The sequence below is a fragment of the Schistocerca serialis genome, chromosome 7 (assembly GCF_023864345.2).
Source record: "Schistocerca serialis cubense isolate TAMUIC-IGC-003099 chromosome 7, iqSchSeri2.2, whole genome shotgun sequence".
In the NCBI taxonomy this organism is placed as follows: Eukaryota; Metazoa; Arthropoda; class Insecta; order Orthoptera; family Acrididae; genus Schistocerca; species Schistocerca serialis.
In genome coordinates, this window is record NC_064644.1 from 577670662 (window position 1) to 578247377 (window position 576716).

At 41.3% G+C, this 576716-nt stretch overlaps 4 protein-coding genes and 1 pseudogene across 5 annotated transcripts; 2 read left to right on the plus strand and 3 right to left on the minus strand.

Moving 5' to 3' along the window:
• Nucleotides 1–1685: 1685 nt before the first annotated feature.
• Nucleotides 1686–256760, minus strand: LOC126412189 (AP-3 complex subunit beta-2). The gene is made up of 19 exons (XM_050081668.1): nt 256486–256760; nt 216102–216177; nt 211521–211691; nt 191116–191276; nt 166104–166206; nt 165076–165222; nt 162843–163031; nt 160103–160255; nt 158893–159086; nt 146904–146977; nt 124087–124310; nt 118934–119192; nt 105304–105516; nt 93558–93760; nt 83724–84030; nt 75188–75450; nt 58655–58898; nt 31317–31455; nt 1686–2902 (listed from the first exon to the last, which is right to left on the minus strand). The coding sequence occupies exons 1-19, from the start codon at nt 256593–256595 to the stop codon at nt 2752–2754; spliced, it is 3381 nt and encodes a 1126-aa protein (XP_049937625.1). The 5' UTR covers nt 256596–256760; the 3' UTR covers nt 1686–2751.
• An 84053-nt stretch (nt 256761–340813) lies between these two features.
• Nucleotides 340814–371895, plus strand: LOC126412061 (40S ribosomal protein S6). The gene is made up of 5 exons (XM_050081444.1): nt 340814–340970; nt 341172–341376; nt 354585–354730; nt 368914–369120; nt 371662–371895. Exons 1-5 carry the CDS (start codon nt 340965–340967, stop codon nt 371851–371853), a joined length of 756 nt encoding a protein of 251 aa, XP_049937401.1. The 5' UTR covers nt 340814–340964; the 3' UTR covers nt 371854–371895.
• A 12384-nt stretch (nt 371896–384279) lies between these two features.
• LOC126412626 (uncharacterized) lies at nt 384280–410900 on the minus strand. The gene is made up of 2 exons (XM_050082303.1): nt 409814–410900; nt 384280–385654 (listed from the first exon to the last, which is right to left on the minus strand). The coding sequence occupies exons 1-2, from the start codon at nt 410140–410142 to the stop codon at nt 385246–385248; spliced, it is 738 nt and encodes a 245-aa protein (XP_049938260.1). The 5' UTR covers nt 410143–410900; the 3' UTR covers nt 384280–385245.
• A 126-nt stretch (nt 410901–411026) lies between these two features.
• LOC126412625 (OTU domain-containing protein 7B-like) lies at nt 411027–532889 on the plus strand. Of its 2 annotated transcripts, XM_050082300.1 has the most exons (12): nt 411031–411214; nt 411830–412044; nt 416684–416857; nt 418823–418990; nt 476723–476975; nt 477264–477375; nt 481646–481814; nt 492316–492553; nt 504927–505128; nt 507088–507459; nt 518921–519087; nt 526165–532886. In XM_050082300.1, exons 2-12 carry the CDS (start codon nt 411837–411839, stop codon nt 526241–526243), a joined length of 2142 nt encoding a protein of 713 aa, XP_049938257.1. In that variant the 5' UTR covers nt 411031–411214; nt 411830–411836; the 3' UTR covers nt 526244–532886. The 2 variants fall into 2 exon arrangements, with proteins under 2 accessions (XP_049938259.1, XP_049938257.1); XM_050082302.1 differs by lacking the exon at nt 518921–519087 and having other exon boundaries at nt 411027–411214; nt 526165–532889.
• On the minus strand, nt 521600–521717 carry LOC126413687 (5S ribosomal RNA; annotated as a pseudogene).
• Nucleotides 532890–576716: the final 43827 nt, after the last annotated feature.

The following is a 576716-nucleotide window of genomic DNA, read 5'->3' on the forward strand; positions in this document are numbered from 1 at the left end:
CCCAGGTTCACCAAACCTGTGCCTGGCAAAGGCTGGGTGCCCTAAGATTTAGATGACTTGGAGTGGCACGTGTGGCTTATCAAAAATACCATGGATGTGGCAAGCACTAACCCCTGTTGGAACTGCTGGGCAGTTTTAATGAAAAAGAATTTATCTTTTAAACTGTAATTACATTGCAAATTGATCAGGGGCACTTCCAAGTGAAATGAGCAATGGCTTCAAAAAACAGCTTAGCAAATGTTCTACCTTCCTGGATGTTGAACCCCAGCACTATGATGGCTCCATCCATATTTCTGTTCGTATCAACACACTAACAATCAATAGCACCTGCATTTTGACAGGTGTCAACACTTCACATTGCTCCCATGTGATCTGGCCAATCACGGACAGTGCTTCTGCAATGACAAGCATTCCCTTGGCCTGGAAGCTGAAGGTCTCAAGGCCCTCACAAACAGACACTAGTCCCCCAGACCTAGTTCTTAGATGGATTTCCAATGACACACACACACACACACACACACACACACACACACACACACACACACACACACACACACACCCCTAATACTCGCACCTGCACTGCCATCAGCAATGGGCATCCCTATCATCCCACGTGAAACAGCTGAACCATATCTTTAACCAGGACTATGATTATCTATCATCGTGCCCAGAAATGAGCTACATCCTACCCACAATCCTTCCACTGTCCACACAATCTATGCAATATCCTGATTCATTCCTCTGCCACACCCACTCCTAACCCCCTGCCAAATGGGTCATAACCCTGGGGAAGACTAAGGTGCATAGTTCTATCACAGGCTTATCCTATCCCATCAGAGAAAGGGCCACCTGTAAATGCAGCCTTGTGAGTTGCCAGATTTGCTGCTATTTCTACGTAGCATTTTATGTGGACATGACCACCAATCATTACCAAACTGTGGCCCAGAACAGAGTTGACTGGCCAGTAGCGGCACATGCTGCTGAACACAATATGCTCCAGTTCAATAGCTTCTTCCCAACATGTGGCATCTGTATCCTGCCCCCTGCACCAGATTTTTCTGGGAGTTACCTTTGCAATAGATCCTTCAATCCCATAATACTCCTGGCCTCAATCTCTGCTAAGCCACTGCACCCACACGTTCTATTTAACAGTCCCCCTTCCTCTGTGCCCGGGTTTTGCAGTGCTATCGTGTTCACCTGCTGCCTCCCCTTCCCATGTATCTGCACCATACACCTGCTTCCTCCATCTGAGCTGTCCATCACCATTTCCCTTCCCTCTCTCCCACACTCTGTATCTTTTCTCCTGTCTCCCAACCACTCCCCCCAAGTAAACTTGCAGAACTGTTGTACTTTAATAACATTGTTATTGTTCTTGTTATTACTATTTATTGCCTTGGCAAAATGTCTATTGTGTTATACAAGGAGTGACTGACTGAAAATTAATGGTGAATTGTATGTTTCATTTAAGCAAAGTAAAGAAATAGCCAAATCTGCACTGCTTGAAATAATGTCTGCTATTTATGATGTATATGATGATGTTCATCATCAGTATTATGTGCTGCAGTGGCAGCAATCTCACATCCACCACTGGGTAAAAGTGTCTACGTTGCTAAACGACTAACTTGGTTCCTGGCACCCACTGCAGGTTGCCTATCTAACAGCTTCCAGGGAGTTCAATTCTTAAAAAAAAAAAACTGGATGTTTACTGATCTTTTAGATTTTTGCACAAATTACCGTCTTCAACTATGTACATCCATGTTCTTGCAATCTTCTAATGCCACCTAAACAGGTTGCACTAGATCACAGGCTCAGTATGAAACAACAAACTCACTTAAATCCACGTACCATCTATCCATCTGACTACATCTGCCATCCATCTCCATATCATTTTCATTACAGTCCACCTTCATGTCATTTTCATTACAGTCGTGCTTAAGTCTCCCAATCCAGTCTGTCATCTGATCCATTTCTTTGTTTTCCTGCCTCTTCAAGATGTTCACAACGTGCATTTCTCTACTGTTTACTAAGCAAATCTTAGTTTTTGAATGGTTTTTGCATTTAAAGTCCACATCTCACTGCCTTTGATCAAAAATGGTAATACACACTGAAAGTAGTCCACTTTAGTTTACCAGAATCACTCCGTACCATGTTTTATGCTTTTGTTAATTATTTTTCTATTCATTCAGTGACCATTCAGTGACTGTCAATTTGCATTACTTTTGGATATGGATTATACATTGTTTAGTCTTATTGTAATTATTTCAGGCCTACTATTAAAATTATTCTATTACATATATACTAACAATTACAGCTCATTTGGCTTCTAGTTGTGACAGATAATTAAATAAGTAAGGGAGTCTTTGTCACAAATATAGTCTAACACTCTCAATCTAATTCATGTTGTAAATAATTTTAGTACAAAAAAATTGAAGCAGGAATGAATAATGAAAGTAACAGGTTCTGGTATCTTCTACATAATGATACAATTGAAACTTACAACAGAGAGGCAAGTCTGAAGTGTGTATGCATTCACCACAACAACACAACTCTTTTTTAGACAATCTGCTCTACAATAAAGATATAAAAATTACCTTAAAAATAAATTTTACATTATTCTCTCTCTGTCATGGCAAATGTTGGAATGTAAATAACTTAGATGATGGAGTTCACATTATTTGAACAGAAGTAAAACAATACAGAGACATGTACACAAAATTGGCTGGGCTTTCCTTTTAAGTCAATACAGAAATATTACTTCCTCAAATGCCCTTTCACTTCATTTAACAACATTGATCCAATTACAATTTTTTCACAACTAACAATCAAGTTTACAGAGCTATCTTGAAGCATTTTTACTACTATTAAAACAAGTGACTTTGAGGACAATGTTTGGCCAGCAAACCTGTAAAGAGAAAGACCTTAACTTATTACCAGTATACACATAAAAGCACTTTAAAGTAATACCAGTCGATTTCAGATACATGGAATGCAAACAGTATTTCAATTCCGTCTTTGCAACTACCAGACAGTGGATGTTTTATCATCAGATTAATTTGTCTTGCCAAAATAAAACATCAACAGTCTATAATGAAAGATATTTACGGTTTGATGTGCTTTCTAGATTGAGAAACAGTTCGTTACAAGATGTTGATTTTTAGTTACAGTATTTGATGCCTGGGTTTTTACTCTCATGAGGAAACTGTGCCTACTTGCACCTTTTTGGGCTATTGTTTCGTTTGGCATTGTTGGTTCTGGCCTAATTGTGTGTTTTGTGTAATGTTGCCAGCTTGTATTAGTTTTTCTTCAATCTAAAACTTTTTTTTTCCAGTTTGTCATTGTGTGTTATTCTCTTTCCAAAAATCTTCCATATACACAAAGCATTAACATTCAATGAACAGTTACTCAGTGGTTGAATAAATACTGGAAACCATCCACAGTACAACATAATTGAAAAATCACATAGAAAAAAAGGGGAAAAAAACTTTCCTTTTACATCCTCCACCCTTTGTCCGTGCACCTTCCTCCACCCCGCCCCCCTCCCTCCCCATTTCATTTCACCTCTTGCTCCTCACCCTTTTCCTCCAACTCTCTCCCCATCTGACTACTTTGAATTTATTGTTCAGCATATTTGCCTCCTCCCTCCACCATCTACTCTTACTTAGGCTTTCGACTCCATCACTACACCTTCATTTCTCTTACACATTAAATAAATACACACTAACATAATTAAATGAAAGGACACACAAATGAAAAACTGAAAAAAAGCAGCACAGTTTTAGATTGAAGAAGTAATGGCAAGTCAGCAACACTACATAAAACTAACAACACATATTTAGCAAAAAAGATACTAAATACACAATGATAGTACTACATTGTGTTGTGCTTAACATTAAAAAATGTGTAGTTCTGCAAAGAATTATGGGATTAGGCCAGATACAACAGTACCAAACGAAAAAATAGTCCAAAAACATGAAAGCAGATAGCGTTTCCGAATGTGACCAAAAAATCCGGCATGAAATACTGTAACTGAAAATCATCTTGTAACAAACTGTTTCTCAATTTTGGAAACATGTCAAATTCTAAATATCTTTCATTAGATGTTTTATTTTAATAAGACAAAATGGATTTGGTGACAGAACATGCATTTACTTGTAGTTTCAAAGATGGAATTAAAATACCCTCAATAACTGTACATCAAATATAGTCAATAAGGCCACATAAATGAAGAACATAACAAAAGGAGTTGGTATATTACATTTAAGAGGGGAGGACCAAAGCAACTTGTTACCTAACTGATTTATGTATTTAATTATGCATGTGGTGATAGATCGCTAATGATGTATCTAGAGCTACTACAAACATAAGGACCACGTCTGAAATCTATGAACATTATTATTCTTTTCACACATCAGTTAGCTACCTCTTCTGTTTGCGAGTATTGGTGTACTCAAATGTTGTTTATATCCTTGGATTTCATGTGTGTTCTTTGCCTTAGCCTTCAGTGCTTCAGAAAAAAGTTAAAATGTTTGCACAACAAGCTGTGAGATCCGTGTCATTTATGCTTTTTGCTTAATGATGATCTTCTCTAGTTCTTTAATATACCTTGTAATTAAAACTTCATTTCTGGCTGTATGTACCTCACATTCATTTGTTTATCCATTCATTGTATTCCATACATGAGTCAAGATATACATTAACAAAATACTATCAACCTGTATTCTGTATTAACAAAATATCACTATAATGCTTTGTATTATTCATACTTTTGCCAGTTAATTTAAATCAATTAAATTAGAAAGAAGGCTACTAATAAAAAAAAAATCTGTTGTTTCCTTGGTTACAACTGATGACTCCAATTTATATCATGCTGGTGTTAAAGGACATGTTTGATACACCTCTCCAAGCTAGTCAGTCCTGCAGGAGTTTCTTCATCTCTGCACATATACTGCAACCTACATCCATTTGAACCTGCTTGGCCCCCCTCTACAATTTTTACCCTCCACATCTCTATTCACTACCAAATTAATTTTCCTTGATGCTTCAGGATATATCCCATTAATCTATGCTTTCTTTTAGTAATCTTGTGCCACAAAGATCTTTTATACCTGACATCATTCAATACCTCTTTATTGATTATCATACTCTGTCAGGCCAAAACGTTTTGAGGCTGGGTAATAAAAAACAGAGAAAAGTTAAGATGGCAGTTTTAATGTGCTTCAGGTGTTCTACATAGTATTCCCTCACTTGAGTAAAACACACAGAATGTTCATACAACCATGTAAAACTATCCAAGTCTTTCTTTGTGATGTTGTTCAACTTGTGCACCATGTTGGCTTGAATTCTGCTTATGTCACCAAAGCACTGACCCTCCATATGAATTTCTGCACTTTGTTGTTTGTCCAAGTCTTGTCAACTGTGATGATTTTTTCCAGAAAAGAACTGTCGCATTTTCCATTTGAATCAAGTCTTGGCAGGCATTACATATAACTGTTTTTGGTCAGACAAAGATTGCACGCACTTTTCTCTTCTTCAAAACATTCTAGAAAACATCTTCAGCACTCAATTTAGAGATGTTGCTCCATTGCAATTTGTGATAACAATGCTGACACACCACAATCACATATCTCCTCCTTAATTCAGACTGCCTTACAACTCACTTATCAAATGCACATCTGTTGTTGACAGTTGTTACCTCAAGCTGCCACGATAGTTATAGCATTCAAGTCACCTGTACACCATGGTTGCATTGGTCTCGGAACTTTTTGGATGGATAGAACATCTTTGCATTTCAGAAGATTTGTGCTCTTTTTGTTTGAACTGTCCATCATTCACATTTTACTTCCATGTGAGGTTACATTTGACACATATTTTCGGTAATGACTCCCTAACAGTCGAATTTATATTAAGTGTTCACATATTTACCTTTATCAGAAAAGCTTTCCTTGCTATTGCTAGTCTGCATTTTATATCCTCTTTAATTCTGCCAACATCAGTTATTTGGATGCCCAGATAGCAAAACTCAGCTACTACCTATCATGTCTCATTTCCTAACCTAATTCCCTCATTATTGCCTGATTTAACCATACTGCAACATCCTTATTTTACTTCTGTTGCTGTCCATCTAATAAGCTCTTTTTCAAGACACTAACCATTCTGTTCAAATGATCCTACAAGTCCTTTGCCATCTTGACCAGAATTACTACATCATCGGCACACTTTAAAGAGTTTTCATTTCTTCTTCTTGAACCTTAACTCCCTCTCCAAATTTCTCCCTGTATTCCTTTACTGATTGCTCAATGTAAAAACTGCATAGTCTACATCTACACTCTGCAAACCAATGTGAGATGTATAGCAGAGGGCATGCCTCATTGTACCATTTATTAGGGTTTCTGCCCATTACATTCACGTACACAGTACAGGAAGAATGATTGATTGAATGCATCTGTGCATACAGTAATTATTCTAATCTTATCCTCATGATCCCTATGTGAGCCATACATAGGGGGTTGTAGTACATTCCTATTTAAAGCTGGTTCTTGAAACTATGTTAATAGACTTTCTCGGGATAATTTACATCTATCTTCAAGAATCTTCCAGTTCATTTTCTTCAGTATCTCTGTGACATTCTCCCACCGATCAAACAAACCTGTGACCATTCATGATGCCTGTAAATCCCCTTTTAGTCCTATTTGGTATGGGTCCCACACACTTGAGCAATATTCTAAAACTAGTCACACGAGTGATTTGCAAGCAATCTCCTTTGTAGACTGATTGCATTTCCCCAGTCTTCAACCAATAAGCCAAAGTCTACCATCTGCTTTATCCACAACTGAACGTATGTGATAATTCCATTTTATATTCCTACAAAGTGTTACATCTAGTATTTGTGCAAGTTGGCCAATTACAACAGTGCCTCATTGATGTTATAGTCATATACTACTACTTTTTTTCATTTTGTGAAGTGCACAATTTTACATTTCTGTATCAAGATTTGACTGAATATTTATGCAAATTCTCTCTGATGGTACTTCATCATAGATAATTGCTTCAGCTGCAAAAAGTCTGTGGCTACTACTAACTTTGTCTGCCAATCAAAATGTTCTCAATCCAGTCACAAATTTCACTTGATACTCCATATGACCGTACTTTTGACAATAAACATAGATGTGGTACTAAGTCAAATGCATTTCTGAAATCAAGAAATACACCATCTACAGACTGCCTTGATCCAAAGCTTTCAGTATGTAATGTTAGAAAAGTGCAAAGTTGGTGAGACATGTGGAAAGTTGGGTTTCAAATGATCAGTTTTTTTTTTTCCAGAATTCATGCTGTTTGGCATTGAGGAGGTCATTCTGTTCAAGATATATAATTATGTTTTAGCTAAGGGTATGTTCTAAGATTCTGCAACAAATCAATGTCAAGGATAATGGATGGCAGTTTTGTCGATCACTTCTATTATCCTTCTTGTAGACAGGAATGAGTTGCTCTTGCTACACACGAATCCCGACTGAACAGCTTCCCTCTCCCTTATCTCCAGAGAATCCTTCAGATCTCTAGGAAGGATAAAGTACCCAACACCAATGTATTATGGCTCGCAAGCACAACCAGCATTCATGTGCTCCTGAGCCACTGCAGCCTAATGTGCCTGGGACATGTCAGGCACATGGATCCTGAGTGAATACTGAAAAAAGTGTTGTACAGGGAACTTCAGGAGGGTGAGAGACCAGTAGGAAGACCGCACCTTTGCTTCAAGAATGTCTGCGAGAGACATCTGACCAAGGCCAGCATTGATCCACGTCAGTGGGAAAATACAGCTGGTGACTGTGTCAAGTGGTGACACGCTGTGCAGTGGGGTTGAGCTTGCAGAGAACGAACACATGGAAGAAGATATCAGGAAGAGGGAACGATGGAAGGAGAGAGTGGCCTCTGGTGGAAGTCCTTCACATTTCAAGTGCCCAAACTGCAGTAGACTGCCACTCTTGAGTGGGACTTTTCAGCCATAGCAGATGTTGCAGAGTCTGAACCAACTATGCTACACCACCATCCTTCAAGGATGGACGGATGTCATAAAGACAGGAGTGACCTGTGCTTTCTTCCAAGATGGTCACAGTTTTTTGTTCAAGGAATCTATGACAGATTACACTTAGAAGAGGGGCTAACTCAGCCACAAATTCAGTACAGAATCTGATAGGGGTTCCATTCGGCCCTGGTGCATTGTTCAATTTTAACGATTTCAACTGTTTCTCAACACCACTGACACTCATTTCATTCATCTTTTCAGTGGCATGAGGATTAAACTGGGGCAATTCTCCTGAGATTTCCTTTGAAAATGGAGTTAAGCACTTCAGCTTGTGTTTTGCTACACTCATTTTCAGTTACTGTCTTATTTGCGAAAGACTGGACACTAACTTTGGTGTCACTAACAGCCTTTACATACAACCAGAATTTCTTTGGGTTCTGTGAAAGATCACTAGACAATATTCTGCTATGATAGCCACTGAAGGCACCACGCATTGCTCTCGAGGTCCAAATGCATTTCATTCAGCATTTCTGTATCTATAGCCCGACACTTTGTTCTACACCTATTATGCAGTTTCTTTACAGTGACTGTGTACTATGGAAGTTCCCTCCCATTATGAGCTGTTCTACTTGATATATATCTATCCAGTGTGTGGTCAACTATTCTTCTAAACCTGAGCCAGAGTTGCTCTACATGCTCCACATCGGTGCAGAAAGTTTCAAGTTTTGTAATTTGTTAATCATTGTTGATACAACCGTGTCATGATCACTGATACCAGTTTCAATGTGGATATCCTCAAAGAGGTCAGGTGTATTAATTGCCATTACATCCAATATATTTCCATCATGAGTGGTGTTCCTAACTATCTTTTCAAGGTATTTTCAGAGAAGGCATTTAGTAAACTTTCACTGGACATCTTTATCACACCCACCACTAACAAAACTGTAATTTTCTCACTTAATTGGTGGATGATTAAAGTCTCCACCAATGATTACAGTATGATAGGGGAACATATGCACAAGTAAACTGAGGTTTTTCTCAAAAGTTTACAGCTACATCAGGAAATGAGTCTGGTGGGTGACAGAAGGATCCAAGTTTAATTTTACACCAACCCCTGATACTGAGTGTTGCCCAAACAATCTCATATGCAGCTTCAATTTCTATCTTGGTGGACTGAGTTTCTTGTCTATTGCTACAAATACGCCACCTCCAATGCCTGTTAACCTATCCTTTCAATACTCTCTCAAATTTTCCCCAAAAATCTCACTCCTATCAATTTCAGATTTCAAGCAGCTTTCTGTCTCTAGTATTATGTGAGCTGCATTGCTTTTCAGGAGCACTTCAAACTCTGGCAGTTTGCTGCTAATGCTTTGGTAGTTAACCATTAGGATTTTAATACTCTCATCTGAGGGGGGCATTTCTTTCGATATTACACTGATACTTCTGGGTACCCCCCCATGAACCATGGGCCTTGCCGTTGGTGGGGAGGCTTGCGTGCCTCAGCGATACAGATAGCCGTACCGTAGGTGCAACCACAACGGAGGGGTATCTGTTGAGAGGCCAGACAAACGTGTGGTTCCTGAAGAGGGGCAGCAGCCTTTTCAGTAGTTGCAAGGGCAACAGTCTGGATGATTGACTGATCTGGCCTTGTAACAATAACCAAAACGGCATTGCCGTGCCGGTACTGCGAACGGCTGAAAGCAAGGGGAAACTACAGCCGTAATTTTTCCCGAGGGCATGCAGCTTTACTGTATGATTCCATGATGATGGCGTCCTCTTGGGTAAAATATTCCGGAGGTAAAATAGTCCCCCATTCGGATCTCCGGGCGGGGACTACTCAAGAGGATGTCGTTATCAGGAGAAAGAAAACTGGCGTTCTACGGATCGGAGCGTGGAATGTCAGATCCCTTAATCGGACAGGTAGGTTAGAAAATTTAAAAAGGGAAATGGATAGGTTGAAGTTAGATATAGTGGGAATTAGTGAAGTTCGGTGGCAGGAGGAACAAGACTTCTTGTCAGGTGACTACAGGGTTATAAACACAAAATCAAATAGGGGTAATGCAGGAGTAGGTTTAATAATGAATAGGAAAATAGGAATGCGGGTAAGCTACTACAAACAGCATAGTGAACGCATTATTGTGGCCAAGATAGATACGAAGCCCACACCTACTACAGTAGTACAAGTTTATATGCCAACTAGCTCTGCAGTTGACGAAGAAATTGAAGAAATGTATGATGAAATAAAAGAAATTATTCAGATTGTGAAGGGAGACGAAAATTTAATAGTCATGGGTGACTGGAATTCGAGTGTAGGAAAAGGGAGAGAAGGAAACATAGTAGGTGAATATGGATTGGGGGATAGAAATGAAAGAGGAAGCCGCCTGGTAGAATTTTGCACAGAGCACAACATAATCATAACTAACACTTGGTTTAAGAATCATGAAAGAAGGTTGTATACATGGAAGAACCCTGGAGATACTAAAAGGTATCAGATAGATTATATAATGGTAAGATAGAGATTTAGGAACCAGGTTTTAAATTGTAAGACATTTCCAGGGGCAGATGTGGACTCTGACCACAATCTATTGGTTATGACCTGTAGATTAAAACTGAAGAAACTGCAAAAAGGTGGGAATTTAAGGAGATGGGACCTGGATAAACTAAAAGAACCAGAGGTTGTACAGAGATTCAGGGAGAGCATAAGGGAGCAATTGACAGGAATGGGGGAAATAAATACAGTAGAAGAAGAATGGGTAGCTTTGAGGGATGAAGTAGTGAAGGCAGCAGAGGATCAAGTAGGTAAAAAGACGAGGGCTGGTAGAAATCCTTGGGTAACAGAAGAAATATTCAATTTAATTGATGAAAGGAGAAAATATAAAAATGCAGTAAGTGAAACAGGCAAAAAGGAATACAAACGTCTCAAAAATGAGATCGACAGGAAGTGTTAAATGGCTAAGCAGGGATGGCTAGAGGACAAATGTAAGGATGTAGAGGCCTATCTCACTAGGGGTAAGATAGATACTGCCTACAGGAAAATTAAAGAGGCCTTTGGAGAGAAGAGAACGACTTGTATGAATATCAAGAGCTCAGATGGAAACCCAGTTCTAAGCAAAGAAGGGAAAGCAGAAAGGTGGAAGGAGTATATAGAGGGTCTATACAAGGGCGATGTACTTGAGGACAATATTATGGAAATGGAAGAGGATGTAGATGAAGATGAAATGGGAGATATGATACTGCGTGAAGAGTTTGACAGAGCACTGAAAGACCTGAGTCGAAACAAGGCCCCCGGAGTAGACAATATTCCATTGGAACTACTGATGGCCGTGGGAGAGCCAGTCCTGACAAAACTCTACCATCTGGTGAGGAAGATGTATGAGACAGGCGAAATACCCTCAGACTTCAAGAAGAATATAATAATTCCAATCCCAAAGAAAGCAGGTGTTGACAGATGTGAAAATTACCGAACTATCAGCTTAATAAGTCACAGCTGCAAAATACTAACACGAATTCTTTACAGACGAATGGAAAAACTAGTAGAAGCCAACCTCGGGGAAGATCAGTTTGGATTCCGTAGAAACACTAGAACACGTGAGGCAATACTGACCTTACGACTTATCTTAGAAGAAAAATTAAGGAAAGGTAAACCTACGTTTCTAGCGTTTGTAGACTTAGAGAAAGCGTTTGATAATGTTGACTGGAATACTCTCTTTCAAATTCTGAAGGCGGCAGGGGTAAAATACAGGGAGCGAAAGGCTATTTACAATTTGTACAGAAACCAGATGGCAGTTATAAGAGTCGAGGGACATGAAAGGGAAGCAGTGGTTGGGAAGGGAGTAAGACAGGGTTGTAGCCTCTCCCCGATGTTGTTCAATCTGTATATTGAGCAAGCAGTAAAGGAAACAAAAGAAAAATTCGGAGTAGGTATTAAAATTCATGGAGAAGAAATAAAAACTTTGAGGTTTGCCGATGACATTGTAATTCTGTCAGAGACAGCAAAGGACTTGGAAGAGCAGTTGAATGGAATGGACAGTGTCTTGAAAGGAGGATATAAGATGAACATCAACAAAAGCAAAACAAGGATAATGGAATGTAGTCTAATTAAATCGGGTGATGCTGAGGGAATTAGATTAGGAAATGAGACACTTAAAGTAGTAAAGGAGTTTTGCTATTTGGGGAGCAAAATAACTGATGATGGTCGAAGTAGAGAGGATATAAAATGTAGGCTGGCAATGGCAAGGAAAGCGTTTCTGAAGAAGAGAAATTTGTTAACATCCAGTATTGATTTAAGTGTTAGGAAGTCATTTCTGAAAGTATTTGCATGGAGTGTAGCCATGTATGGAAGTGAAACATGGACGATAAATAGTTTGGACAAGAAGAGAATAGAAGCTTTCGAAATGTGGTGCTACAGAAGAATGCTGAAGATTAGATGGGTAGATCACATAACTAATGAGGAAGTATTGAACAGGATTGGGGAGAAGAGAAGTTTGTGGCGCAACTTGACCAGAAGAAGGGATCGGTTGGTAGGACATGTTCTGAGGCATCAAGGGATCACCAATTTAGTATTGGAGGGCAGCGTGGAGGGTAAAAATCGTAGAGGGAGACCAAGAGATGAATACACTAAGCAGATTCAGAAGGATGTAGGTTGCAGTAGGTACTGGGAGATGAAAAAGCTTGCACAGGATAGAGTAGCATGGAGAGCTGCATCAAACCAGTCTCAGGACTGAAGACCACAACAACAACAACAACAACTTCTGGGTTTCCTGCAGCTATCGTTATCTGGAGTGGATGGACAGTCACCTAAATTTAAAAAAACGCTTGTGTGCACCTCATACACATTCAGCTACCTGAGTAGAAGTCTCTGATATGCAGTGCACACATGACCCATTTCAGGGTCAAGTATGGTCAATCCATGGTCCAAGTCCAGGGAGCCACAGCCTAACTTGTCACAAAACCTCCAAAGTGTCTAGCTCAGTCCTCCTACTTGACTGAGAACCGAAAAGCTACGATCAATTCTGGGGATAATGCAGCTTTTTGTGGGCTTCGTTGAAACTCTGTGCACAAGGCTGGTCTTCTCAAGCTTCTCTGCCATCCACTGGAATGACTCAAGTATAACCTTGGAGCCTAGATGACTGGCATCATTTGTTCCAATATGCTCCACAATCTGCAGTTGGTTGCACCCTGTTCCCTCAAGACTGATGTAATAGCTTCTTCAACATGTTGAATGAGTCCACCAGGCATACATACTGTGTGCACCTGGTGTCCTTTCCTGCCCCTTGCTGCTGTAGGAGTGTTCCTTACTTTATTGAAACAAATAACATGGTGTAGGAAGGTTCCTTAATTCATCACTGAACTATGTAAAATGCTACATTGATCCATGCCATTCATGGAAGGGCATGTATCATGTACGTCAACATAGAGCTTGGACTAAAGATGTGCATGTACAGAAACACAATGTAAGTTGGTAAAAGATCAGATGACAGATATGCAAACATGCATAGAAATTTTAGGGCAGAGAAGTGACAACAGAAATGGTTCAAATGGCTCTGAGCACTATGGGACTTAACATCTGAGGTCATCAGTCCCCTAGAACTTAGAACTACTTAAACCTAACTAACCTAAGGACAACACACACATCCATGCCCGAGGCAGGATTCGAACCTGCGATCGTAGCAGTCGCGCGGTTCCGGACTGAAGCGCCTAGAACCGCTTGGCCACCACGGCCGGCTAGTAACAACAGAAATTCCATATATTCCCATGAGTTACATTCAGGTTTGGTGAAAAAAATACAAGCATGGTTAGACCAGGAATTTCACATACTTTACGAAATGGTCAGCTTTCTGAGGAGGTAGTCACTAACAACACCAATAAGTTTAAATGACAATGGGATGAATTGGCTGAAACTACAAGGGAATTATCAGAAAGTCAAATTAAAGGCAAATCTTTCAGTGCAACAACACTATTAGAGGAATTACAGTTGGGAAGCGGAATGAAGTTTTGTAAGCATTTTTGAAAGTTTGAACCACATGAGGGAGTACATCCAATGTTGAGTGGGAAAACTCCCACTCTGAAGAGTTTACCTTATGGGACAATTTTCAGATGAAATTAGCGTAAATATTGGTCTAAAACAATAAAAGAGAAATTTACACTAGAATTATTAGACCTGAAACATTTCATGAGGTAGTTTCAAAAAGTATACTGAATGGCATCAAACAAGATAGGTAGGAGACGAGGTACTGGCAGAAGTAAAGCTGTGAGTACCGGGCGTGAGTCGTGCTTCGGTAGCTCAGTTGGTAGAGCACTTGCCCGCGAAAGGCAAAGGTCCCGAGTTCGAGTCTCGGTCGGGCACACAGTTTTAATCTGCCAGGAAGTTTCAAGACCTAAGTATTTAGATAACCCAATAGACGAAATGCATCTGGGAAAGGAACTGGTAAGATGTAAGAAAGGAAATGTTATAAGAGGTTGGTCTACCATGAATGAATTGCTGTCATTTGCTGAAAATCTAGATATGACGAATAATGAGTGCAATAATCACAGTCACGAGCATACGTGCCAGGAAGGAGGTAAATTTATCTCAAAATACAAGAAAAAATGGGAGTTTAATTATTGTCAGGTAAATAAAAGTCAGAGTAATAAATGTGAACAACAAAGACAGGGAGTACGCAGCATTGTTATACAAACATTTAAAAACAGTGGCATAAAGGAAGGTGCTAGAACAGTGCAGCCTTTTTCGACAAACCAAACACCAGTACCGGAAAACAATCAATGTCTTGGTTAAGGCCCGTACGATAAACAGTTGGTTGCCTTTAGTGAGGCAACACCACTACAAAATTATTTGCTCACTGAAGATGACAAAGAAACAGGTATGGAGTTTACTACACCAATAATTTCAGAAATAACTGACAATCAGGAAGTGAGGGTAAGTGAAATTTCTATTTTATCTGAGTCTTTGTTCGAAGTATTAAAATATAAGAGAGAGTATCCAATACGGCCAGTTACTGGGGTATGCGTAGTAGGAATAACTGGAAGCAAAGCAAGACAAGCATGAAAGCAGTTACCAATAACATTACACAATTTTATGTTTATGCAGACATGCACAGTAGTGCCTAATGTAAATTTGCAGTTGTTACTAGATACTGATTGGCTGATAAGATTTAAAGTAATTCTGGATTTTTCAGCACCGATATTAACATGTACTTATTATGGCCAAGTATTTGTAGTAAAGTTTATTGGGAAGATTACTGAAAATGCCAACATATATAACATCCACATAGTACCAAAACGCACTGTGATGGATACAGAGAGCACTCTGGATACACAAAATACGCTGCAAGAACTAATTAGGATGAAAGCTTATCAATCTGGTCTGTTAACTGAGTTACAGAAAAATGATCTATACCACATATTGAGGAAGTACAGCAAAGCTTTCTCAGATACACCACGGGTACCTGACAACTACATATGTAGTTTTAAGTTCAAAGATGGATTGCCTTTTTCCATAAACCCTATATGGCACCATTAAGTGTATGACCAGCCATACAAGAGGAGATTAATAAAATGTTAGAAGGAGAAATAATAGAAACGAGTTCTAGGGTATGCAATAACCTGTTGTTAGTAGAGCATAAAGCGACAGGGCAGCGAGGAGGGGGGTACGTCTAAATAAGCACATAGAGCCTGAAAGAGCTTGACCGGTCAGTATAGATGAAATATTGATGAAATTTGAGCAAGCAAAGCATTTTACCTTGATGGATCTCACATATGGGTACTGGCACGTCAGACCTGATCAGAACTGAAAGAAATTTACTGCTTTTTTGAATGAGGGTAAGTCACACCAATTTGGATTTTTACCTTTTGGATTAAATCTCTCAGTGTCAGTATTCATAAGAGCCTCGGATGCTGGGCTGGGTAAAGATTTATAAAAAGAACTAATAATCTATGCAGATGACATACTCTAGTGTCCAAGATGTAGGAAGAACATTGTGATTTATTGGTTAGAACATTAAGAAGGTGTTACATTAAGGGTATCGATATTCGACATATGAATAATCCTATGTTATTAAACTTATTTAAGAAATCTAATTGGACTGGGGGTAACAGAGAGTCTAAGGCCTTTAATGAGATTAAAGTAGCTCTAGCAGAGGTACTCATTTTAAAACACCCACAGATGGACAAACCTTTTAAGTTAAGTACTGATGCCTCACAGCATGAAATAGCGAGTGAGTTGTTTCAGTGACTGTGGGATAGTTGCATGGGAGAACATACTAGACTAGCTTTTGCAAGCCAAACTCTAAACGAATATGAACTGAACTACACAGCAACAGAGAAAGAATTACTTGCTATAGCGGGGAGTATCAAGAAAATTTCAAACTCTAATTTGGAGATTTAAAATAATAATGTATACTGATCACCAAGTATTAGCATTCGTTATGGAAAGTCAACTACTACATAGCAGCTTAATACGTTAGGTACTATTATTGCAAATATATCAAACTGAAATTAAGTATCTAAAAGGTTCACAAAATGTAATTTCGGATGCATTATCACGCCTACAATTGGGCATGAATGATATGGTAAGAACAGAAGGTCCTGCAGTTACCTTCAACATTAATTTTTTATTAGTAAGTTAAACTAATAATGAAGTGAGAAACCTAGCCTTAAGAATGAAGAAGGGCAACAGTGACGATCCATATTTTGGGGATATATGGAATACGTTAGACGAAGGAGGGACAATTGATAATGGTATGATAGAATGGATTATGGTAAGTCATGTTTGGTTTTGGAGAGCAAAGAAAGTAAGATTCAAATGGAGACTGTGTATACCGAAATCTGTAGAACTTGATTTAATTACACTTATTCAGCAGAGGTATGACACCCCGGGGTATGAAAGTGTGTTCAGCATATGGTAAAACTTTACTACTTTAAGAACTTAAGTAAAAAAGTACTGTCTGTATTATGTACATGTGAAATGTGCCAAAAGATGAAAGACAACTATCAAGCAATAAGGTATAAGTTATATCTGGTAATACCTAAAGACACATGACCTCGCAGCTGACTTCTTTGGCCAATTATCAACAAGTACAGGAAGGGGGGGGGGGGGGGGGGAGGGAGGGAATTATATTTGTACTAGTGGAGTGTTGGTCTAAATATGTTAAATTCTACCCTATCAAGAATGCCAACACAGAGACAGTCATCAGATGTCTATGGGAATATTTCTCGGAGATAGGAAATCCACGTAGATTGTTGACAGACAATGGCCCACAGTTTGCGAGTAAAGCCTTCAAAGAGATTTTAGCACGGGAAAATATTAGACACATTGCTGTCTTGAGATACCATGGGAAACCCTTGTGAACGGATCACGAAACAAGTCGACAGGTTATGTAGAACATACTGTTCAAACAGACATATACCTTGGGCACAGAAAACACCAGAGTCCCAAGCAATACTTAATGTACTTTCATATTTATCTAATGGTTTATCCCCCATCAAAATACTGTAAGGTAAATTCATAGTCAAGGTACTGTGGAAATTGTTAAATGGCCAGATGATAATATTAATGTACACAGAGACAACTCAGACAATGTTCTAAAAGAAAATTTACAATGAGCAGCAGGTAAACAGTATGAGTGTGAGTATGAGTGTGAGTGTGACTATAATGAAAAAGCCACGACACATAACTCTGATGTGGATGGCTTTCTACTAATCAAGGAAGAACGCCATAGCTCGAATTTGAAGAAATAAACACACAAGTTTTTCCCTTTATATAGCGGTCCTTACAAAGTTTTAAATGTACCACACAATATAGCAGGTTTCTTGGTCGATCCAGAAAGTGGCGAAGAAAAGGGATTATATAATATTGGTATGTTAAAGCAGTATAAGACACCATTAAATTAAACTTGGGAAAGAACAAAGATCATGCTTAATGGTGAAAGTAAATACTGTCAACTGTTTTTTAATCAGATATTAAGTATTCCTTCAGTGTAAGATTTTTGACCAAAGAGGCAGGTTACTTACCACCATATGGTAAAAACAATGGGTGGGTTGTACGCGATTTATTATTTTTTTGGGAGATTAATCATGGGTAGCGATACCACCACTATTGTGTACTGACCAACAAATAGACAGAACACAGAAGTTATAGTGACCGCTGACAATAACTTACGTGAATATACTTGCCTATTCCATTGCATTTCATAGAAGTTTGTTAGGATCAATTTTTTTGGGTGTCTTCAATGGTGAGGCCATGGCAATTCTGTTCTTGTTCTGTAGGGAACGCCAAACAACTTCTCCTTCCAATGCCAAGGACGCCAGATGGGGTCTGTGAGTTGAGGTGTGCTAAGGGAATCCATCTATGAGGGTACTGTCTTCTTTTCTTCTTCAATCCTAACATAGCTGTCTCTCTATTTCCTTTTCTTACTTCACCAATAGGAGTACCAAACCTATCTTCCCTCTGTCCATATGCAAAGTTCTTATCGCAGGGTATTTTCTTTTTACAGCCTACAACAGTAGGATTGCACTGGCAGGTATTTCATGTATGGCAATGACAATGGGCTACTCTTGTTACACGGTACAAGATGTGTTATGTCATGATTATTGATGACGTATCTGATGGTTTTGTTAACTTTTGTAGTGATTTGATATGTTGCAGTTGGGTTTGTATTTAACTTTTATAGTGGAGGTGTGGGATTTGTGCGTACTAAAATAAATATACAAAGGTTATACACAAAGATGATTTAGGGGGTTTGTCACTTTTTCAAGTGGAGGGAGGAATAGGGCAGGGTGAATTACCGATAAGGTTGATATAGATATGACAAGCCAACACTAAGGAGAAAATGGAGTTTTGAAGGGAGGAAAATAGATGCGTGAACTCGGGAGGGAGATAGCGGGAGCTTCAAGGAGGGTACAGTTTGGGAGGGAGATAGTGGGAGCTTAATGGAGGGAGAAGTCTTAAGATGAGGTGAAGTGAAAAGTGGAAGTACTAAAGTATTCAATAAAGTAGTACAAAAGGAGGGTGAGGTACTTCACATTGGGAGTTATGGGTATGTAATCGCCAAAGAAGGAAGCTTATGCCGGGTTCGGGTGTACCCAAGGAAGGGAGGAACCCAACAATTTTATGGATACGTAACTCCCAAAGAAGAGAGCTTATGTAAGGTTTGGGTGGATCCTTGGAAGGGAGGACCCCAATCACTTTAGAAGAAAGGACAGGTACATCATACCAAACGGACCTTTAAAATAAGAGGAAAAGAGTACCGAATCCACGGAAAGATAGCCTACAAGAAGTAAGAAATGCTTATGGGTAATATTCACAAAGAAAATGAATAAAGGTGCTGCTTAAGAGAATGTCTCTTCCAAACTGGATAATAAACTGAGAAAATAAAACTTAGCTAACTGTGTAGTTTACCACGAGGAGTGTTAATGCAATGGTGGTAAGTGTAGCTGCATGGACCAATAGGTCTAGAACAGATATTGCTTAAGCAGCCGAAACATCCCCACACAAGCTGAATGCAGCAGTCATCAGCCATTAATAAGCACTCCAACACAAAATTACAAACACATAAAGGACATGTTTGCATGTTGCTGGAGTAACACAAATGGCCTCAGGCTTAAACCTGCAAATCAGTCACTCGCTCGAGATGTGAATCCACTAGACAGGTGTGGTGCAGTAGAAACGACACAGATGGAGAAACTGTTGTCTTGTCCCAGTGTTCACCATACAATATTCACACTTATGACATCTGCACTTAAGGCGATATTTATAGTCTGCACAGGAGTGTGATGTGGAAACACGAGATCCTCAGTGATTGCGTGCCAGGCATTAAGACAGCGTAGCATGGGCATTTTGCAGTGTCACAAAACGTGCATCCCCACATGGCCACTTCCTCACAGTGTGGGCACAAAGTAGCAACCGAAGTGGATACTAGGAGTGATAAACAAAGTCTTGTGAAACTGGGTTGGCAGAAGCCTTGCTAGAAGCAGCTATTGTTCCGCACCGTTAATCAGTGACTGTAGCAATAAAGTGTCCTGTCGCACAGCAAAATCGGCAGCTGTGAATGAAACTACTGCATTTGGGTTGAAACTTGCTGCCTTAGCAGACATCTGTAGTGAGTGGGCGTATGGAATTGCCAAGAAAGGTGCGCTGTGGAGGGTCAAATCACAGTAACCTCCCCCCCTCCCCCTCTTCGAAAGCGGAGCTGTGCTGTTGAGTTAATTGGTGAAAGCGAAAACTGATGATGGTGGTGCATTGTGATGTGCCAGCGGTAAGGCTGGGGGTGGTGGCATCGATGGCGCAGGTGCTGGCCCTGCAGCAGGGGCATGAGGCAGCCGGCTTTCAGTGGTGCTGGTCCATTGCATGGCAGTGTGCAGCAGCATGAAGGGTGAGGGGTGGGAAGGGGGCGTGCCATGCCTAGATAGTCTGAGCCTGGATTTGATGCTACGTGCGCAGTTCTAGGCAGGCGCAGAACGTGGGACTGTGGAGACAAGGGTGCAACGACATTGCCAGGTGGTTGCAAGGTGATGTTGACAGGGTGGCCATGTTTTACACCTGAAAGCGCATGCGCCTTACACTGCAAACGTGAGTCACCGATGCCACCTGTGTCAGTATGGGTGGTGGCAAGTCGGGAGCGTGGTGCAGGGAGCACCCGAAATAATGCTCTTGCAGAACTGTTGGGGGTGGTGATGTGGCATTGTGAGTGTACCCAGCAGTTGACGGCACAGGAGGGGAAATCGCTGGTCAGTCATTAGTGGGAGAGGTAGAGAACCAGGGTCATGAGTGTATTGTGCATCTGTATTAGTGACAGCCATTGGATCAGGTGTGGTGCCAGTTTAGCACAGTGAGCTTTCCGTGGTGTTTTTAGCTGTAGTGTTGTGGGCAGGCATCTTGAGGGCTTTGGTGGCGTAGTGCCGTCAGAGTTGAAGGAGGGCCTGGCATAGGTGGTGGCAGTGGCAGTATGCAATTGCAGGTTGTTGCATAGATGGTGGTCATGCTGGGTGGTGTGGGGTTGGGCAGCATATAGGCAGGCTTCAGCCTATGGATCGAAATGTTGGTCAGCGTGCCATGGAGATGCAAGGTGAATGTTCTGCAGTCCCGTTACAGGCCCTGGTGGGGGCCACAGGAGTGCGGTCAGAGAGGGGGCTGGTGAGCATCGATGGACAGTGTAACGTGGGTGCATGACGCACGGACACTGTGAATGAAAGTTCTGTATTTGGTGGGGAGCTGGGCAGGAGTGGTCACAGGTAGTTCATGCAGTCCAAAAAGCCAGCAATAATCTCAGGAACGATGTCATCCATGGGCAGGTCAATGGGCTCCATGAAGTCATCTGGTACAGCGAGCAGCTGGCCATAAACAAAATCGGCGGCTGTCTTCTCAAGGTTGGCTTTGTGAGTGATGCAGAGAGTGAGAAGTACCAGCAGCAGGGAGCGATCCACCTGTTGTTGTGGGCGAGGGTGGCCTTCAAGACGTGATGGAGCTGTTCCACCATGCAGTTAGCAGCTGAGTGGTAGCTCGATGTCACGTGCAGCTCAGTCTCACACAGATCTATCAGCACATGAGAAAGGGCCAATGTAAATGGATGCCAGAGGCCTGTAGTGATATGGTATGGGCAGTCGGAATGGGCAATTCACGTAGAGACGAAGGCAGTTGCTATTGTGGTGGTGGTAATGTCAGGTATTGGCATTGCCTCAGGCCAGCAGTCGAACCTGTCCATCAGGGTAAAAAGGTAGCGGCAGCTGTGAGATGAAGGTAGGGGGCTGACAATGTGCACATGAACATGAGGGAAGTGATGCCTGATGTCTTGGAAAGCCGTGGCGGGGGCAAATACACGGCAGCTAACCACAGCGCACTGACAGACGAAGCAGGTGTTGGACCGTGTCCTGCAGTCCCTCTGAATGTCTGGCCACACAAAGCACTGTATTGCCAGAGTGGCAGATGTGTGCACGCCTGGGTGCATCAGGTTGTGTAATCAGTCAAATGCGGGAGGCAGCAGGTAGGAAGGAGCACAGTGAGCTGATGGATAGGTCACACCAGATAGAGCTGTAGAAGCTGGAAGACAGCGTGCGTTGAAGGCAGAGGCCGGAGATTGCATCCTGGCAGAGTTGGATGAGTTCTAGATCATACACCTGGGTGGTGTTAAATGCCTCATAGTTCAGTGATGAGGTGATGGCACAGGTGTGGCTGAGGCAGTCAGCGATGATTTCAATTCCGTTCTGAGAAGAATGAAAGCTGCTGGAATTGACATGGGGAGCACTGGTCAGTGCCTTTCCTAACGGCGAATGTTGTGTGTTTGTTGTGGTGAGGGCTGTGAAGTAATAGGTCTCCACTGATTGCTGAAATTATATGACAATCTTGTACATGGCGAGGAGCTCTCAGTCATATATGCTGCAGCACTGCTGATTGGGTGAGAGCACTTGCTGGAGAAGAGAAAGAGCAGCTGCCAAGTGTTGCCAAGTGCTGTTGCAGGACAGTGCCTATGGCCGTCCAGCTGGCACTGACCACGATGGCAAGCGGGGCAAAGGGGTGGGGGTTGGTGAACATGCTGGCATCTGTTATAATGCGCTTGGTGGCTGAGAAGCTGTCTTCCATATGCAGCATCCATGGGACTGTCTTGTTGCCCTTTGTTTTGATGCGGTGAGGGGCAGTGGTGAATGAGCAGCTCCTGCATGGCAGCATCATTCCTTATATGGACAGAAGTAGTTAAATATGCTGAGGAAACGGCAGAGGTCCTTGAATGTCTTTGGGCATGGAAAACCAAGTACAGCTGGTACCTTGTTGGGCTAAGGATGTGAGCCAGCGATGGAGATGGAGCAGCCCACGAATTCCACCTCACAGGCACCGAGCATGCATTTTGCTGTGTTAATGATGGTGCCAGCGACCTGAAGATGTTCAAAAATGCTGTGAAGGTGCTCACGGTGTTGCTCTGGTGTCACAGAAAAAAATGAGTACATCATCCAGGTAAGTGAAACAGCAGAGCAAGCCTTGCAGGTCAATGTCCAAGAACTGCTGCCACCTTTGGGCAGCATTAAGGTAGCTAAAGGTCATAAAGGTGCTCTTTCAGAGTATGAATGGCATGATGACTGTCTTCTGGATGCCCTCAGGTGTGACCAGAATCTGGGTGAAAGCCAGAAAGTAGCTGCACAGGAATGGCACCGAGTACTGGTCAGGTATAGTGCGGGTGTTTAGCTTCTGACAATTCCCGCAAGAAGGCCAGGAGACATCCTTCTTGGTGGGGTGAAGGGCAGATGTCCATGGGCTCTTCGAAGGACGCAGCACGATGGCGGCAAGCAGCTTATCGAACTCAGCCTTGATGATCTTCAGTTTATGCGGTGCCAGGGGGTGTGGCCAGCAGAAGACGGATGGTCCGGAGCAGGTTTCAACGTAGTATACAGTTGAAAGGCGGACTTCTTGAGGTGTGCTGGATGGGCGTGTGAGGAAGAATTGCACCAGGAGGTCAGCATACGGGTCAAAATATGCAACCTGCTTCACTTTGAAGAGAACAGTGAAATGAGTGGTGCAATTTGTTAATTTCCCAGTGTCGCTGTCAATGAGGTGCCAGCCAGCAACGTCAAGCAGCAGGCGTGGTGTCCAATGAGTCCGCTCTGATAATGGTGTCATGATGTCAGCTACTGTGAAGGTCCAGAGCAGGTCCCATTGCAGGCCGAGATTGAGGACCCAATGATGTATGTCACACACAGCGATAGTGGAATTATTTGCTGCTATCAGGAGAATGGCTCAGGTGGTGCAAGTGTTCCATACAAGCCTTTGCAAGAAGATAGATAACCCAGAGCTGGTGTATATGAGTAATGGCTGGGTGGAATGGGCAGCGCAAATCAACAGGCACTGGGAGACCAAGGAGCAGCTGGGACTGCCGAAGTCAGGTGGTCATTGGTGTTTGGGTGCCTAGATCAGGGTTTCTGCAGTTCGTGGTGCCCGGGCTGAAGTGCTTATGATACCTGCAGAGGCCGGCCCTGTGACAGAGGGTAACGATAGAGCAGCTGGAGCTGTGCCTTTATTAGCTGTCACTGCGCCAGTGGCTGGGGTCGTGCGGATTGTAGGGGTCAGAAATGAGTGAACCACCATTGCTTGCAACCTAGGCATGTCGACACTGAGGTGGGTGAGCATGTCAAATACTCCCAGCTGCCTAGCGCTGTGCTGAGGACTGAGGCCAATGACATCTATAGCGGTGCATTGAGCATGAGAGCGACTACATCATATGGTGGCTTTAAACGTGACAGCCAACATGTTGTGCCGGGTGGGGGTGGTGTTGGTGCATTGCCGTGTGGCCAGTTTCTCACGGTGTGGGCACGGACCAGCAATCGAAAAGGATGCCACAAGGGATGGACGACGACTCATGGAACTAGTCTGGAGGAAGCCTTGCTAGGGGTAACTACTGTTTTGCACTGGTAATCAGTGACCGTAGTGGTAAAGTGTCTTGCACGATCGACAGCCGTGAATGGAAGTACTGCGTGAGGAGTGAAACTCACTGCCTTAACAGATGGCCATAGCGAGTTGTGAGCATACAGAACTGCTAAGATAGTGGTGAGGCAAAAAGCTGCCATGCAGCCATTTCCCTAAGGGGTACCATCTGGCTCAGTTGCAGTTTCAGTGAAAGACAGCACCTTAAACTTGTTGATTATGCGAATCACTACAACACCCTGAGTCTTCCCTGGTATACCACTCCAATGTGTACAGGATGCCTAGTTCTACCATTGACACACCACTTACAGTCAAGTGGATGAGTAATGGCAGATTGTGTACTTCCTGCAGAAGAGATCCACAGGAGAGGATAGTACTCAAGGTACCTCTGGTACCACTACCACAGTGACACGACTCACAGGAGCTCTTCCAACACACCACTTCTGGCAGCCGCCAATCTTTTGATAGTAGTCACGGCGATTTCCAGCTGCTTACGAATATGAGGGATAGCCCCTCTTCTCAATTACTGTCCGCCCTTCTACGCACTTCAATTTTTATGACTGCAGTCTGGTATCGGTACAATTATAGACAACCTTCGCTCCTTGTATGTTTCCCTGATAACTTCATAATTGCACAGACTGTGTGTTCCAGTCAACATTGTCAAAGGGTTCTTTCTAAATCTGCTAATGCTGTGGATGTAAGTTCAAATTAAACTGTATGGTCAAATATTGCCTTGCACAGTTCTACATTTGTCCGACATCCAAATTGAACTTCCTCCAGGTTGGCTTCTACCAGTCATTCTATTCTTCTATATATAACTTTTGACAATTTTCTGCAAGCAGGTATTCTTAATTGACTGATTGGTAATATTCACATTTGTCAGCACCTGCCTTCTTTGGTACTAGGATTACTTTGTTGTTCTTGATGTAGTCTGTGCGTATTTGTGTGTATCCTACATACTAGGATACTCTCATGGATATGTCATCTACTCTAGGAGTGTTATTTCCATTAGGTTTTTCACTTATCTAACAAATTCTCCCCCACTGTAATGCATGTCATCTCATCTTCATCCACTTCCTTTTCCCCTTCCACAACATTTTACTGAGATTCCTTTCCTTTAATAGCCCTTCAGTACATTCCTTTCACCTTTCAGTCTTCCCCTCCGTATTCAGCACCAGCTCTTGATGTTCATACAGTTCACTTTCCTGCAAACATTTGTTTGATTTTCTTATATGTGGCATCTACCTTTCCTAAAGGCATGGATCCATCTACAGCTATCCATTTTTTCATCTATCCATTTCCACTTAGCTGTTTTTGTGCATTCAGAAAATACCATCCTTTAGAAGTCTGTATCCCGAGTGGCTTGTTTAACCTGCTGTACTTTTAAATGTTCTCTTTTCCTCTATTAAATTTAATACCCCGTGTTATCAAAGATTCCTACTGGGTCTTGTCTTTTCACCTAGTTGTTCAACGTCAATTTGTAATTCACCACCAACAAAGTTTGTGCAGACTGCACATCTACTCCTGGACGTGTTGGTGTTTGAAATCTTCTACTGGTAGATTTATATTTACTTTATTTCTCAAAGAAAGTAGTTACATATATGTTTGATACTGATTTCTATTTGCCATACATTAGTCGTTACCCTGCACTTTAAATGAACACTGCTACTACCCACGTAGCTAACAGAACTTTTAAATCTCATCTAGATATTCAGATTATCTGAAGAACGAGTGGGTAATTTATGTTTTTAATTTTCTTTTGAACTGACTTGGTTTCTTTCTTGTGTTTTCTCAGACATTTTATTTACTTTAGGCACTCTCTCCTCAAGACAACAATTCCATACAGCAACAATGAGCGAAAATATACAGAGTAAGTCAATACTCCTGAGTTTAGATCAGCATAGTAAGAGATGAAGAATTTTACAAGACTGATAGCAGTTCTGCTCTTGACTACCGCTTGCCCTGTTGATTGCCTAATGTTTTCTTTTCCTAGAAGGTACTTTAATCCTAAGAATTATCCATCGCTTATCCTCTGTTCAGTTCTACCCCTGTATTTGTTAGGGGTAAACAAGAATCTAATTGCTGTTGGAATATTTTAAGAAAGAGTTAACTTTTCTGTCTGTATGCTTTATAAATTTCTTACCAACATTCTTCCTTCAATTTCTCTCTAAACATTGTTATAAATTGTATTTTTTATGATTCAGCAATATAATACTCTTCTCCTATGATCTACACTTGATTACTCAATATATTTTATTGTTAGCATGGTCAGATGAACTACTCACTACTGGTTTTACAGCTAAGACACTGAAAGTTGTTGGGTCTTAAAACAAACTGTCAATTGCAGTAGCACTGTGTCCCCCACTCCTTACAGAAAATTAAAATCAACATTAATGTCTCTGCAAATAATAATTCTCCAGTTAAGTATGCGTAACTTAATTAAAACAATGGCTAGCTACTTTATGAAGCTCCAAAGATACTTCCTGCTGTACTACAAGCTTGTACGTTTCTTAATTCATTACTGACACACAGCATTCAAAGAGCTATTATTGTTACTTAACCTGAAGGAGATGGAACTTCACCCCCATTTTTTGCTTATATAGCCAATTTCACTTTCTTCTTGCCTGCTCTACTGCAGTATAATATTAGCATATATCCATCAAGAGAAATTTACTCAATTTCAGTAATTTCAGAAACACTGTGAGCAATGACAATAAAGAACATGTTGTACCCATATTTACAATTACAGTTCATAGTCTTTTACATTTCAGTAAACCTCTATTTGTAGTCAGGGTCAGAAACAGGAGCTAGTGCAGCAACTTGACTCAGAAGTTAAAATTCTGGTGGCCGGAACTCTACCAGTAAAAGGTGAAGAGATTGTAGCATCAGCTTCTAGATCACCAAATTCAGTGCCATTTTACTGGGTTCTATTGCAGAGCAACCTGCAGTCTGCCATAGAGTGAAGCAAGTGAGATTGTTGATGATGTTATATTTTCCAGATAGAGCTGTTAAGAATGACAGTCCCTTTAGTGCTAGTTATGAAGATTACGTGTATGTGCTGGCTCTACATTGTCCGCTCCCTTCCTTTTATTCTATGCTCATAAATAAAAACACAAACATGACATTATAACAACAATATGGAAACAATAGATTGCTACTCGCCACACAGGAGAGGCACTCAGTTGCAGACAGGCATGATGAAAGAAGAAAGCTACATACAGGCATTGAAATATCTCTAAAACTACACATTATATCAAAAAAAGTTATAGTTCCAATTTGTTGGGCTCTGAGGGGGACGGCCAACAATACCACAACAGACCCGCCAACCCACCCCATAAGTGGGTGGCAGAGACAACTTTGAAATCTCCGATGGCGACCCTCATCTTTAATTGCAGATTATGATTCTATGGAAAAATTTACCTACGTTTTGTCTGAAGCATTTTCTCCATTTCACCACAGATGGTGCTGTGATCGGAGGAATAGAAATTGGTACACAATCTTAATTTACGGCATGCTACTCAATGGTCCTTGAATATTCAATGGCATATGGGACCCCACCTCCTTGCTGTGTGGGTAGGACAGGACAGTCTTTCATAACTTCTAATTGTAAGCCCTATTTGCAACATTATATTCCTCCGACATATCGAACAGGGGACTACTTGATGCAGCACTGGGGCCGTGGCATGAGGCGAACACTACTCTACTTTTCCAATTAGAGTACATGTTCAAACATAGTACCACCAACTTCAATACACTTGGTGATCCATTTTTTCAAGTAACCGTACACAGGACAGAAGCATATCTGTGGGAAAGTCAGCACAGGCATTTCCAATGTGGTCAACATTGTCTTCATGGCCTATTGCACATTGTTGGTATAATTTATCTTTTAAATATCCCCACAGAAAGAAATCTGGTACCTAGCAGGTCAATTATTAGGGCTACCTCTGCCAATCCACCAACCAGTGTAAACTTGGCCTAATATCTCTAGCACTTCAATTGCATAATGCACAGGACAACCGTCACGCTGAAACAACATACGATGTCAAATGTCCAGGGCACACCCTGCAGCAGTATCAATAGTTCCTGTTTCAACAATGTTTGATATTTGCGTCCATTCAACATGTTGTCAATAAAATATGAACCAATGAGTTTGTTCTCCAAGATGCCACACCATACATTAATCAACTGAGGATGTGAATGGTCAACTTGCTGTAACCAGTGGCAATTGTCTACACTCCAATGATACATGTTATGCTGGTTAACCCTACCAAGGTTTGTGACTATAGACTCTCTGGAAAATAGTACCTTGGCAAAGAACGTCGGTGTCATTTGCATTTGTTGACATGCCCATTCACAAAACACTACAAGGTTATGGAAATCGGCACAATGAAGTTCTTGATGCACTGGCAAATGGTACAGATGATACTAATGCACATGGTACGGATGATACTAATGCTGATGCAGTTTTGTGACAATACAGTCTACAACATACTGGAATTATGGTGCAATTGCCAGGGATCTATCCATAGGTTGTGGTGCACTGCTGCTAGTACAGCTACATCATTAATTTCTCCTGTAACACATTTGTTTGATTTCCTTTTGCCAGTCTGTACACTGCCATCAAACACAAAGGCATTCAAAACCACTTACATGAATAATGATGATGATGATGATGATGATGATGATGATGATGATGATGATGATGACGACGACGACGACGACGATGATGATGATTGGTTTGTGGGGCACTTAACTGTGCACCTGTACAAATTCCCAACCTTCGCTCAGCCACTTTCATGAATGATGATGAAACGATGAGGACAACATAAACAACCAGTCATCTCGAGGCAGGTGAAAATCCGTGACAAGAATGAACGAGAGCGAGTTTTCTCTGGGAAATGCTTAGCATACAAGGCAACAGCAGTCTCATCCTTTCTCCTACATTCTCTGTAAATCAGGACCATTTCAATATTTTCTTCTGTGCTTGCAACATTCATCATCCACATGCATCTTTGTTCTCTATATAATAGGTAGGTGTGCAGGCAATAAACACTGTGCAAGTATTGTAATGTTACAGCCACTATCTGTCTTATGTCTGCATGATACACAAGTTCCAGTCGCGATGTTCTGCCTGTAATGATATTCCATAATTCACTAAATGGACACGGTGGGTGTTGAGTAGTCTCCTGTTTGATACATCGGAGAAATGCAATGTTGCAAATAGGGCTTCCAATTAGAAGTTATTAAATACTGGCCTGTCCTACCCTTGCAGCATGGAGGTGGGGTCCCAAGTGCCACCAGACATTCAAGTGCACCGATTAGCATGCCGTAAATTACAATTGTGCTTCAGACAAAACGTATGTAGATTTTGCCGTAGAATCGTAATTTGCAACAAGAAGTGGGGGTTCCCATTGAAGATTTCAAACTTGCTCTAAACTAACCATGCACAGGGTGGGGTGGTGGGTCGAGTGAGCTATCGTTGGATGCTCCCTCCAAGAAAAACAGATTGGAATTATAACTTTTTTTGATCCAATGTGTAGTTTCCAAGATATTTCAATATCTTCAGTTAAAATGCACAACCTATACATTTAGCTTCCAGATTATTCACACACACACACACACACACACACACACACACACACACACACACACACACACACAAAAGAACAATTTGCACACACATGGCCACTGTCATCTCCGGGCTCTACGGCCAGACTGGCAGTTGGGCCTTAGAGCTCATAGATGAGAGTGGTCATGTGTCTGCGAGTTGCACTCATGTGAATGTATGCAAGTTTGCTATCAGAAAAAAATGAAGGGCTTAGTCAGAGAGCTGAATATATCTAGCATATTTTCCACTGTGCCAGTCTGCGACCTAACGCCTCCTCTATGTGGCGAGTAGCAATCTATTCTTTCCAAGTTGGTGTAATAACATACTGATTTTGCATTTTTAAACATTACATTATACTACATAGGACTACATAGGAATTCATCACAATTATTCACACTGAACAGATACACAGTAGCAAAATATCTTTTCCTATCAAGAGATACACACACACCAGTACATTAAAACAATAGGGGAAAGTCAGTATTTTAAGAAAAGGATAGTTTTGACACAGAAAAAAACTGATAAGCTCCAATCTACAAAAATTATTATCTATTCTTCCTAATTTAAGCCTTGAGCAGGTGCACTACTTTTCATTACACAAGCAGGCACACGGCATACTTTGTACACATGTCAAATATAGTTGTCTTTGTGTTTCCAAGGTAAACACGTATGAGAAAACTCACAGTTTAATCTTAGTTTAACGAAACAACAATTAAATAAACTTACATTGTATGAGCTAAAACAGTGTTAAATTAAACAATAATACAATATATTTTCACTCTGTTACCATGTTCAAGTGTTACCCCACAGTAATAACCACCTTGATGCATTAAACAATGCACTTGAACAGATTCCAGAAAACTGCTTATTCGATTACTAATCATCTTGGAGACAACTGCCTCATTGTGAAATTGTATTGTTAGTTCGTAACCTGGGTAGCATAGCTCACTGTTTATTTCATATTACCGCTGCTCGCTTAGACGTATGACAACATAATTTATTACTGTGTTAGCAGAAGCAATAATGAAGGAGAAGGTATTCACTTGCAATTGTATAACAACACTGGATTGATACAAGGGAATGTTATTTGTAGTTGGCGCACTTTAGACATAGGCACACCTGCTCGTGGGTTAATATTATATACAGCACCTCTTATGTGTTATTGGCTAAAATACCTTCTCAAAAGTCTAGGAAAAGAAGTTTATGACATATAGGAAAGAAAACCGTTTGAGATAACAATATCAAAAACACAAACAACAGATGAGAATGAAAGATACATAACATACCTCAGTATTCCAGGCTCAGTACTTGGAACTGACACAACATTGGCAACCTCATATATACGCTGTGTAATAACTTTGGGATCATTTACTGTTGGAGGCAGCGGAAAAACAGTACTGTGTTCTGTCATGCCCTTCAGCTTGCCTGAAAGTAACATAAAACATAATGATGATAAATTAGAGAGTACAATTACATTTCTGCATCATATAACTTCCAACAGTGTTACTAATGTGTACTCACTACATTGAAAACACGACCCTATTTTTCCATTTTTTGTCATCTCATCATCCGGCATGTTGAACAGTTCATTCAGGGACAGCCAACAGATTTTGTACTGGAGCCCAAGTTCCAGAATTTACAAGATGTGATTTTAGCAGATCTGATGAAGGGCACGCCATATGTGCCAAAATTAAGGGGCATTTCAAAATCCAACACCGTACATGCACTGAAACTTTCACCATGTCTGCAGATGACGAAGAAATTGAAGAAATGTATGATGAAATAAAAGAAATTATTCAGATTGTGAAGGGAGACGAAAATTTAATAGTCATGGGTGACTGGAATTCGAGTGTAGGAAAAGGGAGAGAAGGAAACATAGTAGGTGAATATGGATTGGGGGACAGAAATGAAAGAGGAAGCCGCCTGGTCGAATTTTGCACAGAGCACAACATGATCATAACTAACACTTGGTTTAAGAATCATGAAAGAAGGTTGTATACATGGAAGAACCCTGGAGATACTAAAAGGTATCAGATAGATTATATAATGGTAAGACAGAGATTTAGGAACCAGGTTTTAAATTGTAAGACATTTCCAGGGGCAGATGTGGACTCTGACCACAATCTATTGGTTATGATCTGTAGATTAAAACTGAAGAAACTGCAAAAAGGTGGGAATTTAAGGAGATGGGACCTGGATAAACTAAAAGAACCAGAGGTTGTACAGAGATTCAGGGAGAGCATAAGGGAACAATTGACAGGAATGGGGGAAATAAATACAGTAGAAGAAGAATGGGTAGCTTTGAGGGATGAAATAGTGAAGGCAGCAGAGGATCAAGTAGGTAAAAAGACGAGGGCTAGTAGAAATCCTTGGGTAACAGAAGAAATATTGAATTTAATTGATGAAAGGAGAAAATATAAAAATGCAGTAAGTGAAACCGGCAAAAAGGAATACAAACGTCTCAAAAATGAGATCGACAGGAAGTGCAAAATGGCTAAGCAGGGATGGCTAGAAGACAAATGTAAGGATGTAGAGACCTATCTCACTAGGGGTAAGATAGATACCGCCTACAGGAAAATTAAAGAGACCTTTGGAGATAAGAGAACGTCTTGTATGAATATCAAGAGCTCAGATGGAAACCCAGTTCTAAGCAAAGAAGGGAAAGCAGAAAGGTGGAAGGAGTATATAGAGGGTCTATACAAGGGCGATGTACTTGAGGACAATATTATGGAAATGGAAGAGGATGTAGATGAAGATGAAATGGGAGATATGATACTGCGTGAAGAGTTTGACAGAGCACTGAAAGACCTGAGTCGAAACAAGGCCCCCGGAGTAGACAATATTCCATTGGAACTACTGACGGCCGTGGGAGAGCCAGTCCTGACAAAACTCTACCATCTGGTGAGCAAGATGTATGAAACTGGCGAAATACCCTCAGACTTCAAGAAGAATATAATAATTCCAATCCCAAAGAAAGCAGGTGTTGACAGATATGAAAATTACCGAACTATCAGCTTAATAAGTCACAGCTGCAAAATACTAACACGAATTCTTTACAGACGAATGGAAAAACTAGTAGAAGCCAACCTCGGGGAAGATCAGTTTGGATTCCGTAAAAACACTGGAACACGTGAGGCAATACTGACCTTACGACTTATCTTAGAAGAAAGATTAAGGAAAGGCAAACCTACGTTTCTAGCATTTGTAGACTTAGAGAAAGCTTTTGACAATGTTGACTGGAATACTCTCTTTCAAATTCTAAAGGTGGCAGGGGTAAAATACAGGGAGCGAAGGGCTATTTACAATTTGTACAGAAACCAGATGGCAGTTATAAGAGTCGAGGGACATGAAAGGGAAGCAGTGGTTGGGAAGGGAGTAAGACAGGGTTGTAGCCTCTCCCCGATGTTGTTCAATCTGTATATTGAGCAAGCAGTAAAGGAAACAAAAGAAAAATTCGGAGTAGGTATTAAAATTCATGGAGAAGAAATAAAAACTTTGAAGTTCGCCGATGACATTGTAATTCTGTCAGAGACAGCAAAGGACTTGGAAGAGCAGTTGAATGGAATGGACAGTGTCTTGAAAGGAGGATATAAGATGAACATCAACAAAAGCAAAACAAGGATAATGGAATGTAGTCTAATTAAGTCGGGTGATGCTGAGGGAATTAGATTAGGAAATGAGGCACTTAAAGTAGTAAAGGAGGTTTGCTATTTGGGGAGCAAAATAACTGATGATGGTCGAAGTAGAGAGGATATAAAATGTAGGCTGGCAATGGCAAGGAAAGCGTTTTTGAAGAAGAGAAATTTGTTAACATCCAGTATTGATTTAACTGTCAGGAAGTCATTTCTGGAAGTATTCGTATGGAGTGTAGCCATGTATGGAAGTGAAACATGGACGATAAATAGTTTGGACAAGAAGAGAATAGAAGCTTTCGAAATGTGGTGCTACAGAAGAATGCTGAAGATTAGATGGGTAGATCACATAACTAATGAGGAAGTATTGAATAGGATTGGGGAGAAGAGAAGTTTGTGGCACAACTTGACCAGAAGAAGGGATCGGTTGGTGGGACATGTTCTGAGGCATCAAGGGATCACCAATTTAGTATTGGAGGGCAGCGTGGAGGGTAAAAATCGTAGAGGGAGACCAAGAGATGAATACACTAAGCAGATTCAGAAGGATGTAGGTTGCAGTAGGTACTGGGAGATGAAAAAGCTTGCACAGGATAGAGTAGCATGGAGAGCTGCATCAAACCAGTCTCAGGACTGAAGACCACAACAACAACAGCAGCTTTTGTGAGTGAAATGATATGATCAAACCCCACTGACATAATCAACTCCCATAATCAGTGAGCACAGGTAAAAAGTATCACTGCTGCTAAGTTATACTTGCATGAGAAAACAGATAATTAAAAAATTTAATGGGTACCACAGAAACACGTGAGGAGCTATGCCTTCCAGAACGATGGGTCTATATTATTAGCAGGGCACATAAACTACAACTCGTGAATAGCACCAAGGGGCGCCAAGCTTAAAGTCTCCATCAAATGCACAGATCACCAACAATGTCACATGCCCTCACTTCATGAGATACTCCAGAGAGGTTTGGTAATTAAACCAGGATGCTGGTGCAAAGTGTGGTGAGCATCAGGAACTTTATACCACTACCTTGCCTCCTCTTGCCAGCCAAATACTGGGAATGAAAATTTTTCCCACCACTAAGATTCAAACTGGCTTACACATGGGTTGAGTGCCACTGCACAAGCGTAATTTTTGCTGCTGTAATTAACTTTAGGAAAAAAGTGGCAGTGGTGAACAACAACAACAACAACAACAACAACAACAACGATAACTACAATAATAAAAGGCTAAAAAGAAAAATGACAGGAAAGTGGAAGCCACATGAAAATCCAAGTTCCGATTTGTATTTATTTCTATATAAAAAATAACTGTCAACTTTATGACGAATGGACATCTAATAAAAGACATTACAGCAAGTGTGCATAACCCCAATTGTATCACTTGGGAAAACAGTATTTCAAGAAAGACAGGTTCTCCCTTTCAGTTACTAAAGAGTGAGCTTCTGTTAGCGAATTGATACATAACTAAGCAGTCTCAAAAATGGTGGTACTGCTTTGAGAGCAAACGAGTACTGAACATTGAATTATAGTATTCCATTCATATAACTTCTCTATTTAAAAAAAAATAAAAAATAAACAAATAAAGAAATTTCTACTAGCTACCTTAAGGTTATTAAGGCCTAACGATTAAACACTGCATATCTTCCACAATATTGATAATTCACATTTTGCTTAATAACTTTATTTCACTTCAACATGCACTGACAGATTAGCGAACTTTCATGATGTCTCTGAAACAGCTGTTGTGAGATTGTTGCCTCAGGTGTTGGCAGAATAATAGGAGACAGTCACTTGATGTAATAATGTGATTTAAGGGTCAGAAATACAGTGCAGTTAATACAGACGTTAAAAGTTATATTAAAGAAAATACAGACTTCCTATTTTAACAAAAGTCCATGAATACTGAAATGAAACTATACTTTCATAATACGTATGCTTTAGGAGATAACAATACAGCTGTGTTTTATGAACATCTCAATACCATACTTACCCTTGTGATATGTCTTAGCATTTACAAAAAATATTTTATGTATGAGTTTGTAGAACCATTTTGAAGTTTAGGGAAATATTTGAAATTTCATTTATCATTTTATATTATTTTCTCTATATTTTGAAAGCTACCACTTTTGCCTCTTATCTGAAAACATTAATTATCTCAAGTGATCTGTCTTGCTTCCTGCAGGGTGATTCAAAGAAATCATTTACAAACTGATAAGGCACATCAAGCATACAACAAGGATCAGTAATCACGTAGAAAATGGGAGTCGTAATGGCCACCTGGGACTACTAAATGGCATTGCAGTTACTTAGTCACATGCTACAAATGGTTGTCCACTACAGGAGATGCTCACAGCACACTCTCTCAAACAGACCTGGTGTATCTCGAAGAGATCCTGCTGCTGCAACAATCCTGCCTACTAGGTAACAGATGTTTCATACACAAAGCTCTTCAGATACTCCCACAGGGGACATATCGGGTGATTGTGGTGGCCATGAGACTTGCCCACTGTATCCTATCCAGCAGCCGGGAAAGGTTGCCTACAAATGTGCCCCCACTTGACTGCTGAAACGTGCATGGGTTCCATTGTGCTGAAAACCAATGCAGTGACAAATAGGAATGGAAACATCATTAAGCATGTTTGGCATGGAACATGACATATACATGAATATCAAGTCAGTCCATGAGAATATATGGCCCAATTAAACAGTCTCTGACTATGTCAGCCAACACATCAAGCGTAAATTCATGGTGCAAGGCATGTGTACCCGTAGCATGTGGGTTCACATCTGGGCAAGTATGCAGGTTATGAACATTCATCACAGCCTCGAGTGAGAACGCAGCCTCATTGGTGTGTAGACATTCATTGTGAAGCTACAGTCTGCAGCGAATTCCTGCAGAAACCACCACGCAAATTCCATGTGCTTGTTGTAGTCCTTCAGTTGCAATGCCTCGATGCACTGGAAGTGAAACAGATGCAATCTTTTGTAATATACTGTGTGTCAGACAGAGGTTGGGCGATATCAGTGATGTTGGATACACATTGTGCACTTGTTGATGTCATACGCAGCACCCTTTCAAGAACGCTGTCTTCCACCGCAGTTGCCCATGTCGGTTTTTGGCAACCAGTATCTTGCTCACACACACATGGAACAAACTGCTTCTGCACAATCGGCAATGCAGGATGGCAAATAATCTGTGGCACGGCAACTTCTATCAGGATATTTCACACGATACAATAGCATGGCTTCTCATCCAGTGCAGTTGATCGTGCCATAAATCAAACGCATCTCAGTCATTCTGTGGCACATGTAACTAGCCACGCTACTCCCAATGCTTCCACGGCATGAATGGTGATGGTCTCCATGCGCTCCACCCACGTTTGTACAGCACTGTCCTCTTGTGACTGTAGCACCCTCTTGTGGCATTTGCAATTAATCCTTGTTGTATGTCTGATGTGTCATGTCCATTTGTAAACATAGTTTTGAATCACCCTGTATACCAGATAACAGCAACTAAAGTTACTTTCAGCAAAATCATAAGTTATTAAAAATTTGTTATAAAAGTTAAATTTAAAAATTACTTGAATAATATTTTACAAAATATGTTCACAAGTTAATATTTAATTTAATATTTTCTACACAAATGTTATATCAGTAAAACTACATTGATATTAATGAAAGTCTGAGATCTGTTGAAATGTAACATCTTTATCTTTGCTTTGTGTTACTCTCTGAAATTTGTACGTAGAGAAAGTTGTAAGGTGGTAGTAGAGTCAGAACGATGTCTGTTTCGAGTGTTAATGGTGCCATGGGGATACAAGATTGTAACTTGTTTCCATACCCTTGTGAAATGCATTCATAGAGTTATGTTATGGTACAAGCATTGTCAACAGTCAAGATGTGTTTTGTCAAATATACGAAGTGCATAAAATTGGTACTCTGAAAAGTGTTGCATTTGAGAATACTTCGAGTTTACCTATTTACATTATTTTGGAACTAAGCACTACTTTATTACCGTAAAATAGTTTTATGAATGGATTACACCAAAACATCAATTTCACGTAGAGACACAAATTTTGTTCTTGAACTTGAGACAAACCCCGGCTTTTCTCAGTTTTTATACATGACACTGAGTGATAATTGTTATGATCAAGACAATTATGATGAGTACGATTAAAAAAAAAAAACTGATTTCATTAACATATGACTTGGGCATTTTTGATCTGATACCTACATCATTCAAAGTGATCAAATCATTTCCATGTCTACTACTTTAGACGGAAATGTCGAAGCAATAAATTTACTCAGTTATTAATCTTTATCTTTAATTGGACTGTGGGGCTTTAAGATGGGCTCTAGTTATTTCAACAGTGACTTTATGGTTCTTCAGATATTTTCCAATTGAGCCCTACACAACTAACATCTAGTGAACATGAAACCAAAAAGAAATTATATCTTATTTCAAAACTGATTTACAATATCAATTAGAAAGAGGTTGTAACTTACAAATTAAATTTAAGATCTGTCTTAAATCCAAACAAGAGAAGCTTAATGAAAATCGAGCTCTATCAGATTAGATATAGGTTCCTATAGTTATTTAGATATTTGCCAAATTATTTGCTGTTTGTTTGTCCTAGACAATTAATCTTTTCAAGACACATGTGTGTGTGTGTGTGTGTGTGTGAGAGAGAGAGAGAGAGAGAGAGAGAGAGAGAGAGAGAGAGAGAGAGAGAGAGAGAGAGGCAGAGGCAGTAACTACTGAAGTACTGGTAAGCACCTCTAGCGTGTAATTATCTGGTTGTATTTAAACTTTCTTAATACAATTATAATCTGTATACAGTCAGTCACACCATATTCATAACTGTGAACTGCTCTGACCAATCTGTATCTTGAGCGGCAAATTTTTGAGTCTTTTGAGCTGTTCCTATGAAGTAAGAATAGTGGCGCACAAAACCGCCCATTATCTAGATCAAACAGAATGAAAATAAAATAGTTTGCTGCGGTGTCCAGAGGGGTAGTGTACAGGGCTTATATCTGGCAGATTGTGATAAAACACTGCTGTACAAAGTTGTCTGAATTGGTGGGCGACTCAAAAATTATCCTGAGCTAGACACATTACTGCAGATTTTAACAATTTTGTCAGTGTACATACTACAAAACCCTGATTTCCACCATTACAACTGTCTGTGGAGAAATGGCAACCCACTGTCCCTCACAAGCTGACACCAAATAAGATAGTGATGTTGGGTGGGGCTCTGGAGTGAAGTTGACATTTCAGCTCATCCAACAGGTGTTCCATGGGCTCAAGTCAGTACTCTGGGCACGCCAGCCCATTTCAGAAATTTGTCATACAACCACTGCCTCACAGGTGCTGCTTTATGACAGGGTGCACTGTTGTTTCTTTAACACTAAAGGATTTACACATAATGTATCTTGCTTGGAAATTTTGGGTTCAGTTATAAGGAGTATTTCTTCCATCTCCATCACTTTCATTCCAGTAAAATTTTGATATTGTTGTGGATCTTCCATCACAAACTCTACAGTGAGATTCCTGCATGCTCCAAAACCATTACACCTCATAATCCACTCTATTATACAACACAAACACGGTCATTTATGTTTTTTCTTTGCACTAAAAGTATTAAAAATGTAGCTGCAGCCCAATGTTCTTCCACTGCAAACTCTGCCTTCACACACAGAACTATGACAGAAAAAACTCTGAGTGATCTCTCAGCTCACTCTCTCATGCTGCTGCATGTAAATGCTCTCACAAGACTCCCAGACATTCCAGAAAGTACTTGCAAGCAACTATCAGACAGCAATTATCAGCAAAAATTCACCCCTAGTGTGAACAATTCTGCAAGTACTATGTAAGAATACCAAACAGTCTGAAAGCAAAAACCTCTCATGTATATCCCAGGCCTTAGTATTGGGATTATTACACTCTTTTTTTTGAATCTGAGTGTATTTTATCTGTCCCTCACACATTGTGTGTCAGTTGGAACAGTCTTGTCATGATTGTTTTTGCCAAGGACATTAGTAACTCGGAAGTAACCTCATCTACTCCAAGTGTTCTGATTTGGTCTTTCAATCCTCATTAGCTTGTTGCAATATTGCATCACTCATCCTATCTTCATCCATTTCCGGTTCTGTTTCTTTAGAAAGCTACGTGCAAGTTCATGTGCTTAGTCCCACCAAGTGGAAAGTGATAAACAAACTTAAGGAACTATTATTTTTCACTGATGTTTAATGTTAATATTACGATTCTATGAGGGAGTGTGTGTGTGTGTGTGTGTGTGTGTGTGTGTGTGTGTGTGTGTGTGTGCAGAAATTTAATGCTTGATGTCCGATTTGTGTCAACTGTGAGTTAATGAGAAACTCGTATTAATCTGATGGCCATTTGGACACACATCCCATTTATGTAAATATATGGAGTGTTCAAATGAAAAGCTATGAATCACAACGTCAGTTCTAAATATTTGTACAGACAACTGCATCTCGATTAGCTTCCAGTTCTTCCACACTTAGTGCTCACTTCCTCACAGGAACATAAATGTGTTCTGATTGATTTCTTGCATAAAAATATTAACTGTTATATATATTTCTTTTTATCCCTTATCTGCTCTTTGAATGTTGTATGTAGGCATAGGTAATGCAGTAGACTCCTAACATTGTCAACTCTACCTTCATAACATTAAAGTTCGTAAGGCTGCAACCACAAAAATTCAATCTGAATGTTGCTACACTTTATTGATCACTTTACGGAAATTTTGAACTTTTCTTAAATAAATTGGAATGGTTGCTAAACAAAGTAAATAAACAGGAATGTGATTCGATAATTTGTGGAGATTTCAACAATGACTTTCGTACAAAATGTAGAAACAGGGAAGTCCTTTTGAACCTTGATGAATCTATTTAAATACTCAAGTACATGCTGCTACTGAAGTAACAGACACTTGTGGAACAGTTTTAGATTAGTTTCTTGTTGAGAAGAGTTTATACAGCACTTCAACTAAAGATTTCAGTACAAGCTTTAGTGACCACCAGGTAGAGTTTATAAAAGAAGAAACTGGTGAAAACAGAATATCAAGGAAAAATACAACATTTCCACAACAAAACAAAAATGTAACAAATCTCTTAGAAGTAGCAAACACATTTAACAACTTTTCACAGGTTTTGCATGTAGTATGATACAAATCAAACACAAATAAGAATACCCAATCCAATAAATATAAAATAAGCACATGTAGTAGGTCAATGTACATCAACTATGTCACACAAAATGGATTACCTAGCAGAAGTAGTAAGGTACAGGCCTAGATGGATGAGTCGGATCCAGTCTAGTGTCATGTCATTCTCTGCCAATGGCATCATCAGATGCGGTAAGGAGGGGCATGTGTTTTGTTTAGTTTTGTTTGTTTTAGGGTGCAAAAACAACTAAGGTCATAAGTGCCCATGTCATCACATTAGTTAATCAAGAAGTAAAAGAATTTTAAAGTGACTATATGTTAAACCCATTTGATGGAAGGAAAGTGAGCTAAGAACAAGGACTTCCTTGTGGATAAAGGTCCACAAGGACAATGGAGGTCCCGAATCAAGATTAAATGTCCTTTGCCATATTGCTATGTTGGATAAAAAGTAAAATGCTGTTGACAGCCTGCATTTCATTTACTAAAACAGCCGATAACTTAGATGGCAAACATACACTAGAATGCAAGTATTTAAAATCAGGGCATTCGGTCAGAAAATGGCAAACTGTCAAAGGCTGACAATGAGCACAAAGTGGTGGGGGGCTAAAAAGACAGTGCCTAATATGCAGCCTGGCTAAAACGATCTCCTTGGGTGAGAGGGCCAATAGGAAGTTGGCCAAGCCACTAGGAGAGGTTTAATTCCCCAGAGCTTGTTCCCATGAAGAGGATACCAGTGGTGATGCCAAAGAGACACAGCTGCCTACAGGCGGTAACATGGAGATGGTCTGAAGGAATGGAAGAGATAGTGGGCCAAAGTAGGACGACTGCCACATTGGCAGCACCGTCAACAGCTTCATTTCCCATCCGACCGACATGGCCAGGAACCCATATGAACATTAAAACGGCTCTCTCTAAAGCACACAAGTGGAAGCTTTCTTGGACAAGTTGCACTAAGGCATGGAGTGTTACAGCACACAGAGGCTCTGAAGAGCACTGTGAAAATCAGAGCATATGATACAATTAAAAAGCCTGCGTCACTGCATTTACTGAGATGCCTGATAAGAGGGCGAAGAGCTCTGCTGTAAATATTTAGCAGTGTTCTGGAAGCTGATACTGAAAATGTTTGGTGCCAATGATGAAAGTACACCTGTGTCACCACAGTCAGTCTTGGAGCCATCAATGAACAATAAGGTACTATCGCCAAATTGCTTGCAAAGGTTGAGAGTCTTACAGCAATAGATTGAATCCGAAGTAATTTCCTTAGGAAGCAAACGAAGTCCAAGATAAACAACATGGCAGATAAACAAAATGGCAGACAAACATAATGTGTGCCCCCCTTAAGGAGAACATTACACTGGTATGACAACGGTAGTTCAGTAGCTTCTGCGTAGAGATTCTCTGCAAGGTTATTGTAAACAGCACCAGTGGCCAAATGGTTTCCATATTGATAGATTGTATTAAGATGGTTTAAGATGTTGGAAGAAGAAGAGTATTCCCAAAGACTGGAAAACAGCTAGAGTGATATCAATTTTTAAAAAAGGAAATAAGGGCCTATGCAGTAATTACAGAGGAATCAGTTTACTGGACTCAGCATACAAGATGTACGCTAAGATTTTAAATACTAGACTTAAAAACATAGTAGAAGCAGTACTGCATGAGGAACAAATGGGTTTTAGGAAAGAGCACTTCACAATAGATGCAGTTTTTATTCTACAGCAAATAATAGAAATACAGAGAGAGTGTAATAAAGAAACACACATTGCTTTTATTTACTTTAAAAAAGCGTTTGACAATGTCAATCAACAGAAACTTTGGGAAATAATGATGAATTGCGGATGTCCAAAGCATCTAGTAAATGTGATAAAAAGTTTATATCAAGACACAAATATTACTCTAGATCTCAATGGTAAAACAACTAATGAGGTACAAACTAACAAAGGGGTACAACAAGGCTGCTGCATCTCTCCAACTTTGTTCATCTACATTAATGAAATAATACATATATGGAAATCAGAATTTCAGGAAGGCATCTACCTATATAGGAACATTCTTTAAATAATTTACTATATGCTGACAATGCAGTGATCCTAGCAGATAAGGAAGATGACCTGCAGAAAGGAATCTACTTGGAAAAAACAAATAAGTGTAAAATTTAACATGGAAATTTCAAAAGAAAAAACTAAGACAATGGCCTTCATGGGGAAAGAACCAATCAGAACCAAAATAGTGACAGAGCAGAAGATTTTATTTAGAGCAAGTAAACCATTTCAGTCACCTCGGATGTGAAATGACATATGACTACAGCAGAGATATTGAAATTAAGCTTAGTAAATTCAGTCGGGCATGTGGAACAATCAACAGGAACCTAAAAAATAAAACCAGGAAAGACACTCAAATTAAATTATATAAAACTGTTGCAGTTCCCACACTGCTCTATGGAAGTGTGACATGGGTGATTACCAAGAAGCAAGAAAGCCAGATTCAGGCACGAGAAATGAAATTCCTTAGAGGTGTTAATGGTTGCACAAGAGAAGACAGGCAAAGAAATCAAGATATTAGAGAAGAACTGCAAATCTTCAGCTTCAATGATAAAATTCGAGGTTACAGAAGAAAATGGAATGAACATCTACAAAGATTGGAGAGTGAGAGACTTCCTTTAAAGGCAAGAAATCATAAGTGCCATGGGAGAAGAGACAGAGAAAGACGTGACAGAGATGGGTACCGTAACAGGCAATTCCTACCTAATACCCAAAGAAAAGATAAAGATGGAGACTGTTTAAGATAGAGGGCCATAGGGACATGCGGATGAATAAACAAAACACCCCTAATCTAGTTTCGAATGGACAAGAGGTTGGTACAAACAGAGGATGGTGGTCCAATCTGGTCCCCAGGAAGTACTGCATAGGGTGCTTAGGGCAATGGACATCTCTAAAAAGGGCCATCACAGAAGTTGGGAAGGAAAACATAGGTACAAAGAAGGTAGCTGCAAAGAAACCATGGGTAACAGAAGAAATACTTCAGTTGATTGATGAAAGGAGGCAGTACAAACATGTTCCGGGAAAATTAGGAATACAGAAATACAAGTCGCTGAGGAATGAAATAAATAGGAAGTGCAGGGAAGCTAAGACAAAATGGCTGCAGGAAAAATGTGAAGACATCAAAAAAGATATGATTGTCGGAAGGACAGACTCAGCATACAGGAAAATCAAAACAACCTTTGGTGACATTAAAAGCAACGGTGGTAACATTAAGAGTGCAACGGGAATTCCACTGTTAAATGCAGAGGAGAGAGCAGATAGGTGGAAAGAATACATTGAAAGCCTCTATGAGGGTGAAGATTTATCTGATGTGATAGAAGAAGAAACAGGAGTCAATTTAGAAGAGATAGGGGATCCAGTATTAGAATCGGAATTTAAAAGAGCTTTGGAGGACTTACGGTCAAATAAGGCAGAAGGGATAGATAACATTCCATCAGAATTTCTAAAATCATTGGGGAAAGTGGCAACAAAATGACTATTCACGTTGGTATGTAGAATATATGAGTCTGGCGACATATCATTTTACTTTCGGAAAAGCATCATCCACACAATTCCGAAGACGGCAAGAGCTGACAAGTGCGAGAATTATCGCACAGTCAGCTTAACAGCACATGCATCGAAGCTGCTTACAAGAATAATATACAGAAAAATGGAAAAGAAAATTGAGAATGCGCTAGGTAACGATCAGTTTGGCTTTAGGAAAAGTAAAGGGACGAGAGAGGCAATTCTGACGTTACGGCTAATAATGGAAGCAAGACTAAAGAAAAATCAGGACACTTTCATAGGATTTGTCGACCTGGAAAAAGCGTTCGACAATATAAAATGGTGCAAGCTGTTCGAGATTCTGAAAAAAGTAGGGGTAAGCTATAGGGAGAGACGGGTCATATACAATATGTGCAACAACCAAGAGGGAATAATAAGAGTGGACGATCAAGAACGAAGTGCTCGTATTAAGAAGGGTGTAAGACAAGGCTGTAGCCTTTCGCCCCTACTCTTCAATCTGTACATCGAGGAAGCAATGATGGAAATAAAAGAAAGGTTCAGGAGTGGAATTAAAATACAAGGTGAAAGGATATCAATGATACGATTCGCTGATGACATTGCTATCCTGAGTGAAAGTGAAGAAGAATTAAATGATCTGCTGAACGGAATGAACAGTCTAATGAGTACACAGTATGGTTTGAGAGTAAATCGGAGAAAGACGAAGGTAATGAGAAGTAGTAGAAATGAGAACAGCGAGAAACTTAACATCAGGATTGATGGTCATGAAGTCAATGAAGTTAAGGAATTCTGCTACCTAGGCAGTAAAATAACCAATGACGGACGGAGCAAGGAGGACATCAAAAGCAGACTCGCTATGGCAAAAAAGGCATTTCTGGCCAAGAGAAGTCTACTAATATCAAATACCGGCCTTAATTTGAGGAGGAAATTTCTGAGGATGTACGTCTGGAGTACAGCATTGTATGGTAGTGAAACATGGACTGTGGGAAAACCAGAACAGAAGAGAATTGAAGCATTTGAGATGTGGTGCTACAGACGAATGTTGAAAATTAGGTGGACTGATAAGGTAAGGAATGAGGAGGTTCTACGCAGAATCGGAGAGGAAAGGAATATGTGGGAAACACTGATAAGGAGAAGGGACAGGATGATAGGACATCTGCTAAGACATGAGGGAATGACTTCCATGGTACTAGAGGGAGCTGTAGAGGGCAAAAACTGTAGAGGAAGACAGAGACTGGAATACGTCAAGCAAATAATTGAGGACGTAGGTTGCAAGTGCTACTCTGAGATGAAGAGGTTAGCACAGGAGAGGAATTCGTGGCGGGCCGCATCAAACCAGTCAGTAGACTGATGATTTAAAAAAAAAAAAAAAAAAAAAAAAAAAAAAAAAAAAAAAAAAAAAAAAAAAAAAAAAAAGGGGGGGGCCACTGAGGGACCGGGTAAAGCATGTGATCAGGTAAGATGCATGTGACAACCAAGGAAGTTTTCTGTCAAGCATGAGCCCCATGAATTTCATAGTTTCAGTGAACAGAGGAGCAAGAGGCCCAAGATATAAAGACAGAGGACAAAACCGACTGCACCAAAAGAAATTCATACAAATTGTTTTGACACTGCAAAAGTGAAAGCCATCGTCAATATTCCACAAGTAAAGATGATCGAGACACTGCTGAAGATGCTGCTCAGGAAGCTAAGTCCATGGAGAAATGCTATAGATTGCAAAGTCTTTGATGACAAGAGAGCTGAGATGCCTGGCGGGAGACAGGCCATAATAGGGTTGATGGCTATAGCAAGGAGGACAAGGTTCAGGACGGAGCCTTGAGGCACCCGGCTTTTCTGGATAAATGTGTCCGACAAGTCCGAACACATACTCACCTTGAAAACTTGGTCTTTTAAAAATTCCTTAAAGGTTAATTGGAGAAAAGCAAGCTCGAAATCCACATTGTGCAGAGGTTAGTACATATCAAGATTCAAGCCACCATGCCAAAGAGCCATGAATCATACATTCCATCACCTTGCAAACACATCAAGTGAGAGAAATGGGGTGGAATCTAGAAGTAAGGTGTTTGTCCTTGCTGGGTTTAGGTATGGGTATAACAGTGACTTCACACCAGAGTCTGGGAAATGTGACATCTGTGCAAATGCGATTGTATGTATGAAGGAAAAAGTGCTGGTCCGTGAGAGAAAGGTGCTGCAACATCTGAATACAGACATCATCTGACCCTGGGGCAGAAGATCGGAATGAACTGAGAGCATAATCTAGCTCCCTTATAGTAAAGGTGGTGGTGTAGCATTCAAGATTCTGCGAGGAGAAGGATAGCACCCAAGCCTCGTCCACTCATTTCAGAGGGAGGAAGGTGGGGTGATAGTGGGTGGAGCTCGAAACCTCTGCAAAAGAGTGGCCTAAGCTGTTGGAGATAGCTACAGGGTTAACACTGACATCACCTGCTATGGTCAGCCCAGAAATCGGGGAATGAACTTTGGTACCAGAGAGCTGACAGAGGTTGCCTCACACGACAGAAGAGGGAGTGGAACTGTTAAAAGAACTAGTAAGTGAAATCCAGCAACTTTTTTTTCTATTACGGAGAATGAGACAACACTGCGCACCCATGTGTTTATAAAGAATAATTTCACCATTGTATGACGACAGTTAAAATTGCAGAGAGCATGTATCTGTGTGTGAATCACGTCCCAACATGCCTCAGTCCACAAGAGGACCGAGACACAGTGTGGTAGAGATGAAATGCAAAGTATGAAACATTCTGGTGTGGTAAGGATAACATTCATGAGGTACTCTACCAGGCCATCACAACTGGGGAAATGTTGCTCATCGAAGGTTGCTGGGGAGGAATAAAGCTACCAGTTGGCATTAGAAAACTGCCAATTAGGTTTACATGTCGGTGGAGTACGAGTCAGCAAACTGATAGCACAGGGGAAATGGTTGCTCGAGTAAATGTCAGAGAGAATGGACCACTGCAGATTACAGGCAAGCTGGCAGTGCGGAATGAGAGGTCCAAATGGGAATAAGTATGCATGGAGTCTGAAAGGTGAGACATGTGGTCGGCACACCCACTTTCCCAGGTCATCGTTGGGTTCCTTTACTTTGAAACAGCATTAATTGGTTGAATACTCCTTAGTTGGCCTCACAAGGCTGTGTGCACCACCAAGGAAGTACTGGGAATCTAACCTGGATCCTCCACAAGGCATTCAGTCATGTTGCCCACTCAGCTCCTGAGGTCGATAGCAAAAGCAGTAAAGGGACTAAAAAAATCCAGCCCTGCAGGCACTGGTGGTGTCTCTGCAATTATCTTAAAGATGAATACTGTAAACCTAGTTCAACTACTTACATGCGTATGTGACTGCTCACATGAATGTCTCACGAATGTCTAAGGTAATTACAATGTATAAAAAATGACAAACAATGTAAATAACCACAGGCCATCACAATTTATTCTTGCATTTAAAAAATATTAGAAACAGTCACGTACAACATACTTCCGAGATTTGGAAATAAAAACAAAATCCTATGTAGTCAATAACACAGATTCAGAGGTAAGAGGTCAACAAGAACTGCCATTTATGAGCGCATTAATTCTATACTAAGCTTGATTGACAAGAAACATGAGCAACAGACATATTTATTGACCAATCACAAGCTTTAGACATGCATCATAAGATTCCGCAGTCAAAGCTCGAGAAGTATGTCCATCAGTTTGATCAGTTCTATCCTGAGCAACTGTAAACATGAGGTGAGCTTCAAGTACTCTAATATCAGCCTTAAAACTACTTATGAACACTTATCTGAGCGTAATCTAATTAAATATAGTGTACATTAAAGATAAAAAATGTGACCACTTCAGTTCCTTTTGTATGCTAATGATATAACCTTAAGTGTCGATGCTCAAAAAAATGATCTCATTTCCAGAGGACACTGCAGTCAATTGAAAGGGAAAAGTAAGGTAGAATTACAGCGATTAGTAAACAGTCACGAAACAACTTAGCAACTGGGCGCAGAATAATCATCTTTTAACAAACAGTACAAAAACTATTGCACCAACGGCCTTCACTTAATGACAAAGAGCAGCAGTGTTTGCACAGAATTGTCAGTGCTAACAGACAAACAACACTGAGTGAAACAACCACAGAAATCAATGTGAGATGTATGACAAACAAATCCGTTAAGACAGTACAGCGACATTTGGCATTAATGCCCTATGGCAGCAGATGAGTCATGTGAATGTCTTTGCAAACAGCACGATATCGCCTGCAACGCCTATCATGGGGTCACGATCATATCAGTTGGGCCATGTAACATTGAAAAGCTGTGCACTAGTCACATGAGTCCCGATTTCAGTTGGTAAGAGCTGATGGTAGGTTTCGAGTGTGGTACAGAACTCCACAAAGCTATGGATCCACATTGTCAACAAGGAACTGTGCAAGCTAATGGTGGCACTATAATGGTGTGGGCTATGTTTACATGGAATGGACTGGGCCCTCTGGTCCAAATGAACCAATCACTCACTGGACATGGTAATATCTGGCTGCTTTGAGACTATTTGCAGCCATTCCTGGACGTCATGTTCCCAAACAACAATGGAAGTTTTATGTGGATGACAATGCGCTCTATCACCAGGCCACAAATGGTTTGAAGAACATTCTGGACAATTCAAGCACTGCGCGCAGTGGCCGTGTGGTTACAGGTGCCATGTCACGGATTGCACAGCCCCTCCTGCCAGAGGTTCGAGTGCTCCCTCAAGCATAAATGTGTGTGTTGTTCTTAGCATAAGTTAGTTTAAGTAGTGTGTAAGTCTAGGGATCAATGACCTCGGAGTTTGGCCCTTAGGAATTCACATACATTTGAACAATTCAAGCAAATGATTTGGTCACCCAGATTGCTTGACATGAATCAAACATTTATGAGACATAATCGAGAGGTCAGTTCATGCACAAAATCCTGCACCGGCAACACTTTCACAATTGTGAGTGGATGAAGAGGCAGTATGGCTCAATATTTCTGCAGGGGTTATCCAGTGTCTTGTTAAGTCCATGCCATATCACGTTGCTGCATTACACTGGGCAAAAGGAGGTCTGACACAATATTACAAAGTATCCCGTGACCTTTGTCATCTCAGAGTAGCTCCACAGTTTGGATCATGGCTGGAATTTGAATTCCAAGGGAAACTGTATGATTTAAAAAGCTGACGTAGACTGAATTACAACTGGTTTGCGGCATGGATCCTCAGTTTGGTTTATGCCTTTCACAATGCGTCCTCCGTGGAGATTACCTTCAGATATTTAAAATTATGAACTCTTTTGTAGCATCAAGTTCCAGCTACCAGTAGTTGGGATGGGTCTCTTGAATGAGCATGCATCCTGCTCATCATTATCTTTGATTAATTCACAAGGAGACTGATCTTGTTCAGTGTTGCCTTCAAACTGTCACTCATCCACCTCAGTTTATCCTTAGATCTGGACAACGGATCCATGTAATTCAAAAAGGCAAGATGTGTAATTTTCTCACATTCCATCTAGATCCTGTTGAAATTCTTATGGAAGCTTCCCTATTTATCTTTCTGAGTGCCAGGTTGATCAATATTAATGATACTCCGGTCTCCCTGTGTCAACCCTGTGTTTATGTTCAAGCTCTTTGTGACTCGGTCACCAGGCTGACTTTGCCTTTTTAATCAGTAAGACAGCCTCACACTAGGCCCATTAGTTTCTTGGGCATTCCTCACTCGTTTGGGCAATTCAACAGGCTCTCCCAGAAAATGAAGTTGTATGCCTTCTTAAAATCTTTGGATAGTAGATGGTGGTCTTTGCTGTGAGCTGTCACAGTACACAGATATTGCCAACAGTTGAACAGCCCTTTCTGAAAGCATCTGATACTCACCAATCACAGTTGGACAGGATCTTATAGTACACGTTCAGGAGGGTGCTTCTTCTGTAGTTGGTGCATTCCATTTTGTCACCTTTCCTGTGTATAGGACAGATGACTGCTGCCTTCAAATCTTCTGTGGTCTCCTTCACAATCCATATCATCCTGATTAGTTGGTGAATTCTATTGGAAGATTCTCCCATTCAGGGTAAATGACTTATCTAGATTTCTTCTTCTCCTGGACTTTCGTTCTCCTTCATCTTTGTCATCTGTTTCTTTATTTCCTCCAGAGTAAATGGTGGATATCTTGATATACACTACTGGCCATTAAATTTGCTAACCGCGAAGATAACGTGCTACAGACGCGAAATTTAACCGACAGGAAGATGATGCTGTGATATGCAAATGATTAGCTTTTCAGAGCATTCATACAAGTTTGGCGCCTGTGGCGACACCTACAACATGCTGACATGAGGAAAGTTTCCACCCGGTTTCTCATACACAAACAGCAGTTGACCAGTGTTGCCTGGTGAAACATTGTTGTGATGCATCGTGTAAGGAGGAGAAATGCGTACAATCACGTTTCTGACTTTGATAAAGGTTGGATTGTAGACTATCACGATTGCGGTTTATCGTATCGCGACATTGCTGCTCGCGTTGGTCGAGATCCAGCAACTGTTAGCAGAATATGGAATCGGTGGGTTCAGGAGGGTAATACGGAATGCCATGCTGGATCCCAATGGCCTAGTACCACTAGCAGTCGAGATGACAAGCATCTTATCCGCATGGCTGTAACGGATCATGCAGCCACGTCTCGATCCCTGAGTCAACAGAAGGGGCGTTTGCAAGACAACAACCATCTTCATGAACAGTTCGACGACATTTGCAGCAGCATGGACTATCAGCTCGGAGACCGTGGCTGCGGTTACCCTTGACGCTGCATCACAGACTGGAGTGCCTCCAATGGTGTACTCAACAACGAACCTGGGTGCACAAATGGCAAAACATCATTTTTTTGGATGAATTCAGGTCCTGTTTACAGCATCATGATGGCCACATCCATGTTTGATGACATCGCGGTGAATGCACATTGGAAGTGTGTATTCGCGATCACCATACTGGCGTATCAGCCGGCATGATGGTATGGGGTGCCAGTGGTTACACGTCTCAGTCACCTCTTGTTTGCGTTGACAGCACTTTGAACAGTGGACGTTACATTTACATGTTACATGTTACGACCCATAGCTCTCCCCCTTCATTCAATCCCTGCGAAACCCTACATTTCAGCAGGATACACCGCATGTTGTAGGTCCTGTATGGGCCTTTCTGGATACAGAAAATGTTCGACTGCTGCCCTGGCCAGCACATTCTCCAGTTCTCTCACCAATTGAAAATGTCTGGTCAATGGTGGCCAAGCAACTGGCTCGTCACAATACGCCGTCACTACTCTTGATGAACTGTGGTATCGTGTTGAAGCTGCATGGGCAGCTGTACCTGTACATGCCATCCAAGCTCTGTTTGACTCAATGCCCAGGCATATCAAGGCCGTTATTACGGCCAGTGGTAGTTGTTCTGGGTACTAATTTCTCAGGATCTTTTCACCCAAATTGAGTGAAAATGTAAATACATGTCAGTTCTAGTATAATATATTTGTCCAATGAATACCAGTTTACCATCTGCATTTCTTCTTGGTGTAGCAATTTTAATGGCCAGTAGTGTACAATACCAGGAGGCTGAAATCTGAATGCACCTTCAGGTTCACCAGAGTTGAAGAGTTCTCATAAGTACTGTTTCCATCCCTGAGCAATGTTGAATTCATTGGTGAGCATGGTGCCATCCGAAGAATGAGGTCCCATATCAAAGTTGGTACCTCACAATGGAACCACAAGTAAGGACAGTCGCTGCCCAACGCAGCAACAAATGAGACACGTCGGTGCAAATACATCCTCAAGAGGCTCCATATGCCACTGCTCCTGGAAGGGTACTTATGTCACAGAACCTGCCCCTCAGCCCGGTCTGCAATCATCCATTATGACAGCATCAAATTAGTCAGGTCCAGCAGCACAAGTCGTACTCAAAAGCAGAACTGTTTATCAAAGTTAACAGTCAACTGTATATTGAGGGAAGAGACTATCATGCTGTAGTGTATTAAGTTACAGAGTTCAGCAACAGCAACAAATACACAGACATTCCTGTGGAGATGGAGTGTTCCCAAGTTACATAGTTCAGATTGTTCAAACTTTAATGAAGTGCTCAAATATTCTGTACATATTGTAGTATCCCCTTGACCACCTCCCGAAGCAAATCTAGGCTTGCTAGAACTCACTACAGTGTTGAAGCGAATGTCTCAAGTGTGTTTTTAATCTGGCATGACAATGTTGGCAAGGATGCTTGCTGCAGTTTCCAGTGCATTGAATTCCACCCTGGTCTGCCCTGTGGATATTTTTAGTTTCACTATTCTCAGTAGCCACAATCATATTGTTATTATTTACGTGTATGCTATAAAGCCACATCTGCAGTGTCACGAGAAATGTCTCTAAATGAAATTGTTCAGTTTCAGGGGCAGCACACTGAATAACTGCTGCTCAGTGTTCACCACATGACAACCTTAACTGTCACCAGAAGCAGCTCCACGACTGGTTGCTGCTCCCAAGTTTCACCAGTTTAACAGTAACGAAGGGCATTAGTCCACATATTGTGCACAACTGGAAGCACACTTCGCAGCAGACAATGTTACAGGTATGGCATGCATTGCTTACTTTTTATCAACTGTCAGACGACGTATACAGTCTGTGTCTTAAATTAAGCTCTGAGTCTTATCCAGGTGATACTGGTTGTGAAGAACTCATCCGCAAACTCAACAAACCTTATGAATTTCAAATTGTTGTCAATGCAGTGAGATTTAGATTTTTTCATCTTAAGAAGCATCCTGAACAGACATTAAAACAGTTGACTGCTGAATTCTGAGGGTTCACTAGACACTGCAGGACCAAGTGTTCTTGTGGACTACTTTATAGTGACGTTACGTTAAGTGATGCAATTACAAAAATTTTGTCGGACGCACGAATTTGCACTGCTATTCTAAAACTGCCAGATCTGGATCTGAAACAGTTTTGTGGATTTTAGAGTCTCAATTTATTGTGGACACAACTGAAATCAATTTTGAGGCTCTGCTTATTTCTCTTGTCCATAGTGCACTAGGCACTCAGTCTAAGGTTAATGTTAAAGTGAACAAAAACAGGGCTCAGACTAACAGTAAATGTAAAAGTAAAACAATTTAGTCACAGTGTACATGAGGTGTACTTCAGAATAAGGAGAGGAAGTACTGCTGCCCCAGTGTTTTTCAGATCACAACAGAAAAGCTCATCATTGTCGTGATGCGCAGTGTTTCAGGGAGGGGGAGCGAGGTCATACCTGGATAATCTGTTTATAAGGCGGCCAGAATGGGCACCTTTCACGAGTGGGGCTACAGCGTAACTTTCAGGAAGTGAAAGTTGCATCAGAAGTCAGCACTACCATTACTGCCGGTGCCACTGAAGACCGCATTTCCATGTAGTGAAACCTTTCTGCCGTCATCTACAGAAGAAGAATAAACTTTCTGTCCAATTAATAGTGGCTCAAAAGACAATTTTCAGTTTGACAGAAGTGTGTATGTTTCCCTCATCAATGAAGACACCTATGAAACGATCGTTAGCACACGGCCACAGAAGCCTACTTCTATTTTGTCTGTATATAACAATCATGAAATAACAATACTTGGCTTGTGAAGTTTTGTCACGATATTACGAAATGTGTTTCATTTCATATACTATGCCCTAAAAACAGTGCAAATTTTAGACTTGTTTGATTTGTTAAACCTGTGCAAAGCAGACAATGTGTTACAAATCTACATTTCAGTGATTCATACTAATGTTTCTGATTTGTGCAACAGGTACAGTGAAAGTTTTGAATCTGGATTAAGAAAGGCTAAAGATTTCAAGGCGCAAATTACTGTTAAAGACAATGTGCAAAAATGATTTTATTGTGTTTGATCTGTCCTTCATACAATCTGTAAGCCTGCTGCTTCACAACCGCAACAATGGAAAGGCAATGTGGTGATACAACCTGTTTCTGTAAGTCAGTGCGAATCACTCATCATCATTTGCAAAAAGTCATCAGGAGATTTACGTCTGTGTACTAGAGATTCATTTCCTCTCCCTAGACTGGAGGAATTAGTGGTCAGATTGGGACAGGACAGATTCTTTTCCAAGACTGATTTACAAGAGGGCTACTTACTGTTACTGCTGGACGAGCAGCCCAAGCAATATTTTGTGATCAACGCACACCCAAATTTATTCAAGTTGAAAAGACTGCCATTTGATAGTGCTTTAGCTCCTGATTTTTTTCCACATTTTCTAGGACAATTAACAGCCAAAGTCCATCCATGTGCAAACTGTCTGGATGCAGGTTGTAAACTTTAAGAATTTAATTTTGGCTATTTTAGAAGTTCTTGCTGTGGCTGGCTTAAAGTGCGACAAGGAAAAGTGCATCTTATTCTATGAAAAACTTGAATATTTAGGATGTGTTATAAACGCATAGGGTATGCATCCTGCTTATTCACATTTGTCTGCGATTAAAGATCTGCCCTCACCCTGTAACATCAAGGAGCCATGGGCCGTTATGTACAAGCTCACATATTTTGCAAAGTTGATTGCATACACTGCGCAAATTGCTGCTCAGGACATAAAAGGATACATTGTCAAGTTGTTATTATTAGATTAATTTTGACCCAGCTGAGCCTATTGTGTTAGTTGTAGATGCATCATCTTACAGGATTGGATCTGTGCTCTACCATAGAATTGGTTCATCAGATATACCTATTTGTTTTGACTCAAAAACTCTCAAAAAGCAAAGTTCAATTATAGTCAACTTGAAAAAGATGCACTTGCCATTATATATAGTGTTACCATGTTCCAGCAATACTTGTACTGTCGGACTTTCTATGTGATTACAGATCAATGGTCTTTAATTGCTTCGTTCAGTACTACCAAGGCTGTCTCATCACAGACAGCTCAAAATTTGCAACACGGGGCTCTGCTATTGTCTAATTATCAACACAAGTTGTTGTACAGGCCCATTGTACAACATTCTAATACTGAATTTTTGTATCAGTTACAAGTCAGTACCTACAAAGATTTCGATTTGTTTGAGGAATTATTTTATTAAATTGATACTCAAAATTTTGAAATTCTTCAAATTTTTCCTCTTGATTTTAATCGTTTGCTGGAGCAACTGCTTCTGACCCAGCTCTGCAGGTAATTTCGCAATTTGTATGCCGCATTAATTTGACAGAATTCCTCACTGGGTGGCATATCGCTACTTTTTGCATTGTCATACATTATGTGTGCGGTCAAATGTTCTGTTGCTGCATACAGAAAATTCTGATGCATATGTTGTTCGTCCTCATTCCCTTTGGCAGTAAGTTTTGTCTTTGTTGCAACAAGTTCATTGGGATGTTGTTCGAACAAGGCAACTTGTCCAACATCAGTGTCCTTGGCAGGGCCAATTGACACCATCCAGAGTCGGCCAATGGAGATTGATGTCATGCTAGTGCTGTCATCATTGCTGATGCTGCTGATGGTCCTGCAGTCTGAGCTGAAGTCCGTGGAATCACTGCCCTAGGCAGACATCACGGCACCCCTGTAGTTCCGTTTGCAGTCAATGCTACATCATCTGCATAACCAGATGTGCGCATGCTCCCTGTGGTCAGTTTTTTGATTGGTGTTTACGGTTATTCTAATGGGGATACTGGAGTGTGGACAGGGAGCTGCCATTGGCCATTGTTGCACTCCCTGTCATCTCATCTATGTTCCGCCGTCTTGTCAATGTTCACATTCACGCCACTCCCACCCCTCCCTTGCCATCATAATGTGACATAGCACTACACAACAATAGTGTGGAGATTTGGGGGAAGCAGGGTGTTGTCCAAAGAAGGAAGTCTCATGTCAAAGTTGGTACCTTATGACGGAACCACAAATGAAGGCAGTCACTGCCTGATGCAGCAACAAATGAAAGATGTTGGGGTAGACACTTCCCCAAGAGCTTCCATACACCGCCACTGCTGGAAGAGTACTTACGTCAAAGTGCAGTGCCCCTCAGCCCAGTCTGCAGATAGAGTCGTCTGCCTCAGATCCGGGAGCGTGAATTGTATTCAGTCCCAAAACTGTTCATCAAGGTTAACAGTCATATGTACATTGAGAGAATAGATTATTATTCTGAATTGTATCAAGTGACAGAACTCAGCAACAGTAATAAAAATCCTGTAGACATGGACTGTTTCAAAGTCAATATTTCAGACAGTTCAAACTACAATAAATGGATCTAATATTTTGTGTATGTTGTATCCACTCGGGCTCCTCCAGAGACGAACCTTGGCTTGCTAGAAATTACTTAGTGCCAAAGTGAATGTCTCAAGTGCATTTTTTGTCCAGCATGACAGTGAGTATGGTCCCATTATTGTCCTTAATGAACTCTTCATGACTCTGATATCCCTTCTTAAAGAAGTTAATTTTATGTTTTGAGCCTCCTTTATCATTCCTTTGACATACATTCTCTTAGTTCTCTTCAGGATTGTTTGGGTAGTTCTCCACACTTCTTCAAACTCTGCTTGGTCTTGAACAAAATCTGTGCCTTGCAGACAGCTCTCCTTCGCTTATCTTCTCTTCTCTTGGCTAATGCCTTAATGCATTTGTCCCCAAAACAAAATCATCTTGCCCCTGATCTGCTTCTTGGTAACTGCCTTTGCCACCTCATTTACAACATCCTTGATTTCATTCCACACTTTGCTACACTCCTTGTTTCCTCATCAATGTTTGCATTCAGGCCCCCCTCCCCCTCCTTGTCATGTCACACAGCACTACACAACATTTTCACAACATTAGAGAAGAAATAATGTGTGTCAAGTTTATTATCTGTCATTTTAAGGATGTATGCATAAAAATATGTTTCACCTGTATAAATACAAGTTTGCTTGTCCAGTGTCTTATGCATCAGCCACTTCTGTAGAGGACAGTACAATACAATCATCTGATGCAAAACTACTATACATACAAAGCCACGAATTTTATGGACTTTTTTTAGGTTTTTAGTTTTAGGGCGCAAAACATCTAAGGTCATATGCACCCAGAATTTTATGGGAAGACTACAGCCACCTGTAATAGGTACAATAAGGGTACAGAATTCTAAATAGAAAACTTCTCAGAAAGTAGTCTCCTGTTAACCTTAAACATGTCACACTGTTGATGTGCCACCCCTTCTAAGGCACACACTTGTACAAAAGTTCAATGAATAAAAATGTGCTTCCCTTTGACCCATCCTCCCAAAACAACTTTTTATCAACTATGTGAGCATTTCATTAGTCCAATGTAAAATCTTAGGAGTAAATATACCAGTACCCTTTTCACTGTCAGTATGCCACCAATACCTCAACACTAGCAGTATGAGGGGACTTCAAGAAGTAAGGTCCACACCTTGTCCCATGCTAGGACCATTGAACAATAAGAGTGGCATATTATCAGAAGAGAGCTTCCTGCAGACGCAGTTCTGCTGTGGTATGGTTAACAGGTACAGCACAGTGTGCAAGTGAGATTGGGTGGCAACTAGAAACATAATCAAAGGTTGAAGCGAGCAGGGCAGTGCTATTATAGTGAGCACAACGTCTAAACTGCGCACAGATTCACCATGAAATTCTGGCAGTACATGGAGCTGTCATGAAATGGTGTCAGCAACTTGACCATGGCCACAAGGACGTGTGTGATGGTGATCAGGAAGGGAGTCCCATTGACATTGACAACAGACGACAATATCCATGCAAATGAAAAAAATGATTTGCAGAAATCACAAATTTCGCATAAGCACCATGATTTTCTTTGGTTCAGAGTTCTAAAATAGACATTATATGCACATAAGTTTATTTTGTACATTAACTTATCGCCGGCTACACAACCACTAACAACAGGGTAATACTATTTCCCTTCAGTAAGGAAATATACTGCGTAACAGGATTTTCTTAATAATTTTGGATAATGAAGTGTTTTGTATGGGCCCAAAAAACCGATGGAATAAACAGAAGTAAAGGAAAATAAGCAGTATTGTAAAAAGGTAGGAAGGAAAGATTTTCACTATATTTTAACTATTTTTCCTCAGCAATAAAATATCAAGAGTATTAAAAATGTAGGTGCCAGTTCTATGTTGACTAAATTAAGTAGACACACATATAAAACCAATAAAACAATGTCATTCAAGCAGTTTTAAGATGAGGTCTCTCCTGTTGCTATCAGAGATTCTGTTGACTACTCAGAACATTTTTTCATTCTGCAAACTGATCAGAAGTGATGATGTAGCTCACCGTGCTCAACAATGAACAGTTGTTCTGGCATGCTGACAGCTCGAATGAGCTCTCCAACAGGGGGCCTCAGCTGTACCCGACATGTTCTTCCATTCAGGACCAAACCAAATGACAGAGGCTGTGTTGAATCAGCAAAGTCAACTCCCAGAATGCTTGTTGCCATACCTCCAGGTTGGAGAGGTGGTACTGGTGCAAATGGATGAATAGATGCACCAGATGGTAGCTGTGTTGCATCTACCTGTATCTGTAAGGGTCACCAAAGAATCTATAAAACCATTACATAATGAAACAAAAATATGCAAAGAATACAGGTAATCACTCACTGTATAGCTGAAGCCATGAATGGTCAACAGGAACATAAAAAAAGACTGAAAATTTAGCTGAACTTTCTGAAATGTGCTGCTTTTAAGGACACTGTACAAAAGTTTAGCTATGCTTTTGATTTTGGTTATGTAGCTGAGAACAATGAAAAATCCAGGACAGAACAACAAAAATATGAGACGGATTGATTGCTATTGACCACATAGAGTAGGCACAATAACAAAAGACTGCTAGATATTATTAGCATCGGACTACGTCCTTCACCACGTGTAGATTAAATGACACATACATATATCTGAACTTGTAAACTCACACACAGATAAAGCCATTGTCACCTCTGGGCACTAAAGGCCCATCTGTGACTTTACTTGAGATGAGCAGTGATATTTGCTTGAGTGGGGTACAGAAAAGGCTTAGAGCATGGAGGCATAGCAATGTTGGGGTGGAGGAAAACATGTTAGTGCTGCCTATGGGAGTTTTCAGGGAGTTCATGAGGACAAGATAGTGGGCTGCTAAGTGCAGCATCATGATGCCGTGATGAGGGGTGCAGAAAAGGGGGGGGGGGGGGGGGCTCTATAGAGAACAGGAAAGGACTGTGCAGGTCCACTGGAGTGATAAAAGGCATTAGCAGGACTGAAACAGGAGCAGGGAAAGGGATAGGTAGGTGGAGGATAGGGACTAGTGAAGTGTGAGGTTTTTACTCTATATAAGAACTTCACACAGCTATTTATGAAAACAAAGCACAATGGACAGTTAAACAATGACACTGTGTGTGGAGCTAAAAGGCTAATGCTGTAGCTTTGTCATGTATAGCACTGCCACAAAATTAAATGTTTACCACATATGGCACTTAATGAATCTACATCCAAATGTTTTCAAATCATTCACTGTCATGAATCCACGTTTGTCCACTTTGTGAGCACAACCAGACATACACAAAGACCATATCCAGATCCATCCAATAGTAAATGGTACTGACAGTGCGACATATAACCTAGGTAAAAAGCTAAACTCATTATTGAACAAAATATACACATAGAACAGAAAATACACTACAAAAGAACTCATGAACACTAGCCCATAAAATAAGCATACTGTTGTGGCACACAACACAAACACTAGTTTTTCCGTCTGTTAACTGGTAGATTACAACATGTGATGGCACAGTGTATAATAATATGAAACATGCCCAGAGGTAATACAAAGTCAATAACATAACAACATACAAATCTTGATGGCTGCGTGATAAGTATGGGTTGACAGCAGAGTTTAGACTGAAACCAGGAGAGACACATTGGTCTAGATACAAACAAGTGTAGAATTCGGTGCATTGCATGTCCAGTTGTTGATAACATTCTCTGAGATCATGTTTACTGAATCACTGATGGAAAATCCAAAAGGTATCAATACATACAGGCCAAAAAGATTCTAAGTATCAGCACTTTTTACGACCAAGAAATTTATGTCCCTGGTTACATTTTTGTAAATGACTTTTGTGGTAAACTGCCCTTCCAACAGAATGTGTTGCTTGTTATAATTTGCCAAACATCAAATTGTGGGAGTGAGTATGGGTGCCCTCCATTATAAATATGTTTGAAAATTGAAGAGACTGGCAGTGGCACCCATACCAAGTTGAAAGCTGACTGTCTTCCCATCCACCCACAGCAAAATGAGCAGTTTATAGGAAGAATCTTCCCAAGTGGATGGTGCAGAACATATAACATTAACGTCCATTTGATCTCATAATCATGAGACAGCAATGGCTACCAGGTAAACAGATGTGAAGTGACCCTGTCTTTTAAATTTAATGCAACCTGCCCACTGGTATGGAAAGTTGTTCCTAGCATGCTTCTGAAAACACCCTGGGTAAGGCTGTTGTAACCTGGGACGGCATGAGTCCACTGTTTCCAAGGGAGTGATGCACACACAGTTTGTTGAGTACTGCTATGACGTCACCAATGACTAATGAATCCTTCATGTGTTTGAGTTTACTGTTCACCATGGTAATGTCCTCCCAGCAATCTAAGTGGCTCATGTGGCTCCCACCATTTTCATTTGTAGGACAGCGCTCAGTGTGAAACCTCATCTACTGAACAGACATCAAACTGTAAAGTAAACTGAAACTCTTTATCAAGTGCTGCACAGATGATAGCATTCTTAGGAGGCAGGCATTTGGAACTTGCACAAATGACTTAGCCCATGGAGGTCAGCCGCCCAAGCTTGATAAGATTGACTCGGTTGCTTGCGACATTGGTAAAACTCAAGATGAGCTGCAATTACAATACAATGTGGGGGAGGGCGGGGCAGCTTGCACAACAACTGATAAGTTTATGGTGGAACCCACAATAAGAGAAGGGATTTAGCAGTATCATCGTCATTTACCTTAAAAGCGGAAAGACTTACCATCAGAACTCCGGAGATGGGAACTTGCCCTTCAGTATATCCTCTCTTCTCGTTATCCGCCAGGCCTCAACCTCCGCTAATTTCAAGTTGCCACCGCTCATACCTCACCTGTCTTTCAACAACATCTTTGTCTCTGTACTTCTACCTCAACTGACATCTCTGCCGAAACTCTTTGCCTTTACAAATGTCTGCTTGTGTCTGTGTGTGTGCGGTTGGATATGGGTGTGTGTGCGCGCGAGTGTATACCTGTCCTTTTTTCCCCCTAAGGTAAATCTTTCCGCTCCCGGAATTGGAATGACTCCTTACCCTCTCCCTTAAAACCCACATCCTTTCGTCTTTCCCTCTCCTTCCCTCTTTCCTGATGAAGAAACTGTTGGTTGCGAAAGCTTGAATTTTGTGTGTATGTTTGTGTGTCTATCGACCTGCCAGAACTTTCGTTTGGTAAGTCACATCATCTTTGTTTTTAGATATTTTTTCCCACATGGAATGTTTCCCTCTATATATATAAAAATAAGATTCTGTAACTTACCAAACGAAAGCATTGGTAGGTTGATACACACACACACACACACACACACACACACACACACACACACATTTCAAGCTTTCGCAACCCACGGTTGCTTCATCAGGAAAGAGGGAAGGAGAGTGAAAGACAAAAGGATGTGGGTTTTAAGGGAGAGGGTAAGGAGTCATTCCAATCCCGAGAGCGGAAAGACTTATCTTGGGTGGGAAAAAGGGACAGGTATACACACACACACACACACACACACACACACACACACACACACACACACATCCATCCGCACATACACAGATACAAGCAGACATATGTAAAGGCCATATGTCTGCTTGTGTCTGTGTGTGTGCGGATGGATATGTGTGTGTGTGTTCGGATAGGTTGGTGTTGGTGGGAAGTATCCAGATAACCCGGACGGTGTAACACTGTGCCAAGATGTGCTGGCCATGCACCAAGGCATGTTTACCGTATTTATTCGTATCTAAGCCGCACTTTTTTTCCGGTTTTTGTAATCCAAAAAACCGCCTGCGGCTTAGAATCGGGTGCAAAGCAAGCGGAAGTTCTGAAAAATGTTGGTAGGTCCCACCACAACTAACTTCTGCCGTCAAATATATGTAGCGCTACACAGGCATGCTTTGTAGGCACAAAGATAAATACTGGCGCCAAAACCTCTGCGTCAGTAAATAAATTTAAAAGAAAAGGTAGAAGACGAGCTTTTTTTTTCTCCGCCCCGAGTTTCGACCACTACATTTTCATACATTATCCAATGAAGTAAATACAAATTCCGTATTGTTCATCTTAGAATGTAGCAGAATTTCAATGTACTACGAAAATCCGACTGGCAACATTGTTTGTGATGTTTGTCAATATGGCCAACTCTACGTTCTGAATTTTTTCCTACCAGTGAGAAGAGATGGTTGCTAATAGGAACCTGATGAAATGTGAATCACATGCAGTATTGTCTTCACCATAAGAATAATACGAATATAAACATTTTGCCATGTATTCTTGCGTGTTTGCTGCTATCTCATTTAAATCCTGTCTGCCTAATAAACTACGAAACTAGAGTGAGACAACAACAAACGCGGAAGAATATAAGTATCGTGTCATGTTTATGTTCGTATTATTCTTATGCATAATAGTAATACAGTCAGAAATGAAGCACAGCAACTGACTAGATTTTTAAATCTACGATGACTCTAATTTCTATGCAGAATTTGATGTACTAAAGAAGCGGCCGCAAAGATTTTCAAACGTGAAAAATTTTCGCCTAACTCTCGTTCAGAACATGTTCTATCATACGCAGTCTATTATTTGGTTCTTGTTGATCATTATCAAAGAAAGCAGCAGTGTAAGTAACAACAAATAGCAGTCTCTTGCCATTGTTTTGCTAATGAGACGATTCCTCTCTCTTTTTTTAAAAAAAATTGTAAGCGGCGGTAGCGCGCACAAAAGCAAGCCATCCCGCGAGCGGCGACAGGCCGTAAACACACACTATCAGGATGCGACAAACAATGCATGACACAGTATAGTAATGCATTTTCAGCTTAGAGTGACGTAAACACCTATAACAAAGAAGACGGCACTTATCAGATCAAAGGAAAATAAGCAATCGATTCAAACCAGACGAAGCATGTGAAAAAGGAAGGGTACCCGTATAAATACGGACGGAGCGCCTGACGCATAGCAATGGCTACCTGGTAAAGCTTAACTGCTAAGCTTACGACTCGAACCAAACTACTGTAGCTGTATCGTCATTCATTCGACCTAAATTGTGTCTCATATTACAATGGACCAACTTTGTTTTGATTTGGAGGTGCAGCCAAAAACTTTTCTCTCCCCTTGAATTTCGAGTCTCAAATTTCAGGTGCGGCTTAGATTCGGGAATTTTTTTTTCTTTTATTTCGAGTCTCATTTTTCAGGTGCGGCTTGGATTCGAGTGCGGCTTAGATTCGAGTAAATACTGTAGCCACAGGGTGATCCTCATTACCAACAAACACTGTCTACCTGTGTCCATTCATGCGAATGGACAGTTTATTGCTGGTCATTCCCACATAGAATGCATCACAGTGTAGGCAGGTCAGTTGGTAAATCACGTGGGTGCTTTCACATGTGGCTCTGCCTTTGATCGTGTACACCTTCTGGGTTACAGGACTGGAGTAGGTGGTGGTAGGAGGGTGCATGGGACAGGTTTTACACCGGGGGCGGTTACAAGGATAGGAGCCAGAGGGTAGGGAAGGTGCTTTGGGGATTTCATAGGGATGAACCAACAGGTTACGAAGGTTAGGTGGACGGCGGAAAGACACTCTTGGTGGAGTGGGGAGGATTTCATGAAGGATGGATCTCATTTCAGGGCAGGATTTGAGGAAGTCGTATCCCTGCTGGAGAGCCACATTCAGAGTCTGGTCCAGTCCCGGAAAGTATCCTGTCACAAGTGGGGCACTTTTGTGGTTCTTCTGTGGGAGGTTCTGGGTTTGAGGGGATGAGGAAGTGGCTCTGGTTATTTGCTTCTGTACCAGGTCGGGAGGGTAGTTACAGGATGCGAAACCTGTTGTCAGGTTGTTGGTGTAATGGTTCAGGGATTCCGGACTGGAGCAGATTCGTTTGCCACGAAGACCTAGGCTGTAGGGAAGGGACCGTTTGATGTGGAATGGGTAGCAGCTGTCATAATGGAGGTACTGTTGCTTGTTGGTGGGTTTGATGTGGACGGACGTGTGAAGCTGGCCATTGGACAGATGGAGGTCAATGTCAAGGGAAGTGGCGTGGGATTTGGAGTAGGACCAGGTGAATCTGATGGAACCAAAGGAGTTGAGGTTGGAGAGGAAATTCTGGAGTTCTTCTTCACTGTGAATCCAGATCATGAAGATGTCATCAATAAATCTGTACCAAACTTTGGGTTGGCAGGCCTGGGTAATCAAGAAGGCTTCCTCTAGGCGACCCATGAATAGGTTGGCGTACGAGGGGGCCATCCTGGTACCCATGGCTGTTCTCTTTAATTGTTGGTATGTCTGGCCTTCAAAAGTGAAGAAGTTGTGGGTCAGGATGAAGCTGTCTAAGGTAATGTGGAAAGAGGTTTTAGGTAGGATGGCAGGTGATCGGCGTGAAAGGAAATGCTCCATTGCAGCGAGGCCCTGGACGTGCGGAATATTTGTGTATAAGGAAGTGGCATCAATGGTTACAAGGATGGTTTCCGGGGGTAACAGATTGGGTAAGGATTCCAGACGTTCGAGAAAGTGGTTGGTGTCTTTGATGAAGGATGGGATACTGCATGTAATGGGTTGAAGATGTTGATCTACGTAGGCAGAGATACATTCTGTGGGGGCTTGGTAACCAGCTACAATGGGGCGGCCAGGATGACTGGGTTTGTGAATTTTAGGAAGTAGGTAGTAGGTAGGGGTGCGGGGTGTCGGTGGGGTCAGGAGGTTGATGGAGTCAGGTGAAAGGTTTTGCAGGGGGCCTAAGGTTCTGAGGATTCCTTGAAGCTCCGCCTGGACATCGGGAATGGGATTACCTTGGCAAACTTTGTATGTGGTGTTGTCTGAAAGCTGACGCATTCCCTCAGCCACATACTCCCAACGATCAAGTGCCACGGTCATGGAACCCTTGTCCGCCGGAAGAATGACGATGGATCGGTCAGCCTTCAGATTACGGATGGCCTGGGCTTCAGCTGTGGTGATGTTGGGAGTAGGATTAAGTTTTTTTTTAGAAGGATTGAGATGCAAGGCTGGAAGTCAGAAATTCCTGGAAGGTTTGGACAGGGTGATTTTGAGGAAGAGGAGGTGCGTTCCGCTGCGACGGAGGACGGAACTGTTCCAGGCAGGGTTCAATTTGGATAGTGTCCTGGGGAGTTGGATCATTTTGAGTAGGATTAGGATCATTTTTCTTCGTGGCAAAGTGATAATTCCAGCAGATAGTACGAGTGTAGGACAGTAAATCTTTGACGAGGGCTGTTTGGTTGAATCTGGGAGTGGGGCTGAAGGTGAGGCCTTTGGATAGGACAGAGGTTTCGGATTGGGAGAGAGGTTTGGAGGAAACGTTAACTACTGAATTAGGGTGTTGTGGTTCCAGAGAGTGTTGATTGGAATTTTGAGGTTTTGGAGGGAGTGGAGCTGGAAGTGGAAGTTGAGTAGATGGGAGAGACTGGGTTTGTGTGCAATGAGAGGAGGTTGAGGTTTGCTGGAAAGGTTGTGAAGGGAGAGTGAGTTGCCTTTCCGGAGGTGGGAAACCAGGAGATTGGATAGTTTTTTGAGGTGGAGGGTGGCATGCTGTTCTAATTGGCAGTTGGCCTGTAGGAGGATGCTCTGAACAGCCGGTGTGGATGTGGGAGAGGAAAGACTGAGGACTTTTATTAAAGATAGGAGTTGACGGGTGTGTTCATTGGCTGAGTTGATGTGCAGGTGAAGGATTAGGTGGGTGAAGGCAATGGACTGTTCAGTTTGGAACTGGTATAGGGACTGATGGAAAGAAGGGTTACAGCCAGAGATGGGAACTTTCAGTGTGAGGCCTTTGGGGGTAATGCCAAATGTTAGACAAGCCTGAGAAAATAGAATATGGGAGCGTAATCTGGCTAGGGCGAAGGCATGTTTGCGGAGGGAATGTAAATAAAACTTAATGGGGTCATTGTGGGGGTGTTGTGAGGGTTATATTGTTTTAGAAGGTGGAAAGTGTAACATGAGGCTGACCTGAAAATGAAAATAAAAATATATGGGGAGAGATAAAGGTGAACTGGAGAGTAACTGGAGATCTGGTGTGAAAAAGGCGAAAAGATGTTGGTTACAGCTAGGCTATGTTGGACTTGGGTTGGTAGACAACGATGTGCACAAAGGTTAGGTGGTTGTGTTGCCGCCAAAACATGTTAAAGGACGGAGAAATTCGGGAAAATTTCGAAAAAACTGCGTGTAATGTATTAAAAGGAGTGGTTTTGTGGTGGCAGATTATGAAAATGAGGCCAGCAATTGTCTGAAGATGAAATAATGACGTTAAAACCTGTGGGAAGCGGCTAAAAATTATCAGTGATGTGGGAAAAACGGAAATGGAAATAAAGCGAAAGTTATTAGAAATAGCCAAAATGGTTGTTTAAAAGGTGAAAGGAACTGTTTGTGAACTAGAAACGGTGGATTTTATAGCAGCGGTAGTGTTGAAAGCGGCAAAAAAAAAAAAAAAAAAAAAAAAAAAAAAAAAAAAAAAAAAAAAATTAATTTTGGTTATGGTTTGGAAGTGGGTTACGTATTATTGAGTATATATAGGCGGGATAAAACTGTATAGCAGATTACGGTAAAAAGGAGAAGGTGAATACAAAGTGAAACTACTGGCAAAAACACAAAAAGAAATTAAGACGACAGGAAAGATTTCGAAATGCAACAGTGACAATAAGAAACGTAATTGTTGGGTTAAAATTAATGATATTAATATAATAGAGGGAAACATTCCACGTGGGAAAAATATATCTAAAAACAAAGATGATGTGACTTACCAAACGAAAGCGCTGGCATGTCGATAGACACACAAACATACACACAAAATTCAAGCTTTCGCAAAAAACTGTTGCCTCATCAGGAAAGAGTAAAAGAGAGGGAAAGACGAAAGGATGAGGGTTTTAAGGGAGAGGGTAAGGAGTCATTCCAATCCCGGGAGTGGAAAGACTTACCTTAGGGGGAAAAAAGGACGGGTATACACTCGCGCACACACACACACACACACACACACACACACACACACACATCCATCCACACATATACAGACACAAGCAGACATATATATTTAGTTTGGGCAGAGATGTCAGTCGAGGCGGAAGTGCAGAGGCAAAGATGATGATGAATGACAGGTGAGGTATGAGTGGCGGCAACTTGAAATTAGTGGAGATTGAGGCCTGGTGGGTAGTGGGAAGAGAGGATATATTGAAGAGCAAGTTCCCATCTCCGGAGTTCGGATAGGTTGGTGTTGGTGGGAAGTATCCAGATAACCCGGACGGTGTAACACTGTGCCAAGATGTGCTGGCCGTGCACCAAGGCATGTTTAGCCACAGGGTGATCCTCATTACCAACAAACATTGTCTGCCTGTGTCCATTCATGCGAATGGACAGTTTGTTGCTGGTCATTCCCACATAGAATGCATCACAGTGTAGGCAGGTCAGTTGGTAAATCACGTGGGTGCTTTCACATGTGGCTCTGCCTTTGATCGTGTACACCTTCCGGGTTACAGGACTGGAGTAGGTGGTGGTAGGAGGGTGCATGGGACAGGTTTTACACCGGGGGCGGTTACAAGGATAGGAGCCAGAGGGTAGGGAAGGTGCTTTGGGGATTTCATAGGGATGAACCAACAGGTTACGAAGGTTAGGTGGATGGCGGAAAGACACTCTTGGTGGAGTGGGGAGGATTTCATGAAGGATGGATCTCATTTCAGGGCAGGATTTGAGGAAGTCGTATCCCTGCTGGAGAGCCACATTCAGAGTCTGGTCCAGTCCAGGAAAGTATCCTGTCACAAGTGGGGCACTTTTGTGGTTCTTCTGTGGGGGTTTCTGGGTTTGAGGGGATGAGGAAGTGGCTCTGGTTATTTGCTTCTGTACCAGGTCGGGAGGGTAGTTGCGGGATGCGAAAGCTGTTGTCAGGTTGTTGGTGTAATGGTTCAGGGATTCCGGACTGGAGCAGATTCGTTTGCCACAAAGACCTAGGCTGTAGGGAAGGGACCGTTTGATGTGGAATGGGTAGCAGCTGTCATAATGGAGGTACTGTTGCTTGTTGGTGGGTTTGATGTGGACGGACGTGTGAAGCTGGCCATTGGACAGATGGAGGTCAACGTCAAGGAAAGTGGCATGGGATTTGGAGTAGGACCAGGTGAATCTGATGGAACCAAAGGAATTGAGGTTGGAGAGGAAATTCTGGAGTGCTTCTTCACTGTGAGTCCAGATCATGAAGATGTCATCAATAAATCTGTACCAAACTTTGGGTTGGCAGGCCTGGGTAACCAAGAAGGCTTCCTCTAAGCGACCCATGAATAGGTTGGCGTACGAGGGGGCCATCCTGGTACCCATGGCTGTTCCCTTTAATTGTTGGTATGTCTGGCCTTCAAAAGTGAAGAAGTTGTGGGTCAGGATGAAGCTGTCTAAGGTGATGAGGAAAGAGGTTTTAGGTAGGGTGGCAGGTGATCGGCGTGAAAGGAAATGCTCCATTGCAGCGAGGCCCTGGACGTGCGGAATATATGTGTATAAGGAAGTGGCATCAATGGTTACAAGGATGGTTTCCGGGGGTAACAGATTGGGTAAGGATTCCAGGCGTTTGAGAAAGTGGTTGGTGTCTTTGATGAAGGATGGGAGACTGCATGTAATGGGTTGAAGGTGTTGATCTACGTAGGCAGAGATATGTTCTGTGGGGGCTTGGTAACCAGCTACAATGGGGCGGCCGGGATGATTGGGTTTGTGGATTTTAGGAAGAAGGTAGAAGGTAGGGGTGCGGGGTGTCGGTGGGGTCAGGAGGTTGATGGAGTCAGGTGAAAGGTTTAGCAGGGGACCTAAGGTTCTGAGGATTCCTTGAAGCTCTGCCTGGACATCGGGAATTGGGTTACCCTGGCAAATTTTGTATGTAGTGTTGTCTGAAAGCTGACGCATTCCCTCAGCCACATACTCCCAACGATCAAGTACCACGGTCGTGGAACCCTTGTCCGCCGGAAGAATGACGATGGATCGATCAGCCTTCAGATTACGGATAGCCTGGGCTTCAGCAGTGGTGATGTTGGGAGTAGGATTAAGGTTTTTTTAAGAAGGATTGAGATGCAAGCCTGGAAGTCAGAAATTCCTGGAAGGTTTGGACAGGGTGATTTTGAGGAAGAGGAGGTGCGTCCCGCTGCGACGGAGGACGGAACTGTTCCAGGCAGGGTTCAATTTGGATGGTGTCTTGGGGAGTTGGATCATTAGGAGTAGGATTAGGATCATTTTTCTTCGTGGCAAAGTGATAATTCCAGCAGATAGTACGAGTGTAGGACAGTAAATCTTTGACGAGGGCTGTTTGGTTGAATCTGGGAGTGGGGCTGAAGGTGAGGCCTTTGGATAGGACAGAGGTTTCGGATTGGGAGAGAGGTTTGGAGGAAACGTTAACTACTGAATTAGGGTGTTGTGGTTCCAGATTGTGTTGATTGGAATTTTGAGGTTTTGGAGGGAGTGGAGCTGGAAGTGGGAGATTGAGTAGATGGGAGAGACTGGGTTTGTGTGCAATGAGAGGAGGTTGAGGTTTGCTGGAAAGGTTGTGAAGGGTGAGTGAGTTGCCTTTCCGGAGGTGGGAAACCAGGAGATTGGATAGTTTTTTGAGGTGGAGGGTGGCATGCTGTTCTAATTTGCAGTTGGCCTGTAGGAGGATGCTCTGAACAGCCGGTGTGGATGTGGGAGAGGAAATACTGAGGACTTTTATTAAAGATAGGAGTTGACGGGTGTGTTCATTGGCTGAGTTGATGTGTAGGTGAAGGATTAGGTGGGTGAGGGCAATGGATTGTTCAGTTTGGAACTGGTATAGGGACTGATGGAAAGAAGGGTTGCAGCCAGAGATGGGAACTTTAAGTGTGAGGCCTTTGGGGGTAATGCCAAATGTTAGACAAGCCTGAGAAAATAGAATATGGGAGCGTAATCTGGCTAGGGCGAAGGCATGTTTGCGGAGGGAATGTAAATAAAACTTAATGGGGTCGTTGTGGGGGTGTTGTGAGGGTGACATGGTATTAGAAGGTGGAAAGTGTAACATGAGGCTGAATTGAAAATAAAAATAAAAATATATGGGGAGAGATAAAGGTGAACTGGAGAGTAACTGGAGATCTGGTGTGAAAAAGGCGAAAAGATGTTGGTTACAGCTGGGCTATGTTGGACTTGGGTTGGTAGACAACGATGTGCACAAAGGTTAGGTGGTTGTGTTGCCTTTACAAATGTCTGCTTGTGTCTGTGTATGTGCGGATGGATATGTGTGTGTGTGCGCGCGCTAGTGTATACCCCTTCTTTCCCCCTAAGATAAGTCTTTCCACTCCCGGGATTGGAATGACTCCTTACCCTCTCCCTTAAAACCCACATCCTTTCGTCTTTCCCTCTCCTTCCCTCTTTCCTGATGAGCAACAGTTTGTTGCGAAAGCTTGAATTTCATGTGTATGTTTGTGTTTGTTTGTGTTTATCGACCTGCCAGCACTTTCGTTCGGTAAGTCACATCATCTGTGTTTATATATTCACACACACTAATTGTCAAATTGTTTGTCTGTTACACTAGTCATGAGTGTATTCCCTTCATTTTAGCCAGAGATTTAGAAGAGCTTTGTCTCTCTGCGACAGTCAAACCTCTTTGGAGGGTATTGTAATATCACAATCCTTAGGGACCCTATATCCTTTTACCAGTCTCATCCCCACTCTCCCGAAGAGGACATATGTGTAATATCAGTATGCTGTTTTGATTTTGTCTTTACTGGTTATCTGGATTTGAATACACTGAAGATTTTCTTTTACAGAAAATTAATAATCTGCATTAATTGAAGCTATTGTTTTGACATTGTTTACGTTGGGCCTCACCAATATGCAGAATGGAGGAAACATATTGGGTTAAAAGCTGACGTTCCATCACAATTTGTACATTATACAAACTTCAGGCACATGGTAGCAGTAAAATTGCTATTGTAATTGTGGAGTAAGTAACGATTAAAGATTCGATATTTCTAGTCATCGAAAGACGGCTATTTTTATGTTTTCAAACTAAAAAACAAATTGTATCCATAATAGAAATATGACATGAAAATTTTTCAGTCAGCATTAAGCATACTAATGTTTTAATTGGTGTTGGTCAATGGAATTGTAATTACGACTATACAGAATGTAAAGGTTTACTTGAACAAAAGTTAATTAATTGAATCTCGGCCTTTCATCAAATAAAACTAATCCCTCTGTTCACCTGAAAATGATAGTATGATTATCCTTTAAGTACGTAAAATGATGTATGCAAATTAATGAAATATATTGATGTAATGATAAAACATGTAATTTATAGTCTCAATAGAAACAGTTTTTTTCCTGTCTTTGTAGGAATTTATTCACTTTTATTTCATATAAATTTCTATGTACACTACTGGCCATTAAAATTGCTACACCAAGAAGAATTGCAGATAATAAACGAGTATTCATTGGACAGATATATTATACTAGAACTGACATGTGATTACATTTTCACACAATTTGGGTGCATAGATCCTGAGAAATCAGTACCCAAAACAACCACCTCTGGCCATAATAACGGCCTTGATACGCCTTGGCATTGAGTCAAACAGAGCTTGGATGGTGTGTACACGTACAGCTACCCATGCAGCTTCAACACAATACCACAGTTCATCAAGAGTAGTGACTGGCGTATTGTGACGAGCCAGTTGCTCGGACACCATTGACCAGATATTTTCAATTGGTGAGAGAGCTGAATGTGCTGGCCAGGGCAGCAGTCGAACATTTTCTGTATGCAGAAAGGCCCATACAGGACCTGCAACATGCGGTCGTGCATTATCCTGCTGAAATGTAGGGTTTCGCAGGGATCGAATGAAGGGTACAGCCACGGGTCGTAACATATCTGAAATCTGCTGAAATGTAGGGTTTCGCAGGGATCGAATGAAGGGTACAGCCACGGGTCGTAACATATCTGAAATGTAATGTCCACTGTTCAAAGTGCTGTCAATGCGACCAAGAGGTGATCCAGACGTGTAACCAATGGCACCCCACACCATCATGCCGGGTGATACGCCAGTATGGCGGTGATGTATACACGCTTCCAATGTGTGTTCACCATTATGACGCCAAACACGGATGCGACCATCATGAAGCTGTAAACAGGACCTGGATTCATCCAAAAAAATGACGTTTTGCCATTCGTGCACCCAGGTTCATCGTTGAGTACACCATCGGAGGCACTCCTGTCTGTGATGCAGCGTCAAGGGTAACCGCAGCCACGATCTCCCAGCTGATAGTCCACGCTGCTGCAAACGTCGTCAAACTGTTCGTGAAGATGGTTGTAGTCTTGCAAATGTCCCCATCTGTTGACTCAAGGATCGAGACATGGCTGCACGATCCGTTACAGCCATGTGGATAAGATGCCTGTCAACTTGACTGCTAGTGATACGAGGCCATTGGGATCCAGCACGGCGTTCCGTATTACCCTCCTGAACCCACCGATTCCATATTCTGCTAACAGTCATTGGATCTCGACCAACGCCAGCAGCAATGTTGCGATACGATAAACCACAATTGCTATAGGCTACAATCCGACCTTTATGAAAGTCGGAAACGTGATTGTACGCATTTCTCCTCCTTACACGAGGCATCACAACAACGTTTCACCAGGCTACGCCGGTCAATTGCTGCTTGTGTATGAGAAATCGGTTGGAAACTTTTCTCATGTCAACACGTTGGAGGTGTCGCCACCGGCGCCAACCTTGTGTGAATGCTAATCATTTGCATATCACAGCATCTTCTTCCTGTCAGTTAAATTTCGCCTCTGTAGCACGTCATCTTCATGGTGTAGCAATTTTAATGGCCAGTAGTGTAGTTTGGGAAGATGTATGTAAAAGTTTTAATTGTTAAACCTAAAAATGTAACATGTAGCAATGTCACTAACTGTTTAAAATTATATAAACCGAGGCAATTTGTAAGCTGCTATATCTCAGTTGGAGTTCAGTTTGATGTGAGTCATGAGACCGTGTTAAGTCAATTTTACATGTAGTTCATCGCCAAACATCTAGCATGCGAAATAAAACTCATTGTGAACATAAATACCTGGAGCTTATTTCTACCATTGCACGATTCCCAAGTGGCAACGCATTAACATCAAGATTAAGAGCAGCACCTCGGATTACACATGATATGTATTATTTATTTAGTGGAGGATATACGTAATACAATGTGGTATTCTGTTTTCCTGTGTTAAGCACCAATACACATCCCGAACTTCACAACAACAAAATCATTTTTCACCATGTTATACAACAATTCCTGGAAGAACAAGCAATAAAAAGTGAAATTACAATACTATAACAAGTAGCAAAAAATTCGACCACTGATGTAGTACTCAAAATGTACGAAGACCATACTAAACCCAAAACAGGTAACATACTTGAAGACATAATGCTGAAAAGAGATGACAAAATTAAAGCCAAAGTGACAAAAGTACCAACAACATATATAGGCAACACATCACACAAAATAAGCAAACTGTTAAGGTCTATTAAAATAGTACTAGCATTTCGCACTACCAATAACTTACAAAGTTGTGATTAGGAAAATGTGACATCTCCATCTTTTCTAATACAGGTATATACAATACTCCCTGCAAGGATTGCAATAGTTTTTACATAAGACAAATAGGATACAGTTTTAGCATCAGATTTAAAGAACACAGGAGAGATTGCAAAAGTAACTAATCAGGTTTTTATATTTAAAAACAATCATGCACATCGTTGTCTACCAACCCAAGTTCACCACAGAATCAACACAGCCCAGCTTTAACCAACACTTTTTCGCCTTTTTTCGCGTGGAATGTTTCCCTCTATTATATTCTAATCAGGTTATTACATATACTTAATTACATATACTTAAAATATAAAAATCATAGAGTGAACCTAATCGAAAATGCTTTGAAAATTGTACAGAGAATACCAAAGGTTCAAAACATGAACATTTTGGAAGAACTAGGAATTTATGCACCCACAAATAGGTATCCAAATCACATGTTAAAGGAACAGATGGATCTCTAACAGAAGAAATTGTCTGTAGAACTTTACTGAACAATATAAAAAGGATAGAGATGAACATGTGATAAACAATAAACATTAGACAACATTACAATCACATGTCTACATAATGCACAATGTCTCTGGCAAAAAAATGTTTCTGACTACCTAAGATACAATTTAATTGTGAACATAAAGCATCATTGGAATAATCTGTTATTTTACAACTGTCAAAAAATAACATGAAGTTTCTATAGAAAGTAAATTAGTGAAATATATTTAAACAACATAGTGCAGAAAAGAACGTATGTTCCAAGATGATTTTTGGACATCACTCCATCTAGAGGCAAATGTAATATAATCTGTATAAAAAAAAAATCTTACAGTACTATTGTATAGATGTAGAATAAAATGATGTATAAATGTAATGCCAACAGGAACACTTGGAACCGGCACAAATAAAAAAACAAGCTTGTTGTTAACTTACATAATCAAGAAGAAATAAGCAATTTGCATCTAGTTTTGCCGAAAGTATACAGAATATGAAATAAAACTGTCATGGGATTACCTCTGGAATTTCTATAGTTCCCTTATTCACCATCTGCAATTCAATAGTGGCCATAGATGGTGAATACAAATGAGGAGCTCTGGTGAAGCGTGCAGATACTGACAGTCCACCACCACTGACTCTATTCAGAATCTCAGTTGAATGTACTGGGATATAGCTTGCACTTGCTGGCTGTACTGTCTGTGGTGGGGTTACAGGTGTGCCAATTGGAGTGAGAAACCCTCCAAGAGATGGTGTCAGCACTGGCGTCATAGTTGGTGGCACTAAAAACACATTTGTACACGAGACATTTCTTTTAAATTTTTGCAAATATGAATAAAAAAAGTCAAATATGCAGAGTTGTATTTTCTGTACTTACATAATAAGGAAATATTTATAAGGAACAGATTTCCAAAATTGTAACTGTGGTAAGATGAAACATTTGCATAAATCAAAAACAAGATGTCACAAACACTGTCTTTTGAATCAGAAGATTCATAGAAATGCAAGTGAGAGAAAAGTGTTTGAGGAAATAAAAATCTTCATGAATTACACACAAACAAAAACTGAAGAAAATGCAGAGGTAATGGTCAAGTCATACCACCTCCAAGGCTGACTTGGTTGCTATGTGTCTTTCCAACAATGGTTTCCTTATGGGAGTCTGTAATTTGTGAAAGGTGACTGCAATCAAAAGCATTTGCGTAGGGAGTAGTCTGTATAACAATTCACATAAACTTTTAGTTCACACAGAGAAATAGCCATATATACTCAGAATATCCAAGACATTGCAAGATAACATCCGATTTGTTTCATCCACACAGCCAAACTACTACTTATTATTGGAATGTATTCACAACAGAGTAGAATCATTTCAGTCAACTCAGAAGTTATCAATTCCAAATATTTAATGAGCAAATTACTGCTGCAGGTGAGACTTCCAATAGGAAATGAGTGATCCTTCCACAGTAAACTAAAATTCACTGCTCCGTTAGCAACTGACTGTGTTATCTCTTTCAGCAACAAATAACAAATATTGCACAAGACATTCTATAATTATAGAACAAGATGTTGTTGTGACGTGTAGTTTGAGGACAGGTTTGTTGGAGCTATCCATACTAGTCTATTCAGTGTAAACCTCTTCATAACTACTGCACAACCTATACCCACTTGAAAGTGCTCATTGAAGTCAAGCTCTGGTTTCTCTCAAAAATAACTGCCCAACCCACCCCCCTGCTTTCCACATCACGTTTCTCTCCATAACCAAATTGACTGTTCCTTGATGGCTCATGATGTTCCTCCCTTCTTGTACTCAGCAAGTTATGCCACAACTCACTTGTCTCTTCAATTTGATGCAGTACTTCTTTGACCAACATATCTAACCTCGTGTAGCACCACATTTCAAAACCTTTTGGTCTGTGCTTGTCTATCTGCTTACTGTCCACACCTCACTCTCAAATAAGGCTACACTCCAAACAACTACTTTCTGAAGACTTCCCAACATGTAAATTTATATTCAATCTTATCAGCTTTTTCAGAAAGGCATTTTCAACTGTTTCCAGTCTGGATTTCATACACTTTGTACCTGAGCCATCAGCAGTTATCTTATGTCCAAATAGCAAAACTCATTTACTACTTTTACTGTCTTATTTCCTAATATAGTTAATCCTGTTATTACCTGTCTTCATTTTAGTACACTCCATTACCCTGGTTTTATTTTTGTTGATGTTAATATTACACCCTTTTCTCAAGACACTATCCATTTTGTTCAATTGATCTTCCAAGTCCTTTGCCGTCTACAAACGGATTGCAATGACATTAGCAAATCTCAAAGTTTTTCTTCCTTCTCCATTAACTTTAATTTCCTGTCCCACAATCTCCTTATTTTGTTCACTGCTTGCTCAATACATAAATTGAATAACATCAGGGGAAAACTCCCTCCTTAATTACTGCTTCCCTTCATGCCCTTCTACTTCTTGTTGCAATCTGTTTTCTGTATTAATTGTAGATAACCTTTTGCACCCTAAATTTTATCTCTGCTCCCATCACAATCTAAAAGCGTGTATTCTAGTCAACAGCATCAAAAATGTTATCTAATTCTAAAAATGCAATAAAGGTAGGTTTGCCTTTTTTCAGATTGTCTCTTATGATACGTTGTACAGTCAATATTGTCTTGTGTGTGTTCCTATGTTTCCCAGGCTTGATCTCCTCCAGGTTGGCTTCCACAGACCTTTTCATTCTCCTATAATTAATGTGTGTTACTATTCCACAACCATTAGTTATTAAACTTATATTTTGGTAATACTCACAGCTATCAGTGCCTCAGTGCCTGTCTTCTTTGAAAATGATATATAACATTCTTCTTGCAGTGTAAGGGTATTTTTTTCTGCCTCAAAAATATGAAATATTGATCATGTGAATTGGGTTCTTCAGTTTACTCCTCCTATAATTCTTCCTCCTAATGTTCCTCTGCTCTTTCTTTCCTTCCAAATACGAATTATATATTTGATGTGTCAACAGAAAATAGTCCCAACTGGACTAAGTACAAAAAAGAATGATTACAAACTGTAAAAAAAACTGCAGGTCAGACTTTGGCAAACTGAAAACCAATAGCAGGAGTGTCTGTTAAAACCTCTGTGGTACAGGTGGTTCATACAGGCAACGTTGCAAGAAGTAGGCTTAGGTCTGTTCTGTCTCACTTCCAGAAAAAACAGACTTCACATTGAACCTCCATCTCTGATGATTACACTTGCTCTTTGTGCTGCTGAAATGGAGTTGGCCAAGTGACTTCCGGAGGACACACCCTTTTGTTTGGTCAGGAGCAAATCACCCTCCATATTTCAAGATGCTAGACTATAACATAGCAAATTTGTCGTGGGGGGAGTCCTGTAAGTGCTTCAGTTGTTTTAAGAAAACTGTTTCTTGAGTTCAGTCCTTAGCATGCTTGCTGATATCTAAACAGAGATGGAGGGGGGGAGGGGGGGGGGGGAGGGGGGGAGATGAGGTTAAGCTCCATATGTTATTGCTTTGGTCTTTTGTTTTATGGCTACTGCTTCTCATATGAAGTCAGGAGGAATTTCAGCAAGACAATATAACTTCCACAGTAGGGCAGTCTGTAGACAGCCTATTATGCTATTATGGTGGTTCAAAAATGGCTCTGAGCACTATGGGACTCAACTGCTGAGGTCATTAGTCCCCTAGAACTTAGAACTAGTTAAACCTAACTAACCTAAGGACATCACAAACATCCATGCCCGAGGCAGGATTCGAACCTGCGACCGTAGCGGCCTTGCGGTTCCAGACTGCAGCGCCTTTAACCGCACGGCCACTTCGGCCGGCTATTATGGTGGTGGTGGTGGTGGTGGTGGTGGTTGTGAAAGTCTCTCTGCTTTGTATGGTAGGAACTGTGTCTCAGTTGAGTTCTACAGTAGCACAAAGAAAGTGAAGAAGTATCTATAACTTCCAGGTGTGCATCCTATGTAATTTCCATCCATCTGCACGCAACATTATTCCTGGTAAATTCTTTTAACTTGGTGGCCGGACAGAGGTACTTAAAAAATGGGTTCATCCAACATAACCTGTAGGTATACTGTAGTTGTACAGAGCTGCATAGTTGTTGATTCCCAGGAGAATTGTAGACTCACTCTCTCCTCCTCACTTTTATGATGATAAACACAGTTTTGGATTTTTGAAGGGTATAATCTGGCTGGTTGCTTCTGCTACATGTAAAGAGAATGTCTTGACTGCTGATAACTGTTCCTTTACAGTCTAAAATTCCTTGTCTTGACAGCGCAGATGAAATTTCGGAATCCTTCAGCTATGAGTTCGGTATTTGTAGAGGCATAATCAGTTATATTCACTGAATGGAATGAACTACAATCTAGGAAAGGAATGGAAAAGCTTGTGGAGTAGAAGCAAAGTCAGGAACAGAAGCCCAGCTGATGATCCAAACATACCAACAGAGGGGCGAAATTTTATGAGAAGAGCATGGGCAACCCTAAATTGTGTGAGGACAGCCACCAGATGACATAGGGAGAAGACGACAACATAGGGTTTCTTGAATAACACAATGTGAGTGTGGAATCAGCCAATCAATGGACAACCTGGTCGACTCCACTTTGTATGTCGCCAGTTTGAACTCGAGGACATACATAAATGCAAAGAAAATGCCACTGACTGGCTTAAATAATAAAGTCTTATTTTTTAGGATTTTGTATTACATAATGCTTAATGTGCTTCATTTTATGGTGTCATCCCTTTCTTTAATATACGCTTTCTAAATGCTGAACAAATAAATACAAATGAAATAAACCTAGATGAGGTCAGTAAGATGCAAAAAACATGAAATGATGTAAGTAAAAGCTGATCAGACACAATAAAGTTGTACTGAAATGAATATGTTGTGACAACTGATAATTTGTGCCAGATAAGGACTCTAACATGAATCTCTTGCTTATCACGAACAATTACGCTACGTAAGCATTCCTCCAGGTCTGACTGAAATTTTGATTTTCCCTATTGTTTCCTCCTACTACTTTCTGACAGTGCAGCCAGAGGTTCTGCCACTGTGTATTTGAAAATGACACAACTGGGGAAACAGATTTGCTGGAGGTGCAGAGCTTACACTGGCGCAAATCTCAGTAGTGTCATTTCATTACATAAACAGTTTCTTTGTACAGGGTGAGTCATGTAAGAAATACTACCACTTTTATTTTGTGAATGGTTCCAGATATCAAAATGAGGTTTTTGGCATTTGATAGTAAGCTATGAGACATGTACACCTGTATGCGATAATGATTTTTAACTCTTTAATCAATCGATATGCGAAAGCAAATATGATTTTGTTAAAAGTAAAATGATACACTTTTTTCAATGGCATTCAAAAGATAAGCACAGTAATATAATGCTTGTTAATGCTAAGGTTAAAACTTTTTGCGACAGAATTCGAGAAGTATTAGAAAATTGAAATACAAGTTGGTCAGAATCAGCAATTGTTTGTAAATATGCTCCATGCCAGACTACATCGTCTTATAAAGCGTTTGGACTGTTTACTTATCTCTAATGCATACCTAGCAGGAACTGTGTCATTTACTGACAGGTCCTTTTTGCTTCAACATTCCGTGTGTACACACATGTATACCAATGAGGAGAAGTTACACATGCTATTTTTGTACAAGATGTGTCGACAAGGAATGTTGAACCAGTCACAGGGGCATCATTTGCATCCTGTATCATATCAACATAAATTCCACCTTTATCATTTGTCATTACACCAGGCACTCAGGTGATGTGGTTTCGAAAGTAATATAGTGTTTTGTTGGTTTGATCTGCATCACTTGGGAGACAATACTACATCCTTCTGACGTGTACTCTTCGCTCATGAAGCAATGTTTACTGCCCACAGTAATGTGCTTTACATAACATGCTCTACTGGGCAGCTGAAAATGAAAGCTGACTTTAACAAGAATAATAGCAATGACTGTGAACTGTTAAAGCTATGGTGCTGCATCATAGGAAATTTCATTGTGGGATCTTACTTCAGCTTGGAGATGTTAAATGGAATGTGTATGCACACTTTCTTATGAACATTTTGATCTGTTCTTCAAGAAGAGTTACCGCTGTACAAGCAACAGCGTGTGTGGTTCCAACACGATGGCTGCCCGGCTCACTTTTCCCATGTTGCAACGTGAATAGTGAATGAAAAGTTTCCTGACCACTGTGCAGGTCAGAATGGTGTAATACAATGGTTGGCCAGGTCTCTTTATTTCTTTCTGTGGGGAGCACTGAAAGATGCAGTTTATCATGAAGCCTGAACTATGCCTGACGATATGTCCCATAAAATCACCACAGCATGCAACAGCATATCTTCCAATGTATTTTCATCTGTTCATCTGTCTCTCAATAGGCAACTGTCGATTGTAAACAATTTAAGCACACACATGCGTGAAGCGTAAAACTGAGTTTTGTTAAGAAAAGTAATTGTTTAGTGGGTGACATGTCATCAGTCATTGTAAAAAAAGATTGATTTTAGTTTATTTAATGTGTAGTCCATCTAATTACAATTCTGAGTAGTATTTATAAACACATTTGTCCGACAGCAGGTGGTTTACTTTAAGAAGCATTCGTGTCCAGGTGTAGACCAAGTATTATTTATTCTTTTCTGATCTAGAAAAATTAACATAGTAGTTTTCATTTTCCTTGAATAGGGCTGTTTATCATTATGAAGTATGAATTACCAAATTTTCTGTTTCCGCCTTGACATGTAAGCAACAACACTGAGAGTATAAATGGAGAACTGTCTGAAGAAACTGCTAGTTTCCACAAAATCTGGAAATGTACACCCATTTGAAATAGTTTTGCTAAGTGCCATCCAATGTGTCACAAGCTAGCATATGCCGTAGGTTCCATATACGGAAATCATAACTGACCTTTTGTCTGTGTCACAATACGAGAGAAGGAAAGTTGCTACACACACACACACACACACACACACACACACACACACACACACACACACAAACGCCTGCGTGCGCAAGTGCAACTTGCACACACATCAGCAGTGTCAGAGAGCTGAAACTATACTGTGAGCAGCAACACCAGTGCATGATGGGAGTGGCGACTGGGTGAGGGTAAGGAGGAGTCTGGTGCGGTGAGGGGGAGGGATAGCATGGTGGGAGTGGCGGACAGTGAAGTGTTGCAGTTTAGACGGAGGGTAGGAGAAAAGTTGCGGAGGGGGTAAGTGGCGGAAAGGAGAGAAATAAAAATAAAAAATAAAAGAAATTAAAAGACTGGGTGTGGCAGTGAAATGACGGCTGTGTAGTGCTGGAATGGGAACTGGGGGAGGGGGGGGGGGGGGGGGCTGGATGGGTGAGGACAGTGACTAACGAAGGTTGAGGCCAGGAGGGTTACGAGAACATAGGATGTATTGCAGAGAGAGTTCCCACCTGCACAACTCAGAAAAGCTGGTGTTGGTGGGAAGGATCCATATGGCACAGGCTGTGAAACAGTCATTGAGATGAGGGGTATCATGTTTGGCAATGTGTTCAGCTACAGGGTGGTCCACTTGTTTTCTGGCCACAGTCTGTCAGCTTTAGGCAAATGCCCATTTATAAATGTCCTGGCAACTTGGTGTTTGCCTGGCCCACATCACTCTGCATTTTACAACGTTCCTTGGTTGTTTATAACCTGATTCCTATATGATATGTACAAAAGGAAGCAGTAGCGTACTTTCCCCTATTCTGTGCTGCTACAACTATTATCAAACCCTTTTGCTGAATAAAATAAAATACTTATAGATTTCAGCATACATTTGGCCTGATAATGCTTCACAAGCAACACAATAAATTTCAGAAAGAATTTTCACTCTGTAGCAGCGCGTACAATGACTGACACATTTGGCAGATTAAAACTGTGTGCTCAACACAGACTTCAACCTTTGTCTTTCACAGACAAGTGCTCTACTGACTAAGGTATCTAAGTACAATTATGTCATGCCCTAAATCAAATGAAGTGATACGGATTTGTTGGAATGTAATTCAGATTGTCTGTATTGTAGACTTCTTGGTAGATTTACCATTTTGTTTCAGGTGGTCTTTAAATGTCTGCAGTGCAGGTAAAACTACATCTATAAATCTTTGTTTGGCATTTAAAAAATGACACTGATTTTTTTGTTTAAAATTAACAAACAATTGCTCATTTTTCTCATACTGTGCCACTCAACTAAAACCATCTTACAAATACATTATTTATTTCAGTAATACTGTTTCCCTGTGAAGCTTCCTGGCCGATTAAAACTGTGTGCTGGACCCAGACTCAAACTCGGGACCTTTGCCTTTTACGGGCAAGTGCTCTAGCAACTGAGCTACCCAAGCACGACTCACAACCCATCCTCACAGCTTCAGTTGCACTGGTACCTCGTCTCCTAACTTCCAAACGTCACGGAAGCTCTCCTGCAAACCTTGCAAGTCTAGCATTCCTGGAAGAAAGAATATTGTGGAGACTTGGCTTAGCCAAAGGCTGGGGGATGTTCCCAGAATGAAATTTTCATTCTGCATTGGAGTGTGCGCTGATATGAAACTTCCCTGTACTTGAGTTGAAAAGTACTCTGTCTGGATCAATCTGCACACACACACACACACACACACACACACACACACACACACAGAGAGAGAGAGAGAGAGAGAGAGAGAGAGAGAGAGAGAGAGAGATAGAGATATGGGAGGGGGGGGGGGGGACCATTACACATGATTTTTCATAATCCAAAATTATATTTCAGAGATGCTCTGCAGATAACACTTGTGTCAGCGGAGTAACTTTACCTGTTCATAAAATAAAAAGGGGGGGGGGGACTGTCAAAGAAACAAGTGAGAACGTGAAAAGCATGTAGAGGAGAATAATCAGGAACATTTGTCACATTCTGGTAATATGTATTCTACGATGAGCTAAGCCAAGAATTCTCACAGCTATCTTTTATAGAATGTTGAAATAATACTATTTCTTTGAATTTTAAACTGAAAGTTGTTCACCCAAGCCCAAAAACATGACTGTAACATGTTCATACCTTCATCCAGTTCAAGTAGCAGATCTAAATTGGACTTCTGTTTGGGTGTATCATTAGGTTTTTCCTTTGCTTGCTTCTTTGGCACTGCATTTTTAAGGGGTTTCACTGGTTCATCTTCTTCTTCCTCTTCTGATTCTTCATCAGAGCTCAAACTATCATTATCCTCTTCCTCTTCTTCATTTTCCTCCTCCTCTTCCTCCTCATCACTGCCACTACCATCAGAATCATCTGTATGATTTTTCTTTTTAGCTGTTTGCCTCACTTCCAGCTTCCTTGGTGTTTCACCCTTGTGTTGCTTTCCCTTAACCTTAAACAAGAAAATTACCTGAATAATGATATTCTATCAAACACTTTTAATCAATAAGAAATAAACTGTAAAATATGTCCAAATAGACCTATCCCAATTTAATTCATGCCATTATACATTTACTTTGAAAGATTTGAAGATGTCTGTGCAAATAAAATTCTACATTTTCATCAGTGGAATTTATTTCTGGTAACATAAATAAGGATATGAAATACCTGCCAACAAAATAACAGCCAATGAAATGAGGCATCACACTTGCATTGGCAGTACCCCTTCATCTGTTGGCATGTCTGCCTCTCAAAGGTGAAATAGTTTTTGATAAGTATGAAGATCATTCAGTTGAGCAAGAGTGATGTCAGATACATGGCCCAAGATACATGTCAGAAGACTCAGATGAAAAATGGAACATAAGAGAGGCAAACATGGCTGTGGAAAAGGATTTTGTTTATGGCAACATGGAATATATAATGGTTGAATGACAGAAAAAAACAAGTTTTCCAGGAGTTGGAAATGTGTTAACAGAAACAAAAAAAGGGGGAGAGAAATGAAAAGATGGGAGATTACATTCATTTCTACAATGGTATCGGGAAGGTAGAGTGGGCCAAGAGAAGTGTGTCAATAGTGAGCCACAAAAAGCATAATAAGAGCATTAATGATTGGGTACAAACAAATGAAAGAATTTATCCAAGTATAGACAAGAGAGCATGGGCATGGGCAGTGTATGCCCCAACAAATGACACTGATAACAAAATCAAACACATTTAATGAGGAAATGACAAATGCCCTGAAAAAGAAAGTCTCAAAAGGAAATAGTCCTTGTGGGAGATTTTAAAGGAGGAATAGATTCAGAGGTGGATGATGAAATAGTGGGAAGATAAAGTAAAGAAATTGTAGATTAACATGGCAAAAGAACAGTAATTACATGCACTGCACTGGAATTGAAATTTTTAAATGGTTTCTGCCCACATAAATGGATACGTAAATACATATGGGAGAGTCACTCAAGTGACCCAAGAATGATGACATCATCATAAAAAAGAAAATCTAGAATTAGGATGAGTGACGTAAGGATATACAGAGGCCTGGAATGTGGCTCTGACCACTTTCTGCTTGGAGCAAAGTTTATCTTTACACCATGAAGGAAAACTGTACCTCAAGAAGAACGTGCTGCTATTAAAATTTTGAATGCTATTAAATATAATATAAATAGTTTCAAAGATGAAAGCATGAAATTTCTTTATAAAATAAGATTAGCTAGAAAGCTGCAAAGTTTTGATGAAGGTGGAAATGCTGAAGAGAAATACCAAAAATTTAAAAAATGCCGTCATGAAGCAGCATGTGAAGCACTGGGTCAACATAGCAAGGAAAAACATAAACAAAGGACATAGTGGTGGATGGAAAACATAGTGGAAAGGATAAAAGTGAAGAAGAAAACATAGTAGTTGGCTGGGCACAAGGGACCCACAGTATAGAAAGAAAAAGTATGCGAAAGTAAACAGGGAGACTAAAAAAGAAATTATTTATAAGAAAAATGAGATATGGGATAAGATATGTGAGAAGATAGACAGACGTATTGGGAGGGGTGTATAAAAACAGCCGACGCCTGGACAATGGTGAAGCATTTAGAGGAGATGTGAAAGAAGGGACGAATATCACAGTAACTGATATCAGAGAATGGGAAATCATTTCAAAATACTGATAACTTAAGAGAGAACTGGGTATTAGAACACAGAAATGGATTTCAAGAATTAATTATCTGTGGGAAATTTAAATCCATAACTACAGTAGAAGTTGGAAGATCTGTGAAAGAAATGGTAAATCTCCCAGATCAGGAAAGATACGAGTTAGTACAGTATGGGCCAAATGTGTTATGGGAATGTTTGGCCAATATGTTTAACATATGCATGTTAGAAGGAAAAGTGTGCAAGAATTAGAATTTCGAATATGTAAGGCTGACTTATAAGAAAGGTAGTACGAAGTTACACAGAAATTATCATGGAGTCAGTTTTAAAAACTCTATTGATAGACTGTATGGTCGAGTCCTAAAAGACAGGATGTTGACGAGACATTAAGAAGCAAAGTGGATTCCAGAAGAAAAGATTTTGTAGTAACAATATTTTTACTTAACAACAACTAAAGGCAAAGAGACTGGAGAGGCGTATGAGTAACAGTTTAGTGTTCATGGATCTTGAGAAGGCGTTTGACGCAGTGTTGCTGACGAAACTGAAGTCCTGAGTGGGACTCAGCTCGAAAAGACACATGTTAGGATTATACGTAACCCACACAAGTCTGCAGAGTATGAGATCAAAGTGGGGAATAAAATTTCAGAATTGCAAAAGGATTGAAATAAGGATGCTGCTTATTTCCTGAATTGTTTAAAATTTACATCCAGAAAGCCTTAGGCCTGGGAGTAGGAAATGTGCAGGAATATGCAATCAGGTGACAAAGGATCAACACTTTTACAACTTGCTCTTCTCAGATGTTCAGATTGTGTTGGCCAGTGAAGAAGATGATACATGCTTTATAATAAGAAAATTATTAGAATAATACGAAGTGGCGACTGAAAGCAGATTTTCAAAAGACTGAATATCTGTACAGTGGAGAAAATATAGCAAACAAATAGAGGCTCGGCACATCAAGACACGTAAAAAATTTAAATATTTGAGTGGCATCCTATTGGAAGATGGAACAAATAGTTGGAAAATACAGCAACAAGTAGTCAACTGGAAACAAGCAATCCACAAGCTAAACCCTCTTCTAAGATAAGTTGAAAAGTAAAGAAGACACTTTATAGAAGTTTTGCAAAGCCTATAACGACTTATGGAGGTTACAGAAATGGACTACGTCAGAAGATCTTGTAGAACATCTCAGTGAGACAATTTCAGAAATACAATGATAGGAGAAATGGTTCAGGGTCAAGAAATCATCAACAATAGAATAAAAGAATACAAACTCACCTGGTGTGGACATACAATGTGAATGACAGATGACCTAAGGTCATCTGGTTAGATGGGATCTAGAAGGTCATGAGAAAAAGAGAAATAGAACAAGACAAGACAAGGAAGCATGAAAAGATATAAACTGATGGTGACATATGTGGGATGTGGCAACAGCTACACGAACAGGAGGGACAGAAGGATGATATCGGTTTGGTATCATATGGGCACTGCTTGAGATAGAGGTTGGCAGCAAATGGATCACATACCCGGAAATGTTGAAATAGAGGGAAGTGGTGTAAATAATTAGCAAGGTGTAAGTTGGGAGAGGGAGAGGTAGACACTTCAGATGAATAGAAAAAACTGGTTGCTTAAATAAAAATAAAATAAAGGAAGTACTTATATAAACAATGTCAATCCACCAAACCAGAGACTTACTTTCAGTGGATGCTTTGATGGCAACAATTATGGGAGTCAGGATGGCTGGATTTGTGAATCTTAAGATAACAGAGAATGCATGTTATGGTTTTGGTGAAGTAATAAGTCTGGCCCATGGACCATGGACCTTTATGTAATCGGATGGCTTGCATGCCTCAATGACATGGATGGCTGTACCATAGGTGCAAACACATCAGAGGTGTACCTGTGAAGGGGCCAGACTAGCATATGGTTCCTGAAGAGGAACAGAAGCCTTTCTGTAATAGCAGGAGCAACAGTCTGGATGACCGACTGATTGGGCCTTGAAACAAAAGCCAACATGACCTTACCATGCTGGCACTAGGAATGGTTAAAAGCAAGTGGAACCTACAACTGTTATTTTTCCTGAGGACATCCAGTTTTACTATATAGTTCAATGATGCCTCTTGGACAAAACATTCCACAGGTAAAACAGCCCCCATGCAGATCTCTGGATGGGGCTACTCAGGAGGATGTCAGCAGGAAAAACAAAACATGTCCTATGGATCAGAGTGTGAAATGTTGGAGTTCTTGATCGTGTAAGTAGATTAGAAAATTTAAGAAAGGAATAGATACGTTAAAGTTGCACAGGATAGAGTAGCATGGAGGGCTGCATCAAACCAGTCTCAGGACTGAAGACCACAACAACAACAACAATAGTGGGACTTAGTGAAATACAGTATTACTGAGACCACTGGGAGACCGAGCCACGATAAAACTATTCTGTGATTTAATCCATTATAAATGGTTCTGAAAGCCTGCGACTGTGAAAACAATAGGTTTGTTTATAAATAACTCATCTGCTACCAGTCACTATTTTCTTTATTTTATTTTCCGCACGACGCCTATCAGGAAATGATTCCCATCTTCAGGTGTGTTTTTTGTGTGTATGTTATGCCATTTCTATGTGATGTTGTCAATGTGTGACAGTCTGCTTCATTTCATTGGCTTTACTGCAATAAATAAGAAAACACACGATTTTTAGTTGCCTGTCAATCTTTCTGTGAAGTTAGTTGCAAAATTTAGAAGAATTTGTACTTACAGTTTCCTTATGGTCCATTTGTGCAGAATCTCACATACACTAAACATCACACACAACTTGTACACTTTTAAACATCGAAAACATTTTACAGAAACAAAACAGTTACACAGATGTTCCTACAAGTAATCAAAAGAGATGACATTATGTGTTTTCCACAGAGTATGATATGCTTTTGGATCATAATTTACTTATATCTGTTTTACAATTGTGCTTATTTCTATGTGTTACTATTTTTATTTAAGTGTACTATCCAAACATCAGAAGAAGTTCACTGATTCACTTTCAAGTTTCTCGTTTAATATTTTATCTTCATATTTTCTGTAATGTGAATATATATCTCCAGTTCTTCTAGCAAATCCACTTTATGTCCTTTATTTAGTCGGTGGAGTACTCTGACATTTTGCTTTGTTTTTTCAAATAGGTGTTCTGTATTATGTATATGTATATGTATATGTATTGCTATGGCTGATGTAGTGTGTCTGTTGTGTGTGTAGGCTTTTATGTGCTCTGTGTACCTGGTGTTGAAATTTTGGCCTGTTTGTCCTAGGTAGATCATGGAGCATTCTTGGCATGTTATCTTGTATATTCCAGCGTCTGAATATGCATCATGCATACACTTTATAGTATGTATTAGTTTTTGCTGTGTTTACTGGATGTAGAAAACCCAATTTTTACTTTGTGATTTTTGAAAATATTTGCAATCTTCTGTTATACATTGCCAATGTATGGGATACTAGATATATATCTGTTTTTCTTTTTTTCTTCTGTGGTGCAGTTTATACCTGGATCTTTCTTCACTTTGGCTAGGATTGTGTCAACCATGGGAGCATTGTAACCACTGGCAACTGCAATCTTTTTCACTGTGTTTATTTCTTGTTGCATATTCTCTTGGTTCAATGGTATTTTAGTGGCCCTATGTATCACTGACCTGTATGCTGCTTGTTTATGGATATTTTGGTGACATGAGGTTGCAGGGATTGTTATGTCAGTCATTGTGTTTTTCCTATGAATTTTGAATGTATATGTGTTGTTGTGTCTTGTAATACTTAGGTCCAGAAAGTTGATGCTTTTTTGCTCATGTTCCACTGTAAATTTGATTTTCTCATGAAGTTTATTGAAGTAATTTAGATTGTCTGTGATGACTTTGGTACCCCCTTTCACTAACAGTAGTGGTGGTGTGTCATTTAAATATCTACTATAAAATTCAATTTTCTTTACACAAGGTTCTTGGCTGTTAAATAATTTTTTGTTCTAAGTGATTTATGTATATGACAGCTAGGTACCAAATATACATGATCCCATTGCTAGCCCATCTGGTTGTTTATAAACGTTGCCATTAAAAGTGAAGTAGTTGTGACGTAGGGTTAGCTGAATGAGTTCCATAAATTCAACAATTTCTGTGTATGAAAGTTTCTAGTGTGTCATAAGGCATCTTGGGGGAGCTTTCTGGTTTTTAGTTCTTTAGCTACTATCATGCTGTTTCTTATGGAATATGTTGCTTCATATGTATAATTTTTCATCAGTATGTTATTCAGTTTTTTGTGATAGTTTGTATGCTGGGCTATTTATAGAGTTGACTACGGGATGTATTGGATTTCCATCCTTGTGTGTGATGTTTAATGTAAGTGAGACTCTGCACAAATGGACCATAAGGAAACTGTAAGTACAAATTCTTCTAAATTTCGTCACTAACTTCACAAAAAGATTGACAACCAACTAAAAATTGCGTGTTTTCTTATTATTGCTGTAAAGTCAACGAAATTAAGCAGACTCTCACACGTTGACAACATCACATAGAAATGGCATAACACACACACACAAAAAATGCACTTGAAAATGGGAATCATTTCTAGAAATGTGTTGTGCGAAAAAATAAAGAAAATCGTGACTGGTAGCAGATGAGTTATTCGTAAACAAACTTATTATTTAAAACTAATCTGCATGGTATGCAAGATATATGACACAGGCAAAATACCCTCAGACTTTACGAAGAATGTAATAATCCCAGTTCCATAGAAGGCAGGTGCTGACAGGTGTGAATGTAACTGAACCATCTGTTTCATTAATCATGGTTACAAAATACTGACGTGTATTATTTACAGAAAAATGGAAAAACTGGTAGAAACAGACTTAAATGAAGATCAAGTTGTGTTCTGGAAAATAATTACGAACACATGAGGCAATACTGATTTATCTCTGAAAATAGGAAGAAGAAAGGGAAAATATGTTTATAGTATTTGTAGATATAGAGAAACATTTTGATAGTGCTCCCTGGAATACTCCCTTTGAAATTTCAAAGATAGCAGGGATAAAATATACTGAGCAAAAGGTTATGTACAATTTGCACAGAAACTAGACTGCAGTTCTTACAGTGAAAGGGCATGAACGGGAAGCAATAATTGAGAACGGACTCAGACAGGGTTGTAGGCTATTCCTAATGTTATTTACCTGTACACTGACCAAGCTATGAAGGAAACCAAGGAGAAATTTGGAAAAGGAATTACAGCTGAGGGAGAATAAACTATAATTTTGAGGTGTAATTCTCTCAAAGTTACCAAGAGACTTGGAAGGGCAGTTCACCAGAATTGACAGAATCAACAAAAGTAAAACAAGGGTGAAGGACTGTAGTCAAATTAACATGGGTGATGCTAAGAGAATTAAGATATGAAATGAGGCACTACAAGCTGTGGGTTCTGTTATTTAGGCAGCAAAATAAGTGAACATGGCTGAGGTACAGAGGATATAAAATGCAGACTGGCAACAGCACAAAAGGCGTTTCTGGAAAAGCAAATTTGTTAACACTGAATATGAATTCAAATGTTAAACACTCTTTTCTGAAGTTATTCATCTGATGTGTAGCCTTTTATGGAAGTGAAACATGGACAATAAACAGTTCAGACAAGAAGAGAACCGACACTTTTAATATGCTGCACTACAAAAAAATGCTGATGGGTATATGGCTAGATCAAATAACTAATGAGGTGGTAATGAATCAAATTGTGCAAACAAAATTTATGATGCACCACGACTAAAAGGAGGGATAGGACACATTATGGGGTATGAAGGAATTAGAGTTTGGTAATGGAGGGAAGTGTGTGAGATAAAATCTGTAAAGCGTGACCAAGGCTTGACTACAGTAAGCAGGATCAACTGGATGTGTGTTATAGTAATTATGCAGGGATGGTAGTGAAACAATATTTCATTTTGATACTCTAGGAAAATTAAAGCAGGTCTTTACTACAGCAGCATGATTAAATTTGGGTTTTGGGCTGAAAGTGAGTTCCTAAGAAAATACTGGTATTTCAATAGAGGAGAGAACCATAGATGAGACAGAGGACAATGTTCTGCGGGTGTCTCATTTGATGGCAGCTAGATATTGGCCTAGCTGCCACGTTGAGGGAGGGTAAAGAGGTTGGCCAAGCTGAATTTGTAGCAGAGCAATGTGATTGTGGAATAGTTCAATATGGCCTACAGTGCTAATTTGTACCTGGCTTAGTGACTGATTTACGGGTATTGTGATGGGGAGATAACTATAACATACTGGATGCAGGGAAGTTTATTTGATGAATGTAGGCAGACATAATTGAAAAGGGGATACAAAAGTAATTAGAATTGTTCTGAATCAGTTGACTAACACTCAACTGAATGATGGCATCATTAGCATTTGTTTCATGTTTTGCATGTTTCATGGTTTTGCAGTTGCAGACATGATAGACTAACATGCTGACAACAAGTTTTATCAAAAATCATTACAGGTGAAGAGATGTGGTGCTAAAGGATTGTTCCAGAAACAAAGCAACAATTAAGCAGTGGATGACTGCCTCATCACTACACCTGAAGGAAGAAAAGCAAGGGGAAGCAAACATGAAAATAATATTTGTTGCTTTTTTCAACATGAGGCAGATAATTCACTTTGGATTTGATCCCCAAGACACTACAGTTACTATGCATTACGACCTTCAGGTGCTAAAATGTTGTGGACATTAATGGATTGGGTCCTCTGACACAACAACTTTCCATAGTAAAGCAATAAGTGTAGACACTGGAAAGAGTAAAGATAACCACTCACTATGTAGTTGAGTGGTGCACAGACTCAATAAATGAGATTGAAATTGTTGCTAAGCTTTCAAAAGTGTGGGTTGGACTTTCAAGATTGTATTAGTGATACATGTGAGACAGTGTTTAGCCAAAAACAAAATGACAATGTCTTGAGGTTGTTTCCATCAGGAACAGCATGCTCCACAACCATGTGAGTGAGAACTAAGATAGGAGGAAGGGCAGCACTGGTCGTAAATTTTAATCTGTTGACAGCAGATCAGTTTCTGCTACTGTCTAGCTATAATATACTGCAGAGAGCTACACAGTAGCTGAAATTAGTCTACAATAAACAGATTAAAATTTATTACTGATAACGCCCTTCCTCTTATCTTGAAAATGACAATGGTTTTGTACCCATCATACTAATCAGATCTGGCACCCACTGACTTTTTCCTGTTCCATAATATGGACAGTGATGTCAATAGAAAGTGTTTTGAAACCACAGAAGAGGTGAAACAAAATTCACTGAACACAAGACACACAGTTAATATTTGGACAGTTGATTTGAAATAGTGCGCTACAGGTAGTTAGCAAATGAAGCCATCACTAGTGCCTGCACCTGGCCCCCTTCCCAGCCCACATGTAAGGAATTCTTGTTATTTTTGGATGCTCCTTAATGTTTAGATCACATATGACTTGGTAAAGACAACAGACTGCTTTGTTTGGAAACATAGGAACGGCTGGTAGAGGTTGGGATTATATACAGAAATAGGGACTCCCAAGGTTCAAATGTGTTATTAATAAGCCAAAACAAAAACAAGCATGTAACACAATTCAAACCCAGGTACTTTGGTTAAGGTGAAATAAACACATTATTAAGGATATATGTATTACAGGGAAGAAGGAAAACATAATTGCAATGGCCAAGCAAGCAACAAAGAGGAAGGAAACAGATCCACAACCAAGAAAAAGACTGGTCAAGTGATGATAAGAACATTAATGCTACTTATTGTGAAGCAATAATTTATTATTCTACTTAATATAATTTTACTAACGGTGTCACTGGATTTTTCTGAGTCATCAGTTGACTGATCACTTTCTTCCTCATCAGTGCCCCCCTCCTCGTCACTAGCCTCTTCCTCACTTCTTTCTTCTTCGTCATCTTCTTCTTCATCCACCTCCTCTTCCACCTCCTCCTCCTCATCATCATCATCACGATCATCATCTTCTGCACTGCTTCCGTCCGCCTCATCTGACTCTAGAGCATAAAAACGACTCCATTAGTCATTAGATAGGCAAACTTCGTTTTCTTTGCATTTTCCTCACCTGTGGCAAGGCCTGCTAACAATGCACAAGTCTGACTCAATTTGGTTTTCCCAGCTCTGCTCCAGAAAAAACAACTGACAAATTGTTAAAATATAGTCATGCGTAAAACAAAATTTATACAATTCACTGCTGGATGGTGCTCAAAACTTGTGTAATTTTACTTACGTTAAATGTCTATCTGTGAAATGTGTACATTTTACAGTGTGTGTGTAACCAAGTGGTACATGGTAACGGGTAATAATGGTAAATTATTATTATTATTATTTTTTTTTTTTTTTTAACTTAGCCTCAGGCAGTGGTGAAACCAGTTATGTAAACTACTCCACAGTACTTGTGGTTGGCTCCCACATAATTATGCTGAGCTAGGGACACCACCACAGTATTGCTGAGTGAGAGGCACCAACTTTCTACCACAAATTCCACAATGAGAAGACCGGGTGCCATCACGTGAGGTACGCAAGAGGGTCAGCGAGGTAACGACTGCAAACAGCGTGTTGCTCTCTTGCCTGTCAGCTTCCTTACCCTCTGGAAGTGTCCACCAGTCCTGCCTATTGAGGGTGAAATGCTCTTTTCGTACCATGTGCAGTTCACTCTGTGTCTGTAGCCAGTTTTCATGAACACTGTATCCCTTATTGGTAGTTCTTGGGAATAAAACCCAATTTTTTCCCTCAATCTTGGCAATTATCATTTTACGTGTAGGAAAAACACCCCAGATGCCCATCTGCTACCATCCTGACATGAAGAATCTGGTGTCTGGAAGTGGGATCTTTCCCACCATTAGATCCAAATCAACATTTTCCCGCCGATCCTATGTGCTGGCAAACATATCGACGCCTTGCAGTTTGCTGCCGCAGGTCACTTAGCTGTCTGCATTGTTTGCACTAGATGTGCCTTCGGGCGCACGAGACAACTTGTTAGACTGTGATGGTCTAATCAAGCATGCAAGCACACTATATGGCTGCACACCGCTACATCGCGTCGCAAACCGGAGCGAGCTGCTGGAAGTAGAAAAGTTGCCACGGGCCGCGCTGCATCGTGCACTGCCGCTGTGTGCTGGAACAGAGCAACTGCCTCTTGCCACTGCCCCCAACACCATCGCTGCTTTTGCTGCTGCTGCCGCCGCCAAAGCAGATGCTGCTGGTGCTGCCACTTTTGTGCACTGCCGCCTCCACCACCATGTGATGGAAGTGTTGCTGCAATGTGTTCTGCTAGTTAACAACTCCGGTGAACTTCTGCCGAGGGATCTTTCCACCACCAAGAATAGAGCGAGACCTTTTTTTCTGTGTACATCTGCTCGGTCTTAGTCTTGTAACCATGCCTGATTTAGATCCTCCTCAACCAGCAGAGAGGACCGAATCGGCAACCGATGCTGCAACTGCCGCCCTGATTGAGCCTGATGGCTTGAAAAAAAATTGAGCTCCAGGAGTGGATTACATGATAACTTGTGAACATTAAGACAGAGCTGCTGAAAATGTGGCAACTGTGGGCAATTCAAAGGCCACTAAAGTTGAAACAGAAAAATTAGTACAGTCAGTACACCTCCAGCCATAACTTTTGTACCTTCTTTTGCTGGAAATCCAGGCAAAAATGCTACAACATTTTTGCAAAGTGTCAGAGACATGGGGTGTATATGCGCATGGCCAGACCATTTTTTATTAGGTATCACCAAGCTGAAGCTTTTGGGCGATGCGTGAACTTATGTTGAATCACTAGACGCTCACTTTTGAAGTCTTGGCAAATGGGTTAGCAGGGTTCTACTCTGACAAGTTTGGTGTTAGCTATTACCATGATCAGTTGTCCACCCTTAGGCAGAAAGCAGGGAGGACTACGAAGCATTTGCGGACAGAATTAGAGCAGCATCTTGTCGCATGTATGATCTCTGAAGTGATAATACACATAATGAAGTATTAATCAAAAAGGCTGAAGTGAAGGCAAATGATGTATTCATGTAAGGAATTAATCCATATTTAAGGAGTGAGGTAGAGGTAGCCTCCCCCACCTCCTTGCATGAAGCAGTCAGACTTCGTCTATTACTTGAGGAAGCGGAAAGATTTATATCTTCCCCAAGCACACCAGCAAAGCATGGCATGTGTTTAATGACATGAACTGCCAGAGATTCGGGAAGCCCAACCATATGGCTGAGCGCTGCTGGGCTTCCTGCTGTAAGAAATGCCATACTGTCTGACACGAATAGCATCATTGTCCGCAAAATATGTGGCCAAATTCCCCCAAGAGGAATGTGCCAGCAAGCAACAACAGAAATAATCAATTGAGCAGGAGCATTACTCCACGGGGAAATGAGTGTGGGTCAGGTTCTGCCACCCACCCTTGCCCCCAATGAAATACATAAACCCTATAAAATGGGGAGAACCCACTGAGGTCAAAATTCTTGTGGATACCAGATCTCAGATTAGTGTTCTTTTTCTTTCTAGTAATGACAAGCATGTGCTAAAACTGCCACACTACAATATAAATGGACTTGGAGATGAGATGATCATTCCTGCAGGCACCTGTACTATTGGTTGCTGAAGGGAAAGAGTGTCTCTTTGATATGGAAGTAGTGAGGAAATGCACATGAGATTTTGATATCATCCTGGGGAACAATTTCATGACAGGCTATCAGTCTGTGTTAGATTATAGGACATGCATTGTTCGGTTCAGTGATACAGACCACTGTCCATACAGTGAGCGTGTGTCTCAGTCACGAGAACCTGTGAAAGGAGGCCTACATTACAAGCTCCAACTGAACCGCATACGTAGGCATTGAAAACTATCATGCCTGTTACAATTAGTGGTGGAATGGAAACAGTTGTCTGGATTGAAGTCAAAGACCACGAAGATCGGACTTTCTGGTCAACCTGCTTGCCTAGAATGACTTTCTTGACAGGCTGCAAGTCCATGTTAAGAGACGTCTCAGTAGACCCAAAGTAAAATGGGACAGGTTTCAAATACCTGGGTATGCTGACAATTTTGGTCAATGGGACATAGAAATCCCACATGGCAAAATGCTAGCCAGTGGCTAAGAAGTTATGCTAACAGAAGTTTCTAAGCAGAAAAAAATGTCAAGACAAAAGATGTAAGAAGTTACTTGTGAGGAAAGTTTACACACTAGCCCCTTCAATAACAAATTAGTTGAAAGAAAAGTTGGCCCATTTGCTGGAGTCAGAAAAAATCTTTTGTATCCAGTTTCAGAGAAATATCGTGGTTATTTGAGGAAAGGAAATATTTACCAGCGACTGGTGTACAACACAAAATTCCTATGGGAGATAGTGGATCAATTGTACAGAAGATGTATTGTTTATCTCATGAATTGCAATCTGTTGTTGAAGACACAATTCAACAGCAATTGGTTGCAGCGATAATTCAACCCTCTGCAAGTCTGTGGGCCAGTCCAATTGCCATTGTGCCAAAAAATCAACTAATTGGTGAGAAAACCTATGGGTTAAGAAATGTACTGTCTAGATTACAAAGTGCACACTTGAGTTTAAAACTAGAAAAATGTTCTTTTGCACAGTCACAGGTTCAGTACCTGGGGCACATCATTAGTTCACATGGAGTTAAGCCAGATCCTAGACTAACTGGAGCAGTGGATAAGTTTTCAACCCCAAGAGATCTTAAAGAATTACAATGTTTCCTAGGTTTAGTCAACTATTATAAGCATTTTGTGCAGAATTATGCCACAATAGCAAAGACTTTACCAAAATTTCTAAAGAAAGATGAAGTATTTGAATGGACAGATGAGTGTGAAGCAACAATAAGGAAAATTAAAATATTACTAGTCCACCTTTACTAATATATCCACATTTTGAAAAACCTTTTATTCTTTTGACAGACGTGTCAGATTACACTGTCAGAGGTGTTTTAAGTTACGAATATAATGGTGATGAAAGACCAATTGGTTGCATCTCTAGGCAGATGAACTTAGCAGAAATAAAATACAGTACTACCAAGAATGAGTTGCTAGCTGTCATGTTTGGAGTAAATGACTTTAAAAGTGTTACATGTATGGGCATCAGTTCACTGTGGTCACGGACCACGCTGCTATACATTAAGATTAAAAGATCCCAGTAGTTGCTCGACTAATGGGCATTATAACTGTCAGAATATGATTACGCAAAACACAGTTATTTCAAAGCCACACAAAAACAGCTAGCACGCAACAACAAATGCACTACACCCCCTCAGTATAGACCTGGTGATATGGTATTGCTCCGACATCCCATGGTAAAAAAGGGATGAACTAAGAAGTTCACTCCTCGGTACGAGGACCCCTTCCCTCTATTGCACATCATCTCCCCGGTGAATGCCGAAATTCAGTTACTTGATCGTACTAGAATAGTACACTTGATTGGCTAAAGCCTTGTCATGGATCAGCTGTGCCTCCTCATGTAGCACCACTTGCTTCTACCCCTAAAGTTGCTCCGACAGGTAAACGTGTCACCACAACAAAGCAGAAAAAGAATAAAGATAGGGTGATACCAGCATATTCTCGCTATGGTTTAAGAAACAAACATGCACACGCCCTGCAGTCCAGGGACCAAATGAGAAGGATGTAGTGGTAAGAATGCCACTATGGAATAAAAAAGACAAGAATCATTTACTTATTTGTGTGTATTTGCCAGACAGAACTGAGTGCAATGGAGATGCATGCTGTTCCACTAAAACAAAACAAAAATTTGCAAGGTTTGCTTATGATGTTTCATGTTTCTGGTTGTGTCCATGTTGTAATACAGGGTGTCCTACTCAAACCTCCTTGATTTCGAAGACCCAAGAAAAAACCCCAGAGGATATGACAATTTATTTTTATTTAATTGTATGGATAGGTTTGTGATAGAGCAGTTACGAGTTACGTTACCTCCACGAGCTGCATAGGAAACCGAGTCAGTTTGCATAATGTCACTATAAGTGAAATAGATGCTAAATGACCTAAAGGCCTCTCAAATGCTTAGTAGTAATACATTCCTCAGAAACACATGTGGTTGCAAATGAATGCAAATGTTACATACATGAGAAGAACACACGTTATGCTCCACTTGAGTCACTCAGAAACTATTACCTGTGCCATAATTTGAACACCAAAAAATTCAGAGTAAGTTAATTGCCATCTCAATCGATGTTACTAGTAGCGCTGGATAGCTTGAGACACAAAATCTCACACTTGCAAGTAACAGCTGTTACCAGTGCGCAACTGTTTCATTTCTTACTACACTGCTTCACGCATAGTGCAGTTCTATTTTTTAACAAGTATTATGAGATGTTTTGTCAATCAATTAATTATTTTCCTACAAGGAAATTGCTATGTATGTCTAGAAATAATGTAATACAAATGTAACACGTTACCCACTACCATTACTTTTGAAGTCAACCGATGTTGCTTACATGAAGATGAAATGGTTCACTTACACAGCTAACTTCTATGCAACACTTAACTCTTACACAATCTGAGTTAGAACCCTAGTTTTTAAAAAAAAAAAAAAAAAAAAAAAAAAAAAAAAAAAAAAAAAAAAAAAAAAAAAGGCACAACTGCTATTTTACTTTCAGATTTCGTACACTGGGGCAGCAATTCAATCCAATTAAGGTTCAAAATTGTTGATTATTATCAGGTAGTAAGGAAAACTTATTATAAAACAAGAAACTAATAAAAAGAAGCATACTCTCATCAGCTTAGAGGCGACAGGGCCATAAGCGTGTCACTAAAGATTTCTACACCGTAGGATCATTTACCGACTATCTGGTAAACATCTTCATCCTTCTAATAGAAAATATTAACAAAGTTACAATTGGAAAAACTTAGCTGGTACGGCAAGCGATGCCGCATTGCATGCTAGACTGCTCACAGCTCACCTGAAACCATTCTGCACATCTACCATATCAATCCTAGTGACTCTGTTGTATGATTGAAGAAGCAGAACCAAAATGAACGTAGTTTTGAGTAAACACAAGTCTACCAGTCCATTAGAAATTTCAGTCAACACTTCCCGGCAGATTTGGACACCTTATCCATCACTGTAGCATGAGTGATTAACGGAGATCCATATTTTAGCAAGGGTACCTGCTACGATATGCATTCTCGTGGAAATCCTTGCTACGTGTGAGAGAGACAGTATAATACACCAGTATAGTCAAATCCTGCCTGAGTAAACGTACTCCTAATAGAGATTTCAATCTAAGCAGAAATCACATATCGAGATACAAATACCGCTAAATTCTACTCACGATATCATGTAAGTAATACCAATTATCGATCATGTTCAGTAATGCTTCACCCAAATAAGGGCGAGAACTGCCATTTATTTTTTAGCTGCAATCACAGTATGAGAACTTGAGCATCTGAAAGTTACTATGCATAACCAGCATGTCAATCTGCAGTATTTCCAGTTGTAACCTAACATCACAAGACATAGTTGAAATGAATACGTGCTTTGCTTATGCAACAATAACAGAAAGCTATTGCAATAATACACTCCTGGAAATTGAAATAAGAACACCGTGAATTCATTGTCCCAGGAAGGGGAAACTTTATTGACACATTCCTGGGGTCAGATACATAACATGATCACACTGACAGAACCACAGACACATAGACACAGGCAACAGAGCATGCACAATGTCGGCACTAGTACAGTATATATCCACCTTTCGCAGCAATGCAGGCTGCTATTCTCCCATGGAGACGATCGTAGAGATGCTGGATGTAGTCCTGTGGAACGGCTTGCCATGCCATTTCCACCTGGCGCCTCAGTTGGACCAGCGTTCGTGCTGGACGTGCAGACCGAGTGAGACGACGCTTCATCCAGTCCCAAACATGCTCAATGGGGGACAGATCCGGAGATCTTGCTGGCCAGGGTAGTTGACTTACACCTTCTAGAGCACGTTGGGTGGCACGGGATACATGCGGACGTGCATTGTCCTGTTGGAACAGCAAGTTCCGTTGCCGGTCTAGGAATGGTAGAACGATGGGTTCGATGACGGTTTGGATGTACCGTGCACTATTCAGTGTCCCCTCGACGATCACCAGTGGTGTACGGCCAGTGTAGGAGATCGCTCCCCACACCATGATGATGGGTGTTGGCCCTGTGTGCCTCGGTCGTATGCAGTCCTGATTGTGGCGCTCACCTGCACGGCGCCAAACACGCATACGACCATCATTGGCACCAAGGCAGAAGCGAGTCTCATCGCTGAAGACGACACGTCTCCATTCGTCCCTCCATTCACGCCTGTCGCGACACCACTTGAGGCGGGCTGCACGATGTTGGGGCGTGAGCGGAAGACGGCCTAACGGTGTGCGGGACCGTAGCCCAGCTTCATGGAGACGGTTGCGAATGGTCCTCGCCGATACCCCAGGAGCAACAGTGTCCCTAATTTGCTGGGAAGTGGCGGTGCGGTCCCCTACGGCACTGCGTAGGATCCTACGGTCTTGGCGTGCATCCGTGCGTCGCTGCGGTGCGGTCCCAGGTCTACGGGCACGTGCACCTTCCGCCGACCACTGGCGACAACATCGATGTACTGTGGAGACCTCACGCCCCACGTGTTGAGCAATTCGGCGGTACGTCCATCCGGCCTCCCGCATGCCCACTATACGCCCTCGCTCAAAGTCCGTCAACTGCACATACGGTTCACGTCCACGCTGTCGCGGCATGCTACCAGTGTTAAAGACTGCGATGGAGCTCCGTATGCCACGGCAAACTGGCTGACACTGACGGCGGCGGTGCACAAATGCTGCGCAGCTAACGCCATTCGACGGCCATCACCGCGGTTCCTGGTGTGTCCGCTGTGCCGTGCGTGTGATCATTGCTTGTACAGCCCTCTCGCAGTGTCCGGAGCAAGTATGGTGGGTCTGGCACACCGGTGTAAATGTGTTCTTTTTTCCATTTCCAGGAGTGTAGAAAGCTATTGAGTATTACAAATCAATATTGATTCTACCACTGCACCAATGAGCCAGCTACATTTTCTAATGTTCCTCAGCCGCATGAATATTTTTCCGTCATAAAGACACCGGGCGAGCAGCTTGCGCTCCAGACGTGCGCTTGCTACTGACACAACACCAGATCCTGTTGACAACAGCACATACCACTAGTATCACGCCACAGTGACTGTGCCGAATCTAGCTTAGCTACAGCACCCAACACCTTTACATAACACAGTTAGAAAACATTGGAACACAGCCACAATCTCCCCTTTGCACATCAAAATAGCGTATTGATTTTGCCAAACACTTTTATATGTATCCTCACAAAGCACATAAAATAGAAACACCCTTCAAGCTACTTTTTATGATTTACAACACTGACTTGTGGCTTTTAGACTTCAAGATAAGTTCGTCGCTGAAAAATCAACCACCGCCATCTGCCAGATATCGGTTGCAGTTCATGATACACAATGTGGAATATGAAGAATAGTTAGGTGCACCTTGCTGAATACTTTCACATGAAACGTATCAACCTATAAGCAGGAGGACATGAAAACAGAGATAACGAGAGAAAAGTTATTGCAACTGCCCTGCTCTAGCTACTACTGAAAAATATATGTGAAAATGTTTATTGTGTTTAGCATAAGCTTTTGGAGCTCCACCTGCATGTATTTGTATTTTATTATGTATTTATGTATCTTAAATGACAGTCTACCCCTCCCTCTGAGCTCGCCTCCCAATTTTGAAGTGTATTTTTATTGTATTATGGCATGTACAAAGATGTTCAAATGCAGTTAAGAGGATGCTGAAACTGAGCTATTAAAAAATAGTATACATATATACTTCATAATATAGCAACTTTGTTCATTTGAAAACTGCAGTTAAGGGAAACATCCCACATACGAGGGCATACCTCCTCATCTAAATACGGTACATAATTATTTGCTCTCACTGAGAGTCGTGCATGCAGTGCACTTTATGCAACAAATACTTTTTGTGCTGAATCTAAGCACTCTGTGGGCACCATGATGCACGTTGCTTCAACAATTTAGGTACAGTAGCAATCCCAAGTAGAACGGGAGATACGAAAAGCTTAGGCAATGAAACTGTTAGTAGTTACCTATACAAGCGTATATTCAGAATTCATGGTGACACCAAAAGCTATATCGCGTTTGCCAAAATAAAGCACACCAACATGTGAAGAGCCCGTTTAGTGGCCACACAACTATGCCCATAGGCAAACGGTAATGCCAAAATGCGTAATCTAGTGATTGACACAAGATTAGACACCTGTTGACTTCTATGGTACTGACGGCGCACGCTGCATGTGCGCCCGTTCTGCTGGAATTGCCAGTTGGTGCCCATGAGCATATACTGCTGCAGTTAATGTTTTGACCCTCCCGCTTTCATTACTTATCCTATTACTGTGTTGTCAGCTGTATTCTGAATTTCTTTCTTCTGTCGAGAAGGAGCTAGCCGGATTAATTGGAGCTAGGCCCTCCAACAGCACCAAGATTATCATATTCTTTTCCAGCCACATTATACCGATGTACCACTCCTTTCCTGTTGCAGTGCTCCATCTCATTTTCTCAGTTTTTGCTGCAGGGCATCAGTAGAGTCCCAATTAATTAACCAAGTACATTACTAACACGTCAGAAAGTAAAGCCTAACAGAGATATCCAACACTTTGCACTTTGGTAATGAATGTCTGACATTAAGGGACAGAAATACAACTTTGCTGCTTGTCAGGTGTCACGAAACTGTGTTCATCCATCACTCCGTGTGCTACCGCACAAATTGCTGAATGGCACACACAGAATTATTCCAATCGAGTGGTCATTGGCTTCTTTGCATGGATTTGGTATAAATATGGCTATTGTAAATCCTGCGAGCCACCAGCACAGGTTGTACCAGAACCCAAGGCAGACGGTGAATATAGTGAATAATGCCTGATGAGTCACACTACTTCACAGGCATGGCCATCCCAATAAATTAAGCTACAGAGTTTTGTACAACCATCTACTCAAGTTTCAAGCAAATTTGTTGAAAATAGTTTATGGTAAAGTAGTTTTCAGATGTCAGGAGTAAAAATATACATACTATTTCTAATGACAATGTTTGATTCTTGGTTTCTATAATTGCCAATTACACCTTTTAAAAGCTTGTTCTGTATTCATACGTATTTCTTATTGTTAGTGTACCCCCTGTTTATCGTGAGTCACTTGAGCCTCCATTGATGCGATTTCCGCCTGCGAGTGCTGCAGTCACTGGTACTCAATCGCCTTCATTCAGCCAGCTGGCCCTCTAACCATCTCGACCCCAGGTCCGTATTATGGCGCTCAAGTGACAATGCACTTCAGCTCGGCTGCAACCCATCTGGTCTCCACCTATGCGCCCACCAGTGCCTGAGCTCCACAAATGCAGTTGATTACCAGCTGCTGCACCAACTCTGACGGCTTTGCAAAGTGTGTAGAAAAAGACATTATATTACCAAATACTTCCAATTATGAAGGACTCAAGTGACACCAATGGATAATGACATTGTAAAGTAAAAACACAAACTCTGTACCCCCTGCCCCTATTGCATATTTCATGACCAATTTTTTAAAATGAGTATTCATCCTTTCATTAGTTTTAAGACCCCTTTTTGAATAAAAAACACTAAATGTCGGTCACCTTCCATGTACGTCAAAAGAAAAACTTTTTTTGTTTTGAATTGGATGTTAAGAGTGATTAGTGTTAATCACTGTAACAATCACAGACCTGTAACCGGCTCTCAAGGAAGGGGGAAGGATTTGTGCATGGTAACAGGTAACAATGGTAAAAATTTTTTGTTGTGTTCTACTTCAATCATTTCAACTTAGTCTCAGGCAGTGGCGTGAGCAGTTATGTAAACTACTCCGCAGTACTTGTGGCTGACTCTCATGCTATTATGCTGAGCTAGGGATGCCACAACGGTATTGTTGAGCAAGAGATACTAACTTTCTGCCACAAACCCGCCAGTGGGAGGACCGGGTGTCATCACGTGAGGTACGCAAGAGGGTCGGCGAGGTAGCGACCGCAACAGCGGGTCGCTCTCTTGCCTGCCAGCTCCCTTGATGTGTCCACCAGTCCTGCCTATTGAGGGCGAAATGCTCTTTTCATACCACGTGCGACTCACTCCAAGGCCAGTTTTCATTATCTTAGTGTTCCTTAGTGGCAGTTCTTGGGAATAAAACCCATTTTTCCCCACATCCTGGCATTTATCATTTTACGTGTAGGAAAAACACGCTGGATGCCCACCTGCTACTATCCTGACATGCACAATATTTTAACAGACGAGCCTGGCATTTACTTGCACAAGTGTGACACACTGACAAAAAATATGCATTCTAGCTGACTGGTGTGTACCATACTAATGAATGTTGATCCAGTGTGCATGCCTGGCTTAGTCCCATCTCCCAAGCCAGCGTACTGCACCTTAATTTATATGGGCGGTTCATCACTTGATGAAGCATAAACATATGGAAGAAAATGAAAATCAAACTGACATTACATATATCTTGTTTATATTTTCAACAGCTTACCATCTTGAGAGCTGGGCTCTGTGTCCGAGTAAAATGATTTCTTCTTAACAGGATGCACCTTCTTTGCACGTACTGTATTTGTTACTGGTGGCTGCTCGACGTCACGCACTTCTGATGGAGGTGCTACATCAGGATGAGCTGGTAGATCATGGTACCCGTGAGCCCGAGCATTGATATAGTGTGATAATGATCCTAGCTGAAGACACTCGCGCTCTGCAAGGTGTAGAAAACAGTTATGGTGATATGAAATATAGCACAATGAATTACTGAAATAAATGACATCAAGAAAGATGAACATCAAGTAAAATGCAAAAGAGGCTGCACAATAAGATTCTGGATGCTGTTAAAAGGTCTAAGAAAAACAGTAAATCAGAAATATAAAATTATGAAACAGAAGAGATAACAGAAATATTTGTTTCCAATTATATTCTGGTATGCAGAAGTCAAAAAAACTTTTACTTGTTTCATCCACTTAGGAAAACGGAGTAACATTATTATGACCATTTGCTAGATGTGATGCCTATTGAGCACAGTTTACGATATTTGTCACGTTAAATGTACCATTAAAGTAGGTATATAAGAGAAAAATGTTGTCTATATACATACTCTCTTTAGTGCTGTCATAGGTAAAGGAAGTAATATTTCATTTTAAGACAGGGTTTTTCACACCAAGGGATGAAATGTTTCTGAAATGGTATTGATTCTGAATTGACCGAATCCTTCTGCAAAGAACAAGTATCAGGAGGAGACACCACATTTTTACAAAAATCTTCAAATTCTTCCAATATGAACTGTAGGTCATTTTCTATAACTAATGTATATAGTAGACCTACCATCGTAAAAATTTTCGACAGAGCTGAAATTACTGTCGGCACAGAAGTAGATTGACAATGTGCCACATATGGAAACTTAGAATATGTATCAATAACAATAAGCTAGTAGAAATTCAAAAAAAAGATTCCACAAAACCTACAGGAATTTGTTCCCAAGACCACTGTGGAGATGGCCACGGTGACAAAAGGTGCATGGAGGCCGCCTGAAGGGTGGCACACTGTGGGCAAGTTGCAACCACTCACATTATTTTCCCATCAATGGATGGCCAAAAAACGTATCTGCATGCTAAAACTTTTGTATTTGACAGCCTCCAATGGTACCTCATGCCAGAGGATGGGCAGAACTTCAGCCTGTGGAGTGGTGTCCTCTGTAGCTAACACCAGAACACTGTCCCAAACAGAAAGATGATTTAGGAATGAAAAATAATTCCTTTAAGGATCAGAAGTGCAGCCTGCAGGTTTGTCTGGCCAGCTGTGTTGCACAAGAGAAATGCAGTGACAATTTTAGTGCTAGTAATTGGAAAACCATCAACAACATTTTGATCTTCCATGTCCACATGAAATCTAAGTAATTCCTCTTTCTCACACTCTGGGTCCAGACCAATCGGCAAACATGATAAGATGTCAGCATCTGCATGTTGGCCCATAGGTTGAGTATGTATCTCATAGCTGCATTGTGACACGGAAAGAGCCCATTGCTGTAAGAGATGAGTGGCTTTGTCTGGCAAGGATTCCAAATGGGTTAAAATGTGACATCAGTGATTTGTGGTTGCGATCCAGTGAAACTTGGACCAATATAGAGAAACGTGAACCTTTTTTGAGAATACACAATTGGAAGAGGTTCTTTCTCTATCTGAGAATAACACTGAAGCACTGAATTTAAAGTTTGAGAGGCATATTCAATAGAGCATTCTGATTCGTATGCATACTTATGAGGAAGTATGGGGCAAAGGCTTAACTAAGATGCATTGTGGCTAACACAAAGTGCTGGCATAGCTCAAAAGTAACCAAACAAGGGACCAACTGCAGCTTAGATTTCAATAACTTGATTGCCCCGTCACAAGCCGAGGACCATTGGAAACGAACTTTTTTTTTACGTAATAACGCATGGAGTGGTTGTGGCACAGTAGCAGCATCCAGTACGAATTTGTGGTAGTATGCAATTTTGCCTAAATACTCTTGTAATTCCTCGAAAGGTGTGGGATGTGGCAATGCAGCAAATGACATCAATATGCCAGTGCAATAGTTTAATCCCAGCATGTGACACTTCAAAACCCAAATAAATAAGAAATTGTTAAAAAAACTGTATCTTGCCCAGATTGCACTTTAACCCTGCAGATGGTAAAACAGAAAATAGAGCATGAAGGTTCTGCAAATGTTCCTCTGTAGAGGCACCAGACACTTTGATGTCATCTAAACAGTTGGTGCAGTCTGGAAGCAGAGGCAATAAGTTGCTTTAAAAGGCACTGAAAAATAGCTGGTGCACTTGCCACACTGGAAGGCAAACACTGGTACTGATAAAGCCCAAATAATGTATCGATAACTAGTGGAAGCTATAAACATGCATCTGCTAAGTCAGTCTTTGAAAACTACTGACCCTAATAATTCTGCTAACAACTCATCAGGGTGTGGTAAGGGAAAGGTATAAATTATTGACAGTGCATTAACTGATTTTTTAAAACCACCACAAAGGCATTATTTACGTGTAGATTTTTTTACTGTCAGCAGTGGCACTGACCATTCATGGGAAGAAATATGTCAAATAACATCAAGAGATTGAAGACAATCTAATTCTGCTTTTACTTGACCCTGCAAACTTACTGGTGCTGGGCAGGCCCAGAAAAAATGGAAGCGAGCAGACTGTTTCATCATAATATGAGCCCGAAAATCTGTTGCTCAACCCAGTCCTGGAGAAAATACAGAGGAAAATTTGGGACAGAGCATGTAACTGTTGATATGGAACTTGATCAGAAACCAAATGCACTTTGTCAACAATGGAGAACCAAAATAGTTTAAAAGCATCAAAACCAAACAGATATTCAGTGTAAGCATTGTCCACAACTAGTAATTTCAATGAACAAAACCCAGCCTTGTAAGTTAGAAGTGCAGAACTGTTCAAGAATGGTAATCTGTTGTTTGTTATAACTCACCACCCTCTGTGACACTGAAGCCAGAGGGAGAGAACCCACATTCATAAAAGTTGAGAATTCACTAATATTGCTGCTGCACACGTGTCCACCTGCATTCCCAATGTTTGTTAAACACACACACTTCAATGTATAACTTGCTTGGAGACACTATCACTGTTGACACACTGTTCACATCCATGTTCATTTTATCCCCTCTCAGGTTCAGACGAGAGTTATACGCAGAAACAATGTGTCCCTTTTTATGGTACCTATTACAAGTTGCCCAGCTATTGGGGCACACGATCCACTCGTGTTCAATAAAACAGTATGGGCACAATGGCTGTTGCTGTTGTGTCACAGAATGTTGTTATCATGAATGAGGATTGCCTACATGATGCTGAAACATCTGTTGATCTGCCGCAACAGCTTCTCCACTCCCTTGGGAACTGATTGATGGCCGGGCAGGATGAGAGGAACTGATTCCTGAAATTTCGGACCAGGCTTCTATCTGACTACTTGCAGTCTGTGAAACTTCAAATGACTAAGCTATGTTTAATACTTCCATAAGCATACAATTTTCACACTGTAGAGCTCACTCTCAAACTTCCCTATCAGGAACAAGACACACGATTGTATCTTGAACCATGTGATCTGCATAGGATTCCTTATGAACATTTGTCACAAAATTACAACAATGACTAAGTCCATGCAGTTCTAGTACCCATGCCCTGAACGGTGTTTTGGCTGCTTTTGGCAGTGGTAAAACACAACATGAGCAGCAATAACATGAGTATGTTTACAGCGACAGGTAGAAAGTAACTCTTGACACCTGATCAAAAGAAAGTCTTGAAGGGGCAAGCTGACAACAACTGACACAAAAACTGATGCACACGAGGTGAGATCCACAACAAAAAGAGTCTTGTATATGTTTAGGTCTGGAAATGTCGTCGCAGGCATTTTTTGTAAACACCCCAGTCTTATGCTGCATCATTCTACGCAGGGAACGGTGGCGGGTATGTTGCTGGCAGTCCTGCATGTTGTGCCAACATAGTTGTTAAGCTGGAAATAGTAACTATCATTGCCTGCTATTACATGAGAAGAGATTTAAGCATTGCCTCCATGGAAATTAGCTCAAAGGACCAATGGCTGAAACGGAATAAGGAGAGTCGAATACTGTACTCAACATGAGAGACAAAGTACATACAACAGATAACACACAAGTGGCTGGCGGAACCTCGCACTCTGGCCTGTATGGTCATTTGTTCTAACGGAGGGTGCTGCTAGCAGGCTGCACACCCAACTATTGTCATACAAACAGATCAGGTGGCCTCTAGTGGCCAAATCAAGCACAAACTTCATGTGTGAACTATGAAGTGACCCACACATAAATTTGGTAGTTACAGCATTACTTTAATCAAGAACCAATGTAAGGGTAAGAAACTGTAGGCTGCTCTCATGCATACAGATGGTAAATTACTTTCAGCACAAACACAATACAGTACAGAAACTTCCTGTGGTCCTTTCAAATTGTGGACCTGAGCAACGTCAGGACATGCCTGAATTACAATCTGGGACAGGAAAAGAGCACGCAACAGCTGTCTAGAAAAATCCTTCTGAATTGTACCTTCACCGTATGTAAAGCCATGACTTCTTTACACAACTGCACAAGATGTGGGTACATTTAGAGAGAAGCATATTTTGGTTGAAAATTGTGATGGTTTATTTGCGGGGGGGAGGGGGGGGGGGATCCAAATTGGAATGTTTCACTCATGTCTATCATTCTTTGGTTAAAGCGCAATGGGGAAAACATACTATGGACGACGGTCACATCCTAGTCCACAGGAGAATAACACCACCCTGGCTAATGATGCGCGGTGAAATACAGGTGTACCGTGTGGCAATAGGGTAAAGCTGGAAGGAAGACTTACCTATCTACACATCCACAACACCTTTTAGGCATCATTCTCATAATTGTTTTTGAGGAAAAAATGGGCTGCAGGACAGGTCTGCCTATGCCAATCCTGTAAGCACTTGTTCTGAAATCGATGTTAATTATTATTATTATCGTTAATTCCCCATTAAGGAGAGCGTTAAAACACAATCAATATTCACAATGACAATATGGTACATAAATTGGTACATTTCAAATTCATGGCACTTTTTTCTGTCTCTTTCTTTTCTCCTCCCAAAAACCTTTCATAAATTCACTGTGTTTCTTCTTCCTCTCTGCTGTCCACTTCTTTCCTGGTTTCTTCTCTTTTGGCGTTTCTTCGAATTTCTGTTTGTTGATTTTTTCTCTGTATTTTCCTCTGTTTGATATTTCTTCTGTGGAGATGTTTAGATTTTTGAGGTCTTCCATGGTTTCCTTTACCCAGTTAGTTTTCACCTTATTCGTCACCACTATGTTAAAAATCTTCTTGGTCAGCCTATGTTCATTCATCCTATGAATGTGCCCATAGAATTTTGCCCTTCATTTTCTGATATTGTCTGTAATTGTCTCTGCCTGTTTGTACAATTCCTTTGTTGGTCTCTTTATCCAGATCCCCTGTCTCTGAACTGGCCCATAGATCTTTCTCAGAATCTTCCTCTCTTGCTTTTCCATTTCCTTGATTTTAGTTCTTCCTCTGATTACTGTTGTTTCTGAGGCATACAAGGCCTCAGGTAAGACTACTGTTTTGTAATGTCTTAATTTGGCATTGACAGAAATATTTCTTTTATTGTAATGGTTCCAGGTAAGTCTGTATGCTTTTTGTAGTTTTGTAACCCTTTCTTCATTGGCTGTTGAATTCAGTCCTGTTTTCTGTATAATCTCTCCCAGGTATTTGAAACTTTCTACTTGTGTTATCTTTCCGTACTTTGTTATCAATGGGCTTCTGTCTGCAGATTTTGTGTCCACGTACTGGGTTTTTTCATATGATATTTGTAGTCCTGTTCTGGCTGTGATTTCATGCAATATCTCTAGGGCTTCTCTGGCTTCTTTTCTGTCATTTGTAATGATGGCTATATCGTCGGCAAAGGCCAGACATTTTATGTTGACGGTTCTATTTTTCTCTCTCCCCATCTTTACCCCATTGACTCCTTTGTCCCACGTCCTGATAATTTTCTCTAAAACAGCATTAAATAAAATGGGTGACAGGCCATCTCCCTGTCTCACTCCTGTCTTGATTTCGAAAGATCCTGAGATCTCGCCCATGAACTTCACTTTTGACTTTGTATTTGTTAATGTTTCCTGAATTAGTTTTCTGGTATTATTGTCTACCTTCATTTCTTCTAGTGTATTAAAAAGTGTTTCTCTATCTATGGAATCGTAAGCCTTCTTGAAATCAACAAATGTTACTGTGGTGTTTCTGGACTTTCTCGTTGTTAATAATGTTCTCAGACACCAGATCTGCTCACTGCATGATCTTCCCTTCCTGAACCCTCCTTGGTATTCTCCGATCTGTGGATCTATCTGAGGTTCTAGGCGATTTAACAGCGCTTTTGATAGAATTTTGTATGCCACCGGCAGTAACGAAATCCCTCTATAGTTATTAGAATCTGTTTTGTCTCCTTTCTTATGGGGGGGGGGGGGGGGGTGTATTAGGGCTGACTTCCATTCTTCTGGTATCTTTTCTGTTTCCCAGATGTTTTTGATTACACTATGAATTTTGGGTGTAATTTTTTCATGGTCTAATTTCCAGATTTCTGCAATCAGTCCATCTTCTCCTGGTGCTCTATTATTTTTCAAGGATTTTATTATTTTCACGATTTCTTCATATGTTGGGGGTTCGGAGTCCCGGTTGGGTTCTGGTTTTGTAAACTGTAATCTCTGCTTTGGTTTATCACAGTTAAGTAACGTGTCAAAGTATCTGGCTAATATTTCACAGTTTTTCTTCGGATTTGTCTCCAGTGTTCCATCTTGTCTTTTGAAGCATAAGCTTGGTGGCTGATATCCTGTCAAATTTTCTCGGAATACTCTGTAAAAATTTCGTGTGTTGTTTCTGGTGAAGTCTTCTTCTATCTCCTTCAACCTGCTGTTTTCGTAACCTCTTTTTTCTCTTCGGATTATTTTTGAAGTGTTTTTCTGTATCCTGTTGAAGTCTTCCCATTTTTCTTGTGTTTTATGGCTGTTAAATTTTTTCCAGGCTTGTATTCTGTCTTCTATGGCCCTGTCGCATGTCATGTTCCACCATCGGTGTTTCCTTTTTCTCGGTGGCTGCCCCAATTTTATCAGTTCTTTTATTTTTTCTGACAGTTCTATCCAGTTGTTGCTGTTGATTTTCGTAATTTCTTCTATTATTTCTTTCTTGTTTATTTGTAGGTACTCTGGATCTGTTCTGAAAGATCTGTTGGTTCTCTTGATTTGTCTATTGGGTATAAATTTTACTTTAATTTGGAGAAGGTGATGATCAGATTCGAAAACTCCTTTCCTTGTTCTTACGTTCATTATTTCTCTGGTGTTTTTTGTAGATATTGCTACGTGGTCTATCTGAAATTCTCCTAGAGCATGGTTGGGGGATTTCCAAGTTACAAGTTTTCTGTGTGGTTTCTGGAATTGCGTTGACATGATTTTCAGATCAAAATTTCTGCAGAAGTTTATCAAGTTCTCTCCATTTTTGTTTGTTCTCATGTGGGCCATGTGTTTCCCTGTCGTGTCTCGGAATTTTCTTTCTTTGCCTAACTGGGCATTGAAGTCTCCTAGTAACACTTTTATGTGATTCTTGGGGATTTTGCTGGTAGTTTCTTCCAGATCTTCCCAGAATTCCTCAATCATCTCTGGGTTCTTCTTGTTATAATTGTTTGTGGGGGCATGTCCATTGATTAATGTATAGGCTTTGTTTCCAGATCTTATCGTGAGTGTCGACATTTTTTCTGATTTTGAGGTGAAATCTATTACGGAGTCCAGTATCGATTTATGTACTACAAAACCAGTTCCGAAGAGTTTGAGATTTCTTCCTGGGATGGTTATGGCTGGTTTCCCCTTATATATCCTGTAATTTTCAGAATGAAAGTGGTTCTCATCTGCAAATCGTGTTTCCTGTATTGCCATAACTTTGATGTTGTATTTATCCATGGCATTTGTTAATTGTTTCAGTTTACCTGGCCTCAGTAGTGTGTTGGTGTTGAGTGTTCCCATGTAAAATACTTTCTTCATCTTGAGGGTTTTTGAGAGGCTCCGATTCTTCTCTTCATGACATGCCTGATCCCCTGGAATCCGATGATCAGGTCTATTACCCAGTCTTACTGACTGGGGCCCAGGGAAGTGGATTCTTTCCCGTTGTTCTGTCATGATTATTGGTTTGTGTTTAGGTATTGGTGGTGAAATCACGAAGGATCTCACATAATTTCGACTGGAGTTTTGAGTTCCAGAAGATTAACTTACAGCCGAGCTCACAGAGCCAACAGACGCTGACCAGAGTACCGGTGGCTGCCACGCAGACGTGTCTGGATGTTAATAAATTTGAAAGTGGTATTCAGTTCGAAAGGTCAAGGACTACTTGGATTAAATCAGTGCACCTCGAATCCTTGATTTTGTTCATGATAATTTGAGAGAGCAGCAGCCTAGAGAGCTTTAAAGAGAATTTAATGGTAGCATATAGGGAATTTCCTATGACACACTGCAGCATATTGGAGGATACACTTAGCTACCAATTTAGTTTTGGCTGTCCACCATGCTTTTCAGCAGCACTGGTGACCTGGCACGTGCATGGAAGGCTGCAGCTCAGCTCCCAACAGCGGGTCTGGACAAACTACAAATCAACAATCTGGAAGCAATCTGATCACAGACACACAACTTTCTAACAAAGCCACAATAAGAAGACAATCACAGGGTGCACACTGGCAGCTGCTACTTCACAGCAGTAACCAGTGAGTGACAATGTCAAGTAGCTATATCAAGGAAATAATGTGGGATTTACAACACAATTTGGCGGAAGACCTGAGAGCCATATATTTAAAAGAGCAGCTGAAAGAAGAACTACAGTGACTTCCATGTTACCCACTACAAGAACACCTTATGCTCAACAGGCACATATTGTAAAATGGGTTTCTGGCCACAACAGCTAGAGACAGTGCTTGTGTGTGTGTGTGTGTGTGTGTGTGTGTGTGTGTGTGTGTGTGTGTGAATGCCGCCAGCTTGTCTCTGTCCCACAGTACAGGTGTCATGGAGCAGTTCCCCTGGAAGAAAACAGATTCGCGTGCTCCCATCGGCATGATGAAGAACGTATCGGGATTCATCAGACCATGTAATGCTCTGCCACTGTGCCTACATCCAGTGCCGATGGTCACGTGCCCATTTCAGTTGTAGTTGCCGATGTTGTGGTGTTAGTATTTGCACATGCATCAGTCACTGGCTGCGGAGGCCCACCATTCGGAGCGTTTTTGCACTGTGTTTCTGGACACATTTGTAATCTGCTCAGCTTAAACTGATGTTAGGTCTGCCACAGTTCACCGCCTGTTTTTACCAGTCTCCCCAGCCTACGATGTCAGACATCTGTAATGAGGGGTGGTTGCCCAACCCCACAATGTCTGGATGTGTTTTCACCTTGGCTTCGCCACATGTCGGAAACACTCATAACAGCATTCCTCGAACACCTGACAAGCCATGCAGTATCCAATAGATAACACACACATTAAAATAGACAATCCACCAAACATAACAGACATGGAACACTTCTGGAGCAACATATGATCAAACCCGGTACAACACAACAGGCATGCACGGTGGATACAAGCAGAAACAGATACATACAAGATGATACCACAAATTCCTGAAGTATAATTTTGCAACATGAAGTCACCCAAGCAATTAATTCTACTCACAATTGGAAAGCCCCTGGAAAAGATAAAATAGCAAATTTCTGGCTGAAGAAATTCACCTCAACACATTCACATCTAACTAAATTATTTAACATATCTAAAAACAAAGATGATGTGACTTACCAAACGAAAGCGCTGGCACGTCGATAGACACACAAACAAACACAAACATACACACAAAATACTAGCTTTCGCAACCAACGGTTGCTTTGTCAGGAAAGAGGGAAGGAGAGGGAAAGACGAAAGGATTTGGGTTTTAAGGGAGAGGGTAAGGAGTCATTCCAATCCCGGGAGTGGAAAGACTTACCTTAGGGGGAAAAAAGGACGGGTATACACTCGCACACACACACATATCCATCCACACATATACAGACACAAGCAGACATATACAGAGGCAAAGAGTTTGGGCAGAGATGTCAGTCGAGGCGGAAGTGCAGAGGCAAAGATGTTGTTGAATGACAGGTGAGGTATGAGTGGCAGCAACTTGAAATTAGCGGAGATTGAGGCCTGGTGGATAACGGGAAGAGAGGATATATTGAAGAGCAAGTTCCCATCTCCAGAGTTCGGATAGGTTGGTGTTAGTGGGAAGTATCCAGATAGCCCGGACGGTGCAACACTGTGCCAAGATGTGCTGGCCGTAAATCACCAACTGACCTGCCTACACTGTGACGCATTCTATGTGGGAATGACCAGCAACAAACTGTCCATTCGCATGAATGGACACAGGCAGACAGTGTTTGTTGGTAATGAGGATCACCCTGTGGCTAAACATGCCTTGGTGCACGGCCAGCACATTATGGCACAGTGTTACACCGTCCGGGTTATCTGGATACTTCCCACTAACACCAACCTATCCGAACTCCGGAGATGGGAACTTGCTCTTCAATATATCCTCTCTCCCCGTTATCCATCAGGCATCAATCTCCGCTAATTTCAAGTTGCCGCCACTCATACCTCACCTGTCATTCAACAACATCTTTGCCTCTGCACTTCCGCCTCGACTGACATCTCTGCCCAAACTCTTTGCCTCTGTATATGTCTGCTTGTGTCTGTATATGTGTGGATGGATATGTGTGGATGGATATGTGTGGATGGATATGTGTGGATGGATATGTGTGGATGGATATGTGTGGATGGATATGTGTGGATGGATATGTGTGGATGGATATGTGTGGATGGATATGTGTGGATGGATATGTGTGTGTGTGCACGAGTGTATACCCGTCCTTTTTTCCCCCCTAAGGTAAGTCTTTCCGCTCCCGGGATTGGAATGACTCCTTACCCTCTCCATTAAAACCCAAATCCTTTCGTCTTTCCCTCTCCTTCCCTCTTTCCTGACGAAGCAACCGTTGGTTGCGAAAGCTAGTATTTTGTGTGTATGTTTGTGTGTCTATCGACATGCCAGCGCTTTCGTTTGGTAAGTCACATCATCTTTGTTTTTAGATATATTTTTCCCATGTGGAATGTTTCCCTCTATTAAATTATTTAACAGTTACATTGCAGACCCATACACATCCCCTGATACACTTACACATGGAATAACTTATCTGAAACCTAAAGATCAAGCAGGCACAGCAAACCCGGCAAAATATCGCCCGATAACACGCCTACCAACAATATACAAAATATTAACTTCAGTCATTACACAGAAATTAATGACACATACAACACAGAACAAAATTATAAATGAAGAACAAAAAGGCTGTTGCAAAGGAGCACGAGGATGTAAAGAGCAACTGATAATAGATGCAGAGGTGACATATCAAGCTAAAACTAAACAAAGGTTGCTACACTACGCATACATTGATTACTAAAAAGCTTTTGATAGTGTACCCCACTCATGGTTACTACAAATATTGGAAATATACGAAGTAGATCCTAAATTGATACAGTTCCTAAACATAGTAATGAAAAATTGGAAAACCACACTTAATATCCAAACAAATTCAAATAATATCACATCACAGCTAATACAGATTAAGCGTGGAATATACCAAGGAGACTCATTACGTCCTTTCTGGTTCTGCCTTGCTCTGAACCCACTATCCAACATGCTAAATAATACAAATTATGGATACAATATTACTGGAACATACCGACACAAAATCACACATCTGCTATACATGGATGATCTAAAACTACTGGCAGCAACAAATCAACAACTCAACCAATTATTAAAGATAACAGAAGTATTCAGCAATGATATAAATATGGCTTTTGGAACAGACAAATGTAAGAAAAATAGCATTGTCAATGGAAAACACACTAAACAAGAAGATTACATATTGGATAACCACAGCGACTGCATAGAAGCGATGGAAAAAACAGATGCCTATAAATATCTAGGATACATACAAAAAATAGGAATAGATAATACAAATATTAAAGAAGAACTAAAAGAAAAATATAGACAAAAGACTAACAAAAATACTGAAAACAGAATTGACAGCAAGAAACAAGACAAAAGCTATAAATACTTATGCTATACCAATATTGACCTACTCATTTGTAGTAGTGAAATGGAGTAACACAGACCTAGAAGCACTCAATACACTTACACGATCACAATGCCACAAATATAGAATATATCACATACATTCAGCAACTGAAAGATTCACATTAAGCAGAAAGGAAGGAGGAAGGGGATTTATCAACATAAAAAAACCTACATTATGGACAGGTAGACAATTTAAGAAAATTCTTTATAGAACAAGCAGAAACTAGCAAAATACACAAAGCAATCACTCATATAAACACATCGGCTACACCACTGCAATTTCATAACCACTTCTACAACCCTTTACATCACATAACATTGACAGATATGAAGAAAGTAAATTGAAAAAAGAAAACACTACATGGCAAGCACCCGTATCATCTAACACAGCCACACATCGATCAAGACGCATCCAACACATGGCTAAGAAAAGGCAATATATACAGTGAGACGGAAGGATTCATGATTGCAATACAGGATCAAACAATAAACACCAGATATTACAGCAAGCATATTATTAAAGATCCCAATACCACAACAGATAAATGCAGACTTTGCAAACAACAAATAGAAACAGTAGATCACATCACAAGCGAATGTACAATACTAGCAAATACAGAATACCCCAGAAGACATGACAATGTAGCAAAAATAATACATCAACAGCTTGCCTTACAACATAAACTTATAAAACAACATGTTCCCACATACAAGTATGCACCACAAAATGTACTGGAGAATGATGAATACAAATTATACTGGAACAGAACCATTATAACAGATAAAACAACACCACATAACAAACCTGACATCATACTCACCAATAAAAAGAAGAAATTAACACAACTAATCGAAATATCTATACCCAATACAACAAATATACAAAAGAAAACAGGAGAAAAAATTGAAAAATACATCCAACTGGCTGAGGAAGTCAAGGACATATGGCATCAGGATAAAGTTGACATTATACCAATTATACTATCAACTACAGGAATCATACCACACAATATCCACCAGTACATCAATGCAATACAGCTACATCCAAACTTACATATACAACTACAGAAATCTGTAATTATTGACACTTGTTCAGTTACCCGAAAGTTCCTAAATGCAATGTAACATATACCGTACAATTAAAAGGAAGTCACGCTTGATCAAGGTCCGCGTCACCTTCCATTTTTAACCAGACATAACGTCTGAGACAAGAAAGAAATAATAATAATAATTGCTAGTGATCTTGTGTGACTTGATTCTTCAGGAATAAAATAAATGTTTACTAATCTGAATCGTATTCAATGACATAAATTTCCTACCTGTATTTTGGAAATTCAATACAGAGTTCTTATGACTCTTCTGACAACACTCACCTTTGAATCGAGATTCAAGAACAGGAGCAGGTTTAGTTGCAAGAAATATTTTCTTAGCATGCTTTGATAAGCGAGTCTGCTCCGTTCCGTTGCCAGGGAAAACCAGCTGACGCAAGAATCTTGCACGATCCCTGATGTCATAGTTTTGGTCGTACCTCGCTAAGCTCAGAACATATTGTAATAACAGCCGAGTCTGTTTTGGATTAGTGAGGTACAGCTTGACAGCCAGATTCAGGATCTGAAGTTTTACTATGTTCTCCTAAAATTGAAATTATAAATTATTATTCAAGACAAAACCATAAATTGTTCACAAAAACAAACATTCCTTTCCTAACATGTGTCACAGCCCTTCCTACTACCTAATTAAAGGCCAAGCTTACACAAATTTTGACTAAAATTTCATGTCATTCACTAGAAGGGCTCTATGCCTTCATGCAAAATAAATTATTATATTCATAGAACCTATAAACAAGTACTAAATTCACAAATGAACTGCCTCTTTTCTGTTGAAACAATTCAGTTTCATATAATGAAGTATGAAATTTATTTACCTGCAATGAATTTAATATGATTGGAATATCAGAAAAATAGTAAACATGATCAAAAATATCACAAAAACTAGTAAACATGATTAAAAGTATCCCATATTAGCAAATACAAAATGTATTTTGATCGCAGAGCTATATTAATTTAGCATTTCAACATAATGTATTGTAAAGCCAAAAGTTTCCATGTTGTTATTTTATGTATGAACTCAGGAGAATAATATGGCCTGAAAAATTATTTTTTTTTTATGGATGATACGAGATGATTTTATGTTGAAGAAAATTATTACCACTATTATTAAATGCCAGAAAATATAGCTGTATATGTAAGAACCAAGACAGTCATAACCCAGAACATGTCCCCACTGTATTACCCACAAATGAAATGTTGCGTTACTCCTGTTACATGCTGGTGTCTCAAGTGTCACTGGTAATTACACCACCATTAGTTTTTTTCCGGATAGAGAAAGCATTCTCTAGCCTTAATTTTATTTCTTTTTCTTTAAGTCTCCATTATGTTACATTAACACACATCCAACTCAGGAATTTCAAGCAATATTATCTGTTTCATCATCACGTATTTGTCACAAACAAAATTTTCTTTCATGAGACTCCAATTACATAATAATTTACACAAATACCTGTTATAAATTATGATGATGATCAGTAGGCATACAAGTGTTTGGAATGTACAAAGGAACACTGATTGACAAGGAGAATTTAGATCGGGCCAGGCACCATACTTGGATAGATCAATGGTGGGCAACTGCTCACAAAAAGTAAGATATCCAGGCTCTTGTCCATATCTTGGTTCAAATGATGAATTTTCACCTCAGATACACATAATCACTGTTACTGTCATAAGTAATTCTTCTCTTGCTTGAAGGAAAGTGAAACCACAAGTAGGTGAAATGTACATAGCTCATCACCCAAAGCGAAAATCAGATGCTCACCTGCTCTGTAACACAGGATAGGTGGTGACATGTGGCAGGTCTGATGACAGAATACAATACGGGCATAGGCAGCAGTGTTTCAGAGCACACCATTTGGCACATCTAGTTGCACATGGAGCTAATCAGCACCCGACCCCTACATGTTCCCTTGTTGATCCAACAATATCACCAATTGCAATTGCAGTGGACACGGGGTCATTGAGATTGGACCACAAATATATGAATACATGTCACCTGATCAAGTGAACCTCATTTCTTGTTACACAAGGTTGATAGCCGCATTTGGATACACCTTCATTCGGGTGAATCGCTGCTTGAAACATGCACTGCATCAAGGAGTCAGGCTGACAGAAGTATTATTGCTATGGGGGATATTTACCTAAGCTTCCAGGGGACCTGTGGCAGGCATCAAGGGCACTGTGACAGCCATGGACTAGATGAACATTATTGTGGGCCACCTGCTTACCCCCACGCTTGATGTCTTCGTTAATGGTGATGGCATTTTCCAACATGATAACTGTCCCTGTCACACGGCCAGAATCGTGGGATGCTATCAGGAGCCAACTTTCTGCCCACCAGCCACTAGTTCATAATTAATGGGACTTGTGTGACCTGTGGATAGATGGTGCCATATGCCTCCAGAAATCAACCAAGGCCTTACGAAATACATGCCATGCAGAATTGCTGCTTTATTGCATTCCAAAGGTGAACCAAGACACTATCAAGCTGCTGGTCATAATATTTCCACTCACCAGTGTATATTACACTATTCCTGGATGCTACAGCAGAATCTCACAAATCTGCCCCTTTTCCTGCTGCAGTTGTTTTGTTGACTTCTTTCCTCATCTATTCTTTCTCATTTCTGTTAACTAAATTTTTAATATTCTTCTATAGTAGCACATTTCCAATGCTTACAATTCCTTCTTCTCCAGTTTTGTCAAGGTCATCCCTACATTTCCATATAATGTCATGCTACAGACAGTTCCATATCCATATTTGGCAACAGTAATTCCCTTTCACAAAGGAAATCTTTCTTCATATGCACCAATCTACTTACGATATGTCCCTTGCTTCATCCATTCTTGATACAAGACTACTTTAATTATTTTTACTACTGCCTTGCCCAAGTTTTTTGTTTCACAGCTCTTCACCACTTTTGCCTTGAACTTGTTTATCTGACCCATATTCTTAGCTAAGATGGTGTCCAGACCATTTAACAATTTCTCTAACCCTTCCTATCCTTTAGCCCAATATGGAGCAACAACCACAAACCTTAGTGTAGGAGTCAAGTCTGCTCATCATCTTAAATAATTTCTACCACACACTTAAAATTGATATATATACTTGTACAGATGTAGATTTCATTGCGATTTCTACCCAATATGAAATTATCCAATTACTTTTCCATTTTTTTTTTTAGAGAGAGAAAAAGAAAGAGAGGGCTGTCATATGACTGGCATTTCTGATATCCACACTACGCCAAACACAGCTTAGTCTCAAAGAGAGGTATATAAAAGGAAAATGCACTTGAGAAAACTGTAAAATTACAAGGAGATCAAATGGATGGTCAGTACTTATCCTTATGAGATGAAAGACGAAGTACTGTTGATGCACACATTGAAAGGCAGAAAAAACTCTGCATCGATTTTGGAAGTACTGGTTGGTTATGATCAAACTTTCCCTATTTAACACATTGTAACACGGAAACTAATTACCATATCAGTACCATCATGGTAGTGTTAATGTCCAGAGTATGGGATGCATGATTTTCACGCCTCACAGCATCACCATCCAGTTCCAACTACGGCCACCAGGTGCTGTGATCAGTCATTTTGATTCATAGTCTCTCACATCTGACCAGTCGCAGTGCACTTGTTGATGTGTCAACATGAACTTGGACAAAATGAGCAGGGCATTATAGGCGAAGCTCTATTATCTAAACAACACTAATGCAGCAGCTGCACTTTGAGAATATCGCCAGCTGAAAGGATTATGGAAGGGTCCTCTTTCACCACCTGCTGTGCAGAGCATGATGAAGAAGTTGATTTGATGAAATGGCCGACAACTGGCTGATGAAATCGTTGTTGCTATGGCAGACAGCGCTGCGCGCAATTCCCGATTGTCAGGCAGTGTGTGTGATGTGTCACGACAGTTGAACATCCCATGTTCCACTGTACGGAAGGTGCTTCAAACCATTCTCAAATGGTATCCATGAAAGATCAATATCATACAGCAGCTTGTGCCACAGCTTGTGCCACAGGACACACAACAACGTGTTGACTTTGTCTCCACTTTCTCGCATGGATTGAAGTTGATGAGGGCTGGCCCTGGACCATCCTATGGACAAATGACGCTCATTTTTCTCTGACAGGTGTGGTGAACAAACAGAATTGTGGAGTGTGGGGATCTTCACCTCCAGTCACTGTGCATGAAGTTCCTCTGTACGGTGAATGCATCACTGTATGGTGTGGCTTCACAGCTTCTTTTTTAAAGAGGTTGGCACTCAAGGACCGAAGATGTGCAGTGTGACTGGCCAGCATTAATGTGATATGTTTAGCCAGCATGTTATATCCGCCCTACAGGAGAGAAAAAACTCAATAGCTTCTCCGAAACACACCTGGAAATGATCGAATTATCAGCCGATTGTTTCCAAATGCTTGGCCGGTTGTGGGACTACCTGAAGGACAGTGTTCACCAGGGAAAAACTCACACATGTGCTGATATGAAGCGCTGCATATCAAGAGAGGTAGTCAGCATACCTATGGACATGCTTCGTTCTGCTGTGCAGAATGCAATCCTGTGCTTTCAGACTCTTCTGGACACTGATGGGCACCATATTGGCCCCTTTTGTAGCAGTAATGGTACCGGTATGTAATGTATGATGTACCATAGCAGCACATTAAAAGTGTTTCAATTGTACTGATTCTGCATTATACCCCTTCCTCAAGCCCTTGACATTAATGCTACCACGTTTGGTTCTCATACAGTAATTAGTTTCCATGTTATAATGTGTTACATAGAGAAAGTTTTATTATAACCACCCGGTATTAGTTCCTTCCTCAAGGAGGAGGTCAGGGGTTGGGTTATTTGGGGAAGGAGACCAGACAGCGAGGTCATCGGTCTCATCGGATTAGGGAAGGATGGGGAAGGAAGTCGGCCGTGCCCTTTCAGAGGAACCATCCCAGCATTTGCCTGGAGTGATTTAGGGAAATCACGGAAAACCTAAATCAGGATGGCTGGACGCGGGATTGAACCGCCGTCCTCCCGAATGCGAGTCCAGTGTCTAATCACTGCACCACCTCGCTCGGTCCTCAAGGAGGAAATGGCAATATGTTTGTGAATGGCAGGTCAACCACACGCCAGGTCAAGAAGAATCTACCAGTTGCAAGGAGGATGAGGGCAGACAAAGATCTGTTTGTGTCAACAAAATGTGTGTCTTTTATGTGCTAGAAGCATGCAAGTTTGCATCTATAAATTGTAATGGGCTGAAAGTATTCTGCATGTGCATGTGTGCAAGTAGATATTCTTGTAGCATAAGAGTCAATATTCCCCTCCTCCCTCCCCACTCAATATAAAAACAGTATTCTAGGATAAATTTCAATACACAAAAATGACTATATCTGTGCAGTTCACTTCTGCTATACTAATTACATACCTCAGTGATGAATGTTTTAGCCATTTTTCTTAGGACATCTGGTGCTATACGAGGTACTCTTTCTGAGTACTCTCCCAACAGCCATAGGATTGAAGCACGAGCCTGTGGAACACTGATGTAATCCACAAGTTTCGCCATTTGCACAATGATATCTCTGTGTTCACCAGGCTGCCCCGTTTGGAGCAGCTTCTTGATCACCACCACACTTTCCGCCACAACAGCTTCTGAAAAATAATAAATAATTTTGACTGCAAATGTAAGTTATTTGCAGGTCTTCCAATCTCCAGCAATGTCAGGTAATTAAACAAGATCAACCTTTCAGCTTGATAACTGGTTTTCAGCAGCTTTTCACCATTCACTATCCCTTTATTTATTGCTGCTAGCTGCAGTTTCTATTACAAGAATTGAAGAGTTTTGACATTCACATTTTTTTTATTCATTCATACGAGGCACTTCAGGGGTGCAGAATGAAACAAGGAAATCGCTACACTCAGAATGCAGCAACCACTTACTGGCTGCTCATGATCTAAATACACAGTATACTGAACTAAATACATATAGCATATAGGACCTGTTCCACATCATTACAATTTATTGTGCAAAATGATCCATGGAAGGTGAAACTAAGTAAATAACTAACTAGCTACAAAGGCCTTATGCACATAGCACTACTGTTGAGCAGAATGTGCAAATAATTTCCATGGTGTAGTAGTCATAGGTAAGCCCCGAGTCACATCAACTCATGTCTGCCATTAGCTAACATACTGTATGGTGCGACTATTAACTATGGTATACACTGAGATGGGCTTTGTATTCAACAAACACTGCATACCAATGGAAAACAATGAGTTCAGAGCATACCTCATGAATGGCATCTGTTTACCAGCCTGGTGCCTAGACTGCTTTTGCTAGAGAACTCAGGGTCACTTGGTTGCCTCATATGACAATGTCACATAAGAAAATTAACTACGATATCTTCACTCACCTGTCATTGCCATTACGAACAATCTGTCATAGAGTACTGCATACAAATTGCTCAAAAGAAGTTTTGCACTGCCCTCAAGACCAAGTAGGGTTTTTTTTTTTTTTTTTTTTTTTTTTTTTTTTTTTTTTTTTTTTTTTTGAGAACCACTTTCTTGTTAGTGTTTAGTCCACAGAAAATTGCTACATGCAACCACCTGTGCTATAGAAGGTAAAAGTCAACTTGGGTTCTCAGTGTAGTTCAGCAGAGCACACTATACCTACACTTGTGAATGGAACAAGGCAACCCGTGTATATTGTTCAGTGTGTCAGCATGCCTCAAAAGGTCATTTCAATCTTAGACAGTGCACACACAGTCACTTTACAGAAAGATGGATTGGCAGAATGGGAAATTGCTCACAGAACTGGTGTACATCACATATTCAGCAACTATCATGAGAGACAAAATGTTGAAGGTCTGCCTCGTAAGGGACAACCACACCAGCTGATGACCACTATCTACAAATTATCGCTCACAGGTATGAGGAGGAGATTACAATAGACCTGCATGCTGCCTTTTTGGAGGCAACTTGGTGGGTTGTGTCAAGCAATAGTGTATGCAATTATATCCACGTGGGTAATTTGGCTTCTAGGTATCCAAAACAAAACAATACAAATCTGCCAGTGCCATAACACACAAAGGAAATGGGCAATGGAACATTTGGAATAGACCTGAATTGATGGTGTCACATTCCCTTCATCAATGAGTGTAAGATTTTTGTGATTGTGTGAAAGTGTGTGCAGAGAGCCACATACAAACACACATTTCAAACATGCAGTTACACATGTTTGGCATGGTGCTGAGTCAGTCACATTTTCAGCTGGTATCATGTGCATATGTCAGACATGTTTCCCCACTATCAAGCATATTTTGAGAACCATGGTTTCAGGACAGGACCCTCCAACAGATTTTTCAGACCTACATTTTGGCAATTGGTTTATGTTTCCAGACTATAATGCATAAGCACACTGTACCCACCTTGTTATCACCTTCCTACATGAGGCCGAGATCGACCGAGTGAAATGGGCTGTGGCATCTCTGACCTGAACCTGATGATGAATGCTTGAACCCACTGAAATTTACAATGTGGCATTGCAGAAACCCTCCTGATGTACTGTAAAATCCAAAGGGGGTCACCACGTAAGAATGAGACAGAACTGAGTAGCAACATCCATGCCAAAGAAGACTTCAGAATGTTATACTGCACAAGGTGGAACAACACTGTATTGAATGTCAAGCTGAAACAGATTTTGGTTTCATGGATGTCCAAAGATTTGCACTTCTGGACTTCTGCCTTTACTTTTGCTAATGTTTTGTTTTTATTTCACATTAGACTTACTTCGTTTAGTTTCATGAAGCTTATTTATTCATTTCCTGATCCCTTTGAAATTAAGTCTAAACACATTTACACACATGCACGTGGTGCAAAGCCCCTCCCCCCTTTTCTTCTGGCCAGTTTATAGGTATGTAAAACATTTCTTCTCATCACAAATCTTTGGCAACTATATACTAGCCTATTCAAGGATCTAACTTTAAAGCAACCAAGCTTCATGTCATATCATCAACGCTCCCATTGGGAACTTCCTTTGACATAAATCTCCTTGAAAAATACACTTCATTCATCAGGAGGCCTAAAAACAGTGTTATGGATTATGAACACCCCAAAAAATCATTTTCATGTATTCGCTGCAAGAGGTGAAGCCAAGGGCAAACTTCATCTGAAATTCCAGGACTACCTGCATACAAAACATCAGGACATTTCCTATAGTTTCTTTTTACTTTACCAACTGTGGGGCTGTATCATGCATCTCCTATGTTTTGCCCGCAAGGGGGAAAAAACTAGCACAGTCTTGGAAGCAACCAAAGAAAATATACTTCATAATCCTCAGATGTGATTCATATAATTACAGAGTCCAGTGTAATCTGTACTAATAATAAATCTGTAAAAATGTTATGTCTGTCTGTCTGTCTGAAAAGAGTTCTCCACCCTGAGGAAGAACACAGGCTACTTTAGAAACAATGTAGCATGAGGTACTTATTGGTTCAAAGAATATTATGTGAACAAAGGAAAAATATTCACTTTTTGAAATAGCTATTTACTCTTTGACTTTTGACATACTTGTGAAAATACTTTAGTTGGCTGACATTTGCTACGTGATACGATTCAGAGAAAATAATACAATGCTTTTACAATTTTCAATGAGTATAATAATAATAATAATAATAATAATAATAATATAGATTTTATTACCTTTAGGCCATTACAGAAATTGACGTCAAATGAAGATACAATTTGCAATACAGTGTGATAACGTATTGACTACTGAAATATTTTAACTTATGTTACAATAAATGTACAGTGGGTCATCTATTGGATTACTGCATTTTACAGTTGAAGAATTCATTGATGTCATAGAACGGGTGGGCAATTAACCATTCATACAGTCTTTCTTTGAATGTACGTTCAGGAAGATCCTGTATAGCATGTGGCAGCTTATTAAATATTTTGTGCCCTGTGACTTCATAGCTATTTATTGATACTGATAATCTGTGGTAAGGCATGTATATGTGTTTGATGCATCTTATATTGTAACAATGTACATTTTCTCTCTGTTTTACATCTTGTAGGTTCTTCCTTGTATAGATTAAGGCATTATATATATACTCCTAGAAATTGAAATAAGAACACCGTGAATTCATTGTCCCAGGAAGGGGAAACTTTATTGACACATTCCTGGGGTCAGATACATCACATGATCACACTGACAGAACCACAGGCACATAGACACAGGCAACAGAGCATGCACAATGTCGGCACTAGTACAGTGTATATCCACCTTTCGCAGCAATGCAGGCTGCTATTCTCCCATGGAGACGATCGTAGAGATGCTGGATGTAGTCCTGTGGAACGGCTTGCCATGCCATTTCCACCTGGCGCCTCAGTTGGACCAGCGTTCGTGCTGGACGTGCAGACCGCGTGAGACGACGCTTCATCCAGTCCCAAACATGCTCAATGGGGGACAGATCCGGAGATCTTGCTGGCCAGGGTAGTTGACTTACACCTTCTAGAGCACGTTGGGTGGCACGGGATACATGCGGACATGCATTGTCCTGTTGGAACAGCAAGTTCCCTTGCCGGTCTAGGAATGGTAGAACGATGGGTTCGATGACGGTTTGGATGTACCGTGCACTATTCAGTGTCCCCTCGACGATCACCAGTGGTGTACGGCCAGTGTAGGAGATCGCTCCCCACACCATGATGCCGGGTGTTGGCCCTGTGTGCCTCGGTCGTATGCAGTCCTGATTGTGGCGCTCACCTGCACGGCGCCAAACACGCATACGACCATCATTGGCACCAAGGCAGAAGCGACTCTCATCGCTGAAGACGACACGTCTCCATTCGTCCCTCCATTCACGCCTGTCGCGACACCACTGGAGGCAGGCTGCACGATGTTGGGGCGTGAGCGGAAGACGGTCTAATGGTGTGCGGGACCGTAGCCCAGCTTCATGGAGACGGTTGCGAATGGTCCTCGCCGATACCCCAGGAGCAACAGTGTCCCTAATTTGCTGGGAAGTTGCGGTGCGGTCCCCTACGGCACTGCGTAGAATCCTACGGTCTTGGCGTGCATCCGTGCGTCGCTGCGGTCCGGTCCCAGGTCGACGGGCACGTGCACCTTCCGCCGACCACTGGCAACAACATCGATGTACTGTGGAGACCTCACGCCCCACGTGTTGAGCAATTCGGCGGTACGTCCACCCGGCCTCCTGCATGCCCACTATACGCCCTCGCTCAAAGTGCGTCAACTGCACATACGGTTCACGTCCACGCTGTCGCGGCATGCTACCAGTGTTAAAGACTGCGATGGAGCTCCGTATGCCACGGCAAACTGGCTGACACTGACGGCGGCGGTGCACAAATGCTGCGCAGCTAGCGCCATTCGACGGCCAACACCGCGGTTCCTGGTGTGTCCGCTGTGCCGTGCGTGTGATCATTGCTTGTACAGCCCTCTCGCAGTGTACGGAGCAAGTACGGTAGGTCTGACACACCGGTGTCAATGTGTTCTTTTTTCCATTTCCAGGAGAGTGTGTGGGTGTGTGTGTGTGTGTGTGTGTGTGTGTGTGTGTCTATATATATATATATATATATATATAGGGAAACATTCCACATGGGAAAAATATACCTAAAAACAAAGATGATGTGACTTACCAAACGAAAGCGCTGGCACGTCGATAGACACACAAACAAACACAAATTCACACACAAAATCCAAGCTTTCGCAACCAACGGTTGCTTCATCAGGAAAGAGGGAAGGAGAGGGAAAGACGAAAGGATGTGGGTTTTACGGGAGAGGGTAAGGAGTCATTCCAATCCCGGGAGCGGAAAGACTTACCTTAGGGGGATACAAGGACAGATATACACTCGCACACACACATATCCATCCGCACATACACAGACACAAGCAGACATTTGTAAAGGCAAAGAGGGAAACATTCCACGTGGGAAAAATATATCTAAAAATACAGATGATGTGACTTACCGAACGAAAGTGCTGGCAGGTCGATAGACACACAAACAAACACAAACAAACACATGAAATTCAAGCACATGAAATTGGTGTATGTGCGGATGGATGTGTGTGTGTGCGTGTATACCCCTTCTTTCCCCCTAAGGTAAGTCTTTCTGCTCCCGGTATTGGAATGACTCCTTACCCTCTCCCTTAAAACCCACATCCTTTCGTCTTTCCCTCTCCTTCCCTCTTTCCTGATGAGGCAACAGTTTGTTGCGAAAGCTTGAATTTCATGTGTATGTTTGTGTTTGTTTGTGTGTCTATCGACCTGCCAGCACTTTCATTCGTAAGTCACATCATCTGTGTTGATACATACACACAAAATTCTAGCTTTCGCAACCAATGGTTGCTTCGTCAGGAAAGAGGGAAGGAGAGGGAAAGACGAAAGGATGTGGGTTTTAAGGGAGAGGGTAAGGAGTAATTCCAATCCCGGGAGCGGAAAGACTTACCCTAGGGGGAAAAAAGGACAGGTATACACTCGCACACACACACATATCCATCCGCACATACACAGACACAAGCAGACACACACACACACACACACACACACACACACACACACACACACACACACACACACACACACTGGTTTATTACCATCATAAATTTTTGTTCAGTAAATAAGGGTTTGCCGTGGACCCTATGTGAAGAATTTGTATTTATCCCAATGGCTTTCTTCGGCAATAATAGGATGTCATGTATATGACTACAATTACCCCATGAGATAATGCAGTAGGATATTATACTTTGGAAAAATGCAAAATAAGATGATCTGACTTATGTTTCAGGCACACAATTTCTGAGTTGTCTTAATAAATAAATTACTCTAGATAGCTTTCTACTAATATAGTTTACATGCTGGCCCCAGGACAACTTTTCGTCTAAATAAACTCCCAGTAATTTAACAGAACTAGGGTCATCAGATAGTGGCTTGTCTCTTAGAGTGAAGATCATCTGCGGTCTCATGTTCATTTAGCAAGAAACCATTTGCTCTGAACCAATATGCTGTGTAAGTGAGTGTATTTTCAGCACAGGTTTTAAGATCTTTAAGATTGTTACTGCTATGTAGAAAAGTCATATCATCTGCATACAATACAGTGGTGGATCTAATAAACGAGGGGAGGTCATTGATCATTATCAGAAACAAGAAGGGGCCCAGTACAGATCCCTGAGGCACACCTACTTTAACATTTCCCATGTTTGACATTTCCTTACCAACACAAACTACCTGTTTATGGTTATTGAGATAAGCTTTTAATAGTCAGACTGTTTCCTTTGATACCATAGAATTCTAGCTTCTCTAGTAGTGGTGTGTGCTCAACACGGTCAAAGGTCTTGCTTAGGTCACAGAATGAGACCTGAGCAAAGCCTTTGTCCTCAAAAACTTTGAGGATGTAACTGACTACAGTGTCGATTGCATCAATGGTTGACAGATTCTTCCTAAACCCATATTGTGTAACATCAATTATTCCTAGGTTATCAAAGTGAGATGATAATTGCAGGTACATGATGCATTTTATTACCTACAAGAATGTGGGTACTATTGAAATAGGCCTGTAACTATATGAAGAGTCTTTATCTCCCTTTCTGTATACTGGGACGATTCTAGACAATTTTAATTCATCAGGAAAATATCCCTCAAGTAAGCACTTGTTTATGCAATGGGTTAAAGGATACAGAATGCAATCACACACTTCTTTAGCTGGTTGCATGATATGTCATATATATCTAAGCTATCAGATGATTTCAGTTGTTTTATGACCCCTTGTACAAATCTAGGGGATACTTCGAAGAAGGTTAGCATGCTTGTGTTTGGTGACTGTGTACCCCAATTTTGAGAGAGAAACCCTGATGGACTAATATCTGGTTTGAAAATTGTATCTCCTATTTCTTTCACTGAATTAATAAGAAACTCATTGAGTGTTTGAGGTGGGATGTTAATTTTGTCTTTTTTAGCACCTTTGGCAGCACTGTTAATTATTTCCCAAGCAGTTTTGCATTTATTGGTGGAATTATATATGCTGTTGGCATTGGCTTGCAGGATGACTTTTTTGTATTCATTCCTGCATTCCACATAGGCTGATTTTGCATAGTCAGATTTCATACTATTGTATATGTTGTACAGTAACAAAACTACCTTTTTTTTTTTTATCTGTCAGCTGTTTAGTGTACCACATATTTTGTCTGTTTTGAGACCTGGATTAGTGGCTGCTGTCTGTTATTTTGATTTTCTTTATGGGAATACTATGGTTAAATAGGATCAAGAATGTGTTAAGAAATCTATAAAATATTATTTTGGCTGGTGGGTCATTACTTGATGTGTAATGTCCACTGACACTACCATGGCCAAACCAGTCTCTGTTCCTACTGAGGGGAATTTTACTTGATAATTTAGGGATACAGAGTCATGGTCTGAGAATGGAAGCAGTACAACTTTGCATGTGTTTTCAGTGGTCTTTACGTTTACAAAGATGTTACCTAAACATGCTTTGTTTCTTGTGGGCCTGTTATTGACATGATGTAAATTGTATTGTCTTAGTAAGTTTTCTAGTTCTGCAACACTACCCTTATACTTAGTAACATCAAAATCAGCATTCAAATCACCCCCTATTGCAATATCATAGGGTGGCCATTTAATATTACTTAATTCACTCAGTAGCATGTTCATTTTTTCTAAAAACACGTTAATGCTTCCCTTTGGTAATCTGTACATGGATACTACTGTTAGCTTATGACTATTAATGATTATACCCGTAACTTCAAAGTGCTGTTCATCATACAAGGAATTTAGATCAAGTTTGGTTATTGTGCAACTGAGTGGTTGGTATAAATTGCCTCACCACTTCTAATGTGCTCTTTCCTACAGTAGCTATTTACTATACTAAAGTAGTCACATTTGGTAACTGCAAGTTCATTCTCATTAGCCCAGTGTTCGCTCAGACAAAAAATATCAAACTTGTTATTAAGACCAAACTCATTTATTAAGCAAATTCCAGTGTTACATTGTTGATTTTCTTTATTTAAATTTATGACTTGTCACCTGAATATGTTTTTCTTATATTTCATTTTATCTGTTTCTAATATCGTGTTATAATTTCATGTACTGACTTGTTCCATGACCATGGAACAATAAATAAATAAATAAATGATTAAGTTCTTTATCTTTCAGTCCTTGAATGTTAAGGTAACATATTTTAAGATCCACACTCTTATTGCTTACACACTGAACACTATGGTGATTGGTTTTCAAACCTTTTACAAGGCTTATCTTTTGTATTTATGCCTCTTGTTGCCTTTTACTAAAAAATTGTTCACTTGGAGTGGTAGCACATCTACCACTGTATGCCTAATCTTCCCTCCTTGTGATGATATTGTAGGTGAGGTTGCTATTACAGGAATTGATGGAACTGCTGTTATGGTGTGTGGAGGCACTGTTGTGGCATCTGGTGACTGTGGAGATGTGGTTGTTGCTTCTGCTGTTGAATACTGCTGATGAAGTGAGGTAGGTGCTGCTGCTGCAGGCATTGTTGTGGCAACTGGTGACTATGGAGATGTAGATGTTGCTTCACCTTCTGCTGCTGTTGAATCCTGTAGATGAAGTGTGGTAGGTACTGCTACTGCAGCATTTGTTATGTGTGCAAGTACAGTTGCTGCTTCCACCTCTAATGCCGCTTAAGAAGTAATCATTTCTTCATGCTCTGCTTGAGTCAAGGAAGGAATGGAAGAACAGCAATTATTTCTTGGTCGTCAGATGCTTTTGGTATCATGCTGATGTTTTGGCACAGTTGCATCTGTTATTGAGTTGCATGCCATGTCTCATGTAACAGTCTCTTTGCAAGGAGTCCAGGCTTATAAAATATACATTTTGGTAGGCCCTGCAAATCTTTGAGTATTACCTGTTTGCTTTTAGGATTTCCACGTTCACACATGACCATTCCAAAAGGTCATGCCTATGTGGAATTCTGACTACAAAAATTGCTTTCTCTTCTGTTGAATTTAGTATTGCCTTAAGGTTTCATGTTGCACTGTGGAGATTACTTTTATAGACATTATTGGCTCCAGCTATGATGACAATATGACGATCATTTTCAGTTTCTATGTTTCTAAAGAGTTCTTAAATGGGTGCACCTGGTTTGACAATACTAGTTGCTGGTATACAATGGCTGTAACGTAGTATTTTTGCAATTTCACGTCCATTGCTATCAGAGAATATTTTCACTTTGAGTTTGTCTTCACTTTTCTTGCGGTAGTTTCCACTCATGTGCTTGTAACTGTATAGATTCGGCGTGTTGTTGTTGTTGTTGTTGTTGTTGTTGTCATAGTTCTCCGTGGATTCCACATTTATATCTGAATCTAGTGCATGAAAATGGTTATTCGTTACCGCAGGATTTCTACAGTCACTAGGTTTCACACGACCAAGCCTTTTTAGCCTAGTAAACATCTGTTGCCTTGTTGTTTCGGACTTTATATCCATTTCAGAGCACTTGTTTATTGTAGGTAGGACACTGAAACTGCTTTTATTGCCACAGTTCATTCCATTTGTTGTACTTATCACCTTTTCACTACTTTCTTCTGTGATCATGCTAGTCCTTTGCTCCCAGTTCTGTGTTTTACTTGCTTTGACAATCGGGACATTACGCGCCTTTTTCAGTTCGGTATTTTCATTTTCTAAATGCACAGTGTCCTGCATTAGTACATCTACAATTAATTGCACACTTTATACACATTCATTTAGCTTCACTATTTCACAGTTATAATTTACTATTGTTCCATTTTTCACCGCACAACTACAACTTTTGTTCACTTTCTCACTATAACCAACTGCACCGGACGCCATCTTGATATGTAACAGTCCATACTTCCACACTATTTGTTGCATACTCATCATAACAAAACTACTGATAAGCATGTGCAGTTGTGGGTAAAAGCTAGTATTGATAATACTGTTGTCAAATCTGCAGCCAGATCATACGGTGTTACCTGTGGTTGTCTTCTCTCTGCAGAGTGGTATTATGTGGCCCTCCATGCTACTCTAACCTGTGCAAGCCTGTGAATAACTACTGTTACCCATGTCCTTCTAAACTGCTTACTGTATTCATCTCCTGGTCTCCCTCTATGATTTTTACCCCTCACACTTCCCTCTAATATTAAATTGGTGATCCCTTGAGATCTCAGACTGTGTCCACACACGAATCCACTCTTCTAGTAATGTTGCACCACAAATTTCCTTTCTCCTCAATTCTATTCAGTTATTATATTACATGATATATCCATCTAATCTTTAGCATTCTTCTACAGCACCATATTTCAGAAGCTTCTATTCTCTTTTGTCTATTCTGTTTATCATCCATGTTTCACTTCCATACATGGCTACTACTCCACACAAATATTTTCAGAAAAAAAGTTACTAACACTTTATATTCGATATTAACAAATTACTCCTCTTTAGAAATGCTTTTCTTGTCACTGCCAGTCTACATTTTATATCCTCTCTAACTTCAGCCATAACTGTTATTTTGCTGTCCAAATAGTAAAACTTGTCTACTATTTTATGTGTGTCATTTACTAATATAATTCCCTCAGCATCACCTGATTTAAGCTGACTACATGCCATCATCCTTGTTTTGTTTTTGTTGATGTTCATCTTATATCCTCCTTTTAAGATACTCTCCATTCTGTTCAACTGCTCTTCTAAGTCATTTTCTGCCTCTGACAGAATGGCAATGTCATCAGCAAAGCTCAAAGTTTTTATTTCTTCTCCCTGATCTTTAATTCCTACCCCAATTTTCTTCGCTTTCCTTTACTGCTTGCTCTATGTACAGATTGAATGTTAATGGGGATAGGCTACATCCCCGTCTCACTCCCTTCTCAACCACTGCTTCCCTTTCATGTCCCTCGTCTCCTGTAACTGCCATCTAGTTCCTGTAGAAGGTGTAAATAGCATTTCACTCCTGTATTTTACCCCTGCTGCCTTCAGAATGTCAAAGAGAGTATTCCAGTCAGCACTGTCAAAACTTTCTCTAAGTCTACAAATGCATTCCCTGTCAACTGCTTCATTTGCTATATTTTTATATTTTCTCCTATCATCAATTAAATTCAATGTCTCCTGTGTTATCCAAGGATTTCTATTACACCTTATCTTTTTACCTATTTCATCCTCTGCTGCTTTCGCTATTTCATCTCTCAAAGATTCCCATTCGTCTTCTACTGTATTCCTTTCCCTGTTCTATTCAATCATTGTCTAACGCTCCCTCTGAAACTCTCAATGACCTCTTGTTCTTTCAACCTATCCAGGTCTTGTCTCCTTAAATTCATACCTTTTATCAATTTTCTCAGTTTAAGTCTACAGTTCATAACCAATAAATTGGGGCCCAAGTCCACTTCTGCCCCTGTAAATGTCTTACAATCTACAATTTGATTCCAAAATCCATGTCTTACCATTATGTAATCAATCTGAAACCTTTGAAGGTCTCTTACCATGTACAGCCTTCTTCCATGATTCTTAAACCAAGTGCTAGCGACGATTAAATTGTGCTCTGTGCAAATTTCTACCAGGCGGCTTCCTCTTTTACTCCTTTCCCCCAATTTCATATTCATCTACTATTTTTCCTTCTCTTCCTTTTCTTACTGTCAAATTCCAGTCACACATCACAATTAAATTTACATCTCCAACAATGCAGGAAAAGACAGACTGCTACTTACCGTAAAGAAGATATGTCCCCTGCAAACAGGCACAATTAAAAGACACTCACATAAAGCTTTCAGCCACAGCCTTTGACACTAAAAGACACACACACACACACACACACACACACACACACACACACACACACACACAAGCAAGCATACCTCACGCACACACAACTACCTACTCCAGCATCTCAGGCCAGAATGCAATGTTATGTGGGATGCAAGCAGCAATCTGGAGGGTAGGGGGAGGGGAAAGGGAAGCGATAATAGTGTACGGATGGGGAGAGAGACAAATGATGTCTGGTGGAGTTTGCAGGGACCAGACTGCCAACAGACATACTGTCAGGAGGTTGTGGGTCAGGGCGTGGGGAAATAGAATTGCCGTTTCTGCATCATTCCCATTTCCTTTACACCATTCCTGCCACAATCGACCCTTGCTTCATCTTTCTGCACCAGTTCAGGAAAGTATCCCTTTCCCTGGCTAAAAACCAGTCCACCATGCTGTTTCCCAAATGTTGCCTAAACCGTGGAATCTCCCCAAACAGCCTAACTGTAAAGATTCCTTTCTCTGGACCCCAACCCTGCTACACCTTTTCAGATTTCGCCAATCCCTGGTGCTCACAAACCTGGTACTGCAAAAACACATCTCCATGGCACAGGCATTCCAGAATCACCTCTGCTCCCTCCACAAGGTACTACTACTCTGCAATCCCTGCTCCGTATATGACATCAGTGAAATTGAATTACTTGCTCTCCAGAACCAGGAGGGGTATTCCAGACACAACTTGCATAAGCTATCCAACATGCTGACATCCTACTGCCACCTTGGAGCTACACCATCCAACCCCTATTGCACCCACAGTGCTCCTCCTCATCCATCCCTCATAGTAGCTAAACCCTGCCTAGCTGACTTTTTCAACTTGCCACATCTCCCAAAACTCTCTACAAACTCTGCACCAAATTCAGAGTCAAAATGTTCCCATAACACTGTTGTTAACCTTTCCACCAAAACCCTCAGCTTCACAGAAGTTTCAGTTGTATCCAAAGGCCTCATCTTTAGCCATACACTCAAGTTTAACCATGCTGGACTTTTCAGAGTCCTACTTTCCTTTTCCCAATCCCTGCAATGGAAGCACTTCTTTGCTGCCAATACCTCAAACCAAAACCACCCTAATTCCAATAGTGAACCCTGCCTCCTCCAGTTCATACCACAATCCAACTGTGATCCTACCCCCCTCTCCCCCTCCCGCCTAACCACCTATTGGTCACCTTCCGGGAAATCCTTACCTCCAACTTAGCCTCACCATCCTTGCCTAGGTCCCTTCTTCAAAACACCAACATTTCAGTAGAAGAAAGAACAGCCATACACAACATCAAAACGAATCCTGACTTAATCATCCTACCTGCAGACAAAGGTTCTACCACTGCTGTTTCAAATCGCAGTGACTACTTGGCAAAGGCCTCCAACAATTATCTGACTCCTCCACCTATAAACTTTGCAAGAGTGCTCCCATCCCACAAGTCCAACACAAACTCCAGTCCCTGCTTAAAGCTTTAGGGCCTCCCCAGAACATCTTCCATGAATCCAATTCCCTCCTCAAACCTATGACACCCCACACACCCACCTTCTACATGATTCCCAAAATCCACAAACCCAACAATCCTGGACGCCCCATTGTGGCTGGTTATTGTGACCCCACTGAAAGAATCTCAGCCCTCACTGACCAACACCTCCAAACAATTGCCTGTAATCTAGCCTCCCACAGCGAAGACACCAACCCATTCCTTCACCGACTCTCCACCATCCCCACCCTTTACCTCCTGGATCCCTACGTGTCTTGTTGATGTCACCTAGATTAGATTAGATTAGATTAGATTAATACTAGTTCCATGGATCATGAATATGATATTTCGTAATGATGTGGAACGAGTCAAATTTTCCAATACATGACATAATTAAGTTAATTTAACAACATAATTAAGTTAATATAACAACTTTTTTTATTTTTTGTTTTTTTTTTAATTTTTTTAAACTTTTTTTATAATTTTTTGTTCGTTTTTTTTCTTTTTTTCTTAATTTGTATCTAAAAATTCCTCTATGGAGTAGAAGGAGTTGTCATTCAGAAATTCTTTTAATTTCTTCTTAAATACTTGTTGGTTATCTGTCAGACTTTTTATACTATTTCGTAAGTGACCAAAGACTTTAGTGGCAGAATAATTCACCCCTTTCTGTGCCAAAGTTAGATTTAATCTTGAATAGTGAAGATCATCCTTTCTCCTAGTATTGTAGTTATGCACACTGCTATTACTTTTGAATTGGATTTGGTTGTTAATAACAGATTTCATAAGAGACTATATATACTGAGAAGCTACTGTGAATATCCCTAGATCCTTAAATATATGTCTGCAGGATGACCTTGGGTGGACTCCAGCTATTATTCTGATTACACATTTTTGTGCAATAAATACTTTATTCCTCAGTGATGAATTACCCCAAAATATGATGCCATATGCAAGAAATGAGTGAAAATAGCCGTAGTAAGCTAATTTACTAAGATGTTTATCACCAAAATTTGCAATGACCTTTATTGCATAAGTAGCTGAACTCAAACGTTTCAGCAGATCATCAATGTGTTTCTTCCAATTTAATCTCTCATCAATGGACACACCTAAAAATTTTGAATATTCTACCTTAGCTATATGCTTCTGGTTGGTTGGATTTTGGGGAAGGAGACCAGACAGCGTGGTCATCGGTCTCATCGGATTAGGGAAGGATGGGGAAGGAAGTCGGTCGTGCCCTTTCAGAGGAACCATCCCGGCATTTGCCTGGAGTGATTTAGGGAAATCACGGAAAACCTAAATCAGGATGGCCGGACGCGGGATTGAACCGTCGTCCTCCCGAAGGTATATACTTCTGATCTAGGTCTATATTTATTAATGGTGTCATACCATTTACTGTACGGAAGTGTATGTACTGTGTCTTATCAAAATTCAGTGAGAGTCCGTTTACAAGGAACCACTTAGTAATTTTCTGAAACACATTATTGACAATTTCATCAGTTAATTCTTGTTTGTCAGGTGTGATTACTATACTTGTATCATCAGCAAAGAGAACTAACTTTGCCTCTTCATGAATATAGAATGGCAAGTCATTAATATATATTAAGAACAACGAATGACCCAAGACCGACCCTTGTGGAACCCCATTCTTGATAGTTCACCAGTTTGAGGAATGCACTGATCTTTGCATATTATGAGAACTGCTTATTTCAACTTTCTGCACTCTTCCAGTTAGGTATGAATTAAACCATTTGTGCACTGTCCCACTCATGCCACAATACTTGAGCTTGCCTAGCAGAATTTCATGATTTACACAATCAAAAGCCTTTGAGAGATCACAAAAAATCCCAATGGGTGGTGTTCGGTTATTCAGATCATTCAAAATTTGATTGGTGAAAGCATATATGGCATTTTCTGTTGAAAAACCTTTCTGGAAATCAAACTGACATTTTGTTAGTACTTCATTTTTACAGATACGTGAAGCTACTCTTGAATACATTACTTTCTCAAAAATTTTGGATAAAGCTGTTAGAAGAGAGACTGAACGGTAATTGTTGACATCAGATCTATCCCCTTTTTTATGCAAAGGTATAACAATAGCATATTTCAGTCTATCAGGGAAAATGCCCTGTTCCAGAGAGCTATTACACAGGTGGCTGAGAATCTTACTTATCTGTTGAGAACAAGCTTTTAGTATTTTGCTGGAAATGCCATCAATTCCATGTGAGTTTTTGCTTTTAAGCAAGTGTATTATTTTCCTAATTTCAGAGGGAGAAGTGGGTAAGATTTCAATTGTATCAAATTGCATAGGTATGGCCTCTTCCATTAACTGCCTAGCATCTTCTAATGAACACCTGGATCCTACTATATCCACAACATTTAGAAAATGATTATTAAAAATGTTTTCAACTTCTGACTTTTTATTTGTAAAGTTTTCATTCAATTTGATGGTAATACTGTCTTCCTGTGCTCTTGGTTGACCTGTTTCTCTTTTAATAATATTCCAAATTGTTTTAATTTTATTATCAGAGTTGCTGATTTCAGACATGATACACATACTTCTGGATTTTTTAATAACCTTTCTTAATATAGCACAGTAGTTTTTATAATGTTTGATAGTTTTTGTGTCACTACTCTTTCTTGCCGTCAGATACATTTCTCTATTCCAGTTACAAGATATTTTTATACCCTTAGTGAGCCATGGTTTGTTACATGGTTTCTTCCGAGTATAACTATTTTCTTGGGGAAGCAGTTTTCAAATGCATTTACAAAAGTGTCATGAAATAAATTATATTTTAAATTGGCATCAGGTTCATGGTACACCTGAACTATTTTCTTGGGGAAGCAGTTTTCAAATGCATTTACAAAAGTGTCATGAAATAAATTATATTTTAAATTGGCATCAGGTTCACGGTACACCTGAACTATTTTCTTGGGGAAGAAGTTTTCAAATGCATTTACAAAAGTGTCATGAAATAAATTATATTTTAAATTGGCATCAGGTTCACGGTACACCTCATCCCAGTCTAATTGCTGTAGGCTTTCCCTGAAATTTGCAATTGTTAAATCGTTGAATGAACGTACTACTTTGGAGGACTGTTTAGTACTGCTGAATGGAGCTATGTCATATATTGTAACTAGCTGTGCACCATGATCAGAAAGACCATTCTCAACAGGCTGAGCATTTATCTGGTTAAACTTATCTTGGTCTATAAAGAAGTTATCTATCAGTGAGCTGCTATCCTTTACCACCCGAGTAGGAAAATCAATAACGGGTGTCAAATTGAAAGAACCGAGTAATACTTCCGAGGTCATTTTTCCTATTACCCTCTTTCAGAGAATCTACACTGAAGTCCCCACAAATAATAATTTGCTTCCCCCTGTCTGACAGATAGCACAACAAGGAGTCAAAATTTTTCAGAAATAGACGAAAATTTCCTGATGGGGACCTATACACAGTTACAATTATAAATGTGCCTTTATTTAACTTAAGCTCACAGGTACATGCTTCTATATGTTTCTCTGCACAAAACTTTTTTGTTTCTATACTTTTTGCGCAATGATAACTTTTGACATATATGGCAACTCCTCCTTTCTCCATATTTTCTCTAATTGCATGTGCAGAGAGCTTATATCCACTTACATTTACCTTATCCATATCAGTAACAATGTGATGCTCAGACAGGCATAATATATCTATTTCATCCTCAGTTTCTGAATCTTCTAAACAAATCAGAAGCTCATCTATGTTATTCCTTAAACTCCCAATATTTTGATGAAATATACTTACATTATTTTTAATTATACTTTTATGAGAACCTTTCCTTATTCTAACATTTGCAGTACTCTCCTGTCTTGAGTTTCTCATTGTGCTTAGGCCTAGTTCCTATACCAGTGGTCACATGGTGTTCAGAGAGGCAGATTGTGTCAACTGGGTTGGGTGACTAATTCATCAATGCAATTACCTAGGACTGAGATACAACTTGGTGGAGATAAAATTTCTGGTGATTGGTGAAAATTTGTAATTGACAGTTGTGATTGGTGATCCAATGTGCTAGAATTGTGCTGTTTAATTTCTTTCCTAAACTGAAGATTTGTTTCAATCCTGACCTCTCGTAGAACTTGACATCTTTCTGTCTTGCCTATCCTAAAAAAGGTGCTGCTCCAACACCTGTAACCACTGGTATTTTGCAATTCATGACAGTCCTCCCCCCCCTTAAATTTCCAGCTATTACCCCAGCCAGTTTACCCTTCCCTTTCCTGTTGAGATGTAGGCCGTGCCTGGTATAGCCCCACCTACTGAGAGAATCAACAGGAACCACACCAATATGAGCCCCCGCACCCGACCCAAGCAGCCGTTCCAACTCCAAATTAACTCTCCCAACAGAAGAGTTCAAATGAGGCCGGTATGCGTCTCAGGACAGATACAAATTCAACATTGGTGTGTCTCGATGCCGACGCAATCTTTACCCAGGATCTCTGTCGATACTGTTCCCTGGCCCTCCCACAATAACCACGCTGTCTTCCCTGGTAAATCCTTTACAGAGTGAACCTAAATCCTCTGTCACCTGATCCAGACTAGCACCTCCCTATACATCAACATCCCTCATGCCCAGTGTCTTACTGCTACTGAACACTACCTTTCCTAACATCCTTCAGACTCCAAACCCACTACCTTATACACTTTACTAACTTAGTCCTAACCCACAACTATTTCTCATTTGAAGGGAAGGTATATAAACAAATCTGCAGCACAGCCATGGGCACCACATGGCACCCTCCTACACCAATATTTTTGTGGGCCATCTACAGGAGACCTTCCTATACTCCAAAAACACCAAACCCATAGTCTGGTTCAGATTCATTGATGATATCTTCATGACACTACCTTCATTCCCTCAGAACCTAACACCTTCTGTCCCATCCGCTTCATATGGTCCTCCTCAACCCATCATGCCACCCTCCTAGATGTTGATCACCTCCACTCTGATGGCTTCATCTGCACCTCTGTCCACATTAAATGCACCAACCATCAACAGTACCTGCAGTTTGACAGTTGCTATCTCTTTCAGACCAAAAAATCCCTCGAATATAGCCTGTCCACCAGGGGACAGCATATCTGCAATGATCAACACTCCTTTGTTCAGTATGCTGAGGGTCTCACTAAGGCCTTCACAGGCAGGCACTATTGCCCAGACATAGTCTGCAAACAGGTCTCCTGTGGCATTTCCCCCCACAGTCTACCAGATTTGATGTCCACTCCTCTCTTTTTTCTCCCCACCTGTACACTACTATCCCTTCCGCTTTCCTGCCCCCTGCAGACTGCTGCTTGTGTCCCACATGAGGCTGCATTCCGGCCCCAGATGCTGGAGTTGGCAGTGGCCGTTGGCTGTGGCTGAAAGCTTTATGTGAGTGTTTTAATTGTGCCTGTCTGCAATTTGACATGTCTTCTTCACAGTAAGTAGCAATCTGTCCTTCCTACATTGTTGATATTCCTACCTGGAGTTACCACTGTGTGATAAAATGTTCATTTTCCTTAATTATCTGAATAATTTATTTTATCTCATCATACATTTCTTCAGTTTCTTTGTCATCTGTGGAGTTAGTTGGCACATAAAGATAGGCAGAAGAATGGACTCGCAAAATTAAAGACCACTATCTTTAGCAGTGGTTTGCTGTAGAATATTTGAACACTTTCTCAGTTCAAATATAATAAATTTCCTTGAGAGGAAAAAGCTTCTGTCCAGAAATCAGCATTGTTTTAGAAAGCATCTCCCATGTGAAACTCACCTTGCCCTTTTCTCACAGGAAAGCCTGCAAATCATGGATGAAGGGTAACAGACGATTCCATATTCCTCGATTTCCGTAAAGTCTTATGTCAAAGCGGTAGGTGGATCAAAATAAAATGTCCAGACACTCTGTGACCAAAATGGTACTGAAACAGAGGATGACAGACTAAAGGCCGAAATACTAAATGTCTTTTTCCAAAGCTGTTTCAAAGAGGAAGACTGCACTGTAGTTCCTTCTCTAGATTGCCTCACAGGTGACAAAATGGTAGATATCTAAATAGATGACAGAGGAATAGAAAAACAATTAAAATCAGATGGGATACCAGTTCGATTTTACACAGAGTACGCGAAGGAACTTGCCCTCTTCTTGCAGCGGTGTACCGTAGGTCTCTAGAAGAGTGTAGCATTCCAAAAGATTGGAAAAAGGCACAGGTCATCCCTGTTTTCAAGAAGGGATGTCGAACAGATGTGCAGAACTATATCTCTTAATGTATATCAGTTGTAGAATTTAGGAACACATATTATGTTCGAGTATGACGACTAGAAATGTACTCTGTAGGAATCAGCACGGGTTTCGAAAAAGACGATCGTGTGAAACTCAGCTCGCACTATTCATCCACGAGACTCAGAGGGCCATAGACACGGGTTCCCAGGTAGATGCCATGTTTCTTGACTTTCGCAAGGTGTTTGATACAGTTCCCCCCCCCCCCAGTCGTTTAATGAACAAAGTACGAGCATATGGACTATCCGACCAATTGTGTGATTGAATTGAAGAGTTCCTAGATAACAGAACGCAGCATGTCATTCTCAATGGAGAGAAGTCTTCCGAAGTAAGAGTGATTTTAGGTGTGCCGAAGGGGAGTGTCGTAGGACCATTGCTATTCACAATATATATAAATGTCCTTGTGGATAACATCGGAAGTTCACTGAGGCTTTTTGCGGATGATGCTGTAGCATATCGAGAGGTTGGAACAATGGAAAATTGTACTGAAATGCAGGAGGATCTGCAACGAATTGACAAATGGTGCAGGGAATGGCAATTGAATCTAAATGCAGACAAGTGTAATGTGCTGCGAATACATAGAAAGAAAGATCCTTTATTATTTAGCTACAATATAGGTGGAAGCAGTAAATTCCATAAATTATCTGGGAGTAGGCATTAGGAGTGATTTAAAATGGAATGACCAAATAAAATTAATCGTCAGTATAGCAGATGCCAGACAGATTCATTGGAAGAATCCTAAGGAAATACAGTCTGAAAACAAAGGAAGTAGGTTAGAGTACACTTGTTCACCCACTGCTTGAATGCTGCTCACCGGTGTGGGATCCGTACCAGATAGGGTTAATAGAAGAGAGAGAGAAGATCCAACGGCGAGCAGCACACTTGATTACAGGATCATTTAGTAATCACGAACGCGTTATGAAGATGATAGATAAACTCCAGTGGAAGACTCTGCAAGAGAGACACTCAGCAGCTCGGTATGAGCTTTTGTTGAAGTTTCGAGAACATACCTTCACCGAGGAGTCGAGCAGTATATTGCTTCCTCCTATGTATATCTCACGAAGAGACCATGAGGATAAAATCAGAGAGATTAGAGCCCACACAGAGGCATACCGACAATCTTTCTTTGCACGAACAATACGAGACTGGAATGGAAGGGAGAACCAATAGAGATACTCAAGGTACCCTCCACCACACACCGTCAGGTGGCTTGCGGAGTATGGATGTAGATGTAGAAGTCTGGTAGGACCACTTTTATTTACTATATACATAATCTGATCTGGCAGACAGGGTAAGCAGCAGTCTGTGGCTATTTGCTGGTGATTCTATGGTGTTTGAGTGACTGTAGTAAAATACTAGATGACTTACATGTAATTTGTAGTTGGCATGATGAATGGTAGCTACCTCTAGAAGTAGAAAAGTGTAGGTAAATGCAGATGAGTAGGCAAAACAAATCCTTAATATTCAAATACAGTATTAGTAGTGTGCTGATTGACACAGTCACACTGCTTAAAATCTAGCTGTAATATTAAAAAGGAATTCAAAATGGAATGAGCCTGTAAGGACTTTAGTAGGGAAGGCGAATGACTAGATTCTTACCAGCAGGTCTGAACAACATGCAAGTATCACAGATGTGCTTTGGGAACTCAAATGGGAAACACTGGAGGGAAGATGACGTTCTTCTCTGTGAACACTACTGGCATTCGAGGCTGACGGCAAAATGGTTCTACTGCCACCAACGTACATTTTGTGTAAGGACCATGAAGATAAGATCAGAGAGATTAGGCCTCATATGGAGTCACATAGACAGTCATTTTTCCCGCACTCTATTTGCGGCATATATATGTAGATGAAGATACTACTAGAGTGGGTGAGGGCTTTGTGTCTATCTTAGCTATGATAATGCATTAACTATGCTATTCATAATAGGTTACCCATATTCCTATTTTCTAATTCATAATTAAACATATTCCTGCATTATCACTATTTGATTTTGTATTTATAACCCCGTTTTCACCTGACCACAAGTCCTATTCTTCCTGACACCAAATTTCACTACTTCCCACTAGAACTTCAACCTGTTTTCCTTTTTAAATTTTCTAACCTCCTGCCCTATTAAGGGATCCCACACTCAAATCCATAAACGCCAGTTTTTTGTTTTTTCCTGATGACATTCTTCCGAGTAGTCCCCAAGCAGAGATCTGAATGAGGGAACCATTTTACCTCCAGAATATTTCACCCAAGAGGACGCCATCATCATTTAACCATACAGTAGAACTGCATGCCCTCTGGAATAATTACAGCTGTAGTTTCCCCTTGCTTTCAGCCGTTTGCAGTACCAGCATGGCAAGGCCATTTTAGATTGCATTACAAGGCCAGATCAGTCAATTATCCAGATTATTGCCCCTGCATCTACTGTTCCCTCTTCAGGAACCACACATTTGCTTCACCTCTCAACAGATACCCATCCATTGTGGTTGCACCTACAGTATGGTTACCTGTATCACTGAGGCTGGCAAGCTACCCCACCAAGGGCAAGGTCTGTGATTCATGGTGGGGCTTAAGGGACTTTCAGAGTTTGTATTGACTGAGGTTTTACAAATGGGTATTCTGAATACAAATACATGACCATCGTTCACAACATGCTGAAGTTAACAATATAGCCTGACTTAAAATGAGATACTCACCATCGCGGTTAGAGAGCAAAGACACCAGTCCATTCAGACATGTGTCCGTTACTTCTTTTATGTTTGATGCACATCTGAAAAAGAACAGCTTTCAAATGAAATGTACTTCTACATTAAAACATTTAAGATATTTAAAAGAAATGTTAATACTGTTCAATACATGAAATAAATGTTTAGAATAACATTACTGAGGCCCTCATCCTTCTTCCAATAGCTCAATAATATTTGAACCATCAAGATCATTCATTGCTTTCCTAATTACTAATCATCTTCACACTTTCAGGTAGCCACTCTAAAATATTGTGAATATTGGTTCTAATAAGGAGATAAATTCAATTATTAGATTAATTTATTGTAACCAGCCACTGCTCTAATATGCAAGGATAATACTTTGTTGTTCATTTCTGTCTACTGTCCTATTAATACCTTCCCATCACTGAATCAGCACTTGCAGTATCAGGATTAATTCTATGTAAAGTATGCCTTTCCCACAAGTCATCATATGTACCATACTGGTAACAGCAATATTTTTAATGTGGGAATATTTGTGCAGGGCAGTAATATAACATAAATATCCAGTTGTTACGAGTGTGTGCTGAAAGGTAATGCTTCCAAATTTTTATGTGAAAACTCATGCAGCTTATTAAATAAAACAATCATTATTAACATTCTACATCTTTGCTCTTCATCTCTACACATTTATACTCAACATAGTCACTCTCGCAACGAACGTGTCTCCCAACGAGCGACCAGTTTATTGATACTGTTACTGTAGAATGTTTCACATTATTGATGGACCCACAACCTCACTTCTGTCAAAGTGAAGCCTTTAGGTTTTGGAAACAGATGAAAATTGGATGGGGCCAAGTTGTGACTGTATGGAGTATGACTGACGACAGTGAACCCAAGGAGCCACCATTGCTGCAGATGTCGCAGTGCTCATGTGCGGTCTGGCACTGTCGTGCTGAAGGAGAGGATGCTCCATGTGTGGACAAGCTGTTTGAATTTAATTTTTTTTTTTTACATCATGATGTTTCTCATGCAACACACCACCATGTTACGCGCTAGAATTCAGTACCACCTAATAGCAGAAGGATGGAAACATGTAGACATGAGGAAGCTTTAGGAGTTCTCACATAAAAAATTCAGAGGCATTACTTTTCAGCATGCCCTCATAGATGGAGTAAGAAAAGTGTACAGATAACAAATATGGCTCAAAAGAAAGTTTATTTAGAGGTAATACAGAAAAATTCTATGTTGCTTAGGAAAGCAAGTTACTGTCAGCTTTAATCAAACTTCCTGATTTTTCTTTTGAGTCATCAATCTTCCGACTGGTGTGATGTGGCCCACCACAAATTCCTCTCCTGTGCCAGCCTCTTCATCTCAAGAGTAAAACTTGCAACCTATATTCTCAATTATTTGCTGGATGTATTCCAATCTCTTGTCTTCCTCTACAGTTTTTTCCCTCTACAGCTCTCTCTAGTACCGTGGAAGACATTCCTTGATGTCTTAATAGATATCCTATCATCTTTCCCGTTCTCTTTGTCAGTCTTTTCCACATATTCCTTTCGTCTCTGATTCTGCACAGAACCTCCTCACTCCTTACCTTATCAACATATCCAATTTTCAACATTCGCCTGTAGCACCACATCTCATATGCTTTGATTCTCTTCTGTTTTGATTTTCTCACAATCCATGTTTCACTACCTTACAATGCTGTGCTCCAAATGCACATCCTCAGAAATTTCTTCCTCAAATTAAGGTCTATCTTAATAGACTTCCCTTGACTAGGAATGCTCTTTTAACTTCCTCTACTTTGTAACCATCAATCCTGTTTTTTTAAGTTTCTCACTGTTCTCATTTCTCCTACTTCTCATTTCCTCACTACTTTCGTCTTTCTTGGATTTACTCTCAATCCGTATTCTGTACTCATTAGACTGTTCATTCTATTCAGCAGATCAAGTAATTCTACTTAAATTTCACTGAGGATAGCAGTGTCATCGGTGAACTGTATCACTGATAGGTTTTCACCCTCAATTTTAATCCGACTCCACCTTTCTTTTATTTCCATCACTGCTGCTTCAATGTACAGACTAAACAGTAAGTGCTGCGGACTACTTCCTGATAAATAAAGATTATGGGAGCTAGCTGATATAAAAGCATGGCAGGACCTAAATTTATTACTGAAAGTGCTTTTTTTTATAGTTATGTGTGTTTAAGGTTCAATTTGTGAGGGGGAGGGGTGGATGGGGGGGGGGGGGGGGAGGGGTGTCCTATGACAAGTTTACCCCACTTAAAAACAGACTCGGTTTTGTATTTTGTTAAATATATTTCGAAGTTGTGATTTTTGTACAGGTGTATTACTACTGTACAGAATGCAGCGAGACTTGAGTATCTCAAAATATGATGTACAGTAGATGCTATGCAATCGGCACTGTGTATGTCCATGGAGCAACTGAGGATGTTATAGTTTATGATCAACTAGGGTTATGGAAATTACAGAACCTTGTCTGCAGTAATTGCAAAAGTTATTCTAATACATACAAAATCGTTACTGCAGAAGAACAACATTTTCAGCTTTGTCTTCTTGATTTAAATCACAATTATTGCAATTTCTGACGTTCTCTTAGTAAGACATTCAAAGGTGAAAATGTTGTCCCGCCACAATTTGCAGACTGTAAACATTGCTCTAAGGAGATAAAATCAATTTTGATCTGTGTTTTCCAATTGTGTTAAACATTATCGCTGTTTACAGACAGTGTTTCTTTAAGTGCAAAATGCCATATGAAGATGAAGAAATAACAGTTCGTAATGTTCTTTTGAACTTGTGGGGAGTAAACCATCTGTTACATATTATGTGGAGTATAGACTCCTGGATTATTCATGATGTCTTTGAATTTCAAACAAATTAAAGATACATAGATGTTCTTTGCAGTTCACAATTACAAGATGTAATGAAGTATTATATATTGTGGTAAATAACCTTAATTTTTACATGACACCTGATGTTTCCAATTTTAGCAGCAGAATGATCATATCACTTGTCGGAATAAAGAAACAAATCTTCAGCCACACTGTACAGAAAAATTTGCAAACAATTACATAATGTAATCAAGGCCTACCACAACAAGCGTACAGAATTCTGCAAGCACTGACTTCCTAACAATAAACATGACACTTAGTCCAATTGTAATCAAACTCCCACCCTTCTGGTCAGACAATCCACTACTGTGGTTCGCCCAACTTGAGAACCAATTTGTCTTGGCCTGCATCACCTTGGATGAAACTAAACTGTTATGCAGTGACTGATCATAATGAACAAATATCTATGGAAGTCGAGTACATCCTAGCTTCACTGACAAGCACTGAAAACTAAACCTCTTACAAGTATGTAGTTGTAATGCACTTGTCACAGTCACAAACCAAGTAACTTGAAACTTGCTCTGAAGTGGAGAACCTGTTGACAGCACGAACACTTCAACTACTTTGTAGTCTTCGCATGCTGGCAGGCAATGCAGTTAATGATGATTTTCTGCAGAAATCATGGCTGTCACATGAACAGAAAATAAGCCCACTGGTTATTGCAATGCTCTCGTTCACAAAGCTGACTGAACAGTCAAGATGCATCCCTCCTGGCGCAATACAGCCATTAGTGCCAGTATCGAGTGTCTGCTGGAAGCACAAGTAAGTGAATTATCTAAGCAAGTTGTGACCCTATAAATACGGCACTCAACAAGTGCATTGAGCAAAAACAAGTGTTCACCCATAAGGAAGAATATCTACTGGTATCACAAAAAAACTGCAAATAGCAGCAATGGTGAATGATGTCAAAGTAGACAGTTGTCGACTTTTCATAACAGAGCTCTCTACCACGCTTCAAGTTCTTGTTGATAGAGGTGATGATGCCTCAGCTTATTCTTTGACTCGTCTTTCGTGGCAAAATACCAATTGCAGTCACCTGTATGATGCAAACTGATCTTCCATAAAGACCTACAGCTACATCACCTTACATCTACACTACAATTTTCAACATTAATTTGTACGGAGCTTCACTGTTGCCAAAATGGTGTACTAAAATGTTAGAAAAGATTTCTTATCATCTTATGGCCTTCTCCCTCTTCTCTGCCAATGATACCTGCTTGGCTCTACAACACAGCTGTCTTATTGTGGACGCTAATGATATGCCAATGCTGTCAGCATCAGAGTGACTGTTGATGATTCATAACACAATGACTTGTTTTGCCAATTCACTGAAATCACCGGTCTACAGCCTGCAGCTGTAGCACCAGTAAAAAATTCAAGACAAAACCACACTGTAATTACGCAGGATCACCAGTTCAAGCAAGACCTCATCATCTGTTGTCTCCAGACAAACTCCAGATCACAAAGTAAGATTTCTTTCTACGAAGAGAGCAAGGAAACTGTTGCCCTTTATACAGTAGCTGGGCCTCATAACTTCATGTTGTCCCTAAGAAGAGCAACAGATGGCACTCTTGTGGAGACTGTCATCACCTTAAGGCCAGAATTATACGTAATCACTATCCTGTGCCACAATGAAGACTTTACTATGTACCTTCATGGCAAGACTGTTTTCTCCAAGATTGACTTCACCCATGCTGTTTATCACATACCCACTTCACTGACAATATTTTGAAAAGGATAGCTTCTTACTCACCTAATAGAAGAGATGTTGAGCCACAGACACAAACAAAAAAATGACTGCTAAATGTGAGCTTTTGGCCAAAAGGCTTTCTTCTACAGCACACACACACACACACACACACACACACACACACACACACACACACACACACAAATGCAACTTGCACACGTCTGCAGTCTCGGGCAACTGAATCCACAATGCGAGCAGCAGCACCAGCACATGAGGGGAGTGGCAACTGGCTGGGGGTAAGGAGGAGGCTGGGGCGGGGAGGGGGAGGGATAGTATGGTGCGGGTGGCAGACAGTGAAGTGCTGCAGTTTAAACAGAGGGCAGGAGAAAAGGTGGGAAGAAGGGGGGGGGGGGAGAGTTATGGAAAAAAGAGAGGTAAAAAGAAATTAAAAAACTGGGTGTGGCAGTGAAGTGACGGATGTGTAGTGCTGGAATAGGAACAGGGAGGGGGCTGGTTGGGTGAGGATAGTGACTAATGACGGTTGACGCCAGGAGAGTTACAGGAACACAGGATGTATTGCAAGGAAAGTTCCCACCTGCCCAGTTCAGAAAAGCTGGTGTTGGTGGGAAGGATCCATATGGCACAGGCTGTGAAGTAGTCATTGAAATGAGGGATACCATGTTTGACAGCGAGTTCAGCAACAGGGTGGTCCACTTGTTTCTTGGCCACAGTTTGTTGGTGGCCATTTATGAGGACGGACAGCTTCTTGGTTGTCATGCCTACATATAATGCAGCACAGTGGTTGCAGTTTAGCTTGTAAATCACATGACAGGTTTCACAGGTAGCCCTACCTTTGATAGGATAGGTGATGTTAGTGACCAGATTGGGTGGTCTTGCATCTCGATCTATTACAGGGGTATGAGCCATGAGGTAATAAGGTATTGGGAGGAGGGGTTGTGTAAGGATGGAGAAGTATATTGTGTAGGTTTGGTGGATGGTGGAATACCAGTGCAGGAGGGGTGGGAAGGATAGTGGGGAGGACATTTCTCATTTCTGGGCATGACGAGGTAATCGAAACCCCTGGCGGAGAATGTAATTCAGTTGCTCCAGTCCTGGATGGTACTGAGTTACGAGGGGAATGCTCCTCTGTGGCCGGACTGTGTAACTTTGGGGGATGGAGGGAGACTGGAAAGTTAAGGCAGGGCAGATTTGTTTATGTAAAAGGTTGGTAGCATAATTACGTTCAGTGAAGGCTTCAGTGAGACCCTTGGTATATTCCGAGAGGGACTGCTCATCACTGCAGATGCGACGACCATGGGTGGCTAGGCTGTATGGAAGGGACTTCTTGCAATGGAATGGGTGGCAGCTGTCGAAGTGGAGGTATTGCTGGTAGTTAGTAGGTTTGATATGGATGGAGGTAGTGATGTAGCCATCTCTGAGGTGGAGGTCAGCATCTAGGACGGTGGATTGTTGGGTTGAGTAGGACCAGATGAAGCAAATGGGGGATACGTTGTTGAGGTTCTGGAGGAATATGGATAGGGTGTCCTCACCTTCAATCCATATAGCAAAGATGTTATCAATGAATCTGAACCAGGTGAGGGGTTTAGGACTCTGGGTTTTTAGGAACGATTCCACTAGATGGTCCATGAATAGATTGGCATAGGATGGTGCCATGCGTGTACCCATAGCCGTACCCCAGATTTGTTTGTAGGTAATGCCTTCAAGGGAGAAGTAATTGTGGGTGAGGATATAGTTAGTCATGGCAAACTAGGAAGCAGGTTGTTGGTTTGGAATGCATAGGGCATTTGGAAAGGTAGTGTTCAATAGCAGTAAGGCCATGGGTATTAGGAATGTTAGGGTACATGGAGGTGGCATCAATAGTGACGAGCAGGGTAGCGTGTCGTAAAGGGACAGGAACTGTGGAGAGTTGGTGGAGGAAATAGTTGGTATCTTTTATATATGAGGGTACGTTCTAGGCAATAGGTTGAAGGTGTTGCTCTATGAGTGCAGAGATTCTCTCAGTGAGGGCACAGTAACCAGCCACAATGGGGTGTCCTGGGTGGTTGGGTTTATGGACTTTAAGAAGCATGTTGAAGGTAGGAGTGTGGGGAGTGGTAGGGGTAAGTAGAGAAATAGACTCTGGGGAGAGGTTCTGGAATGGGCCTATGGATTTGAGGAGTGACTGGAGATCCTGCTGGATTACTGGAATGGGGTCACTGTGGAAAGGTTTGTAGGTGGAAGTATCTGACAGCTGGTGGAGTCCGCTAGGTAATCCTTGTGGTTCAAAACAATGGTGGTGGAACCTTTGTCCGCACGTAGGATTATAAGGTCATGATCAGTTTTTAGATGGTGGACTGCGGTTCTTTCTGTGAATGTAACGTTAGTTTGCATGTTGGGGGATTTGGGGAATGATGGTGAGGCAAGGTTCGAGGTTAAGAAATTCTGGGAAGTTTACAGGGGTGGTTGGGGGCAGTGTGGGTGGATCATGGTTGGATAGAGGAGTGAACTGAGTTAGGCAAGAATCATTTTTTCTTATCCTAACCAGATCCCTGTCCCACATACTGTTCTGCCGTTGTTGCTTGGTTCATGAAATCCCCCCTAATGGCTTTACCATCACCTTACCCATCTCTGGTTGCCACCCCTCCTTCCACAATGACCTCCACCTCTTCAGATTCCACCAATCGTTAGCCCTCACCAACATAGTCCTGCAAAACCATATCAACCAAGCCCAAACCTCCTTGCAGTACCTTCTCTCCAGCCTCAAAATTCTCCTGCTATATAATCCCAAATTCCTGGAACATATAACACACATTCAAACTCTTGCCCTGCAGGAAATTGAGCAACATGCACAATGGCGCCTCAAAAAGCTCTCCATCCTGCTCACTTTTTACTACCACCTCGGAGTACCACAGTCCACCACCTCTACAATAACCTCCAAACCTCCCCTATGTCCCCTCATAGCTGACAAACCCTGTCTCGCAGACCTATTACACTCACCCCACCCTCCAAAACTCCCTCCCACCACCACACAGAATCCAGAACCTAAACAGACCCACAACACAGTCATGAACCTTTCCTCCAGAAACATTACTCCCACAGAAATATCAGTCCTTTCCAAAGGCCCACTCCCAAATTCAGTCATGCAGCACTTTTTAAAGACCTTCTCTCCTTCTCCCGGTCCCTACAGCGGAAACACTTTTTCGCCACCAACCCGACCAATCAGACTCAACCAAAGACGAATACTGAACCTTACCTAACTCCATTAACTCCTCCATCCAACCATGATCCATCCACACTGCCCCCTAACCACCCCCTGTAAACTTCCCAGAATTTCTTAACCTCGAACCTTGCCTCACCATCATTCCCCAAATCCCCCATCATGCAAACTAACTTCACATCCACTGAAAGAACCACAGTTCACCATCTAAAAACTGATCAAAACCTTAAAATCCTACCTGCGGGCAAAGGCTCCACCACCGTTGTTTTGAACCATAAGGATTATCTGGTGGAGGATTCTGTCAGCTGTCAGATACTTCTACCTACAAATCTTTCCACAGTGACCTCATTCCAGTAATCCAGCAGGATCTCCAGTCACTCCTCAAATCCTTAGGCCTATCACAGAACCTCTCTCCAGAGTCCACCTCTCTACTTACCCCTACCACTCCCCACACTCTTACCTTCAACATGCTTCCTAAGTCCATAAACCCCACGACCCAGGATGTCCCATTGTGGCCGGTTACTGTGCCCTCATTGAGAGAATCTCTGCTCTTGTAGTCCAACACCTTCAAACTATTACCCAGAACCTACCCTCCTATATAAAAAATACCAACCATTTCCTCCACCGATTCTCCACAGTTCCTGTCCCTTTACAAGGTGCCCTGCTCCTCACTATTAATGCCACCTTCGTGTACACTAACATTCCTAATTCCTGTGGCCTTACTGCTATTGAACACTTCCTTTCCAAACATCCTATGGATTCCAAACCAACAACCTCCATCCTAGTCATCATGACCAACTACGTCCTCAACCACAATTACTTCTCCTTTAAAGGCATTACCTACAAACAAATCCAGGGTATGGCTATGGGGACCCGCATGGCACCATCCTACGCCAACCTATTCATGGGCCATCTAGAGGAATCCTTCCTAAAACCCTTCTATACAGCCTAGCCACCAGTGGTTGTCGCATCTACAGTGACGAGCATTCCCTCTCAGAATTTACTGAGGGTCTCACTGAAGCCTTCCCTGACCGTAATTATCCTACCAACCTTGTACAAAAACAAACCTGCCCTGCCTTATCTTTCCAGTCTCCGACCACTTCCCGAAGTCCCACAGTCCGGCCACAGAGGAGAATTCCCCTCGTAAGCCAGTATCATCCAGGATTGGAGCAACTTAATTACATTCTCTGCCAGGGTTTCAATTACCTTTCGTAGTGCCATGAAATGAGAAATGTCCTGCTCACTATCCTTCCCACCGCTCCTACAGTGGTCTTCTGCTGTCCACCGAACCTGCACAACATACTCATCCATCCTTACACAACCCCTGCTCCCAATCCCTTACCTCATGGCTCATACCCCTGTAATACACCTAGATGCAAGACCTGTCCCATACATCCTCCTACCACTACCTACTCCAGTCTGGTCACTAACATTACCTATCACATCAAAGATAGGGCTACCTGTGAAACCAGTCATACGATTTACTAGCTAAGTTGCAACCACTGTGCTGCATTCTACATAGGCATGATGACCGAGAAGCTGTCTATGTGCATGAATGGCCATCGACAAACTGTGACTAAGAAACAAGTGAACCACTCTGTTGCTGAGCATGCTGCGAAATATGATATCCTTTATTTCAATGACTGCTTCACAGCCTGTGCCATATGGATCCTTCCCATCAACACCAGCTTTTCTGAATTGCGCAGGTGGGAACTTTCCCTGCAATATGTCCTATGTTCCCATAACTCTGCTAGCCTCAACCTTCGTTAGTCACCATCCACACCCATCCAGCCGCCTCCCTGTTCCCATTCCAGCACTACATATCTGTCATTTCACCACCATACCCAGTCTTTTAATTTCTGGGGGTGTGTGTGGGTATTGCTGACAAAGGCCTTAATAGCCGAAAGCTATGATTGTGTGTATCTTTTTGTTGTGCCTATCGTGACTCAGCATCTCCGCTGTATTGTGAGTAGCAACTTTCCTTCTCTAATATTGTTACATTACATTCTGGAATTTCCATTGTTTGATAACTACAGTCTTGAGAGTTCTGTTAAATCTATACTGATGACATGCTTGTAAAGCTGCCCAGCAAGGCAGAACATCTAGCAAAACTACAAAAACTGTTCACTAGGCTATGATAACATAACTTGGTGATTAATGCATCAAAATCTATCTTTGGAGCGACTGAAGGAAAATTCTTAGGGTACCTTTATGAATGTACTACGAATCCTGGCATTTTCAAGACAGAGCGGAAACTATTTCTCAATTTCTCCAGCCCACTGCAATACATAAAATTCTGCCATTTCTTTCACAAATTTTAATTGATATTTTGTGAGCAATTATGCAATAGAGACAACATCCTTCAGCAAATTCCTAAAAGGTTCACCTAAACCTGGACACACACTACAATGAACTAATGAAAATAAAGCATCCTACACCACAGAAAAGCTGCTATTACAGAGGCTGCATTAATAGCTCACCCTCTTCTTGGCGCACCTCTCGTAGCCATGGTGAGCGCAGCATCAACTGCCAATGGAGCTGTATTACAACATATACAAAATGAATTATTTCATTTTATTATGTAAAAAGTTATCATCATCACAATGAAATTGGTCAACAAATGACCACAAACTCTACATAGCACTGGCCTCAATCAAAAACTTTAGGCACATGCTCGAAGATAGACATTTCATTCTTATCATTGACAATAAGCCGCTCATGTTCGCTTTCTTTTCAGAAGCCAGACACGGCATCACTGTGCCAGTTGCCGTCTGCGCACCTACGCAGGTTCCATCTATTACATAAAATGCCACACATATTTTTCTCAATTATTTTATAAATTGCATCGAAAGACATCATTTTTCAACTTTTTCTGTTGAATTTAATGCTGCAATTTGTTTCATGTCATCAGAGAATCTCAGTGAACATCATTAACAACATATATTGTGAGATGTGTTGCTAGATATCATGCAGCAATTAACCCAACAGTTGCTACTCTGATGAAATATCATGTTTAATTGAACACTGGTTTTGGTGTTGTTATAGTTGGCCATTCATCTGGTCACTGCATCTGCCGGCACTAAATCTGCAACCCAAATGGGCCGTATGTAGGCACTTCTCCACCACACCTGGTAGCAGAGATGCTAGCTGCGTGCACACTGCCGACAATGGTGCTGCAATCACAGAACTATTCTTCATTTGCAGTTGCATGCTTCCACATGCAGATATTTGTTTCCCTGCCTATAAAGGTCATGACATGGGCACAAGCAGACAAATGGGTCCCACTCTCAGCTTAATGTAGGCCGCATCCCATGGTCCATCAATCAGAGCCTTGTTGGCATCATAGTGTCCCGGGCAGCTGCCATTGGTTGAGCATCACCTCCTATTGACCACCGCAACAGCACATCATCATATGCTTTGCCGCCTGTTGGGATCATCACATCTCAGGCAGTCATCATGAGTTGAATACTGCCTCCCATCAGCCACTGATGGCTGCTAATGCCAGTGCCATCTCATTGGCTTTACTGACACTGTCGCTCAGCTGGGCTTCCACCACACTGATTTCACAGCTCACACTGGACTCCTACCAAGCCGACACCGCTGCTCCCACTGAGCTTTCATTGAACCCACGGGTTTCTGCCACTGCTTCGCATTGGGCTCCAGCTGAGCCAATGCCACAACATCATGCCAAGTGTCATTCACATCTCCAGCACAACATCATGCCAGATGCCAGGCATTCCTGCACCACAGCCTACACCAGGTTCCTGCAAAGCCCACATCAATGCCACTAGGACTGGCCAGACAGTACCCTGCCTACGAGACCTGGAGAAGCATCCCGAGTTATATCTACCAGATGCCATACTGTTAACTTTAGCCTTTGGTTGTGCAATAAAGTGTGCAGCACTTGCCACCAGGCAAGGACACGAAAAGGACAAATCTGAGAAGAGAACAATGAGTGAGTAAACCCACACCAGAAAAACCTACGTAGTCACAAGACTACCTTATCTCTCACATTTTTTATTTGCTTGCTTACATCTGTGTCGCAAAACACGAGTATCAATTAATATTAGAGTGAATAAAAATTTTTATATTTTTGTTAAAATGTACACCTTATTTCATGCCATACTTATTTACCTATCAAATATGAAATGTTTACTTACCTTCCTATAGCTTGAATAGTAGCAGCAACAAATTCCTTGTCATTGCTTGAAATATAAGTTTGAAACTCTCTCAGAATAACTGAAATACTTGTTTCTGTTGCAAGGTTTGTCAATATTTCTAGTTTCAATAACTTTATGTGAGTAGGGTCACTTGTTCGCACAAAAAAGCTCTTCAAAAATGGTTCAAACATTCCCTGAAATTTGTAACAGGTTACAGTTATTACCTTGCAATAACAGAACTTTTACTTGTGTGAGGAGAGGATTTTTTATGGAGGTGGTTGGAGAAAACAAGGAGACCTGTAAAAATGAAAACAAAAGGAAAAAGCAGAAGAAGTAATCATCATATGTAGTACTGAACAACAATGGCTTCAGTGAAAGCAAAATAAAAAGAAGAAAATCATGGAGATAGTGTAAAGCACAATTAGAAAACAATGATTTGCCCAGAAGCATTGAGCATTAGAATGCTGCTTCCAGGAGTCAGGGAAGAGGGCTGGCCCAACATCGAATCCACGTAGCAAATTAATGACAAGGGTTGTTGTGTCGGCCAGTGTGGATGTGGTTTTTAGATGGTTTTCCCACATCTGCCATGATGAATAACGAACTGGTACCCATGTCCCTCCTCACTTACAAGATTCGTAATCACTTCAAACATACTCTCTCACTTTTATGTGGGATGATAACACTAGCCGCAAACAGATAATACGCATTCATTCTGTACTGGAGGGGTTGGGGTTGTGACAAGATGAGCAGTTAGTCAACCTCTACCCCTAACACTATCCAATCCAGATTAACATGCTGACCCCATCTATATAAAGGACAAAACCAGAAAAATGAGGAAGACGTCAATGAAGACAATACACAATCCAAAGGGGCCCAGAACTAATAAATAAGTGCAAAGCTGAGATACCTTTTTTTTATCTTGACTGAGTGCATGCCATGATTAACATTTCTGTCTCAAGTAGGATTTGGCTGCTGGAGACAGACTTGAACCGGAAAAACATTCCCAGATGGAAAAGTCAACTAAAAAGGGGTAGAGGCATAGAAAACAAGCAACAGTGTCAAATCTATGACAGGTAACAGAAAGATGATGGTGAAAGTAATGACTAAAATTAAATAATGTGTGCAATATACCAAAGTTTTCTCTCTAGCACCTTAAGATTCAGACATCTTACACATGATTTATTAACTATGGAATATGCTAATTACTTACCTTCCTGAGAGTTGAAATAGAAGCAATGCAGTTAAGTACCACTGACTGAACTTCACGATGAGATCTAAGAAGGCGTATCAGTGCCTTGGCAACAACATTCACCTCAGACCTTGGTGCTAAATGATGATACAGCTGAGCTACTGCCATCACTACCTTCACATATGAAAAGAAAACAATCAAAATAAACATCCTTATTTAAATACAAAAAGGTTTATGAACGAAAATTCAGTTTCATTTCTACAAAAATTTGGATGTTCAGCACTCCACAGAAGTTAAATATGAAGCATTTGTAATTCTATAGTGTGCACCTACAAACAAACATCCAAGGCATTAGATAATTGTTGTGTTTATGTTTTTATTTGTGACATTTGTTATGGCTTCTAGCAAATTAATATATTCATTTCCCAACACAAATATTGAGCAGGTCTTCAGTGAAATACTAAAAATACAATAATAAGATCTAGAAGTAGGTTATCATCACTCAACATCAATTTCAACTACAATAAAACAGGTTTCTTGCTCATTCTTTGGTGTAAGCATTTAGTATGAACAGTAAATTGAATACAAGGGTTGACTGAAAAGTCATGCCTCCACCTTTGTAACTGTTCAACAGTTGGCAGCATTGGTATGTGGCAGGTACTGGTTTGTTCTGTAGCCTCTTCTCTACAGCTCCAGTTGGCGGGAAGCCTTAGCATTGAATGGTTGTGTTTTTACAGTGTAAAGTATGGAACCCCGTGCACACGACTGATGGTCAATGCGATTTAAGCAGCGTGCAATCATTGAATTCTTGACAGCAGAAGGTGTCACCCCAAAGGAGGTTCACCAGAGAATGAAAGCAGTTTATGGTGATCGTGTTGACGTGAGTACTGTGCGTCATTGGACAAGTAAGTTTAAAGATGTTGAGACGGGAACATCTGACCTGCGTGACAAACAAAGAGTGGGACGTACTGTGACAGCAACCACCGAGTTTCACAAGCAACGATTGATTCAGGACAATTGTTGTGTCACTCAGAGAGAAAGTGCAAGCACAATCGGCATTTCATAAGAACATGTGGGTCACTTTATTGCTTTGCTTGGCTATTGGTAGATCTGTGCACAATGGGTACCCCAGATGCTGACTCCTGAATTTAAAGCGCACAGACTTAAAATTTTCCAGGAACTCCTCTTGCGTTACGAGAATGAAGGTGACGCCTATCTCCATTCAATTGTGACAAGAGACGAAATGTGGGTACACCATTACGACCCGGAGACGAAACGTCAGTCTATGGAATATCGACACAAAGACTTGCCCCAGGAAAAGAAATTCAAAATGCAGCCTTCAGTTGGAAAAATCATGGCCACAGTGTTCTGGGATGCAGATGGTGTTATCCATGTTCATTTCCTTGATCATGGAACAACAATAAATTCAGAGCGTTACGTCACAATGCTGTGAACTCTGAAACAACGGCTAACAAGGGTCCAAAAGGAAAAGGAAAATGTTTTCCTGCAGCATGACAGTGCCAAAGCACACACTTCACATGCCACCACAGCAGAACTTCAGAGACTGAATCTCACCACCGTACAGCATCCTCCATACAGTCCAGATTTAGCACCGTCTAACTTCCATCTGTTCCCGATAATGAAAGACTATCTGTGGGGACATCATTACACTTCTGATGAAGACGCAGAGAAAACTGTGAGACTGTGGTTGCAGAAACAGAGTGTTGACTTCTTCTGTGATGGCTTCAGAAAACTTGTTCATCATTGGCAGGAATGTATCCAATTGGATGTTGACTATCTGGAAAAGTGAATACTGGTAATTAAAGACACATTCTAAGGATTATTTCTGCATTTGAGTTATTAAAATATTCCCATCCATTAATGAAGGTGGAGGCATTACTTTTCATTCAACCCTTGTAAAATACAAACATGCAAGTATTTTTTTTTTTATTGGTGATGAGATTTGAGTGTCTCACATCCAGGTTTAGGTACTGATCTTGCCCATAATTTTAATCTGGCAGGAAGTTTCATTACACCATACTCTCCACTGAACAGTGAAACAATCATTCCCATTAACATCATTATTGATCTGTTTTTGTGTTCCCAAGCCATTTCTGATCTAATGCAAAAACTACTCCATCAGATGAACCCCCCCTCAGAAAGAGATATATAATATTTTTCTCCTCCCATAAAAAACCACTTTTTGCTACTTTTTACCTCATTTTCAACACATTTATTGGCCTGTACAACTTACATGATATCTCAAATTTTTATTTAGCCTTAATTTCACTGAAATTTATTATTTAGATTATTATTTTGATTTTTCTGATTCCCTTGGTGTAACTGATTTTTATTAGTGCACACATAATTGGAAAATACAATTTACTGATACCAGCACTAAAAAAAGCCAAGAGCTAATTAGTATATATTAGGAAAAAGTGTGTATTCAACTTGAAACCTGCAACACACTTATGGAAGAACAGTTTGTAAGTTGTGAATATTTGATTCTTGATCTGACGTAAGCTGCATTCATGTTTTGAAGGACTTTAAGTCAAATACTCCCCTAGGCATCCAGATTTAGATTTGTTGTTGTTTCCTTAAGTCACTGAAGATTAGTTCCAAGATATCTCTACCCAATTTGCTATTCTGCCCCATATCTAATGACACCATCAACAGGTCTTTTTCGATTATCTTTCCTTATAGTATTAAAATGAAGGGGGAAAAAACTGTATGTGACAAAACAAGGAAAACTAGTACTCACAGAGGCATTTCTACTCTGAAGCAGTGGCTTTGCATTTCTCAAAAGCAATCTGTGATCTGGATCCAAAGAGTATGTCTTCTTTGGCTTTTCAGTTTTCCCTTTGCTTTCATTATCATCATCATCCTCATCCTCTTCTTCATCATCATCATCATCATAAAAAGGTTTGTCTTCTTCATCATCACCTGGATCCTGCCAAGTTCAGTAGGTATGTTATATATGAAATCACATTTTCTTATTTACATATTTTATTAACAGTAAATGTTTCTACAAAAACTTTATTGGCATTCTATGAAAGCTAGAAAACAATGAAATAAAATATAAAAACAATTACTGATTTGAAAGTCATGTGTATATCAACAGAGGTGTCTTTGCAGAAAATATAGCCAAGGACAGGAAAAATTAAACCTAGAATCAAATCACAATTTGTTCTTCCCAAAATGCACATTTATACTGGACTGACATTAAGAGAAAACTAACAGCATATTGGCATGTTGTACTGTAGTTTTCTCATCTTTGAATTTCTATCCAGTTTAGAATTCTGATCAGTAAGTTGAAACAATGACATAGTTATAAGATTATAGCATATAAAATGGCACAGAAAAATACTGTATAACACTTATAAAACATTTAATAGTACACTAGGGTTTAAAGTCACTGAAAGGTCAATTAGTAGCTTAAGAACAGAAGTAGATACAGAAGTATTTTCAGTTTTCAGACTAGATCAGATACACTGTTGCACACAAAGTGGGGAGACCCTGGAGGAGGTAGTACATGTCAAAAACATATTTTCACAAGAAATGACATAGTAATTGATCATTTAATTATTATTAGGAGTCACAGACATGTGAATTGGTTGAATGATAATACTTCCCTGAAACTTCCTGGCAGATTAAAACTGTGTGCCCGACCGAGACTCGAACTTGGGACCTTTGCCTTTCGCGGGCAAGTGCTCTACCATCTGAGCTACCGAAACACGACTCACGTCCGGTACGCACAGCTTTACTTATGCCAGTACCTTGTCTCCTACCCTCCAAACTTTACAGAAGCTCTCCTTCGCAGGAGACGAGGTACTGGCATAAGTAAAGCTGTGAGTACCGGACGTGAGTCGTGTTTCGGTAGCTCAGATGGTAGAGCACTTGCCCGCGAAAGGCAAAGGTCCCGAGTTCGAGTCTCGGTCAGGCACACAGTTTTAATCTGCCAGGAAGTTTCATATCAGCACACACTCCGCTGCAGAGTGAAAATCTCATTCTGGAAACATCCCCCAGGCTGTGGCTAAGCCATGTCTCCGCAATTCCTTTCTTTCAGGAGTGCTAGTTCTGCAAGGTTCGCAGGAGAGCTTCTGTAAAGTTTGGAAGGTAGGAGACAAGGTACTGGCAGAAGTAAAGCTGTGAGTACCGGACGTGAGTCGTGCTTCGGTAGCTCAGATGGTAGAGCACTTGCCCGCAAAAGGCAAAGGTCCTGAGTTCGAGTCTCGGTCGGGCACACAATTTTAATCTGCCAGGAAGTTTCATATCAGTGCACACTCCGCTGCAGAGTGAAAATCTCATTCTGATAATACTTTCCTAGTTTTACTGTTTTTCATTTCCCTCTGGATAGTCTATAGCAATTGCAGCATTTTTTAGACATTTTCAAGTGATTACTTATTGCCCTTCTGAAACCAATAACTAGTTTCTCAAAGGACAATAATAAATTACTTGAAAATGGCTGCAAAGCTCAAGCTGCAGAGGACAATACAGAAAGAAGTAAAACAACAGTCTTCTTACTTTTATGCCTCTTAAGTGGAATAATTTAAGGGTAAGGAGGAAGTAACACATTTTATATATTTTTTCACTTACATACTGATAAAGTTTATCACAAATATCTACTGCATACCACTAAGCACAGGCAACAATTTGAAGGCTATCACTGAGAAAGACCATCAGAAACAAAAATTATAAAAACATATAAATAAAACTGAACTTATGTGCAGATGGGAACGGGAAGCACAACACATCAATCTTGACCACAGTCAACAACAACAGGCAGTAAAAGAATTATGTCAGTCACTCTTTTCTATACACTTTCTGAAATCATTAGCAAAAAGTAGCAAAGAAAATAATAGTACTGAGTGTCTAGTTTTGTTCAATGGTATTTGACCTCTCAATGAAAACAAAAACTTTCAACTTTATCACACATGTATACAACACAAAAGGAGCTGCAACACAGTCTCAGCCAAAAAGTTACCACAACTTACTCCAATATTAGGATCCACAAACTGTGTCCGTGCATAGCGTGTCAGCATGTTGATGATGATGACCTGACCCCATTCATCAACATCTACTAATAGGTTGCACAGTTTGCGGTAATTTTTGTGTATAAGATCAATCCGTTCTGGGCATACCTACATATAAAACCAAGATTACACAAAGAAACAGTACTCATTTAAAAATGAATTTATGCAACACAGTTTCACCATATTTTAGAGAACAGATGAGAAGCATCGAGAATGGACACTGAAGTGGGAAGACAGCACAGCTTGCGGGAGAAGGTAGGATTCATAGTAAGCGGCTGGATTTATGAGATTGGGTGGGGTTTGTAGAAGGGTGGATCGTTTATGAAAGGTTGCAGGATTTGTTGGATGGAGCAGAGGACTATTGGGAATCAAGATGTGCGAGCAATCTGACTGGAAGGGGTGAAATGAGCAGAGTGTATTACGTAGTGCGTGGAATTCAGAAGAGAAGGTGTTGAGAAGTATGATAGAGATCCATGAGAGTAATGGATGGTGATACCTGGAGGAACTGGGGAGGAAGGTAGGAAGGACTGGTGAGAAGGGCAGGAGGAGCTAGGAAGACAAGGAGAGGTGGGGGCAGTGAGATTATCAAGATAAGAAGAAGAATGTGTAGCATTATGGGAAGAGAGAGGAGAGAGAGAGAGAAGGTGTATCCAATGGGTAGAAAGGAAACAGGTGTGGAGTAGAAAACAAGAAAAATGAATGAAAAGGTTAAACACACATAAAAGTGTCATTTCTGTAACCATTTAGTAAATGATTTTTATTCTATGGAAAGTATAATCATATACATTACTGTAATTATAATTTAAAAATAGTAAGTTGATTCCACAACTGAGTCACAGAACTTACATGAAACTAAACATCGTACTCTGAGCAACATTCTTAACATACTGCATTTATTCATTGTCTTCATTAACTTTTATTACACCTTGATAAAATATTAAATAAATGCACACAGTGGATAGGGTAGTTATAAGAAGAATATTACGTACCTCCTCAAAAGCCATGACTGCTGATCCAACTACTAATGTTGTCTTATCAGAGAGAAGCTTTTCAATTACATGTGTTAATTCTTCTTTCTGATCATTGTCAAGGCTGAAAAGATAGAAATATTCTATAGGAACTTACAACCAGACAGAAAATGGCACACGAGGAAAAGCGAATGAAGATTTATAAGTGAAAGTGTCAGAACATACAGACAAGAAGGGATGGTATGAAGTGGCAGAAAAGAGAAACAAAGATGGAGGAACTACATAACACAAGCGATTGGGCAGCCACACTGAGATGGACTTATTTTGGAGAGGGGGGGGACACAGATGAGGGACAGTCAGATGCAGCTGAATCATTAAAAGGAGAGCCACACAAAGAAGGGAGAGGGTGCACACAAAGATGTATGAGAAGACTCTTGTGAGGTGCAGGGTGATATTCAAGCATGATTTTCAAACTGACACTAATTATATTAACACTGTTTCAAATTTATAAATAATATTGCTGTAATATTGTTTAAAAATATGTCAGTCTAAATTACTAGTTAAGATTGTTTGTCTAAAAATCAACAAAATAATTTTGTTTTATGATATGTCTCATTATCTAACTGGTGGTGCACTATACCATTAGAAGTGTTGTACTACTTACTTACTTACTTACTTACTTACTTACTTACTCACTCACTGGTCGGTCATACCGGACCCGAGAGTCCATTACCGCAGCAACGTATTTTTGCCATCTGTCCCTGTCTTGGGCTATTTCCTTCCATTCATCTTCAATACCTAGGCTCCTCAAATCAGCCTTCACATTGTCCTCCCATCCACGCCTCGGTCTCCCCACAGGACATTTTCCTTCTAGGTGCCCTACCAGTACTCTGCGTGCTGCCCTGCCCTCATCCATTCGAGCTACGTGACCCGCCCTTCGCAGCCTACGTGATTTAATAATACTGATTATGTCAGGGCTTGAATAGAGTTCGTGAACCTTTTCGTTATGCAGTTTTCGCCACTCTCCGCTAATGTCATCCCTTTTTGCTCCGAAAAGTTTCCTCAAAATTTTGTTTTCGAATACTCTGAACGGCTTTTCATTTTTCACAGTGAGAGACCAAGTCTCACACCCATACAGCATAACTGGTAGAATGATAGTCTTGTATATTCTGATCTTTAAATTCCTGGACAATATCTGTGATGAAAGTAATCTACTCAGTGAGAAGTAGCACGCATTTCCCGCCTGTAATCTCTTCTTCAGTTCGGATTCAATCTCATTCCTCGAAGTGGTGTCCACGTCTAGATACTTAAATGTGTTCACTTTTTCAAACTGCATGTCTCCAACTCTTAACATTTCCTGATCTACTGCTGTTGGCATTCTAGTAGTAAACAGGTATTTAGTTTTGTCTTCACTTATCCTTAGACCTACATCTTCACTAGCCTTGATTAACGCATTCGCATTTGCTGTTAAAGATTCTTTCCTATCGCTAATGATGTTTAGATCATCTGCATACCCTAATATCTTAATATTTCCATTTAACTCCACACCCTCTGAATTATCTGCTGCCATTCGTACAATATATTCTAGGACTAAATTAAAAAGTAGAGGAGACAGGGCATCTCCCTGCTTAAGTCCATTCTTTATTACAAATTCTTCTGACTCCAATTTCCCCACACGTACTCTACCTTTTGTGTTTTTCAAACTCGCTTCTATAAGTCTAACATACTTCTTTGGTATTCCAAGTTCTAAAAGAATTCTGTACAATTCTGACTGCAATACTGAATCATATGCTTTTGTAAAATCTATGAAAACATTATGAACTGGTTTATTGTATTCCCATTTCTTTTCCAAAATTTGACGCAGGGTGAATATTTAGTCTATAGTTGATAGCCGGCTTGGTAATCCCCTACAATTTCATCTGCATACGGTGTAAGCCTGCTTAGCAGAATATTCGAGAAAATTTTGGAACATACTGGTAATAGAGATATCCCTCTATAATTACTACAATCCATTTTGTCACCTTTCTTAAAAATTGGGATCAGAATCGACTCCTGCCACTCTTCAGGTATCATCTCTGAGTTCCATACTTTAGTTATCACTTTGTGAACTACTTCCACCAATTTCTGTCCCCCATTTTTAACTAATTCTGCAGTTATGCAATCTGATCCTGGTGCTTTATGGTTTTTCAGTTTGTTGATTGCATCTCTTACTTCCTTTAACATTGGCTCAAGTATCTGGGATTCTGCTGTATGTATCTCGTACGCCTGCTCATTTCCTGCTTCCTGGTGTACATTTAATAGATGCTCAAAATACGCCCTCCATTTACTTAATATAGCACTGGGGTCTGTCAGTATTCCCCCAGCATCCTCTCAAAGTGCATTTGTCCTAGCTTTGAACCCCTTCCTATACCCATTTATGTCTAGGTAAAGATCCCTAATGTTTTTTGTTTTACTGTTTGTTTCCATTTTTTAAATTTGATTGTTCAAATAATCCCTCTTCTTTGCCCGTAGCCTACGACCAACTTCCCTTCTCACGTTCACGAACTCCTCTCATTTTCTGTCTCCCATTCTATCCCAATCTAAACCCACTTTTCTCCTTTCCTCTACCAATTTCTTGCATTCCTCATCAAACCACAGCTTCCTCCTGTTCTTCTTAATTGTACCTATTATGACCTTCGCTGCCTCTTTGATATTATTCCTCACATTGATCCACTGTTTATTTACATCCTCGTCTTTATCTTCGTGTGTCCAGAGAGCATCAAACCTATTTGAAATTTCTATCATGTACCTTTTTCTAAAGTTTTCATCATTTAGCTTGTCACTGTCGAACATAACAAGTTCTGCACTGTGACATCTTGATGTTGCTGTAGATAGCCGTTGGTGAACTTTGTACAAACCAATATTTATTAACAAGCATTTTCTTCATTATTCTATGTACAAAGAACCTATCTATACCTCTATTGCTACACGAATGGCTGAGTTCTTATTCAAAACATTTGTGCAACAACCTACACCTTCTCCCCCCCATGAACCATGGACCTTGCCGTTGGTGGGGAGGCTTGCGTGCCTCAGCGATACAGATAGCCGTACCGTAGGTGCAACCACAACGGAGGGGTATCTGTTGAGAGGCCAGACAAACGTGTGGTTCCTGAAGAGGGGCAGCAGCCTTTTCAGTAGTTGCAAGGGCAACAGTCTGGATGATTGACTGATCTGGCCTTGTAACAATAACCAAAACGGCCTTGCTGTGCTGGTACTGCGAACGGCTGAAAGCAAGGGGAAACTACAGCCGTAATTTTTCCCGAGGGCATGCAGCTTTACTGTATGATTACATGATGATGGCGTCCTCTTGGGTAAAATATTCCGGAGGTAAAATAGTCCCCCATTCGGATCTCCGGGCGGGGACCACTCAAGAGGATGTCGTTATCAGGAAAAAGAAAACTGGCGTTCTACGCATCGGAGCGTGGAATGTCAGATCCCTTAATCGGGCAGGTAGGTTAGAAAATTTAAAAAGGGAAATGGATAGGTTGAAGTTAGATATAGTGGGAATTAGTGAAGTTCGGTGGCAGGAGGAACAAGACTTCTGGTCAGGTGACTACAGGGTTATAAACACAAAATCAAATAGGGGTAATGCAGGAGTAGGTTTAATAATGAATAGGAAAATAGGAATGCGGGTAAGCTACTACAAACAGCATAGTGAACGCATTATTGTGGCCAAGATAGATACGAAGCCCACGCCTACTACAGTAGTACAAGTTTATATGCCAACTAGCTCTGCAGATGACGAAGAAATTGAAGAAATGTATGATGAAATAAAAGAAATTATTCAGATTGTGAAGGGAGACGAAAATTTAATAGTCATGGGTGACTGGAATTCGAGTGTAGGAAATGGGAGAGAAGGAAACATAGTAGGTGAATATGGATTGGGGGACAGAAATGAAAGAGGAAGCCGCCTGGTCGAATTTTGCACAGAGCACAACATAATCATAACTAACACTTGGTTTAAGAATCATGAAAGAAGGTTGTATACATGAAAGAACCCTGGAGATACTAAAAGGTATCAGATAGATTATATAATGGTAAGACAGAGATTTAGGAACCAGGTTTTAAATTGTAAGACATTTCCAGGGGCAGATGTGGACTCTGACCACAATCTATTGGTTATGACCTGTAGGTTAAAACTGAAGAAACTGCAAAAAGGTGGGAATTTAAGGAAATGGGACCTGGATAAACTAAAAGAACCAGAGGTTGTACAGAAATTCAGGGAGAGCATAAGGGAGCAATTGACGGGGATGGGGGAAATAAATACAGTAGAAGAAGAATGGGTAGCTTTGAGGGATGAAGTAGTGAAGGCAGCAGAGGATCAAGTAGGTAAAAAGACGAGGGCTAGTAGAAATCCTTGGGTAACAGAAGAAATATTGAATTTACTTGATGAAAGGAGAAAATATAAAAATGCAGTAAGTGAAACAGGCAAAAAGGAATACAAACGTCTCAAAAATGAGATCGACAGGAAGTGCAAAATGGCTAAGCAGGGATGGCTAGAGGACAAATGTAAGGATGTAGAGGCCTATCTCACTAGGGGTAAGATAGATACCGCCTATAGGAAAATTAAAGAGACCTTTGGAGATAAGAGAACGACTTGTATGAATATCAAGAGCTCAGATGGAAACCCAGTTCTAAGCAAAGAAGGGAAAGCAGAAAGATGGAAGGAGTATATAGAGGGTCTATACAAGGGCGATGTACTTGACGACAATATTATGGAAATGGAAGAGGATGTAGATGAAGATGAAATGGGAGATATGATACTGCGTGAAGAGTTTGACAGAGCACTGAAAGACCTGAGTCGAAACAAGGCCTCCGGAGTAGACAATATTCCATTGGAACTACTGACGGCTGTGGGAGAGCCAGTCCTGACAAAACTCTACCATCTGGTGAGCAAGATGTATGAAACAGGCGAAATACCCTCAGACTTCAAGAAGAATATAATAATTCCAATCCCAAAGAAAGCAGGTGTTGACAGATGTGAAAATTACCGAACTATCAGCTTAATAAGTCACAGCTGCAAAATACTAACACGAATTCTTTACAGACGAATGGAAAAACTAGTAGAAGCCAACCTCGGGGAAGATCAGTTTGGATTCCGTAGAAACACTGGAACACGTGAGGCAATACTGACATTACGACTTATCTTAGAAGAAAGATTAAGGAAAGGCAAACCTACGTTTCTAGCATTTGTAGACTTAGAGAAAGCTTTTGACAATGTTGACTGGAATACTCTCTTTCAAATTCTAAAGGTGGCAGGGGTAAAATACAGGGAGCGAAAGGCTATTTACAATTTGTACAGAAACCAGATGGCAGTTATAAGAGTCGAGGGACATGAAAGGGAAGCAGTGGTTGGGAAGGGAGTAAGACAGGGTTGTAGCCTCTCCCCGATGTTGTTCAATCTGTATATTGAGCAAGCAGTAAAGGAAACAAAAGAAAAATTTGGAGTAGGTGTTAAAATTCATGGAGAAGAAATAAAAACTTTGAGGTTCGCCGATGACATTGTAATTCTGTCAGAGACAGCAAAGGACTTGGAAGAGCAGTTGAATGGAATGGACAGTGTCTTGAAAGGAGGATATAAGATGAACATCAACAAAAGCAAAACAAGGATAATGGAATGTAGTCTAATTAAGTCGGGTGATGCTGAGGGAATTAGATTAGGAAATGAGGCACTTAAAGTAGTAAAGGAGTTTTGCTATTTGGGGAGCAAAATAACTGATGATGGTCGAAGTAGAGAGGATATAAAATGTAGGCTGGCAATGGCAAGGAAAGCGTTTCTGAAGAGAAATTTGTTAACATCCAGTATTGATTTAAGTGTCAGGAAGTCATTTCTGAAAGTATTCGTATGGAGTGTAGCCATGTATTGAAGTGAAACATGGACGATAAATAGTTTGGACAAGAAGAGAATAGAAGCTTTCGAAATGTGGTGCTACAGAAGAATGCTGAAGATTAGATGGGTAGATCACATAACTAATGAGGAAGTATTGAATAGGATTGGGGAGAAGAGAAGTTTGTGGCACAACTTGACCAGAAGAAGGGATCGGTTGGTAGGACATGTTCTGAGGCATCAAGGGATCACCAATTTAGTATTGGAGGGCAGCGTGGAGGGTAAAAATCGTAGAGGGAGACCAAGAGATGAATACACTAAGCAGATTCAGAAGGATGTAGGTTGCAGTAGGTACTGGGAGATGAAAAAGCTTGCACAGGATAGAGTAGCATGGAGAGCTGCATCAAACCAGTCTCAGGACTGAAGACCACAACAACAACAACTACACCTTCTTGCGACATGACAAGATAGAATGTTTTTATAGTTCCCTTCTGGGGTGAATATATCCTATTTGATTGGACAGAGTTAGCACATCATATGTTACAGAGAAACTAGATGATGGTAGGTAGTATTCTGAAACTACGGATGGTGAAACCCAGTTTTTACATAAGATTATGAATATTTCAAAGAGAGGATCACATTTATCTTCTATTATAAAAATCTAAACTTTTAGATTTCACCAATTGCTCCAATTGACTACGCTGCTTTAAAATACTCAGTGAACAAAAATGACCTGTTTTCATAATAAATCTTTTACTTTGGTCATATGTGTACAATGTAATGAAAATATTGGATATTTAAATTGTCTTATACGCCACGGCCCAGACAACTTCCATTCTCACAACTACCATGTAATGTTTTCTTTCTTGAAGTTGCTTACTACTTTCAAGTGAAAGCAATATTTCGTAACAGTGCTTGTAAATGTCTGCCTCCCATACGACTGAGAAAAATTTTGCCAGATTTTGCCACTGTACTGGAAGCCAAGATGTAATCTATCCCGCATTCTGGTAGAAATTATATGTGTGGAAACAAGTTCTGTGATGATGTACATGAGATGTGAACATCAGCTAAATTAACTTTTCTTTGAACTTACATGTCATTATGATGAGTCACAGATGAGAACATTTTCCACACCTCTGAGCACAATATAATATTTTACACAACAATTATATTAAATTTTTAGTTTACCACTGCAATATCTGACATGTTGAGTAATAGACTAAAAATGTTAAATCACTACACTATCTGAAACTGCTCCACCCTACGGCTTAATGACAATGACATCTTCTTTGGTGAAATATCGAGAAGTAAAATAGTCCTCCATTTCGATTTCTGGATTATACACAACATTGTCATAAGGAAAAATGAAACTGGTGTTCTACGACTGAAGCATAACATGTTAGATCCCTTAATCGGGTAGGTAGGTTACAGAATGTAAAGTGGGAAATCATGAGGCTGTAGCTTGATAAAGTGGAAATTAGTGAAGTGTAGTTGCAGGACCTTAGGTCAGTTTAGTAAAAGGTTAGGGGGGGGGGGGGAATTTAAAATTAAATATCTTCTGTACAGTAGTGAATAGTGTCATGGTGTTGAAGTAGCCACACAACAGTACAAAAGAAATAAGTGATTCCAAATTTGTGTATTTCTTTCATTTCTTGGAGATTTTAGGAGATTTCCAGTTGCTCCCTTCTGCGGGATTGGGGCAACATGAGTAGGAAAAAAGTCATTTAAAAATTCACAACTTAAATTCTTATATGAAATATTAACATATTATTCTATTCACCTTCATGTTATAAGTTGCCTGTTCCATGGAAATTTGTATTTGCAATACTATACACTGAGGTGTCAAATCCATGGGATACCTCCTAATATCATGTCAGACCTCCTTTTTCTCAGCAGAATGCAGCAACTTGATGTGGCATTGACTCAACAAGTTGTTGGAAGTCCACTGCAGAAATATTGATCCATGCTGCCTCTGTATCCACCCATAGTTGTGAAAGAATTTCCAGTGCAGGATTTTGTGCCCACACTGACCCCTCTATTATGTCCCATAAATGTTTGCTGGGATTCATGTAAGGTGATCTGGGCTGCCAAACCATTCGCTCAGATTGTCCAGAATGTTTTTTAGACCAAACAATCACAAACAATTGTAGTCATGTGACATGGTGCAATTTCATCCATAAAAATGCCACCGTTGTTTGGGATCATGAAGTTTTAAACGGCTGCAAATGGTCTCCAAGTAGCCGAACATAACCATTTCCAAGCAATGATCAAACAATGGAAAATCCAGGATGGAATGTAATAATATTATGAGGAGGACAGTTGCTACTCACCATATAACGGAGATGCTGAGTTGCAGATAGGAAAAAAAAAAAAAAAAAAAAAAAAAAAAAAAAAAAAAAAAAAAAAAAAAAAAAAAAAAGAAACCACCCTCTAACAATTTTAGCTTTTGGCCATTACGGCCTTCGTCAACAATAGACACTCACTCAAACGCAACTTGTGTGTGTGTGTGTGTGTGTGTGTGTGTGTGTGTGTGTGTGTGTGTGTGTGTGTGTGGGGGCGCGCGCGCGCGCGCGCGCGTGTGAGTTTGACGAAGGCCTTAACGGCCGAAAGTTATAATTGTGAATTTCTTTTTGTTGTGCCAATCTGCGACTCAGCATCTCCGCTATATTGTGAATAGCAACTTCCCTCCTCATAATTTTGTTAAATTCCCAAGCAATGATTGGTTCAGTTGGACCAGAGGACACACACCATTTCACACAAACACAGCCCACACCAGTATGGACTTGGATGCATGGCTTCATGGGGTCTGGACCAAACTCAAATCTTACCATCACCTTTTACCAATTGAAACAGGGACTCATCTGACCAGGCCATGGTTTTCCAGTCATGTAGGGTCCAACCAGTATGGTCAAGAGGTCCGATATGGTCCTAACGGATGAATTTGTCATACATCCCACATTGATTTCTGCAGTTATTTCACACAAGCTTCCTTGTTTGTTAGCACTGAAAACTCTATGCAACGGCTGCTGCTCTCAGTTGTTAAGTGAAGACTGTCAGCCACTGTGTGGGCTGTGGAAAGAGGTAAAGCCTGAAATTTGTTATTCTCCTCATACTCTTGACACTGTGGATCCTGGAATATTGAATTCCCTAATGACTTTAAAAATTGAATGTCCTATGCATCTAGCTCTTAACTATCATTCTGCATTCTAAGTCTCAATTCCCAATCTATGGCCATAATCACGTCAGAAACCTTTTCACAGGTATCATCTGCGTACAAATGACAGCTTTGCCAACGTACTGCCCTTTTATACCTTCTGTACATGATAATAATGCCATCTGTGTATGTGCATATCACTCACTATCCCATGACTATTGTCACCTCAGTATATGTATTTTTTATATATAGGATGTTTCAAAAATACTTTTACAATCTTTCGGGACAGGTTCATTAGAGCAAAACAAAAGAAAATGTCTAGTAAACACAGACTTTAAAATGCATACCTTAAGAGCTGTAAGCACTTGTTCATCTTTGATCTGTGATACACACCTCTTCTATTGAACAAGTGTTCAGAGCTCTTAAGGTATGCATTTTGGAGCCCATGTTTACAGCCCTTTTTTTGTGTTTTGTGTAAGGAGCCTGTCCCCACATTTACTAAGATTATTTTTAAAAACCATGTATGACAATAATTTATGGGTGTCTCAGATAATGAAGTTCAAAGAAATTATATGAATATTTGTATGTTTTATGAGTTCTATGTTTGATAAGTTTTTTCAGCTAATGATAGCCTCTCTCTATCAAGCATAATACCTGGTAAGCATTGTTTTCTCTTGGTCGGTCACATTGAGAATCTGACGTGTGTTATACATTCGGCAGTTTTGTGATTCACTGCCTTCTGTTCCACTAAAGTTCATCTAACGATAGTATGTTATCCCATCCACACATCTGTATCCAGTGCACATTCTTATACATAGTTTAATTAACTTTCAGTTTTATATCCTCTAGTGGTAGACATGAATTATTTTCTGTACACTGCTACAAAAATTTCTTTTGTCTAAAAAATGAGATTGAAAGGAAGTACAAAATGGCTAAGCAGGAGTGGCTAGAGGACAAATGTAACTCTATGGAACCACGTGTAACTAGGGGAAAGATGAATACCATCTACAGGAAAATTAAAGAGGTTTTTGGAGAAAAGAAAAACAGCTATATGAATATTAAGATCACAGACAGAAAACCAGTCCTAAGCAAAGAAGGGAAAGCTGGAAGGTGAAAAGTGGAAGGAATATAAAGAGGGCTTATGCAAGAGAAATGAGCAATTTTATAGAAAGAGAAGAGCAAGTAGATGAGGATCAGAGGGGAGATATGATATTGCAAGAAGACTCTGACAGAGTACTGAAAGATTTGGGATGGAACAAGGTCCCTGGAGTAGTGGACATCCCCTCAGAATTGCTGATACCCTTGGAAGAGCCAGACTTTAATAACTATTCCACCGAGTGTGCAAGATATATGAAACAGGTGAAATACCTCCAGACTTAAAGAGGATTGTAATAATTCGAATCCCAAAGACAGCAGTTACCAACAGGTTAAATATTACTGAACTGCTAGTTTAATAATTCATGGTTACAAAATACTGACATAAATTATTTACAGATGAATGGAAAAACTGGTACAAGCCGACCTTGGGGAAGATCAGTTTGAGTTCCAAAGAACCTTTGGAATGCGCCAGGCAAACCTGACCCTAAGGCTTACCTTAAAAATGGGTTGCAGAAAGGTAAGCCTATATTGACAGCATTTGTTGAAAGCTTCTGACAGTAATAAATGGGATACTCTCTTTGCAATTCTGAGGGTAGCAGGGGTAAAATAAAGGGAACAAAAGTTTCTGAAGAAGAGAAATTTCTTAATACTGAATATAAATTTAAGTGTTAGGAAGTATTTTCTTTAAGGCATTTGTCTAGAATGTAGCCTTGTGTTGAAGTGAAACATGGACAAACTGCAGTTCAGACCACAGAATAGGAACTTCTGAAATGTGGTGCTGCAGAAGGACGCTGAATATCAGATGGGTAAATCACATTACTAATGAGGAGGTGCTGAACAGAATTGGAGAGAAGAGAAATTTGTGGCATAACTTGAGACTGGTTCATAGGACACTTGGAAGGACCACATCCTTCTTAAGATATGACTTATTTAAACATGAGGATAGTGTTACGAATTCCTGTACAACAAAGGCTGAACCAAGATCAGTTAAAATAAATTTAAATGTCAGTCTGCAAGTCTTTCGACTTGGCACCACCGAGATAACATGTCAGTTTTGTTAGTTATTTCTTTAAGCTGGTGCACATTTGTCTCTATGAGGCCAAGTAGACACTTTCCAGTCCTTTCAACAATAAAAGAAACTGAGGTGGTCACTACAGCCAGAACTTAGGATATCCACGGTGGAAGTCAACATGCTAACCACTAGACCACTGACGCAGCATATCCTAAGGGAGTCAGTATAATAAATGACAAAAGGATCCAACCAAAGACTGCATTTATAAATCAAACTGGAACACACTCACTCTTTTAAATGGAGAATCAAAAAGTCAAAAAGCAGCCGAAATGGCTGTAGTTAGTGCCGGCCGCAGTGGCCGAGCGATTATAGGCACTACAGTCCGGAACCGCGCGACTGCTACAATCACAGGTTCGAATCCTGCCTCGGGCATGGATGTGTGTGATGTCCTTAGGTTAGTTGGGTTTAAGTAGTTCTAAGTTCTAGGGGACTGATGGTCTCCACTGTTAAGTCCCATAGTGCTCAGAGCCATTTGAACCATTTTGGCTGTAGTCACCACAATCAAAGAAAATGTGTGTTGAGGTAAAACCCAAAAACTAACTTACTAATCAAAGGAATATTGTGGTGACATATGCAATGCACCACCACCACCATTGCCACAGTATAAGTCCAAATGGACTGCACCTTGTTGACACCCCCACTGTTCCACAAACACCAGCACCAATGTCACGCACTGCCTACATCATTACCCTCATGATCATGGGAAACTGATTTAAGACAGACAGCAGTTTCAAAACATTCTTATTCTTGTGCTCATCTCATGGTAATGACTTACATTATAGCGACTTTCCATAGATGCAATGAATTGTGCTGTGCTCCATTGACTCTGATCTTGATTCTGGTATACAGATCAAATGGCTCTGAGCACTATGGGACTTAACTTCTGAGGTCATCAGTCCCCTAGAACTTAGAACTACTTAAACCTAACTAACCTAAGGACATCACACATATCCATGCCCGAGGCAGGTCTACAGATCTCTGAGTGCCAGTCTGCTACACGTCTCTACTTATTTTTCGAACTCTAATTGTATCTGTGGCTGTCAGAGTGTACTCAGTTTTTAGGATTCCCTCCCATATAGACTGGCTACTCGGGGACAGCGTATCTGCAGTGACAAAAATTCCCTTGTTCAGTACACTGAGGGTCTCACCAAGGCCTTCACAGACAGGCACTATCCCTCAGACCTAGTCTACAAACATTTTCCATCACAACCAAAATCCTACCACCACCCCCCAAAGAACCGGCGACAAAGGAGTGTCCCCACTGTCACCCAGTACCACCCCGACTGGAACAACTAAACCACATCCATTACCAGGACTTTGATTACCTATCATTGTACCCTGAAATAATGGGCATCCTACCTATGATACTTCCCACACCTCCAAAAGTGGTGTTCCGTCGCCCACCAAACCTAAACAAGATCCTAGTCCATCTCTATGCCACTCCCAATCCCAACTCCATGCCACACGATCACATCCCTGCAGAAGAGCAAGGTGCAAAACCTGCCCAATCCACCGACCCAGCACTACTTCTTCCAGGTCCATCACAGGTTTATCCTACCCCATCAGGAGAAAAGCCACCTGTGAAAGCAGCCATTTCAGTTATGAGTTCTGCTGCAATCATTGCGCAGTTTTGGTATGAGTACCAACCAGTTGTCCACCAGGGTGAACGGCCACTGCCAAACTGTGGTCAACAGCAAAGTAGACCACCCTGTGGCACAACATGCAGCGGAACATAACACACTTGATTTCAATGGCTGCTTCCTTCCCCCCACCACCAGATTTTCTGAACTATGCAGATGGCATTATCTTTACAACACAATCTGCGTTCCCCTAATTATCCCAGCCTCAACCTTCAATAACATAACGTCCCCAAACCCTCCACCCAACAGTTTCCAACCCTTCTGTCCTATAATCTCTTCCCCATTCTCGTCTCTTCCCCTCCCCCCCCCCCCCCCAAGCTTATTTGCATCCCCCTGTCTTTCTCTGCGCCTCTACTTTTTTGTTCCTTTTTCCCCCACATCCCTGCCTCACAACCTCCTGATGCTGCATCTGTTGGCAGGCCAGTCCCTGCACACTCCACCAGACAGCATTCTGTCTAAGTAGCAATCTGTCTTTTCCTACATTGTTAATAATAGTAATAATAATAATAATAATAATAATAATAATAATAATAATAATAAAACCCGTGGAGGCCCGGGTAAAGAATCGGCCTCCGGTATGTTCTGCCAGTCGTAAAAGGCGACGAAAAGAACAAACCACTAATAGGGCTAACCCCCCTTTTAGTGTGATTAGTTGGTTCAGGACAGAACTAAAGAAGCCTCGGACAAGCGCCGTCATGGTCGGGGACGACGCTTGAACCCTATGCCCGCCCACAATGGTAACGACACTGCTAGCCAACTGGAAAATGATTTAAATCCAAATAGAGGTGTTTTGCAGGATATGCTTCCTGCAACCACCCTAGAAGGAAAACAAAGACAGAGGATGAGATGGTCAGATGAAGTTAATCGACACCTCATGTTCTGTTATTACCAAGCAACAAACCTAGGAACCAACACAACTGGATACAGATCACAAGTATACACAACATTTATTACCAGATACCCAGAATTAAAATTTTTAACAGAACAACGATTAGCTGATCAGATCCGTGTAATAATAAAAAATAACAGGATACCCCAGTCAGAATTAGAAAACATCAAACAACAAGTACAACAAATACTGGAACAAAATAATGTGCAGTCAGAAGAAGAAGAAAATACAGTAATGGACTCAAACATCCCAGAGCAAAGAAACAAAGAACAACACGCACCAATTAAACAATCAGAGGAAAACGAAATCTTAAGACAGCCACCAGAACAAGCACAAATAGAACACGAAGTGACACAGATGTTAGATGTAGAAGAAAAATTTCAGCTGACATATATAGAATACAAAGACACAAATACAGACATTAGACCATTCTTGCATAGACCACCAAATAACCCACAAGTCAAAACAACAATAAAAACTATCAACACAATCATACACAACAAAATAAATGAAAACACAACTATGGAAGAGTTACAACTACTGGTTTATATAGGAGCACTCACTACACTAAATATACACACTAGGCAGAGATCTGAACCAACCAACGCACAGAAGAAACCCACAAAACCAGCATGGCAACACAGGCTACAGATCAAAATAGAAAAACTGAGAAAAGTCATCGGACAGCTAACACAATTTATAAGAAATGAAATCTCGGAAAAAAAACGAAAAAAGTTAGGTAAAATCTCACAACAAGAAGCGACAGAGCAATTAGACGAAAAGAAGCAGAAATTACAAGCATTAGCCAAACGACTTAGAAGATACAAAAAAAGTGAAAATAGAAGGAAACAAAACCAAACATTCAACACAAACCAAAAGAAATTTTACCAGACAATAGATAACACACACATTAAAATAAACAATCCACCAAACATAACAGACATGGAACACTTCTGGAGCAACATATGGTCAAACCCGGTACAACATAACAGGCATGCACGGTGGATACAAGCAGAAACAGACACATACAAGATGATACCACAAATGCCTGAAGTGACAATTTTGCAACATGAAGTCACCCAAGCAATTAATTCTACTCACAATTGGAAAGCCCCTGGAAATGATAAAATAGCAAATTTCTGGTTAAAGACGTTCACCTCAACACATTCACATCTAACTAAATTATTTAACAGTTACATTGCAGACCCATACACATTCCCTGATACACTTACACGTGGAATAACATATCTGAAACCTAAAGATCAAGCAGACACAGCGAACCCAGCTAAATATCGCCCCATAACATGCCTACCAACAATATACAAAATATTAACTTCAGTCATTAAACAGAAATTAATGACACATACAACACAGAACAAAATTATAAATGAAGAACAAAAAGGCTGTTGCAAAGGAGCACAAGGATGTAAAGAGCAACTGATAATAGATGCAGAGGTGACATATCAAGCTAAAACTAAACAAAGGTCGCTACACTACGCATACATTGATTACCAAAAAGCTTTTGATAGTGTACCCCACTCATGGTTACTACAAATATTGGAAATATACAAAGTAGATCCTAAATTGATACAGTTCCTAAACATAGTAATGAAAAATTGGAAAACCACACTTAATATCCAAACAAATTCAAATAATATCACATCACAGCCAATACAGATTAAGCGTGGAATATACCAAGGAGACTCATTAAGTCCTTTCTGGTTCTGCCTTGCTCTGAACCCACTATCCAACATGCTAAATAATACAAATTATGGATACAGTATTACTGGAACATACCCACACAAAATCACACATTTGCTATACATGGATGATCTAAAACTACTGGCAGCAACAACTCAACCAATTACTAAAGATAACAGAAGGATTCAGCAATGATATAAGTATGGCTTTTGGAACAGACAAATGTAAGAAAAATAGCATAGTCAAGGGAAAACATACTAAACAAGAAGATTACGTATTGGATAACCACAGTGACTGCATAGAAGCGATGGAAAAAACGGATGCCTATAAATATCTAGGATACAGACAAAAAATAGGAATAGATAATACAAATATCAAAGAAGAACTAAAAGAAAAATATAGACAAAGACTAACAAAAATACTGAAAACAGAATTGACAGCAAGAAACAAGACAAAAGCTATAAATACCTATGCCATACCAATATTGACCTACTCATTTGGAGTAGTGAAATGGAGTAACACAGACCTAGAAGCACTCAATACACTTACACGATCACAATGCCACAAATATAGAATACATCACATACATTCAGCAACAGAAAGATTCACATTAAGCAGAAAGGAAGGAGGAAGGGAATTTATCGACATAAAAAACCTACATTATGGACAGGTAGACAATTTAAGAAAATTCTTTCTAGAACGAGCAGAAACTAGCAAAATACACAAGGCAATCACTCATATAAATACATCGACTACACCACTGCAATTTCATAACCACTTCTACAACCCTTAGATCACATAACATCAACAGACATGAAGAAAGTAAATTGAAAAAAGAAAACACTACATGGCAAGCACCCGTATCATCTAAGACAGCCACACATCGATCAAGACGCATCCAACACATGGCTAAGAAAAGGCAATATAAACAGTGAGACAGAAGGATTCATGATTGCAATACAGGATCAAACAATAAACACCAGGTATTACAGCAAGCATATTATTAAAGATCCCAATACCACAACGGATAAATGCAGACTTTGTAAACAACAAATAGAAACAGTAGATCACATCACAAGCGGATGTACAATACTAGCAAATACAGAATACCCCAGAAGACATGACAATGTCGCAAAAATAATACATCAACAGCTTGCCTTACAACATAAACTTTTAAAACAACACGTTCCTACATACAAGTATACACCACAAAATGTACTGGAGAATGATGAATACAAATTATACTGGAACAGAACCATTATAACAGATAAAACAACGCCACATAACAAACCTGACATCATACTCACCAATAAAAAGAAGAAATTAACACAACTAATTGAAATATCCATACCCAATACAACAAATATACAAAAGAAAACAGGAGAAAAAATTGAAAAATACATCCAACTGGCTGAGGAAGTCAAAGACATGTGGCATCAGGATAAAGTTGACATCATACCAATTATACTATCAACTACAGGAGTCATACCACACAATATCCACCAGTACATCAATGCAATACAGCTACATCCAAACATATATATACAGCTACAGAAATCTGTAATTATTGATACATGTTCAATTACCCGAAAGTTCCTAAATGCAATATAACACATACCGTACAGTTAAAAGGAAGTGACGCTTGATCAAGGTCCGCGTCACTCCATTTTTAACCGGACTTAACGTCTGAGAAAGTGAAGATAATAATAATAATAATAATAATAATAATAATAATAACCAGACATAACGTCTGAGAAAGGAAAGAAATAATAATAATGTAACTTCTCAAACACTAACAGGCATATTCCCGGGACACGCAGTGAATAAACATAGTGGGACGTGATGACCATGCAACACGTAACCCCTAATGACAGACGTTGAGTGTTTGGTGTAGGTGGCCAACAGGTATGTCTCAGGATATCACTGGAAAGTCGTAGGTCCCACTGAGGCGCCTTCTGACCAGGCTCTCACTGATGGGCACATAAATTGGTCCAGAGTTCTGATGGAGTGAACTGCCGATGTGTTGGCTTGTGCAGCCCTATATAGCCATGATGTAGAGGAATCCAGTTCCTCACACGAAACGCAGCAGAGTAAATTGGTCGCTGGCAAGGAGGACCTCTGGTGGGACTTGTTCTGGTGTCTGTCATCCTTGTTGTGATCCATGCAATCCAGGGAGGCAATGCCTTGTACGTATGCAAATCTGTGATGCTTCCATGTCTGAGGGGTTCCCGATCCCGCAGGTGAACGGCAGGTACATGGCACCCTACTCACTTCATTTTGTATGTCAGGCCTAGTCTGAGGACTACTGAAGGGATTTTGATACTGTCTTGGAATTCCCGGGATCAATATCTTGCCAGCATCAATATTGGTAACAGGCAAAATTCTTGGTTCCCAGTACAGATGTACTACATACAAGACCAAACAATTAAGTTTGTATGGAACCCTCAGTGCGTGAGTCCTACTGGCACTTAGCCACTTACTTTTAAGCTTCTTGTGATACTACCAGTCGTGCTCAGACTCCTTTTGGAAATGCCCACTAGTACCTATTTTCCACTACACTGTGCCATGTTAAACAAGTCCTTTTTCTTAGCAGTACAATAAAAATATGCCGGGTTTAAATCATGCAGGTAAATTCTGTCAGGAAGCTAAATACAGAGTTCTAAGTGCTAAAACAGCATCAAATAAAACAAGAAGCTACTGCTGTTGAGAAATATTAGTTAAGCATCAGGAAACAGCATATGAAAAAGTCATTTGCAATGTGCTCTGCATGGCTCAAATACTTGATGGTAGACAAAAACATTCTTTACAGCTTTGAAACATAATATTTTTTTAAAAAAAAAGTACTAAAAAATCCCTACCCCCATGAACCATGGACCTTGCTGTTGGTGGGGAGGCTTGCATGCCTCAGCGATACAGATGGCCGTACCGTAGGTGCAACCACAACGGAGGGGTACCTGTTGAGAGGCCAGACAAACGTGTGGTTCCTGAAGAGAGGCAGCAGCCTTTTCAGTAGTTGCAGGGGCAACAGTCTGGATGATTGACTGATCTGGCCTTTTAACACTAACCAAAACGGCCTTGCTGTGCTGGTACTGTGAATGGCTGAAAGCAAGGGGAAACTACAGCTGTAATTTTTCCCAAGGGCATGCAGCTTTACTGTATGGTTAAATGATGATGGCGTCCTCTTGGGTAAAATATTCCGGAGGTAAAATAGTTCCCCATTCGGATCTCCAGGTGGGGACTACTCAAGAGGATGTCGTTATCAGGAGAAAGAAAACTGGCGTTCTACGGATCGGAGTGTGGAATGTCAGATCCCTTAATCGGGCAGGTAGGTTAGAAAATTTAAAAAGGGAAATGGATAGGTTAAAGTTAGATATAGTGGGAATTAGTGACGTTTGGTGGCAGGAGGAACAAGACTTTTGGTCAGGTGAATACAGGGTTATAAATACAAAATCAAATAGGGGTAATGCACGAGTAGGTTTAATAATGAATAAAAAAAATAGGACTGCAGGTAAGCTACTACCAACAGCATAGTGAACGCATTATTGTGGCCAAGATAGACACAAAGCCCATGCCTACTACAGTAGTACAAGTTTATATGCCAACTAGCTCTGCAGATGATGATGAAATTGATGAAATGTATGATGAGATAAAAGAAATTATTAAGGTAGTGAAGGGAGACGAAAATTTAATAGTCATGGGTGACTGGAATTCGAGAGTAGTAAAAGGGAGAGAAGGAAACATAGTGGGTGAATATGGATTGGGGGAGAAAAATGAAAGAGGAAGCCGTCTGGAAGAATTTTGCACAGAGCATAACTTAATCATAGCTAACACTTGGTTCAAGAATCATAAACGAAGGTTGTACACATGGAAGAATCCTGGAGATACTAGAAGTTATCAGATAGATTATATAATGGTAAGACAGATTTAGGAACCAGGTTTTAAATTGTAAGACATTTCCAGGTGCAGATGTGGACTCTGACCAGAATCTATTGGTTATGAACTGTAGATTAAAACTGAAGAAACTGCAAAAAGGTGGGAATTTAAGGAGATGGGACCTGGATAAACTGACTAAACCAGAGGTTGTACAGAGTTTCAGGGAGAGCATAAGGGAACAAATGACAGGACTGGGGGAAAGAAATACAGTAGAAGAAGATTGGGTAGCTCTGAGGGATGAAGTAGTGAAGGCAGCAGAGGATCAAGTAGGTAGAAAGACGAGGGCTAGTAGAAATCCTTGGCTAACAGAAGACATACTGAATTTAATCGATGAAACGAGAAAATATAAAAACGCAATAAATGAAGCAGGCAAAAGGGAATACAAACGTCTCAAAAATGAGATCGACAGGAATTGCAAAATGGCTAAGCAGGGATGGCTAGAGGACAAATGTAAGGATGTAGAGGCTTATCTCACTAGGGGTAAGATAGATACTGCCTACAGGAAAATTAAAGAGACCTTTGGAGAAAAGAGAGCCACTTGTATGAATATCAAGGGCTCACATGGAAACACAGTTCTAAGCAAAGAAGGGAAAGCAGAAAGGTGGAAGGAGTATATAGAGGGTCTATACAAGGGCGATGTACTTGAGGACAATATTATGGAAATGGAAGAGGATGTACATGAAGATGAAATGGGAGATACGATACTGCGTGAAGAGAGTGACAGAGCACTGAAAGACCTGAGTCGAAACAAGTCCGGGAGTAGACAACATTCTATTGGAACTACTGACAGCCTTGGGAGAGCCAGTCCTGACAAAACTCTACCATCTGGTGAGCAAGATGTATGAGACAGGCGAAATACCCTCAGACTTCAAGAAGAATAATATAATTCCAATCCCAAAGAAAGCAGGTGTGAAAATTACCGAACTATCAGTTTAATAAGTCACAGCTGCAAAATACTAATGCGAATTCTTTACAGACAAATGGAAAAACTGGTAGAAGCTGACCTCGGAGAAGATCAGTTTGGATTCCGCAAAAATATTGGAACACGTGAGGCAATACTGACCCTACGACTTATCTTAGAAAATAGATTAAGGTAAGGCAAACCTACATTTCTAGCATTTGTAGACTTAGAGAAGGCTTTTGACAATGTTGACTGGAATACTCTCTTTCAAATTCTAAAGGTGGCAGGGGTAAAATACAGGGAGCGGAAGGCTATTTACAATTTGTGCAGAAACCAGATGGCAGTTACAAGAGTCAAGGGACAGGAAAGAAGCAGTGGTTGGGAAGGGAGTGAGACAGGGTTGTAGCCTGTCCCTGATGTTATTCAATCTGTATATTGAGAAAGCAGTAAAGGAAACAAAAGAAAAATTCGGTGTAGGTATTAAAGTCCATGGAGAAGAAATAAAAATGTTGAGGTTCGCTGATGACATTGTAATTCTGTCAGAGACAGCAAAGGACTTGGAAGAGCAGTTGAACGGAATGGACAGTGTCTTGAAAGGAGGATATAAGATGAACATCAACAAAAGCAAAACGAGGATAATGGAATGTAGTCGAATTAACTCAGGTGATGCTGAGGGAATTAGATTAGGAAATGAGACACTTAAAGTAGTAAAGGAGTTTTGCTATTTGGAGAGCAAAATAACTGGTGATGGTCGAAGAAGAGAGGATATAAAATGTAGGCTGGCAATGGCAAGGAAAGCGTTTCTGAAGAAGAGAAATTTGTTAACATCGAGTATAGATTTAAGTGTCAGGAAGTCATTTCTGAAAGTATCTGTATGGAGTGTAGCCATGTATGGAAGTGAAACATAGACGATAAATAGTTTGGACAAGAAGAGAATAGAAGCTTTCAAAATGTGGTGCAACAGAAGAATGCTGACGATTAGATGGGTAGATCACAAAACTAATGAGGAGGTATTGAATAGAACTGGGGAGAAGAGGAGTTTGTGGCACAACTTGATAAGAAGAAGGGACTGGTTGGTAAGACACGTTCTGAGGCATCAAGGGATCACAAATTTAGCATTGGAGGGCAGCGTGGAGGGTAAAAATCGTAGAGGGAGACCAAGAGATGAATACACTAAGCAGATTCAGAAGGATGTAGGTTGCAGTAAGTACTGGGAGATGATGAAGCTTGCACAGGATAGAGTAGTATGGAGAGCTGCATCAAACCAGTCTCAGGACCGAAGACAACAACAACAACAACAACAACAAACTAAAAAATCTCCTGAAGGGACAGGGTGATGCAATGCAGTCTTCAAATACAATAAGACTCAAGAAACAAACATTGAGGAAGACAATCAAGGAAGCAAGGAAATGATCACTCTGAGCATGCATAGAGACAGTTCTTTCATTATAAGCAGCATGAGATGAAAAATGCCAGGGTAAACGCTTGACTAAGACAACAGCTTCAGTACATTATGACAATAATATTATGAAAACGATGGTTGCTACTCACCATATAGAGGAGATGCCAAGTCACAGATAGACAGAAAAAACACTGCCAGAAAGTGAGCTTTCAGCCAACAAGGCCTTTGTCGGAAATGGGAAATGGAAAACACACACACACACACACACACACATTTGCGCAGACACATGCGCACTTGGAAATGCAACTCTCACACACATGACCACAGTCTATGGCAGCTAAAGCCACATTATGAACAGCAGTACATGATGGGAGAGGCAACCACGCTGGGTAAGGAGGAGGCTGGGGTGGAGAGAGGGAGGGATAGCAGGATATGGGTGGGGGGCAGTAAACTGCTACTTGTGGAAGCATGCAGGAACAAGGTGGAGTGAGAGTAGGACAGGTAGGTGCAATTGTGAAATTAGATGGAGGGCAGAGAAAAGGGGCAGGTAGCAGAAAAGGAGAGAAGTACAAAGACTGGATGTGTGGGTGGAATAGAGGGCCATGTGGAGCTGGAATGGGAACAGGGAATGGGCTATATGGTTAAGGACAATGACTAACGAAGGTTGAGGCCAGGTGGGTTACAGGAACATAGGATATATTGCCGCAAGAGTTCCACCTGTGCACTTCAGAAAAGCTGGTGTTGGTGGGTGACATCCAGTGGATCCTCCCCATCAAGCTGTGAAACAGTCCTTGAAATGAAGAACATTGTGTCGGGCGGCATGCTCAGCAACAGGGTAGTCCAGTTGTTTCTTGGTCACAGTTTGTCAAACTGTGGTTATTCATTCAGACAGCCAGCTTGTTGGTTGTCATGCCCACCTAGAACGCAGCACAATGGTTGCAGCTTACATTGTAAATCACATGACTGGTTTCACAGGTAACCCTGCCTTTGATGTGATAGGTCATGTTTGTGACCGGACTGGAGTAGGTGGTGGTGGGAGTATGTATGAGACGGGTCTTACACCTTGGTATACTACAGGGATATGAGCCATGAGGCAAGGGGTTGGGAGCACGAGTTGTGTCTGGATGGACGAGGATATTGTGTAGGTTCGATGGGCAGCGGAATACCTCTGTGGGATGGGTTGGAAGGATAGCGGGCAGTACATTCCTCATTTCAGGGCACAAGGAGAGGTAGTCAAAACCCTGGCAGACAACATAATTCAGTTGCTTCAGTCCTGGATGGTACTGCATCACAAGAGGATTACTCGCTATTCTTTGGTCAGATGGTGCTATTTTGGGATGTGGCAGGTGACTATAAAGATAAGGCACAGGAAATCTGTTTTTGTACAAGGATTGGAGGTAATTACAGTCTGTGATGGCCTCAGTGAGACCCTCAGTATACTTCGAGACGAACGGCTCGTCATTACAGATGTGATGGCTGTCGCATCTGTAGTGATAAGCAATCCCTCTCGAAATATACAGAGGGTCTCACTGAGCGCCTCACAGACTGTAATTACCCTACAAACCTTGTACAAAAACAGATCTCCCAGGCCTTATCATTCCAAATACCCACCACTTCCCAAAGTTCCACTGCCCAGCCAGAAAGGAGCATTCTCCTCATGGCTCAATACAACCCAGGACTAGCAGCTGAATTACATTCTCCACGAGGGTTCCGACTACATCTCATCATGCTCTGAAATGAGAAATGTCCTTCCCACCCCTCTCTCAGTGTTATTCCACTGCCCACTGGACCTACACAATATGCTTGTCCATCCCGACACAACCCCTGTTCCCAACCCCTTGCCTCATGGCTCATATCCCAGTAACAGACCTAGAAGCAAGACCTGTCTCATACATCCTCCCACCACCACCTTCTCCAATTCAGTCACAAATATCACCTATCCCATCCCAGTTTGACACACTGTGGCCACGAAAAACTGGACCACCCTGTAGCTGAGCATGCCACTCAACATGACGTTCTTCATTTCAATGAGTGCTTCACAGTGTGTGCCATCTCGATCCTCCACACCAAGACCAGTTTTTCTGAATTGCACAGGTGGGGACTCTCCCTGCAATATACCCTAAGTTCCTGTAACTCTCCTGGCCTCAACTTTCATTAGTCATTGTCCTTAACCATCTAGCCCATTCCCTGTTCCCATTCCAGTATCACACGGTCCTCTGTTCCAGCACCACATGGCCCTCTATTCCACCGACACATCCAGTCTTTTTACTTCCCTCCTTTTCCACTACCTGCCCCTTTCCCCTGCCCTCCATCTAACCTCACAACTGCACCTAGCTGCCCCACCCTCTCTCCACATCGTCTCTGCTCACTCCCACAAGCAGCAGTTTACCATCCCTCACTCCTACCCTGATATCCCTCCCCCACCCCAGCCTCCTCTTTCCTTCCAACCACCACCACCACCACCACCACCACCACCTGGTTGCCTTTTGCATCATACACTGCTGCTTGCAGTCTGGCTTCAGCTGCCAAAGATCGTGGTCATGTATGTGTGAAGTGCAGTGCATTTGTGTGTGTGTGTGTATGTGTGTGTGTGTGTGTGTGTGTGTGTGCGTGCGCACGCTCTCGCGCATGTTCATGTCTGGTATAGTTTCAGCAAAGGCCTTGTTGGCCAAAATCTCGCTTTCCGAAAGTCTTTTCGTTGTGCTTATCTGTGACAGCATCTTCATTATATGAAACTTTTCGTAACATTGTTACAGTCCATCCTGGAGTTTCCACTGTGGTATACTATGATAACTGAGAACTACTACTCCCTCACAGAAACCATGTATTGAACAAGAAAATCTACTTTTATGTAGTTACAGTCAGAAATTAGCCATAATTACAATACAGGTCGTTACACAATACTTTTTCGAAGCAAACTTAAAAAAGCTAGGTTGCTGAAAAAATCTGCAGCAACATTGTTTCTTCTCCTTCTGCAACTTAGGTAGTATCATATTCCAATGCCCTGACATATTAACTCACTGATTCTTCAATATGTCCTTCCAGGTTGCATTTCTCTTTGTCAATATTATTCATTGTTCTCATGTCTACATTATTTTCCCCCTTATTCTAATGATGCACAAACAGTTCTTACAAATACTAACAGGGATGGTAGTAAAACACACACACACACACACACACACACACACACTACCGCAAAAGCAGCAGCATTCATTCTTCAGTATGGGTGAATAGTATGGTTTTAGCACACCTGTGATTATTAAAAAATGAAATGCAAAGTGAAGACAGAAGTCTAGTATTATGCATGCATTAGACACAGTTTCATATGCAAATGTTAACTGCAGACTATTATTTACCAGTTCTTAATTTTAATTTACCTGTACAGTTTGGGAATGGCATGAGCTGCAGTCTTTCTTACATATGGAGACATATCTGAAGCAGAGTCCTTTATTGCCAACATAACAATTGGTACAATCATTGGCACTCTAATGCTTGACAACACTCTCAGTGCACTGGCCCGTATCAGCTGGTTTGGATCCTACAACAGAAACTGTATTGATTTTCTGAAAATATTGAAGGAAATGTGCTATGTGGGAAAATCAAAGATCCCCAATTAAACTGGATGTGAAACTGTGGTTTTCTGAATGTGTTGGCTACAGATGCTCTCATTTCATTTTTTGCCTAAATATGACGTGTGCCGGAAGATTGTAAAAGAATTCTGTGTCATTGTTGCGTGTCACATATTTCTAGAGAAGAAGAAACTACCATTATTCTGAAACAAGTGCAAACATGGTGACAGCTCTGCTTAATTATTTCATACCGAGGACGATATGTGCGTTAATAAGCTGCTTAGTAAAATAGTCTTCCTTTATTTTCACTCATGCTTTACTTATTCATATCATTTCATATAAAGCACTTCCAAGAGATGTAGTAGAAGTCAATAACCTCGATACTTTTTGTTGCTAGTTGTTGGAGTCTTCAGTTCGAAGTCTGATTTGATGCCGCTCTTCACAACAATTTATCTTGTGCAAGTACACTACTGGCCATTAAAATTGCTACACCAAGAAGAAATGCAGATGATAAACGGGTATTCATTGGACAAGTATATTATACTAGAACTGACATGTGATTACATTTTCACGCAATTTGGGTGCATAAATCCTGAGAAATCAGTACCCAGAACAACCACCTCTGGCCCTAATAACAGCCTTGATACACCTGGGCATTGAGTCAAACAGAGCTTGGATGGCGCGTACAGGTACAGCTGCCCATGCAGCTTCAACACGATACCACAGTTCATCGAGAGTAGTGACTAGCGTATTGTGATGAGCCAGTTGCTCGGCCACCATTGACCAGATGTTTTCAATTGGTGAGAGATCTGCAGAATGTGCTGGCCAGGGCAGCAGTCGAACATTTTCTGTATCCAGAAAGGCCCGTACAGGACCTGCAACATGCGGTCATGCATTATCCTGCTGAAATGTAGGGTTTCACAGGGATCTAATGAAGGGTGGAGCCACAGGTCTTAACAAATCTGAAATGTAACGTCCACTGTTCAAAGTGCCGTCAATGCAAACAAGAGGTGACTGAGACGTGTAATCAATGGCACCCCATACCATCATGCCGGGTGATGTGCCAGTATGGCGATGACGAATACACACTTCCAATGTGCGCTCACCGTCATGTCGCCAAACACGGATGCGACCATCATGTTGCTGTAAACAGAACCTGGATTCATCTGAAAAAATGACGTTTTTCCATTCGTGCACCCAAGTTCGTCATTGAGTACACTATCGCAGGTGCTCCTGTCTGTGATGTAGCATGAAGGGTAACCGCAGCCATGGTCTCCGAGCTGATAGTCCATGCTGCTGCAAACGTCGTCGAACTGTTCTTGCAGATGGTTGTTGTCTTCCAAATGGCCCCATCTGTTGGCTCAGGGATCGAGACATGGCTGCACAATCCGTTACAGCCATGTGGATAAGATGCCTGTCATCTTGACTGACAGTGATACGAGGCCGTTGGGATCCAGCACGGTGTTCCGTATTACCCTCCTGAACCCACCGATTCCATATTCTGCTAACAGTAATTGGATCTCTCTCTCGACCAACGCAAGCAGCAATGTCGTGATATGATAAACCACAATCGCGATAGGCTACAATCCAACCTTTATCAAAGTCGGAAACTTGATGGTACGCATTTCTCCTCCTTACATGAGGCATCACAACAATGTTTCACCAGGCAACGCCGGTCAACTGCTGTTTGTGTATGAGAAATCGGTTGGAAACTTTCCTCATATCAGCACGTTGTAGGTATCGCCACCGGGACCAACCTTGTGTGAATGCTCTGAAAAGCTAATCATTTGCATATCACAGCATCTTCTTCCTGTCAGTTAAATTTCATGTCTGTAGAACGTCATCTTCATGGTGTAGCAATTATAATGGCCAGTATTGTATAGAATAATGAAGTTAAAACATACTCAGCGAAAGGCATAAAAGGCGAAACCAAATGTGGAAAAAAAAAAAAAAAAAGAGCAGCCTTTCCATGGGGGAGTGTTCATAAGATTCCAGATTGAGACAACATGAAGAGAGATCCCAACCACAACCATCCTGCCCCTGCTCCAGGAGTAAAGAAAAAATCTTATATCTGGAAATAAAAACCACTTTCCCAGAGGAAACTGAGGACCAGTTCAACCATCTGTGAATCATCTGCTAACATTAAAATTAAGGAATCTGCAAGACTATATGTAGCACAAAGGGCTAGAAGAAAGGGACATTCCACCAATATCTGGGATACCGTCAGTCTGGCTCCACAACCACACTGATATGACCAACGCATAGACGGCATAAAACAGTGGAATTCTTCTGAGAGGAGCGTAAGGAAGAATGCCAAACTGCAATTGCCTCCTTGATTCTGCAGAATTTATTATTGTGAGCAGTAGCGCACCAGATGTCATTCACTTTGCAAAGAGAGATTTGAAAGAGATCCGCATATCCGCAGCTGCAATCATGAAAGGAAATGGGGGGGGGGGGGGGGGGGGCGGCACGTATCTGGTCCTCTAGCCAAACAGTCAGCCATTTCATTCCCTGGGATGCCCATGTGACTTGGGACCCAGAGAAAGACAACTGAGCAGGCGGCATGGCCAAGGGAAGAGTAAAGGTCATGGATAGCAGAGACCAAAGGGTTATGAGAGTAGCATCAATCGATAGCCTGCAGGCTGCTCACTGAGTCAGTACAAATTGAAACACTGGTGAGGGGGCCTGAGAAACAAAATGGAGGGCTCTGTCACTAAATGGTGTTCTAACCCAGTAGGAGACATGAAAACGTATCCCAGCTTATCTACTGTCTTAGAACCATCAGTGTAGAATATGGTGGCACCCTGAAACTTTGCAACGATGGAATGTACAAGACACCACAGAACCACAGGGGCGACAGAGGCCTTAGGACCCTGGGATAGGCCAAGACCTATCCGATGGTCTAGGCACCATCCAAGGGAGGGTGTGGGAGAAAATATATAGGGTGCATTCCAGGGAGTGGAGATGGAGATCAAGGTAAAGGGAAGTGAGAGGAATTCCAACTGGCAATCCCACACGTTGGCGGGGAATTGGCAAGTAGCGATTGCGTAAGCAACCAGGAGATGGCTCCATCGTATTTGTAGAGGGAGAGTCCCTGCTTCTGCAAGGAAACTGTCAATGGGACTAGTGTGAAATGCACCAATAGGCAGATAATGGTGAAAAGGGTCAAGTATTTGCAGAGTGGAAGCATGGAGAGCTGCATCTAACCAGTCTCAGGACTGAAGACCACAACAACAACAAGTGGCAAGTGAATCAAATTACTTTGAGGAGGCCTGCTTTCTGTTTTGTTCATTGTTGTGCTTTCATTCACTGTTGCAAAATGGTCAAGAAAAAAAGAGCAGTTTGGGACTTCTTTAATATTAAAGGAAAAGGTGTTGTTTGTAAGTATTGTACTCAAGAATACAAGCAAGGTAATTCAGTTAAAATGGAAAAGCACATAAAAATGTATCAAATGCCCTGAAGGATTGAAACAATTTCTCACTGTCAGTAAACCAATACCTATACCATCAAGCCACAAAGGATATCAATCAGCCACTGGCAGTGGATGCACATTCAAATGTAGGCAAAACTACCCAAGGCCAAGCTTTTTTAACCTCGGCTGGTTTAAGCTCAGCTACATCTCCTTTCAAGTCATCAACACCACCTCCAGTAAAGCCTTGGTCAAGTCCCCTATCTGAACACTCTTCTAGTTCGGGATCTGCAACTACACCAATTTACAGCCCAGGTTCATCAAGAGGAATAACTGCATTTTTGGATCACATGGATAACCAGACAAATGTAAGATTAAATCATTTAAAGCCTACTATTCTCTGATATGAGAATGGGTGGTTTATAGTAGTCGTTTTTGTAGTCTATTATATTGTAGGCCTAAATTGTTTTTGTGATTTTAAACAGTAAGAATGTTGTATGTATTCCATTGTATTAAGAAGGCAAATTACAAACAAACAGCCAAACTGGAAACTCTAGTGATTTTCCTTAATCCTATCAAAGAGATATATTAGCCTCTTCTAGCCTAATTATTTCCCACCATTTAAATACGACAAAAACAAAAGTAGGTTAGTTATAGTTTGTAAAACAAAAGTTTGTTAACAAAAGCAGGTTAGTTTTTCTGACTGATCCCTCATGCTAACGGAATATGGCTTAACTTCTTTGACAAATAACTAATCTCGCCTTTAGGAGTAGTAGGTCTAGGTTGCAACTGCTCCTTCGAAACTCAAAACAGTTTACAATGTAGTGTGTCTCCTTTAGAATAGAAATATTTTAATTCTGTACACTGTGCGTGTAGCTGTCATATATCGATTATTTTTTTAACACTTTGGCGACCAAGCCCAAGTGTAGATCGGGCCACGGCACTGAGCTCAATGGACCACGCCTGAGTCCAGCTCAGGCTGCAATGTTTAATGTCCTACAAGCCTCGTGTCGCTCGAAAACAACTCGTTTCGTGTGAGAACATTGTATAGACGTCTGGCTGGCTGTCCCTTGTATGTGCTGCCCTCTGTTGTCAGGTTCTAGAATTACTTAGAAAGAAACAGTAGCGAACTCTGGCGCCTGACTGAGCCTTTGTGTGCCCGCATTGTCATGTTCACATGCAGTTTAGTTCAGTTTTATTGCTGTCTGTGATCCTGCTATAATGTTTCTTGAGTGATCAAGAAATTTTAGAGGCACTGGAAGAAGAAATATCTGAGTGGGAACAGTCTGAAGAAGATTCAAATTCAGGTAAGCTACAGACTGATATAAATTTGTTGTTTCTAGTACTATTGCTTCAGTTACTGGCAGTGCAATCAGAATAAGTTAAATTTTACTTGTCTTCATCTTGCATTTTTTTTTTTTTTTTTACAGACAAATCTGATGACGAATACACTGAATTTTGAACAACTTCCAAGAGACAATGTTCTTCTGCTATAACACAGACTTCTGCTCCACTACAGAAGAGGCAGCAGTCTTTGCAAACGAAATCAACAGATACTGATTTAGGTTGGAGATTCGAGGACCTACAGACTCCTTTGCCACAGTTCTCCGACATAACTGGAGTAAGAGCTGCAGTTGAGGAAAGATTCACTCCACTTGACGTGTTGTCTACTTTCTTTCCACATTCTATGATGAAGCACACAAAATCAGAAACGAACAGGTACCGTATTTACTCGAATCTAAGCCGCACTTTTTTCCGGTTTTTGTAATCCAAAAAACCGCCTGCGGCTTAGAATCGGGTGCAAAGCAAGCGGAAGTTCTTAAAAATGTCGGTGGGTGCCGCCACAACTTAGTTCTGCCGTCGAATATATGTAGCGCTACACAGGCATGCTTTGTAGGCACAAAGATAAATACTGGCGCCAAAACCTCTGCGTCAGTAAATAATTTTTTTTAAAAAAAAGGTGGAAGACAAGCTTTTTTTCTCCGCGCAGAGTTTCGACCACTGCATTTTCATACATTATCCAACGAAGTAAATACAAATTCCGTGTTGTTCATCTTCGAATGTAGCAGCATTTCAATGTACTACGAACACCTGGCAAGAATGTTTAGAATGTTTGTCAATATGGCCAACTCTACGTTCTGAATTTTTTCCTATCTGTGAGAAGAGATGTTTGCTAATAGGATCTTTTATAAATTGTGAATCACATGCAGTATTCTCGTCACCATAAGAATAATACGAATATAAACATTTTGCCATGAATTGTTTCGTGTTTGCTGCTATCTCATTTAAATCCTGTCTGCGTAATAAACCACAAAACTAGAGTGAGACAACAGCAAATGCGGAAGAATATACATATCATGTCATGTTTATATTCGTATTATTCTTATGCTAAACAGTGATACAGTCAGAAATGAAGCGAGGCAATTGACTAGATTTTTAAATCTAAGATGACTCTAATTTCTGTGCAGAATGTATTGTATTAAAGAGGCGCCTGCAAAGATTTTCAAACGGAGAAAAATTTTTGCTAAACTCTCGTTCAGAACATCATCTATCATACGCAGTCTATTATTTGGTTCTTGTTGATCATTATCAAAGACAGCAGCAGTGTACGTAACAACAAGTAGCAGTCTCTTGCCATTGTTTCGCTAATGAGACGATTCCCCTCTCTCTCTCTTTTTTATTTGTAAGCTGCGGTAGCGCGCACAAAAGCAAGCCATGCCGCGATCGGCGACAGGCCGTAAACACGCAGTATCAGAGTACGACAAACAATGCATGACACAGTACAGTAATGCATTTTCAGCGTAGAGTGACGTAAACGCCTATAACAAAGAAAACGGCACTTATCAGATCAAAGAAAAATAAGCAATCAATTCAAACCAGATGAAGCACGTGAAAAAGGAAGGGTACCCGTATAAATATGGACGGAGCGCCTGACGCATAGCAATGGCTACCTGGTAAAGCTTAATTGCTAAGCTTACGACTCGAACCAAACTACTGTAGCTGTATCGTCATTCATTCGACCTAAATTGTCTCATATTACAGTGGACCAACTTTGTTTCGATTTGGAGATGCGGCCTAAAACTTTTCTCTACCCTTGAATTTCGAGTCTCAAATTTCAGGTGCGGCTTAGATTCGGGAAATTTTTTTCCTTGATTTCGAGTCTCATTTTTCAGGTGCGGCTTAGATTCGAGTGCAGCTTAGACTCGAGTAAATACGGTATGCAAAGTGTGTTTATGATGAACAAAGTGTGTTTATGATAAACTGAAGGCAGGCTCCAAACTAAAGCCACACAGTGTTTGGCATTCATGGGTTGGAGTGAAGCTTCACGAAATGTATTTGTTTTTCGCTATAATTATTCATCTGTGCCTCATGAAGATACCAAAATTGGCAGACTACTGGTCTGTCAATAGTTTTATTTCAACCCCTTTCCCAGGATCTACAATGAGCAGAAATAGGTTCAAGGCCATACTTGCAAATTTACATTTGAATGACAATTCTACCTAAATTCCCAGAGATCAACCACATCATGACGCTATGCACAAAATCAGACCTTTTCTCAATCATCTGTGAAGGCCCGTCCACACGCAACGATCTGTCTGCGCACATCACATCTGGACAGAAGATCTGCACCAACGTGAGGTGTGTGCAAACCTGGAAGTTGGAGTTAAGAGGTTTGAGCGAAACCTCTCAAATCTGTGGGTTCAAACCACATCTGCGCAGACGAGTTGGAGCGTGTGGACAGGAGATCGCCGCAAATCTGGCGCGAAAGAGCTGTTTGCTCAGTCTAGTGTTTGTGCACACAGGGCATTAAAATGGCTGATAACTCGTCAGTGTTCTCGAGAGTTTGTTAGTGAATTCATTGAAATATGTAGAAACCACCCATGTTTGTGGAAGATTAAAATAAAGAATATAGTGACCGAGACAAAAAGACAGCACCATACAATGCTCTGATTGAAAAATTGCGTGCAGTTGACGCCTCGGCAAACAGAGAAACAGTAATAAAAAAAAAAAAAAATCGTTGCGAACTGTTTACCGAAAAGAGTTATCCAAAGTTCAGAAATCTAGAAGATCTGGTGTAGGAGTAGATCAAGTATACCAGCCAACGTTATAGTATTTTTATCTGCTTGGCTTTCTTCAGGTTCGCCCTGCAAATCTCGCAGTAAATTTACGTGAGAAAACTGCTTTCGCTTTAGCAGCCACTGTCTACACCATTTTGACCGCTTTCTCTGTTTCCTGCTGTTGCTCTGAATGTTTTTTTGCAACACAAGTTGCGAACACAGACCACAACAGAACTTCCTCCATTTCTATATTTCAGAATAACTGAATTAAATTTTTGACGTTTACGGGGAGCGTAGTCGCTCGCCACTGATTTCTTTTCTACTCCGACAGATGGCGGGCGAGTACTAGATTGGAGTTTGTGTCGTGTGAACACACCACATTTGCAGCGATCTTTTGCATGTACAGACATCTGCGCCCTTGTCTGCGCAGACAGATCGTTGCGTGTGGACCGGGCTTTACGAGAATGTAAGAAATCATTTTATCCCTATGAAAACCTCACCACTGGTGGAAGCATGTGTGGATTTCGGGGATGAGTGGTCTTTCGCGTCTACATAAAAAATAAACCAGACAAGTAAGAAATTAAAATGTTTATTGTTTGTGATTTAAAGACTGGTTACATTTTGGGATTCGAAGTATACACGGGTACACTGTTTATATGGGATTTTACAGTTCGCCAGCAGTTTTTGATTTTTTAGAGCAAAATAAAACTAAAGCTATAGGCACATCTATGGCTAATCGAAAGGGACTACCAAAAGAAAATGTTTTAAAGAAACTCAGAAGGAATCAGTCGGTGTCAATGAGGAGAAACCATCCGATTTGTTTCAAGTGGAAGGAAATTGAGGGATGTCTTATATCTTTCCTCTAAACACAAAATGAGAACCTCTAACATTTCTGTTCACACAATGGATGGTGTCAAGATCACGTCAGAACTGGATGCTATTCTTGATTATAATACAAACAAAATAGAGATTGATAAAATTGATCAGATGATCTCCTATTACCCTTTCAAGAGGGAACAAATGAAGTGGTGGAAAAAACTATTTTTTCACTTGTTCATAATGGCTGTAACAAATGCTTATGTTCTGTATCGTGAGACTACAAACCCTAATGAGAAGAAAAACTGTCATTTTTCCACCTTTTTGTGTCACATTGGTGAAGGACTATTCCAGAAAGGCTCAACTGTGGCTCAAGAAACTGTCTCTAGTGCAACCATCAGCAATAAGTTTGTAGAACAACACTTCCCTGAGAAAATTCCTGCAACTGAGAAGAAGCAACAACCAACAAGGGTGTGCAAGGTTGGTTTGGAGCAGACAAAACAGTCAACTGGCAAAGCAGGCAGGAAGGAAACAAGGTAGTATTGCCCTGACTATAACACCACCTCCCTGCATGCCAGAATGCTTCAGACTTTACCACACAAAATCCAGTTATGTGTGAATGTGATGAAATCCACACCTCGCACTTTTCTTTTTTGATTGAAAATTATACATTCTGTAACCATCATTGCATAGTTTGTAATGTGTCAGAGAACTGCAATAAAGGTCAAAACTAAACCTTGAAGCTTGGTGTTTTTTATTATGAATTGCCCTTTAAGAGACATCAAGCACAGAAGTGCCAGTAATAATTGAAAGAATGGCATAAATAGCTGGTTTTCTGGGCTTGAAATTTTCCTAAGTGGCTGGACCTCAAGGTGTTAATAATTTTTACTAGGGATTGGAATTAAGGTGAAGAAGTACGGTAGTAGTTTATGTTTATCCCATTTCTCAAAAGCAGTTAAAAATTTTTAGGTGGCAAAAGTTTATAGTTTTTATTCTTTATTGTGCCTTTCCCCCCCAAAGAGATGCTGAACCAATCCTTAGCTACAGTGGTTTTTGTTAGCAGATCCCCATTATGTTTGGTAGAACACCCACATGGATAGACTTTTTACAAACATTGAGATCTGCATATAAGCTACCGTCAAGATTTCTAATGTCTACAACTTATCTCGAGGCTTAGTATACAGACATGAAAGAAGAAATAACAAAAATAATTCAGGAAACAAAAAATTTACGAGTCTATACCTAATTTTGTGATTTCAAAGCCAAAACCATTTTTTGTAGATTTCAAAATGACCAAAACTGAGAGACATAAACGCCACAGGTTTTGTTTGTGATCGTGCTCAGCATATGGGTTTGGATGTCTTAAAAGTAAGAGAAAGTTTAGCTGACTACAGAGGCAAGGAAGGCTTATTCTCAAGAAAGTTTCTTTGGGAAGGGATGGATGATAAGCATAAAATTTTCAGGCCTCTGTCATGGTGGAGGAGTTTGAGAGATACCTTTGACTTGGCAGATGTAGCCATAAGAATATTGGGAGCACCAGTAACTTTGGCTGCCACAGAGCATACATTTAGTATGTTTTCTTGCTTGCATTCCAAGATAAGAAACAGTCTTTTTCTGAGTGAACAGCAAAACTGACATTTCTTTCTTACACACATCATGTGGATGCGGTCTGGCACTAGGGCTGTATCAGGGCAATGGGCTAGGGCACAAGAGAGTTTCCATTCACTGTATGGAGCATTATATGCCTACTGCAGGCAAGGTAAGTGTATTTTCCCCATCCACTGTTTAACAGGCCAAAAGGTAGGTGTGCGAGCTTAATGCTCAGCAAAATGTTCAGCAACAGTATTGGGATCAGTATAAATGGCACCACCTATGAAAATACTTGGAACACCTGCAGGGGACTGGAAGTTGTAAGGCTGTCTGATCTTTGCCCATACCTGTAACGGAAAGGTACGTGATCAATGGCGGAAATGAACCGTTCCCAGGATTCTTGCTTTTGCCATTTTATGATGTAGCGGACACGGGCACAGAGCCATTTAAAGGCAATTGGGTGCTCCAGTAAAGGGTGCCACCTATGGCCACCTCCGATCTTTAATGGCCACAGCAATTTTTGGGGTCCACCAGGGTACTGTCTTCTGAAAGTGGGATCCCAAAGAATAGGGAATGGTTTGGTTGGCTGCCAAAAGTACAGTTGCCATTGTATGCTGAACAGCTACATAAAGATTGCGCTGTAGTGGAGAGCTAAGGACGACAGCAGAGGTGAACTCATCCCAGTCCACATTACGGAGAATCCATCTGGGCGGGCATCCAGTGGAGCAACACTGAGGGAGGGACAGGAAGATCGGAAAGTGGTAGCAACCACACAGTTCAATATGGAATCTCCAGTGGATAGATGGTAGATGACAAGGGCTGCATAAGAAGAGATCAATGGTTGAGTAAGTTCTGTGCACCACACTTAAGTGTGTGGTGGCACCAGAATTCAAGAGGCAAAGATTGATCCATGCCAGTAAAGACTCGATGTCTTAACACAGCCAGTGATCACTGTACCACCCCACAAAGGGTTATGGACATTGAAGTGGGGGGAGCTGAGAGAGTAATGCAGACTGCACATCCTGGACATGACATCATAGGAAAGGGGAGAAACATTACAGATGGTAAAATCCTGAGGTGCCTTACGTGAACAGCCACGGGCTCCAAAGGTGAATGAAGAGAGACAAGGTCACTGTACAAACTCTGCATGACACCCTATCATAGTCAGTAAGATTATTAAAATAATCTATGTAGCCGCAAAGGACAGGAGTCTGAGTTGCTGGAAACTACGTTCCTGGATGACAAAGAATGCAGGATAAGTGCTTAAAAGCCGGTGTAGCTTAGCCAGGTGATTGAAAAATCCATTAGAATTCCACGGGAGGATCAGGATGTCTTAACACTATGACACCATGAAGCGACCGGAGGACTGGTTATGATCCAGCATCAGGTAATGCCACTGGTTGAGACATCAGTGAATCCACTGACATAGGTTCTGTGACTCCACTGACACAGGTTCAGCAGCACATTGCTTGGGGAGAACTGATACCTCAGGGGCCACTGGGATTTCCACCTTGGGCACAGGAGGGCGACATGCAGAGTCCAGTGGTATGAGGGCCACCAAAGCTTCCTTCCTCTTAGACTACTTCTTTCTGTCCTTCTTTTGCTTCTTCTCATTAGAAGAAAAGGACTGAGAAGGTTTCCCTGAATTGGTTTCAGTTACAGTGGAAGAACAAGAAGTCCGGCAGCTGGCAGCCTGTGATTCCTTCAGCCACTGGCTGGTGTCGGGCTATGACCAGCAGGAACCATAGATGGAAGAGTCTCACAGGACATCTTCCTAGTTAGAGAGGCCAGAGGAGGATGAGATACCTCTGGGTGTGTGTGTGGTGGTGGTGGTGGTGGTGGTGGTGGTGGTGGTGGTGGTGGTGGGAGTGGGGGGCAATGTTCTTGAACTGGGTGTGGTGGAAGCACCAGAAGGGTTCACAACAGCCTGGGAGGCAGGTGCAACAGAGAAAAGCACTGTCAATAGAGAAGGTGACGACATTGTGGCTGTAGTGATTGAGTCAATTGTACAGGATTAAGACACCCTCACGTTTTTCTGGCCTCTTGATATGTGAGCTGGTCCAGGGTCTTATACTCTTGGATTTTCTTTTCTCACTTAAAAATGGAGCAATCTGGTGAAAGTGAGAGTGAGAGTGGAACTGATCACAGTTTACATAGATGGGGGGAGGGGAACAAGAAACATTTGTGTGCAGTGGGCGTCCACAATCCCTGCAGAAACGGGTAGTGGTGCAACAGGAAGACATATGTCTGAACTTCATACACCTGAAGCATCTCATGAGGAGTAACATAGGGTTCATGACACAGTGGTGGACTATCACACTCAACCTTCTCAGGCAATGTATCACCTTTGAAAGCCAGGATGAAGGCCCCCGTAGCAACTCCATTTTCCCTTGGTCGCCAACAGATACGACGGATGAAGTGTACACCCCATCACTCTAAGTTGGCCTGCAGTTCATCATCATATTGCAAAAGCAGATCACAGTGAAAGATGAACACTCTGGACCATACTGAGAATCTTGTGGGGATTGAGAGTCGCAGGAATGTACTCAACTTTTCACAAGAGGGCAGCTACTGTTACTGGACAGGAGATGATGTTTTAATCAGGAGGTAACTGCTCTTCATCTTAGAGCTGGCTGTAACTTCTTCATATTTGTCCTCAATGTGCTCAACTAAAAATAAAGACTTTGTGGCCAAAACAGTGTCCCCAGCAGTCCTGGTACATAACAGGTATTGGTGGGAGGATTTTGCTCCTCGTCGTCTAGTCCCGCATTCCTCCCACAGTGTGGCCAGTGAAGGGAATACATTGGGATCTGTTGTGACTCGCCAATCTTTCAAAGTGCTGCCGCGCAGTTACACGCATCCTCTACATGCGGCGCTGTCTGCCAGCCATGCAGCAGCCGCGCCACCTAAGCAGCCAGCCAGCCAGCCAGCCAGCGGTCACTAGACTTGGACGCAGTGCTGATTTGACTGTTACCGTGTACACATGTCTTACTTTGTCTACTTGCTCTGTGACTTACATGTATTGTGTTGTCCTAGAAATATATTTGTTAAACTTGACGTTATAGCAGGATCCTACTTCACTGCAACATACGAGGGCTTTCCAAATGAAGAGACTGCTGGTGCCGTGTGACCAGCAGTGGTAGAAAGTTTAAGTCACTTCATGGCTGAACTATCCACCACGATGCCAGCCACTCTGAACGGCAGCTCTCCCTACGGTGCCACCCAGCCACAGCAATAACTACCTGTCCAGTATTATATATCCGGGAGCCCCCATGCCCCAGTCCTGAAGGGCACACATTCCATGGCATACATGGGGAGTGTGCAGCACAGGCACTAATAATGCGACCCCTTCATGGTCAGTGGACCACTACCGTGCAGACACTTGACAATCCCCACCCAACTGGGATGGCTCTGTGTTGCGTTTTGGGCATACAACAACAGGAAGGAAAGCTGCCAGGGTGGAAGGCAGAGAGACAAAGCATTCACCACAGTGGGTGACCTTCAATACATGACACGCATTTCTGTAAAATTCAGAAAAGATAGCAGGTCAAACCCAATATGGGTACTCACAATCATTAATGGAAGGTGAAAATAGCGCCGAGAATGAAACCGGAAATCCAGACCAAGATCATGAACTAAGTCCAGGCTGGATCTGCACGAAAAAGGGCCATACCACAGAAAGTCTGAAGAAGTAAGAGACAGTCGAAGTGTAAGTTTGCAGCACAGAAAGCGGAAGCAGTGCTGCAAAGACTGGGGTCCTGTGGTAGCCAAGCACATACTCACCAATGAGCATTGGGCCTCTGTGGGGCATGCGAGTGAGACAGCAGTCTTCACCAATTCCACCATCTGCTCCTGGAATTGAGGATGCCCTCACAATTAAAGTGACACACATCACTGGTGCCAATAAGAGCAAAAACATGCAGACTGCTGCACCCTTCTCCAAATCTCAGATGAGCTTTCCCCACAAACACATCGAGTGCACACTGGAATTCTTTCCAGCCTTGAATGATATTTCCTCATGGGACTCCATAATGTGCCTAACACTGGAGTTCTCGATAACTAGTATACCCCCCAACCCCAGACGCCTGCTCGGACCTTCTGAAGGAACGGCCACCAGTCCACTCACAAAGAAAACAGGGAAGGCCAGATTGCCAACCTCCACATTGATTCTTCACCTTGAGTGACGCGACCAATTGCTCATGTTACAGTTAGGTATGCTGGGTGACTGATAGGTGTCTCAACAGCATAGCCCATGAGTGAACCAAGAAACATGAAGCCCCAAGGCAATAGCCTGCAAATTGCTGACTGTGGCCACAAGCATCTTCAGCTGTTCGCAAACCACAGTCAGCTCCCCCTGCATCTGCAAAGAGCCAGCACACATCCTATCCATCCTACTACTACTAACTTGAAAATTACAGTATGAAAATAAACAGAAAATGCTAAATATGTCACTCACTAGTCTCCTAGTAGTGCTTCACCAATGGGGTCTAGCAGCTGATTGAGTTTGGCTGTTGGAAAGGTGAAGGCACCTGCAGGCAGTTCTGGCATTGATAATGGAAGCAAGACTTAAGGAAATCAAGACATATTCATATGATTTGTTGATCTGGAAAGAATGATTTACAATGTAAAATGATGCAAGATGCTCAAAATTCTGAGAAAAAGTGGAGTAAGTTATAGGGAAAGGCAAGTAATAGACAACATGTACCAGAACCAAGAGGGAACAATAAGAATGGAAGATAAAAAACAAAGTGCTCAGGTCAAAAGGATGAGAGATCAGGCACATAATCTTTCACCCTCCTACTGTTCAATCTATACATCGAAGAAGCATTGGCAGAAATAAAAGAAAAAATCCAACAACGGAAAATACTGGATGGAATGTAACAATGTTATTAAAACGATAGTTGCTATTCACCATATAGTGGAGATGCTGAGTCACAGATAGACACAACAAAAAGCTTATCACAAAATAAGCTTTCAGCAAACAAGGTCTTAGTCAAAATTAGACAACGCGCGCGCGCGCGCACACACACACACACACACACACACACTGGCAGCTGAAGCCAGTCTATGAACAGCAATAAAAAATAGAAATAAAAGAAAGATTCAAGTGTGGGATTAAAATTCAGGATGAAAGGATAGCTGTGATACAATTTTCTGATGACATTGCTACTTTCAGTGAAAGTGAAGCAGAATTATAGGACATGTTGAACTGAATGAACAGTCTCTAAAAGTAAAACTGTGGGGAACAAAGTAGACAAGACAAGGAATTTTGCCACCTTGAAAGCAAAGTAACACATGACAGACAAAGCATGGAGGATATAAAAAGCAGACTAGTAACAGCAAGGACATTCTTGACAAAAAGAAATCTACTAGTAGTTTACATTGACATTAATGTGAGAGAAGTTACTTCAGCATCTGTCAGTTATTCTTTCAGATTACATGCTGCAAGCTCCCTATGAAGAACTCCTCAGTCAAGTCACAAATTCCATTTGATACCTCTTTTTGATTGAAATTGTGTTGTAAGGTCTACATCAAATGCTTTTTGGAAGTTAAAAAATACACCTGACTGACTTGATCTAATGTTTTCAGGTCGTCATATGAGAATAGCGTTTATTTGGTTTAGCACAACTGATATTTTCAGGATCCATGGAGGAGCTGTTCTCCTCAAGATACTCCATTCTGTTCAAGCTCAATTTATGTTCCAAGTCTCTACAGTAGACAGATGTAAGCAATATAGGATAGCAATTTTGTGATTCATTTCTGATAACATTATTATAGATAGGTGTCATTTCCACTTTGTACCTACTGTTGGGGACAATTCTTTGTTTGAGGGATCCACGTTGTATTGTGGCTAAATAAGGGGCTTCACTCAGCTACAGAATTTGATAGGGAGTCCATTGGGCTCTTAAGATTTATTCAACTTAAATGATTTAAGCTGTTTCTCAACAGAACTGACACTAATATCTCTACCACTCTTCTTTGGGACCAAAGTCCTAGATTTTCCCTTGTAAGGAATACTTGAAAATCAGAGTTCAGTATTTCTGCTTTTGCTCTCCTATCTTCAACTTCATATTCTGTGCCATCCACGAGTGTCTGGACACTAACTTTAGTGCCATCAAGACCGTTACCATTTTACCTGTATATCTTTTGGTACTGTGAGAGGTTCTTTGATAAGATACTGCTAGAGAGGGTGTTGAAGTTCTCACACATTACCATTTTGACTGATGAACATGTTCACTTAAAATATATTTATTTATATTCCAATGCTTTATTTTATGCCTTTTGTGCAGCATGCACTAATTTTTTAGAAGTTTCTCTACAGAGACTGTATGTCATTGAGGCTCCTTACTATCACGAACTGTTCTGATAGGCGCTGTCTATACAGTGTTATTCTTCTAAACTTGAGCTACAGTTAATCTACATTTGCTGCTCAGAGCTACACGTTTCAAAAGTTCCTCCTTCAGATACAGTGTTGTTTTGCCCTTAAATAGTTTACTAATAATGTAGCCATTAGATAGTTTTCTAAACATATGGAATGAGTCTGGTGGTCAACATCTTTATGTTGTATATTTATGCACAAACTATCTCCCAAACCGCTTCAATTTCTGCCTTGAGTTTCTTGTCTACTGCAACAAATACAGCATCTCAATTTCCCATTAGCCTATCCTTTTGATATGCCTTATATTTACCTCAAAAATCTCAGTGCTGTCTATTTCGAGTTTAACCAGCTTTCTGTAACTGGTATGTTTTACTCCACTGCTTTTCAGGAGTGCTTCACAGTTTGGCTCTTTGATGTGAATAGGATTTTAATAGTTTCTCCTGTGGGTGGCATTTCTTTGGATCTGACAAGAAAAGTTCACAGCTTAAATATATCGTTTACGAAGGCCTTAATGGCCAAAAGCTTTATTTGTGACAGTCCTTTTGTTGTGCCCACCCACTTGTTACATCTACACCTAGATACATAATTCGCAAGCCACCATACAGTGTGCGACAGAGGTGCCTTGTACCACTACTAGCCATTCCCTTTCTTGTCCCACTCACACTTCCCCACAGTTCTCCCAATAAAGCAAACCCTACCATTCCCCTTCCCTACAACCAAACTTGCGTGCTCATTTCATTTTATAATGCTTTGGAACATCACACCTACATATTTAATCGACGTGACTGTGCCATGCAGCACACCACTAATACTGTATTCGAACATTACAATATTGTTTTTCTGTTCATTTGCATTAGGTTACATTTTTCTACATTTAGAACAAGTTGCTATACATCACATCAAACAGAAATTCTACTGAGTCATCCTGTATCTTCCTTTAGTCACTCAATACTGACACTTTCACCTACATTACTGCATTATCAGCAAACAGCACTAATTGCTGCTGATCATATCTGTTGAATCAGTGAACTGACCCGAGAAGCATAGCTGAATTTTACTCCATCTTATTGCTTCAATACAGGCTGCTAATCCACACTTGGAGCTAATCCCCTTTCAAGATTAACAAGATCAGGTAATATTTGTTTATCAGTTGCCTCCTTAATTACACTATCCAACGAACCGGTCACAAAACTAACAACCAACATCTTTGCATGATTAAATGGGTGCTTCTCTTAAACTTTGCTCCAACAGTGCGTGCCTGTCCCTCAGCATGACGCTAATGGTGCTTAAATGTGCAATGCAATGTAACCACACACAGTGCCGTGTTTGTCCTATGTGTGATTTGCCACATTCACAAGGAAAGCATTTGACTTCAGGAGCACAAAGCCCAAGATTATCTTTTACGGTCAGTATACTTCTTACTTTGGCAAGTAGTCAGAAAGTAGACATGATCCCTTTCTTGGCCTTTTGCTACCATCCGTATAAATACAGGGGCACTGTAACTGTCAAATTGTTCTGGAATAGCTACTACAAAATTTAAATGTCCACTAATGCCAATGTCTATGCAATGACATGAATGACACACTGACACCTTGCCAGAATATGGGAAGAGAGCACACACCTCCAAAAACATCACAGACACTTTGAATTGTTGTGGTTAGTAACCTTAAAAGATTTAATAACAAAAGTAATGTTATGCTGATCACTGAACTATTTACATAAAAATCTCACAATGATATAGTATTTTTCAAGATAATACAATACCAATCGTTTGGCCAAAATATAACACACAGGGTACAAAACATGCTTTAAGGAGGGTAGACAGACAGCCTATGAGGGTAGGACAGGTGGTTGGCCATGGCCTTGATTAACGAACCATCCCGGAATTTGCCATAAGAGATCAGGAAAACCACGGAAAACCCAAATCACGACGGCTGGAAGGGGCAGCTCCATCCTCCCAAATATGAGGTCAGTGTCTTATCAGATGCACTGTCTCATTCGGTAATTCTCTGTTGTATAATGTTCCTTCATTTACACACAAATTGTTCCAGGTAAAAATAGTGTCCTCCTTCACTGCCCACATACTGAGGACACACATTAGTGGCTCTGGGACTGTTTTTGGTCGCTTGCAAAGTAAACACTGTAATTAAAATCAAATTCATCATTACTCAGTTTCTATATATTCTATCAAGAAGAAGAACCTCCAGGGATGTGATACAAGTCACGGTCTTCAACAAGGGACAAGCAAATCATAGAAACTTATGGTTTAAATTGTGTTAAAGTATTATGTCCATATTAATGAGAATTTAAACTGGAAAAAGTACATTTCGGAACTCCTAAAACAACTTAATTCAGCCACATTTGAACATAGAATTAATGCAAATCTTGGAAAGAGACAAAACTGTAATTTGACATATATTGCATATTTTCATTCAATAATGGCATATGGAATATTGTTCCAATGTAACTCTTCCTTAAGAAAGAAAATCTTCATTGCTCAAAAATGTGCTGGATCATCTTGTATTCATCTGTTTACAGAGTTGGACATTCTGGCTACTGCTTCACAGTATTTTTGTTCCCTCATGAAGTTTGTTGTAAACAATCCATTGCAGTTCAAAAGGAACAATGATGTACATAATTACAATACCAGATAGAAGAACTACATTAGTTGCTCCACATTATGGTTATCTTTAGCACAAAAAAGGGGTGCATAATGTCGGTACTGAAATTTACGGTAGCTTACCCAGTGATAAAAATGGCTGACAGACAGCAAAGTAAATTTTGTAAACAAATTGAAAAAGTTTCTCCCTGACAACTTCTTCCACTCCAGAGAAAAACTTCTATTACTGTAATGCGTAAAAGTTGGTGGGTAGGAATTGCTATATAGATGTTCACAGCATGTAGCAAATTTTACAAATTAATTTCCAACAAGGATGTAAAATGAACTGCTTCACATCATTACGATTTATCATGTGAATGAACCATGGAACATGAAACTAACTAACCAATCAACCAACTATTAACTATAATTATAATGCTTACTGCTAATAGTGCTTATGCCAACTAAATTCAACATAAAAATAAAAATGCATTAGAAGCCCTTGCAAGTAGTATGCCACAGTCCGTTGTGCATGATGCATCACCAATTATTCCTCCACAAATGAATAGCTCTTGGCCCCAACTTTATCACTTATATGCTGAAATACCTGTTACCATATTATAAGTTATGAAATGGCCATACAATATCTGAAAAGCGAAAGTTTTCAGATCTATACAAAATTATACACGGATGTGACATTTCTGTACAGCTTTTCATACATACACTGACTGTTCTACCATATAAACTTGAAATTCTTTGACAGATATAACTATGAACATTACTCTTAATTTCCTTCATGAAACAACTCTTTACACGACGTTCGAAAAATCTTGCAGATTATAAGCTTGTAAATGAGTAAAGTATTTTAATACAGAAAGTTGGAAGTCCCAAAAATGAATTGTGCTTAAGAAATTGAAGAGTCTGTAAGGGCTCAGGGCACGCACACAGCAACACAGGCACACACAGGTCTGCACGCACGCACGCACGCACGCACGCACGCACAAACTGCCACCCTCCACAGCCGAGTTGCTCATAGTAAACTGTCACCAAGAAAGCTGTTCAACTAACTGAGGATCAGATGAAGCATTAGTCTTTGTAATTATTCACAGTAGGGCAACAGACACAGTGATGGCGAGCTTGCATAGCATGCAGGTTATTGTAACCTGTATTTGTGAACAAGCTGGTGTTTGCATTTTTATGCTCCTCATGGGGCTTGCATTGCTTAGTAACTAGCATTAGTAACTAGCATGTGGCACTTTCAGCCAAGGATAAACCAATACATATCCAAATTTCATGTAAATGAGCTGTTATTTTCTCATAATTTATACAGGTAATTTATCTCAAATAACTTTTTATTCTTACCTTCAAAGCTCTTTGAAAGGTGGAGATAGATAACAATGCTAAATCCTGTTGTTCTTCAGCATATCTCACTAAATATACATATACTAATTTTTTCACTTCAATGTTCTTTGAAACAACATTTTTAACAACTGCTGGAAAAAGATCAGATGCATCTCTTCCTTTTGCGACCATCTGAAAAAAGACAGGTACTTTATATGGCAAATTTCAGAAATATGTATCTGTATGAAACAATGTGAGGTGCCAAATCTACATGCAAGAAAGGAAGTCCTGGGAAATAAAAAACACCTTAATACTAGAAGAAACAAATTATTGGCAAATAATAGAAATGAAAACAGAATAAACAAACCTGTCATTTATTCTTATTTTTGGAGTGTAATTTCCAACAGCAGCAATGCTATTCCACATGAAACACTTGTTCAGTCTAAAAAGGATTAAGAGTAGTAACTGCCCACAGATTTCATTACAAAATCATATGACGACTCATTCAAGGAAACTACAACAATCATGAGTCACAACCATCACACCAGATTCATATGGTGGAATGATGAATATTTTAAACTTGACACAGCACTAATTTCATAAAAGATACAAGCCCCCCCCCCCCCCCGCCCCCCCAATGAATATTCATTCAATCGTACATTCTCACATCACACTCAGTAAATTCTGCCATGAAGGACAGCCTTCAGAGATGAGAAATGAGTCAAGTTATACATTAACAGGCAGAGGTAATCATTGCTGGCTACTTCTGTAAATTATAATAACTTTAAACAATCTGCCTATCACTAATCTACTCAAGCTATAATTATGGTCAGTACATCTAGATTACTTTGTATACAAATGTAAGGAGCAAAAAGAAAAGGGGGGGCTGTGGAAAGGGGGGGGGCAGGTGGGAGGAGGATGCTGTTACTGCTGTTACTCCTCCTCCTCCTCCTCCTCCTCCTCCTCCTCCACTAGTCAGCGCTGTTTCTACCAAACATTGAAACAAAGGTTTAAGAAACTTTATAAAGACCACTACAAGCTTTCCATATAGTAGCAAAGTCAAGACTTATCAAATACAAAATATTAGAGTTGGACATAATTTACACTCGAGTTCAAGTATTGTGATAAATTGTGGAAGTCATGGCCAATGAGGTATTCTTTTACTTTGTTTGAAGTATTTGGAGATTTTCAATTTCCTGCCCAACATCCATTGGAAAACAGTTATATTATAAACTTTTGCATCATACTGTAAAACTGCATTCCCCACCCTACAGACAAATTCATTATTTTTCCTTATAGTATTGTGGTTAACTGCTGAGTTCATCCTAAAAATTCAATGTTATTACTGACCACAATTACCCTGAATAATCGAAATACTTTCGAACAGGAATTCCTTATTAGAAAGCTTATCCAAGTTCTGTGCTTAGGTACTGTAGGCCTGTCTTCTTGACGTAATTTGATATGCTGGTCTGCTTCCGAGAGGAGTTGACATATTTTTCATGTAGTATTCCAAATTTTTCTGGCAGCAATAATGTCACTGTACCAAAACCCTCTCCGGTCCATATAATCTAGAAGAGCATCAACACACTCCAGTGTGGTACAACGACTGGGAATGTTACTGTCTTCACACCAACTTTCACATTCAATGTCCTCCTCTTTGTTTTGCTGTCAGGCAGTAGTCACAATTTCAGCATTGTTCATGTACTGGAAGCTGGCTTTACAAGCATTGATCTTGAGCCACTCAGTCAAGTTTTCTTCTGCATCAACATCTTCAAAACCACTTAAATCCATTGAAGATTCATTATCTGAGCAGCTTTTATTCCTTCATCACTGAAACCTTGAAAATCACTTTCTTCTATGCCCGGAAGAATTTTCCTCCATGATCGAACTAGTGTACGTGGCTCGATTTTGTGCCAGGCATCATAAATCCCATGTACAGCATCTAGAATTGTTAATTCCTTCCAGAAGCCCACCAAATCATCCTCATCAGTAGACCAGCTCCAATCACTAGTAGTTTTACTTAATAGTTCCCAGAAGCGTTAGTGATGCACAAAATTTTAATGTGTTCTTTAGACAACTTATATTCAGGGGCATAAATTTCACTCTTATAAGCAAGGAATCGGATTGGTAGACATTTCCAACACAGACCACTTCCATCTGCATTATAAATTTTGTCTGGTATGAAACTCTCTTATTCTACAAATTTCTGAAATTCTTCCCAGAAGGAATCAGCTGCCCCAACATTTGAGCTAAGCTGCTCTCCTGGCCCAATAAATTAATGAATCCTGTGATGATGTTTTAAGCTGGATAGCCATGCACATGAGGCATTACATTCTCCCTCTAACACTAGAGCTTCATGAAAAAATTTAGCTTTTGCAGCACACATTGCACCTGAAACCTTGACACCTTCTGCTCATTTTTGACTAAATGACTGCAAAAGAGCAGCATACAATTCATCAAATATAGATTTCTTCATGCTTTTCAACGTATGTTCCAGAAATAGAATTGCATTTCCTGACAAAAATCTGAATTTTTTGCTTATTCTTTTTGGTGTCCTGAACAGTCTGAATTCCAATGCCATAATCAGCAATTGGTTTCGCAGCAGTGTGCCCCCTCTCCTTTTCTCAAATCTTTCAATTAATTGTAATTTTTGTTTTAATTTCAACACATTTCTTTCATTTCTCCATCATCTCTTTTACAACTTCTTTTAACTTGCTTTGTTAACACTTATGGGCCAATTAACATCACTTATGGGCCAATTAACATCAGAAAACTGACCTTTTTTATTTATTTACACAGAACAGGCTGACAATGGGAATGGTACTCATTGTCACAAAGTGAGTCATTTATTGCTGTTTGCTACAGGAAAATATTGCACTTTTCCTTTTTAGATGCACGAACAATCCACAAATGAATGACTGGGAGTACACTGTACATATATTACTGTGTAAGTGTAACAACTTTAGGTGCTTGAAGAGGCTTCTGCAAGGTGTTTAGTTATCATCTTCACACAACATTCTTATTGCACACTTCTGTAGAATAAATACTTTTCTTGCCTTCTCTGCAATGCCTCAGAAAATCATGTAATATGACACAACACAGTAAACGAATGCAAAATATGCCAGGAATCCTGTCTGCAGTCCAACAGAGAGAGATTTCTGAGTGCAAAGCAGGAAAAACTGAGTTCTTGGTTAACTTGTTCACATGCTGGTGCCACCTCAGTTTATTATCCATCTGGATGTCTGGGAACTTCACACACAGCCTCATCCAGTGTATACTCATTGATTCCCACTTCTGACACCTGTAAAATCAAACAATGGAAACTCCAGGCAGGAATATCAACACTGTATGAAAAGATAAGAGTGTTACTTACCATAAGGAAGACACATTAAGTTGCAGACAGGCACAGTGAAAAACACTTACATACAGCCATAAACTTTGTGTGTCTTAATTGTGCCTGTCAGCAACTTAATGTGTCTTCTTTACGGTAAGTAGCAATCTATTTTTTCCTACACTGTTGATGTTCTGGCATCTGTAAGTTAACTTTTATTCATTTGGTATTGTTGCAGGAGTCTTTCCAACATTAACAGTTAAACTGTTATCTGCAACCAGTTGTAAACCTGTTCCACTCCCTCCTGTCTACTTCTTGTATGGATGAGTTTGAGCCTTTTTTGATATATTTATATCAGCAGCAAATATTACGATTTTTGGATAGTTCTCCAATGTCACATATAAATAATCTTCCTAACAATGGGAGCAGGCAAAGCATTGAACCTTGCAGGACTCCATATTTAATGTTTCCCACTCTAAATTTAATCTTACTCCTGTCCTATCATTTGTATTTAGAAAACGTTCCCCTTTTGTATCCTTAGATCACATGAGATATTGCCTTTAACTGTATCAAAGAAAAATTTAATCAAGAAACTAATTAATTTGAGACAGAACTGCTGGCTAGTACTTATCTTCTGGAGGTGAAATGTATGATATTCCCAATACATAAATCTAACATTAAAAGGAACAATACTACCTGCTTTTGCTGCTAATAGTTCATTCACTGGGGACAAGAGAGGGATATGCTGGGGCAAGTTAAAAAGGAAGAGCAGATGACTCAGACAGGAGGAGCAGAGAGATATATAAAATATGAAAATGCAGCAAATGAGCAGCAAACAGGGAATATAATGTTTAAAAAGGAGATTGACAGAAAATGTAAAATAACTACACAAATGCAATTAAGAGGACAAATGCTAGACAGTAGAAACATGTATGACAAGGGGAAAGATCAGTGCTGCGTATAGGTTAACTGAAGAGATCTTTGGACAAAGAGAAGCAGCTGAATGAATATCAAGAACACAGATGGTAAGCCAGTAATAACCAAAGAAGGGAAAGCAGAAAAGTGGAAAGAATGTATATGAGGACTAAACAAGGGGTGGGAGAGGGGAGGGGGGGGGGGGTGAATGTGTGCTCTAGCTGAAAAAGAGATTTGTCGAAAAACTAGCAAAGTTTCCAGACTGACTTATGTGCCTGTCAATGACTTAATGCCTTTACTGTCCAGTGAATTGTTACCATTATTCTTAAATCATTTAAATTTGTAATTGTTATTACCCCAATAATCCTTTTCATGGCTTCCAGTTTGAGACCATCTTTGTTGCTATCCAGCATCTGCTTGAGGTCATCATGCCTAGAACACAGAAAAAAAAGCAGCGTAACTTTGATGCATCCATTTGTGACACAATGTCTGTTCAGTATTTCACAGATAAATGTTTATCGCTGTCATCATTAGTAATCAGTATTACAACAATAATAATAGCAGTAATTCAGAAGATTCTTGTATCTTCTGAAGAGAAGATCTTGTACCTGAAGCAATTATAGCTATCCACCAATGAAAAATTACATATAACTCTAGCAAATTTTTTTCCTCCAAAATATAAATATGTCACATCAGGGCTGAAAGTAACACATATCCAACCTTCTAACATTAAACTGCCATCAAATGTTCATACAAAAGACAACGTATGAATTACAGAATAACAAAGAGCTACAAATGAATACGCAGAAAATCAATGGAGAAATGTTACAGACTCCTTTATCTGGAATAGGAGAGGACAGGGAATGGAGGAAAGTATTTCCCTTTCCATCTCACCTCTCCTCACATCCTTGACCTGAGGTCCTATTTGAATTCCCTAATCAATTCCCACTGTGTCATTCCATTCAATGCTTCCTGTTCCTTTATTATATTGATGAAAAATTTAGCCATAAACTTAATATTTTCTGCAAACTCCCTCTGCCACTCTTCAACAAGTATATTTTTTATATCTCTATTTGATTGTACTTTCAATCTAGAGACAATCCCCCACTCCCACTCCTACTCCTACTCCTACTCCTACTCCTCACAAAACCTCTATGACTGCAGCACCACTGAGTGTTTGTAAGCAGTTTTTATTATTAGACTGTTGTGGCCATAAAGAAAAGAACTGAGTCATCAGGGCAAAGTAGAGAGACAGTTGGCTCTCAGTGTGTCTATCAAAAAGTGGATTAACTATGGTAACAAAATAATGATATGCATGTCTTACACATGATTATAATAAATCATCTGCAAGTAAGTGGTTGTTTGTGTGATGACCTACTTGACTTCACTCCATTCCTGTGGCCCTTACGTGGGCATAGGGCATTTGGGGAAACTCGTTGTCCATCTGTCTCTTTGGCCATATCCCTGAATTCTGCCCAAATCCTTTTGCTTCCCCTTCCACTGTCCTCCTCTATGTACAACTAAGTGTGCATTTCTTCCTTGTTCCCTGGGCATTCCACTCCAATGCTTTCTTCTCTACTGCTCTATCTGGTTTTCCCAGTCTGTGTCCCATAGATCTCTACTTACTCTCAAGTGTCTGATTTACTATACATATGTGGTTTGTTTTGCTCCAGAGCTATTCATTACTAATTAATTCTGGCCACAAGGTATTCATGATGTGCCGGAGATATTTATGGAGCTCTGTAACTATAGTGTTATCTTCTTGTTTACTTTCCAATCTTTACTGGCGAACAGTGCAGCCTTCACATTTGCATGAAAAATATAAATTTTAGTTTTGCATGTAATGTTTCTCTTTCACCATGCTGGATAAAACTGTATTGAGGCCTTCTTTAGTGGTTCTACACATTGTCACCAGCTCCATCATCTGCTATCACTATTTACTCAGATAAAGGAATTAAGTGAATGTCTCCATCTGCTGTTCCCCTACAAACACCAGCACGTCCACGTTCCAATAATTGACTCATTTCCTTTGTTTCACCTATGCTTATTCTGAGGCCAGCAAACTCTACTTCTTCTACAGTGAGTTTAATTTAGCTTTCATACCTATCAGCCAACTGCTCAAACTATACTGTCTGCGAAATCCAAATCCTTCAGATGTTCATGAATCCCGCATTGGATTCCTCTTCTCTTTCCTGCAGTGACTCTTCTCATAACTGAGTCAAGGACAAGTAGAAAAAGCATTGGTGACAAAATACTGCCCTGCCAGTCTCCAGTTGTTTTCCCCATTGGCTCTGTGAGACTGCCCTTGAGGAGCACACAACTTTTGTTGCCATCATACAGATCTTTGACAAGGTTCAGAGAATCTTCTGTGGTATACCATATTTCCACAACATCAGCCACAGCACTTTATGTTTTGCAGAATCAAAGATATTTTCAAAGACAATGAGTGCTAGGTACATGGTTGCCTAGAATTCATTGCTTTGGTCTATGGTGATCCTAAGAGCATTAATAAAATCAACACAACTATGATGTGCACAAAAACCAGTCTGAACTTTACATTTTCAGTTTTCAAGTGAATTTTTAAGCCTACTTAAAAATTATCTGATGAGACCCTTTCTGGGCACTGACAGCAATGTAATACCACAGCAGTTGTTACAATCCGATAAATTTCCCTGTTTTTGGAGCTTTGCCCCTCTTTCGTCAGGTTTATCACCAACCCGTTTTCCCACTCCATTAGGGATTACTCTTCGAGCCAAATGTGTTTCAACAAGGAGTAGAGCATTCTAATATTAGTATCCATATTGGCTTTTAAGAGCTCCAGTGCTACACTGTCCAGGTATGGCGCCTTTGATTTTTTATGCTTCTCAAAGCAATCTCAGTTTCATCTGTTTTGGGTCACAGCAGATTTTTATCTTGATCTACTTCGACTTACTCTGAAACATATCTCACCTCTTGTTCTTGACCACCGTCACAATTTAACAGCTCCTTGAAATGCTCCTCCCATCTTTGTGGCTGTGTGTGTTGGGTCGTAATCACCCCCTCCCCCAATCCTTGCTCTTAATTGGTCCTTCATGTCTACAGATCTTCACTGACAGCCGTTTGGTGATATTGTGCAGTTCATTTACATTCCCATCTTGCTGCTCTTCTACTACCTGTGACTGCTCATCTATCCATTTCCCTTCATCTCATCTTATCCCTATTTTCACTCTTTTTTTTTCTCTCCATGTATTCTTTATACACTTCAGTCTTCCATGCTCTAATTTTACAAAGATTTAACTTCTTTCCGATTCTTTCTTGTGGTTAATTTCACTCAACATGTCATCAGAGATCCGTACTTTCCTTTGATGTCTCTTAAATCCTAATATGTTGTCTCCAACATCTAAATAGCTGTTTCTAAGTTTTCGCCAACCCGTGTTACTTCCTTCCTGCACAAAGTTTCCTTCACGGAGTACTGGAATGGAATCTGTTTTGTAGTTCAAGTGCAAATTTTTCTTCGATGTGTTGGTCTTTTAATCTTACCACATCTACTTTGTGGTTCCTGTGATTGAGATTGGTTCTGTTTGCAGCAATCTTTAACCTGAACTCAACCAAAACTAGGTGGTGCTCACTTCCAGCATCTGTTCCTCTCTTATTTCTGACATTGAGCAGAGTGTTACAAAACTCCCAGCTATGCAATCCGTTTGATTTACAGTGATCTGGAGAGATCCACATTATCTTATGGCAGTTGCAAAGTGGATTGATTGATTGTTTTGTTTTAGGGTGCAAAAACAAGTAGGGTCATACATGCTCATGTCAAAACTATAGAATATGAAAACAGAGAGGCGTTAAAAAACGACTACACATCGATCCAAATTGACGTACGAGAACACAGCTAAAACAGGGACATGGAGAAAGGTCTACAAAATACACCACAGAGAAACGGGGGTCAAGAACTAAAATTTAAATGGCCTTTGCCTTATTGCTACAATGGATAAAAAGTAAAACGCTAAAACGGCTCATAACTCAAACAACAAACACAAGTGGGAACACTGACAGTTAAAAAATGAGAATACCGTCAGGAAATTGTGGACAGTGAAAACTTGGGCACAATGTGCACAACGTGGGGAGAAGCACAACTTAACAAATAACGATGGCTAAAAAGGCAGTGCCCAATATGCAGCCTAGTTAAAATGACCTCCTCACAGCGGGAGGGCCAAGAGGAGGTTGTCCAAGCTGGTGGAAGAGGCTTAATAACCTGGAGCTTGTTCCCATGAAGGGAACACCAGTGGCGATACCAAAGTGACACCATCTCCTGACAGATGGCAACACACAGACCATCGGAGGAAATATGAGAACTAATGGTCTGAGGTACGAGAACTGCAGCCTTGGTAGCAGCATCAGCAGCCTCGTTTTCTGTCAGACTGACATGACCAGGAACCCACATAAGCAGCACAGTGGCTCCATCATGAGTGAGCAAGTGACTGTTTTCCTGTACCCGTTGCACTAAGGGATGGGCTGTGTACAGTGTACAGAGGCTTTGAAGGGTGCCGAGTCTGAGCAGATGACACAATTGGAAAGCCTGTGTCACTGGATGTACTCTGTAGCCTGATACAGGGCGAAGAGCTCTGCTGTAAATACTGTGCAGTGTGCCAGAAGCCGATATCAACAGACACGGGTGCCAATGACGAAGGCACACCAGACCCCATGGTCAGTCCGAGAGTCGTCATTGTATATAAATGTACTATTGCGAAGTTCCATGCAAAGTTTGTGAAACTGAAGGCGATAGAGTGAGGCTGGAGTAGCATCCTTAGGAAGCAAATGAAGGCCAAGGTTAATATGGGCCGCTTCATGAAGCCAAGGCGGTGAAGGGTTCACACCCACTGGGTAAGCTGCAGGTAGTGTGAAGTTAAGCCGCCGTAGCAAGTGCTAAAAGCGGACTCCAGGAGGTAACAGGGAAGAGGGACGCACCCCATACTGGCAATCAAAGGTGTCATTGAAGGAGGTGGTGTAGGACAGGTGGCCACGCATGGCAGACAAATGGCATGCATACCTGCTGAGAAGAAAGCCATGGCGGTAGGACAGCAGTAGTTCAGCAGCTTCTGCATACAGACACCCAAACAGGCTAGTGTAAAGGGCGCCAGTGGCCAAACAGATGCCACGATGGTGGATAGTGTTGAGACCGCGTAAGAGGGACGGACGTGTAGATGCATAAACAAAGTACCAATAGTCTAGTTTTGAACAAACAAGGGACTGGTACAAACAGAAGAGAGTGGTTCGATCTGCACCCCAGGAAGCACCATTGAAGACACATAGGACACTGGGGTACTGTGTACAATGGGCTGCTAGGTAAGACGCATGGGAGGACCAAGAGTGTTTCCTATCAAGCATGAGCCCCAGGAATTACATAGCTTCAACGAATGGAAGAGCAACAGGCCCAAAATGTAAAGATGTGGGAGATACCAAAGAAATTCATAAAAATTGTTTTGTCAGTGGAAAAACAAAAGCCATTGTCGACGTTCGATGAGTAAAGATCATCGAGACATTGCAAAAGACGCCTTTCAATGAGACAGGTCCATGGAAAACTGCAATAGATTGCAAAATCGTCAACGAAAAGGGAGCCAGGGATGCCCAGCAGGCCGTTATAGGGTTAATGGCAATACCAAAGAGGACGACACTCAGGATGGATCCAAGAAGCACATCATTTTCCTGGATAAAGGTGTCTAACAAGGCAGAAACCACACGCACCTTGAAAACTCAGTCTGACAAAAATTCCTCAAGGAAATGGCAAAGGCGGCCACGTAAGCCCCACGGGTAGAGAGTACGGAGGCTAGCAGTCCTCCAGCAGGTGTCATAGGCTTTCTCCAAATCGAAAAATATGGCCAAAATCTGGGACTTCAACAGAAAACCATTCATGGCATGGGTGGACAAAGTGACGAGATGGTCAATTGCAGAACGGTACGCTCGAATCCAGTCAGTGGTTAGTAAATTGTAAGACCCAAGCCATTGTACCAGCAGGGCATGAATCATACGATCTATCACCTTGCAAACACAGCTGGTGAGAGAGATGGGGCAGTAGCTAGAAGGAAGGTGTTTGTCCTTACTGGGCTTAGGTATGGGTATGACAGCAGCTTCACGCCAGCATCTGGGAAACTTGCCCTCTGCCCAGACGTGGTTGTACGTATTAAGAAGAAAGTGCTTGCTCACAAGAGACAGGTGCTGCAACATCTGAATGTGAACAGTGTCCGTGCCTGGGACAGTGGATCGGGATGACTTTAGAGCGTGATCTAGGTCTCTCATAGTAAAGGTGCCATTGTAGCACTCATGATTCTGAGAAAAGAAGGATAGTGCCCGAAATGCACTCGAAATGATCACACAGTCACTCTGTATCACACACACTCTCATGTGCACTAAAACCAAGTAGGAGGGAGGGCGGGGAGGGGGGGGGGGGGGGAGCTAATCAAGAAAGAGAAACAAAACACAGAAGAACTAAAAGAAAAGCACAGGGAAATGTGACTGGCTGACCACTTACAAAAATCTAGGGTCAGCCGGCCACCCTTTGACAACTTAAGAACATCTCCCTAAAATCTTGTTAAAAATGTTGGACAATTCATAAAACTTTAAAACCCTAACCACATTCGTTTGATCATTACACCCGCCAGCAAATCCACCGCAGTCCACTGGTCCGCAGATACAATGCAGTCCAATAAAATGAGGCACACCATAATCTGTATGCCACAAGCATCACAGAGTGGAGGATACTCTCGCTGGAGTAAGAATCCACGTGTCATAGGGCTGTGGCCTACGCGAAGACGCGTAAGAAGGACCTCGTATTGCCGACATGGCTGGAAGGAAGTACTCCATGGCCGAGTTGCGGACTTTTATGACATGGAGCTTGTTATCGGTTACTGCCAGCAACTCGTCTTCCCATCGACACATGACTTTGTGCCTCAACAGTGAGGTGATAGCATGTAAGAGGATAGTACACCGAAATACCAGAGGATCACAACATGCCTCCTTGGGTGCTTGATCGGCCCTTTCATTCCCCGCAATTCCAATGTGCTCACGTACCCAGCAGAAAGACACCTCCTTCCCCAATTGTCGTAATTGTAGGAGGGCATACTGGATATTCTGGGTTACTGTACCTGCCGAATACAAACACTGGAGAGAGTAAAGGGCATTCAGAGAATCTGAGCAGACGAGAACTCTAACATCAGGAGAACGTCTCATATGCTCCAGTGTTCGCAAGATCAAATATAATTCTGCGTCGAAGACTGTAAATTCTGGAGGCATTTTGTCCTTGGGGACTCGAACCAGGAAAACGACAGAGCAACCAACAGAGCCACCTATTTAGACCCATCCGTAAAAACAGCTAAATGGTCATGGTACTCTGATAAAATATCAAAGCACGTCACATTAAAAACGGAAGCAGGAGTGCTATCTCGCCTGTACAACATCAAATTTAAAATCATTCTGGGCCTCTCCAGTAACCAGAGTGGAAGACGGTTAAAACGCTGGATTTGGGGTCATACTGGTACCACACTGAGTGACTCCAGCACATGCTGCATGCAGATCCCAAATGGCGTCGTGGCTTATGGGCAGATGGAAAAAAGACATTCCAGAGGTGGACGAGCAACAGTATTGTGTGCGGATGAAGTTGGAGCTGCAAGGAACTTACACAACTGATGCACCATGAGGAGCTGGCACTGGATGGGAAGTGGTGGTTCCCCCACCTCAGCAGAGATGCTAGGTGTGGGACTGGTCCAATAAGTACCCGTGGCCAGTCAAACCCCCTAATGATGGACAGCGTCAATGATATGCAGGTAAGAGGGCCTCGCTGAACCATACATGGTGTAACCATAGCCCAGCCACGAACGCACAAAAGCCCGATAAAACTGAAGGAGACGCGCCCTGTCTGCTCCCCAAGACCTGTGATTAAGGCACTTGATGATGTTCAGGCTTTCAGGTCTTGCAGGTCTGGTAACCACGACAATCAGGAGTCAAAAATGAGGCCCAGAAACCGCACTGTGTGTCTAAAATGTAGGGTGGTGTCCTCCATATTCAAGGCAGGCAAATTAAAAATACGACGAGAACAATTACAATGAAAACACACACACACACACACACGCACGCACGCACGCAAGCACGCGCGCGCGCAGGAAACTGCAAAACCGTCTTTGCAGCCCACTCCTCTAACTGCCGCACTGTGAGTTGCAACTGACAGCTCACCATTGCAACACTGGAGGAGTAACAGAAAACAGCAAAGTCATCCGCAAATAAGCAGCACTGTACTGGACTCCTTACTATAGATGTTACACTATTGATGGTTGTGTCAAAGAGGGTAACACTTAAAACACTCCCCGGGGGACACCATTCTCCTGCTCAAATCGATCACACAGCGTGTCATCAACACGGGTCCTCAAAAACCGCTGAGACAGGAAAGACCGTAGGAAGATGGAGAGGTGGCCACAAAAGCCCCATTGATGCAGTTGTGTGAGAATACAGTGCCCCCAAGCAGTATCGCATGCCTTATTTATATCTAAGAATATGCCGATACAGTTATGTTTACAGAGGAAAGCCTGCTGAACAGCTACCTCTAGGAGGGTCAGATTGTCGACAGTGGACCGAAATATTCGGAATCCACACTGTGAGTGGCTAAGGAGTTGCCTGGTCTCTAACAACCTGACCAGGCAATAGTTAACCATTCGCTCCAGGATCTTTCCAACACAGCTCTTTAAGGCAATACCCTAATAACTACTGGGACATGTGCAGTCCCTTCCTGGTTTGAGAAGAGGGATCAAAATTGCCTCCCTCCACGAGTTGGGGAAGTTGCCTGTCTGCCGTATTAGATTAAAACTTTGAGGAGGATTTCTTCTGATGCCGCTGGCAAATGTTGAAGCATGCAGTACTGGATTTGGTCGTGACCGGGTGCAGTGTCACGGATTTCAGTCAGTGCCGATGCGAGCTCCCACATGGAGAAAGGGGAGTTGTAGGCCTCAGAACTGTTGGACCTGAAGTCCAACTTTTCCCTCTCTACAGTCATGCAATAGCGACGAGACGCTGGATCCAGGCTTGCATTGGCAGTAGTTTGTGGAAAATGTTCAGCCATCGTCTGAGCAATGTCTCTGGCTGTTGTTTGGAGGTCGTCAATGATCTTCCACTGAACAGATTCGGCAAGGGTGGGATAACACAGAGGTCGATGGCTGAGAATGACCAAGCAGCAGTAGAGAAATGTGTGTGAGTACCTGTGTTGAGGACGCACAGCTTGTGAGACGTCATGAGGCCCTCCAAAACCCAACCCCAAGGGCAAGTATTAGTTGAGCCCCACAGGACATGATAGGCATTGAAGTCTCCCAGGAGGAGGAATGATCACAGGAGTTGCGCAATACGCTCCGTGAGAACCTCAGAGTCTAGTGCATGTTGCGGAGGTAAATATAGTGTGAAAACAGTGATCCTTCGACACACGATTTTGAACTGCAACTGCTTGGAGGTCAGTAGCCAAGGGGAGAACAGAGGAGTGGTGCGTATTAGTAACAAACACTGCAACACCTCCCTTGGCCCTTTCCCCCAATAGGTCATCCTTGTGGTATAGCATTTATCCCTGTAGCACAGGGACATCTGTATCTTTAAAATGAATTTCTTGTAAACAAAAGAACAAGGGACGTGCCTGTGCTAGGAGCTTCAGTTCCTGCACATGAGTCCTGAACCCATTCATGTTCCACTGTAGTATGGGAGCTATGTCATCAGTGCAGTTTTAAATTACCTCTCTCTTTGCACTGGGAAGGTGAATCACTTGAAGAGCAAGGGGGAGTGGAGGGGCTGCCTGGATTCAAGGCATCTAACTCCATGATATCCTCCTCATCAGACAGACGGGAAAGAATGATGTAAGACAGTGCTCCGGACAGCTTTTGACCCCAATGTCACAAGCCTTTCCCTGCTCCCTGTCCCTTCGAGGATGAGGGGGAAAGGGGGGTAGAGAGGCACCCTACTTTTCTTGTACCTTCCAGATGCTCACTGCAGAACTGTTGCTGGTCTTTCCTGGCGCAGCTGCCTAGATTGCTTTGTCCTTACTCTTTTTCCCTTGACATGTACATGTGCAAGTACAGATGCTTGTGGTGGATGCAGGCAAACTAGGCATCGCCTATGTCAAAGCGTCCGCCTTGGTGGTAGGTTTCTGCACCATGGAAGAATATGAGGTGGCAAAGACAGGGGGTTTCATCACCTTACATTCTTTTTTGACTTTGGCATAGGGGATCCGCACGGTCACTTTTATTGTCTGTACTTTTTGTTCTTCAGCAACAACGGGGCAGTCTCAGCTCCAGACTGGGTGATTCCCAGAGCAGTTGATGCAGATCACCGGAGACAGCAGTCAGTCCCAGAGTCATGAGTGGCTTTTCTGGAGTTCCCACAGATTGCTTCACCTCCACAACTCATGGTTGTATGGCCGAAACGCTGGCATTTATAGCACCACATATGGTTCGAAATGTAAGGCCAAACATTAAGTCGAAGGAATCTCACCATAAGATGTTCAGGCAGTGTCGGAGAATTGAATGTGACAATGAAAGTGGCAGTCTTTTCAATTGCTCCATTATTCCTGGGCATTCGTTGCTCCACATCAACTATTCCCTGTGATGGCCATTCTTCCTTCAGTTCCATTATGTCCATGTCCATGATATCTCGGCATGTGACAACGCCCTTACTGGAGTTGAGGGAGGTGTGCATCTCAGCAATGATATCATAGTCACCCCATTTCTGCGATTTCTTAAAAAGGTCTACCTGCTTTGACCTGTTAGTTTCAACCAACCGTGGGCCATTACGCAATTGTTTTAGAGATTTTAATGTTCCAGCAATATCTTCCAAACCCTTGTGGATATAATAGGGGACACTTTTTCAAATGACCCCTCCTTCCTCTTTATCATCAGGAACACATTGTAATTCATGACTTCACGAGCCCTGTTACTGCAGTCCAAAGTACTCTTATCAGGAGGACTAGCCTCTCTCATTCTTTTGGATGAATATGAGTTAATAATCCTAGGCAGTACACTTTTCCCCCTTGGAGTAGAAGATGATTTCGAGGGTTCCATCTTGGTCCCATGAGCAGCTACGGAAATAAGGGCCCACTCAGACAAAGCCCCGCATGCCTGAGTATGCCTTGTACAACTGAGGTGCATTAGGTTCCCCAGAGGTTGCCCACTAATGATTGCACCATCTCAACTTCCATGCATCAGCACACAGCACACCTCGAAATTGAGGGCTCTTTTATAGAGGTGTATCCTGTCCTCACGATCTGGGCGGTCAAGCCAAGATCCCCATTCCCCGAGACACACAACATTCCACTGCCGCACGACATGGTAGTCGTTGAACCATGCCCAGAGCTTACAGTGATGGGATTGGCAGCGCTTACCAGTTCCCAGCTCAAGAACCCCGGGGTCGCCAAGCACGTGCCCAGCAAATCAATGCTGAGCCCCTGAGGAGCCGGGACATGGTGTGGTAAAGAGGAAGTGCAGGGAATGGAATATTATGCAGCAGTAGGGATAAAATTTGTAAGATAGTCCACCTGGTCATCACACCTGGAGAAATATTGTTCGTCTAAGGTCGCCAGGGAGGAGTCAAGCAGCCAGTCAGCCTTAGTAAGTTGTCATTTGGTTGCACACGCAGGTGGGGTAGGAGTTAGCAAATGGATAGCACATGGGAAATGGTCACTCGATTAGGTGTCAGAAAGAACGGACCACTTGAGACGATGGGCAAACTGGGCAGTGCAGAAGGATAGGTCCAAATGGGAACAGGTCTTTGAGGAGTCAGAAAGGAATGTGGGTGCTCCTGTGTTACGACACAAGAGGTTAAGTTGATTAAGAAGGTCAGCCAAGAGCACACCTCTCTGACAGGTTCTGGGATAACCCCAAAAGGAATGGTGCACATTAAAAGTCACTGAGCAGCAGAAATGGGTGAGATGGCTGCCCAATAAGCTGGAGAATGTCTGCCCTGGTGACATCGAAAGAGAGGAATATAAATGGTACAAAGGGAAAACATCATGTTAGGAAGGAAAAAGCGAACTGCAACAGCCTGAAGACAGACAGACAGGGAGATGGGTTGACTACGAACGTCATCCTGTATGAGCAGCACGACTCTCCCACGAGATGGAATGCCGAACTCAGGGGGAAGGTCAAAATGGACTGGAAAGAAATGTGAAAGCTTAAAGCGGTCACGAGGATGCAATTCTGTTTCCTTAAGGCAGAGTACAAGGGGACACTGCAATTCTAAAAGCAGCCGTAAATCCTCTTTGTTGGATTGAAGGCCGTGAACGTGCCGCAATGTAGAAACAATGCACTTCCAATGACTAGGTCATGCTCAGCACACATATCTATAAGCAATTCACCATTTACATTTCTGTTCCCACTGCCATATGCACTCATTATATGTTGAAACCAGTCATTTTCTGAACCAATTTTTGCTGTCAAGTCTCCTATTAAAAATTTTGTCACTACAATTAAGTTTGTCTAAGGACTTCATCTAGGCTAAGTCTGTAAAATGCATCTTTTAGTTTTCTTCAGTCACTTCACTAGGTGCATAACGTTGAATTACAGTAATATTTCACACATTTGTTTTGAAGCGTATGGTTATCCTTTCTGAAACTGGTTTCCAATCCAGTAAGCTCTTTTTGTAGTTTTTAGATAGTAAGAGATCTACACCATTCCTCTGCATTGCATCTTCACTTTTTCAACTTGTCTAAACCTTTCTGCCCCTCTCAATGTTCTTAATTTCCAAAATCTAACACAAGTTTTCCTTTTCAGGCCAAAGGTCATATCCTTAAAAGCCATCTGGATATTTCTCATTTTAGTTTCTGTGATTTGAATTTTTGGTGGTGCAGGATATCATCCCACAGCCCCCAAGTGTCGTGATGTAGCTGCCACCTCACGGCTTGCACACCTTGCCCTTACACCTTGGAGAGCCTGTCTTCACCTCAATTACAGAATGCTATCCATCCCTCGGCAGTAAGGGCAATGTGCATCACAGTTGTTCTAATGACTAAGGATTTTCTGTTGCCCACATTAGGGGACTGTGCCTGCTATCACGAAATCGCAGAGAGGAAAAAGAAAGGATACAATAAAATACAAGACACAATGTTCAGAGACACACTTTGGATCCTCTGTGGAGACATGCCCAGTTGGGAAACCCTGGCAACAATTACAATACCACTGGCATATCTCTCAATGTCACTGGAACACACAAATCCCTAACCCATGCAGACAGTGTTTCATTAAGTCAGTGTCTTGTGAGGCAGTTGTTTGTACTATATATCTGTCTAATTCAAAGTCCCTCACTATAAATAGCATGTTATTATAATTAAAGTGCAACTACTCACAGAGTCCAATGTGGGCTGTAATTACCGTACAGCAGGAAAACTTGATAGATATTTTAATGCATTAATGTGGAACCTATATACGCCGGAAAAAAATTAGTTCCAATTTTGGCCACCAGTTGCAAATCTGGCACTATGAATGCACGAAAGACATACAGTAATGTTTCCATGTGTAATGGGTTAAGATTTGGATGTGGAGGTAAATGGTTCAACAAGGGATAAAGGTACAATGTTGATTTTATTATTAACCGCTGCTTATACAATTTGTTCAATATGAAAATTGGAGGTGATAATGAGATACTGTACGGTGTCAGACGTGCAACTGGTGGCCAAAATTGTAACTAATTGTTTTCCAGTGTAAATCAGTTCCACATTAACATACCTACTATGTTTCAACAGTATATGATAATTACAGCCCACACTGGACTTCTGTGAGTAGCTGCACTTTAATTATAACCACCAAGCACAAAATTTAAAGTCTCCCCCCCCCCCCTTGCAGTTTTCCATCCCTGTTTTTTTTTTTTTTTTTTTTTTTTTTTTTTGCAATGCTTAATCTGAGAAACTACTGTAGAAATTTTGAGACTGATTCACAAGGAAGGTTTGTTTATATAATTTACTATGGCTATGACAGACAAGTTGTCTGGCCATAAATATTTATAGTGACATGCATGTTAGAAGGTGGCTGCATGAAGTGTTCTTTGGAGAGAGAGAGAGAGAGAGAGAGAGAGAGAGAGAGTGTGCTCTCTTGCTTCCATCCCGCATCTCACCTATTGCCCACCCTAACTGGCAATGCTGGGGTGAGGGCTGTATCAGGCTACTGATTCTGCTTCTGACTCTCCCCATAGTAGAATTTGTAAGCCTGGAAAAGCATCACTGCTTATTGATGTAATAATTGTGTCTGCTTTATGCTACACATAACAAACACTATAGTGGCTAAGTAACTTCACCATACCTAAACTAACATGAAAATCAATGCTAAATATTCTATGTGCATTCTACAGGCAGATGCAGCATACTGACACTACTGGCTGGAGTGCCATGTGTGCATCATCATCCCGACAATCTCTCTCTCTCTCTCTCTCTCTCTCTCTCTCTCTCTCTGTGTGTGTGTGTGTGTGTGTGTGTGTGTGTGTGTGTGTGTGTGTGTGTGTGTGTGTGTGTGTGTGTGCACGTGCACATGCAGGTGGGGACATACAGGTGGGGACACCAGGGAAAGGGGGGGGGGGGGGGGGGGGAGGCGGACAGTGCGCCCTCTTGACCAGGTATGGAACGGCCTTGTGATAATCCTTAAGATACATCAGTGCAGATTTGATAGAACCAAAATATGCACAGGCCTTGCGTGGACTCTAGTGTGACACTGCACTTGTCTTTTTTCTTATACACTATTTGTCTTATTTCTGTCACGTAGCCACTTTATGTTACGACATGATTTCTTCAATGAAGTGAGGCTCATATTACATTGTGGAGCAAAAAAAATGTTGTGATTTGTACAAACCAATACACAAGGTAAACAACAATGTAGATCTCATTACAACTGAAGGAAAAAATAAATATTCATAATATCTGAAATAAACAAGGACATAGAAATTTACAAAGAACATGTGCATGACAAGCAAGACTGAATTTCTTCTAATGCCTTTCCCAAATGCTGGCAACAGATTTTGATAAAATTTTTCCTTTTTTCCAGCACATATTCACTGTACATTTTCGATTTGCTATCTGTTCCAAAAAGTACATGTCTGTGTCCTAATGTGTGTATCCAGTTCTTTTTATTTTTCTATCTCTACCTGTGGATACAACCTCCATTAACCACTGTGTAGTTAATGTCAGAAGATAGCATGATAGCATATGTTAGTATTTCTTCCCTTTCCTATAACGTATGGATTGTGGGAAGAATGCTTGCTTAAATTCCTCTGTGTGTCCTGTAAACAATCTAATCTTGTCTTAACAATCCCTACATCAGTGAAGTATACGAGGCTGAAGAATCTCTCCATTTTCTTCAAGTAATACTTGTTCTCAAAATTTTGTAAGTCTGCTTTCATGGGATAATTAGTACCTTCAAGAGTTTGCCAGTTCAGGTTTTTCAACTTTTTAGTGATGCTCCCCATGATTCAAATGGATATATGACCATGTATTCCAGCTAGCTGTTCCTAAAAGTACATGCCTTGTTAGTCCTGAGCAATAACGTAAGCTGGACCATACAAGTGCTTTGTAAGCAGTCTCTCCTGTAGAATGGCTGCATTTTGCAATGAACCAAACTCTGCCACCTGCCTTATCTATGACTGAGCCTATGGGACCCTTCCATTTGATTTCCCTACAAACTGTTACACCTAAATATTTGCATGATTTGACTGATTCTAATTATGAATCATATCTATTGTATTCATAGGACAATACACTTTTTTCCCCCCATTCTGAGAAGTGATAATTTTATGTTTAAAAAAAGTTGGCAATCCTCGCACCACTGTGAAATCTTATCAATATCTGATTGAATATATGTGCAGCTTATCTCATATGATACATCATAGATAACTGCATCATCTGCTAAAAGCCTGAGGTAACACACGGTAACATAAGTGAGACTGGTCTTTAATTATCCATTTTTTTTGTCTTTCCTTTTTTGTGTTGAATCCTTCACTTTGTAGTGGAGGGTGCACTTTTATGAAACTCCCTGGTTGATTATGGGAAGTAAAAGACAGAGCTACTGGCAAGACATTCTATAATATGGACTGTAAGTCATGGCTGGCTGAACAGTGAAGCCAGTAAGAGAATTGCCCACAAAAGAAAAAGATCAGGATTTGAGTCCCAATTCATAGTTTTAGCTCTTGTACACTCTGGTACATTTGATTTTCAACCATGACATGTGTGAAGTTGGGTTGTGTTGATTTGAAACTTTTGCAATGTGAGTTGTCAACATGGATTGTCGAGCCTACTTTCAACTTTCAAATAGTCTACCGATTTGTATCTGACTTTTTATGAAAACACACCGAATCAATTGACAAACTGCAGAAATTGTTCAGGATTAAAATAAACACAAATTTAAGAGCAGAGAAATAAGTTCTCAGTAATCTTACTATAGAGTACACACACACACACACACACACACACACACACACACACACACACCATTATTCTGTTAGTTGTTACATTCACTCCTAAATTATTTACATTCTGTCTGAACTTTCCAATATTTTTTGGTGTTCTCACATCTGTAATTGATCTTGTGGTGGTGGTCTTCAGTCTGACATTCCTTTGTGGTCAATGCAGTTTGTAATCTAATGCATCAGTATTTAACTTTTACACACATGCACTTCTATTCACTGAATTAAGCAGTTAACTGTTTCAAGCAATCTCCTTTTATTCAACAGTTTTCTGTATTTATTTTATTATTATTACCACTGTCTCCTGTATATGTTTTTAAAATTCTGCTGCATACATTTTGTTGTAGGTACACTGTTCTCCTTTCCAAAATGCCATATTGCATAGGTCACATTCATGATAAATGTTATGACATTGTTACAATTTTAAAACAACATGGAATTAGTTAAGCAACTAAATAATAATTTATAGCAACAAACTGTTGTTGTTGTTGTTGTGGTCTTCAGTCCTGAGACTGGTTTGATGCAGCTCTCCATGCTACTCTATCCTGTGCAAGCTTTTTCATCTCCCAGTACCTACTGCAACCTACATCCTTCTGAATCTGCTTAGTGTATTCATCTCTTGGTCTCCCTCTACGATTTTTACCCTCCACGCTGCCCTCCAATACTAAATTGGTGATCCCTTGATGCCTCAGAACATGTCCTACCAACCGATCCCCTCTTCTGGTCAAGTTGTGCCACAAACTTCTCTTCTCCCCAATCCTATTCAATACTTCCTCATTAGTTATGTGATCTACCCATCTAATCTTCAGCATTCTTCTGTAGCACCACATTTCGAAAGCTTCTATTCTCTTCTTGTCCAAACTATTTATCGTCCATGTTTCACTTCCATACATGGCTACACTCCATACGAATACTTTCAGAAATGACTTCCTGACACTTAAATCAATACTGGATGTTAACAAATTTCTCTTCTTCAGAAACGCTTTCCTTGCCATTGCCAGCCTACATTTTATATCCTCTCTACTTCGACCATCATCAGTTATTTTGCTCCCCAAATAGCAAAACTCCTTTACTACTTTAAGTGCCTCATTTCCTAATCTAATTCCCTCAGCATCACCCGACTTAATTAGACTACATTCCATTATCCTTGTTTTGCTTTTGTTGATGTTCATTTTATATCCTCCTTTCAAGACACTGTCCATTCCATTCAACTGCTCTTCCAAGTCCTTTGCTGTCTCTGACAGAATTACAATGTCATCGGCGAACCTCAAAGTTTTTATTTCTTCTCCATGAATTTTAATACCTACCCCGAATTTTTCTTTTGTTTCCTTTACTGCTTGCTCAATATACAGATTGAACAACATCGGGGAGAGGCTACAACCCTGTCTTACTCCCTTCCCAACCACTGCTTCCCTTTCATGTCCCTCGACTCTTATAACTGCCATCTGGTTTCTGTACAAATTGTAAATAGCCTTTCGCTCCTTGTATTTTACCCCTGCCACCTTTAGAATTTGAAAGAGAGTATTCCAGTCAACATTGTCAAAAGCTTTCTCTAAGTCTACAAATGCTAGAAACGTAGGTTTGCCTTTCCTTAATCTTTCTTCTAAGATAAGTCGTAAGGTCAGTATTGCCTCACGTGTTCCAGTGTTTCTACGGAATCCAAACTGATCTTCCCCGAGGTTGGCTTCTACTAGTTTTTCCATTCGTCTGTAAAGAATTCGTGTTAGTATTTTGCAGCTGTGACTTATTAAGCTGATAGTTCGGTAATTTTCACATCTGTCAACACCTGCTTTCTTCGGGATTGGAATTATTATATTCTTCTTGAAGTCTGAGGGTATTTCGCCTGTTTCATACATCTTGCTCACCAGATGGTAGAGTTTTGTCAGGACTGGCTCTCCCACGGCCGTCAGTAGTTCCAATGGAATATTGTCTACTCCGGGGGCCTTGTTTCGACTCAGGTCTTTCAGTGCTCTGTCAAACTCTTCACGCAGTATCGTATCTCCCATTTCATCTTCATCTACATCCTCTTCCATTTCCATAATATTGTCCTCAAGTACATCGCCCTTGTATAGACCCTCTATATACTCCTTCCACCTTTCTGCTTTCCCTTCTTTGCTTAGAACTGGGTTTCCATCTGAGCTCTTGATATTCATACAAGTCGTTCTCTGATCTCCAAAGGTCTCTTTAATTTTCCTGTAGGCGGTATCTATCTTACCCCTAGTGAGATAGGCCTCTACATCCTTACATTTGTCCTCTAGCCATCCCTGCTTAGCCATTTTGCACTTCCTGTCGATCTCATTTTTGAGACGTTTGTATTCCTTTTTGCCTGTTTCACTTACTGCATTTTTATATTTTCTCCTTTCATCAATTAAATTCAATATTTCTTCTGTTACCCAAGGATTTCTACTAGCCCTCGTCTTTTTACCTACTTGATCCTCTGCTGCCTTCACTACTTCATCCCTCAAAGCTACCCATTCTTCTTCTACTGTATTTATTTCCCCCATTCCTGTCAATTGCTCCCTTATGCTCTCCCTGAATCTCTGTACAACCTCTGGTTCTTTCAGATTATCCAGGTCCCATCTCCTTAAATTCCCACCTTTTTGCAGTTTCTTCAGTTTTAATCTACAGGTCATAACCAATAGATTGTGGTCAGAGTCCACATCTGCCCCTGGAAATGTCTTACAATTTCAAACCTGGTTCCTAAATCTCTGTCTTACCATTATATAATCTATCTGATACCTTTTAGTATCTCCAGGGTTCTTCCATGTATACAACCTTCTTTCATGATTCTTAAACCAAGTGTTAGTTATGATTAAGTTATGCTCTGTGCAAAATTCTACCAGGCGGCTTCCTCTTTCATTTCTGTCCCCCAATCCATATTCACCTACTATGTTTCCTTCTCTCCCTTTTCCTACACTCGAATTCCAGTCACCCATGACTATTAAATTTTCGTCTCCCTTCACAATCTGAATAATTTCTTTTATTTCATCATACATTCCTTCAATTTCTTCGTCATCTGCAGAGCTAGTTGGCATATAAACTTGTACTACTGTAGTAGGTGTGGGCTTCGTATCTATCTTGGCCACAATAATGCGTTCACTATGCTGTTTGTAGTAGCTTACCCGCATTCCTATTTTCCTATTCATTATTAAACCTACTCCTGCATTACCCCTATTTGATTTTGTGTTCATAACCCTGTAGTCACCTGACCAGAAGTCTTGTTCCTCCTGCCACCGAACTTCACTAATCCCCACTATATCTAACTTCAACCTATCCATTTCCCTTTTTAAATTTTCTAACCTACCTGCCCGATTAAGGGATCTGACATTCCACGCGCCGATGCGTAGAACGCCAGTTTTCTTTCTCCTGATAACGACATCCTCTTGAGTAGTCCCCGCCCGGAGATCCGAATGGGGGACTATTTTACCTCCGGAATATTTTACCCAAGAGGACGCCATCATCATGTAATCATACAGTAAAGCTGCATGCCCTCGGGAAAAATTACGGCTGTAGTTTCCCCTTGCTTTCAGCCGTTCGCAGTACCAGCACAGCAAGGCCGTTTTGGTTATTGTTACAAGGCCAGATCAGTCAATCATCCAGACTGTTGCCCTTGCAACTACTGAAAAGGCTGCTGCCCCTCTTCAGGAACCACACGTTTGTCTGGCCTCTCAACAGATACCCCTCCGTTGTGGTTGCACCTACGGTACGGCTATCTGTATCGCTGAGGCACGCAAGCCTCCCCACCAATGGCAAGGTCCATGGTTCATGGGGGGGAGCAACAAACTACTTTGTGGATATTACTTTTTACTGGCGAAGTACTGCTAGCTTCTTGATGGGTAACTATTCAAACAATTTATGTGCAGGAAGTAAGTCCTCTTTTCCTACTGGTGGGTTGGTTTTATTTTTTGAAGCATGTTTTTTCCTTCTTCATAAATGAATGTGCATTGCAAATAATAGTTTTGGCCACAGAATGAATCATGCAATGGGAGAATGAAAAAAAAATACAACAGGTTTTAATTTTTCTTAGACACTGTTATTTGAACTAGTTGCTGGAACTGACTGCAATATTTACTTTATGAGTCATTAACAACCACTAAAACTTTTAAATAAGAACATCAGAGGGAAGAAAAGCTCTTTCTTTTTGCAAAAACTGAAAATAAAAGTCTCTAAATCTAAATAATCAACAGTGAAATAGTGTAGAACAATTAAGACCATACAGTGGACAAATGCAGTAGTAACTGTAATTTTGTATCTGATTAATACTGTGTGTCAGGCAAGGACTCTGACAAGGAACCTTGCATTTTGTGAGCAATGTTCTCAACAGGTGAGCATCCAGGTATGTTTCACGACCTATCCTCACAGCTTCAATTCTGCCCGTATCTGTTTTCTACTTCCCAAACTTCAAGCAGCTCTCCTGTAGCTTCAAATAAAGCTGTACAGGCGAGTAAGATTACAGGTTCAAATCACCAGTACAAAGTTTTAATCTGTCAGGAAATTTCAAAATAGGGCACACTGTGCTATAGAGTGAAATATTCACTATGCAAGGTAGTATGTGATGTGAAAAGAACATTGGATTGCATTATCAAAAGCAAGAGCATCCATTGTCTAAGATTTCTGTCAACCAAGACATTATTGAAGGGTAGACTGAAAAAGAGCCCCCATGACAGTGATTCAACTTTTTAAAGCAACTTTACAGTCTGTGAACGCTGCATCATAATGTTCCAAAATTTACAATAGCTTTCAGGACATCTCCACTCCCAGAACTTTTACAGAATTCTCAGAGATTTTGAGACGACTGGTTACTAAGAGAATTTTATTCCTGAGTAAAGTGTATTTTTATGTACTGCTGTTAGTTAAGTTTCTCCTCCATCTGAAGTACTATTGCTGGACTAAGCAAGCACATTTTCTAAAAACTGCACTCTTCTCAGTAAATTTCATATGTTCTATTGCTTTCATGGCATGATGTCCCAGCATCTGGTATAACTTATTCTCTTTAGTCACATGTTCTACATCATATTCACTTTTCATGAAATACAGGCAGTGTGTTAACATTTTTACACCCCTGCAAACCAGAAAATAATTAGAAAAATCTTTGAATATATGCTTATATGCACATAATTCATGGTGAAATTCATAATTTTTATTTTTAATACCATTTCAGAACACGTGACATGCTACTAGTAAACGTGCATTGGTTGTCATTCATTAACATGACATCTGGCAGTGTTTCCGACCAAATGTGAGGAGTACAACTCAGCAAATTTAGTCTTTTCAGCAAGACCAAAAGACTGGCAAAGAGTTACGTACAGTTACAGTCAAAGAGAATATAATACAGTGAGTGCTGGAGGATAATTCTGATATCAGAATCATATCTTCCTCCCTTGTTCCATGGTAAGAACCCTGCTGATAAAAATCTGTACGAACTAACATTTCTGATTTTCATCATGGTCATTTCACAACAGACAAAGGAGAAAAAATATGTTACATGAAATGCAGGAACCGAAAATGTGTGCTCCCTGATTCTTCTTGAAACACGCACTGAGAATTTCAACAGTAAGTCTCTCCATGATTCACGGTGCCTCCTGCAGCACCCGCAACAAGATTTTTTTTTTTTTTTTTTTTTTTTTTTTTTTTTTTTTTTTTTTAGGGCGCAAAACTGCTACGGTCATTAGCACCCGGTCTGTGACTTAGGAAAAGGTAAAAAAACGAAACTGGAAACCAGCAGCAATGGGAACGAAACTCAAAAAATTGGAGAAACTAAAAATAGAAGGAAAGCTTAAAAAACCACTATAGAAGGGGGTTAGTTGTCCCCAAAAAGAGCTTCAAATGACTGACATCATCTCACTGGCACTAATAAACTCGAGAACGCGATCGGCTGAGCGCTTGTCATCTGCTAAAATGGAAGATATATCAGGCGACAGCCGGAGACGGGCGCGTAACGGAGTAAAATAGGGGCACTCATGTAAAAGGTGTCACAGCTGAGAGCAGTGGGGACAGAGTGGGGGAGGATCACCACTTAAAAGATGTTGATGGCTAAAAAAACAGTGCCCTATCCGGAGTCTAGTTAAAATTACCTCCTCCCAACGACGCGTTCGAGAGGAGGAGGTCCAAGCACAGGGAAGAGCTTTCGCGTCCCGCAATTTATTATTGGGAAGTGTCGACCAAAGTGCGTGCCATAAAAGAGTAACACGACGACATAAAACACTCCGTAGAACGGTGAAGGGAATCATGCGAATAGCTGGCTGGAGAAGAGAGACTGCAGCCTTGGCCGCTATATCGGCCGCCTCATTTCCACAGATACCAACGTGTCCTGGGATCCAGAGGAACGCCACAGAGACGGCCCCCCAAGTGGAGCAAGTGGAGGCAGTCCTGAATCCGGTGGACCAGAGGGTGGACAGGGTACAGAGCTTGGAGACTGAGGAGATAGCTGAGAGAATCTGAACAGATAACACACGGTATCCGCTGATGGCGAAGGATGTATTGGGCAGCCTGGAGAACAGCATAAAGCTCCGCAGTATAAACCTAACACTGGTCGGGAAGCTGAAATCGATTTGGGGTGTCGCCAACAATATAGGCACTCCCTGGTTTTGAGCCATCAGTGTAAATAAATGTGGCTCCCTTGATTTGTGCGTTTGGGCAAATGCCCGACGATAAACAAGTGAAGGGGTACCATCCTTGGGAAATTGACAAAGGTCACGGAGCAGGCAGGTCTGGGGACGGAGCCAAGGCGGTGCTGTACCCAAAGTTGTCAAGAAAGTTTTAGGAAAGCGGAAGGAAAGAGAATGGAGCAGTTGACAGAAGCAGACTACCGGTGTTAGTAGGGAGGAAGGACCGCCTGCATACCCTAAATCCAAGGAGGCGTGGAAAAAAATGTCATGGGCCGGATTAGCAGGTATGGAAGACAGATGGCTAGCATAATGACTCAGAAGAACAGCTCGCCGATTGGACAGCGGAGGTTCAGCAGTCTCAGCATAAAGGCTTTCCACAGGGCTGGTGTAAAAAGCTCCAGACACTAAACGTAATCCACGGTGGTGGATAGAGTCGAGACGCCGAAGAATAGACGTCCGAGCAGAGAAGTAAACTATGCTTCCATAGTCCAATTTCGAGCGCACTAAGGTGCGATAGAGGCAGAGAAGGACCACTCGGTCCGTTACCCAGGAGGTACCATTCAGGACACGGAGGGTGTTGAGGGATCGCAGACAGCGAGCCGAAAGATAGGAAACGTGGGAGGACCAGCACAGTTTTCTGTCAAACATAAGACCCAAGAATTTAGCAATGTCCGAAAACGGAAGGTTGACAGGTCCTAGATGTAAGGAAGGTGGAAGAAACTCCGTACAATGCCAAAAATTAACACAAACGGTCTTACTGGGAAAAAAGCGGAAGCCTGTTTCGATGCTCCAAGAGTGAAGGCGATCGAGACATCCTTGAAGACGTCGTTCAAGAAGGCTGGTCCGTTGAGAGCTGTAGTAGATCGCAAAATTGTCCACAAAGAGGGAGCCCTAGACATCAGGAAGGAGACAGTCCATAATTGGATTTATGGCAATGGCAAACAGTACAACACTTAGCACGGAGCCCTGGGGTACTCCGTTTTCTTGGGAGAAAGTACGGGAGAGAGCAGTGTTCACCCGCACTCTAAATGTGCGCTCTGCCATAAATTCGCGAAGAAAAAGGGGCAGCTGACCTCGAAAGCCCGAAGAAAACAGTGTGTGGAGGATACCTGTCCTCCAACAGGTAAACGGCAATTCACCATACGCTCCAAAACCTTACATTCACTACTCGTGAGAGAAATGGGGCGATAGCTAGAGGGGAGATGTTTGTCCTTTTCAGGTTTCGGAACAGGAACGACGATAGCTTCCCACAATCGTCTGGGAAAAGTTCTGTCGGTCCAAATTCGATTATAAAGGCAAAGGAGGTAACGCAGACTATGGTATGATAAATGCAGCAACATTTGGATGTGGATACCATCCGGTCCTGGGGCAGAGGAGCGAGAAGAAGAGAGTGCACGTTGGAGTTCCCGCATGGAGAAAACAGTACTATAGCTTTCGCGATTTTGAGAGGAGAAAGCAAAAGGTTGCACTTCCGCTGCACGTTTCTTCGGGAGAAACGCTGGCGGGCAATTTGAAGAGCTCGAAATCTCAGCAAAGTGTTGACCCAATTAGTTAGAAATTGCGACGGGGTCCACTAATGCATCATGCGCGACAGTGAGCCCAGAGACCGGGGAGAAACTAGGCGCGTCAGATAACCGTCAAATCCGACTCCAAACTTCTGAGGAGGGAGTGAAGGTGTTAAATGAGCTAGTAAAGAAGTCCCAGCTTGCCTTCTTGCTATCGCAGATGACAGGACGGCATCGCGCACGGAACTGCTTATAGCGGATACAGCTGGCCAAAGTAGGATGATGGCGGAAAACGCGAAGAGCACATCGCCGCTCACGTATTGCGTCACGGCATGCCTCGTTCCACCAAGGAACTGGGGGGCACTGGGGCAATTCGGAGGTGCGTGGTATTGAACGTTCCGCAGCTGTAAGAATAACATCTGTAATATGTGTGACCTCATCGTCGACGCTAGGAAAGTGACGGTCATCGAATGTCGCTAGAGACGAAGAAAGTGTCCAATCGGTTTGGGCAAACTTCCAGCGTCGCGGGCGCATACATAGCAGTTGTGGCTGCAATCTAAGGACACATGGAAAGTGGTCACTCGAGTGTGTATCATCAAGGGCGAACCATTCGAGGTGCCGAGCTAGTGAAAGGTCCAAATGAGAGAAATTTGTCGTGGAGGCAGACAAAAATGTAGGGTCCCCAGTGTTGAGGTAAACAAGATCTGCTTGGTGGAAGACATCTATCAATAGTGAGCCACACGAAAAAGGATGTGGAGATCCCCAAAGCGGGTGGTGGGCATTGAAGTCTCCAACCAGCAAATAGGGGGATGGAAGCTGACCAAGAAGATGAAGGAGATCAGCTTGTGCCATTGGTGTGGACGATGGAATGTATACAGTACAATGAGAGAAGGTGTATCCAGAAAGGGAAAGACAGACAGCGACAGCTTGGAAGAAAGTGTTTAAGGGGATTGGGTGATAATGGAGAGTATCATGGAGAAGAATCATGAGTCCTCCATGTGCTGTAGTGCCTTCAACAGAGGGGAGATCAAATCGGACTGACTGAAAATGGGGGAGAACAAAGCGGTCGTGGGGACGCAGCTTTGTTTCCTGAAGACAGAAGATGATCGGCGAGTCTGATCGTAAGAGGATCGACAATTCATCCCGATTGGCTCGAATGGCACGGATATTCCAGTGGATAATGGACGTAGTGTGGACACAAAATGGAAGAATGTGACCAAGGTTGCCCTCAACTCAACGACTGCTCAGAGCTTGCGACCAACAGCGTGGAATGGCATTCAGCCGAAGATCCTGATCCATAGGTTGTTCAGGAGCAGCTCCTGCCACCAGCGATCGGCCGGTTGATCGGCCACCAGTAGTGCGCCTCGGCGACACAGAAGACGGCCAAGGGCGGCTACCGCCAGGTGGTGCTGTAGACAAGACACGCCGTGGCAGAGAAGGAGAGGAACTGGATTTCTTATTAGCCTTCTTGGAAACAGGATGTTTAGATGAAAGAGGAACTGATGGTTGTGAAGTTGGGGTACGTAAAAAATCTTCACGAGTAGGCTCTTTTTTGGAAGTCTTGGTGTCTGACTTTTGGGCTCGAGATTTAGCAGAACCCGATGAAGGGTGAGCCATAGAGTGAGCAGGCGAAAGTGGGGAGGTTGAACGGGTGATCTTTGCGCTGGCCGATCTGATGACCATGGCACTAAAGGTGAGATCACAAGTCTGCGTGGCCACCTCCTTTGTTGGCCGAGGAGAGGCAAGGACAGTGCTGTATTTTCCTGTGCGAGGCACAGTGGGCTTTCGACCGGTGAATAATTTTCGAGTCGCAAAGGTCGACACCTTTTCCTTCAGTCTGATTTCCTGAATGAGCTTATCGTCTTTAAAAATTGGGCAATCTCAAGAGGAAGCAGTGTGGTCACCCATACAGTTGATGCAATGAGGGGATGGAGGTGGGCAAGCACCCTCATGGGCAGCCTTGCCACATGTAACACATTTGGCCGGATTGGAACAGGACTGGCTGGTGTGATTGAACCGCTGACACCGATAGCAACGCGTAGGGTTTGGGATGTAAGGGTGAACAGAAATTATCTCATAGCCGCTTTTATGTATGATGGGAGTTGAACTCTGTCAAATGTCAAGAAGACAGTAAGGGTTGGAATGATGTTCGTGTCAATCCTTTTCATGACTCTATGAACAGCCGTTACGCCCTGGTCAGACAGGTAATTTTGAATTTCCTCGTCGGACAATCTGTCGAGGGAGCGTGTATAAACAACCCCACGTGAGGAATTTAAAGTGCGGTGCGCTTTCACCCGGACAGGGAAGGTGTGTAGCAGTGATGTACGCAGCAATTTTTGTGCCTGGAGGGCACTGAATGTTTCTAACAACAAGGTGCCATTTTGTAAACTGGAACAAGACTTTACAGGACCTGCAATTGCGTCGACATCTTTCTGAAAAATGAAAGGGTTGACTGTGGAAAAGTTGTGACCTTCGTCAGACCGAGAAACAACAAGGAACTGTGGCAACGATGGAAGGACTGTCTGTGGCTGAGACTCATTGAACTTACGCTTGTGAGCAGACATAGCAGAAGATGAGGAAACCATTGTGAAAGTATCGCCCATGATTACCGGCGTCTCCGATGGCGCGTTCCTTCCTTGTGGAGGCCCTCGCTGAGGGCACTCCCGCCTTAGGTGATTGCTCACACCTCAGGTCACACCTCCCGACAAACGGACGGAGGGACCAATCGGCACTTTCGGAAGGTATCAGCTCAGGTAATCACCCCTCCCTGAGCCTGGCCGTTACCAGGGGTATGTACGTGTCCTACCTGTCTACCCGGGGCGGGGAATTACGCGTTACCCCGTCACCAGCTACGCATGGAAATGCATGGGTCAGCCTTCAGACACGCACAGGGAGGAAAAAAGAGAAAGGGAAAAACAAAGAGAAAGGAAAGAAGAGAGGTCTCAAATGCCGCAGTGGAGAAAAGGGGAAAGAGAAGAGGTAAGGAAAAGAGAAGGAAAAAGGAAGGACGAAGACTTGCAAGCAGAGAAAGTGAAGAATGTGTTACATTTTTGAGCGTCCGTCTATAGACGTAGGCGCAAAACATACTCCCAGAGAGGGAGAGAGGGAAGGAAAGAGGCGGAAGTGTGGGGGGGGAGGGGGGGGAGCGCGAAGACGGGGGATGGGGAAGGACGCGGAAAGGGAAGGTATGCAGCCCGGAAAGGAAAGAGGGCCACATTAGCTCGAGGTCCCGTGCTCGCTACGCACGTATCCACAAAAGAGTTGTGGACCCCCTTGGGGGGGGGCAACAAGAATTTGTTGAGTATCACCATGAAGCTCTTGCACTTATTAAATGATCATGTGACAAAACATGCTATTCTTCTGTAGATCTTCTACCAACAACACTTTGTAAGTGTTCCATACTGATGAGCAATCCTCAAGAATTGTTCGCACATTTGTTTTGTAAGTCACTCCTTTCATGGATGAATTACATTTCTTTAAGAACCTCCAACTCGCATCTGCTTATGCTAAAATTTGTTTAATGCGATCACTCCACTTAGGCCACTCCAATTAGATACATCTAGGTATTTTACAATTTTCACCATTTCCAGTTATTTATCACCAATAGTGTTGCATATTAAAGCACAGTGTGCTACGTTCTTTTTTCTGCAATGACAACATTCTCCAGAGTGGTCCCCAGCTGGAGATCCAAATGGGTAATCAGTTTACCTCTAAAATATTTTATGCAATAGGATGCCATCATCATTAAACCATACCATAGAGCTTCATGTCCCCATGAAATCTAAATCCTGTAGTTTTCCCTTACTTTAAGCATTTACAGTACCAATATAGCAAGGTCATGTTTACTACCATTACGAGGCCAAAACACTCAATCATGCAGAATGGAGTCCTTACGATTACTTAAAAGTTGCTGTGCCTCTTCAGGGACCATATGTTACTCTTGTCTCTCCACAGGCACCCACAAAATGGCTATCTGTATCAATGAGGCATGCAAGCTATACCTCTGCAGTGAGATCCATAGTTCTTTGGGGGAGGTGGTTACCAACAAACCATGTACTTTAAGTTTTGTCCTTAGAGAACTGCTCCATTCTGGAAGAATAACTGATTAATATTAATTAATGGACTTCACAACAATGTTTTGTAAAGACATCAGAATCTAATCCTAGTCTTTTTTTTTTTTTTTTAGGGCTTCCAAATTCATAGAGGATAAGGTAATGGACAGCAGCATTCTGCTGTGAAATCTCAGTTAATGATGACTAATCTGTGCTGAAGTGTAAGGGCTAGGTTACATTGGAAATCAGGTTGTGAATTGGCAAAGCCAACAAATCTAAATGTGAAATAAGAGGTGTAATCAATTGCTTTGGTCTCTATTCATGCCATACTTACCAAACTTACTGATATGAAAATTAAAACTAAAAGGTAAATTCAGAAAAAAAAACTGTATGACATAATAGAAATTATCCACCAAGTATATTCCTGCATATTATGTACCTACATTTCTCATCAACTATGAAAAATGCAATGGGAGCCACTACGTAACTCTTACCAAGGCTCCCTACATTAGGCCATGGTCAACACAATACTGATTCCTTGTGGTTGTCAGGGATTAAGGGCTAAAAGGCGAAACCACCAGTTCCTCATTCAAGGAATAGTCCATCTGGAGTTAGGGGCAACAACCAGAAATTGTGGTACTACGTGCGAGTCGTAAAATCAAAGTGTTGAAAGTATTACTGATGACAGAGACAATAAATATTTTTGAAGAGATGTAAAAGTATATGGGTCAGGAGCCCACCTTGTTAGCCGTGCGGTCTAACGCACTGCTTTCCAGGTGGGAAGGCGCGCCGGTCCCCTGCCCGAATTCGCCTGGCAGATTAGTGTCGAGGTCCGGTGTGCCGGCCAGTCTGTGGATGGTTTTTAAGGTGGTTTTCCATCTGCCTTGGCGAATGCGAGCTCATTTTCCTTATTCTGCCTCAGCTACATTATGTCAGCGATTGCTGCGCAAACACTTTCTCTACGTACGTGTACATCACAATTACTCTACCACGCAAACATTGGGTTACACTCATCTGGTGTGAGACATTCCCGGGAGTGGGGTGGGGGTGGGGTGGGGGGGAGTTCCACTGGGGGCCGATCCACACAATAAGCCTGGGTTCGGTGTGAGGCGGCGGGGACTGCTGTCGCCTGTTGTGGGGTTGTGTATCACTGAGGGCTATGGCATGGACAAAGCCTCTCCATCTTTTCCAGGTCCCCAGTTCCATACAACACGATACAATACAATAAGGGTCAGAGGGCAGACGAGGCACCCTTGGCATGTAATTAGTCATTTTAAATTAATAACAATGATAACAACAACAGCAACAATGGAGGCATATGTTCCACGTTCACACTTATACACTGTAAACTTCTGTGAAGAGCATGAGGTACGTACATCCCTTTGCACTACTTATTAGGGCTCTTCCTGTTCCATTAATGCTTAGAAAGCATGAAGAATGATTGCTTAGCTGCCTATGTGCACACTATAATTAGGGTCATTCCCCGTCAAAGCGGCCAATATTAAAAAGTGTCCCCACTGCACCATATCCAAATGTAATGAAATTTGGTGTGAAGGTTCTATAAGGTCTTTGATGGTTATATACCGAATTTCAGTTCAGTATCTTTAGTGGTTTAGCTTTGAGGGGCTTTTAAAGAGAGGCTACCCACCTTCACATCATGTATGAAGGTGCAGGTGTGCCAAGTTTGCTATGCCTTTCTTAAAAGTTTTAGCGCACATTTGGTCATTTGTTTTTATGCTGAATCACACCATGGCAAAAATTTGGGATTTAGCCCCATCTAACTACAGATACAAGCCTCTAAAGCAGCTAAAAAATTTGTTGTGCGGTTCTGAGAGCCACAGTTTGACTGACCATTGCTACTTTTCATATGAACCAATTACACCAAAGCTTCGGGGGTTAGTCCTATCTATGATGTCCATATATGGATCAAATTTAATTAACATTGGATGCCTAGAAGAAAAGATGTGCCTCTACAAAGTTGGCCCAAATTTTTTTACATGCAAATTTTACTTTTTTTTTGGGGGGGGGGGGGGGGCAATATCTCAACTGTGTCTTGTTCAATCCTCTTTTTCTAGCCACAGCCGGAAAGAGCATGCTTTAAGCTTTCAAAGCTATATTGTTTGATTTCTGGATTCTGCATATTGATGAGTAAGAATACCTATTCAAAAGTAGGGAAAATGGATTATTGTTAAGTACAAAAAATTAATACAATTTGAAGTTGTAAATCAAAAACTTTGTAATCGTAGTGTCTTTTAATAGTACAAGATTTGCCTGTAGTTTAGGGAATGTAACTGTGCTAATACATGTTGTTGTATTATTTTACAGTTGTTGTTGTTGTGGTCTTCAGTCCTGAGACTGGTTTGATGCAGCTCTCCATGCTACTCTATCCTGTGCAAGCTTTTTCATCTCCCAGTACCTACTGCAACCTACATCCTTCTGAATCTGCTTAGAGTATTCATCTCTTGGTCTCCCTCTACGATTTTTACCCTCCACGCTGCCCTCCAATACTAAATTGGTGATCCCTTGATGCCTCAGAACATGTCCTACCAACCGATCCCTTCTTCTGGTCAAGTTGTGCCACAAACTTCTCTTCTCCCCAATCCTATTCAATACTTCCTCATTAGTTATGTGATCTACCCATCTAATCTTCAGCATTCTTCTGTAGCACCACATTTCGAAAGCTTCTATTCTCTTCTTGTCCAAACTATTTATCGTCCATGTTTCACTTCCATACATGGCTACACTCCATACGAATACTTTCAGAAATGACTTCCTGACACTTAAATCAATACTGGATGTTAACAAATTTCTCTTCAGAAACGCTTTCCTTGCCATTGCCAGCCTACATTTTATATCCTCTCTACTTCGACCATCATCAGTTATTTTGCTCCCCAAATAGCAAAACTCCTTTACTACTTTAAGTGCCTCATTTCCTAATCTAATTCCCTCAGCATCACCCGACTTAATTAGACTACATTCCATTATCCTTGTTTTGCTTTTGTTGATGTTCATCTTATATCCTCCTTTCAAGACACTGTCCATTCCATTCAACTGCTCTTCCAAGTCCTTTGCTGTCTCTGACAGAATTACAATGTCATCGGCGAACCTCAAAGTTTTTATTTCTTCTCCATGAATTTTAATACCTACTCCGAATTTTTCTTTTGTTTCCTTTACTGCTTGCTCAATATACAGATTGAACAACATCGGGGAGAGGCTACAACCCTGTCTTACTCCCTTCCCAACCACTGCTTCCCTTTCATGTCCCTCGACTCTTATAACTGCCATCTAGTTTCTGTACAAATTGTAAATAGCCTTTCGCTCCCTGTATTTTACCCCTGCCACCTTTAGAATTTTAAAGAGAGTATTCCAGTCAACATTGTCAAAAGCTTTCTCTAAGTCTACAAATGCTAGAAACGTAGGTTTGCCTTTCCTTAATCTTTCTTCTAAGATAAGTCGTAAGGTCAGTATTGCCTCACGTGTTCCAGTGTTTCTACGGAATCCAAACTGATCTTCCCCGAGGTTGGCTTCTACTAGTTTTTCCATTCGTCTGTAAAGAATTCGTGTTAGTATTTTGCAGCTGTGACTTATTAAGCTGATAGTTCGGTAATTTTCACATCTGTCAACACCTGCTTTCTTTGGGATTGGAATTATTATATTCTTCTTGAAGTCTGAGGGTATTTCGCCTGTTTCATACATCTTGCTCACCAGATGGTAGAGTTTTGTCAGGACTGGCTCTCCCACGACCGTCAGTAGTTCCAATGGAATATTGTCTACTCCGTGGGCCTTGTTTCGACTCAGGTCTTTCAGTGCTCTGTCAAACTCTTCACGCAGTATCATATCTCCCATTTCATCTTCATCTACATCCTCTTCCATTTCCATAATATTGTCCTCAAGTACATCGCCCTTGTATAGACCCTCTATATACTCCTTCCACCTTTCTGCTTTCCCTTCTTTGCTTAGAACTGGGTTTCCATCTGAGCTCTTGATATTCATAAAAGTCGTTCTCTTATCTCCAAAGGTATCTTTAATTTTCCTATAGGCGGTATCTATCTTACCCCTAGTGAGATAGGCCTCTACATCCTTACATTTGTCCTCTAGCCATCCCTGCTTAGCCATTTTGCACTTCCTGTCGATCTCATTTTTGAGACGTTTGTATTCCTTTTTGCCTGTTTCACTTACTGCGTTTTTATATTTTCTCCTTTCATCAAGTAAATTCAATATTTCTTCTGTTACCCAAGGATTTCTACTAGCCCTCGTCTTTTTACCTACTTGATCCTCTGCTGCCTTCACTACTTCATCCCTCAGAGCTATCCATTCTTCTTCTACTGTATTTATTTCCCCCATTCCTGTCAATTGCTCCCTTATGCTCTCCCTGAATCTCTGTACAACCTCTGGTTCTTTCAGTTTATCCAGGTCCCATCTCCTTAAATTCCCACCTTTTTGCAGTTTCTTCAGTTTTAATCTACAGGTCATAACCAATAGATTGTGGTCAGAGTCCACATCTGCCCCTGGAAATGTCTTACAATTTAAAACCTGGTTCCTAAATCTCTGTCTTACCATTATATAATCTATCTGATACCTTTTAGTATCTCCAGGGTTCTTCCATGTATACAACCTTCTTTCATGATTCTTAAACCAAGTGTTAGTTATGATTAAGTTGTGCTCTGTGCAAAATTCTACAAGGCGGCTTCCTCTTTCATTTCTGTCCCCCAATCCATATTCACCTACTATGTTTCCTTCTCTCCCATTTCCTACACTCGAATTCCAGTCACCCATGACTATTAAATTTTCGTCTCCCTTCACAATCTGAATAATTTCTTTTATTTCATCATACATTTCTTCAATTTCTTCGTCATCTGCAGAGCTAGTTGGCATATAAACTTGTACTACTGTAGTAGGCGTGGGCTTCGTATCTATCTTGGCCACAATAATGCGTTCACTATGCTGTTTGTAGTAGCTTACCCGCATTCCTATTTTCCTATTCATTATTAAACCTACTCCTGCATTACCCCTATTTGATTTTGTGTTTATAACCCTGTAGTCACCTGACCAGAAGTCTTGTTCCTCCTGCCACCGAACTTCACTAATTCCCACTATATCTAACTCCAACCTATCCATTTCCCTTTTTAAATTTTCTAACCTACCTGCCCGATTAAGGGATCTGACATTCCACACTCCGATCCGTAGAACACCAGTTTTCTTTTTCCTGATAACGACATCCTCTTGAGTAGTCCCCGCCCGGAGATCCGAATGGGGGACTATTTTACCTCCGGAATATTTTACCCAAGAGGACGCCATCATCATGTAATCATACAGTAAAGCTGCATGCCCTCGGGAAAAATTACGGCTGTAGTTTCCCCTTGCTTTCAGCCGTTCGCAGTACCAGCACAGCAAGGCCGTTTTGGTTATTGTTACAAGGCCAGATCAGTCAATCATCCAGACTGTTGCCCTTGCAACTACTGAAAAGGCTGCTGCCCCTCTTCAGGAACCACACGTTTGTCTGGCCTCTCAACAGATATCCCTCCGTTGTGGTTGCACCTACGGTACGGCTATCTGTATCGCTGAGGCACGCAAGCCTCCCCACCAACGGCAAGGTCCACGGTTCATAGGGGGGGGGGGGTATTTTACAGTATAGAATTTTACAGTATAGAATATAAATAGGCCTATAGTAAAACCTCAGAAAAAGCTCTTAAGATTATAAAATCTAGATGATCATAATGTAATGTTATCACCACTTTAAATTGTTGCTCTCATTATTGGCAATTTTCACTGTCCGTCTTCTGTGCAGTGTAATCTTTAGTGTTGACATTGTACAATCTTAGTGTTGAGTAATGGGTGTGTGAATAATCAATACTCATTGTAGTAACTGAAGGTAAGCACTAAAATAGTATGTTTTGATGGCCTAATTTGTACCAAATGTAGACACAAAGTGGCCCAAAAAGAATCATCCCACCAGGATAAGCAAGAATCACCATCCACTGAAGACATGGATGTTGTTGATGCTTGCTTTACTGCTAATACTTCAATATCATCATGTGGAGAGTTACCATTAAAGCTTCAATGGATCAGTCCAAGGCAGCATTACTAATGTGACTGCCACAGCTGCTGGTGTGAGCCAAGTAGATATTGCTCAAATACAAATGAAAGAGCACCAAAAATTTAAAGATATGGATGTCTTAATTGAAGAACTTAAGATTAAGCTTCAGGCTTCAAGAAATTGCAGTAAAGTTCAAATTTTGATCCTGGCCCAAAATAGCTGGACTACTGAAAAACAGGCTAAAGAATCTGCTGTTTTGAATCAAATGGAGACAAAGTCCAGGAAGCTAAAGATGGAAGATGGGATTTTGGCAACATCTGCAAACCGAAAAGGGAAAAAGCTCAATGATGAAGTAAAAATGTCCTCATTTTTTAGGAAACAATGAGTTTTCTTTCTTGTTTATGCCCAGGTTAAAAGGATCATGTTGCAGTAAGAATAAATGGGAAAAAGGTTCACAAGCAGAAGCACCTGCTCCTTTGAAATCTAAAAGAAATGTTCACTGCTTATTGTAAGCAATATGGAAATCAACTGAGCTCCTCAAAATTTTGTGAGCTCAGGCCAAAATGATGTACTACAGTTGGTGCCTCTGGATCACATTCAATATGTGTATGAGCAATTCATCAAAATGTCAAACTCAATGTTGACTTCAGAAACTTCCATCCAAGATGACTAAAGGTTTCGAGAGAAAAAAAAATAAATACATAAATAAATAAAAAACTGTATCCAGTTTGGAATCAAAAGACTGTATGTTGCAATGTTGTGAGGAATGTACAGGGAAAATACAACTACAGGCTTTTCTTGAAGATGCCTTTAAAGACTATAACCCTGAAGAAATAATGTATGCCAGCAATGGGTCTACACTGACAGACACACAATGGAGACATGTCATAGAACTGTTGAAGATTTCACGGAGGCACTGATTTTGAAAATTACCAGTTTAAGTAGCCATCACTTTCTGACAAAACACTACAGTTTGTATCTTAAGCAGCTAAAAAGAAATCTTGTAGAAAATGAATTAATTATATTGATGGATTTTGCTGAGAATTATTCATTTGTTGTTGAAGATGCTATGCCAGGATATCATTGGGAGAATAGTCAGGCCACATTACATCCATTTGTGATCTATTTTTGGTGGCAGGACAAAGATCGAAAACATTTAAAGCATTTATTTCTTTAGTGATGTTTGAGCTGCTCAGTATAAGAATATCAAAAATTTCATCAATTTATGCCTGCACGAAAAGGATTTTGGCATCACAGCCGAATGGATTTTTTTTTAATTAATTGCAATCAGCTCAGAATTTCCAATGATGCTAAAGCATTACAGTTAATGTCTCCGAAGCAGATGATGAAATTCCAGCAACCTCAATTGCAAGTTTACAGCCAGGACAATATGTTGCATGTATGTATAACAATTTTTGTGGGTTGGAAAAGTGTGTGAAGTTTCACATGCAGAACAAGATGTCTTCATCAGCTTTATTCACCCACATGGTTCTGCTCATTCCTTCCACTGGCCAACTACTAAAGACACCTGCTGGATTCCTGAGCAACATATTTTCATGACTTTAGAAGTACAATCAACACCATCATCATCAGAAAGACAATACAGTTTTCCTCAATCTGTCCTTGCCAAAATTGTAGAACTATTTAACCAAAAATGAAACTGACTCTTTAGTGTTTTTGTTTTGCAAATTTGCTGTGTTGTGTCTTGTACTTGTTGTTATGGCATATGTTAAATTAATGTTTGAAATTGATTTATATACTAAAAAAAGAAAATTAATTGTGGGATGTAATGCACAAAATATTTCGCTTTTCTATCTTCTTGAAGCGCTACAACAATAACTTTTGAAATGTATTCTTACCTATGAATATGCTAGATCCATAAATTAAACAATATAGCTTTGTAAGCTTAAAGCATGCCCTTTCAAGGTGTGGCAAGAAAAAAAGGATTGAACAAGACACATTTGGGATACTGCCTTCAAAAAATACCCTAAAATTTACACATAGAAAACTCTGGCCAGCTTGGAAGACACATATATTTCCTTCTAGGCATCTAATGTTAATTAAATTTGATCCATATATAGACATCGTAGTCAGAATAACCCGCTGAAGTTTCAGTGTGATTACTTCATATGAAAAGTACCAGAAGTCAATCAAAGATTGGCTCTCATAACAGCAAAACAAAATTTTTAGTCACTTTAGAGGCTTGTATCTATATTTAGGTTAGCCCGAATTTTTGCCGTGGTGTGGTTCAACATAAAAAGTTGTCATGTACAAAGGGCGTTCAAAACGTTTTGCACAGTCGTCTCTAATTTTTTCATTTTTAGCAGGAGGAGAGTGAATTTTTTTGTGAACATACTTGGAACATCTAGCTATTAAGTTGGTACATAAAAGTATTTTCTTTTATTGACAGGTGAACTATAATGGACCGTGAAATAGATGTCAGGTTGCGACCATCGTGATGAGAGTTCCTCTTCAAGACTCTGCCACATTGATTCACAATGGGGAGGACACAATGCATCACAGCAGTATCCAGTGGTGGTTGCAGAGGTTTAAAGAAAGTGATTTCTCTCAACTGGACAATCCACGATGTGGTAGACCATCGACGGCAGTGAGTGATGTAAGGAGACCATTGATCAAATCATTCAAAATGACAGATGTGTGACGACACAACAGCTTACTGAAATGACTCATTCGTCATTGGGCAGTGTGGTATCACTGGTACAGTTACCAGCGTACAGAAAAATCTGTCCACATTGGGTGCCTAGATTATTAACAAGAGAAATGAAAACAATGAGGAAGAATGTGTGCGAGGGTCTCATGAAGACCTTAAATGAAGAGTAGAAACAGCGTTTTGACGGCGTCATTACCCAGGATGAAACACAGTTGTTTTTGTCCGAACCCGAGAGCAAAACCCAATCCATGGAGTGGCGTTATCCAGGTTCCCCTAGGAAGAAGAAACCAAGACTTCCACGAATAGCAGGCTGAAAGGTGATGGCCTCCTTCTTCTGGTCTGTGATCAGTGTGGTGTCACTTTCTTTGACTTTTTGGAACCTGGGTCCACAATTAACCGGGACTGTTACAGTTTGTTGTTGGACAAGCTACGACATGCCATCAAGACCCACAGACCACAGCTTCAGGGTCAGCTCATCAGACTACACCTTGACAACCCCATACAGCCCTTATGATGCAGAAGAAAATCAGAAAAATGGGTTGGAAAATTGTTCCTCACCCTCCCTACAGTCCGGACTTGGCTCCGTCTGATTTTTTACCTCTTTGGTCGTCTGAAGGCCCACCTGCGCGGTAAAACCTTTGATAGTGAGAAAGACCTTATTTCCTGTGCCAAGCGATGGTGTAAAAATCAATCTCCAGAATTTTACCAAAGTGCATATACATCACGGGAAGAAAGTTGGGCCAGATGTGTCACAGCTGATGCAGGCTACATCAAGCAGACCCCTGGTCCCCTTGATGTTAAATGACCCATTAGTTTAATCTTGTCTTTGTCATCCCCGAATGACTGATATGTAATGGCTTGCCTACTACACCTTTTTCAACACCTCCATGACACTCTCCTGTGGTTCAAACAAATAACCTTTCACATGTCCTACACAAATGAACGTTATTCAAGGAAGAGTGATGCAAGTGTTCTGTGAACCTTCTCTTTTGTTGACTAAAGACATTTTCATAGTAACCTATGAATGAATTGTTTAATAATATTGTTACTGATCAATACATTCACTCAATATCCATAATGTTTTCCCAAATTCTATGTCCATCGACAATGGTCCCATAACATAAAACGTAAAATTTATCAATACTCATTTGAATGAAAACCTTGTAACAATCTCAAATAGTTAGATGAGCTGTTTAGAGTGCCAAATTATCTATATATTAGAAACTACACACTGAGAAAAGACGTTAGAGTAAAAGGAACATGGCAATTTGAGGGGGCGATCAAGAAGTTTCTAGACGAAGGTCATACAGTCCAGAATCAGTATGAACATCAGGTAAAATTGGCATAAGCACTGAGGCAATCATCCCAACATCGCTCCAAGCTGAATATACCCATTCGGTAAAACACCGTGTCCTCCTGCATGAAGAAGTCTGTAACTGCTTGCTACACATCATCATTAGACAGGAATCACCAACCCTTCAAGGCCTTTTTAAAGGAACGTAAGCATCATGATAATCGCATGGGGAGACTGGTCAGCTGGTTGATTTGGGGGGAGGGGACCAAACAGCGAGGTCATCGGTCCCATCAGAATAGGTAAGTATGGGGAAGGAAGTCAGCCGTGTTCTTTCAAAGGAACCATCCTGGCATTTGCCTGAAGCGATTTAGGGAAATCACAGAAAACCTAAATCAGAAAGGTCAGACACAGGTTTGAACCGTCATCCTCCCAAATGCAAATCCAGTGTGTTAATCACTGTGTCACCTCTCTCGGTTGCATGGGGAACAGTCAGAACTATAGGACAAGTGCTCATATGTCTCCTGCTTGAGTTGGTGTACCCTCTGCAATACGACAAATGTGATGTGGGGTGTGTGTTACTCTGACCAGCATGGAGCTTGGCCCAGCATTCCATAACAGTGGTTTTTTTACACATGTGCTGCCCCATAAACATTCTTCGTTTTCCGATAGGTGTCTACCAGTGTTCGTACTTCAGCAGCCAAGGAAAGAATAACAGCATAATCATCCTGCTTGGACACATTTGGTAATAATGTCGCCCATTTACTGCATGCATGTTGCAAAGATACACCAATTCCTTACCTACATGTCACTGCTTACATAACTGCTTTGGAGTCATGCTAAATTGCATATGCACTGTAGCAATGCTCTTTAATGTCCCTTATATTTACATTCTTCACTGGTCCACCCATGTATGAGAGAAAATTATATGAATTAAATGTATGTGTATGTTACACAAATATCAAGAATAAAATGTACACACATCAGCATAGTGATAAATACACAATTAATTTCAGATGATAAAAATAAATGCAATACACAACAACAAGAGCAACAAAACAATAAATGTCAATGTTGTAAATTAAAAAACACACACACACACACACTCTAACATTAACATGCAAAGGCTGATCCATAATGTCCTATCATTGTAATCCCAGAGCCATAGCTTAGACGGGAGGAAGAAAAGGACAAGTAGAAAACATAGCATATGGATACATAGAATTTTCTCTTAGCGCCAACCATATTACACTCCCCCCCATCAATTGCCACTCTCCACAATTTTAAAACCTTAAAAGGCTGGCTACCTAGATAATTGATAATTTCTTTTGTAATACACAGCACCCATTTCATGCATGAACAACTAATAAATTTTAACCTACATGGAAGCAAAACTTGAACATTCGAAACATATATAAATTTCGTCAATGACAACAATTTACAAATGAAGATGTTACAGTTAGTAAATTTGGGGCAATATCCACCTTAATGAACTGATAACACCAGAGGTTTCTCACAAACTGTTAGATAAAATATATGAATATACAGTCAGTCATTTTGTTAACTAGTAGTGACGTGTTATGTGGTAATTGCTTTATTACAATAATTCATTTAACAACTGAGTACAATCCTGGAGCCGGCATTAGTTATTACTATTTGGAGAACTGCTGGCAGAAAACTCAAAACAATAAATTGCCCTGGAAGTGGTAACATCTGCAATAAATCAGTTCCAAAGTCACTACCGACACTGGCATATGTCATTACATAATATTTCCGCCAGGCCTTATTCGTGCTGTTAGAGAGAAGTTAGAAAATTCGTAATCAACTTTGCGTTCATAAATCTACCCCAGCATCACAGCAGTGCACAATGCCACCACAAAACACCACCATTAAGCATTGAGATATGCATTTTTCAGAAATTTTCCGCAATAACATTCTTTGTATTTAAGATACAGCCACCACACCATATCCGGCGATTACAGAGATTGAAAAAGGACGAATTAGTGTCACCGTATCACAAGTACTTTAATGAGGTTATAAAATCACAAGTTATTCAATTAAGTCTTCATTGATACATGTCAGTATATCATACCACAATCTGCGAATGTAATTATAACATGACGTAAATTAAAAATTTACTTTTTATAATCCGAATGAAAAAATCCTCCTGACGCCGGATCTGATGCATATTCGGCCGTGTCTCCTCCAGCGCCTGGACGGTCATTGCTATAAGACCCGTTATTTGCCATTTCCAATTTTCACATGAGTTTTGTGGATCCACTTATTTTACCGTCGTAGTTACACAAAGCAAAATGTTGGTGCACGACTTCCACGCAGACTTAACCTAGTACCTACAACCCAACTCGAGCGTAACAATCTGTCACCCCCAGAGCACCAACGATTCTACTCACTATCAAGTATCAACTGTTGTCAACAAGACAAGTTGTCAAAGTTCTACATGTACATTGTTATTATTGGTTACTTGTGTCTATGGACACTGGACAGTAAATCTCAATGCCAATCGTGTGAGCCGATCGGTTGCGCTTAGCTGGCCTCCTGTTTGTAGCTCTCCGTGCTTTCCGGTGTCAGACAGTGAAAGTTTACTTCTCATATCTACTATTCCCTTATTTTGGTTATCGTGCGTTTGTTTATGTTAATACAACCTTCGTCTGGAGAGAGGGATAATATAGTTGCAATTTGTGCACTGCAACATAGAACGGTAACAGAAGCTTATATCGCCAAATTATTGAAAGTACAGGCACTATAATAAAAAGTTTCCTAAAATTTAACAATACTTCCAAACTTCTTTGTTTACTTTAGAAAGTAAAAATCATTTCAGAAGCTGATAAAAACAGGTGTCTCTTTAACCTGCATGGCCATATTACATTTCAAGATCATTCTTCCTGACATGTAACCTTGAATGTCTCAAGCTTTGCTATACCAGGAAATTATGGAAAGAATGATCTTGCTACAACGTTCTTCTTCCCATACACCAAATATTATGTTTCTCAGGAATGCAATTTATACATAATTTCATCAGAATTGAAACTGATGAAACTAAAAAAAATACTTATTTCAGGAGTCTGATCTAGAATGACGGATTTGCCTTGCGTGCAATTTACATATCTCATTTCTCAGACCTTTAACCCTCTCAGGTACATAAGAAAACTAAAGTGCTAGTGATTAAAATTTTTGTATTTCTGTGGTAACTGGAGGTTTTATAAACAAAATATGTTATTATTTCAAACATTTTTATTTGTACTGCTAAAAAAGAGCTGGGACGTATTTGTCCCTGAGGTCCCTAAATGACAGTTACAGAACACTTTGCACTTAATATATCGAAAAATTACAGAGGCGGTGTATATGTTGTTTATTTGATGTGAAATTCTGCAAAACAGTTTCTGCTTGAAGTAAAGCATAAATTAACACCACACTGTTCACAAATATTGTAAGTGCAATTTTCAACACACTTTGAAGCACAATGAACACATCTCTTCCTTACGTCTGATTTTATCATTCGGTGCTCTGGACTCTTTGGATTGCAACCTTCTTGATGTTTTCACTACTGTTGATAAATTCCTTTGTCGACTTGAATGATTTCCAATTAGATTTCTTGCAATGCATTGCCTGAACTCTAGGAATGACAGTGTTGATTTTCATCCTGATTCTTCTGCCAATTTTGAATATATTACATGCGCAAGAAGATCAAAGAAAATTCTCAGGTAATACTTAATCTTTGCTTTCCTGTCGAACTCATAAGTCACTTTCTTCTGGTCCAGAAGGTCCACCCCTCTCATCCACTTGTACTTTCTTATTATAAGAGGACACTGAACACTGATCTTTTCAGGAGAACCACACTGACGCCTCTTCGCTGTCGTACATGGTATTGGGGAAATAAAATTAGTCAGTAGAAAAACTGGCTTGTTATCTATCCATTTGAGTATTGTCGGACCATTGCTACTGAGACTGTATGAATTACATTTTTTCATTTCCTTGTCTGGAGGGAATGTCTTCGGGATGTTTTTACGATTGGTGCGCACTGTTCTACATGATCTGATATTTTGTAAACCAAGGTAATACTGCAAAGGTGGAGAGTTAAAAAAGTTATCTACATAAATTTCACATCCCATTCCGGATAGTGATTTTGTCAGTTGCAGAACTACTGACTCACCAAGCTCTACATCAGGACCTGGTTTTTTTTGCCAGTGTATAAATCGCACTCAAATAGGTAGCCAGTTTCCGAATCACATCTGCACCAACTTTTGAAACGCCATTTGACTGGCTTATTTTTGACATACTGTCGCATAATATTATGTCCTTTGAATCTGATCATATGCTCATCTACAGATTGAGCCCTAGTTGCACTAAGAGATTCCTGGAAGATTTTGTTAAAATGGTTAATTACAGGTCTCACTTTGTATGTGCAGTCTTCCTTTATTGACTGATCGGCATTGTTGGAAAAATGTAAGTACTTTCGAATCTCTTCAAACCGATGTAGTGGCATAATCTGAGCTATATAAGGAACACCTAAATCGGGTTCAGTTGCATAGTAGCTTCTAAACGTAGACAAAATATGGTACCCCATTACCAGGTTCATAACAAGAAATGCCTTGATTTCATCTTCATTTGTGCTGAATGCGTTGCCTGATTGTTCTACATACCGAATACTTTCAGGAATTAATATATCATGTACCAAGTCTTTTAGGCCAATAGTGGAAGAAAAAATTTCAAATGGCTGTGGCATTTCACAATTTTCACTGACACTAAACAAAAGCACTTTCCGAAATTCATGATTCATGTTATCACTGAACTGTCTTGGTTGGTAAGTTCTGAACCATTTAAATTCTGGTAAATCTGGAAGGGAATCAGGTACCTCAGCATTTGGTTCTGATATTTCATGTGTATGCCTTCTTTTGCTAGGTGGGCTATGCATTTCTTTTTCAGGATCTTCTATAATAACATGTTCTCTTTCATCTTCCATATCTCCTTCAAGAAGAATTTTATCTTCTTCATCCAGTAACAGATTATCTTCGTCATCACTACTGCAAGCCTCCAAAATCTGCATAACACTTTCATCAGTGATAAAAAATTCTCTTTTTCTGGAGCACATGACCTAAAAGCAGATTTGAAATTATACCAGTACAATTTTTTTCTGCTTATTTAATAAAATGGAAGATAATATTTTTCAACCGTATTTTAAATACCACTCTGCTCGTTTTTTACGTAATAGTAACGATTTCATGACATTCAAAAACAAGTACACAAATTACCGTTGTGGTACATTGGGACAACTATGTCCCAAAGAATGAAAATAAAGATTTCCACTGATGAAACTTACTTGAATATGCTTTCAAGCTTTGACAGTAAGGCAGAGAACACAATACGCACACAATAAGTGAATAAATTTGTGTGTCTGCTCGAAGTGAGACCCACCAACAATAACCAACAACTAATGGTAGTTATAGTACGCAATAATGAATGGCCTTAAATGAACTATACGGAAAGTCTACGTCTCTGCAAGTTCTTAAAAATTTCGTGCAGCCATGTATTCAGTTTCGTGCAGCACAGTAACTATGAAGAATAAAGAAGAGCTTTTCTTAAAATCGCATGGTAAGTATTTCATAGCTGCCGTCGCGTCCGCTCCACTGCTTTGCTGAAGAGACACGTGGATGTCGCTCTCCGTCGCGCGTGCTGCAGCGACTGGATTCAAATACGTTTGAATCCAAACGTCGCCAGTTGCAGCGGGGGGCAGGCAGCGACACAGATGTCGCTCACGTAGGATACTTCCGTAACTATACCTGCAGTTGCGTTTTGTCGCCTGAAGCTGTCGCGTACTGTCGGTCGCTCTTGTCGCTTACATAGGATGCGGCCTTATGCGTACCTCCGGAATTGAACATGCATTTTCTCCAACGTATCGTGGGTGAATTAAAGTCACCACCAACTGTTATCGTACGAGTCGGGTACGTGTTTGAAATCAAACTCATCTTTTCTTTGAACCTTTCAGCAACTGTATCATCTGAATTGGGACGTCGGTAAAAGGATTCAATTATTATTTTATTCCGCTTTCCAACAATGACCTCTGTCCATACTAACTCAAAGGAACTATCTACTTCAATTTCGCGACAAGTTTAACTACTTCTGACAGCAACAAACACGTCACCGTCAACTGTATGTAGCCTATACTTTTGGAACACCATTAAGTTCTTCGCAAAAATTTCGGCTGCGCTTATATCCGGCTTTATCCAGCTTTCAGTGTCTATAACGATTTGAGCATCAGTTTCGTCACAAGAATGTCCACTTTTTTTGGACAGAGAGTGCCAAGAAGCTTTTCAAAAACTTAAAGTGCGTTGGTCAGTGATCAATGCTTGGTTCACTTTGATCCTAACAAACCAGTTGTGCTGCAAGTTGATGGTTCCTCTTACGGAACTAGTGCAATGCTTTTGCACAGGGTTGGTGATAAGGACAGGCCTACTGCTTTTGCATTAAGTGTTGTCGAAATCTCAGTGTAACCATTCACAAATAAAGAGGCATTGGCTATTGTGTATGATGTCACCAAATTCCACAATTATTTGTATGGCAAAAAATTCTACTTAATAACGGATCACAAGCCATTGCAGTCCTTGATTCATCGGATGAAGCAGGTTACTGTATGACATAGAGTCGGACAACAGCCCTCAGTTCGCATCAAATGACTTTGAAACATTCTGTGAAAGCAATGGCATACAGCATTCAACTAGTGCACCATCCTATCCACAGTCAAACAGCGAAGCGTAACGTTTTGTCAGAACCTTCAAACGGCAGATGGCCAAACTTCGCATCACACGCACCAGGGTCAAACATTGCAATTGTTTCTCACCTACTATCATTCACATCCTCACGATGGACCATCACAGGCGGAACTGTTTCACGGCCGCCGCCATTGGACACTGCTCCACCTACTCCATCCTCCTCAGCATCTGGAGCCGAAGGAAGGTTGCAAGTATCGCTTCATGCCACATGATATTGTGTTTTTCAGTGTTTTTAGCAGCAGCAAAATGTGGGCACAAGGCGACACCCTTCGTTGACTTGGCGCATGCCTGGATCTCATTTCAGGCCTAGACAGGTTGCAGTGCTGACATCACAATCAAATTTGCCACTCCAACTGCATGGTGACCCTTCTGTATCTCTTTCCCCAGATTCATGGATCCAGAGGACAGCACGACCACAGCTGCCCACAGAGAGTGTCACTGTGAGATCATGGAACGACCCTATGGAGATGGAGCCTTCGCCTCCTCCGCCTCCTCTCGTCCTATGATGGAACTGGCCCTGCCCACGCCACAGCAGCCGAAGTCTTCTACATCTTGGTATGGGCCTCAGGAGATGGATGCGTACCGTTATGGGCGTTTTCCAGTGGACGTTTCAACTAGAGCAAAGGCCAGATGGCGGCGTATGATCGAAAGTCCGAAGCCCCTGAAGCCACAGCTTCTGGTCCATCAGAGCGTTCAGAGCGACAGAGAAGAAAAGACTGTGAGAAGAGGAGAAGAGGTGAGCCAATCCACAATGATCGACCTCCCTCCAGGATAACAATGTGACAGCAGCAGTCGCTAGGTGAAGACGACATAAGCGCTAAGCCCGACTGGTGGTGGCCCACTTCGATAGCAACTTCAACTTTAGCCTCTTCGTTAGCTCATGCATCATAGGCTCTTCATTAGCAATCTCTATGTAGCACAGTTAGAGATCAGCAGTCACTACAGTTCAGTTGACAGACTTTTGTTAGTAGTGATCGCTAGGACCAGAAGTGTTACTTGTGTTTGTCTATTCTGAAGAAAGTTGATTATTTTGTATGTCGATCTTTGCTTGTGACACATCTTCTGTTATTGCACTTGTGGATGATCATGTATGAAGGAATACAAGAATTCTCAGATCAAAGTTAAGTATTTGTACTGGTTTTGTTCTAATAAAATTCATTAATATGAGTTGTTTGATTGTTTGTCTAGGGAACTGAGTATGCAGGATTCCTAGACACAACATAAACCACTCTCTGTTTGACAAAGCAATGTGGCACATTAGCTAGCAAACTGGCCTCACATTCAGGAGGATGACAGATCAAATCCACATCCAGCCATCTTGATTTAGGTTTTCCATAATTGCCCTAAATCACTTGAAGCGAATGTCAGGATGGTTCCTTTGAAAGGACATGGCCAATTTCTTTCCCATCCTTGAAGCATTCCAAGATTGTGCTCTATCTCTAATGACATTAAACCCTAATATTCTTCCTTCCTTCCTTTCTTCTCTTTTATTTGGTGTTGAAGTGTTAAATTTTTAGTTGTTGTTGGTTAGCTGAGTGTAGTATAACATTAGTTGCTTGAGTTTGAGAATTAAAATAAAAATCTTGTACAAATAAACATCATTAACCTACATTATTTCATTTTGAAATCTGTTATTCCTTATTGATAGAAGTAGCTATGTCCATCCACATTAATAGACGCCATAGACATGTGCTGTTATTACTGGTATGTTTTTTGTGTACTGTGAACTAATAAAAAATCTCAAAAAATGGAATCCCAAATAGAAGTCAGAAATTACAACAGAACTTAAGTTTCCATCAAATGAAATTACGACCCACTCAACTGTACAAGACACAACAACACCAAACATAATGGACGTTTCTTGTTCTAAGTGTATAATGGCAAATAGTGAGGATTATTGGTGCCTGCAGAAGCATTTAATGCCTTTACAGACTACATGGACATGAATGTGAGTGCTCAAATCATATAAAAACCCAAAGAAATGTGTCATATTTATCATAGTTTATGAAAATGTCCAGTCTATGGTAAACAATGTGAAGAAAATCGAGAAACTGCAGTAAAATAAGATGAAAAAAAGAATATTTAATTTGCCTGAGTTAGCACTGATTGGCAAAAGAATATCTAGCATTAAGATACTTTCTAGTCTTAGTATCACATAATACACTTGCAGGAAAAAATTGTCCCAGGATGAACAAATGTATTTGTTAGAAAAAATGTCAAACATCACCAGCTACTGTTTACCGATAATCCAACTAGAAAACTCATCTTTCTGGTATCTGTAACAGAGCTTTCAAAATTAAATATAACTATCATATGTTTAACAGAGTCTGGGATGGAAATATGATCGTTTTAGTTGAGTAACTGGATAATACACTAAACTGTGTCAAAAGAAATAACAAAATAATTATAGTCTGTGAAGACTTGAACATTGACTTCAGTGAGGATTCTGAAGGTAAGTTAAGAGTGAATGTCTTGTGTGGAAGATATAATTTATATGTGACAATAAATTCCGCAGTCAGAACTGTTAAGCATTATAATTGCATTGATAACTGCACTCAGTTAATTATTCCACTTTTTAGAAATATTTCTTCCTCATTCAACTCTGTCACCTGTTGGACCCTCATTACCCATGATAGACACAGACATGGAATCAAAAATCAGCCTGGGATAGAATTTTAATTCATCAGAAATGTTTATCACAAAACTAATTTCAGTAAGAAGTAGAAAACATCAAAAATTGGCATGAAGGAGCTATCTCAGAAAATATAGATCACTGAAAACTTGAAAGCATCTTTTCAATATGAAATAAAAGTGTATATAATAGGTATAAAATATTCTTCTTGGTGATTTTCTCGGCCTTTTTTCTCTTGTCAACAAAAATTATTTTTTATATTTTCTTGTGCCTTATTTATTTTTGATAGACAGATACATTAAACTTTTGTCACTGCACTGTGATTCTAATAAAATTGAAACAACGTATTTCAAAGGAAACACATTTTGCTGATTCACCCTTTTATTTGCTTCTTCACAATTTTATAACCAGTGTTATACAAGTTCTTAAATTGTTGTTGGAGTTATTGCTAGTGTAGACACTAATCCAAAAGTTAAGTTCAATTGTTTTAATCTCTTTCACATTCCCCTTCTTCTTTTTATGAAAAATGACCAAGAGGTGGCATCAGAGGTTCAAATGCTCAAGTGAACTTGTAACTTGTTGCAAAATTTATCAGTGAGAAAAAACATAAAGCTATTGCAGAAATAAATCCATTATGGTTTTATTTACTGCTGCAGCTTATTTTCACTTGATACTGTTTATTTACGTTGTATTTTCATGTTAAACACGCTTGTACGCAACGGAAAGACTTTATTTCTTTCTTCAGTACACAGTTAACAATAAATTTTCAATTGATAACAAGAAAAAATCAAATAAATAACTGCTACTTTCTACACAACGTATGTTATACTGTGGCAACACACTATAAGATATACATATACACAAAAACTGTTTTGTGTAGAACCAACATGGCATAATACTGGTTGTGAACTTCCTTCTGTTTTAAAGAGTTAAAACAATTCAAGTCTTGACAAAGCAAAGCAATGTACAATTTTTCAAAAATTTGTTTTCATGAATTGTCCATGATGAACAAGTCTTGGTGTATTTGTGCATTGGTAGGAAAGTATTGGTCAGTGAGTTATGAGGCTTCTAGCGTCTACTTCATCTCAGTATTCATCTCTGCTAGTGACTTGAAATGAAGCCTGCAGAAATCATATCACAACATGGTAGATCTCTTAGCTTTACAATCTTGATTCTATACATATAGTGGATGAGACAGATTATGGTATTCCACGTTTTAGCCTTCTCTTGGGTTCACCTCATAAACAGCTATCAGCATGAAACAGTTATTTATTTATTTTGCATTCCATAGATCCAGGTAGCAAGTGAATCGCATGTCAGATTGTTCAGACTTCAAATATAACGTACATGAAATAATGATACAATGGAAATTAAAATTCAGTTACAGACATACACAGCATTAATGGAAAATGATGTTTCAGTATTTGAAGGATGAGTAACATATACAGGGAGCAAAGTTTTGCTAAATATTACAATAAATAAATACACAAAGACAAAAATAAAATTTTCACAACTGTCAAACTATATACAGGGTAAGTCACCTAACATTACCGCTGGATAAATTTCGTAAACCACATCAAATACTGACGAATCGATTCCACAGACCGAATGTGAGGAGAGGGGCTAGAGTAATTGGTTAATAGAAACCATAAAAAATGCATGGAAGTATGTTTTTTAACACAAACCTACGTTTTTTTGAATGGAACCCCGTTAGTTTTGTTAGCCTATCAGATAGGCAGCCTGCGGCGACATCTAATTCATCGGTTCATCCAACTAGCATACAAGCTGTTTCCACAATATTTTCACCATAATCAACAAAGATGAAGAATATGATACTGATATTGTAGGTTACACTGTTCCTGTGTGGAGCAACACAATTAGGTTTAAAATAGAATTTCTGAGACATGTTAGTTATGACAAAAAAAACGAAAAATATGACACAGACATTGTAGTTTACACTGAGTGTTAAATAGTGCATCACAGTAATATTTAGATTAGATATCCTGACACAGAATTAATCAAATATAGTTCTAAAATATTTGTAGGTGTAGCACTGATGATCATTTTGTCTAAGAAATTTAGCAGCTATATAGTAATATTTCTCTATTAGATTCTCTTTGAGAATTTGTGTGCGTATGGGCAAATTTTAAGAAGATATTTAATATTTACACAAGAGTGTGCATATGGTGACACACTGATGACAGTCTTCTTCCTTAAAGTGATAATTAATGTTAATGCACTTATAGTCATATAATTAAATGTTTTCTTTGTTCATGTGATGCAAAATATCTCCTCATCATATTCAGTTCAACATCAAACATTATTTACACACATTAGAACAGTAATGCTAAAAAAGAATATTCTTTGTGAGAGATAAAATAACCAGTCATATTACTTCTTATACATTAAGAAAATAATTGGAACATACTTGTGCTTTAGTAAACTGGAACAGTGTCTTCAATATACTACAATACTCTGTTCCACAAACCTTGCATCAATGTTGCAACAATGCTATTCACTGTAGTAAGTACTTTCTGCTGCAGTGTTAGCACAGTCGTTTTGTGTTCGTCCATCTTCAAAGTTATGGTTAATGATTCTACTTTAGTCATTCTTCTCAGGAGGCACATACACATTGGGTAAATTGCCAGTGAAAATCTCTCACAAAACTGTAACTTGCTCCCCTAACAAGGCACTGTACATTTAATGATAAATGAAAGTAAATATTACTGCATCTACATCTACATACATATTCCATAAGCCACCATATAGAGCATGGCAGAGGGTACCACGAAATCTAATAGTCATTTACTTCAACTCACAAAAAGTGTGAGGGAAGGATGACCTTCTATACTTCCGTAAGAGCCCTACTCTCTCTAATCTTACCTTCGAAGTCCATAAGCGAAATGTACTCGTGTGTTGGCAGCAGTAGAATGATTCTGCAGTCAGCCTCAAATACTGGTTCTCTAAATTTTCTCATAGCGCTCCTCAAAAAGAACATCTTCTCTCCAGCGATTCCCATTTGAATCCCTGAAGACTCTTTGCAAAAATTGCACATTGTTAAAACCTGCAAGTAACAAAATTTAGGAGCTTGCCTCAGAATTGTTTCGATGACTTACTTTAATCCGACCTGGTCCAGTTCCCAAACACTCGAACAGTACTCAGTAATGACACACAAATGTGCTGTATGCAGTCTCCTTTACAGACGAATCACACTTCCATAAAATTCTCCCAATAAATCAAAGTTGACCACTCGTCTTTCTTACTACAATCCTTACATTCTCGTTCCAGTTCAGACTCATTTGCAGCTTTGTATCTAGATATTTTATCGAAGTGACTGTATCAGCCAGCACACTGCTGATGCTGTACTCAAATATTATGGGTTTGTTTTTCCTACATATCTGCATTAACTTACATTTTACTACCTTTATCACTAGCTACCATTCATCACATAAAATATAAATTTTGTCTAAGTGATCTTGTATCCTCTTACAGTCACTCAACGATGATACTCCACCAAATCATTTACGTATATAGAACATTACAGTTGTTATATCACACTTCCCTGGAGCACTCCTCATGATACTCTTGTCTCTGATGAAAACTCATCATTGAGTAGCATTCTGTCTCAAGGACTATTCTATTACGTATTAAGGGAAATCTTATTGATTAAATCTCATAATTATTCTTGGCACTTCCAGTTTATCTCACAAAGTAATAAAATCAGCAACCACATTGCAGCAAGTCATTGTCAACCCTTTTTAAATAGATGGTAGTACTACACATAGATAATTAAGATGAAATCTCTTCTAATTACACCACATATTTTTCCTAAGAAGTGCTTTACTAGAAATACAGATAACCATATTAGTCACATAAGCTATTTACACATTATAATTTCACCAAACGATCTCTTCAGATGTGCTGGTTTGCATAAAATCAACATGTTTCAAGAAATTATCGTCAGTAATTCATGTTAGATACATATAGCTGGAAAAACATAGCAAATACAAATAAGGAAACATATGATGATGTACTGAACAGAATTGAGAGAAAAGAAATTTGTGGCACAACTTGTCTATAAGAAGGGATTAATTGGTAGAACACATTCTGTGACATCAAGGAATTACGAATTTAGTATTGGGGGGAAACGTGTATGTGTGGGGGAGGGGAAAAATTGTAGAGGGAGACCAAGAGATGAATACTGTGAGGAGATTCAGAAGGTTGTAAGTTGCAGTAGTTACTGAGAGATCAAGAGGCTTGCACAGGATGGGGTAGTATGGAGGGCTGCATCAAACCAGTCTTTGGACTGAAGACACCAAGAACAACATCATATATACATTAAACTGTTGGCTCTGTATAGCTGCTTTCCTTCTCTTCTTCTCAGCTGTAAATTTATTTAAGGTTCTTATGGAAATAGTACTTTAATATATCATAAAGGCGTATAACATTATAAAAATGCTCCAGTATGCAGCATTTGACCAATCTTATAAGGTTGTTTTACAACCATTTTCATTTTCCTAAACATCTTGTTGTGGATTTTGGCTTTTGGTAATATTATAAAAGAATTAGATGACCAAATTTAAAGTTGCTCTTTGTGATGTTTTTCGGTCTAAAAACCTTTTCCTTCAGCTTGATTTCACTGCCTGTTCCGATACTTTAGCCTGCAGTATAGCAAAAGTAGGGAGGCCCTTGATGTGTTGGAAAAAGTTCTAGATACCATGTAATCAAGATACAGTACTGTAGGACAAATTTATTTGTTTGCATGGACATAAGTTTATGAGACAAATGTTAGACGTATGTGAGAGCGTAGCCACATCATAAAATTCAAAATCTGCAGAGCTCTTATGAGCAAACCTCATACCTCACCAAAGTCCTGTGATTTTGATGGCTGTGTATGTTTCCGAAAAATATCCTGTCTTGCACATCTGAATGCTACCATCATAGATATTCCTCCTCTATGGTTCGACCTCACCATTAGTCTCTAGTTTTCTCATCTTTACTGACATTTTGTGTCTCTTAGAAATTCTGTCAACTTTCTGCTCTGTGATCTTCCGCCATCAGCTCTATGTTTTCGAGAACAACTAAAAATTCTTGTAAGTCATCTCCGGCACTATTTGTAATATTTCCTTACTTTCAAAGGGGCGTTTGCATTTCAGTATTCGCAAAATATTCCCTTATGACATATCTTACTATCAGTAGTTTACTTTATTCAAATACTTCTTAAAGTATATGTGGAGTGCGTCTTGCCTCACGTTGTATGTGTTTAAATAGAAAAAATTTTTGTAGGAGCTTCTCATGCACCCTACATCACCAGGGAGCCTTCCCTGATACATACGGAAAACAGAGCAAACGCACTGCAAAGGTAGAATATGTGGTTGGAGGTGACAGAATGCATTCGAGAACAGTGCTATAATATGCAGTCTAGCCAGAGAAATAGTGCATTTGAGCTAGCTGTTGGCAACTGTACCACAAGCAATTTTAGAACACGGAATGAGAAGTGATGTCACGATCACACGGGTAGAAGTGACATAAAATCGATGAACTTACGAAAAATGACGGGAAATACATATAAATTGAGGGAAAACACGCTAAAATGTGGGAAAATTGAGGGAGTACTTGCACGTCTTCTCCTTGTTGCAGAACAATTCTTTTTTTACTGGGAAGTGAGTATGCGACAGCAATGGGTATACGAGAAAACGTTGATATGGAAGCACCGGGAATCAGGGGAAGTGTCATTTTTTTTCGTCAAGGCAGCATTCTACTGTATGTCTATTGAGGTAATAATAATTGCTGTCTTTTATGTTTTTCTGAAAAAAAAGACAACCATCTGTCTCTAAACTTACTTGCATCTGCGTTAAAGGATAACAGAGAGTGGATGGAGTGATCGATTGACATGAAGTCGTAACAAGGTATGACTCAATGGTAGACTGATGATGCATTCTAGAGATAGAGGGAGATGTTGCTGCAGGTCATATGACCATTTTTTTCCGTTGTTCTGTCGGGATGCATCAGTTGTGTGAAGTAACCTTCATTCGACTCGATCGTTAAACAGCAAACCTCTCAGTCATCAGAGGACATCCATCTCATGTGTGATGAAACATGTCCGTCCTGTTTCGATACATTCCACTAGACGAACAAAGATTTGTGCCACGTACTCCATTCCCCTGCCGCAGCTTGGGCAGAAAATCAAGTCTCCAGTTTCACAACTGCTTGACAGATGTCCTGTTTATGGAGATAGTGGCGACATGACGTGTAATTTCACATGTCAAACACCACTGCTATGCGTTTCTCTCTTTCTCTGCTACTAACGATCATTTTATATAGTACTGATGCGAGCTTAGTATAATTTCTGAGCCGTAATCGGATGTGAACAGTGGACGCTATACACCTCTGGAAAGCTGTATTGTACACATGTCACAAAGAATCGATGTTTTAAGGACGTAGTTTTTTCATTTTACACTCTGTCACCATATTTATCGTAGAGAAACCTGCAGAGGAAATGTATGGCATGCACTGGAAATATATTGCTTACTTTGGAATATTAACTGCGTTGCATTCCACGTGACTAATGTGTCGGAAACTGCACTGCTCTAACATCATAGCCTGTTTGAAGTGCAGAGCCATGTAGCCTTAGGAGTGCGCTTGTTTGTGTTCTCTCTTACCAATATCTTCTTGGTACTGATCCCAGACATTAGAAAATGCTTTAGAATTAATAACGCAGTTGATTTACGTATAATGCTTCAAATTCCGTCCGCCTGGACCTCCATCATGTATAAAAATTACCTGTTAACCATCTGCTATTACATCATAACACAGTCATATCTATTATTATACTCCGATAAGGGGTGCTAACCTCTTCGACATGCGAGCATCTGGAGAAGTCTCGTGCTCTTGGATGAGTGCAGAACAGCAGTTATGGACTCGGCTCGCTCTATTGCTTCGCGAGACGTGGAATGTAGTGGCCTACTTCTTGCCAGCTGCAGATTAAATCGGTGACAGAACTGGATGGAGGGTTGGCAAAAGACAATGCGAGGAGATCTTTCAGTTTCTAATTTTATCTTAAGAATGCGAGTACGCCCTGCGGCTCCCATCTGCATAGAGAAAGATCGTAAATTACTCACTATGCTCGAAGTGCTAGAACAAGTAGATCGTTGTCTGGTATACTCTGATGTATATGTTCGAGAATTAACAATGAATGGGTGTACTGCACAGCCATCTGTCTACATTCGCAATGGTACTCATAAAGTAGAGGAGGGGAGGTTTAGCAATGATACAGAAATACGGAAGCATGTTGCCGCACCATTGATTGGTGTTGAAATTACGACAAAATTGCTATGAACTGTGATGCTTATTACAGTACATCGACGGTGTCTTTTCCATCCCATCCGTTCACTGGTATGCTGTTGATTACCACATAATAATTGACAGAGATCGCTTGTTTGAGATGGAAAAAGAGGCTTTGTAGAGGGGTAACACCTCCCAGGGCTGGCTAGCACCGAAACAGTCATCACATACATGACTACAATACGAGGAATCAGTCGAAACAGAACACTGAGCCATCAGCTATTCCGTCACTGTGAAAAATGAATTTAAACGCAGAGGCCGTCAATCACCTTCAGATAGCAGTTTGGAAGTGCTCTACAAAGCCACAAAACTCTTCTAGTTTCCACATGTTGTGAATGTCTTGTATTTAAAATCATCCAGTGTATGTGTTGTGGTAGCAGCAGCAACATGATTTACACCGTGCGACATCTGGTTTTTCTGTGAGAGACAATGGAGCGAACCGTGTTAATGTCAGTTTAGAACCTGACGCAAACCTCTAAGTCGTGGCAGAAATCAAAATGTATGACAGTGTACAAAGGGAAATACAGCAGAAAAATACAACGTTTCAAACAACAAAACAGGGACCCTCTCCTGCAACTGATAGTCCGTGGGATATGGTTCTCCTACAGTACAGGCGATGAAACTTTACAGTAGTCTGTGCAAGCGATTTCGATCACTGGCCACCTGCTCCAATAGATCAATACCTGTATATTTAATAGAATCCCCGCATACGCTCGACGCTGGCACGCAGACGGTATATGTTTTCAATGTATCTGAAGAGAGAGATGCGGCAAAAATCTTATCGACTTCTGTGTCAGACGAAGTTAGCAGAGCTTTTATAGTTCGTAATCTTTCTCTGCTGGATGGTACAGAATAACGATGATAGTATGTTTGGGTAATACACTTGAATGGACCCTGAGGGACGCAGATCTGCTTTGGACTGCAGTGCCTGTATGATGTGGAGTCTTCCTAATTTTCTGTTAGATGGTACAGAATAACGATGATAGGTTCGAAAAAGGTGACTGGTTTCGAGAAATGAGAGTGGCACGAATGTTACACGCCAGTGGCTGTAATCATTAAAAGACGTCTCCATAGCGTCCAACACAAGTATGTGGCTGAATGGAGAGAGTTGATTCCAAATCTCTGACAATTTCTACCAGACAGCGTTATACTATCAGCGACTCTAGCGTGTGCCTGTAGGACCAAGACCCCTTTTTTATGCTGGGTGACAGTAACATAGTCGTTGTCATCATGTTTTTAATAGTTCGGCCGTTACGTACGTTGCCGGCGGTAGAATCCTTCTGTGATCAGCTTCAAATGTCTATTCTCAATAGCGTTCCCCGAAAAGAACATCGTCTTCCCTCCAGGGATTCCCATTTGAACTACCTGGTGAGTGTAAAAGAAAAATTACTCGCCATGCAAAATGACTCTCATGATCAATTTAATTAATTAGCCAATCGATTTGATATCAACAACATGCCACGTGGAGGGTGTAGGCCATGGATAAGGCATCACAGATATGGTTCGTCACTTGGTGTTTTTTCTCGTTGCGGCGATATCTTTTAACGATATTTCAGTCGTTCACATATACTGGGAGAGAGAACTGTCGTAATAAAAGCAGATATCTTACCGAATTTATAAAGCGATGGTCACAACTTCTCTGTGGTGTTACCTTACGAGATTTCGTATGTGGCGAGACATTTGGTTACCTTAAGCGAGTTCGAAAGCGTGGGGCGTCCTGTGACAGTGGTAGATCTTAGCACTCTGTCATGAGCCAAAAATGAGTTTAATATTCTAGTCCTGTGATGCATGACGTGACAGATAAGGAAAGATATTTTTCTACTTGGTGAAAGAATTCTTAGAGGGAATATAGTCTATCCCATAGTCCTGTACGGGATTTTCACAAGCAACTATACTTTAGCGACGTGAAAACGCGTGCATTGTCGATTTCTTCTATCTTCGAAAATAACTCGTATAAACGGGAGGAATATACATTTCGCATGAGCAATTCGACGCGTATGGTCAACAATATCGTTGACTCGGATTGGATAAAGTAGATTTTTAAAACTGGTGGGTCGATGTGGGAGTGGGATTGTTCAGCACTACTGCATACGTCCAAGCTGCAGCTGTTTGTTTTCTCAGTGCACCACAGCTGCCTGCAAGGGCAGTCATGAGGAGTCGGCAACCGAAAGTAGCGGATTAACTATTTTTATTCCTTACTTCAAGAATCGGATTGAACAGTTTGAGATGTGAGTCATTACAGAGTTGTGGCTGGGAGGGGGACAGACACAGCCCCAATAGGGGAATATTTAGGACATGTTTCCAATTCTGGTGTACATTGGATAACCATGGGAAACCTCCCCAAAACTTTGGTTGGAACTTTGGGATTGCATTTAGGTATTTTAATTTATTTCTGGGACAATGTTATCAACTTTCCTACGCAAATATATATATATATACACTCCTGGAAATGGAAAACAGAACACATTGACACCGGTGTGTCAGACCCACCATACTTGCTCCGGACACTGCGAGAGGGCTGTACAAGCAATGATCACATGCACGGCACAGCGGACACACCAGGAACCGCGGTGTTGGCCGTCGAATGGCGCTAGCTGCGCAGCATTTGTGCACCGCCGCCGTCAGTGTCAGCCAATTTTCCGTGGCATACGGAGCTCCATCGCAGTCTTTAACACTGGTAGCATGCCGCGACAGCGTGAACGTGAACCGTATGTGCAGTTGACGGACTTTTAGCGAGGGCGTATAGTGGGCATGCGGGAGGCCGGGTGGACGTACCGCCGAATTGTTCAACATGTGGGGCGTGAGGTCTCCACAGTACATCGATGTTGTCGCCAGTGGTCGGCGGAAGGTGCACGTGCCCGTCGACCTGGGACCGGACCGCAGCGACACACGGATGCACGCCAAGACCGTAGGATCCTACGCAGTGCCGTAGGGGACCGCACCGCCACTTCCCAGCAAATTAGGGACACTGTTGCTCCTGGGGTATCGGCGAGGACCATTCGCAACCGTCTCCATGAAGCTGGGCTACGGTCCCGCACACCGTTAGGCCGTCTTCCGCTCACGCCCCAACATCGTGCAGCCCGCCTCCAGTGGTGTCGCGACAGGCGTGAATGGAGGGACGAATGGAGACGTGTCGTCTTCAGCGATGAGAGTCGCTTCTGCCTTGGTGCCAATGATGGTCGTATGCGTGTTTGGCGCCGTGCAGGTGAGCGCCACAATCAGGACTGCATACGACCGAGGCACACAGGGACAACACCCGGCATCATGGTGTGGGGAGCGATCTCCTACACTGGCCATACACCACTGGTGATCGTCGAGGGGACACTGAATAGTGCACGGTACATCCAAACCGTCATCGAACCCATCGTTCGACCATTCCTAGACCGGCAAGGGAACTTGCTGTTCCAACAGGACAATGCACGTCCGCATGTATCCCGTGCCACCCAACGTGCTCTAGAAAGTGTAAGTCAACTACCCTGGCCAGCAAGATCTCCGGATCTGTCCCCCATTGAGCATGTTTGGGACTGGATGAAGCGTCGTCTCACGCGGTCTGCACGTCCAGCACGAACGCTGGTCCAACTGAGGCGCCAGGTGGAAATGGCATGGCAAGCCGTTCCACAGGACTACATCCAGCATCTCTACGATCGTCTCCATGGGAGAATAGCAGCCTGCATTGCTGCGAAAGGTGGATATACACTGTAGTAGTGCCGACATTGTGCATGCTCTGTTGCCTGTGTCTATGTGCCTGTGGTTCTGTCAGTGTAATTATGTGATGTATCTGACCCCAGGAATGTGTCAATAAAGTTTCCCCTTCCTGGGACAATGAATTCACGGTGTTCTTACTTCAATTTCCATGAGTGTGTATATATATATATATATATATATATATATATATATATATGTGTGTGTGTGTGTGTGTGTGTGTGTGTTTGCACTTGTCAGTGCATACAGGTCCTTGTTGTTCTTCCAATATTTCCTCTACTTTTGGTGGATTTCCTACCTACATCTTGAAATTATACATTTCAGGCCAGATACCTTACATTATTGACTCAGTTACTTCTTGTGGTGTCACCGCCAGACACCAAACTTGCTAGGTGGTAGCCTTTAAATCGGCCGCGGTCCGTTAGTATACGTCGGACCCGCGTGTCGCCACTGTCAGTGATTGCAGACCGAGCGCCGCCACACGGCAGGTCTAGAGAGACTTCTTAGCACTCGCCCAGTTGTACAGCCGACTTTGCTAGCGATGGTTCACTGACAAATTACGTTCTTATTTGCCGAGACGATAGTTAGCATAGCCTTCAGCTACGTCATTTGCTACAACCTAGCAAGGTGCCATTATCATTTGCTATTTATCTTGTGATGCATGTACCGTCAGACCGATGTTCACCAATTATGGATTAAAGTTAAGTATTCCAACAGATACGAACTATTTTTGCTAGTCTCATATCCCTGACCTGTTCCAGACCTCACGCCATCCTGCGTGAGCTTAAACGCATGCCTTTCGGCTTCCTCTCATAGTGGCTTTGCTGTCTTGCCAAGTCACAACACAATACTCCTAATTTTTTCACATGTGTTCCAGTTTCACAATAGAATTTTGCTTTACGCACGTTAGCTATGACTGTATCTTTCACAGTTTTCAATTCCTTGCGAATGGTGTCCTGAAACCTACCTGATTTCATTGACATTTCGAGCACATACTCTATCTCATTTTCAAATGCATCTAGCTGCGTTCTTCTTCAATTAACACATTAATTCTCGTCTTGCAACCTTCATATACTTTCTGAAAATCATTCTCTAATCCTTTGTCTTGCAGTTTTCAAGACTCAAAGAATTTTTTATCTTGGACTTCATGCTATTCTCTGAATTCGGTCTCAGACGTTTCCATAACCTGCTCCTCTTTGTGCTCTACACATTGTAATTATTCCCCCTAAATCACTGTGTGTATACTGTTATTCATTGGAAGACATCTCACTGATTTTTATCATAAGTTAAGTGATGGGTTTACAGACTATATCCACTAACAACTGAAAAACCTTATAACTGACAGTCTGGTAGTTTACCAGTTTCAAGTCCAAAATAGTTAATTCATTCAACACAATACTGTGCATTGTTGGTTGTATTACAAAGATCAATATTCATATCCAAATATGTGTTAACTGAAGTTACTATCTGATGCTTCAACTAGTAAATAATGAGCAAAAATTTTCCATCCTACTAAAAAAATAACAGGTTAGGGATCCCAAAAACATTGAATACTCATGTAGTTCGACTTAAAGCTCAAATAACTATTGACCTTACATCTATGTAAGTACATATTCAAACTTCTGTTCTTCTTGGAGTTGGCTTGATTGTAATAATAGCCTACTGTTAAATTATGTCTCTGCAAACTGAGTAATCTCTGGGCATGTTAATTTACTTTTTACCTACCAAGAAGAAGTATCATCCTTGGTACTTTACGAACTCTGGTAAATAGTCGATTAAGCTCTATTCTGGTTCAAATGCTTCAAATGGCTCTGAGCACTATGGGACTTAACTTCTGAGGTCATCAGTCCCCTAGAACTTAGAACTACTTAAACCTAACTAACCTAAGGAAGTCACACACATCCATTCCCGAGGCGGGATTCGAACCTGCGACCGTAGCAGTCGCGTGGTTCCGGACTGAGCGCCTAGAATCGCTAGACCACCATGGCCGGCGGGAGAAAAGGAATTTGTCGCACAACTTGAGCAAAAGAAAGGATCGGTTGATAGGACATATTGTGAGACATCGAGGGATCATCAGTTTAGTATTGGAGGGAAGTGCGGGGGGGGGGGGGGGGGAGGGGGTAACAATCGTAGATGGAGACCGAGAGATGGATACAGTAAGCAGATTTAGAAAGATGTATGTTGCAGAGTTATTCAGAAATGAAAATGCTTGAACAAGATAGAGTAGCATGCAGAGCTGCATCAAACCAGCCTTTGGATTAAAGACCACAACAACAGTAGCACGCAACTGATATCAGTACTTCATAAATGATATATTACTGTATTATTTATACACTCCTGGAAATGGAAAAAAGAACACATTGACACCGATGTGTCAGACCCACCATACTTGCTCCGGACACTGCGAGAGGGCTGTACAAGCAATGATCACACGCACGGCACAGCGGACACACCAGGAACCGCGGTGTTGGCCGTCGAATGGCGCTAGCTGCGCAGCGTTTGTGCACCGCCGCCCTCAGTGTCAGCCAGTTTGCCGTGGCATACGGAGCTCCATCGCAGTCTTTAACACTGGTAGCATGCCGCGACAGCGTGGACGTGAACCGTATGTGCAGTTGACGGACTTTGAGCGAGGGCGTATAGTGGGCATGCGGGAGGCCGGGTGGACGTACCGCCGAATTGCTCAACACGTGGGGCGTGAGGTCTCCACAGTACATCGATGTTGTCGCCAGTGGTCGGCGGAAGGTGCACGTGCCCGTCGACCTCGGACCGAACCGCAGCGACGCACGGATGCACGCCAAGACCGTAGGATCCTACGCAGTACCGTAGGGGACCGCACCGCCACTTCCCAGCAAATTAAGGACACTGTTGCTCCTGGGGTATCGGCGAGGACCATTCGCAACCGTCTCCATGAAGCTGGGCTACTGTCCCGCACACCGTTAGGCCGTCTTCCGCTCACGCCCCAACATCGTGCAGCCCGCCTCCAGTGGTGTCGCGACAGGCGTGAATGGAGGGACGAATGGAGACGTGTCGTCTTCAGCGATGAGAGTCGCTTCTGCCTTGGTGCCAATGATGGTCGTATGCGTGTTTGGCGCCGTGCAGGTGAGCGCCACAATCAGGACTGCATACGACCGAGGCACACAGGGCCAACACCCGGCATCATGCTGTGGGGAGCGATCTCCTACACTGGCCGTACACCACTGGTGATCGTCGAGGGGACACTGAATAGTGCACGGTACATCCAAACCGTCATCGAACCCATCGTTCTACCATTCCTAGACCGGCAAGGGAACTTGCTGTTCCAACAGGACAATGCACGTCCGCATGTATCTCGTGCCACCCAACGTGCTCTAGAAGGTGTAAGTCAACTACCCTGGCCAGCAAGATCTCCGGATCTGTCCCCCATTGAGCATGTTTGGGACTGGATGAAGCGTCGTCTCACGCGGTCTGCACGTCCAGCACGAACGCTGGTCCAACTGAGGCGCCAGGTGGAAATGGCATGGCAAGCCGTTCCACAGGACTACATCCAGCATCTCTACGATCGTCTCCATGGGAGAATAGCAGCCTGCATTGCTGCGAAAGGCGGATATACACTGTACTAGTGCCGACATTGTGCATGCTCTGTTGCCTGTGTCTATGTGCCTGTGGTTCTGTCAGTGTGATCATGTGATGTATCTGACCCCAGGAATGTGTCAATAAAGTTTCCCCTTCCTGGGACAATGAATTCACGGTGTTCTTATTTCAATTTCCAGGAGTGTATATACTAGGTGCCTAAAAATGACCACTCATGCCAAAATAGTATCGTTTGTTTGCCTTCTGTTATAAGATAGTGGTTACGGAAAGTTCTCGGAATCACCATGAGAGGTCAGCTCTAGCGCAACGATTTGTTCACGTGATACTCATTGGACTGTTGCCAGTAAAACGTACCACGTTAGTGCTCTTGGAAAAGAGCTGTGGCGGTGACGTAGCTCTGTTGTCGTTCCCGCGTAGTGATTTGCGAAGAAAAATCAAGATTCGAGCAGTGATTAAGTAGTTCGTAAAGAAATGTATGATAGCAAAGGACATTTATGCCGATTTCCAGAATACACTGTGGGACACTGCTCCTTGATATTCAACTGTTGCCAAGTGGACAAACGAATTTAAATGTGGTCGGGAGAGCTTAGATGATGATCCGCGCAGTGGCCGGCCAAAATGTGTCTCTACTCCAGGAATCATTGTAAAAGTGCACAAAATGGCCATGGAGGATCACTGATTGAAAGTGTGTGAAATTGCTCACGCTTGCCAGATGTCATCTGAAAGGGTATATCACATTTTAACTGAAGAATTAGAATGAAACAATTATCTGCGAGATGGATGCCACGGGTCTCGACTTTGGATCAAAAATGCATGAGAATGGATATATCGGAACAACGTTTGGCCCATTTTAGGAGAAATGAACAAGATTTTTTGCGCTGGTTTGTGACCACAGATGAAACTTGGGTGCACTACTATACCCCAGAGACAAAACAACAGTCAAAGCAGTGGAAACATGCTGATTCTCCGCTACCAAAGAAAGAACAGACAATTCCTTCGGCGGGAAAGCTCGTGGCATCAGCGTTCTGGGATGTGAAGGGGATTCTGTTTGTAGATTATCTCCCCTCTGGGCAAACAATTACTGGAGAATACTATGCTAACCTCCAGGACAAATTGCAACAAAACATACGCCAAAAAAAGGCCAGGTTTAGCAAGGAAGAAAGTTATCTTCTATTAAGAAAATGTGTGCCTGCACACATGTGCTGTCGCCATGGCAAAATTACATGAACCAAGGTAAGAATTGTTGCCACACCCGCTTTATTCACCTGATATGGCTCCGTCAGACTGCCATCTGTTCTCAAAACTGAAAATTTTCCGTGATGGACGAAGATTAGCTTCAAACGAACAATTGACAGCCAGAGTTGACAACTATTTTGCGGGCCTGGAAGAAACTCATTTTCGAGATGGGACCAAGGCACTGGAACATCGTTGGACTAAGTGCATTAATCTACAAGGAGACTACATTGAAAAATAAAAAAGTTTTAGTGATGTAAGTACTTTTTTCTATTCCATTCCGTGAACTTTTCAAACCACCCTTGTAATTGCTGCAGTACTAGAAATGTAAAGGGACTAAGTTATGGACGAGACTTGGTAGCAGCATAGGAGATCCATGTCGAGCCATTGCCAGGTAGGTCGCGGCTGGCGAAGGGACTAGGTGGTCAGTGGCTTTGCATCACATTTGTGACGACAGACTACTCTTGCTGCAGGCACAAGCCACAGCCTGCACGAATATTGCAAGCTAGTTATGACAGCCAGGGGTCACCGACACATTCCACGCGATTCAGCACAGCACGCTAGCTGATGTAAATGGTAAAAAAAAGCATAGAGATGCAAGCCAGTCCATCATTGGCAAACAGCTGGGAAGTAATGTGATGTTGAGCCTATGCTACTCTGATCTGTGCTGGTGAGGCTTTTACCTTAGCTAGGACACGAATAGCTGCCTGTCTACCAAAAAGGGAAAGGGAGAATTTGAGGAAACAGGAAAAAAGAGAAGGTTTAGGCATCAAAAGAGAGGCAGTTCTATAGTTAGCCCAATTTTGGGCCACACACAGGAATGATAGGGTAAATAGGGAATGGCAAGATAACTGTATATGCAATGTGTTTAAGAATTACGTGTGTTTTATTATTAATTATTTGGTTTTATATGTGTCTTCTTCCTGATTATTTGGGTTATCTGTGTGTGTATATTTTAAGGATCTATTTATGTCTCAGGAAGGTCTGTTTTCTAGTGGATGTTATTTTTATGAAGCAGGCTCAGAAGTGAACATAAACGAAACATTTGGTGTAAGTTCTAGATACAAGGAGTTTTAGGGGAACTATACTAGCAATATTATTGATTGCAATTTAACTTCAGCTCATAGATTAATAGGAAAAATACCAATTATGTAGTATGAAGAGTTAATTATTTTACGAGGAGATCATGTTTAGCTGACAAGGTAGCAGTTGTTTATTCTCAGCAGGCTTGGACAGCAGGCTTGGACAGCAGGCGGATTGTCACTCGTAATGAGTGGGTATTTCTGTACATGTTAGTCAGCTTTACAGGAAAAGTTTTTTGCTAACTTTCTTTTGGATTAAGACTAACATCAGACAGTTTCATCCTTATAAATCTGTGATGGAATATCTAAAACAAGACAGGTCAGATAAAAAGACTTTCTTTCAAAGAGTGGGTCTAGATTGGTTGTATTCCATAGCAAACCAAACATTCGTTATCTGTACTTGTTACTAGCATGGTCAACAAAGTGTTTAGAACTAAATGACCAGGAGTTGTTAATCAATTGTACCCAATGTGACATATCTGGACCGAACTTTCAATCGATTACCCGCCACTGTGACAGGAACCACCAGCCTGGATATAACCCACACATTGGTGTATATCTGATATATTCCTTGCGATTTTATCCGCAAAAATATACCTTCCTAATAACACATCAGACCTGACCGTGCTCGCTTAATCTGGCCACATGTCAATGCAACACCTGTTACAGAACATAAAAAAGTACCACAGTAAACATCAGCAGCGAGTTACTTATAAGATCTTCAACCTCAGCTGCCTGTATAACGATCGCCGTAATTGAGATCCTTTTCTATCAGTTCAAGCGGAAAATAGCCCAAATTCCATCTCTGCCAACCTTCAACATATGGCGTTAAAGTAGTCACAACGGTCCCAACCACAAGCGATGTGGCGACAGACAAAGTGCACCATGAACAAAGACTTTTGTGCAGAGATAAGTACCGTACTAGTGAAGTCGGACAAATGTGCAGTCGTGTGAAAGCTTGAGCGAAGCAATAAATACTGTAAATAGTTGCAATGGAACTTGTGTTCTTATGTCGAAACCAGGCCACTAACAGTCGGTCGCAGCTGACGAGGGGCTGTGTGGTCAGCGGCTCTGCAACGCTTCTGTCATGGCAGATCGCACTCTCTGCTAACATATGACGCAGCCTGCAGAAGTATTGCAACCGCAGGGGGTCACCGAGACGTTCCAGACGATTTTGTGCGACGTACTATATTATGTAAACAGTAGAATTCAGTATGGAGATGCAGTATTTAGTGACATGTGAACCAGCCAGTCACGTCAAACAGCTGTGCAGGATGTGATGGCGACATGTGCTAATCCAGACAGCAAAAATGACGCAGACGCTTTTGTCTCAGCTGGGACACGAATCACTGCCTGTTACCTAAGACAATGCGCGCCAGGAGCAGCCACGCACTTGGGCACCGTTCAGGGAGTATGACAGGAGCATTCAGCCACCACTGCCCTCACTGGGGTTCCAAGAGAAGAACACTACACTCCGAGCCTAGGAGTGTGGCACAGCCTGACGTCACCTTGTCGCAGCCGGCAGTCACATTCACTACAGCCAGGAAATACAGGAAGTAGGTGACGCAGGACCAGCAGCACAGCAGCAGAAAGTGGAGTCAGCAGCTGGAGGCCATTGCCAGTATGGAAGACATCGTTATATTCTCCGAGCCGCCCAGTAATGATTGTAAATAACCCTCAATAAAGACATCATTGTAACTATCTTCAGTCCTTCTTAAGCTGGACAAAATTTTCCATCACCAGAGAATATATAATTCACACCAAACTATCAGGGCTGTCCTGTTATAGAAAGAACTTCTTCATTTTATTTACCAGACAGTGCCAAAGAGGGACTAATTAAAATCGAAAAACCACTCCAGTCTTGGGCACTATTTGTATTAACACCTCTTTCAGTACAAGACAACAACATTATAATTATTTATGTAGCAAAAAGTTTGATGGAACAGTAATGTCCCGAATTCACTCATCCACACTACACTTATAGCAGAAAATACTGTTCACTCTATTTCCTGTTGGGAATGATCCTGTTTGTAAACACCACAGCAGTGACAGAACAGCTTGCCGAGTACGAGGTCCCGGGTTCGATTCCCAGCGGGGTCAGGGATTTTTACTGCCTCGAGATGACTGGGTGTTTTGTCGTCTTCATCATCGTTCATTTACATCACAGTCAGAGGAAGGCAATGGCAAACCACCTCCACTAGGACCTTGCCTAGTAAAGTGGTGCGGTTCTCCCGCATCGTTCCCCTACGCTCTGTTAAGAAGCATGGGACTTCATTTCCATTTTTTACATTACAGCGATACTTTGGGAATTGAAATGGGAATTCCTGGAGCAAAAGCGACGTTCTTTTCGAGGAACACCACGTAGAAAATTTAGACTACCGGCCCTTGAAGCTGACTACAGAACATTTCTACTGCTGCCAATGTACGTTTCCCGTAAGCACCATGGAAGTAAGAAAGTGGGGCTCGTATGAAGGCATATAGATAGTCATTTTTATCTCGGTCTATTTGCAAGTGGAACAGGAAAATAAATGACTAGTACTGGTACAGGGTACCTTCTGCCATGCACCATATGGTGGTTTGCATTGTTTGTATATCAGTGTGGATGTAGAGCGATTGTAAGCGATGTTTTTAAATTTCCCTTGAAGTGTGAGTCAGATTATTTCACATAATTTTTTCTTTCTTTCTGAAATGACTGTTCAACTAATGAATCATCTACTACTGACGCTCAGATACTTTACCTCTGGCGATTTCATTTGTCTAATGAAGACTTCATTAGTATTGTCAAGAGGAGAAATAGGAGAATCATTAGAAGAGCGGATATGACAATGGGCAACATGTGCAAATGACAATTTTGTTAATTATTTCAATTATATTTTACAAACCAGAGAATATAATGGCATTGTACAAAACACACTGCAAGTTATACCGTGGTTAACTATTCCTCAGTTAGCTATTCCTGGATTTATCCCAAGATTATACATCCACCCCTAAAATTTTGAAATTAAGTTACTGAAAAGCTTATCTACCTGAATGCAATCTATATTTTTTCCTTTTATTCCCTTTAGAGCAGAGTTATATTTTTCTGTTTTATTTCATTAAATAGCGTCAACTGAAACAGAATACAATGATGAGGCGAACACAAAAGATTTCAGTTCGAAAATAAAATAAATCGTCTAATTTAACATTTCACTTAAGAGCACTTACAGCACATTTATGAACTGTCATTTATAAAACCCCATTACCTATCTGTTTGCCCTGCACGAAATAACAAAAAATTTAGCACAAAAAACACTACCCTATTAGTAACATTTTTTTACAACAACAAAAATAATATTTCACCATTCAGGCATTAGCTTCTACATCAGCATCTGTGCACGTGCTCCACAAGCCACCATGTGGTAAATGGTAGAGGGTTCCTTGTACTGATCCTTTTACCTGCTCCACCCACAAATGAAGTGTGGGAGAAATGACTGTCAGGGTATGGCTCCTTATGAGTACCAATTTCTCTTATGTTGTATTTGTTGATGAACCCTAATTTCTCTTACCCTCCTGCATCCTGAAGGCACATATTATTTCTTCTAATGAAAGTCTATTTCTGGGCTACTACATGTATAAATTAGTACAAAATATTTTTGTTTCTTTAATTTTTACTTCAATAAAATTTTACAGATATCATATTTGGATTGTGGGGACACAGATATTACGTAATATTTATGAAAGGAGAAAAACATATTACGCTGTTACTTTGCAAATTTAAGCTCCAACTTCAACTAATGTAATTTTTTGGTTAGATATTGTGAAACTGCACGAAACAGTTTGGTTCACTTATGATGCATAAAGATACTCTGCATTCTGTACAACGAATGAAGGTGAAAACTATACATCCTGTGAACCTACATTGGGATATGCTCTTTTGCTGAGAATTTCTCATCTCTGGCAAGTGTAAGGCATTTCATGACCTACACTGAACTGGTGGCATCGCCTGAGGCAATGTCGGACGTTTGGACTCTTGCTGTCCAACATCCTCTTCTGAGCTGCTTTCATTTCGTTCAGCAGGCCTCTACATTACATTACATTGCATTAATACTTGTTCCACAGGACATGAATACGACATTTCGTAATGATGTGGAAGTGTCAGTTTCTTTAAAAAATGTAATTAATTTTTTAACAGTTAGTACTTCATCTCTAAAAATTCATCTATTCGGTAGAAGGAGTTGGCATTCAGAAATTCTGTTAATTTGTTTTTAAATGTTGGTTGGTTATCTGTCAGACTTTTAATACTATTTGGCAAATGACAGAAGATTTTTGTGGCAGCATAATTCACCCCTTTCTGTACTGAAGTCAGATTTCACGTAGAATAGCGAAGATCATCCCTTCTTCTAGCGTTGCAACTATGCATTTCTTCATTGTTTTTGAATTAGGATGGGCTATTAATAACAAATTTCATAAGTGAATTCATGTGCTGCGAAGGTACTGTGAACATCCTGAGTTCCTTAAATAAGTTGCAAGGTGATCTTGGGTGGGTTCCAGCTATTATTTTGATTACACGCTTTTGTGCAATGAATACTTTTTCCCCTTAATCATGAATTACTCCAAAATATGGTGCTATATGAAAACAGTGAATCATAATAAGCACATCAGGCTAATTTACTCATATGTTTATCACCAAAATTTGCAGTAACCCTAATAGCATAAGTAGCTGAATTTCACCATTTCAGCAGACCATCAATTTTTTTCCATTTCAGTTTCTCTTCAATGCACACACCCAGAAATTTTAAATATTTTGCCTTAGCAAAAAGACTTCTCTTCAAGGTCTATACTCATCAATGGTGTTATACCATTTACTGCACAGAATTTTATGTATTGTGTTTTTTCAAAATTTAATGAGAGTCGATTTGCAGAGACCCACTTAATAATTTTTTGAAAGACATTATCTACAATTCCCTCAGCTGGTTCTTTCTTTGCCGAGTGTGATTACTATACTTGTATCATCAGCAGAAAGAACAAGCTCTGCATCTTCATGGATATAGAGTGACAAGTCATATATATTATTATTATTATTATTGGTGTTTTGCCCTTAAAGAGCGCAGTTTGACTAAACTACATGGCCAGTTCCTTTTGCTGCCTTCCTTGCTTCCCAAACTTCCTCATTCGCTCGCTGTGTTTCTGTTTCCGGTCCTCTGTCCATGCTTCTTGTCAGCTTCGTGTCTTCGTTTCATCTTGATTGCCTTTTTGGTTGCCCATATTTCTTTCATCTTCCGGCTGTGATCTTGCTTACGTTCTTTGGTGCTGATTCTTTCGTTTGGCGACGAAGAGTCGATTATGCTGTCCATGATGGACCTGTGTACTACAAATCATGTGCTAAAAAGCTGTAGGTTTTTCGGTTGTCTCAATGGTTTTCCTTTGCATATTCTGAAGTTCTCCTTGTTGAAATGGTCTTCATCTGTGAATTGTGTTTCTTGCAGTGCATATATTTTTATCTGGAATTTTTCGAGAGTGTCTGTGAGTTGTTTCATCTTCCCTGTCTTCATCAGTGTGTTCACGTTGAGTGTGCTGATGTAGTGTATGCGTTTGGTCTTGAGGGAGTTTGAGAAGCTCCGATTCTTCTCATTATGTCAGTGAGCCTCCGGAATCCGATGCTGATGACGATCCCAGGGTAATGAGATTCCCAGGGTAATGAGATTTTTTTCGTTGTACCATCATGATGTTTAGTAGTTGGATGTATGGCATGCTGCCGAGTACAACCTGACTTTCCAGGTCAGGAGGTTGGTTGAAGCCACCACTGACATGTAGAGCAGACGGCTTTTGTAGCCACCCACCGTGGGAACAGACGCTACTAGTAGTTTTGGTCCACCACGAGTATTTCATTTCCTTGGTACCACCTATATCTAGGAGGCATTCCCCTACCCCAATGAGGGCCACAAGACTGAACTCTGTGGGACACCATTCCTGATACCTCCCCAGTTAGAGGACACTACTGATTTTTGGGGACTATTTGCATTCTTCCAGTTAAATATGAATTAAACCATTGTGCACTGTCCCTCTCATATCAGAACACTTACGCTTTTATAGATGAATTTCATGATTCACACAGTCAAAGGCCTTTGAGAGATCACAAAAAATCCCAGTAGGTGATGTTCATTTGTTCAAAGTATTTAACGTTTGATAGTGAAAGCATATATAGCATTTTCTGTTGCAAAGCCTTTCTGGAAACCAAACTGATTTTTTGTCAGTACTCCATTTTTACAAATTGTGATACTACTCTTAAACATATGACTTTTTCAAGAATTTTGGAGAAAGCTGTTAGATGTGAGATTTGGTGGTAGTTGTTAGCATCAGACCTATTTCCTTCTTTAATACAATGGTTTAACAATAGTGTGTTCCAGTCTATCTGAAAAAATGTCCTATTTCAGTGAGCCACTACATATGTGGCTAAGAATCGTACTTATTTGTCGAGAAAAAGCTTTTAGTGCTCTGTTGGAAAAGCCATCAATTCCATGTGAGCTTTTACTTTTGAGTGAATTTATTGTTTTCCTAATTTCAGTAAGAGAAGTGGATTGAATTTCAGTTTTATAAAATTTTGTAGGTATTGCCCCATCCATTTACTGCATTGGATTTTCTAATGACTAAGTGGGTCCTATTTTCACTACAACGCTTAAAAATGATTATTAAATATGTTTTCTACTTCTGACTTTTTGTTAACAAACTTTTCATTGAGTTTGGTAGAAATACAGTCTTCCTGTGCTCTTGGTTGCCCTGTTTGCCCTTTAATAATATTCCAAATTGTTTTTATTTTATTATCAGATGTGCTGATGTTAGACATAATGCACTTACTTCTGGAGTTTTTAATAACTTTTCTTAGTACAGTGCAGTAGTTTTTATAATGTTTCACTGTTTCTGGATCACTACTATTTCTCGCTATAAGATATTTTTCCCTTTTCTGTTTACAAGATATTTTTATCCCTTTAGTAAGCCATGGCTTCTTACATGGTTTCTTACTATTACACTTCACTGTTTTCTTAGGGAAACTGTTTTTGAATATACTTGCTTAGGTATCATGAAATAGGTTTTACTTTCCCTGTACACCTCTTCCCAGTCTAACTGTTACAAGCTTTCCCTAAAAATTTCAATTGTTAAATCATTAATTGAATGTACTATTCTGGAGAACTGTTTTGCATTGCTGTATGGAGCTATGTCATATAATTTAAACTATAAAATACTTACATTGTAAGTAGTTGCGCATCATGATCAGACAGACCATTGGTAACAGGAAAAGTTTCTATTTGATTAAATTTATTTTGGTTTATAAAAAGGTTTTTATCAGTGTGCTGCTTGCCTGTACCACCATGTAGGAAAATCAATAACTGAGGTCAAACTGAAAGAACCGAGTAATACTTCAAGGTCCAGCTTTCTATCGGAATCTTTCAGCAAATCTACATTGTAATCCCCACAAACAAGACTTTGCTTCCCTCTGCCTGATAGATTCCACAACAAAGAATCCAAATTTTTCAAAAACAGCTGAAAATTTCTCAATGGGGATATATACATAGTTACAGTTATAGAAGTACCATTATTTAGTTTTAGTTCACATACAGACGCTTCTGTATGTTGCTCTACACGAAATTTTTTAGTACCTAAATTTTTCACACTGTAACAGATTTTAACTCTGATGCAATATACTAACATTATTTTTCACTGTGCTTTTTGAGAATCTTGCAACATACTAACATTATTTTTCACTGTACGTTTATGAGAATCTTGTGATATTTTCACATCTCTAGCACCTGAGCCTCTCATTAAGATTAATTTCATTTAATTTTGAATAATTGGGCACTGATCTTAGCCTAAAAAAGTTCCCATAAGCTTCAATGCCCCCCCCCACATAAAGATTTTGCTATCATCCCAGGCATTTCTTGTGAAGTCCCACCTACCAACACCATGAACAGGAACCAAACCTGTACCTGTCAAAAGTAGCCACCTGATACATCTGATATAGCTCCGTATTGACCCTCCAGACAGAGCTGTTCAAATGGGGCCGATCATACAGCATGAAAACAGGAACCAAGACAACATTGTATGGTTCAAATGGCTCTGAGCACTATGGGACTTAACTTCTGAGGTCATCAGTCCCCGAGAACTTAGAACTACTTAAACCTAACTAACCTAAGGACATCACACACATCCATGCCCGAGGCAGCATTCGAACCTGCGACTGTAGCGGTCGCGCGGTTCCAGACTGTAGCGCCATTGTATAGTTCATTGCAGATGCTATTTTTACCAATTAACACTCAAAATGGTAGCCCTGATACCTATCAATACAGTTTCCCACTTCATCCCCTACCACAACATGATCCTCCTTTGTAAAACCTTTGCCCAATGATCCTACATCCTCTATCACTTGGCTAGGACATGCACTGGTCTTGTAAAAACTTGTGACCTGGTACCTGTCACCTAATTTTTTCTTACAAGGTCTGGCCCACGCCTCTTCCATGGCTACTAACTAACAACAAAACTTTCCTCCCACTTTCCGCTTTTTTTTAAACAGTTGGTTTCTGGTGAAAGTCTGTTGAGTGCTGACTATACTTACATCTACCTGAGCCTCTTCCTTAGTTAATGGAGGCAGCAAGGCAAAATCTGTTGTTTGTGCCAGTGATGAAACTGTCAGATACCGTTCTCTTGCTGTGGCCCCTGTTCCTTGCTACCATTTTCCACTTGCTGAAGGCCCCATTAACCTTTAGCACTCTAATCTTCCCTTCCTGTTCAGCTATTTTCCAATCCCTTGAACATACTTCCTCAATTATCATGCCACTAAATTCCTATCCAGTGTAAACATTTATCGCAACAGCTGCACAGAACCACAGAACTAACTTTTCTATGGCAGCTCAAACACTTCTCGCTCATGGTCGTTTTAATATTTTTACAAAATTTTCTAACAGTAATATTCTACCAACTACAGATCTCAAGAGTCACTAAAGCTATTTGGAACACTAATATACATATACATTATTAACATAGAAACATAATCCACTTAAATTAACGTTAAAACTCAAATCCGGTATACCAGAAAAATTAGGACTAAGATCACTAGTGAGCAATATGGACTTCACAGATTTTGAAAGGAAATAAAAGATAGAAGTTAAAAGCTTTAATTCCGCACATTGGCGCAGAACTACTAAATATATGTGTAATGAAAAAAACATAAATTCTTTACTTACTAGCTAAGTAAACGTCTTAAATTTGAATGTAAACTTATGTCCAACGTACTCGGAAACGGAAATCGGCCCTTATATTATGTTTTATTTGTTCGATAAATGCTTTGAAACGAGTAAAACCTTCAATAGATAATATGAAGTAGACACTAATTAACTTCCTTACAGTGTAATATTAACTTAATTGACAATTATTATAGAACTGACTACTTATCTTCTCGAGTCCAATAGTCAAGCATGTGCAGGCTGCACCATGGCTGCCGATTTTATTGAGATCATATTTTGAGCAACATCAAGTTTAAATGCATAATACTGCAGTATATCCTTTCTTGCCAATTTGTTTTGGATTGCCTCCTTTCTGTATTCTAGCAAAGCAGCAGCTGTATTGAAGTCCACAAAACGATGTCTTATTTTTCCTGTCCATTTTATCTCATCCACTGGGGGTGTTGCAGCCCAGACAATTAAATCAGCATCGTCTTCATCTTCAGATCATTCTGCATCAGAGATATTTGAATCTATCATCCTCAAGAGCTCCAAAATCAGGCACAGGCAATTAGAGTGTGAATATAACGTCAGTTATGCATATCATCACTGTAAGAAAACAGATGCTTTTAAAATCATAATGTCAAAGGCATGATCTTTAGGTTTAAGTAGCTCAGAGTGCACTTATAAACTGATATGACTAACAAACATAACTGAGTGATAGAGTCCCAAGAAATCGTGGGCGATACCACATAGAAAACTGTTTGTTAATAATAGTAATATCACTTTCGAGCAGTGGATGTTGTGCCTTTTAGTTCGAAGACATTTTAAAAACAAGATATAAAAACATTAAAGTGATAACAATTGATAAAGCTATTTCATTTACCTTTGTTGTACCACATGTCGTTGCAGCCGAAAATCCACTACTACTCAACAAGTCCGCCGCCTCCTTGGATCGTCGAGAATGTGAAACAAGTGACAGGTGGTAAATGTATAACCTATAACATATAATACCAGTGGCCCAACCCTCAAGCAACAATGCACAACGAAACCATAAAATAAAAATCCGTTGTATTCTGTGTGGTACCAAAGGAAGCAGGAGATTATGTTGTATTTGTGGTTCTTATGTGAGATGTAGTTAGTGGAGTAGAATCGTTCTGTATTCAATTGCTGGTACTCAAAATTTCCTTCATGGTGTTTCACAAGAAGAATTTTATCTTCCCTCCAAGGATTCCCATTTAAGTTCACAGAGCCCTTCCATAACATCTGCATGTTGACTGAACTTGCAAGTAACAAATCTTGCGGCATGCTTCTGAATTGTTCCAGTGGTTACTTTTAACTTGGCATCTGAAAAACTTCCCAGCCCACTTTATTCAACACTGATATGGTTCCACAAAGTAGACATGAATCTGTAACGTGCTATTCATTTTTTGATACTTATACCTGTTCCTCATTAAACCACCATTTCAAGATATCTTTAAGATATATACAGGGCTATTACAAATGATTGAAGCGATTTCATAAATTCACTGTAGCTCCATTCATTGACATATGGTCACGACACACTACAGATACGTAGAAAAACTCATAAAGTTTTGTTCGGCTGAAGCCGCACTTCAGGTTTCTGCCGCCAGAGCGCTCGAGAGCGCAGTGAGACAAAACGGCGACAGGAGCCGAGAAAGCGTATGTCGTGCTTGAAATGCACTCACATCAGTCAGTCATAACAGTGCAACGACACTTCAGGACGAAGTTCAACCAAGATCCACCAACTGCTAACTCCATTCGGCGATGGTATGCGCAGTTTAAAGCTTCTGGATGCCTCTGTAAGGGGAAATCAACGGGTCGGCCTGCAGTGAGCAAAGAAACGGTTGAACACGTGCGGGCAAGTTTCACGCGTAGCCCGCGGAAGTCTCGAATAAAGCAAGCAGGGAGCTAAACGTACCACAGCCAACGGTTTGGAAAATCTTACGGAAAAGGCTAAAGCAGAAGCCTTACAGTTTACAATTGCTACAAGCCCTGACACCCGGTGACAAAGTCAAAAGCTTTGAATTTTCGGAGCGGTTGCAACAGCTCATGGAAGAGGATGCGTTCAGTGCGAAACTTGTTTTCAGTGATGAAGCAACATTTTTTCTTAATGGTGAAGTGAACAGACACAATGTGCGAATCTGGGCGGTAGAGAATCCTCACGCATTCGTGCAGCAAATTCGCAATTAACCAAAAGTTAACGTGTTTTGTGCAATCTCACGGTTTAAAGTTTACGGCCCCTTTTTCTTCTGCAAAAAAAACGTCACAGGACACGTGTATCTGGACATGCTGGAAAATTGGCTCATGCCACAACTGGAGACCGACAGCGCCGACTTCATCTTTCAACAGGATGGTGCTCCACCGCACTTCCATCATGATGTTCGGCATTTCTTAAACAGGAAATTGGAAAACCAATGGATCGGTCGTGGTGGAGATCATGATCAGCAATGCATGTCATGGCCTCCACGCTCTCCCGACTTAACCCCATGCGATTTCTTTCTGTGGCGTTATGTGAAAGATTCAGTGTTTAAACCACCTCTACCAAGAAACGTGCCAGAACTGCTAGCTCGCATCAACGATGCTTTCGAACTCATTGATGGGGACATACTGTGCCGAGTGTGGGAGGAACTTGATTATCGGCTTGATGTCTGCCGAATCACTAAAGGGGCACATATCGAACATTTGTGGATGCCTAAAAAACCTTTTTGAGTTTTTGTATGTGTGTGCAAAGCATTGTGAAAATATCTCAAATAATAAAGTTATTGTAGAGCTGTGAAATCGCTTCAATCATTTGTAATAACCCTGTATTATGACATGTCCAGCAGAACAGACACCACATACCCAAATATACATGAGCAAGGATGGCTCTAGGTATTGGAAGTTTCTTTTAAAAGTTCTTTTTGTTTGATCCTGAACTCATACTGGCTTTTTTGGTTCGTTGTTCCTTTGCCATTGTAAAGCTTTGCTTGACTGTGTACATTTTCAACTGCAAGAGGAAAAAGTATACAACATAAATTTGGTCCTGTTTCATAATCTTTCTAAAAATGTGCAAAATGATTAAATTCTGACCTTTACTATTAATCTCTTTAATTAAACAAAGTAGTACCTGTGCCTGCTAATGCTCTTCATGAAACAGTCGCTACATATTGATAATTTTCTTAATAAAGTGATCCTGAAATGTAAATATCTTATCTCATAATGTAATTGGCTGGAAATGGATTCATTGCTCCTCTCTGTGCGCCAGCTGCAAATTTCTAACTACAGTTGCTGAGAGCTTAGTGTAATAGTCCAGACAACAAGTAAACTATTTTATGCACTCTTTAAATAAAAATGACTTGGTTTGAGGATGTGGACAATGCTCTTAGGTGAAATATTTAGTTAAATAACTGTTTTTTAATTATCTGATATATTACTACTTGTATGAAATTCATGTTACAACACTCATTATCATTGACAAAGGGCAACTCTTGCTCTCACAAATGTTAGAGAAATAATTAATAAACATGAAAATCCCTTACAGTGAAAATTATTCAATCTTTTATGAAAAATCTATAGTTCAGTGATATGGATATCACATTCAACAATGGTTCCAAATGACACATGACTACATTGCAACTGAATAAAAAATATTACCTTCACTCCTCTTCATATGCTTTTCTAATCTCATTACATCTCATTTCATCATAAATCATTAATCAAATCTCTCTCCTCTGTTTCACAATATCCAAACAAAGATCATTTTTTTAAAACATTGATGCACTGAACTTTACTTCTATATTACCATGAGTCCTCTGCTCAGCGTCTGTCTCACTACTCCTCCAACGACAGAACTCCTGTGCTCATTGCTGCCAAGCAGCAATGACAAAACAAGTACCCTTTCCATAGTTGAATAATTTCTAGTGTTCGTCCACTCGTCAGCTTTGATCAATGACGGCATACTTGAGGCAAAAACGCTACATAAAGGCAATCTGTGAATGCAACAGATCGAAATCGTAAACATACTTATATAGGATTCATATGATGCAATAAAATTGCAATCACTTTTCTCGCAGTTATTTACTTAGTTATTGACTATATCAAAACAAATTGATGATAACAAAAATTATTAATACAAGAATTTTAAAATAATTTCACATCTGGTAAGAATTAGTCTTGTAATATATGAGGGTAGAAAGGCACAAAGAACATTTAAATTGCATTAGAGTAATGCACATTGTGAAGTCATACTATCGTAAAGTATGGTCAATTTTGGGAGAAGAGTAGGAAAGTAGGGCTTTTGGGTGGGGAGGAACTAAAAAGTAACAGAAAAGTGGGAAATGAAATGAATGACAACAGACATGAAACATTAGCATTAAATGTGGAGAAACCGACAGACTAAATCCTAAAAGAAAAGGCAGTACATATCCAACGAAAATCCACAAAAAATAATGAATATTGGAATCGATAACTAGTTTAACCTATGTAGGTATATTCCAGTCACCGATTCTAACTTTTCCATGATTCTCAAGTAAATTATTTCTGCAAGAGTTGTATAAACTGAAGTGTAATAGCATTTCTACGTTAGTAATTCCTCTCTAGAACTACTGCAGTGAAATAGTAGTTTTTTGCTGTTGTTTAGTGACCACTTAGAAGTTCAGAAATCCTATTAGCCACCCTTTTACTGCACACATCTGCTGAAAAAACGAACTAATTAATGTACCATCGAATGGTTAGAATCGGTAGCTAAAACTGAACACTATAGGAGGTCAATTCTAGTTACCGATTCCTGCTGTTCTATGTGTCATAATTTTGGATATTTTGCAGTAAATCTGTGAACTATGGTTTTTGTAGGATTTCTAGATTTATTATTGATCTAAGAACTACCAAATGAAAGTAAGAAATGTTCTAGGTACAGTTTGCAAATTTTTCTCTTTTTCATAGTAGTGAAGGCAGTAATACCAAATGTAGAAATCCTGTAACTCTTTAATGCAAACATTTGTTGTTAAAACGGTCTAAAGAACGTACAGTGGAATGATTGGAATTGGTAACTAGAAATAACCTATGTAGGTTCCAATATTAGTCTTTTTCCACAGAACTTTAGAGAACAATTACAAATCTAGAAATCCTATTAAATTTCAGTGCACACACCTGTTAGGAAACCAAGCTATATTATGTACCATGGAATGGTTGGAATCGGTAACTAGAATTGATCTATTTAGCTTAATTCTAGTTATGGATTCTAATATTGATTAGACCTTACTATTTGTGATTTTTCGTTATTTGTGTACAACTCCCATTAGATTTAAAAATTATTAATAATAATTAACTTTATTTCACAGTTTTATGACTTCATATGCCCTGTACTATAATGGATTTAAAGTTTCTCTGTGTTTTTGTTACTTGGGCCAGTCACAATAATAATTTATTTCAGATATATATAATTTTCTTTTTCTGTCCTTATTAATTTTCGTTACCTTCAGTTCTTTTCCATGTAATTTGTGGCTAAGTACTTAATTACGTGATCTGTGGTTGTAATTTTATCTTACACTAAATTAATTTGTTTATGAATACGATCAGCTGCTTTGAAAGACAGGATCTATGTAGCGTCTCTGCCTTAGTGTGACGTCACTGATGAAAGCCAATGTGTGGAATCAGACTCCAGAACCCACTACAATAGTTACTCTGACGAAAGGCTGTGCAAAATAACAAGGAATTCAAAATTGTCGCTTAGCGTTTCAGATATCCAAAACATGTTCAGATTCCAGGAATGCAAATAACAAATTCCCAATAGACCTGTTTCACTATCCCATGACCTCTCTGGCCAGAATTTTGCAGGATGATTGTTGCATGTGGCAAAGATTACACAGAAAAATTGCTCGAAAGTGGTAGTAAGCTAGGAAAGAGTACAATATATCAGAGAGAAACATAAAATGATTACAGAATATACAATACATAGGTGCGACGTGCATATGTGCTATGTAAAGAAGACATGAAGAACTTTTTTGCTTTGCGAGTAGTGGTGGTTAGTCGTATATAAATTAATCATTCAAAAAACTTTGTGCATTCCGTTCTCAGGTGCACTCCAATTGAAATTACAAATATTGCTTACACTGGCACTCATGAGCAGTTAGAATATTTTATATTTCGTTTGAAAGAAAGGTGCTCAACTTGAAGAACATTGTCCTTTAGATTAGTGTGAACGAATTTTAAAGTCATAATTGTGGAGAAAAAATGAAATTCGTAACGTTATTAGTTTTGCAGTTATTCTGCACAAAAGTGTGTGAAATTGACTGTGATTATATTGTCTTTTAGTCTTAGCAAATGTGTGTTAAAGCAATGTCATTTCGTGATGAGTATGCATAGTACATTATGTAGCACATGTTGAAGTGTCTTTTAGTACTTATAATGTTGTAATAACTCATCAACTGAAAGCATTGTATCATGATTGTATTTGGGGTAGCTATGAGCAGACTCTGTGGATGCAGTACTCCCATTAGATTTAAAATTCAGTGACAACTCAGGGCCAGACGACTCACAAAAGGTACTACTACGTCATTTTCACCAAATGTCTATGAAGTTATTAAAATCTTGACACTCAATGTGACATGTTGTGTGGTAAACGAAATGTGCACAATATGTCGAACTTTCTCACAGTGCAGAGAGTAACTCTAAGTGACCCCATGAATGTGCTGCATTTGCAAAGTATGTATATTCTGTTACAATACAGTGAAAGAAGCTAAGACATGTATCTAAAACAACATATTGTAAAATCTCAAATTACATAGCAAAGAATAACAACCATTTCCTATGAACATCGAAATTACATTTTGTACTGATGTGTCGGTAGTGACATCTCACAGCAAATTATTATAATCGAAATCTCTTTAATGTTGCGAGACAGAATAAAGATTAAAATATAATAATCATTACACATACAGTGCATGGTGAAAATATCAATAGGCAATCATTTTTATCAGTCATCTACAGTTTTATGTGAGTATGAACGGACTACTCATGTTGTTGTCACAGTACAGTCATAATTTCTGCAGAATGTGTATTTTTTGTACTAGAGTAAATGCTCATAAGGATACAGGGTAAAAAGAAAGAAAAGGAAGGAATGTGCACAATGTTTTGCTGCTGTAGAAAAAAAAAATTATTATATTTGTCTGTCGTCTGTTAAATATAAAGGGAATGTATATATAATATACACAAGAATATAAAGGTAATTCGACTCAGATAATTATCTCTCTACAATTGTAATAAAATTTCTCCCATCTAAAACAAAAAAGGTGACTAAGAAAGTGATCAGATATGACACCACTACAGCTAATATTACAAAAGAAAATATAGAAAAATTTAGAGAAGAAATTGAAACAAGTAAAGGTGATTGGTGTGAACTCCAGATGCAAATAACTCAAGCAGCAGAGAAAACTTTAGGATTGGCTGAGAATAAAAAGAAGACATGGTGGAATGAGAAGTGTGAAGAAGCACTAATACAAAGAGCTCAGTAATGGAGAAAATGAAGATGTTCAAAAAAACAGGAAGGCCTTGAACAATTCAGACAACAAAGAAAAGAAACATCAAAAATAATACGGAAAATCAAAAGAAACTTTGAAAATTCTCAGCTTATTGAAATAGAAGAAAATTTCGCCAAAAATAATGCTAGAAATTTTTACCAAACTTTTAAAGACATACCTAAAGGATATCAGCACCAATATGTGTTTCAAAGATGCAAATGGCAAAATGGGATTAAATAACAAAGGAAATTGTGAAATCTTAGAAAATTTTTTTGAAAAGCTGTTAAAGTGTCCAGTTCCAACAGATAAATTAGAATTTCCAGTGACACCTCAAAATCTAGAGGAAGATTTGCCACCAACAGAGTTAGAAATTCATGAAGCCATCAAAACACTCAAAAACAGTAAAGTAAGTGGTGAATTACAGCACAATCATTGAAGTGATCAGAACCAAAAATCATAAAGGACCAAAACTGATTCTTGAGAATATTTGGAAAACTGAAAAGATTCCAGTTGAATGGAAAACAGCATTAATCCGCCCACTAAATGAAAAGGGAGAAAAACAAAATGTCAATAATTACAGAGGAGTGTCACTTCTGTCAGTGTCATACAAAATATTATCAAAAATTCTACTGAAGAGAGAAGTAGATAATTTAGACAAACAACTGGGAGCATATCAGAGTGGTTTTCGAAAGGGAAGATCCTGTGCAGAACAAATTTTTAACTTAAAGTCAATAATTCGCCATAGAATGTTAACCAGCAAACCAATAATAGCGTCATTTATTGATTTATAGAAAGCATTTAATTGAATAGACAGAATAACAATAGCTAAGTTCATTAGAGAATTTGGTGTTGAATCAACTTTAGCAAATATACTTTGTGTAACACGAACAGGTACAATATCTAAAGCCAAATTTAAGGGAGAAGTATCTCAGCCATTTGAAATAAAAACTGGTGTTAGACAAGGTGATGGTAAATCACCTTTACCGTTTAATTGTGTTCTAGAAGAAATCGTAAGGATCTAGTATTTGGAGCTAAAAAATAACAAAATTGAACCAATATATCTGGGACGGAAAACAAATGGAATCAAGGTAAACTGCTTGGCTTGTGCTGACGACTTTGCAATACTTTCAGAAAACCTGACAGGAGCAGTCATTTAGATAAACCTTCTGGAAAAAAAACAAACAGAACTGATCTCAAAATTTCAGCTGAAAAAACAAAATTCATGACAAATATAAAAAAAGCGCCAAAATTCAAAGAAACTCAAATAGGTAAAATAGAGCAAGTAAATAAATTTAAATATCTTGGAGAGACTATACAACAGAATGGACTAGAAAATCTGCAATAGCTGTAAGAATTAAAAAAATGGAAAGAGCATATGGTTTGATCAAAAATATTTACAACAAGAAATGTATATCTCTAGAAAAACAAAACTAAAACACTACACCACAGACATATAGCCAGAATGTTTATATTGATCTGAATGCCTAATGATGAACTTAATATGGACATACTAGAGGTACTGGAAAGAAGGATTATTAGAAAAATGATGGGTGCAATAAAAACTGCAGATAGTTGGAAAATAAGAACTCACGAGGAGATCTACAAAAATATAGAGAAAATATCTGAAGTGATAGCCAAACGTAGATTAACCTTTTTCGGACAACTCAACCGAAAGGATGGAAATAGACTAAGAATACAAATACTCCTACATTTCTGTAAAAAGAAATCGACAATAGCATTGATTAGAGAAGTAAGGAAAGATCTAGAAAGAAACAACATCAAAGAACCAGAAATAGCAGGAAGAAACCGTTTTAAAAATAAAATACTAAATTTGGAAGGCTTTCAAAACAGAAGAAATAAAAAATCGGGAATAACATGGAGAGAAGAAAGGAAGAGACTTCATGGGGAGAAAATGAGGGAATAGTGAAAAAATAGGAAACAACAACAAAGGAAGAACAGAAATTGAAGTTGTTAACTTGACCCTAGTTGGTCAATACGACTGCAAAAAAAAGGAAATGGAAATGTGATCAGAAAATCTTAACTGATGCATGAACCTATTATTTATAACTGTTGTAAAGGCAAAATTTGTGTGGTATCAAGAAAAATACTTAATATCTACAAGCAAGCAGAGTCAACATGCAGAATGAAAATAGTTAAGAAATTGTATCTTTCCAATGAAATCGGTTAAGTGTAGCTGAAAAAGAATGAAAATGATATTATCTTGTGCATGGGAAAAAATCCATTAGTGCAGGCAAAGTCCCAAATTCATCAAAGCAAGTACCCTATTTGGCAACAAGAGTCTTCAATCCTTCACATTACTATTCACAGAAAAAAATGCATATGATTGAAACAACGTGTTTATCTTCCTGTAAATTCATAGACTTGTGTTATAATTGTGTAACACCATATCGCAAACCATTAGAAATACTACTCATCAACGAAACACACCAAAACACAATTAACAAAGCATGCACCAATGGTAAAATTATCATGTAATCTCTAACAATCCCAAACATCAATATTCCATACTTAATATCATAAACCATTAATATCTGCATAATACTCATAAACACTGTATCACAGACCATTAGAAATACTGCTCACCAGTGAAACACACCAAAACACATTTAACAAAGCATGCACCAATGGTAAAATCATCATGTCATCTCTAACAATCCCAAACATCAATATCCCATACTTAATATCATAAATCATTAATGTCTGCACAATACTAATAAAAGGTTCGCGATCCTCACTTCTTATTATCACATCATATTTTCATTATAATACCTAGTGAGGTGGCACTGTGGGCAGCACATTGGACACACATTTGAGAGGATGATGGTTCAAACCTGTGTCTGACCATCCTGATTTAAGTTTTCCAATATCTCCCTAAATAGCTTCAGGCAAATGACAGGATGGTTCCTCATCCTTCCCTAATCTGATGGGACCGATGGCCTAGCTGTTTGGGTCCCTCCCCCGTATCAACCAGCCAGTCAGCCTCATTACAAAAATCCATAAATCATTACTTGGCATACTTCATCGTCGAATCCGAAACGATCCATTATAAAGTAATGCAAATTACTGACAATTGTTCTTTGCTTTAGAAGAGAATGAGTATGCACAAACTAAAACTGTTTGTACAACTTCGACTTTTCAAGTGCAACTTACCTTCTTTTGTTGCATTTTCCTCTTCTCACCTGCCTTTTTATATTAGTAATTGCAATGTCAATCAGTTCCCTATGATGTAAACACTGTGACTGGGGAAAGGAACAAGTTCTATTGTTCTGTCTGATGGATTTTTATTCTTCAAAACCAAATGTGGTGTGAGCAAAGTTGAATCATTAGGAATTGAATTAATGGTGTCCTGAAAAATTTGAATATATCCATCCCATTCAATATGTTTTTTGTGGCAATAAAGACTACATAGTTTTCTATCTCTTTCATTATTCTTTCACTAGGGCTGGAGGAAGTGTGGCACCTGGAAATGGAAACAGGTTTAATCTTTCTGTTATGCTATGTGTATGCCCAAGTTGCGTAACGAAATTATGGTCCACTGTCAGATATAACATTTTCCACATGTCCTACGTGTGGTAAAAAATTCTTAGTGAATTCAGCTGAAATAGTTGTAGCTGTAGCCCTGCGAAGTGGTGTAAAAGAAACCAATTTAGATGTTAGCTCAAATGCAAAAAATATGTACGAAATACTTTTTTTTATGATTGGATTAGGCCCATAGAGGTCGACCGCTGCTACTTAGGTAATTTAATGGGGATAATCGGGAAAGTGGTGTAGTGGGTAATTTAATGGGGATAATTGGGAAAGTGGTGTAGTGGAAGATTTTGTTTGTTGGCAGAGTTTGCATTTCGCCAGAACGCGCGTAATTCTTTTCTCCATGTTCACGAAATAGGAAGTTTGATGAAGTATGAGGAAACACTTTCTTGGTCCAAAATGAGCATGGCTCAGATGTATATACCCTATCGTTTGGTTGAAAAGATCATCAGGAATACAGAGAAGCCAAGTATTACTGTCCGATTTTAAACGTTTAAAAATGATGTCATTTTGTACCAAGTAAATATGTCTGATAGTAGAATTTTGCTTGCTATGCCAAAATTCTTTGATATTTTTCCACACTGCATCCTTATCCTGTTCTTTGGCGGTATCCTTTTACACAGAAGACACAATGTTTTCAAACACAACTTGTTGAATGTAGAGAAGACTGAAATTTGACTGACAACATTGTATGGAAGCAGACATTTGAGAACCAGTAAGATATCTTGATAAAGCATCAGCAACTATATTTTGTGTGCCTGTAATATGGATGACTGAGAAACGGAATTCCCATAGATAAAGTTCCCATCATCCCAGACGATCATGTGAAAATTTAATGGACATGAGGAACTGAATTGCAAGTTCGCCTGTATAGACTTTCGTATGTTTGCTGCATAAGAAATATCGATTTTTTAAAAATACCATACGACTGATAATGTTTCGAGTTCTATAATGTAGTAATTTATTTCTGCTGTGGAAAGTACACAACTGGCAGAGGCAATACTTTTGAGATGATCACTCCATTTTCTTCTATTTCCTGGAAGAGATGAACGCCAAGGGTCGTTTCGAAACTATCTCTTGCAATACAAAAAACTTTGGAAAGAACTAGGTGTGTTAGCAGAAGAGCATTCGGTAAAGCATATATGAAATTCAGAAGTTTGGTTAGTGCCTGATCATGCCAGAACCAATTCGAGTTTTTACCACTTACCTGACAAGTCTTGCTATATCCAAAGCTGTATGATGAATGAAATACCTAAAAAGATTGATGAGGTCAAGAAGCTTCATAGTTTTTTTTATAGTTGTAGAAACAATGATGTCTCTCATAACTTGAAATTTATCTGGGTCAGATTCAATTCTGTCAACAGAGCTGATGTGTCCTAAAAACGAAATAGATGTGTTTCTGAACTCTGATTTATATAGATTGACTGTAATATCTTGGCATGAGAATGTATCTAGTTGTGCATTCAAAGTACTGTTGTGTTTATGCCAAGTTGCTTCCGCAATAAGTACGTCATCGACATACATTGTGATCCCTTCTTTTAAATCGTGGAAAAACAGTATTCATGCCACAAATGAAAGTTGCTGATGATATGGTAAGGCCAAAATATAATTTGCAGACTTGATAACAATTACCGAAGCATACAAATTCACTGCATTTACGATAACTGTGGTGAGATTCTATTTGCCAAGATCCAAACTTTAAATCTAAAGCCAGAAATACTGTTACTTCAAGAAACTTTTGTAGTTATTCATCAAGTGTCATTTATCTATCTGTTTCTATAACTATAATGTTATTAATCTGTCATGAGTCTAACACAAGCCTCAAAGATCAGTCTTTTTTGGGAACCACATGTAAACAGCTGATATACAGACTTGTCGCCATTTCAGTAACGTCTTGTGCAAAAATGGATTATAATTCTTGTTTCACTTTGTATTTATAAATAAAAGGTACTGAATAATGCTTTGAAACAAAAGTCTTATGAAGTTTTACTTGTAATTCATACAAAAATCCTCACGTAGTACCAGCTACATTGCCAAAAACGTGTGAATGTGATCGTACAACTTGTTGTAATTGTTGTCTGTCTTCATCTTTTGCTGCATCACAATTGTCTACCTTGGCCTGGATAGTATGCAAAATGTTGAAATTAGATTCTTCATCTCTATTGTCAGTAGCAAAGGACATGCCACTGAAAAATAATGTATATCACTGTATATTCTTTGGGTATGAAACAAGTTCTAATATGTTAATTTCTTGTTCCTTCATTGAAATGCTTTACTGAAACAGTAACGCATCTTACTCATTATTCTTAAGCAGTAAACGATAAGAGATTTAAGTCCAAAGTCACTTAACGTTTTGTCAAGAAATCCATACCTAGCATAATTTTAGTTGTTAAAAGTGGGATGATCCAAAAATTTGCATAAAATGTGTGGCCATGGATAGTAAATTCTAAGTGTGTCTGTAGTTTCACATCTATTCCTTTTCCAGAAATTGCTCCTCTAACTTTAGTCTTTGGTAATGGGAATGTAGGGCAAGAATTACTCACATTACATTTACTAAATGCTGCATGACTAACCACTGTAACTGGAGATACAGAGTCAATTACTGCAGTGAGATTATGTGAGTCAATTTGTATGTTGATAATTGGATGGTTCACATACTTTTGAGAGCTTTCTTTTTCCTTCAATAAAGTGTCTCTTATGTCTTCCAATGTGATTACGCATTCTGTTGATGCATTCATATTGTCTATAGATGACGTTTTGCTGTGGGCATCTACAGCATATTGAATTTCTAGTCAATGTCTGTCATTATTGTTTCTACACTGATGATACTCTTTCAGTATTTCAATTATCTGTACAGTTTGTATGTATTGTTCATCACCAGATTGTGGAGGATGGAAACATATTTAATATGCAGTTTTGTTGCTGTCTGTAACTATCAGTTTGCCTGTTGTCATTGCAGTTAGCATGTGTGTAATTCTGATTGTGGTTCTGTTGTCTGTCATCGTACTTCCTGTAGTATGGAACATGACAACTGGAATGTAACTCATTGTTTCGAGGAACACGATTGTTTCCCTGTTTATAGTTATTGCAGTTCTACTGTGATCTGTAATTTTGCTGAAATTAATTCTGACTGCTGTTATCCTGCTGGTGAAACTGTTGGTTATTGCCAGCAAAATTTTGGTTTTGTTGCTGGCTGTACTGAGGCTGTCTGTCAAAATTATTTCACCTGTTGTAGCTATTCTGATACCGCTGACTATTGTCGTATCGTCTGTTGTGTCTGTTATTAAATGATCTGTTCTAACCTTTATTCCTGTTGCCATTGTAACCTCTGTTGTTTTGAAAGAAATTTTTGTTAATGAAAGAATAGTTAGATTGCTGAATTTCAAGTCACTGAAGCAGGTCGCGGAAAGCATTACCACTTTCTTTTTACTGACCTGTGAGTAAAGAAGCACGTTGTAACGAGGAAGTTTTGAGATACAAAGTTGAATGAGAGCTGATCGACTGTATGGCTTTGTTAAATGCTGATTGTGTTGCACAATGTGCTCAAAAAAGAAAGTAATTGTTGCGAACTCTCAAAACTGGGTAGGCTCATTGACTGATCTTTGACGCCTTGCTGTGTCGTTTTTGACCAATATGTCTGTAAAAACGCATTCTGAATTCAACAGAATAGCATAGTGTGGCTACTGGGTGGATTAGCATGGCAGGTTCGGCTTCTAAAAAACTACAAATGAACTTTAATCTATGAGTTGCTGGCCTAGCTGGAGGCAAAGAAAAAGAGGATTGCCATATCCAATCTAATGGGTGCAAGTTAATATTTCCATTTTGAAAAACTGTGAATTTTCGTACAGAAAGAAAATGTTTATAGTCAAATCCGTCGTGTCTTGGAGAATTTTGTAGATCGTTTGTAATGTAAAATGTTTGCGAGTATTGCTGCTCTGCTTCAACTTCATTGGTTCTTCCCATTCTGCCTAAGTCTTGTTCATATGTACATCCATCTTACTGTCCACGAAAAATGTTTGAAGGATCACAAGGGTTTTGTTCATGTGTCAGTTTTCGCAATGTTGGCAAGATTACTTTTTGATCTGTTAATCTCCTCTGCATTGATGTTGACCATAGTTTGCTGGTGATGTTGAAAACGATGTAATGAAAGAAGTTCTTCTGTTTGCGTAAAAGGTGTGGAAGTGAGTCTGCCAAATTTGAGTCTGTATTGATCTCTAATTGTTCGACTTTCTGAGAAGTGTCTTCTATTTGTGCCATTAGAGATTGTAATTGTGTCATTGTATCATTGTCGAGTTCATTAACTTCCGAATCCAAATGACTGATCTGTTCCAAATGCTTGAGCATTGTACATTGTAGACTTGCGACTGCAGCACTGGGAACTATTTTATTCATTTTCTTGATAAGTAAATTTTTCTCTTTGCTCATTGTTTCTTTAATATGTTTTAACTGATTAGCTTACTGTGGTTTTGTAATTTTGGTCAATAGCTGACTAACTAGGATTTTCTTACTTTCTTTCCGTGTCAAGAGGTGTAGCTATCATTTTGTTATTTTCTCGTTGTTGAGTCGTGAGAATGCTGTTCTTTTCCTGTTGTTTTGCCTCAAGCGTTTCTCTGGGTTTTTCCAATTTTTTCTCAGGATGAGTGGAGAGCTGACTAACTAGGATTTTGTTACTTTGTTGTTGTTTTTTGTCAAGATGTGTCGTTAGTATTTTGTTGATATCTACGAGTAAAATTTGAAGCATAGTCCCAAGATCATTTGGCTGTAAAGAACTGCCATTAATCATTGTGTGATGAAGAGATTGTTCCTCAGTACTCTGTCGTGGTGGATTCCGCCTGTCTGGAGTCTAAAACTTGATAAAAGCTGAAGTAGGTGCATCATTGATGAAAGAAATATTTAGATTTCCAAACACGTTGCTATCCGAATGCAGTAACATTTCCATATTTGTTGAAACGTGACTGTATTTAAGGGAAGAATCTAACTCTTTCAGTGTCGAGTTTGGCTTCTTTTCTAAAATAGGATGCAACAATTCGTCAGAAATCTTGGTATTATACTATGTTGAAATGGACACAGCTAAGGTTTGAACAATACTAGCACAAGAGCAACTATTTACTGTCTTACACAGCATTGCAATAAAGAAAAATATTCACAAGAAAGTAAATTGTCAAAACGAAGTATGTTGACCTGTATGGGAAAGAAAACAAATTATTTACTCATAAGCACAGCGCAAAAACTAACTGTGAACAAAATGTTAGAGAGAGCAGTGTACATAAGTGACTACTAAATTCACAAAGGATTCCCTGATGCCCAAACCGAACAGAGCTGCTGCCTACAGAAAGTTACCTTCAAAAGTTATTATTTTTTATTTTGATCTCATACTGGCTTGGTTCATTGGTGGTAACTTTGCTGTTGTGTAGTTTTGGGTGACTGTAGATTTCCAACTGCTAGGGATAACATATATATCTGACTGCGAGAATTCAATCTGAAATTGACGATGTTTTATAATCTTTCTAAAAAAGGTGCAAAATGATTAAATACTGAACTTTACTATTAATCTCTTTAATTAAAGAAAGTGGTTCCTGTGTGTTAATGATCTGCCTAATAATGCTGTTCACGAAATGGTCCCTATGCATTGATGATTTTTGTAGAAAACTGATCCTAAAATGAAAATACCTACTTTGTAATCTAACTACTTGCAAACACAGTGCTTGCTGCTCTCTGTGCGCCAGCTGCAAATTTCTAACTACAGTTGCTGAGTACTTAGTGCAATGCTCCAGACACAAAGTAAAATATTTTATACACATCATTTAGTGAGACACAGTTTAATTATCTGATATCTTATTACCTGTATGAAAGTCATTTTATAAGACTCATTAACACTGACAAAGGGCAACATTGACATCAAACTCCTACTCTCACAAATGTTATACAAATAATTATTGAGGTGAAAAACCCCTTACAGTAAAAATTACTCAATAATTAGTGAAAAACCTATAGTTCCCTGATATGGATGTCTCATTCAAGTTTGGTTCTAAACTACATGTGACTGCAATGCAACTAAATAAAAAATATTACCTTCATTCATCCTCATGTGCTTTTCTAATCTCATAACATCTCTTTTCATCATAAATCACTAATCGAATCTTTCTTCTCTGTTTCACAATATACAAACACAAATCATTTTACTTAAAGACAGAGGCACTTAATTTTACTTCTTTTGCCACAAGTCCTCTGCTTGTTGTCTGTCTCACTACTCCTCTAACGATAGAACTTCTGTGCTCCTTGCAGCCAGGTAGCAATGACAAAACAATTACATCTTTCAGTGACACAGCTGCTCTGACCAAAGACTGCATGTGAATAGCAAGCAATTCAAAATTTTCACTTAGCATTTAAGACATCGAAAGTCGAAAATCCCAGAAATGCAAATAACGGACTCCCAATAGACTTGTTTCAGTACTTTCAGTGTGGATACACCATATCTTCTGAACTCCTACAGGGTGTATTCAGAAATCAAACCCACATATACTTAGAGACATTTATTTTACTTGGATTAACGTCGGAAGTAAAACTCTAAACAAAAAACGAAAAGCAAAGAATAAACATCAAACCAAAGAAATCAGTTACTCGACCAAAGAACAAACACAGCACTTCACTGGTCAGTCTCTTGTTCCCATACAGCCCCCCCTCAAAGTGCAGAGCACCTGGGACATAGGGGTACTTGAATTTGACTTGTCGTCCAGCTATTCTATGGATTACTGGTTGATGCATCGCTGTGAGCACAGGTGTGACTGGTTGCTCTATAGCCCTCTGGCATCTTGGCATTGTCTCTTCAGTTCGACTGGGTGTAGGCTTGCTTGACCCTCGATCATCCTGAAGTGGAGGTGTGCTTTCATGCTTTGGTGATGGTAAGGTCCATGCTGGTTTCACCCTTTCAATGGACACCCTGACAATTTTTCCATTTTGCGAGATATCTGTAGTATAGACATTACGTTGCAGTACTTGGTAGGGCCCAGTATAAGGAGGTTGTAGGGGAGCCCGTGTGGTGGCTGTGCACAACATGACATGTGAGCAATCCGACATGCCTTTGTGCATGACAACCGGATCTTCACCATGGTGGGATGCTGATGGCCCTCTCATCCTTGCTACATGGTCACTAATGCGCTGTACCAGCGGTGGTAGCTTCGTTTGTGGTTGTAATGGTGCTGCTGTGATACAATCTGCAGGAATTCTCAATGGTTCTCCATAAACCATCTCCGATACTGATCTGCCTATATCCGTCTTATATGCAGTCTGTAAACCTAGCAGTACTGGTGGTAGCGCCTCTGTCCAGTTCTCTTGGTGACACATGAGGGCTGCCTTCAGTTTTCTGTGCCACCTTCACACCCTCTCGTTGCTTTCCAGGTGATAACTGGTAGTGTGATGACGCTGGAATCCACGCAGTCTAGGCAGTTCATTGAACAGATTAGACTCGAATTGTCTGTAATATATAGGGGGCATCCGAAACGTGTTAACCAATGCACAACAAATGCCTTTGCTATTGTATCGGCTGCTACATCTGTCACTGGTATAGTTTCTGCCCATCTTGTGCATCTGTCTACAGCAGTGAGTAAGTATTTATAACCCTCTGAGGGTGTAAGTGGGCCCACTATGTTGACGTGAACGTGGCGAAACCTTGCTGGCGAACTTGCAAAATTTCCGACCTCTGGCTGAACATGCTGTCCTACTTTACAATGCTGGCATTGAAGGCATGAACGACTCCAATTCCTGACATCCTTTTTAATCAATGGCCACACAAACCGCTCGGTTAGCGACTTGATAGTGGCGTTTGCACCTGGGTGTGGACACTGTCAAAAGCCACTTTGCGGAGTCGCTGTGTGATATATGACTGTGGTCTCTGTTGTGATATGTCGCACCATATTTTGGTCTTGCTTCCTGGCACTTCTATTTGTTCAGCCCGCAATCCTGTGTGTCTGTCTGTTAGTAAGTCTTGCAACTCTTGATCTCTCTCTCGTGCCGTGGAGAGGTCGTCGTAATTTAAGATGCTGAATAAGCTGCATACTCGAGAAAAATAATCGGCATTTATGTTTTCTGTGTCACTAATATGCCGTATGTCCGTAGTGAATTGGCTGACGAACTCTGTGTGTCAGAATTGTAGTGGCGAATATTTGTCGCTGATGTTGTGGAATGCTGACACAATAGGTTTATGATCTGTGAAAATTGTCACTGGTCCGGGTTCAATATAAGGCCGAAAATGTCTCACACTCTCATATATCGCCAGTAACTCCCTACCACAAGCACTCCATTTTGTCTGTCTGTGCAGTAACTTCTTTGAAAAAAAAAGGAAGAAAGAAAACAAAAAACTCAAAGGCTGCCAGCGTCCATTCACTTCTTGGTGTAGTGTTGCTCCAGTTGCGACCTGGCTGGCGTCGACCATAATATTCAATATTGTTTGTAATTGGCTGAAAGCGTTACTCATTTCTGGTGTCCACTGTGATAGTCTCTTGCCCTTGGCATTCTTACCCGTCAGTGTGTCCGTTAGTGGTACCTGGGTGGCAGCTGTTACTGACAAATGACGGTGGTGAAAATTGACCATGCCTAAAAATCGTTTAAGTTGCTTATAGTCCGTTGGCTTCGGTAGATGAATCAATGTCGCAATCTTTTCAGGCAAAGGTCGGATCCCATTCTCCGAGGCCCTGTGGCCTACGAAAGTTATCTCGCTTTTGCGCGAGACCGACTTGCCTTCATTTAGCACCACCCCATAGTTACACAACCTCTGTTGCACTTGACGTACATGCTTCTTGTGAACTTGTGCATCAGATGAATATATTAATATGTCATCTAAATGCACAAAGCAAAATGGCAAGCCTTGTAACACTTCGTCAATGAATCTCTGCCAGGTTTGGGATGCATTTTTAAGACCAAATGGGATAAACAAAAACTCAAACAGGCCAAAAGGTGTAATAACTGCTGTCTTTGCAACATCGGTATTCTCCACTGGGGTCTGATTGTAAGCTTTCCGGAAATCCAGCACTGAGAAAACTTTTGCACTGGACAGAGAATAGGTAAATTCTTAGATATTAGGTATCAGGTACTTATCTGGGACTGTTCTTGCGTTCAGCCACAGGGGCACCATGTGCCGTCCGTTTTGCGCACTAAGTGTAACGGTGATGCCCATGGGCTGTCTGACTGTATAACACCAGCACGGAGTATATCCTCAAATATCGCCTTAGTTTCAGCCAACAGTTCTGGAGTTATTCTACGGACGCGTTATGAAAACGGTGGACCTAGTGTCTAGCATGTATAGTTCACTGTATTATGCTTAACACTGCTTGGCTGTACCGGCGTATCACGGATTGACTGCTTACGTGCACCATTAATTACTCCTATTATATTGTCCACAGAAACTCTCTGAATTAGCTTTACCCTGTCACATTGTGTCCCACTTATAAGGCAGCCATTTGCCAAGTCTAAAACCAGTGCAAAGTGCGACAGAAAATCTGCACATAATATGGGTTGGGTAATGTCTGCCACCACGAAACTCCAAATGTATGGAGTAGGAAAACCAATGTCCATCGTCACATTTTTTCGACCATACGTTTTGATGCTGAAGTTGTTCACGACTAACAACTGTAAGGACTCCTGCATTGTCATCTTAACTGAGCCCATGACTGGAATAGTGCTGACCTCTGAACCAGCGTCTATTAAAAATCTTAAGCCTGAAATCTTATCAATCTCGTGCAACCGGCGCGATGTCGTGTCGCGACTAATCATAAAAGTAGTAAGCATGCCATCAGGGGCCTTACCTTTGCCGTGTATCCATCTGTGCGTTGCTACAATTCGACTCTTCTTACGTCGGTGGCGCCGTTTGTGAGTGTCGCAGCCCATGCTGTCTAATTCGAACTGCCCTTGCCATTTGGGTATTTACATGGTTTCGTGCACTTTGTAGCACGGGCGCCGAACCGTCTGTGGTACCATCAGATATCATCGGCAGTAGTTTGACCTTGAGTGGTGTCTGACGGCTGTAGATTGGATGAACGAGGCGACCGCATTCTCTTATCGGCGTCCGTCCGCAACTCCAAGTTCTTTAACTGCGTGATCATTCGTCCCATTGTGGTCCGTAACTCTCCAAGTTCCCCAGCGATATCCAGTGATAGTCGACAAGGCACGGCTGCACAATTCAACATCGGTTCCACCAAGAACTGCGATGCATGTTTGTCACATTCTGTTGCGACGCTCGTATTTGCTGCTGCTACGCATGTGGTTGATTCCAATGTGGCATATGCTCTATCAGCTACGTGCAGGAATTTATCTGATGGTTGTCCTCATACGTTATTAATGTCAACTGTACTTGAGTCGGAAGCTGTTCTCGCCAGATATGTAGCAGCAGCTCATTAGATACTACGCTACAGTCCACTATCGCTCGCAAATGTCTCCAAAATTCCGACGGGTTTCTGTCCCCACGTTTCTCCTGGTAAAGTACTCATGAAAGCCTCTGCTCGTGTAGCTTCGTGCAGCGAATGATTAGCGAAGTCTTCAGGGCGAGGTATGCTTGCTGATGGGGTGGGAGTAGAATCACATCGGAAAATACTGTCGTCACTCTCTAGTCCAAAGTGCTAATTGCCAGCCTAAATTGCTCACTGTCCTCTGTGATCCGTTGTTGTGCGAAAAAGATTTCCAAAATCGCAAACCATAAGTCCGGTTGTGAGGGCGTAAATCGAGGTGCACGCAATTGTAGGCGCAGCGCAGTTGGCACGAACGAAACTGCACGCGGAAAATTTTCGGCGCATGTGTGGTGTCGCGGCGCTGTAGTCATCGCTGGAGTTTGTGATTTCGTCGTGTTGCTGTCGTGTCTGAGCGTCGACTGTTCTAATACTTCAATCTCTTTTTGCAGCTGCAGGATCTCGTCACCGACGGTTTGTAAAAAATTAGTTGCGCCTTCCATGTTTAACGGATACAATGCGAAAAAATGTTGTTGCAACTTAAACCGGTCTTGTTTTCGAGGTCACCAATTATGTAGGTCCGAAACCAAATCCACATATACCTAGAGACATTTATTTTACTTGTATTAACGTCGGAAGTAAAACTCTAAACAAAAAACGAAAAACAAAGAATAAATGTCAAACCAAAGAAATCAGCTACTCGTCCAAAGAATAAACAATACACTTCAGTGGTCGGTCTCTTGTTCCCACAAGGGCTTGTCGGATGCTACTACCAGTGGGGCTAGTGGATAGAGGCACTACTTGTGCGTGAGAGGTTGAGAATTAGGATTGGAAGAGATGCGATCAGAAACATTGCTATAAACTTATAAGCCAAGTTTTGTATCACATGCCATGAATCATGGAAGAAAGGAATAGTTTCAGAGATTCCACATGCTAACATCAAATAACTTAATAAGAAGGGTGATTAAACAGAGGTCTCTAACTACTGCTCCATTTTACTAGCTACAGACATTTCTAATCTCTCAAAATATTATGTGGAATAGGATAGTGGAACTTCTCGATAACCTCAAAATCCTCTATAACATTTTATTTGGATTCCAAAATGAAATTATTGTAGAATGGACTGTGCTATCATTGATAAATCAAATTTCAGATCATCGACTATAAAATGGCATCAATATGAAATTTTTGTGTTCCCTCTCAAACAGTGGACTGTGTGATTCATAGAGGTTTTAATAATTAATGAATAGCTGTTACATTTGCTCAATTTTTTATTTTAGTTAAAGACCAGTTTCAGCTTTTAGACTGAATTCATTTTTTTCTATGAAATAGCTTCAATATAAGTGCCAAAAAGGGTTGTGAACTAAAATAAACAGCATTTTACCAACTGGAGCAGGTGTTCATTAATTCAGCACATAGTTTCAGAGCAACAACACTCTCCAAACATGTAGACATTAATAACTGTAGAATTTTACTAAAAAAAAAATCTTAAACATTAGGCCTTAAATGGAGAAGCAGTGATGCAGACTGAATCATATTTAAATGGCAGGGAGCACCCCAGATAATTCTAAAAATATAAAACCAGCATCCTATTTCTGATGCATCATAATCTGTGAGGCCAGACAGTTTTGCTCAATGTCGCTTATTTTTTCTTATTTCTATAAATAATCTTCCACTCCCCACAAACCAAAAAAAGTACTTTATTTTCTGATGATTAATTTCTCAAAAATGCCTAAAGACTACTTGGATCATTGCTTTTATAGAGTTTATGAACACGGACACGTCAACCAGAACAGACATCACATATATAAGTATGTACGAGCAATGATACCTCTACATAATTTCAGTGCAGATGCACCATATCATCGAAAATCCTGCAGTACTTAGTACCTATGCTACGAGCAGTGGGACGAATGAATTGGGGGCGCTACTTGCATGTGACGGGCTGAGAATTTGGGTTGGATGGGAAGGCCATCTGAAAACCTGAGTTGCTTAAGGCAACTGGTTTAGAGATGGGGAACATCTAGGTTCAAGTCCCAGTCCAGCACAAATTGTCAACTGTCACCATTGATGCATTTCAATGTCTTTAGGTGGTTGGAATCCTGATTTCTTAAAATATGAATTCCTTATGGCTGCTGCACCACTAGTGGTGTCTGTTCTGTCAGGCATGTCTAACAGAATAGACACCACATTTCTAAATTTGTTATGGTGTCATGAACCACTTACTGTCACTGTCACATCATCCTTACTGTTCAGTAAAAGTCTTTAGTTGTTTCTGACAAAATAACTGACCATTAGTATTGAATCATTTATGTTATTTATTGTTGAAGAAATCTACCAGTAAAGTCATTTCTGTATCTAACAACCTGTAATATGTCTGTAACACATGACACATTCTACAGTAAAGCAAACTACTCATGATATGGATGCATGGAACAGGAAATGAATAGCTAAAAAATAAATCATATCCCATGTGTGTAGCTTACGTTTGTGTGTAGATGGAAATACTGCTCAAAAAGAATGGAAAATTACTTATAATCATTCGAAAATATTTTTCGAACAACATAACACTTTCCGCCAGTAGCTTTTTTATTTGCATGTTTGGAGCCCACATACAATTTCAAGGAGAAATCTATCCTCCCATTCTATGTTTGAGGCGACTTTGTTCTCTGCCTTTACGTTTCTTTAAGCTTTTGAACTAAAATCAGCGCAACTAAGTTTTCACGTGCTCATATTACTTTAGTTGACACCATATTGAAAACAGAAGCAGTAAAAATTCATACCACACATGTGAAATAACTGGTCTGTTAATGGCTGTTGCACATTCAACAAGTTGCTTTTATGGATACCTACAGATTCAATACATCTTGTGCATCCACACAACACAGTTTGAATCCACTGCTGATCTGCCAGCAGTGAGCCTGTGGAAGAAATTTCAGCAGCAAATGTTTACACTTTCAGAAAAGGATGTTTCAGTTGACAACACTAATTCATAATGATGGAATTTCTTTTGTGGCCCATATTTGTAACTTCTCTTTTCTTTTAAAAAAAGGCAAACAAAGTTCCAGTGAATGATCTAAAGGTCGATTCACACTTGATGGAATGGAACAGGATGGGTTGTAATGGAATCTTAAAACACTCCACAATGCATTGCAAATGGCTGCATTCATACAGGCCATCAACAAAATGGAATGGGCAGGACATCAATGTGAGTATTTCTTAGAAATAAACTTTTGGCGTTGTGTTGATGGGGAGAAGGGTGTATCGTCTGCTAATAGCAGAAGTTAAACTATTTTCACGGCATTCACTCATTTTATGGTCAGTACTGAATGTTGTACTTCAGCATCTACTCAGTTTTTTTGTTCTTTCGTCTTATTCTCGTGACACACCACAAAGTTCTGTGATGACCTGCATATTTTTTACATTGAGAGCGAAAAGTTATTTAGGTTTTACCTGATACCAACATTGTATAGAAATAAGAAGAACATTTGATAAAGCGGTTTTATTTAAATGCTATTTTAAGTGATGAATTTAGTCTAGTGAGGGGAAAGATACTGTCGTTTTTGCAGTTATTTGCTGTGTAGTAGAAAACACAACAGATAAGTTAAAAAGACTATATTTATTCTCTTATAATGTAACACCCCACCTGTCACTTAGTTGGTTTTGGCGTGTGTTCACCTCAACTAATTGACTAACAGATCAACAGAGAGTGCAAACTTGCCGCAATATCGGATAACGCAAAAAAGTAATATGGCCCTGTGACTCCTGATTGAACTGCGGTGGCAGTGTTGACATTAATTTATTCATAATTGATCACTTTTAATTAAAAAGGGGTGCACATTGATGTTATATTCAGCTAATGAACACCAGATGTAAATGTTGAAGATAAAATTAATTAAGAAAGTGACTTGGGATTTCAACTACTTGATTGAAAACAGATGCAGTCGATTAGCACAAATTTATTTTAACTCCCGAGCTTCAATCATAACATTACAAGACTCTCCTATCAGGCAGTGGTAATAAACTGCGTTTGCGTGAAGTAAAGCACGATAACTCAAAAGTAACTCCTATCGACTGACCCAGGCGTAATGCGAAGTGCGAGAAGAATTCTACAATACACGGCCCATGAAACCCTCGTGGAAACTTTGCTGACGTGCTCCAACAAATTAATCAGTGGCCAGAGCGGGCGCAATACCACCGAATACAGCGTGGCGGAGCGGCGCCGTTGTGTGGACGTCAGCCGACCTCGTGGTGCTGCAAGGCTGCGCTCGTCTATCACTCCTAGCTATCTTGCTCACAAGGGAACCTCCCCATCACGCCCCCCTCAGATTTAGTTATAAGTTGGCACAGTGGATAGGCCTTGAAAAACTGAACACAGATCAATCGAGAAACAGGAAGAAGTTGTGTGGAACTATGAAAAAAATAAGCAAAATATACAAACGAAGTAGTCCATGCGCAAGATAAGCAACATCAAGGGGAATGGGAGCGCAGGAGCGCCGTGGTCCCGTGGTTAGCGCGAGCAGCTGAGGAGCGAGAGGTCATTGGTTCAAGTCTTCCCTCGAGTGAAAAGTTTCCTTTCTTTATTTTCGCAAAGTTATGATCTGTCCGTTCGTTCATTGACGTCTTTGTTCACTGTAATAAGTTTAGTGTTTGTGTTTTGCGACCGCACCGCAAAACCGTGCGATTGCTAGACGAAAGGACGTGCAATGGGAACCGAAAACATTTGATCGCAACGTCATAGGTCAACCGATTCCTCCACAGGAAAATACGTCTGATATATCCTATACGACACTGGTGACGGCATGTGCGTCACATGACAGGAATATGTTGTCGACCCACCTAACTTGTACACTTGGCAAATGGGTAAAAAGATTCTTCTACCTTGTCCGGTTTAGGTTTTCTTGTGGATGTGATAATCACTCCCAAAAAAGTGATGAAAACGTAAGAGTTTGTATCACAAACTGCAACAAATGAATGCAACTGCCAGGCAGGGAGCCTCTTTAGCAGGAATACTCTCTCTTCCGTGCACTGTAGTCGACTGATGTCGTGTGCTTCGGTGTTTGCTTAGGTGTAGCGTCCCCACACTATGGCGCAGTTACCTCGCATCGGACAGACGGACAAGCAGATAATAATTGTCTGAAAATAAAAAATTAAAATTTTCACATGACAGAATACTTGAACCAAGAACCTCTTACTCCGCAGCTTCTCACTCTAACCACAGGACTACAGCGCTCCTCTGCCCATACAGTCATTGATGTTGCTTATGTTGCACATGGACTACTCCGTTTGTACATTTTGCTTATTTTTTTCGTAGTTCTACACAACTTCTTCCTGTTTTCTCGATTGGTCTGTGTTCTGTTTTTCAAGGCCTATCCACTGTGCTGACTTATAACTAAATCTGATGGGAGTGCGATGGGGAGGTTCCCTTGTCAGTACATAGCTGAACCTAAACTTTCTATATCCAAGTGCAATCGTTCGATATGCTAAGTCCTAAACTGCAGAGATACTCACTCTTTCTCAGGCAAGATGAGTAAAGAACGCCAAGTCCACACTCTAGGCAGGCTGGGAACGGAAGACCTCTATGGGGACTTCTCCCGGTCCACTCTTCGCCTCGGTTTCCCCTCCAGCAAAATCACTTACGCCAATTCCAACGCAAGTCGCGTTAATTATGCGTCGCTTCCCAGCGCCGACCAATGCCTGCTCTGCGAAGTGAACAAATTCCCACAAAATTTCCCTTCCTCTCAGCTTCTGTTATTTAGCTCCTCCCAGGCCACCCATCAAGGTTAGCATCTGCACAAAGACAATTTTTTCCGGAATTCTGACTCCCAGGAAAGTACTTCAAATTCCTTGGTCCTACGTTCCCATCAGAGGTCGGCGTATTTCATTCTGTCGCTCTTCACCTGATTTACTTCAGACTCTGTGGACTGTGAATTCAGCATGAAGTTGCTATAGTCATGAACACGCATATTTTGACCTCTGTTGACCACTCCACCGTAGCTTTGAGCGGCTTTCTCGCATGTTTCCCTGAAAACTGGACAACGGACAATTATCAACAGGCATACAAGTTCTCCATCTGCTTCCTGGTACACCAGCATGGGGTCGGGGTCAACCACCCATGCTGTCACTCATCTTAAGGCGGCTGGAGGCGGCGCTGCATTACCGCTTTCTCAGAGCTTGAGCTGTCCTAAGTTGCCTATTGTCACTTCCCTTCGCTGTTCCCCAGCTGGCCATGGTCAACTCTAAATCCTTCCCTGGGGTAAACCGGCGTCCAGTAAATCGACTCGTTTCCACAAAGTTTTCATGTTGTGTGAATTACTTTAAAACCATCACCTGACATTAATTATTCCAATAATGTCCATACTATACCCTCTACAAGCAGCATTGTGCCTTGTCAGTCATTTTGTTCAGCCCTACTGTTCGCTCAAAGTGAGTTAGGTGATCTTTAACAACTTCATGTAAGGGGCATAGTTCTTGCCATCTTACAATAAATAGTGTTTGATGTTTTTCTATGCATATATTTTCGCTACCAAATAAATGTCGATGTCTTGAAATGTTGTTTCACTTTTAAGTGGATTACGAAAAAAAACTGATCAAGAACATCCATTACCGAGTTTATTTTCCACTAAAATACTTGTGACTTACTTAATTCTGATACTGTATTTTTGTATCACAGACGGTATAACTTCACTTTCACCACTCAGTATTGGGCGAGTAGCTTGATGTGGTGATGATGATGCATCTAGTGTTAACACTTCATCATTTGCTGGTGACTTTACTTTATGCTCCTTTGACATCTAGTATGAATCAGCCTTACATGCTCAAGAAGATGGTTGCTTAATATACAGAAATTTTTATGTAGCACTATCATCGTCAACAAATCAACAAAAAGAAATATAAAGATGCAAAATCACAATCTGCGACATCGTCGCGAAAAAACACAGTACATGAAATAAGTTTCTTTAATTTACGTCTATGGTCACAATCTAAGGTCATTAAAGACTGAAACCGGTAATCTGTTAAACAAAGAAGATGGTGACAATAGATGTAAATTAGAGAAACATATTCATGCAAAATCACTCAAAATGTCTACTTTTTATAATAATGTACAAAAAAATAATATCAGGTATGGAGGCTCTCAAGTGTCAATTCTGGGTCTAGCAGCAATAGATAATGGCACCACAGTACCTTTTACAACTGACACAATTAACCTTATTATATTGTGCAATTAAGACAGTCCTCAAAATACAGCTGGGCCTCTAAAGCAAAGTTAGTACATTGGTTCAGAACTAACAGGCTTATAAGGATGTCTGAAAAAACAGTGACAGCTAAATTTCAATCTGCACAGAAACTCCACTCTGCAGATCGACTTTTACCATTGATGGTAAAACTGTCTCTTTGCTAAGTGGGACAAAACGTTTTGGCTCATATACTTCGAAAAACCTGAAATGGGAGAGGCACCTAGATCTAACTAGCAAGCTGAATATACACTCCTGGAAATGGAAAAAAGAACACATTGACACCGGTGTGTCAGACCCACCATACTTGCTCCGGACACTGCGAGAGGGCTGTACAAGCAATGATCACACGCACGGCACAGCGGACACACCAGGAACCGCGGTGTTGGCCGTCGAATGGCGCTAGCTGCGCAGCATTTGTGCACCGCCGCCGTCAGTGTCAGCCAGTTTGCCGTGGCATACGGAGCTCCATCGCAGTCTTTAACACTGGTAGCATGCCGCGACAGTGTAGACGTGAACCGTATGTGCAGTTGACGGACTTTGAGCAAGGCGTATAGTGGGCATGCGGGAGGCCGGGTGGACGTACCGCCGAATTGCTCAACGCGTGGGGCGTGAGGTCTTCACAGTACATCGATGTTGTCGCCAGTGGTCGGCGGAAGGTGCACGTGCCCGTCGACCTGGGACCGGACCGCAGCGACGCACGGATGCACGCCAAGACCGTAGGATCCTACGCAGTGCCGTAGGGGACCGCACCGCCACTTCCCAGCAAATTAGGGACACTGTTGCTCCTGGGGTATAGGCGAGGACCATTCGCAACCGTCTCCATGAAGCTGGGCTACGGTCCCGCACACCGTTAGGCCGTCTTCCGCTCACGCCCCAACATCGTGCAGCCCGCCTCCAGTGGTGTCGCGACAGGCGTGAATGGAAGGAAGAATGGAGACGTGTCGTCTTCAGCGATGAGAGTCGCTTCTGCCTTGGTGCCAATGATGGTCGTATGCGTGTTTGGCGCCGTGCAGGTGAGCGCCACAATCAGGACTGCATACGACCGGGGCACACAGGGCCAACACCCGGCATCATGGTGTGGGGAGCGATCTCCTACACTGGCCGTACAACACTGGTGATCGTCGAGGGGACACTGAATAGTGCACGGTACATCCAAACCGTCATCGAACCCATCGTTCTACCATTCCTAGACCGGCAAGGGAACTTGCTGTTCCAACAGGACAATGCACGTCCGCATGTATCCCGTGCCACCCAACGTGCTCTAGAAGGTGTAAGACAACTACCCTGGCCAGCAAGATCTCCGGATCTGTCCCCCATTGAGCATGTTTGGGACTGGATGAAGCGTCGTCTCACACCGTCTGCACGTCCAGCACGAACGCTGGTCCAACTGAGGCGCCAGGTGGAAATGGCATGGCAAGCCGTTCCACAGGACTACATCCAGCATCTCTACGACCGTCTCCATGGGAGAATAGCAGCCTGCATTGCTGCGAAAGGTGGATATACACTGTACTAGTGCCGACATTGTGCATGCTCTGTTGCCTGTGTCTATGTGCCTGTGGTTCTGTCAGTGTGATCATGTGATGTATCTGACCCCAGGAATGTGTCAATAAAGTTTCCCCTTCCTGGGACAATGAATTCACGGTGTTCTTATTTCAATTTCCAGGAGTGTATTTACATATGCTGTAAGAATTGTCAGACAAAATACTAGCCATACATCAGTAGTCACCAAGTACCATGCCATTATCCAATCACAACTGATGTGTGGAATTCTCTTTTAGGGTAGTCCATATCTAGCAGGAAGCATTTAGATTACAGAAAAAATGTCAGAACAATAAAATAAGGTAAATACAGAGACACTAATAGATAACTGCTTACAAAATTCCTGCCTTCTTTGTATGTCTATAAAGTAATCACTTTCACAAAGGAATTACCTTAAAAGAAGAATATATCCTCAAGCTTAACAGTAGTTTTTGCTCTCATGACAAAAGACAATGCATGTCGTACATGTCAGTACAGTAAGTACAAACATTTGTAAAGTAGAAGGATTTCATAGTGGCATTGTACTCAATAACTACATTCAATCCATTTTGAAACAGATACCAAATTTACAAAAGTTTAAAGTGAAACTGAAAGCATACTCGCTTGATAACTGTCTATATTCCACTCCTCAGTTTTTAGAATATAAGACTGCAGTCAAAGAAGGGTACTGGGGGTCCAGACACCAATTAGTCAAATGATATTATGCACAACATAGTTGCCCTGTAGTGAAACTAAAACATATTGACACAATTAACCTTATTATATTGTGCAATTAAGACAGTCTCAATGGCACAATGTTTAATGTTAACACTGGAGTCTTTATTTGGAGATTAGGTAGAATTTTGGGGTTACTTATTTCAGTAATTCGCAAGGCAGTGACGTGGTAAATATCATTAGAAATAACATTACATTAAAATCAGTACATCAAAATGGATTTGCCAGTATCGCCCAAAACTCGCATCGATCAACAAAATTTCGCCCAACCTGCAATGGTTGCAATTTCCTTAAGAACTTTTGCTCAAACGTCTATCATTGGTAGCCCAAATTGCAAAATATCGTCCAATGTAAGAGGTACTCAGTTATGAAAACCAGTTTCGATATGGAATGATGGGGGAGGGGGTTTGTGGAGAGTGAAAGAAGTATGTAATAACAGCACATTTTATAGTTCGTTTCTAAGAGATTTTTTTAACAGGATGCTTCAATTTGTCGTAGCCAACTGCACCCTGTATCCCCTTCCTATTTCGTCCAAAACCTAACTGCGCTCTTGTAGTACTATAATTATTTAGCCTGGAACTCCATGCACAATTAAATCTTAAAATATGCATGCGTTCAGGCGCAATGAAATTACCGAACATGCCAAATTAAAGGAAAAAACATGGCATATCAGATTGTGTCTTTTCTTGTGATGCATCATATTTTTTTAAAAAACAATGTACAACAACCAGTTTTTTCCAGATTCTCCACCAATGGGGGGGGGGGGGGGGGGGGGGAGCAGGAGCCTTGGAAATGTTTTCCTGTCATTTCTTCCTTACTATGGGTCACAGCCAGTTCCTTCCGAATTCCGTTCTTCCCTGACAGAATCCAATTCCCTTGAAGATGCAGCCTCTTTCCTTAAATGAAAAGAGCTGCTTTAAAGGTGAGGCGAACATCTCTTGGGAGACTCCCAACACTAAAATCCATATAATAAATAGATAATAATCCAAATGCTCCTTATTTATTCTCCTGCATTTACCTGCCAGGGCATTCTTTAGTAGAATATAGCAGCGCCTGTGTTGTTCAGAAGTTCAGTGTAATGTTTCTATGGACATGCTTGTTATGAAACACGCGAAATATTTTAGCAGTTGTGAATATGGACAACTGTCAACTGTATAACAGTATGATGACTATAAACATTTATGCCAGACTGAGGCTCAAACCCTGCTTTCCCACTTTTTATGAGTAGTCGTTTCACTATTAGGCTATCTGAGCATGACTCACAGCTAGACCTAAGCTCCCATGTTGTCAACGACATGTCGATAACCTGCAGTAGTACATCCATTATGTATGTTCCCATATATAAGCATAATGGAGGATGTGTGCAGGTTTTAGACACATAGTTTACGCCATAGGGAAGTTTCGGTCTGTCACAGACATGCTCAGACAGCCTAATTTTAAGGTGACCGATAAGAGGTCTCTCAATCCTGGGCTTGCACAGAAGAGAAATGAAACTCATGGTTGGACTATTGACAGGCCATGGGAACTTCATAAAACACCTACATACAATGAGGATAATGGAAGAAGACCCTAAAAGCAGGAAGTGTGGTGTGGGCGAGGAAACCACATCATATTTGATCTTCGAATGCGAGGCATTGTAGATTAAAAGACACAGAACATTCGGATAAGCCAGATATGAAGAAATTGCGTCTAGCATAACACTGGTAAAGGACCTCTTTGCACTGTTCAGGGACATTTGTTGGCTTTACTAGACACACAGTGAACAATACCACACAATAAATTCTGTTTCGGTGCTGGCAGCAGTGAGCTTGACCAATGTTGTTTTTGTGTCCCTGATATAATCTAATCAAATCAAGGCGACCGCTGGCGATAAGTGGTAAATCCGGGTTCAAGTCTCGGTCCGGTACAAATTTTCATTGTCGTCATTCCATTACACAGCTGATGGTGGTCTATATTCACAAATGCGAATACATTTCCTACATTCTTCAATGCAGTAAATGATCTTACTATGTTTCAAAAGTGACAGATGCATACTTAAGTGACGAAATTTGGGAAAGTATAGGGTTGAATAATTCCAGAATCATTACATTTTTGGGATGAGAAATTGTTCTACTTCTATGTTTAACAGAATAATACCAGATCTGTTTATTCCATAAGCCCTGTCGGTAATAATGATGGTGTCCCAAAACATTTGCGCTGATCCATTCCTGACCACTTCCTCACTCAAATCCAGATTGAAAGATGAAGAGCATAACATGTCAGGAAGTGTGATGTGTATTGTAATTGATACATGTTACAAACCAGACACAATGGGAAGGACCAGGCCCCTTCGCTTTTTTCTTTTATCACTCGTTTATTACATCAGAGAAATACACATTTTAAGAAAAAATTTAACGACATGAAATATTGCTCCCAGTAAAAGTTAACATAGGCAATGACAAAACTTAGTTGTCTTAAGGGTTTCTGCTGGCAACAAATTTTAAGGAGGCAATGTAAGGTTTATATCAATTTAGCTCAAACACGTAGCTAGTGATTGAATACACAAATACACGACGTATACACTTCAACAATTTCGGTAACAAATAAATAACGTGAATTTGTACTCACAGTAACCAACTAATCAACAGCCTTGCCACTGAATGAGTAGTAGGTCATTTGGAACGAATTAGCAACACCCCACAACCAGGGGAATTAATGCCAACAGTCTTTAAATGTCTTGCTCCCCATTAAATAAACAAACTTACAGTAATTAAATGAATAACAAATCAAACACACTATGCTCCACTCAAACGCTTCAGTGGAACGCAAGCCAAAATGAAGATTCCATTAACTGACTAGCACTGAAGTCACACTAAAGCTCATTTCTGTGTTCCCAGACACACATATTAATTCAAATGGCCAATTCAAAATTAAGTACACATAAACCAGCATTAATTAACGAGGAGTATCACCAGGTCGCTCGAAGGGGTGACAACACTTAATTGAAAATACAAATGCTGGAAGCGGCAGTAACATCAAACGCCTTCTCCGAATTTTAGCCAAAAGCCACTTCCCACTATACAATTAAACATTTAACCAAGCACAAGGAAGGAACCCCAAAGAGAAAATTCAAATAAAACCCCCAAATGATTATAAAGGACAGGGAACCCCAACTATTTAAATTTAAAAGAATTAGCTCTCCCCAAAGGCAGTGTAAACGCGAAGGCCACATTTAAGAGGCCACCACAATTGGTTACAAAAGGTCCTATACATTTCCTCCTTTTCTTTAAAGAAACACCAGGCTGCTTAACGTCTGCTGCCTTCTGCTGGACGTCCGGTATGGCTCGTGTAGGATACACCAGGCGCCAACCCAAGCTAGGCAGTCGCAAGGCACGGCAAAAAAATCAGGAGAGCAGACAGGCAGGCAGCCAACACATATCCTCCATGCTGAACCGGCAGACCGCGTACAACCAACTCCACACATACGTGGTTGCTTCCACATCGTACCTCGCGGCGTCTCAGCAGGTAGCCCGAGCAAAAATCAACTGCCACTCGCCCCGCGAATGCGGAAAACAACAAGGCAATCAAAGATAAGAAACATCCAAGGATCGATAATGGACATCCAAGAGACTGGCGCGCCAGTAACGAGCGCCACGGCTCAGTAATAAAAATAATATTATTCATAAATAAACATTACTAATACTAAATACTATTAATAATGCATATGAAGACACATTTTTGTGGGATATAATACGATTGCGTTATTAGAAATATTCTGTGTTTATTTGAATTTTTCTTGGCTATCGGACATTGCTTACATTTAAATTATAATTAAAAGGCAGGAGACTCCGAGAACACCAGTGCTTGTCATAATCAAGAAAATCCTTCTTATATGATTTTCACTTCACTTCAATAAATAAAAAATAATTGTTCAATATACTATTATTCATGCACACATATGATACATAGAACTCATAATACTTCATATTTAAAATCGCACATCTTCATGGTCCTTTTTACTAGAGAGAGTGTGTAAAAAAAACAAAAAACTGTATAAATAACTGAAAGTTTTTCTTTCATTTGTCTGCTTCTTACGGCACATTCATAATTAACGTCTCTGCTAATGCTTACGTTCGATTGGAGTTTCATTTTTTGTATTTTGTTTTTGTTTAATAAATCTCAATTTTACGATATACTGTGGGTCTTTTATCATGTACCTACAAAATTGCCCCCACACTGCACGTTGACATGGTATGGAGATGTACAGTGTTTTTATGTTTGTTTGTTTGTTTGTTTTTACATTTGCCGATAGGGGTGGTCGATGCCCTTTACTGTCGGCTTCTTTTTTATTTAATGGAATAGCTATGTCAACTTGTCCTATGTGCGTTAAATTTCTACAAGAAATTAAAAGATTATATACATAGTATGATAGTCCATTACATATTTGAATTTAGCTAGCTAAAAATGATGTTCAGTTTGCTTCATTCTCGCTGCCAGGTTTCGCGATAGCACACTGGCCTATTTGGCGGCTAAGAGCTAGATGCTAACGGTCAACATGCTAGATGCTACTGTCGCATGTGTGTGCACTTGCTTTCTTAGTGTTGATTTCACACTGAGTGTCACAGTGTCACCTGAGTGTCACATATCGAAGAACTGTCGTGGCGTTTGTCTTCGTTCTGGGTGCAGTGGATGTGTGCTTATTGTTCAAAATCTGACGCTTTAGCAGAAGATCTCCATTCTTACGGCCCGGGCGTCATTATTACCAGTCATACTCGCATTTTCAGCGGAGAGGTCCCTGACCAACAGCATCAGTCGATGAGGCAATTACTGGCTCGAACAACTATAGTTCACTTGTCAATGTCTCAAGTGCTGTGAGCCACGATACTCAGAAGTTATTTCATTGCACATGCATGTGCATGTTACCACACTTGTCCGCCCCGTTATTGAAAAACACATATAGCCATCCAAAATATTGTATAAATTGCTTATCCTTAAAGTTCATTTTTCTTTATATGGAGTTTGGTTTCCAATGAAAATTTATACAAGTACTGAGTTACAAAAATATACTTAACATGATAGCTTATACCTAAGGCTGACATTCCTACCATCGCTTATACTAAGAACATAAATTTCTTAAGTTTTAAAATGTCATAAAATTTTCACTAAGCGGGTTCCATTACTACAGTTTGTTCGTTATTTTCAACTTCTCTTCGTTCATATCACATGTACAAATTAAGTACATGCACATTATCATGATAGAATACAAGCATATGATACATTTATGTTTCATTTTATAGATAGGCTTTTATCACTTACGGGCGCTCATTTCTTCCTTAGGTAGAAGAGGAGGAAAAACATTGGCAATAGGACTAAAACATCGCTCATTGCTGGCCTGACTGTGCTCGGCACCGCCTCCTTGTTGTGGACGGAGAAGGAAATATTCCTCTATGGGTTCAAGGGTTTGTGAGGAAATGTTACTTGTACAGTGATGGACATGTAGTATCATGTTGTCTCTTCATATGTTAGTGCTGTTTACTTCAATTCATGTGTATCTTAGTGTGAAATGGCTCTGAGCACTATGGGACTTAACTTCTGAGGTCATCAGTCCCCTAGAACTTAGAACTACTTAAACCTAACTAACCTAAGGACATCACACACATCTATGCCCGAGGCAAGATTCGAACCTGCGACTGTAGCGGTCGCGCGTTTCCAGACTGTAGAGCCTAGAACCGCTCAGCCACTCCGACTGGCTTAGTCTGAAACATGATGTTTTAACCATCATAGACGTATTTTCTCGAATACCTGGAAATGTCATTATTCAAGCTTTCATGTGACACTACAAAATTAATTGCTTTTTGGGAAAAATCATAAACTTAAATGTTTATGTGTACTCTGCAGCGAATAGATACTGATAACTGTCACGGAGATACACTGCAATGATGCACATTTCATTTTTCAGTTGCCTTATAACCTTTGAATAATTACCCTTATAACTAAATTGTTTACTTAAGGTGCAGTCCATTTCTTCATTTGGTACCTGCTACTCTCGGCGTAATTCTCTTCTTCTGCGCCGTGATGATGCACTGGTCGATGAAAGAAAAACAAACTTAAAACTAACTTAAACTAATTGCATTTCGTATCTTGGTGGTCACTGATACATTTTGTCATTGCATGCGTCGACAGATATTTACCTTGTGTAAATACATAGAAATTCATCTATTCTGTTCCCCATGACGATCATTTACTCTGCAAAGAAAATTATTTGATATTTCTCACGGTATTTTTTCGTTAGTCCTTAGCTTAAATGTCTCATATAGTTCTTCATAATGCATCATTTTTGTTGTTTTTTAGTATTTAATTAAATATCTCTGTACATATATCAATAGGTTCCTTAGTTCTTAAATAATAGATGTAATTGCCTAGAGTTTCCGTTTACCTAAGTACTTGCATATATGAAGGGCTTATTTCAATAGTGGTATAAGTCCATTACCCTCACATTTCTGCCTATAATGCTTCTGAAATTAATTATCCAAACAAACAGAAAGAAAGGTTCATCCCTAGCAAGAAGCCATATGCTTGAATATTTCTAGTATCTCAACTACAGATTTTTCAGCACTCATTTAACTTTAGGACTCTGTATCTCAAAATGAACCACTATTAAATAAGCCCTTCATATCACATTCCTATTTGGGTGCACCTTCTGTCATCCTGTCGCACATGAGGAAAGGTCAACACCTCCTCTCCTAGTACTGATGTCAGCACGTATTGTTGAGGGTGGACAGCTGAGCCATTACCTAATTCCGTTTATACTTCCGCTTCACATGAATCAGTGTGTTGATACTCATTGCTAATAATTTTATGCCTATGTGTACATATCAGAAGAATCACTTATGCCTATACACGTTATCTCAAAACACTCTCTAGAAGACTTAGAGCTATGTACACTATGTAAAGTTATCTAATGACAGAAGGAAAAACTGACACCTAGCTTCGTTATTCTATAAAAGCTTTTATGTCTTTGTCAGAGTGGGGACCCTTGTCTCTTGCTGTTTTCTCATAAAATAACATGAATGTCCTAGGGTATGGTATTTTGGAAATTACATACGGTCCTGAATAGAGTAATTGCCACGTCTTATTCAGTTTGCCAATTTTTGTCGATTTAGGATGCATCCGTAAAATGACTTTTTGACCTTCAAAAACTTGTGTAACACGTTTCAGTTTCTTATTATAAATTTTCTTTCTGTACTCGGCCTTGTTTTCTAGTGTAACCATGGTTTTTTGATTTTGTTTTATAGTGTCATTTCTGAAGTGGTTACCCTTGGTATGGGAAACTCCCACTCATTCTTTTCTTTTGTCCGCAACATCAATTCATTAGGTGTGGATTCTGTTGAAGAATGTGGAAAGTTATTGACAATTTGCATGAAGGGAGTTACATACTCTACCCATTCGGTGTGTTTGTGAGGGGTGTACGTCTGCCTTTACAAAAAAGTGGCATTTACTATTACCTATGTCAATCTGTGTTTTGTATATTCTAAATGTACCCACGTCAATAAAATAATTAACTTTAAGAAAGTTCCACTTCACTGTAAAATGTTAAATTTGTAATGGAAAAAATGCTTGATGCTTAACCAATTTAGTCTTACTGCCTGTAGCAGTTTGCACCTTTCAATTTTGAACAGGAAATGTTGAGAATTTGCCTCTCTTCTTCAATTCACAAAAATGCATTTGACATTAGGTTGGTAGTTGAACCTGTATCTAAAATTAACTGTGTGTCAATATTAAATATTTTCACCCTAATGGTTGCTTGTATTGGTTCTTCCTGGATTTTATCTACTATTTGTAACTCATGCTGATACAAATCGTCCTTGTTGTCACCTTGTTTGTCAATCCTTATGAAACATGTTTGCAGTTTTACTTTGCCTCCACTCCCTGAGAAGTCAATAGCCCGGGGCTTAACTACGACTGGTTGGTGTTTTCCGACGGCGTAGTATGGCTTAGTTCATTACTTGGAGTAATTTCAGTGAGTTGCAGTGTGTGTTTACTTCGGAAATTTGTGTCATTAGCTGCTGATCAGTTATTCGGCTGTCCAATGGTCGGCTGCAGTGCAGCGTAAGCCATGGAATTGTTGCCAAGCATCGGCCACTGCTGTGGCTGACTGTTGCTGTTCATGTTCGGTATAGGGCTTGGTGATCGTGTATTGTAATTCGCTCGTGCGTTGAAATCAGTACTGTTGTTATGAAAATTTCTTTTAAATCGTTTGTTTTTTCCGTTCCTGTTACTGTACTCGTTACCTCAGGGTATGTAACTTTGCTGTTGCGTGTACCATCCTTGCTGTGTATTTCGATCACCTTTTACTGACTGATTTACATAAATATGTTGTTGTTGTGCCTGATTTTCTGTTGCTCTATTGGGTACAGGTCTTTCCTCATAGATCAAGTCGATAGAATCAAACCCTGACAGAAGATATTCAGTGTCGTGCTCTGGCATTGTGACTAATTTTTCTCTAATGCGCAATGGTAAACAACTTTTCAAAATTTTTAACACGTCTACCTATGATATTGGGTTCGTCCAGTAACGTGTCTTGTTCAGGTATTTTTCAAAGTATCCACGTAGGCTACTGTATTTGCTATTGAACGGTGTGGGATTGAAAACCTTGCGTCTGAGTCTTTCTTGCACCACCTCAGACCAGTATTTGTTGAGTGAAGCTTGTTCAAATTGGATATAAGTGCTGCAACGTTCAGCCACTTCAGTTGCACGTAAGAGCACATCGCCTTGCGTATATCCAAAGACAAATCTGATTTTCTGTGCTTCCTTCCAGTTGCATGGAAATACATGGCGAAGAGCACTGTTAAATACTATGGAATTCATTCTTTTACCGTCGATAGTGAATGTAGGAAACTGTCGATGTCTCAGCAAACCTTGATCTGGAAAAATAGTTAATAGGCACATGGCATTTTTGGTCGTATTTGTGTGATTATTGTAGTTACCTGTAATTCCTGTAGGTGATTACTCAGGTAATGGAGTTGTGGGTATGTTTACATTTTGCACTCTACAACTGTCACTGGTGCCTGCTGTGCGACTCGTGAAAATCTGTGGATAAATACCAACAGGTTATGGTCTGTTCACAGTAGCCTGTGTATTATTTACATGCATATTTCGAGATCCGGTAATATTTTCTTCTAAAAGATTGCAGCTCATATTTTCTGGAGCTTGTAGATTAATGTTTACCTTGTTCACTTTTCCTCGGGCATCGATGTGTGTGATGTCCTTAGGTTAGTTAGGTTTAAGTAGTTCTAAGTTCTAGGGGACTGATGACTTTAGATGTTAAGTCCCATAGTGCTCAGAGCCATTTGAACCATTTTTTTGTTCACTATTTCATCTACTTTTTTCTGAATAGCCTTTTCTACTACATCTATGTATAGCTTGCAGTCGGTTACTAACTTCTCTGCAATGGTATTACCCTTATATAACGTACCTGCTTCAGCTTGACTAATAATATCACTCAGATTTTCATTGATCTTCTTTCTCTCCTTCTTGGCACACGCTGAGTCAACTTCAGATGTTGCTATACTTAAAGTAAGATCTTCTACAGTTAGATAAACACGTTCATGGTCTCTATTTAGTTTGTTAACGACAGTGGTTACCTTTTTTCTGTCAAAACCAACTGGTTTTGTGTGGCTACAATGTTTGTGTTTGCATCTGTGATTTTCCTTACCTGTTGCTTTTCTCGATCATGATGGTCGTTAAAAGAATCTGCCTTCTGTGTTAACTCCATAATGTTACTGTTAACATCAGAAAATATTTAATGCTCTGCCCGTTTTTTCATATCATTCAATTTTTTGTCAATTTCAGTGTGAAAATTTTTGGCTAAGTGATTGAATTTCTGTGAGGCCCTGTCTCGCAAATCCTTGAATACCTATTTTGGTTCTTGTTTCATTACATGTAGATCTTGTGTGATGGTGTTCAGATTGCATGTCAAATTATCAATTTTGGTATTCATATCTCGTTTCATATAACTGAAATTGGTGTTCATATTGTGTTTCATATCACTGAGATAGGTGTTTATATTATCAAATTTCATGTTTTTGTTAGACAGTGATTGCCATAGTAGTGCTTCAGTTGTACTACTATGATTGCCATCAGCTGTACTTTCGAAGTTAGTATTGGTGTTGTGAATGAGTGGTATTTGTAATGTGTTGTCAAAATTCATACTGCATCACTCTCCAGTGTTCCATTCATGAGTGGTATATTGCTCTGGGAGATGCGTGAGATTGTCTCATCAATTGTAAAGATTGTGTCCTACAAAGAAGGGAGATTGGAGTGGACTGTCTGTTAGTGGTTTGCCAAAATACAGCAGTCTTAAGCAACAAAATTATATTTCTGCTTGGTGAAAACTCTGCGAACATTGACAAATAAAATTACTAATCCTTCTACTTGGAAATTACATATTGCATGTAACAAAACTCAAAAATGCACTGATATGCACAATGGCGTAATATTATACAATAAAGGCAGAACAAGGTGAATAGTGTAGAGGATTAATGTGTAAAATATGTGATATTAAGTATAAAATAATCAGCATATGTAATAAGCATGAGTGTACTCCCTGTAAGGTCAAAATATGCAAACATGCATAGGAAAACTACGGTTATATGGTATTATAGGCCATGAAATGAATACTACCAGAGTATGAAAAGTGTAGCCAACATACGTAACAACATGCATCTGAATGGAGAATGTGGCATAAATAATAATTATAACCAAAGTGATTTTGGTTGCAGCTACCCTGTAAAAATGTTGATTTTTTACATTTGTTTGCAGTTGTCTATCACTCATATATTTTAACTCCGACTTCTGCAATCCAAATAAGTAAACGAGAAAATCAACAGTTAACTTCTGAACAAAAATACAAGAGGAAAAATGATTTCACAACATATACCTTATAATCATCAACCTTAGTGAGAGAAGTGTTTCAGTACGTTATCAAGGTAGGTAGAGACCTAAAGAAACAAACTGAAAGACAAAACCATCCACACAATCTCTCTTGAAGTGTATTACAGAAGAGCTGTACTGCTACCAGGAATAGATGAAATTATTAAAAAACTGGAGAAGAAATCATCAGGAGAATTTCAATAAGCTACCCAAATTGGAAGTTTACTTTGAGAATAAGGTATCACGAACCGAACTAGAAGCAGAATATACAATATGGTGTGAGAAATGTTGGTATGAAAGAAAGTCTTCTGCCCTGTTAATTTTGATGGTTTTTGATGTTTGTGATAAGGACTTCTATCCAGACATACAAAATCTTTTGTGTGTACTTGCATCTCTACCAGTATCAACATCCAAAGCTGAGAGGTCATTTCAACAAAGAAGTGAGTGAAGCCTTGTTTCAGAACACAGTGGACAATGAAAGATCGACCAGACTAGCCTTAATGTTAGTACACTAATCTCTTCCTTTTGTGGCAGAAAATGTCTTAAAAAGGCATGACAAGAGAATGACACTAAAACTTTTACTGTGGTTATCAAATCAAATTATGTGGTAGTTCTACATGCACGGAAACAAATTTAATGTTATTTTAGAAAATTTGCTACAAATTTCAGTTAGAGCATAAATATTTTTAAGCAATTGACTGTGTAAGAAGTACACATTTTATGTAAAATAAATGGTTTTTTAGTTGACAGACATATCTGATCTCTGATTATTACTATGATTTTAGATGACATGTGTGGTGCACGGAAATGCTATTTTCCTTTCGTTAAAATACACTCTAAGCCAAAAGAAAAGATGCACCACGAAGAAATTGTTTGAATGGGTCGGAAACCGGTAGATGTGATGTACATGTACAGAAAATCAAGTAATTACAATTTCGGAAACATTAGATAATTTATTCAAGAGAAAGAGCTCCACAAATTGAGCAAGTCAATAATGCATTGTTCCACTTCTGGCTCTTAAACAAGCAGTTATTCAGCATTGATGGATAGAGCTGTTGGATATCTTCTTGAGAGATATCATGCCAAAGTCTACCCAATTGGCACATTAGATCGACAAAATCCCAAGATGGTTGGAGTGCCCTAGCCACAAAGTTCCAATCGCTCTCAATTGTGGAGAAATCTAGCGACCTTGCTGGCTGAGACAGAGTTCAGCAAGCATGGAGACAAGCAATAGAAATCTCACAGGGTGCAGGTAAGCATTATCTTGCTGAAATGTTGGGCCAGGCGAGCTTACCATGAAGGACAACAAAGCAGAGAGTAGAATAGCGTCGACGTGCTGCTGTGCCATTACAGATGTCACAGATGGCAACCAGAGTGATATGAATTGAAATGATAACACTTCTGGATGTCTGGCCATATGGTGGGTCACAATCAGGTTGGTATCCCACCATTGTTTGAGGTGTCTCTAGACATGTCTTTGGCTGAAATCCTGTAGACAGGAGTAAAATTCCTCAGTGAATTGTGCGGTGATGACAGCAAAGATGCATCTGGAGATGCCTCAGTCACCAGTGGGATACTAATATGACTGTCACCCAGAATACAAACCGACAACCAGAGGTAATGATCTGGGGTGCCATTTCTTTTCATAGGAAGACTCTTTGGTTGTCAACTGTCGCATCTTTACATTATAGCGGTACCTCGACGATATTATTCACCCACATTGTGAGCTTAGATATCACCAAGATAATTCCCACCTGCATGCAGAGAGGGTTTCTACTGCTTGTATTTGTGCTTACCAAATCTTTTCTTGGGCAGCAAGATCGCAGGATCTCTCCCCAACTGAAAATATCGAGAGTGTTATTGGCAGTGCCCTCCAACCAGCACAGGATTTTGACGATCTAATGCGCCAATTGGACCCGTGTGGGGTTTGCTAGTCCCCCAGCGGGCGCGTCAGGGGGGGGGAGGGGATATAGAGGGTACCAGTTAAATAAAATACCTAAGGACATCACACAACACCCATTCATCACGAGGCAGAGAAAATCCCTGACCCCGCCGGGAATCGAACCCGGGAACCCTGGCGTGGGAAGCGAGAACGCTACCGCACGACCACGAGCTGTGGACCAGTGAAGGCAACCCTCCTAGGGTCGAGTACCTCAAAATCAAGACTCCTGGTCCTCCAGGGTGGGGGTTGGTGCTTGGGGCTAACAACCCTGCCACCTCAAAACAGCATATTGTTCAGCAACCAACTCACAGAGAGAACCGGACTGTCTCAAACTTACGATAACCAAGGCATGTCAAACAGTAACGATTTTAGTATATCGGGACATGGAATTTAAGAAGTATCTTCCAGGTGAGAGTCAGCAGGAAGCTCGAGGAGGAATTACTCAGCTACTAAATTGACATTGTAGCATTACAAGAGATAAGATGGAAACAGACAGAGGTGGACGATCTTCAACATTATACCTTGATCAATAGCGGGGAAGAAGGAAATGGATTAGGAGCAGATTTTATGGTGAAGAAGTCCATGAGTCACGCTATGGTGGAATATGAAACAATAAACCCAGAATATCGATTGAGCTGAAGGAAAAAATTTCCAACTTCTCGCTGATTAGCGTGCATGCACTAACAGATGATGCAGCTGAAGAAGAGAAAGAAGAATTTTATGAGAAATTGGAGCAAGTATATGATAAGCTGTCAAACTACAGTGTCAAAATTATCCTGGGGGATTTTAATGCTAATGTAAGTAAAGAGAAAGAGAACCAACTTGTGGCAGGACTTCATAGTAGCCCGCATCTCGTGGTCGTGCGGTAGCGTTCTCGCTTCCCACGCCCGGGTTCCCGGGTTCGATTCCCGGCGGGGTCAGGGATTTTCTCTGCCTCGTAATGGCTGGGTGTTGTGTGCTGTCCTTAGGTTAGTTAGGTTTAAGTAGTTCTAAGTTCTAGGGGACTTATGACCACAGCAGTTGAGTCCCATAGTGCTCAGAGCCATTTGAACCATTTGACTTCATAGTAAACACCTGGAATCAAATAAAAATGGCTGGAAACTGATTGACTTTGCTTTTAGCAAATGACTGGTGATTAAAAATACATGCTTCCCACACAAAGACTTGCATCAAGAGATTGGATATCACCAGATGGGCTGACAAGAAATCAAATAGATCATGTACTGACAGATGGACGGCATGCCTCAGATATTTTGGATGTGATCAGCCGCCAAGGAGCGGATATTGACTCAGACCATGTTTTGATAAGAATGAAAACCTTAGAAAGGATTGCAGTAAAAGCCAGAAGGGCTGGGTTGGAGAAAAGTGAGGCGTACAACATGTAGATGCTTGAAGACCAGAAGAAAGAGGAAGAGTATAGGAATAAAGCGCAAGAGAAGTGGCAAAAGATCAGCAAGGTGGAGGAAAAGGATATCAATGTACTGTGGGAGGAAACTAAGTTAGCATTCAATACAGCAGCTCAAGAGGCACTCGGAGGAAAAGGAAACACAAAAGAACCGGATGGTTTGATAAGGAGATGTCAAAGGCGCTGGATGATAGGAATCAAGCTCGACACATATATTACACAAGCACACACAAATATTTTGGTTATGTTTAAAGAGAAAAGAAGGGAAGGATAGCTAAGAATTTAGTGCAGAATAAAAATTGAGTAGAGGAATGTTAAAGGAAAGATGAAATACATAACAACTTTGAAAATAAGCAGGGGCAGAAATTCTTTTGTGGTGTGGTACAAACAAAGAGAGGATATCAGCCAAGGGTGGACATGCTGAAAGATGAGACAGTTTGATAGTTGGAAAGGAGAAAATAATAGATCATGGGCAAAACATTTTGAAGTGTTACTGTCAAACAGACATATCATAACTGAAGACAGAAATGGAGGGGCTAGAGAAGAAACTGAAGAAGAACAAGATGTGGATGGAGATGATGATGTAGTAGACACAGGACCACCCTTGATAGAAGAAATTATAAAGCAATCTAGGAATAACAAAGCCCCTCTGGCAAAGTCCTGGCTAGGTCCTTATGGAACACCATAAAAATTTGTGTAACTTATCAAGTATTCACTAACATTCTTATCGTTTTCTATCAGCTTTTTTGTTTTTGTAATTATGTTACCAATATGCATCATGTATTGAATTATTGTTCCAAAATCATAGTATATGTAAACTGAATTTACTATCACTATAGTACTATGTGCAAACTTTGTACTAAACCACAATTTACAGGACTGATAAATAAATACAAATAAAGTTAATATAGCTACTAATTTACTTTGCTAGGCACGGGCCGAACTCAACAACTGATGCAATTATGCAATTATTTGCGTATGTACATAGAGGCACATGAACATCTACTAACATTCGTAACTCTATACATAATACAACAAAGTGTTACTGTGAGAAAAGAATTTTAAAAATTTCCAGCTGATGGTAACATTGTATTTCTGGGCAATGGGGAGTAGTTACAGAGGATTAGAATTCTCGACTGCAGTGTCCTAACACTATGCGAAATAATAGCTACCATGTGAACCTGTACACAGTATTCCAGAGAACAATTTCATGAAGGTGGGGAAAGTACCTCAGTCATTTAATATATCAGTTTCGACAAGTTACATAAAATAGTACATGCATCTGGAAATCCGTGCATTCTAATACATTACAGGAGCTGCCACTGAGGTGTCTTTCACCTCTTTTTGACTGTCAAGAATTTCTTTGCCCGAACTCTACCAGGAAACTGTTACAAACTTTTAAACTTATAAGCATCTCCCATCTTAACCCGATCACTGTATTCTTCTCTGTTGACTTTCCACAAATTTATATGGCCACTAAGTGTTATGATGGTGCATAGCACATACACATAACAGACGCTTTAGTCAGAAGTAATATATTCTCCTTGACTGTTTACAACAGTCTGCGAATGTGTGGGTAACTTTTGATTTTGCAGCTGTAGAAATCTCATGATTCACAGGCGAAGAGCTCATTGAGCCATGTTTGGACAATATTTTCATCTGAAAAGTATGTTCTTTGTAGATTGTTCGATAGATAGGGGAAAAGGTGAAAATCTGTGGGCCCAACATCAAATGAATAAGGTGGCTCTGGAAAGTCTTCTCAATGCAGCTACTGTATAGTGTTTGTTGTCAGTATAGAAAAATGTGGGCAGGTTTTATAGTGGAGTAGCATCACTTCACATGATAGATACTTCAGGTCGTTGTTCCTGGACTGCATCTGCGAGATGTCTCAATGGACGACAATAAATGTCAGCAGTGATGGTTACACATCTACATCTACATCTACATTGGTACTCCGCAAGCCACCCAACGATGTGTGGCGGAGGGCACTTTACGTGCCACTGTCATTACCTCCCTTTCCTGTTCCAGTCGCATATGGTTTGCGGGAAGAACGACTGTCTGAAAGCCTCCGTGCGCGCTCTAATCTCTCTAATTTTACATTCGTGATCTCCTCGGGAGGTATAAGTAGGGGGAAGCAATATATTCGATACCTCATCCAGAAACGCACCCTCTCGAAACCTGGCGAGCAAGCTACACCGCGATGCAGAGCGCCTCTCTTGCAGAGTCTGCCACTTGAATTTATTAAACATCTCCGTAACGCTATCACGGTTACCAAATAACCCTGTGACTAAACGCGCCGCTCTTCTTTGGATCTTCTCTATCTCCTCCGTCAGACCGATCTGGTACGGATCCCACACTGATGAGTAATACTCAAGTATAGGTCGAACGAGTGTTTTGTAAGCCACCTCATTTGTTGATGGACTACATTTTCTAAGCACTCTCCCAATGAATCTCAACCTGGTACCCGCCTTACCAACAATTAATTTTATATGATCATTCCACTTCAAATCGTTCCGCACGCATATTCCCAGATATTTTACAGACGTAACTGCTACCAGTGTTTGTTCCGCTATCATATAATCATACAATAAAGGATCCTTCTTTCTATGTATTCGCAATACATTACATTTGTCTATGTTAAGGGTCAGTTGCCACTCCCTGCACCAAGTGCCTATCCGCTGCAGATCTTCCTGCATTTCGCTACAATTTTCTAATGCTGCAATTTCTCTGTATACTACAGCATCATCCGCGAAAAGCCGCATGGAACTTCCGACACTATCTACTAAGTCATTTATATATATTGTGAAAAGCAATGGTCCCATAACACTCCCCTGTGGCACGCCAGAGGTTACTTTAACGTCTGTAGATGTCTCTCCATTGATAACAACATGCTGTGTTCTGTTTGCTAAAAACTCTTCAATCCAGCCACACAGCTGGTCTGATATTCCGTAGGCTCTTACTTTGTTTATCAGGCGACAGTGCGGAACTGTATCGAACGCCTTCCGGAAGTCAAGAAAAATAGCATCTACCTGGGAGCCTGTATCTAATATTTTCTGGGTCTCATGAACAAATAAGGCGAGTTGTGTCTCACACGATCGCTGTTTCTGGAATCCATGTTGATTCCTACATAGTAGATTCTGGGTTTCCAGAAATGACATGATACTCGAGCAAAAAACATGTTCTAAAATTCTACAAGAGATCGACGTCAGAGATATAGGTCTATAGTTTTGCGCATCTGCTCGACGACCCTTCTTGAAGACTGGGACTATCTGTGCTCTTTTCCAATCATTTGGAACCCTCCGTTCCTCTAGAGACTTGCGGTACACGGCTGTTAGAAGGGGGCAAGTTCTTTCGCGTACTCTGTGTAGAATCGAATTGGTATCCCGTCAGGTCCAGTGGACTTTCCTCTATTGAGTGATTCCAGATGCTTTTCTATTCCTTGGACACTTATTTCGATGTCAGCCATTTTTTCGTTTGTGCGAGGATTTAGAGAAGGAACTGCAGTGCGGTCTTCCTCTGTGAAACAGCTTGGGAAAAAGGTGTTTAGTATTTCAGCTTTACGCTTGTCATCCTCTGTTTCAATGCCATCATCATCCCGTAGTGTCTGGATATGCTGTTTCGAGCCACTTACTGATTTAACGTAAGACCAGAACTTCCTAGGATTTTCTGTCAAGTCGGTACATAGAATTTTACTTTCGAATTCAATGAACGCTTCACGCATAGCCCTCCTTACGCTAACTTTGACATCGTTTAGCTTCTGTTTGTCTGAGAGGTTTTGGATGCGTTTAAACTTGGAGTCGAGCTCTCTTTGCTTTCGCAGTAGTTTCCTAACTTTGTTGTTGTACCACGGTGGGTTTTTCCCGTCCCTCACAGTTTTACTCGGCACGTACCCGTCTAAAACGCATTTTACCATTGCCTTGAACTTTTTCCATAAACACTCAACATTGTCAGTGTCGGAACAGAAATTTTCGTTTTGATCTGTTAGGTAGTCTGAAATCTGCCTTCTATTACTCTTGCTAAACAGATAAACCTTCCTCCCTTTTTTTATATTCCTATTAACTTCCATATTCAGGGATGCTGCAACGGCCTTATGATCACTGATTCCCTGTTCTGTACATACAGAGTCGAAAAGTTCGGGTCTGTTTGTTATCAGTAGGTCCAAGATGTTATCTCCACGAGTCGGTTCTCTGGGGGAAACACTCCGTAATACACCACACAGTCGCTGTTCTACCAAATGCATAACATTATCTCTTGTGGATGTGTACAGGTCTTTTTATGGGGGATGTTGCTTTGTTTGGGCTCAACTATTCCTTTCTTTTTCTTATGTTAGCATAAACACACCATCTCTCATCACCAGTAGCGATAAGGGGTAGGAATTGTCGATGTTGTTCATGAGCCCATAGATGGCGAGCAAGCAGAGATGCACATATGGCCACCAACTGATTTTTATGATTTTGGATTAGAGCATGCAGTAACTATACACCCGATTTTTGAATCCTCCCTAGTGCATGCAAATGTTGCATGATCACAGTTGCCAGTTCTCAAGTTCACTTACGCTGATCTTTGTGTATTAATGAAGTAAACGATCATCATCCAACTCCGAAGGTCTTCCTGAACATGCAGAGTGACTAATGTCAAAACAATCCTCCTCAAAACAAGAAAATCATTTTCTAGGCATGCTCCGTCCAGTGACATTATCCCCACACACAACACAAATGTTTCTGGCTGTTTTATCTGTTGTCACCCCTCTGCTGAACTCAAACAGAAGAATATGTAGAAAATGTTGCGTATTCTCCACTTCGCACTCCATTTTCTAGCGTCCACAGCTCCACTCACTACCTTCAAATGACAAACGACAATATGTGAATTCAAATAGCAACACTGAACCACAAATAAAAAATGGAAATCGATTAATAAACCCATAGCGGCCGGAATACCAACATGCAACAAAGAATCCACAATCGTGTGCTCCTAAACTCCGTCCAAATAGGCCTTGAAGGCCTCATCTTCAGCCCACATGCGTCATTGGTTGCAGATACGAAGAGGCATGTGGCCAGCATACCACTCCGTCGGCCGTTGTCAGCTTTCGTGACCAGAGCCGCTACTTACCAATCAAGAAGCTCCTCAATTGGCCTCACAGTGCCTGAGTGCACCCCACTTGCCAAGAGCACTCAACAGACAGGATGGTCGCCCATCCAAGTGTTCGCCAAGTCCGACAGTCCTTAGCGTCGGTGTTCTGATAGGAAGTGGTGTTTCTACTGCTGCGATGCCGTTGGAACGAAGTTATGCACCAACCGAGTATTTCAACAAATTCAGCAATGAGTCCTCTAGAGCAGTGACGCATGTCAGTACTTTTAAATTTCATTATCTACGAAAAAAACGAGGAACACTAGACTCGGTAAATAGTTGCCTCTAACGGCTTTTCGCGTTTCATGTTTGTGACTTATTTGCAGTCCTCAAATGTCACAATTTATGTACGCAGATATGTTTTGCGCGACTTATTTGAACATTGTTGCTCAGGCCAACAACGCCATCTCCCAGGTTGCTCACATCTTACGTCCGTGCAAGTTTCTGTTGATACAACGATTTATATGCACAAATTTGGTGTGTATATTGAGCAACTGTGTGGGCGGGACGCTTGATCCAAATTTGTAATTCGTGTGACAATTCTTGAAAAACATATGGCGCCAATGGGATGGATGTGCCGTCTTTGATGATCGTCAAACAGAAACTTTGATATAGCGAGTAGCTGTACTTCCGGAACAGCCATAGTGCTTTCTTTCTAATCTGTTCGTGGCAAGGAGGGAGTTAATGTCGTTGCCATGAAGGTATTTCTTTATGAAGTTATCCAAAACGACCTAAATTATTGTTATACAGCGGATAATATGTGGTATCTAATATAGAAATTTGATTTATATTTACAATTTAATTGACGATGATTTACGATGCTGTGGATTATACTCGCACACCGTGTGTTTGGTACATGTGCTGTAGTTGATGGAAGTATCAATGACTGTTTTCTTTTGCAGCTTAACGTGTCTTACCCTGGCACTGGGTGCCAGAAATTGTTCGAAGTTACCGATGAACACAAGCTTAGAATTTTTTATGAAAAGCGAATGGGAGCAGAAGTTGAAGCAGATGCACTTGGAGATGAGTGGAAAGGTTATATAGTGCGTATTTCTGGTGGAAATGACAAGCAAGGTTTCCCAATGAAACAAGGAATTTTAACAAATGGTAATCATCAGTTCATGTTTTGTGTTGCATTTGATTGAAGTTGCTGTATATCGTTGTCGACATGCGAGTACATGAAGTGTGAGATGTTTTTCAGAACAGTAGAGATTTGTTTGTGATCCGGTACAGCTTAGAGCGGCGGTGCCTTAATGTTCACAACAGCGTTATGTTTATTTTGTGTGCAGGGATTTTTAAGAAAAATTTGGTGTACGTAATGTTTACAAATAACAATAGCGTGGAGAGTAAGACTAGTTTTTTGTGAAACTGTCATTCGTACCGTTCTATCCTTGTGTAATGGGATCCTTAAATTATCGGATAATTATTACTTTGGTGTTCATAATAACTCCACATTCAGTTCCAAAATCAGGACATACGTAGACATATGTTGATATTGCTAGTTCCGAAATGCGGTCAATGAAATGCCTAAATATTCAGAGCTAGGATTGATGGCATATAGGAAATCCTGCAATTAAAATCTCTTAACACCATTTTAAATTGGCACTATACAGTTGACCACTACAGTACCTTATTGGCCATCGTTTCTGTAGTAACTGTTGTTTTGCTTCCCAGCGTTCAATATTTGCAAACCTGAAGATGCTAGTTGAGCGGTTAAGGTAGCTCTGAAGTGGATGTTAATGTAAAATAAAGTATATTTGTGAAGTGGTTTTAGAAAGGAAATTGTGTAACTGGGTTTAAAGTTAATTAAGCTTTAAATTGTTTTGCTTATGGTAAAAAAATGACTTGTCATGTCTATGAAAGTGCACATTAAATAAGAATTGATCATTAAAATGTGACGAAAGGTGCTTAAGGCCCCACGATTTTAGTTACACTATAGTCTAAATCATGCCAATCAATGAATTAGATATTTGAGGGGTCCTGTAAAACATTCCTTTCAATTTTTCCCTTTTCGAAATCAAACACTGAAGACTCCAGGCAGGAATATCAAATAATGTAGGGAAAGATATTGTTACTTGTTGTAAAGACACATACTGTAGACAGGTGCAATTCGCATATTAACATAAGATGTTGTATTTTATAGTTTATTCTGTGTGCTGGGAAATAGGTTGTATTATAAAGTTTGGCATTTTAATGTGTGTATGGTTATGCTTTTGCTAATAATTTTCGTGTTAGGTAGAACTCTGCTTACAGCTGGGAATTTTTTATTAAAACACAATAACTTTATGGCTGTAAGCTGAATCAGGTGAACCTACATGGTAAAAAGCAAAGTACAGTGTGTGTCATCCCATCATGTGAATATTAAAAGTAAAGGAATGTCTAAAATATACTTAGTGTTAAAAGATCAAAGCTACATCCATTGCTCCTAGTCATAGTTAACTATTCAGAGAATATCATCAATACTGTGATGAACGAAAGGTAAAATTTGCCTGCATGTAAAAAGAAAGTATTTTATAGTGAGCAGACACTAAAATGTTAAATGTGACATCAGGGCAGCTTCGGGCATGGATGTGTGTGATGTTCTTAGGTTAGTAAGGTTTAAGTAGTTCTAAGTTCTAGGGGACTGATGACCTCAGATGTTAAGTCCCATTGTGCTCATAGCCATTTGAACCATTTTGACATCAGGGCAAGGCAAAAGCGGTACGCACGAACAGACTAGCTGTAAGCTGATGTCATTAGACTAGGAATGCTGGGTTGCTGCCTTCACAAGTGAGAGGAGTACAGAATTTTGTTACATACTAGCACCGAATCTTATAACCAAGCAAAATTAGCCAAAATGCTATGGTGCCTGAATTCAGATTGATTATTCAGCGTGAACTGTGCATTTTCTTTTTTGTCTGAAAATTTCCGCTTCCTCTAATATATTCAAAATATGGCTTTCTTTTTTGAATTTTATTAAGGGCTTGTGTTGCTGTGGCCATCATGTAGGTGTGATGTTAATGGAGAACATCTTCCTTATGGGTGTTTGAGTGTACTTCAATGTTCCCGCTGTGCCACCAGGTGTTAGAGATCTTGACAAACTGCCTATTGGCTTCTGTCTCGGGTTCTTCGGCCGACGTTCATCTAATGATTTTTCTGACGTTTCGCCAGCACGAGTGGCTGGCATTGTCAAAGCTTCACCCTCCATTGCCGGTGGTGAACTGGAGCCGAGCTCGTGGCCGCAGACTATATGTGCCTGGCGCGCCAACGTCCGAGGGCTTCTCCGCGGTCATTTCTGGTGCGGGTCTCCTCTTGCTACCTGCGACGGTCGTTCGCTGCAGTACGGGAAGCCAGGATCCGTTTACCTTAAGGCTTTCCTCTTTCTTGTTCAAGCTGTTCACGTGCTTTTGTATTTCTACAGCTTCTCTGAACAAGCGCGTGTGATAGTGCTTCTCTACAGCCCGAACTTCCGTGTCGGCGTATTTTATTACGCACTATCACACGCGCTTGTTCAGAGAGGCTGTAGAAATACAAAAGCACGCGAACAGTTTGAACAAGAAAGGTAAACGGATCCTGGCTTCCCGTACTGCAGCGAACGACCGTCGCAGGTAGCAAGAGGAGACCCGCACCGGAAATGACCGCGGAGAAGCCCTCGGGCGTTGGCGCTCCAGGTACATATAGTCTGCAGCCGCGAGCTCGGCTCCAGTTCACCACTGGCAATGGAGGGTGAAGCTTTGACAATGCCAGCCACTCGTGCTGGTGAAACGTCAGAAAAATTATTAGATGAACGTCGGCCGAAGAACCCGAGACAGAAGCCAATAGGCAGTTTGTCAACAAGTGGCCACGAAAGCCTTAACAATTTTGTGTTAGAGATCTTATCGAAATGACATTGTTTGTCCTATATATATTTGTGACAATCATTGCATGTAATGCAACATACTCACTTCATTTTATTTATTCACAACTTTTTCTTTGTACCTCAGTTTTCTGCCTAGATATGAAAATGTAAAATATACTGGAGTAATGATTTTGGATTTCATATCTGCCACATTTTTCAGATATTGCACCCAGATCTGGCACCCAACAAAAAGTTATCCTTCCAGTAGCAGATTAGATACCGATTGTATAATGCCAAGCAGGCAAAGGAATGCCCTAATTTTTTTGTAGAATGCATCATCTGGGTGCAATATATGAAAAAACTGGCAGACATAAGAGATCCAAATATATATTATTTTTTTGAAGTGTATTTTACATTTTCAGATTTAGGTAGAGAATTCGCGCACAAGGAAAAAGCTGTGGTAAATAAATATAATGAAGTGTGTGTATACTGCAGTACATGCAGTGATTGTCCTAAGAAATACATGGGAAAAATCAGTAGGTCATTTCAGCAAGATTTCACAAACACCTTAAATAATATGCTATCTGAATTAACAGTGCACTTATGTGATGAAGGCCACAGCATCACAAGCCCTTCAGAAAATTTAAAAATATTTCACGAAAAGAGAAAAAAGCCATTTTGGATATATTAAAGGAAGTGGAAATTTTTAGGCGTAAAAAGGAAAACCTACGGTTTATGCCGAGTAACAGATTGGAATTCAAGCACCATAGCATTCTGCTTCATTTTGATTGATAGGTGCTAGTATGTAATAAAATTGTGTATTATTCTCACTTGTAAAGTGCTCAGTCACACTAGGTTTGTATAAGCAGTTGCCAATGGGCGCGTGCGCAGAGCTGAATTCGCGTATGAGCAGTGCCTTCCTCCCGCTTCTGGCTGCTTTAAGCGTGGCTGTTTGCTGTATGAGCAGTAGCAGCAAGTAGCTAGATGCTACCTGGAAAAATTTTTCCAGCGCACCCAAGCTGCCAGATTTGCGCATGTGCAGAGCAAGCTGAGTTATAGTGGGGGGGGGGGGGGAGGAGAGATCCTTCCCCACGTGACCCACGTATATATTTCGTGTCTTCGTAATATTGCTGGTCTCTCCGTATACAGCTCCCACCTCAAATTAAATCAAAACAGAGTTCTGTGGCCGGGAGCCATCAAATGAATTAATATACATTCTCATAACCATGAAAGACCAAAATAAGTTAGTAGTTTCAGGTTTCTGATTTTATATTATTTCCACGTTATTAGCAATCAACCATTAATGTCTTAATGAAGCTATTTCTGTCTGTTTTGTAGAGAAATTTGCTTCTATTAATTTTTTTCCTCTGAGGCAGTTCGTTTATTTGAAACGAAGCGTTTCATTCTGCACTATTGGCTACTTTCAACTTCGTTCAAATTCAAGTGCCAATTTTCATTTTCTGGGACGAATGACATATACCATAATAAAGAACCAAACATGAGAATACAGTACTGGACCTCCGAGAAAATTGGTATCACGAAAACCACATGAAAAGCTGAATGTCAGGTACTTCAGAGTGCATCTGGACATAGAAATGTGCGATTAGAGCGGAATGAAGCATTTTAGTATGGTTTATGGAACTCTGATGCTGGCTGGAGTAAGATGTCCTCTTCCTTTTATGACACTGTAAGATCTCTTAATGCTATATATGTGCGAACATACGTAAACATTTTCTTGAAGCTGACTGAGTAGGCACAATTGGTCAGTAGTTTTGGGTCGACCGAAGTGTCTGATCCCACCCGTCGGCTTTGACCCATGACGTAAGGCTGTTGTGGTGTGTCACGTCAAGACGGCGTGGAATTTAGTTTGTGAGAGTGGTGTGTTTGTTGGTGTCGTTTTGTTGCGATCGGTGGTGCTCTCTGGTGGTGTTAGGTGATGTTTTTGGTTTAGTTCGCGAGTGTGGCGTTGTGTGTGAATTTTGGTAAATTGCTTTTTTTATGTCTTTGGTAGGTATGGATATGACTGACAGGGTCAACAGTTTTCGGTTGTCGGCTGTGATGGGGGACAGTGTGTTGTCTCTAATAAAATTTCAACTATTCGGATTTTTGAAAGAAGTCGTGAAGTGTTCAGTATGTCGTGAAGAAATGAGGCTTACTTAAAGTTCCGGTGTCTCGTACCATGGATAGCTGTATGTGGAGATGTCGTAAGGATAACAGGTCAAAGGAAGTGTTCGATCCCAATGTGTGGCTGTGAATGTTGGTATTGATATCGGGAGATGTTTTTCAGCTATATAGGTCAATGGAAGTGTTAGATCCCAATTAGATTGGAAGCTGCTGTTGAGCTATATAGGTCAAGGGAAGTGTCCGATTCCAGATATTGTGTTCAGTGGTATTTGGGGAGTTTTGTGATGGGTTTCTTTTGTCGTTTTGCGGGGTTTTGTATGGGGGTGGGTGTCTAAATTTGGTTATATTTAGTTTGTCCCCACCCAAAAACCTCCCATTTCCTGCACTTGTTCCGTTAGTGTCATTAGGCTTTTTGTGGAACGTGTGTTTTTCGATGTATTTTCGTCCTCATAATGTGTACATAATGACTATATGGCCATATTGGAATATTGGCTTATGGTGGTTTCTGCCATATTTGTGACATCATGGGTCAAAGCAGATGGGCGGGATCGGACGGTTCCGTATTTCCATAGTTTTAAACTAAATATTTTGTTTCAAATATAAGGCCAGCTGTTGCAGAATTTTACAAATTTGCCTTCTGTGAAATTGTTTTTTGATCACAAGGCACTTGTCTAATACTTCCTCTAGGCCTGAAGTTATTTCTTAATTTGTGTTTACGTCTTAAATTAATAGAATGCTATTCTATGGTAAATTGTAGACGGGCAACATACGGTGTTTTATCATTTTAACTCCGAACATGGCTTCATATTTAATCCCAGAGTAGAATATAAACTGTCAGTTGTATATTTTCTTTGCCTCACAGAAAACCTTGTTAATTTTTGCACATTTTGAAATAATCATGAAATTTATTGTCCTTTATTCCAGTGTAAGCTATACAAGAAACTGCCCCCCCCCCCCCCCCCAAAGAAATTTGTGTTCCATCCTACTAGCTTTCTGCAGTGCTGTGTATAGATGTAAATCTTTTGAAAATGCTACATAACAATTTTACAGAGTACGAATTTAAAAAAAATCTGTCAAATTCACCCCAAGCTGTAGTCTAATTTGAAAATGATATTTTGCCAAGAACTACTTCATTTGCATCCTTTATCTGGGTGGGATATGATAAAACAATTGCTCTAAGTACAACTCTGTATGTCCTCTCAACATGCCGCAGGGCTGCACATCATCACGTGATGCCCCACCACGGCCGAAATTCCACCAGAAATGCGACAAGTGTATGAGCAGAGCAAGCACCAAGCACGGGCTGACTACGTCATCGTAGCTGCGCATGCGCAGAACAGCCTGTTGTCTGGCGCTGTCTGGTAACTGCTCAAATGAACCTACTATCTACATGGATAGCTTCTGTTCCTCCGTCCAGCTAGTCTCTTTGTTAGTGTGGGCCACTTCTGCCTTGCCCAGCACAGTTGCCCTACTGTCACACTGATCACACTCCACCTGCTTCTTCCCACATAGTAACTTGTGTGTGCTGGGACTAATCATGTTATGTGACAATTCTTTATTGCCAATCTGGCCTTTTTTACAAAAGTGTCTGCTAACTTTTTGGATGCAGATAAATTTTAAAGAATGGGGCATGTCTGTACCTTTTTGCGCACCATGCTATTGACGATATTCTCTGAATAGTAAATTTTGACTTTGAGCGATGGGTATGCCTATGATCTTTTGATGTTTAGTATATTTCACACGATGCAATGACACTGTACTTTGCTTTTTACCATGTTCACCTGATGCGGCTTAAAGCTGCAAAACTGGTCGTGTTTTAATAAACAGTTTTACCATCTGTACAAGAACTGTGGTTGTCCAGAATATAAAGTAGTTTGTAATAATTTTTGGTCTACATATGCTCAAGTGGATTAATTTGTCAGTTTTATATATTCTAATATGATCTACTGCAGTGACTGTGTAGACCACACACAGGCAGCTGCCAGTGATTTTGTGTGTGGGATAGTAGGTCCCTTGGTGATTTAAGGGTGCTGCAGAATGTTGATATCAGTGTGTGACACTAATAAATTGTGCCAAATCAGGTGCTCGTGGAAGAAATGTAAATTTGCCAAAATATGTAAGAACTATAACACAGAAGCTGTTTGTTATACTTCAAAGTGTAGATGTGAACTACTTTTGTGACATTGCTGAACAGTAGTTTCCACTGAATATTTGCATTATTAACTGGTTCTGGTTACAATGATTTCATTAAGCTGTTATATTCTGAAAAAAACTTACATTGTAATGATTTGGCATATTACTCATCTGACACACTTTCTTAATTCCTGGGTGATGCAGTTACATTAATGGAGAAAACAATCTCAGAAATTGATTTTGGCTATTTTTCTTTCGTGCTGTTTGAGCTATCACTGCTCTCTCCCTGGTGTGTAATTAATTTTTTTCAGTCTTCCACTGAGCAGTGTGGCACCGTGATTAACACATTGGGTTCACATTCGGGAGGACTGCGGTCCAAACCTGCGTCCGGCCATCCTGATTTAGGTTTTCTGTGATTTCCCTAAATCATTTCAGGCAAATGCCCAGGGTGGTTCCTTTGAAAGGATATGGCCAAATTACTTCCCCATCCTTTCCTAATCTGATGGGACTGACCACCTCACTGTTGTCCCCCACCCCAGCTAGTCTTAAAACACCACCATAGTTTTAGGCTCTGACTCTGACAACTGCAGTGCTGTTTTAGTTACCTTCCAGGTCTCACTTCACTGACACCTTCCACAGTATCTGCTTTATGAGAGTAGTGAATAGTCTGCAGCATTGTAATTTATTTGTACGCATACCTTCAATGGTGTTAGTGACAATGGTGAAGCATGAACTATTTCATGCCTGTTGCCTGCCTTTCAGCAGTCTCTTCAGTGGTGTATGAGGAAAATTGTTTTCTTGGCACCATAATTTCAAGCAAATGAGACTTCTTCAAATTGTGTTAGAGATAATCATATTTTTGTGGTTCATGGTGGTGGGTTCCTGTTATGTCCTAGTTCATAACCACGGGCAACATATGAGTGGCCAAGTAAGTGCTCCTGACAGTTGGGATACCAGTTGCTTTGGAATAAGGCTGGGCATCATATTCTGAGTCATGGTCACCTTCGTGCTCAGACGGCAAAGACTACCAAATCCACTGGTTAGTCCCTCATCTGTTAGGGGTAAAACTCGATGAGACCTGGGGCAAGTAAGGCTAGCAACCTACTTCCCTGGTACTTTAAATATGATGCTGGCAACAATCAGAGCAAAATGTCTCAGACCTTTGGACGTGACGGAGTCCCACCTCTAATTGACAAACCAGGGACTCCTAAGATACGACTTGGCAAACGAATGGTAATGAGATGGGGAGCTATTAATATCAATGGGGGCTACTAAGGAAAGAAGGTAGAGCTGGCAGTGGCTGCAAGTAAGATGGGTTGGACGTTTTAGCTGTTAGTGACATTCAGGTAAGGGGTGAGAAAGAAGAGGAAGTGGGAGAGTACAAGGTCTACCTGTCAGGAGTCAAAGCAGGAATAGCACAATGGGGTGTAGGGCTTTAAATCAGGAAAGAAGTGGAACCCAGCGTAGTCGCAATAAGGTATGTAAATGAATGAATGATGTGGATAGATTTGACAGTGTCTAGCAAGAAAATAAGGATTGTGTTGGTATATTCGCATTGTGAAGGGACAGATCAAGACAAGATGGATAGTTTTTATGACACACTCAGTGATGTAGTTGTTAGAATAAAGGACAAGGACAGTGTTCTGCTCATCGGTGATTTTAATGCCAGGATTGGAAATCGAACAGAAGGGTATGAAAAGGTTATGGGTAAATTTGGAGAGGCTATGGAGGCCAACAGGAACGGGAAACAACTCTTGAATTTCTATGCCCGTATGGGCTTAGTAATCACAAACTCAAAAAAGAACATTCACCAGTATACTTGGGAAGGCAGGGGAACCAGATCTGTCATTGACTATATAATAACAGATGAGGAAGGCGGTGAGGGACACACGTGTATTCAGGGGATTCTTTGATGACACTGATCACTATTTAATCTGCAGTGAAATTGGTATTGTGAGGCTGAAAGTGCAGGAGGTCAGGTCCATATGTAGGTGGATAAGAGTGGAGAAACTTCAGGATAAGGAAATCAGGCACAAGTACATAAGTGATCTCAGAAAGGTACCAGTTAGTTGAATGTAGTCAATTAGTCATTGGAAAAGGAATGGACAAGGTACGGGGACAGAGTACTAGAAGTGGCTAAAGAATGTCTTGGAACAGTAGTGTGTAAAGGTAGGATGAAGCAAACAGCTTGGTGGAATGACAGTCAAGGCAGTGTGGTGGTGGTGGTGGTGGTGGTGGTGGTGGTGGTGGTGGTCATCATCGTGTTTTTTTCAACCACTGAATAATATATTTTCTTGTTGCCAGTGTTAGGCCTCCAAACAATTTGGGGCATTATTTAAAACTGCTCATAGTCTTGTTAGATTTTTCATAAGTTGGAAACCACATCTGGGAACTACACACCTCATAATGATAAATCATTTGATTTATTCCTGTAAAACATAACTGGGCAATTTGAGGCACTATTTGATATACCTGCATGCTAGGCTAATTCAGCCTTTCATGACAGCCTTTGTGCATTAGGCATTCAGTTGCTCTACATAGTGAGTGGCTAACATGAACACTGGTATTGCCTAGACACACTAGACTTCTGAATTTCACACCTGTGATCCTGTGTGGGGAATCTGCACCTCCATGTGACTACAAATGATATTTCCATTACCGTTTTACAAGCATTAGACAGTGAATAACTGAAGCCTATGCCTATGGACTGTTTTTGTAGCATCTGGTTTTGGCCAAATCAGCATCTATTATTCAAGCAATAATTAGATGGATAAAATCTGATTACATCCTTGGCAACTGTTTCATTTAATGCTACAGTTTTAAGTATGAAAGATAACTGGTGTTGGCAGAAAAAAAAATTACTTCCACATTTAAGAACTTCTTACAGCAATGACATGGTGCACTATCTACAAAAAATGTGATTGTACGTTTCTGCTCATTTCTTTGTTATTCAGACAAGAATGAAAAATATCACATCGATTTTTATTTGCATGTCAAGAGACACCAAAGGAGGAAATGGCATTGTTTTTGAAACCTGTGGATGATTTGCTGTTTGTATTACTAGTGTTACTAGTGGTTCTTCATTTTCACAGCAGATGTTAACACTTTCTGATCATTAATCTTTGTTTCACCATTTTGTCCCCTGTGTGCTTATCACCCTCCAATTTAGTTAACACTGTCCTGTTCTGTAACATACCTGGACGATTGGCAGTTGTATTCTGTATTTGACTATTTCCACAATTAAACTCATTCACTAACTTATGCTGAGATTTTCCTTTTTCACTCTTATAAGATATTAGCTGTTCTAGTGAAAGAACAAATTTTTTTGTAATTCGAAGCAGCCCTGATTGTTCACTACAGAAGAGAAATTGGAAGCCACAAACAATAATAAACATCAAAATATCCATGGGTGTACTGCCGGTCTACAGTGTCCAACGGGCACAATATTTTGGTGATCACCATCGCCATCATCAGGTGAACTGACGGACTGAGCTCCTGTGAACGTGCCGGCACGGAGATCCGTAAGCTATGGCTGCTCAGAGGGTTCCCTCAGTGATTATGAAGGATGAGGGACACTGGTCCAGAAATGACAGTTGAAAGTTAGGTGTGAAAATCTTCCTGGGCACTTTTACTGCTAGCTCTTTGCTTTGAATATTTTGGGAGGAGGTAGTATGGGCCAAAACAAGAAAGTGTCTAGTAAACATGGGTTTAAGCATATCTTCAGAGCTATGAGCACTTCTTCAGAAGAGGTTTCAAAGTGCAAAGATGGAAAAAGTGGTCATAGTTTGTAAATATCCAGTCTAAAGTCCATGTTTACTAATTTTTATGTTTGGTCCATACTACCTCCTCCCAAAATATGGAAAACAAAGAGCTTGCAGTAGTGGTGGTTTGTGATCAGAGGTATCAAAGATTTTTGCTTATAACTTGACTCTTTTTGGACCAGTCTTACCAGGAGTTGATTAGATTAGATTTACTTTCATTCCAATTGATCCGTAGTGATGAGGTCAGAAAAACAATAATACATGACAAATATTTACAACTAAAACGAATAAGCTAATGTACCATTCCACAGGTCCCAAGTGGAATGATAATCATTTTTTAATGAACACTATATGAAAGTCATTTTACAAATACTAATGCACTGAATTTAAAATTAAAAAGTTTATTTATAAGGTAATAAACATGTAATAATACTACTATAATACTTATTTACAATGAACATTACTGCACTGAAATTGTGCTGAGGTTTTACTGAGAAATTCATCAATGGAGTAGGAGGAGTTGGCAATCAATAAATCCTTTAGGCTTCTCTTAAACTGAATTTCATTGGTTGTTAAGCTTTTTATGGCTGCTGGCAAGTTATTGAAAATGTGACTTTAAATCCTTGTGAAGATTATTCTTATTTCTAGTATTGATTCCATGAATTGAGCTGTTGGTTTGAAAAAGTGATATATTTTTAATGACAAATTTCATTAAGGAATAAATATACTGGGAAGCAGTAGTTGTATCCCTTGTTCCCTAAACAGGCTTCTGCAGGATGTTCTTGAGTTCACACCACATATCTCTTACTGCATGTTTTTGTGCCTGGAAAACTTTAGCTTGGCTTGATGAATTACCTCAAAAAATAATCCCATAGGACATTATGGAATGAAAGTAAGCATAGTATGCCAGCTCTTTCATTTTTATATCCCCCGTCTGACAAAATTCACATTGCAAACAGAAATTTTTTAAGACGCTACAGCAGTTCTGTCGTGTACTCCTCCCAGTTGAATTTATCTAGCTGTAATTCCAAGAATTTAACACTGTCCACTTCTGCTATCTTATTGTCATCGTATGTTAGACATATACTCGTGGGACACCCCTTAAACGTTCTGAACTGCGTGTAGTGTGTTTTTTCAAAGTTTAGTGACAAGGAATTGGCTAGGAACCAGTTATTAATGTCCACAAATATTTATTAGCTGAGCTTTCTAAGACTACACTTGATTTGCTATTTATTGCAATGTTTGTATCATCGGCAAACAAAAAGAACTTGGCATCTGGTAATGTTACTGATGAAAGGTAATTGATATACACAAGAAAAGGTCATTGGACCAAAATGGAACCTTGTGGGACCCCACATGTAATTAGTTCCCAGTTGGATGATGCCTGATAGATTGATACATGTCTCTTTCCTAATAACACCCTTTGTTTCCTGTCAGAGATATAAGATTTGAACCATTTTGCAAAATTTCCTGTTACACTATAATATTCTAATTTACTTAAAAGGATATTGCAATTTACAGTCAAATGCCTTTGACAGATCACAAAATATACCAGTTGCCTGCAATTTTTTGTCTAATGAATTAAGCACATTTTCACTGTAGGTGTAGATAGCCTTCTCAACATCAGAACCTTTTAGAAATCCAAACTGTGACTTTGACAGTATGTTATTTGAGATAAGATGGTTATAAAGCCGACTGTACATTACTTTTCTAAAATTATTTGGAAATGCTGGCAACCCATCTTTGTCCTTCTGTATCATCACAGAATTGTCCTGTATCAACATAGGTGGCTTTTAAAGCTCAAAATGATTTAAAACTTGGTGTTAGTTGATAAAGTTGAATTATACTTGTGCACTGGTAATTGAGTAAAGTATCCTGGAACTTTACTTTTTACTTTGTGTAGATGTGAAGCCAGCATATCCCACATAGTTAATGGAAATCTTCGAGGAGCTGGTTGGAGCACGATAGAGGGAGTTCACATACCACTGGCACGCATTTAGACATATTTCAAACCGGTGTCAGTAGTCTCCAATGTAGTAGTATCACATTCTTCTACAATTTTGAGCCACTAAACTATCAGACCCAGGATCACTAAAGTAATCCATTTTGATAGTGACGCCTAAGCAAAGCAGGTCAGACTGAAAGCTGTAGGCTACACAGTAAATTTGATATCTAGAACAGCAACCAGTTGTACAAAGCCTGACAGTCTGACTACAAATGCAGGGCTTGGTGGTATCTAGAAGCCAAATGGCTATCAGTGCTGAAGCAGATGTGAGATTCTGTTTTTTCAGTGGTCTGCTCTAAAGTTGCAAGAGTGTACCGAGAATTTAAAGTTTCTGTCAAAATAATAACTTGGGCCTTTGTGGCTTAATGAGTGCATTTGGTGAAAATGTTACTTAGTGTGAAATATTAGAGATTTGGACATCTTTGTGCATGTTGTTTGTTGAATAGATCTTCATTAAAGCTTTGACAAATTACAGGTAGAGTGCGCCTCTTGTTGTCAAAGGGTCATTCATGTTACCGCCCGAGGCGGGATGGTGAAAGAAAGCGTAAATCGGTTCGTGGGTGCATTGTTGATGCAAACCTAAGTGTGTTGGCATTAGTCATCACCCGCAAAGGAGAACAGGTAAGTTGGCCATGTGTTGTTTATATCAGATACTGAATATTCATGGTGAAGGAGGTCATTTGTAATTCTTAATAAGTAGATTTATTTAGATAATTGAGCACCCCATGACAGCAGCATGGTGGTCTATTTTGTTAGATATTAATGCTGCACACTGCACTAAACACTAATAGCTCTTGGTGGTAAGTCTGTTACGAAGGAATTTGTTGATTCAAATTTTTTTCTAATCATGTCACCTTAATGAAATGAATGTGAATGGCTTATATCCACAGCACCAGCACTGTACTAAGTGGCCTTTGCTTGTACAGTTCTAGAATCTGTGGTAAAGTAATGCAGGTACTTACCACACTGCTCTGCAACCATTAGTGCAGTGGAATTTATCTGGCAACAATGAGGTTAAACAGTTATGCAGAAAAGTTTTTACAGAAAAACTGATAGACATCTCCAGGTTTGTTAAATAAGGGCTAAGCACAAGTGAACATAACTAATATATGAATAAATTTGGTGCACAGCCTTTCATAGTTGCTTCAGCCTAACAATTTGCAGGATCTGTGTACAGCATCTGAATGACTGGTGTAGTGAGGAGAAATGTACAGAAATTTTGAGATGTTGCTGTCAGTGGGTTTTGTGTACAGAAATTTAAAATTGAAGCTCACAATTGAACAAAGGCAGTATTTGTCTTCAATTTCATTGTGTGCTTGTGTATGATTGTTCCGCCAGTGGGTGGCTCAGAATCAGAACCGGGTGCAGCATTACAGGTGAACAGTGCTATCAAGTCTGGAATTGTCATTTCCAGGTTTTTCAATTGGCTGGTGTAGACATTGCTCAGTTGAAAGCCATATATAGTGGCAAGTTACTAAAGTCTGTCTAGATGACACTGCTTTGCTTGCTTGATAAGGGGCTGCTTCCAAAGTGTCAGGTACATGGCTTTCTTTTTGTAAAGATAATTTATATGCTCAGACCTCTGCACACGCGTGAAACTGTTAGTGTTTATGCTGGCAGAGGGGAATGGATATCAAATATGGCAAGCTGTATAAAAATGTGAATGAAATTAAAGGCTTGGTTGCAATATGAACTTTAATATTAGAAAGGTGAAAGAAACTTGTCTTTTGGGAGCTTGAGGGACAGGCATGTTTTTTGTGCGCTGTATACTCATTATATTGGTGAGATAGAAATGGACTATGTAGGGGTCTCGGGTATGGTGGCTGTTGAAGACTAGAGGCCGTACCTAAAGATTGAAACTTTAAATGGCAAAAACCCTGCAGAACTCCAAAGTTTACAGTGGACGGTAGTACAGTTTCACATTGGCTTAATCATTTTTGTGATGGTTGTATGAGCATAGACAATAATAGGACTCAGAAGGCCAAAAAGTCAACAGGTGAATGAAATCTAAAACTTGTGGCAGATGTTCTTGAAGATCGCAGTGCAACTTCTGAGGAACTCTCTGAAGCTATGGGAATCCTCCGTGCCCCCCCCCCCCCCTTTCAAAATTACTATTCCGTATTCTGACAAATGATTTGAAGGAGAAAAATTTCTAAGAGATGTCACACACTGACTACTGAAGAGAAGCTGAAATGTTTGCACATTGAAACCTTGCTCAAATGATGATTTGACCATGAAGGATGAGAGTTCTTTGATTAAATGTGGATTACGGAGATGTTGAACCAGAGCTGAAATAAGTCCAGGTGAAGAGCTTCAGATTCTCAAAGTCCAAAAAAATTTTGACATGCTCAGTCAAAGCTCAACTAAATAATTTTTGCATACGATCACCAAGAATCATCATGACAGATAGTCCCGTATGGAATAAGTGCCACACAGTGTATTATTGTAACTTCATGCAGAACTTGGGCAGAAAGTGCACAAAATCTGACCTCAGTTGCTTGAAGCTGGGCCAGTAATTCTCCACGGCAATGCTTGCACGCATGTTGTCAGTGTTGTAGCCAAAAACTGTGAATATGGGTGGAAAGAGTTGCTGCATCCTCCCCATAGCCCAGACTTAGTCAACCTGGCTTCGACTTGTTCCTGAAGTACCGGGCTTCCACTTGTTACTGAAATTGAAAAAACATACATGCGGGTGTGTTACCGTAGCAATTCGATAGATGAGCAGAAGTGATGTTGCGGATGAAGTAATAGGGCTTCTGAGTGTGTCCTATTGGCTAGTCATTTTTGCAGACATCCCCACTGTATGTTACTAGACAGTTGGCACAGTTGCGCACATACAGCAAAAGCCTCCTCCAACATTGTTATAGTTTTGCTTGTAGAAGCATGTGACAAAGAACTCATGTGTAGTGTGAAATTTGTAGAGTGAGTGCTAATGATGGAACCAACAAAAAGAAGGAAATACAAAGCAAGATTATCCTTCAAAGTCATAAAAAGGCAAAAGAATTGAACAGTTCTGCTTCAGCAAGGGCTTTCGATGTAATGGAAGATAAGTAATTGGTGAAAGAATGAAGATGCTGTTTAAAAAGTGTATTCTCGGAGGAGAGGAGTAGCTTGCTGGCCAGATTTAGAGAATAGTGTTGCAGAATTGGTAAAAGAAGAGGCAGAATTATGTTCCTACGAGACATAAGATTAGGGCTTATGCATTGAAATGGGCATCAGCCAATCCAATTAACAGCGAAGAATTTAAAGCAACAGTAGATTGTTGTAGTTGTTTCACGAACAGAAAAATATAAAATGGCAGAGAACAAAAACTGAGCAGAAATTTCTGAAAGATCTTGACCGTACAGTTAAGAGCTTTCATAAGTTTTATTCGTATGAAGCAAAAATTAAACTTTCCAGGGTCTCATACTGTAAATATGAATGTAACAACAAAAAACTGCAATATAATAAATAATACTGTGGGAACAAAAGGTGTAAAAACTTAGAAATACAGGCCATGAAAAAGCCAGGTTTACAGGAATATTAACATGCATGGTAGATGGCACAAATTAAAAACCTACAATTGTTTTCAAGCAGAAGACCTAGCTTAAAATTTTGTCCAGGAATTTTTGTACATTATCATCAAAAGGAATGGAAGGAAAGGTGTAAAATTGTGGATGGAAAATGTGTGGCAGAAGTCAGTAGGTGTTCTGAAATATCAGCAAAGTTTATTAATTTGGGATATGTTTTGCAGTCACATACTAGACTGACAACACCAAAAATCACATAACATAAAGCAACACTAAGATTGATGTTATACTGGGTGGTTAGATTTCAATGCTGCAAGCTTTAGATGCCTCTTAATGAACCATCCAAATCACATCCATGAACAATGGAATGGTTGGATGATGAGTGGCGAAAAGTCATGTACAAAAGGTGGAGTTATGTGGGCCGCAGCACATGTTTTGTGTGATTTCATGATCAAATCATGGAAAAGAGTGAAAGTGAAAATAGTGATAAAATCCTTAAAGAAGTGTGGCTTTGCCAGTGCTATGAATGGCACAGAGAACGATTTACGTTACTGATGACTTAAGTGGATATCGATTGACAAGATGCAAAATGGACCCATATGATGATCATAACTAACACTTGGTTTAAGAATCATGAAAGAAGGTTGTATACATGGAAGAACCCTGGAGATACTAAAAGGTATCAGATAGATTATATAATGGTAAGACAGAGATTTAGGAACCAGGTTTTAAATTGTAAGACATTTCCAGGGGCAGATGTGGACTCTGACCACAATCTATTGGTTATGACCTGTAGATTAAAACTGAAGAAACTGCAAAAAGGTGGGAATTTAAGGAGATGGGACCTGGATAAACTAAAAGAACCAGAGGTTGTACAGAGATTCAGGGAGAGCATAAGGGAGCAATTGATGGGAATGGGGGAAATAAATACAGAAGAAGAAGAATGGGTAGCTTTGAGGGATGAAGTAGTGAAGGCAGCAGAGGATCAAGTAGGTAAAAAGACGAGGGCTAGTAGAAATCCTTGGGTAACAGAAGAAATATTGAATTTAATTGATGAAAGGAGAAAATATAAAAATGCAGTAAGTGAAACAGGCAAAAAGGAATACAAACGTCTCAAAAATGAGATCGACAGGAAATGCAAAATGGCTAAGCAGGGATGGCTAGAGGACAAATGTAAGGATGTAGAGGCCTATCTCACTAGGGGTAAGATAGATACTGCCTGCAGGAAAATTAGAGAGACCTTTGGAGATAAGAGAACGACTTGTATGAATATCAAGAGCTCAGATGGAAACCCAGTTCTAAGCAAAGAAGGGAAAGCAGAAAGGTGGAAGGAGTATATAGAGGGTCTATACAAGGGCGATGTACTTGAGGACAATATTATGGAAATGGAAGAGGATGTAGATGAAGATGAAATGGGAGATACGATACTGCGTGAAGAGTTTGACAGAGCACTGAAAGACCTGAGTCGAAACAAGGCCCCCCGGAGTAGACAATATTCCATTGGAACTACTGACGGCCGTGGGAGAGCCAGTCCTGACAAAACTCTACCATCTGGTGAGCAAGATGTATGAAACAGGCGAAATACCCTCAGACTTCAAGAAGAATATAATAATTCCAATCCCAAAGAAAGCAGGTGTTGACAGATGTGAAAATTACCGAACTATCAGCTTAATAAGTCACAGCTGCAAAATACTAACACGAATTCTTTACAGACGAATGGAAAAACTAGTAGAAGCCAACCTCGGGGAAGATCAGTTTGGATTCCGTAGAAACACTGGAACACGTGAGGCAATACTGACCTTACGACTTATCTTAGAAGAAAGATTAAGGAAAGGCAAACCTACGTTTCTAGCATTTGTAGACTTAGAGAAAGCTTTTGACAATGTTGATTGGAATACTCTCTTTCAAATTCTAAAGGTGGCAGGGGTAAAATACAGGGAGCGAAAGGCTATTTACAATTTGTACAGAAACCAGATGGCAGTTATAAGAGTCGAGGGACATGAAAGGGAAGCAGTGGTTGGGAAGGGAGTAAGACAGGGTTGTAGCCTCTCCCCGATGTTGTTCAATCTGTATATTGAGCAAGCAGTAAAGGAAACAAAAGAAAAATTCGGAGTAGGTGTTAAAATTCATGGAGAAGAAATAAAAACTTTGAGGTTCGCCGATGACATTGTAATTCTGTCAGAGACAGCAAAGGACTTGGAAGAGCAGTTGAATGGAATGGACAGTATCTTGAAAGGAGGATATAAGATGAACATCGACAAAAGCAAAACAAGGATAATGGAATGTAGTCTAATTAAGTCGGGTGATGCTGAGGGAATTAGATTAGGAAATGAGGCACTTTAAAGTAGTAAAGGAGTTTTGCTATTTGGGGAGCAAAATAACTGATGATGGTCGAAGTAGAGAGGATATAAAATGTAGGCTGGCAGTGGCAAGGAAAGCGTTTCTGAAGAAGAGAAATTTGTTAACATCCAGTATTGATTTAAGTGTCAGGAAGTCATTTCTGAAAGTATTCGTATGGAGTGTAGCCATGTATGGAAGTGAAACATGGACAATAAATAGTTTGGACAAGAAGAGAATAGAAGCTTTTGAAATGTGGTGCTACAGAAGAATGCTGAAGATTAGATGGGTAGATCACATAACTAATGAGGAGGTATTGAATAGGATTGGGGAGGAGAGAAGTTTGTGGCACAACTTGACCAGAAGAAGGGATCAGTTGGTAGGACATGTTCTGAGGCATCAAGGGATCACCAATTTAGTATTGGAGGGCAGCGTGGAGGGTAAACATCGTAGAGGGAGACCAAGAGATGAATACACTAAGCAGATTCAGAAGGATGTAGGTTGCAGTAGGTACTGGGAGATGAAAAAGCTTGCACAGGATAGAGTAGCATGGAGTGCTGCATCAAACCAGTCCCAGGACTGAAGACCACAACAACAACAACATGATGATCTTTTCAACAACAAAATTGAGGGTGTTCTTCAAGAGCTCCTTTTCTGAGATAATTGTAATAATTGTATTTTGCATTGTTTTAAAGTGAGTGATAATATATAGGTTTTAATTATTATAAAAATATAAATATGATCTTTTATGTCATATAAGACAATACTTTTTCATGCTTCAACTATCATGTTATTTGCTGAATTATTTGGTAATTGCCAGTCATAACATAATTCTGATGTTTCCACAGCACCAGCGCTGTACAGGCATGTGCTTCTACAGTTCTAGAATCTGTGGTAAATTAATGCAGGTACTTACCACACTGCTCTCCAACTATCGATGCAGTGATATTTATCCAGCAACAAAGACTCTCCAGAAGTACTTGGGGGCATCTGATACCTTGAATTTACACGTCAGGATTTGTTTTCTTGTTGGTGCAATGCATATAGCACACTTTTATTTAGTCTCTTAGCATAGGATACTCGGAGCAAAAGCTTGTTGCAAAAAGTCTTGTAGCACATTTGCTGCTGAGGCAAGCACTGCTGCCTCTTCCCACAACAGTCAGTTTATAGGTCGTAAAAGCAGCAGACATATAAAGGTTTAATGTCACAGAAGTGACAGGAATGTTGATTTGCTGGATGAACCAGGTTTAGCCACTTTGCCCAGTTTTGTAGATGTTAACAATTACTGTGCTCAATTCTGCACACAAATCAGCTCTATAATCACAATGGCACTACTGTTGAAAAACTGTCTGGCATCGAGTGTAAATATTTTGGAGCTGCACGAAGTCAGCACTTTCACCAATCAAGAGGGGCCAAGATAGTGTGTGACCAGTATAGTATTTGTGTGCTTGTCATACTTTGCAAATAAGATCTAGATTGGGTGAATAATTTTTACTGTAAGTTTATGTTGGGACATGTTTTGAGTGGTAGATTTTAAAGTGCAGTGAAATGCCACAAGTCAAGATTTTTGTGGCCATCTCAGTAAGTCAAACAAGTAAGATTCTAAATTACACTCTCTAGTCACATTGTGACCACAACCTGTATTAATGTCAAAGTGTAATAACCACTCGCAGATGGCAGGTGGCAGCACTGGCAGTGGAGGGCATATGAAGCTTGTTGGGTATGCGAGAAACAGTACAGTCATTGTTGTAATGTGGAAACGGAGTGATGTATCTGACTTGGCTTTTGGGCAAAGAGTGGAAGCATTTCCAAAGCAGTTAAGTTTTAAACTGTTAGTGTGCTGTCACGGCTAACAGTTTGAAGATTAGCCACTTTGAGGCATATCAAGCCTAGAAGATTGGCCATTTATGCCATTACTTAAAGCATTATTGTCACGTGTGTAATACATATAGTTTCAGAGCTAATGCATACCGAAAAAAGGTCCAAGCCTAAAGATTTTTCAATTTACTATAGTTGTTTGCTAGATAACAAATTTTAAAACAAAGATTAATTGTAGTTGTCCTTCAAAAATGTTCCAAATGAGTTATTGAGCAATGTCCTCATTAGCTTCCAAAATTTCTAACTCATCAGATGTTACCTATTTGTGAAAGTCACAGCAAGTTGCGAAACCTAAAGTGTACATGCATGAAATTGTCAGTGTTATCACAAACTGGTTCAGCCATTTGTGATGGCAGCTGGTAAATTCACTAATGTTTCTTTCAAATAATACAGAAATTAGCACGGGGGCAGCACCTCTGAATGGACAACTTGCAAGGGTCTGTACATTGTCATGTGAAATGAGTCCAGTTTTAGTGGTGCCTCGCATATTGAGAAAATCGTGGCCAGAGCTATACTGGGGCATGGTCTATTAAACAGTGATGTTGCCCAAGCTATGCTAGGACTCAGTCCCCAGAGTGGTGAAGTACAGTGTGCATAGCAAAATGTTGCTGCCAAAAACTGTGGTGCGCCGTGGGCCATTGTCAGTGGGATAAATGACAGCTGTGGAGTTGTATGCTGTAGAATAGATGAGTAACTGATGGCTGAGATGAACCAAGGAGCATTGTGTCTGCAGCAGGTGCCTGGTACATGCACCCACATTGACTGCTGTTCATAGGTGATGAAGGCTGGAATTTTTACATTGGCAATGCAACTGGACATCCACTGACTGTCGACGGGTGGGCTTTTTCAGGTGAATCACATTTTGTGGTCTATCAGATGGTAGTTGGTGTGTGCAGTGTGAAATGTCTGAAACCAAATGCTCTGCAACACTCATCTGAAGTGTCCAGGCTAGAGGAAGGAATGCTGTGGTGTGTGAAAGTTTTTGTGGCATTCCCTGGGTGATTGTGTCATTCTGAAAGGCACAATGTATCAACCTAAGTATGGGTCTCTCTTTTGGAGCCCATGCCCACACCCATACATGCAGTTCGTTTGAGGTCAGCTGATGGCATCTACCAGCAGGATAGTGCAATGTCACAGTTTATAGTGTATGTACATGGTCTGAAGTGCACCAGGATGAGTTTACTATACTCCTGGCCATAAAACAATGGATTTAAACAAAGTTGAGAATCTGGCACCACTTCAATTAGGCCGTTCATATCATGGACCCTCAACTGAGGAACCTATAGCAGCTGGCCATGGCAATGGAGTCAGTATGACTTCGTATCCCTTTTGGAACCATCCAGAACTGCAGTGACACACTTGCTGCATTTCTGTGCCGCAGTCCCCCTGGGGGTTTGCAGCTCTTTTGTGAGATCATGGATGTTACACAGGCTACCAAGCTGTTATGGTCCATTCTTCCTTCCTGGGCTGTATTTATGTCCCTCCCTTCCTGTCCTCACTTGTCCCTCTCTTGGTGTTCTTAATTATGTCGACCTGACTATCCAACTGTTTTCTTGTTTTCCTTCTGATTTTCACATAGCCTTTTCTTTTTCAATTTTACTTTTTGATGTTTTTGATTCCCCTTTGGGGGTTTGGCCTTCACTTGTAAATTTTCTCTTCGTAGTGTGAGCCATTTGACAAACTCCCTCAGTAGCACCTACAGTTTGGATTCCACACCCCCTCTTCCTTCCTCACTGTTGCCATGCTAGGTCACCAGCATATGTAGCCATCCTTGGGAGGTGTAGCTGAGCCCCTGACAACACAGGGACCACACTTCTGATAAGTGAACGGTTGTCTTCTGGTGCATGCCTAGGAGTGATTGCTTATAATTGTGGCACATCAAAACTCCCAGCAACACTCTTGCTAGGTGGCCCTGGGTGGTGTCTGTGGGAAGAGCCCGTGTTTGGAGCAGGTGGTATCAGGGCTTATGCTTTGTGTATGAAATGTAATAAGCTAAAAAAGCTGGCCATTCTTCTATATCTGTCTCTCTGGTTGGTAATGAATCATGCAGTGCTGCTTCGTATAACCCTGTGGCCTTCCCCGGGTACATATGGGAAGACCAGGCTCGCCACTTTGGGATGAGACTGTTTCCCTGCTACCTGGTCTGCACTAGGACTGAGCAGGTGACTTTCACTGCTGCCAAACATCTCTGGTCAATCATCTGCTTGAATTGTAACCTCAGTTTGGCAGGGCTTTTCTCAGTGGTGCCATGTTGCTGCTTTGTTCGATCTCCATAAGGCCTAAGACACAGCTTGGCTCCATCGCATCCTACTTAAGCTCTGAGGTCTTTGGGGCCCCCTCCCAATTTGTCAGTACCTACCAAATGTGTCTTTTGTATTTCAGTTGGCATTGTTCTACAGGGCTCCATGTTAAGTATATTTTTTCTCATTGCTATTAATGGACTTTTGGCCTTTGCTAGACTGTTGGTCACCCTAGCTCCACATGTGGATGAATTCTGTATGTGGACTAGCTTCCACTCAGTGGCGTCTGTGGAGTGACAGCTTCATTGTGCCAGCCAGTGCACTTCTGCATGGATGCTCTCACGCAGTTTTAAATTCTGCCCCTTAAGTTAGGGTGTGATGCATTTATGCCATACTGCAGGCAGTTGATTGGGAGAGCCACCTAGATGCCCAACACCAGACTAAAATCCCCCAGTTCCATTTCTTGTCTTCCCTTTGACAACCAGTTTACTTGGTTGCCTTGTATCTGCCTTTTGAAGGTTGGCTTTTTCCATAAACACAATGCCCTTTGCTTCCTTGCCCACACCTGTTTGGGTGCAGATTGTTCAACTCCTCTCTGCCTTCATCAGACATTAATTCTGTCTTGTCTGGACTGTGGTTAAGTTTATGAATCAGCTGCCCCTCCATGGTGCTCCTTTTGGATCCTGTTCACCTTTGTGGTAACCCTGTAGCCACTGGATCCATTTGCACTAGCCATGGTGTTAGTCTTTTGGTTGATGTTGGGATCCCTCCCCTTTTCATTTGGTGATTCCAGCACCTGGTTTCCTGTGCCATCACTATCCCCACTTTCTCTGCTCACACGTCATATTTTTTCTGAGGTGTCAGGATGTTGCTTGTCTGCTAGTAATACTCAGATGAGTTTACCAATTGGTCACTGCCTTGCTTCTCTCCAGACTACATTGGAGTCAGTAATGGTCCATTCTTTGTCCTACTTAAAGGCTTGGCCAGACGGAACATGGACTGGCAGTGTGGCTCATGCCTCAGCAGATGGCTGAGGCATTCAGCAGCAAGAAATGTCATCAAAGCGAGAGTGGATGGCTGTAGTGACTGCTGTTGGCATCAGTCACACTATGGTGGTGGCTGAAACTTTGGTAGAAGCTTGCTTGTGTAGTGCAGTTGACGATACATTCAGCCGTCAGTGTCAGAACACAGCAGTTAAAGCTGCCAACAGGTGCTGCCAATTATTGCAGTGAATCATATTTTCTGAGACAACATGGCATTGGTCGGTGTAGCAGGCCAGTTACTGCGTTGGTGCTGCACTTTGTGTGGAATTCATGATAAAATAACAAGCATTTCAATGATGCTGCTGTGGCTGAAGGGCTCTGGCCTTACACTGCCAGGCCACATTGTCTGGCCAAGCCTTAAGTCTGAGCGTCGTCAGCATGAAAATTTCATACTTCATCTGAATAAGGAAACAGTAAGTTTGAGATATTGGTAAATTCCATACCTGCCAAGTTTTCTGGTTTTCCCAGAAGATTTCTTGATTTTGGGGTAATATCCCAGTTTTCCGGATTTTCAACTTCCGGGCTTGTTCCTGCCCTCTGCATTCATATCGCATTTCAGTTTTGACTTTAGTAATAGCTGTTATTCTGAGATGTGAGTGTTTGAAATTGGATTCGAAGTCGGCTGATAATATCAATAGTTCCTTCCCGCACAATATTGCTGCGCTTTTGTCATTGTCCCTTGTTTTAAATGCTGCCAGAGAAGGTTGATCAAATGTTCTATTGATAATCAAAACTCACAGATTATTGCTGCATACTCCTTGTGCTTTGACAGCATGTTAGGGGGAAGGCTTTGTTTATGCTTGGTTTTATGCTGTTTGCTGCAGTTCTGGTATTCGTGAAATTCTGTAATGAATTTTTGTGCAATTTAGGGTTTTGAGTTCTAATAAGAAACAATATCGCCAGTCTTTCAGGGATGCATAGTCTGCCGAATTTCCGTGCATTATGCGATCGTGGAAAGGTGAAACATTCGCATTCTGTTCCATGTGTTCATGTGATATAAATATTGCTTACGGAGGAAGAACTGAATCATGTCAAATCTGTTAAACACGTCTAGAGTAAATAGAGGAGGATAGCAGTAGGAAAATTGTTTCAGTTTTTACAACTCTTGGAGCTGACCTTGATGTAATAAGAGCATAATGTTTGTTCACTTCATTTTTAATTGAACATAATAATTCTGTTAGCTGCTGGTGGTCATGCTGGTGCCCTTCTTAAGAAAATGTTCTCTGGTTCGTAAATCGCAAAAAGATACTGTTTTGGTCGTACGAAGACTTCACATATTATGAAAGAAATGGCTACAGATTCAAGAAATGAACCCATTAGTTCCTTGCAATGTGAACCATTTACTTTGGCTACTGATGGGAGAAATGGCAGTGGTGCTAAGTTTCATCCCTTAATCGTTTTGACGAAAAGCAGGAAAAGATAGTTACTTTGGTGCTGTCGGTCCCAGCCTTGGTGGGTGATTCAGTGGGACATAATGTTGGAAATGGTTGATTTCACAGTTGGAGTATTACAAAATACCAATGGAAAATTGTGCAGTGTTCCATTCAGACAGTGCTCCGGTCATGATTGGAAAGAAAAATGGAGTTGTTGCTGTTTTAAAGGAAGCACAGCCATATGTCTTTGTGCTGGGTTGCTCATGTCATTTGATGAACTTGGCTGCTGAGAAATGAGCAAGCGGTTTGCCTGTTAAGATTGATGAACTTTTAGTCGACATTTTCTATTAATTAGAAGAGAGTTGCAAGAGGAAGGAAGGTCTTGAATTTCCAAGAGCTTCATGACAAGGAAACTAAGAAGATATTACAAGATAACTGTAAAAGATGGCTGTCTTTAGGAAAGTGTCTGCAGAGACTGTTGGAGCAGTGGGATCATTTAGTTGGGTTCTTTAAAGATGTGCGTTTTAGTGCTCAGTGTGCAACAAGTAGCTTAACATCGTTTACAATCCCAAAAGCTGAGCTTCGTGGTTCTAAAGACCGTAGAAAGAGGAAGGCGAAGGCTGTCACCAGAATTGGTTGCCCCAAAGAGATTTGCATCTGCCACACAATCTGACACCTGTGCTGAAGAACCTCAGCATTATTCACTTGTGAAGAAAAACTGTTTCTCTCTTAATGCTTAAACAAGCCATGCTGTGCTTTCCTACTTTCATTCCTGTATTGGCAGAATCTCAGTTCTGCACTTTAGTGCTTCTCATTAAAACTAATGATGAACCTATTGCAGCAGCTTCTTTCCGGTTTGTTAAACCTAAAGTTATAAAGACTTCCCTGTTATAGAAAGTTCAGTACCATCTTGTTGAGAATCAGAGACAATAATGATCTAGTAATTAGTGTTCAGACAATGAATTTGGTGAAGAAACTTAATGATAAAGATAAATAAACATTCTTTTCGTCTATCACGGCTTACTTCTGCTCTGCATGTGATTACATATTAAACAAGTATCCCCTCAGTGGTGAAGTACTGAAGCATGCAAAGGTTACAGAATTTTCTAAAATTGATGATGCAAAGTTTTCTTCTGTAGAATTTCTTGTAGAAAGGTTTCCAGCATTGCTGCTGAGGAAGGGAAGTGAGTCAGCTGAGGATGCAATGAACAAGCTTCAGAGCCAATTTGTGCCTCTGCAGGTTGATGATTCTGCTATTGTTGAGTGCGAGAACTTGACAGATGATACCAAAGGGCTCACCTGATGAGCATTCATGGAGCTGATGGTGTTCCTATGTTCCTAAGTACAATGAGTTATCTAGGCTAATGCTTTGTTTTGACCATACTGCACAGCAATGGTTGGTTGTGTGTGTGTGTGTGTGTGTGTGTGTGTGTGTGTGTGTGTGTGTGTGTGTGTGTGGGGTTCAGTTTGGTGAAGAAGAATTGCAGTCAGTTTAGGTCCTCCATGTTGAATGAAACTCTAGGATCCATTTCTGTTTTGAAAACAAGAAGCAGTGGCCCATGTTACATCGATAGTTTTTCTTCAGAATTTCTGAAGAAATCGAAGAAAGCTACACACCTTTATCTCTATTCTGGAACCTGTGATGGAATATAGCACGTGTTCTGTGAACTTGAGAAAATTTTGTAAACAAGTGTAAATGTTCAGTTTAGTCATTTTGACAGTGTCATCCATTATTGCAGCTTGCAAGATAAAGTGCAGAAAAGCTCATTTTCGTGCAATGTGTTAAGTGTTCCCAATGTTAAGTGACAACGAATGGACTCACCATGAAGTAACTTGTGTGAGTACATAACTTCAGAGTTCGAAAATAGTGATCTTAAAATGTAGCCTACATTATATGCTTCAACACTTTGCAACACGTGCGTGCATTAAATTCTTGTGATTTGGGATCTTCTGGATTTCAGTTTTTGAAAGTTGGCTGGTATGAAATCGTCAGATTTTGGTCGCATATTCCAAATTTTAAGTTGGATTTCAAAATTATCAGAGAATTTTTTAAGGAAGTATGTTTCTTCAATTTTATCAGTGTAATGCCTGCCATTCATGGTCTAGTGGTGAGTTCACTGCCTCTTAGATTGTGGGGTCACAGGTCTGATTCCTGGTGAGATTTTCTTTCGTTGTGGGCTGAATATTTGAGTTGTCCTAATAATTTCCTCTCAAGACACAAGTCTCCAAAATGGCATCGGGTATATGTGCACTGTGTGGTTTCTCTGCCAGTGATGCCATACAATAATTAGTCAGTATAGTTAAATGTACAAGGGGAGGGTGCTTCACAGATTTGATGTTTTTGCTAGTTCAATAAGAATGACAATCATTGTTGAGTATTTTGTGGTGGACAACTATAGATTCTTAATTGCAAATATGTTGTAGGAAATCCCTGGCCTCACTGACAATACAATTCCACGTCGGTTGGGACCAAAGCGTGCTTCAAAGATTCGGAAGCTCTTTAATTTATCAAAGGAAGATGATGTGCGACAGTACATTGTGAAGAGACCGTTGCCATTGAAAGAAGGTAAAACTAAGCAACGTTTCAAGGCACCAAAAATTCAACGGCTTATCACTCCAGTTACATTACAGGTAAGAGTTACTGTTTAACATTACTGTGGGATATTTCTAAAATCCTGTTGTGCAGTCTAGATACTTGTCTAAAAACTATCTGTGGGGTGCTGGCTGATGTTCTTAATGCCTGATATTTGATTTTGAATGCTGAAAAAGTTGGTATTACATTTTGGTCTTTGGGTATGTCTGCAATACTTTTTCTAATTATTTTAGAGATAAATGAATCACTCCACTTGTGCATCTTTATGTATAGTTAGTTATATACTCTAAATACACACACTACTGTCATACACCAGTATAATGCCCACACTCAGGCAGCTGCCAGTGGATTTAACTGTGTGGCGTTCATATGTGTGGAAAAGTAAAAGTCTCTCTATGATTTAAGGGTGCTGCAGAATGTGGTACTCTTAGTGTACAAGTGAGACATTAATAAAAGAGAAGTAATGTATGAGATGTGTTCAAAAAGTATTGGGGATTTTCATTTTTTGATCTAATTTTATCTACATAAATATTCTCCCTCTAGGCAGTCCCCATTAGATATTATAAATTTATCTACATCTACATCTACATTGATACTCCCCAAGCCACCCAACGGTGTGTGGCGGAGGGCACTTTACATGCCACTGTCATTACCTCCCTTCCCTGTTCGTCGCGTATGGTTCGCGGGAAGAACGACTGTCTGAAAGCCTCCGTGCACGCTCTAATCTCTCTAATTTTACATTCTTGATCTCCTCGGGAGGTATAAGTAGGGGGAAGCAATATATTCGATACCTCATCCAGAAACGCACCCTCTCGAAACCTGGGGAGCAAGCTACACCGCGATGCAGAGCGCCTCTCTTGCAGAGTCTGCCACTTGAATTTATTAAACATCTCCGTAACGCTATCACGGTTACCAAATAACCCTGTGACTAAACGCGCCGCTCTTCTTTGGATCTTCTCTATCTCCTCCGTCAGACCGATCTGGTACGGATCCCACACTGATGAGTAATACTCAAGTATAGGTCGAACGAGTGTTTTGTAAGCCACCTCATTTGTTGATGGACTACATTTTCTAAGCACTCTCCCAATGAATCTCAACCTGGTACCCGCCTTACCAACAATTAATTTTATATGATCATTCCACTTCATATCGTTCCGCACGCATACTCCCAGTACTTATTTGAATCCCCTAAACACTTCTGAAACTAGAGCTTTGGGTAGCATTTAAATCTTTTAGTGATGGCTTTTTAATCTCTTCTAAGCTTGTAAAGCAATTATCCTTTAAGGTTTTCTTCAATTTTGGAAACAGTCACAAGGGTCTTCTTTGGTAGATATGGAGACTGGGTCATCATTAATGTTGTGTACAGAAATTCACAAACATGCAATGAATTGTGAGCAGGGGCATTATCATGATGCATAAGCTGTGAATTGTTTTCCCACAAATCCTGGTATTTGAGGCTGCTTCCTGAAAATGGCATTGAACTTGTAGTAGTACTTTTTATTGATTGTTCAACCTTTTGGCAAGAATCCATGGTGTGCTATGCTTTTACAGTTGAACAGTGAGCAGAACTTCAACATTCAACTGCAGTTGCTGAGATTTTGTAGGTCTTGGCAATCCAGAATGCCTCCACTGGAACAACTGAGCCTCAGTTTTGGATTTCATACCTGTACACATTTTGTCACCTCTTGTGAAACATTTCAGTAGTTCTGCATCTTTGCTGGCTTCATTTAGTGACTCCCGAGTAACTTTGACTTACCCCTGTTTGTGCTTTAAATTGAATACCATGGCATAAGTTTTGCTGTCGTGTTTCATACTCAAAACATCCGAAAAGATTTCGTGGCTTGAGCCAGTTGGTATGACATCAGCAACTTAAACCTTCTTGGCAACTGGCAAGAGACTAAACATCTGATACAGTATACAGATATGTTTGACATGGTTACCAACACAACTAAAAATTGTGCAAATTGGACAAATGCATGCTGCGATGTTCCAAAATTCCCAATACTTCTGGAACACACCACATAATTAGGCATCTAAGCCAGGAATCCAGTAGATCATGTGAACTCTTCCTTATGTAGCAAGAGGAGGCATTATGTGTAAGTTAGGTGAGAAATTAGTTATGTGGGGGGAATGTATTTAGCAGTAAAATTTAAGGTTTCTTTGAATATTGTGATAACAAGCTCTCTGTTAGCATCTTGATGTTTTTGTAGTAAAGTTGTAAAATTCCCTCATCGAAATAAATGTGGGATGTTGGAAAAAGTGTATGCACAGCTGATCAGGGAAATTGGTACCAATAATGTAGCAGATGGGGTGTAGTAGTAGTAGTAAATAGGAACTAAAATGGGCTTTCAACCAAAATCAGCTGCAATACTTACTAGTTATAAAACAACAAATTACAATTTTGTGGAAAGTATTTGAAGTTATATGAGGTGGTCAAAGGATTTAGATGACTTTTGGAGAGCAAATAGTAATTAACTCACTGTGGATGCAGTCAAGTTTTTTAAATGGTAAATGTTGATGTGTAATCATCTGTGACTAGTCATTTATCTCGTACTTCCATTGCAATTTTCTTTCCACAGCGCAAGCGGCATCGCCTGGCATTGAAGAAGCGCCGTGCATTGCGCCGTAAGGAACAAGCTGCAGACTATGCTAAACTTTTGGCTCAAAGACAAAAGGAGGCTAAAGTAAGGCGCCAAGAAGAAATAAAGCGAAGACGGTCAGCGTCACTGAGGGATTCAAAGTCATCTAGCCAAGGAGCACCACATAAATGAAGTTAATGATGTACTTGTTTGCAAAATAAATTCTGGAAGTGACTCAGCTCTTTGTTTGTGCATCCTAATAAAATGCTTCAACCATTTACTAAAGAATTCCTGTCCTAAAGTTTTATTCAAAATCAGATACTTTAGTAGAAATGCAGAGAAGAGTTTTTGATTCATTGTCAAAAAGACCACATTATATGATCTTAATTTATTCAGCCATTTATGGGAAGCATAATTAGTTTTAATTTGCATCTTGGAAATCTTAATTTGCATCTATTAATTGCAATCAAGTATTGCAATTCCAGTCATAGAGTAGTGGACAAATCTTAGTTTTCTTGGTGTTTAACAATAAGTTGGGTTGGAATCTGTAATTTATTTGAAGAAAGCTGTCACTAATAAACAGGAGGCAGACATGTGGATCATTGGGCAAGAATTTTCTTTCCAGATACATTAAATATCAGCATAAGAATTTGACTACATGAGCTCAGAAGTAGTGTAAGAATCTAAAATATGACTATAGTTTTCTTTATTGCACAAAATATTAAATTTTTATTTTGTGTACTTCTCATAAAGTAATAGAGCATTTCCACTCTGCATTGCTCACACCTTGGGTAGGCACTAAACTTATTGAAATATCTAGGTGAACTGAATACATTCTACACTTAATTTGTGTGAAGGTAGAACAGAGGAATGGAAGCAGTTACACTTATAAAGTGTACCAAATGTGCATGACCAAATTAGGTAACTGACAGACCATCTCAAGTACAGTAGAACCCCTGTAATCCATCACCTTCGGGACCGGGACCATGGTCGGAACGAAAAAAGTTCGGATTATCAGAAAAATCTAATATTTATTGCAAAAAATAGACATTTAGTACAAAAACTTAAATGATTTAAGAACTAAAAGCGTCTAGTCATATAAAAAGATGTTTTTTACACAGTGTTAAACAATATACTAATGAAAAAGTCTACACACACTTTAATATGTATTGGTTTTAAAAGGAAAAACGACAATCTAATTACAGTATTTTACGGTACTTCATTACGTATAAATGATATTACTGTAAACTAAATAATTTTTATAGCACTGTATATAAAAAGAAATTTTTTACAAAGAAATAAACCACTGTACGTATAAACGAAGAAATGATTATACTGTATGCACTGGTTTTACAGTAAAAACAAATTACATGGAAAAAAGTCAGTGATACATTTTTGTTTAGCATATGTTATTCTAGACTTACTTGCATTGTCCCTCCATTTTTATCCACAAAACGTCCATTGGAGTTGAAGCTGAGTTCAAATGGCTCTGAGGTCATCAGTTGCCTAGAACTTAGAACTACTTAAACCTAACTGACCTAAGGACATCACACACATCCATGCCCGAGGCAGGATTGGAACCTGCGACCATAGCGGTCACTCGGTTCCAGACTGTAGCGCCTAGAACCGCAAGGCCACTGTGGATCCTGCTTGATGTCAAAAGGGTTTTTTTCCATCGTTGTGTGAAATCCAGGTGGGGGGGTGGGTTCGTCTTCGGCGTCAGTCCTCATTCACAGTTTCCTGGCTAACAGTGGCAACAATCAGGTCGTCATTGAGCTCTTCAAAAGTGTCAGTCTTCGTCACATTCATTGATCCACTCTTCAACTTCATTGACAGGGATGTTCGGCTCCAGAGTTTGTAGATCTTTAACGATTTCCAGTGCGTCGTCATTTTTCTCATCTTCGGTATGCTCATTTTCAGTCATAACTTGTGGCCAAAACTTAACGCCATGATTTCTGCAGTGCGTCAGGTTTCAGTTCATCCCATGCTGCAGCGATTGTGTAGATAGCATCTTTGATGTTCTGGGATTTCATTGCCTCAAATAAGTTATCACCTCCTTCAGATTGAGCTGATATACTTTCTGCAATATCGCCTTTTTAACCATTGGATAATGCCCTGATCCATGTGTGAGGTCACGTTAGGAGGCAGAAAGAGAGCTTTTATGTCCCCTTTCACCAAATCTTCCTCAGATGGATGTGATGGTACGTTATCCAACAGCAGTAGAGCACGAACAGGCTGATTTTTTTTGCTTAGTCTTTTTCGACCGATGGCGCAAACTCGTCGAAAAACCAGGATTTAAAAAGATTGCAGTCCATCCAAGCAGATTTTTGATTGCGGTAATAAACGGGCAAGGAAGATAAGTTTATATTTTTGAATGCCCTTGGCTTCTTGGATTTGCCAATGACGAGCAAGGGGAGCTTGTGGGTACCATCTGCGTTGCTACAAGGAATGACTGTTATTCTGTCTTTTATAAGTTTCGTTCCTACCACGGATTCATTTGAAGCTACGAGCGTTTTTGTTGGCAACATTTTAAAGTTCACCCTGTGTCGTCAATGTTATACACTTGGCAAGGTAATAGTTCATTTTCTTCTACAATTTCTTGAAACGTTACGGAAAACTCCTTAGCAGCTGCGGCATCTGCTGATAGTTTTTCACCAGAAATAGAAACAAATCGGACACCGTGACGAGTTTTCCAATGATCAATCCAGCCTTCACTGGCAGCAAATTTACTTTCGGCTTCCAGTTTTTTGTGCAAAACTATCGCTTTTTCTCTGAGAATTGACCCGGATATTGGAGCTCATTTCCTTCTTTCTTGACAAAACCACATCCACAATGCGTTATCATGCAGTTCAAATTTAGGCTTTTTTAATGTTTTGCGATTCTTCAGTGTTTTTCCACCATCAATCTTAACTGTATAGAATTCAATGTCTTTCCGATTCTTCCTCCAATCGTTAATTGTCGTAACACCTACATTGTTCCTTTGCAATTTTTTGGAGCAATTCTGCTTCGTCCAGTGTTTGTAGCACTCCTAATTTTTCATTTAGTGAAAGAGTTAAGTGTTTAAGTTTGAATCCAGACACGTTGAAAAACAGACAACGGTACACACTGCACAATAACGTATACTATAACAATATGCACAGCAATAGATACCGCAGCAATGGCCCAACAGGCATTCAGTCAGTGACAAGTCGGCACAGGCTCGCGAGCCTGAACGTGGTTGGACTAACCGGAGTGACGGACAATCCAAGGTCGGATTAGATGGGTTCTACTGTAATTTGTATGGTCCAGTGAATCGTGCAAGATTACTGTACAAGGAGCACTAACTGGCCCGTGCATTTTCCTCCTGCAGTTGTTGACCTTCACAAATCCAGTGTAAGTATACCCTTAGATGCCACATGGCAGTGATACTAGTGTGGTTATCATGGAACAGTTTTCTACAGTTTGGTGGGAATGCATAATTGCAGCCTGGATATTTTCATGGGGTATTGGTGAACAAAGAGAAAAAGGTTCTAGTTTTCTGTAGTCAAATTATCCATGCCTCCAATAATTCAGCCGTGCTTCATGTACTGAAATTGGGCCAACCTTCTCTGGTTCGTCAAGATAAATGGTCTAATGCCCCATTGTAGGTCAACTTTATCCCATTCAGTTTTGTTTTGGAAAATAGCAGTTGGTCACTGTTGTACAAAAGTTATGAAGAAATAATGCAGGTTTTGTAAGTAAGGCAGGAAAGTTTTGGTACTGTAATGAAAATGGTACACACATTCATGGATCTAACAGAGGAGTATTAGATGAAGTGTAGAATTCCGGTACAGATCTTTAAGCTGTGATTTGAGAAACATAGGCTGTAGTCTGTTTCAAGACTTTACTGCAATTGCAAAGTACTCCTGTGGCAGTTGTATCATTGCTTTAATTGCTATATTTTTTGGGTGACCTGCCCAGACATGTAAGTTGATGTGGAAGAAAGACTGAGTAGGAAATGACATACAACTAAACCTAGTTTTGATGGTATTTAGGCACATACGAAGGGGGACCCAAAAGTAACTGGAATCTTAATGCTGCACATCGTGTACTTGTAGCAGGTTGTGCTGCCAGAGGGTTGTAGTAACAGCTCTGCTGAGTCATTCTGCCACGTGGCATCACCCAGCAGTGAGAAGTGTGGTTTCTTTGGCAGTTCTTTGAGTGTACATACAGTGCAGACGTGACACGAGGAAATGGCTAGTTCTTACAAACAACATGGGACAGTGAAGTTTTGTTTCTTGCTCGGCGAGAACGCAGCAGAAACTGTTGATTCAGACAGCCTACAAAGACCATGCTCTTAGTAAAACGCAAGTGTACGAATGATTTTCTCGGTTTAAAAAGGAAGAAATTGTGGTTGAAGATCAGACCCGTTCCAGTCGACTTCCAACTGCGTGAAGCGAAGACGACAAAATCCGTAATCTCATCAGTGAAGAGCAACACAGAACAATTGACCAACTTGAGAACTTGTCCGGGTTGGCCTGGAGCTCAATTCAGTGCATCTTGACCATCGATTTGGGGATGTGAAGAGTGGCAGCAAAATTCGTGCCGAAGCTTCTTACCGGAGATTAAAGGGATCGTCGCGTTAAAGCCTGTCTTGAAATGGACGCGTTCAAAGATAATCCACATTTTTTTCAACAAAATCATTACAGGTGATGAGTCATGGTGCTATGGGTACGATCCAGGAAGTAAACAGTCATCACAATGGAAGTCATCTGGCACACCTCGGCCAAAAAAGCTTGACAAGTGAAATCGAATGTGAAAAGATGTTGATCTGTGTGTTTTTTTTTTTTTTTCTTCCATCAAAGGGATTGTACACACTGAATTTGTCCCTGAAAACCAGGCAGTAAACCAACAATTCTATTTGGAGGTTATGAAATGGCTTCGCAGAAGTTTTTCACGAAAACGTGCAGCTTTGTGGGATTCTGGCGTGTGGTTCCTGCATCATGACAACGCTCCTGTGCACATTCGCCAGATTTTGGCCTCAACAAAGACAAATACCTTGACCTACACGCCCTATTCTCTGGATTTAGCACCCTCGGACTTGGAAGATGTAAAACGCAATGTCATGAAAGTGCTAGCAGGTATCAAAGAGGATGAATTTAAAAGGTGCTTCGAACACTGGGATGAACGTTAGGACAAGTGTATTAATGCTAATGGAGAGTACTTCGAAGGAGATTAAGGTTGTATTTGAAAAACAATAAAGTATATGCTTTTTGGAAAGAAATTCTGGTTATTTTTGGGTCCCCCTTGTAATCCACTTTTGTTTTATGTTTATGTTGTAGGTAAGTTCTTTTTGAATGTAAATAATTTAGGATTAAAGGAGAACATTCACTAGAAGGATCTGCTGATGAATGTGTGTGTGTGTGTGTGTGTGTGTGTGTGTGTGTGTGTGTGCGCGCGCGCGCGCGCGCGCGCGCGCGCGCGCTCAGGTCCAGGGGTAAGAATAGGCCTGAGATATTCCTGCCTGTTATAAGAGGCCACTAAAAGAAGTTCCACAAGTTTCAGCTTTTATGTGATGGCCCCCTCTAGGGTTTGACCTACATTTTTCAAAATTTTCCTGGAGAGTGAGCCAATTGGGGAAGGGCGTCTTACATGGTGCATTGTGTCCATCGTGCATTGAGATCTTTAGCCTACTTTCTTGTACCATTGCAGTCCTGCCCATTCTCCATCTCTTGGGTGAGGACACCGTGGGTGCATTATAGTGTCGCTTTATGTCGACAATGAACACGGACTTTTTTGCACCTGATATCCAGCACAGTAGCCAGTCCGTTGTGGTGGGGCTGCTATGTACACTGTTGGTTGTAGCCCCCCTGACCACACAGGGATCACTCTGCTGATGCCTGCGCCATTAACTCCCCACGTATGTCAAGGGGTAGATGCCCATCCCTCTGGGGCATCGGGACTCCCGGCAATGTGCTGTGGCTGGGTGGCAACCATGGGGAGGGCCCCTGGTCGGAGTGGGTGGCATCAGGGCAGATGACGCGATGAAGCGTAGTCCATAATCTCTTGTGGTGAAACAACAGCAGTCGGTAAGCGTTCACAAGCTCAATTCAACGCACAGAAGTGTGACCCCAAATTGTTGCTCTGGCCACACCATGGGAGGAATATCATCTGTCGAGATTGTGGATGTCCATCACATCCCAATACTCCAAGTGCCCAACCTCCCATCTGTGTCAACTGCAGAGAGCATGATTCGCCTTGCTCACCAGACTGCAGGATTCTCCAGAAAGAAAGGAAAATCATGGAGTACAAGACCCTGGACTGACTGACCTAAACTGAGGCTAAGAGAAAATGTGAATGCCTGCATTTTACGCTGCTGCTACAACAGTTCTTGCACCATCAGCTCTGCCAAATCCAGTCACCTCTCAGAGCTGGAAGACTACACATGCCCCCTCGATGTTCAGCGGCATTTGCCTCCCTGAGCCAATGAAGTCCTCCCAGCCAGGAAAACCGAATGAGCAGCGAGAGAAATCCAAAAAGAAAACCCTTAAGGCCAAGGAAATTGCGGTGGCACCCACACCACCACTACCTACAAGCTCTGCATCTGAGGATGGGGTGGAGATTTTGGCATCCGCCGAGGATCTAGATCTTGCCAGACCCTCGGACACAATGGATATAGACTGCTCACGCAATAAGTTGGTGGTAGCAGGTGACTCTGAGGTGTAAACTACCTCATTGAACGTTCCATGCCTTCCCAGTCTCACGATGATGTCATCCTCCAGTGGAATTGCGGTGGTATTTTCCACTGCCTGACTGAGCTACGACAACTGTTAAGCTTTACACCTACTATCTGCATTGCCCTCCAGGAAACCTGGTTCCCGGCAATGTGGACCCCTGTCCTCCACAGCTATAAGGGATACTACAGGAACTGTAATGATTTTAATCGAGTGTCGTGTGGAGTTTGTGTTTAAGTCCTAAACTCAGTCTGTAGTGAACCTGTGCCGCTTTAAACCCCTCTTGAAGCTGTGGCTGTCAAAATATGGATGACACAGGAAATAACTGTCTGCAATGTATATCTTCCTCCAGATGGTGCAGTACCACTGAATTTATTAACTGCACTTTCCTACTTTTGGGAGATTTTAATGCCCATAACCCCTTGTGGCACGGCATTGCGCTTGCTGACCGAGGCAGAGATATCGAAACTTACTGACTCAAGTTTGAGCTCTGCCTCTTAAATACTGGGGCTCCCACACATTTCAGTGTGGCTCATGGTAGTTACTCAGCAGTTGATTTATCAATTTGCAGCCCAGCACTTCTCCCATCTATCCCCTGGAGAGCACACGACAACCTGTGTGGTAGTGACTGCTTCCCCATCTTCCTGTCACTACCCCGGTGTCAGGCCCACAGACGCCTACCAAGATGGGCTTTAAACAAGGGAAACTTTCATCTTTGCTGCCCCATTGAATCTCCCCCACATGGTAACATCACTGTGATGGTTGAGCAGGTGAGTACAACAATCGTTTCTGCAGCAGAAAATGCGATCCCTCGCTCTTTAGGGTGCCCGAGGTGTAAGGCAGTCCCTCGATGGTTGCTGGAAGTCGCTGAAGCAATTAAGGAGCTTCGGTGAGTTCTTCAGTGGCACCCTTCCCTGGTGCACCTCATAGCCTTTAAACAACTCTGTGCCCGCATTCACCAACATAACAAACGACTGAAGCAGGAGTGTTGGGAGAGATAAGTCTTGACCATTGGGTGCCACACGTCACCTTCCTAAGTCTGGGAAAATGTCTTTTCGGGTATCAGACCCTAACAGCTGTTCCTGGTGTTACCATAAATGGTGTGTTATCTACCAATGCAAACGCGATTGCCGAGCACTTTGCTCGAGCCTATGCGTTGGAGAATTACACCCCAGCCTTTCGCACTCTCAAACTGCGGCTGGAAGGGAACATCATCTCATTCACTACACGCCACAGTAAATCCTGTAACGCCCCATTTACAGTGGGAGCTCCTCAGTGCCCTTGTACATTGCCACGACACAGCTCCTGGGCCCGATCGGATCCACAGCCAGATGATTAAACATCTCTCGTCTGAAAACAAGCAACATATCATCATCTTCAACTGGATCTGGTGCGATGTCGTCTTTCCATTGCAATGGCGGGAGAGCACCATCATTCTGGTGCTCAAACCTGTTAAAAACTCGTTTGATGTGGATAGCTATCGGCCCACCAACCTCACCAATGTTCTTTGTAAGCTGCTGGAACATATGGTATGTAGGCGGTTGGGTTGGGTCCTGTAGTCACGTGGGTTGCTGGGTCCATGTCAGGGCAGGTTCCGCCAGGGTCGCTCTACCACTGATAATCTTGTGTCCCTCAAGTCTGCCTTCCGAACAGCCTTTTCCAAAGGACAATACCTGGTTGCCGTCTTTTTTGATTTCCATAAAGCATACAACAGGACCTGGCGACATCATATCCTTGCTACATTGTATGAGTGGGGTCTCCCGAGGCCTGCTTCCAATTTTTATCCGAAACTTCCTGTCGCTCCATACTTTCCGTGTCCAAGTTGGTGCCTCCCATAGTTCCATCCATATCCAGGATAATGGAGTCCCGCAGGGCTCTGCATTGAGTGTGTGTATTTTTAGTGGCCATTAACGGTCGAACAGCAGCTGTCTTGCCCTCCGTCTCACCTTCTCTGTATGCAGACAACTTCTGCATTTCGTACTGCTGCTCCAGGCTGTCTGCATCATACCGTTCGTCCGGAACCATAACTTTACCTTCATGATGATCCTCTCACTGTAGTAGAAACATATAGATTCTTAGGATTGATTTTTGACGCTCGAATTTGACTTGCCTTCCTTATCTTCGTCAGCTTAAGCAGAAGTGCTGGCATCACCTCAATGCTATCTGCTGCCTGAGCAACACCAACTGGGGTGCAGATAGCTCTACTCTGCTGCAGCTCTATAAAGCCCTTGTTAAGTCCCACCTTGATTATGGGAGTGTGGTTTATGGTTCGGCAGCACCCTCAGCATTGCATTTACTCGACCCTGTGCACCACTGCGGGGTTTGACTAGTGACAGGAACTTTTAGGGCGAGTCCGGAGACCAGTGTACCAGTGGAGGCTGGGGTTCCTCCATTTGCAAATCAGACATGCACAACTGCTCGCCAGTTTTGTAGCACACATTCATAGACTCCTGAGCATCCGAATTTCTGTCTCCTTTTTCCGTCCATGGCAGTCCATCTCCCGCATCGGCAGTCCAGGTAGGAACTAACGATTGCGGTTTGCGTGCGGTCCCTTCTCTGCGAACTCGAGTCCTTCCCTTCCCCACCTCTACTTGCGTTCACATACACCTCCATGGTGTATGCCTCAGCCACAGCTTTGTCTGGACCTTTCATGTGGCCCTAAGGACTCCGTTAAACCTGCAGCTCTCTGCTGTCACTTCCTCTCGATTCTTGACGTGTCCCGAGGCTCTGAAGTGGTTTACACTGACGGCTCGATGGCTGATGGTCGTGTTGGTTTTGCCTACATTCACAGCGGCCATATTGAACAGCATTCCTTACCCGATGGATGAAGTGTATTCACTGCAGAACTGGTGACCATTTCTCATGCACTTCAGTATCTCCGTTCATGTCCTGGGGAGTATTTTCTTTAATGTACTGACTCCTTGAGCAGCCTGAAAACTACCGACCAGTGCTAGACTCGTCATCCTTTGGTAGTGTCCATCCAGGAGTCCATCTATATCATGGTCTGGTCCAGTCGTTCAGTGGTGTTCGTCTGGACACCTGGTCATGTCGGAATCCCAGGAAATGAACTTGCTGACAGGCTTTCCAAACAGGCTACACGGAAACCACTTCTGGAGATGGGCATCCTTGCAACTGACCTGCGTTCGTTATTACACCACAAGGTTTTTCAGCTTTGGGAGACGGAATGGCAGAATCTCAGTATGCACAACATACTGCGAGCTATTAAGGGGACCACGAATGTGTGGAAGTCTTCGATCAGAGCCTCTCGCAGGGGCTTGGTGGTTCTCTGCTGGCTCTGCATTGGCCACGCCTGGGCGACCCTCGGCTACCTCCTGCACTGTGAAGGCCTGCCTGAGTGTCGGTGTGGCGCCTGGTTGACAGTGACCCATATTTATTCTGCTCTGTCCTCCTTTGGCTGCCCTGCGACTTCTTTGGTTGCCAGACTCGTTATCATTGATTTTAGCAGACAATGCCTCATCAGCTGATTTGGTTTTATGTTTCATCCGTGAGGGTGGGTTTTATCATTTGATCTGAGTTTTAGCACATGTCCTTTGTCCCTCAGTGTCCTCCACCCTAGTGCTTTTAGGGTGGAGTTTTTAATATGTTGCAGGGTGGCTGGCTTTTTCCTTTTTATTTTCGTGGTCAGCTGGCCACTGTAATCTGCTTTCTCCTTTTACTCTCTTCTAACTGTTCCATGCATCTCTCTGTTGTTTTCTTGTCCTTTTGTTCCTTTTAGTGCTCGTTGCCCTTCCTTCGTTTTTTCGTCTTTCCTTTCTTTCTGTTTTGTGTTGTATGTCTTGTCTGTTTTATTCTCACACTTGTGGCATTGTTTGTTTAGGAACAAGGGACTGATGACCTCTTAGTTTGGTCCCCCCCCCCTCCCTCTTTTAAAGCAACCACCCATTTTACATTGCTCTAGATTCCTATTTTCTGAGTCACAATGTTCCTCTAAATTAAATGCAGTCAATAAGATGCAATACTGAAAAACACGCAGCTTCAGAATCCAGTTCCACCCATTTCAGACTCAGCCAATAAATGTAGCTTGTCAAATGCTACATACAACCGTATATTGTATATCACTAAACACCAATAACTTTGTTTTTTAATTGTTTGACATGTGCAGATAAGATTTTCATCACATGCTGTAGTATTTCCTTTTGTATTGTAGATGAGAATATTTAAAAATAGACTAAGCAGTTGAACAGAGGCCTTTGGATGTAGATAAATACATTGCCACTATCTGCAGACACTAGGTCTCAATTCAGTGAGCAACTATCTCAGGTGAAGTCAACAGTGGGGGGCCCAGAAGTAGTGGGCGAGGAGATATAGTGGTGTGTCGGGGAAGATGCTTTAGTGGTGCCTGTGGGGGTATGCAGGCATTTGGTAGGGGCAAGATGGTGGGCCACTGGATGTAGCATCGCAAGGCCATGCTATGGAGCAATGTGTAAGCAGGTAAAGGGATAGAGAGACACAAGTGGGGACAATGACTAACATGAAGTTTGAGGCCAACGAGGTTACTGGAACATGGATATGTTGCAGGTAGTTCCCACATGCACAATTGACAAATTGTGAGGCACAGACTGAAGCAGTCATTGAAGTCAAGCACAAAAGGTTGGGCTGCATGCTCAGAACTGGATGGGACAGTCATGTCTTGGCCTCATGTTCGTGGTGGGCAGACAGACAGTTTCTTAGTGAGAATTCTGGACAGTGGCTGCAGCTAAGTTGGTATGACAACATAGCGTCTTTCACAAGTGGTCATGCTCCACTCTTCTCAGCACTGTGAACATTTCGATGGTGTGTAAAGTTGCGCAAAAAAAAAGTGTGCAGAATGTTGAACAAGATTTCCTGTACACTGACATCAACTCAACCAAGAAATACAAATTAATGCATAGTACTGCACTATATAATGTGCTAAACATAGCGGAGAGTGTTGCCACTGGTGAATACATGCCATCATGCATGAATCTCTGCTGTGTCCGCATTTGGACCTAATAGCAATCACCATGTTATGAGGAGGACTTTCCTTTGTGTCCAGTCAGTGGATATGTGGGGAATGGTAAGTGACTGGGCAGACATGATGGAAAGAGTAATTTCAGTCTGTGAAGGTCTCATTTTCTCTTCTGGGTCTCTCCTCTCCGCTTTTCCCCCAGCATTGCTTCCCGTGCTGCATCTAGCAGCACCTTTGTGTCCTTTCACACCTCCACAGGCAGTACTGCAGCAACTTCCCCCCTCCATACACCGCTATCTGTATCCCTTCCACCCCACTATGCACGGCAACTGAGATGGTTGCTCATTGCAGTAGGGTTGTGGATGAGTGCAGGGGATAAGACAGTAAGTAGTGGTGGTGGTGGTGGTGGTGGTGGTGGTGGCGGCGTGTGTGTGTGTGTGTGTGTGTGTGTGTGTGTGTGGTTTGACTCCCTTTACTGACACTTCAAGTATGTAATTACAACTTTTTAAACTAAGCCAAAGGCTTGCAGTAGTGAGGAAAATTGATAATTTTTTTGTTGCCATTCAGGGCAACTGTAGAAACATAGGCTAACTTACCAATAACAGTACTTGTTGCCCATAGTTTGACTTTCTATACAGAAGCTGAATAGCCTTTTGGCACCATACTGCATGACGAGTTACAGTTAAAAACAAAGTGTGTGGTTTTAGAATGGGCGTGTCAGCCCAAGACCGATAACTGCTGCAGCAAAAATTGTATACTCATGCAACAGAGATGAATAAAATACAACTTATACAATTTCAATACGGTGCAGCTGCAGACCTTCCATCCCACAGCAGCACACCTCAGATCTGCAATACTTGCAGTAGTCTCATTTAAGTTGTGTGTAGCACTTTATCTCCTTGTGAATCAAAACAATTGCTTAGTAGTTATGTGCAGAGATGTTCATAATTCATAACAGACAACTGCTGAGACACTGAATGAATTTAGTCAAATATGATCTGTTTATTCACTTAGTCGTATACACAAGTGTTTCAGAAATTTACAGAAAGCAGTCACAATGAACAAGATGAAACAGAAAAATCATTCTCTCTGCTGATACTGCAAAGAAAGCAATGACATGCCTTCTCACTGCTGCAATTCCCATAACACATACCCGGTAGCATCTTTTAGTAATTTGCTATGATGCCTGCAACTGACTGTAAAGAATAACGTCACACACTATATTATTAGAAAAACTTTTTTCCAAATGCATATCTAAAGCTCCTAGGTAAGCTGTCCATATATGAAAGAAGCCCTTAGAAGAAACTTCATTTGCAGCTGTAATAAAGAATTACAAATATAGATAGCCATAGGAACAGTATGTCACAACTACATGCTATAAATATTTCTCAACACAATTAAGTGAGAGATCATCAGATGAAACTGTCTCAGTGCGTTCCAATATTGGAACAGTATTAGTGCCCCGTATACAAACATACCATCTAAGGAAGTTAATGTACAGTATCTATACCTGCCATTACTGAACTGTGATGTATAATGTGAAGTGGGTTGCTCTGAACAATAAATACTGGTTTTGCAATGTTCCTTCATTGTCTACCTTCCCAATTGGTATTATCAAAATATAAATGAAAATTCTACCTATCATCCAAGCATTCTCATTCATGTATATGTTCAAGTATACATCCTTATAAGTAGCTACATTAACGTTTCATATTAAAAGAGCACTGAAATTATGTAAGCAGTTAGTAATTCAGATCTTTTTTTTTTTTTTACATTTAATTTCACTGCAGGTCATCAATTTCTCTGTAACAAAGAAAGCTAAACTATTTGAGAGGCTCCACAAATTCTTTGGCCATCATTTAGTATCTCCATAACTCTGTCATTCAAACCGCTGAAAAACAACTGCAGAGGGAAGAGTATGGTGCTTAACACATATCAGTTGTATCATCCAGTTTCAGCACCGGCAGTAGCTGCAGCAGTGGCAGCTGCTAAAGTACCAAGTCCTTTCTTTTCAATGGCAACAGCCACTGCTGCATCCAGGAAATCACCATGTTCAGCTACCACAGGCTCTGTGGGGGCTGAACACACAGGAACTGTCTGCCGGTGACGCTGCTGCTGAGTCAATGTGGAAGGCCGCTGCAGACCATGACTGTGTATTGCCATCAGTACAGCTTCATCTTCTAGCTCAGTATGTCCACCTCCTCTGCTGTTGACTGAACTTTGCTCTGTGCCATCCTCGAGAAGCGGTGGAGGAGGAACATTTCCAGGAGGCAGTGGTACCAAGCCCATGTCTTCAAGAACACGATTTATAGTGTTGTCCACAAAACAGCGTGCCACTTGCCTTGCTTGCCATCTGAAACGATAGAAGTAAAGATTCAAATGTATTTGAGATTCATCATGAGACATCCAGAAATGAAAATGATAAATTTACACTGAGAAATAAATAAAAAAATAACTAAAGGCATACTTCCATGAAGGGTGTGAGAAGGCAAGAAGTAGAACAAAGATGATCTGGGAGAAGGCAAAGGACCAGAAATAAAAATGGGATGATGCTATGGGAAATTCTGCCAATTGAAAAATCACAATATAGGCAGTCTTTCCAAACTTGCCATTGGCTGGGATTATAATATTTCTGACATCTGTTACACCTACTTCAGACTATTCACTCAACAATCATTATTTGTCAATACCCATAATATTGTGGCAATATCTTTGCTGGAGTTACAGGGATTCTACGTAAAAGAGAATTCTTCCATCTTTTGGCAATTTTAAGGACTGTTCAGCTTGCTTAGGTGTTGTCATTGAATACACTGAGCTAGATTCAGAACCTATGTCACTGATTTTATTGTAGTAAGTCTCTCTCTTAACCTTAATAAATTCATTTTGATATGGATGTACCATGTGCAGATTCATAATCTGAACACTGGATATTGATTGGTAGACAAAATAACCTGGTGATCCTCAAACATTCCTCTCATCTCATCTTTGGAGCTCCCACTTTGTGCATGATGTCCCACTTGTGCCTGCAACCACAAACCACTCACTCTTCATTATGTGCTGTGTGAGAGACTTACTATGTGATGTATTACTCCATAAATTTACTAAGAAACAATTACTGGCATCCATAGGTTAATCCTCTGTACTGCTACACAATTAAACCTGTCTAAATAAGGGTTGCCTCGCTCACTTTGACTCACAAAACAGGGCTTCAATTATCACTACTCATACATCACTAATAAATTGCCCTGCATCAATTCAACTAGTTTAAGAACGATTCTGCAATCTGACCTTTAGACTGGAAAATATACACTATTAACAGTTCAAATACTACCTCCAGCTGACTCCCTTCAACTTCTAATGATTAATCGACAGGAATACAGCTGAAAGTAAATTGTGAGAAAGACACAAGAAATACCACACTTCAAGTTTCCACTAAATCAAATGGAATTTGTTGGTTTCAATTAGACCTTGCCAAGCCCTCATCCATTAAACACACCTTAGAGTAGCTAATGTCTCCACAATTAATCTGAACCCTCTGGAAAATGAGCATGAGCACACACTCTGAAAACTGGAAATTACTCAATCAGAATTCCATATCCATGTATGAGAACACACTTTCAAATTCTTGTAGGCTTTCAATACTTGAAAAACTAACTTGCTCAGCCACTGACTACCAACTTCACAAACACACTTCGAAATTTCACCTCTGCCCCAAGCAGTCCAAAAATTGCTGATACATCTACGAGGGCTGCTGGCTGACTATTCCATTTTGCAAGCTGCAAACCACTCCACAAAACTATTTCAACATTCAGGCAGTCAGCCTTACAGAGCAATATCTCGGCACTCTCACAGGTCATTTCCTGCTTTCATTAACACCATTACTCTGCACAATTCTGCTTCCCACCACGGCTTTCAAAAGTTTGCTTCCAACATGTGGTGGAAAACAAATGTCTTCAAGGGAGACACTCTTGTCCTTGAGCTTCTATTGTTGGTTCCAAACATAACTGCTGGTTCCAACCGCAACTCGTTTATAAGTATTACAGAAAGACTGAGCCGTGGCTGGCTGAAACCCTTCTGGAAACTGGTCCTGGTGTCTATAATAGCTGAAAGGACATGCCAGCTGGCATAGTCTGGTGGTGGTTCTGATCAGGGGTCTGCGTGATTCACTTTAGTGGTTTTGGTCTGAAAGAGATATCCATGTCTGTTCCACAAGCAGCTAGATAAACACATGTGGACTCAGGCAGAGTTATCCATCAATGAGCAACTTTATTCACAAGATCTTCCATCTCCAATGACACACTACATTCTGTCATCACTTCACACAATGTTAAAGAGTATATTGTACAAAGTTATTGGTTACAAGGACTGATGGCTTTCACTGGTCTTCATCTTTTGAACCTTGGGTTCACTGAGCTCATTCCGAGTCTAAACTGACAAAGTTGTCCGAGTGCTCACCATTTGGTGGGATTCTAGTGCATTAATGAATGCAATGGGCTTAGCAAGTTTGTAGGTTAGACAGTGTGGTATGTCTGGAGTCAAATTTTACCAAAATGGAGACTTTAATGTAAGGTTTACAGAAAAACAGAACAGAAAAGAGTACTTACACTAGCTTTCAACCTCTTGCTCTTTTTCTAGCAAAAGTGCACACCTTCACACACATGCGCACGCGCGCGACAGCAGTGAGACTGACTGTTGATCAGCGATTATTGAGAGCGGTTGCCTGGGCAGATGGAGGCAGGGAGTGTGTAAGGAAGAATGTACGAAGCAATTGATTGACTGATTGATAGATGGGGGTTAGGGGACTAAATAGCGAGGTCATCAGTCCCCTTGATTCAAATGTTACTTGCAGAAGATAGTGGGCAGGTCCAATCACAGGTGTCACACTACAAAGTGAAGAAGTTAAAACACACACAGGGGAAGACATAAAAGGGCACATCAAATCTAGAAACTGGAAAAACCGATGGATAAAAGAGTGGTCTTTCCATGGGGGAGTAGTCATGGGTCCCAGACCTAGAAAACAGGAAGGGAGGCCCTAACCACAAACAAGCTGCCCCAGCTCCAGGTGCAGAGGAAAACCTTATAACTGAAAATAAAAACCACTTTCACATAGGAAACTGAGGGCAAGTTCAACCAACTGTGAATTGTCTGCTAATATTAAAGACAAGAAATCTGGAAGGCTATACTTAGTATAAAGGACTAAAATAAGAGGTTTTTCCACCAGTATATGGGATACCATTAGTCTGGCTCCACAGCCACAGTGTGGGTGAGCTTTCTACGACCAATACTTAGATGGCATAAGACAGTGGACTCCTTCCGAGAGCAGCAGAAGGAAAGGTGCCAAACTGCATTAGTCTCCTTGATGGTGCGGAGCTTATTACTGGGAGTGGTAGTGCACCAGGTATCATTCCACTTTCAGGCAAAGAGGGATTTGATGTGTATCCGCATATCTGCACCTGGAATAATCAAAGGAAATGGGGGAGAAGTATCTACCTCTCTAGCCAAACAATCAGCCAGTTCATTCCCTGGAATGCTAACATGACTTCGGACCCAGAGGAAGACAACGGAGCACGTGGCATAGCCAAGGGCAGAGAGGAGGTCATGGATAGCAAAGAGCAAAGAGTGACATGAGTAGCAAGTCTATAGCCTGCAAGCTACTCATTGAGTTGGTACATATTAAAACACTGTGGAGAGAGGCCTGAGAAACACAATGGAGGGCCCTGTTAATGGCTAGCGGCTCTGCTGTGAACACACTACATGATCCCAGCAGTAAATGGTGTGCCATGCCAGCAGGAGATGTAAAAGTGTATTTCGACATCTACTGTTTTAGAATCATCAATGTAGAAGATTGTGGCACCCTGGAACTCTTCAAGAATGGAATGTACAAGATGCTGGAGTATCATGAGGGCAACCAGAGACCTTATGATCTTTTAATAAATAGGTCGGTTCTAATCTGTGGTCTAGGCACCATTCAAGCAGGGGTGTGGGAGAAAATACACATTGCACATTCCAGTGAATGGAGATCCCGAAGTATGACACATTCCAACCGCTAATTCCATCCAAGGGTAGATATCGGGAGGTAGACTTCCAACAGTTGCAAAGAGGACAGGGTACACAGGATGGTCAGGGAATTGTCAAATGGTGACTGCGTAAGAAACCAGGAACTGGCCCCTCACATTCGTAAAGAGGAGACTGCTGACAGGACTAATGTGAAAGGCACTGATTGCGCATCGCATCTCACAATGATGAACATGGTCACAAGTTTCAGAGTGGAAGGAGCCACTGAGCTGTATACCTGACAACCATAATCTGGTCTGGACAAAACCAGAGTGCAGTAAAGACGGAGAAGAGCAGCAGGGTCTGCACCCCAAGATGTGTGGACCAGGAGGCAGAGAGCATTAAGCTTCTGCACGCAGACAGTCTTCAAGTGGCAAACGTGGGGCGGCCACGTCATCTTTTTATCAAAAATAAGGCCCAATAAATGGGTCTGTGGTACAACATCTATGTGCTGGTCGCATAACAAGGTTCTGCATCAGGTGTACTATGGGTCGACAGCAAAAATACATAGCCCGCATTGTGGAGGGAGAGAGCTGAAAGCCATGGGAGGGTGCCCATGCAGAGGTCCATCGGATAGCGCCTTCAAGCTGGTGTTCAGCAGATGCTACCAAGTGGGAGATGCACCAGTCGCAAAAATTGTCGACTTGCAAAGCTGGAGTTACCAGAGGTGCAACAGAGGTCACAAATCCCATTGATGGTGATGAGGAAGAATGTGACACTTAACACAGAACCCTGCAGGATACCATTCTCCTGGACCTGCGGGGTGTTGAGTGAAGTGACAACCTGAACCCAAAAGAGTTGGAGGGATAAAAACACGCAGATAACACTCTAAAAGGGGCTGGGAAAGCCCCAGTCATGGACAGTAACTAAAATATGACAAACCCAAGCCATGTTGTCGTTTTATGTAGATCAAAGAACACTGCTACAATCTGCCAGAGGTTTGTAAAAGCCTGTCACATTGCTCTTTCCAATCTGAGTGAATGGTCAGTTGGAGATCATTCTTCCCAGAAGCCACACTGATACGGAGACGAAAGGCTCCAAGATTCAAGCAACCAATGTAATTGGAAGCTAATCATTCTCTTGAGCAGTTTACAAAGTACATTCATCAGGCTAATCGGGCAGTAGCTGTCAAGAGATGTTGGGTTCTTCCCGGGCTTAGGGATGGGGATAACCACGTTGTCTCGCCATTGCAAGGGGAAGGAACCTGTGAGTCAAATGCAGTTAAGACCCTGAGGAGATGTTGCCTCTGAGTAACATCCAAGTGTTAGATCATCTGGTTGTGGATGGAATCTGGTCTGTGGCTGTATCCTGTGAAGAAATAAGAAGCTGCAAGAATTCTCATTCAGTGATGGGTTCATAACAGGATTTGGCTTGGAGGAGGTTGAAACATAGGACTGTTTGTTCAACTCGGTGTTTGTGCCGGGGAAAGGTAGCAGTATAGGAATAGGAAGCTGATGATGTCGCGAAGTGTGTCTTGAGGTGTTCTGCAGGGAACAATGTACCAGTACACAGAGCACCCTGTAAGATGAGACCCTTGATAGTTGACTGTTACTGGTGGTCCAGAAGGCAATGGAGCTTGGAACAAACCTGCGATGAAAAGGTACATCCCCAGGGAGGAAAAAAGTGCTCACAGCATTCCTTTTTACTCTGCTTAACAAGGTAGCGAGCCTTAGCACAGAGATTCTTAAAAGCGATAAGGTTGGTCTATGAAGGGTGTCATTTAAATTGTTGCAGCTCCTGTCAGCACTCCTGGATAGCAGCTGCTACTCCTTGGTCAACCACAGTACCAGTCGAGGACTAGGGAAACCTGTGGATAGGGGGACAAGCAGTCCCAGTGGCAGGAAGAAAAGTAGCAGAGACGTCTTGCATGAACGTAGCAATGTGATCCGAGAGAGAGGTGTTGCACATCACAGCATATAAAAAGGCTCTGCAGAATGCCCAACATGTGGGCCTGTCAGCAGCAAATGATAGAATCACAGGAAAGTGCTTACTGTCACAAAGATCATCATGGGGTGACCAATACAGGGAAGCCACGAGAGCAGGGGAGGAGACAGAGATGGGTAGCAAAACAGGTACCATGAGCGGTACTGGAGTAGGTAGGGGAACTATCACTGACAAGGGAACCTCCCCATCGCACCCCCCTCAGATTTAGTTATAAGTTGGCACAGTGGATAGGCCTTGAAAAACTGAACACAGACCAATCGAGAAAACAGGAAGAAGTTGTGTGGAACCATGAAAAAAATAAGCAAAATATACAAACTGAGTAGTCCGTGTGCACATAGGCAACATCAAGGGGAATGTGAGCGCAGGAGTGCCGTGGTTCCGTGTTTAGCGTGAGCAGCTGCGGAACGAGAGGTTCTTGGTTCAAATCTTCTCTCCAGTGAAAAATTTGCGTTCTTTATTTTCGCAAAGTTATGATCTGTCCGTTCGTTCATCGCTGTCTCTGTTCACTGTAATAAGTTAGTGCCTGTGTTTTGCGACCATGCCGCAAAACCGTGTGATTAGTAGATGAAAGGACGTGCCTCTCCAATAGGAACCGAAAACATTTGATCCCAAGGCCTAGGTCAACCGATTCCTCCACAGGAAAACACGTCTGATATATTCTATTCGACACTGGAGACGGCATGTGCGTCACGTGACAGGAATATGTTGTCGATCCACCTAACTTGTACACTTGGCGAATGGGTAAGAAGATTCTTCTACCTTGCCCGATTTAGATTTTCTTGTGGATGTGATAATCACTCCCAAAAAGTGATCAAAACATAAGAGTTCGTCACATAAACTGAAAATAAAAAATTAGACTTTTCACTCAAGGGAAGGCTTGAACCAAGGACCTCTCATTCCACAACTGCTCACGCTAACCATGGGACCACGGCCCTCCTGAGCTCTCACTGTCCTTGATTTTGCTTGTTACGCATGGACTACTCAGTTTGTATATTTTGCTTATTTTTTTCATAGATCCACACAACTTCTTCCTGTTTTCTCGATTGATCTGTGTTGAGTTTTTCAAGGCCTATCCACTGTGCCAAGTTATAACTAAATCTGAGGTGGGTGCGATGGGGAGGTTCCCTTGTGAGGAGACACAAATCAAAGTCTGTAATAAATTGGTCAATTAGAAGACCCCAACCTGTTGAAGTGGCACTCCATCACAGGGGGTTGGAGTGCATTGAAGTCCCTGAGGAGGAAGTACGGAGGCGGGAGATGCTGTATTAAAGTAGGCAATTCAACATAAGGAAGCGGCCTATGTGGAGTGGGGGTAGACATTGCAAATGGTGATTGTTGGGGTCATTTGCACTTGTACTGCTATTGCTTCCTGGTTGGTATGAAGGGGGATCAAGTCACTAATGATATCGGTGGGAACCAAAGTGCAGACCCTTCCAGATGCTATCCCAGGGCCATCAAGGTTCTGACAGAGCACCTGATAATCATGAAATGTTTGAGAGTTATCACCACAGGAGTGCATTTCTTGAAGAGCCAGACAAAATGCAGAATAAGAGGAAAGGAGTTGTTAAATTTCTGGTAGTTGACAGTAATATCCATTACCATTCCACTGGATTGTTGTGTGGCAAGAGTCCAGGTGAGACAAAAAAAAAGCCAAGGGGAGGTCATTTCACTGAGTCAGCGGTCATCGCTGATGAGGATGGGCTGACATCTATAAAAACTGTGTCTGATTCAGGATGAGGAGGAGGTGGCAAAGCCCCATGGGAAGGCAGGGAAGCCCTATCCTCGGAGGGAGAGAGAAGGTGTTGGTATTATCAGTAAGGGAAGGGGATGACTTCTCTGGCTGAGGAGGGGGTGGGGTAGTTCCTTGAGGGGAAGGGACGGAAGGCGCCAGGGGGGCAAGGGGAGAGGGGAGGTAGGATGGGGTTAAGGAGGAAGGGAGAAGAGGAGAAGACGTAACTGACGCAAAGGTAGAGGAGAGTCGGATTGGAGGATAAGGTCCCTATGGAAAATGAAACCCTGTGTCATACTGTGCGAGGAGTGATATTCACTGGGACGTCTCCTAAATGATCACAGGCACGGAGGAAGACTGACTGAGTGGTAGATGTTGTCTTTATAAGGGGGGAGCCAGATCTCATCTTGCTTAAGGACTCAACTTCCCTGAACTTATCCTCGATGTGTTAGGAACCATGGAAAGGGTTTCGCCTCAAGCTGGCGGGCTTGGCACTCCTTTGTGGGTGTAGCCAAGAAGGGCAAGGCCAGGAAGGCAAAAACAGGAACTGAGACAAAACTATTCCTAGGAAGAGACGCAGCCACAGATGAGTGGCAGGGAGCTTAACACATTTCATGTGCCAAACATCCACCCTGGTACCACCCACTCCGTACAGGGGCTCACTTCATTGGTATCAGCCAGCCGCACCAACAGCTACCTGTCTGGACGGTTGTTGTTGGGAGTTCTGGTGCTCTACAAGGATGGGGAATCACTCCTAGACTTGCATAAGGTGTTCACAGTGCAGGAACCAGCAGCAGGATCCCTGTGGTGTCATGGGGTTCAGCCAGATGGGTACATAACAGCCCCACCACATGGACTGGCTACCACGCTGGTGACCTACCAAGAAAGCAAAAGGGCTTTGGTGGGGAGGGAGACGAAGGAGGAAATGAGAGAGGAGAGGATGAGGAAGAAGGGGAGAGGAACCATGCCAAAGACACTATGGAGGAGTTCTTCCCCATCTGGCTGACAGTACATATTTCAGCTTTATAGATAAAGTTCAAACCCTGTGAGGGGGACCAGAAAAAGAAAGTCAAAAAAGAGGAGGAAAAGCAAACAAACCAAAACCGCAAGACAAAGTGAAGTCTGGAGGCTAGCTCGGCCGACATAAATAAGAACACCAAGCGAGGGAAAGGAAGGGGCTAAGTGAAAGATTAAGGACAGGGAAGGAGAAGGAAGGGGAAGGTAAAGCAGCCCAGTAAAGAAGAAAGGCTGCAATAACTTGGGGACCTGAGCACGCCACACACGTATCCAGAAAAGAGCTGTGGGCCCCCTGGGAGGAACGCACAAGGCGAGGAGGGGGTAGTTGGATAGTGTGAGCTATATCTTTCCACAGATCACTCTGCAGTTGCCCGAGATGAGTTTAGAGAGGAGAGTGTATGAGAGACAGAAAGAGGGAGTGGTTAGGGGGAGGCAGGGGAGGAAATGAGAGGACGAATGGGGACCGAAGAGACAGAGGAAGAGGGATGGGAATGGGAGAAGGGAGGAAAGAAAGAAAGGAGGTGGGGTGGAAAACAGGAGGAAGGGGGGTTGTAAAAGAGGGGGGGGGGGGTGGGACAAGGAGGAAAGGGGGGTAGAGGGAAAAAGAGAGAGAGAGAGAGAGAGAGAGAGAGAGAGAGAGAGAGAGAGAGAGAGAGAGGCGGGGAGGGAGAGAGAGAGAGAGAGAGAGAGAGAGAGAGAGAGAGGACAGTACACAAACTGGACAGCGAAGGAGTGATGTGGACAGAAAAGAGAATGAAAAAGATAAACTGAGGCAGTGGGAAACAGGTTAGTGGAAGTTTAGGTCAAAAGAACTGGTAGAGCTTAAGAAATGCTGGAAACAGATTCCTACCTAGTGCTGGATGATGATGATGATGGGGATGATTTAGGTTGAGGGGGTGCTCGACATCATGGTCATCAGCGCCCTGACAAGAATTCAGCACGCAAATCTCACAAGTGGGGACGAAGGCTGTCCCCATATGCAGAGCAGTTTAAAAGTCTTCCGCTCTTTCCCACCAATTTAGGGATGAGGCATGACAGTTCACAAAATTTCACCACCCTTGTAACACTGGAATCGTTATCTGCAAGGATGGTTGGCAGGTCTCCAGCGAGACTGAGGGCTGCCCTAATATCAGTACGTAGGACACGCATAGCCACAATATGCTGAACTGAAAGCGGCATGCCACAAACTTCGCAGAGTGGTGGTTCCTCCCACCGGAGGAGGAAGCCATGTTTAAAGGGCTATACCCGATGCACAGTCTGGTAAGCAGAACCTCCTTCCAGTGGCGAGGCTGACATGGAAGTCCGCCATGCCTTTGAGGTCGATTTGAATGACCGCAGTTTGTTGTCTGTCACCTGCAACCATTCAGTCTCCCACTGATGCATCTGTCAGAAAATGAGATGATGGCGTGCAACAGGATGGGACATTTATGGACAACACTCTCCTAACATGCTTCCTTGGCAGCTTTGTCGGCTATGTCATTGCCCTGTATCCCAATGTGGCCAGGTACCCAGCAATCACCACCTTGCCACGGCGTTGGAGCTGCTGTAAGGAGTCATGGATGAGGTTAATCAGCAGGTCCACTGGATACACTTGGTGAAGTGCTTGCAGTGCACTAAGAGAGTCTGAAAGGACAAGAAACCTGTACGGTAATGTCTGAACAATCTCCAGTGACATCAGAATGCCATATAATTCTGCATCATAATTTGTAAATTGTTGTGAAAGATGCACTTCAAAAACCCGATCAGGGAAAACAGCAGAACAACCAAGAGCATTCTCTTGCTGGGACCCATCTGTTTAAACAATGATAAAACTGTGGTATGTACTTAAAATGGACGAAAACAAAGTTGTAAAAACAAAATCTGGAGTACAGGTTTTCTTATACTGTGTCAAACTTAAAATCATTTTGGGCCCCTGAAGATGCCAAGGCAGCAATGCGGTCCATCCCTGGCTGTGTATTTTGATGCCTGAGAGACCCAGATCACAGAGTGTCTGTAGCATGTATACCAAATGGCTTGGTCGCATGGGACCGATTCCTGAACAGTCGTTCCAAGGGGGGTTGGATCACTGAACTAAATGTCCATGACCGAGGTCAAGTTGAGATTTTCAGTGTCCGTCGAGACAAATGATACATTACCGAATCCAGAGTGGGGGTTCTCCAGCCTCTGCACACAGACCCAGAACTTGGCTAGTCTGAAAGGCTCCAGTCAATATCCGAATGCCTTCATGGTGGACAGCATCTAACATACTGAGGTAGGAAGGATAGGTCAATCCACAGACCATGCTGCCATAATCTGTCATGGAACAAATGCCCTACAAAACTGCTGGAGGAGGGACCTGTCAGCTCCCCATGTTTTTCTGCTACTGCATTTCAAAATATTCAATGACTGGAAGCCACTTGTTCATAGGTCTTTCAGGTGTGGAAGCCAAGTTAATTTAGAGTCAAATAATAAACTCCGATGAGCATGGTTAAAATTGACGCATGTAGTCTTCTCGGGTGAGAATCCAGAACCAGTTGTCTGGGTCCAGGTTTCCAGCCTCCTAATGGTCAGATGTAGCTGCCTCATCAGTGGAAGAGCAGAAGATTGCAAAGTCATTCACAAACATAGAGCATTTGACAGGTCTCCTGACTGTGGAAAAAGTGCCATTGATAGCAATGGCAAACTATGTGACACTGAGGCCACCGCCTTAGGGCACCCCATTCTCCTGAACATACCAGTCAGACATGGCATCGCCAATGCGATAACGAAAATGCTGGTCCTCGAGAAAGGATTGGATCAGAAGTGGTAGGTGTTCACATAGTCCCCATTCATGAAAGTTGGCAAAGGATGTTGTACCTCCAAGAAGTGTCATACACTTTTTTGAGGTCAAAACCTAGTAGTGGAAGAGAGTATCCAAATGGCTCACATACTGAAGTAGCTGCAGAAGTCATTTGTGTTCAGTGCATTGCAAGTTCGGCAACTGGATGGTCATGTTTGTGGTTTGCCACAGTTTGGCTGTGGCCATTCATATGAGTAGGGAGTTGGTTGCTTGTCATGCCCATATAGAATGTTCCACAGTAACTGAGCATAGCTAATACACAACACAGCCGATTTCACATGTGGCCCTGTCTTTTGTAGGGTTGGAAACGCCTGTGACTGGACTGTGGTAGCAGATGAGGGAAAGTGTATGGGACAGATCTTGCAACTGATTTGCTCATAAGGAAATGACCCATAGGGTGCAGGATTGCAATAGGGATGGACAAGGATAGTCTGTAGGTTGGATGGGTGGCAAAACACTACTTTGGGTTATGTGGGTAGGATTTTGGATACAATATCAGTCATCTCAGGGCATGACGAAAGGTAGCCAAAGCCCTGGTGAAGGATGTGGTTGAGCTTTTCAAGGCCAGGATCTTACGGGGTGATCGAAGGAGTGCTGGCTAGTGGCTGGCTAACAGGTCTACTAGTGTCTGATGAGGAGCGGGCATGGGAGATCTGTTTATGGGTGAGATGTATAGGATACATTTTGAAGTGTTTCACCTCAGCTGTTTTTGAGAAGTATTCATTTAATTATATTTTGCACAATTGGCCAATTTTGAGCTTACAGGCTATTTTCAAGTGCAGCAGGTGTTGCTGTGTTGCACAGTTTGTAGTGGTACATGTTGCTACAAAGGATAGCAACACGTCTCACTTTCCTTTGCTAGACTGATGAAAAATGTGCAATTGAATAATGTTACTTTAATTAGCAGAAGAGTAAACAGCATCTACTGTGCCCCTGTTTGTGGAATTTATGTGCAGGCAGGAGAAAGAAAAATGGAGACACAGCACAGAAAGCGACGGTGGATGCATAATTTGGACTCGTCTGTGATGGGTTACTTGCACTTTGCAGTCTTGCTTTGGGTAGTGTTGTGGACTCCAAGGAAGAAAGGGGTCTGTTGACAATGGTCAAGCACTAACGAAAAATGAAGGTTGCCATACAGAGTCTATGCCAGGCTATCTTGAGTTAATTAGAAACTGGTTTTGGTGAGGCATTGAAGCATCATCTATGAACATGTCTGAAAAGCTTTGTTAATTATCAGTTGTTATTTATATAGTTATTTATATTTATATAACGGGAAAGTGCTGGTAGATAGACACAATAAAAAAACACACAAACACACACACAAAATTTCAAGCTTTTGCAACCAACGGTTGCTTCGTCTGGAAATAGGGAAGGAGAGGGAAAGACGAAAGGATGTGGGTTTTAAGGGAGAGGGTAAGGTGTCATTCCAATCCCGGGAGTGGAAAGACTTACCTTAGGGGGGGAAAAAAGGACAGGTATACACTCGCACACACACACACACACACATATCCATCCACACATATACAGACACAAGCAGACATATTTAAAGGCAAAGAGTTGCCGGCTGTTCAGAGCATCCTCCTACAGGCCAACCGCAAATTAGAACAGCACGCCACCCTCCACCTCAAAAAACTATCCAATCTCCTGGTTTCCCACCTCCGGAAAGGCAACTCACTCACCCTTCACAACCTTTCCAGCAAACCTCAACCTCCTCTCATTGCACACAGACCCAGTCTCTCCCATCTACTCAATCTCCCACTTCCGGCTCCACTCCCCCCAAAACCTCAAAATTCCAATCAACACAATCTGGAACCACAACATCCTAATTCAGTAGTTAACCTTTCCTCCAAACCTCTCTCCCAATCCGAAACCTCTGTCCTATCCAAAGGCCTCACCTTCAGCCCCACTCCCAGATTCAACCAAACAGCCCTTGTCAAAGATTTACTGTCCTACACCCGTACTCTCTGCTGGAAATATCACTTTGCCACGAAGAAAAATGATCCTAATCCTACTCCTAATGTTCCAACTCCCCAAGACACTATCCAAATTGAACCCTGCCTGGAACAGTTCCGTCCTCCGTCACAGCGGGACCCACCTCCTCTTCCTCAAAATCACCCTCTCCAAACCTTCCAGGAATTTCTGACTTCCAGCCTTGCCTCTCAATCCTTCTTAAAAAACCTTAATCCTACTCCCAACATCACCACTGCTGAAGCCCAGGCTATCCGTGATCTGAAGGCTGACCGATCCATCATCATTCTTCCGACGGACAAGGGTTCCACGACCGTGGTACTTGATCGTCGGGAGTATGTGGCTGAGGGACTGCGTCAGCTTTCAGACAACACTACATACAAAGTTTGCCAAGGTAATCCCATTTCTGATGTCCAGGCGGAGCTTCAAGGAATCCTCAGAACCTTAGCCCCCTACAAAACCTTTCACCTGACTCCATCAACCTCCTGACCCCACCAACACCCCGCACCCCTACCTTCTTCCTAAAATTCACAAACCCAATCATCCCGGCCGCCCCATTGTAGCTGGTTACCAAGCCCCCACAGAACGTATCTCTGCGTACGTAGATCAACACCTTCAACCCATTACATGCAGTCTCCATCCTTCATCAAAGACACCAACCACTTTCTCAAACGCCTGGAATCCTTACCCAGTCTGTTACCCCCGGAAACCATCCTTGTAACCATTGATGCCACTTCCTTATACACAAATATTCCGCACGTCCAGGGCCTCGCTGCGATGGAGCACTTCCTTTCATGCCGATCACCTGCCACCCTACCTAAAACCTCTTTCCTCATTACCTTAGACAGCTTCATCCTGACCCACAACTTCTTCACTTTTGAAGGCCAGACATACCAACAATTAAAGAGAACAGCCATGGGTACCAGGATGGCCCCTTCGTACGCCAACCTATTCATGGGTCGCTTAGAGGAAGCCTTCTTGGTTACCCAGGCCTGCCAACCCAAAGTTTGGTACAGATTTATTGATGACATCTTCATGATCTGGACTCACAGTGAGGAAGAACTCCAGAATTTCTTCTCCAACCTCAACTCCTTTGGTTCCATCAGATTCACCTGGTCCTACTCCAAATCCCATGCCACTTTCCTTGACGTTGACCTCCACCTGTCCAATGGCCAGCTTCACACGTCTGTTCACATCAAACCCACCAACAAAGAACAGTACCTCCATTATGACAGCTGCCACCCATTCCACATCAAACGATCCGTTCCCTACAGCCTAGGTCTTCGTGGCAAACGAATCTGCTCCAGTCCGGAATCCCTGAACCATTACACCAACAACCTGTAAACAGCTTTTGGATCCCGCAACTACCCTCCCGACCTGGTACAGAAGCAAATAACCAGAGCCACTTCCTCATCTCCTCAAACCCAGAACCTCCCACAGAACCCCAAAAGTGCCCCACTTGTGACAGGATACTTTCCGGGACTGGATCAGCCTTTGAATGTGGCTCTCCAGCAGGGATACGACTTCCTCAAATCCTGCCCTGAAATGAGATCCATCCTTCATGAAATCCTCCCCACTCCATCAAGAGTGTCTTTCGGCCGTCCACCTAACCTTCGTAACCTGTTAGTTCATCCCTATGAAATCCCCAAACCACCTTCCCTACCCTCTGGCTCCTATCCCTGTAACCGCCCCCGGTGTAAAACCTGTCCCATGCACCCTCCCACCATCACCTACTCCAGTCCTGTAACCCGGAAGGTGCACACGATCAAAGGCAGAGCCACATGTGAAAGCACCCACGTGATTTACAAACTGACCTGCCTACACTGTGATGCATTCTATGTGGGAATGACCAGCAACAAACTGTCCATTCGCATGAATGGATACAGGCAGACAGTGTTTGTTGGTAATGAGGATCACCCTGTGGCTAAACATGCCTTGGTGTACGGCCAGCACATCTTGGCACAGTGTTACACCAACCGGGTTATCTGGATACTTCCCACTAACACCAACCTGTCAGAACTCCGGAGATGGGAACTTGCCCTTCAGTATGTCCTCTCTTCTCGTTACCCGCCAGGCCTCAACCTCCGCTAATTTCAAGTTGCCGCCGCTCATACCTCACCTGTCATTCAACAACATCTTTGCCTTTGTACTTCCGCCTTGACTGACATCTCTGCCCAAACTCTTTGCCTTTACAAATGTCTGCTTGTGTCTGTGTATGTGCGGATGCATATGTGTGTGTATGCGAGTGTATACCTGTCCTCCTTTCCCCCTAAGGTAAGTCTTTCCGCTTCCGGGATTGGAATGACTCCTTACCCTCTCCCTTAAAACCAACATTCTTTCGTCTTTCCCTCTCCTTCCCTCTTTCCTGATGAAGCAACCGTTGGTTGCGAAAGCTTGAATTTTGTGTGTATGTTTGTGTGTATCGACCTGCCAGCACTTTCGTTTGGTAAGTCACATCATCTTTAATTTTCTATAAACCAATTTCTTTCTCTTTGACTATTCTATTGTCTTTCAACTTTCTCCTACTATCTTACAGAGATTTTGTCAACATGAAGTGTATCTATTAAAAGGGTACAGATACACCTATATTTCAAATACATAAGTATAGCATTATCTTAGTAATTTGTTGCAGGAAGGTAAAGATTTACTATAAAAATTGAAGAAAATACTAGAGTACAATAAAACAAGATATTTATTTCCACAATCTTTAGTACTGCTGTAACCCTTCTCTTATCTGGACTGTACAGTGATAAGGAAACACTTTTTACACAGCTACAGCTGGAGATCATGAAAAAAATGACATAGTGACATAGCCTGAAGTTGTCTTTCTTTCTTTCTTTTTATTCTTTCTGCTTTCTCATGAAAATGTTCAGTTTCCTGCAGTAAGTTGAATGGTTGGAGCTTGTATTAACGATGTCATCTGAATGGTGGGTGGGGGGTGGAGATAAGGCAGAAAGTTATAAAAGTTAAGAAACTACAAAGTGATATACTAATATAAGCTATGGTATTCAGAAGCACTTATAAACACATAAATAATAACAGAATATGGAGATACATGAATGGTAAGAGAGAAGAAGGAAGTAAGAAACTAATATTTTATACAGATTTTTGGGTAAGACCACTATGCTGAGGAACAATCTCCCCCCCCCCCCCCCCACCCTCTTCTCTCTCTCTCTCTCTCTCTCTCTCTCTCTCTCTCTCTCTCTCTCTGTGTGTGTGTGTGTGTGTGTGTGTGTGTGTGTGTGTGTGTGTGTGTGTGTGTGGAAAATACAAAACTAGTAAAAGTAAAATGAATGAAAACAGGAAAGTTTTTCCAAAACAGTTAAAGCATATGGGTTTACCGGGATTAATTGATTCCTTAGACTTTTTCTTCTTTAAGTAGGTGTTGAAAAAGAACAATTCTGAGATTTGTAAAAGTGGAAAGTAAGATAAGATGAAATGCCAACATGTAATTCCTTAAGGTAAATAGCAGGCTAAGTTAAGCACCTCATGCTAATTAAACAAACCATGTTATTAGAACAATTACCTTAAACAAGTATGGTGTGGAAGCTGGAGAAAACGAAAGAGAAAAACTGCCTCTACAATACTAACGAAGTTTCTGAAATACAAAGATAGAAATATTTACTTGGTCAGAAAATAAATGGGTTATGCCGTGGTGACAAGTGTAAGAAAATTGATGATGATAGTATGTATTAATTTGATGTTGAAAGGAACACACCGACTTTAGTTCACATGAGATCTCGATATAAAAGTGACATTAATTTATGGATTGCTTATGAGATAAATCATTGTCTCTAGTTGTTTATGTTATTCCACCAGCAGCTTTGATCTTAGTGGGGGAATCTGTAGTGGTACATCTTGCTATAAAGCAAAGCAAAATATCTCACTTTCCTTTTACTGGATTGATAAAAGATGTGCATGTGAAAAATGTGACTTCAATTAGCAGTAGAGTAAAGACCATCTACTGTGCCTGGCTCTGTCGGAATTTATGTGCAGATATGAGAGAGAAAAATGTGGGCACGGTACCAACGACAGATGCGTAATTTGGACTGGCCAGTGAGGGGTCATTTGCACTTTGCAGTCGTGCTTTGGGGGTGCCGTAGACTCCAAAGATGAAAAGGATCTGATGACAATGGTCAAGCATTAAACAAAAATGAATATTGTTGTTTAAAGTCTATGCTGGAATATCTCAAGCTAAGCATGAACTTATGGATTTGGTGAAGCATTGAAGCATCATGTATGAACATGTTGTCTGAAAAACATCATTAATTATCAGTTGTGAGCTGATAACAAATTTGAATACAGAAGAATAATGCAAACAGCATTTTGTGATTTCACAGTGAGTTACTTAAATCTACAAGCTGTCTTATAGGCCACACTCCTCTGCATACTGGAAACAAAGTCAGTGGTTAAATATGTGGCACTGCGTAGCAGGACCACAACATCAAGAGAAAACAAGATGGTGCCCAGGAAATACAGGAAAGAAGGTAACTGTTATCACAAGGGGAACACTTAAAGACTTGGCATCTCACAATACATCGATCACTTACAGTCAACCCACAATACGAAAAACACCTCAAGTTATCCCATTATTAGACAGCGGATGTAGCCAGTCTCCCACATGTCCAATCCCTCATCTGCTTTGTGGGAGGTGGGCAACAGCATAAAGTAGGGGCTTACCTGTAGGGGCAAAGTACAGTGAGGACTGATATTTAATTTTATTTACACATCAAGTTCCATAGGACCAAATTGAGGAGCAAATGTCCAAAGTCATGGAAAGTGTCAGTACACAAAATTACAACATAAAAGTAATAACAGATAAAAATAAAATGTTTATGAGCCTGAAAAAAGTCAATCCTTACATACTGTCAAGCTCGTTCCGTATATAAATACCTTCATTAAGTAACCTTGGGCCAAACAGGTCAACTACAATAAGTTGGCATAGGATGGTGCTATGTGAGTACCAATGGCAATACTACTCATCTGTTGATAGATCTGGCTTTCGAAAGGGAAATAATTATGGGTCAGAAAGTGCCTGGGTAGGAGGGTTAAGAAAGAGGTTGTGGGTTTTGTAACACAAGGACATTAGGAAGGTTGGTATCCATTAGTTTGGAAGTGTTGGTCAACAAAGGTGCCAGCATTGTACCAGTAGGGAGACCTGTAGGGTTGGATTTGTGGAGTTTGGAGAATAGGTAAAAGGAGTGTGTGTGTGTGGAGAATAGGTAAAAGAAGTGTGTGTGTGTGGGGGGGGGGGGGGGGGGGTTGCAGGTGAGAGGTATGTGTTGGTAGTGTCTGTCCTTATTTAGTGTGTTTGTTTAAAAGTGTTGTGAGTAAACGTTGCAGTTGAATGCTGCAGTAATAAAGTGGTGTTCGGAGTTACAGTTACCCATCTTAAAATAAGAAGAACAACAAACAATGCCTCCCTGTGTTGTCCCAGCATGCAGATCTGGCTACAGAGAAAGTAAGTAATTTTTTTTTAGACCTCCAAAAAACAAAGTAGAATTTTCCAATCGATGAGAGCAATACCTCGGAAAGACAGAGATGTGACTCTCATTGTTATGTGTGAGATTCACATTTCGCTGTGGAACTTATCACATAAACAGACTTGTTTGTCATTAACGGTAAACAAGTTAAAATGCCAAGACCAAGGTGGTCACTAAAACCAGGAGCAGTTCCCCATTTATTTCCAAATTTACCGAAATATTTATTGAAATTCGCCAGTACAACACTCGTAAGTGAGAAGTTGTGGCAAAGAAAACACTGAACGAGAAGTTACGATGTCTCTCAGTTTCTTATATCAAAGAAAATTTACGGAATGAAACGGTACCGGATGCAGCAGTAATTTCATTAAAATGATCATTACACAGTAAGAAACTAGAAATTGTGCTATTATATAATAAACAAAGAACACCGACTGCTTAAATAAATCTTCTATGAAAGAAGCTCTCAGATGAACAGCGCAAGACGGCTGAATCAAATCTCCTAGATCATTCTAAACTCCGTAAGAAACAGAACATCAGAGTAGACTCTATGATAAAAATATGCCAATTGAAAAACAATAAGGTAATCGGTATGATAATGAGTGTCTTATGGACAACATGCTCTTAAAAATTAAGTTGTCCAATGCATACAGACACTATTTGAAGCAAGCATTGTTCCCACTTGCTCCCGAAACAAGTCTACGAAATTTCATAAAGGGTCTCAGATGCTCGTGCGGAATCAATGCGCACTCCTTGATTTGGCATTCAGGTACTTCTGCTCCCTATGTGTTGGTATCTGACAATCTAGACCACACAAAAAACACTGTCAGTCCATATGTTGATAGACTTCTTGAAGAACTATCAAATAATATTGAAGTTACAATCTGGTAAGATGGTCCTGCTTCCTAACTTAAAAATAGATATATTGCAGAGGCTCTGAAAGTTCTAAGTAAGAGTCATGGCAAAAGAATAACGTGAAAGTACTTTGCAACTTCTTACGGGAAGGGGCCAGTTGATGGAATTGGTGGAGCTATCAAACGCCAAGTTTGGTCTCATGTAAAAAGCAGGAAATGCAACTGATTCTGTGAAAACATTGTTAAATTCTCCTTCTAATGTGATGGCAATTCTTATGGGTCTCTACCTGACAGCTGCTTTCACCTTTCTGAACAAGCATTTGATGGACATACACCTGTTCCAAAAGCAATGTTTGATGACCTTCAGCACCTGAAAAAATTTTGTCCTGTCAAAGCCCAAAAATTTTATGCATCGCTCCCTGTATTAGTTTCAGGTAATGATGTAGGCCAATTTATATCAAGTGACATTTTAACTGTTTCAAAGACTAACACACAAACAATATATTATAGATTTCACTACAAATTAAGTGACATTTTAACTGTTTCAAAAACTAACACACAAACAATATATTTATAGATTTCACTACAAATTAATAGGCAGTCATCTTTTTTGCCGACATTTTTGTGACATGAATCAATTGTAATGTCAAACCCACAAACAATACAAAGAGGTGTGCCACAGGGCTCCATACTTGGGCCCTTCCTGTTTGTAGTGTATGTTAATGATATGCCACAGTATTTACCCTGTAAAACAGTTCTCTATGCAGACGATACAACTTTTATCAATTCAGGACAGACTCTTGAATCTGTACGAGAAAAAAATAATATAATATTTGAAAAATCGGTTCACTGGTTTAGTGCAAACTCCCTATTCATAAATGAAACAAAAACTGAAGAAATATTCTTTAATTTAAAGGTATCAAACAAAGAAAATACGTCTGTTAAACTGCTAGGAATGATGATTGACTAGAAACTTAGCTAGGATAAACATATCACATACGTCTGTTCTAAACTTGCACGTGCATGATGATTGACTAGAAACTTAGCTGGGATAAACATATCACATACGTCTGTTCTAAACTTGCACGTGCTATGTTCCTACTTTATAAGCTTAGGAGTAATGTCAGCCAAAACTTACTGCTGCATTCATATTTTGCTTATATCCACCCCCATCTTTCATATGGTATTCTGCTCTGGGGAAATTCTCCCAATTCAATATCAGTTTTCAGATGGCAAAAAAAAAAAAAAAGCTCTTCGATGTACAGTGGGTTTATCTCCTAGGGATATATTCAGGGAACATTTCAAAAAACTTAACATCATGACAGTTCCTTGTTTGTACATCTATTATTGCTTACTACACGTAAAAGAAAACATAGCTCAATATCCCCTTAGGTCATCTGTCCACACCCACAATACAAGACGAAACCGCAAAATAGATCTGCCACTCTCTAGACTGTCTAAGATACATAATAGTTATATACTTAAAAAGAAAGATGATGTGACTTACCATACGAAAGTGCTGGCAGGTCGATAGAAAAACAAACAAACACATACATACACACAAAATACTAGCTTTCGCAACCAATGGTTGCTTCGTCAGGAAAGAGGGAAGGAGAGGGAAAAACGAAAGGATGTGGGTTTTAAGGGAGAGGGTAAGGAGTCATTCCAATCCCGGGATTGGAATGACTCCTTACCCTCTCCCTTAAAACCCACATCCTTTCGTTTTTCCCTCTCCTTCCCTCTTTCCTGACGAAGCAACCATTGGTTGCGAAAGCTAGTATTTTGTGTGTATGTATGTGTTTGTTTGTTTTTCTATCGACCTGCCAGCAGTTTCGTATGGTAAGTCACATCATCTTTCTTTTTAAGTATATTTTTCCCGCGTGGAATGTTTCCCTATTATATTCATACATAATAGTTATAAATATGTAGGCCTCGAACTGTTTAATATGCTCCCTAAAATTGTACAAACAGTATCTAAAAGTAAATTTAAGACAACATTGGGTTAATGGCTCAAAGGTAAAGCATTTTACCCAGTTGATGAATTTAAAGATTGTAATATGGAAGATTTGCTGTTTTAACATAGAGAAAGGTACCTCTGCCTGTAGTAGGACCTAAATTTGTATAAACAGCTTAGGATAATGACATAGTGTTATCAACATGTATATGATAATGACATAGTGTCATCAACATGAATACTTCCTGCTTAATATAAATCTGTATAATGTTTTCCTTTTTATCGTAAAATTAATAATATATAAAATTCCAAATGTGTGCTATTGTACCACACTAAATTTCATATGATTTACATATACATTGTTATGAGAATATAACCATCTTTATACTGTAATTGAACTTATTGACGAAGCCCATTGTATAAGAAAATACTGAACGGCTAATAAAGATTCTTATTCTTATTTTTATATACTACATTAATGCAAAAAGTCTACCTACATAATAAAATGTGCCAGACATGTTATTTATCAGTGTAACATCATAATACTTATTTTTTGTTTAGGATCCAGGATTTTGTTTGAAAATTAAAACCACTTTTTTCTAAAAATTTTGTTTACTGGACTCTCTTCATGTTTTCCCTGGGCTCTTCAAATATAATAATGTAACAATTATTGTGGTACAGGTTTATGGAACTTTCTGTATAAAGTATGTTTTGATTTATAAAAATATTTAATACAAACATTTCCTTCTGTTAACTGCCCAAGACTTACATTGTAAGCATAACTTCGTAATATGAGTTACCACAGAATGACACTGGTGAGCTTTTTAATGTTGATGTGTCTACCAGTTTGTTAGCTCAAGACTTCGGAAGAAAGAAAATTGTATTTTTTTTCTTTATCTATTGGTAAGTTGAACACATCTATGGTTTATAGAGTTATTTTATTAGTCCTGAATCAGATTATAATACTGGAATTACTTAATTTCACACTCAATAAAAATGACTGCATGTTCAACATTACCCCTACAAAATTACAAAGTGGGGTAATTGCGTAAAGATACTGAGTGGAGATTGTAAAATGGTATGATGATGATGATATTCCATATAATATTTTGAAAAATGCCAAGGACCTTCATTAAAAAGTGTCTGTATTGCAGTTAGGCCTACACCATAAACAATGTGTCATGGGGTTGTGCATAGTGTTATAATAATATCAGTCACACACCACTGAGGGTGGAATTTATATTTTTCTGAGAGTCCAGAATTAAATCTGATGTTTCTACAGGACTTGCATAGCTTTGTTCGAATTTCTTCTTTAGGTCAAAGGGTACAACTGAATAAATTAGGCCTTGAGCATCCCCAAGATCTTCCTCCACATGGTATAAGGCCTTTATGAAACACAACACGTGTATTTCTTTGGAGAAACCTGAGCACCTTCAGAAGTGCCAGAAGAATACCAGAGATTCATTTGTAGTTTAGACCTTCTACAATGAACTGAATAATTTGTTTTAAATATGTGAGCTAAAATATTAGTGGAAATCATGCTTTGTCTTCAACTGCGATGAGTCTGGATTTTGCACTGATCCAACTTGAGTAGGAGCTGTTGGGAAAGAGGGAAAGGAACTGAATAGGGTGTATGCTGCATCAGGTAGAGACTCAACAACCTTTTGTGGCCTGTGATGCAGCAGAACACTCTTACTTGTCACCACTGAAAGTATGTAAGGGTGGGGCAGTTCAGAGTTGATGAATGTCTGAGCAATACCTACCCAGGAACACTGCACTGCTGCTTCAACAAATGGGTTGATGGGGAAGGCTATGGTTCGTCATTGGTTCACTACAGATTTTATGACTTGTATAGAGAAATATTGTATGTATGCAGTCAAAGTGCCATTTTCCACATTTGATGGGCATGCTAGCCATGTTAGTCTATGACCAGTCGAAATGGCAATACAAAATAACTTGTTTAGTGTGCTCGCCGTGTCATTTACTTGACAGACTACAACCTCTTGACAAATGTGTGTTTGCCTCTTTTAAAATCAAATGAGGAAAAAAAGCTTAGCCATATATTTTTGTGTTCTCTTTATGTGTACTGCCTCAGTTTTAATGTTATTTGATAAGTTTCTTTCAAAAAGTGTTTATTTCGGCATTTGTAACAAATTCCTTTCAAAAATTGCTCATTTTGGAACTTCCATTACGTATTGGTTGGGGTAATTGAAAAATGGTACAATTATTCAGGGAAATGTTCAAAAGTTGTAGAAAAGTGTTGGCTTCGTTACCCTTGACAGCAAATCAATACTCAGTCCACAATATGATATTGCAGTTTACTTTTACCTCGGACCCAGTGGGGTAAAAGTGAACACATGGGGTAAATGTCAACTTGTTATAATGTCAGTTAGAAACAACAGATGAATGAATCCAAGAGCAGTGCTTTTATTTCAGGTCTATGTTTAAATTTAGCAAGCTAGTAATTACTTCAAATCAAAGGCAGAACTTCTCAAAATCGTTTACAATTGCTCCACTTGAGCCACAGATGGATAAAGATATTTTCTGTATTTAAAAATACCAATAAATAATCGGTAATACAGACATGCAACTATTGTACTAAAAGCCATTCAAAGGACGCCAGATTACATTCATGTCCTAAATTTAACTTCTGCAATAGTTACATGAACCCTGAAATAAAAATAAGTTGATTACCTGTGTAGCTGCCATATATTTTGTGTGTGAGGTTGTGGCATCTCCACTGGGTAAATGCCAAAGAATGGATTTACAGATACTGTTGGCTTCCTATCTGGAGGCTGATCAATCACATGCGCATCTTTACTTGTACTTGGAAACTCACTGCATGTGCAACGTACAGGGCCTCCTCGTATAACTGAACGTTCCTCCTCTGACTTTTTTAGGTGATATTTTCCTTTAATCTGCCACACATATCTTGCCTTTTTTAGTGGTCGCAAATCTTCAAGGCTGTCTGATTCCGATGCATGGGCTGAAGTTTCACCTTCTTCGTCACTTGTCCAGCCCATAACAATTTTTATACGCCCTAAAATATTACGCTAACTACACAATCACAATTTTCAGATTGTGTGATTTGCTATAGGCTGTACCTGATCATTTACTACCAATAAAGTGTAGTACCATCATCAACTTTATAACGGTGAAGACACTGTAAACAATTAATCCTAAAAGCTTACCTCACAACTGTAATTGCTCTTACAGCTTGCGCAGTCTCTACATTACACAAGTAACACTAAACTGAACTTCTTTTTTAGTTTGATGTACATCCCTACTTTCCGCTGGGAGCATCAAAAAATAGTCTTTCACCTACGCAATTCCTTCTTTCATTGATCCAGCCAGTCACCTTTTAAACGGAAAGGTACACACACGGGCTAAACAGAGCACCGAGGTGCTGAAGACTCCTGAGCAAATAACAAAGTTATTTCATTTTGCGCTATTGCATGTATTCACACAATTCATAATACTTCTTCCTCAACGTCCTGGAATCAGCCTACACTCATACTGCCCATTTTCTGTCGCTGGAGGCAAATACATCATCGTTCTTTCAGTCTACGATCAGAGAAGTAGCAGTTGCTATTCGAATGTAAGAGTATTGGTGAAATGTTTTCATAAAATGAAACACGTCTGTATAATTTACATACAAATATTATAAACAAATATCACAACACACCGCTTGCCAGTCATTAACTGTAGCGATTTTTCCCACTGCCTCCTATACCGAAATAAGTATCTCTGCTTACAAGACGCGTCGTCCGAAACGATAGGATCTTCCTAAATACAGCTACTATATGCCATCAAAATTTTCTGCGCAACTGCGTTTCGCTTACTAATTTTGACATGAACATCAAAATATGACATGATTTTCGTACATTCCTTTTTATATATTGGCAGAACTGGTACTAATTGTTTTCCATCTCACGTTGTTTTCGTCTTGACCTGTTTGGCCCAAGGTTACTTTACCATTTAACGAAGGTATTAAAGTTGTAATGATTTATATACGGAACGAGCTTGACAGTACGAAAGACTTGAGCAGACGGAAGCGCAAAAACCCAAGGAATACGTCCACAACGTCAGGCTCCCGTGAGTTTGTTTCTAAAAAGTTAATTCAATATTGTAGCCGAGGACGTGAAATGACTGTTGTCAGCTATTTTCGATTTTGAATTAAATTCACCTATTGGTTATGAACCTGTCGTTAAAGTTTGTATCTAAAACTGAATTTTACCAGGTGCTGTTACGCAGTAAAGGATACAAAGCCAGCACAGTTCAAAATATAGGTCTATGTAAAACCGTTGCAGAACAGTAGTATTTTAAACTGTACTAGGGAGTAAACTTTTGATAGTTTTTTTTTTATGTCTGCCGATTAATGGGTATACTAGCGCGTAATAAGTGACTCAATTTACAAGTTCTAATATGAAAATGCTTCTGAATAATTTTACCCGTGTGGTCTCACTTCGACGCATTCGTTTGTAAAGACCTGCCCCTAAAGACTAAGTTCCGTCCTGTAACTTTGATATTAAATGCGCGTTTGCCTGGTCAGACAGGGTAGTCTTGTACTATTTTAAGGGCCTGTTTATACCACTAGATTGTCTTTCAGATTAAGATAGCCAGTGGAACTCCTTCCTGCCCTTTTGAGTCTTTTCTTCATTCCGTTTTTCATAGAGTATGTTTAATTTGAAATCATATTCTCGTTTGCAGATGGGGAATGGAGTCGCAACTAATTTCACAGTTTATGTCAAACACAAGCAGCGATACAGAAACAGCAATAACCTGCTTGCAAGCCAGTGGCTGGGATTTGAAAAATGCTATTGAGCTCTTTCTGGAAAATGGGGGCAATGTTAGAACTACTTGGGAAGAAAATGGCAACATCCGACCAACACTCCGCAAAACTCCTGCTGTTGATTTAGCTGACTGTAAGTGTAATTTTTCATATTCATTCATGTACTGAATTTCTTATAGGCCTACTGTATTTCTTGTAACTATTCAGTAAGTGTGTGCTTAAACTGTACATTTGTAACTTCTAACCATTTCTTAACCAATTACGAGGTAAAGTTATTGGATTCCCCCCTCCCCCCTTTCTTGAAATCTTGGTTGTGTTGACAGATCAATCTGTAGCACAGCCTGAGGTGTAAGTTAGGAAATCTGGTTGTAATAACAAATTGACTGGTAGTGAAGCCTAAGGTTTACATCCGTGCCACATTGAAAAATGTGATGGGGAGGGGGTCCAATATGTAACTCTTACCCACTTATTTTCATTTTGCTGATATGTCTTGAGTTAAGAGACAAATCGTGTTTTTTACCAGTGAGTGTAGTAGATATTTCATTAATAATTGTTCTATAGATGCTATGCGCTTTATTATATTTGAATTAGGATAGGTTATTAATAACTAATTTCATGAGAGGATATATGTATTGTGAAGGCACTATGAATATCCCATGTTTCTTAAATAATTGTCTGCAAGGTGATCTTGAGTGGGCTCTAGCTATTTTTCTGATTACAAGCTTTTGTGCAATGAATACTTTTTCTCTTTATGATAAATTATCCCAAAGTATAGGATTGCTACAAAAAAGCAGTGAATGAAAATGGGCATAGTAGGCTAATTTACTGATGTGTTTGTCATCAAAATTTGCAATAACTCTAGTAGTATAAGTAGCTGAACCTAAATGTTTCAGCAGATCATCAATGTGTTTCTTCCAGTTGAATTTCTCATCAGTGCACACAACCAAAAATTTTGAATATTCTGCCTTAGCAACAGACTTCTTCTGTTCAGTCTCTCCCCAGTTAGAGGACACTGTTAATTTCAACATTCTGCATTCTTCCAGTTGAATATGAATTTAACTGTTTGTGCACTGTCCTTCTCATATCACAATGCTTACCTGATTTAGAAGAATTTCATGATTGACACAGTCAAGTCTTTTGACAGATCACAAAAATTCCCAATGGGTGATGTTTGGTTATTCAGAGCATTTAATATTTTATCAGTGAAGGCATATATAGCATTTTCTGTTGAAATTACTTTTTCAAGAATTTTGGGTAAAGCTCTCGGAAGTGAGACTGGGTGGTGTGAGCATCAGACCTACCCCACTTCTTCTTCTTCTTTTTTTTTTTAACAATAGCATATTTCATTCTAGTCAGAAAACCCCACTTCAGTGAGCTACAACATGTGGCTGAGACTCCTACTTATCTGTTGGGAACAACATTTTAGTGTTCTGTTGGAAATGCCATCAGTTCCTTGCGAGCTTTTAGTTTTGAGTGAATTTGTTGTTTTCCTAATTTCACTAGACGAGGTGGGTTGAGTAATTCTGTCAAATTGTGAAGGTACTGCTTCTTCCATGTACAACATTACATTTTCTAATGAACAGTTGCATCCCATTTCCTCTTTAACTCTTAAAATGATTATTAAAAAGATTTTCTACTTCTGACTTTATGTTAACAAACATTTCATTGAGTTTGATAGAAATGCAGTCTTCTGGTGCTCTGTTGCCCTGTTTACCTTATAACATGATTCGAAATTGTTTTTAATTAGAACTATTAAAGTTCACTTTATCTGGTAACTAAATGTAAACTATTATTATTTTGATGTAATAGAAGGAAACATTCCACGTGGGAAAAATTATATATAAAAACAAAGATGAGGTGACTTACCGAACAAAAGCGCTGGCAGGTCGATAGACACACAAACAAACACAAACATACACACAAAATTCAAGCTTTCGCAACAAACTGTTGCCTCATCAGGAAAGAGGGAAGGAGAGGGGAAGACGAAAGGAAGTGGGTTTTAAGGGAGAGGGTAAGGAGTCATTCCAATCCCGGGAGCGGAAACACTTACCTTAGGGGGAAAAAAGGACAGGTATACACTCGCACACACGCACATATCCATCCACACATACAGACACAAGCAGACATATTTAAAGACCAAATAAATATGTCTGCTTGTGTCTGTATGTGTGGATGGATATGTGCGTGTGTGCGAGTGTATACCTGTCCTTTTTTCCCCCTAAGGTAAGTCTTTCCACTCCCGGGATTGGAATGACTCCTTACCCTCTCCCTTAAAACCCACTTCCTTTCGTCTTCCCCTCTCCTTCCCTCTTTCCTGATGAGGCAACAGTTTGTTGCAAAAGCTTGAATTTTGTGTGTATGTTTGTGTTTGTTTGTGTGTCTATCCACCTGCCAGCGCTTTTGTTCGGTAAGTCACCTCATCTTTGTTTCTATTATTGTTTTGTATTTATTTATTTCTTTAATTCATAGAATATAATAAAAAGAAGTCAGTACTTAGTACCTTATATTCTATTATTTTACGTACTACACCTTTTGGTCAGGCAGAAAGGGTTGACAGAAGCGTCCGATCTCACGCGTCGTCTTTGACCCGTGACGTAAGGGTGTTGTGGTGTGTGAAGTCATTACGGCGCGGAGTTTGGTTTGTGAGTGTGGCATGTTTGTAGATGTCGTCGTGTTGTGGTTTGTTGTGCCCTCTGGTGGTATGTTCAGGGTTTTCGTTTGTTTGGTGTATTGGGCTCAGTTTGCTGTTGCTCAGTGGCGAGTGCTGCTTGCGTATTTTTGAAGCGGAATTTGTATCAGTGAGTTAACGGTTTTGTGGTTTTGTTTGAAGGTTAATGTAGTGATGATTGCTGTACGTCGGGTTGTTTTGTTATTAAGTTTAATCGGTTGTGGTTTTTTGTTCAGGAATCGATATGAAAGACAGGATCAATAGTTCTCGGTTGAGACACAGCTTTAGAGCTGATTAAGTTCCTACAGCTTTTTGGCTTAATTGCCGAGGTGGTGAAGTGCGATGTGTGCCGTGAACCAATGAAATTGGTTAAAGTTCTGGCCTCTTGGACCAGGGACGGTTATATGTGGCGCTGTCGCAAAGATGACATACGGCGTTCCATACGGCACGGTACGTGGTTCGAGGAGTCTAGGTTGGGCATGCGTGAGATTGTGCTTGTTACATATTATTTTTGTTATAGATCCCCACAGAGTTTTTGCACGCATGAGACTGATGTGAGTGAGAGGAGCGTTTTAGATTGGTATTCCTTTTGTCGTGAAGTGTGTTCGGAATTTATTAAGTACAGGAGTATGTGGGGGGGGGGGGGGGGGGGCATGGGGTTGTTGTGGAGGTGGACGAGTCAGTTTGGGAAAAGGAAGTATGGGAGGGGGAAGTCTGTGGCTGGTCTTTGGGTGTGGGGGGGGGGGCTGCTGTTCCGGGGGGTGGGGGTTCCGAATGTGTTTTTGTGGTTGTGGAAGGGAGGTCCAAGGCTGAATTAGTGGGGTTAATTGAGGAATATATAGAGCTGAGGTCCACAATAGTTTCTGATGCTTTTTCTTCTTATAGGGGGTTGGGTGAGAGGGGATTTAATCATTTAGTAGTGAACCATAGTTTAGAGTTTAAGAATTATGAGACAGGGGCTTGTACTAATACAATAGATGGGATGTGGGGGGTGGTTAAGTCAGTTATTTGGAGGGGGAAGAGGCGACCTTCCAACCTTCAGTCTCATTTAGATGAGTACTGTTGGCGGAAGAGTGTCCCAGAGGGCTATTGTATTGTTCGGGTTTTCTTAAGGGCTGTGGGTAAAATGTATAGGCCAAAAGTGGTTAGTTAGGGTGGTCTGGGTAGGTGGGTGGGTGGCTGTGACTCGGTGGGGTGGGTGGTTTATTTTGTTGTATAGTATTTGTTAAGGTGTGTGTGTGGGGGGGGGGAGATGGGGAGTGTGTTTGTTTTTTGTTTTAGTTGTGGAGGATCTATTTTGTTGAAGTTTTTGTTGAGTTGTAGTGTGTGATTGAGATGTTTTTTATGTTGCATTTGGTTTTTGTTTGTGGGTTTTTTATTTTGGGGTCGGGGGGGGGGGGGGGGGGTTGAGGTGCGGGTGGGTTGGGTTTTTATTTTGGTTTAGTATTTTTTCGTTGGTTTGTGTGTGTGTGAGTTACATAGGTCAAGGGTAGTGGTCGATCCTAATTTATGGGATTGGAGGCTGCTGTTGAGCTATATAGTTGGAGGGAAGTGTTCAATCTCAATGTTTGGTAGAGTATGTTGGTTTTTGTAATGGGAGATGGGATCGGGAGCTGCTGTTGAGCTATATAGGTCAAGGAAAGTGTTCGATCCCAATTTATGGGATCGGGAGCTGCTGTAGATCTATATAGGTCAAGGGAAGTGTCAGATTCCAAATAATATTGTGTTTTGTGGTATTTGGTGAGTTTTGTGATGTAGATTTTTTTCGTCATTTTGTGTGGTTTTGTATGGGGGTGGGTGGCTAAATTTGTTTATATTTAGTTTCTCCCCACCCAAAAACCCCCAATTTCCCACGCTTGTCCTGTTAGTCATTAGGCTTGTTGTGAAACGTGTGTGTGTGTTTGTTTTTCAATGTATTTTCGTCTTTGATACATATGCAATGATTTTATATCCGCCATATTGGAATTGTCATTTATGGTCATTTCCGCCATATTTGTGACATCATGGGTCAAAGCCGACGGGTGGGATCGGACGCTTCCGTATTTCCGGCAGAAGATATAGATATGAATATCTTTTACGTGCTGTGCTTAAATTTCTGTTACAGTGAAGAAACTTTCAAGAGGAATCTCAAGAGCAACAGACAATGTGAAGTTGGTCTCGCGTGCTCGCTCAGATATTGCTCACGAGTTTGGAGATACTGCAGTTTGCAACGTTAATCAGTTTTTCATCGAGACACCTGTATGCACTTTCACTTTGCCGGATTTGACAGTGTATCCTGGTATGAAAACACTTCACTGTTTGAAAATTAGTAATAAATCTGAATCTCTAGCAGGTAAAATGCAACTGATGATAGGAGCTGGCTGATGCCATCAGTGCCCTATTGTAGGCTTTCGATTATTGTGTAAGAGGGTAGATTGAAACAAACCTATACTGGACATCTGTTTTGGCCTGTGATGTAATGACGTTCGGGAGTGTGCCATCCTGTGTGTGCAGACAGAACAAACAGTACATTGATTTTTTTGGAATTTTGGCTGTGGTGACAAACTGAACATACTGATACTAGATGTCAACTTCAGAGAGGGTGACAATTATTGAACTATATGAAAAAACAGAAATTAGTTACAACCTATGACATGCACACACTATATTCAACATGTAAACTTCACTACAGATATTTAGATCTAGGTTGTGACATGTTCTATATGCCTGGCGTCCTTGGCGTCGATATGGTGCATGACCCACTGAAATGTCGGAGCATTGATGCTGTCAATGTCTTCCTGAACAGCTGTTTTCAGCTCGGCAATGGTTTTATGGTTATTGCTGTACACCATATCTTTAATTTAGCCTCCCAAAAATGAGTCTCATGTGTTCAGATCTGTAGAATATGGTGGCCAATTAAGGCTCATGCCAGTGGCCTCTGGATATCCCAGAGCCAGAATGCGGTCCCTAAAATGCTCTTCCAGGACATCAAACACTCTCCTGCTTCGATCTTGTTGTAATCAGGGTCACTTGGGATAATGGGGATGGAATCATCTTGCAAAACATTCACATACTAATGGTTATTCACCATGCCATCATGTAATATTGTTTGATTATTCCATCACTGGATCATTGTACACCACACAATCGCCCATTGAGGGTGAAGAAACTTCTCAATCACAAATGTGGATTCTCAGTCCCACGAATGTGCCCATTTTGCTTATTGACAAACCCATCCAAATTAAAGTGGGCTTCGTCGCTAAACCAAACCATATATGCACATACTAATTCCCATCGTGCCCCACGGTCAACTGTGCAATTTAAATGTCCTAATGCATACCTTTCAGAAGTTATGACTATATTATTTCTCATAGTTCAATAATTGTTACCCTGTATCAAAATATAATGTTGTTTCATGTAATAGTGATATATGTGCAGAGAGAGAGAGAGAGAGAGAGAGAGAGAGAGAGAGAGAGAGAGAGAGAGAGAGAGAGAGAGAGAGAAGAAAATTGACAGTATGTCTTTCATCTAAGTTATATTAGTTTCTGGAGTGAAGTTTGTTGTGACATTGATCTTTAGTGCAGCCCGAGGTCTGTGTTAGGTTGTTGAAAGGCTACAGTTTGGTTGAGAGTGATATTGATTGCTTCAGTTAATACAGTAGGTTTACCTGTAGAGTAACCTGTGGTTTACATTAGGTTGAAAGGTGATAGTTGGATTGGGATGACACGAGAATATAATTCTTGTTAGGTTATGAGTCACTGGGATTCAGTGCGTGATTTATGTTCACCATTTTTATATTCAGGGTTAAAGCAAACGGGTTGTGCTATAGAGGTCTTTCCTACCCAGATCAGAGTGTGAGTTCTTTGCTAGTTGCTTGATCTACCCTCTGATCTTGCAGTATTCTTCTACAGCACCACATTTCAAAACCTTATCTTCTCTTCTTGTCTGTTCTGTTTATAATCCACATGTCACTTCTAAATAAGGCTACACTCCTGGCAAATACTTTTAGAACAGACTTCCTGACACTCAGTAGTCAGTGCTTGTTAGTGAATAATTTAGTACTTCGAATAGAGAAATGTAAAAGTTAATGGCACTGTTCTAACATTTTGAACTAGGCTATTAATTCCTACCTTAGAGTAGAGCGGGTATATGTTCGAAAGGAAGGGAAGGTCACTGCTGTAATGTGTTTATTGATAAACTTCACATAATATTATTGTCTGTAAAAATAATTACATCTAAAACTTTTTCAATTTTTTTTCCACAGAAGATTTCCGTACATTTTTGGAAAAGGATCTGATTGAAACATCAACCCTACAGTCTTTGGAATCTGCTGGTAGACTTAATTGGTGGGTTGAGCTTGGAGCATGTCAGTCTCTGTGGCCACTTGCTACGTCTGGAGATGGAAATTGTTTGTTGCATGCTGCATCACTTGGTGAGTTGATGTAGTACTGTGGTAACACTTGTACAGTGCTTTACCAACTAAGATAAAACATATTTTTTGCTAAGTTATCTCACAGTCACTTGCAGAGCCCTGTGTGGTAAAAACTGGTGCCAAATTTTACTGTTAGCCAACTCTTATGGCATGGCTCAGACATCTGCTGCTGCAGTTGCAGAAGCAACAGCCGCAGTAATAATAATAATAATATAAATAAAAAAAAAATGACATATCATTGAATCGAGTGTACTGCAGGTGGTCTATGTTTTTCTAACACAATATTTCGACGTCGTACCGCAGCGTCTTCATCAGGTGCTTCCTGTGACTGAAACACAGGCTGACCGTGTCCCGTATGTATGTCTGGGTGGTGTCTGACGTTCCCTACGCCATCCACTCCCACTACGACCGTGTCGGTTGGTCACCAGATGTTCCATATTCTGTCCGCGCCTAATTCTGCTGAAGCGGGCGCGGATGGAAGATGAAAACCTGGCGACCAACTGACATGGTTGCGCTGGAGAAAGTCAAAACGGTCACCAACAGCCAACGCAGCCTGTCGACAGTGCTAGGAACGTGCCTGGTGGGCGCGGACCTAGTAGGGTACGCTGTGAAACAGCCGCCACCAGGGAAAAGAGCGGAATCGGGCATGGACGGAAGACGGAACATCTGGCGACCAACCGACACGTTCGCAGCGGGAGCAGATGGCATAGGGAACGCTAGACACTATGCAGACATAAATACGGGACACGGTCAGCCTGTCGTTCAGTTACAGGAAGCACCTGATGAAGACGCTGAGGTACAGTGTCGAAATGTTGTGTTAGAAAAACACAGACCACCGGCAGTACACCTGATTCAACGAGATATAATGATGATGACGACAACGGTAAATCATAAGATTCGATCAACAACCAGACTCTTTCCCATTGTCGAAGAAAATAACTTGATTTTAAGGAATTGTAACTAAACAAACATACATTCACCAACCCAAGTTCTAAAGTAAAATTCATGGGAGGAACATCTGATCCTGTTTTGGTCATTACCAGCTAGCAAGTGCAACATACTGTCTGCAGCCTCTTTTATATTGTTCTGGATGCAGTTATCCGAGAGTGAGTTAAGTAATTGAAAATTCAAAGCTGTCCAAAACCCATACAACTAGAGCAACAGAAAAATGTTACAAAATGGTATTCCTAGCCTTTGCAGATGACCTGGCCATACCAACAAATGACGAGGCCATTCTAATCAGATAGAAACCCTCAAAGAATAAAGTTAACTTTCAAATATAAAAAAAAACTGTTCAGATGCTCAAAACTCAAACATTTTATACAAACTGTGGTCAAACAGAGTCCTTTACTTACAGTAGGTATGTGGGATCCTGGAACCTAATGGGGAAGAAGAAATAGCACAGAGAATTTGTCTAAAGTGACTAAAGATGGCCTGCAGAAGAACTCAATACGCCTACAGAAAAAGTTTCTCCACACGTACCAAAATAAGGCAACAAAACAGTTAGCAAACCAAAAGCCATGTATGTTTGTCACTCTCTTGCCATTCATAAAAGGCAATGTGGATAACCTTCTGAAGAAAGAGTAACATAAAATTATGAGGAAGACTCTTGCCCCAATAAAACAGAAAGTGGCTATTGACTGATGATCCAGGAAACAACAGAAAACTTCAACACAGGTATTGCAAAGAGAAGATTAAAATTTTGTGGGCCCATTCACTCCCTACCAGCAACAATACTTAACTACAAAATTTTAATACAAACAGATTGACAGGACAGAAGATTATACTTTGGATTCCATGAGTCAGAAAAGATCTAGGAAGAAACCATATAAACTCCCCAGAAGTATAGACCAACTTGTATGGACAAAAAATTGAGAGATGAGAAGTGCATCCAGGGAGTGGGACTACAAAGGAAATGGGAACAAAGTGGGGTGAAGAAAGAAAGAAAGAAAGAAAAATTCATGAAGGAAAATTTAGAGCTGCAGGGAAACTGGGAAACTCAGAGCATTGAATCATAAAGCTCTGCTTATCCAGTGGTGGCCAAACATACCCAGTATTATTATTGTAGTAGTAGTAGTAGTAGTAGTAGTAGTATTTTTGATATTGATTTGCATTAGGATTTTTGAACATATACCGTGTAGGGTTATAAAGAAGCACTTCAAAGAAAAGTGTATCACATAACCAACTTGAGTTCAGGAAACATCATTCTTGCGAAGCATAACTAGCTCTTTATTCACCCGAAGTAATGGGTGCTATTGACAGGGATCATAAGTTGATTCCATATTTCTAGATTTCCAGGAAGTTCTTGGCACCATTCTTCACAAGCATCTTCTAATCAAATTGTGTGTCTATGGAGTATCATCTCAGTTGTGTGAAGAGATTTGTGATTTCCTGTCAGAAAGTTCACAGTTCGTAGTAATAGAGGGGAAGTCATAGAGTGAAACATAATTGACTTCTGTGCTTCACCAGGGATGTTCGTAATCTATATAAATGATCTAGGAGAAAACCTGAGCAGATAGTGCGTCATTTACCATCTAGTAAAGTCATCAGAAAATAAAAACTAATTGCAGAATGAGTTAAAGATATCTGCATAGTGCGAAAAGTGGCAACTGACCCTAAACTATAAAAAATGAGAGGTCCCGCACATGAATACTGAGAAAATCCATTAAATTTCAGTTACACAGTAAATCACATGAATTCAATGGTTGTTGATGTAATAAAATTCCTAGGAATTACAGTTAAGAATAACTTAAATTGGAACCACCACATAGAAAATCTTGTGAAGAATATTTTGAAGAATCAGCCCCAGTAGCGAAAATTTTCTGGTCTTTACCAGGTTTCAGCTAAATTAATCTAGCCTTCTTCACAAGCATAAAATTATTATAACATGCCAGAGTAAGGCACAGTCAACATTAAAATTGAAACCTATAGTACCGTGGTACCATGTCTAATTAAAACTTCTTAACTGAAGTCCAGCCCCAGCATCTCTTCACCACACAGTCGGTTGGCAGTGGCAACTACGTTACTGCAGGGGCTGGACTTCAGTTAAGTAGTTTTAATTGGACATGGTACCACAGTACTATAGGTTTTAATTTTAATGTTGACTATGCCTTACTCTAGCAGTTTATAGTAATATTATGCTTCTGAAGAAGGCTAGATTAATTTAGCCAAAACCTGGTAAAGACCGGAAAATTTGCGCAACTGAGGCTGATTCTTCAAATTATTAGTCTATCACAGTTGCTGACGGGGCTGCAATATGCTAGAAATTCTTGTGGAGAAGGTGAACCAAAGAATACCTTCTAGTGACAGAAGTGTTAGAACTTCAAGTTTAACACATATATTTCGGAACGACACAACAACACATATAAGTCACAGAGTAAGTTGACATGTAAGACATGTGTACACGTTAGCGTTCAAATGAGCACTGAGTCCCAGCCTATGGGCTGCTGCTCGGCTGGCCGCTTAAGTGGCGCAGCTGCTGCATGGCTGGCAGACAGTGCCGCACGTAGAGGATGCGTGTAATTGCGCGGCTGCACTTTGAATGATCGGCGAGTCACAACACTTTTCCCCCCTATGAAATTGTTGCACTGGTCTTGATGGAGGTGTCCTGGAGATGGCTAACGTCCGTAGGCGTTGTTTGACTCGCCGTAAAGTCTCGAGGAGGAGGCTTCCCGTACGGACGGAAGTGTCCTCGATGATAACGGGTCGAGATGACAGGAGACGTAGGGGTCGAATCTGCTGGGGCCCCATGCACCAATCTGCCCGTTGGGGCAAGTCCAGTTGATATGCCAGGAGACATGGACGATGTGTCGGCGTCCATTGGAGGAGGAGGTTAGATTTGCTCTGACAGAGGATGGTCCTCGGGTTCCTGCTTGGGCACGTCTCCTGGTGGCGTCCGTTCTGGTGCTGGCATCGCAATGACGGTGAGAGGGCTGCGTTGTGAGTATTGAGAGATGCCAAGATCCCGAGCATCAGGTAGAGCCAAAGGTGGTGTGGCGGCATTCGGAACAGGCGTTGCTGGCACCCGAGGCCAAAGCTGGTCCGAATGACGCACTGCAACACCCGTGTCCGTCTGGATTTCATACAGGCGTCTGCCACGGTGTCTTAAGATGCGGCCCGGGCTCCATTTTGGCCGCCTGCCGTATCCCCGTACCCAGACGACGTCGTCGGCGGTGAACCGGTCAAGTGAAGGCACCCACGGTCGTGAGGTGGGAGGCCGCAGAAGATGAAGTAGCGTGCGGGGCTGTCGGCCATGTAAGAGCTCAGCCGAGCTGTGGTCGCCCATGGGGGTGAAACGGTAAGACGCCAGAAACTGGAGAAGGGCATCATCAGCAGCAGAAGAAGTCAGAAGTTTCCGCATCTGAGCCTTAAATGTGCGAACCAGTCGTTCAGCCTCACCGTTGGATTGTGGATGGAATGGCAGGGCCGTGACATGCGTAACGCCGTGACGAGCACAAAAATCCACAAATTCGGAAGAGGCAAATTGCGGACCATTATCAGTAACAAGAGTAGAGGGGAGGCCTTCCAAAGAAAAAATGTGGGAGAGAGCACTGGTGGTTGCCGCGGTGGTAGGCGACGTGCAACGGACAATGAAAGGAAAGTTAGAGTAGGCGTCAATTACGAGGAGCCAATAAGTACCTAAAAAGGATCCCGCAAAGTCAGCATGAATGTGCTCCCAGGGCTTCTCAAGCGAAGGCCACGGTGACAAAGATGACTTCGGGGCAGCGGCCTGTGACGCACAAGGGCCGCAGGCAGCAACCATGTGTGCTATTTCAGAGTTGATGCCAGGCCAGTACACATGACGGTGCGCCAGAGATTTTGTGCGAGACACACCCCAGTGCCGTTGGTGAAGGAGGCGCAAGACCGAAGCACGCAAAGACGCAGGTACCACAACACGCGGCGAAGCATTGTCAGTGGAGAGGAGGATAACACCATCCATAGCCGTGAGGCAGTAGCGCAAAGTGTAGTAGTTCTGCAACGGATCAGAAGTCTTAGCGGATGGGCGATCTGGCCAACCCTACTGAATGCAGCGTAAAACCTGGGAGAGAGTAGTAGCAGCCGCCAGCCTGTCCCCAGTGATGGGGAACCCGTCCACAACCCGCTGCTCGGCAACATCCAGGTGGAAACTCAAAAGTTCGTCCCTATCGAATGCCTGATCAGGACCCATGGGAAGGCGAGGCAGAGCATCAGCATTCGCATGTTGATCCGTTAGCCGGAAATGAATCTCATAATTGAAACGGGACAAGTAAAGAGCCCAACGCTGGAGGCGGTGTGCAGCCTTGTCGGGAAGTGACGTTGATGGATGAAGGAAGGAAACAAGTGGTTTGTGATCCGTAACAAGATGAAATTTTGAGCCATAGAGAAAAACACCGAACTTATGAAGAGCATAAATGATGGCCAAAGCTTCTTTCTCAATTTGAGAATACTTTTGTTGGGCATCCATGAGCGCTTTGGAGGCATAAGCAATGGGTTGTTCCGAACCGTCAGAAAAACGGTGCACAAGGACTGCACCGACCCTGTATTGAGAGGCGCCTGTGGCAAGAACAAGGTGTTGGCCAGGTCGATAAGTAGCCAGGCACGGGGCCTGTTTCAGCATAGTCTTCAACCTCTGGAAAGCCCCTTCACATGACGCGGACCAGTGAAAAGGCACGTTTTTATGCAACAGGCGATGCAACGGCTGAGCCACCGAAGCCGCAGACGGTAAAAACTTGTGATAGTATGCTATTTTCCCCATGAAGGCCTGCAGTTCCTTAACAGATGTAGGGCAAGGAAGGGCATCGATCGCAGCGACAGTTTGTTGAAGCGGACGAATACCATCCCGAGAGAGTTGAAACCCCAAGTACGTGATAGATGCCTGAAAAAAATTGTGATTTCTGAAGATTACACTTAAGACCGGTAGTCTGTAAGACATGAAAAAGTGTGCGGAGATTTTGAAGATGTTCTTCAGTGGTGGAGCCAATGACAACAATGTTGTCCATGTAATTGATACACCCAGGGACAGGGAGCAATAATTGTTCCAAGAATCGCTGAAAGAGAGCAGGGGTGCTAGCAACCCCGAATGTCAAGCGTTGGTATTGATAGAGGCCGAAAGGCGTGTTAAGGACCAGAAACTGCCAGGAAGCAGCGTCGAGAGGAAGTTGTTGATAAGCTCCTGACAGGTCAATTTTAGGAAAATACTGGCCTCCAGCAAGTTTAGGGAACAGTTCTTCAGGACGGGGCATAGAGTAAGTGTCGATGAGGCATTGAGCATTTACAGTGGCTTTGAAATCACCACAGAGACGAATATCACCATTTGGCTTAGCAACAACAACAACAACGACAGGAGAGGACCACTCACTGGAAGTGACAGGAAGCAAGACCCCTGAAGCAGTGAGACAATCCAACTCCCGTTTTACCCAATCACAAAGGGCCACAGGAATGGGCCAAGCCCGAAAAAACTTAGGCCGAGCAGTGGGTTTGAGCGTGATATGAGCTTCAAAGTCGTTTGCATGGCCTAACCCAGGAGAAAAAAGGGATGAAAATGTCGTCGACAAGGAATCCAGTTGAGCATAAGGAATAGCATCAGAGACAATATTGACAGAGTCATCTATGGATAACCCAAAAACGCGAAAGGCATCGAAACCAAATAGATTTTCTGCGTTGCTCTGGTCGACCACAAATATGGGAACAGTGCGAACGATGGATTTGTAAGATACCTCAGCATTAAACTGTCCCAAGAGAGAAATCTTCTGTTTATTGTACGTCCGTAATTGCCGAGTGACGGGGGACAGGAGTGGAGAACCCAGCTGAAGATACGTCTGAGAATTAATTATAGTGGCAGCAGAACCGGTATCCACTTGCATGCGAACATCTCGACGAAGGATTTGGACAGTGAGGAATAACTTCCCTGAAAGGGAAGAAGTGCAATTGACAGACAACACAGAATCAGAATCAGCGTCATGTTCAGGAACATCATGTATGCGGTCGTATTTGCAAACGGAAGACACATGACCTTTCTTTTTGCAATTGTGACACACAGCCCAACGTTGGGGACAATCCTCGCGTGAATGTTTCGTAAAACACCGCGGACATGAAGGAAGTTGCCAGGGGTTTTGCTGCAGTTTCTTAGCGGGTTGTTTACGGCTAGGCCGAGGCTGCGCGTGGGAGCACACTGCGGCCACGTCGGCTGGCTGGGACACGCCGCACGCGTCGTCAACAGCGCACAGAGGTTGTATTTCCCCGACATCACCCCACGCCTCTATTTGCGCCCCAGCCGCGCGAGAAATTTCAAAAGACTGCGCAATGGAGAGAACTTCATCTAGAGTCGGATTCGCCAACTGAAGGGCACGTTGCCGAACTTCTTTGTCGGGTGCTGACCGGATAATAGTATCCCGTACCATGGAATGGGCATAGGATTCTTTGTGAACGTCAGTAACAAATTGGCACTTCCGACTGAGGCCATGAAGTTCAGCAGCCCAAGCGCGATAGGATTGATTTGGTTGTTTTTGACAACTATAAAAGACAACACGAGAGGCTACCACATGCGTTTGCTTTTGAAAATAGACAGACAGAAGTGAGCACATTTCAGCAAAGGACAAAGATGCAGGATCCTTCAAAGGAGCCAATTGCGACAACAACCGATACATTTGAGGTGAAATCCAGGAAAGGAACAGAGACTTACATGGTTGTTCGTCCGTGACATGAAATGCCAAGAAGTGCTGTCGAAGACGTTTTTCATAATCAGACCAGTCTTCCACCGTCTCATCGTAAGGAGGAAAAGGAGGTATAGGCAACGACGAGAAACGCCCCGCATTTGATGCCGCGACGAAATCGCGAATCGCCGCTGTTAGAATCGTTTGCTGTTCAAGGAGATTTTGCAATAGTTGCTCGACAGTAGCCATGGAACCCTGTGAGTCAACGGTGAAAAGGAAAAATCCCATCCTCGTCCCCAATTGTTAGAATTTCAAGTTTAACACATATATTTCGGAACGACACAACAACACGTATAAGTCACAGAGTAAGTTGACAAGTAAGACACGTACACGTTAGCATTCGAATGAGCACTGAGTCCCAGTCTAGCGGCCGCTGCTCGGCGGAGGACGCGCGTATTTGCGCGGCGGCACTTTGAGTGATCGGCGAGTCACAACAAGAAGACTGAGAAGGTGCAACAGATCTGCCAAAGAGACAGCCTATGCTACTTTTGTCTGTCCTCTTCTGGAGTATTGCTGTGTGGAATAATATTCTTAACCAATAAGAATGACGGAAGGCATTGAAAAAGTTCAAAGAGGAAATGGTAGAGGGTGTCATGAATACAATGTGGAATGGCAATAGAAATGTGATAAATGTTCAATGTGACCACCATTGGCTGCACAACAAACATCAATGAGGTAACAAAACTTGTCCCACACATGCGAAAGAGTGTCTGCTGTTACTGAGTGCATGGCAGCAGTGATCCGGTTCCGCATATCGATCAGAGTGGTAGGTAGAGGCAGGATGTAAACAGCTTCATTCACATAACCTGATAGGAAATAGTCACAGGGTGTGAGATCAGGAGATCTCGGTGGCCAGAAGTGCAGAGCAATGTCCTCAAGTCCCCTGTGACCGATGCAGTGCTGAGGAAGGGAGTCATTCAAAAAGCTTCATACATCATGGTGCCAATGAGGCTGAGCTCCATCCTGTTGGAAAATGAACCCTGGGAATCTTCCATAACTTGGGGGAACAGCCATTGTTCCAACATGACCAGGTATGTAATTCCAGTTACAGTTCTTTCCACAAAGAAAAATGATCCATAAACCTTTGTTTGGGATATGGCATAGAATATGTTGATCTCTGTTGAGTCTCTCTTGTGTTGCAATGATGAATGTGGATTTTTCAAATCTCATACACGAACATTGCATCTGTTGAATTTTCCACTTAGATGGAACGTCACTTCATCGCTAAAAATTACACTCTGTAGAAATGCATCATCCTCCATCTTTGCTAGCACAAAAACACAAAAAATGAGATGCTTCTCTTTGTCATTGGGGTTGAGAGCCTCCACAGGTTGTAATTGGTAGGGCTTGTACAGCGAATGCCATGTCAGTACTTTCCTTACAGTTGGCTCTATTGGTAGACTTACTGGAATTGCACACACAACTTTCTTGAATCTGTCGGACATCATCCTCTGACAAACGAGGTCGGGTTGTACTTTCTCCTTTGCACACACTACCAGTCTGTTTAAATTGCTTAAACCAACGGCTAATTCTTTTGCAAGTTGTGGTTGAATACCGAATGGGGTATGAAATGCCTGCTGCACTGCAATTTGCATCTCACTTTTCGTGAACTCAAGAACACAGAACCTTGTGATCCACAGTTGTCATCTCACTCACAACTGACAGTGAAATTGAGTGTAGGCCCTATTGCCATGCGAACTCTACCGAATGCTTCTGAAACCATCACCGCCCGCCTGCTTCCTCTTTTCATTGGTAGAAAGCTTGTTTGTTTTGGATTTGTACTTGAATACATACAAATTTTTGAAAATGGGTCCATCATTTAGAATAACCCTGTATAACAAAATAGAAAGGACAGTTGGGCCCTAGTGTGTGGTGACAGCAGCCGTGTGTGTGTCGTATTGTGTGACTTTGTGTGTGTTTTCTGTTTTGGAAGAAGGATCTTGTCTGAAGGCTTTATTATTTTAGCAGTCTTTTTCATTGTATCATTCTGTAGATCAGTGCTGCCACTGTGTGTGGGACAAACAGGAAATCCAGGAAAAATGTGCCAATTTTTTATCTCAGAAAAACCTGTGATTTTTTTAGAATTCCGGCAATTTTTCATTGTTCTACTTTCAGTTAATTTTTTTTCTAATTTTGATTAGTAGTAACTGATACTCTAAGAATTTTACTTAAGCCCACTACTATAGAATTGTATTGCAGCAATAGAACATAAATGAGAGACTAACACCAAAATAAAACTTTAGTTGAAAAAAAAAGTTGCATTTCCAATAACAAAACACAATCCACACACAATGCTCTGCCGACAGCAAAATGTATCAAAGGCTTTAGGATGCAGACCATGGAATACTTCATAACAAAACATTGCTTTTGATGAGTGCTTACATTTCTAACAGGTCACAGGAAAATATTGCGAATGTTGGTGTGAGAGGTGTCATTTTTAAAGTAAATTTCCTTTTACACAAGATGAATTAAGTTATGTCTGACGAATTTCTTAAAACATGGAATGTTTGACTCTCATTCAAAACTTAACACTTTGAGGGCCAAACACTTAGAAAATTTCAGGCCCAGAAGACTAGCCATTTATGCTATTATTAAAAATTTTAATGGCATGTATCTGAAAGTGTAATGCATGAAAAAAAAGGTCCAATATTATATATGAAATCTTAGCTTTTGTTTTAGATGTACTGTATATATACATCGTGGAAGCCAAAAAAGCACATAATTTCAATACCATTGATAATTCCACAAATAAGTGCAAAGCTGCATGGAAATTAATAAATGGTGTTGCTAAAGATGTAAGAAGCAAAAAAATTAATATAAGTCCCCAAAAATTCAATGATTTCTTTATTAAATCTGTTGAAAATGTAGGAAATACTATAATCAAACCTGATACCAATTCATCAGAGTTACTTTCTAAAAATGTTTGCAGAACACCAACAGACACGGGTACGTTTATGTTCTCCGAGGTCTCACCTAGTCATGTCCTAAGCATTGTAAAACGGATGAAATCTTCAGACAGTGTAGATATATACGACATATCCTGTAATTTACTAAAGAAAGTAATAGACTATATTGTGTACCCCTTAACATTCTGTATAAATAAATGCATATCTGAAGGATATTTTCCCGAAGAACTCAAGGTGGCTAGGGTAATTCCAATATATAAAAAGGGAGATATGGACTCACCTTGCAGTTACAGACCAATCTCCATAGTCCCAGCTTTTTCTAAAATACTGGAATGTGTAATTTACCAACAGCTATCTGTCTATTTTGAAAAATTAGGAATAATTGGTGAATCTCAGTATGGTTTTAGGAAAAAGTTGTCTACTGTGGATGCTATAGACTTTGTAGTCAAATACTTACATCAAGTGTTTGAGGATAAGGGCTATGCTCAACTCACATTTTGTGATCTAAGCAAAGCTTTTGACTGTGTAAAGCATAAGCCACTCCTAGAAAAACTGGAATTCTATGGCATTAGACATAACAGCCTTAAATTAATAAAATCATATCTTCAGAATCGTAAGCAAGTTGTTTGTGTAGGGAGAGAAATGTCGAGTATAGAGCAAGTCAAGGTAGGTGTTCCGCAGGGATCTGTGCTGGGCCCCTTTTTGTTCCTGATAATGATAAATGATCTGCCGTCATTTATCAAGTCCACCACTGTGTTGTATGCAGATGATACAACATTTCTTCATGCTAGTGAGGATTTCAATAGCCTTAAAACTTGTGCAGCAAAGACAATTGACCAAGCATCCTATTGGTTCAAGGCAAATGGATTCCTGCTGAATGAAAACAAAACACAGCAGATGATCTGTAGTCTTAGAGACAAGCTTCTGTCAGACGATCCAAGTTATGTCAAATTTTTGGGGGTATACATTGATGATAAATTATCTTGGGGTCAACATGTACAATATATTAGTGGTAAATTGTCTAGAGTTATTTACCTGTTAAGGCGACTTATGGATTGTGTTCCTGAAAAATATGTTAGAACATCCTATTTTTCATTCTTTCAGAGTATAATAACATATGGAATTATTTTGTGGGGGAACTCTAGCTGTGTACACGACATATTAATACTGCAAAAAAAAGCTATTAGGATAATCACTGGTTCTGCATATAAGGCACACTGTAAACCATTGTTCTGTGAACAGAAAATCATGACTGTTATAAACTTGTACATATACTATGTTCTAATTTATACAAAGAAGAAATTACCAGAAACAAAAACCAGAGAAAATGTACACAGCCACAATACAAGAAGGAATAGGTGCCTCTATATTCCTTACCACAGGTTGTCAAAGTCACTCAACAGCTACGAAATCATGGGGTACAAATTATTTAATAAACTTCCTTAATCTGTTCAAGAATTACCTGAACAATTATTCAAACAAACAATTCATGACTGGCTAGTCCTCCACCCATTCTATGACATAAGAGAATTTATCAACTGTAATATAATACTATAATGTTAACAAGAAACCTGTTGTTTCTTTCAAACTATTAATTGTATTTTAGTATGTATATGACGTTGTCTATTGCTGTAATGGCCGAATGACAATAAAATTATTATTATTATTTATTATTATTATTATTATTACTAATTTAAACCATTAACTTCTCCTGTTTCTGTGTTTGTGTGGCTGTCATTGCTGATGAGATCATCGGGCATGTGCCATAGCTGGCTGACAAAAGCATATCACTCAGCACAATCTCGATTTCAGCACTTAGGAAGTTACTGTTCTGTATTTGGTGGAATGCATATTTATACATTTGTAATATGAAAATATGCATTGTACTTGATGCCATGCATCAAAGACCTCTCCCAGGTGGTTTTTTTTTTTTTTTTTTTTTTTTTTTTTTTTTTTTTTTTTTTTTTTTTTTTTTTTTTTTTTGCTGGGTTTCATTTCCTAAAATGCTAGAAAGTTCTACACTGGTGTATAAAACCTTCACCACTCAAAGGGTTGAGAAGTTTTACAGCGCTGAGGGAATGAACATTGTCACTTAAATCAGAAAAATGTATTTTCACATGGAAAAAAGTGTATTTTTAACCAGGAAAAATCTGGGATTTTTTTTTTAATTGTGTGCGTGGACACACTGGATTTAGGTGTTCACTTTTTCCGTGTGATGTTAGAGAGTGGAACTCTTGAAGAAATAATCTGAAAATGGTTCCATGTCTTCTCTGTCAAGCAGATAGATGTAGAGGAGTAGTAGTAGTAGTAATCAAAGTCAGTAACTGTCTAGTAAAAAGCTTATCTAGAGTTGATTATTGATTTGATGTGGCCAACTGTGAATTCATCTCCTGTGCCAACCTTCTCATGATGGAGTAGCAGTTGCAACCAACATCCTCAATTATTTGCTAGATGTATTCCAACCTCGGTCTTTCTCTATAGATTTTACCCTCTAGTACCATGGAAGTTATTCACTGATGTCTTAACGGATTTTCTGTCATTGTGTCTCTTCTTGTTGTATTTTCCATCCATCTATTCCTTTCCTTGTCGATTCTGTGGCGATCCTGATTTTCGACAGTCTATAACACCACATGCGAAACATTCTCGGTATGCTTGCCATGTCAGTTCGAGATAAAATCTTGAGCTTTCAACGATAGTCTCAATTATCATCGTCGGGAGCAACTGACTGTTCTCATACTCTCATTCTATAACACCATATCTCAAATGCTTAGGTTCTCTTCCGTTCCAGTTTTCTCACAGTCTGTGTTTCACTACCAGACAGTGATATGTTCTAAATGTACATTCTCAATAATTTCAGGCACAGATAAAGGCCTATGTTTGATACTCGTAGATTTCTCTTGGCCAGTGGTAATCTGCTTTTTATGTCGTCGTTGCTCTGTCTGTCGTGGGTTATTTTGCTGCTTTGTGATCCCCAGTTTTGATGTTAAGCTTATTTTGTTCTCGTTTCTGCTACTTATCATTACTTTGGCCTTTCTTTGATTTACTTTCAATCCAATATGTACTAATTAGGCTGTTCACTCCAGTCAACGGGTGCTGTATGTAATTCTTCTTCACTTTCACAGAGGTTAGTAATGCCAGCAGCAAATCTTATCACTGGTATCCTATCATGTTAAATTTTAATTCTGCTCTTGAAGCTTTCTTTAATTCCTGTCATTGCTCCTGTGATGCGTAGACTGAACAGTAGGGGCAAAAGACACTTTTGCAAGAGGCCACTTGTAAGGATGAGTGCGGAGTCAGATTTCACACACTGGCACTCGGCCATATCCCTGTCCTACGTCATTTTTCATCTGAGCACTTCGTTCTTGGTCTTCCGTGAACATAGGGGTTTTGTTACGATTATATTGCTGAATTTCATTTTGACCATATGTGGCTGCATTAATAAAAATACTGGCAGAAGCTAGTTATTCTCAAGTGAGACTGATAGATAACACAGCCTTTGCATGACATAATAAGATTGGTGCCACTAATCCAGTCAAACATGTGTACTTAAATGAGCTGTCATTGCTATAATGGCTAATAAGCTATATCAAGACTTATTGTTGTAACATTAATGTTAGAAAGACACTTGTGGAGTAAAAAAGAAAAGAAAAATCAAATTTACTACCATAATAACATGTAGTATGACTAATTATTCAGTACTACTTTGAAGTTCCCAAGGGATTATTGAATGAATTTTGCAGCATAATTTGATGCCACATCTGAAAATACATAGATGTTTAGAGTTGCCAGACAGTTCCTGCAATGTATCCAAATCTGATTTTTGCTAGCAGTGGGGAAAACATATTTTTCTAGCTGGAGCCGTAGTTTGTATTTGTTAAGTTGAGTCTACGTTATGTTACAGTTTATACACGCGCTGTGCTGCTGGACGATCGGAGACAATATGCAGTCATCCACTAAGCAGAGAGTATTGTCCACCAGCATAGGTACACCATATGCACTGAATTGAAATCAAGAGGTTTTTTTTTTTATTTCTTGGAAACTACAAGGATGTGCACAAGAGTGTAAATAATTTCTTTCTATAAGTGTTCAGTTTAATCCACTTGGTCTGAAATTGATATTTTGACCTTGATTCTGCACCTTGAATGAGGAATCGTAGGTATCTCCACAAGGAACACAAAGTTATTTCATTTAGAAAGGAAGAGTAATCTATCCCACAGAAACTTCAGAGTTGCGTGTAACAGATTTTCATTTTGTTTACCATATGGGAACCAAACAATATGGGAGAATTTATATAGAAGAAAGACTGAATATATATCTCTCTCTCTCTCTCTCTCTCTCTGTCTCTCTCTCTCTCTGTCTCTGTCTCTGTGTGTGTGTGTGTGTGTGTGTGTGTGTGTGTGTGTGTGTGTGTGTGGTAAAAAAAAAAGGCACTGAATTACACTTTTGTTCATTCTGCCTCACATTATTCAGTTTCCAGTTTCAGTAAAGAGAATATGACGTACCAGTTGTTCAGATGTGATTTATTTAATTTAAAAATGTTACAGGAAGAAGTAATGCCATTATCACCTTCTTAAAATTATGCCATTAGGCACAGTCAAAAAATCTGTAAGCAAGGTATGTGATTATTTTTGACTGTGCGTAATGACGTAATATTTTGAGAACTGATTATGGGATTGTATCTTCATAAAATAATTGTGTTTTCAAATTAAATAAATTACACAGCTGGTGCATCATATTCTCTTTCCTCTAGTGGGATCACAACTCTTTTGTGAGTATGTGCTTAGTTACCACATGTCCCCAGCCTTTTCAGCACTACTTCCCTTTCTGTGCTGCAAGCCTGTGCTTTCACTATCCCTTTCACTTCTGCCCATCGGATGATCTTTCTGGTGTACATGATTCAGGACTCTGGTTTTCCATTTCGCTTCTGACACTCACTACACCTTTTCGTTAATAAATACATGGTCCCCATTGTTTGATTTGACCTGCAACCAGTTTTCCAGTAGTAGTCCTCTGACCATACAGAGATCACACTGTTGGTGTCTGGGCTGATACCTCTCCATGTGTATGCCAAGGAGTGACTGGAGCAAGGGGACTGTAAGCAGCGAATTATTGGCCAGATAGCCATTGCAGAGGCTGGTGACACCCATGGGAAGAGACCCATTCAGTTTAGGTTGCACTATGGTGGATGACTTGCATATGAAGCAGGTAAAGCTTTCTCCCATTGGTGGTCACATGGTCCCAGCAGTCACTTCTGAAGGAAAGAACTTGATCAACATAGAGATACAATGCCAAAATGTTTCCTTCCCTGGCTAAATTGTGGGAAGAATGTAGGGCTACGTGACAAGCAAATACTCCCTCCATCCCCAATACCTTGTTTGTACAAGGCTGGATGGGGATACATTTTGGCCACAAAGTGTTTATTCCAGGGGAAGCTGCAGCCATCTCCGAAATGGAGGTTGGGTCAGTTTTGATTAAAACACAGCCTCTGCCCAGTCACGGGTGTTGCTTGCTTGTGGCATTCTGGTGACTATCACTCCCTATAATAGTCTAAGCATGATTTAAGGCAACATTTTCCACTGTGACCACCTTTTGCACTCTGTTGATAGAGCTACACGCCAACTTCGAGTATTGAGTGTCCATAGATGGCCAAAGAACAATAGGGTTGCTACCAGAGCGTTCATCTTATCCTTTGAGAGAATTTTTTACCTTCACTTCCAAGGTAAAGGTGATGGTATAGTATCATGACCCCGCTCCCATGCGGTGCTTTGAACATATGAATTTCAGGATAATGTTTTCGCATTGTGATGCCAGCCGAGTCTATAGGGATTGTGGACGACTGTTGCACGCTAACATTCTTTGTGCCTCTTCCCTCCCATCTGTATCAACTACAGAGAGCACCATTCTCCCTGCTCACCAGACTGCACTGTCTTTCAGAGAGAGAGGAAAAAAGTACAAGAACATAAGGCAGGAGAGACTAACATACCAAGAGGCCAATAAAAAGTGTGAGTGTCTATGCCCTGCATGTGTGACAATGTCATACACTACAACTATTATGACTTTGCCCTTTCTGCCAATGTTATTCTTTCTCCTCCATTATGCATCCTACAGCAAGCCCTCAGGGCCGCTGGATTGTGCGTGCATCTCTGATGGTTGGAGGGTGTCCTCCTGCTGCTTTCTCCACACCCACTTTGGGAGCAATGGCTCCCCACCCATTGTGGATAGCGATCCCCGTTCCCCAGCCTGGAGATGCATCACACTCATCCAGCTTCTCACAACAGAAGGAGCCTGCTGGGACACTTTGGAGCAAAGTTTCTGCCAGCCTGAAGCTGGATACCAGCCAGTGGCTGAAGGAGCCTCAGGCTTCTGGTTGTAGGGCTTCTCAATCTCCTTCAGTCACTGAAGCTAATTCAGAGAAGACCTCCAAGTCATTCAAATCTCTTAAAGAAAAGAAAGATGAAAAGGAAGCTGTCCAAGATGAAGGTAATTCCAGTGGCCCGCACACCACCGGATCCCCCATGTGCTGCTTCTGTGGCATCCCCCATGTGCTGCTTCTGTGGCCATGGCAGCGATCCCAATAGACCCTGAGGCCCCAAATCACATCACATAATGTGTCTTGATGCCGTACCATCTCAACCAGTGGCACGGACTCTGGGACATAACTTGCCTCTCTGATCTTGTCACGTTGCAGCAAGGCAGGTTGGTCTCTTACTATCGTTTAAACAATCAGTCCACCTACCTGGATAGGTTTCTGTTTGTCTGCCCTTCACTCTGTGATGCTAGATAGTGTTTTGGCTGACAAAAGCAGCATTGACGAAAATTTGCCTAAATACATATCATGCAAAGTCCGTCCTAAACATTCCCCGACCCATGACTATTTAAGAGTTAACACATTCAGTAGGCTTCATCTAAAGAAGTGTTCGCCATAATGTCTCATAATCTGCATGAAATACATCATGTGGAGTTTATGTAAGACATGAAATGTTCTTGTGAGAATACCTCCTAAAATAAACCACTCACAAAGCTCAAACTTTCACAAAATACTCAAGACTGTAGTTGATTTTTATTAACGACACAAGAATCAATGAAATGCATGAATTTCTTTATTTGGGTACAAATTTGATCAGCACGTTTTAACATAGATGTTTACTCTCTCGACTGAGAGAACTGAGACACCAAGCACTAGTCAAACGTGCAGGAAAAGCTGAATTCCTATTGGCTAGTGTGTTAAGCAGCCAATCAGATCATCTCAAGCACTTCTATCCTTGCAGTGTCTCTGTCAGCCAATCAGAAATTTAGGCTAGAAATCTCATACTTCAATCAACGATAACAAAACAGGATTCCTTTCCACAAAATAAATTACTAATATATTTAATACTCAATTCCCCTTCTGGCTGCCTTTTACAAAATCAAGCTCACTCGGACATAAGTCACAAATTCTTCTATTGCGCAACTACTTTCTTATGCATACATTTACATAGTTTTAATAAAATATCACATTCTCACTTTACATATGTCCTTCATTCTCTCTCCATGCCTCTTCAAAACATTCACACAACCAGAACATGATGAAATGACAATTTTCCAAAGTACTTCTAATTACATCAGAAATCTGCAGTAATGAAACTGAAGAAAATTCCAGAAAATTGTAATATAGAAACCTATCCTTATGGTTTTAGTTTCAATTGCTACTATAGATGAATACGTTACAGTCCCTAACTCAGTTTCACAATGCCAGCACAGTTATTACGTGTTTTTGTTAAAAATTATATCTCTGAAGGTATTGAAGCTATTGATTTGAAATTTTAACAGTATTGTTGTGTTCTCCATAGAACTTGGTATACTATGTATGAAAAAGATTAATATTTAATAGTACTTCTTCAGGTGAATGCAGTCTATGTGTAATGTACTGCATTCAGTGTTGAGCAAGTACACGGCTCGCTCAGCCCAGTAGCCTGTGCCAGCATGGGAATCAAAATCTGCTCTCCTCCCAGTTCCACAGCAAGCTACGTTTTCAGTGCAAAATGAAAACTTTTAATAATTTACTAAGTTGCAGCAGAAGGGAAAGCAGAAAGGTGGAAGGAGTATATAGAGGGTCTATACAAGGGCGATGTACTTGAGGACAATATTATGGAAATGGAAGAGGATGTAGATGAAGATGAAATGGGAGATATGCTACTGCGTGAAGAGTTTGACAGAGCACTGAAAGACCTGAGTCGAAACAAGGCCCCCGGAGTAGACAATATTCCATTGGAACTACTGACGGCCTTGGGAGAGCCAGTCCTGACAAAACTCTACCATCTGGTGAGCAAGATGTATGAAACAGGCGAAATACCCTCAGACTTCAAGAAGAATATAATAATTCCAATCCCAAAGAAAGCAGGTGTTGACAGATGTGAAAATTACCGAACTATCAGTTTAATAAGTCACAGCTGCAAAATACTAACATGAATTCTTTACAGACGAATGGAAAAACTAGTAGAAGCCAACCTCCGGGAAGATCAGTTTGGATTCCGTAGAAACACAGGAACACGTGAGGGAATACTGACCTTACGACTTATCTTAGAAGAAAGATTAAGGAAAGGCAAACCTATGTTTCTAGCATTTGTAGACTTAGAGAAAGCTTTTGACAATGTTGACTGGAATACTCTCTTTCAAATTCTAAAGATGGCAGGGGTAAAATACAGGGAGCGAAAGGCTATTTACAATTTGTACAGAAACCAGATGGCAGTTATAAGAGTCGAGGGACATGAAAGGGAAGCAGTGGTTGGGAATGGAGTAAGACAGGGTTGTAGCCTCTCCACGATGTTGTTCAATCTGTATATTGAGCAAGCAGTAAAGGAAACAAAAGAAAAATCCGGAGTAGGTATTAAAATTCATGGAGAAGAAATAAAAACTTTGAGGTTCGCTGACGACATTGTAATTCTGTCAGAGACAGCAAAGGACTTGGAAGAGCAGTTGAATGGAATGGACAGTGTCTTGAAAGGAGGACATAAGATGAACATCAACAAAAGCAAAACAAGGATAATGGAATGTAGTCTAATTAAGTCGGGTGATGCTGAGGGAATTAGATTAGGAAATGAGGCACTTAAAGTAGTAAAGGAGTTTTGCTATTTGGGGAGCAAAATAACTGATAATGGTCGAAGTAGAGAGGATATAAAATGTAGACTGGCAATGGCAAGGAAAGCGTTTCTGAAGAAGAGAAATTTGTTAACATCGAGTATTGATTTAAGTGTCGGGAAGTCATTTCTGAAAGTATTCGTATGGAGTGTAGCCATGTATGGAAGTGAAACATGGACGATAAATAGTTTGGACAAGAAGAGAATAGAAGCTTTCGAAATGTGGTGCTACAGAAGAATGCTTAAGATTAGATGGGTAGATCACATAACTAATGAGGAAGCATTGAATAGGATTGGGGAGAAGAGAAGTTTGTGGCACAACTTGACCAGAAGAAGGGATCGGTTGGTAGGACATGTTCTGAGGCCAAGGGATCACCAATTTAGTATTGGAGGGCAGCGTGGAGGGTAAAAATCGTAGGGGGAGACCAAGAGATGAATACACTAAGCAGATTCAGAAGGATGTAGGTTGCAGTAGGTACTGGGAGATGAAAAAGCTTGCACAGGATAGAGTAGCATGGAGAGCTGCATCAAACCAGTCTCAGGACTGAAGACCACAACAACAACAGACATGTTGCAGCACCCTCACATTATACCAACAGCATGATTTTCCAGTGAAATTGTAGTGGTTTTTAAGCTCCTCCCCTGTTTTCTGCATTGCCATACAGGAAATTGTTTTTCCAGCAACACACACTCCTGCCCTCCGTGGCTGCCAGGGATTTTTTAAGAATCGTGGTGATTATGATAGGATAGGGTGTAAGGTGGATTTGCAAATATGTTCTAAACTCTCTATATAGCAAACTTTTGCCTCTTCACACAACTGTGTCTGTTTGGGTAAGGGCATTGCAGAATTTTACCATTTGTAATTTTTTATCTCCTGATGGTGAAGTGCCTCAGGACATATTGTCGGCAATGATTTCTCAGCCCCCCCCCCCCACCTATTCTCATCTTGGGTGACTTCAGTGCCCATAACTCTTTGTGGGATGGAATCATGATCGTTGGCCCCACTAAAGACATTGAAAACTTACTGGCAGTTCTCGACCTTTGTCTCTTGATTACTGGTGCCTGTAAACTATTTAGTGTGGCACATGGAACTTAATCAGCCATTGATCTTTCTATTTGCAGCCCTGGTCTTCTCCTATCTCTACACTGGAGACTCCGCAATGACCTGTGTGGTAGCTTACTGTCCCTCCCTCAGCATCACTCCTCTGCTCAACTGCCTATATGAGCTGTCCACAATGCTGACTGGAATGCTTTCACCTCCACTGTTGTTCTGAGCTGCCCACCAAATGGAGGCATTGCTGATGCTGTCCAGAATGCAAAAGCAGCTGTTCTATCGGCAGCCAACGTAGCAATCCGCTATTTTTTGGGATTTCTCTATTGGAAAGTAGTATCTTGGAGGCCTTGGGAATCACTTAGGGCATTAGAGATGACAGGCGGGCTGTCCAATGCCATAAACAGGGTCCATTGCTCGAGCACATCATTGCCTTTAAATGGCCCCTTGCCTGGGTCCGCCACTTAATAAAAGGACGGAAGGAAGAATGCTGGAAATGATACTTTTCCACTGTTGATCCAGTTATGCCTCCTTCACAGGTTTGGGCAGAGATCGGACACATCTATGGATACCAGTCCTCTCCAGGTGTGTTTGGTATTTCCTTGAACAGTGCTGTTTTCACTTGTCCAGTTGCTGTAGTCAAACATTTTGCTCTGCATTATGCTCTTACCTCTTCGTCTGTGAAATATCAACCTGCCTTTTGTGTCCTTAAAGAGCAGATGGTGTGATTGCACTTATCTTTCACTACACACCACCTGGAGCCCTATAATGCTCCATTCATGAGAAGAATTCTTCAGTGCCCTAGTGCTTTGACATGATACAGCCCCAGGACCAGACCATATCCACAGTCAAATTCTTAACCACCTACCAGTGGACTGTCAGGGTCATCTTACCATCTTTAACAGTATCTGGAGCGAGAGTGAACTCCCATGTCAATGGCAGAGGAGTATAATCATCCTGGTACTGAAACTAGGTAAGCATCTCCTAAAGATGGACAGCTATTGCCCAGGTAATGTCACCGGACCCAATACACCACTGTGGGGACTGACTTGCAACAAGAGCCTTTTGAACTGGCCCTGTAAAGAGCCTACTCACAAAGGGAGGTCCACCATCCAAATCACAGACCCAGAACTGGAATCACAATTGCAGTTCACTTCAATGTCTTTGCTCTGAACACCAGCTTCATCTGCTGTCGCCTCTTGTCAGATAGCAATCATGTACATCCCCATGACGTGTACCATGACCTCAGACTTGTTGATTTATCTTTTGACCTGAAAGATTCAGTTGACTCTATGGTGTTTTGCTGTTTATTCCACTCTATGGCATTTTGCTCCCTGTTCCTGGCTCTCCACAGTGCAATTCAATGTTCAGAAGTGGTGTACACTGAAGACTCAGCAGTTGATGGATGGGCTTGTTTTGCATATACAAAAGCAAGCATAGTGAAGCGAACTATGCTCCTTGCTGAATGGATGGATTGTCTTCACTGATGAATTGATGGCCATCAAAAAAGCCCTTAGCCATTCTGGTTCTTGCACCAGCAGGATGCTTCTAATCTGCAGCGACTCCATGAGCAGCATTTAGGATACAGACCAGTGCTTACTCTTGCCACCCATTAGTCACAACTATCTGGGATATTCTTTCTGACCTCCATCAAGCTGGACAGCCAGTTGCCTTTGTTTGGACCTCTGGATATGTTGGGATCTCAGGTAATGACTGAGTGGCGAAGTAGACTACCAGGATGCTGATTTTGGAAAGGAGGCGGGAGGATAGACCCAGAACTGGACCTTCAGTCAATTCTATGCCATCAATTGTTGGATGTCTGGAACTCGGAATGGCTCGCCCTGGATTCCCCAAAGAAACTGGTGGTCAGTAAAGGAAACCACGACCATGTGGCAGTCTTCCCTTTGCACTTCCTGCAGGGAACCCACTGTCCTCTGTCAGCTACACATGTCCACACTAATGACACACAGCCACATTCTCTGACATGAGGACCCACCTTATTGCTGATGTGGTGCATGCCTTACCTGACGGTGGTCCACATCTTACCAGACTGCCCAAATTTGGCTGTTTTGTGCCAATATATTAAACTTCCTGATGTGGTACCTCTGGTACTAGTGGATGATGCCAAATCTGTTTTTACGTTTAACCCATGAAGTGGTTTCTACCCGTCTCTGTGAGCCAGCTTTGGCCTCATTGACTGCTTGAGAGGTTGGATGGCATCCCTCACCTGCTCTGGACCAGGGTTCCCATGGCAGCACTTGCTCAGCTATCTGGCTTGGCCCTACCCTTCCCACATTTTTTTCCTTTCTCTTTTACTTTTCCATTTTTAATTTTTTATCTTTCCTAAACTTCTGTCTTGTGTGTGTTGCTCATTTCCTTGGGGTAACGGATGGTGAGGTGGCACTGGTGGGATGCAGAGGGTGCATCTCCCACCATATCTCATGCTCCGGTGACCTCCAAATGCATTCTGGGCAGAGTGGCTCACCTTAAGCTTTTGGACAAAAAAGCCCTTCTTTGGAAACAAAAAACACACTTACAAGCACAACTCTCACACACATAAGGCCACTGTGGACTGCGACTGCGTCTGACATCAGCAACAATCTGGGGATGGGTGCTGGGGTAAGGAGGCAGCGTGGGGCAAGGAGGGGGAGGGATAGCAGGGTAGGGATGGGGGAAAATATTGTGCTGCCTCTGAGTGTGTGCAGGGATGTGTTGGGAAAAGGGTAGGATTGCTAGATGCAGAGTTGGGTGATTGTGCTGGGGATGAGGGGTGGAGGTAGTCAAAGAGAAAAGATAAATTACATTGGTAGAATACAAGGTGTGTGTAGTGCTGGGTGTTGAGCAGGGAATGGTACATAGGTGGAAGACTGGGACTAGCAAAGGTTAATGCTGGGGGGGGGGGGGGGGGGGGATGTTACAGAAATGAAAGGTGCTTGTAGGAAGAGTTCTCAAGTGTGCAGTTAAGAAAAGATTGTGTTGTTAGGGAGCAACCAACTTGGGTGGTCTAGTTGTCTCTTGGCCACAGCTTATCAGCGGCCACTCATGTGGAGATTCAGCTCTGTAGTTGCCATGTCCTTGCAGAAAACACCACATTTACAGCTTAGTGCCTAGTTTGTAGATTAAATGGCTGCTTTCATAGGCATTTCTGACTTTGATGGGACGCCACTGACAGGACTGGAGTAGGTAGTAGTGGGAGGATGAATGGGATAGGTCTTTCATCTAGGTCTGTTGCATGGATGTAAATCTTAAGGCAACGAGATGGGAGCAGGAATATATTAGGGATGGCCAATGATATGTGTAGGTTAAGTATGTGGTGGGGATGAAGGATGAGGAGGGTGTTACTCATGTCAGTACTTAATGAGAGGTAGTTGAAACCCTGATGTAGAATGTGACTCAGTTGTTGCAGTGCTAGGTGATACTGTGTCAGTAGAGGAATGCTGTGACTGGGCAGTGGGTATGTGGGAGGTGGTAGGTGACTGGAGAGTCGGGGCATGGAAGATATATAGCTATACAAGGTGGGGAGGCTAATTTTGGTTTGTAAAGGCCTCAGTGAGGCCCTTGGCATATTTGGAGAGGGACTACTTTCCACAGCATATGGACAACTATGGGTGGCTAGACTGGGTGGAAGGCACTTTCTGATATGGGATGGGTAGCAGCTACCAGAGTGGAGGTATTGTTGGTGGTTGGTATGTATGATGTGGATAGAGGGACTGAAGTAGCCATGCTTGAGGTGGAGTTAAACATCAAGAAAGGTGGTTTGTTGGAATGAGGATGATGAAGTGATGCAAATGGGAGACAAGGTGTTTAGGTTCTGGAGGAATGTGTAAAGTAATCTGACCCTCAGCCCAGATCGTGAAGATAGCATCAAGAAATATGAACCAAGTGAAGGATATTGTGTGGTTAGGAATGATTCATTAGATGGCCCAGAATAGGATGGTGCCATACTATTGTACAAAGTATGTGTTTGTAGGTGATACCTCCAAAAGAGAAGTAATTGTGGGCGGTGATAGTTGATCATGCTCACCATGAAGGAGGTTGTAGGTTTTGAGTCAGTGAGGCATTGGGAAAGGTATTGTGCAGTAGTTTCAAGTCCATGGGCATTGGGGGTGTTAGAGTAGAGGGAGGTGGCATCGAAAGTAACAAGCCAATTGCTGGATAGTAAAGAAACAGGAACTGTGAAAAGTCTTTGAAGTAGGAGAGAGCTTTACAGGTAATAAAGGTGAAGGATCTGGTCTACAAGAGCAGATATTTTCTCAGTAGGGCACAGTAACTGACCACAATGGAGCATTTCTGGGTGATTGGATTTATGGACTTACAGAAGCATGTAGAAGTAGGAGTTCGGGGAGTGGGGGGATGATGGCAGTTGGCGGGGGGGGGGGGGGGGGGGGCGTGGCACTGCTGAGAGGGAGGGGGGAGAGGGTGAGAGAGAGAGAGAGAGAGAGAGAGAGAGAGAGAGATTCAAAGAAGAGTTGTGGAATTGACCTAACAATTTGAGGAGGGTCTGGAGGTCCTGCCAGATTTCTGGAATGATGTCACTTTGGCAAGGTTTGTAGATGAACATATCTGACAACTGGCAGAGTTCCTCTACGAGATACTTACTGTGGTTCATGACCAAGATGGTGCAGTTTTTGTCGGTAGGTTCTCAACTGCACAGGTGGGTATTGTAGGAAGGGTTCCCTCCCTACAATATGTCCTTATATCCTTCATTCCTGTAACCCTCCTGGATTTAACCTTTGCCAGTCCTCCACCCATGTATCCCCTTCCCTGCTCCCACCCAGTACTACTCATCTTGTATTTGTCAAACACACCAAGTCTTTTCCCCTTTCCTATGTATCTCCTTTCCCCTCCCCTCCCCAGCATCCCATTGAGAGGGGATGCTTCATGTGTGTCTTTCTACTGTTCTTATTTCCTCTCTATCTTTCCATTGAATGGTCTTCCACTGGATCTGGTTTATGTTTTGGACGCTCATTTTCATACCTTCCAGTCTTCTACACCTCATCCAAGTTAATTATGTGGCCTGGTTTTGGGTTTGACTTGATACTTCTTTTCTAAATTTTACAGAAGTGCAAATCGTGCAGGGAAGGTTGCCCAGTGCAGCATGTATGCTGCCTTTGTGCCTCTCTCTCTTTGTACCCTTCTTTCTTGCAACGCTACAGTATGTTTGTGTCCCGTTGTTGTGGTTGGAGGTGGGGGGTCAAGTACCTGCACAGTGGTAGCCGCCTGACCACACTGGGATTCCAGTGTTGGTGCCTGAGCTGGAAACTCCCCATGCAAACCAAGGAATATGTGCCCATCATGGCTGGGGCATGGGGACTCTGAGCAACAATTTACTGGCGAGGTAAGCTGCTGTGTGTGGGTGGTGCCAGTGGGGAGAGATGATACTTGGAGTGGGTGGTACTATGGTACAAGATTCGTCTGTGAATTGATTAAACTTTCTTCCACTGGTTGCTGCATGGCCCCAGCAGTCTCTTCTGAAGCTAAGACAGTGCAGAGAGGTATGATCTCAAAATGTTTCTTTCGCTGGCTATGCCATGGGAGGGACATGGGCTCAGAGACAAGGCGAGAAATAGTCCCCCCCCCCCACAATACTTCATTTTTTCTGTTATGGATGGGGATGACTTTTTGAGTACAAAGCCATTGTTCTTCATCGAAAATCTTGAAGACAGATGTGGGTAAGTGGCACTGATTTTTGAAAATGGAAAAGTGGCTCCTTTCTGCTTTAAATGGCCTCTTCCACTCAGTCACAGACACTGCTCACCTGTGACAAATAGTATGATAATCCTGTCTCTTAACATCCATCCCTCCTCCCCCCCCCACCCCTCCTCCCCCCCAATAAAATTCTGAGTATTGTACAAGGTATCAATTCCATTGCAATCTCATATTACAGACTGATGATGAATGAGTTGCCTGCCAATTTGGAGTGACAAGAAGTGCATTTTGTCTTTCAGTCCCCATGGGACATGCTGGACAACACAGTTGGTGCTGTAGCTTCATCTTGGTCTTTAGAAGGTGGCACATTGCCTGAGAAGGTTAAGATGATGGTGTATCACTTTGATGTCAAGCTATATATTCCTCCTCCCACGCAGTGCTACAGATGCATGTGATTTGGACATGTCTTCACATTACAACACCAGCCCAGTCTGTAGTGGTTGTGACCATTAGTTACACATGAAAGCTACTTATGCCCCCTCTCCCCATCTGTCAGCTGTGGGGAACACCATCCCCTTATTCACCAGACTGTACCATTTTTAAATACAAAAGGATCAAGGAACAGAAGACCCCTGACCGCCTTACATATCAAGAGGGCAAGAAGAAATAAGACTGCCTACATGTGTGACAATGATCTATGCTAGTGCCCCCCCCCCCCCCCCCCTGCCGGTTCGGGGGTTAGAATAGGCCCGCGGTATTCCTGCCTGTCGTAAGAGGCAACTAAAAGGAGTCTCAAATGTTTCGGCCTTATGTGATGGTCCCCTCTCGGGTTTGACCTCCATCTTTCTAAATTGTTCCAAAGAGCGAGCCAATTGGGGAAGGGCGCCTTACATGGTGCTCTGTATCTGTCGTGCATTGAGACCTTTAGCCGGCTATCTCGTCGTTGCAATGGTGTCCAGCTCGTTTTCTATCTCTTGGGCGAGGATACGTCCATGGGTGCGATTTCCACGCTGCACTGTGCAGTGTTGCTTTTCGCTGCGACGACGACCTCATACGTTTTTGCACCTAAGATCCAGCACGGTAGCCAATCCGTTGTGGTGGGGCCGCTATGTACCATGTTGGTTGTAGCCCCCTGACAACACAGGGATCGCTCTACTGATGCCTGCGCTGTTTACTCCCCATGTATGGCAAGGAGTACATGCCCATCTTCCTGGGGAATCGGGACTCCCGGCAATGGCCATCCTGCCAGGTGGCCCTTGCTGTGGCTGGGTGGCGCCCATGGGGAGGGCACTTGGTCGGAGTAGGTGGCATCAGGGTGGATGACATGCAATGAAGCGTGGCACATCGTCTCTTGCTGGTGGTCAGCCACCAGCAGTCTCTAAGCGTTCGAGGGCTCATTTTAAAGGTAACGTTTATGACCCCAAATCGTTCCCATCCCTGGCCACACCATGGGAGGAACGAAAGGCAATGAATGACAGTGACACGTATTCGCCCCAGTATCTCGTCTGTACCAGAGCTGATGGGGAATCCTTTGTCTCCGTGAAGCCTCAGTTCTTTGTAGAGCATTTAGAGGACAAGTTTGGGGAGGTGGAGGGCTTGTCCAAAATGCGCTCTGGGTCCGTTTTGATAAAAACGGCATCCTCCGCCCAGTCACGCAGGTTACTTGCTTGTGACAAGTTGGGGGATGTTAACGTTACCATCACACCACATAAGAGTTTAAATATGGTCCAGTGTGTTATTTTCCACAGGGACCTACTTTTGCAGTCTGATGACGAGCTGCGCGCCAACTTAGAGCGTAGAGGTGTTCATTTTGTCCGGCACGTTCATCGGGGTCTGAGGGACAATCAGGTTGCTACTGGTGCCTTCATCTTGTCCTTCGAGTGTGATACATTACTGGAGAAGGTCAAGGTGATGGTCTACCGTTGTGACGTCAAGCCCTATATCCCTCCCCCAATGTGGTGCTTTAAGTGCTGGAAGTTTGGCCATATGTCTTCCCGCTGCACTTCCAGCCTCACATGTCGAGACTGCGGATGCCCATCTCATCCCGATACTCCATGTGCTCCCCCTCCCATCTGTGTCAACTGTGGAGAGCACCATTCGCCTTGCTCGCCAGACTGCAGGATCTTACAGAAAGAACGCAAAATCATGAAATATAAGACCCTGGACCGACTGACTTACACTGAGGCTAAGTGGAAATTTGAACGGCTACATCCCGTGCGCATGATGGCATCTTATGCCTCCACTGTCACTCCTGCTCCAGCTCCTTTAGCTGCACCACAAACAGTCAGCTCTCAGAGGACCTCACCTGCCCCCTTGACGATGGGGGGCCCTTTTCTCGCTGTTGCTCCCACACCATCTACTTTGGGAGCAGCACCCACTAAACCACCGGGGACACCAGTCCCCACTTTTAAGCCGGAGAAGCGTAAGTCTTCTTCAGCTTCTCTCGCTCGGAAGGGATCCCTTGGGTCACTCCCTTCCCAGGTGCTCCATCGGAGGCAGCAGCTGACCCAGAGGCATAATCTGCCTTCCCAGTCCCGTCATGCCTTTCTCAGCCATGGACAATTCCATCCTCCAGTGGAACTGCAGCGGTTTCTTCCACCATCTAGCTGAGCTCCGACAACTTATCAGCCTTTGCCCTTTCTTCTGCATTGCTCTTCAGGAAACTTGGTTTCCAGCAATGCGAACCCCCGCCCTCTGTGACTATCGGGGTTATTATAAGAACCGGGCAGCTTATGAAATGGTGTCTGGTGGCGTCTGCATATATGTCCTTAACTCTCTTCACAGCGAGTCTATCCCTCTACAAACAGCTTTAGAGGCTGTCGCTGTTCGGGTGTGGACGCCACAGGCTGTTACCGTCTGCAGTCTTTACCTTCCACCGGATGGTGATGTCGCGCAGCATGTCTTGGCTGCGCTGATAGCCCAATTGCCGCCACCTTTCTTCTTACTGGGCGATTTCAACGCCCATAACCCTCTGTGGGGTGGGTCAGTGGCGACAGGTCGAGGCGCCACGATTGAGCATTTATTGGCACAGCTCGATCTTTCGCTGTTAAATGATGGTTCCTTCACACACTTCAGTGTGGCGCATGGCACGTACTCTGCCATTGACCTTTCGATCTGCAGCCCTAGCCTCTTACCATCTGTGCAATGGAGAGTGCATGACGACCTGTGTGGTAGTGACCACTCTCCGATCTTTCTGTCACTGCCACAGCGTCAGTCTCCTGGGCGCCCTTGCAGGTGGGCAATGAATAGGTTGACTGGGACTTGTTTTCCTCCATTGCCGCTATTGAGCCTCTCTCTAATGATGGCATTGATGCGGTGGTTCAGTCGGTCACCACGGGCATCGTTACTGCCTCCGAATCTTCCATTCCCAGTTCTTCTGGGTCCCCTCGGCGGCGGACTGTGCCTTGGTGGTCGCCTGAGATCGCTGAAGCGATTAAAGATCACCGGCGGGCATTCCAACGTCACAAGCGACATCCCTGCATTGAACACCTCATTACCTTCAAACGTCTGCGTGTGCGGGCCCGCCGCCTTATCCGCCAAAGCAAGCAGGAGTGCTGGGAGCGGTCTGTGTCCACCATTGGCCTCCATGTCTCTCCATCGCAGGTCTGGGCCAAGATCCGACGCCTCTATGGCTATCGGACCCCTGTCAGCGTCCCTGCGCTCTCACTGAATGGAGCAGTTTGTACAGACTCCGACAAAATTGCCAACCGCTTGGCAGAGCATTTTGGTCTGACTTCCGCTTCTTCCAATTACCCCCTGGCCTTCCGCTCCATTAAAGAGCGGATGGAACATCGGAGCCTTTCTTTTCGCACCCACCATTCTGAATCCTACAATGCTCCATTCAGTGAGTGGGAATTTCAGTGCCCTTGCCGCTTCCCCTGATACCGCTCCTGGGCCAGATTGCATCCACTGTCAGATGCTGAAACACCGCTCGGTGGACTGCAAGCGATGCCTCCTCGACCTTTACAACCATCTCTGGGTCGAGGGTGAGTTTCCGTCGCAATGGCGGGAAAGCATTGTCATCCCCATTTTGAAACCGGGCAAGAGCCCTTTGGAGGTGGACAGCTACCGCCCCATTTTCCTAACCAACGTTCTTTGCAAGCTTCTCGAACGGATGGTGAGCTGGCGCTTGAATTGGGTACTGGAGTCTCGGGGCCTTCTGGCTCCGTCTCAGGGTGGGTTCCGTAAAGGCCGCTCTGCCACCGACAATCTGGTGAGACTGGAGTCGGCCATCCGTATTGCGTTTGCCCACCGTCAGCACCTGGTCGCTGTCTTTTTCGACATGCGGAAGGCGTACGATACGACATGGCGTCATCACATACTTTCTACGCATCATGGATGGGGTCTTCGGGGCCCTCTGCCGATCTTTATCCGAAATTTTCTGTCGTATCGTACCTTCCGCGTGCAAGTCGCGGCCTCCCATAGTTCCTCCCAAGTCCAGGAGAACGGGGTACCACAGGGATCTGTCCTCAGTGTCTGCCTGTTTTTAATCGCAATAAACGGGCTCGCTGCGGTGGTGGGAAATTCTGTCTCCGCTTCCCTGTATGCTGACGACTTCTGCCTTTACTACCGCTCTACTGGCATTGCAGCTGTTGAAAGTCAGCTACAGGGCGCTATCCGAAAGACGCAGTCTTGGGCTGTAGCGCATGGTTTTCAGTTTTCGGCTGCCAAGACCCGCATTATGCATTTCTGCCGGCGCCGAATGGTCCATCCTGAGCCGCAAGTATATCTTGATGGTGAACATCTTGCTGTGGTGGAGACCCACAGGTTTTTGGGTGTAGTTTTTCATGCCCTGTTGACTTGGCTGCCTCATATTTGGCAGCTTAAACAGGCGTGTTGGCGACATCTAAACACTCTGAGATGCTTGAGCCACACCCGCTGGGGCGCCGACCGATCTACCCTGTTACGGCTCTACCAGGCGTTAATCCAGTCTTGTCTGGATTATGGGAGCCTGGCTTATGGCTCAGCATCCCCATCTGCGCTGCGGGTACTGGATCCAATCCTGCACAGCGGAATACGCCTTGCCACTGGTGCTTTCCAGACCAGCCCAGTGGACAGCATACTTGCGGAGGCAGGTGTCCCTCCATTGCGGTTCAGGCACCAAAATTTACTGGCCGCTTACGCTGCCCATGTTTTTAGCTTGCCCGGGCATCTAAACTATCGTCTCCTGTACCCGCGATCGGTCGTCCATCTGCCAGAACGTCGGCCCCGGTCAGGTTGTATGATAGTGGTCCGTGTCAAAGAGCTTCTCTCCGGGCTTATGGTTTTCACTGTTCCACCTCCTTTTCGGGCCACTTTGCATACACCCCCATGGTGTGTTCCTCACCCTTGCCTTCGGCTCGACTTGGCACAGGGCCCGAAGGACTCAGTCCCTCCAGAGGCCTTCCACCGCCGCTTTTATTCCATCCTGGCCACGTATCAGGGCTCTGACGTTGTTTACACTGACGGTTCGATGGTTGCTGGTCGTGTCGGTTATGCGCTAACTCTAGGGGACCATTACGAACAACGTTCCTTGCCGGCTGGCTGCAGCGTTTACACTGCTGAGCTGGTCGCCATCTTTCGAGCCCTAGAGTATATCCGCTCCTGCTCAGGTGAGTACTTCGTGATCTGTAGCGATTCCCTGAGCGGTTTACGAGCTCTCGACGAGTGTTTTCCTCTTTCTCGTCTGGTGATGGCTATCCAGGAGTCCCTGTATACTCTTGCCCGTTGCGACCGCTCTGTGGTCTTTGTGTGGACCCCGGTCATGTCGGTATACCGGGCAATGAACATGTTGACCGCCTGGTGAAAGAGGCCACCAGGCAACCATCTCCGGATGTTGGCCTCCCAGAGACTGATTTGCGAGTGGTCCTCCACCGAAAAGTTTTTGCGCTTCGGGACGCTGAATGGCGCGATCGGATCACGCCCAATAAACTCTGTGCCATTAAGGAGACGACGACTGTATGGCGGTCATCCATGCGAGCCAACCGCAGGGACTCAGTCGTCCTTTGTCGGCTCCACATTGGCCACTCCCGGCTGACACGCAGTTACTTACTGCGTCGGGAGGATCCTCCTCTATGTCGCTGCGGGGCGGCTTTGACAGTGGCCCACATTTTGTTGGCCTGCCCCCTTTTAGCTGTGGTCAGGCGGACATTTGCGCTGCCTGATACGCTCCCTGCCCGTTTAACTGATGACCCTGCTATGGCTGGCTTAGTTTTACGTTTTATTCGGGCAGGGGGTTTTTATCATTTAATATGAGTGTTTGTTTTATTTTATTGTTTTGTGTTGATTCTGGCCTTTGGCCTACGGTTTTAAACTGAGTTTTTAATGTGTTCTCGGTGGTTGGCTTTTCGTTTTTTATTCTACGGTCGGCCAACCACTGCCACACTCCTTGTGATTTTGATTTGTTATGTCTGTTCTTTGTCTGAGTTTTTCTTGTCCTGTGTTGTCTGTTGTCTCTATTATCCGTAAGTTTTGGAACAAGGGACCGATGACCGTTGCAGTCTGGTCCCTTTAATTCCACAAACCAACCAACCAACTATGCTAATGCTATGATGATGTCATCCACTTTAGTGACTTTGCCATAGCCCTCCATGTCTTCTACGTCTGGCACTTGGGGCTGCCTGACGCCAACCAGATGGTTGGGGTCCTCCTCCTGCTTCCGCAACACCCTCTTTGGGAGTGTCGACGGTCTATCCACAAGGAACATCAGTCCCCAAACCCTAGTCGGAGAAGCAACACCCTCTGGCACCACTTACCAGGTAGGGGTCCATCAGGACACTCCCTTCCCAAAACTCTGCTGACATGTGACCAGATGTCAATCGAGCCACATGTTGCACGTTGTAGGACTTGGCATTCCTCCTCTGTCAGAATCTAGAGTAGTCAAGCCCTCACCCGGAAGTCTAAATCCATCTAAGGGCAAAAAGTAGTTCTCCAAAAGGAGGAAGATTCTGATGGCTCCTGTGCTGGCAGACCCTGCATTTTCCACCTGTGTGTCTGAGGCAGCATCATGGGTGTCCCCTATGGAACTGGACGGCCCCAAACACCCTGATTTGGAAAAAAATTGATTGGAGGCAATGAAAACCTCTTAACTTCATTTTGCTAAATTTTACAGGAGAAGCAAAAACTCTCTCTTAAAAAATATAAATGGAAAATTCAGAGTAGCTCTCAAAATATGTCAAGTTATTTTTAATGTGTATTGATAGTGTATCTTCACAAACAGTGGAAGCCCCCCCAGGGGGTCCACAACTCTTTTGTGGATACGTGCGTAGCGAGCATGGGACCCTGAGCTAATGTGGCCCTCCTTCCTTTCCGGGCTGCATACCTTCCTTTTCCGCATCCTTCCCTGCCCCCATCTTCGCCCCTCCTCCCCTCACCTCTGGCTCTTTCCTTCCCTTTTTCCCCCTCTGGGAGTATGGTTTGTGCCTACGTCCGGAGACGGACGCTCGTAAATGTACCGCAATCTTCGCCTTCTCTGCTTGTATGTCTTCATCCTTCCTTTGTCTTTCCTTTGTCCTTCTCTTTTCCTTACCTCTTCTCTTTACCCTTTTCTCCGCTGCGGCGTTTGAGACCTCTCCTCTTCCCTTTCCCTTTCTTTGTTTTTCCCTTTCCCTTTCTCTTTCTTCCTCCCTGTGCGTGTCTGAAGGCTGACCCACGCATTTTTGTGCGTAGCCGGTGACGGGGTAACGCGTAATTCCCCACCCCGGGTAGACAGGTAGGACACGTACGTACCCCCTGGTAACGGCCAAGCCCAGGGAGGGGTGATTACCCGAGCTGATACCTTCCGAAAGTGCCAATTGGTCCCTCCGTCCATTTGTCGGGAGGTGTGACCTGAGGTGTGATCAATCACCTAAGGCGGGAGTGCCCTCAGAGAGAGCCCCCACAAGGGAGGAGCGCGCCATCGGAGACGCCGGTAATCATGGGGGATTCTTCCGCAATGGTTTCCTCACCTTCCACTATGTCTGCTCACAAGCGTAAGTTCAATGAGTCTCAGCCACAGACAGTTCTTCCATCGTTGCCACAGTTCCTTGTTGTTTCTCAGTCTGACGAAGGTCACGACTTCTCCACGGTCAACCCTTCCATTATTCAGAAAGGTGTCGACGCAATTGCTGGTCCTGTAAAGTCTTGTTCCAGATTACGGAATGGCACCCTGTTGTTAGAAACAGTTAGTGCCCTCCAGGCACAAAAATTGCTGCGTACTTCACTGCTCCACACCTTCCCTGTCCGGGTGAAAGCGCACCGCACTTTAAATTCCTCGCATGGAGTCGTTTATACACGCTCCCTCGATGGATTGTCTGACGAAGAAATTCAGCACTACCTGTCTGACCAGGGTGTAACGGCTGTTCATAGAGTTATGAAAAGGGTTGACACGAACATCATTCCAACCCGCACTGTCTTCTTGACATTTAACAAAGTTCAACTCCCATCAAAAATCAAAGCAGGCTATGAGATAATTTCCGTTCGCCCTTACGTCCCAAACCCTATGCGTTGCTATCGGTGTCAGCGGTTCAATCACACCAGCCAGTCCTGTTCCAATCCGGCCAAATGTGTTACGTGTGGCAAGGATGCCCATGAGGGTGCTTGTCCACCTCCATCCCCTCGCTGCATCAACTGTATGGGTGACCACGCTGCTTCCTCTCGAGATTGCCCCGTTTTTAAGGACGAAAAGCTCATCCAGGAAATCAGAGTGAAGGAAAAGGTGTCGACCTTTGCTGCTCGAAAATTATTTGCCAGTCGACAGCCCACCGTGCCTCCGACAGGAAAATACAGCACTGTCCTTGCATCTCCTCGGCCAACAAAGGAGGCGGCCACGCAGACTTGTGACCTCACCTTTAGTGCCACAGTCGTCAGATCGGCCAGCGCAGAGATCGCCCGTTCAACCTCCCCACTTTCGCCTGCCCACTCTCTGGCTCACCCTTCGTCGGGTTCTGCTAAATCTCGAGCCCAAAAGTCAGACACCGAGACTTCGAAAAAAGAGCATACTCGTGAAGATTTTTTACGTACCCCAACTTCACAACCATCGGTTCCTCCTCCATCTAAACATCATACTTCCAAGAAGGCTACAAAGAAACCCAGTTCATCTCCTTCTCCGCCAAGGCGTGTCCCATCTACAGCACCACCTGGCGGAAATCGCCCTCGGCCGTCTTCTGTGTCGCAGAGGCGTACTGCTAGCGGCCGATCACCCGGCCAATCGCTGGTGGCAGGAGCTGCTCCTGAACAACCTATAGATCAGGATCTTCTGCCTTCAGCTGAATGCCATTCCATGCTGTCGGTCGCAAGCTCTGAGCAGTCGTTGAGTTGACAGCAACCTTGGTCACATTCCTCCATTTTCTGTTCACCCTATGTCCATTATCCACAGGAATATCCGCGGCATTCGAGCCAATCAGGATGAATTGTCGATCCTCTTGCGATCCTACTCGCTGGTCATCTTTTGTCTTCAGGAAACAAAGCTGCGTCCTCATGACCGCTTTGTTCTCCCTCAATTTCAGTCCGTCGGATATGATCTCCCCTCTGTTGAAGGCACTCCAGCCCATGGAGGACTCATGATTCTTCTCCATGATACTCTCCATTATCACCCAATCCACTTAAACACTTCCTTCCAAGCTGTCGACGTCCGTCTTTCCCTTTCTGGATACACGTTCTCTCTTTGTACTGTATACATTCCATGCCCACCACCCGCTTTGGGGATCTCCACATCCTTGTCCACGTGGCTCACTATTGCTAGACGTCTTCCACCAAGCGAATCTAGTTTGCCTCAACACTGGGGTCCCTACATTTTTGTCTGCCTTCACGACAAATTTATCTCATTTGGACCTTGCGGTCGGTACTGTTCCGCTAGCTCGGTGCTTCGAATGGTTCGCCCTTGATGACACACACTCGAGTGACCACTTTCCATGTGTCCTTAGACTGCAGCCTCAACTGCCATATATGCGCCCGCGACGCTGGAGGTTTGCCCAAGCCGATTGGACACTTTTTTCGTCTCTAGCGACATTCGATGACCGTCACTTTCTCAGCATCGACGATGAGGTCACACATATTACTGACATTATTCTTACAGCTGCGGAACGTTCAATACCACGCACCTCGGAATTGCCCCGGCGCCACCCAGTTCCTTGGTGGAACGAGGCATGCCGTGACGCAATACGTGAGCGGCGACGTACTCTCCGCGTTTTCCGCCACCATCCTACTTTGGCCAACTGTATCCGCTATAAGCAGTTCCTTGTGCGATGCTGTCGTGTCATCCGCGATAGCAACAAGGCTAGCTGGAAATTCTTTACTAGCTCATTTAACACCTTCACTCCCTCCTCGGAAGTTTGGAGTCAGCTTCGACAGTTCTCAGGTGCGCCTAGTTTCTCCCCGGTCTCTGGGCTCTCTGTCGCGCATGATACATTAGTGGACCCCGTCGCAATTTCTAACTCGTTGGGTCAGCACTTTGCTGAGATTTTGAGCTCTTCAAATTACCCGCCAGCGTTTCTCCCGAAGAAACGTGCAGCGGAAGTGCGACCTCTTGCTTTCTCCTCTCAAAATCGCGAAAGCTACAATACTGTTTTCTCCATGTGGGAACTCCAACATGCATTCTCTTCTTCTCGCTCCTCCGCCCCAGGACCGGATGGTATCCACGTCCAAATGTTGCTGCATTTATCAACCCATAGTCTGTGTTACCTCCTTCACCTTTATAATCGAATTTGGACCGACAGTACTTTCCCCAAACGATGGCGGGAAGCTATCGTCGTTCCTGTTCCGAAACCTGGAAAGGACAACCATCTCCCCTCTAGCTATCGCCCCATTTCTCTCACGAGTAGTGTCTGTAAGGTTTTGGAGCGTATGGTGAATTGCCGTTTAGCTTGGTGGCTGGAGTGCCACAGTCTTTTAACACCTGCCCAATGCGGTTTCCGAAAGCATCGTTCTGCAGTTGACCATCTTGTTGCTCTCTCCATGAACAATTTTCTCCGGAAACGCCAAACGGTAGCAATATTTTTTGATTTGGAGAGAGCATACGATACCTGTTGGAGGACAGGCATCCTCCGCACACTGTTCTCTTGGGGCTTTCGAGGTCGGCTGCCCCTTTTTTTTCGCGAATTTATGGCAGAGCGCACGTTTAGGGTGCGGGTGAACACTACTCTCTCCCGTACTTTCTCCCAAGAAAACGGGGTACCCCAGGGCTCAGTGCTGAGTGTTGTACTGTTTGCCATTGCCATAAATCCAATTGTGGATTGTCTCCTTCCTGATGTCTCGGGCTCCCTCTTTGTGGACGATTTTGCGATCTACTACAGCTCTCAACGGACCAGCCTTCTTGAACGACGTCTTCAAGGATGTCTTGATCACCTCCACTCTTGGAGCATCGAAACCGGCTTCCGTTTTTCTCCCAGTAAGACCGTTTGTGTTAATTTTTGGCGACGTAAGGAGTTTCTTCCGCCCTCCTTACATCTAGGTCCTGTCAACCTTCCGTTTTCAGACGTCACTAAATTCTTGGGTCTTATGTTTGACAGAAAACTGTGCTGGTCCTCCCACGTTTCCTATCTTTCGGCTCGCTGTCTGCGATCCCTCGACACCCTCCGTGTCCTGAATGGTACCTCCTGGGGAGTGGACCGAGTGGTCCTTCTCCGCCTCTATCGCACCTTAGTGCGCTCAAAATTGGACTATGGAAGCATAGTCTACTCCTCTGCTCGGCCGTCTATTCATCGGCGTCTCGACTCTATCCAACACCGTGGATTACGTTTAGTGTCTGGAGCTTTTCACACCAGCCCTGTGGAAAGCCTTTATGCTGAGACTGCTGAACCTCCGCTGTCCAATCGGCGAGCAGTCCTTCTGAGTCGTTATGCTAGCCATCTGTCTTCCATGCCTGCTAATCCAGCCCATGACATTTTTTTCAGTGCCTCCTTTGATGTAGGGTATGCAGGCCTCCGCTCCTCCCTACTACCACCGGGAGTGCGCTTCCGTCAACTGCTCCATTCTCTTTCCTTCCGCTTTCCTAAAACCTTCTTGACAACTTGGGGTACAGCACCGCCTTGGCTCCGTCCCCGGATCTGCCTGCTCCGTGACCTTTGTCGATTTCCCAAGGATGGTACCCCTTCACTTGTTTATCGTCGGGCATTTGCTGCTCTATGTGCACAAATGACGGACGCCACATTTATTTACACCAACGGCTCGAAAACATTGTTAGGTGTAGGGAGTGTCTATATTGTTGGCGACACCCCAAATCACTTTCAGCTTCCCGACCAGTGTTCGGTTTATACTGCGGAGCTTTACGCTGTTCTCCAGGCTTTCCACTACATCCGCCGCCATCAGCGGATACAGTACATTATCTGCTCAGATTCTCTCGGCTCTCTCCTCAGTCTCCAAGCTCTTTACCTTGTGCACCCTCTGGTCCACCGGATTCAGGACTGTCTGCGCTTGCTCCACCTGGGGGGCGTCTCGGTGGCGTTCCTCTGTCTCCTGGGACTCGTTGGTATCTGTGGAAATGAGGCGGCTGATATTGCAGCCAAGGCTGCAGTCTCTCTTCTTCGGCCTGCAGTCTCTCTTCTTCGGCCAGCTATTCAATTGATTCCCTTCGCCAATCTACGGAGCGTTTTATGTCGTCGTGTTGTTCATTTATGGCACGCACATTGGTCGACACTTCCCAATAATAAATTGCGGGACGTGAAAGCTCTTCCTTGTGCTTGGACCTCTTCCTCCCGAACGCGTCATCGGGAGGAGGTAATTTTAACTAGACTCTGGATAGGGCACTGTCTTTTTAGCCATCGACATCTTTTAAGCGGCGATCCTCCCCCACTCTGTCCCCACTGCTCTCAGCTGTGGACGGTAAGACACCTTTTAATTGAGTGCCCCTATTTTAATCTGTTACGCTCCCATCTACAGCTATCGCCTGATATATCGTCGATTTTAGCAGATGACACGCGCTCAGCCGATCGCGTTCTCGAGTTTATTAGTGCCAGTGAAATGACGTCAGTCATTTGAAGCCTTTTTTTTTTGGGGACAACCAACTCCTTTATGTAGTGGATTTTTAAGCCTTCCTTCTGCTTTTAGTTTCTCCAATTTTATGACTTTCGTTCCCATTGCTGCTGGTTTCCATTTTTGGTTTTTTACTGTTTCCTAAGTCACGGACTGGGTGCTAATGACCATAGCAGTTTTGCGCCCTAAAAAAAAAAAAAAACAGTGGAAGCAGGTGGTGCTGAAGGTTGACCTGCCTCCTTGGTCGCTTCACGCACTTGCAGGTTACTGATATCATGATCCTCCAGTGGAATTAGCAGTTTTTTTTTCTGCCACTTGGCTGAGCTATGACATCTTTTGTGCACTTCCCCTGTTCTTTGAATCACCTTCCAGGAAACTTGTTTCTCAGGAGCTACTGGGTATATTTTAAGAATCATACTGACTATGAAAGAGCTTTGTGTGATGTTTGCACTTATATTCTGGACTCTGTCTACAGCAAACAAGTGTCACTCAACATGACTGTGGAGGCTGTGGCTGTCCGTGTGAAGACATTTGTGGAATTTACCATCTGTAACATGTATCTTGCATCTGCCTCCTGATGATAAAGTGTCCCAGAACACATTGTCTGCTCTGTTTTCTCAGGTCCCCCCTCACCCCCCCCCCCCCCTTCCCCCCCAAACTTCCTAATATTAGGTGACTTCAATGCACGCAACACTTTGTGGGGTGGAACTTTAACCAGTAGCTGCAGTAAAGCTGTTGAAAACTTGCTCACAGAGTTAGATCTTTGCCTCTTGAGTATTGGTGTCCCCACACACTTCAGTGTCGCACGTGGGTCTTATTCAACCATTGATCTCTCTATTTGCAGCCAAGGGCTTCTCCCATTTATCCATGGGAGAGTCCATGAAGATCTGTGTGACAATGATCATTTTCCAGTCTTTTGAACTCCCTTAGCACATCATTTGCCAGGGTATCCACCCAGATGAGCTCTCTCCAAAGCTGATTGAGGTGCTTTCATGACAGTGTTACCCTTCACACACTGCCTCATGGAGGTATTGATGAGATTTTCCATAGCACAATTGCAGCCATTCTGTTGGCAGCTGAGTCGGTGATCTCCTCTTCTTGGGGGGGGGGGGGGGGGGGGCGGCTGTCGTAAGATGCAACTAGAAGGAGTCTCACACATTTCGGCCTTTGTGTGATGGTCCCCCATAGGATTTGACCTCCATTTTTCAAAATTTTCACGAAGAGCGAGCCAATTGGAGAAGGGCGCCTTACATGATGCATCGTGTCCATCGTGCATTGAGATTTTTAGCCCACTTTCTTGTCATCGCATTGCAGTCCCACCCATTCTCCATCTCTCGGGCAAGGACACGTTCCCTGGTGTGTTTTCCACATTGCACTATGCAGTGTCACTTTCTGTGCTGACGATAACCATGGACTTCTTTGCACCTCATATCCAGCATGGTAGCCAGTCTGTTTTGGTGGGGCCACCATGTACCCTGTTGGTTGTAGTCCCCTGATAATACAGGGATCGCTCCACTGATGCCTGCACCATTAACTCCCCACATATGCCAAGAAGTAGATGCCCATCACCCTGGGGCATCGGGACTCCCGTCAATGGCCATACTGCCAGGTGGCCTTTGCTGCGGCTGGGTGGTGCCTGTGGGGAGAGCCCCTGGTCAGAGTGGGTGGCATCAGGGTGGATGACACGCGATGAAACATAGTATGTCATCTTGTACTGGTGGTCCACCGCCAGCAGTCTCTAAGTGGGCAAAGTCTAACTTCAGTGCTAAGAAATATGACCCCAAATTGTTTCCCTCGCTGTCCACACCATGGGAGGAACAACAGGCTAGGATGACAGTGAAGCTTATTCACCCCGGTACCTCGCATGTACGACAGTTGATGGGGAATCTTCCATGTCCATGAAGCCTCAGTTTTTTGTGGAGCATTTGGAGGACAAGTTTGGGGAGGTGGAGGGCTTGTCCATTGTGCGCTCTGGGTCAGTTTTGATAAAAACAGCATCCTCTGCACAGTCATGGGCATTACTCACTTGAGGTAAGATGGGGGATGTTTCTGTTACCATCACGCCTCATAAAGAGCTTAAATATGGTTCAGGGTATTATATTACACAGGGACCTCCTTTTGCAGCCTGACAAAGAGCTGCTTGCCAATTTAGGATGGCAAGGTGTTCATTTCATCTGGCACTTCCATCGGGGTCGAAGGTATAACCAGGTTGCCACCAGTGCCTTCATCTTGTCCTTCAAGGGTGACACATTTCCCGAGAATGTCAAGGTGGTAGTCTGCTGTGATGTCAAGCCATATATCCCTCCCCCAGTGCAGTGCTTTAAGTGCTGGAAGTTTGGCCATGTGTCTTCCCACTGTACTTTCAGCCCCACCTGTCAAAATTGTGGCTGTCCGTCGCATCCCAGTACTCCATATGCCGCCGCCGCCCCCCACCCCCCCCCCCCCCCCTCCAATCTGTGTCAGCTGTGGAAACCATCATTCACCTTGCTCCCCAGACGGCAGAATTTGACAGAAAGAGAGGAAAATTGTGGAATATAAGACACTGGACCAACTGACCTACACTTCGCCTCTCAGAACTGGGAGACTACACCCGTCCCCTTGATGGTGGTGGGGCCCTTCCCTCCCTGTTGCTCTGCACCACCTACTTCAGGAGCAACACCCCCCCCCCCCCCCTCCCCCCATCCTCCCCAGTCATTGGGGATTTCAGATCCCACTTCTGAGCCAGTGAAGCGTAAGGCTTCTTCGTCTCGTCTCGCTAGAAAGGGTTCCCTTGGGTCACTCCATTCCCAATTTTCTGCTAGTGGGAAAGATTACACCCTTCAGTGGCTGCAGAGCCCAAAAGCAGCTGGTCGTAGGGCTTCACGCTCATCCTCAGTCCCAGGGACTGATTCAGTGAAGTCCTCCCAGCCAGGGAAACCCAAGGAACAGCACGAGAAATCAAAAAAGACCACCTCCAAGAACAAGGAGCTTGCGGTGGCACCCACACCACTGCTGCCTAAAAGCTCTGCATCTGAGGATGGGTTGGATATTCTGGTGTCTGCTGAGGACCTAGATCTTGCTGGACCTTCAGTCACAATAGATTTAGACTGCTCAGGCAAAATGTTGGTGGCAACAGGTGACCCTGCGGCGTAAACTGCCTCATTGAATGCTCCACACCTTCCCAGTCTCACAATGACGTCGTCCTCCAGTTGAATTGCAGCAGTTTTCTTCTACCGCCTGTCTGAGCTGCGGCAACTGTTAAGCTTTACACTTGCTTTCTGCATTGCCCCCAGGAAATGTGGCTCCCGGCAATGCGGACCGCTGCCCTTTATGGCTGTAAGGGATATTACAGGAAGTGTAGAAACTATAATCGAGTGTCATGTGGAGTTTGCGTTTATGTCCTAAACTCAGTCTGTAGTGACACTGTGCACCTTCAAACCCCTCTTGAAGCTGTGGCTGTCAGAATGAGGACAATGCAGGAAGTAACCGTCTGCAATGTATATCTTCCTTCAGACAGTGCAGTATCCCTGAATCTATTAACTGCACTGATTCATCACCTCCCTAAACCTTTCCTACTTTTGGGGGATTTTAACGCCCATAACCCCTTGTGGGGTGGCACCCGTGCTTACTGGCATTGGCAGAGATGTCGAAACTTTACTGTCTCAGTTCGGCCTCTGCCTCTTAAATACTGGAGCCGCCACACAGTTCAGTGTGGCTCTTGGTAGCTGCTCGGCCATTGATATATCAGTTTGCAGCCCAGGACTTCTCCCATCTATCCACTGGAGAGTACATGACGACCTGTGTGGTAGTGACCATTTCCCCATCTTCCTGTCACTGCCCCAACGTCAAGCCCATGGACGCCTGCCCATATGGGCCTTAAACAAGGCGGACTGGGAAATTTTCACCTCTGTGGTCACTGTTGAATCTCCCCCACACTGTAACATTGATGCGATGGTTGAGCAGGTGACTACAACAATCGTTTCTGTGGCAGAAAACATGATCCCTCACTCTTTAGGGTGCCCCCTGTAAAATACAGTCCCTTGGTGGTTGCTGGAAGTCGTTGAGGCAATTACAGAGTGTTGACGAGCTCTACAACGGCACAAGCGGCACCCTTCCTTAAAGCATCTGATAGCGTTTTTGTGGTTCCATGCCCATGTATGCCACCTTATAAAATGACGGAAACAGGAGTGTTGGGAGAGGTACGTGTCGACCATTGGGTGCCATACGCCACCTTCCCAAGTCTGGATGAAGATCAGATGTCTGTTTGGGCAACAGACCCCAACAGTTGTCCCTGGTGTTACCATCACTGGCATGCTATATACCGACGCAAATGTGATTGCCGAGCACTTTGCTGAGCACTATTCTCGAGCCTCTGTGTCTGAGAACTACCCCCCAGCCTTTCACACCCTCAAACAGCTGATGGAAAGGAAAGTCGTCTTGTTCACTACACGCCACAGTGAACCCTATAACGCCTGATTTAGAGAGTGGGAGCTCCTCAGCGCACTTGCTCATTGCCCCGACACAGCTCCTGGGTCGGATCAGATCCACAGTCAGATGATTAAACATCTCTCGTCTGACTACAAGCGTCATCTCCTCGTTATCTTCAACTGGATGTGGTGCTGTGATGGCATCTTTCCTTTAGAATGGTGGGAGGGCACCATCGTTCCAATGCTCAAACACAGTAAAAACCCGCTTGCTGTGGATAGCTATTGGCCCATCAGCCTCACCAACATTCTTTGTAAGCTGCTGGAACATATGGTGTGTCGGTGGTTTGGTTGGGTCCTAGAGTCATGTGGCCTACTGGCTCCATGTCAGGGCGGCTTCCACCAGTGGTGCTTTACCACTGATAATCTTGTGTCCCTCGAGTCTGCCATCCGAACAGACTTTTCCAGATGACAACACCTTGTTGCCATCATTTTTTGATCAACGCAAAATGTATGACACCACCTGGTGACATCATATCCTTGGCACACTATACGGGTGGGTTCTCTGAGACCCTCTCCCGATTTTTATTCAAAACTTCCTGTCACTCTGTACTTCCTGTGTCCAAGTTGGTGCCTCCCATAATTCCCGCCATATCCAGGAGAATGGGGTCCCGCAGGGCCCTGTATTGAGTGTATTACTATTTTTTTGTATCAGTTAACAGTCTAGCACTGCTGTAGGACCGTCCGTCTCACCCTCTCTGTATGCAGATGACTTCTGCATTTTGTACTGCTCCACCATTACTGGTGTTGCTGAGCGGTGCCTACAGGGAGCCATCCACAAGGGGCAGTCATGGGCTCTTGCCCATGGTTTCCAGTTTTTGGTCACTAAGTCATGTGTTATGCACTTCTGTCAGCATCATACTGTTCATCTGGAACTAGAACTTTCTTTACCTTCATGACAATCCACTCATTGTAGTGGAGACATATCGATTCTTAGGACTGGTTTTTGATGCTGGATTGACTTGACTATCTCGCCTTCGTCAGCTTAAGTGGAAGTCCTGGCAGCACCTCAATGCCCTCTGCTGCCTGAGCAACACCAACTAAGGTGCAGATCACTCTACTCTGCTGCAGCTCTACAAAGCCCTGTTCAGTTCCACCTTGACTATGGGAGTCTGGTTTATGGTTCAGTGGCACCAACAGCATTGCGTGTACTTGACCCAGTGCACCACTGTGGCGTTCGCCTAGCGATGGGAGCTTTTAGAATGAATCCGGTGACCAGTGTCCAGGTGGAAGCCGGAGTCCCTCCATTGCAGATCTGACGTGCGCAACTGCTCGCCAGTTATGCTGCACACATTCATAGTTCTCTTGAGCATCCGAATTACCGTCTCCCTTTTCTACCCACAGCAGTTCATCTCCCACATCGGCAGCCCAGGTCATTGCTAACGATTGTGGTTCACGTGCGATCCCTTCTGTCTGAACTGGAGTCCTTCCCTTTACCACCTCCCATCCAGATTTGTGCACATACACCTCCACGGTGTACACCTAGGCCGCAAATTTGTCTGAACCTTTCGCATGACCCTAAGGACTCAGTTACTTGTGCTGCCCACCGCTATCACTTCCTCGCGATTCTTGACGTGTTCCGGGGCTCTAAAGTGGTTTACACTGATGGCTTGATGGCTGATGGTCATGTTGGCTTTGCCTACATCCTCAGAGGCCATTTTGAACAGCATTCCTTGCCTGATGGCTGCAGTGTATTCACTGCAGAGATGGTGGCCATCTCTCGTGCACTTCAGTATATCCGTTCATGTCCTGGGGAATCGTTTCTTCTGTATGCTGACTCCTTGAGCAGCCTACAAGCTATCGACCAGTGCTACCCTAATCATCCTTTGGTAGCGTCCACCCCCGGTCCCGTCTTTCAGTGGTGTTTGAGTGTGGACCCCAGGACACGTTGACATCCTAGACATTGAACTTGCTGACAGGCTGGCCAAACAGGCTACTTGGAAACTGCTTCTGGAGATTGGCATCTCTGAACCTGACCTACGTTCTGACGTATGGCGTAGGGTTCTTTTGGCTTTGGGAGACGGAATTGCATAACGGTACACACAACGAACTACATGTCATTAAGGAGGCTACAAATGTCTGGAAGACTTCCATGCGGGCCTCTCGCAGGAATAAGTTGTCCTCTGCTGCCTCTGCATTGGCCACGCTTGGGCAACCCACAGTTGCCTCCTGCGCCATGAAGACCTGCCTGAATGTAGGTTCGGCACCTGGTTGACAGTGGCCCATATTCTGGTGCACTGTCCCACTTCGACTGCCCAGCGACGAAATCTTGAGTTACGGGACTCGTTTCTGCTAATTTTATCTGACAACACCTCATTGGCTGATTTAGTTTTACATTTTATTCATGAGGGTGGGTTTTATCATTTGATCTAAGTTTTAGCGCATGTCCTTTGTCCATCTGTGTCCTCCACCCTAGTGCTTCTAGGGTGGAGGTTTAAATGTGTTGCAGAGTGGCTGGCTTCTCCTTTTTTATTCTCATGGTCACCCAGCCATGGTAATCTGCTTTGTTGTTTTAATCTCTTCATCCCGTTTCTTGCATTTCTTGACCCTTTTTGTCCATATACACATTTGTTGCCCTTCATTGTAGTTGTGATTTTTCCTTTCATTCTGTTTTGAGTTGTCAGTCTAGTTTATTATATTCTCATACTTGTGGCATTGTTTTATTCAGAACAAGGGACTGATGACCTCTTAGTTTGGTCCCCCCCCCCTTCCCCCTCTCTTTTAATCCAACCAACCAACACTCCAACAAAATTACAAACAACAGACAAACCAGATAAATACCAAGGAGCAGGTATGTACCAGCTAGAGTGCCAAGAAATTAAATTAGTGTATCTGGAAACTTCAACACTAGATATAAAGAACATATAATAAGTTGGAAATATGAAAATAGTCATTCTACCTTGGCCAAACACCTGATAAAACATGGAACATGAGACGAGAGTTATCTGAGTGAATAATCTCAACAAAAAGCTGCTGACATTGCAAGAAAACTTTCACCTACAAAGAGTCATTGCAAAATATATAAAAACAAACAAGCAAAACAAATGAAAAATATCAAACCATACACACAACACAAACAAAAGACGACAAACACAATGACAGTTGACGACACTACACTCTGAAAACGCACATATCTTGATCACAAAATGAAAAGTGCGAGTGATATATACGATGTGTTGAATCAAATGTGGGTGAAACAATGCTGGAAATCGGCCAAATGGAGCTTGGAAACTAACGAATACATCTCCAGCACCACACATGAGCTAACAGCGCTGGAAATCGTAAGTAACGCCAGACGATAATTTCACAGCATGAAATTTGTGCTACAAAAGTTGATTCTGACCTAAAAAACAAGAGTAAAACATGACAAAATGTAACATACCAACATATTGTAACTACCACATAATACGTTTATTATGTATAAAAAGAAACGTATTACAGGCCACTGAAGATGCTTCACAAATAAATGAAGTAAAACGCATATGGCAATAAAAAAACTACCTTCAATTAGTTGCATAGGCGGAACATACCTCCACGAAAAACAACTGATAAGCGTTTTAAGCATTTGTGTAGACAGAAAATACTTACAAGAATTTGAAAGCAACTAAGGAGACAGAAAACAAAAAATGATGAGTTATCAGTAGATTTCCAATGTCACATGCTTCCCATTTTCAGTTGTAGCTGGAACGAGGGTGAGATCCCATCTCAATTGTGAGAAAGTATGATTATCACAATACTGCAACTGGGTCAACACATCCTTGAGATGGACAGCTCTTGCCTATTTACCCTTACTAATGTCCTCTGCAAATTATTCGAACATATGGTGAAACCTATGGTTGTATTGGTACCTTGATTATCTGGGTCTTTTGGCCCCGCCCCAGGGCAATTTTAGTCAAGGCCATTCTACTGCTGACAGTTTTGTCTGCCTAGGGTCTGCTATTCAGACAGTGTTTGCTTGGTGTCAGCATCTTACTGCTGTCTTCTTTGACTTGCATCGTGCTTATGACACCACATGACATCACTATGTACTTACTGTCCTTCATAAGTGGGTTCTATGGGGCCAACTCCTGATTTTTGTGTGGAATGTCTTGTGTGGGCTGAATTTGCTGCTTCCCACAGTACTCCCCATATACAAGTGAATGGTGTTCTACAGGGCTCTGTATTGCACGTGCCCCTGTTTTAAATGGCTATCGTGGACTATCTTTAGCTGTGCGGTCTACAGTGCCACCCTCCTTGTATGCTGACAACCGTTGCATCTATTATTGCTGCTCAACTGCAGGTATTGCTGAAAGCTGACTACAAGGTGCCATAAGAAATGTGCAGGCTTGGGCTCTTGCCCATGGCTTCCAGTTTTCTGGTGCCAATACATGTGTCATGCACTTCTGTCCTCGTCGTTCTGTTCATCTCCAGTCAGAACTCTATCTCGAGGGCCCAGTGTTCATTGTGGTGGAGTCTTTTCATTTTTAGGGACTGGTCTTTGATGCACGGTTGATGTGGCTTTCACATCTTTGTTAGCTTAAGGAAACATGCTGGTCACACTTTAATACTTTCCACCATCTCGGTAACACCAGCTGAGGTGCAGACCTCTCTCTACTTTTGTGGCTCTACAAGGCTCTGATCCTGTCGTCTCTTCCTGATTATGTGAGCCTGGCGTATGGCTCAGCATTGTGGATGCTGGACACGATACAACATTGTGGAGTCCGACTCATGACAAGTGCCTGTAGGACTGGGCCTGTGAACAGCCTACTCACGGAGGTTGGCATCCCTCGCATAAAGATTAGGTGCCAACAGCTGTTGCTTAGCTGTGCAATAGATATTCACTGCTCCCCTGATTGTCTGGACTACTGTGTACTTGCTCGTGGTAGGGACATCTGTCTCCCACAACAGAGGCAGTTGTCTGGAGTCACAATCACAATTGACATACAGACTCTCTGCTCTAAACTCCGTCTTTCCCCACTGTTGCCTCTTGTTAGAGAGAATTTGCATGTGCACCAGTGGCATGCACCCCGTCCTTGGACCTGCCTCGACCTCTCCTTTGTCCTAAGACTCCGTAGACCCTATGGTTTTTTTCCGTCTGTTCCTGAATATTTGTAGGCTCGGAGGTGGTATACATCGATAGCTTTACGATCAATGGACGAACCAATTTAGCCTATTCACATGCAAGATGCAGTGAATTGCCAGAGACCTCAGCCATTTTCCATTTTGTGCTGGCATTGACTCCTTGAGTAGTTTTCAGGCTGTCGACAAACACCCATCGATTTCGCCTGTACGTGATCTCCTGTATGACCTCCACCATGCTGGATGGTTGGTCATCTTTGTATGAACCCCTGGTCACGTTGGGATCCCTGCGAATGTACGTGCTGATGGGTTGGCTATCAGGATGCCGACTTCCCCCCAGGGGGTCCACAACTCTTTTGTGGACACGTGCGTAGCGAGCACGGGACCCCGAGCTAATGTGGCCCTCCTTCCTTTCCGGGCTGCATACCTTCCCTTCCCTTTCCGCATCCCTCCCCGTCCCCCATCTTCGCCCCCCCCCCTCACCTCTGACTATTTCCTTCCCTTTCTCCCCCTCTGGGAGTATGGTTTGTGCCTACGTCCGGAGACGGACGCTCGAAACTTTTCCAACTTACTTGCTTTCTTCACTTACAAGTCCTCATCCTTCCCCTGTCCTTCCTCTGTCCTTCTCTTTTCCTTCCCTCTTCTCCTTGCCCTTTTCTCCGCTGCGGCGTTTGAGACCCCCTCTTCTTTCCTTTCCCTTTCTCTTTTTTCCTCCCTGTGCGTGTCTGAAGGCCGACCCACGCACTTCCAAGCGTAGCCGGTGACGGGGTAACGCGTAATTCCCCGCCCCGGGTAGACAGGTAGGACACGTACGTACCCCCTGGTAACGGCCAGGCCCAGGGAGGGGTGATTACCCGAGCTGATACCTTCCGAAAGTGCCGATTGGTCCCTCCGTCCGTTTGTCGGGAGGTGTGACCTGAGGTGTGAACAATCACCTAAGGCGGGTGTGCCCTCGGTGAGGGCCCCCACAAGGGAGGAGCGCGCCATCGGAGACGCCGGTAATCATGGGGGATTCTTCCGCAATGGTTTCCTCACCTTCCACTATGTCTGCTCACAAACGTAAGTTCACTGAGTCTCAGCCACAGACGGTTCTTCCATCGTTACCACAGTTCCTTGTTGTTTCTCGGTCTGACGAAGGTCACGACTTTTCCACGGTCAACCCTTTCATTATTCAGAAAGGTGTCGACGCAATTGCGGGTCCCGTAAAGTCTTGTTCCAGATTACGGAATGGTACCCTGTTGTTAGAAACACACAGTGCCCTCCAGGCTCAAAAATTGCTGCGTACTTCTCTGCTCCACACCTTCCCTGTCCGGGTGGAACCGCACCGTACCTTAAATTCCTCGCGTGGAGTCGTTTATACACGCTCCCTCGATGGATTGTCTGACGAAGAAATTCAGCACTACCTGTCTGACCAGGGCGTCACCGCTGTTCATCGGGTTATGAAAAGGGTTGACTCGAACATCATTCCGACCCGCACTGTCTTCTTGACATTTGACAAAGTTCAACTCCCATCAACAATCAAAGCAGGCTATGAGATCATTTCCGTTCGCCCTTATGTCCCAAACCCTACGCGTTGCTATCGATGTCAGCGGTTCAATCACACCAGCCAGTCCTGTTCCAATCCGGCCAAATGTGTTACGTGTGGCAAGGATGCCCATGAGGGTGCTTGTCCACCTCCATCCCCTCACTGCATCAACTGTTTGGGTGACCACGCTGCTTCCTCTCGAGATTGCCCCGTTTTCAAGGACGAAAAGCTGATCCAGGAAATAAGAGTGAAGGAAAAGGTGTCGACCTTTGCTGCTCGAAAGTTACTCGCCAGTCGCCAGCCCACCGTGCCTCAGAAAGGAAAATACAGCGCTGTCCTTGCTTCTCCTCGGTCAACAAAGGAGGCGGCCACGCAGACTTGCGACCTCACATTTAGTACCACGGTCGTCAGATCGGCCAGCGCAAAGATCGCCCGTTCAACCTCACCTCTTTCACCTGCCCACTCTATGGCTCACCCTTCGTCGGGTTCTGCTAAATCTCGAGCCCAAAAGTCAGACGCCAAGTCTTCAAAAAAAGAGCATTCTCGTGAAGAGTTTTTACGTACTACAACTTCACAACCATCGGTTCCTCCTTCATCTAAACATACCTCCAAGAAGGCTACGAAGAAACACAGTTCCTCTCCTTCTCCGCCGAGGCGTGTCCCATCTACAGCACCTCCTGGCGGAAATCGCCCTCGGCCGTCTTCTGTGTCGCCGAGGCGCACTGTTGGTGGCCGGTCAACTGGCCGATCGTTGGCGGCAGGAGCTGCTCCTGACCAACCTATGGATCAGGATCTTCTGCCTTCGACTGAATGCCATTCCATGCTGTCGGTCGCAAGCTCAGAGCAGTCGTTGAGTTGACAGCACCCTTGGTCACATTCCTCCTTTTCTGTTCACCCAATGTCCATTATCCACTGGAATATCCGCGGCATTCGCGCCAATCGGGAGGAATTGTCGATCCTCTTACGATCCTACTCGCCGGTCATCTTCTGTCTTCAGGAAACAAAGCTGCGTCCCCATGACCGCTTTGTTCTCCCTCATTTTCAGTCCGTCCGATATGACCTCCCCTCTGTTGAAGGCACTCCAGCCCATGGAGGACTCATGATTCTGCTCCATGATACTCTCCATTATCACCCAATCCCCTTAAACACTTCCTTCCAAGCTGTCGCCGTCCGTCTTTCCCTTTCTGGGTACACGTTCTCTCTTTGTACGGTATACATTCCATCGTCTACACCAATGGCACGAGCTGATCTCCTTCATCTTCTTGATCAGCTTCCACCCCCCTATTTGTTGGTTGGGGACTTCAATGCCCACCACCCGCTTTGGGGATCTCCACATCCTTGTCCACGTGGCTCACTATTGCTAGACGTCTTCCACCAAGCGGATCTAGTCTGCCTCAACACTGGGGTCCCCACATTTTTATCTGCCTCCACGGCAAATTTATCCCATTTGGACCTTGCGGTTGGTACTGTTCCGCTAGCTCGGCGCTTCGAATGGTTCGCCATTGATGATACACACTCGAGTGACCACTTTCCATGTGTTCTTCGACTGCAGCCTCAACTGCCATATATGCGCTCGCGACGCTGGAAGTTTGCCCAAGCCGATTGGACGCTTTTTTCGTCTCTAGCGACATTCGATGACCGTCGCTTTCCCAGCGTCGACGATGAGGTCACACATTTTACCGACGTTATTCTCACAGCTGCGGAACGTTCAATACCACGCACCTCCGAATTGCCCCGGCGCCCTCCAGTTCCTTGGTGGAACGAGGCATGCCGTGACGCAATACGTGAGCGGCGACGTGCTCTTCGCATTTTCCGTCACCATCCAACTTTGGCCAACTGTATCCGATATAAGCAGCTCCGTGCGCGATGCCGTCGCGTCATCCGCGATAGCAAGAAGGCAAGCTGGAAATTCTTTATTAGCTCATTTAACACCTTCACTCCCTCCTCGGAAGTTTGGAGTCGGCTTCGACGGTTCTCAGGCGCACCTAGTTTCTCCCCGGTCTCTGGGCTCACGGTCGCGCATGATACCTTAGTGGATCCCGTCGCAATTTCTAACTCATTGGGTCAGCACTTTGCTGAGATTTCGAGCTCTTCAAATTACCCGCCAGCGTTTCTCCCGAAGAAACGTGCAGCGGAAGTGCGACATCTTGCTTTCTCCTCTCAAAATCGCGAAAGCTACAATACTGTTTTCTCCATGCGCGAACTCCAACATGCACTCTCTTCTTCTCGCTCCTCCGCCCCAGGACCGGATGGTATCCATGTCCAAATGTTGCTGCATTTATCAACCCATAGCCTGCGTTACCTCCTTCGCCTTTATAATCGAATTTGGACCGACAGTACCTTTCCCAGGCGATGGCGGGAAGCTATTGTCGTTCCCGTTCCGAAACCTGGAAAGGACAAACATCTCCCCTCTAGCTATCGCCCCATTTCTCTCACGAGTAGTGTCTGTAAGGTTTTGGAGCGTATGGTGAATTACCGTTTAGCTTGGTGGCTGGAGTCCCGCAGTCTTTTAACACCAGCCCAATGCGGATTTCGAAGGCATCGTTCTGCCGTTGACCATCTTGTTGCTCTCTCCACTTATATCATGAACAATTTTCTCCGGAAACGCCAAACGGTAGCAATATTTTTTGATCTGGAGAGAGCGTACGATACCTGTTGGAGGACAGGCATCCTCCGCACACTGTTCTCTTGGGGCTTTAGAGGCCGGCTGCCCCTTTTTCTTCGCGAATTTATGGCAGAGCGCACATTTAGGGTGCGGGTGAACACTACTCTCTCCCGTACTTTCTCCCAAGAAAACGGGGTACCCCAGGGCTCCGTGCTGAGTGTTGTACTGTTTGCCATCGCCATTAATCCAATTATGGATTGTCTCCTTCCTGATGTCTCGGGCTCCCTCTTTGTGGACGATTTTGCGATCTACTACAGCTCTCAACGGACCAGCCTTCTTGAAAGACGTCTTCAAGGATGTCTCGATCGCCTCCACTCGTGGAGCATCGAAACCGGCTTCCGTTTCTCACCCAGTAAGACCGTTTGTGTTAATTTTTGGCGACGTAAGGAGTTTCTTCCGCCCTCCTTACATCTAGGTCCTGTCACCCTTCCGTTTTCCGACGTCGCTAAATTCTTGGGTCTTATGTTTGACAGAAAACTGTGCTGGTCCTCTCACGTTTCCTATCTTTCGGCTCGCTGTCTGCGTTCCCTTAACACCCTCCGTGTCCTGAATGGTACCTCTTGGGGAGCGGACCGAGTGGTCCTTCTCCGCCTCTATCGCGCCTTAGTGCGCTCGAAATTGGATTATGGAAGCATAGTCTACTCCTCTGCTCGGCCGTCTATTCTTCGGCGTCTCGACTCTATCCACCACCGTGGATTACGTTTAGTGTCTGGAGCTTTTTACACCAGCCCTGTGGAAAGCCTTTATGCTGAGACTGCTGAACCTCCGCTGTCCAATCGGCGGGCAGTCCTTCTGAGTCGTTATGCTAGCCATCTGTCTTCCATGCCTGCTAATCCGGCCCATAACCTTTTTTTCGACGCCTCCTTTGATGTCTGGTATGCAGGCCGCTCCTCCTCCCTACTACCCCCGGGAGTCCGCTTCCGTCAACTGCTCCATTCTCTTTCCTTCCGCTTTCCTAAAACCTTCTTGACAACTTGGGGTACAGCACCGCCTTGGCTCCGTCCCCGGATCGACTTGCTCAGAGACCTATGTCAATTTCCCAAGGATGGTACCCCTACACTTGTTTACCGTCGGGCATTTGCTGCTCTATGTGCACAAATGACGGAAGCCACATTTATTTACACCGATGGTTCGAAAACATCGTTAGGTGTAGGGAGTGCCTATATTGTTGGCGACACCCCAAATCACTTTCGGCTTCCCGACCAGTGTTCGGTTTATACTGCGGAGCTTTACGCTGTTCTCCAGGCTGTCCACTACATCCGCCGCCATCAGCGGATACAGTACGTAATCTGCTCAGATTCTCTCAGCTCTCTCCTAAGTCTCCAAGCTCTTTACCCTGTGCACCCTCTGGTCCACCGGATTCAGGACTGTCTGCGCTTGCTCCACCTGGGGGGCGTCTCAGTGGCGTTCCTCTGGCTCCCGGGACATGCTGGTATCTGTGGAAATGAGGCGGCCGATATAGCGGCCAAGGCTGCAGTCTCTCTTCCTCGGCCAGCTCTTCAGTCTCTTCCGTCTACCGATCTACGGAGCGGTTTATGTCGCCAAGTTACTCATTTATGGCATGCGCATTGGTCAACACTTCCCCACAATAAATTGCGGGAAGTGAAAGCCCTTCCTTGCGCTTGGACCTCTTCCTCCCGAACGCGTCGTCGGGAGGAGGTAATTTTAGCTCGACTCCGGATAGGGCACTGTTTTTTTAGTCATCGACATCTTTTAAGCGGTGATCCTCCCCCACTCTGTCCCCACTGCTCTCAGCTGTGGACGGTCAGACACCTTTTAATTGAATGCCCCTATTTTAATCCGTTACGCTCCCGTCTACAGCTCTCGCCTGATCTATCGTCGATTTTAGCAGATGACACGCGCTCAGCTGACCGCGTTCTACAGTTTATTAGTGACAGTGAAATGACGTCAGTCATTTGAAGCTTTTTTTGGGGACAACCAACCCCTTTCTATAGTGGACTTTTAAGCATTCCTTCTGCCTTTAGTTTTTCAAATTTTCTGACTTTGTTTCCATTGCTGCTGATTTTAAACTTCGTTTTTTTTTTTCCCTGTTTTCTACGTCACGGGCTGGGCGCTAATGACCATAGAAGTTTTGCGCCCTAAAACCACAAACAAAAAAAAAAAAAAAAAAAAAAAAAAAAAAAGGATGCCGACTTTGGAGATGGGGTACCAGAACCAGGCCTTCAGTCAACTCTACACTGACAGTTGTTGGATGCTTGGAATGCGGATTGGTGTGCCATAGTTTCTCTGAATAAACTGCTAACCGTAAGGGAGATAACAACCGTGGGCAGTCTTCCCTTTGCGGTTCTTGCAGGAAAGCTACTGTAGCTTCACATTTGCCGTATTGCTAACCCTTGTCCACATCCACTGAAGTGAGGATCCACCCCACTGTCAGTGTGTTGCTCATCTCTAGGTGGCCCACATCCTACTGGACTGCCCTAATTTGGCCACCTTACAGTGTACCTGAAACTTGCTGACACGCTACCTCTGGTGCTAGCAGATGACGTCAAAGTGGCAGATTTGGTTTTACGTTTTACCTGTGAAAGTGTTTTTACTCCTGTCTGTGATGTAGGGTGCATTAGTCTTATTGGCCAATTGAGAGATTGGAGAGGCACCTCGTTGCCTACTCCAATCCAGAGGGGACAACGGCTGCACTTGCTCAGTGGTTTGGCCTGGCTCCTGCCCTTCCCCCTTTTCAATTCTTCTTACTCTTGTCCATTTGTTGTCGGTTGACAGACTCGTCATCACCAATCTCTTTCCAAGGTTTAATCTTGTCCATGAAGTTAATGTTCTTATGATAAGGGAAGATGTGGAAACACTTGTTGGATGCAGAGGTCATGTCTCAGGTCACTTAATTTGTCTGGAGCCCTCCAGCTGCTTTCTGAGTGGAGAATTATCCCACCTTCACCCTTGTACCCCTATTTCACTTCTACTTGCTTCTCTCTCTTTGTTTTCGTGATTCTCAGATACAGTCAAATCCACCAGGATTTCCCTTCCATGTGCTGTCTCTCTGGGGACTATTCACAGATTGACACCCAGGGAATTAAGGGCCCGATGACCTCGTAGTTTGATTCCTTAAAACCTCCATCCCCTCTCCCTTCCCTCCCCCCTCCTGCAGTACAGATTTCTGATTGTGCATCTAGCAGCACTGCAAGCTTAAATGTTTAGCAGTCTTCTCATAGTATCTGTCTGCGCCTAAATGCCTCCTTTGTGTGGTGAGTAGCACTCTGTCCTTTTCATAATGTTGTTATTCCATCTTGAACCTGAAGTTGTTTCGTTTGACTAATTGCTGCACAAAATTACATAATTTGTTAAGTGATTACTTAATTCATTAACATTTCTTTATTTCACAATGTTGCAATTTCAGCTTAATAGCCATTATCAAGTGCACAGGTGAAACAGTCATTAAATATTCAACATGTCTGAAAGACATGTCCTTGTCGGAATATTACTACACGTGTGATCGTATACAACAGTTGTTGCATTGTGAGTGCAAATTACAAATAGGCATTTCTGCTGACATCACAAACAACAGAAACACACTCTGCTGTGCTAATGATGACTATTTTGGCACTGCATTGGCCATAATCGGCAACCGAACTGACTCTGTTACCAGAGTGAGAAAATTATGTAGTAACCTCTTTCATATCTTCTTGTAAGTCTATATTTAAAAAGGGAAAGGGATAGGTTGAAGTTAAATATAATGGGAATTAGTGAAGTTTGGTGGCTGGAGGAACAGGACTTCTGATCAGGTGAATACAGGCTTAAAATATAACAACAGTTAGGGGTAATGCAGGAGTAAGATTAGAAATGAATAAGGAAATAGGAACACTGTAGTGCCTCAAGAATTTCGGGGTAAATTTTCTAGAAACACTCGGCCTTCCACCGTCTCGAACACCTGATATTTTAGGTACAAGTGCGGGAGAGTGAGAACGTTTCTACCGATCTACCTGTTTATATGTGCAGGTCAGAAGGTTGTTATTAGAAGATTGTAAGAAGGGCGAGTCACTGACGGTGACAAGTGTTTGCCACCAGCACCACAGAAGACGTGATGAAAACTCTAGGAATAATTACGTAGTATTCTTTGATGTGTTAGTGTCTGTGGTGATTGTAAAAAAGACTGATGAACATTGAATATACATTGCTATGTACATGCATGTCTTGGACTCGGAGTAGTCAAGTCGCATGTTCATATTTTCATATGGGTTTTAAACCAACTCTTATGTCTCAATGTACTTAATTATCTGTAAAGCTCGAGATACGAGTGAGACGATGAAGATATTTATATGTCTAAGAAGAGAAGAATTTTGTTCTGCATAGCAGTTGTAATACATCATTCAACAATCCCTTCCACTCCCTCTGCCCGCCTCCCTTCCGGCCCCGTCTGCCCCAAGTCCCTTCCGGCCCCGTCTGCCCCAAGTCCCTTCCGGCCCCGTCTGCCCCAAGTCCCTTCCGGCCCCGTCTGCCCCAAGTCCCTTCCGGCCCCGTCTGCCCCAAGTCCCTTCCGGCCCCGTCTGCCCCAAGTCCCTTCCGGCCCCGTCTGCCACGTCCTCCACCACAAGAACTGCCCACTCTTCATTTATAGACAGACTATAACTGGTCATGCTCCTTGGTGGGATCAGGAAAACTTTTCATAGTTCAAAGAAATTTGAATGTATGCAGTAAACATGTGCTCTTGCAGGAATGTGGGGCTTCCACGATAGACTGCTGACTCTGCGACGTGCTCTTCATGGTTTCTTATCGGGTTCTCCATGCCGTGAAGCTTTGTATCGACGCTGGCGATGGCAACAGACACGTGCTAATCTAGCTGCAGGTCTTGTATATACTGAGGAGGAATGGCAACGTGAATGGGACAGCATAATCAGCATGGCTTCAACTCAGCCACGGAAGTCAATGAATCGCAGACGCAGTTCCATTCTTATGGAGCGTTCCCTGTGAGTATACAGCCTGTTTCATACTGTTGTTCTTAATTGACGTATGGGTCTGAGGAAGCATACTGGCAGTGAAACTGGTCAACTAAAAGTTTAGATTAAATATCAAGAACAATACCAGAACCTCTATAATGATGTGCATTAGTCAGATGTCTGATAATGTTCTGTAAAGCCAAAGCCTTTACACTTTAAAAAAATCTGTATGTAGTGGTCGGTAATTAAAGTTTCACGTTGCCAAATACATTAAACATCTCTGCTAAGAGATTTCCCTTTGTTTTATTTTAATTTAAGGGAGGAGATACCAGAAAATGCAACGTATGAGAGCCTTGAAGAAGTTCACGTACTTGCATTAGCACACGTGCTGCGGAGACCTATAGTTGTCATTGCAGATGTGATGCTGAAGGTAATAACATTGAGTAAGAATTTTTCATTATTTTGGTTGACTGTAGCATGGATACTTTATGAAAAATTATTGAAAGTTTGAGAGCGGAGTTCATTAGAAGACATCTTTAGATTAAGCATTCTTGACTTTTTTTGTTGCATAACAAGAGTTTCAGGTTCTTTGCCCATATTGAAGAGTAACATTAAGAATAATATATTAACATTTCTGCCTTCAATGTTATGTTGAAAATAGCCTTATGACTAAAAAATAATGCATTTGAGTGCAAGTGAGTTAAGACATTCCTATAAACTAGACTGACCATTAGTATTGAGTGTAAGCACCCTGGGCTTATTTGCGACAGTGCACACAGCTTACCTTTCTGCATTTGGCAAACTTATGATAGAAGTTACAGCATTTTGTCCCTGTGTGGTATGCATTGTGGCAGGTGCCTGTACATTAACTATAAGTAAAGAAGTTAGTCTTGTGTTGGCAGCTGCAGTAATTGGTTACAAGCTCAGGAGTGCTCTTCAGTTAGTGGAAGTATTAATAAGTTGTTAGTTTATTAAGACAATAAGTGCCACTTGTATTTAAATACTGCAACAGGCAGAAGACTTGCTTTGTTGGTGCTGGCCATTTTAGCAATTTTGATCGAGGTAAACTTATGCTGCAATGTTCTTCTTCAGCACACCAGTGTAGAAGCATGCACAAAATCAGCTAAGTGAAAGATTTGTGCAATACACACATTTATTTATATATAAAAGCTGATTTAGGATTTTTTTCTCTTGTGTGAGACTACTTGTACAAGAATGTGCGTTGATTTAAAGTTCTAGATTCACATATTTTACTGTTCTCATCACTTCTTCGGCGTAATCTTTCATTGATTGTATCAGTACCTGTTTGCATTGTGATATATTGTGAAACTTCGAACATTTGCTAGTGCCGCAATAAACTAGTACTCTTACTGTCAATTGTAGGCTTAAACTAAATTGTGCTCTTTTAAAATTCTTGAAAGCAGTAGGCCTCTCCTCACTCTAAAGAATCTTTTTCTAATTTCATTTCACAGTTGTATGAGAAATAGGTTAGTTTCAGAATTTTGGGACCCTTACAAAACTACATTTTCATACGTTAGCAGTAAAAGTGTTTTGGATACATAATTTAATTCGTAGCAAGCCATCGTTTGTGGTTCACAGTTGAGCTAAAGTATACATCAACCCTGAATTTCATTGCATATCAACAGAGATAAACATGTGTTTTTGAGAATTTTTGGAAGCTACCATTGTCCTTTCATAATGCACGAGTAATTTGTAACAAATTTGCGTTGATTTAGTTACTGTAGCATATTTTCTAAGTAACATATTGAGTTACATCTAGCTTCCCCTTAAAGAGAAGTAGCCATATATATTATCTGCATATATCATAAATTAACTTTATTTTCAAGTTTGCTGACTACTATAATTAACATCTAAATGTTTTAGGAAACTGGTAATTTTTCCCACAGATTTTTGAGTTGCCTCAATAGAAAACTTGTTTTGTGTGTTTGCTTCGGTTCTTATAGGGAATTAGCAGCTTTTTAGCTCAACAGATTAAAAGACAATCAGCAGGTTTAATTTAAAGTTATTTCTTCATTGCCTTGTAATACATTGTACCAGCCAAAAGCAGCCCCATTGTGAATGCTGTTCTCAAACACAGGATGAGGTGATTGATTTTCATAAGCAGCTGGAAATTGCCCTGACTAATGTCAAATGAATGGCACCTACTGTGATTTGGTGTGTTGAAAGATGTCCCGAGAGTCGTGTACCTGTGATACCTGTACCAGAGGTGCCTCAAGTCCTATCCTCTCCTGTGGATCCTGTCTCTTCTGAAGAAAGTACAGGATCTGTCATTACCTGTCCATTTGACTGCAGGTGGCATCCTTACAGGGTGATTGGGGACCATGGAGAACTCGGGATGTTGTACCAATACCCCTAACCACCTAGTCTAAGGTGCTATCTTTCACTGAAAGTGAAACTGATCCAGTGGGTCTCACTTCACCTGTTTTGGGGAAACCTGTTTTGTCCATTGTCAGGACGCAGCTAATGCAAAAGGGTAGGAGTCTATTAATCTTTGACGGTTCAAAGGTATGGTGAATGATGGTACCATTTACGGAAGTTACAGCAAGGGACAGGAAAGGACACCAGGTGCACTGGATGTGTATGCCTGGGGGCCTCATTCAACATGTTGAAGAGGCTATTCTGGCAGCCATTGAGGAAGCAGAATACAACCAGCTGCAGATTGTGGCTTACATTGGGACAAATGATGCCTGTCATCTGGACTTAGAGGTCATTCTTGGGTCATTCCAGCTACTGGCAGAGAAGGTTGAAAACACCAGCCTTTTTGCATCGATTTTCAACGAAGCTCATAATTTGCAGCATTGTCCACAGAACTGATCATAGCTCTGTGGTTCCGAGTTGAGTGGCAGGACTGAACCAGAGACTTCGAAGTTTCTGTGGCAAGCTCGGCTGCAACTTCCTGAACTTGTGCAATAGGGTTAAAATCCTAAATAGGTCAGGTATGCAGTAAACATTAGAGGCTGCTACTGTGGTAGCTGACTGTGTGCGGGGTGCACACAAGGTTTTTAGAGTAAGCAACTTTCCATCCAGTCCAAATAATGATTGCTGTGGGAAACCCAGAAGTATCAGTGTAATATTGAAAGAAATGCCTCCCACAGGTGAGAGTATTAAAATCCTGATGGTAAACTGCCGAAGCATTTGCAACAAAATGCCATAGTTTGAAGCACTCGTGAAAAGCATGAAGCTCACATAATACTAGTCATAGAAAGCTGGTTGAAACCTGAAATTGATAGCAATGAGATTCCTGGTGAAAATTTTAGTGTATATTGAAAGGATAGGCGAATGGGAAATGGAGATGGTGTATTCATCACAATAGACAAGAAATTCGAATCTGCCGAGATAGAAATTGAAGCTGCATGTGAGATTGTTTGGGCAGGGCTTAGTATCAGGGTGGGCATAAAATAACTGGATGCCGCTATCACTCATCAGACACATCTCCTGATGTAACTGAGAATTTGGAGAAAACCTTAGTTCACTTGTACATAATTTCCCCAAGCAATCTGCAATCATTGGTGGAGCCTTTACCCATCCAAAAATTAATTGGGAAAATTACAGTTCTATTAATGATCCTCTGAAACTGCCTAGACCAGGTAGTTAGAAATCCCAACTATGATGGAAAAATATTGGATTTGTTGGCAACGAATGAACCTGATGTCTTTGGGAACATCCACGTTGACATTGGTATCGGTGACCATGATGCAGTTCTGGCAACATTGGTTACCAAAGTATGAAGGACAACTAAAACACAAAGAAAGGTATATATGTTCAGCAAACTAGATAAAAAATCAGTAGTGTCCTATCTCAGTGAGGAACTTGAAACATTCAGCACAGGTCAGGAACAGGTAGAGGAACCCTGATTCAGGCTTAAAAGAATAGGTGACAATGCACACACAGTGTGTTTTATCTGATATTAAAAACAATAATCTTTGACACAGCCAACAAAGCGGCTTACTCCATACCCAGATTCATTGTTTCTAACATGTTTCACCACTGGAACACTGTACCTTCACTTTGCATTAGGGGGCAGCATCAGTGATTCCTCATGCGGGTGCTATTGTTTCTCTGTGGCTTACAAAAAGGCCACTGTTCACAGGAGGAGTCAGTTTTGGCAAGATTTAGCAAACAGTGTTATCATGGGAAGATCATGGCCAATTGGACCGCTGAAATATTGTATCAAGATTATTTTATAATGTAGCTGCAACCTGGCAAGAATAAACTCATTAACAGCCAGAGGAAACACTCTGTTACTTAATCTCATGTTGTAAAAACTGGGTTTCAGGCCACTGCTATCAATGAAGTCAGAATGGTAAAACATGAGAACATCATTTCGAACATTCTCTTTCCTTCTGGACAGAATGTTATTAAATCACTGTGAAATAATGTTATTAAATGACTGTGTAAATTCAGTGTTTTAATCTGTTGTAAGTAGCTTATACATGGACACTATTTGTAACTTTTATTTTTTAGTCACAGGAAAAAAAACCTGAAGGTTTGGTGGTGGTGGTGGTGGTGGTGGTGGTGGTGGTTTGTAGTTGTGCTATTTATGTTCCAAATATGCAAGCTCAAAACTTTTAGATTTGCATTTTATGCAGGTGGAAATTTACTATTTTGTGTAATAATAAAACATGCAGTTCCATCAGTATTGAAAGTAACAGTGTATTTCTAATGCTAACTTCTTGCAGGATATGAATGGAGAGGATCTTGCCCCAATCCCATTTGGAGGGGTCTACCTACCGCTGGAGTGCCCTCCAGCGGATTGCCATCGTTCCCCTCTCGTACTGGCATATGACTCTGCTCATTTTTCAGCTCTAGTTGTGATGGAACGAAATTCAGATGTCGTTCAACCACCAGGTTTGGATGCATGTCTAATTCCGTTTAGAAGCAAATGATACAGTGTAACTTCTTATTGCTCTAATTTGAATATATGTGCATCGTTTTGTGTAAGATGAATGAGTACTTATTATAAGTAACAGTCTAGCTCCCATATAAAATTGCAGTCTTGAAGTTTATACTAAAAAGAAACTAAAATTCTTCATAGAATTAAGGAGTCGTAATAGAGCTCATTATGACTTTGGCTTACAGCTTACATCATATTTTTCCGTCAAAAATCTTTGCCCTATGATAAAAAAGTGCAGATGTCATCGTATTTACATGAAACATGTAAATGTGACTGCATGTTCAAAGTCTGAGGAATGTAAGTTCAAACACTCACCTGCAGGTTAAACACATTCTTCATTTGCATGTTTGTTGCTCAACATATTTTCTACTTGGTGAATATTTGTCTTTCCTCATGCCAACGCATGTGATGTGTCGAGAATTTGCCATTATAATGTAGATTTATATGAGCTATAATCAGAAAATGGTTTCCTTGTGATGCATAGTAAATCATAAATGAATCCTATACACATGCATTTTTACTATACCTATGCCCAATTGCTGCAGAAAATGTTGATTTGTCTGAAAAATCTTTGGTGAAATTGTCCGTTTATGAAACATTAACAATTTCAGGCTTAATTTGGGATTCATGTGTTGGTCTCCATAACGTTCTTCAGGACCAAGCAGCTCAGTGTCAACTTCTTAATGACATCGCAGAAGTGATCTAGGGTGAAATTGTGATGCTAGCTATCCAGTTGTAAAACCTTTTATTTTGAATATTTATTTTCAGCAAAAAGACTGCCACCTTGTTATATTTGTCATGACAACATCTTAAAATTCTAGGTGTAGAGCAGACTCAATCCACAAAATAAAAAGTACTTAAATAATAGAGCTGTTGTAGAGCAAGTGATGTCCAGTGGTTGTGAAGTAGTAAAACACATTGTGTTCCTAGCTGCAAATAAGATGCATAACTTATGTCCTGTAGTAATACATCACTCTAATGGACTGATCATTGCAAAACTGTAGATTTTATGAACATTTTTTGTAAATTCTCGCCGGCTGATGTGGCCAAGCAGTTCTAGGCGCTACAGTCTGGAATCGCGCGATCGCTACGGTCGTAGGTTTGAATCCTGCCTCGGGCATGGATGTGTATGATGTCCTTAGGTTAGTTAGGTTTAAGCAGTTCTAAGTTCTAGGGGACTGATGACCTTAGAAGTTAAGTCCCATAGTGCTCAGAGCCATTTGAACCATTTTTGTAAATTCTCTTTTTCTGTAGATATGCACAAATTCTGTGGATAGCAACTATCATATTTTGTTCGCAAACCTATTCCAGTCTTCAGCATTTACACTTTAAGTTGATGATAACAATGTTAGGCATTGTGACTCATATTTGAATGTGCATTTGAGAATAGAAGAAATCATCGTTCATTCATTTCTTTGTTCATTCATTCATTTCTTTGTTCATTCATTCATTTCTTTGTTCATTCATTCATTTCTTTGTTCATTCATTCATTTCTTTGTTCATTCATTTATTAATTCATGTTCCATAAACCTTATCAAGGAGAACCTTCAGGGATGTATAATGAGTCAAGATGTAAGTTAATAAAGTCCACCAACCATCAGCAGTACCTGAATTTTGGTAGCACACCTTTCACACCAAAACATCACTCCCATATAGCCTTGCTACCTGTGGCTGACACATCTGCAGTGAAATCCCGTGCTTGGTGTCGTGAACATCTCACTAAGATGTTTACCCTCAAACCTAGTCTGCAGAAAGATTTTCCACGCACTTCTAATCCTCTGACCACTCCGAAGAACCAAGTGGGAATGAGCTCACCATTCAGTGTCATACAGGATTGGAACTACTGAAAGATACCAATTGTCAGTGCTTCGACTTTTTAGCATCATATCTGAAAACGAGAAACATCCTACCTGCAAGCCTTTGTACCCCTCTCAGTGGTATTCTTCCATGCTCCCAATCTACATAGTATCCTAGTTCAGCTTGTGTACTCATCTTATGCCGCACCTATTCCCTACCTCTTGTCATGTGGGTCATTTCCCTGTGAAAAACCAAAGTGCAATACCCGTTGGATACACCAACCCATCACTCCCTACTTCACTCATGAGTGAGGCTTATCCTGTTGTATCAGAGGCAGAACCACCTGTGAAAGGAGGTCATGTACCACCACTGCTGCAATTTCTGCATATCATCTCGTGTACAGGACCAACAACCAGCTGTCCATGCAAACAAATGGCCACCACTAAATGGTGGCCATGAGCAGATTTGACCGTCCAGTGGCTGCTCACACTGTGGATCACAATAGGCTCCTATTAAATGGCCACTCCACATCTGGATCTGTATCCCCCCTTCCATTGCCAACTTTTCTAAACTTCGTGTGAGATATTTTTCTTTGCAATGCGCCCTTTATCCTCTAATCCTCCTGGGTTACTAGCCTCCTGTCCTATACCCACCTCTACCTTGCCCCCAGACCATAACTTCATGCATCCTGCACCTATAGCCTCTTCTCACGAGGCTCCCTTTCCTCTATTATGTCATCCCCTCCCAATCCACTCATACATGTTATATTTCCCCTCTGTGGGTCCAGGGGTTAGAATAGGCCTGAGGTATTCCTTCCTGTTGTAAGAGGTGACTAAAAGGAGTCTCACACTCTTTGGCCCTATAAGTTCAGGTCCCATTTTATGGTTTGACCTGCCAAATTTTACAGAAATGCGGGCCATTTTGGGAAGGACACTTTACGTGGTGCACCAGTTATCCATAGTGCCATTAGATTCGATCTCCTGAACCTTTTTTTGTCATGGCTTTGCATCTCCACCTGCAATTCAACTATTTGGACAAGGACACTATCTGGGGTACATCATCTTCCGTTGTCACCTGTCCTCTTTTACGCCCATGACGATATTGGATTTCTCTGCGCCCAACATCCAGCACAGTAGCCAGTCCTTTGTGGTGAGGCTGTCATGTACCCATTTGATGGTAGCCCCCTGCCAACACAGGGATCGCATTGCTGATGCCCAAGCTGTAAACTCCCCACATATGATAAGGACTAGGTGCCTGTCTTCTTGGGGCATCAGGACTCCTGGCAATGGCCATCATGCCAGGTGGTCTTTTCTGTGGCTGGGTTGTGCCTGTGGGGAGAGCCCCTGATCAGAGTGGGTGGCATCAGGGCGGATGACCCGCAGTGAAGCAGGCCAAGTCCTCTTGCTGGTGACCAAACGGCGTCAGCAGTCTCAAAGAAGGGAAAGACCAGACACAATGCTGACAAGTATGACCCTAAATCATTTCCCTCCATCGCTACACCATGGGAGGAATGTAGAGCTACAGAAAAAATGAGCCATAATCGCCTTGGTATTTAGTCTGTAGCAGAACAAATGGGAACTTCTTTCTACTTACGAAGCCTCAATTTTTTGTTGAACAACTTGAGGATACGTTTGCGGAAGTGACAGCACTGTCAAAGATGAGAAATAGGTCAGTCTTGATTCAGACTGCATACCCAGCCCAATCCCAGGCCTTACCTGTGACCAGCTGGTCGATATTCCTGTTTCCATCACTCCCCATAAAAGCCTCAACATGGTCTATGGGATTATTTTCCATCGCGACCTCCACTTGCTGTCTTACAATGAGCTCTGTGCCAATTCAGAATGGCTGAGTTTCATTTCGTCCGGTGCCTTCATCTCGGCCTTTGAGGATGATTCATTGCCTGAATATGTCAAGGTGATGGTTTACCACTGTGATGTTAAACCATACATCCCTCCGCCTATGTGGTGCTTTAAGTGCTGGAAATTCAGGCACATGTCTTCGCATTGCAATTCCAGTGCCAAATGTCGAGACTGTGGACGTCCAATGCATCACAATACTCCAGGTGCACCTCCTCCCACTTGTATCAGTTGTGGAGAGCACCACTCCTCCTGCTCGCCAGACTGCACAGTACTCCAAAAGGAGTGAAAAGACCCTGGACCGGGTGATTTACCAAGAGGCTAAATGTAAATTTGAAAGATTACACCCCATTTGGTTGACGTCCACACATGCTGCAGCTACTTCAACATCACCACCACAAGTGATGGTAGTTCCACACTCTATGCTGCGAACTGTGGGCCCTCTGGGGCACCAGAATACATCCGTCCCCTTGGTGGTAGGGGGCACATCTTCTTACGTTGCTCCCAAAGCACCTACTTCGGGAGCAGTACCCCCGCTTCCTACCCCCCCCCCCCCCCCCCTACTCCCAAACGCAGAGAATATCGGTCCCCTCGCCCCCAGCCAGAGAAGCAACAGCCTCTTCCGGCTCCTCTTGTACGGAAGGGGTCCCTTGGGACTCTTTCTTCAAAGGTCTCCACTAATGCCACAATGGACACTTGCCAGTGGCTAAAGGAGCCGAAAGCTGCTGGATGAAGAGCTTCGCAGTCTTCCTCCGTGCCTGAAGCTACTTCGAAGAAGCTCTCCCAGAAAGCCACTAAAGAGTAGTGAGAGGGCAAGCAAACCAAGAAGAAGGCTGCTAAGAAACAGGATCCTCTGGTGACCCCAGCACCACCACTCCATACTGGTTGGGCATCTGAGGATGAGGTGGAGATGTTAGCATCCTCCGAGGTCCTGGATCTCACTGATGCTTCATCCACAATGGCAATGGCTACAAATACTCAACTTGTGGCAGCAGGTGATGGTAAGGCACAACCTGCCTCTTTGGTCACTACATGATTCCCCAATTCCAGAAAGTGTCATCATCCAGTGGAACTGCAGCAGTTTTTTCTTGCACCAGGCTGAGCTACACCAACTTTTAAGCGTTACTCTTGCTTCTTGCATTGTCCTCCAGGAAACCGTTTCCTGCATTGCGGATCGCTGCAGGTGGTACTACAAAAACTGTCCTGCCTGCGATAGATTGTCAGGTGGAGTTTGCATCTTCATCCTTATCTCTGTCTGTAGTGAACCTGTGCCCCTTCAAACACCTCTAGAAGCTGTGGCTGTCAGGGTGGAGACAACACAGGAAATTACCATCTGTAACATCTACCTCCCTCCAGATGGTGATTCACTGCCCCATGTATTGGTTGCTCTCATTTCACAATTCTCCCCCCCCCCCCCCCCCCCGCTCTCCCCCCACCATTCTCCTTCTGGGTGTTTTTAATGCCCATAACCCTGTGTGGGGTGGCACTAAGGTTGCTGGTTGTGGCAAAGAAGTTGAGGACCTACTGACTCAACTTGACCTTTACCTCCTCAATACAGGTGCCCCACACATTTCAGTGTGGCACATGACACCTATTCAGCCTTTGATCTCTCGGTTTGCAGTCCTGGCGTTCTCCCATCTAGCCACTGGAGAGCGCATGACAACTTGTGTGGTAGTGACCACTTTCCACTCTTCTTGACCCTACCCCAGCATCCCTCATCTCGATGCTTGCCCAGGTGGGCTCTTCCCAAGGCTGACTGGGACACTTTCACATCTGCTACCAACGTTTAGTATCCATTGCGTGCCATCATCAGTCACTAATACGATTATTGCTGCAGCTAAATGGGCAATCCCTTGTTCATCCAGTTGCCCCCTGTGGAAGTCAGTGCCTAAGTGTTCGCCAGAAATTGCTGCAGCCATTAGAGACAGTCAGCGGGGCCTCCAATGTCATAAGCACCACCCCTCCCTGGAGTACCTTATTGCCTTCAAACGGCACCGTGCTCAGGTTCGCCTCCCATCAAATGAAGGAAGCAAGAGTGTTGGGAACACTATGTCTCCACCATTGGAATATGAACCTCGCCCTTGCAGGTTTGAACCAAGCTCCGCCGACATTACGGCTATCAGAACCCTGCAGGTGTACCTGGAATTTCCACAAATAGAGCTGTATCTGCCAATCAGACAAAATTGCAGATTGTCTTGCTGAGCATTATGCTTGCATCTCTGCTTCTGAGAATTACCACCCCACATTTCGTCTCCTCAAACAGAGGTTCGAAAAACAATACCTACCTGTTGTTCCACACCATCGTGAGCCTTATAATGCTCGCTTCAGTGAATGGGAATTTCTCAGTGCCCTTGCTGACTGTCCTGACATATCCCCTGGTCCAGACTGCATCCATTCGCAAATACTGAAACATCTGTCAGCGTATTCCCAACAACGCTTCTTTGCCATCTTCAACCGCATCTGGAGCAATGGTGATTTCCTATCACAATGATGGGAAAGTATCATAATTTACATGCTAAAGCCCAGGAAGAACCCCACTAGATGTTGATAGCTATCATCATGTCGGCCTCACCCATTTCCTTCTGCTCCTCTTCTATCGTTGTGGCTGAACGCTGGCTGCAGGGAGCTATATGGAAAGTGGTCATGGGCCCTCAGTCATGGCTTTTAGTTTTCGGCTGCCAAGTGTTATGCACTCTGTCGCCATCATACCGTCCATCCTCATCTAGAACTTTACCTCGATGAACAACTACTAGTTGTAGTGGATACTTACCACTTTTTGGGACTGGCCTTTGATGCCCACTTAACTTGTCTTCCCCATCTTTGTCAGCTTAAGGACAAGTGGTGGTGTCACCTTAATCTTATTCAATGCCTGAGCCACACCGACTAGGGTGCTGATTGTCCTATACTGCTGCAGCTGTACAAAGCCCTTGTACAGTCCCGTATTGATTATGGGAGCATGGTGTATGGCTCCACATCACTCTCTGCACTGTGTCTGCTGGACCCTGTCCACTGCTGTGGAGTTCGCCTCGCAACGGGAGCCTTTTGAATGAGCCCCGTGAACAGCCTCCTTGTGGAAGCTGGCATCCTCCATTGTGGCTCCGGCGGCAACTATTGTTTGCAAATTATACTGTCCATATTCGTAGTTCACCTCACCATCCAAATTACCATCTGCTTTTCCCTAACACAGTGATCCATTTTCTGTAACGGCAGCCCAGAACTGGGAATCCCTTCGCTGTCCGTGTTCGCCACCTTTCCTGCGGGCCCACTTCCGGCCACGGCTTGGGCTGGAACTGTTGAAAGGCCCATAATACTCAGTTCCACTTGAGGCCCTCTGCCGGCAGTTTCTTTCTTCTCAGTGAATTTGAGGGCTCAGAAATAATCTACACAGATGGATCAATGGTCGACAGTCTTGTGGGCTTCGCTTGTGCTCATGTTGGCCATAGTGAACGGCACTCCTTGCTGGGTGGCCCCAGCATTTTCACTGCAGAGTTGGTTGCCATCTATTGTGCTCTTGAGCATGTCTGCTTCTGCTCCGATGAGTCCTTCAATATCCGTAGTGACTCCGTAAGCAGCCTACAAGCTCTCAACAAGTGCTTCCCTAAACATCGTTTGGTACTGGCTATCCAGGAGTCTCTTTATGCCCTCTGCAACAGTGGACATCTCATGACCTTCATTTGGACCTCAGGACATGTCAAGATACCGGGCAGTGAACTTGATGACCGTCTGGCCAAACAGGCTACCATAAGCCATATCTGGAGATTGGCCTGCTGGAGACTGATTTGCAATTGGTCTTCCGCTGCAAAGTTTTTGCAATCCAAGTTATCAAGGAGACAACAAATGTGTGGTGGTCATCCATGCGAGCCACTCGCAGGGAATCTGTTGTCCTTTGCCAGCTACGCATTGGCCATATGTGGCTAACACATGGTCACCACCTCCATCGCGAGGGCCCACCTCAGTCTCACTGTTGCTCCCCTATGACTGTTGTCAACACCTTGTTGGGCTGCCCACTTTTAGCCCCTCTGCAGTGGACTTTTACTCTTTCCAGCACCCTACCTACGATGTTGGGTGACTATACCTCAACAGCAGATTTAATTTTGTGTTTTATTTGTGAGGCTGATTTTTATTGTACCATCTAAGGGTGGGCGTCTGGCCTCCTTTCAGAGGCCTCCACCCTCCCTCCAGTTTAACTCTGTCACCCTTTCTTTGCATTTGTTTGTCTTGGTGTGCACCTTCTCTCCGTGTGTTCATTTCGCCGTGTCTTTTTGGGCTGGGCATTTTAATGTGATGCAGAATGGCTGGCTCATCCTCTTTTATTCTTGTGATCGGCCAGCCCAGACAATCTGCTCTCTGGTTTTAATGCCTTCCTCTTCTTTTCCCTGTGTTGTATGTTTTCCCCCTTTTCTTGTTCGTTTCATTTTCTTTTTCGTTGTGGTTCCCAATTCCTTTTAACCCCTTTTAGTTTCTCAAACTAAATTTGGGTGTTGTCTTGCCTTGTGCCTTGTTTGTCAGGAAAAAGGGATGGATGACCCAGCAGTTTGGTCCCTTTTATACCCCAAACCAACCAACCAACCAACCAACCAATATGTTACATTTGTATGCTGCACAAACTCACTGGAGCTAGTGCTCTTGTCATTTTCCTATATGTTGCACATGCTTCCTCTCCCTCCCGCATTTCTGTCCCACACACCTGGTATATCCCTCCTAACCATCAGCTATCCTTCCCCTACCCTTCTTGATGCTCCCTGCCTTCTTTCTCCCCTTGTCTATTCCCTGACACAACCCCTCACATGAAATGAACCTCAGTCCTGGCAGAGTTTATTCAGCCACAGTGTAGGCATACAGGTGTGTGCATGTGCTGAGGAAGGGGGGGGGGGTGGTCTGGCCTGCATTTTTGAACAAATTGAGCTTAAACACTTGTCTGTCACTTTTTCCAAACTTCCAAAAGATGACATGAGTGTGGTTTATAACATAATGAAGAACCTATTCTAACCAATAAAATTTGCTTTTCAAAGAGTCAATGTTGTTGCAAACTGTATGTCATAGCATGAGATCTATTATTCAATAACGTGATTTATTTTTTGTGAGAAGACCATATTTATATATAAATTAATATAACGGTTATTGTGGCTGTTGGCATTGATATTTTTAATTTCTAATACTTTGTTTATTTTTTGTTTCCTGTTTATATCTTCCTCCTCCTTCTCTTTTGTCTGATTTTTTGTTACTCAAAACTTATGTTTGTGGTATCATCATCAGTTCACAATGGCAACAGAACAGTTAGCTGTAAAACGTTCTTGAAATTTAACAGGAGTGACACATAATACCAAAGGAGTGTGATAAACTAATTTTGTGACAGATACAGTCTTTGTGTTTATTTACATACAAGGGCTGGATACAAAATTGTGGTAACACTGCTGTAATGTCAAACCAGTGAGCTACCATCTGTGTTGACACAACGAAGGCCGGTGAGAAGAGTTTTACAGCGAATGGGGACAATACTCTGCAAATCTACAGCAGTGTGTAGCCCGTTGAACATCATAGCAATAGTGCAACCTCCTAACATCATGTCTACAAAGATAGAGCAACATTCTTGGCTCAAAATTGAAGTGGCATGAGGTTGGAATATGTAAGAATGTTTCCAGGGACATGCCTGAAGCATGTGGTGATGCAGCATTGCCATACAGCACAGTCGCACAGAGGGTTTAAAGTGTTCAGATTAGGCAGAAATGCTGTACAGGATCGCCCCCATATAGGATGACCGCACGTGGAGGATAATACAGTTAAACTCCTTTCTTCCTTGTTGGATGCTGATCGCCTCTATACTGCATGTGAGTTAACAGCAAATGTCAGAGTATGCCACAAAACTGTGCTCCACATTCTGCACAACATTCTGGGGTACAGCAAAATTGCAGCACGTTGTATTCCCCATGAAATGGCAGAGATGCAGCAGTAGCACCACCATGCCATCTAACAGGGTTTGTTGAGCCGGTACCAAAGGGGAGGAAACGAATTTCTTTGAAACATTATCACCATCAACGAAACCCGGGCATGTTTGTATGAACCAAACTTGAAACACTGAAGGGATGAAGGCATCCTCTGCTCTCTCTCCTTGTCCACTGAAAGTGTGCATGCTACTCCAAGTGCTGTGAAAGTGATGTTCATTATGGTGTATGACACTGGTAGGGTAATACTGCATCACACTGTACTACTAAGGGTGATGCTAGATGATGCCTACTACTGCACATATGTGCAACACCACCTTCATCCAGTGCTCAGGTGAAATCGACGACATTTCATAGAACAGCACTCCATCATTCTGCGTGATAATGCATGATGCCATACCACAGCTGCTGTCCAGGACCTCTTGCACTGCTGGCAATGGAGGAGCCTGGAACATCCACCATACTCATCTGACATGAGTCCCTGCAATTACAATCTCTTTCCCAAAATGAAAGAACCACTGCGAGGGATCTGGTAAAACACCAGAGATGACATTATCCATGCCACAGAGTGGTCAGTACAGGATATCAATGGAAATAGATGCATAGATGGTATGTGACACCTTCCGGACATTTGGCAAAGGATGCCACAAATAACGGGGCTGCTTATATTGAAGGTCTGTTACTACAAGTACATCTGTAAATAGTCATTTCAGAGAAAAATAATGGTTCTCATAACATTTTATTCAGTCCTTGTGTATTGTATGTGGGGTCTGTGACTGTATTTTGGAATGTTTGTATAGACTAACTATACCTTAAGGTTTTGTTTAAAACTCATTGGTTTCTGTTTTCCTTCATTGTAGCTGCTGTGCCTCTGATAAGTTCTGACAGACAGCTTCTTCCTATACAATTTGCTGTGGATCCTGGTGAGCAGCTGGTATGGGGTCGTGATGAGTCCCAACCCCATTTGGTACGAAAACTCAGTCTTGCTCCAAGAGACCAACTCGGTCTTTTGGCAGAATATTTGGATGTGAGAGAACTTCCTCCAGGTCCTGATTCACCACCAGAATCCACCGATGATGGCTGCGACATTGAGAAAAGGTGAAGTTTTCATAAGATTTTACAGTTATGTTGTTCACCACAATCTTTTTATTTGGAATATTGTGGGGAAATGTGTTTATAATTGACATAACCTAATGGTAAAAGCATGGGTGTTTCTTCAGACATGGCAGTAATGCTGTTAATTACTTTGCAGACATCTAGTGACAAAAGTAGGGTAAAATAAGTGTAATAAGAAATTAACACTTGTGTGATGTGAGAGAATTTGTAATGCTTAGCACTGTGGTTAGCTATGTAATTGCATTAAGCAGCTGGTATCTGTAGCATTGTAGGATTCTCCACATCAGTAGCTAGAAATATTCTCCCATTACCTTCCAATGCTTATTTGACTAGGTTAAATAGAGATTTGCCTATAACATGATGGTGAACCAGAATCAAAATTGTTGTGGGACATATTTGCTGTTTAAATCATTGTTGTTGTCCTCCGCCTCTCCTTCTTCACGATAACTTACCCATTAATGACAACCCTGTTTCCGTTAAGAGAATAATACATAATATCATTCCAGTTTGCTCAGTACTATTAGAAGTACCTTGAAATTATTCTGGTCAACAGCTGATATCTTCTAGTTTCTTGAGCAGAGAATGACACATCAGCAATGGTTTCCTCTTCGTGCTTGGCATTACAATTTGTAGCATGATAACCAGACCATATTTCTGGAAATTTCCCATGAATCTCTAGAGGCTTCAAATAATTTCCGCCTTTGGTTATTGGTACTGATTTCATTCTTTTCATCTGTCCAGAACATAAACTGAAAGATAGCTGAAATATTCCTTAGTTTTTGAGATCCAGCAATCTTGTTTCTTGTCAGATCAGGCTGCATCTTTGTAGTGTATACATCTATAGTGCTTTTGAATACTCACATAGCTAAAGTGAATTTACTGTTCAGCTTTATTTTCTATGTAGATGTTGGAGAAACCAAGAAGAAATTTAGAAAGGGGAATAAATTTCAGGGTGAAGAAATTAAGACTTTGAAGCTTGCTGATGAAGCTGTAATTCTGGCAGATGGTAAAACATGAAAGAACAGTGTAATGGAATTGATAGTGTCTTCAGAATAAGTTATAAGATGAATACCAACAAAAGTAAAACAATACAATGCAGTTAAAATAAGTCAGGTGATGCTGAGAGATTTGTTATTAAATGAGGCACTGAAGTAGTGGAAGACTTATTGTGGCAGTAAATAACTGAGGGCCAAGACAGAGAAGATATAAAATGTAGACTCACAGCTGCAAGGGTCAGCAGTAGACGGTATGAAAATCATAGCATATGCAGATGAGGTAATGATTTGGGAAGAAAATGAGCAGAAGTTGGAAGAACTAAATAGGTGACAGAGAGTAATTGAAGAAGTGGGCATGGAAATAAGCTTAACAAAAGGTGAAGTAATGAAAATCAGCAGGAAAATTAGAAAATGAAGGATATAACTTAGAATGTAAAAATTATTAAAGAAATTGATGCTTTCATATATATAGGAAGTAAATTAATGAAGAAAGAAATAATCAAGGATAAAGTTTTCGAGAGAATAGAAAATTATTTGAAATTTTGTTGTTGTTCATAAGACGTAATTATAAATTGGAAAATACCTGCCAACACAAAGATAATGATGTACAAGTCATAGTATCTGCCAACTGTGACCTAAGGATCAGAATGTTGGACTTGAACAAAGAAAAATGTGCAGAATACAAGCAACAGAGATGCGCTTTCTACGAGGGATCCTGGCAAAGACGAGAAGGGATGGGATTAGGAATAAACAAACAATATGAAACAACCTGCAGATTAAGTCTGTAAAAGAATGTATGGGGAGTAATAGGCTGAAACGGTTTGGCCCCGTTAAAATAATGGGACCAGAAAGACATCTGAGAAGAGCCCTGGAATGGACAGAATCTGGATGAAGACTAATTGGAAAGTTACAAACAAGATCAAGAGATCAGGTGTAGGATGATGTGAACTGAATAGGACTGCTATGGGAGGAGGTGCTAAATGGTAGACAGCGGAAGAAAAGAGAATCTTGGAAGAGGCTCTGTGAATGACCTGAATTAGCAGAAATGTTTCAGAGAGGAGGGGGAGGAGAAGAGGGTGGGGGAGGAGGGGCAGGTTGATAGTATTTTTGTGGCACATGACAGTGAAGGTTATTATAACATTTTGATTAACATGCACCTTCAAATGACACAAAAACCAGATTTCTTTATTTTAGGTTAGTTTGTGGATATTTTTAATCTTACAAAATGAAACATGCAGTCCATTCAAGAAACTCACAGTGATGGTAATTTTCTTCTCTAATTCACAAATTTTTGGCTAAAATTATTAAAATAAAATGTTTCTCCTTGTTAAAGTTCTTACGGTTTTTGCAGCTTGTAGTGTTTTTACACGTCGTGGAACATAAAGTAATTCTCATTTCTTACAATTGAACCCTTTTCCTGTTACATGCTGTTATGTTCCTCCTCTAAGGTGAAGCCAGTGAAATGTGTAAGATAGTTGTATATTGACTCCCTTGCAAAATATTTAGGTAAAAACTTCTGCATGCTGAATCACTGTGATAAAAGTCCTTATTCACCCTCCTGTCATCTATAGATTAACATCAATGAAGAGAGAGAACTTAATATAAACACTGTTCATTAAAGTGGCCAGCTGCTTTTAAGAAACTTTTAAAATCTAGTAAAAAATTAAGCAACACTTTAATTATATATTGATAGGAAATACATCATGGCCCTAAGTCACCAGTGTCAAGTAACATCAGTCTGTCCAGACAAACTCTTAAACTTCCTATTTTTCAGCAATACATCCATTACTTAATTCCTAAATAGCACATGCCTTTTTGACTCGACGAAAATAATTGAGTGGCATGTTCTCCTGGCCTTATTCGTGTTCATATAACAGAAACTCCAGGTTGGAATAACATAACATTAGAAATAATTTAGATTGTTGCTTGCCATAAAGATGAGCCATGGAGTTGCAGACAGCCACAGCAGAAAGACTATTACACATATAGCTATTGGCCAAAGCCTTCCTCAGCAAAAAACCACACATATTTGCACAGGCAAGCATACCTCATGCACACTCCGCTGCCACCACCAGTAGCTCCAAAGCAGTGGTGGCAGCAGTGTGTGTGTGTGTGTGTGTGTGTGTGTGTGTGTGTGTGTGTGTGTGTGTGTGTGTGTGTGTGAATGTGTGTGTTTTCTCTGCTGAGGAAGGCTTTGGCTGAGAGCTACATGTGTTTTCATTGTGCCTGTCTGCAACTCAATGGATCATTGTTACAGTTCCTGATATTGATGTATTTCATTTTTAGTTGCAATACATTTACACCACCTTCCTTCACAGGAGTCTATAGGTATTTTCTTTTCAGTTCTGTGGATGCTTTCTCCCTTTCAGTATGTCCGTTTTTGAGCAGGAGATGTATCTTCTTCTCAACATTCACCTTCTTCCTGCTATGTAAATTTGTGCCAGTGGGATCAGAACCTTTGTTTATGCACACAGAATTTGTGTGTTCGTCTGAAACATTTAGTGGAAGTTGTATCTCTACCTCATCTTAGGCTCTTCCAAGTTAAGTGATATGGATTCAACTTCTGTATTGTCTCTGGAATAAGTCACAGTGTTTGAAACAATACTGTCGGTCTTTTCTTCTGACTGCAAGAGTGAAATATTGGAGACAAATTAGCAATAAAATATTTCTTGTTGTTGGTCATCAAATGTATCAATACAGTACTTGCAGAAAGTTTAGCAACATGTCTAAATTTTGATGAATTCACATGTATCCCTTAAGTTAAAACATTTCAGTCGAAGTTTCACTGGATGTTATTAGAGTTCTGAATCTGGCTGTAATACTTTGGAGAGTTAATGTTTTTCGGTTTTGTAAACAGAGCTAAAAAATCTTGTTTTTCCAACTAAAATGTCTTCTTTCTCTAAAACTGCTAGTTCTACAGCTATGAAATTTTTAATGCCACTTCATTACACCCTAGCAATCACAAAAATAATAACACATTGTGGGAAAAAATTCCTACTGATTTGGCCACCTCTCAAACAAATTTATTTTTCCCCAGTAAATTCGGTGCAATAATGGTCAGTTTCATTACACGATAACTACCAATTGGCAACACTTGCACAAATCCTGACCATGCAGTTGTTTTCTCAATATCTTGTTTGTCATGTATCTGCAGTCAAAATAGGTCTAAATATTGCCAATTGGGAGTTATTGTGTAACGAAACTGACCAATCCTGCCACCAAATTTATAGGGGAAAATTTTTATTTGAGGTGGAGGAAAATGAGTAGGAACTGTTTTTCCCTTGTTGTATAAGTATCTATATTATTCATATCCTGTAATGAAGTGACAGTAAAATTTCCCTAGCTGTAGGAGTAGCAATTTTTCAAAAAAGAATATTTTAGTCACAAAAACAGGATTTTTTAACTCTATTTACAAAATAGAAAAACCTTCCATCTCCCAAGGTATTAAAGCTACAACAGTGAAATTTTTACAGAAAACTCATAGTTAAGATTTATAATAACATCATGTAAAATATTGACTGAAATACTGTTACTTTAGGGGCACATGCGGATTCCAGGCAATGTTGATCTGTCCTTAAATTTTCTTCAAAAATGTAACAGGCCAAATGTATTATTCCCAAAGGCAAATAAGTGGAAACTATTGGCAGGTAAAAGTAGTATTCTTAAAATCAACAAATTTACTTATTGTAACTCTTCAGGCTTTCCCGGCAATCTAATGACATCTTGGGTTGTCGGGTGTTCTGCCAGATATCAGCGTCGTACTTGCACGATATTTCAGTCACGTAGCTTGTGACCTCCATCAGGTGCAACCTGAGACTGCTCCTCGAGTGGACCTGGTCCAGTATTTATGCCTATGGCCTTCCCCCTCCACCAACGGCTGCAGGCGCTTCCTCTGTGGTCCGCGCCCATTCCCTGCAACATGCTGGAGCGTTGCTGCTCCGTTTTCCATCCACTGAGGTTCTAGGTGTTCCCTCTGCTGTCCGCACCCACCAAACCCGATCCTGGGGGTTTCATCTATGGTCTGGGGTACCAAGCGTTCCCCCTGTGGTCCGCGCCCGCTCACCACGACCTGTTGGAGCGTTGCCGCTCCGTTTTTCGTATGCTGCAGCTCTGGATGTTCCCTCTGCGGTCCGCGCCCACCAGTCCCACTTCTGGATGTTCCATCTTCGGTCTGGTGCACCTGGCAGTCCATCAGGGGCTCGTTTTCCATCTCCATGTCTCTGGTTCTTCTGTTTGTGCAGTGTTGCAGCTGGCCCCGTTGCTCCTTTAACAATTCCAGAGCCGGATCCCAGGCTGTGCTTAGCTGGTACCCTGTGTCACGGTTCATAAGATCATCAGCCATTTTAATTTCTATCGATTCTCTTATAACACTGTCCCAAAATCTGGGTGTTTGTGCTAGAATCATACTTCATGGCATGATCTAGTTCTAGACAGTGTTCAGCAATGGCTGACTTAGTCACCTGTCTTAATCTAGTGTGCCTCTGATGTTCTTTGCATCTGATCTCCACAGTTCTTGTCGTCTGGCCAATTTAGGACATGCCACATTGACAAGGTATATTGTAAATCCCTGGTTTTCGTAACACCAAGGCCAGGCCGCCGAAATCGAACATCACAACCGAGGAGAGGCTTGCACTCAAGAAACTACGGGAAGACAACAGCATTGTGGTACTGCCAGCAGACAAAGGGAACTCCACTGTCATCTTGCAGCGGGTGGATTATGATGAGAAAGTACGCCAACTTCTGGAGGACACTGCATACAGAATTCTGGAGTGTGACCCCACGGGCAAGGGGCAAGGTGGCCAAGAAGACTAGTGCTCTCTTGAAGGAAACAGGGATGCCCGATAAGATCATCAGACAACTACGGGAAAAAGCGCCAGTGCCACCTAGACTGTATGGTCTGCCTAAAATACACAAGGAGGGCGTGCGCCTACGTCCTATTGTCAGTAATATTGGGGCACCTACGTACACAACAGCCAAGTACTTGAAAGGTCTCCTGTCTCCATATGTGGGGAAATGTATTCACCACATCTGCAACTCAGAAGATTTCCTGCAACGCCTCAAGCAACTGCACATCAGATTCGGACATCATGGTTAGTTTTGATGTGGTATCGCTGTTCACCAGGGTCCCACTGAAGGACTCACTAGAACTGATTGCAGAGAAATTTGACGGTGCTCTGTTGGACCTGTTCAGTCATACACTGACATCCATGTATTTCCTTTACAAAAACCAATATTAAGAGCAAACTGAAGGTGTAGCTATGGGCAGCCCACTGTCCCCTGTGGTTGCCAACATGTTTATGGAGAGTTTTGAGGAGAGGGCATTGGAGACAGCCACATTTAAACCCACATGCTTCTTTAGGCATGTGGATGACACCTTCGTGATCTGGCCACATGGGATGTACAGGCTCAATGAGTTTCTTGAACATCTTAACTCATGCCACACTAATATCAAGTTCACCGTGGAACTGGAGAAGAATGGCCAGCTGCCATTTCTGGATGTACTAGTCCAGAGGAAAGTAGATGGATCAATTGGCCACAGTGTGTACCGAAAACCAACACACACTCATTTATATCTGCAGGCCAGCAGCTGTCACTACCCTGCACAGAAGAATGGGGTTCTGAAGACTTTGGTCCACAGAGCACGTGCCCTGTCAGACCAAAAGAATCTACCTATAGAGATAGGACGTCTCAAAACAGTTTTCTCCAAGAATGGATATACGGACAGACAAATTGAGAGGGCACTCCAACCAGCCCTATACCACAGGTACCCGAAGAAGACCAAGATGAAGCAAAGAAGGTGGCATATCTGCCCTATGCTGGCTCTAATTCTGCCAGAATCAGTAGGATCCTCTGTAAATACAATATCAAGTGTGTTTTCTGTCCATCCAACAAGATCGGGGGACTGCTGGGGAGTGTCAAAGACGACCTGGGGTTACGAAAACCAGGGATTTACAATATACCTTGTCAATGTGGCATGTCCTACATTGGCCAGACGACAAGAACTGTGGAGATCAGGTGCAAAGAACATCAGAGGCACACTAGATTAAGACAGGTGACTAAGTCAGCCATTGCTGAACACTGTCTAGAACTAGATCATGCCATGAAGTATGAGGATACAAAGATTCTAGCACAAACACCCACATTTTGGGACAGTGTTATAAGAGAATCGATAGAAATTAAAATGGCTGATGATCTTATGAACCGTGACACAGGGTACCAGCTAAGCAGAGCCTGGCATCCAGCTCTGGAATTGTTAAAGGAGCAACGGGGCCAGCTGCAACACTACACAAACAGAAGAACCAGAGACATGGAGATGGAAAACGAGCCCCTGATGGACTGCCAGGTGCACCAGACCGAAGATGGAACACCCAGAAGTGGGACTGGTGGGCGCGGACCGCAGAGGGAACATCCAGAGCCGCAGCAGACGAAGAACGGAGTGGCAACGCTCCAACAGGTCGTGGTGAGCGGGTGCGGACCGCAGGGTGAACGCTTGGTACCCCAGACCGTAGATGAAACCCCCAGGAGTGGGTTTGGTGGGCGCGGACCGCAGAGGGAACACCTAGAACCTCAGCGGACGGAAAACGGAGCAGCAACGCTCCAGCAGGTCGCAGGGAATGGGCGCGCACCACAGAGGAAGCGCCTGCAGCCATTGGTGGAGGGGGAAGGCCATAGGCATAAATACTGGACCAGGTCCACTCGAGGAGCAGTCTCAGGTCGCACCTGATGAAGGTCACGAACTACGTGACCGAAATATCGTACAAGTGCGACGCTGATATCCGGCAGAACACCCGACAACCCAAGATGTCAATTTACTTTTTGTCTTCCTCATTGAACTGCATCCAGTTGAACCTAGTGATTGTACAGAATCTATTTCTTTGTTCTCTCTTATTTCTCCAACATCAGTCCCTAATGTTTCCCATATGTTCTTGAAAATATTACTTAAAGCACCAAAAAACAAAGATGATGTAACTTACCAAACGCAAGTGTTGGTATGTTGATAGATATACGCGCGCTACACACACACACACACACACACACACACACACACACACACACACACACACAAAATTCAAGCTTTTGCAACCTATGGTTGCTTCATCAGGAAAGAGGGAAGGAGAGGGAAAGACAAAAGGATGTGGGTTTTAGGGGAGAGGGTAAGGAGTCATTCCAATCCTGGGAGCGGAAAGACTTACCTTAGGGAGAAAAAGGGACAGGTATATACTCTCTCGCGCGTGCACACACACATCCATCCGCACATATACAGACACAAGCAGATATATGTAAAGGCCAACGCTTTCGTTTGGTAAGTAACATCTTTATTTTTACATAAGTCTGCTTCTGTCTGTATATGTGCGGATGGATGTGTGTGTGTGTGTGTGTGTGTGTGTGTGTGTGTGTGTGTGTGTGTGTGTGTGTGTATCTATCAACATACCAACGCTTTCGTTTGGTAACTTACACTATCTTTGTTTTTAGATATATTTTTCCCGTGTGAAATGTTTCCCTTCATTAAAAATAATAGCATTTTAGCTTAATTATACTTCATTCAGGTTTTTGGCAACAGTTTCCTTCCAAATCTCTACAGAATAAGTCAGCAGAATTGTAGAAGTACTGTTGACATTTGTCTGAAAACTATCTCCTATTTATTTCCCATTTCCTTGAACAGAAACTGATGTTGAAAGACCAACTCACAGAGCATTACTTTCTGTAAGTATTCATTGCACTTTTCTTTGGCTAGACATCATGCAACAACACTAGGTAGAACATCTCAGCTGTACCGCTTCCATCACAGTGCAGTGCAATGCTGTGGTGGAATCTACACCGTCTGCGCATCACAGACCAAACTAAAACTGTGCATGCATGATCAGACAGCCTCTTTTGCGGCAGGGAGTCCTATTGCTTCCACAACTGTCTGTTGTGCCTTGGACTGTGCACCTTAAAATAGCAAAAAGGTGGTTATTTTGACGCCACATAAAATATTTTCATACTTGACTTAAACAAGGGCTTTATTTTAGTGAATGTTAATCTCTTCCTTTTTGTAACATGGTTATTAATACATTACATGTTTAATCAATAAAATATCTTACAGATGTATTGTTGTTCATGCTAACAAGTTTCCTGTATTAACTGTTTGTATGATCTTTTAGGCACGTTTTGTATATATGGCCCATATTATACTCGCTTCTGTACTATACAGGGCTTTGTTGTACTTCTTACTTGAGCCAATGGAATCTGTTTAGATGCTCTTTGTGCAGATTATTTCTCCTATTCATGAACATTTTCTGTACATAGGTTTGCGACGTTTTATACAGTTCTGACTGGTGTTGTTGCCTTTGCAGAGGCCAATTTTGGCTTTCTAGATGATTTTAGCCTGATGTCATTGTATTTTGTCTGTTCCCTTGAGTTGTTTCACTAGCTGAAGTGAACTTCTTCCTTTCCATTCTCTTGTTTGCTACTATTTTTTCTAGATAACCCATGCATTTATTGCTGCCATGTCTCAGATGTTAGAAGACATACGGCAGCCATCTCCTATGTACAACCTATCAAGTGTAATTACATCCACCCCATAATTTGTTACATTGAGGAATGCTGTGGTTTCAGATTTCTGTTTTCCTCCTTTGCTTGTTGCTGCTTCAGCATGCAGTTTACTCGGAAGAACATTTTTATTCTTCTTTCCTTATAACACAGTGATGCCAGATGCTGGTGTAGTATGTTTCACGACAATGGATCTTGTATTTTGCACAAAATAATGGCATTTTCTTTTCTTTGAACTTCTTAGGAAGTTGAAGAGATGCGAAGAAGTTGTTGGTTGTCATGTTTCATCATTGGTTCACAAATGGCTCCACGGGACACAGAACGATGTAATCTCTGCGTGATAGCACCTTCCTTTTTGTGTCCTCTTTCTCTGATATTTGGGAAAATATTACATACATTTTTAAAAGCTTATTTCATTCCATGAGCGCGCGCGTTTGAGAGAGTGCACGTGTGCATGCGCACACTCTCTTTGTCGCTACATTAGCAGCAATCCAGAATTTGAGATCATATGTGTAGGGTTTGTTGGGCGTGAACAATGAAGATTTTCTGAATTGTGTTGTCTTCAGTGATGAATCGACATTTCACGTAAGTGAAAATATGAACACACACAATGTGCGCACCTGAGGGTCAGCAGATCTCCATAAGATGGTACAACTGCAGTGAAGGATCTGCTTAATGTAACCTTCAATGAACATGTTATCTCCAGTGATTTTTCCAGATACATGGTGTGCAGAATCACAGCATTCTGAATCTGGGTGACTTTTGGCTCTGGTGATGTCTAAAAGAATCTGTTTGCTTGGGACATGTTCAGTCTCTCCCTGTTTTTTAGGCTAGTATACAGGAACAAGTTGCTCAGATTCCACTGGATTGCCGTGGTCAACTATTCATGACGTTGTTTTCCAGATGCAGCAGGTCGTCAGTGTCTCCGGTGCTCATATTAAACATATTGTGTAAGTGGCAGTTAATGATAAAATCAACTTTATGCCTTTCCCATTTGTTTGGTCTTTTCTGCCCACATCCCACTCCTAATCCATTACATATGGAAACATTTCTATATATGTCTTTCTTGCATTTACAGTGCCAGATTTGCACATGGTGGCGAAAATTGGAACTAATTCCCCCTCCCCCCCAAGCGTAATTAGTTTGCACATTAATGCATTAGAATGTCTACCAAGTTTCGCTGATGTATGATAATTAAAGCCCACATTGGACCTCTGTGAGTAGCTGCACTGTAATTATAACCAGTCTGTATGTTACTCATCATCAAGGTTTCTATCAACCACATCTGACCACCACAAGAATCACTGTGTTGTGCATCAAGCACATTGCACACCTTTCACATCTTGTGCCTGCCATCCAAGAACAAGTAATGAATCCACCGCATCATTCTATGTTATCCCACTCCATTGGTCAGAGACTACCAGATGTCAGACTAAGGAATTACTGTTCTATATGCTGGTTACTAACAGCACAGCACAAGCAGCTGCATTTGGAGTGATGCTGTGACTGAGAAAAATGGACTGCTGATGAAAGGTGTCACATTGTGTTCAGTGACGAATTGTCATTCTGTGTTACCCCAGTGATGATTGTTGGTGAATATGGCGGTGACATGAGTAGCAGTCCCATTCTTCCAGCGTGTTGGTGAGGTGTAGTGATGTTACTCCTGATTTAAAGGTATGGGGAGCCATTGCATATGCCTTCAGATCACAGCTGTTAGTGATTGAGAGAACTCTGATAGCATGATGGTATGTCACAGGCATCCTGCGTCCTTTTGTTACCTCTCATGCAACAGTATCGAGGTGCCATTTTTCAACATGACAATGCTTGTCTGCACAGGGCACTTGTCTCTAGAAACTGTCTACACAATGTTGAGAGACTCCCATGGCCAGTAAGATGCCCATATTTGTCCCCAGTAGAACATGTGGTACCTGCTTGGACATCAGCTTCATCCCAGTGCTGATATCCAGGATATCAAGGACTAGTAATAACAGTTGTGGGCCTGTTTGCCTCAAGAGAATGTGCAACACCTTTAATACCTTTCCCTACCAAAGCAGTGCATGCATCCAGGCCAGAAGGGGGCACAACATTGTACAGATAAGTGGGCTCATGCTACTAAGTTCTTTATAAATATGATTAGCTGTTAATCACTGTGATAACATCACATGCCCTCTCAACCAGTAAAGTTTCATTTTCTCTCTCTCTCTCTCTCTCTCTCTCTCTCTCTCTCTCTCTCTCTCTCTCTCTCTCTCTCTCTCCTCCACTTCTGGATGCTTCACTTTCTTGTCAGGCAGTGTTGTTTTGTTTAATTCAGTTTCTGATAGGATTATGGTCTCATCATTGTTTACTTGAAACTCTCTCCTTCTCTTCACTTAGTTCTTATCCCTTTTAAGATTTTCTTTTCAAATACTCTGTCTGTACATGTAACATAATTTTTTTATAAGTTCCTTTGTTAAATAATTGCCCATTTTGTCTGTGTCCATATAACATTAATTTTTTTAGGTTCTCATCTTACTTAATTTAATCTGGTATGCCACCTGTTCATAAATATATTCTCTTGATCTACATTTCTGACTTTTTGCATTATGAGTCTGCATCTTGCAGCTCTATTTCGATTCTCATACTGTTGCGTTCTGTGCCATTTCTTTCATTGCTTAGTAAAACGTAATTAATGTAAACTGTATCTGACACAAAATAATTTTATTAATGTACACTGCATGTATTTTACCATTTACTTAAACTTCAAAATCAGTAATTATTTAATCAGACTTGCTATGTCTTTGATTTAGATTATCGGTATCAATTTAATTATATTTATGTTACGTAAGCAGGTTTTCTGAGGTGGCTTCTGACAGTGATCCCAGTGATGAAGGTGTGGCCTTTGGAGGGAAAGCAGCGAGGCAGTTCCAGACAGCAGTAGCAAAACAGTTTGGCAGCCTTAGCCGTCGACTGAGAAAGAACTTTGGATCACTTACGAGAGCATCTAAAGTCAATGCCCAAAAGAAAGACACCCCACTTAATAATCAGCAACAGGTAAGATTCGAGTGGAAGAATAAACTGTCAATCATTTCATCTACATACCTACTCTAGCTTTCCTTTCTGGGTCATAAGAAATGTTTACTTACCCCTGACAAATTTTCCTAGCTTCACCAAAATTGTCTTAAGATTCATATCAGTCCAAAGTTGTAAGTGTTGTTTTTATTGAGCATAAGGCTCTGGAAGAGCTGCCCACTGCAGTAAGAATGTGGATAGCCCTCAAGCTTTGTCATCTCCACTTCTGTACCCTGAACAAATTCATTTGCCTGTTAGAGATTGTTTTTTAAGCCACAGCAAACCTTAACCTGTTTTCATTAATATATACAGCCCCTTTTTGTAAGTTATTACTTGAGCCATGCTTTATCAAACAGAGAAGAAAAAATTCCTTCTTTTGCATGTGAATGTTTAATTTGTGTCTACCAAAGATGTTTTGCCTATTCATGCTAAGCATTATCAGTGGTCTATAATATAAAGAAATTAGTTAATTATACAGATATTGGTGGGATTTCTGTAGTGATCCTTAGCAGCACATTTAAACTATCTAATATTACATATAAAGATGAACCAATGAGTTGCAGATAGCCACATTGAAAAGTCTGCTATTTTAGCCTTTGGCCAAAAGACCTTCTTTAAAAGTAAAAAAACAAAACAGTCACACAAGCACAACTCTGGAATACACGACCACTGTCTTGGCTGCTCTCCCTCTCCCTCTCTCCCTCTCTCTCTCCCCCTCTCCCTCTCCCTCTCCCCACCTCTCCACCTTGTCCCTGTATGCTCCCACAAGCAGAACTTCTTTACCGTATCCCACCCCTATCCTGCTATCCCTCACCCTTCGTGACCCAGTCTCCATGTTTTATTATTATTATTATTATTATTATTATTATACATATCTCTGACTCCCCTATAGGGTGTATAGCAACTATCCTTTTTCATAATATTGTTACCTTCCCTCCTGGATTTTCTGTTGTTTGATTCAACCATATATTTGTAAATAGGTAAATAATTTAAATGAACTGTGAAGAAGGATTTCATTTCTCCTATCAAAATGTGTATAATTAAATACTTGTCTTCGTACTACAGAACACTGATGATGTCTAGCATGACTAGGTGAAACAGTTTCAATAGACACAAATAATTCACTTGCCCTTTTTTCCCCTCATTTTGAGTATAACTGGTGCTGGTACTTTTCGTACCGTCTTCTCAGATTTAAGTCAGTGGGGGAAGGGGGGAATATCCAAAAATAAAATGTTCGCTATCAAAATGATAGATTACTACACACCAGAAAGAGGAGTTCTTCTTCTGAGGAAGAAGTTTGTCTGAATGACAGGTATAAGGAAAAAAAAATAAATATTTAAACATTCAGACAAACTGCTTCCTCAGAAGTAGAACTCTCACACATTCACATGACAACTTGTACATATGTGACTACTGTCTCTGGGCACTAAGGCGCTATTTTGAATGTAATGAAACACTTTTCTCAAACATGAGTATACTTCTTGTGATCTGGCTTGCTGTAAATTTTTTTCTATCTTAATGAGTATCATTACTAGATAAGAGGCTACATTCATTGACTTTCACTGAGCTTTTTCTTAAAATACCCCAAAAAAATTGAGTTCACAAAGAAGTTTCTTAATTTCTCCCTGTCACTGTAATGTGAATTTTCTGTGAGGAATTTTTTTTTTAAGTGTTTGGCTGGGATATTTCGTAACTGAGTAAACCAACCAGATCCTTTGATTAAATTCATTTTTTTACAAATTATTAATGACCTGCATAGTTTTTTATTGTTAACATTAGCTAAACATTTGGTCATGACATTAAAGTGCTATTACAGAAAATATATTGCCCATTGGAGAACAAAGTTTGTCTTTTTAGAATATTCTTAAAGTTTCAGTGTAACATAAAGTTTCTGTGTAACATAAAGTTTCAGTGTAATGACGACATTTATTTTTGTTTTAGGAGCGTGTAATATGTGCCCTTTTGCACACAGAAAAGAGGCATGCTTACCAAGCAGAAATGATACGCAACTACTTGGCTTGTGCTCGTGCCCGATTTGAGCTCCAGCAACAGAAGCAGTTACAACCTCGGCAGTCTTTTCAGTCTGAGGCTCATCCTGGTTCTACGGCCGCTACTTTCACTTCTGCACCAAATACAGGAGTAATGTATGGGGCTGGACGCTCCCGCTTCTATGCAACTGAAATGATGCGTCCCTCAGTTGAGACTCTTCCTCATCAAAAGGCACCTGGTGCTTGTGCGAATGGACGTACTCTGTTCCTTGCCAAATCGACATTTTATGATGATGAGGCATCACATTCTTATGTTGCACCATCGGTAGGAGAAATAGCACTTCTGACAACTTCCTGAGTTTGTGCAAAACATTTACCCTCGCTTTTTTGATTCCTGCTGTAGAGAGTGGTGTGGCATGGTGATATTTTTTCCTATTGTAAAGTTGAGATTGTTCAAGGGTTACTGTTGAAGCATCTGGTATTCGTAACTTAGACCATGACCTGACGCTTGTTTTTGCATGTTTTTAAGTGTTCTTCTATCCATGTGTATGGTGTAAAATGGTAGTGTGTGTTTCTGTAATGAAGAAATGTTTAGAAAAGTTTGAGAAATTACCGTGTATTTATTATATTAAAAAAAGGGGGGGGGGGGGGGGGGGGGAAGGCTTCTGCTCTTTGACAGCTATTTTGTAACCCAATTGGTACAGAAAGTTCACTGAAGGTGAGTTACTGCGCTGCTGAAGACAAAAGCAAATCTAGAGGGAACAAGTAAGGATTGCGTGTCATACATCATGCATTGAACATAGAAACACTAGGCCTCTTCTCACCCAGTATGTCATTCAGACATAGTTTACTTTTAATCACCCTCCTAATAAGAATTCTATTTTATTGAATGTTGAAATAATGATTGTTTAGCATCCACAAATAAACAGAAAGTAAACAACAGCCCTTGAAAATCTTCACTTAGATTAATGTCCCGCATCAGAATGATATTGCCACCACTAGTGGCAGGTGTATGTAGCTATGTTAATGCTTATTTACACTGTCCCGCATGTTAAGATAAATTTGAGTGGCCATTAAAATATAACCAAAGATTTGCTTTATGAACTTAATTGAGCTGTAAATAAATGCATTTGTCATATATAGAGTAGGTATTTCCTAAGAATTATAACTGGAAACTGATAGGACTACAAATAAAAAAAAAAATTCTCAGTGGAAGTTTTTTTATTTAAAGGGAGAATGTCTACAACATGCTCTTTCCTATGTATTGCGCAGTTAAAAAAGAGGTGCGGAATATTAACAATACAAAGAAATAGCCTTATAATCAGGAGTAGCCATCAAGAATAATAAAGAAAACCAGTAAAAGTTTGTGGTCTCATTTGATACAGCAACTTTGCAGATAGCTTTGTCTAACATGTCTGTGCTAGGATGATTTTTTAATTTAAGACTGTATCTGTTTCATTAAAGTAAATTAAGAATGCACTTAGTGTAAGTGTTTAGCTTCTAGTTTCTATGCACCTTGTTGTCTGTGAAAGGTTGCAATCAATTGGGAGTGTGTGTTTGTTGTCAGCAATAACGAAGAGCTTACCAGCTGGTTTAATTTCTACCAAAGTCTTTATGGTACCAAGCAATTAGAGTTGTATTTAATGTTTACTCTGTTAGCTCTCTACCTTTCATTTGTGGATGTGCTGCATGTATTCAAAATATGCTACTTTGGCAGCTATTTATAATATAAGTCAGTTCTTGCTTGTTGAAAGGGGTCATTAGTGAGCTGATCAGCTGGAGGTTCTGCAGATTTGTTTTTAAGGACCATTTCCAAGTATATCTACATCTGTTTTACAGAAGCATAGTACAGTTTGTGGCAGAGGGTACACAGGCACCAAAACATTTTTTACCCTTCCTCATTGCAGTTGCAGAAGACAAGCATGAGGAAGGATTGATACTCTTTTTGCATAAGCCTAACTTTATCTACTTTTCCTGGAATGGTCAATGTCATAGTCAATTTACGCAACACACGTGTTGAAGGAAATAGTGAAATTTTTTAGTTGTGTTGGAATGTAGCCTGTTGGAATTTTGAGAAAACAGCTGTCTTCAAAACAGCACTGTCTCTCCGGTCTCTTTCCTATTGGAATCTGTTTGCACATCTTACAAAAGAATGTGCTAAGTCTCAACTTGAAATTTCATTTTTATAAAATTATACCATGCTGCCTTAACCTTGTTGTTGAATTCAGTTTTAGAACCTAAATCTTCTGTAGTCACACTTTTTAAGTACTTATCATTCCAGATTCAGTATGAGCATCTCAGACAATCAGTTTCATATTTACATGTAGATCATACTGAAAATTCATAGTCGTTGTCTTACTGGTATTGAAAGGAAGACAAGATTTTATATCAGCTTTTCTTGTCTTGTCTAACAAAATAAAAAACCATAAATATTATCACTGAATAAGGCAGTATTATTTATATACCTTGAGGATTTTTCAGAGTGATGGAAGTTGTATAGTAGGGGTTAGAGATCTTGGTACTTGATGCTCTTATTGTTCATAATTTTCCTTCTGTCTACTACCAATAGGACTCGATAGTTTCCCTTCCATCCATTCACACTTCTTGAGGAATTTCTATCAATTTTGTTTAAACTACATTATGGGATATTTCATGAAGCATTATCAGAGGCCTTTGTTTGCAATCTATAAATTGGATGAAAACATTGTTATGCTGTTCATAACGATTCAGGACAGCATTTCATGCAAAAGATATTTTTGAATCGTGTACAGAAATTATAAATTTTCTGCCTATTCCAGCATGATTGGTACATGTCTAGACCAAAGGCCCCATTATGGTATTTAAACAGCAATCACTGCATTTCTTTTGTTACTGTTTGTCAGGGATTGTGATGAATATTTGTTTCAGTTTGTCTCCTGGTACGTCATTTAGGTCTAGTGGCCATTTATTTTCCATTGTAGAGGTTGTATTCAGCACTTACAGTATTTCTAACCTGGAATTATCACTTTTGTACCAGATTATCATTTACAAAGATCAAGAGAGCAGCTTGAAGTAAAAACTTTACACAAAATTGTTTTTGTTCCTGTTCTCCTTTGGTCTAAACTTGATCTTAAAGATCTCTGTGAATCTGTAACTGAGTTTCTGCATGAATCTCTGTAGTAATTACAGTGAATCTATAGATTTAATGTAGAGATATGATTGAGATTCTTATATAGTTTGTACCAGTTTTCGTGTGTTGTTATAATTGCATAACAAGTAAAATAACTGAATCACTACATCTATGTGCACACTGTGGACAGTGACATGTACGAAATTAAAATCCATTGTTGTATATGACTTATATTATTTAAGATACCTTGATATTGAAGACCCTTTTGGAGTACAGTTTTAAAAGGCAACATTTTCTGCAGCAATATTTATGTCCATGGTATCACCATTTATAATATGCATAATTAATGAGGAATGTGGACAAATATTCCTCCGATCTTATTAAAACTGCTTGGACACAATTACTATATGTTTGGAATTTGCTTGGGATGTGCTTCACATGCAGTGTATCTTCTGGCTCTTTGTTTTCTGGAGAATATGTTATTTTATAAGATAGTGCTGAAGAAAGAAAATAAGTTTACCATTGTTGTTGTTATTGTCGCCTCAAACGAGACACTTAATCACTTTAGATACTGTTTAAAAAAATTCCTCGCATTTTATGAGAAATAACTGTACATTAATTTTTCCTCTTTGTGTGCAAAGATCAGTGGTAACTCCAGAATCTCATTACTAATGGGTCATAAATTGTATTAGGTGTGTGTGTGTGTGTGTGTGTGTGTGTGTGTGTGTGTGTGTGTGTGTGTGTGTGTGTGTGAGTGAGTGAGTGTCATTCTCATTTGCAAGGTGATTATGCCATTCTTACACTGAGAAATAAAGTGGAGTAGGAAAGGAAGATAGACAGAAAGTAATATGATGGATAACAAAATTATGCTTAAAATTTTAGATCATATATGGATTGTAATCATGATGTTGAACACGTGTGTACATCTTGGACATCTTGCCAGCTGCTGAAACAGGAACAATAGGAAATGGCCTAATAAATAATTGACATATGCATTTGTGTCTCTGGCTTCTGAATTTTTCTGGTGATTCCTCTGACAAGAGAGAGGATACCATAAGAAATGGATAAATAAACATACAGTTTCTAGGCACTTGTCAGGAGGATCACAAGTTTAAGAACATGATGTAAGAGTAGCAATGAGCTATCAGATGATGTTCAAATTGCATAATGCTTATAAGCTTAAAGTACCCAAATGGCAAAATTTGATAAGTGAACTCAAAAGACACTACAAGTAAAAAAGAAATTTCTTCTTTGTCCTTAATTATATTCCATTTTGTAGCAATACTTGAAGTAGTTACACCTCATAATAAGGTATTGATCATTTGATTCTAATAAATTGTGGTCCTGTGAGAAAGAGGAATGCTTCTCCTTAGAGAGATGGAGCATTATTTAATTTAAACTTACGGACCTTTTTTATTTAGTCTGATCAGATTACTTTTGAAGCTGATTACCAACCATAGATAACTGCTCTTATTTGAGTCGCACTGTTGGAATAATTTGCTTTCCTGTACCTTGCCTTGATCACAAGCAACTTCCATCTTACGTGTTTCAGAACATTTCCAGCATCAGATCTGTGGTACAAAAACAAAATCATGTACCGAGACGAGGGAGATGTAACATCTTTCCTGTCTCGTCTGTCGTTTAAATTTATTTGCTTCTGTACAATAGGTAAGATGGAAACATGCAGTATGTTGTTTGCTTATGATCAAGGCAAGTGGTTTTTTTAGTTCTCTGAATCAAATGGTTGCAGGCCTCTTAACTGACTTTGTCTAAAATGATCAAAACAGAAATAAAGGAGAGGATAATATGAGCCTCACACTTGTACTTCATCAACTGACTTGTTAGTTTTGTCTTGAATTTTGTATTTCCATTGCTACTGCAGTCATTAAGAATACAAAACAAATAAACTGTGTGTGTTAGCAATGTTGTTATGTTGCTTAGCATGCAATGGCACTTGTAGGAAGAGAGCTGAGTATCTCGTTCAGAGATCGTTTGGGTGATTTTTCTTCTCTTGTCTTCCAAACCTAGAAATGGGATGGCCTTGTTAATTTGTAATTGGCTTTAGCCAACCATCTAGTTTCATTCATAATTATAGTCCTCCTTTCATTCTTTGTAGTGCTTAAGACATAAGTACAAAACGAGAGTAAGACTGAAATTCTCTCACGATCTGTTCCCCTTCCCCCCTTTCCCTGCCTTCTCTTGTTTTCTTTCCTTTCCAAAACATGCTTTTTATTTTCATTTTGTGCTTGTGATATTGTTCAACTGTAATCTTGATCAATCATGAACTGTTAGCTCATTGTTACTTCCAGTTTTTTCTTTGCACCTTGTGTCTCTCAGGACACAGACTTTGGTTTAATTTATCCTTTCTGCCACTACATGTACACCTTATTTTGTATTCCTGTTCCTTGTGTTTACAATGAAGTAACTGCTTTACAGTTTGAAATATTGCAAATTCAATCACTTTAACTCTAGTTTGGCAGCTGGTAAAATATCATTATTATTACTTTCTACAATTGCTTTGAATTGATGATGTATAGCTAGCACTATAGGTTTTATCTGGCTCTCGTTGAGCAAACTATATTTCCTGCAGAGATTTTCTTCCAGATGTTGCGATTGTAAAATTTTGTTTCTTTAATGATGTCATGCTGTGGAATTGAGACAGTTAATACAGAGTTTGAATTGTTCAGAAGGGAAGACTGTTTCAAATTTTTCAATGAACCTTCTCATATCAATTGTAGTATATGGCTTAATTGGAAATGTTGTATAATTAGATGGGGTAATGACATAAAACATTTGTTCTTGTGTAGAATGTAACACCACAATTCTTGCACTATATTGTGGTTAACTCTTAATCACTATTTCATTGTTGTTATCACACTGTGTATGTGAATGTGTTTTCATTTGTGTTGCTTTTCTTTTTGCTTTGTTGTTGTGTTTGAAACTATAGTTTTAACAAACATATTTGTGTAATATTGAAGAAAAGACATTTATAAGTGTTGAACATCAAAGCTGCTATTTATTTATAGCTGACTAGTTGCAGGCTTTTCCCATTTTCACAAATAACAAATTTTGTATTTTAGATATGGTTAGTACATAGTGTCTTGTGTTCTGTAATACTGAGACTGATAATACATAAAACATATGAAGCTGTTTTGTTACCACCTTTATCAATACCTTCATGCCATAAAGACAAATAGGAAGTGTGGATGTCACCTAAGCTGATTCAGAAGTTAAAACAGCTTAATTTACAGCACAAAAACATCTTGGAATGAGTACGTGGAGGGACATACAGTACTTGATGCAAATGCATAAAAATAGTACATATTTCACTTCCGGACATTTGAGCAAGAGCAGTTGTGCCTTTCATGTTATCTGTACCACTATCTCCTTTACATAGGTGCAACTCTAGTGCTGTTTTGCAGGTGCAATTTGTGGACTCTGTCCTGAAATTTCACATTGCAGTTTATCACAGGTTTTACATGTATCTGCCCTAGATTGACAGAATTTCAGGTCAGGAAAGTTTCTCTTAATGAATTTGTTACAGTGAATGCAGTTGACATTCTGCGGATACTCATGTGTAGACCTAGAAACTGCGTGTTAGATTTTGACCTTGAGTAATGGCTTTCACCAAATGGAAATGAATCAATGAAGGTTTTCGCTCTGCACTTACCCATCTGTATACTTAGATGGTGCATTAGGTTTCCTGATGTCAATATAACTATCACTCTGTTTATTTTTAGAAATTATCACTTGTAATAATTTTTTTTGCAGCCTACATATGCGTGTTCATGAATGTATTTTTGCAAGCCTAACTAGAGTCACATCTTTCATTTGGGACACTGAACACTGCAATAATCTACCGTCTAGTACTACCTTCACTCTTGTTACTACATTTTCACTGCGTCTTGCCCTCTTCAAAGGAAATAGATTGCATATCCAATCCAGCTTACAGAATTCAATGAAGACATGCAGTTTTGAATCTCTGAGTTCTGTCCATTAGATTTTGCAGTTACACATATTCTGCAAGAATGAATTATAAAGATGTAAGATACCAAATAAATAACAATAAACTAACTATTAATATAATTAATTTTAACAAGAATTTAACATACCTCAAGTACTGGTGGTTTCTTCTCATCAGATTTGCACTAGTAGGCTTGATCACAACAATAAAATATAGTCTACTCACTTTAAACAAAGGTAATGTATAGAAATTTGCCTCATAAATCATGAACTTTATGGAATTCAGAACTGCCAACATTAACAAAGCTAATTTGCATCTCATCAGTGATGATATCAATATGATGCTTAAACTTTTCAAGAGGCCTTGACTGCTGGATTTGTCACCACTGCCATCTATCACCATCAGTTTCAATTCTAAGATGACAAACAGGAATATGTATGCTTTTGAGAGGAAAATGGCATTGGGTTAAAGCATTTTGTGATCAAAAATCTGTGTTATGAACAATTTGGCACTTACCACCTTCGAGAATTTCACTCTGCAGATGTTGATGCAAAGAATTTTACAATAAGGCCTTATAAATAGAACTGTCTACACCAAACACATCCTATATACAGAATATGTGGCTTGTGAAAATGGGTAAGGCCAAAATAGTCGGCCAGTAAAAATAACAACATTTTTAAATGTCTTACCTTTGTACTGAAAAGTTTATATTTGTGTAAAAGTTACTCAAATATTAAAATGTGATTTCAAGAATTATTGAACAGTATTGCATTTAAATTTCAGGGATATACAGTGAGTACATTTGCTTGTACTCCTTCTCATTGTGTTAGCAACATTAACAGAAATTAATATGGGAAGTTTTGTGGTGACTAGGCAAATGACAGATTTATGGAAATAGATAAAATATGATTGTCTCTTGTTGTGAGCATGCTTGGAGTGGTGAACATTTTTGGTAGAATTAACAATTTTATGGAACCTGTAGTGTAAAATTTGCTTATCCAGATGTCCTGGATATTATTGTTGATTCACTTTGCTTAAATGCACAGTTTTGTAGAAGTGTATTGTAGTCTCATCACTAGTAAACACTGCAAAAAGTACACAGCCTTGAATGGAGACGGCTTTATTTTTGCTCTCCATAGGGCTATAATCTGAATGGCAGCATGAAATTTGTTTCATAATTTTGTTTGCACTTATGTAGTTCAGCATTTCACTGATTTAACTGTAATTTGAAAAAATATTATTTTTTAGAAATGTGTTAAAACAGAAATATATATTTTGTAAAGTATTTTGATCTCTTCAATTAATTTTAATAAACACATTTTCTATTTACCCTTTTCTAAAGTTTATTTGCCAGAATACATGAAGTCCAAATCTATCAATTCTGATTTTAATCTAAAAAGAAAGATGATTTGACTTACCAAATGAAAGTGCTGGCAGGTCGACAGACACATAAACAACCACAAACATACACACAAAATTCAAGCTTTCGGAACAAACTGTTGCCTCATCAGGAAAGAGGGAAGGAGAGGGAAAGACGAAAGGAAGTGGGTTTTAAGGGAGAGGGTAAGGAGTCATTCCAATATGTGTGTGTGTGTGTGTGTGTGTGTGTGTGTGTGTGTGTGTGTGTGTGTGTGTGTGTGTGTGTGTGTGTGTGTGGGCGCGCGCATACCCGTCCTTTTTTCCCCCTAAGGTAAGTCTTTCCGCTCCCGGGATTGGAATGACTCCTTACCCTCTCCCTTAAAACCCACTTCCTTTCGTCTTTCCCTCTCCTTGCCTCTTTCCTGATGAGGCAACAGTTTGTTGCGAAAGCTTGAATTTTGTGTGTATGTTTGTGGTTGTTTGTGTGTCTGTCGACCTGCCAGCACTTTCATTTGGTAAGTCAAATCATCTTTGTTTTTAGATATATATTTCCTACGTGGAATGTTTCCCTCTATTATAACCAATTCTGATTTTAAAGTTTATATCCTGAATATCCGGTTGTAACTTTTTACAAATGGAATTAAATGCAGACAATTTGTTGATACTATTGATTAGACTTGCCTGCAAATGGTTGCAGGAAAGTTATTATTCAATATATTTTCAATCTTTAGTTTCTTTCATACATCCGGAATTTAATGGTAACATATGTTAATTTCCTGTGCAATATTTACTTTTCTTGTTCATGATATATTTCCACCCAGATCATCTTCCTGCTATCATAGCTCCAGTGCTCACATCAATTCTGTATGTTGTTTTTAGGTAGTTCTAAACTCAAAAATTATGACTCCATCATGTACACAATCCTGCACAAACACTTATTCGTTTTTCCTTCTGTCGTGATAACCCTAGTACATATCCCAAGCATTGTAAAGTTTCTGTGATTCATTCAAAGGAGGATTGCTTTTTTAAAGGCTGCTGTCACCCATGCTGTATGCATGAAATCTTTGTCTGATGCCATGAAACATGCATGAATCCTTCTGTTCACTTTTTCATATGATCCACTTTTGGTGTGAAACTATCTGATTCTGTATCCTTCAGAAGCTACTCCATCTTGTTCCCAACAAGAACACAGTAAAGCAGACATAATGGTGGTAAGATACTGGAATGGTTTCCTTCTCCAAAACATCTTCTAAGAAGTAATTGGATCTCACTGTAAAGAAGCATTTTTCTCTTTTCAGGCATGTGTTTTACATAAACATAACATTTTTCTTTGACAGTAAATAGTAAGACTTGTTGCGTTTTGATGTGCAGTGTGCTATTTATAGTAGTGCCGTATCTGTACCATAATTATATCATGGTAGAGTTTCTTAGATGGTACAAAGTGCCATCAGATTGTTTCCATTAATATGTTGGTGACATATTTGTGGTCTGGTCTTGTTGTGGATTGGAGTAGTTTAAAAACTATCTAGAACACTTAAACATGATCCAGACCATCATCAAAATGTAGGAAACAGAGGTGGTCAGGCAACTGCTTTCCCTTAATGTTTTAGAAAAGCGTAATACGTGGCTTCTTGTACAGGAAATGAATCTTATAATTGTAACATCCTCACCTTCAGCTACTGTCATGACTCTGAGAAATACTCTGCTAAGAACATATACTCCAAGGCAGGGCAGTCTTGCTGAGGAATAGTTCAACCTGTCTGTAATTGTCAATAAAAATTGATATTCTGAAAAATTGAGCAAGTGGTGCAGCAAACTTTGTTGTTATCGAAATTGAGATAAAAGATCCAACCATTGCATATTTCACATATGGCAGTACAATCGCTTTGAAAATATGTAGACTGTACTGAAAATGTGATCTTTTTTCCTTCCACCAGTAATTACATCTACTCCACAAGGATAGAAACAGATTAGGCGTCTGAACATCAGATGTTTAGCATATACAAAAAACGCCATTTCGTATGACATGGCACTCTCTGAAGAGCATAGGAATTAAATGAAAGGCATACCAGAGATTATAGTGACCAATCAGAACATTGATCACTTTCCATGCAGTCACCAGATGATTTACAACTAGACCAGTTTTTTTCCAGATTTCTGGGGCAATGCCATTAACATTTTGTAAAATAAGATACTGCAAAACCTAATAATTCCTATCTCCAGTATAAGCAAAGACCACTATCAGACATTCAGGTTAGTGCTGAATTAATGGAAATAACTCATATGAGTTGTAGAGGTAAGAGGGGATGGATATAATTTGCAGGTTTCAAAAGTGAACATAGATATAAATGATAGAATTCTTGCAACTCTGAGAATTGAATGACACATGGGTTATCTTTACTCATCATCTCATTAGACTTGATACAGTGAGCACAACCAACATTGCTGACGGTTCCTCGAAGAGGATTACAAGGGCAGCAGATTAAATATTTTGTTGGCGAACCCAGCAACCAATTGGAATGCTGAAAGTGTTATATATAAGTCTGTTACACCCAGTTTTACTGAAACATCACTGCATTGACTCCTTTCCTTTGACAACAATAAAACTTCCTCTGTGCAGTGGTTTTGTCCTTTGCATAAAACATAAATTTAAGGCATTTACGGTGTTTATTTTGCAAGATTTCTCCTATGGAAGGAAGAGCAGCAAATATCAACAGTTACGAAAGGATTTCACTGCCAAGGGAAAGGTATTTACTATCACTTTAAGAGCGAAAAAACATATTATGCTCACAGATTGCCCAGTCACCGCTTGACTTGTTGTTTGTCTACTGTTTGCTCTGTCTCAGTTTAATCATCCATGGTTGTATTGTTCCACTGTACCTATGTTACTGACCATGTTTTACAATTCTTCACCATTCTTTATTGTAGTTGTTTCCATTTCTGTTGTAGCTTTCCTTTTATAAACTGTTACTGTAACAACAGCATCTTGTTGTTCCTTTTCATCCCTCCAACCAGATAGATGTGTTTAGTAGCAGATGTTAATAATTTACATTGTAGAGAAAAGTAAATTGTCAGGTGGGGAAAGGCATAACCCTGTATGAATACAATATGTATGAAACATGATGATGGAATTGGAATAGATTTTCATTTCTAGGGCGAAAACTGACAGTAACCAGTTCAATAATATTTAATTACCTGGTAAGTGAGGAGAGGAAAAAATCTGTTAAGTGAATCTGTGAAATTAATTTTCGATTTCCCCCAGAAAGATATATCCAGATGTCACTGTGATCTCTGTTTATAGTGCTCATGCAGAATAAAATATATTATGTCATATACATATGTATTTGTGTGCAGGAAATAGTCAGTGGGAGACACACACATGTGGCAACACTGACTTCTCCACAACTTCCGAAAGCCGGCCACGGAGTGGAACTGCCACATGTTGAAAAAGCTGGCACTCCGTGTAGAAATAATCACTGCCATTTCTATGGCTCGCCAGACTCTGACCACTATTGCTCACGGTATGTACTACATGCACTTCAGATGTACTGAGCTCTGTAGCATTTCATCATTATACATGAACTTGAGTCCCTGCTGCTAAGCTGCTGTTCTCATGCATACTTTATTTCTTAAGCTGACAGTATGTCACAGTAATGTCTATGGGACAGAACGCAAGCAATTTAGTATGTTCACAGGTGCAGGAATCCAAGTCATGCAGTGTCCATAATCTTACGGCTTTTAGATGCACCATATAGCAAGCCCCTATTAACATTTTTATTAGATATTGTTGTCGAAGAAACAATACCACGTAAGTGACTCTATATCGATGTGCCGTGTAAATACAAAAGTGCATGCAGCTACCGCACACGGGTATTACCTGTTAGTTATCTCTGTATATTGGAAAGCAGTTTTGTGTCAAGGTTTCAGTTGACTGAAGTGAGTAGATTTTTTTCTAGACAATCTTTTCATTGCAAGTGAGTTTGTCACTCCCTTCGGAGTAGGGTATGACAGTGCAGTTTCATTTTATGTAAGAGTGATTGACTGCTGCCAGCCACTACACCAGTCACTAATCCCCTGTAAGTCTTCCTATATTTTTCTGCTGTAGCCTTCTAAAACTGAATTCTCTCAACAGATAATGGCATCATCCCAAACAGCCTTATAGGCCTTTTGATGCTTCAGTTAGGTTGTATTTCATTTTTTTGCAATTACACAGAAATTAAAATATTTTACTTTGTTCAGCTTAATTTTCATTGTAAAAAATTGCAAGTTCATCATTCTATAATAAAAGCAAGTGTGTGTGCATTGACGGAAATCCAGAAAATCAGAAAAGCCAGTTACGTGGTATTGTTCCTTAGATGACAATATTTTGGTACATTCACTATCAAGTTGTATGTCAGTTACACATGTGAGAACTAAAGTTACTGGACAGTGGGCATAATATGTTGTCTTGAAGTTTGCAGATGACGCATGAGCCATACACCAGCCTCCTCACTCAGGTCACTAACTTGCTAATACAGAACCTCATGACTCAGCTGAAGTCTGCTATTAAATGAAATTTTAATTACAAAAATTGGACCAGTCAATGGCAGGCATATATTTCCTGTTACAAATGTATGTACTTACCCGTTAACCCCAAACCTTTTCATAAGATCTTGTAAAGCAGGCTATATAACAGCGAAGTTCGCAATTGCTTTTTTGAGTAGGGACATTTAAGCTTGGTATCTGTTTTGTACAGTACAAAAGGAGTGAGTCATATTTTTGAATAGACATTCACCACTTTCTGCAGCTGTACAGACTAAAACTGCACTGAACTCTGATGTATATGCAGTCATCAGCTATGTATGGATGCCTAACAACTCTGCCTGACAAGCTATGCATGTACTCCATGGCACAAATGCACCTCCCTCCAGTATTTAAACAATTAAGTATTTTGAGTTTAGATTAACCAATGTGGAGACAGGAAATCACAGGAGCAACTGAAATAGCGCATTGCTTCACTGCGATTTGCATTTATTGTAAGACTTGATAACAGACCAAGAAAATGTCACATGTTACACTTTACAGATAATACCACTAGAATAATAATAAACACCTGATTCAGTTTTCTAAACTTTAGTTAAAGTTCAGCAGGGGAACACACTTAAAGTTCTCCCATAAATATAAATATGTGCGTATGTGCATTAAAGAACTGGTTATGAAACAGTCACTTATAACATCAAGGCAGGTACATTCCATGTAAAGAGAAAATAATTAGCAAGTTTACACATTGACTAGAACATTAAAATGAATAACAGGAAAGTGCACCATCCACAACACCTTACGGTGACAGTTAACCTTCAATAAGTTCCTTTCTTTCCAATATGACATTAAGTACAGCTCAATAGTAATTAAAAATTTTAGATTCCACCCATATATATATAAACGCATACACTCACATAAGCACAATTACAAACTGGTGGAAAAAAACAATAAATTGGAAATTGACAAATCTATACTCAAAGGAGCCACACTCCATCCAATCCCCCCAAAAAGGGCAACTTAATGGCTACCTGGAGTAACAAATTAAGAGTAGCATGCTTATAGATTGACTTATAGATTGACTAGAATAAAGGAATAAATAACACATATATGGCTTCTGACGGCCAACAAACTATGTTGGGCTATTGAGCAGTGATTAATTTAAATAGCCACAACATACACTAACCAGGTTAGCGCCTTATGTAAAGACAAGCATTGAGCAAGGACCCTGGTCAGAAGGCAATCAAAACTAGCAGGATTTCCTTACACGAAAGACGTGCCAACACATCAGTTCATACCCCAGAATTAACTTAAGAACTCCGTCGTCAGGTCACGAGTGGCCTACCGGGACCATCCGACTCTCGTGTCATCCTCAGTGGAGGGTGCATATAGGAGGGGCTTGGGGTCAGCACACTGCTCTCCCGGTTGTTATGATGATATTCCTGACTGAAGCCGCTACTATTCAGTCAAGTAGCTCCTCAATTGGCATCACGAGGCTGAGTGCACCCCGAAAAATGGCAACAGCGCATGGTGGCCTGGATGGTCACCCATCCAAGTGCCGACCACGCCCGACAGTGCTTAACTGCGGTGATCTCAGGGGAACTGGTGTATCCATTGTGGCAAGGCCGTTGCCCCCAGAATCAACTAACGCAACATAAATCATTGACACAATTCAGATAATATTTTAAAACAACATACTTAAATACCTTGGTTTACCACAAGCCTTAATTAGTAAACAGATTAGGCACTGTTATTAAAGCCATGCAAATGAGGTAGCAAGTTAAGGTCTACAGTTCTACTTTGCCATTTAAAACGTGTCGTGATGAGGAAAAGGAAGAATCCAGCTAATTAACTGAAAGACACAACTTGGATTCAGTATTTGACGGTGCATTCAAAATCAACAAACAAAGGTGAGAGTCAAGTTTACACTTGCAAATAGTTCACACAGAATCTGAGCATAAGGTGGACATTAAATGAACTGCTCCTGGCTCAGTCATTTCCACACCGATGAAACAAATAATCTTCGCCGAATTACTGTAGATGTTGGAATGCCCAGTTGCTTGCAAATAACGCCAAATAATGGTCAAAACGTCTTATTTTAAGTCCGACGACATCCATAGGATAGGAGTTTCAATGGATAACCAGCCCTCATCCCCTTTGATCCATCTGCTTCCAAGACAGTAACATTGGCTGCTATCACGGCCTTAACGATGCATCACACCTGACACAAGTCACGCCAAACGTCAACAAAATGGCATGGCCACGTGTATGCTCCCAGATGTCCTCAATTAGAGTTCCTCCTCCAGACCGACACTCTCTCACAAATGTGGCAGGCAGCCGGCTGCAGCAAGCCACAGTGCCCTCTGGCTAGGGTAAGGCGGCGACAGAGCGTGAAGTGGGAGTTTGAAAAGGAACACGCTACAGACAAGGAGGAAATGCGAAGAACCAACAGTGAAATTTTGCCATGGTTCACTCCATAAAGTAAACCCAGTCACTGCAACAGAGAAACATTCATAACTGGCTTACTAAACAACTGATAGATCTCTGAACCAAAGGTACCATTTTGAGGTAAAGGCTACAAAATGTAGTCTGAGCTACATGATTATTTTATGGACACAGCCCAAATAACAGTAGTATTTGTGAAATGAAAAGTGGAAATGTCAAACATTTTAAGTGAAATTTTTTTCACAAAACAAGTTTTCAGCAGTAGGGTGTTCTCAGTACCCCACTGCATATCTTTAGACTTATTCCATGTTCCGTAGCATAGAAAAAAATGTTTTAAGAATGCATTACTAGATGCTGTGTGGTCTTTGTGCAAAGCAGTGCTTCCCTCTGGAGTTCAAAGCCCTATGTGTCAAGGCCTCCTCCATTTAGTTTATGCGCAGCCTGGAATGATTTGAAGTGGTAACACATAAGTTTTTGGTGAGTGGGCACAGCTTTTTGAGCTGCAAATAGATGAAAATGAAATGTCATGTGACTAAAGCCTCCCGTCAGGTACACCATTCACTGTGTGCAAGTCTTTCAATTTGACGCCACTTCGGCGACTTGTACATCAGTAGGAATGAAATGATTATGATTAAGACAGCACAATACCCAGTTCCTGAGTGGAGAAAATCTCCGATCCATCTGGGAATAGAACCCAGTCCCTTAGGATTGACATTCTGTCGCGCTGACCTCTCAGCTACCGGGGGTGGACTGCAAAGAGATTTTAAAACTATAGAGAAGCGAAGAAAGGTAAGCAAAGCCTTTGTTCTGCAAGATTTACTCAAGGTTGTTGAATCAGCTAAAATTGTTATACCATTCCCTGTAGTTCCAGTGCATACAGACGATGTCTTTGGGTTGGAATATGTTGCTGATATATTGTTGTTTATAAAGGTATGAGAGATCTCTGAATGCAGTTTGATCAAAGTGTCTCAACTCATCCATTTGATATAGCTATTCAAAATACCTACACTGAAACAGAAGAAAGGAAAAATGTTAATGTATTCAAAAGAGGAAGTGCTATGCGTGATGCACACTGCACTGCAGTTTGTTTGAAAAACCAACCATATTTATTAGTTGTAAAACTGAAAGACCTGTTGAAAACATTTTAATTTCTTCCTCAACAACACAAGAAGGTTACAGTAAACTTTACCACAAGAATGGAGCTGCAAAACAGAAGTTAATACTGAGAGATCTTTACTTAAATCTAGCTTCGTTATTCTTGTTAAAAACAATTAAGATATGAGAAATGGTTTCGTTGACTAATTCTACTAGTTAAAACATTACTGCTCTGTCAGTAGGTTTTGGGATTTGTACTCTGAAGACAGTCTAAAATACTCAGCATGTCATTATAGACTGTACCTTGTTTATCTATGTGAAATTTTAGCATTGTAATTTGTGTTTCTTGTGTAGATACGTCATCATAAACTGTCTCATGTCTTTTAAAATCAGTGTAAATACAGCTAGGAGCTCCTGTTAGTGTTGTCTGGACTGTCTGTGCACTTTTGAGTTGTCTGATGATGGCCTAGAAAGGTGAAAGCTGGTTTGCAATGAAATATAAAATAAATGTTGTAAATATTGTTGTTGGGTTCAAATTAACGAAAGCGCTGGCAGGTTGATAGACACACAAACACAAACATACACACAAAATTCAAGCTTTTGCAACCCATGGTTGCTTCATCAGGAAAGAGGGAAGGAGAGGGAAAGACGAATGGATGTGGGTTTTAAGGGAGGGGGTATGGAGTCATCTTTCCCTCTTTCCTGATGAAGCAACCGTGGGCCGCGAAAGATTGAAATTTGTGTGTGTGTGTGTGTGTGTGTGTGTGTGTGTGTGTGTGTGTGTGTGTGTGTTCATGATCGAAGTCTCAAGTCATCGATACGCACATAAAAAAGAAGAGAAGCTTTCTAGCTTTTGGAAAAATCCTTTAATGGGCTAGAGTAGTGAGTTCATGTGGGGACTGATGGTGACGAAGACATGGAGATGTGGAATGGGAAGGGGTGGCAAAACAAAAGGGGTGTGTCTGGGGTGAGGTGTTGGGAGTGGGAATAACAGTAGCATATATGGTGTCTTTGCCTCGGTGCAAATCATGAAAATAACATCAATGATTCAGAATTGGACAAGGATTTGGGTTACTGGAAGGCTGTAACGTTCCCTCTTGATGGAAGGCTGGCATAAGATCGTGCCATGTAAGTGATTGTAGTCACTGATTTGTCTTCCACACAAAGGAGGATAAGTAGCTGTGTGTAGAAGGTTTAAGGAAACAGATAATGGATTTGTAGTCGGAATGATGTTCGGAGAGGTAGTGTTCAATAGTAGCAAGGCTGTGGACATGAGGGATGTTGGTGTCCGTCTCCCCCTCTGTCCGTCCGTCTCCCCCTCTGTCCGTCCGTCTCCCCCTCTGTCCGTCCGTCTCCCCCTCTGTCCGTCCGTCTCCCCCTCTGTCCGTCCGTCTCCCCCTCTGTCCGTCCGTCTCCCCCTCTGTCCGTCCGTCTCCCCCTCTGTCCGTCCGTCTCCCCCTCTGTCCGTCCGTCTCCCCCTCTGTCCGTCCGTCTCCCCCTCTGTCCGTCCGTCTCCCCCTCTGTCCGTCCGTCTCCCCCTCTGTCCGTCCGTCTCCCCCTCTGTCCGTCCGTCTCCCCCTCTGTCCGTCCGTCTCCCCCTCTGTCCGTCCGTCTCCCCCTCTGTCCGTCCGTCTCCCCGCGCCCCCCCCCCCTCTGTCCGTCCGTCTCCCCGCGCCCCCCCCCCTCTGTCCGTCCGTCTCCCCGCGCCCTCCCCCCTCCCCCCTTCCGCCCATGCCCGTCCGTCTCCCCGCACCCCCCCCCCCCCTTCCGCCCCTGCCCGTCTGTAATCCTCCCTATTGTTGTTTTAAATTACTTACATAAATTCTTTTTATATCTGAAATATTATTTGTAACATCTTTCCATTATTCTGGAAGTAGTTATTTGTAGTTTAGCCTTATATAGAAGTGAAACATGTACAACAGTATTGATGGCAAGAGAATAGAAACTTTTGAAATTTGGTGGTACAGAGGAAGGTTGAAGATTAGATGAGTAAAGTGAAGTGGGGAGGAAAATGTCAGATAAAACTTGATTTAAAACAGAAATTAATCAATAAGACGTATCCTGACACTTCATGGCATAATTTATTTCTTAATGATGGGGAGTGGGGAGGGTGGCGGGTATAAATTTTAGGGGGAGATCAAGATTAGATGACAGTAAAGAATTTATATGGATATATGTTGTGGAAGTTCTGCAGAGATGAAGAGGCTTCCTAAAGTCAGGCTGGTATGAAGAGCTGTATCAACAAAATTTTCGGGTTTAAGAGCACTACAACAGCAACAGTTTTACATAATAAAGAAAATCATGATTTACTGATTTGCATTGTCTGTCATGTGTGAAATTCATTTGGCTTAGTAATTAAACAGCAGTTCCATTTTCTCTTCAGTGTCTTAAAAACATAATAAGTGATAATGGAGCAGATGAATAAAAAAATAAAAAATAAAAAAAAACAATAATACGCTAATGATGAATGTGGCCCCCTTCTTTTTTAATCTCTCAATTGTCATAAGTATTTTTGTAACACAAGAAATTTTATTTTACAGATGCTATCGTGAGAACACAGTAACTGGTGTGAATACAGCAGCAGTGCGCAGTCTGCAAGTACAGGAAGTCAATCGATAGTGCACCATACTCACTTTTGTTCCTTTGCATCCCTAAAAGGGACTACAACTATGTGTAGCTGTACTGTAAATAATGTTAATGAGCTTTAATGATGGTCAATATTCTCTGAGAAATTGCTGCATACCATTTCGTAGATAGCATATTTTTAAACATCTATTTTCATATCATCGGAACTATAGGCATTTAGCATTACATTTGCACTTGCATAACTTTGATTGTAGCCAAAGTTGTGTGCCAGAAGTTACGTAAGATTAATACATAGTTGTTGTCAGTGGCAGATATGGAGCCTGTCCATGTTACTGAAGCACCTGCAGGTTTCAAATGAGTACTGCAATCTTGTGATTGGTGTGTTTATTCAAGCATCATCTCAGAAACCAATTTTTGTTATGATGTTGACCGTAACATCACTTTGTAATGGCCTTAGACAGATTTATACTGGTATCATGTGCTATGCATAACTTGATACTGTATATTGAAAGTGAATATGAAAGTATTTGTGTGTTCAGATAATTTTCATTTCGTGTATCTGTTGTTGTATGGTATATAAAAGTAACATGTCTTGGTACTCTGAGTCAGAATGGGTAACTTCCTAATCAACTTTTACAGTGCAGTTATTTAGTATCTCTCTTTTGTTTAAGGAGTTTGTATGAAGTTGCAACTGTAATACACTTCTTTGTAACTTGTAGCAGATGGAAAAACTGTGCAGTGTTGTGCACTCACATGATTTACATATTCATTATGGTTGTTGGAAGAATTGTCCATCACTGGGCAAATATAATATGGATCAAAGGTAGTGTGGCAAGTTTAGTGGCCCAGAAAGTACTCCAAAGCTATTTTTAAAAAGAAACTATTTAAAAAAAGCTTGTCTCTTGATTAACCCTTAAGGCATCTACCTACCTTATAGCAACTTAACAGGGTATTGTTATGCTCTTTAACCTAAAATATATTTTAAGAAGACATGTGCCTGGAGAGCTTCTTATTGTGATAAAATAGGTTATTTTGAATATCCATATACACAGTTTTGTTCCTTTTAAATCTTGTTTGAATATTAGAACATTAGGATAAATGTTAGCATTTGTACCTGAGTGGTGTTTACACCTGCCACATGTCAGGTGATATAAATTTTTCTTATTTTTATTGTAAAGGACCATTCAGTCCTTTGTGCTGTTCCAAGCAAGGAAAATTTGAATGTTTTAGTGACGTAGTCATAATTTTTATTATAAATTTTCATTCACTGGTAGTATCAGGCTTTTAAATGTTGCTTATAAAGCTTGATTTTGTGTTGTTGAACTTTTTAGTTATTCTGAATGGTAAAGAAATATGCAGTAAGTGGCAATCATACTGCTTTTGTTATCTAAGTAGTGAAGAACATTAGATTAGCATTAGTACAATGTCAGATGCTCTGGGTATTTTTACAAGTGTTTTAATACTTTTCTACTTAATGTTTAGCTGTAAAAAAATTTTTGATTTTATATTTGTAATGTATGTAATGAAACATGTGAATTTAATCTGTGATAAGACAATGAGCATTACACAATAAGCTTTTAAAATGTTGCATGTAATTAAGTATTAATAGGAACTTCAACTTGAGGGTATTGTTCTTGCCATTGGACATTTGCTTGAAAATGAACCAATCTGTTTTTGTATTGTGTAACTGTCTTCCAGTTTTAAATATTGAAAACAATTTGTTGTGTTTTACTTGGAGAATGTATTATGATGTGTTTACAACAAGTGTCCTGACAATATAAATTCCAAAACTGACCATAGCCATAGCTAAAGATATGAGATCTCCTCAGCACACAACTGGAATTAGTATTAAGATGATCTCAAAAGAGAATTACACACACAGTTTAAGATTTAAGAGACTATTAAAAGTAGTTGCTGTTAATTTTTATAGTGTGCCCTGATTATATATCATGCTAACAGTTTCTTAAGGGCTATATTGAGAAGTGTAATTTCTGGAAGACAACTGCAACAGATACCATTCAATCATGAATGTTCCAATTGTATGTGTAGCACTGATTTATTGGAATGGCCAAGGAATTTTGAAGAATGTGGGCAGCAGAAATGGGACTGAAATGAGGTGTACCCCTTAGCAATAACTGGCTGTGGCAGCTGAGGATGCTGTAGTCGTTTTCTTTTCTTCCCTGTAGAATTCCCTCTGATCAATTTCAAATATCAGATGTTGTGCAATTGTGTACTTTCTATACACCTTAAGAAAGTTTTGGCCTCTAGGTATTAATTTTTCTTATAGGTTTTGATGGAATTTAATTCAAATTTGATCCTGGCTTGTGTATGATTCTACAAATTCCTGAAGTTATTGTGGGCTTTTTCTCCACTTCTTGTGTCATTTATTAAGTGTTCTTTCTTTGTTGTTTAGCTTTCTTCAAAAGGAGATGTCCAGCCCTCTTTTCCGATTGTGTATGAAGTGTTTCTTTCTCTTTGGGGAAAGCAGAGAAACAGCTTCAGAAAGTGTGGTTATGTGTAGGCAAAGAGTGGACCTGGGGAGGGATGATGTTTGTGCTTTCAGTCAATGAATAGAGTGCTGTTTTATGCAGAGATGATACAATAATCTTAGGTGTTATAGAAACATTTAATGTAACTTCAACATGCACATATTAATGTAGTTTCAGCATGTTTATATTCATACCAGTAATAGATGTCTCAGCTGCAATTTATTACCAGTACGTGAGCAAGCTTGATTGACATTACTTCTAAATCAGTTATCATTAACAGTAATACAAGTTATATAACTCGAGTGCCTTCATCTATTTTTCTGACAGTTGCTTTTTTAAGTTTGAAAAACTTTTGGACAGTAAGTCATTGTTAATTTATACTATGGATAGTAGATAATTAAGTGGTTGTGAAGCATTGTGCAATTTAATGTATCAGCTTCATGCAAGTTCCTGTGAAAGGCTGATTTATTTCAGACAGGAAGAAATGTTTCTTTAAGAACTCTGTTCTGTGATTCTTGATATGTATTTCACTGAATGCAGTAATCAGTGAGTTCTCAAACTAGAAAATGTGTTCTGTATTTGGAATTCCGAGCCATATATAAGTTTTCTATTTCACTTGCTATAGAGATACACAACTTTAATCCTGGTGTGTGTGTGTGTGTGTGTGTGTGTGTGTGTGTGTGTGTGTGTGTGTGGTTTTTTCCTAGCTCCATCCCATTACTTGTTAACAAACCACCTTACATGGAACACTCCTACTCATTATCAAGACAGTTAATAAATTTATTTTTTGGAATGATATACAGAATTCTCATTGAGTGCTTCCCACATTTATTTCACAATTGATGATTGGAGGATTGTCAGTGTGCATTGTCCAATCTTTTTGATCCATCATGGAACAGAAACCACTGTCAGCAGTTTCTTTATTGTCCATGGTCATCTTTACCTTGAACTAGTATGGCTAGTGACATGGTTTTCTGAATAAGTATAGGTTTGGTATTAGTTTTATATAGCTGCCCTTCTGATTCTTTTTTATCCTTGTTGTTGTTGTTGTTGTTGTGGTCTTCAGTCCTGAGACTGGTTTGATGCAGCTCTCCATGCTACTCTATCCTTTGCAAGCTTTTTCATCTCCCAGTACCTACTGTAACCTACATCCTTCTGAATCTGCTTAGTGTATTCATCTCTTGGTCTCCCCCTACGATTTTTACCCTCCACGCTGCCCTCCAATACTAAATTGGTGATCCCTTGATGCCTCAGAACATGTCCTACCAACCGATCCCTTCTTCTGGTCAAGTTGTGCCACAAACTTCTCTTCTCCCCAATCCTATTCAATACCTCCTCATTAGTTATGTGATCTACCCATCTAATCTTCAGCATTCTTCTGTAGCACCACATTACGAAAGCTTCTATTCTCTTCTTGTCCATACTAGTTATCGTCCATGTTTCACTTCCATACATGGCTACACTCCATACAAATACTTTCAGAAACGACTTCCTGACACTTAAATCTATACTCGATGTTAACAAATTTCTCTTCTTCAGAAACGATTTCCTTGCCATTGCCAGTCTACATTTTATATCCTCTCTACTTCGACCATCATCAGTTATTTTACTCCCTAAATAGCAAAACTCCTTTACTACTTTAAGTGTCTCATTTCCTAATCTAATTCCCTCAGCATCACCCGATTTAATTTGACTACATTCCATTATCCTCGTTTTGCTTTTGTCGATGTTCATCTTATATCCTCCTTTCAAGACACTGTCCATTCCGTTCAACTGCTCTTCCAAGTCCTTTGCTGTCTCTGACAGAATTACAATGTCATTGGCGAACCTCAAAGTTTTTACTTCTTCTCCATGAATTTTAATACCTACTCCCAATTTTTCTTTTGTTTCCTTTACTGCTTGCTCAATATACAGATTGAACAACATCGGGGAGAGGCTACAACCCTGTCTTACTCCCTTCCCAACCACTGCTTCCCTTTCATGTCCCTCGACTCTTATAACTGCCATCTGGTTTCTGTACAAATTGTAAATAGCCTTTCGCTCCCTGTATTTTACCCCTGCCACCTTTAGAATTTGAAAGAGAGTATTCCAGTCAACATTGTCAAAAGCTTTCTCTAAGTCTACAAATGCTAGAAACGTAGGTTTGCCTTTCCTTAATCTTTCTTCTAAGATAAGTCGTAATGTCAGTATTGCCTCACGTGTTCCAGTGTTTCTACGGAATGCAAACTGATCTTCCCCGAGGTTGGCTTCTACTAGTTTTTCCATTCGTCTGTAAAGAATTCGTGTTAATATTTTGCAGCTGTGACTTATTAAGCTGATAGTTCGGTAATTTTCACATCTGTCAACACCTGCTTTCTTTGGGATTGGAATTATTATATTCTTCTTGAAGTCAGAGGGTATTTCGCCTGTTTCATACATCTTGCTCACCAGATGATAGAGTTTTGTCAGGACTGGCTCTCCCACGGCCGTCAGTAGTTCCAATGGAATATTGTCTACTCCGGGGGCCTTGTTTCGACTCAGGTCTTTCAGTGCTCTGTCAAACTCTTCACGCAGTATCGTATCTCCCATTTCATCTTCATCTACATCCTCTTCCATTTCCATAATATTGTCCTCAAGTACATCGCCCTTGTATAGACCCTCTATATACTCCTTCCACCTTTCTGCTTTCCCTTCTTTGCTTAGAACTGGGTTTCCATCTGAGCTCTTGATATTCATACAAGTCGTTCTCTTATCTCCGAAGGTCTCTTTAATTTTCCTGTAGGCGGTATCTATCTTACCCCTAGTGAGATAGGCCTCTACATCCTTACATTTGTCCTCTAGGCATCCCTGCTTAGCCATTTTGCACTTCCTGTCGATCTCATTTTTGAGACGTTTGTATTCCTTTTTGCCTGTTTCACTTACTGCATTTTTATATTTTCTCCTTTCATCAATTAAATTCAATATTTCTTCTGTTACCCAAGGATTTCTACTAGCCCTCGTCTTTTTACCTACTTGATCGTCTGCTGCCTTCACTACTTCATCCCTCAAAGCTACCCATTCTTCTTCTACTGTATTTATTTCCCCCATTCCTGTCAATTGCTCCCTTATGCTCTCCCTGAATCTCTGTACAACCTATGGTTCTTTTAGTTTATCCAGGTCCCATCTCCTTAAATTCCCACCTTTTTGCAGTTTCTTCAGTTTTAATCTACAGGTCATAACCAATAGATTGTGGTCAGAGTCCACATCTGCCCCTGGAAATGTCTTACAATTTAAAACCTGGTCCCTAAATCTCTGTCTTACCATTATATAATCTGTCTGATACCTTTTAGTATCTCCAGGGTTCTTCCATGTATACAACCTTCTTTCATGATTCTTAAAACAAGTGTTAGTTATGATTATGTTGTGCTCTGTGCAAAATTCTACCAGGCGGCTTCCTCTTTCATTTCTGTCCCCCAATCCATATTCACCTACTATGTTTCCTTCTCTCCCTTTTCCTACTGATGAATTCCAGTCACCCATGACTATTAAATTTTCGTCTCCCTTCACAATCTGAATAATTTCTTTTATCCTTGTTACTGAATCTAATAATGCCTACTTATGACATTTGCCCCTCAGCCAATCCAAGTAAAATGTTTGTCTATTCTGCATGAATATTTTTACCAACACTACCAGTCTTTGTATGCCACCATCAGGGGGCATAGTTTTAAATCTTGGAAGGACTCTTTCGTCTATCAGGGGAATGTGGGGCTCAAACCAGACTCTCTTTAAGTTTCATGGTTGATGATCTAGAAATTGTGAGCCACATAAGCTTTCCTTGTGGCCCAGATAACAGTTTGTCTACTGATACCTCTTTTACAAGTCTTAACTTTGTAGAGCATTAGCCGAGACACTGAGATTCTTGCTAGTGTGGCAGAAACTGTGCCGCACAGAACAACTAGGAATAAAAACCTAAGGGGAATTTCTGCACTACTGACTGAGTTGTAGCAAAGAGCAGTTGGCATACTGAAGCTGTTACTCTGTAATGGTTTAGCTCCTGAAGAACTGTCCTGAAAAGTTGTCAGTCTGGGTTTGAGTCATATGTGACACATTGTTTTAATCTGCCAAAATGGTTAACAGTTTGAGGCACAATCATTTGCACCTGTAGTAAATTTCTGTTTTCATACCCAAGAAAATTTAAGTTCATGTGCCTTTTATTGCAATAAAGAACTACATGTTGAAGTCAACAATAAAATGTGTATACTTACTTCTTTACTAGAAACACTAGTTAATTCAGTAGGTGAACCAGAATTAAAATTAAATAGTAACGATTTCTAGATAGTCATTAACCTGAAAACACAGTATTTAGCTGAAGTGTTATTGAAAAGAGGAACAAAATGGAAGTATGATTACCCTTGACTATTTTCATCTGTCCTGATTTTCTCTCTTAGGTTACGATAAAGATCAGTGTTCTTCTCAGATCATTTTAAGAGGTCTCACTTCTTTCATACCATTTCCGCTCTTCTTTTACAGATTGAGGAGTGTTTGATATAGAAAAGAAGATGGTGTTTGTTTTTTCTGTGTGAGAGTTTGTTGCCATGTAGTAAGTAGACATTCCTGCCTTTTAAAAGGTATCCTTTATTTCACCAGCTTAGTTGGATATTTATTTTTATGATGATTAATTTCAATCAACATTTGATTATCTTCGGACCCATGTTGTTGCATAAGCAACCTGTTGTATCTGTATGGAACTATGTAGTTCTGTAGGGAATCGTCAGCTTGCTTTCATAGTTACATAGGTCTGAAGATGTCACATATTGGTTGGAATTAGTCATTAAAAACAAATATCCAACTGAGATGGTGAATGTGTCAGCTGTAGTTAGTGATCTGTAAGCTAGGTGATCATGATAGGAAATATGATGACCAAGTGTTTCTTATGCCTAAGAGTACAACAAGATCTCTGCAACCCTCCCCCCCCCCCCCCCCCTCTCTCTCTCTCTCTCTCTCTCTCTCTCTCTCTCTCTCTCTCTCTCTCTCTCTCTCTCTCTCTCTCTCTCTCTCTCTCTCTTGTAAAATATTTTGTTATCAACTGCTCAAAATTAGAAATAAATATAACTTCCAGTATGATTCTGTTAATAGTCAAACATACTCTAAAGGTGAGACAGATAGGCTGTCTGGGTGTGGGCTGGATTCTTTTTTGAAGATGGGGTTTGTGGACTGCAGCAGATGCGAATCCTGGTGTCAATACAACAACTCTTTATTAGTTCTTTACTAATTCATACAGTTTGACATTCTTCTGATTGTGCCCCATTCTCTGGTGCGGTCCGGAGCTCCATCGTAATGTTCTGGCATTGTAGCTGCAGACATTGACATATGGTAGGTGGTGTGCACGTGCTGCTCGGGTGACAGAGCACTGTGCTGGCATCTCTGGTATGTATGGTGAGCTGAGATGGAAGGATGCAGCCATGCTGTGTTCACGGGCAGCCACCATCTCTCCTCTAATGCAGAAGGACCCGTCGTTCCAATGGTACGGTAATGGCGTTGCCCTGAGGCAGAGTCTCAACCGACAATGAGGACCAGGGGCAGGTGAATGGCGTGGTGTTGGCTCCCTGGGGTGGGCAGAGGCTTCTCCTTCACGTTCTGGTGGGAACAGAGTTCACAGCAGGGATACCTAGCAGGCAGTGGGTGTGGCCCTGCCAAGCCCAAATGTGAGTATACCTGGGCCAGTCTTTAAATATTGGTTCCTGGCACTGAATTTGTGTAAAGGCTGTGTTTGTGGACCACTGCAAATTGTCTGGAACAGGGCAGTGACTGGGATCTGGCATAATCATTTGTGGAAATCAGTTAATGTGGAGTGGTTTCTTGAAGGCTGGCCCCAGGGCATTAACACAGGGGATGGTATCACAGAAGTCTTGCTGCTACTGAGGGGTGCTGATCAAACAGGAGCAATGGCTGGCTGCAGCTGATTTCCATGGCTTGTGGCCTGATTTCAGCACTTACGGTCCAACGACACAGGAGCTGATTGTGCAGTTCAGTGACCAGCATCTGCTGTCTGGCTGCGGCCTCATTGCAGTTCTGGGCTCTGCCTTCTGCTCAAAGTTCTCATATAGTTTTGGGCTGATACAATCTCCTCTCCTCTGTGAAAAAAGTTTTCCCTTAGGTTTTACTGAAATAAAACCACTCCATAATTTACACTTATGTGTTTGTTCCTCCACTTGTGGTATCACATGGTACATTATTTGTCTGCCTTCACTGGTAACTACCTACACTTTCAAACAACCACTGTGTCGATGTGTTCTCATTTGCATGTGGTTACATTAGTTCAGTTTCAGTTCTGTTAGCAGCTATGTCATTCCTCTCGTGTGGGACAAAGGTATCAGGGAGGCATTGTAACCTTCTTATTTTCCGCATGCTAATTTTGAATTTCCTACATTCCCCCTGTTAGTTACGTCACATTCAACTATAACTCAAGGTACACAAACAGTATGATCCACTATCTGGCATTAACATAAAAAAAGAAACACACACTTCATGACTTGTACACTTCTCTTTCTGTTAAGCTGTACTGTTACTTTATCACTGTTACCTTGCAAACAATGAAGTCTAACTTTGGTGGAGCACAAGTGACCTATGCAAACAGAATGATTTATGCACTGTTCTAGTGTTTAGTGATACTGGCCTGTGTGAACTCTGTGGTTTGCACATTGTGCTTTTGCTCCACATTCTTGTACCTTAGCAACTCTGAAAGTTTATTTACAACGGTAAGAGATTCATGGTAATGTTGCTTTAGTCACGGCTTCAAGATGTCATGACTTGGGAAGCTATCCAAACTTACTTCCCCACATACATCAATAAACATATGTAATACTCTCATTTTTAAAGTAAATCTCCAGCACTTCACAATAAACCCTAATAGCTCCGTAACAGATACTTCTCTTTCTGAGAGCAAATAAGTAATCCAGTGGCATCGCCTCAAGATCTATCCAATATCACTGCCCAGCTACAGACAGTATAACAGGTGCACCTTTGCTGTAACCAGACTTCACATTTTCTCAGCCACAAGTGCTATATTTGCCCCACATGTGTTGATGTCAGATCTTTTGCTTGGTTGGCTATTGCTGCTGGTTTTACCGATATCATGAACATTGCTTCTCAAGGAATCAGGAGTGGTTTAACTGATGTCATCGCAGCCAATGACCTGTCAGCATCTGTGTGGTATATCAGTGCTTTGGTTGTTTTAAGACAATGCCACATGATGTAAAGGCAGTGAAACCTAACCAAACAAACCGTTTGGACTCTTTAATCTAGTTCTAATCCATCAGCACTGTACCACAGCTTAAACCTATGTTAATGAGCTAAGTAGTACCTGCTACTTGTTTTCCTTGGGTGTCACATTATCCAGATTGCATCGCCTAATATTCCTGGCTTAGCCACGATCTTGACTCCTACATTACGCCTATCTCTGATTACTAGTGTACATGGTACTCCTATTGTCCTTTCTCATCCAAAAACATTTACTCTGTACAATTCTTTAGTTACAACAAAAATCCTTATGTCTCTTCTGGCTTAACCTTCAGAAATCACCAAAGTGTATGGGGTACCCAAGGTTTTCCACATCTCAGCCAGGCACACTCTTAGCACTGGCTGGCATAATGCCCATTTTTATGGCAAACCCACCATCATACTGTGGGATGTGATTCAGTGCATGAGGTGGAGTGCCCAGGTAAATTGCGCTGAGTGCATGTTATTGGAGGTAATGGTCCGGCCCTCAGTCCCTTTCTAAACACCACAGTGGTATTTAACTCGGACATTAAGCAAAATAGTAGGAAAAGGTCAAACCAAAGGATGCAGGAAATCCCACGAGTGAAAGTAAAATTTTTTGTGCTACTTCTTACATATTTTGTTGCCCCATATTCTTGAGATCTCTGTCTCCCGTCTATCAACTTCCCTTTCCCCTTTGCAAAGCTGCTGCTATGGAACCATGGCGCTGACTACTGTCTTCAGAGTTTGCCATCTTCAACAGCCCGTCTGACACCGGTGTAAAGGTGAGAGAGGGTGACTGTCTTGGTAGTGGGCTGGGTTCTCTATAAAAAATGAGGGATGTGGACAGCAGCAGATATGGGTCCTGGTGAAGATACAACAACTCTTTATTAGCTTTTTACCAAATCATACAATTCAGACATTCTTCTAATTGTGCTCGACACTCTGGTGCGGTCTGGAGTTCCCTCGTAATATTCTGGCATTGTAGCTGTGGATGTTGACACATGGCAGGCAATGTGCACACGCTGCTCAGGAGACAGAGTGCTGTGCTGACATCTCTTGTATGAGAGGCGAGCTGAGATGGCAAGATGCGGCCATGCTGCAGTCATGGATGGCCACCACGTCTTCTCTAATGCAGAAGGCCACATCGTTCCATTTTCACGGTGATGGCATTGCCTGGAGTTGAAGTCTGGACCAATCATGAGAAGCAGGGGTAGGTGAATGGCACGGTATTTCCTGACTAGGCTGAGCAGACAGGCAGATGTCCATCCTTTGTGGTCCGGTGAGGGCAGAGCTCACAGCAGGGATTCCCTGCAGACATACAGCAGTTGCCGGGTGTGATCCTGCTGTGCCAGAATGTGACATACTTGGCTGGACCAGCGTTTAAATGCTGGTTTCCACCACTGAATTCGTGTAAGGGCTGTGTTCTTGGGCCACTGCAAACCATCTGGAATGGGGCAGTGATTGGGTCTGGCGTAATCATTGACTATATAGAAGTCAGTCAAGCTGGAATGGCTTCTTGAAGGGTGGCCCCAGGGCATTGACAATTGGGATGTTGTTACAGAAGACTTGCTGGTGCTGATCAAGCAGGAGCGACAGCCAGCTGTGGCCAATGTCCGTGGCTTGTGGCCTGATTTCAGCACTTGTTGTCCAGTGACACAGGAGCCGATTGCGCAGTTCACTTACCAGCATCTTCTGTCTGGCTGCAGCCTCATTGCAGTTCTGGCCTCTGACTTCTGCTCCACTTACGCCAAACATTGTCTGACTGTACTGTGGTTTGGATTTTAATATTAACTTTCATCATCATCAGTTATCTGCTATATTAGCAGGTCCTTTGCCTCTCCATTTTCTGCGATCCATTGCTTCCTTCTTAAGGCTGCTGTATGTTGTACCGTCCATCATGTCATCCAGTATCTGGAATCTCTTCCTTCCTCGCTTCCTTTTCCCTTCTACATAACCTTCTAAAACTGTTTTTATCAGTCTGTCATTCTTTCTTAATATATGCCCAATCCAATTTCTTTTTCTTCTCTTTATTACGTCTAGTAACTGTCTTTTCTCTCCCACTCTTCTCAGTGCTTTAAACTGCACACTATTTGGGGAGAACTTAGTTCTCAGGTCAGAGGAAGGAAAACATCTACCACCATCCAAAGTCCATTTGTAGAACACTGTAGTTGTCAAACCAACTTTTGGATTCATTACCACTTTATTTTTTATATGTAAATTAATAAAATATTCTGAAGCAGAGATAGTTGAGACAAATTTGTCGCCTTCAGTGCATGCAACTGTTCTGTAGAAAGTATTGCATTGTGTTTAAAGTTTTAATACTGAAAGTTAGTCATGTTTAATATTTTTAGTGCTGTATGTTAGAATGCAACATTGAGAGCACACTCTGACACTTGATAAGTCATTTAAACTGTAGTTTCAGCAACAGCTTTAATAGATGTGTGTTCTGCAACAGAAACAATTCATAGACTTCTGTGTCATTTTAAAAGTGAATATTTCACATCACATATAATGTGTTTGTGGCTCAGGAGGTTGAGATTTGCAGTTTGACTGAAGAGATCTCGAATCTACCAAACCTAATTGTCTACTAATGAATGGACAGGAAACCGTTCCACCTATGTAGCAATGTAGTTACTTTGTAAACACTCTACGGCTTTGAAAAAAAAAAAAAAAATCACAGGAAGCTTAAAATATTAATTTCTCAGTAGTGATAACTGCACCATGCATGTAGTGGTACCTCATAATAAACCTTTGTACTGAGACTAAAATAACAAATATTTGTAACATAAACCAATAACACCATTTGTCTAAATTTGATTAGGTCAGCGTCTAGATTTTCTCAAGGAATCCAACAATTTCTTCCCTGATGAGTTTTTGTTTTCCTGTCTCTTAGTAATTCCTATCATGCATCTGTCCACAGCACTTAAGCCAAAACTAGTAATACACTCTGTCGATAAATGTCATTTTTATTTAATTTCAAATAAAATGATCACATTTAGAAGTGACTTGCCCAACATTAAATATGAAACCTCTGTAATAAGTGCCCTTAGCTATGTCAGCGAATGTACATAAAAACTAATGTAGGCATAGATTCTCATTCATATTACCTCCACTAGAATTGTTGCCTGTAGCAGCTTCATATTTTCATTCCAAATTATTTAATCATCTGATGACATCATACTGTTGAAAGTGGCCCATCATAATATCAATGAACATTTGCTCAATTGGATTTTGTTCTATTCTAACTTAAGCTTGAGCCTTCGTTTTCTCTAATAAAACCCTTCCATTGTAACTTGTTTTGGATAAATCTATCGCACCTTTGTTACCACATTAAAGTTTAATTGGGCCACTTTCAAGAACTGGAGAAGTTTCTTTTTCTAATCTTCACAACATAAATACCTGGTAACAAGCTGAAGTTGAACCCATATATTCAGCTCCTTCAGATTTCAACAGAAATTCAGTAGTTCCTTTGTCTCCTACCCTGTATGCATCATCATAACTAGTGATAATGTGATTTTGTTCCCTAGAAAATGGTAGTATCAACTCCTTTCACTTTCAGATATTGAAGGATTATTTTAATTGCCTACCACTGACACACAATCAGTCATTGCTACTGCAACTTTAGTCCATGATTGCATACACAAGGTCTTGTACATAACGGTGAATATATCAAGCTGCCTATGGCTTCTCTGTAGAGAATATTTCCTCTACTGTACTTAAAGTATTCGACCATTGCCTGTTGCAGTGTCCATCCCAGATTTCTTCAGCCAGCTGAATTATAATTTCTGACTGTAAGGCTGTCTGTCACTAATTATTCTGTTCATTCCGTTTTCTTCTATTGCCTTCACATTGGTTTCTGAGGTAAAAGATATTTGATGTCTTCCTAATGTAACTGTTTTTTAATCTGCCTACTCTGATTATCCTTTCACAGCTCCAAGAAATCTCATTTCAGCTTCATGGATCATACAGCCTTCTCATTTGTATACGACCCACGTCTCATTGTTTCTTATTACTATTGTCTCTCTGTCCTAGGGCTCATATGTCAGTATTTGAGTGCTGTCCACCAGTGTCAATACTCATTTACAGGCCTTCATGTTTTATCTATCTAGGATTTGCTCTGTGTAATGCGACTGATCCAAGCATAATAGTTTGCTTTTGTGGTCTCTTCTGGTTCTGGTGCCCAGTGGGTTTGATATTTCTTCTGTAACTTTCAGTTGAAATTGCTCTTTTTTATTTTTTAAGCTTTCCTTCTTTTGTGCATTGTTACTAAATATCAACATTAATGTGTGTCTTCAATTATTCTACTGAGAAATGCAAGGATCTGTTGCACAGCTTTTAACTTTCAAGCTTGGCAATGCTTTCTCCAGCTTAATATTCAAACTGCTGTACGTTATTTTAACCTATAAATTACTTTAAACTTCATATCAAAATTTTTTCTGAACAATTTTAGTGACAAATCAATTTCTGGGATTATAAGATAAATCTTTTCTTTTAAACTACCATGTAATGAAGGGGGAAACTGTGTGCATCTGTTGATTACTAAATCTCCCCATCCCCTTTCCCTCCCTCCCTCCCCCTCTCCCCCTCCCCACCCCTCCCTCCCCCTCTCCCCCTCACTCTTGCCACTCCCTCCTCCTCTCTCCCTCCCTCTCCCCCCTCCCCCTCACTCTCGCCACTCCCTCCTCCTCTCTCCCTCCCTCTCCCCCCTCCCCCTCACTCTCGCCACTCCCTCCTCCTCTCTCCCTCCCCCCTCCCTCTCCCCCTCCCTCCCTCTCCCCCTCCCTCCCTCTCCCCCTCCCTCTCTCACCCCTTCTCTCTCTCTCTCCCACCCTCTCTCTCTCTCCCTCCCCCTCTCTCTCTCTCTCTCTCCCTCCCTCTCTCTCTCTCCCCCCTTCCCCTTCTCGCTCCCTCCCTCTCTCCCCCCTTCCTCCTTCCTCACCCTCTCTCCCCACCCTCACCCCTCCCCTCCCTCCCCCCTCTTCCCTTCCCTCTCTCCTCTTCACCTCCCTCTCTCCCCGTCCTCTATCTCACCCCTCTGTCCCCTCTCTCACCCCTCTGTCCCCTCTCTCACCCCTCTGTCCCCTCTCTCTCCCCTCTGTCCCTCCTCTCTCCCCCCTCACCCTACTCTCACTCCTCTGTCCCTCCTCTCTCCCCCCTCACCCTACTCTCACCGCCTACTCCCCCCTCCCCCTCTCACCCCCTATCCCCCCTCCCCCACTTTGTCTCTCGCCCCACTCTCTCTGAGGGACAGTCCACTGTTCCTTATATCTGATGTCACATGTGTGGCATGAAATTTCTATTTTTATTGCCTGAAGCCATTTGAGTGACTCTTTCCTTTTTAAACTTTCTTATAATGATGTCACATCTGAATCCTGTGCATCAATAGAGTAGTAGGACGTGCTGGCATCTATCCATACAGGTTGTGGGATTCTTGATGATATTTAGTGTTTGAACTTGGTGTAATAAATTTGATTTTTTCTTAGCTGATAAGATACTTCTTAATTTGCGACTAGTCCGAAATTTAAAGGTTCATATTAAACTATTTCTTAGCTGTCTTGTATAATTTAAATATTTCCAACTGTGAGTGGACCAAAAAATTCTTTCTGATTAGATTACCATTCTTCTTAATTGTAGTTCTATAAATATGTAATTTTGGTCAGGTGGTTTGAAATAGCTGATATGCCTTATTCTCTCCACAACTATCCTACTAGTATGCGTACAGTGTCCTATTTATGCTAGCTTGCTTTTGATGTGAACCTAGACCCACTCCAAAATATTCTTCAGTGCTCAATAGTGAGCTCCCGGGTGTTGAGTCAGGTTATTGTTTACATTTTATGCTCAGTATTTAAATGACCGACCCAGCCACCTGCTTCATGTGCTGCAAGTTTTGCTGTTTTGTTTTGTTATGTGTACTCACTGCCTGGACTCCAACCAGACTGTGAGCTGTTGCTGGTCTCTCATCGCTATTTATAGGTAAGTTCAGTTCCTGCAGTCCACTGCATGGTTTGATGCTGTTTTGTGTTACAGAGTATGCACTGATACGCTGTGAAATGCAGATTCCCTCAGCATTTTCCAACTTTGATGGGTGCGATGGTCGATGAGACTTTAACAGATTGAATGCTGGAGCCCAGGTGTTATTTAAACTGAAATCACCATCCCTGTAATTAGGTTTTCTAACATATTTATTTTGATTGACTCCTTAAGTACGCTCTATCAGAAAATGCAATCAACAACTCACCTGGTAACCCGGAAACTCACTATTAATCAGTCATGCTGAGAAAACCGGAGAGATCAGTTTCTTAATGCTGAAGATTAGGTTTCTTCCCACTAACTGTTCATTCTCCCATCATACTTTACATACACAAGCTAGTGATGAAGTACCCTGCTGTAATATGCTCTCTTACCCAATATGTATTTTTTGTAACACTGCATGAAACAGAACGTGCCTGCCATTTCTGCTATAGTCCTGATGTATCTTTTTGCCACTTTATTTTGTTCACATGTTAAAGGCATGTTTTGAAGTCTCATTCCTTCATTCTTTAAGACATTTACTATGTTCTGATTTGTATATCCCTTTTCATTATCAGTATTCAAAACATGAAGTTTACCAAATTTTGCTACCAGTCTGTTTTTCCATTAAATATTTGAAATCCATGATACGAGGGTTGTCCAGAAAGTAAGTTCTGATCGGTCGCCAAATGGAAACCACTGGGAAAATCCGGTAAAGCTTTGCACAGACGTGTTGGGTAGTGTCTCTAGTATGGCCGTCGATCATGTCGTGTCACTATTTTCAGTGAACAGTGAGCACATAAAAATGCATAGGGAATAGTGTCTCCCACCAAGTATGAGGGCCTGGTTAGAGATTTCGCCTGTGTCATGCAGCCCACATAACACAACTGTCGAGCAGTTCCTTATTCGTGCCAATTCTTGGCCGCACACTGCAGGGGCAATGTAGACGCTGCTGCAGCATTTCCGATGAGAAGTGTTTGATCAAATACAGTCCGTAACGGGCCCCCCCCCCCCCCCCCCATGAGTCTCATCTCTGTTGACAAGAACCGATGGCTATGAAGACAAAATTTTTCCACAGAGAACGAGCTGCAGACCAGTGCAGATAACTGGCCGAAAGCACAGGCAGCTGCTTTCTATGACAAGGATATTGGAACGTTGATACAACACTACGAGAACACTCAAAGCTGGAGCGGTGACTATGTAGAGAAGTAGGTGGAAGGTGTTCCTAACTGTTGCAAATAAAACGTTTCTGATTTTCACTGTGGTTTTCATTTCACGACCGATCGGAACTTACTTTCTGGACAACCCTCGTATTTCAAGCACAATAATCACTGAATATGTATAAAAACACATTTGCTGAGTAAAAATATTTAACACCTCTGTGACCTTGTCTCCCATCAGTTCACCCAAGTCAGAATGTATTAATTCAAGAATACGTTATGTTCAGAAGAAGAGAGACCATTTTGATCCAGCAGCTATTTTCAATTAATACACAAAGGAATTACAGACAGCAGCTGTGAATGGACATTGGTTTAAATCAGTGAGGAAAGTTGCAAAATTTGTACTGGACTGGAATTCGATCACTGGCCTCCTACTTACTAGGCAGATGCTCTGACCACTAATGCATCTGGGCACAGTGGTCATTGGAACTGCAAGGACCACCTTAGCACACCTCCCACCGGTTCCAAATTCTCAACTTATCCACACACTACTAATGCAGTGCCTCTTGCCCATTAGTCTCATAGTGGCTGCTGGATCAAAATAGTGGTGTCATTATGGACATGTCTGAAAGAATGGAACAACATATTTATAATTAAGGCAAGGATGGCCAGTGATCATTTCAATGTGTATGCACACCGAGCTCGAACTCTTACGGGAATCAGCAAAATGCTAGAGTAATGAGAATAATGGGCAAGGGCAACTACATTAGTAGTGTGTGAATAAGTTAAGAATTTGGTTCTGATGGGAGATGTGCTAGGGTAGTCTGCGCAGTTGCAATGACTGCTGTGCCAAGATGGCGTAGTGGTCAGAGCATCTGCCTAGTAAGCAGGAGAGCTGTATTCAAATCTCAGTTCGGCACAAACTTTCAACTTTTCCCATTGATTTAAATCATTGCCCATTCACAGCCAATGTCTGTAATTCCTTTGTGTCTTAAGAATACAATTTGTTCTCAATTAGGAGTTTTGGAGCTCAATGTTGTCTGTCTATCTAGCAGGCATGTAATGCAGGAAGAATTATTAGTTTTTTATATTAATTCTTGTAAAGTCCCATTGTGTCAGGGCTCAAATGGCCTATTTTTTTTTTTATTCCCCCCCCCCCCCCCCCCCCCCCACAAGTTTGCATCATTTGATAGTGATACTAATTAGTTTTCAATTCAAGGTTGTCTGGCTGACCCAATATGCAATTGCTATTATTGAACCACACTGTTGGAACTACCATCTGATTAAGGTCACTTGTTAGTTGATGTTTTGTCACTTAACAAGTGCTGTTAATTATGTGTAATGTGGAGCAATGTTGGCAGTGGCCAGCGTGAGGTACAATAAAAATGCGAAATGCTCTGTTGAAAGCTGATTTTAAGTGACCAGTGACTGAACTGTGGCAGATGGCATGTTTTCTGTGGCGAATTTAAACTTGTGTCCTAACTTAACCGCAACTTCATGATGTGCCATTTATGCAAGAAAATGGCAATTTACAACCTGTGACAGAACCGTTAATTATGCACAGTATGTTCACAGCGACTAAAGCTAACTTGTACCCGCAAACTCGAGGAGAAAAGATCAGTTTTAATGCTGAAAGCAAACTGTAATTTCTCTCTTTCACTGGTTACTTGAAACCTTCCCCACACTGGCTGCATGACCTGTTGCATTATCAACCTACCAACAGTCCCTGTTTTCACTCAGTTACAGGTTATATGCAACGCAGGCACCACAGCACATAGAAATAAAGCATAATGTTTAAAAGTAAGGAAACTTTTTCTTGTGTACATATCTCTGATAGATAGGTGCAGGCAGCTGCGTTGTCCAAAGGAGGGAGGATACCACTCGTTTCAGAGTCACTGGAACTTTCTGAAGTGTGTGAGCAGTTGGAAGTAATAAGAAGTTCCATATGACTATCTTTGAGAATACCATTATTTCGTACTTTGTCAACATCCAGTCCATTTCATTGACATTTTCTAGGCCCTGAATAGTGAATTACTCAATTTCACTCGTAGTAAACCTTTTACTTTCACGAGAAACATATCCATAGTATGGTGACTCTATGTACATAATTGCAAGCCCCCTTATTGATAATGCACATTTGGAACTGCAGCTTATGAAGTGTCGAGTTCTAATAATTCTACTTTTTTTATTGTATAATCCACAGTTACTTTGTGTTGGTGTAATCACTGTATAATGTCTTCATTTTGAGAGGACCTAAACTGAATGGTATAGAGAACTGTTGAGAATAATTGCTGATGGAGTTTCTAAACTTGGTAACAAAGTATTTTCAAACAAATTTAACACATTCTTGCTAGAACTGTGAATTGTTTTTCTTGCTGTGTGGTGGAGTGCATATCCATGTTTTCCTCCATCTGGCAGTGATCCTTTCCCTGTTTCTCACCATGGGGCAGGGGTTGTATTCCAATACCCTAGGCATCTATTTTATTATACTGATCTTTAATTTTTAAAACAATAAGAGATCACATAAAATAATTGTACACTAAATTAATCAAAAAATAATTTGATATTTCATTTGCTCTGAAAGCTCTCTTGTTGAAGGGTCCCACAGAACTGTATTCAGAGGTGTTCATTGCACCTGGCTGACAGGTAATACATCACACGTAAGTGTACTGCTGGTACAATAATTGGTAGAGGTGCGCTTGAGCTACTGGTGGTACATGCCATCACGAATGCATTAAAAGTGTTCCATGATTCATCAAACTGTGGTGTTTTCTTTGGTCTGAAAAGGAGTTCACAGCTGGGAATAGCCATGGTAGGTACCAGAACGCAAAAGAATAATTTTACCAACTTTGCCAGTGGGTGGTGCCACACCTTCTCCATTACTGTCACTCTGACCTTTCATAATAGTACTACCAGTATCCACCCACATTTTGTTAAACCCAACAATTCCCTCAAAATTAATGTATTTTATTTATCGCAAAAATCTTCATCACTCTCCAGCTAAGTCTGCTCATTTCATCAACAATTTACAGCCTGAAATATTTATGTATTTAAAACTGTCACTCTACAGAACCAGCCGCAACAATGAATTGCTGCTGTCAAGAAGTTCAGCTTCACACAATGTAGTATGAAGCTTATCTAAAGTGAACTGATCTCTGTGATGGTGATGGTTGTATTTGTGATGCCAAATCACATCTTCTGTGAAAGGATCCACATTTGTTATGCATTTCTGAATACTACTCTTCTTGCTCAGTATATGAAGATGAGAGCCGTGCTTTACTTCCTTCTTGTATTTTTCTTCATCAATATAAAGTAATCATTTCACTAACCTAAACTTAGCTGCAGTTCACAGAAATACTCTGGAAACTTATAAAAGATTACCCACATTTTCTGACTCCCTTGCAAAGTGTTTCCGTACATTGCACAGAAGTTGTAACTATAATATAGCTATTTGTCAGGCTTTCATTTCATAGACAGCATTAACAAAACGATGAAAGTGAAATGGCCATTTGTTGTGACAGTGCCAAACAGTTCAGGCGTGACAATGAGGAACCCAACAGGAGGAAACTAGATCCAGTGTAAGAAGTGCCAATCAGCAATTCGTTTTAATAAGATGTTAGATTTTTGTCTGTATCATGACTGTGATAGCATCATTTATCAAATGTGATCAAATGTCTAAGTATTATTTCCCATCTGTCTGGATTACAGAAATTTAATGTTTCGGTAACTATAGCACAAAATATGTTGCACCCTGGCAAGGAAAGTGAAATAAGTTGAAGGTACGGCAATTTTTGGTTTGTTTCTGAAAATGTCCCATGCTCCAATGTGCAAGAAAAATACAATGGAATTTACTGTCAACAATACTTACTTGAAATTTAAAGAAAACATATTCTATTTCATTATAAGTTTTATAGAATTAATTCTTTAAGTAGATTTTTTCTCAGGTATTTCATTTTTGAGTTGTGTTGCTGTTCTTGCCAGGATGTGTTAAGTTAGTTCAGTTTTTATTTCATCTCTGCAAGCTATTGCATCAATATATGTGAAACCATATCCTGTAATGAGTTACTTCTCATATTCCACTACTACCTCTGAATATAACACTTACCTATATGAAATTATTTCACACAATGACTTAGACAAGTATACTGACACACCAGATGGTGTACTAGTACTTACTTATGGCTTTACTAGCTACAGGAGCAGTGTGTAATGTCTTATAATTTTCAGCCCTTTCCAACGACTTTCCATTTGCTTTGGTTGTGCTATAGTTATTGGTATAATGGAGTTATCTGGGGGTGTGATGATTTGTGTGTAGCTTTCAGGCGATCCTGGTAGTAAATTGCCTCCCACCCATTCATCTTTCACGTCAAAGTTCAGAATGTTTAAAACTTATTAGGAATGGAAATTATTTTGGAGGCATATTTTTCTACTGACATGCAGTTCTTCAGCCATGTTGTGAGGAGTGTTTTCAGCAAGCTAATTTTCAAAAAGTTCTGAGTCTTCACATACCTGTTTTAATTTGTCCCCGAGTTCTTTTGTGATGTTTCGAAGATGCATGTAAATTGCTGCTTTACATAACAGTGTTATACCAGAGGTTGAAAATACCACTACAGTTGTAAGGCTTTTTTATATTGTGTGTAGTATATTTGTTATCTTTCCTGTTCATCTGAAGAGATGAGTTGCTCTTTCATTGTTTGAAACACATTTCAAATCAAAGAATCTTATAACTGTAGCGGTATTTTCAACCTCTGGTATAATGCTCAAGTGCGGATGTTCTTCCAACAGGATTGTTTATAACAGTATTAGTTTTGCTCTAGCAGCACAAACTGAAATATTTTTATTGCATTTACAGTTTATAATGAATAAGAGGACTTGTTTTTTGTGTAATTCTAGCACACACTGTTCTAGGCTCATAACCTGTAATGTTACTATATTTTCAAATAATGTGATCATATTTTAAGCAAATCTTACTACATTTATTAAACACAGAGCACACATAGGAAATGCCCACATACTGTGTCAAAGAGGTGGAGAAATTAGTGGTGACAGATTCTCATTCATTACAATAAACTTTTCATATCAGGCACATTGCCAGCTGAATTTTGAAACTGTTTTGCTTACCAAACTGTTCCAGGCTATTGTTATTGCATGTGTTTATTTTTCCAGCTGTCGTCTACTTTATGCATACCAAAACTCATCAAATGGTTCTATGGATTCAATGCTAATTACTACAATTTTGTTTTCAGTGTGTTGATTATACATAGTTTGTCTTGTTCCATGACAACCACAAAAAAATCTCAGTCTTTTTTATTATTGTGGGCTCTTTATTTCTATAACAAAAATGCATACAAATTATTAAAATCTCTGGGTAATTTGTTATTGCTTTATTACTGATATTTAGTATCAGTCCCTAGCTGACAAACAGTTATGTATGAAAATCAGTTAAACAGTACATGAACCTTTGTAAAAAGTCTAATTCCGAAATAGGAAACTGTAGCTAAGTGCAAATTAACATTTCAGTTCTGTGTTCCTTCCTGGGAACATTAGGAAAGTGACATCAGAGAATATTTATATGCCACGATTTATTATTTATTTTGTACCAATATCATCTTAGTGTGTTGAGAATTTAAGCTGAGGTAGGACTACAAATGCTTACATTATAAGTTAGTGGATTTTTCACAATGTATACTCTAGTGTGTATTACAAGTTAGTACACCAGAATCAAAGATGTCATTAAAATTTGTACCTTCAATATGTCAGGGGTCTGATCTGTAATCTCTTTGCCAGTAACATGCCAGTGTTTTAACATCATTATTTGATGCTGGTGCAGTGAGATATTTAAAGAAAAGCTTTGCCACTGGTTGATAGTGTCATATGCAAACTTTAAGTGATCATACTCTCACATCTTTCTGAGTACTTCTTTTAGAAAACCTGAAGAGGTGAAAGTGGTGTCACTTGCTCTTACTTCACTGGGTGAGGGGGAGTACCAGGCTTAATCTGGTTGTTGTTATAGTACTTTCATATTTACTCATCTCCATCTCCATTAGTATTTCACAGTATACATTGGATCCATTTTCTTGTAATTGTTGACAGTGACTCGACCAACTCTACCACCACAAGAGTATATGCAGGTGACAGAGAAAAAAGTATTAATAAATGATTTTTTCAACAATATTACTGCAGATTTTTAACTGCATAATTTTAATGAAATATGGTGTACAGAAAATAAGACTATTCTCCAGAAGATATGAGAATTCCATAGTAGAACAATTATATTTTTGTAACTGCATTTAATTGGGCTAGTGATAAGTATGTGTACATTTGAGGCAACTATTTTGTGTTGGTATGGTAATGATCTGCAGATATACATTTTTTACCATTTTCATGTAGCCTTTTAGTTCATTAAAACAGCAATACAGAGTACTCATTCAGAGCTGGTGGTACGTCCAAAAACTATGTAATAAACTGACATTATTGTATTGTAGCTGTTGGTAAGCAGTCACATTCATTCATAGTAATAATTATTGTTGGAGCTGACATAAACACACAGTTCCAAATACTCAACAACAAAAAAATGGGAAAGAAAGGACTGGTGGGTCATATTCAAAAGACTCTAACAAGAACAAGAGCCGCGCGGTTTGAGGTGCCATGTCACAGATTATGTGGCCCTTCCTGCAGGAGGTTTGAGTCCTGCCTTGGGCGCGCGCGCTCGTGCGTGTGTGTGTGTGTGTGTGTGTGTGTGTGTGTGTGTTGTTCTTAGCATACGTTAGATTAAGTAGTGTGAAAGTCTCTATGGACTGATGACCTTAGCAGTTTGGTCCCTTAGGAATTCACAAACATTTGAACATTTTTGAAGAACAAGCGGCACATGGGAAATGAGAAATTAAATGATGATAAATGTCAGTTACCCTAACTCTGCAATTTTTCGTCAAGAATGCCTTAGGTTCCCTATGTGTTTTCATGGCATGTCCTTTTTGCAGGCTGTTCTAAAGCAGCTTAATAGTTGTTTACCATTATGTTATCAACAAGCTTGGGTGCATTATTCAGTATTGATTAGTTAATTATGTTTCATTGTGTTTAGTTTCCTTTTAAAACAAGTTTTGTTTCTACATGTAAGTGATGCAGGTTGATGCTGCTGTACAGCTTGTTCAGGTTATTACAGTATTTAACATGCAATTTTATTTACTGTCCAGGAAGGTAAGCTGGTATACAAACTCACTTGTTGATAGAGCTACATTTATGTAAGATTTCACCATGACCTCTGACCTCACATCCTGTAGAACCCATTTTCACTGACTATGACAGCAACAGGACTTTGAACTATGCATTAATTCCTTTTTGTTTTAATTAATGTATGTAGATAAGTGTGTGATCTAATTATCAGTTTTATTGTTGCCATTGCAACACAGTTATTGTGCACAGTGACACACCTAACATGACCTCTGGAAACACCCCCCCCCCCCCCCAAACCACAACAAACACTGAAGAACCAATTCCACAGACCGAAAGCAAGGAGAGAGACTGTTGTAACTGGTTAATACAAACCACTGAGAAATGCACGGAAGTATGATTTTCAACACATACTTATGTTTTTACTTAATCATTGCCATTTGTTACATTGTAAAATGTTAAGTACATCAAAAGTAATTTGTAATGTAAAATTGATGCTTGACACCTCAGATGTTCAATCACGTGTTGTAACAAACAAGATCTGTAGGGTATGTTTACAAAAACTACGGTGTTTATGAGTTTGGCTGTCTCTGTGTCTGCATGTAGCGCTTGATGAATTAGTCCTTGTGCTCAGAATAACAGTGGTGCACTGTGTTACTGGACATCTGTGATAGTGTACTGTACACTAGTAAGAACAGAAGTATGCACAGTAGGAACCTGAGAAGGTCGCAAGTACAACAGTGTGTGCAGTTTTGTAAGAGCTGTGTAAATGGTTTATTCTAACTCTGAAAAGACAGCGATGATACTCATATATGGCGAGTGTAGACAAAATGCAGCCTGCAGGTTGCATGCAGAACGGTACCTGAACAGAGATCATTCAGTGTGCCGCACATTTGGAAACATCTACAAACAGTTGTATGCCACAGGTATGGTCATAACACGCAAACTGGTCCGTAACAAACCCATCACAGGAGAAACAGGTGCAGTTGGCGCGTCAGCTGCTGTTTCCGTGAACCCACACGAGTTCATGTGACATTGAGAGGCAGTGCAATAAGTCAAAGTAGTGTAATACGCAAACTTCATCGTCACAAAATTCACCCGTATCATGTGTCGCTGCATCACATGGAGATGACTTTACTAATTGAGTGAATTTCTGTCAATGAGCATTAACAGAGAATGCGTTGCAGTTTTACCTGTTTATCAATGAAGAAGATTTCACAAACCATGGTGCTGTGACTTTACGAAACATACATCTGTGGAAATCCTCGCTGGCTTCGACAGGTAAAACAACAGTGACCGTGGAATGTAAATGTATGGTGCGGAGTAATTGGCGACCATCTTATTTGTCCTCACTTCACTGAAGGCACCCAAATAGTTGCAAAATACAGCGAGTTCCTTCAAAATGATCTACCAACATTGCTAGAAAATGTTCTGCTGGATACTTGTAGAAGTATGTGGTATCAATATGATGGTGCTCCTGCATGTACTGCAATGAAAACTAGGCTGACCCTTGACAGAATGTTTGACGGGCATTTCATAGGTCATGGTGGACGCAAAAATTGGCCAGCCCATTCTCCTGATCTTACACCTTTAGACTTCTGTCTCCTACAACCCCAGAGGATATGAGACATCATATTGAGGCAGCCTGTGGCAACATTACACCAGATGTACTGCAGCATGTAAGACATTCATTGTATGGCAGCTTGCAAATATGTGCAGCAAATGGTGGGCACCTCTTTGAACATTTATCGGTCTGAAATGTCAGGACACACTCTTTTCATTATGTAATTGAAAACAAGAAACAAATTTGTAAATTTAACTAAATTATCATGTTAATGTACATTTTCTTCTAACAAATCAGTGCTGTGCAGTATTCATCAGAGAAAAGACTAATAAAAAATGTTAGCTTGTGGACATAACATGCTGTTCAAGTCTCTTCTGTACTTATGTTATGTCATTGTTCTCTTTGTATCCTGATTAATTTGGTTCTCTCTGATACACATGACTGAACTGCTGAGGAGCTATTCAAGCGTCAACTTTGTTAAAAAATTACTCTGGATGTAATTAACATTTTACAGTGTAAGAAATGGCATTGATTAAGTTTTTTTCTATTTTTAGTTATGCTAAAAATAATAACATATTTCCATTTAAAAAAACATAAGTATGTGTTGAAAAATCATACTTCTGTGCATTTCTCAATGGTTTGTATTAACCAGTTACACCAGCCCCTCTCCTCACTTTCGGTCCATGGAATTCAGTGTTTGTTGTGGTTTGGGAGGTGTTTCCAGTGGTAATGTTAGGTGAGTCACCCTGTATATGGAAACTATTTGTTGTTGATTTAAATAACAAAAAATTCCTTATTTTTTCATGCTTAGCATAATTCGTTTTGAGAACTTATTCAGGTTCAAATCTAAGTTTTTGTTTATTTAAATCATGAATGGCACAGTAACATTCTCCATGACAATCATCATTAAAGGGTTTTAATGTTCTTAGCTGATTAATTCTTTTGTAGATGAACTTCTTGAAAACACACACACAGACACACACACACACACACACACACACACACACACTCTCTCTCTCTCTCTCTCTCTCTCTCTCTCTCTCTCTCTCTCTCTCTCTGTGATCGAGAGAGCCCCTCTATTAGTGCCCCCCGCCCCCCCCCCCCCCCCCCGCCAATAATCTCTCTCTCTCTCTATCTCTCTCTCTCTTGCCCTCCTTTGCCCTGCAATTCTTTCTCTCCAGTGTGTATGGCATTCATGTTGATCTATACTTTTTAGTTTTGTGGTACTCTTTCATTTTCGCACCAAAATATTTGTGAACAACATTTGAGAATTTGAGAAAGAAAAATGAGTGAAGTTACAAGAGGTAAAACTGATGTAAGTTACTCGGTACCTAACATTTTTTTGTCAGTGAATGAATCTACAACTTCCAGTCCAGATATTGATTTCTACCAGGAGTACGTAGGAAGAGTAAAAGGACTATGTTAACAAATATGAAGAAAAGAATGATAATTCAGTTAGTCACTTTTGGCTATAGAGAAATTGGGAACAGTGTTCGAACAATCTTAAGTTTGAAACTTCCTGGCAGATTAAAACTGTCTGCCCGACCAAGACTCGAACTCGGGACCTTTGCCTTTCGTGGGCAAGTGCTCTACCATCTGAGCTACTGAAGCGAGTTTGAGTCTCGGTCAGGCACACAGTTTTAATCTGCCAGGACGTTTCATATCAGCACACACTCCACTGCAGAGTGAAAATCTCATTCTGGAATCTTAAGTTTGTTGCTGCAGTTCTTAAGCATAGCATCATATGATGTAACACAACCTGTTGGAACGCCCAAGAGTTGTAGCACCATTCACTGGAATCGGAGCCATTTGAAAATAAGTGTTGAGAGAGTAGATAGTGTTACTATTCTGATTTTTTCTGTTATGGTCCTTATCTTACAACTAATATTATATTCATTTTTTATTTAGGCATAAAAGTGAATATACACTCCTGGAAATGGAAAAAAGAACACATTGACACCGGTGTGTCAGACCCACCATACTTGCTCCGGACACTGCGAGAGGGCTGTACAAGCAATGATCACACGCACGGCACAGCGGACACACCAGGAACCGCGGTGATGGCCGTCGAATGGCGCTAGCTGCGCAGCATTTGTGCACCGCCGCCGTCAGTGTCAACCAGTTTGCCGTGGCATACGGAGCTCCATCGCAGTCTTTAACACTGGTAGCATGCCGCGACAGCGTGGACTTGAACCGTATGTGCAGTTGACGGACTTTGAGCGAGGGCGTATAGAGGGCATGCGGGAGGCCGGGTGGACGTACCGCCGAATTGCTCAACACGTGGGGCGTGAGGTCTCCACAGTACATCGATGTTGTCGCCAGTGGTCGGCGGAAGGTGCACGTGCCCGTCGACCTGGGAGCGGACCGCAGCGACGCACAGATGCACGCCAAGACCGTAGGATCCTACGCAGTGCCGTAGGGGACCGCACCGCCACTTCCCAGCAAATTAGGGACACTGTTGCTCCTGGGGTATCGGCGAGGACCATTCGCAACCGTCTCCATGAAGCTGGGCTACGGTCCCGCACACCGTTAGGCCGTCTTCCGCTCACGCCTCAACATCGTGCAGCCCACCTCCAGTGGTGTCGCGACAGGCGTGAATGGAGGGACGAATGGAGACGTGTCGTCTTCAGCGATGAGAGTCGCTTCTGCCTTGGTGCCAATGATGGTCGTATGCGTGTTTGGCGCCGTGCAGGTGAGCGCCACAATCAGGACTGCATACGACCGAGGCACACAGGGCCAACACCCGGCATCATGGTGTGGGGAGCGATTTCCTACACTGGCCGTACACCACTGGTGATCGTCGAGGGGACACTGAATAGTGCACAGTACATCCAAACCGTCATCAAACCCATCGTTCTACCATTCCTAGACCGGCAAGGGAACTTGCTGTTCCAACAGGACAATGCACGTCTGCATGTATCCCGTGCCACCCAACGTGCTCTAGAAGGTGTAAGTCAACTACCCTGGCCAGCGAGATCTCCGGATCTATTCCCCATTGAGCATGTTTGGGACTGGATGAAGCGTCGTCTCACGCGGTCTGCACGTCCAGCACGAACGCTGGTCCAACTGAGGCGCCAGGTGGAAATGGCATGGCAAGCCGTTCCACAGGACTACATCCAGCATCTCTGCGATCGTCTCCATGGGAGAATAGCAGCCTGCATTGCTGCGAAAGGTGGATATACACTGTACTAGTGCCGACATTGTGCATGCTCTGTTGCCTGTGTCTATGTGCCTGTGGTTCTGTCAGTGTGATCATGTGATGTATCTGACCCCAGGAATGTGTCAATAAAGTTTCCCCTTCCTGGGACAATGAATTCACGGTGTTCTTATTTCAATTTCCAGGAGTGTAGATAACTCAGGAAGTGAAAAGATTGTTGACACTATATAGACTTTTTGAGACAACAATAGTTTTTCTAATATAACACATTTATAGGACAATCCAGGAAGTGATTGCAATGTATATTCAGTATAACTACACCAATCCGAAAATTGATTATGAAACATGACACTTAAAAATGTGAAAATATATTAAGTCAGTAGAACTGTAAGAACTATAATTATTTTTATTTATTTTTGTGTGTGTGTGTGTGTGTGTGTGTGTGTGTGTGTGTGTGTGTGTGTGTGTGATTTTACCCTGGCAAAGTTTTAGACAAAATGTTGAGCATGGATGTATGTTGACTGCAAAAATTGCATACTTAATTTACACATTCAGTAGTGTTTCATTTGTGAGAGGCTTAGTCACTGGTTTTATAGTGCATAATGGATACTGAGAGTACTAACATGTAAAATTGTCCTATTGGTTCCCCCTCCACGCAGCCCCCTTGTAACTACAGAAAATTTAATGTATTTTTGTTACAATGTGTTGACTGCTACAAATCTGTAATATTTTTTGATGGAATTTGTAAAATAATTTTGTAAGTTGGGTTGTGCTAATGTAATTAATTGATTTCAATACAATTTACACTCATTGGCCTAAAACCAATTCTAGTCTGATTCATATGTGAGAAGTTAATAAAACTATAATACTAATAAAAAATGCAGGATAATAGCACCTTCATAATAAAGCAGCTGAAGACACAAAAGTATAGTGATGTGATAATTGTTTCTGGTCAGCAATAGAGAGATTAAAAAATTCACATAAAAGTATTTCATTGTTTGTTTTCCCCTATGGTTAGATTTTCCTGTTTGTTAGTTTCAGTTGTGTGGTTAAAATATTTTTCTCCTTATTGCTAACATACTGGTTTAAGTAATGCAAATTTATGATTGTTGTTGTTGTTGTGGTCTTCAGTCCTGAGACTGGTTTGATGCAGCTCTCCATGCTACTCTATCCTGTGCAAGCTTCTTCATCTCCCAGTACCTACTGCAACCTACATCCTTCTGAATCTGCTTAGTGTATTCATCTCTTGGTCTCCCTCTACGCTGCCCTCCAATGCTAAATTTGTGATCCCTTGATGCCTCAAAACATGTCCTACCAACCGATCCCTTCATCTAGTCAAGTTGTGCCACAAACTTCTCTTCTCCCCAATCCTATTCAATACCTCCTCATTAGTTATGTGATCTACCAACCTTATCTTCAGCATTCTTCTGTAGCACCACATTACGAAAGCTTCTATTCTCTTCTTGTCCATACTAGTTATCGTCCATGTTTCACTTCCATACATGGCTACACTCCATACAAATACTTTCAGAAACGACTTCCTGACACTTAAATCTATACTCGATGTTAACAAATTTCTCTTCTTCAGAAACGATTTCCTTGCCATTGCCAGTCTACATTTTATATCCTCTCTACTTCGACCATCATCAGTTATTTTACTCCCTAAATAGCAAAACTCCTTTACTACTTTAAGTGTCTCATTTCCTAATCTAATTCCCTCAGCATCACCCGATTTAATTTGACTACATTCCATTATCCTCGTTTTGCTTTTGTCGATGTTCATCTTATATCCTTCTTTCAAGACACTGTCCATTCCGTTCAACTGCTCTTCCAAGTCCTTTGCTGTCTCTGACAGAATTACAATGTCATTGGCGAACCTCAAAGTTTTTACTTCTTCTCCATGAATTTTAATACCTACTCTGAATTTTTCTTTTGTTTCCTTTACTGCTTGCTCAATATACAGATTGAATAACATCGGGGAGAGGCTACAACCCTGTCTCACTCCTTTCCCAACCACTGCTTCCCTTTCATGCCCCTCGACTCTTATAACTGCCATCTGGTTTCTGTACAAATTGTAAATAGCCTTTCGCTCCCTGTATTTTACCCCTGCCACCTTTAGAATGTGAAAGAGAGTATTCCAGTCAACATTGTCAAAAGCTTTCTCTAAGTCTACAAATGCTAGAAACGTAGGTTTGCCTTTTCTTAATCTTTCTTCTAAGATAAGTCGTAAGGTTAGTATTGCCTCACGTGTCAACATTTCTACGGAATCCAAACTGATCTTCCCCGAGGTCCGCTTCTACCAGTTTTTCCATTCGTCTGTAAAGAATTCGCGTTAGTATGTTGCAGCTGTGACTTATTAAACTGATAGTTCGGTAATTTTCACATCTGTCAACACCTGCTTTCTTTGGGATTGGAATTATTATATTCTCTTTGAAGTCTGAGGGTATTTCACCTGTCTCATACATCTTGCTCACCAGATGGTAGAGTTTTGTCAGGACTGGCTCTCCCAAGGCCGTCAGTAGTTCTAATGGAATGTTGTCTACTCCCGGGGCCTTGTTTCGACTCAGGTCTTTCAGTGCTCTGTCAAACTCTTCACGCAGTATCGTATCTCCCATTTCATCTTCATCTACATCCTCTTCCATTTCCATAATATTGTCCTCAAGTACATCGCCCTTGTATAAACCCTCTATATACTCCTTCCACCTTTCTGCCTTCCCTTCTTTGCTTAGAACTGGGTTGCCATCTGAGCTCTTGATATTCATACAAGTGGTTCTCTTCTCTCCAAAGGTCTCTTTAATTTTCCTGTAGGCAGTATCTATCTTACCCTTAGTGAGACAAGCCTCTACATCCTTACATTTGTCCTCTAGCCATCCCTGCTTAGCCATTTTGCACTTCCTGTCGATCTCATTTTTGATACGTTTGTATTCCTTTTTGCCTGCTCCATTTACTGCATTTTTATATTTTCTCCTTTCATCAATTAAATTCAATATTTCTTCTGTTACCCAAGGATTTCTATTAGCCCTCGTCTTTTTACCTACTTGATCGTCTGCTGCTTTCACTACTTCATCCCTCAGAGCTACCCATTCTTCTTCTACTGTATTTCTTTCCCCCATTCCTGTCAATTGTTCCCTTATGCTCTCCCTGAAACTCTCTACAACCTCTCGTTCTTTCAGTTTATCCAGGTCCCATCTCCTTAAATTCCCACCTTTTTGCAGTTTCTTCAGTTTCAATCTGCAGTTCATAACCAAGAGATTGTGGTGAGAATCCATATCTGCCCCTGGAAATGTCTTACAATTTAAGACCTGGTTCCTAAATCTCTGTCTTACCATTATATAATCTATCTGATACCTTTTAGTATCTCCAGGATTCTTCCAGGTATACAGGGGGGGGGGGGGGGGGGGGGGGGGGAATTTATGATAGTTTCATTAAAACTGTTACAATCTGGAACACAGATTTTTGTACTAAATGAAACACCACATCTTTGGTGGAAACAGATGATATGAGAATAAGTTTGTTATAATATCCTGTAGTCACCAGTACAGTAAAAAATGAATGGCTGTCTGTGTTCACAACTAGGCAACTGGTATAAGATGACTGACCATAACTCCTGTTTGGCAAAAGCAAAAATGTTTAGTAACATAAGACTATTCTCTTAAAAATTTACAGCTTAAATGGAACTAAATGTGCAGCGAAAAATCATGACCTGGCCATCTGTTGAGTCTCTGAGAAACAATAGAAAAATGATGAGGGGTCTGACTGACGGAATCTCTTGTACATAAAACCTGAAGACAAGATTGTACTTGAACTTTCTGAGAGATCGAAACTGTGTGCCTGATTAGTATTCAAATGTTTGTTCTTGCTTTTCATAGATAATGGTATGTTGATTGAGCTAGTCAGGTAGGATTTGTGATCCTCTTTTAAATTTGATAACTTCAGCACAGAGAGGAAAGATTTATTCACTTCTAATTGGACACACATTTTTAACACTGTGTCTGCATATGGTGTTCTCTTTAAGATGCGAATAGAAAACTGAATTATTATATTTTTGTGAAGAACTGGAGAAAAGAAGTGTTTCAGAATCAGTGTGGATTAAGCAGACAATTATTATTCATCATGCTTCAATTGAAGGGAGAGTCATTTGAGGCAGAGCACATATTTGAATTAGATAGGGATGGAAATTAATTGCGACATTTGACTAAACAAATTTAGGGAAACCACACAAAACATAAAGCTGTATGACTGAATGGAAATTTGAACCTCACTACTCCTCAATGAGAGCCTAGTGCCTTAATCATTTTGGCACCTTGCTTGGTATTTCAATTTAAACATACTAATCAGAATAACCAAACTGATTTTTACATCAAGTGAATGGGGCAGGCACTAGAGTCATACTGAATAGGAGCAAGATGTCACTTCGAGCTGTCAACCATTTGTGATGGCCACATTGTGTATTGGGAGACATTATTGTTCTCTTGCAACAGGATCTACATCCTTGATAAAAATCCTTGAAAGAAACAAGTTTTTCCTGCATTGCCTGTTTTCCATTTCAGTTTTCTTTTTCTTTTGTGTTTCAGCTGTTTAGCCCTTATCAAGTAAAACATTTAATCCATTAACTACACGTGCTTTGCATTACAGTCAGATAATTTCATGGGCGGTCGGTGGTTGGCTGGACATGAGAGCTGTAGCCATGGTATTTGGTTCAGTACAAACAGTTTCACACAGATAAATCATTTGCTATCTTGAGGGAGTGCTGAACTGTTTGTACTACACTGAATATCATGGCTACAGCTCTCAAGCCTGACCAAACACTGACTGCCCATGAAACTATATTACTGTAACCTGGAACATGTGTATGACAGTCATACTGAAAGTCATGAGCAACCTGTTGTTGAAATTCATATTTCAACAATGTAACAAAAGCAACTGCAAGATTGTAATCTACAGACTGCCACCACATATTGCCATATTAGCATCTATCATGTGACCACAGGCAACTTCCAAGATGGCAGACATCAACATGCCTATAGCGATGTCTGCGTGGGTGCTAGCAATGGTAGGAGATGGGTAAAACATTTCAAAGATGGGAATACTAGTATCCAAAATAAGCCTCGTAGCAGTCGCCCATAAACTGCCTCCATGGAATGCAACAAGGAAAAAGTTGGTGAGCTCATTAAAGAAGACAGGCGCATAACAGTGAATCAAATTGCTGCTACGCTTGCCGTAGGACACAGTGCACACAGGGGGGCTGCAACCCCCCTAGCACTCAGGGAAAAGAAAAACATGTAGTGCAGTCAGGTGTTGTTCATTCAAACCAGTGAGTGAAAAGTTAGTGTCACACAGGTACTTAACAGGATCAGAACTAGATCTTTTTAATGGCTATTTGCAAATCACCATTCATCTTCCCAGGTCTTGACCACCCCCACCCCTCTACAAACTATCATATGGATGTTCTTGGATCCCATAGATGATTTGGACACCTTTTTTTCTGAGCTGTGAATACTGTGAGTGGTCAGAGTTGCCTAAAAATATGATACCATCTAGAGGAATGATAAGAATAATCACCACTGTGACTGAAAATAAAAGCAAAAGCTTGTGTATTATGTTGGCTTGTGTATGGATTTTAAAAATGTCCCACCTCTGGAAACTGGCAGTTGCGACAGGAACTGTCTTACAACTCATTAGTTGCATCTAAATTAGCCTGGTAACAGGAGACTCACAGAAGAGATAAATAAAGCAATTAGAATGTGGCAGTAATCAAGAGTATAGAATAATTGATAAAACACAACCAGAGCCTCTTTAGAATGGGGCAAACATTATTGTACTATTGGATTAAAAGCAGTAATGCTTCAGTAGAATGGAGGCATTGTTCCAAATCAAGTGATTCACCTTATTTCAACTGAAGGTGAGTGATACTGGATTCATATCTTGTAATAATAAAAGAAATTGATTAAATTACACTAAACATCTACCACCATAATCTCAAGTGAATTTAATGTATTAATATTTATTGAGTTGTAAGATGTTTCCATATTATGCCTTTCAGAACACTGGATCCCTCCAAACTCAATCAAACCAGTCTCCCTCCAAAACTCTGCTGAGTCTTATTGCAGATATGACAACTGCTGTGGAATAACAGCACTCTGCTATTGAAAGAATTGGAAGTCATTAGTGTAACAAAACGTCACATCACTTAATCTTGACAAGAACTTTGAGGTTGTAGCAGTCAGTCTAAAAAATAAACTTAATTTACAACTGTGTAAAGTTTTTCTTCATGTAAACTTGGAAATAATCTTGGAAAAATGAAATATCTGTAGATAAAGTAGTTTCATTAATTGTGATGCAGGGATAATTTGTGATGATGTAACATGGACTTCCTCACTGAAAATAAACACCTGTGCACATTATTAGACCTAATGAAAGCATATAACCTAAAAGCAAGAGTAGATGTCCTGACAAAAATCACATCTACTACCGAAAGTCAACAATACCATACTTGCTACAAAAAGATTTTGTAGATATGACAGTACATGCTAATGTTGTATTACATGATATAGTCAGTAAAATTCTTCTGGGTCTATAACCCCATTGTCAATGTGTAAAACTTCTAACATTTCGGCCACCACTGCAAGTGGCCTTCCTCAGAGTGTTTCTTTTGCTAACTGACAGTTAGCTAAAGAAGCACAGTGAGAAAGGCCATTTGCAATAGCAGCCAAACATGTTAGAAGTTTTACACACTGACAGTGCAGTCACAGACACAGAAGAATTTTATTGTCTGTGACAGTGGATGCAGTAGCCTACACTTACATACATGATACAATGTTTGTATTAACCTCATGGAGAAATCAAGTGTAAAAGATGTTACCAGTGTAGTAACCCAAAAGACTATTTGAACCAAAAAAGTTCATGAAACAAATATATTTTATCCCGCTACAACAGAGTTATTGAAAAAAATATTTAATTGGATAGATAAAAAAATCCACTTGGCAAGTGGTGGCAGAACACACACGTAAAAGACGATTGTAACTGGCAAGTTTTGGAGCCAGTTGCTCCACCTTTAGGCAGAAGGGGTGAAGGGGAAGGAAGAGGAGTGAAGGTAAAGGACTGGAGAGATCTAAGAAAAGGGACAGATTTTGGGAAAGTCATCTAGAACTGTGGGTCAGGGGAGACTTACCATATGAGACGAGAAGGAAAGTCTTTCCTTCTGATCCTGTACGCTAGGCCCATTGTTCTAGGTGACTTTCCCAAAGTCTATCCCTTTTGCTAGGTCCCTCCACATCTTTTCCTTCACTCCTCTTCTTACCTCTTCAGCCCTTCTACCATCACTACTGTATGGTCTCCAGGAAAGCCTTCTAAAACCCATAGCAAAATTTTACAATAACCACAAGTGAACTTTGTTAATAACGAATAAAAATATGCATGTATATGTATGTAAATGTGCTATCAATGATGAAATATTATTTTGGAATGAGAAAACTGTATATCTTGATGTGATCTGAAGGTAAAAATATTAATAATAAATGTATTTCTGTGTAACAAATATTAAGAGCAACAAAGACTTTGAGTATCTTCTGTCATGGAATTTCTGTATGAGTGTGGGGGCAAAGACTTGGTTGAATAAAATGAGGATAAAGACTTGGGTAAATAAAATGATCACACTTGTGTCAGTTCTCGAACCTATTGGACACGTTTGTATGATTTTGCTTCTGATTGCACAATTTTGTTAATTGTACACAAGTTTTTTCACAGTATATGCATCAACAGTATCTGTGCTTTTAATCTCATTTCATATCCCTCCCTTCATGTGAATATAATTAAGGAGAAACAATTAAGTATTGCTAAAATTCAAATTTTATCATTGGCCATCTGTCATTCTTTTGTTGTAATGGCACATTGGCAGCTGTTATGTGAAATATAATCAAGCATATGATTTGCAGGCCTCAAACACAAGGTAGCAGAAATATTTAAAGTATTTTTTCTTGTTATCAGAAAAAAAAATATTTCTGAGAGAAAAGTTTAATTAAATGTTTATGACGTACACAGAGATAATAAATAAAAACATGAAGCTCAGGGCTGCTTGTGAGTAAATTGCAGACAAATAAAAATCTTGTCTTCACTGCCATAAATACGATTCATATCATAATTAACAGTATATAAGGCCAGTGTTTAACAAAGAATTTTTGTAACATTGAGAATGCTAGAGCAGCTACATAAGTGATTATATCTTGTCTCTCTCTGCAACAATATTTCTTTATCGAGTGTTAACTATTACAGTTTTAAACAAAACACATGTATTTTGAGTGAGCTATATGTGTTGACAGTATAAATAAATTGTTACAACCCAACCAGTACCTCTAATCAGAATTATTTGCCTACATAGCAGCACTGATGATTGTTAGCGTATGTTTTAGCCGGAACTCTGAATGTGGAAAATATACACGACTTCACAATTTATAAATATTTTCATTCACGATTCCATATGTAACAAACCGATACCTTTCATTTAAAAAAAAAGAAGGAAAAGAGCTGTCTCATTATTGGTTCATCTAAGGAGTTAAAGTCTTTACAAGGAAATAGAAAGCTCATGGCTTGAAATGTAGATAAAATGTACCTGATCATAACAGTTTCTTGCTGATAAGAAAAAGAGCAACACAAGAACACACATAAAAACACTCTGACAGCTTGGAATAATTCACCATCAATACCAGTGCCGCTGGCTGCAAACTTGGAAAACCCATTGACAGCTGCTTGCTAACAGTATTTATGCATATACATTTGTGCGCACACAACACAATTTGACACGACACTGCACTGCACTGCACTCTGCACTGCGCTGCAAGATAACTGAAATTGAAATTGATGCTTGGTCAAAAAATCAGCCCCCTCATCTGGGGGGGGGAGTGGAGTGCCATCCTGACAGCATGCTGAGAAGTGTACTTGCCATCAGATTTTGTTGTGATGATGCAGATTGTGACGCTGGTACTGATGCTGATGGTTGTAGTCATGGGCTATCATGTAGTCGATCATTGTGTGAAACGTATGCTTGTTTTACCCTGTCTATGAAGACTGTAGGAGGCTTACCATTTACCAATAACTCGAAGGTGCATTCCCGTCATTGCAAACCCTGTAGGGATTGTTATATGGTGGTTACAACAAAGTGTTGAGGACATCCATGCAGATCATGACATGGGTGAAAGTCAAAGATCCTAATGCACATAGGTAGCAAAGGTGTGATGTCGTAAGCTTTCTGTGGATGAAACTGGGTGACAGGTTCCCTCAGTCAGTATATCAAGTTGCTGTGATTAAGGCCAAGTAACTATGGTGGCTGCACATCTACAAACTTTCCAGGTAGGCCCAGGTCTTGCCGCAAACAAATTCTGATAGTGACACATCTAAATCAGGTTTGTATGTCATCTGGAGGCCTAGTAATATCATTGGTAATGGTGTAGTCCAGTCTGATTCTTGGTTCGTGATTGCTGCTTTGAGTGAGTGATTCTAGTCCTCAATCATACCTTTATTGGCGGATGGTAACTAGTGAGCTTATGGTGCATTGTGCTGCAGAACTTTGTTAGCCGTGAGAATAGGTCCAACTCAAACTAGCAGCCGGGATTTGTTGTTATGTGCAGTAGACGACCAAAGCAAGAAATCCAGTTTAATGTGAAAGTGGATGCCAATGTTTCTGCAGATGTGATATGCACTGGGGTGGCTTGAGGCCAGTGTGTAAGGTGATAAATTGTGGTACTGATATGTTGTTGTGTATTGGAAGACTGTAGTGGGCTCATGATGTGAAAATGTGCAACTCGCACATTAATAACCAGTAAGTTCCCAACCAGTGCACGTATGTGATGCTTGATGTAGCCCCATTGGCATCTGACATGTGCGGGTCCATTCATGGCAGTCTCTTTGTATTCTTGGCCACACAAAGTGGACAAATAAGCAAACTGTTGACCTCACACCAGGTGACTTAAGTTGTGTAGGTTATCAAAGACAGGCTTATGAAATGGTACTGGAAAGAACTGACTTGGTTTTTCAGTCACAGTATATTTTGGAATCGGCACTTAGCACATTGACTAACTTCATTTCTAGCTCTGTCAACGGACTGTTCAGGCAGTTCTGAGGCTCTTGGTCAGATTTCTGTGCCTCTGCGAGTTGGATGAAATCCATAATGCTCGAGTTGTTCAAAATGTCATAGATGTGAGACAGGTAATCGGCCACCATGTTGTTAATATGTGATACATGCCTGATATCTGTGCTGAATTACACAATGAAAATGAATTGGTTGTGCTGGCAAGGTGAGCAGTTGTTGCTGTTCTGTGACTTGTGGTATGTAAAAAATCGTGAACTCCCTTGCTTCCAGTTGTGGGTGGAAGTATTTTATTGCCTCGCATATTGCCAATTGCCAGCAGTTCCCAGTTGTAAGTGCTCTACTTCTTTTGAGATGATGGATTATGAGAGTATAAGGACAAAGGTTGCCACATGTCCTCATGGAACCGTTGTAAAGTGGCCCTGATTCCTCCAGAACCTCAACAACATCTCTCCCATTTGATCCACCTGGTTCTACTCAACCCTACAAGCCACCTTCCTAGATGTTGACCTCCACCTCAAAGATGGCTACATCAGTACCTCTGTCCATATCAAACCTACTAACCATTAACAATACCTCCTCTTTGAAAGCTGCCACCCATTCCATACCAAGAAGTCCCTTCCATACAGCCTAGCCACCCGCGGTCGTCACACCTGCAGTGGCAAACAGTCCCTCTCAAAATATACCAAGGATCTCACTGAAGCCTTCATGACCATAATTATCCTCCCAACCTTATCTTTCCTGATTCCCACCACCTCCCAAAGTCCCACCATCTGGCCACAGAGGAGTGTTCCCCTCGTAACTCAGTACCACCCAGGACTGGAGCAACTGAATTACATTCTCCACCAGGGTCTTTTCATGATCCTGAAATGAGAAATGTCCTACCCGCTATCCTTCCCATCCCTCCCACAGTGGTATTACGCCATCCACCAAACATACACAATATACTCTTCCATCCTTACACAACCCTTGCTCCCAACCCCTTACCTTATGGCTCATACCCCTATAATAGACCTCGATGAAAGACCTGACCCATACATCCTCCTACCACCAGTCCGGTCACTGACATCACCTATCCCATCAAAGGCAGGCCTATCTGTGAAACCAGTCAAGTGGTCTACAAGCTAAGCTGCAATCACTGTGCTGCATTCTATGTAGGCATGACAATTAATGAGCTATCTGTCTGCATTAATGGCCACCAACAAACTGTGGCCAAGAAACAAGTGGACCACCCTGTTGCTGAAAACGCTGCCAAACATGATATCCTTCATTTCAATGACTGCTCCACAGCTTGTGCCATGTGGATCCTTTCCATCAACACCAGATTTTCTGGATTGCTCATGTGGAAACTTTCCCTGCAATACATCCAACATTCCCGTAACCCTCATGGCCTCCACCTTTGTTAGTCACTGTCCTCACCCATTCAGCCCCTTCCCTGTTCCCATTCCAGCTTTACATAGTGCTCATTCCACAGCATTCATTCATCGCTCCCCCTAGTCTTTTTTACTTCTCTCCTTTTCCATTACCCCACCTCCAACTCACCTCTCCCCCACCGTCCATCTAACCTGCAGCACTTCACTGTCCGCCACCCCACCATGCTCCCTCTCCCCACCCCAACCTCCTCCTTACACTCACCCAGTCGCCACTCCCATCATGCACTGGTGCTGCTGCTCACAGTGTGGTTTCAGTCGCCTGACACTGCAGTCATGTGGGTGATTTCTGATGAAGGCCTTAATGGCCAAAAGCTTTAATTTTGAGAGTCTTTTTGTTGTGCCTATCTGCGACTCAGCATCTCTGCTTTGGTGAGTAGCAACATTCCCTCTAATAATAATGTATGATATGCATATGACCTGTTATATAGGCTACTTCAAAAAACTCTTTAAGTAACATTGATACATCTGTGATGGTTGAATGTATGGAAAGAGAATGAAAGGAGAATGTTTTGGTCTTTTGAGAATTTATAATTTTATTTTCCTCATGACAATACATACATTCTTGGATTTGTTTACTTTCAAATAAATTTATTGTGCTGTTGTTTTTAAAAAGAAATACAAGCTCTTCACTCCATTCCCACATGATGGAAGCAAGTTATCAATTTAATGTCTATTTCATGTCCCCAATTTGACATTTGAGTGCTCTGGCAGATTTCTAACAAACATTTATTTTCAATATTTTTCCATAGGAACACATACAGTAAATGTACTTTTGATATCAGACAACTAATACTTATGGCTATACAGTATTTACTTACATTTACACATTCTGTTTCAAAAAATTGTAAAGCTCATAATATTTCTTAAAAGCATTCAATCTCCTAGGTATAGTGGTGTAACAAGTGAGGTTTCAAGTCATGTGCAAACTTAATCAAACACATATTGTAATCTGTGTGTGACTGACTGATGGAAGCTGGGGTATTTCCTGACAGACTGTAACATATCATAGTGATATCAACCTTCAAAAATAATGAAATGCAGAAATTATTTGTCAGCCCATCTCTCTGTTTCTAGTGTTTTCAAAGGTACTTGACAGAACAGTGAATGATGAACTTTGTAGACACACTACACAACATAGCCTACTCATTAATGATCTACTAGTTACAATTTACAACAGCGCAAAGATAGTGACAATGCTGCTGATAGTACATGCATTGTAGCCAAACGGTCCATCTGCACTATGCAGTGTGCAGCCCACAGAGTGAATACCCAAGTACACAAGTGGATCATATACAGCAAATAGCCAACTCATGTTGTTGTTGTTGTTGTTGTGATCTTCAGTCCAGAGACTGGTCTGATGCAGGTATCCATGTTATTCTATCCTGTGCAAGCTACTTCATCTCCCAGTACCTACTGGAACCTACATCCTTCTGAGTCTTCTTAGTGTATTCAACTCTTGGTCTCCCTCCATGTTGCCCACCAATACTAAACTGGTGATCCCTTGATGCCTCAGAACATGTGCTACCAACCGATCCCTTCTTCTAGTCAAATTGTGCCACAAATATCACTTCTCTCCAATTCCATTCAATACCTCCTCATTAGTTATGTGATCTACCCATCTAATCTTCAGCATTCTTCAGTAGCACCACATTTCGAAAGCTTCTAGTGTCTTCTTGTCCAAACTATTTCTCCTTCATGTTTCACTTCCATACATGGTTATACCACACAAATGCTTTCCAGAAAAGACTGTGACACATAAATCTATACTCAATGTTTGTTAAATTTCTCTTCTTCAGAAATGCTTTCCTTGTCATTGCTAGTCTACATTTTATATCCTCTCTACTTTGACCATCATCAGTTATTTTGCTCCCCAAATAGCAAAACTCATCTACTACTTGAAGTGTCTCATTTCCTAAACTAATTCCTTCACCATCACCTGGCTTAATTCGACTACATTCCATTAGCCTTGTTTTGCTTTTATTGATGTTCATCTTATATCCTCTCTTCAAGACGCTGTCCATGCAGTTTAACTGCTCTTCCAGGTCCCTTGCTGTCTTTGACAGAATTACAATGTCATCAGCAAACCTCAAAAGTTTTTATTTCTTCTCCATGGATTTTAATTCCTACTCTGAATATTTCTTTTGTTTTCTTTACTGCTTGCTCAATATACAGATTGAATAACAAGAGGGACAGGCTACAACCCTGTCTCACTCCCTTCCCAACCACTGCTTCCCTTTTATGTCCCTTGACTCTTATAACTGACATCTGGTTTCTCTACAAACTGTAAATATATTTTTGCTCCCTGTATTTTACCCCTGCCACCTTCAGAATTTGAAAGAGTATTCCAGTCAACATTGTAGAAGCTTTCTCTAAGTCTACAAATGCTAGAAATGTAGGTTTTCCTTTCCTTAATCTATCTTCTAAGATAAGTCATAGGGTCAGTATTGCCTCACGTGTTCCGACATTTCTACGGAATCCAAACTGATCTTCCCCTAGGTTGGCTTCTACCAGTTTTTCCATTTGTTTGTAAAGAATTCACGTTAGTAATTTTCAGCAGTGACTTATTAAACCGATAGTTCCATAATTTTCACATCTGTCAGCACTGCTTTCTTTGGTATTGGAATTATTCTATTCTTCTTGAAGTCTGAGGGTATTTTGCCTGTTTCATATATCTTGCTTGCCATAAGGAAGAGTTTTTCATGACTGGCTCTCCCAAGGCTATCATTAGTTCTAATGGAATGTTGTCTACTCCTGGGGCCCTGTTTTGACTTAGGTCTTTCAGTGCTCTGTCAAACTCTTCACGCAGTATCGTATCTCCCATTTCATCTTCATCTACATCCTCTTTCATTTCCATAATATTGTCCTCAAGCACATCACCCTTGTATCGACCCTCTGTATACCTGTAGTCCTTCCACCTTTCTGCTTTCCCTTCTTAGCTTATTGCTGGGTTTCCATCTTAGATCTTGATATTCATACAAGTGGTTCTCTTTTCTCCAAAGGTCTCATTAATTTTCCTGTAGGCAGTATCTGTTATGCCTATAGTGATATATGCCTCTACATCCTTACATTTGTCCTCTAGCCATCCCTGCTTAGCCATTTTGCACTTCCTGTTGATCTCATTTTTGAGACGTTTGTATTCCTTTTTGTCTGCTTCATTTACTGCATTTTTATATTTTCTCCTTTCATCAATTTAATTCAGTATTTCTTCTGTTAGCCAAGGAGTTCTACTAGCCCTTCTCTTTTTACCTACTTTATCCTCTGCTACCTTCACTACTTCATCCCTCAAAGCTACCCATTCTTCTTCTGCTGTATTTCTTTCCCCCATTCCTGTCAATCACTCCCTAATGCTCTCCCTGAAACTCTCTACAACCTCTGGTTCTTTCAGTTTATCCAAGTCCCATCTGCTTAAATTCCCACCGTTTTGTAGTTTCTTCAATTTTAATCTACAGTTCATAACCAATAGATTGTGGTCAGAGTCCACATCTGCCCCTGGAAATGTCTTACAATTTAAAACCTGTTTTCTAAATCTCTGTCTTACCATTATATAGTCTATCTGAAACCTTCCAGCATCTCCAGGCCTCTTCCATGTATACAACCTTCTTTCATGATTCTTGAACCAAGTGTCAGCTATGATTAAGTTGTGCTCTGTGCAAAATTCTACCAGGTGGCTTCCTCTTTCATTTATTACCCACATTCGACATTCACCTACTATGTTTTCTTCTTCTCCTTTTCCTACTATTGAATCCCAGTCACCCACGACTATTAAATTTTCATCTCCCTTTGGTATCTGAATAATTTCTTTTATCTCACCATACATTTCATCAATCTCTTCGTCATCTGTGGAGCTAGTTGGCATATAAACTTGTACTACTGTGGTAGGCGTGGGCTTCATGTCTATCTTGGCCACAATAATGCTTACCCGCACTCCTATTTTTTTATTCATTATTAAACCTACTCCTGCATTACCCCTATTTGATTTTGTATTTGCAACCCTGTATTCACCTAACCAGAAGTCTTGTCCCTCCTGCCATTGAACTTCACTAAGTCCTACTATATCTAATTTTAACCTATCCATTTCCCTTTTTAAATTTTCTAACCTACCTGCCTGATTAAGGGATCTGACATTCCACACTCTGATCCGTAGAATGCCAGTTTTCTTTCTCCTGATAACGACGTCCTCCAGAATAGTTCCTGCCCGGAGATCCAAATGGAGGACTATTTTACCTCCGGAATATTTTACCCAAGAGGATGCCATCATCATTTAACCATACAGTAAAGCTGCATGCCATCGGGAAAAATTACACCTGTAGTTTCCATATACCCCTCTGTTGTGGTTGCACCTACGGTACGGCTATCTGTATCGCTGAGGCACGCAAGCCTCCTCATCAACGGCAAGGTCCATGGTTCATGGGGGTAGCCAACTCATAAATGATACAAAAACTAAAATTATGCAGTTTCAGACAGTTAATAAAATAAATCCAACATACAAAAATCAAGATGGGCAATCAGTCAACACAGACTGAGCAATTTTATCAGCTTCTCAAAAACCTTATCTCAGAGCTTCTCAAAAATCTTATCTCAGCACGTTTTGAATTGAGAACCATTTCTCACTTGGTTGACTGAAAAATAATGCTATTGTCATATTTTGTAAATTTCCATTTTATAATCTACTAAGGTATATTCTTCTGGAGAAATGCTGCAAGAGTTGAATAAAGTTTGCAAACTTCAAAAACAAGCAGGGAGATTAAGTTATGGGGCTACTAAAAGAACATCCTACAGGGGCCTCTTCAAGTCACTCAGAATATTTACAGTTACAGGCAAAATTAAATAAGTATATGTACTCACTGATAATGTTTGTTGCCAACAATATGGAAACTTTCATACAAATTGAGACATTCACAACCATGGGATAAGACAGATGAAAAATTTTCACTAAAGTTTTGAAACTCTCACAAAAATACACAAATGTGTTTCTGAGTCAGACAAGCTTGCCATCAACATAAAAAAGGTAGTTAATTATGTACAGATATTTGAAAGGAAACTAAACACTCATCACACTCCCAGTTTTTATTAAAAGAATTATTATTTAATAGTTACAAGACATTCCTTACTGTAAGAACAGAGGAACTCACTTTGGTAAAAAAAAATATGCGGTGTTCGCTGCCACAAAGCTTGACTAATGAAAAACATATACAGCTGTAAAAAAAGTCTTTCAGATAAAAATGTGGTGCTTTAATTTGTAATGAAGATAAAAATATTATACTTGAATTTAAACAAAATAAAAATTTACTTTCAAACAAGTCAAATATTGGGATGAGGCAACAAGAACATGAATTATGACAGATTGTTACTCATCACATAGAGGGCATGTTGAGCAGAGGACAGACCAATTTAAAAGCAGATTGTTGGAGCTATTGGACGAAGTCCTCTATCAGATATACAACAAAGGACTTCATCTAAAGCCTACATAACATCCAAGAGTCTACTTTTAAATGTGCCTGTATGCCTCTCAACACTTCCTCCATTTGGTGAGTAGCAGTATATCCCAATTCAATATGTACCGGGTGATTATAATTAAGCTGACTATATTCCAAGTGCTGCAGTGTAAGCTGTATACAATGCAGGATGCTGTAACACTGTAGGTATAGTCATTAATTTATGTGCTCATGGAGTACACTGCAAAAAATTAATAGTTCCACTCTCTGCACCAGGTGAGAATATGGCCCAGTAAGCAGCCAGAATGTGGTGTAGGTGCAAGGAAAAGTGGACGTTCTGGCACATTTATTAGGATATGCTCACAAGTTGCAACATGTGTACAATATCATCTCCTGCCTCAGTAACACATTTCATCTGTAACATGGCATGGTCAACAGTTGCTTGCAGCATATCCAGTGTAATCAGAGTGATATTTCATTGTATGCTATCCTTCTGAACAGGAAGAGTCTGGATATGACCCTATAGACACAATTTTTCAGATATCCACACAAGCAGAAGTCGCATGGATTTAGGTCAGGAGATTTGGAAGGTGATACATATAAGTGACACGTGATGTTACCTCATCTTGCCTTTAAATAGTGGTGTGGAACAGTTGCGTTCTTGCAAACCTGGAATCACACGTTGCACATGGAGGTCCTAGTAACTTGCTGATATCACTGTGCACCTAGCAGACATGAGAAGTGTCATCTTGAAGAAAAATGGACCAAGAAAGAAGGAGCTTGTAATGGTTGGTTGGTTGATTTGGGAGGGGACCAAACAGTGAGGTCGTTGGTGCAATGATCTAAGATGGGAAAAGTCAAGGGAGGAACAACACAAACGAATCAATTTGCAAACAAAGAGGGAAAAGGGACACTAGGGCAGTAGGATGAGGAAAGGACAGGAGGGGGGTGGGTGGAAACGGAAAGAGTAGGGGTGCATACATGTGGTAAGGCACCAGCATCACCACAGAACCATCTTAACACCCACACCTTACCATTATCATGATACTATGAGGAAACACCAGGGGTAAGAGACACAAGTCAAGGGGAAACAAAACAGCGCAAGAGAGAAGACAAAATGTACGAAAAGGCAAGGAGACCCTGGCTGGTGCGGAGTCAAGGTAAAGGCCTCCATAAGCAATGCATATGCTAACTGAGGGACTCTAACTCCAGAGGAAAATTCAAGGGCTTATATCTGAGAGGAGAAACCACTTTCACAAAGACAACTGACAGACATAAGCATGCGAGGGTCACCCATTAACACCTTAGACAAGGAAGATGGGAGGACATATTTAGTGCAAAGGGCCAAAAGGCGGGGGGGGGGGGGGGGGGGGGGGTAGATCACTGTGAGCAGAGCCCCGCAACTACAATGGGGGGTGGCTCACTGAGGAATGAAAGCCCATTGGTCAACCTAGTATGGCCAATACAAAGATGGCAGAGGATGGTAGATTCCCAATGGGAGAGGTAGAGGGAAGAACATCAAATGGTGGCAGTCTCCTTGATGGCATGAAGTTTATTAGACAGAGGGGTAGCCTTCCAAGAGCCAGCCCACAGTTGAACAACAATTGATCTGATATAAAGCCGTAAATCTGGCCCTGGAGGGGACAAGGACAATGGGCCGTAGGTGGCTGCCCCACCAGACAGATGATCATTAAGTTCATTACCATTATATCTATGTGGCCAGAAACTGAGGAAGTTGACTGAGCAAACAGCATCACCAATATCAACGAGAAGGTAGAGACCAAGGGATGGTGGGAAAAACTCCGAGTGGTAACCTGACAACCAGTTCTTGAGTCATGTACATAGCAAAACTTGGGTAGGTGAGGTCCATTTAATAAAACAGAGGGTCCAATAGATGGCCATCAGCTCTGCAGTAAACATCCCAAATGTGGCAAGCAAGAGATGGTGTTCCATGCCAACAGAAGAAGTGAAGGGATCCCTCTTAATTGGTGGATAAAGAACTAACCGAGAGGAGGGTGGGTGGTCATGAGAGAATGTGGGGAAGAGGACAAGGAGAAGAGATCAAACTCACGGTGGAGAGAAGAAAGGCAGAGAACAACTGGTAAACCCACCAGAGAGTGGGCAATGTGCATGCGATGGCTTGAAGCCACAAGAAGAATATAATATGAGAGGTGACCAGGGGAAAAAGAAAATTGTCATGGCATACGAAACCAAATTGAAAGGCTAGGGATCTCAGCATCAAGCAGAAGATTGTCAACAGTGTGTGAAAAGCACACTGGTGGCTGGACGGATACCAAGATGGTGAACTGGGTCCAAGAGGAGCAGCATGGAAGAGGCAGCTGATCCATAAACTTGACGACCATAGTCCAGATGAGACAGAACTAATGCCCCGCGTAAAGGCAGAGGAAGGTTGAATGCTCTGCTCTTCAAGAGATTTGGGCAAGGAGTTGAAGCACATTCATATTACGTAAACAGCCAACCTACAAGTGACAGATATGGGGCAACTCAGTAAGCTTGTTGTCAAAAGGAGACACAAGAAATGGAACTGGGGGATCACAGTCAGGTGTTTGGTGTTTGGCATTGAGGTAGAGCTCTGGATCAGGATAGGCCCTAGTACAGTACAGAAATGCACCACCCTTGACTTAGGGGAGAGAACTGAAACCTGTATGAGAGGTCCACATGGAAGCGAGCTGGATGGCACCCTGGAGCTGTCGTTCTGCAGAGGCCACTGAGTGGGAGGTAGCCCAAATACCGGAATCATCCACAAACAGAGCAGGGGTGACCAGTGGTCCAGCACACACCACCAGTCCATTAATAGTGATGAGGAAACAAAGGACACTTAATACGGAGCTCTGTGGAATGCAGTTGTCACGGGTCTGTGGAAAGCTGTGAACAGTGCCAGTCCAGACTCTGAACAACTGGTGGGACAGAAACTGGTCAATAAAAATGTGGAGGGGACCGAATACCCCACTCATGGAACCTAAGAAGAAGGTGATGGTGCCAAACTGTGTAGTAGGCTTTTTGAAGATCAAAGAAAACTGCAGTTTCCAGTTGAAGCAGATGATCAATCAGAGACCATCCCTCCTGAAGGCCATATTGGTGAGGAGATAAAAGGTCCCAAGATTCAAGGACCCAACTGAGCCACCATCCATTCAATAACTTGCATAGGACATTGGTAAGGTTGACTGACCAGTGACAACCATGGGAAAAAGTATTCTTGGCAGGCTTAAGGAGAGAAACCACAAAACTGTCCTTGCATTGAGAGGGGAAAATGCCATGGATACAAATACCGTTAAACACTTGGGGGAGATATTGTCGCTGTTGAGGATTGAGATGTTGAAGCAGTTGCTTATGGATGGAATCAGGACCAGGAGCTGAATTGTGGGAAGAAGAAAGGGCCAGAAGAAGTTGCCATTCTGTAAAAGATTCATTGTAGAATTCCACCTGACATGGGGTAAAACACAAGCAGAAAGCTCACTGTTTCTGGAGAAGGAAGGCAGCTGCATTGGAGGCTGACACTGATGTGAACGCAAAATGGGTCGCAAGATGTTCTGTCAGAACTGATGGATCTGTCAGAGGCCACCTGGAGGGCAAGGCCCAGAAGGGAAGACTACGACTGACAACCTTGGAGGATGCAGAGCATAGCCCATACTCGTGACAAAGGGACAGAAGAACCTAGAGAGCAGACAAAGCATTCCCAACACAACTGTTTGTTCTGTTTAATTACGTAACAGACTTTGGCATTAAGAAGTTTAAAGGTAAGAAGACCAGCAAGGCAAGAAGACCAGTGCTGGACGGGTGCCAGGCACAACAACAATCACAGATAATAGTGGCAATGGCCTTGCTCCACCATGGAACTGGCTGATGGTGAAGGGGGCTGTCAAGCAGGAAACGGCAGTGCCAGAAGTGCAGATTATCTTATTGGACATATCATCGACAACTTCATCAACACAGCCTGACAATGAAGGTGAAAACATAACCTGGGAGGTAATAGAGGCCAAGCAGCATGATAGAAAGCCCAGAAGGGTAACCTGGCTAGCAGGGACCAGGAAGGGAAAGAGAGAATTAACGGGAATACGTCACCATCACAGAGGTTATCATGTGGCAAACAGTGTAAGGAGGGAAGAAAGGGAAGGGGACAAGAATGAAAGATGAAAGACAGAAACAGTGGCATATGTGGGACTAAAATGAGTAGGGGAAACCATCATTACGAAGGCACAGGTCATAGTCCACAAGAAACTGGTCAATGAGGAGCCCCCAACAAGATGAAGGAGCACTGCCCCAGAAAGGGTGATGGTCATTAAAATCTCCAAGGAGAAAGAAGGGAGGAGGGAGTTGCTGAAGGCAGGCAGTTAGAGGAGCAGATGTAAGTGACCTGTCAGGAGGGAGATAGAGACTGAAAATCATGATGCAGAGTCCACGTGGAACTAAACGGCAACCACTTCAAATGGGGTGCAAAATGGGATTCGTGTACAAACAATATCCACACAAACCAACATGCAGTAGCCACCAGAAGCTCTGGAAGGACCATCCGGGTTCCAACAGCAAACATAGAACCCATGGAGGGTTGGTGAGAGAGCATCAGTAAAATAAAGATTCCTGGAGAACAACAAAAGATGCCGAGTAAAAGGCAATAAGGGATTGCATCTAAGGGAGATGATGGTAGTATCCATTACAGTTCCACTGAATAACCATGGAGTGGGTATCCAAATGGGAAGTGAATGGGTGTAAGCCAATCATGCCACCATGTAACAGATATCAACAGTGGCAGGGTTACAGCCACAAATAAA

Excerpts from the sequence above, each read along its gene's own strand:
- LOC126412189 (XM_050081668.1), bottom strand. The coding sequence starts at position 256,595 with ATGGCAAATAACGGGTCTTATAGCAATGACCGTCCAGGCGCTGGAGGA. Across the intron at positions 216,178-256,485 it reads TTTCATTCGGATTATAAAAA|GCATGATGACCTCAAGCAGA; the intron begins GTAAATTTTTAA and ends TCTGTGTTCTAG. Across the intron at positions 2,903-31,316 it reads ACTGAGCCTGGAATACTGAG|GTTTGCTGGCCAAACATTGT; the intron begins GTATGTTATGTA and ends TTCTCTTTACAG.
- LOC126412626 (XM_050082303.1), bottom strand. The coding sequence starts at position 410,142 with ATGGGCTGGACAAGTGACGAAGAAGGTGAAACTTCAGCCCATGCATCG. Across the intron at positions 385,655-409,813 it reads AATATATGGCAGCTACACAG|ATGGCAAGCAAGGCAAGTGG; the intron begins GTAATCAACTTA and ends CTATCGTTTCAG.
- LOC126412061 (XM_050081444.1), top strand. Across the intron at positions 341,377-354,584 it reads ACAAGGAATTTTAACAAATG|GTAGAGTGCGCCTCTTGTTG; the intron begins GTAATCATCAGT and ends GACAAATTACAG. Across the intron at positions 369,121-371,661 it reads TCACTCCAGTTACATTACAG|CGCAAGCGGCATCGCCTGGC; the intron begins GTAAGAGTTACT and ends TTCTTTCCACAG.
- LOC126412625 (XM_050082300.1), top strand. The coding sequence starts at position 411,837 with ATGGAGTCGCAACTAATTTCACAGTTTATGTCAAACACAAGCAGCGAT. Across the intron at positions 476,976-477,263 it reads ATTCTTATGGAGCGTTCCCT|GGAGGAGATACCAGAAAATG; the intron begins GTGAGTATACAG and ends TTTTAATTTAAG. Across the intron at positions 507,460-518,920 it reads ATTCTTATGTTGCACCATCG|GAAATAGTCAGTGGGAGACA; the intron begins GTAGGAGAAATA and ends ATTTGTGTGCAG.